Source organism: Meleagris gallopavo, chromosome 2 (assembly GCF_905368555.1).
Source record: "Meleagris gallopavo chromosome 2, MGAL_WU_HG_1.1, whole genome shotgun sequence".
Taxonomy (NCBI): domain Eukaryota; kingdom Metazoa; phylum Chordata; class Aves; order Galliformes; family Phasianidae; genus Meleagris; species Meleagris gallopavo.
The window spans coordinates 12,164,934-12,741,649 of NC_139405.1; the positions used below are offsets into that span (position 1 = coordinate 12,164,934).

The 576,716-nt window shown below is 40.0% G+C and overlaps 2 protein-coding genes and 2 long non-coding RNA genes across 18 annotated transcripts; 2 read left to right on the forward strand and 2 right to left on the reverse strand.

Annotated features, from left to right (window-relative positions):
* Window positions 1–11,586: 11,586 nt before the first annotated feature.
* On the reverse strand, window positions 11,587–304,226 carry SPTLC3 (serine palmitoyltransferase long chain base subunit 3). 7 transcript variants are annotated; one of them, XM_085218940.1, is made up of 23 exons: window positions 303,893–304,225; window positions 300,231–300,322; window positions 295,208–295,353; window positions 251,956–252,078; window positions 239,284–239,433; window positions 221,872–222,014; window positions 214,490–214,568; window positions 214,133–214,202; window positions 167,984–168,093; window positions 163,114–163,202; window positions 92,452–93,797; window positions 90,548–90,876; window positions 62,144–62,335; window positions 60,738–60,892; window positions 59,663–59,811; window positions 50,233–50,357; window positions 48,486–48,579; window positions 38,388–38,493; window positions 31,978–32,197; window positions 29,704–29,830; window positions 17,916–18,051; window positions 16,924–17,053; window positions 11,587–14,573 (listed from the first exon to the last, which is right to left on the reverse strand). In XM_085218940.1, the coding sequence occupies exons 12-23, from the start codon at window positions 90,662–90,664 to the stop codon at window positions 14,460–14,462; spliced, it is 1,665 nt and encodes a 554-aa protein (XP_085075066.1). In that variant the 5' UTR covers window positions 90,665–90,876; window positions 92,452–93,797; window positions 163,114–163,202; window positions 167,984–168,093; window positions 214,133–214,202; window positions 214,490–214,568; window positions 221,872–222,014; window positions 239,284–239,433; window positions 251,956–252,078; window positions 295,208–295,353; window positions 300,231–300,322; window positions 303,893–304,225; the 3' UTR covers window positions 11,587–14,459. The 7 variants fall into 7 exon arrangements, with proteins under 7 accessions (XP_085075066.1, XP_085075067.1, XP_085075068.1 ...); XM_085218941.1 differs by lacking the exon at window positions 92,452–93,797 and adding an exon at window positions 238,366–238,424; XM_085218942.1 differs by lacking the exon at window positions 92,452–93,797 and adding an exon at window positions 258,789–258,959.
* On the forward strand, window positions 33,111–73,016 carry LOC146544866 (uncharacterized). Its single transcript, XR_014881875.1, has 3 exons — window positions 33,111–33,991; window positions 71,882–71,961; window positions 72,491–73,016. It is a non-coding gene; the product is annotated as an uncharacterized LOC146544866 (long non-coding RNA).
* Window positions 304,227–304,616: 390 nt separating the features above from the next.
* BTBD3 (BTB domain containing 3) lies at window positions 304,617–391,352 on the reverse strand. 9 transcript variants are annotated; one of them, XM_085218950.1, is made up of 10 exons: window positions 391,216–391,352; window positions 383,975–384,238; window positions 380,186–380,280; window positions 339,660–339,738; window positions 330,567–330,802; window positions 326,031–326,181; window positions 313,942–314,203; window positions 313,404–313,494; window positions 312,770–312,888; window positions 304,617–308,777 (listed from the first exon to the last, which is right to left on the reverse strand). In XM_085218950.1, the coding sequence occupies exons 7-10, from the start codon at window positions 314,082–314,084 to the stop codon at window positions 307,745–307,747; spliced, it is 1,386 nt and encodes a 461-aa protein (XP_085075076.1). In that variant the 5' UTR covers window positions 314,085–314,203; window positions 326,031–326,181; window positions 330,567–330,802; window positions 339,660–339,738; window positions 380,186–380,280; window positions 383,975–384,238; window positions 391,216–391,352; the 3' UTR covers window positions 304,617–307,744. The 9 variants fall into 9 exon arrangements, with proteins under 9 accessions (XP_085075076.1, XP_085075073.1, XP_085075075.1 ...); XM_085218947.1 differs by lacking the exon at window positions 391,216–391,352 and adding an exon at window positions 369,374–369,438 and having other exon boundaries at window positions 383,975–384,235; XM_085218949.1 differs by lacking the exons at window positions 326,031–326,181; window positions 391,216–391,352 and having other exon boundaries at window positions 383,975–384,235.
* On the forward strand, window positions 345,778–373,708 carry LOC146544867 (uncharacterized). Its single transcript, XR_014881877.1, has 4 exons — window positions 345,778–345,954; window positions 353,181–353,277; window positions 372,850–372,982; window positions 373,589–373,708. It is a non-coding gene; the product is annotated as an uncharacterized LOC146544867 (long non-coding RNA).
* Window positions 391,353–576,716: the final 185,364 nt, after the last annotated feature.

A 576,716-nucleotide genomic window follows, 5' to 3' on the forward strand; every position in this document is an offset into this window, starting at 1 on the left:
ACCCAACAGGATGATGTTGAGAGCACGCTGATGACTTACAGTTCAGTTGGTGTTTTCAGAAGTCAGGAAGAACTTAGGAGCTTCTATTAAAAAAAAATGCAAATGGAAAATCTAAGGCAGAGGACCTGTGGAAAAACCTCCAGAGATCATGCAATGAGAGGCTTAATCCTCTCTCATGAGAGAAATGGCTTTAGCTTGCACAGATAACCTGAATTCTGACATTTCTTACCATTTGAATACCTGACAAATTCTTTCATATATTAAATGAAGAACAACCTGAGCAGCTCAGTCTTGAAGAGTTTATGAGTTTCAAGAAAACTTTCCAATCCAAGATCACCATTTAGCCAAAAAATCTTCAGTGATATTTTGAACTTTTTGGTTGCCATGCAGGCTTCTCTGACGACTGGCAGAACTGCCGTGAAACTGGACTCCTTGTCAGGCAGTCGGTGTGATAACCAGCACTGTTCACAAACACAGGGGCTTTACTTCAGATAAAGCATCCCAGATGGAAAAGTCCTAAGTTCCAAGTTCAGAAAGGATAATTTCTGCTTTATTCCCAACTATTGGGAAAATGGGAAAACTCTCTAAAGCAGGCAAATTTTTCAATAATGTCTCTGCAGTGGCTGAGAAGTAAACAGTCTGGCTAGCAAGAACGACTGATTATACAAATCTAACAGAAAGAAATTTTAGGATGGCTGGGATTGGATTTACGTATGTATGGGTGTATGTACTTACAAAGCCCAGAGCCTGTATCTGGGCCAAGGCTTTCACAGTCACTGCTTCCAGGATGCAACCTATCATTTGTAGTCTTTGTTCACCAACACGACCTTGTATTTTGCTGTTTTAAAATACACATTCAAAGGGAGCTAGTTTTCCAAGTGATGCAGTTTGCCTTGCAGACCTGACCCGCTTTGTTTATTTACCACCAGAGTATATCTGCAACTTTTCCAGCAGATTATTATTTATTTTTTCTTTCAAATCCTTGATAACAATGATGAATAGCCCAGGGACAAGAACAAATCATTGCAGAACCTTGATAAAAATACCCTCCTCATACATTTCTGTCCTGGTATAGCAGTTCAGTCATTTAGTATCTGCTACTTTGTGGGTAGTGACATTTTAGGACAAATTTTGTACAAATACAAAATTATACAGGATCAAAACTATAATGACTGGTGCCATTATGTCAACATCTCTATCTAAACGTCGATTGTTTAGCACATCTGATTTTCTTACAATTGTCTCAGAACTGATGTGAGGTGAAGTGGCCTATATCTGTCTGGGCAGGCTGGGAAAAGGGGATCACCTCCTTCGTCCTTTTAAAATAATGAAACATTTGTTCACTTCAAGGTCTCTGGAATTTCCCCAGTACCTTATGAAATCAGGGGCTCAACAAGAGATGTTGATATAAAATATGGCCTGCTATAAGCAAGAGTGGAAAAAACTTGGCCTTAAGGCTTGGAAACAATTTTGTAACTCTTAGTTTCAATCAGATCACTGTGGAAATGGATAGTATTTGTTCTTGTGGGTTAGCAATTGGTCCTGGTTTTGATTCTGATGTATTCAGCTCCCTTAAAACATCAAATTTCTGCAATTTATATCCATCTAAAATCTCCAATGTCAAATTACTGAGTTGCGCTGACTCCAGCAACACCAAGATGTGGCATTACCTGGCTTCCACCTGCTACAGTAAATTTCCTGTGTTTGCACTAGAGTGGGCCCCAGCTTGCAAATATCAGTAGAACTTGCCTGAAGTGCAGGTTTTTATGAGGCTGCCTGAAGTAGGTAATTTCACCTGGTTTTGAGTTTCATTAGGAAAGCTTTGCTCCAGTTACAATTACTTTTAAGGGTAACAGGGCATCACCACACCTCTTTACAAATGGAAAAAAAACTGTTCATCCTTCAGGAGAACATCACTGCACAGAGACATCACTGGGAGACCATCTGACAGCAGACGTGCTTTTCTAATTGTTTTTGCTCTATCTAATTTTGACAGCTCAGAGAGAGATTTTTGCTTCTTCCCCAACCACACTGAATGAATCAATTCCTCCTTCAATCTTCCATATTTTCAGGCTGTGCATATGAAGAGCCATTTTTGTGGTTCAGTGGATTTGCTCTGAAGACACAGTGCGCTCTCTGAAGGCCTGACAGGTAAACAGATGGCAAAGAAAAGTTGTTACTGGGTACCAGGGGGTACAGCCCTGAGGAAAAGTATAAAGTTTGCCCTGAAGTACAAGTAACTATGTCCAGTTGATATTTCTCCCATAAACACTGGTGACAAATCTATTAAATTGAAAGTTCTGTCTTTTAACAATAAGGGCATCTGAAATCAGATCCTGAACTCTGCAGGAAAAAGGGCACTTGAACACTGATGATATATTAGTAGAAATCCTGCAAGAGAAAAAGCTCTTTGATTAAAGATTTGTCTTTAAGAGACTCCCTATAGTGCTTTCCCTCATGCTTCTGAACAAAGACATAGCTAGAGATCCATCTTGTCTTATTTTTCTTCTCAGAGTACAAAATATCTATTTGCTTAGGACATTATTTTCCTTTCATCAAGAAGGATGGTTTTCACAGATACACTATTTATATGGGCGCAGGGTCAATCTCTGTGCATTTTCTTCCACCCCTACTTACAACAGACAGAAAAGAAAATTGCATAAAAACAGAATAGCTTTCACCACTACTTTTAGGGCTGATCCAATGTCAGCATTTCTGTTTCAAGAATAACTCCCACTTTCAACACCACAGAGGTAGAACTGGTCTTTATTGTTCATTAAATATCTAGAGGGCAGGACTCCCTGCTGAAGTGCGTTAGGGTAAGTGGCTACTGAGCTCAGTTGAAAAGAACTCAGTTCACACCATAATTTCTTACAGTTCTTGTGGATTCTGACAGCTAGTTTCCCCTTATAAAGCTGCAAATACACTTGCAGAGATGGATTTCCTAAGACAAAGAAGTAGCACCAGGTCCACATCTTCAAGTTTCATGCATATTTCTTTGAAGTCCTAAACTATTTGATGTGTTTTTGTAAACCACAGAGCAATTCTGTTCAGTGACTATTCTGCGGCAGTATAAAATTGACCAAAAAGTTTGGTCAACGAGATTATTCAGGCTCTGCCTGGAGAAGAGAAGGCTCTGGGGAGACCTGAGAGTGGCCTTTCAGTATCTAAAAGGGGGCTGTGAGAAAGAAGGGGACAGACTCTTTAACAAAGCCTGTTGTGATAGGACAAGGGGAAGGAGCTTCAAAGTAAAAGAGGGGAGATTTAGATCAGATATAAGGAAGAATTTTTTACAATAACGGCGGTGAAGCACTGGAACTGGTTGCACAGAGAATTGGTGGATGCCCCGTTCTTGGAGACATCCAAGGTCAGGCTGGACAGGGCTCTGAGCAACCTGATCTAGTGTAGGTGTCCCTGTTCATTGCAGGGGGTTGGACTAGATAGCCTTTAAGGGTCCCTTCCAACTCAAATGATTCTATGACTATATGATTATAAGAGGAGTCTGGTTTGGAGAGGGATGGAGGACTCTAAGTCTTAAGGTTTGTTAGTAATTCATTTACACCCTATAAGTTCCTTCTGCTCCTTACACGGTGTTTCAGGACATATCCTACATTTACTTAGGATTTTTCATTGATGTCCCTCAAGTTTGTAGCAGAAAGACTGTGCTGAACAGTGACATGATAGTTTGAGCAGTTCCCTCAGGTTCTTGACATTTTTGCAAAGACTTTACCCAACACAAATTTGAAAGCATTAGCTGTAATGCACAAAAAGTGCAATCCAAGAGTAGACAGAGATAACCTGCCTCTCTTTTCAAAATGACAGCAATGGAGTCCCAACTGTGCTTTCCTGCAGGCCTGTTATTCAGGTCAGGAGAGGGACCCACCTGTAACAACTCCATTCTTCATCTAATTTTACTTGAACCACATCCCTGTCTCCTCCAGCCTAGCTGAGTGTGAGCTTTTAACAAAATATGCTGGCTCCCTCTTCTTTTATTAACTCTGCAGGCCTTATACTTTTAATTATTTATTTTTTTAAAGGAAATTTGTGAAGAACATTTTTTGTTTCCATTAATAAGATATTAACTGTAACCTTGTTGCATTGGTTGCCAGAAAAGTTTCTTTCTGAAGTATAAAAAGATGCCAAAAATCAGTGTTTCACTAACACAGCACTGATAATAGAGCACTTTCAAAGCCATGCTTTCTTTGGTTCTTGTTTGCAGAAAGTGGCTAACTGGCCATATCCACATAGGCAAATACATCCATTTCTGCCTGTAACTTGTGTCTTGGGCTGCAGCAAGCAAGCATGGCAATTTATACCAGACACTGGAGAATATGAATATTTTCTTTACTACTCAACTTCAGGAAAGGATAATTACTGTAAGCAAAACCAGATGAAAATCTGAGAATATTTTATGATCCACTTTCATTATAAAAAATCTCTATTAGCCTTAGAACAATGAGGCCAAATTCACACTCAGGGTAACATCACTGACAGCAGTAGAACACTAGAATTAATTTGGCCCGTGGGATCTACTTGAAGATACAACATACTGTCAAAGGAACGACAGCCAAATTCTGTGGAGAAAAATCTTCCTATACTGACTAATTTAGCATTAAAAAGACAGCACAGCTGTACAAGCAGTAATCCAGTGGGCTGGATCTTCAACTGCAACTCTGCTTATGTCTGTACAATAACTACCTGAGACTCTGGCCAGATGCCTTTTCCAGTGAAAAAGGAGATCACAGAATAAGTATTATTCAGCACCGGAATGATGCTCATGTGACATTCAGACAAACAAAGAGAAGGATAGTGGGAGGCAGAGTTTAAGAGAAACCAAGTAGCCAAAGATCTAAATGAAATGCTGACAACTCTTCCTAATCTTTACTGACCCTGTCTTCTCTGCATTTCTCTCCCATTAAGTAGTCTCCTGAACCACAGTAAGCTGCACAGAGAATCAACCAGAAAAGCAGAAGGCTTTTTTTTTTTTTTTTGCTGCTTCTGTTGTCATTCATTTATTTTTAAACTGAAAATTCTTGTCCGTATAAGTGATGACATTTTAATGAATCCATCAATCATTACAAACTCCAAACTAGAATCCTACATAAAAGAGATCTATTTGTAATACGTGCCCTAAGCCCATACCTAACAAAATTAGTTCTCAGACAATGCAGGTCTTTCATTGCTGTCTCCATGGAATCGTAGACGATTAAGGCGGACAGAGCATCGTCGGTCCTCAAATCCAATCCCCTACACCTAGCATCGCTCTATCCATGAGTATGTTACCTAATCCTTTGCTGACTGATTTTGACCCACCTTACAACTTCTCTTCCACTGGCAAGTTTTCACTGTGCTTTGCCTACGCTAGCTCTTGATCACCCTCACAAGTCTCTGGTTCCTTATATCAACGTATTTCAGGGTCTTCCGAGCGCTGTCTCCTCTTTCCTTAATTACTTCAGGTCTTCCCAATATTGCCTTTTGCTTTTTCTTTACTTATTTGCCCTGTACTTCTCAGTTCTGCAGGTCTCTTATTTCAAGGGCAGGCCGGCAAAGGTTGCCCATGACCTCTGCCACCACACTGGGATCCTTGGGGCACATTCATTGCCATATCATAAACTTTTTTAGCTTCTGCCATGCGCAGAAGATTCCCCAGGCTCCTATATCACAACTCGATTCTTTGCTTCTCTTTTTACGGCTAACAGACCTGATACAGTCTGCTTTCATTACCTTTGCATCATTTCTCTTAGGTTGATACTTGGCAATTCTCACTTTGTCCCTGTGCTTATTTACTGCAGGATTGCTTTTCTCTGCTGCTCTACCATTTGTCCTGTACCTATAGCATTTGAACTTCTTATACTCTTAGTGAGAGGCTTACTTAATCAGCTGGGTCAAGTGGAGCCAGGAGTTGGACTTGATGATCCTTATGGGTCCCTTCCAACTCGGGATATTCTGTCATTCTGTGATTCTAAGAGCATTCTCCCTACCAACTACTCTTCCTCAGGACTTCCTTGCTGGTATGCTGCTGAGATGCAAATCCCCCAAATCAATTTTGACTTAGAGAGGACTTGAACTGACTTCACATTCAAAACTTCTAAGATCTTCATTGTTTTAATTTTGGCTGCTGGTGACTTAAATTTATGTAGATGTGCTGCAACTATGGACAAATCCATAGCCAACTATCCCTGCTGTCTTCAGAAACAACAAAGAAAGCAGTTGCTGCTCCCTCATGGTGATCAATATCACCCTGTTTTGAAAGCTACTATCATCTAAACTGTGCTGCTACCTTTGTGTATGGAGATGCTTTTATCTATGATCTTAGTTAAGTCTAAGTGAGCCACGGCAAGAAAGACTCATGAAAGTTTAAATCAAGCCATGCCTGCAGCCTGGTCCTGGTGTGATCACTCAGATGGGGAAACTATTGCAAAATACAATTTCTAAAGCAACCAGATAATCCTGAACACAGCGGTTTGTCTCTGATCATTTCTACTTCATTTTTTTTTTTTTTTAACCTCTTGGGACAGTGTTCTCATTGACTGCGTCTCCTGTCAAGACTGTCTGGGATAACAATGAAGCAGTTTATAATCTTAGGTGGCCCCCTTCAATTTTCAAAGAACACAAACAGATCAGAACACTTATGTTGTATACAGTACAGGAATGAAGGCTTAGATGTTATCACAGAGCTAACCTCCTTCTGTGCTCACCATGGATGGCATCCCACAGTAAATCTGCCATTACAAATGAGTGGCAATTTCGAACTTTTTAGAGAAAATTATCTTCTCACACTGGGACCGGTGGAGGATTAATACTTCTATTTCAGTGTGCTTTTCTCTTTTGAAGACTGTCATCTCTTACTATATTTCCTATCAAGATTTTTTATTTTCCTGTTGGTTAAATCAGAAAGTACTCTTGCATCCACTTCCTGCTGTTTTACAGCTGAAAGGTAGCTTTACTCACTGGAAGGCTGGTGTCACAAGCGGCCAAATGGATAACATCCTCAGAGAAGTACCTGCTTCAGGTGTTGGCCTCTCAGCTACCAAACATCTCAAATTTCTTTCACAGATCTATTTCTAAGAGTCTATATCGCTTTTCCTTCCCCTATAATTTTCTGCAAGAACTGGAAGAATTCAGTAGAAAAACTACTGGGGCATCTCTATCTTAAAGCACTGTCTCTTCCCATTGGATTTGTCCTTTGCCTGTTTCCATTTTGTCCTGAATGAAATACAGTCCTTGCTACCATCGCCTTTCCTTATTCTCTTTGCCACCTGTGCACATCTAACATTCCTAGCTGGAATGGAAGACAAGGCATCTCTCCACGTTTCAGCTTAACATTGTTCCTCCCTTGTTCTCAACAATTAAGAGAATCATCCACAGTCGCAGACACACAAGTCTCAGTGGTGTGGTACGATCTCCTCTTCTCTTTTGCTTGTCTGAAAATCACTCTGTCTTCTTTTCTCCCTCATTCTGTCCTGTTGAGTCTCAATCCTGCCTGTCTCCACAATCTTGTTTTGTCTTTGGGGGATATCTTCCCTTCCTTTCTTTGATACTGAAATGTTTTCCTTCTCCAAACGAACGCATTACTCTGCTTCATCTCTCCTGCAGTGGCTAATTCCATCCTTTCTCTTGCACTTGCATAGTCTTCTTCTGTGAATGGTTATTTTCACTTTTCTGTCCTCAAGCCTTCTTCTTCAGATGATGTTTTCTAGAATTTTGCAGTCTCCTCAGGTCATTCCTCAGCCATAGCTTTGAACTCCTGCACAAATTTGAAATTACCTCCACCTGACTCTTGCAGTTTTCTCCATTAGTGTGATAAAATTCTGTTCCATATGTAGTACATTCTCTTGTGTGCCGCACTGCATTGATACATCACTGGGAGTTTCTGTAACCATCCATCATCTTTGTAAACTCCTTCCTCTTTTGACCATTTGGAATATTCCTTCCAAAGTGTCTAACAGAGTTAGGTACCAACATTCCACTGATATTTACTAGGCTGTAGGTACCTAGGCCTATTTATTATGCATAATAGAGAAACAGAAGACTATCACGAGCTGTTAAGCAATAAAATTCCCTGCAACATGATCTCTTGTGGTTCAACATTTTAGTGAAATCCTGGATAGCCATTTGCAAAAAAGCTGACACGCAGGGTTTGGATTTAATCTCACATTTCCACTCAAACTGTGGCATTGTTTGAACACAACAGCTTTGGGATCCTGGCAAAAGAGTAAAACTGTCCGAGCTGTTCCACTCTGGTTTGAATTATCTCTCTTTTTATTTATTTATTTTCAGCTTTGAAGTCTGTATACTTTAAAAATCAATGAACATCATATTAACAAGCAGATACTAATTACATTTTAACAAACTGGAAAGGCTTGGCTACAAATCTTTGTAAAGATAAATTCCCATTTTAAAAAGTTTCTTAGTCCAATTGGCATAATTGGAGCAAGCCAAAAGGATCTCTTTCCCAGAATTTTTTTTCTATAATTTATAATGAGTCGTCACCATTGTACCATCTTGTAGATTAGGTCTGGTAAGCAGAGTACTTGTGTCTTTTACAGGATTAACGGAGAAATGAAAAGATTGCTCAGGTAATGACAACACTTAGCTCTTTGATAGCTCTTCTCATCAATTCAACTTCGTGTTTTACAAATAAATCAGGATCACTACCACAGTTTTACAGAGGACAAAAAAGTGAGGCAAAGACCATTAATGCGTGTCATCTACAGTTACTTAGCAGGGTGGAGATAGAACCAAATGGATTCTTTTAGACTCAGCATAGAGAGCTGGTCCATACGTTACACTGGTTGGCTGAGAAGAGGAACTCAACATTTGGGCACTGGAATATACAGTGGGAAACAGAGTTCAGATCCACATGTTCTGCAGATAGAGAAACGTCTAAAGTATGCATACGTGGTCCACGAATTATGAAAAATATCATGCCTCTTCTGAGTGCTCTGGCTGTACCCTTAGTATTACGGATTTTTCTGAAGCAACTCCCACATGAAAGTAAGATCCCCAGCAATATGTACAACAGTTTCAGTACTGCACAGAGAGCCAAGGCATCACAAGGTTTGTGTGGTAACACGGGGATGGTAGGACACATTCCCACTGATTTCATCACTTCTGTGCTATTCCAGAACAGCTGCTGGAAAGGTCAGCAGATGAGGAACCCACTTCAGATAAGAGGCTACCACCTGCAGCACAGCAAAAGCCAGCCTGTGCCAAGAGCCATTTACTCACTGCACTGCCTGGGACTATAGAGAGCGTCATGCTGGAAGCCAGTAGGCTCAGCAGCCCACTTCATGCTGTGCTCTCACCAGATAAAACAGACTTGCTGTTTGCTGTGCTGGGAGTAGAAATAGAGCTATGGTAGGTAAGGACTACAGACATAATGAATGATGCTTAATACTTTGCTGTAGCACGAGAGATCAATTTGGTGCTCCAGAAACTGGAAGATACATACACACCCCACAGGGTAATAAAGGCAGAGAATTTTCACAGAAAGTTCTTTGAGAAATGCTGAGTGGGCTGGTACAAAAGCAAACTTCACTTGTCATGTCTGGCACTGTTGTTTCACAGTGACACCAATCACATTTCTTCTGTTACTGCAAGTACTTGACTTACCTTCAAAGGTCCAGATTTCATGGCAACACCTTCTGGTTGAGCTTGTTTGTCAGAAAGAAACTTATCTGCTGGAATAATCTACAGAGCATGTCCTTCTGTACTTGAAAAAAAGAGATCCACCTGCAGCATTAGCACCTTAGCAAGGATGCCCAGTGAGGGCATCACAATCATCAAAGACTCCGTGCATGATTATTACTAGCATTGCCTCTGAACAATTTTCAGCACCAATACTGTTCACTGCAGATGGTGACTCAAGCATCACTGCAAACCTGGATATCCCTGCAGCTCAAGCTGTTGAACTTGGGTCTATTGATAGTAATTAATACTACTTGGTCTTTGTGCAGCATCTGGTAGGTGTGACTGTCTATACAACATAAGAGAATACTAAGCGTCAGGGACATCTGCTATAGACTCCATCTATTCTGCCTTCTCATCATAAACAATTTGGAGGCACACATGCACTATAGCATCTCTAGCTCACAGTCACAATTTGAATATCAGAGATCAAGTTTTCCTCAAACCTGATTTTAAAAAAATGTAAAAAACTCTTTCAATGCTAATAAAAAAAAAAATTGTTTGCACACACTTAAATCTAGGCTAAGACTCTGTTCTACCATGTCTCTCCGGTTCATTTACCTCTCTGTTACCTTTCCATTTGACAAACGTGATGGATTCATCACTGCTCCTTGCTATGTCCTGTCAGTGCGTCAAAAGAGACGTGCTCAGCTCTTTGGTGACTGCTGAGCATCCAGTCTGATTCAGGCCCCATGCTCTCATTCTGATGTTGTTGAATTCTTATTTTACGTGGTCAGTCATGTGGTCACTTTGGGACCGTCCTGATGAGTCTGAATCTCCGTTTTACTAATGGAAAGAGCGAGAGTCTCATTAGTTTGTGACTGGCCTGCAGCAAGCACAACCAATATTGGATGTGTGAGTAGACAAGAGAAACATTGGGATCTGAGATTCTTAGAAAATACTTTGAGGCTGGAATGTTCAGTTACCAATATTGGGATGGCATCTGCCATTTCTCAGCCAGTAGTGTGGCTTCTTTAAAATTTGGTCCTGATCTGTGTTTAAGAACAATTAAACTTCAAGGACAGATAAAAAGCAGATTAGCATATATTAGAGATTGCTATTGCATTTCTAAGGAGGCTAGAAAATACACATTCAAGGAAACACCTTTAGTGTAGGCCATTCTTCCTACTTTGTTGTTTTTCCCTATCTCAGCAGGACAGGGAAATATGCAATGCCCATTCAAGCAAACACATTTTGGAAAAAAGAAGAAAAAGGGAAAGAAAATTCAAATCCTACCTTAAGTAAATTGAATCTCATGTCATGGTCCTCTGTGAAGAGCAGCAGCTGTGAAACAGTCTGGAGACATCAGTGTTCAGATCCCTCAGTAACAGATGCAGGCAGCTCACCTCACAGACAGATCCCTCTTACAGTTGCTACAGGTTTAAACTAACGGTATTGACTTCAAAGCAAGGTATAACCTGACCTACACCTGTGTGAGTAATAGGTCAAACCCCTCTTGGTTCTGCAGCTTGTGCAGGTCAGATGTGGTGCAGCTGAGAAACTTAGCAACAGCAGTAGGAAACTTTTATGTGAAAATGAATGATTAAGATCTGCAGAAGCTGATGAGGATACCAGGAAAACGAGGCAGAAAGAGGCAGTGCCTACAATCCAGTGATAACACATTTCAGGTCCCATGCAGGTGGCTGTGTGTTTTCCCTGAGACCTGGAGGATGGAAACTTGCAGAAAAGAAAGAACAAGGTAAAGAGGGAGAAGTGGATGGGGGAACCACCTTGTCAAATAAGATAAGGTCAGGAAATGTAGGCTTTCTGAAAGATGAGGTGGGATAAACGTACAGGAAAGAGCAAACAAGTCAGCTGCTTTGTCAAACAGACAACTGGAGTCTTCCCCTTGCATGAAGGTCAATCAAGATTTTAGGTAAGATAACGAGATGCTGGAACTGTAGTTTGCCAGCAAAAAGTTGGTGACACATACTTACATTTCTGCTGGGTTAAAATATGACGACTTGAGCAATTTTTATTTATTGAAAGCAGTTCTTCAAAACCCTCTAAAACAATTACAGAGAACTACATCTCCCAAGAACATGCACACTTGAAGATGGAGTATATTGCAGGAAATGTGATCCTTATGCTAGATGTGCTAATTCCCTAATAAATACTCCACCAGTTTTTTCTTAAGCTAGCTAAAATAGGGTCTTCCAAGTGGTGATCAGCTCTAAATCTACTAAAATTGATGTAAATCTGGAAAATCTCCACTGAAATTACACTGGTGGAACAACCAGTGCCAGACCATAACTCAGCCTCATGGGGAAAAATCTAAGAATCTGGAGTTCCTGGGGGTTGTATTATTGCACCAGGGGGGCAGGGACCTCTCCCAGAACATTCCCCAAGCCCAGGGATAGTCAGCCTGTACTTGCTCTAATGTGCAAGGGATGGAAGAAATCAGAAGAAAGCATATAATAAATCAACCAACAGTCTCTGAAAAATAGCTGTCCTGTCTCCTTAATATGAGAGAGAGTAATGTTCTGAGGGCAGGAGGAATTCAGCCTTAGACAGAAAACATTCCCCTATAGGGGGACAAAAAGTGATCGTTCTGTAGCTTAATCAATCTCAGGCCTCACTTTGAGGAAAATAGCATGCTGCCTGCAACAGCACGTATAATAATGCTTGCTGAAATATAAACTACGGCCAGACACCCCAAGATGGAAGGTCAGAAGTCAACTGAGGATCTGGCCACAGATGTTCGGCAACGGAGATCAAAATGCAATATATCACGCTCAGTACTTTTCCTCGAAGAACAGGTTGTGAAAATTTCTCAGCCCATCTCCTTTGTAGTAGTGCACTCACCCTGCATGTAGCCAAGCTGCAAATCACAAATCGCCAGGTTACTTAAAGACAAAGTCCACCTTTCCTAATTTTTCCATGTCCCATGTCCAAGGATGTTTTAATATTTATACAGTGAATTTGCTCTTATCCACAAACGCAGCTCCCTTGGACCTCTGCAGTGCTTTTCTAGTCCATCTACCAGAGCGAAGAATCATATGACACAACTTAGTCCCACCCCAGCCCTTGATATATGTTTCCTAAAGCCAACATCTGATATCATGGAATGTGTTGTAATCAGTTCTTAAAGTTATAGCACCACTGGATTTTTATTAACTTGCATGACAACAACAACAAAAACCCAACAAAAAGTGGCCCCTCATAACCAATCAGCCTTGTTATATCCTGAAAGCAGCTTTAACAAGCAGAGAGTAATATAGTGTAATTGGTACTCCGCAATTTAATTGTACTGTTCTTAAATCTAATATTGCAGCTGTGGGTTAAGTTTACACCACAGCTTTCAAGAGAACATGAAAGTGTGGTACATCTGTGCAACAGAAACCTAAACATCTCTCATCTGATGTGTTTACAATGACATTTGATAGTGTGGAATGGTTTGGAGTTCATTCTTAAAGCTGCAGAACCACTTTTCAACACCACAGAAAAGGGAAAAAGCTACAATATCCCTCCAACTACCCAGCCCACACAAGGCTGACGGTTCTGCTGCTGAAGGCATTGCAGGGAAGCTGCAGACTATAACATTTCCTCCAAGCATCTTTGAGCATCTGTCATTTGAGCAGTGGAAAGGAGAACAAGGACGTCTTCCTCTCAGATGACATAATCAATTATTTGAAAAATAAGCCACTCAAAAAGCCTGCAGCCTGACAAGCAAAACAATCCCTGACATGCATAAACCAGACAAGAACATTTCAAGAAATGTTATTAAGTGGGTGACCTTAGTGCAGTTAGGAATGGCGGAGCTCTCAATTTAGCAGGTGGGAGAACTGCTCACGGTATCCCAAACGTCACAATTCTGTATAACTAACAACTTAGGCATTATGTACTTGTTAGTGAACTTATTAAGCCCATAAGTAGTTCAGGAAACTTAGGAATGGGCCCATAAATGTCATCTGCAGTTTGTGAACTGCGAGTATCTGACTGTTTTGATCAAGTTTTTTACGGGAAAGTTAAATGGTTATTAAAATTATTTACTGCTGCTACATGAAAAGGGAGCAAGCCTGCTGAGAAGCTCTCGTCATAATAAGATGGGGAAGGCTGTAGGTCAAATGCATTAGAATAAAAACATTTCTTTTTCTAAGCCCCAACTTTTGTATAATATGAGGCTTACAGTATATTGAAGTGGCAGAGAAAGGGTCTGTGGAGGGGAGGAGACATTCCTCTTTCCCATAATCTGCTGTCAGAAATATCTGATGAGGTAACTTTTCTTGTTCTCAGCATTAGCCATCTTCTAACTTTTTTTTGTCCCTGGGAAAAGGCATGATAGGGCAAATTAGTTAAGAGGTCACTTTCTGCTCTGTAGCAATCCACAGTGATGTCTTGATTTATGCTCTTCAGCAGACAGAATTCAATTTCACTGATGAAGCTCAGTTATACTGCCATACTACACTGGATCCATTTGGTTTTTAACCTTTATTCTTTCAGTCAAAAATTAGGACTATCTGAAGCCTCTTCATAAAAAGGGGCCATAACAAAAGCTGTACGCTAGCAACATGATCAATGGATGCATTCATTCTGCATAAAAAATACCATAAGAAGAACAGATCTCCTGGGAGGCAAATCTGTATCAATATTTCAGTCTCTTAAATACAGAAATTTGATACAATAAAATGCAAAAACCAAGCTTTCCCTCCTTTCAATTAACTGAGAAACAAAAACTGTCCTTAGAAGGGAAGAAATGCATTCATATTTGGTTTTTGGGTTTTCCCCCCTTTCATAGCATCATAATGTTCTCTTCATGGGTGGAAAACTTAATCTTCAAATTCAAACCGATTTTCTTCATACAGTTCAGGATGAGATGACTTGGAATATCGTGAATATTTCAGTTGTAGAAAATCACCCAATTCATCCAGAGCATTCAAAACCTGTAAGAACCATCACACGGTGTCAATTCTCTTGGGAAAAGAAATGGAGTTTGATTATCTTCAACTTTACAGCAGAAGAACAAAGCCATAAAGCCATCACACAAAGTGTACAAAGGGCAAATACTGCTTTTAAGTTTCTCAGAATGAATATTCAGTCGCTGATGTACAACAGCATCCATGAGAATGCGTGAGAATGGACTCCTTCCAGTCAGAATGTGAGCACAGATTAAAAAGATGACATTCTAGAAGCATGGGGTCAAACAATAATCCAGGTAAAAAGTTACAATTGCTTGTGAAAAAGACACGTGTGAGGCAATACTTCAGTGTTTTCATACAGATCCTGAAGACTGAAATATATTTTCTTGGATGAGACTCAGAACACAATGCTAATCAGAGTCATTGTAAATACCCTGAAAAGTATTTCTAATGCGTTCCACTGTGTTCTTGTAGTAGTATCACATGCAGTATTAGTAATGCATTAGGACTGTATTGCAATTTGCTGAGCTGTGTCCCCAGCTCTCAGCGGATTCAGAAAGTGCTACATCACAGAAAAGCAGCTAAATGTCTTGCAGCATCTTAACCACAGTCAAGAACTGCCAGACTTTTGGCAAAGAAAACAGCAAATTTGATTGTGAACCTGTTTCTGTTAGGCCACTGAAATGTGCTCAAGTATTTCAGTAATGGCTCATGCAAAAAGATAGCTTCAAAATCATTAAAAAAATTGTTACTGACAGCTTGCCATTTAAGTGGATCTTTCCTTTTCATAGTTCCAGACCAAAATTCAAAGTAAGTTTTGCCAAAGGGAGGTGGAGGTTTTCATTGTGCTTGTTACCTGTTACTACACTGGATTTAGGAATGTTCACAAAGGACTTGCCCTAAGAAAACCTTTCAGCCTGCGTGTAATTAAACTCAGGGCATTTCCATTCCCCCATAATGTAAGGACATTTAAAGAATGCCACAAACAGTACAGAAATGACTTCAATTTCCAAGGTAAAACCACAGTATGTTCAAGAATGATAGCTGGGAAATGTTTCAGGCTGTCACTGGCACCAGGAAGCAGTGATGTGCAAATAGGAGAAGCAAACACACAGTGATGGCTTACAGATGTAATGGGCTTGACACTTGGAGTGGGTGGTGAGGAAGCAAAGGAAAGCAGCAACCTCAAGAGATTAATCTTCAGATCAACCTCCTTTCTTTCTACCAGTTATGTAAGCCAAAATCTGTACAGCCAAAGAGTAAAAAGTGACAGCAACCAAGGCGTGTACATAATTATGTTCAGCTCTACGCGATTTTATGACATCATACCCCGCTAATAACTACTGCAACTTTAAGAGCAGCAGGGATTTTGCACTGCACACATGCAAAGCAGATTTCTCAGTGTTGTTCGAGTGAGGCCCACATTAGCACAGGAGCTGGTTAACCAGGCAGGGCTCCCACCTCTAACCCATATGAATCTCAGGATGCAAATGGGAGTCAGGGGCTCTTTGCAGGCAGGCACAGGTGTTTGCCTGCATGAAGAAGTGGCATCTGCTACTCAAATGCCTTCTATGTTCACAGGGTTAGTTTTGTGGTTTGTTTTTCCTTTAAGCATCATACTTGTACAAAGAGAAGAAGATGAAATCTTGAAATGTACTGCTACCCTCAGCACTGCCTGCCTCTAAGTTGGTTTATTCTGAGAATGATGATTATATATCACGCCAAGACAAAAAGACCTTCAGCAAGAAGGGGAGATGAAAAATGTCGGAGAATTTGTTTTTTTTTTTAAAAACACATTTCTAACTGTGTTGGAATGGGAGCTTAAGATGGAAGTCTCAACGTATTCTTGATAGTCTTTCTGTTGTCAGAGAAAGTTACAGAGCTGAAGGGACCAGACAGCACCAATTAAACCTCATTAGGTTTAAACCATTCCAAATACAGTTTAGAGTTTCCACCTGTACCCCCAAGGCTGTCCCATGTACTACTGCAATTCGAGAAACAAGTAGAAGTACAGAATGAACACAGGGGCATGGAAAAACTGATCTGCAATTATTGCATATCAGTTCAGGTTTCCTACTCTGATAGTTTTGACTTATCAGCTAACTTTTTTGTCTTGCTGTGTTTTTCATGTATGTCTTCATTAGTTGTGACAGATTTGGCCACTACTAGAAATAGAAGAATATAGTAAGTTAACTGTCTCATAATCTGTATTTTAAAATAAAATATATAAGGCTACAATGTCTTTAAACATCAAGTGACAAGACTAGAAGAACAAATGTAAAAATGAAATACTGAGATTCAAAGTAACAGAGACACAGCTCCTCCCAACCCCCTTGGCATCTGAAGTTAATTTCAGCAGGACATCTGTGCTTACCGTGTCTAACATCTCCCGTGTATGTGCAGCTGACACACAAAACCGAGCCCTGGACTCTGTGATAGGAGTAGCTGGAAACCCAACCACAACAACCCCGATATTTTTTTCTAACATGCGTCTTGCAAAAGCCCTACAGAGTGAAGAAGAAAAAAAACAGAAGTAAATTACCTCCAATAAACTGACCACAAAGAGAAAACATTCAAGTGTAATAAAACAATGGGTAAAATCTTGACTTCAATTGAAGTGGATGGTAATATTCTCACTGAATTTCATAAAAGCCAGAATGTTATCAGTAGGACCAAATTGTTTGCTGTTTAACAGCTCACAAAACCAAGTGAGTGTCAAATACTAGTGGTACGACAGCAGAGGAAGTATTGTAGAGTGGAACCGAGTCATTCATGTCAATCAAAGGCTTTGAGTGCAAATCAAAATGTGTGGGCCTTTGCAGTCCTCAAGCACTGAAGAAGTCAGGCCTTTGGAAGGTCTTGGAGCTTGTTTCCAGCTCATCAACAGGAATCAAACAAACTGTGTGATGGTTTAGTTGCTCCAACAAGCATTCTGCTTGTTTGGGAGCATTTTGCAAGGTGTGTAGTAGACCTAGAGCACACAGCCATTCTAGGTGACCTGCAAAAATCTCCCTGTATGCTGACCACTACATTTGTTATGTCTGTGTCACAGCATAAGTACTGCTCAATGGGTACTGAGTGGTAAAACATCGCTGTGCAAAGATTGTTCAAATATCAGATGGGGATAAAGAGAATCCATCAAAACCAACTCATACTTCAAAGCCTGTTTATCCTTTTCAAGGATTGCTAGTTAAAAAATCCAATTTCTAAATGTTATCAGGAATGTTATTCTATGAAATCACCTAGCAGATGCTGCTTCTCTTATGAAACATATACCAAAAACAACTATATTTTTCATAGCTTATGCCAAGTAACCTTCAAAGTTGAAGGTGTTGGTTTTGCTTATCAGGTGTTTTCAGTACTTACCCTATCTTACCAGGCATATAAAGGAGTAACGGGACCACAGGAGAATCATCATTGCCATAGATGATGAAGCCCATTTCGTGCAGTCTTCTTCTGAAGTATCTCGTGTTTTTCCCCAGCTGGCGCACTCTCTGGAGCCCTGAAATGTGTCAGTTGGGAGAACAGTCAGTGCAAAGGTAATGGGCTGGAAACAGCTGTAGGTAACAATGCAAAAAGTTCAACTGAGATATACGCGTCACCGCTTCATTCAGAATAAAAGCATGGAATGAGCAAAATGCAGATATATGGATTATTATGGCATCGTAGGACAGACAGCTGATATTTCTGTGCTTTCAAGCCACCTTCCCACTGGCAGAAACTGTCTTGTTTCATATCTTCTGGGGATATAGATGTGAACAATTCGCTTTACAGTACTGCAATGAGTAAAGTTTGCTGAACGACACACACAGAGAAGCAGGTATGAGTCATTACAGATACAGGGCATTATAGTTAGGGTACATTCTCAACACAATTCACAGTAAGGAGAAACAACAGATCTCAATACATACATCAATATATTCATGTATTGTCTCACTAAAGGCATTCTGCAAGACTGCTCATATCTTAGGCAGTTATCTTACTCAGCCTATGGTAAGCTTAAAAACTTGTTCTCACCTTCCTCTGCAAAGTAAATGAGGAATGTTCAGACGGAAAATGTGGCGATCCCATGAAATGCTTCCCTATTCTTTCTAGAGATCCCAGAGGCCCAACCTGACAATCTCTTCCATACATGTTGTCACTTGCATCAAACAATTCACACCCTCTCATTCACAGGACAACACTCAGCTAAATGCAAGCATTCAGAGTAAGCAAATTATGGAACTATATGCAGTTGTGACCGTACGTGTTACTGCAGTAAGGACAACTGCTAACTGATGAGAAGCTTCAGTTCTGTAGCAAGAAGTCTGATTTTACAAGGAATTCTAACTGATCCAAAATACGTTGTCTTAAATCCTGTGTTGCCTAGTCTTTGATATTTCTTTGAACTACTGTATTCACTTCAGTCATGTCCGGTAGCATGTACCATAGGTCCTGCTGCAGACACTATGCAGACTTGCCCTGGTTCCTGGGGATTTGAGCCACTGCTGTGCTGTGCTCCAGCACACTGCAGGACTGTAGTTTTTCAAACATTTCAGACACAAATTTTGGTTCCTACATTATCCTCACTCAGCCACTAATCCACAGATATGTCCCCCAGCAGAACAGACAGAAGACTTGAAAACAATTATTTTAAATGGAAAAAAAAGAAAGAAAGAAGACCAAAAACAGCAGAGAAAGTGCGCTAGAAAAGTCAGCTCAGCTTTCTTTTGCAGTGTCACTAAGAAAGCAAACTCTGACAAGCACAGTTGCCTCCCTACCCACTGCATACAAACGAGAAGAGCCACACTAGTCATTACTGTAGGCAGGGGCTAGAGAATGCCCTTTCCCCACTCTACCCACATTATATTTCATCAGCAAGCTGATCCATGCGCTGCATTTCTAATGCTGTACGGTGCTGACAGGGATGGTGCCCCCTAACCCATACCCGCACGGCTGCTGCTTCCTGCTGCCTCCCCAGCACCAGCCCTGGGCTCTCACAGTCACACAATGAATCAAGCCAGGTCCTCCATCTGCCTGACCCGGCCAGGAAGGAAACTGCCACAGCACTGTCATGCAGATCAATTCTCCAACCACTGGCACTGTGCAGGTGCTCGTGCTCACAATAGAAGATGTGCTAGGAACATGTAAGAATGGGACTTAGTGGGACAACATCTCAGCTACATTATCTTTTGTTTCTCCTGTTCACCAGCCCATACCTCCAGCAGTGCTCAGATCACCTCACCATGCACAAGCACCAAAGTCCCCAGTACAATTCATTCTCTCTTTTTCCATTTGCTTTTACTTTGCCTTTGCACAAGTGTATTTTGTTTTCACTTTCCATTTACTTTTTCATTTTACTTTCCTTTTCATTCCCTTCATTCTCCATTTACAGCTTTCTGCTGCCACCATTCCCTGACGGGATGTCTGGTTCCTGATGTCCCATCTTGCTCCTCGTAACTCAGGCACTTCCACCTGCTGCACACCACCTTTGGCAGACTTGTCCTCCAACCACATTCAGCTGCAGCACCTGCTGTGCCTTTTCTTCCTTTCCCCTCCTGGCTGAAGTGGGGATCACTATACCTACATAAACTCTTCTCCACTAATCATTTCCGAGTGCACGTAGGTCTGAACAAGATCTACTGCTTCATCTGTTCTGTATCTTCCCGAGTGAAGGCTCTGTCAATGTTCTGGCTGGAAAATTTATAGGGAAAGTGGGACTTGCCGAACAAACTAGAAGATCTCATAAAACCAGTGAATATGTAACTTTATGCACGAACTGCCCACGCAGACAACCTGTTAGTTACAGTTTCGGTCATTTAGCTTAAAGCGTTCGGTTGAAGAGATCTGCTGGGTTAGAGAAGGCCACAAATAGTTTAACCATCTCTCTAATGCTGCTAAAACAAAAACAGCTGTGCCAGAGAAAGGAAAACAAATGAAACACAAAAGCATCCTACTACAAAGCTTTCCAGTCACTAATAAAAACAATAGTCTGTGGTATTTCCAAAAATATTTCTGGTGTAGTAGATCTTTAAGACCAGGAGGAAATAGTGGGGAGGAGTGATGGAGGCAGGGGAGGTGGCAAAGGAAAGGGGCTGAAAGAAGAACTTCAGGACAATGTGGCTGGAGTCTAACGACAGAACCTTTTAATTAAGACTTTATTAATGTCTCCTGTATGCCCACTTTACAAGGAAGTGGGTGGGGAAGTGATCTGAATGGGGGGCTCACAGCCACTGCTGCTTCTTGCTGTCTTAGCCGCCCCTAAGCTAGTTTCCAAATGCTCAGCCTTTGAAACTACTAGATTTTCGATTAGGGAAAGTTTTCATAAATGCAGATGTTCTTGGCAGATGCAGCTTAATACTTGCTGCCTTCTCCTCTCTATTCAGCTGTTTACCACAAAGCTGGAAACAAAGTGTCAGCCACGCAAGATTCCAGGCCCTTCGGTATTTATCAAACCATATGCGCACGGCACAGGACTTGATCGTTTTGTTTCTCTTTCTTTTAAGTACCAAGAACTTCAACTCCAAAGCAAAAGAAATACAACAGCTGAAAGAGCATTTTCTGGCAACCCCTAAGTGCCAAACACCTCCTTTTGCAATTCTACCCTGCTAAACCCATGTCCTCGAACAGCTGGTGATGGGACGGTACCCTTTTGAAAATCCCCACGGAACTCATTTGAAGAAAGCCAATGCTGATGCAAAAGAGCCACTTCAGTGTTTTAGAAACATCTCGAAATAGTAATGTCACTTGCAGAGATGCATTAAAGAGCCTAATAAAAGATCAGAGCATTCGCATATATCTGGAGGGGAAAAAAAGCACATTAGGAGACGATTGCTACAAACACTGGTGGGTGGCTGGCTGGGAGGAACCTACTTCTTCACCAAGTGTCAACACTTTCCTTTCTCATGTGAAGTTTTGTGGTCAAAGACCACATACACACAGCATATAAACAGCCATCTTACGCGCTGTCCTGATAAGAGCAATAAAACCCTTAAAGTTTTCAACTGTATTTCAGTGCTTTTTCCTGTCCTATATGGACCCTCCAAAGTCAGATAGTGGAGGCAGATCAGAGCAAAATGTTTATTTTGGTATCACCGGCCCCATTTTCCCCCTACACTGCAGATTAAATCAGCATAAAAGTGATGGAATTCAGTTTAGAATTAGATCTTAGACCAAATCTCACTGTGGTATGTTTAATCACAGGCACTTTATTTAAGAACTATTTTCTTTGATTCTTGAGGCTGTGATCTTGCATCTCTTAGTCTTGCTAATCACCTCCTTTTATGAGCAAAAATCTGCAGAGTCAGAACTAAAAGGATACAACTGCATCTATTTGAGGGCAAGAATTTGCCTGTACAGCACTAACTACAGGATCAGAGCCTCAGCAAATATATTTGTTCAGAACTTCCTAGTTTTCAAAATTCTTGAGGATTTACAGCCTCCACAGCCTATGCAAATAGCCTACAGCATAGCTTGGAGGATACTCAGGTCGTTACACTCCCTAAAACAAGTGAACCACAACATGGCACATGTTCAAAGAGAACAGAAAGCCTGGACAAAGGAAAACCGACCCTTTGCTAATTGAAATGAAGCCCACTAATGCTCCCGAGTTTGCAGCTATGGTTGAGCATGACCTTATTAAGAGCCCCGCATGTTCTTTTTAGCTGAATTGAAAAGGGACACAAAGAGGAAAAACTGAAGGATGAAGGATTCTTAAGCTTCACAAGTTGTCTTCATGTTGCCTGGAATTTATAGTGATACACAGGTTACTGGGATTGTACTGAAGTACTGGATTATTTACTTGTACAGTACACCTACTGCTGGTACATTCAGAGATTACACTTGTTACACTGCTTTAAAATATTTATCTCAAGATTCTAAGGTGTTGGAGATTATAGGAAAAATGGTTTATTTGACATGCATTATTGCACATTGCCAGTTTTAGCTCATTAATCCCTGCTATCTTTTCAAAGGCATTATAGCTCACAATTAATATGGTTTAGTTTAGGATAAAAACCAACAAAAAGAGAGAAGGCAATGATAAAAGACAGGTGGCCTGCTCATGATTTCTTTGAAGCAACACACTTTTTAAGAGAGTCACATGGAGCAGAGGAAGCAAGGGACGCTCAGTGGCACGCTGGACTAGGTTACAGACCTGCCTGCAGTGAGGAGCAGCTCTGCACTCTGACAGCAGGAAGGCATCCTGATTGCGGGCCTGGGGGCCTGACTGCAGGTGGGTGTTACCTGGCACAGCTCCAAACACTTCAGCAGAGCTGCGCTACTTACACAGGCTGAGGACCTTATCTTGGCAGCAGAAGAGGTAGTAAAACTATCAGCTCCTTGAAACCAAAGCTTGCTTTCCTCTTCCAGAGATGTCTGCTTTTTCCTCCTGCAAGGTTTTAATAAGGGAGAAGCTGGCTGCGTTCAGTTCTTGCACAAACAGGCTGTCTTTGAACTCTTTCTGTAGGCTTCCAACCTTGGAAATTTTGACTCAGTATATTGAAAACAGGAATAAGCAACCTGTAACCTTTCCTATCCAGATCTCAGGTGTATTTTAATTGAAGGAAAGCTATTTTTTCCTGAAATCACTCCAAAGAAGATAATCCCACATTGCACTCTTCTTTGGCACGTGGTGGACTCTTCAGGATATAAATTCACCTGCTTTAATCTCCTCCAGGTGCTGATTCATTGGGTATTCCTAGATAATTAGTCACACAATCAAACTTTTACATACCACTGTCAGCGTGTCTCTTCAATCTGTGTTCCTTGGATGCAGAACTCAACTCCCTGCCATTCTTGACTAACTAGATAGTAAGAAAGCAAACTTGTAAAGGCTGGGAAAAAAAAAAAAAAGGAAAACAATAGCTCGTCCTCACTAAACTGTTGCAGATGGACAGATTTTTTTTCCTCTCGTTCCATTATAAGAGTAACACACATGTACCTCCACATGCATTAAATCACCAATAGAACGCTATAAAACTGGGGTGCCTAAAGGAAATATGTTCTCAGATAAAAAAAAATCTTTATAAAAAATAACTTTGCTATGAATTGGAGAGAAGTGAGGACATTTTCTCCTCCAATCTAATGCCAACTATAAACCTAGCAATTTCAACTTAATTCAACTGCTAAATAAGCCCTTAAGGACTTACTTAGTTGGTCCAATTTTAACAGTGAACTGCTGCAAAACACTTTCCAGAGCAGACTACAGGAAGAAAAAGAGGCAATGTCAGTTGAAGCAGACAGAGGAGAGATTGTACAAATACTGTCATTTTTACCTTATTTCTCAAATGAGTCGACTACACCTACCAGCACCTTATCAACATTCAGATATATAATGCCAGCACTCAGTGTCCCCCACAAAAACAGGGACAGAGCAACCAGCCTTGTCTGAGCCTTATTTACTCCCAGCACAGGTGATTAACCTCAAAGCACATCAATCTCTCAGCTGAAAGCCAGCCAGTGCTCCATGTGTCCCCTCTGTTTCACATTAGGTGTTTCTGAAATGCCAATGACCCAAATGCAGTTAGAAAAGGCACTTCTCTCCTTCATGCTCCTCTGGCTGAAAACAGTGCTGGACTACTTGGGCAAGCAGCACCTCGAATGGAGGAGGGCTCCTTGTGCTCGGTCTCAGCAGCAAAGATACCCTTAAAAGACAGCTGTGTCCCACTGTCCCTGGGAAAGCATAGCTTTCTCTGCTGGGGGCAGGCTGAAAATCATCCAATAGATTGCACGCTGATGCATGCAGAGAAGCTCACAGGCTCATCGTATCTCTACTTTACTTGCAGTTAATGCTTGGTTGCCAACAAAGTGAGACCTATCCATGGGCAGGGTCTGCTAAAGGACCTGGCACTGGTTTAACTTTGACTATGGAAAAAGTGGCTTCCGAAGAAGCAGGACTTGATCAATCCTCAGAGCTCTTGTAAGTTCCACTGTGAATACTATTATTCCAAAATCCCTTCTTATTCATATCAATGGACTGTCCCTGGATATACTTGGCTTTCTTTAGAAGGTGGATCACACATCAGGTGACTTCACTGGAACAGCATGTCCCACTCCAAGTAAAGACAACAGAATTCAGCTCTGTTTCATCATCCACCACTGAGAGAACATCTGTGATGTTTAGCTTAGACAAATAAGTCATAACAATGTATTATCAACATTAGCATCTTCACTGTCACACTCCACTAGTCACAGAGCTAATGCTGTGCAAATAGGGACTAAATTTGCTTCAGTGCTCTAAATGTAGGCACATACCTATTGGCAATATTAACTTACTTAAAATTAAAGCAGGGTTCAAGTATTCTGCTTGATGGGGACCTGAGAGAAGCAATCATCTCAGAATGAAGCATGGGAGAATTTGAGAGGGAACAGCAAAAACCTGTATGGTTCTTTTTTGTCTCCCTGCTTCTGCAAGCTGTTTCAAGCAGGTTCAAGGGGTCTGTCATTGCATAGCCTGTAGTATTACAGCTTACAAAATAGTTTCATGATCAGTTGAGTCTGGCACAGATTTACTTTGCTGAAAACGGGATCGTTCCCCTTGGCTTCAGCTGCTCAAGTCCTGGCACTAAGATTCACATCCAGCCATATGGCAGACTGGCTCAGGGAACCATTTGGCTGTAGGCTAATCATTTGTGGGGACTTCAGTTATTTTTCAGCTAGATTAGTTCTCTGACTCAGTTCACTGCATGGCTGCACGAACACTGGTGCTGGTGTAAGGAAATGGGGCACAAGTAAGGGGCCAGGAATGGGGAGAAAGGCTGAAAGGAGTTCTAGGCTGCCCTTCTCAGTGCTGGCTTATGCCAGGTTATCATGGTGTCAAACTAAGGCAAAGATAATGTTCTCAAAAGGTTGCTGAACTCTGATAGCAGTGGAAAATGTTGGAAACTGGGATGTTTAAGACGCTGGTCCTCCAGTTATGCAAAAATCTAAGGCAGATGGAAATGTCTTAAAAAGGAACCTTTTAAAACCGGATCCTCTTAATGCCAAGCCAAAACAGAAAACAGCATTCTGCAGCTTCTTTGCAATCTGAATGCACTCAGATGCAAGAACTCATGATCTGCTACAAACAGGAATAAAAACAAGTAGTTGCAAGAAGACAAACCAATCATCACAAACTACATTTTAAAGAAACACTTTCTGCCTAAACAACGTCAGGAATTCCCTTTTAATGAAGACTTGTAGATACCTGAGGATATAGCTTTAAGTTTTGCAGTGTCCCATAAAAACACTTGAAAGTGCCCATTGCTGTTGACGAATTTCTGTATGCCATGCATCAGAAAAACAATGCCTCTGGAAATGCTACAATTTGATTTTTATACCACTATAATTTATTTAGCAATTAAGAAATTTGTTTTGCAATCTTAATTCTGTCTGATTAGAGGTCTTATTCTTTACCTATCAAATTTAAGCGTAAAAATATGTTTTCAGTATTCTCAGGCAGAGGGGAAAAAAAGGTCCAAGGTCACAGCTGGAGGAGCTGTGTTGCAAACAAGCAAGCGCACATGAACATTTGCATAGGTCCAAGCTCTCTGAATAGGGCTAAAACCACTAAGGCAGCTGCTCAGTTTCCTGAGGTATCTCCAGTGGTGTAATGAGAAACCACAAGGAGCATGTATAGAGAATATTTACACTACAAATCATAAAGAGTAAATGCCAAGGGAAATTCTGCTTCCCATATCTTCTAATAAATGAGGAGAGACACATTTGAGATGAAAAGGTCACCAAGTTTTAAGAAGGATAAAATGAGTTTTTTATAGACTGTATGAGCTGAAGTGTGGAACTTGCTGCCTTATGACATTACTCAAGGAAACACAGCTGCCACAAGTTCATACACTTCTGAACAACTCTACTGCAGGAACTATGATAATATCTACGATGTTACACTACCAAGAATAAATGTGCCTTGTTCTAACAGTTGTTGATTTTCAGTCCTGTAAAGCACGACACTGAAGAATGCCAGGAATTGCACTTATACTAAAAATGCTCCCAATCTCTTTTACTGATTTTAAGAGGATCAAATTGCAGGATACAGACATCACAATATCATGACATTAATGTTTCAACCTGATCTAGTACTTGATCTAGAGGCTGGCAACCTTGCCTGTGCCGGGGAGGTGGGAGGGAGGTGGGACCTTGATGATCCTTGAGGTCCCTTCCCACCCAAGCCAATCTATGATTCTATGACTGACCTTCCAATCAATCATATTTTTAATAACTGAGAATAAAGAAGAAAATATGGGAGATCAATCATTTGGATACAAACCAGGATAAAACACAAAGAGTATTACTGCATTTCTGGTCTCAGGTATTATTCACTATATAATTCCAACTACCCTACTCTCTTCTAAATCAGATGCTTAACAGAACTGTGGAGAATAACTGGCAAGACATGGAAGAAAACCTAAAAAGCACAGTATCTGGGAAAATAAGAGAAAACTGTGAAATGCAAAAAAGACTGAATATTTTCAGAGCAGCAATTTAAATGATCAAATCAATCCTCCTTCCCTCGATTTTCTATTAACCAGCTAAAGTGTTAGTCATGAAGTTCACAACAAGCCAGATTAACACATCTGTCACCCTATTATTTCAAACTCTTCTCAGGAAGTACCTTCTAGTTAACATAGAACTTTCTAGCAAACTATAGTTTAATTATTTTCCAAAACATTTGCAGTATTTTCTGCAAGGCTTCCTACTCTATAGAAATGCCCCTTGGAGGACAAGCCACCAAATCAGATGCCCTTAGAAAGGATTTCCCATTCTCCTTGGGGAGGGAACGCTATTTGAAACAAACTGCAAAATAAACTCCCTTTACCAATTCATCAGGCTTTCAGAGAAAAGCCACGGGATCTCAGTTCCACAGAGGGACCATTATCACTTGAAACTGCTCTGCCCGGTGTCTCCGCTACATGGCTTATGCTCCCACAAGGACCGCTCACACCCAAGGTTCACCATTCTCTGTAGCAGCAGACCAAGACAACACATTCACTGTTGTCCTTGGAAACAAAACTAACTAGAAGAGACAGAGCTTTCTCTCTTCCTCTCCTTTCTGAGTCACCATACCCCTCTCTCTGTATGCCTAAGCAGCACTGTAGTGTGAGCCAGCACAACAGCTCTTCCCATATTTTGGTGTTCTTTTTGGTAGTCCAGAAAACAGCCTAATGAAGGAAGGCCCACATGAAAGAAAACACAGCAGACTAAAATAATGAGTCTGGCTCAGAAGGGCAAGAAGTGTTTTTACACATCACAGTCAGTTTGCTAGCCTTTGTACAATACTCTAACCTATGACATTTATTTGCTCATTTGTTCTATTTATTTGCATTTCACAGTACAAGACAAATTTTAAAGAACTAACAGAACACTAGTTTATTAAAGAATTTGCAAGATGCTTAATAAGCACTTTGTGCACAAATACAAACATCGTGTCACTAAAGAACACCGTTTGTGAAACACAAGACATTGCAAACTCTTCAGTCCTAAGACAGCTTGACATGCATGTAATAAAAGGCTCTGTCTTAAACCACGTTCTTCTACTAGCCTGCACTGAGCTGCATGCAGAACCATGCTAGCTGAAGGTCACTTGTAAGAGGCTTTGGAGGTTTGGAAATGCTCTGTGTGTTTAATGTCTTACATGCAGCATCCAGGAGAGCCCCGAGTATGGTACTCTTGGAAAGGCTCAGTGTAAGGCCGCCCTCTGACGGCAGCATTTCCTACAAACAGGCCAGTGCACAGCAGGATGGGCTGCACACAGTTCCCAAAGTAGAAGAACCATGTCAGAATTGGTCTCTTACAAGGAGCAGGACGTAGACATCAGAATACATTGCCCTGACCTTTCCACTTGAGGAGATTAAGTACAGTTTCCAACTTGCCTTCTCTGTCAAAATGGCAAAAGCATCATTTCCTCTGTCTACACACTGCACTGGAATTTTGCTGCACTTTGCTACTGGACTCAGCAGAATCTGGCACTGAAATTGGATTCTGTGTCCCTTCTTTCGTTCACTGGCACCTTGTAAACTCTGGCCTCACTGAAGGGCTGTGATAAACATCACAATAGTCTCGTGTCTATCACGGCAGGAAACCAACTTCTAGGCCACTGCAGCAGAATAATGCAGAGCAGTGCGGTGTTATCTTACATCCCCATACATACCTTTTTTCCTTTCCAACCCCACCTTTCTCCCAGTTAAATGTACCAGGGAGGGCTAATACAGAATTGCTGTTTAGTCCTGTGCTTGGTATGAGATAACAGCACAGCCCTGCTGGGCCAATATAAAGCAGATTGCAATTCACAGCAGAGTCTTATCTGCATCTGCATATTATACAATGATGTGATACTCAGGTATTGCTGACAAAGACTATACAAATTCAAAAACCACCAGCTTTTCTCTGAGGTATGAACTAATGTAAGGACATTGATTACGTATCAATATCACTTAGAAATAGTCATGGTATATATAGCACGGAAATATAACATGGTATTGCTCTGTTATGTGCTGCGCAGAAAGCATGTTACACAGAATGCTGGACTGTACCTGCATCTGCAGCTTCAGCAAATGTATAAAAGCATAATATTTTGTAAAGATGCCACATACATGTTTTTTTGGGGAGGACTGGGGGGGCAGGAAAGAGGTGTGAAGTAGAGGTGGACAAAACATATTTCAAAACTGGTTTGAGGACACCATATCCAATTCTGTTGTAAGGTGGGAGCTATTATAACCATCATCTCATACCACAATTTAACATCCAACACACTCATGTGGAACTTCTGTGCCATACTTCAGATGCCTGCCAGTTTTGAAGGTTCATACTTATACAGAGCTGAAGTGGCAGCACTCATAGAGGCAAGCTTTTCCGAACACCTACTGCAAAGTCAGACAACCTACCCAAAGGATAATTTCTGTACTTCTATTTGTTACTGCAAAGCTGGTGACTATAGGTGGTAGACTGGAGTATAGAATTCAGGAATATATCCATCTCTGCTGCATGTAATTGAGTGTGGAAAAAGTAGTACAGCTGATTGCACCTACAAAGATGATAATCTAGATATTAATTGTACAATAAAAATGATGCACTTTGTATTGCATTACCTTCTCTGGGTGTTTCCTTCTGGGTGACATTCTGTGTGCATCTGTACACAGTAGATGTGACTGAAATAACGGACAGGCTAAAGAGGGTGGCTTACCTTGCGTTGTTCCGTCTAACCCCATGAGACACTTCATTGCTCTGATGATTTGCTCTGCCACAGGTGGGCACATGGATGTGGCGTACACAGCGCTGTGAGAATGAGTTCGTAAAAAGTCCACGAGGCCCTTAGACAAGGGAAACAAAGTATGAATGAACTTGGAGGTGCTCGGACATCAGATCTGCCTTTTAACTAACACAGAGTGAGAAAGTGCAAAAAAAAGAGGAGGTTTCACCAGCTGTTTACTTTCTTGGCTGCTCCCATTAATACACAGCCTGAAGAAACATTAGGCAAGTGCAAGCACTTTGCGATGTAAGGCAATTACAGCTGAAATAAAACAATGTGTATGCGCTGAGACTTATTATAAAGGAGCCAAAATCATTCAAAGACCAATGAAGAGCTGCTTTTAAAATACTGTTCAGTCCATCTATGAATGGGAATGAAATAAAACTTACATGACAACAGCACAGTTTCCCTGCCACAAGATCTAACGCAGGAAAAGTAGCCCTACTGGAATCTGTCTTTGGCTATTAGCACACACATTTTTACAACATAAACTTCCCATTAGCGCGACAGGTCCAATCATGTTACAGTCTGTAGAGCTGCTTTAACATTTCCCTGCATATCTAAGAGCACAAACCATGATCCTAGCAAAAGCAATGCTGTGCTGTAGGCATGTTTAAAGCACCAGTAACTCCTGAATGCAGGGATTGAGTAGGAATTCAGAACTTGATTAAGACTATCACTACTATAACAGTGCGTATTTATGCACATATGTAAATTGCTGAGTAACTGTTATTGCACTAAAAGCTAAATGCATGGTAGTGAGAAAGGGATGATGTCTGCTTGAAACCATGCCTTGATAAAAAATGCATCCAGAAAATAAAGACACTGACGCAAATTATTGCCATAAAAGTTGCATAAGTCTATGCTGAAACTCCAGTGCTAGGAAAAAAGATTTACTTAACTTTATATATGTTGTGCATTGCTGCATTGCTACATTGCAATTGTAATCCTATGGGTTTAACCAAGTAGCTGAGAAAGCTTCTGTGCTCTTACTGACCCAGCAAAAAGAACCCCTGTAAGTTTATGGTTGCATAAATGAAGGTAGGTGAACAGCTGCTGCCAAGGTCCAGAAGCCTGAGGCAAAGCTTAGTGATACACCAGGTGTGAAAAGCGTGACCACTTTCCTTTAAGAAAACTTCCAAGGATTAGATGATTAATTGCTATAGACGTTTTTTTCACAGGTTCAGACATCCTATCATTTCTAGCTTTATTAGCCAATTTTCCTTTGTAAATGGCAAATCTTCAGATATAAATTCAGGAAGCAAACAAAAGAAAGTTGATTCTTTATGTATTACGATAGTCTGTTTAAGATCTCCAGATGCAAAATCCCCCTAAGATGGTGAGAAATAGATGCTTCACACTTTCTTACATCCCTTTTATTCTACTCAAGGGCTTCCTTATTAACACTTTCCTGACAATATCTATATGATCTGTCTAAATAGGCTATCTCCTCTAAATAGGCTATCTCCTCATTCAGTAAACTACTTAAGAAATACATTCATGTATTTTTGAGAGTATGAGGAGGGTAAAAAACCAGCAACTACTTGACATCTCTGTTAAGCAATAAAAATGATGATGTTTCACAATGGCATTGATTACACTTTCTCTTCTCCTACACTCCCTGTTAAAACAAGTTCAGCACTGCTTTCTGTTGACAAGAGGTTGTTTTGTCAATGCATGTGGAGAAATTGAGGTCAAAGATGTTGCTATTGCGAGAAATCCTCAAGTAAATCCTCTTTCTCCATCCTAAAAATGCAGCTATGGCAATCCACAACTGGTCAGGAATTTTGTATCAGTGGATGAAACTGTGGCTTTAATTTCTCAATCTTGCTCCACACACTGGTTACAAACATGAAATAAAGTAGCAAAGCACTCTATAAGCAAATTAATGTAGTGAGATATATTTAGACAACCACAAAGTTTTTAAACTTTTCCAAGACAAAGAAAAATCATCAGGGTAGCGTGAAAATACCCAACCTAACCAAATAATATAACATGAACATGAGACAAAAATAAGAAATTCTGACAGTTTAATGTTCATTTGGGATTCCGACAAAAGTGGCACTATCTGTAGAATTGTGCTCAGCCTATCTTACAATCTGTAGAATTGTAAAGCAGTCTATATGAAAAGATAAAAAAGTTTATTGCATGTAATGACAAAGTATTTTTCCTCCCCTAGATGTTAACATGTCTGTGTTTTCCTTTTACCTTTTTGCCAGCTATGTATCCTCCAGCTGCACCAAAGCTCTTTGTGAATGTTCCCATTAGTACGTCAACATCATCAGGATTCATACCAAAGTACTCCACAACTCCTCGTCCTGTTGCCCCCACTGCACCAATGCTGTGAGCTTCATCCAAATAGAGGTAGGCTTTGTATTTCTTCTTCAAGGAGACTATCTCTGGCAGCTGCACAATGGACCCTTCCATGCTGTGGAGAGAATCACAGATGAGCAACAAATCCTGTATCTTCTTTTCTCCTTAAAATACTGCCAAAGAAGCATAGGCATTAAGTGCATAGTGAAGTTACCCCATGGAAGATCTTCTGCAAACTCCATTTGTATATACATTTCAAAGAAACACTGCAAGCATCTTCCAACAACGAGTATAAAAGTAAAATAATTTTAGAATTCAAACAAATAAAAATAGCCAAAAAGTACTTGAACATTTGCAAATTGCCAACATGCCATAAAAGAGAAGGAAAAGTATAAAGTGAAGGGAAGATATTCACCAAAGTAGCATATCACATTTGACTGCAAAAAAATATATATATATTGTAATGAATTATAAGGAACTGCTATAATTCACAGTGGTCCTTCATCCATCTACTGCTACTGTGTCAACATTTCTGGATAATAGATCTAGAGAAAAATCACCCTGGAGCAGAGGAATTGGCTCTAATATGGCCCACATGAAATGCATAGATAGTGCTATGGCTCAGAGCAGCCTCAGTCTTCAGAGTGGAGAGAATCAGGGATTAGAAAAGATAATTCAGACCCAATCTGGTTGCTCCTACCAGATGAATGGAAAAATGTTTCCATTCTTTTTTTATTTATTTTCTTAAGGCCACGTAGGAAACAGAAATATTCTAAATATTCTATGCTTTGATGCACTCAGCATTCATTTCGTAACGAGTTGCACACATTCTCTTCATCAGGTCTAGTGAGCATGTCTTAAATGCTAAATACTTCCTATCAAACCCAAAATGAGTGCACTGTGCACCCCAAAAAGCAGCACCCTGTGGCTACCACCTGCAGCTAAGGCGTATCTAGTTGCATGTGCTACAGCAGTTTCAGGTGAGTACAGCTGTCACGTTTGCTCCCAGATGGCACGTAAAAATGAGCAGCGTGTTCAGTACAACTTGGCAGTTTTGTGATCTTGGGCCAGTGGCTTTCACAGACTCTTCTGACTGTCATTCAAGCTGATCTATGCAGCTGGAAGGTCAGTACTACAAAAGGGAAATTATGTGTTGGCAATGTTTTACAAGTTTTATACTTTTTTTTTTTTTTTTTTCTCCTGAGTAAGCTTGGAAACAGCTTGAAGTTTAGGAGAAATCAGCAGGTTTAGTTTAAATGAACAGTATTGGATAGCAGCCATGGACAAGGATTGCCTGTGCTGGTCAGGTTCAGAGAGCCTGGCTGTGTCCACCTGTAGGCACAATTTTGGGTGTCAGGTGACTGCTGGCAGATCCTGCTTTCTATCTTGCACAGCCATAGAAGAAGCAGCCATAGAGACATGTACAGCACTGCAGTTTCTTGCAGCAAAGGGCAGACAGGCTTGCGCTGCAAGCTCTTGAAGACCGAGCTTCCCTTCCTGTCACCCCGTGCTGGGGACAGAGCCCTCCAGCAGTCAAGCAGTTCTTTACAGCTCTGGGAGAAGCAACTTGAACCACCACAGCTATTTTCTTAATGAGTACAAGAGCAGAACCCACAGTCCTCACGTGACTCAAAGTCGAACCATTAGTCAGCTAAAAATTACACCAAGTCTCTGGGTGTGTGTGGATATGAAGCATCCCACGTGCTAGGGAGGGCAGTTTTGGCCATCTGGTCAGCTTGCAGGATGGCTAAGTGGTCAGAGAGAAAGTGCAGGGCCAAGGAGCACCGCTGCAGGAAACAAAGAAGCATCCACCACTCTGTCTTCCAGAAATAGCTGGAGAAGAAAAGAAGAACGGTACTTTTTCCACATTCACACGGGCATCACATAACAATGGCTCATGGAGATTCAGGTGAGAAAAACAGCTTTTCTCTTCAAAAAGATGAGAACAAAAACAGTAAATTAAAAATACAAAGCTTGATTTACTGTGTATTTGTCATTTTCAGTGCAGAGTGAGTGCTCTTGAAAGACACTAGCTGACATAAACATTACAACAGTTGGCAAAGATCCTAACAAGGGCCTGAAGCATCCTTCGGGCAGGTAGAGCACCGCTGGTTTTGTGTGTATTTCTTGGGCTGCTATTCAAACAGTCCTCAGCCCTCCTGACGGCAGAGATGAGAGTTGTTTCTGTGCTACTCTATTTCTGGTTTTGCTTTTGACTCTGGGAGATGGTCTGTGATATAAACACCGCTCCGTTTAGAACTGCTCAGAGATAAAACTCACTTCATGTGTCCCCCTGGGTAGTCCAAATGAAAAGTTTACTGAATCCTTCAGTAAATATTGATATCAACTGAGTTTAAACCAGAGAGCTCGAAGTAAATGAACTGCAGTGCCTCTGTCTTAGTCTGGCTGTGTCACTTGCACAAAACTACTAATCTGTTTCCAGATCTGCTCAGGCACATCTAAAGAGCTGTATGCAGATGAACATAAGCTGGGTCTGCCCATGCCAGACATTAGCATTATGTGGTATTACATCCTGTCTCACAGCAAAAATTATTAGCTTGGCTGCAGGGATGCACAGCTTCTAGACCGTAGCTTACCCTCATCTTCCTTGGTCAGAGGGTGGGCAGAAGAGCTTGCATCAGTATGGACAAAGTTTGAATCTCCTTTCAGACATGAGAACATAACTCAAAATTTTGGGATCACTGAATTTTGAGGCTTGGTACAATCCCAACAAGCCACCAAGAGTCTTTCTGAAGCAGCTGATGAATTCTACAGCCAGGTATGGTGAGAGACAGTATTCGTGCTGGCCATCTCTTTTGGAATACAAGCTTGTTCCTGGCAGGATATTCTGACAAGTGCTGTCCAGTTTATTCTGAAACTTATCAGTAAAAACAGCTTACTACAATCTACCATGGTAACACAGTTTCAATCTTTTTTTTTCTGTCAGAAAAAGTAATCTACCAACACTCAACCTATTACCTTCTTCATAATTCCATCACTCAATTTCTCTACATATGCACCAGCATTACAGTCCTTTCAGCATTTGAAAAATTACTGGTTCCCCTTTCAGGTTGATCTGTAACTGGGAAACCCCTTCTCTCCTGATCTATTACTCCCAAAATATATGCATTGCGTTTTTTATTTATTTTAATATTATTTTCTTACATAAACCTTGGGCTTTCATACAACAATCTTTGTTTTGTAGTTTAGAGTAATAGTTTAAGGAAACTCCAACAGCCCTCAAATACAGTGCCATACACTGAAATGAAAGAAATTTAATGCTGGTCCCTGGCCAAGGACATTAAATGTTACCCCACTCTTTTCTAAAGTCCTAACATCCAATCCCAGGAAATAAAAAAATAACCCTAATAAATTTCCTATGGTATTGTTATTGAAACTCAAGGAACTTCTCCTGCATGTGAAAAAGAACTGGATAATATCCAGTTAAGCAGAGAGCTGTTTTCTGAGCTGAAAGAAAATATACTCAAATTAAATCAAAAGCGGGGAAAAATAAATCATTTGTTTTGATGAGTTTCTGGTGCCTTATAAATCCCTCCCTCATCCTCAGCCTACCTGATTCCTAGGTAAATATGTGTGCAAGAGAGCAGAAGTCTACCAGAAACCATGTAAGAGCATAATAACTGATTAATCCTGAACTGGAAATAGTAGAAGCCAAGAAAAACATTAGCTGGATATTTAAATAATAGAAATATGATTTAGCAAGTCACTTTAATTTGTGCACTGGACACAGCCAAAACTTGTTCATGCATTTTGAGCTGAAGATTGATGGCTGGATTGTCTCCCCATTTGGAACAAAAATGAAATATATTTGCTCTTTGGCTATTCTAAGTCAAGAACCAGCTCTCACTAGCAGTTAAATTTACTTCTGATGATTTTTTTTTTTAAGATGCTAGATACATTAAAAGCAAACAATCATATACTTATTGCTATTTGTTTGACATGTAGCTTGGGTGCTTCCCAAGCCAAAAGGCCAATTCTGCCTTCAGTTGTAACCAAAGAAAATCTGTGGCTTATGGTTTCAAACACAAGTCTGACTTCCAGAAATGTTCTTGTTGGCTAACAATGGCCCTTTTCAAATTTTGCCAGCTAGTAAGTCCAAGCTTACGAGCAGCATAAATACTTTAACATACCCCTAATGCAAACTCTAGGCAATTTTTTTTCCATACCATCAACTTTACCTTACTAAGACTATGGTGTCCCATACAGCAATATTTATTTTAAATGAGAAAGTTTAGCATTTCTTTTGCATCTCTGGAAAATGCATTTCTGTATAAATTTGCCAAGTCAAACTTGCAAGTCAGGATATTTTAACTTGGAGAATGGCTCTGACCAAGTTATTTAAATTCTCTATTAGTTATTCCCAAAGCAAAACTTATTTAACTCCTTCAAAAAAAAAAAAAAAAAAAAAAAAAAAAAGCAATATTAACTGTCTTAAGAATGCATTAACAACAGTCTGCCTCCTCTTAAATCCACTAGATGAATGTTCATTTGGCATCTGGTAAATCTTCAAGAGAACTAACATTAGCCAACATAGGGGCTGGAAAATTTTAGTCTATTTCAAAAAATCATGGGCCAAGAAAGGAAAGAACATGCACACAAAAGAAGTAAGTGTATTTCTAGTGTGTGTTTCTCCAGCTTTTTCTTTTGCATAGGAAGTGTTATTAGCTACACAGACTACATGGCTGGTGAGTCTGTTCCCAGCAGTGCAATAAGGACAGATCATCTGCGTGAATCTCGGGTTGGCATCGATGGCAGGGACACAGAGGGGTGTGGTGGTATCCTCCCTCAAGCCAGAGCAGACATGCTTTGCAACCAAACTACAATCTTTAATTTCTGATCAGCTCAGACTACCAAAACAACTAACCAACCAACCTGACTACTGCCGGGCTGGTTTCCAGTGACAGAATATTAGAGAGCTGAGCTCTGCTTTTGCTTCTGTTTTTTATTTGTTTGTTCATTTACTTTATTTTTTTCTCTTTACACCTTTCACAAGCTTTGACACTCAGACATGAGCGTCTTAGAACTGCTATGCTGTTATTCCCTGTCTGCCTGGTATTTCTCTGGCAATCAATAGAAAGTGACAAACTTTTAGGGAAATATAATTAATCTGACTGTGAAATCTCATTGAAAAGCAGTGATTTATGAACCACGTAGGTACCACCACCAACTCCTATCTAAAATAAAAGTTCCCTTTTAGTGCTGTTCTCTGAAGCCTAGAATGTTTTTATTTAGCATCTTAACAGATAGATGTGCAGACTTCTGAAAACGAAATCTTTTTTAAATCCAACTACAAAAAACAGAGGAAAACAAAGCTTTATACTAAACATACATCTGGAAATGCAGCTGCAAGTATTGCAACTATCAGCTAGTGGGTTTGCCTCAATGTTTAAGTGGATCTATGCCTCACCAATCTATCTCCTCTCTCCCTCATGGTAAATATCCAGAGTAAAGGACTTTAAACTGAACAAAGCTCAGCAGCTGGAGCTTTTTCTTGGGCCATGTAGCCAAAAGGAATATTTGTCAGTAAAATGTTGGTGGTCCACTTAATTTCTGCATGATCAAAGTCCTTAAATTGAGGCTTTCTTTTAGTAGTGCCAAGCTATGTTTATTTGCAGTTTTGCACTGTTTACTCTGGTTGAAAGGGGACGTTCAGCCTGTTTTGGATCAGCTGATCTGCTGCTGACCTGTTTCAGCTCTGAGTGACAGCTGTTTAGATAAGGACTAATTTGTTCTCTTTGCAGATGGAGAACGTTTGGTAATGATGACTATGAAGTTGTAATGACATGAGACTGTAAAAGATTTCTTATGAAATATCTAATCAACTAAACTGTACTAGCATTCCTCAGTAAAATGGCGTAACCATCTGCCCATGTGTACAGACTACAGTTCAGCCCATGTGAAATAATCCCCGCATGCAAACTTTACCGTTTTTTTTCATAAACCATGTCACATCCTGTGAACGAACAGTTCTGGCTCCCTTCTCTTTAGTACTATTCCTAACCCTATCCTCCTTGCTCTCACAGTGCATCTCCTGTTCACATTATATGCTTCTCACTGTGACTTGCTAAATCAACATTCAGAACAACAGAGGATCTCACTGCAGCGAGTTATGCCAGGGTTCACACAGTCATAATGGAAGTTAACGTTTTAACAGGGTCACTGAAGTTGCTACTTAACCTCCATTCATTTCAGATTTCTTTCAGGTGCCAATGTTAGCTTCACTCAACATATCATTGTGTTCTCAGAAGCGATAAAGAACACTCAGGCATTTAAAATGCACATACCTGTAAATGCCTTCCACAAGGATGATAATTTTTCTCCATGCTCTGCGGCTTCGAGGCTGGCCATATATTATTGCATCTCTCAATAGCTTCTCAAGACTCTGCATATCTTCATTTAAAAACAAGTAAAAGGAGAAAGAAAAATATTAGCACAGATTTTTTTGAAGAAATTTTTTATTTTCTATTTTTTTTCCCGTAGAGAAAAAGACAACATTAAAAAAACATATCCTGAAGATAAAATTCCTTTATTAGCAGGCTAGAATCAATAACTGATTTGACTGTGAAAAGTAGTTTCAAAAAGCTGCCAGTTATGTATTCTACCTGGGAAATTTCTACAGATCTTGACATATGTTTTTATTTAAAGGGAAAATGTAACTATTTTGCTTTAGTACTGAGGCTAATTGCCACCAGTTCTATATGGGTTGTTGATATTCATAACATCTCAAGTTTTTTGAGTGAAGAACCTTCATTTGCTTCCCAGCATCAAGGGCTTGTGAATCACTGCTTCAGCAAAGGCTTGGATCAGGCTGCATGAAGCACATCAGGATGACAGCAAGAGAAATCCTCGCCTTCTCAGGAAGGAATGCTAGTGAAAGACTGATGATGAGGGAGGGAGAGACAAATGGATATAAACACATAGCGAAGGTACTAATAGTTGTTACCAAAATGCTTGGAAACGGCAGAACTTTGATACAAGGAGGCTTGGAGCAATGTTAGAAACTTGGAAGTTCTGAGTGTGGATCATCTAACAAAATGCTGAAAGGAAAGGCACTGATGTTTTGAAAAACATAGAAGAGGGTAAAAAAATATAATTAAAAAAAAAATAAAAGGAACAAGAGTCAGATCAAAATATAAGTCTCAGTGCAGAGCTGAAATGAGGGTTCTGAATGAAGTCTCTCCAGAATGAATTACTCTGGTACTTTTGGAAATCCAAACTGACACTTCCAAATGTTTCCAAATGACATCTCAAATAACATCTTACAGAGACTCATAATACCAAGGAGTGCTACAGATGAGGACAAATTGTGGGGGCTGGGAAAATCAGTGGCTTTTTTTTTTTTTTTCCGCAATATAACACCACTTCTTGAGTAATATTTCTTAATGCAGTTATTTTTGGCTAAAATGTTACAAAACTAATCTTTAATTCTCCCAGATGAGGCAAATACACCTTACCTATATTGATGTTGGCCTATAGCTTTGTTTCTGCCTGACTGTAAGCAAGCTGTTTGTACAGCACTTGTACATCATGAATAACCAGTGACCTGAGAGATCACCAGGATATGATCTAGATCATTACACCCGGTACTTTGCCCTTTGCTGGGGTGCTGATTTCAGTGACAGATTTCTCAGGAACACCTGTGCCACTCTGCACCTTACAGTCTAATCTCTTGACCTAACAAGACCTTACTATATCTTACAAAGCACACTTGCATGATGAGTGGCCTCTTATTTCAACCGTGTAATCATCTGCATAGCTGGATGAGCTCCCAGATGGAAATGCTTTTATGAGTAATGCAATGCAGATAGCACAGTTTCCACTAGATGGCAATCAAGGGAATAAAAGTTCCATGCTGCTTTACAAAGTGAATGTATGACCCAGCTAAACATGTTTCATAAAGACACCTGCTCACCTTTTCTTCTGAATAGATTAAAATCTGGAAATCCTTTCTGGTTCTGAGAATTAAAGGGCTCCAAAGGATTACAGAAATCTCATGAGTTACAGGAGCGAGGTAAGATTTTCAGTCACTAAAAGTGAAGTTTTCTCCACTGAATTTAATAATCTTTTTCATCAAAATGCCTACAGGACCTTTGAAACTCCTCTCTGAATCACACAGAGTGAGACAATTCAGTATTCTGTCTACTTCTCAGTCCATCCACACTGGGACTAGACTTTGGGAAAGTTAGTTTGCCAAACATCTGAACTGAAATTGTGGCTAGAAAATTCAGTTGTTTTAACGTAAGTCCACAGGGAAAGAAAGAGGAGAGGACAGAGAGGTAAGAAATGTATATAGCTTTTTAAAGAGCTTGTTTTATAAAAACATGGATGTGAATAGATCCCATCCAATCTAATGTGGAAGATGAGACTGCAAAAGGAAGAACATCTCTAAGTCAGGAGATGCCTGACTTCCCACGTGACAGTCCTGCTTGAGTTCAGGCTGAGGACATGCCTGCTCAATGGAACAGGGCTATCTCATTTTGCTTTTGATGTCTCATTCTGAAAAACATGTAGGGATGACTCTCAAGCCTGCCAACATATAATTTGCTTAGATGCAAATAGATTTTACTGAACATTTTACTCTTGTTTGCAGAAAGGAAATTGGAAGGTGGAGAAAATCTATTACTAGATCTCTCCCTCTAGAAAGCTGCTTCCCTTTTTCAAAGTAAAGATGCAGTGCTTTCTGTGTTGGGACCTTCCAGACGGTGGGATATATTGAGTGTCAGGAAATAAACCAGTGCAACCCCAGCTGACTTTCTTCCATCAAGTTATTTGGCCATTAAATATAGTTAGACTGTGAAACACTAGGATAGGGGAATGTGTTGCACAAGTCCATCTTGAATAACCAGTTATGGGGAAAATAACTGTCCTTCCTTGTTTGACCATCACTGGCCCTGGCTTTTCAGTGGTAGAGGCAAACAACTGTTTGCCAGGCCCAGGAGGCGGGTGGTTGTACGAAGTTCACTTGGTTAATTACTCGAAGTGTAATCAAATTTGTCCTTACCTCAGTTCCCAACTTTATCCCTGAAATACTGTTTGAATTTAGAAGCTAAGTTTTCCTAAGCAGGCACAGTGCATCACCTGCATTTTTAGAAGTTAATATGAAGTTGCGTAATCCTTGTTTGGGCTCCGTCAGAGTTACTTCAATGGAAATAACACCACAAATTGCTGCTGGGTGAAAGCGAGCCTGGACCTAGCAGGCAGCGGTGTGTCATGCTGCCTTGCAGTGTAGGTGGGACTCGGGCTCCCGCAGGGCCCTGCCTTCCCACAGACATGCTGTGTCTCCGCAGGGAGACACGGAGTCTCCACCCCTCATCCCCACATCGCAGTGCTGAGGACATCATCATCATCCTTTTGCGTGGGCTGAAATCCTCCTGCATGATGTCAACTGAATACATTTAATTAAAATGAAAAGGCTACTGCCAGCCTTATCACAGCCCTTTCCTTCGATTTATGTTTGCCATTCTCATTTTCAGTTTCTCAGTTTGCCTTCTTGTGCACATTCATACAGACACTAGCTGCCTGCTCCTTCCCACTCTGTCCTGCACACAACCAGCCCTCTCCTCTTGCGGGCTCCTTACCTGGTCACTGTCCTGTCGTAGGCGACAAAGTGCCTAGCTCTGATTCTATCCCTCCTTGCATATCCCTATAGCAAAGGAAAACCACTGCATGGGTTTCATTCATCCAAACATTACTTGTAGGACTGTAAAAGACAATTTGCACTCTAGTGAAAACTAGACTTTGAGAAGTTTCTCCCTGCTGGCAGAGCTCTCAATAGCAAGTGTATCCTCGGAGGACTTCCCCTAAAATCACAGCTTTGCCTTTTTTTTTTTTTTTTTTTTTAATGTCAAAGGATGGGGTGGGGGAAGGGGAGTAGTGGCTGCTGGAGCTGTCACACAGCCAAAGACTGCCCTCCCTATCCCCCAAGAAATACATAGCTGAGTGTAAGTGAAGAGCTCATGAAAACCTCCAGCTCACACCTGGCAAGCCAGACATGGCTTTCTCAAATCAGGGAGGGCAAATGCAGACACAGCATGCTCAGAGCAGGATATTCCAGCCTTCTCACTGTGGCAGCGTCTGTATGTGTCACAGGGAAATACATGCTGAACTGGATTAGGCTGAGGTCAACTTATCTAGTGTAATAATCTTGTCTCTGATAGTAGCCGGAGGCTTCAAACAGGACAAAGCCTTAGTGGGTAAAGTGGCTTTCATCCTGCTCTGTAAGAGCTTGAAAAGTGCCCTCCCCTCTGAAATCCATGGACTGCTTATACCTCTGCAAGAAAAAAAAAAAACAACCCAAAAGTAATGAACCATCTCATACTGAGCCACTGCAACCACTGAAAATTTTCACTATCTCTTACCTGTTCAATTTATTTGCTTACTTTCTTGAAGGCATGCACATCTATTTTTATACTTCTTTCTTTTTCCCCTAGAGAACACATTTGCACAGAAGTATGAGGGCCCTGTGCTATTCTTTCAGTGTGAACTACAACCACTCCAGATAGCTGAATTTTCTCTACAAGGTCTCCTTGTGGCACACATATTCCAACTCCAAAGCAGTAATTTGACTGAGTGGACCAAGAAATGCCATAACTAGAATAACAGCAGCTCACTTGTTGTCCAAACAGGAAACATTTTGTAAGGAAACCCAGAGAGCTCACGCCTGCATGACACACATTTGTCATCAACCACCTGATCTCTGAGAACCCAAAAATACCCCTCTCTGTTTTCACAACACTCTTACAAGGTGTGTGAGGAGGAGTTGGGAATGTCCCACAGTGATCCTCACTTTTCAGATGTGGATTCAAGCACCAGATTAGAGGCCAGATTTTCATCTACCAATGGTACTTGGTTGTGTCTTGCAATTCCCTGCCTTCTTCATAGTATCACTTACTCTGATTGCACGGTGAAGTGCAAGTCCCTTGCAATGAAGGGAACTGGATTTTTTTCCCCTGTGGCTTGACTTACATGTGTAGTCATGACATTCACACAAATTGCTCAAGCAATTGCAGATCTAACCCTGAAAATGTGACGGCAATTTAGTTGCTTGATGCTATGTGGGAAAAATGCAGTAGAACTAGAAAGAGCAAACAAATCCTAACTTTTGTTAGGACAGCACCTAACAGCACTTTCTTATATGAGCTAATATGAAGAGAATCCACCTAGATGTAGTCAGGAACAAACTGTCCATTCACTGAATGATGCTATCTTATGCTCTCATCTCACACCACTTTAAGACCCAGAATTGCTGTGATGGAAAACCCTTGATAAAATCACAAGCTGATGAATAGTTAGATGTTTGTTTTCACTTTTCAAGTACTGGAAGAGCCAAGGGATTTGGTCAAATACTTAGCCAAGAAAAAGGTAGGAGGTTCTGAAAAAGGGCTTTAAAGTATATTACATTAATAAAAAGTCATCTTAGAAACAGAAAAAGAACAAGGCTGCTACTGCCACAGAGGCAGGAAGATGTCTTCATCTCCTGCCCTTCTCCCTGCACACTGGCTGTTAGGCCGTGCTGCTGGAACCACTGCATTTCAGGGCTGTAAGTGCCTCTCTTTTCTAGCTTAAACAGGTCACTGCCCAGGAAATGTCAACATGGTGCCCACACTATGGCAGGGGAGATGGAAGGCAGATGCTTTATGGGCATGGGGGAACAATTTCAGCCCATTAAAAACACTACTGCGTAAATTTAAGAGTGCTCAGGTCTGTGCTCATATTTAGGGTTTTGAAATCAGGCCAGATAAAATTATTCTTGCTCATTCTTAGTCTAGAAAGGACCCCGTAATGCAAACTATTAACCTCATCAATTCCAACTTACATCTAGTCAGTCTTAAAGTACCTACTATTAGGTTAAGAAATATTGCCCTAAAAGAGAATTATTTCTGCTGCAGAAGGGCTCTGCAGAAGAATATGTTGAGAATAAACAGAAAGATAAAAAAAATGGATACATGAGTATTTATTTTTAAGCAATGAGCATCTTAGTGAGTTGGCAGGTAACTGAAAGATCACCTCTGTACTTCAACTCATTTTCACTGGCAACACAACCAAAGTGGCATTGAGTGAGGCTGGAAAAAGGCTGGGTCGTGTAGGGGAGAAATTTTAGAAGACCAAAGCTTCCCTTCTTGCTGTGTGAATATCATGAATGGGAGGGTGGATGGGAGGTTTCAGACATTACAATGACTATCTTCAGAAAACAGAAGAGTTGTGATTCACCAACTGGCCTCACCTGACTGCTGTGCTCTTCCTGAGGGTTGTGCTACCCTGCTGTCCCCCGCTGTTAAGGTTTGACTTGGCTGGATATGTTCACATGTGCCTCAGCAACAGCAATGACTATAGGCTATGCTCACTCTCGGAAGGTTATGTTTCACCATACCTCCAGTGAAAGAGCCTGGTGCAAATCAGGATGAGCTGTATGAGCAAGTAACACAAGGCTCTTAATTTTGATCCTTTTCATAAGTAGTAATAACAGTAATAATAAACAGTAATAACCATAAACCCTAACTCCACTCTTCAGAGCATATTCCTGCGATCCTGGCAGGACAAAGATTAGCAACATTGCTAGTGAGAGCCACAGAAAGGGAACGTAGGCCCGGTGTTTTTGGTGACAGGAATCAAGTATTCTAAATTTCCCTCATATACATCTCATCTAGATGGCACGTAAGTATATGCCTGTGCATTTATCTCAACCCAAGTCTGTAAATCCCTGCCTGTTTACAAGGAAGGGATTGATCATCCACAGTAAGGATGCAAGGCACATTCCTATATCCAAACAAAAATGATCCACATCTCAATTATTCACTTTAAGGTTTGAAAGTCTTCTCACACACTTTAACAATGCAATGGTTTTGTCAAAAAAGGAGGGTTTTTGTTAAGTCTTAGGAGAAGCATAAATGTTTAACAATTCTATCAGCTCTTGAAAAACTACTCAGAATTTTTTGGCTGAAAATTGCAATGCTTAGGAAAGCCACTCACTGACTGAAATAGAGTCTAATTAACTTTTGTAAGAATAAGAATATAATATAATTAATGTAATATATAGAGATTTCTTCTTTGCTAACTAATAAGTGTAATTATTTACTTTTGCATAATGACAAAGAGATCCAGTATTACAGATTATACACTTTGAAATAAAACAATTTTCACTCGTTTATATATAGAATAACTTTTAAATATAGAATAACTTTTATATATAGAATAACTCTTGGAAGATGGATGTGCATCAGTAACAGCTATAAATAGCAGTTTTTAGTCTTTTCTGTAAAATATTTAGATCATGAATTTTTTTTTTTTTCATAGAACACAGTTTCCTATTATGTTTTTGAAAATAATTTTTCTGTAATAGGTTGGAAAATGGAGTGGAGAGATTTACAGTGTCGAGAAAACATCATAGAAAGGGAAGTTACTGGCAAACACCTTTCTTTTGTATTATATTCAAGAAGTAGCTGCTTCAGAAAATATGCCACTGCTTTGCTAAATTGCTACATAATTATTCATCCTCATTTTGATAATCATTTATAGTAACTGCACGAAACATTCACACCTCACTCTTCTTCCAGTGCCTTTTCTATATATACATAACTAAGGAAGTCAAAGCCAAACCATGTATGTTCTAGGCAGTTTTAAAAGAGGCTGATGTAAACAACGAGGAATGTGTAAAGAGTCTGCTTCCCCAAGATAGAATCTAATAGCAAAAAGGTAATTTCATAATCTGCTGCCTGATTTGAATTTATACTTTGACCCTCCTACATAGAAGGTATGTATCACAACTGTGGTACTACTGCCTGGAATCTCTTTCGTTTTCTTTAGTGTAGGGCAATCCTAGGTCTGACAGTATTAGTGTGACTTGACATAGTTTCAAAGGAGATGAGCCAATTTATGGCAGTGGACAAACTTGGCTCTGCATTTAAGAGTGAGAATGAAAAGCACATTAAGCCCTAATCCTTTTTGGAACAGGATTCAAATTTACTCTTCCACAGTTTGCAGGATAATTGTTCCAGCCTCTCAACAAAGAGCCCTAGGAAAGCCTTTGGCATACTAACATTGTCCAGTTGATGCCAAGAGTCAAACTCTTTAAAGGATCATTGATTTCTCTGTGTGAAACAACACACATAAGTCCCCACTCCATGGAAAGGGGGGAGGTGGAGGGTACTGAATTTTTCTATGACAATGCAGAGAATGATCTTGAAAAGGCAAAACATTTGACTACCTAATGCTGAAATTAACATTTCCTAGTGTTCTTCAAGTGTTAACTTAAGGTGCAAAGGAACCTTTCTTTCATATCAAGTAATATGACGTGCATAATGGCTTAATTCCCTTGTTTGTAAGCATGACAGTGACAATACTAACACTGACTAACATTTTGGGCATCTTTATATAGAGGTGAGAAGAATCATCTGGGAGGATAAGAAACACAACTGATCTAGCAAAACAAATGAGCACTTACCTAACTGAAAAGAACCCCCCAACACAAGCTGGAAGTTTAGATTATGTGTCCCCTTAATTCATTTCCTATACTTGTATTATACTACTTTCGGATGAATCCAGAGAGAGCAGTGCTGTATACTTCATTTCAGGTGAAACTGAGCATCCGACAAATACAGCTGGATTATCATTTCACTGCAGTCATTCCCCAATACACGTCCTCTTTTCCCCAAAGCAAAAGGCACATACATGTATTTCAGCACATGATTTTAAAAGCTATTAAACAAAATTTCCTCTTTGCTGATGATGGCAGGTAACAGCTGTACCTGAAATGGATTGTATGATTTGATTTGTGCTTAAAAATGTGGACAGGATGGTCTGAAGGATATTCTGGTTCTCTTTCACAAAATGCAGGGGATTCTAGTTGGGAGTAGGCAAGTATAGCAGCCAGGCCTAGAGTATCTACATGGAAGTGGACCAAGTTGGGGCATCTTACTGTCTAACCTATGAGTAATTACTTCTGTAAAAACATTCTGGTTCACATGATCATTAACTCTTACACGATCTTCAGAAAATACTTAATGTCCAAATTATGAATAGATATTAATTGCAACACCATCTTATATTGTAATTATAGCATGTCTTTCAAGAGATTCTTAGGCCTGTTATAGCATATACATAATTCATTTTTGCTCACCTCAGGGCTGAACACAACACAATAATAGAAGGCACTGTATTAATTATTAATAAAGTTAGTCAGAGCTGTTTTCTCATTCCTCACTATTCTCTAACTTCTTAATCTCTGTTGAAATCACTGCCTGGTGGCTGCAGTGGTGATAAAAAGGAAATTTGCAAAGTAGAATAAAGGAAAAGAACAAACTTTTGTTATCAAAGCCAATCACAATGTCTCTGACTGTGACCACAGCATCATTAACTAAGTAAAAGTTAAAAAGCATGAGTATTTTAGAAGAAAATTACATGATTGCAAAGTTAATGTTTGGCATTAGTATGATTTCTATAGTAAAATCATACCTCAAAGATTATTTGGGATGGTTATCTTAATGTAACCATCTGCATTTTGGTATTTCCCCACTCGGGAATTTGGAGACACAGTTTCAAAGGTACACCATGTTAATGTAACTCTGCTAGAAACAGAGGCAGAAAATGTAGATTATATTTTTCTAAGTATATTTATACTGTTTTGCTATGGTGACAGTAACAAAACCTTTACAGCAGCACACAGTCATTCAGCATGTCAAAAAGACAGCAAGGAGGTTAAGATTTCAGATTTCATAGAATCATAGAATCACCAAGGTTTGAAAGTTCATTCAGTTCAACCATCCACTTATCACCAGTATTTCCCACTAAATGATGTCTCTCAGTACAACATCTAAATGTTTCTTGAACATCTCCAGCATTGGTGACTTCATGACCTCCCTGGGCAGTCCATTCCAGTACCTGACCACTCTCTTGGAGAAATATCTCCTAATGTCCAACCTGCATCTTCCCTGGCGCAACTTAAGGCCCTTCCCTCTACTTGCACTGCTAGTTACATGGGAGAAGAGGCTGACCCCCACCTCACTAGCACCTCCCCTCAGGCATTTATAGGAAGCGATAAGGTCACTCCTTAGCCTCCTCTTCTGCAGTCTGAACAATCCCAGCTCTCTCAGCCACTCCTTACACGGCTTGTGCAACAGACCCTCACCAGCTTTGTTGCCCTTCTCTGAACACCTTCAGAAATGAAGGTCCAACCTGATAATCCAGACCTTGCACAACAGCAAATGCAATCTCACACTGCCAATTTCTCCCCCATCTGAGATCACTCAGTGTTGAACAGTTAATCCATGTGCTTATATAAAAACTTGATCTGGGAATTGAAAGAAAAGCATGCACTAAAAGGAAGCGCTCCTGCCTTAGAGACAGACATGTTCACATCTCAAACTATTTCCAACTTCAATACTCACTATTATGCTTGAAGATTCTAATAGTAGCACCTGAAAGCCTTGCACCAAGAACGAGAGAAGTGTGGTTCAATTCATCGCTTAAAATGAGGCAACCCTGTGGAGAAGGAGTACAGTAAGCATTTGCATGAAGTGGGAGGCTGTTTGCAAGTGTGTGTGTTTCAACATATAGTTATGTCTGTATACACATAAATACATACACACATATAGCATTGCATCAATTAATGTTACACTTGAATTGGAGTTTCTGAAAGAACTACTGCAAAGACAGGCAGAAACAAAATTCAAATTCTCAGACATTCTCAGGAAGTGCATGAGATTAACGTAAGGAAAACTGATACTGAAACTGGACTAAAATCTGCAATTTGATAATTGAAATAAGATCAGGGTGGATTGAGGCTGCCATTAAGATTCCAGTAGAGCCAAGGCACTAGGCACAATCTTACTCTTTCTCTGGTAAATTCATATACAATTCATCTGCAGTATACGTTTCACTGATTAACTCAGTTGAAAACTTTCTTTATAGAATTAAAAAAATGCAGAAAAAATAATTTTGTATGCCAAGATTCACAAGCTGGAGCCCTAATTTAGCTCTGTCTTCTATTGTATATATTATGTTGTGACATTTCACTATCCAGTACAAGGACGACACAATATTAGCTAAATAAATATTATTTAGGAAACACGGATTGTGCCTAGGATTGGAGGTATCCACACAATTCTGCTTAAAGACTGCGTTGAGTTGGATATGTGTATGTTGACAAGACAATACAGCTCCTAGATTTAATTATAAGGAAAATTTAGGAATAAATCTCCCAAATATAGGACAACTACACAATATCTGCAATATATAACACTTTATAATAATATGTAATATTAGAATATGCTAAATAGTTATATTCGACACAATACAGTAATAATTTCATGTCACTTGTACCGAAATATCCCACCTCTGATAAGGGCATGTGTCTCCACATGACGCCAGCTAACTAAGGGATAAACATTTTAGAGCTAAGTGAGAGAAAATTATTTTATGCTGCTGTGCATGTCTGCAATTTCATAAATTTGCCTCTATTCGTTTTTAACTGTTTCTTTGGACATTATTGGACTACTCTTCCAGCACCACAGTAGATTGAAGTTCATATCCTCAGTGGCTGAACATTTTTTCCAGCCCAATCATTGTGTACGTGCATGTTAGAAATCGCTTGTAAAAGCTGGATTCTTCCTCAATAGTGAGGAAATGGCTTCACTTCTAGCCAGGTTCTTTGGAAGAAATCTTGAACATACATCATGTGGTGAATTCATTCCATCTCCATCAAAGGGGAAATGTTTCGCATTTGCCTGAATTGGAGAGAACAATTTTCCCAGCTAACATCAAGTTACAAGTTGCATTACAAGTTGCATACAAGTTGCATTAGGAGCTGTGATGAATGGGATTATACGTTTTCATGTCTTTGCATCGTGGTACCCCAATTGTACTCCAAATTAGAGATGAGATTCCTTAAGAATCAAACAAGAACCAAACTTTTGTCACACAGCCTCATCTTTACACTTGCATTTGCTGCCAACCTTCTTTGCAAGGGCTGGCCAGAGATCCATTCATCAGAAATGCTGAAAGCTGTTTTGCCTTTCTGATATCAAGCTTTTTTCTTCAATTGAGCCTTTCCATTTAATACGCCCAGAATACTACAGCAGTTGTTAAAACAATTAACAAACAATAGTTCTGTGTGTTTCATCAGGAAGTACTCACTTTTCCAACAAGTGCTGGAATATTCATTGAATTTGTTGCAAATCCCATGCCGAACACCATAGCATCTTCCACACCTAGGAACTTGGCCACAAGATTCTCTAGTTCTACATGCTTGTCTAGGGTCCCTGCAGAAACAAAGACAGGCAATCTCATTAGATTGTGAAAATTAGTACTTCTAAGGACATAAAACATTCAAAAGCATGAATCAAGCAATCTATCATTAAGCCAAATTGCTTTTTTTTTTTGTCTTTTTTTTTTTTTTTAGTTCTATTGAAGTTTTTCCAGTTGTATCTAGTATCCTGTACGTGTGGGATAAAACAAGAAAAAGGAAGGACGCTAGAACTAATGCTAGCAAATACTGTTGCTGTTAAGGTAGGAAAGCAGTTGCTTTGGAAAAAAAAAGGTTTGTTTCTCATAGCAACAACTTTTGATGTAGATTATCCTGAAGAGTCATTTCTTGCTCTCCCCTTGCTAGTACTACCCTGGTGAGGAATGAGACCACCTTTTCATGCGTAGGACAAACATGTTAGGCACTTTTTAATTGTTTCTGAATGAGAAAGCAGAAGATGACAACAACAAAGTTCTTCAGTTTTTCTCCTGAATGTCTGTATGTATGAGTACGAAATTCTTAATTATGATATTTTATGGACTGACAAATGAAAGTTTCTCCATCCTGTTGGACTATGGATAATAGAAGTTAAGCTAAGCTCCACTACTATTAACTATGTTCCTTCCTCCCTTGCATTAGACAAACTTAAGTGCCAAGGCTATACTAAGAGTCTTCCTTACTGGAAGTAATTTGTCTAATATTACTATCAGGAGTCTCCAAACAAATAAGGTGCTCCAGATGAACAACAAAAGCAATATCTTTGTTCACTAACTCACAAAGGAGGACAACAAAATACCAAAGAGGATAAACAAAAGAGTAGTGTTAAGAGATGACAAATAACTTTGAGCAGTAATAAATCATCTCAATTTGCCAACTCTCCAGTTTTTGTTTTCCTGCCTGTGCATTGTGGTACCAAGGCTGAGGGAATTCTTACAAGATGATCTGTGGGGAAGAAAAGAGAGTTGGCTCTGGATTCTAACAGTAATTCCCTATGAATAAGGCTCCAAGCAGAGAACAGAAGAAAAAAATCAAAGTTAATCTCATGCCTTACTTGAGTTGCACAAATTGATGTCACAATAATATAGGTAAAGTGGATTACAATTAACTAGAACGGGAATTCAGTGTTTACTGTGATAGGCAAAGGGCAGAAAAGTGGAAGAAAGCAGAAGCTTGGCTAGAGTGTCTCGACAATAATTTTGAGTCAGGAAGATGATCTTATCCTTACCATGGAAATAAGCTCATTAAAAATAAAAAGAAATCAAAATGAAAATACAGTTTCAGCAGCAGCAGCACTAATTCAGCTGTTGCAGTGAGGTAGTTCTTTTGTTAGTTCTTTTATATAGAACTATTTTATATTATATTCATTAAATATCTTGAATTTCCAGTAGATGTGAGTAGACTGCGCATGAAAGTCTTGGAGGGCAGCTACTTTTTTGCATCTGTAGATCCGAAGATGCACATGGATAGGTGCTAGCACACAGCTTAGCAGCTCAGCTCCAGGAAATATAAAAACAGTATTTCAGATTGAGATGCCAGCTGGACAGGTCAAAATTGCATGTGTGAGGCTCTTTCTTTTGACTTGTAAGCCCAATAGGTATATTTCCATAGTTATCTCGGTGTTGGGGTTTTCTGGGTGTTTTTTTTTTTTTTTCAGGCTTGAGCTTGGTTACAGCAGTCATTGATATCTGAGATATCTAGTCAAGTGCAATAGCGTTCCTTGCAGTCATTATTTTGTCACTTCACTGCTATGGTCACACAAAGAGAAGATGTAATCTGAAAAAAAAGCTTGAAGCCAACCACATTATTGTGACAGACTGAATTAGAAGTAGGTTTGTGAAAGCATGAGAAAAAAAAACAGCACTTGCTTTGCAAGGCAATGATTTTAAAGCATGAGAACATTGTCCCTGATTCTTCCAGGAGTAAATCTTACACTGCTGGGGTGGAGTTAGTTAAATTACATTTTGGGATTGCAATGTAGGTTTTCTGTTTTTGCAAATAAGGAGAGCCTGACTCATGACAAATTACCCTCTTCAAGCATCTATTAGATAGGAATACCACACTTTTGACCCTTTTCAAACGACTTTACGATGATGAAGAATCAGATCTCTGAAAGTAACCTATTACTTCTTATCTACTAATCCTAACAGTGAATGTGGATGATGATGCATATCACTATTGCTTACAAATACTCGACTGAAAATTGGAATCAATAAGGATTTGTTTTGCAAAACCAAAACCTGAACAGCAAGTATTTGCAATATCATCTCTAGGGTTGAATTACTTGAATTATAATGGCACTATAGTAGGTGGTAGGTGAGGTGTTGGAGGAGCGATATGATACACATCAGTACTGACAGTGGGAGGTTAGTGACAGCCATATATATTAGGAAGAGTAGAATTGATAAAGCACACCAGCTTGTACTTTCTCAGTTTTACAGTAAAGTGGGTATTTATTTAAAAAGTGTTGTGATTATTTAACCTCATCAGAAGATTCCTCCAGCATGGATCACTCTTTAGGCACGGTAAAAACCACAACTACATCACAAAACTTTCTACTGGTGGGAAAAAAAAGGAATAGTAAATAATAAATCCCCTCTTTATCAAATACTGACCCAGTTTCCTTCCTCAGCTGCATTTTGGGACAGAGAACATGAAGTAATCTTTGCCATGACAGACTTTCATAGACTTAGCCACATCCTTGGACTGCGAGTCTTGTCAGACTACTAGATACACATAGCTTGAAAATTCCAACAACCCATGCAGTTTAGTTTTGACACTTCCTTCAGCTTAGACAAAATGAATAATGACACTGTTTGCCCAACAGTCTTTTAGGTTCTAACATGCTAATGACATATACTGGTTGAAATGCAAACATTGGCAACAATATCTTTTTTTGCAGTTATTAATTTTAAATTTTGAAAGGAATAAAGGAAAATACCTGTTTGCTTCAAGTAAAACCAAAGCTAGATGAGTAAAATGATATAAACAACAAGCAACTGAAAGAAAAATAACTGATTTTTGTAAAAGTCACTTCCACAACAACTGGTGATCTTGATGCAACTTGCCAATGTGAGTAAGAACCATCACTCTGAGTAAATGATGGTTTGTCAGAGGTACTTTTAACTGGGTGTGGAACAAAATAAGTCACCTGAAGATCCCTGCCCAATTGGAAACTTAAAGGTCACCAACTCTATTAAGATGTTTGTCAGAGATAATACTACTGAGACACATACACACTTTTAGAAAGGAATATTAAATGAGTGATTACTAGAAGGATGAAGAAAGAAAAGATGTAGAAACTGTACTGCTTTTTCATGTCACTCTACAAGAATGGATGATCCAGATGGTATCACAGACCCACCGAGTCTTCAAGAGGGGCAAAGCCTAAACTTGTACGGTGATACACAGTCATCAAAAAGAGGGCGAGAATCACATAGTAATGTTATGCAGATGCCTCATTTAACTCTGCGTGTGCATAAAAGAGCCTCTAAACAAGTGGGTTTTGAGGAAGCATTTGAATAAAGGAAATGTTCATGCTTTCTAAATGTTGCCATCTGCTGACAGGACTTTCAAAGAAAAAAAATACTTCAGGTATCATGGATTTAATGACATTCCCGTGTTATTTACTGATTCTCAGAAAAGAGTACATGGACTTTTACAAAACTTCCAGTTTAGTTTGGATTGTCTAGTTTTTGTTTGATTATGTTCCCTTTATAAAACTACACAGTTAAAATTTACAGCTGAATTCAAGCCTTGATAACATTGAGGCATGGATGGCAGCATCTTAAGGGGGGTATAAGAAAGAAGGGGACAGACTGTTTAGCAGTGTCTGTTGGGATAGGACAAGGGGAAGTGGTTTCAAACTAAAAGCAGGGAGATTTAGATTGGACATAAGGAAGACTTTTTTTTTTTTTTTTTTTTTTTTTTTTTTTTTTTTTTACAGCAAGGGTTGGGAGACACTGGAACAGGTTGCCCAGAGAGTAGTGGATTATACCCCATCCCTCAAGACATCCAAGGTCAGGTCGGACAGGGCTCTGAGCAATCTGATCAAGCTGTAGGTATTTCTGATCACTGCAGGGCAGATGGACTAAATTACCTTTAAAGGTTATATGATTATATAAGTGTTTAAATATCTGTATATATAGGGAAAATTTGGAATATATTGTTAAGTTAGCATGTATATATTTGAGATCTTTTATGTTTATAGAGACCACACAACCTCTGTTTACTCCTGACATCTCATTTAATCTGTCAGAAGTCGAATTGTTTGGAGGTTTTTGATCATAAGTTGGATTAGTTATTTATGAGAGGCTAGGCTAAAAAGGGAAAATAATGTTAGCAGAAGATGGCAAGAAGGAAAATTCCTCTCATTAACTGCTTCCTGGTGTATGCTCTGCCCTATCAGAAAGCCAAGTTTGCAAAATAGACATACATAATTCTTGTTTATGCAACTATATTTTTTTTCCTTAAACTCTCATTTAGAAACTTACAGGAATTTTAATTCTTTATCACTTTCTCTAAACTGAAAAATGAACCATTTAGTTATTTGTTCAGTGCTGAGTTTAAAATGGCCCTTGCCCTTATTAAAGCTACAAACTGATATAAAAGAACGGAAAGACAAATCGCTATTTTTTAATCTTCTCGAATCTGCTGCTAGAAGTTCATATAAGGCCTTAAAACCTAACAGAAGGATATGAAGAGGATGAAGTTACTTTTGCAATTTAATTGTTGGCACATTTTCAGATTTGCTTTTTAGCAATCATATAATCAAATAACAAGAATCCTCAGAAAAAAAAAAAAAAAATTATACAATCAGTTCAAGGTAGGCATTAAAAGATAAATGCCCTCCAGAATGAATCATTCTGCAAGTGTTCTGTGCAGGCTCCATCTTGTCTTTTGGTCCAAGACATAATGACAGGAGAAGGATTTCAAAAGGGCAGGAATCCTGCCTGGTTGCTTAAATAGCACTAATGATATGCTTGCTTCTGTTACTCATTTATGCAATCTCCATAAGGAATAATGGTGTGCTAAGATAAATAGAGCACTGGAACTACTAGTTCTTATACAGCATCCCTGTCACCGCCCCGGTGCTAAATCTTGGAGTGTTTAGGGCATGATAATCTGCTTTATTTCATTAAATAATAATAATAATAATAATCTTCGGCAATTGGCAAAGTGGATACAGCATTAAATAATAATTTCGCATATATCTGCATAATTCTCCCTTGCTAATTTTATATTACATTCCTTAGAAAAGGCTGACTATAAACATAAGAATGATACAATGTGCTTAGAGAAAAGGCTTGTCAGCCTCTATCCAGCAGCGGCCAACTCCCATGCTAGCCATAAAAATGCACCAATTTGCTTGGAAGAAAAAGATTTCACATTTATATAGAAGGAATACATGTTATTTCAAATTTATTTAGATACCTAGTCATTAATTTGACAAGAGGATTAAAATACATAAAATAGAGTACAGTGTTTTGGTTATTTTTTCTCTTGTACCATGCAGAACTGAAAAGTCTTTCACCTCTAAGCACACTGTGATGTCAGCATTTTTGCCATCTGCAAACAATCACTTTAAAAATATTCACTCAAGCTACTGCTCTTAGAAGGCATGCTCCAAGCAAACGTGCTTTGTTTTCTTGTTGATCTCTTAAGACTCTTCACTTAATCTCTTCTTAATCAGAATGTCGTCAGAAATACTGAAAACAGCCAAGTTATGAATACTGCTTATGAACACTGCTTCATTAGTTCATTACAGTCTATCCTTATCATAAGTAATGTCTAACTTTATAGAAACATGAATGTGCGCACATTCTTGATTCAAATCAAATTTCTATGATGATTTGCTGGTCCAGTGTTAATGATTATACAGTAATGGCCATAGTCATATTAGCAATAACACAAATTAATAGTAAGCCAATTAAGTAAAATAGTGCTCAACAACTATCTTTAGATGCACTGCACCACATGAAAGGTTCTGCAGTCCTCCAGTGAAGAGCTGCCTCCTGTATTTAGTTGGAACCCTTCTACCAACTTTACACAATGCCCTGTAGATCTTGTAGGGGAAGAGGCAACTAACAGCCAACTCAGGCCACTCTTCCAAGCCACGCAGAATTTTGGAGACTTGTATAGTTTTCCCCTCTTGGCCCTTTCCAAGCCAGATGCCTGACATTTCTGCCAGCTGAAGACAGCAAGTTCAGTAGTTCTTTACCCAAAAGTTGTTTAAGACTTTTGATGATCCCTGTTGCCCCTGTCTGACACATTCCAATTCTGCTGAGTGCTTTTGACCAGAACTGTGCTGAGTACTTAAGATAACAGTAAACCACATCTTTATACAGCAGCATACTGAGATTCTATGGTTAACTTTTGGTTCACTTCCTAATCATTTCCAGTATTTGATTTGCTTTTTGACCACTAAACAACAAGCTAATGCTTTCACGGAACTATCACTTATAACCCTAAGACCTTGCTCCTAAGGGATAACAGTTATCTTGGACTTAAAAATGAAAAATATTTTTCTTCCACATCGAAAGTCCCAGAAAAGCCTCAGGAATTTGTCTTAAATGACACTGTTATACTGGGAAAGTGATATATTATAATTAAAAAAGAGAAAAGAACTAAAAAGGGTGAGAAAAGTCCTGAAATTTTTTATGAAGTACAAATCTAGAAAGACCAGCCACAATTGTTATCAAGTTCCTATGCTTCTGTGTTTAATTGGATTCAATTGACACATGCATAATAATTTTATAGAAAGCATGAACAGTTCTCACTGTTCTGAGCTATGTCTATACACCGTCTTCAGTTACTCTTCTGAGAATGTGAGACAACTGTTCTACATTTATCAAGGTTTAGTTTCACTACATTTCTTTAATGAAAGTCTTTTGTGAATATATAAACAACTGTGTTAAAACTTTCATATCAACTTATTCTGAGAGCAAACTACCCACAACAACATCCTGCTATGGCAGCATTTAATATCCACTCCACAGTCTGCGCAGTTTAGGCAGAAGACCCATAGGACAGGTTTACCATCACATATTCTTTCAAACTCCTACAGCTCATTGCATTTATAACTCACACCACTTAGTTGTTACTGTTATTGGCTTAGTTAAAGCTTTGAAATGTTACCTGCCTGGGAACGAAGCCATTCTATTCTATTTTACTAAGATGAAAATGGCAAATAATAATTAAAGCAATAAAAAAGCAAACAACCAAAACAAAGCAAAAAGAATTTTTCAAATCTGCTTGAGTGTGATCCAGAACAGACCTACAGTGCCATAAGTGGGGAAAAGAGAAAGAACAGAGGATATCCACACTACCGAGAAGTATTTTCCTTCAGTTACTTATCACGTTCTTACTTTGATGCAAACAGGCTGCAACAGAGCCACAGTCAGTGAAGTAACCACTTAGCAGAATTGGTCTGTGGAGGAACTTTGCTCTATCCACCAGCCATTCAGGCACAGGGTCTCCTGCCTAGGAGAAAATGCTATGACTGCTTCTCCATGTGACCTAAGCCAGATCTTAACATTATTTCCCTATTTTAATAAATACTCTCATCCTAGCTGCTCTCTGACATTCACTCCCTAAGACTTTATGCTGTGCAGTAAATTATGCATGATGAAGTTGTGCTGAGACCAAAAAAAAAAAACAAAAACCAAAACTATCTCATTTATCTCACGTACTTTGATACCAACCGCAATATGTCCCTCAAGTAAAAAAAAAAAGCCACATTTCAGTAATGTGGGTGCTGACCTGCCTAGAGATATACTTGTTCATAGCCCATTCTTGCAGTGTGAGTAGTCAGAGTGAGATCATGGGACTGTTTGTGAACACAGTTGAGTATGAAAGTAAAGCTTTGCTCACTGTTTCAAGATAACTTCAGGAGTATTGCACAGGAGTACAGATAAAGTCCTAGAAATCCATACACTGTGGCTTTAGATGGAGAAAAGTGGAAACACTTAAGAGATGTGTGGATCTGGTGCTCAGGGACATGGTTTAGCAGTGGACTTGTAGTGTTAGGTGAATGGTTGGACTTGATGATCTTATAAGCTTTTTTTTTTTTTTTTGAGAGTAAATCAAAAGTCATGAAAGTCTTCCATATCCAAATGATAAAGAAAGGGAACACCAGGCATATTCTTTGAAGTGCTCAAAAGAACCCAAAATATTCTCAGATAAACTAGAATTCAGGTAAAAAGACACAAGGAAACATTCCTTAGATGACTAGTAATGGCACAAGTTTTAAGCATGCAATTCATGTCAAACAGTATAATGCATGGCAATCACCACATGGGTCACCTAATAGAAAGATAGTAGGGTCAATCTATAAACTACTTGGTGTAGTCTCACTGCCAATATTTTACTGGCAAATCAAACCATGATGACAAGATAAGTAGTTTACAAAGTTTCCATTATTATCATTATTGTTATTATTATTATTGTCTGGAAATGAGACATAAAATAAAAATACGATTTTCCACAAGAATTTGGAAGGAAGATGTTTGCTTTGAGAAATATGAAATGAAAAAAACAATTCAGGTTACGTATATATATATATATATATATAATTTTTTTGACAGCTCTCAAGAAAGATTAAAAAAAGCCCAAAAGGAGACATCTTCCTGCATTTCTATGCGTGGAAATAGTTTTCTCTGAAATGCAGGCTGATTGCACTATTAGGAATGCATGATTACACCCACATTTAATACTGGTTCAGTAAAAGGCTTTGTATAAAAAATATAGGATTGAAGATGCATGAGATATGCAGCCCACAAAGTTAAAACCATTAAATCCAGAAATGACAGACTGAGGATAATGCTAAAATACAGAACCTTCCTGAATCTCTTCTTTACAGGCACAATTAAATTTATATGCTGTACCCATTAATGTCTCATGAAACAACAATATATTCTTAGAAAATTGATAGAAAAAATATGGGAAAACTCATCTTCATAGTCAGAAACCCTTTCTGTGATAGATGGCATATATCAAAGATAGATGCAATTCAGTTTGCTCTAGAACAACTATCAAAGTCTTGATGCTTGGTTTGTCTCTTTGAAAAATAACCCTGTTACTTTCATAGTTAAAAATTCCAGACCAGTTTATGATCCACTTGTTTTAGCTTTTCCAAAAATCAGTACTATTTTCTCATTTTAAAAATATTCTGTGATAATTAATAAATCATCCCTTTTGGCACTCGTACAAGTACCTGTTAATGTGACTAAAACATGACTAAAAAATATCCAGTTTCCTCAAGATATCTGTAAGAAAAATCATATAGTTACAGAAACTTTGGTCGCCATCCAGCTGTTTACTCACCCATTTCTTGTCTAGTACTGCAGATTCCTGTTCCATATTTTTGTAGCTCTTTGGTTACAGTTTTCAAAGCATTAGGATCTGTTTCTGCGAAGCCGAGGTAGTTATAAGAACCCATATTGATTACATTCTTGATGGTTCTTCCTGTAAACCTATAATCAAAGGAAATTTTGAAGAATGCTGTGACCCTTCTTTGCACTCAAAACAAAAACAAACAAAAAAATGTCCAAATTTTGTTCCATTGTCAGACTTCCATTTGGAATTTATAATCATTATAATGTTAACATCTTACTGAATAATTACTGCATCCTGCTCACAATGAGCAGGAGAGCTGTAGATGGCAATATACCGATATTAGGTGAAACTGCATTCTGTAGACTTTTTTTTTTTTTTTTTAAAAAGCCTGGCACTTTTTATGAGGTACAACCTAGAGAGATTATTTTCTCAAATGGCTTGCCAACAGCTTCCACAAAGTTACTGGTGTTACTGTACTTACACACAGAATAAACATGAGGTGAATGACATGGGAAACACCGTGATACACTCCAGCCTAAACAGTGTCTGCATTATAAATTTCCATATCTATTTAACTCAGTAACAGATACGATAGACTGAAATTTTCAAGTTTTAAACTGATTAAAACTCACTTCCAGAGACTTGTTAAGCAAGATAGAAGCCACATTTATGTAATGCAAGAAATTATTATTATAGTCCAAAGGGATACAACAACTGTTGTTGTAATATTCTGGCTAAGATGTTATAAATGAAGCACAGGAAGTTTTTACTTAGGCTGATAAAGATAGGCAAAACTAGTTTGTTATAGAGTTCAGTCCCTTCCAGTTTTCATTGCCAAACAATGTTCAGAAGAAAGGGGATAGACTATCAGAACTGTACTGATTTCAGAAAAAAAAAAAAAAAAAAAAAAAAAAAAAAAAAAAAAAAAAAAAGAGTGCTGATGTATATATTAGTTGAGGATCTAGGTATGATGCACTAGATGCATTTTTTTTTTCCATGCTTTGCAGATATACCAGGATGAACATTTACAGAGCTGAAAGCTGAAGAGTGTCAGCTGACTCACCTAAATGTCCAGTTGTAATCATCTGTAACGCGTTCCATGAGGTCAAACTGCGGCCCTGGGACACTGCAAATTGGACGATTCCAGTTATCACGTATTCTCATATAGAGGTTTCTGGTGTAAAAGTTCTCAAAATCTTGATAAAGTGGCACAAAATCCTGGTTTGAAAACATGCATAGGGTTACGTTGCTAGGAAAATGTCTGCTAAGGAACTCAAGCCATTCCCATTATATAGGAAAAACTGATTGATTAGTATGCAGAAGGTTACAATTACCACATGTGCTTATGCTACGAACAATTCCAATTGGAAAATATCTTTAATTTCTTTGAAGTACAGGTTATTTATTTATTTATTTAAATTTCATATGGTCCAGAAGTTGGCATAATTCTCCAATCCAATTTTTGGGAAGGTCAAGATGAAATCACAATACTTTCACTTACATAATCCACATTTCTCAAAGGGGGCACTTTGTTATGTGCAAAACACATTCCAAACCTGATATAAACAACAGGTTATATCTCAGTAAATATTTGATACATTAAAGTAAGTCCAGTGTATGTGGTTTGAGCATTGTTGGCCAGACAACAAGTTTGGTTGACAGTAAGTTTCTACCTGTGGATTTTAATTATGAAAACAAACTAACAGGAAGGTACAGAATGAAAACAAACATTTATCTGAAACCCTAATACAGTCAGATTAGACACTGGATAGAATAAACTGGTAAAAGAAAAATGACATGATATGTAGGAGAATGAACTGAACACGTAATGCCTGGTGGATGGTATGGAGGTTTGATCAGCATGTTTTGACAATTCATGCACTATTTTGCTTTCAGACATGAAGTGAATTCAAAAAGAAAATCCAAAATAAATATATCATATCACTATGATATTTCATTTGAAAACGCACACATCTTCAAAAAGGCAAAACAGAAAATCTTTTTTGAGAATTTTATATGTAAGAGGAACAGAAACACTATTTGCATTTTTCCATTCACTATGCCAAGTGTTATTTTAAATTACAGTGCAATCTGGGCAGGGAAGGTGGATCAATAAAAAATCTAAACAAATTCAGAATGCAATTAAACTTGCTGAGGTGCAAGTTTCACTTAGGAATATGCAGATTCTAGGCAAGGATTCACAAGAATTCAGGCTACATTCCCTTTGCACCAGGACAATTTCCATATGTTTTGTGACCAGCTTTTTGACAAACAAAAGTTAGCAATTACAAAGATGTGGCTCTGCCTATTCCTACGATGGACAAGGTAAGAAAGTCAAATGGGACAAAAAAAGATCGGGGTAAAGAGATCAGGAGAGATGATGTATTTAACAGTAAGGGGTTTCTGAGTTTTCTTTTTCTATAGATTGAACTAAGACACTGAGATACATAACTTCTTTTCCATACGTACTTTTTGTTGTTCTCTCTCCTGTGCAACATTACGTTTTTCTAGTCCCCAGGCTCTCATAAAATCTCGCAGGTAGCCAAATATTGTGCCCACTCCAAAACCCACAAACGTAAGAACAGCAACATACATTGGTGCTTGTTCAAAGTGCTCAATAAATGTTTTTTTGTAGAGAGATCCGTTTGTTACACCATTCTTCTGAAAATACAGAACAGAAATTTGCAACATTTAAATAAAATAACATTTTATTTGATCAAAGCTTATACCAAAACCTTAGATCTTCAGGAAAATATTTTTGTCTACTATGCCACAAATCCAGAGAGGCATTTAGACCTCTCACCATATCAACTAATGCAACCTATCCTTGAAGAAAAGAACCTCTAAAATTGCACTTGGTACTGATCACTGCAAGTATTTTCCATTTTCTCTCTCGTCAACCAATGTCTTCAATTACAGATGTCTTCAGCACCACTCCCATGTCTATTTTGAAACATTTAAAACTTATGAAAGACTAGCAACACATTATTGTGTAATTGGACAATTATTTCAAAGGTGATTAAATGGAAACCACAATATTCTGTTTTTGCAAGACAGAACTATAAAAAGGGAAGGGCAGCATTGAAAACTCACCCACATCGAGCCTGACGCTGCTTCTTAAAGTCTTGTGTAACACACTAGAGCAGCTATCCTATACACAAGAAATCCTGCCTAATATAGGGCATCTTTACCATGATGCTCTTCTTGATGTGAGCAAGTATCCAACACAGCAGTGATCCCAGTCTTTTATTTTTGTTTCAGTTTTTTTTTTTTAAAAAGCCTTTAAATACTTTCAATTACCTCATCCATACTTCTAAGGGTACTTTAAAAGAGGCAATATGCACGGACACATACGGATCCCTTGTCTGTTGGAATTAGTCACCCTCTTGTGAGGGACACCTAGAAGCTTACATATGTGTGGATGAAATTATTTGGTTGTTAAAATAAATCCTCAGCAGTTGTTAGTGAAAGAAGCTAAGTTATTCAATTGCAGTCTTCTCAGATCAATCTATATTCACAAGGTTATGAGATTATTCTTTTGAATAGAGATCATCCCCTTAGTTCCTTAAAGTATGACAGTATTTTCCTGTTGCTTTCTAGTGATGTCCAACCTACCAATTCAAAAACATTAAAAAAAAATGTAATCCAGAAAAAAAAACAAATCCAAAAGCAACCACTCTTTGCCTGTGGAATGAATGAGCAAAAAACAAACAAACAAAAAAACAAACAACCACAACAAAAGAAGCAGATTATCTGTTGATGCAATGTAGCAAGTTGAAATACAATAATCATACTAAGAACCACCACAAATTAACTAGACTTCCTAGACAGATCTAGTGTTATTGGTCTTCCCACTGCCTTAAGCTGCCGATATAGTCAAAAGATTTTCATTTCCATCGTAACGTCCAGTCTTGTTTTCACCATGTTTTCTTGGAAGAAAAAAAGTGCTGAATACAGGATAGAATGTAAAGATTTCATAGGTAACCAAAAAAAGGAAAAAAAAAAAAAAAAATCACTGGGGAATGGTGAAATAACATGCTTAGACTTAGGAAAGATTTACTGCCCTACGAAGGAGAAGGAATGAAAAGCTGTCTCTCCCCACACGAGCACAGAATTTGGAAGCGATTTTACACTAGCACCCCTACCTAAAGTTAATTGTTCTTTTAGGCCAACCTATCTACCATATAAAATGTTTTGTTAGCCCAAGTTAAACAAGTCAAGTCATACGCCTGGTAAGACACAACAGCTATGTGCACACTACATCACAACACTGTATTTCATCCAGGACTAAGCTGAGCCCCATTACCTTACATGTGTCATGGGCTATGAGCATACTTATGGTCATCTATGGCAATTCCACTGACTTTGGCAAGTTGTGATGATGTGATAATGAACCTGAGTTCAGAGGAGAGAATTAGCATGATGATTCCGTTCATCCCTTTTATTAATAAAACTTTACTATTACGTATTTCATTTGTAAAAAAACTGAGAAGCTTTGGCTTAGACTCCTGCATTGCAAAACTCTTCTGCAACACTCTTTTGCTATGGAACTCTTGTTTGAGCTATGTTCCGAGCTCAGATGCTCCCATTTTATGCATTCAGCATGGTATATGCACTTAAAGATTTAACCACTGTCACCTCCTATTCTTACAGCAAACAGCTAGTAGTAAACTGCAAATCAACAGGAGTAAAACACTAAGAACGTGAAGTCAGATAGTGACCCAAATTTTCTAAAAAGACAGTCTATCAGTGTTCAAAAACAAGAGTCTTCAAAAAGCACAAGGTTAGTATAAGGCTGAGAAAACAAATTCAGAAAAATATAGTGACATTTTTTGTTAAAACAGAAGTGGGTAAAACGGGGGCATCCCATCCATCCCTGGAGTTCCATAAAAAGAAAAAAAAGTAGAGGAAGACTCCAAGTGTTGAAATAACCAAAATAGGTGGATTTGACACTTCTAGGGAGTCATAAAACTGGATGCTTTTGTGCTGCACTTCAGATATACCATACCTCAACTCTAGCAATTCTTAGCAGATGATGAGGGAAAGATTCTAAAATAAAAATAGTGAATGATGCTTTCCTTAGTACGTTCTCCCAACTTCCAACAAACTGAGGCTTGGATATTTCATGATCCTGAGACTACATTATCACATTTAATAGTCATCAGGGATACCATGAATATGTTCTTATTTTGGAACACACAAATAGTATGGAAAAAAAATAATGAATTTCAATAATTGAGTTAGTCTGAAAAAGAAAAAAAGTATTTCACAAATTTTTATTAGGTAACTGATACTTTCACTTGACAAGTTACTTTACGACCATTGGCTTCCACTCAGTTTTCCTATTCAGCAAATTATGCTACCTGTAATTTTCTCTACATGTGCGACTTTTGCTTCTCCACTTGTTCCTTTTCAAGTTGAAGAATCTTAATCTATTCGATTCTAGTCCAGTGTCTTTGTTCTTATATATAGGAAAAAAGTGAGTAATATATATTCTATATGTACATATTCTGTCTTTTTGCAATGGTACACTGTTCTAGAAATATCCCTTAGTAATTACAATGCATCATTCCTCAGCTGCAACAGACACCTGATTGAGAGTAGGCTGCTATTTGTGCATTCTCAGTATCCTTTTCCCCATCCATCTTATGCATTACTTTTTACATTTACTGACATGAAATTTTGTCAACCATTTTATGTTCATTACATACTACCACAACTCTTGTTATCCAGAATTGATTTTTCACTACCCTGAAAAATTCTGTACTGTCAACAGCTACTGTCACCAATTTCTGACCCTCTCCTTCCCCCTCTCCCCCCCCTCTCTCCCAAGAGATTTGGTAAAAACATGAGACAACATAATTCCAATCAGAGATCCCTGAGGGATTCAATTCCCTGCATCTCCTTGGCCAAAGGTTGTATCTTTGTAACCCTCCAATTCTACGTTGACAATGCCAACTTAAGCAGCAGCCCAGAGCTGCTCAGCAAGTTTATTCTTCACAAATCTTGAGTAAATATTATCTTTTGTGATATGCTAATCCAAATATTATTGTCTTGTTTTTTAAAAAAAAATTCTGCTGATGTTCCAAATCAAAATAGTTTCTCACAAGTCTGCCACAGAGTAAGAATACTTTCTAGGCACAAACACAAGGAATCCACCAAAGCAAGGAATAAAGATAAAAAAGACAATAAGCTTATAGATAAAATTAAAAACGAACAGATATTTTAAAACCCAGCTCAATAAATCTAGGATTTCAACAGCTTTGTGGAAACAAAAAGCAAAATCAGGATTATAATATTTATCCTCCTTGCACTGAGGCTTACTTAGCTTACCAAATCACATTGCCTTGTACACTCTTACAACCAAAGATCATACTGGCAGCCCTGCCTCATAATCTCCGTCTGCAGTGCACAGTTAGATAGAATCCTTGTTGACAGATTTGGCAGCAGCCTTAAACCACAGTTGCAAAGTGGTTTCCAGTAAGACAGTCACAGCAAGAGAATTCCTGGGCAAAGTTTTGATGCCACTGAAGTCAACAGGAGCAATTCCAGTACGGTCAGTCAAATCAGCTTTAAATGCAATACATCTCGTATCCCTATATTGTGCAGTTTACAAGAGAAGAGGTAACCACTTACACCGGTATAATTTATGAGTAAGCCCATGAATGGAATAGAGATAAGGAAACTGAGACCTGAGAGCCAATGTTTTCACACATTTCGTAGAAGCAACGTACACTGCAAAGAAATCCAGAAATCACAGTCTTCTTTTTGAAACCTCTCCTTAATTAATATTTTGTAAGCTATTACGGCTACTTCCAGCACAGCAGCAATAGGAACAGCTATATCCTTGAAATAAAAACTACTAGGTGAATAATAAAGTCTTTTTCTTTAAACATATTTCCTCTCCTAGAAATAAAAACTGATCCAGAAACAGATGAAACTTTATTTTACACTCCTTCAGCTTAAGAAGCATTTACTGTTTCTGGATCAAATGTTATCATGTTGTTGCATAAAACCTATAAAAACACAATGTAAGCTGAGTGATCCACATAAAACTGCCATGACAAACACAAATATGAAAGGGAGAGATGTTGAAAACCATAAATCAAATAACAGCCACATTTGCCCAGTTTCTGCCAGATTCCAATAAGCCATTGAAATCTTGTGTGAATTTTGACAGTGCATTGCTACAGCCAAAAACCAATGGGAGCACAGACTGACAATCGCCAATGAAACATCTGGTTGCTTGCAGACAGTTTGGTTCTACACAGAGATGAGTGGAGCTACTAAATGCCTTCTTTGCTTCGGTCCTTACTATTAAGATTGCCCCTTAGGAGTTTCAGATCTGGAGATAAGAGAGAGAATCCAGACAAAGGAAAACCTCCCCTTGGTTGAGGAGGATCTGGTCAGAGATCATCTAGGCAAACTTGACACACGCAAATCCACAGGTCCCAATTATGCACTCATGAATGCTATGGGAGCAGGCAGAAGTGACTGTTGAACAACTCCCTGTCACCTTTGAATAGTCACGGTGAATGGGAGAGGTGCCTGAACTCTAGAGGAAAGCCAGTATCGCTCCAGTCTTCAAGAAGAGCAAGAAGGAGAAGTCAGGAAACTACAAGTCAGTCAGCTTCATCTCCATCCCTGGAAAGGCGTTAGAGCAGCATATTCTGGATGTCATCTCTAAGCAAATGGAAGAATTGAAGGTTATTAGAAATAGTTAACATGGGTTCACCAAGTAGAAATCATGCTTCACCAATCTGGTAGCCTTCCATGATGTCATGACCAGCTCGGTAGATATGAGAAGTGGTTGTTTCCTACCTTCAGCAAGCCTTTTGACAATGACTCCTATAACATTCTCATAGGTAAACTTAGGAAGTGTGGGATAGATGAGTGGACAGTGAGGTGGATTAGAACTTGCTGACAGAGAGCTCAGAGGATTGTGATCAGTGACGATGAATCTAGTTGGAGGCCTGCCTGGAGAAGTCTGACCAGAAAGGTAGTGGAGTCTCCTTTGGAGATATTAAGAACCTGTCTGAATGTTGTCCTGTGCAACCTACTGTAGAGAACCTGCTTTAGCATAGGGATTGGGCTAGATGATCACCAGAGGTCCTTTCCAACCACTGTGATTTCTGTGATATAGTTTTTTGCAACTTGAGCAGTAATCTACAGGAAGAATACATGCAATTTAACATAAGAAGAAAATCTCAGGGCACATTAGTATTGAATGTTACTTGAACCAGTTCTCAACAAAATAAAATTTTACCTTTAATGTTACTGGTGACCTCTAAAACAGTCACAAATTGAAACTAGTACTAGATACCATGCAGAATTTCAGTAACAGCTCCATTGTACTGAATATTGATTTTAAAAAAGAAAGAAAGTACAATTTTTGAGTATAATTTTGGAGGTTGAAAGACACTAAAGACTTGCTCATAAATAATATTAGGAAGAAAAGAAACGTAAAACTTAGAGATAGTAGTCACAAGGGGTTTAAACTAGAGCTAAACTAAACTAGAGATGAACTTGAGATGCAAACAGTTAATTGCCTTAGTTTTGCAAGTTTTTAGGCAGATATTCAGAGTTATTCAAGATGCCTCAGCCTGGTGTTTGAGGATATGTATTTACAGCCCTGCACATACTATAGGCACCATGTATGCTAGCACCATCAAATGGTTAGTTGCAACTACTAAATAAACTGTCTACTCTGTACTGTTTTCTCCAAATCTACAGAACTGCAGGTTTTCATCTGGTATGAATTTAGTACAATAAGAACTGCTCATTGCTGAACAGTCGGAAGAATGTTTGCCAAAAGAAAAGAGATCTTCATATAGCAGAGAAGCTTAGGTACACAGAGATGGGACAAACATGAAGAGTTTCTCTGGAGAGCTTCTATGCCGGTAGCAAATCATGAAAATATAACACAATGCTGGGGACAGTGAGTAGGACATGAACATGAGAAAATTTTGCTTTGAACTGTAGGTTTCAGAAATTGCTGTATAAATAGGTAGTATCCAATATCAACTAAGATTTGTCAAACAGTATACAGGGAAAAGAAATTGCATAGTAAATTCTTCCAGTGACTAGATAAATTCATTACAAGCAATAGCAAAAAACACTAAAATGAAAAAGAATGTAGAAAGCCTGACACAATTACTATCCTGCCTGTCCTTGCTCCCAGAGAATTCAAAGTGGACTCAATTCAATATAACTGGAAAAGGATGAGAGCAAATATGGAGTTTAATCATTTCAAATTATTAGAGACATAACAATGAAGTTCACTAACCAGAAAGACACTTACAAACACCAGAAGGTATTTCCTAACCTGACAGCAATTACAGAGTAGAAAGCCAGGCACATTGAATCAGACAAAAGAACTGGATGAGATGCTTAGGTTACAGCAATCCTGGCATAGTTCCCGGCCTTTGAGCTGCAGCAAGTGTTTGCTATTATTTCCAAAGCTCATAGTGAACTACAGGAGTCACACTGCCCAGCCACATCAGATTATCTCCCTGTCATTCATATCCCATGGCTTTGGCTTTAAGAATGAGTGGGGAAAAAAAATTAAAAGAAAAAAAGAAAAAAAGGTTGAAGTGATATTGTATCACTTTGTGCACATCACTAACACCAATCTACTAACATAGAAAACTTCTTCCAGAAATGACTTAGCATTTAGGAAGTCAATTAAGTCAATCAATCAATTTTCTATATATTTTCACTGGGATTGAAACTGTAAATAAATGGAAAGATACCTGAGATCATCTAACCAGACTGTTAGTGAATTTTTCTTAGTGATTTTGTGGGCCATGCTTAAAATCTATGTGAAGCAATCCACCAATTCAATTTCCCACATAATGACTTTGCAACGAACACAGAAAATGTTCTAACTAGCATCAAATTGCTCTCCACACACAATTCCCTTGTGAGAAAAACGTTACAGGTGAACAGACAGATCTTATGCACCAACTTGCATGACTGGATGAGCACTGAATCCCAGTGCTTTTTCCACTGAAAATTACCATGGCTTCAAACATGGCCGGGATTCTGTACAGGAGGCAAATGAAAACAGCTAAATAATGAGACAAGCACTTCCTGTCAAAATGGATGTGTGTCCCTGAACTTCCCACACCAAATACCTTACAAGCTTCAATCTTCTGTCTTAAAGCTTCAGAAACAGTGTCAGGCCATCCTTAGCTCCCAAAACGATGGCACCAGTTTTGATAAAGACTTCTGCAAGTCATAGAACACACCAGGTCCTTTGTGAAAGGATCCTGAATGTAATTTCTATTGTTCACATTTCTAATCTCCAAGTTGTCTGTCATTAGAATAATTTGCACATTATTGTCAATTATTCTGTAAAGAATGCAGAGGTTATGTTGAAAAAGTGTGCTCTCCAAAACATTCCCATTATTGCCAGGAATTACATATCATATCTCAGAAAAGTGATGGCAGAAAAAATCATTGCCAATTTTGTTAATGCAATCAGTCTGGACATATTTAAAGGCTTATATTTTCTAAGGTAATCTTAGAAGTTTGTTTCCAACCTTGCGATTCTATGATTCTATAAATCTAATTAATTCTTATAGTGATATTTAAATACCAATTTCCAGGCATACCATGGGCAGAGAGAAAAGAGAAATGGCATTCCAGAATAAAAAAAGTTAACAATTTAATGATGAAAAAAGTAGAATTTCTGAAGGACAGCTGGGTAAGGGGCAATCAGGCTGTGCTGCTAGTTTCACAGGTAAGAGGATTAAAGACTCATTATGAAAGAAAATAAACAGCTAGTTAGACAAGGTTCTTTTCTTAGCTAGAAGAAGATTCAGGCATCAGAAAGAACTTCAGGAAAACAGGATTGAGCATAAACTCATTTAACATATAGTACATAGCTATATAGGACAAAACAATTTGAGGAAGAGGAGAGAGAGAACCATCTCATAAAGGTGGATATAGTCTCACATTATATTACAATGGGAAAAAAAGATGAGAAAATGAATAGCATGTTGTTAAGACAACAGGAATCATTCAAAGAATACTTAAGCAACCTGGCAGAAGTGCACGTCATAATTGAACCGGGATGGATCATACCAAAACTGGCAGCAAAAGTGGTGTACACGATCATATCAGTGCACCATTTAATATAACAAAGTGACATAGCTTGAGGGTAGATAGGTTGCAGGCTATGTTACAAGAAACTAGAGAAAGTTTACAGAATAACCTGGATTCACCAACTAGTGAGACTTTACTGAAGGTTATACACTTCATTTCAGAAATCCTGTTTTGTTTTTAAAATAACACTAATACCTGCTATTAGAGCATTGTATTGTATTGTAGGAATGGTTCAATAATTTCACTTTGCAAGCTGTACACTGTTAATTCTTTCTTTGTGTACTTTTAATATAATCCCTAAATTAAACTGTTCCAAACCTTTCAAGTGTTGATCATTTCACACTTTTTTTTCCTGCATGTCCTGTCATAGACTCTTGATTTACTTGCAACAGAAGCGTCATTATTAAGCAAGCTGGTTAGTGCCAGTTATTAGGCATCCATAGCATGGATGTTTTAGTTTTATTTCCTGAACAGGGCCATCCAGATGAGGAGGACAGACTAATATACAGGAAAGAGACTACCTTTAATTAGCCAATACTCAAAAATACTGTGAAGAACACCAAAGAGAGACTGCAGGTGAAATTCAGTGCTAACAAACTCAAAGCAGAACATTTCTGGGGGAGGGTGGGGGGGGAGGGGGGAAGGGAAAAAAAGTCAGTGGGCTACTATACAATATCACATCCCAAAGTACTGATGGTTTTTCTTAGAGGTTTCAAGACTAAATATCAAGAAATCTAGAAAGTGATCAAATGCTTGAGTATTACTGCATAAAGATCTGGATCAAAACTGTAATCAAAATAGCAAAAAAACAGTACATTTATGGGAAGATTACACAAGTTCTTTATATGTTGATTTCAAGACTACAAGAAGAAATCCTTGACTAACTAATATATGAAGGTAATATGCCATAATAACTCATACTACAACAAATGGAAATAAATATTTCTGTAGACTATGTAGAATACTCCGTAGAATAAAGTATACTTACGAGAGACGTCAACCTGCTAATGGAAGATGGATTTCCAACTATATTTTTAAACAAAGCAACTAAGGAAAGTACTACGGGATTTACACTTGCACTATGTTTAAATCACACAGATCACAGCATAAGAGCAATGAGAAGAAATATAGCATGGCAAATCCTCCACTTGCACCTTTAGATTGCTAAATATCAGAAGGTAAGCAATTAAACAGATGAGTAATAAGTGTTACAACATAATCATGCAAGAAGTCTAAATGAAAATCATAAAACAGGATTCTGTAGTATCTTTTAATCCATTTAAAGGACAAATACAGTCTCATTTCTTTTACACTTGGGCCCTAATGCGGAAAAGTTGTGTGTTCTAACAGATAATAATAAATTATTTTATTATTCTTCACAAACAGTAACATCCTCCTCTAGCTATATACTTACTTTTTTTAATGGAAAATAACAAGTAAAGGTGACTTCAAGCTGTTATGATCACGCCCACTTCTATACTTTTGAGGAGCTCACAGGACCCTGGCACTGTTCAGCCTGGAGAAGAGAAAGCTCCAGGGAGACCTAGCAGTGGCATTTCAATATCTAAATGGGGGCTATAATAAAGAAGAGGACGGACTTTTAACAAGGTCTGCTGTGACAGGACAAGAGGAAGTGGTTTCAAACTAGAAGAGGGGAGATTCAGACTGGATGTAATGAACTTTTTTTTTTTTTTTTTTTTTTAACAGTAAGAGTGGAGAATCGCTGACACAGGTTTCCCAGAGAGGTGGTGGATGCCCACCCAGGCTAGATGGGGCTCTGAGCAAGCTGGTCAAGCTGTAGATGTCCCTGTACACTGCAGAGGAGCTGAACTAGATGTCCTTTAGGGATCCCAACTAAAACAATTCTGAGATTCATGGATCCCAGAGACTGCACAATAAGTCCTCCAAGAGGCATTCTATACCCACTGATTTAAATTGTACAATTGGCTAAGATGATCTAGAACTTGATAACTTCTTAATATCTACTTAATTGTAATGATGTTCATTAAATGTTATTACATTGGCTGATTCAATCTTAGAGCTTATAATGAAATATACTGTACTTCAATTACTTGAAAATTAATTTTAAAAATCTAGAAATAAAATGTGCATGATTATTTTAAGTACATTACATAATAAAATACTCTTGATAAGCTGTTACATTAATCTTGCAAGTCCTAGCACTGAAGATCAGAATGGCTTCTATTCTCTCACCTGAACTAACCTCTGCTATTCATTATATTTGCAGAAATTATTCATAAATAAATTGTCATCGGGTTTTACAGCAGTCTATGTAGACACAGACAACAAGGGAAGTCCTCAACCCAACATGTTGTACTAATTGTCATTAGCAAATACACATGTACCCAGAGGCAAACACCTCGGAACTGTGGTTCTTGGATGAAAGAGAAGGATTAGGAAAAAGAAGAATACCGGAAATTAAAATACAAAAAATCAGGTCTAAACATACTGCAAGAAAGGGATGACAGAAGTATGATTTGTTTGATTCAAAGACACGTTTTCAAACCCACAGCAAGCACTGAAAATCAATTTGAATTTGCTTTTGGATATTAATAATTTTAACTTGTTTTGTAAGAAAATAGCGGGGTTATGTTAAGTAACCTCTCTGTTTGCAAGTACCCTCAATAGCTTCTGAGATTGTAGACCAATTTTAATGAAATCTGGTGAAGAACTGAGGCTTCAAAGAAGGAAACTTCTCTGAAATCTTCAGAAAAATCTAACCTTAGTTCTCTCTTGCCCATCTGGCAAGTGAGAGATATGGTAGTCAAATCAGGATGTTCGGGAGTGGTAGAAGATTCTGGACACACAAGATGAAATCAGGCTTCTTTATTTTCATTGTTCATGGAAAAAAAAACAAACAGTTGTGGATACTTCACAATCATTTCTTTCTTACCCCCGGTATTATTTCTTCTCCTATTGCTGTAGGGCAAATGAAAAAATAATTACTACACCTTGGAAATAGTTTGAGTAGACACTAGGGTGTTTTAGCTCTAAGTTTTTATTTATACTGATCATAATACCATAAAATGGTAGAAATATAGGGACTTATGAAAAGCAGAGAATGGAACAGCAGAATAACGGATTTTGGGAAAGCACTTCTGAACTTGGAAATAGAGTGAAACTGTATAGGAATTATTAATAAAAAGAGTTAAGAAAAGACAGTCACATCTTAAGAAAACAATGCCAAGTTGTAAAGGACAAAGAGCATTGCTGAAACAGAGGGGTAACAACTTTAAACTAAAAGAAGGTAAATTTAGACCAAGCATTGGGAAGGAATTCCTTACTGTGAGGATGACGAGGCACCAGAGCAAGATGTCCAGCCAAGCTAGGGATGACCCATCCTTAGAAGTGTTCAAGGCCAGGTTGGATCTTTGCAACCTGGTCGAGTGGAAATTGTCCCTGCCCACAGCAGTGGGTTTTGAACTCAATGGTCTTTAAGATTCCTTCTAAATCAAACCATTCTGTGATTGTATAATAATCTTCTTTCTCAAATTTGATAATTGGCAAGAAAACCTAAAAAGGAAGCCTCTCTCTCTGAAATAAATGCATTACTAAAGTCCACTAAAATGCAAAGATTTTAACAGTTCAGAAAAACAACAACCAAAAGAGAAACAAACAAGATAATTTCTGAGAAAAACAGTTGTTTAAACATGTACAGGATAAGTACAAACATAAGCCAAAATAAAACTTCACACAGAAGATGGATAAACCTTTCCTTGAACATGGTTTTGTTTGGAAAATGGCAGAGATGAACATGACCTCCAGAAAAAAGAAAACTTTAAATTAAGAAAAGTTACTGTCTTCTATAGCATTCCAAAACCATCCTCCTGCATCCTGAATCTCAAGTTACTATTTTTTCTTCACTTGGTTTAAAAATTTAGAATTCTAAGAATTAATACCAATACTGCAACTCTTTAGGAGAAAGAGACAGATATGTTGAATAATTCCTTCATCCAGACTACATTATATAAAGTAGTAAAACTTTTTAAAGAGCTGTCAGTATTGTGCACAAATTGGTAGTAATCTTATAAAAGACATTTTCAGAGGACTTTTTTTTTAATATATACGGATCAAAGCTTATCTCTTTGAGTATAGCAGCTGCTGGAAGACAACAATTAGAGGAAAGCACTATTTGCACTATCTATGCCTTTTTTTCCTCCCTTCATTCCACTCAGTGAGAGGAAAGTAGAAACCCAGTCAGAGTTTCCCATCAGCAAGGACCTAAGAGGCAGAATTTTGCGTCTACCAATGGAGCACTGAGAGCTTCAAAGAATGCACAGCTGAATGCTCAGGAAACAGAGGGGGGTGCAAGCACAAAGCCCTAGAGACTTCTAAAAAGGAAGAATCTTTCTTCTGCAAAAACAGAACTTACAGATCCAAAGACTAAACGAGGTAAATAGTTTGAGTTACCTTTTTAAATAATTTCCTCAGTTGTAGGAGAGCCTGATGTTTCCAAGGATGTCTTTTAATCTTTGTCTCAACTAGCAGTGAACCAGGTTGGCAGGAGATCACATAGCCTTCTCCAGCCAAGCTATACTCCTTATCTTGCCTCAGTGACATGAGGTTCTTGGCTTGCAGCACGTCTGCTGACTTCTCCTTAGGACACTTCAGCAGTGTCTTGCCTCTGTGAGAGGTGGTGGCTCCGTAATCAGGTTTAGCTCACTAACAGAAGTGGTCTGACTTGAGTCTTGCTGGCATCCGCAAAGAAGACGGCAGTTTATGTCCCCATTCAGTGTTACTGCCTAACCCTTTATGTGTTTTAAGGGTTCCAGGTTGAAGTCAAGTTAAAAGAGAAATGCATTTTTTTTCCAATTGGAAGGAAAGAGGGTGAAGGTGGTTCAGCCACTCTAAATACAAGCTAGGTGCTCAGTACATGCAGCTTCATTTTCAAAGAATCTCTATAACACAAAATATGGAGGTAAAATCCAATATCCTCTGTTATTTGTTAGTTAACAAAAAAAGATGAGTAGCTTTTTTCAAAAACAAGCAAACAAAAAACACTGGAAAAAAAAAAAAAGTACTTTCCAAACCGGGTCTCTGTCATAGACACATTGCCCTAAAGGTAGGCTAGGCTGTACTTACTCACCATATGTCTAAATTGCTTGTAAGTAGCATGATTGTGTCCTACACCATGGCTAGACAACTGAAAACAGCTGTGAAACAGTTCAATGGTTACCAAAGATATGGGGGAAAAAGAAGGCACAGAAAATAAAAGTATAGTTATGCCTAAAGTTCAGATTATGACGTTTGTCTTGACTGGAATGGCAGTGTCAAATCTTCACCCTTGCTCAGGTTCACCACAAAATGCAGATTACTTGCATTAGGACAGAACACAAACTCTGGAATGGTGAAGTCATGACAAGAATGAAAAACATTTGAACGTGAACATTCCTGTGCTGCCAGGAGAAAGGATCACAGACCACAATATTTCGAAAGATTTTCATTTTAGTGGGAGTCATTAGAAAAATCTGGCCACTTAGTTTGCAAAGCAGGACTCAACTATTTCCACATTCCATCTATGTCCACCAGCCTGTGTAGTGAATGAGAGCTAAATGTTACCAACTTTTCCTGTGTTTCAAATCTCACCAGTAGAATGTGGAAGACTAATACATGAAAAACTGCAAGCCTATTCTCATTTCCTAAGATCCGTACCAATTTCTCCTACCTTTCCCTCTCTGTACAGCCCTCAAACCTGCTTCTGCTATTTTAAGAGACATCCTACAGAAGTGATCACGTCTGCCCACAAGCCCTATGCTGAACTTTGGATTTCGAAAGAAAATTGTGAAATTAAATTATTTCCTTAAAGAACATATACAAAAAAGATTATAGTATGTTTAGCCCAGAGAAACAGAACAGAACAAAGGTGTTGCAAAAAGTTACAAAAAGGTTATTCTGGAACTATCCTAGAACGACAGCATGGTTAAAAGCTGGCTGCGGCAGCTACGGCAAGCATGGCTCTTTTTATTGTAACTCATGCTCTGATAAAAATGTTCAGTCAACACTGAAGCATTTCATTTCAGAGTATTACATGTTAGTCAATACAAATGCTGGCTGTCAAATAATTTATGTTTCTATAGCTATTTTTTGTGTCTGTCCTGTTCAGTAGTACTATTTCTTTGCTATTTGCAAAAAGTCTCCCTTTCGAGACTGCAACTACTCACTGACCTACATCTTCCTGTCCTTGTACCATTCCTTCCCCTCTCTTCCTTGCCTTCATCCTGAGATCACCAGCCATAGGCTCAACCCATCTACCTTTCACCTCCTCTTGGCTTTCCCTCTGTAGCCTCTAGCTACACCGACACCCTGGCAAGCTCGGCACACCCCTGACCTAGTTCTCAGGGTGCACGTTCTGCCTTGAGCAGCTCCACCTCACTCCAGCTGAGCACTACTGCACCACTGAACACAGCTCGCTCCTCGGAACAACCAAGCTAGACTCTCCAGTTCAACCACTGCTTTATCTCACCACCCCATTTCCACCCTGCCTGGACAATTTTCACCTGTGAGAGTGCTCTTTATCCCTTGCACCAACACAAGTTTTATTGACCTTGTGTTAAAAGTGAGAAGTTACAGAAGTTCCTGTTCTATCTTCACATGATTCCTTGCCCATAACATACCTCCCTAATTCTTAGATATTCTATCAGGTAGGTATATCTTTCTCATAAGCACGCTTTTCTCATAACAGATGTGAAAGTGGGATGTAAACCAAACTATTTGTAATTGTAACCTGCCTGCCTTATGATCTAGACAGCTTTGTATACAATCTGAATGTGCTGACTAATCAATATTAGATAAATTAGATAATGCAGCTTATTTTTCCTATTCCAAAAGTTACTAATATTCACACATAAGACATACTTCTGGTAGTTTTAGGGACATCTTTCCAATACCTTGCATATGTGCAGTTTCAACTTCTTTTCAAGATTCAATCCTATTTTCAAAATATAGAATATTTCAAAGCCCTGGAAACGTTATTACCCATTACACTGCTAGAATATTGTTGTTTAGGAGCTGTACTAAATCTTACATGTTGAGTGATATGGACTGAAAAATAATCAGAAATCAAAAACTCTTGTTCCATTTTGCAATGATCTGCCAGAACAGACAAAACTCAGGTGTGACTGCTTGTTTTAATCGTGGCTGAATGAGGCTAACAAAGAAACAAGACACTAGCTGTTGTATCGGGCTTAGAAAAAAAGCTCATTGCCCAGCAGCCTACAAAGTAAAACTGGTTCATGTGCTTCTGAGTTTTAAGAAATTATGCCAGAAGATTTATCACCAGACTTTGTAACTCTCACTATCATCATGATCTGATAGGTAAATATGTTTCCTATTCCAAGAAAATATGTTTGGCAAACATGAAAGCACGCACTACAGATTGCCATCTCTCATACCTTTGCAACAATATTGCATTGCAAAACTTGAGCAAATCCTGTGGAAAATTGATGCTTTTTTTGGTCCAAACAGATAAGTGGGCATAACATAGCCAAGAATGCAATGCTCTATGCAACACTCACAAAATGCAGCCTTTCCATGTCAGTCACAAGCCAAGAAGATGTAAAATCTGAACAAAGGCAAGATAGGAAGAAGTAGCAAACAGTGTAGTTTGCAAACAATTTAGTCAGTCAGCCATGGTGGTTACCTATTACCTACTGAGAAGTGTCAGAATGCTGAGATATTTCGATTTGTTTTCCCAACAAATCATCAGCCAAAATAACAAGAAAGCAAAAGAAACTTAAACCATCTTTCAGACTGTGTTTTTAAAGCAGAACCTTTTCTTGTGTATCTGGTTATAAACTCCTTAATAGGCTTTTCACACTATTCAAGTAATTTTATTTTTTCTATTCTGAAAAAAAATCTTCTAATTACAATCCCCCACATCTCAGAGAAGTAGACAAGACACTATAAAATGCCTAACCACCAATTTGCTGCCTGAGCTAACAGAAACTGCTGGCCACAAGGTGAGAGGTTTGCATTCATTATGTTTCTGTCTTTATGTTCTGTCTCAAAACACGTCTCTCACTAGAATGTCACCACTGACTAGGTGCAATATGTGATCAACAGGAGGTAAACCGAAATCATGCAGTCTTTGTGAAAGGTGTAAGCACCAGCCAGATGACAGTGATGACTTGGAATCTGCTTACCTTCAGACCAGTCTCCTTTAAAGATGAAGAACTAATGCAGAACTGAATTGCAACAAATCAATCGATGAAATAGAATATATTTAATTTAAACTCAAATTTCTGTAGGGAGACCGCTAGAAAATAAATGTTCTATGAGAAATGAGACCAAGCTATACTTTTCTATCGTGGCTTAACCAAGGCAACTAGAGCAGTAGATAGTAAACAGCTTTACAAAATAGTGATGACAAATCACTGATAAATTGAGAAGGCTGATGAAAATCCTGTATGAATGAAGGCACACTTAAAAAATACTGCTCCTAATGTGCAAACTATTTTACAAGAGAAGAACAGAAAATACAGTCTTTATCTCAGAAAATTTACAATCTAAATAAATTCCATAGAAATTCAATATTTGCCATGCAGAAATGAGTTAGAGCATATGTAAACAGAGCTCCGTGAATTCAGGGAATAATAAATTCTTGCTTTCTATGTGTCTCTTGTTGACTGACTCTGCTACCAAATATAGAGCAACTCACAGATGGAAACTTCCTCTTATTTGGGACACAGATCAAATCTCTCTTCTACTAGAAATTCTCCAGCGAACAGGAGGAATGAGTTCACCCAGCAGCTTCTTTTTAAACAAGGAATTTGCAGGGCCTTTCTTCCTTTATTCAGCTGCCTGCTTTAAGAAAGAAGCTCTGTCAAATCATAATGAAAATGGCTGACAAGCTCACAAGTTGTTAAGGAGCCGACAGATAGCTGCTTCTTGTCTTGTTTCTGTAGAAAATCAGGCCCAAATAAATTCAGATTACTGACTTTCAGCACAACTTCATAGATAACTTCATATTTTTCATTTTGCATTTTTCCCCCTCATACACTCTTCTTCCCCAGTCACATAACATTTTGACACCAATTCAGCAGGGAATTAAAATAAGCACATCTATGTTTCAAAAATCTGAATAAATTGTCATTGAAACTTTTTTCCCTGAACATTAATATGTCTTTAACAAAATAATAGGATTGCAGCACTATGCTTCTCATCAGGTACACAGCATAACAGCCAAAAAAGCCAAAGTTTCTGCTAACAGTAACAACTGAATAAAGGAAAATGTAAGCTTCACTTGACCTATACACACACACACACACACACACACACACACACACACAATAAAACGAATACATAATTCTCAGCACATATGCAAGAGTTTTAAAAAAGTTTCCAACTATGCTGAATTACAGATACAAAAAAAAACCTATGAATAATACCTTATCTCTCTGCAAGCTTTAGAATATTTTCCACCTACTGAGAAGCAAAGCTGTTTTTCACTATCATTTGCTTAATTTAATCACACTGTAACACAGACATGTTAACATTAATATTTTCAAAAGTATAAGTTAATTGGTATCTTGGGTAAGGTTGGGGAGAGATAGAAGCAGACAGAGCTAAATTTTTTTATCCATTATGCTTGGTTATATGGTCTTGTTCATTACTAGCAAAGAGTTCAGTAACTTCCACTTTGGGAAAGCCACCAGAGATGGATCTCTGATGGAAAAGCCACAGTGATTTCCTTCCCAAATCAAAAAGGCGATGTCAGGGCTTCTTTTATACAGAAAACAGAAGAGGTTTTCTTTGTCAGAAGAAAAATTTAGGAAGAGCCAAGACACTGACGAAGTACAGAGAAAAGGTGCTGGAAACAGATAGATCAACTTACGCACTAGAGAATACTGTGCAAATGTAGAGAGATGAAAGGATCTTTTAGACATCACTTAATGCTGATAACTGGTGCTTTAATAAGTCCTCTGCTAGCTTTCTATGCTGAATACCAGTGCCCAAAGACCAAGACTTTGGGGCCAGTCTGCTCACCTATCCATGCTTACTATAGACACACCAAACAAACAAAATATAGCTTTCTTGTAGACCTTTTTAATCCTGCATCACCAGGTTAAAGACAGAACTCTTTGGTAGAATTTTATGTTTGTAGCTTCCGCTACTGAAAAAGGCATGAGAGTTAATTCTTTCTCAGGGATGCAGCTACACTTCTCCTCATACAAAAGATTTATCCCAAGGTAAAACTGAATTTTATTAAAAATACTCAGTTCCCAAGGCACATGTCTCCTGTCTCAATACAGAAAATTGGCACATAATTATGTTGCTAAAATGTCTGGATATGCACACAGCATATCTTATGTTTCACACCACTGTATGTTTACCTACCATTTGATTCATACGCATCTCAAAATTAACACAAACAAAATTGATAAACTATCCATGTCTTTAAAACACATGCAGATTTTAAGAATAGTTAGGCTTAGGGTAAATTAACAGCATAACTGTCTGTTCTAAAACCATGTTGTTGTCATGGGATGAAATGAACATTTTTTTTCTTTAAAAGTTGTATGTTTTGCTAAGATATTGTATTTGTTTTGAAATCTTTATTTATTCCTGCTTGGTTATGAGTAAGAATCAGACACTGCAATCAAGGGTTCTGAGTTCAGCTTGAAGAAACACTGTTAAGAAACATTTAAAATCAAAACTGACTGACAGATAAGTTCCACCCACGTGACTTACTTCATACATTATTTGATAAAGTAATTTTACATTTCTCAACCTGGGATTGCACAGGACTGTAACATACACACAATAGAATCTACTTTCTAATGCTCCTGATATAATCACAGATACACCAATCCAATACTTAAGGGCTTATAAAAAGCCCACTATTGGCTCTTATATAAACCCAATGCATGTGAAAAGCAATTGAGGATGGTGGCTTACAGGTAGGCGAGGACTGTGATCAGAAGGGAGTAAAAGTGTTGGTGATTGCATCAAATCGCTGTTTTGTTTTCTTCACGATGAAAACAAAACTACAAAAACCAATAAGATTTCTCCTATGAGTCTTAACACTCCCCAGCCTCCCAGACAATCCGAGACCACCCACACATGCAAAACAAAAAACTGTTTATATAACAATGGCGCAAGGAAAAATTGTACAATGACAACACAAAAGAGTGATGCCTTGTATTAGGAAGATACAACAGATATGCAGACAAATAGATTTGTGCTGAAGTAAAATGCTCCCTTTAAGCCTGCCTGGTGTCAAGTGACTGCCAGAATTCAAAAGCTCATATTAGTTGAATATGAATAATAATATAAAAAGCTAAGAAAGAAAATATGTTGATTTTTCAAATGGTTTCTTGGATCATAATATCCCTTCAACAAAAGCTCTCTCACTGCATTGTGCCTGTGAGTTCTTTCATTGTTTGGTGTTGGTATCTGTGCTGTGCCTGCAGCTCTAGAAGTGAGGCTGATCAGCAAGTGGCCTGAGCAGGAGATATGTTTGATCAGATCACAGCACTGGGATTCTCTCTGAGAGTAGCTGACAATGAGATAAAAACTGACAGTCACAGACAGTCTTGAATTTATTTCTCAGGTTATATTCCCTATCTCAATCACAACAGTCATGAGGCTGCTGACGACTCTAACTGTATTCTGCTGTCTCCAGCAGTGGATCTATAGAGATCTCCGCCACAGTACTGTGCACAACCTGCAGCTACCTCTACCTTCAAGAAATGCAATCTGTAGGGGCCACAGAAAGAGAAACATTACTTTCAGAAGATGAGCCCTGAGTTTTGAGGAGGCACAAGGAGAAGATGGAAATTTGATCGTGCGGACAGACTGAGGTACACTCTTGCAGAACAACCCCAAGCTCCGGAATGTACAAATGGCTATTGTGATTCCAAGTGTAGGTCAACAGCTTTGTGAATTCGAGAGCAGCCCAGCTGAAGTCTCAGATAGTACACGAATCACAGAGGGCTGTATGCCAGCCCTGAAGACCACATTAATTAGCAGCAGTGACAGGAAAGCAGAAATTCTAATGGAAGTTCCTGGAGGAAGCAGAATGCAATGTGATGTCAGCTAAAAAGACTCCAAGTCTCAGCTCCTCACCACAGGTTAGTCTTTCCATATTCCTGTTGCTCAGTGAATGAATCTTCTCTTCTTGGTAGGCTGAGAAGGGTGGAAATAGATATTTATGGAAGATGGAGGAAATAACACAGCATGCCAAAAAAATGCATTTGGCCAAACAAAAGAAAGGCTACAGTTGAATGATTTCCAAAAAGACTGAGATGATCAATATATACTAAGCTCTGCTATGCTACATCTACACTAGATGCTTTCTCAAGAATTCGAAATACTTAGAGAGATACGGGTCACTCTCAGATTGGTGATGAACTCCTTTCTATGAGCAAGGGAGGGAGAAAGCACCAGGCCGGAGCAGGTTATGCATTAACTTGTGCTGAAGACATATGTGTACATAGATATTTTCTACCCTGGGAATTCAGCCCTTCACCTCAAAATTTCATACCAAAGAGATCTTGCTAAGTGCTTCAGATATCTATCTGAATTAACATATCCCAAAGTGTGAAATTCTCTTTATCTTTAGTCTGGCACACAATACTACTGGTTTCTGCTGCCCGCTCTGCTCCTTGAATTCTGTTTTTCTTCCCAACTCAACATCCATCCAGCAAAGACAACTCTGTCAGACAATGGCCTCATAAAACTTCTGGTTTGGTACCAAGAGTACCAAGAGTCATTGTAGGGAATTTAATTTCCTGTTCAGTTGCTTGATGCTACAATCTTACCACAACAAATGCTAATTTTATGTAGAAAGAAATTAAAAAATAAAAATCCCTAAGAGTTCATACTTCCGTTGGCAGCAGAAACAGATCTGCATAGCATGATAAATTAAGAGCCCTTTATGGTGTCTAGTACCATATAAAACAGGATTTGAATTGCCACTGCACATTTGCAAAGAGCAAGCTGTGAGAAGCAACATGATGTTAACCATATTCTGTCTTAAGTTAGGTTTTACACAGACCTAGACAATTCCCAAGCAACCATTACCTTATCATTCTGCTCATTATACTCATGAACTGCTTCTCCAATGAAATGCAGCCAGCTACATCCCTTGCTAAGAAAGTACGTAGAAAAATATGTATTACCTTACCTTTTCTGAAAGCGATATTACTGCTTACAACTTTCAAAGGTAAGTAATTCCTATGCTGGATTGGTGTTAGTAGGCAGGACTAGCCACTTCATGACTTTATTTTTATTTTTAACTTAATTAGTAAATTACTCTCATGAGCAAGAGTAAGCTCCTGTGATAAAATGTTGTCTTTTACCAAAGATGTAGATATAATCTCAATTTAGGAGTTTAATACATATGGAGTGAGAAAAGAATTCCTGGAGAATACACAGCATTTTCCAGAATAAGTGTATCACAATGATTAAGGAGACAGTGATAATGCATTATTTTAGACAGTCTGAAAAATAAAAGGGTGCATAATCACCTTCTAGGTGAAATCCAAGCAAGTTCAACGCATTTGTTCTTTGAAGGAAAGACTTGAAATTAAGCAGAAAGGTTGAGATTTTAGCTGTAATTTTGAGATCATCATTAATGCTGGCCAAATTGTTACCCTCTAAAAAAACCACCATTTTGGCAAAACTTATTAGAAAAAAAATGTAGACTAAAACTCTAGTAGTATTGTGCATGACACCAGTGAAACTAAATGAGATTTTCTGACTTTTTTTTTTTTTTTTTTTTTTTTTTAAATGTGGATAGGTCCTCTGACACTTGACATTGAAAAGTGATTTTCCAGAATGCAGAAGCCTGAATAGCATGTAAACCAATATATATAGCTATCTCACCAGGTAGTTAACCACAAGAACCCACGTGGGCATCTGTAACAATTCTGTCCAACCCTACCACCAGAAATGCTGCCTCCTTATACTATAGGATCACAAACCCACTTAGACTGGATAAGTCAGCAAGTCTCTGGTCCAAACCTCCTGTTCAAAGGCAGGACAGTATCAAATTCCCAGCAGGAATTTGCTCAGAGATTTGCCCAGCTAGGTCTGGAAAGCCTCGTGCTGCAGGTTCCAGAGCAGCCTGTCTCAGAGCTGTTACCTGCATATTGAATTTTTCTTCTCTTCATATACGAAATCTCTCCTGTTTCAACAGCCAGTATCTCTTTTTCGCCTTCTGTGCACTTCAGTCAGTAAAAAGCCTTACTCAGATCCCACAGCCACTCCTCACCAGGCAGGTGGTCCAGCCCCCTGCCCATTCTTGGTTGCTCACCGCTGGAGCCACTCCAACTTAGAATCATAAAATTGTATCAGTTAGTCAGAAAGGACCCTTAAAGCCCATCTAGTCCAACTACCCTACAAAGAACAGGGACATACGTGGCTAAATCAGTTTGCTCAGAGCCCTGTCCAGCCTGACCCTAAATGCCTCCAAGGACAGGGCATCTACCACCTCTCTGGGCAACCCCTTCCTGTGCCTCACTGCCCTTATTGTAGAGAAACCTTCTTCATATCCAATCTAAATCTCCTCTCTTTTAGTTTGAAACTATTTCCCCTTGTCCTAAAACAACAGACCCAAAGAGTCTGCTAAAGAGTCTGTCCCCCTTCTTTCTTAAAGCCTCCCCTTAGGTACTGAATGGCTGCTCTCAGGTCTCCTTGGAGCCTTCTCATCTCCAGGCCAAATAGCCCCAGCTGTCTCACCCTGTCCTCATAGGGGAAGCGTTCCATCCTTTAGATCATTTTCATGGTCCTTCTCTGGACATGCTCCAACAGGTCCACATCCCTCCTGCACTGAGGACTCTACATCTGGATGCAGTACACCAGGTGAGGTCTCACCAGCACAGAGTAGAGGGGCAGGATCGCCTCCCTTGCCCTGCCGGCCACGCTTCTTTGGATGCAGCCCAGGATACAGTTGGCTTTCTGTGTTGTGAGGGAACAATGCTGGCTCACATCCAGCTTACCATCCACCAGTCCAGGACCCCAAGTCCTTTTCAGCAGGGCTGCACTCTATCCTTACATCTCTCAGTTTGTAATCATAGTGGAGATTGCCACGACTTGGTTGCAAGACTCATTCCATTGTCAGTGGGCCCTAAGCTGACTGAAGAATCCTAGATGTCATCTAAAAACTGTACTTTCAGGTAAAAGTGGATCAATATACCAGCTACACTCCTGTTAACACAACCCAAGATGCTGATAGTCTTCATCTCTGTCAGGCTGCCCTGCAGGTTCATATGTAGTGGGCTATCTGTCAAGACTCACAAACCCTTTTAGGCAAAATTGTTCCCATGTCATTCTGTAGCTTGTACTAATGCAATCCTTTACTGTTACATGTGCTTACACAATAGTCACATCTCGGCTTGCTGAAGAGTAACTTCAACATTTCCTGCTTCCAAAGCATTGAGCTCATCACATAGCAAGGCAGATGACAGAAACAAGGGTGTGGATCTGAGACCTGTGATTAATGGCAGAGAGTGCTGGTGCAAACCAACAAATTTCTGGAGCTTGGAACTGTGAAGTCAGGAACTGAGGATGAGGAGCTCATGTCTATGGTGTCACGGAAGCGAGAGGAAAAGTAATTGGTAGGGAACGCAGACTGGAAACCCAACTCTTAACATCTCGCTGTCACTACAGCTATACAACTGTTATGGGGATCCCGCTTTCCATCAGTACATGCACAAATGAACAGGTCTTAAAGGTTTATGGGTTGGAGATGATACAGGTTGGGGTCAATAAAGTCTCCTTTTTTTTTTTTTTTTTTTTTACCCCAAACAGCACCAGTAAAAGACATTTCAAGAAGAAAAAGAAAAGTTATATTCTGATCATTACAGTTGCACAATTGAGGCTACAAACTTGGAAAAGTTGTTGTCTGATCAGCCTTAAGCTCTCCCTCCTTTCTCTTCCCTTATTAATAAGTCCTATCATACCACAGTAATTGCAGGAATCAATTTATTTTTTCCCCCCCCCACAGGGCTCATTAATATTTATACTGAGTTTCCAAAGTGCTCCAGTTACACTAACTATTGAAAAAGCATATGAAGTAAATGCAATATATATATGTCAGAGTACACCACAGAGAACAACTAGAGGAGGCATCAGAATATACAAGAAAATGAACTCAATGAGAACAGCTGCATGGCATATTCTTTTCAAGGTTTAGTGTTGGTTTGTTTTTTTTTAAACAATCAATGTTTTCTTAGAGAGTGAGTTATGCTGTAGTGCAGAAATGAAATGAAGAAAAGCACAGGAGGAAAAAACACTGAAGAGACTGAGGATAACTGCTATAGTAGTGAATTAATAGAAGAGTAAAAAGGTTAGGAGGAGGACCAGATGCCAGAATACAAAAGGTAAATATAATCAGCCTCTGAATTTTAGAGCACCCACATGCCAGAGGTCACCATGTCTTCTGGCCATCAAATAAGTGAGATTTTCTGAGTTTGACATCATCCTGAGCTCCATTCTGCTATCAGAATAGTTTGAAATCCCTGAAGAAGATGGTAGCCTGTTCACTGCAAATTTCTTCCCAGCATTCTTAGTGTAGAATGGGAAAAAAAAACAAAACAATTAATGAATAGCTTCATGCTATCTTGGAGGATCTTTAAGGCATCCAAGGAAATGATCTATCAAATAAATAAAATTGTTGAATGCATACCATAGAAAAAATAAAGTTCCCATTGGATCAAACATACCTATAGTTTTAAAATATGATATCCCCTACAATTGATGCCCAAAATAAACAGAAACACAATAGCAGAAGAAATCACAGCTGGGAATGCACAGATGGACCTTTCCTGGCTACTACAGTTAGATAACTAAATAGGCTAGCTACTGAATTGTGCCTTACATAATGATCAGACCAGGTTTCAGATTCTGGATTAAAAGCACAAGGGAAATGGAAGATATTTCCCACTGTCTACCTCTCAGCCCTTATGTTTAACTGTAGTCTAGCTTCCAATGAATGCTACCAGCCAGAACCAAAGCACTCAAACAAAAAAAAGTTATATATAATGAAATATAATATTTCTTATATCTAAAATATAATAACATATATATTAAAATAATCTCAGAAGCTGTTCAAAGTGGTCTCTCTCCATTAAAGTAACATACCTCTTCCCCAAAAGCAACAGCATCTCTTCTGGCAGGATGCTTCACTTCATCTTTATTATGCAGCTACCTCCTTTACTTTCCTTGATATGGTACAGATTGCTAGAAGCAGCCTCTCTGCTCCCCTGCATTTGATCATCCCTATTTACCCTCCACATTCCATTAAACAAAATTGTTATTTCAGAAAACTGGAGGCTTTGCTGCATCAGAATTGTTTCTCTTTCTGTCATGCATATCTGCACACAAATGTTCTTACAATATTAAGATGCATTCCTGACAGTGTTTCCAATGCAGTGCTTTCTGTGTGCTCTCTAGAAAAAAGGCTTATTGAGCCACTTTCTGTAAAGCCTGATGTTCTAGTCAGCCAACTGCATGCAGCTATTGCTACACACTCTTTGCTTAGAAGGCTTCACTGTAGTGTACTTTTACTGCAGCCTCAGCACCATCCTTTGTCAAACCAGAACACCTACCTGTCTCCTTCCTCTCCAACTTGCAATATAACACACCTGTAACTAAGCCTAGGAGTTAAGAACTGCCACAAGTCTCAAGTGCTAGAATCAATATCATTAGCCTCAACCTCTATATCCTAGCACTGTATTTCCCACCCTAGTAGAACTGCTTAGAGATGAAATAATCTGAATAGGCAGTAAAAATATGTGTGTGTGAGTCCGTGGCACAGTATTAGGGGAAATCAGAGCAACACGGAGGAAGACTGGAACCATGACAAAACTGGTTCTGGTTCCTGCACAGACTTAACTGCGCTCCCAGCTACCATTTTTGCTGCTCCTCAGATCCCAGCTGTAAATGGAGGAGTACACCTCAGTAGGGTGTTGCAAACGTAAGACTGTGTGATGTTGCACACCTTCAGCAGTAAGCCATGTAAACAGACCAGGTAAGAAGGAACCTATCTATTCCTGTAAAATAGGATAAAGCATAAGTACTGAACAAGGTGAGGCAGTTGGGGTGGGGAAACAGACCAGACAGGAATGGGGAGATTCCTACCGGGAGTGAGATTCCTGTTTCATACAGGACTCTTGTCTGTTATTGTTTCCTTCTTTCCCAGTCTGCATTAGAAGCAGGAAGAGAAGGAAACGGCAAGTAATTTGTAACACAGTGCTAGACTTGGATTTATCAAATCAGCCTTTGACAACTCTCCTGAACTTCTTAAATCTCTACTTCCTCAGCTAAGAGCACACCTCTCCCCTTCCCTTCCAACCACATGGTGCTTGTAGAACTCCACTAATTCCGCAGGTACATCTACTAGAATTTCCTTAATTTCTTTGCCTTCCCTTTCAGCCCAGTCTTTCTGTCTTTTTTGCTCAGCCTTACTAATATTCTTCTTTACTTTTCCAGACATGTCTTTTCTATTAAAGAGGAAATCTTAATTAATCTCCTCCCTGTGAGTTTACTTCTTTAAAAACTGCTACTGTGTAGCAGTTTAATAATAAATGAGTAACGTGGCTTAGTCCTTGAAATTTGCTCATCAAACTGAAAACAAAGATTTCTGGCATCATAGTGGCAAATAATAAAATATAAAATGATTAGGAGATAGAAGCTAGAATAGCGTTCTGGAAGCAGATTCCAAGAAAGGCCTTTTTGATCATTGCACAAGGTTTTGTACTCTTCTCATCCTATACAAGCCAGATCAGGAAACACCCATACCAAGGGAGACACCTAAAGCCAGACAATCATTAAGCTTGACACTGGGTGTGCCTTCATTAGCAGTGCTAGGTGCGTGAGAGCTCCATTTAAAAAAGATATAGGATAGCAGTTTACTTGTAAAATAGTGAAGCCCTTGCCACACTTCTTGCCTAAAGCTTTCAACAGTCTCTGATCAGAGATGATCAAGTGAGCACTGAGGCTCTTGAAGTAACTTCTCCGTTCACCTTTCACTATCACACCATGCTGTAAAGCCAGCCTCTCCCTAATCACTACAAGAGTTCCTATTAATGACAACAACAAGATGCAGAGTTGGGATGCTTTAAGACAGTTTCCCAAGCAGAATAGGTACTGGAGAGAGACAACATTCAAGAACTAGGCTCTTCTGGCAAAGGACTGTCTTTGGTTTTGTGATTTGTTCTTTGAGATGCTATACACCAACTGTTCTACGAAATGCTCACATAAATGAGAAGTGTTGGTTTGAATGAAAAGAGCTTGAGAAAAGGGACTTGGATTTTAAGCTGTAAAAGGCTGTAAAGGAGACATCAGTGAAGCAAGTATTAAACCAACCATGCAGCAACATACACATCAGGAAGACAGCTTCTCCTGCCTACATTTTTTTGGTTATATTTGTACAACAATAAATCTCTCTTTGAAAACCTCTCTACAGACACTCAGCTTCCCACTGGTGATTCGTACATTGCATATCAACTCCAGAATCGATTAAGATTTAAAAGGAAACTGCTCCCTCTCAGACTGTTGTCCTTGATACAAATTAGAGAGTAGTTACTCGATAAAATATGTTGCATGAGCATTCACAACTTTTACTGCAGTTTAAGATGATAGAAAATATGCAGTATCACATCCTGAGAATACAAGAGTTAGCACACAAGCCAATGCCATACCACCTGTACAGTGGAGACCAAGACCTTCATAAAAATACCTTAATGAGCAACGTTGTGACTATTTTCAGAACTGAGACAGTGAGTAGCCAAATCTTACCTTAACTCCTTTGGTAATTCCATTTTTCTTACAGACTCCACTTTTTAAGACGTTATTCTGTTTCTGATGGTGATGATGATGTAGATGTCCATTACAGACAGCACTGGGATTAGCCATCTGTTTAAATTAGTCAGATTCTCAGTTCTTAAGGGTGTCTCAGGTCTCTCTACAGTAAAAAAGACAGTGGGATGAACAGATAAAGTCCTTAGTTAAGGCCTGAAAGGTATCCAACTGGTCTGTCAGGATTTTCCAGGATGAGAGGAGGAACTCTTTTGCAATATCTGAGAAACTTAAAACTCCTTCTTCCATACACCTTCAGTTCCAGCAACCTAGAATGGAAAATGCACAGCAGAAGGTGTACTCTTAGAATCTGTGAAAAACACTGCTCATTGTCGGCTATTGTATGAACACAGCTTTTATGAGTCAACAAGACTGCTGCAGCTATCAAGAAGTGGGTGGACTCAGAGGCGGAGACACTTAAAGATATATTGCCTCCTAAATACCTCCCAGTGAGGAACATTACACTTTTTTTTCCTCTCAATTATACTCCATACAGAGCTATATTACTCCATTTAGGCAGGGTAATAAAATGTTTTGAAAAATTAAACAAAATAATCTGTAAATTTGCAAGCTTCATCTTATGAAGAGTATGCTGGCTGAAAAAATGTAGTTTACTGAATAGAACAGAACCTTCCTTTTTTTCTCTTATTTTAAATCTTTTATAGGCAGTAAAAGACACAAAATTAACCTTCCAAGGAAATGGAAAGCATTTCGGTATTAAAATGAAATCTTTACTTAGAACTAGAAACAATTTATTTGGCCCCATCTTACAGATACATGCATGGGTCTTTACCACGGTGAAGTGGCCCTTTAAACTCAATTTGGCATGCATTATGTGAGATTCCATGCTATTACAATCAGTGAGAACCTGATTTTTATAAAGTACATCAATTTAGGTTTATTATTGTACTTCAGATTTTAGTGGCAAAGCATAAAAGTAAAGGTGTTCCTGGCAACATGTGATAGAATTCCTTCCTCCCAAAATAATTAAAATTAGTATGGAGACAGATTAAAGGAAAACTATACGATAATATCCATTTTGGAAAACAGTAAGGATGAAAGGTTAGGAGAATAAAAATATGTGGAGTGCTTTAGTTAGGAAAAAAACAAAAACCTATGTCATCTTGGAAACGAAATGTAAGCAACATATAGAAAATGCAGCCTAAAACTGGAGTACATGATGGAGGAGATTAAATACTACATGCGCCACTGAGGAAATACACAAGAAAACACATTGCATTGAGTTTGCAAACTTGTTTTAGCCATGTATTGAATTGCTAAAATGTATTCTTCCTTTGAAGGTTTGCAAAGTAGGATGCCTGTATAGGTTGAGACCAAAAGCATGCTATCGCAATGCAGACCTGATCGGAACTGCATTTAAAAGGAATATCTGTGTATTTATTTCTTCTTCATTATGCTTGTTTCATACCACTTTCTGATTTGCTGAGTTTTCCATTAAGACGTGTAGATAATCTCCACAATACATTACTTGGTAGCACTCCAGTTGTGAAGAAATCCATCCTTTATTAGGTTTGATTTTGATCTCCTTGGAAAGAAGACTTCTACTTACATATTCCAATTAATAAGACAATAACAGTTTTAGTCAAGAAAACATCTCCTTAACTGACCAAAAATGACAATGCAACAATAAAAAAAATGAACAGACCCAAAACAACGTATTTTGTTTTGTAGTTAACACCAGATTCAGCATCAGAACTCAGATATCTGGGATTTTCTTTTTACTGACCTGTTTTTCATAGGCAGGAATGCCTCATTTCTGTATGACTCAGTTTTTTGTAGGCTTCATTAAGGCATCTGTGAGAATAAGTCAGAGAATAACTCACCTCTGTCCATGGAAAGGAGATGGAACAATTTGCTCTGGGTGTCATCACCAAGCAAGAAGAGAAGAAGGTTATCAGGAGTAGTCAACATGGATTCACCAAGGGGAAATCATGCTTGACCAACTTGATAGCCTTCTGTGATGTCATCGCTAGCTGGGTAGATGGGGGGAGAGCAGTGAATGTTGTGTACCTTGACGTCAACAAGGCTTTTCACACTTTCTCCCACAACATCCTTGGTAAGAAACTCAGAAGATGTGGAATAGATGAGTGGACAGTGAGATGAATTGAGAACTGACTGATTGGCAGAGCTCAGAGGGTTACCATCAGTGGTGCAGAGTCTGGTTGGAAGCCTTTAAGAAGCAGTGTTCTGGGTCCAGTCTTGTTCAACATCTTCATCAACAACCTGTTCTATCCCTGAACAAGGGATAGAGTCCACCCTCAGGAAATTTACTGATGATACAAAGCTGGGAGGATTGGCTGATACATCTGAAGGCTGTGCTACCATTCAACAAGATCTGGACAGATTTGGGTAGAGAGGAAGGTTTAACAAGAGCAAGTGTAGAGTCTTGCACCTGGGGAGGGATAACCACATGAATTAGTACAGATTAGGGGATGATCTGCTGGAGAGGAGCTCTGAGGAGAAGGACCTGAGGGTCCTGGTGGACAATAGGTTGGCCATGAGCCAGCAGTATGCCCTTGTGGCCAAGAGGACCAATGGTATCCTAGGGTCTGTTAAAAAGAATGTGGCTAGCAGGTTGATGGAGGATATCCTACCCCTCTACTCTGCCCTCCTGAGGCCATATTTAGACTACTGTGTCCAGTTCTAAGCTTCCCAGTTCAAAAAAGACATGGACTCCTCAAAGGAGTCCAGCGTGGGACCAGAAAGATGATAAAGGGTCTGGAGCATCTCCCATATGAGGAAAGGCTGAATAACCTGCGTCTGTTCAGCCTGGGGAAAAGAAAACTGAGAAGGGATCTGATTAACGCTTATAAATATCTAAAAGGGAGGTGGGAGGCAAATGGTTGAGGCCAGGCTCTTCTCAGTGATGTGTAGTGATAGGACAAGGAGTAATGGCTTAAAACTTGAACATAGGAAGTTCCGTACTAACATGCAGAAGAACTTCTTTATAGTAAGGGTGGCAGGGCACCGGAACAGGTTGCCCAGAGAAGTTGTGGAGTTTCTTTCTATGGAGATATTCAAGACCTATCTGGATGTGACCTATCGGAGCGTACCTGCATTAGCAGTGGGGTTGGACTCAGTGATCTCTTGAGATTCTGTGACTCTGTGGTTGTGAATATGTAGTGATAAAATCAATTGCAAGTCATATTAACTAGCAAGAAGTTCATATCTGCAAGGAAAAGAAAGAGATGAGGAAAGCCCAGCATTAAACAGAATGAATAGTCAGTAATATTTTACTGCACCTCTGTCACTAATGAGACCTTGATAAATGAAACAAGGTAACGCAGGAGAATGATCTCAGCACCTAGCAACCCATTCCCACCAAGAAGCATTATTCATCTAGGAATTAGTTCCTTGGCTTCCATGGCATAGCCTTCCATTTGCTTAGCCAGTTACTGTTCATTTTGACTGTGCTATCATAAAGGTAAAACAAGAAAAAATGCCAAACTAGTGGTTCAGCTCCTTGGCAGCTTCCAGTGACACAGCTAACAGTTCTGCCAAGTATACTTCCCAACAGACTGTACCTTCCAGGGCACAAAGTGATAGTGATATTATCAACATTATCATTATCAACATGTATGTCTTCTTATTATTTTTTTCATTCAGTTTTATGTGGGGGGGAGGAAATTCCTGATTAGATAACAGATCATGCAATTCTGTCTTTAATCACAGACTATTACACTCCGTACTTGTTATTCATTTCAAGACCCATGAACAAAGTCCTTTTGTATGAATACAGTAGTAAATTAAATATGCTATATGTTTAGTTTTCAATTGACTGCAAACAGACAGAACTAAAAAGAAGAGACAACATTTAAATGTGAATTTAAATAAGCAATTTTAAAAAACACAGAGAAGAGCTGTCCTTTTGGACTTTTTCTAACTATATTCTAATAGCCAAAGCTCACAAAACAAGTACCACTAGGGGATGTGTAGATTTCCTGCCTTGGCTCTATTTGGAGCAAGTGTTTTTAGAAGGGATGAGTCTGGCCAGATAAACATATTTAATCTGTAAACAGGATGTGGTATTGCTTCTGGAAAATAAAATGTTAAATTGGGCCGTTTAGAAACCTCATCCTACTCAAAGCCATCTGTTACTCAGGTTTCTACATCCACTTCTATCATGCTACCTCCTAACTGCACCTAAATCTATTATTTAAGTATATGGGAGTGTCTCCTGCTTGGACACTGAAGGAGAGACTCGATAATTGTTTGTTACAGGACATCAAAACCACAAACATACACTTACACACTTTCTCTTTTTACCATTTTTACCATTTACCAAAGTGGAAGGAAAAAATTCACTATGTTAACTGTAAAAGAACTGTGTGCATTTTAACTGCAGGGAATCTCAATCCAATGTGCTTCATTTTACTAGCTTGGTGCTGGTCAGAAGTTTATCTTTGAACACTGTCAAGAAAATGATGAATTCCTAAGGCTAGTAGCAGATCACATGCGTCCCACAGAGATGTTAGCTAAGTTTGTAAGATACCTCCCATTCCAAAAGTACAATGCTGCAAGAACATATGAGAACCAAATGTAAACTGTAATTCAGAAGGATTCCACAGGATTCCTGTTCATCTTAGAGAAAAGTTAGTTATGAAATGGTCTTGCAATCTAGTTGCAAGATTCTGGTAATTTCAGTTCATGACAGGTGCAGATTTACATGCCACAAGAAACAATAATAGCCTACACAAAGACACCTGCGAGTTTATGCTTAACCTTACAGGACAGATAACAAATGAGAGACAAAAAAAACTGGGACATCAAACTCAATTTGTTAAACATCATGGTTTTCACAGTATTTCAATTAACAGCAGAGTATGCCCCAGTGGTGGGTACTACAAAGCCTTCCTGCTATCCTGATCACTTCTCTTACAACAGAAGTCCATGCTATTACATCTATGTACCACTGAAGACTTTTTCTCAGACTAGCATCCCAGGATGTTCAGTTTGGTACCTGTTAGACATGGATATCTGAAACAATTTCTGCCTCAGATATGTCATAAAATTACTGTATAAAGACCAGTGAAGCTGAAATAAATGAACAAATAGAAAGAGACTAGAGCAATAAAACAATATAAGCAATAGCAAATGCCATATAGCAGCTGGTCAGTCATCTTCTTTGGTGTCTTTCCAGATTCATTCAGAATTCACTGGCTGAAGACTAAATTTCCAAAACACTCAAATAAAAGAATCTCATATCCATATTTGCTGCTTTAAATCTTATCTATCCAATATATTTGTGGAAATGGGTACGGATGTCACCCTACACTTTGGTGTAAAACTGCACATAACTGTTGAAGGATCTCAAGTGCTTTTGCACAACTACCCCCCAAAGGACATATAAAATTGGTTCAGGAAATAATCTTAGAGCTTAGAATCATAGAATATCCTGAGTTGGGAAGGATCCATCTTAGAACTAAGGCCCATGGCATAAGCAGGTGCACCCAACCAGCACTGCAACAGAGGACGCAGTACAACAGGCAGGGCTCTGCTACAGCAACACTCCCACTCAGCTTGCGTAACCTGGATGCCAGCCATGTGCAGGCTGTGCTGAGTCAGCTGCAGGGCGACATCCCTCCAGAGTCCTGCAGAGATGAGGCAGCTCCATGACCTTTAAGGTATCCAATCCCAAAGCGACCAGGAGTCATAGCTAATGGCAGCTTGAAAAATTAGGCAGGGGCAAAATAGGCTTGAGTTGAAGTAGTGCAGAGTACCTAACTGAGAGGCTGCTTGGAAGAGTAGCCCCAGGGAAATTCCAGAAGACAGGCTGAGATCTCCAGAAAAACACAGTAGTCCTTCATCACCCCAAAAAATAATTTTCCTGAATTCACCACAGAATACTCACTTGCTGACAGAAAAAGCACAATCAGAGGTACAGGCACACGTGCATGAAGCCATGTCCAACTAAAAAAGCTGAGCTAGATGGCTTAGAGTCAGGACCTGAAGTCAGGCTGAGCTAAATCCAGGACTGTAAGGAGATGAGGCTGTTCCAGACCTGTCCAAAGGGCACTAGAAGCACAACTAAAGGCTAGAAGCCCAAATACCAAAGGCCCACCTGAGTTCAAAGGAAAAATTTTGTCAGAGACTGAGACAAATGTCAGGAAACCAGAGAGTCTATAGCAAAGGACACCCAGGGAATTAATGAATAGGAATACTAAGCATGAAACATGGCTGAGACAGCACGATGCAGAATTGATGCATTGTGGATGGGAAGCAGGTGTAGATTTGGAACCAAGAGCCAGAGGAGCAAGCAAGGATACTGCGTGCAATCTGCTGTCAGATCCAGCTGTCAAACACAGTTGCTTGCCAGTTATAATAACTTTTCTGAGTGAAGCAAGAACAACATTTCAGCAGTTTTATCCTGTCAGTGTGCACAAATGACTAATGTTTGGAAGGATGAAACTTTTTTTCTGTCAATGTAAACTTGTTTATTTAACTTTTGCTTCACACTTGCACATCAAGTGTTGATGGGTTCTCCCTGTTTTAAGGGATATAAGGATTGCTGGCAGAGGTCTGTCCCACATCAGACTGCAGCTAAATCTTAAGGGGAGTGGAGGCCTGTCTAAGGGCTGATGGATAGAGAAGTGGAAAAGTGTTACTTTATAGCTGGAAATGTGACTCCAGGCTTCTGAACAACATTTGTTTTCCCTAGGAGACATTTTTAGCAATTTCAGTCTCATCTGGTAATTATAAGATTGCAAGAACATAGGTAACTAAGGAAAGAAAGCCTGTTGTGCAAACTTACAGTCTTTATGAAGGGATCTGCAGACTTCAGTATATCAAAAACTAAATGTCTAATTTGGTTTACTAGAAGAAGCCACAGCACTCTGCAGATTACATTTTTCAACTCCAGCAAACCAGACAAGGAAGGAAAGTGTTTAAACAGACTATTTTTCTAGATGAGCCTTGCAAACTTGTTGCTGTTTAGTACAGTAATGGTCTGGAAAGATATACTGATGTTTATTACAAAGGTGCAGTTACTAATCAGCTTTCAGTCTCACAGATCAAGGAGTGGCACAATAGCATTGTTCTGTGGGAAGTCACATACACTTCCACAAAGGAAATACAAGACTCCTCATTTTATCTTGAGCTAGATAATTTCTGAAGGTCCTTTCCAATGGAACTATTCTATCCTTACCTCTGTCCCCATTTGATTCTCTGCCTCTAAAAGGAAAAGAAGAAACCTGTAAGCCTCCAAAACTCAGCTCTAGGCAGTCCAGAACAGGTGGTACCTTTAAAAGCTCAAATGGCTCATTAATCCTCCCCAGCTCTCTGATAGATGGCTCAGGGGAATCTCTTGGGAAACAAGGTGGAGCAAGCAGAGACTTGACATTTTACACTATCTGAATTTCCTACGTATTACTTTATCATTACGATCTGTGGTTTCTATCTTCTCTCCCTTTCAACAGATTTTTGTGGATAGGCTCTCAGTAAAGCAGAAAGAGATTTTAGCCTTCATTCATCTTGCCCACAAAATCTTCAGAAAAAAACAAACAAACAAAAACAAAACCACAACAAAAAAAAACAGAGTAGCCACAGAAAATGCTGAGAATTCTTACTAGATGTTGTTAATTAAAAATACTTGTATGGGGATAAATAAGAGATTTCCAGTTTTGATCATGTGCTGGCAGCCAAGCAGTGATACATAGAAATATTCATTGGGAATCACAGTTTTCCTTTGATGTGAGTAAAGTTACTGAACTGGTCAGAGCTCAGCATGCAGTTAGAAATCAATACATCCACTGAAACAATGTAGAAAAGTATGCACCCTGTCTGAACATTTGTTAGACCACCCAGACTTACAGAATGGGTAACTTTCCAAAACTTTCCTTCAAAACTCCTCTGAAGACAAGGATGAATTCAGGTTAACAACTTGATTACACTAGTAGGTTCACGAAGGGATCAGAAAACATTTAAAAACTAAATGACCATTCTTATCTCAGGAACTATTGGCTTAAAGACTGTAGATAAATGCTACTGAAGCAAAGAATTTTTCAAAAACTGCTTTTGAAAAGAGTTAAGTGCTAATAATTTAAATGAAGATAGATTTCTAGTAATTGTGCACTTGAGTGAGAAAAGTTTCCTCACACCTACATGAAAATACTTGTTTTCAAAAGAAAGCTCAAACATTGCTGACTAGAGCAGATGCTCTATTTATCCTCTTTGCTTACACTTAGTGCAGAACTAACTTCTGAATTTGGTTTCCCATCAGCTCCATCTCTTAAGTTTCAATTTTTTTTTGGTAAGCTCTGCAGAGTAAGGCTCTCATTTTACATACGGAACATAACAAAGCTCCAATCACACCTCCAGATGCTTATATATCCGTGTACCAAACTTATATACAACTGTATCAAACTTACCTTTCATTGAAAAGCAAAATAGACTGCAGCAGGGAATTTTGCTGTTGATATCAATGCACTCAGAACTACTAGTGAAGTTAATTCAGACAGACATCTCCTTGCAGATTGCCAGACCATCACTCCGATAACCCAAGTACCCCCATCTGCAGTGGACACATCCAAAAGCCCCAAACCAAACATGGTATGCACAGCACGTCTCATTTTAATGCTGTGTTCTGTAAGATGCATTTAGTGCTCCAGATGCTACAGGAAAATGTACTGAAACCTTAATATACTGTGAGACTAAAAGTCCATCTGTTTTACAAACTTGAATTATGTGGGACACTATTATATGTCCAAATGCCAGGTCATTCGATTGTTGGATGTCAAGACTTTTGCTTAGGTGCCTTGTTTATGCTGTTTGTGCTTCTGCAACTTCAATTGTAGCTGTTAGAGAAATTCAGCCTATTTCTTGGTACCTTCACACATAATTCCTTCCTTGAAGTTTAATTTTCTCTTGCACAATAGATACACATTATTTATTTAAGTCACTCCCTGTTAGTGGACTAACAGCAATGTAAATAAACAACCAGTTGTAACAGTTGTCTTCAATTTCAATTTTTTATTTATAACATTTGTCAAGTGAGTGTCAGCAATTAGCACAAGTTTTAGTGGACTTTTTTTTAAAGACTTTAGACTGCTAAATCTGTAGATTACATACTATAAATCAGTGAAAGATGACAGATTGGTACATTATAGCCAGACCTAAGCTTCACGTATTAGCACACGAACAACATTTTGTTACTCTTGAACTGATAGGGAATGCACACATTTCAAGTTTTCATTTCATGTTCCAGAACCATTAATAATGGAAACTACTATTTAGACAAAATTAATAAACTACTCCCAATTTTTCTGTTTCTACTCAAAGTGCACACCTTAACTGTCCCATGTCTGCACTAACATGGTGATAAAAATAAGAGAGAGTAAGTTTTGAGTAGAAAAAAAAAATCAGGCATCCAGGTAGCCAAGTTTCTTCTAGTTAAAGAAAGCTTGCAGGTGTATTATTATATGAATGGAAAGCATCATGTCTCAAGATAACTTGATTTCCATGGTTAGTAGTCTGGGGTGTTTTCTTCATGTATGAAGCTTACAGATGGTTTTGGAGGTCAATTAGACTTGTGAGGCTGTATTTGTTTGGATAATTTAGGTCTGTTATATCCTAGCAAAAATTCCTTTGCTGTTTTGCTGTTATTACCATCATTTCCACAATCTTTTTTTTGAGTGTTCATAAGCTGAAAAATAAAATATTTCTAATACGCTCTAAAAAGTTCATAGGTATCCACTGATTCTAGATATTAATTTTGAGTGATGAGGCTTCTAAGTTCTTCTTCCGTTTTGTTAATTTTACCAGAAAACTTAAATCCTCAAGCCACCTGTACTCTATATTAACAGTGTGTCATTATCATAACCTATCCTACAGAAATTCAAAGTCACGGTTATGCTTTCTCCTGAAAATATCTACTTAGCTTTAACATTATCAGTAGTTATGATGTACCTTACAAAATTATTTTACCATTGGTTTTCACAATTTACTGGATGCAGCTAACCATCAGGTATGGAAGTATAAAATAAATTCAAAATAATTATGATCTTAGACCTTCTCCTTTCCTAAAATTTCAGATGCATTTGAGTCCTGTTTTTAAGTACTGATGCAAAAACCATCAGAGCTCAATATTCTCTTGAACTGAAAGCTGGTAGTCTTCTGACAGAAATTTAAGTTCCATCACTCTTAAATCATACTAATTACAATTACAGGTGTTGTTGCAATATTCTCCAAGTACTACTCCAGAATTTGCAAAAGTGCAGGAATTTTTCTGATTTTTTACTTTCAAAGAATTCTGCTAACTCCTGAATGCAGACAGTTCTTATAAACATTTTTCCAAAATTCTCTCAGATGGACTGACAGACTTTGCCTCATGTAATAAAAAGGAATACACCACAAGCTGCTGCACTGCAGGGGGAAAAATATCAGAAATTTATATGTTAATAAAAGGTTAAGTTTTAATATTTGGGGAACTGTTCATACATTTAGCAGCAGACAAATTAAATAGTGCTCAAGTTAGGAGTCTAGAATCCCTGTTAAAATAATGACATGAGGTAGAATCCTCCGAAAGCTCAAGAATTAGAAGCTTATCTTCTTCGATACGCTGTGCAAATAATTTGGCAGATGACCTCTACACCGATAGAGCAGTCAAGAGTGGAACAGGTAAAAAGTTTATCTCTTTTATTCAAATAAGTGATCTGGAACTTATTCATATCTCTTTTTCCAGTCTGGAAAAATATATAGCCAATTTTATTCACTTCTTATTTACCAACCAAGTAATTTTACTCATTTAATGTTTCTTTTGATTCGCTTTTTTAAATCAGTATTCTGAGTACTGCTATTCTTTCCAAACTATGCCCATGTTGAAAACAACACGTTCACTAAGCCCCAGAAGAAACTTCATAAAATTTATAAAGTCTCATACCAATAAATAACTCATACAAAAAAAAAACCTTGTATTTGGTGGTCTATAATCATCTGCACCACAGGCCTAAGTAGAAAAAGCCCAATAAATTTTCTTTCTTTTGGAACAAAATCTGTTTTTCTTTAATTATAAACTGTACCCCTTCTTATTCTCTCATGATGTACAACAAGACAGAATGAAAATGGTTGCAAGCCATAAGCACATACTGTCCCCATGGTTCCTGAAGTAATATTACTTAAATTTATCTTCTGCATGTATTAAATGTCAATCAGCTGCGAGTGCTCATAACATTAGGAATTTGTTGGAATTTTTTATTTATGGCATATGTATTTGCATAGGAATCTGTACACAAACCAAAGACATTCTGTGGCATCTCATACTTAATCTTTGCAAGGATTAAAACTTAATAAATTAGATAGCTGAATGCAGTTTTGTCTCTATCCTACTACATTGAAAGAAAAAAAAAATCTGACTTGAATATCATAGTCAGACAAACCAACAGTAATATAGAAAACTGGAACTAGGCAAAAATAATAACAATACAGTGACTAAAAGTCTGCTGCAAAAAAACAGCAGTAAGCGTAAGTAGGCCTAGTATACCCTTCTTGCTTCTTTCACAGTAAATATGCCATTGCTACACTCTTACCTACTACTTGATAAGTCAAATTTGCAATTCTTTCTCCTTAAATGAAGAACTTCATGTGATTAGATACCTAACTACTCATCCAAGCCAAAAGCTGAAAGAACTTTACAAACACCCAGGTAGTTGCTGCAATTTTTTGGGACATTTCTCTATTGACATCTTTCATCAGCCCAAAACAGACTCAGCCTTCTTTTAGAAGATCTCCTGTTAGTCAGGCTACTCTGTTTGCTGATCTCCCTAATTTGGAGTAGGCCAGTGTGGTACTGTCATTATTTCAATTTGCTGACACAGTAACACAGAAGGGACAGAGCTGTGCTCTTTGTCAATCTGTTGGCCTGCCTGGGCTGCAGTGAGTGAAGAGGAATTGTCTTGGGCCACATATAACATTTATAATATAGTTAATGTACATGGCTCTAGGCCCAGATGACAACTAGTAATGCTTCTTAAATTAAAAAAAAACAAACGTATCATTGTGAAAGAGTCAAAACACCCTTTTTAATAAAAAAGGGGCTAACTTTTGCAATTCTTATTCAGTGAAACACTTCATGTGATTAGACCTTGTGAAGGTAACAGCACTACTCACCCAAGAGTAGTTATGCTTCAACACCTTTTTATTAGCATCACTAAACTTAGTGACAGTAAATTGCTTGCCCTTCCCATTGCCAGTGAACAAATCGCTTCAAGATGTGACACAGAATTGGACGGTGTTAAGCGTGACTCCATACATGGATTAACTTTAGTCTAATTTCTCATTGTTATTGCCTCTAGTTTTGATATTCATTATTTCAGTTCTGTCCCTACTCCTTCTCAGGGAAGTACATGAGACATACACGCAAAAAATATCTGCTGCTTACCAGTCATAGTTAAAGTCCTGCTAGGTAAATTGCCTTATAAAAACTAAGAGTCTTTTACTTTGCAGCCTCACAAAACTTTACTGTTGTTGATAGTTTTTTCAAAGAGATAGAATAAATGAAATTTAATTATTGTTCCCTTTACCGACGTACTGTAAAGATTCCAAGTGTTTTCCAGATCCAATTTCTTATATTTTGACATGGGCAGAAATTCTTTAGTCTGAACTTACAGTTTTGCTCTATCCACAGCCATGTAGATTTAACTGCTATTTTGTTTTAAAAATATTTAGCTGTATTTTTTTCTCAAATTTGTGCCCCTCTGAAGTCAATGAAGCTCTAAACAGGTACAAAGATGTAAATGGGAGGAGGATTAGTCTGAATGAATTTAAAATTGCAATTTCAAAGTTCATCCTAGAAATTAATCCAATTAGAAGATTGGGCAACATTGCAAAATTATCCCCTATTTTTTTAAATCCACAAAGTTCTGAGATAGATAGTGTTTGGAATTTGTTTAAGCCCTATATTTAATTGCACTTTATCACATTTAAACAACAGCAACTACAAGAAAGATGTTACTGTTCCTTACCTGGAGTAATTTGTATTTCAGATTTAGTGTAGATTTAATTTAAAACTCCCTGCATTTGTTACAGAAGCATTTGGAAGCTGAATGCACCCTGATGTTCCAAAAGTAATGCCATGTATCAAGAGCTAAGACTCCAAGATTATATCTCAAAGTCAGTACAGAGCCCAGGGAATAAAATTACCTGGAGGAATCTGAGAACAACAGGTTCATTTATAAGATTTTAGCTTCAGTCACGAGATTTTCATTAAACACACATACATATGATCGGAGTCTTTTACATCATGGAATGACACCGAAAAACAAAAGCTTCTCTCCCATGGTGTTCATTCATTCATTCTTATACTCCATCTGAACTCTGTTACATTATGCAAGGCAAGTTTGACAGACCACAGGAAAGAGCTGGAATCAAAGCTGGTTTTTCCAGTGTCTATAATTCTGTTTTGAAAGAAATCCCCGAGTCAAAGAAAGATGCATATATTATATTCTATTAGTTAGAGAAAGTTAAACAAGCTGGGACTTGATGTACTTTTAGTCAGGCTTCATTCCACTTTCCAGCTCCGTGCTAGGAGCTCTGTGCTCCCTTTAGCTTGGGAGGTGACTTCTCCAGCAATCTCTAGCAGCCTTCTTGTAATGGATTTCCAAGCAACCTTTTTTTCATACATGAGACTGTAATCCAGGACGACTGCCTTGTGCTGTTTATTTTAATGCTGCTTTAATTTTGAGTTATTAAGTGATCAACTGTAACTTGCTGTTCCAGAGCTCCTTCAGTTACAACGCTCCTTCAGTTCCAGAGTTTTCATTACAGCTAACAGATATCTAAGTTAGTGTTTCACCTCTAACAGCTGCTTTTCACACCAGTTGTTCACTGGCAAACAGCAGCTGACGTCAAAGATTTAGAGGAGCATTAATGTAGTTTCTTTGCATATTGTTTTCTTCAGAGGAGGAAAATTTGCTTAAAATAGAACAGAGATGACTCAATATTTCTCACTGGGAAAGGCACTGCATACTTAGCAGAGGAGGATACTAGAATTCCTTTCCATTGAAAAAGGTGGATAGAAGGAAGGGGCAGGAATAGAGAACCGGCATGGGAAATTCTGGAGAAGAAGGTTTACTATTCTACTTCTGTGAAATAAATAGGAGGAGAAAGCTTTATCTTTTCTTTCCTTCCCACAGCTACTGCCACACTATAGACCTTGTTGCCTCTAGCAGGCTATTTAGCTCCACAAATGTCTTGTCCTGGTAAGGGAGGCAGCTGAGCCATGATTGTACCATCCCAGGTAATCCCAGGTACTAACTGATCTAACTTACTGCCTTTTTTACATGTTATTTAAGGAAGCTCTTAAACAAATTGGCAGCAGAGCATATGTTACTACCTAAGAAATACATAACTCTGACACATTTTTCCCCCTTCAAAAAAAAAACAAACAGCATGAAGATGACATCCTTATTACTATATATCTGAGGCCAGAAAATATCACTAATCTTAAATCATTAGATCTTAGACCAGTACGATTTTATTCAGTGAGGCTGATGTACTCCTACTACACAGCCTGTTGTTTTCTAAAGGATTTGAGTTTGACTAAAGGACGTATCTGAAAAATTCTCTGACAAAACCACTATTCCTCAACAGTGGAAAACATGACATTTGCTTTAGCAATATATTTAGGATTACCCATGTCCAGACTTTGATGCTTTAGACCTGTAAGTCTAAATACACCTAAATAATAGTTCCATCTAAAAGCACAGTCTAGAGGAAAAAAAATCTTATGATGACTTCACAGTGAATCATGACCCTCTCCCTAGGGTGACACAGAGCTCTGTTGGCTTTAAGCACTCTGCCCAAACTCAATCTTACAATTTTAAAGACTCAGAACAGAATATATCCAGTCCTGTGTATGTCGCTCTGAAAGTAACGCTTCCTATTTATTTTCATGGATACTATAGCAGGTACAAGGAGAACAATAATACTACTTCGTAGAGCAAATTCTCAGCTACAAAACAATATTTTTCAACATAGTCATCACCATTAGCTATGTATTTTGGCCAGCAGTGAACAAGAGCCTGGATACTGCACTTGTAAAAACCAGCACCAGCAGAGGTGACCTACTGTTTCATAGCTGCTATGATTGCATTGTTGCTGGGAAAATGTTGCCCACACCATCCAACTTTCACTGTGCTCACATCCACTGTTTGCTCTCCTCAAACCTTCTGCAAGCGTTGATGAGTGTCAGTGGTGCCATTTTTTCCACATGGAGGAATTCACACCTTTGCTCCATACGCACTGCCACGTCAGATGCCATTGTATCAAGTTGCCCCTCTGCTGCCATCTGTCACATGGCAACAAAATTTAACGTGACATTGGTTGGAAGGTTCAACCTCTACTGCCATCCCACCAACATCTGCCTCCAACATTATGAGCCAACAGAATAAAGTAGGAGACATTACTTTTGGAGTAGGCCTTGTAAATACTTACCAGATTTTCTTCCCACATTCAGCATGGCCAGCTGTCACTGTTTTACTGAAAGTCTCCTTGCATTTAGTTTTTGCTTGTTTGTTTGTTTATCCTATATCTCTACCTCCTGGAGCAACATGCCATTGTAAGTTTGGCTACATACTTTTCTTGTTGTTTGTTTTCATCTGTTTGCTTTATGACAGTAGAGAAACAGTTGAGTTGAGGATTTTTCTATTTTCATGTGTTCCTCTACAGACACAAAGGCAAGAATATGTTCTCTGAAATAACCAATACTATAAAATCCAAGTTGTGCCTGAAGCCTTGGCAGTTCTGGGTATGGAGCATTTCCGTAGTATTTCTTGTCCTTTGAGGCTGAGTTTCGGTGTTTTTTTTTCTCAGTAAGACCATGTTAGTAAATTGCATTATAAGTTTTTAACCGACCTTCTGCACTTGAATTCTATTTTCATAGCTTAGCTGTAGATAGGAAGCAGTTCATATTACCATTTCTGTTGTCTGGGGAAATAATATAACATTTCATTGATATTTTTTCTCTGTTTCAATATTTCTTTTGGGTCAAACTAAAAATCATTTAGAATAATTTTTTTCTGAACAAAAACTTAAATCCATTCTAGTTACCAATTTTTGTTTATCTTTTACATTTGGCTCTAACGAGAGAAGATTCCATAATTGATAGCCCGTGTTTATAACTGAGGACATAAGTTCAAATTCATTCTCTGCCAAATTCATAACAGAGCTTCCCAGCCCTTTTCTGCAGTGGGGACTGAAACTACTCAGTTCAGTGTCTGTCTTTCACTCTCCCACACTACATCCAAACAGAATTTTATTCATGTTCCTCTGAGGAAAAAATTATAGTGAAACAGATGCAGAAGTATTCAGAACTGAGCACCAGTTTTGGGAAATAACTTCTGAACTTCCCGTATCCTTTATTCCTCAGAGTTTTGTCATACTTCCAATTTTTGACATATCCAATTTATAGCACATTTGTTGAAATAAATCTAACGTATGGTAAAATCAGCTACAAATCCACAGATTGCAAGGTTCAAAATTTCATTCTCTTTAACTCGAGATTATTTAGATAAATTTTGTATTTTTTTTAGAGAGCAGTTCCATTGACACGGGGCTTAGATGGGCCACTAAAATAGTACACTGCAAAGTGCAGGCTCTTTGCTGTTGCTGTCCTGGTGCTTGCTCTCGAACTTAAGCTTCATAACCAGTAGGATGAAAAAGAAACAAACCTCAGTGAGGCAGAGGAATTAACCAAAGTCTGGAAAAGCCCCTCCATAACGCCTGTCACTCATTCCAGTTTTCTGACATTCACTAAGTTATGCTCCCCAAAGTCGTACAGACACAGAACTGAGCATTTTTTGACACACTGCATGGCCCGAAGATATCAGCACAAATACATGCTTTTTGTTCGTTAGCTTTTTACAGTTCTCAAGAATCCTGTTATCTACTAAGATGTCACAGAAATGAAGTTTCATTTTCATCTTCATCAAAAACCTGTTGTAAAGCTTGATAACTAAAAGGTTCTAAGTATACTCATATGAATGAGCATGTGCTGACCTCTGATGGTTATAGAAGTGTATGACACAGTCCTGAAATTGTGTCTTGGAGATCTGCTTGCAATAACACTGACATATCAAGAAACAGGATCTTGTGAGAAATAATTCATAAGGAGATTCTGGGATTATTATATTGCTCTGCTCCATCATTTTCTTTTGAAAAGAAGGTGAAAACGTGGGAAAGCCAACATAAGAGCTTGCAGGAAAATTTATTTCCAATGGAAATTCTTACAGCTGTTCAGAAATATCATCAAAAGGTTTTATTAAAATACCTTTCCACCTTATTCTTTATAAACGAACCAATCTGATCACATGGCTGAAAACATTTGAAAGAGAAAAAAAATATTTTTTTTCAAATTTTTCAAAATTTTTATAGATGCTGCGTTCAAAATACGCCACGTAAAACACGATTCCTAGCACTACTAAGATGTGAGGAGCACATGGACTTAAATCCTCATCAGTGCATTAGAAAATGATTAGCAGCCTTTCAAAGTGCCCAACTGGGTGGGAAAGGAGAGGGGAAAAAGAAAGGGGGGTGAGGGGAGGGGGGAGGGGGAAAGAAGAGTGGGACAGAGGAGAGAAAAAATGTCTTCAGTCAAGAGACAAGATTTTCTCTCAATGGCTTTCCCTGAGGCAAACTGACAGCTTTATCTAGAAGCCCTATTAGGAGCAAGTTTGAGCCTCCTTAGTGGAAATGCTGCTCTTTATTATTAAACAAACAAAGCTACTTGGGCTTTGTGAAGATACAATCCCTAAAACTCTGATAAATAGGCCTTGAGAGGGAAGCAGACAAGTGACAAGTGCATCAGTTCCCTATACGCAGAAGGAAGCTGGCAACCAAACATTCACTTGAGCTCCTACCAAAGACTGAAGAAAAGCAACCACCCGCATTTTAAATCAGTCCCAAAGTATCACGCCTCACAAAAGTGCAACAGCAGACATGGAACACAGTTTCAACAACGCACTTCTGAGTTTTTAAGAAAATCAATTGCTCATCAATGTACCGTTCCTTTCTGTGCAACTCTGGTAAACTGCCATCTGCTCCCTTTGTATGTCCAGAGTCACATCTGTTGACTCGTGACACAAAGAGACAAATTGAAAGTCATGCTTTGATTCTCTGTGCTTATACTGAATGGCTGAGGAGGAGTGACAGGCTTTATTCCCTCCCGGTTCACTGTGTCACAGCTGATAAAGGCTCCTGCTACAGCAGTCCAGTCCCAAGAAAAGTATTTTGTACACGGAAATTTCTCTTCTACTTGCTTACTTTGAATAGGTATGTTCATGAAGGTGTAATAGAGGAGGTGACCTGGCCTCCTGTGTCACAGTATTCTTGGCATCCAGGACTTGTTGGAGGGCTCAGAAATGACAGTGGCATCACAAACACAAAAACATCAAAACAGACACTTTGACATTAACATGTGACCAGCATCACTCCTGTTCTCCACCTCAGCTCCACATGCACCAAAGCTTCCTGCCAGACTCTGTTCCCACACTCTTCAGGCGTGACAAAAAGAATTGCATTCAGCTGAAAGTAACAGTTCTCCAAATCTCACTGCAGAAAAATGTCTGCAGAAGCAACTTCAAAAAGTGACAGAAGATGAAAGCCTTTTTTCCTCAATAAAATCAAAACTTCAGTATTTGCCCAGATCCAGTAATAAGAAATTGGAGCCTTAATAATAGCTCATAGCAAATTCCACTATAGGAATCACCCAGTATAATTAGGATTCTGTGGAGGAATAAGGAGCCCTCACATCCTCACACTGAGTTAAATATGGATCTTCAGCATGGATTTCTTATTTCTTACTGTCTGTTAGGCTTCCATAGAACATAGCACCAGGAATATTTAAAAGAGAAAGACAAAAAACTCTTGGCTTCTATAATTGGTTTGAAAAGACTTTGGTCTTAAAGTTGAGTCCAAAGATATTCGATTCCATAGAAAGATTCGCATTTATTTTGGTGGGCACTGAATCAGGCACTTGAAGCTCAAAAACACAGATGGAAAAATTAAACCAGCTATAAAATTTCCATCTTATTGAATAGACCGACTTTATATCATTTCATTTTGTCCTAAATTTGAAGGAAAAAAAATCACTATCTTGAAATAATAAACAGATTAGTAATTCTGTAATGCCTTTGATAATCTGATGATATTAAACCTGAAAATATGGCAGAGCACGCTATCAACATAAAAGGAAATTAGAAAGTCAGAAGTAAACCAGAAATCAACTCACTGACTTTGGAAACATCTACAAGCATATCTGTCAACAGTATATTTGTGATGGAAATAGCCTTGCAAAAAATTACTATTTTGATGAAACTAAAATTTTCCAAAAGGAAACAAAGACAGCAATTACAGCAGTCTTGGCATTGCGACCCTGGTACGCTGGGCATTACCAAAAGCCTTTCCTGAATTACAAATGTTTAGTTCCTCTGCAGGGAATGAGCAAAGAGGGTTTTATGCCAACTTCTTGTTGATAACGCAAGTCAATTTGGAGACTAATACAGTGTTTGTTTTAAATCCCAGGAGACTCAATAGTGCATGACCTGAGTGCATATGAGGACAGAGAGTCTAAAGGGTGAACTTTCCAGGCAGAACCTGAATCATTCAGAAAAGCTTTTGCTAATCATGGCTAGATGGAATCTGATACATAATAAATTACTTTTACTGAAAAGTACCTTAAACCTAATGTAGACACTGAGAAAAAAGCATGAATTGAGAAAAATCTCTCAGGAATCTTGCAGCATATCCCCTGCACCTACTTCCAACCATAGCAGCAAGTCAAATTGGAATATACAATCGAGTAACAAACCAGGAGAAGGAGGAACATTGCTTGTCTGTGGGAAAAGATAAATTTCCATCAGCTTTGTGATCTCCATAGGCAGCATAACTAGGAATTCTACTGTTAAAACAATTCATTTGGTTCTCAAGGTGTGCTTCAATTCTGCTGGGGTAATCAGCATGCACACAGATTTATGTGATGTTAAAAAAAAATAAATAAAAAATAAAAAATAAAAATAAAAATAATGTCAGAGTACTTCAGTTTTAATGTGAGATAAATTCAGATAAGTCAACTTTAGGTAGATGTATAGTGTCAATCTCATAAAGTGAAGTGTCTGCCCTTCACTATGTTTTACCTCAGGAAAGCTAAGGTGTGTTAGATACCTCGAGGTTAACAGAAAAAAAACAGTTATTTCAGTCACAGTGAAGACAAGCAGTCAGTTCAATTTACAGTAAGGTGAGCAGCACGGCTGTGCCTAGATAAGAATATAACGCTGGCTTTATATGCCTAGCCAGAGGCAAGCACCTGAAGTGGCATCATCTTCTTTGCTATTTGTAGTGACATAATCCACATTTGTTATCTTGCTCTAATGATCTCATCTGTCTTGTGCAATGAAGGCAAAACCTTCATCTATCTCAGTTGCAGGGTCAAAGGCAAAGCCTGGAGGAGATTATTAAAGGATCAAACATATTAGGAAGTGTTGTTAAAATGTTTTGTTCTATTTAAAAGAGGGCTTGGTTTTGCTCCTGAATTTCTAAGGGTTTTTTTTCTTGATTTCAGTAAATGTACCATAGCTTTTGTCTCCTTCTGTTGAATCTGATTTACCTTTTCCTTGCCTTTAACACAAACTGATAGCTCACTTTCCATTTACATATCCCATTCCTCATTACTTCTGAGAATGAAGTTTTCATGTAAAATACATCCTGTGCTTTCCTCTGAGGGAACCTAGGAGCTTGTGGAAGTGAGTATCTCCAAAGAGCATCAGTCAGCAATTTTAAAATCAGCTCATTTAAATTACAGGAGGAAAAAAAAAGAGCACCAGGCTTTATAGATTGAAATGGAAGCAAAGTCACAAAATTTATATTAAGTATAACATGAAATCAGAACTAAACCAGGGCTTTCCCGTTACAATTTGCTGACTAGGCAAGAATTATACCTTACACAGCAAAAAGGCCAGCTTTTCTTAAAACAGCACACGATCTGCCAGGCATCTCCCCTGAAAATGCACAACCTCTTTCTGACATGCTCTGGGGACTCTGTGTTCCTGTGAGAAAACTTCATTTGCACATGTGACACAAAGATTTCTTGCAATGTAACTATTGTTTTGTACTAACACTAACAAAACTACTGTTTTGTAACTAACTGTTATACTCAGCACTGCTGATGCTGCACCTGTGCTCTGTTCAGCGTTGGGCCACTCATGACCAAAAAGAGATTGAGGCCCTGGAGAGCGTACAGAGAAGCAGAATGAAGCTGGGAGGGGTCTGGAGCACAAGTATTGGGAGCAGCTGAGGTAACTGGGATGTTCATTTGAAAAGAGGAGGGTCAGGACAGACTTTATTGCCTTCTCCAACCGCCTGAAAGGAGACTGTGGCAAGATGAGGATTGGCCTCTTCTCCCATATAACAGCAATTGGACAGGAGGGAATGGCCTGAAGTTGCACCAGGGGAGGTTCATGTTGGATATTAGGAAAAATTTCTTCTCCAGAAGAGAGGGGAGGCACTGACACAGGCTGCTCAGGGAGGTGATGGAGTCACCACCTTGGAGGCATTGAAGAAATGTGGAGGTGTGGCACTGGGGGACATGGTTAGTGGGCATGGTGGGGATGGGGTGATGGTTGAACACGATGACCTTAGAGGTCTTTCCCAACCTTAATGATTCTGTTACATACACTGAGCCTGAAATGACCTCCCAACTGAATTACTAATTGTGTTTAGACTAAGGAAATGATATTTACCTCCAACATATATGGTGAGCATTTTAGGATATCAAGGGCTTAAGGTCATATAAAAGAGTAATTTGAATCCCCTCCTACAGGCTATAGAATTCATAATTTGCAATTCTTAGAAGTTTTGAGATCTGTATTTTAGCATGTTGTCCTTTTCCAGCTCTTACACTGTCCTTTTAGGTACGTCCCTTCAGTATAAGCTTAACCTTCCTTCAAAATATGATATTAATCTATGGATTATAATGTATGGGATAAATGCACCACTATCTACTAGCAACAGCTGTTGTAATCTAAACTAAACTATAAAAAAAAAAAAACAACAACAAAAAAAAAAAAACCAACCCTGCAAACGCAGACAAAAAACAAACACAAGAACTAAGAATGTGAGAGTTTTGATTGTCACAAGGAATACAGTGGTCAAATACTTGGTATCAGCAAACAGTTTGAATATCTCCACCAGAACAATCACAAATATTAAATATTCACAGTAGACCTCTGCCACAAAACATGGCAAAAAAATCATTAGTTTGGACCAATCACTGAAACTCTCTACTCCATTTAAGATAACCAGTTATTCAGATACCATTCCTATGATTCAGAAGACCCTGTTCCCTCATCTTTACTTTTTACAGCCACTAGCTGTTACTTAATTTTGCATTTTCACTGACCTGCAAAAGAACTTAAAAAGCAGAGAATGAAACAAAATTAATTTATAGCCATTTGAATTACATTTGAATCAACAAGCAACCTTTTACATCTCCGTAATTTTTAATTGAAATTCAATTTATTTGTTTTTCAGAGGAACATGTAGTGTGTGATTTTCAGCATTGATTCAGTTATTCTCAGTTTTAAATGTAATTGGCCTCATCAGGGTCAAAGAAAAGAAAAAAAAAAAAAAAGTAGGCAAGCCAGGGAGGTCTAAAAAAATTCACACTTCTTTTGCACAGACGAAAAGACCACTGATAATATTTCCATTGAATTCACTGCTTTGTCCCAGGTATCAATATACAGCTGTAAAGGCTAGAGGCAGCAGCAGTATAGGAGAGGCATTATAAAATACCTTCCCAAACACTCAGCCCATGACAACATATCAGGATCTCTTCTTTCTATTGTCACCTGGAACAGTAATAACATGCTCATGTATTACACTGAAGAGTATAATTATCTCCACTGGAGAGGGAGCCAGTATATCCACTATTTTATCTATTTAAGAAGATCTAGGGAAGGATAGTAAAGTGAAGTTACCTTTTTGGAATTGGAAGCTAAACCTACTTAGGTGGTTCCACATCTGAGAAAGATAAAAATCAGTTCAGAATGGCAGCCTGGCACAAGATTTCAGATAGGAGGAAAAATGTGCTAGCTTGATTTCTCAGCATGAACATGCAGCAGGCCATGACATGCAGCTAGGCTAATTTATCAAACTGTGTATCTGCATCAGTAGACCTGGGATAAGCAAAGGCTCAGTTGCTGACTGTGTCATTTAATAATCAATATGTTGGAAAAGGTTTTAATTATAAGGTACTAATACACAAAGCGTAACGATCTAAAGTGCCTAACCCAAATCTTACACTAAAACAAATATTTTAAAGGGAAATGTTGTGATCTTCACAAGTATGTTCTTGTGTTCACAGTACATATCTGAAGGTGTCACACAAGGGCTAAGCTAGACTTCTCCTAAGCAATGACATGCATCATCTGCACGTCTGCTCTCCCCAGACAGTAGTCCAGTGCTGAATCCATCATACTGATGGCAGCTGGCCATGAAAAGATGCAGAAAACCTCTCAATATCCAGAAACGTATAGATGACAAAGCCTTGCCTGCATCCCAGACGCCTGCACTACCTCAGGACCCAATTTCACAGGAATACATTGTCTTTTAATTGACTTACATTCAAAGTGAATTTATGGTGTCCACAAACACCATCTGCCCTAGCAGTAAGCCCTGTACTTGTTCCTTTCTGCATTACTAGCAGCCCACACTGAGACCTGGAAGCCAAACACATTGCTGCACAATCCAACAGATGGCTGTCTTGCTTTTCTTTCCACTAACAAATCACATCTGCTATAGAGAAACAACTACACTGTTCTCTGGAATCTATTTCCCACCATGATTTTATATAATTTTGCAAGGAGAAATAAATTCCCTAATCTCTTCCATTTTGTATAGGGAGGAAATTTTAACTGTGATTTTACACTGCTGCTCTTTACAAATAAGAAGACTGCTACACTAAACCACTAAACTTTTTCTTTTAATCAATAAGCATCCAATTAGCATTAGTAGATTTTTTACTACTTGAATTTAAACCTTTTCACACTATCTACCCTCAGAATTAAAACGATAAAGGCAGACTGATGTAATTATCCAAAACACTTAGTTAGAATTATCCAATCTACACTACCTATGAAGTCAGAAAAATTATCAGTATTTCCACCTGGTCTTCACAATCTGTAAGTCAGCAGTTATATAGATTCTAAGCAAAAAAAAAAAGGATTAACTTTTTATAAATAGCGTAGGCTCATTCACTCATTATTTATAGCTTATTATTACTAGCTGCGTATGCATAACTGCATGGAAAATATTTTTTGTCCGGAAGATAATTATGAGTCCTAAACAGTTTACAAACAGACAGTGAGTAATCATCCATGCTGAAAAGTAATATTGCTAGTCAGCATGGGTTTGATGTTTTTGCTTATTTTCTCATTTGAACGGACTAAATTATCTAAGCACAGTGTAGAAAGAGAAAAAACTAAGCAGGGATATGAAATAAATGCCTGAAAAAAATACTCAGTCCTTAAAGAAACAGTAGCAGTGAAAAGCTCATTAAAAAACCTTCATAATCAATTTTTCAGCAAGTGCTAGATGAGTTTTTGAGCAATAAACACATTCATAGAACACCAGATCAGTCCAGGAATGGGAAAAAAGGCAAAAGATGAAACAGTTCAGTAGTTCATCAAGAATGATGTGAAGACTTCTAGTCCATAGTGCACTTCAAGATTTACAATTAATCACCATTGTCAGAGTCCTATTCTTAGGATTTGAAATAAATTAGGCTGTATTCTGGACAACTCAATTGTTGAACACAGCAGCTTGAAAGACTATTTTGTTCAGATTAGTGGACAGAAAAGTGAAAGAGCAGAAAAACACTGCTTTACAGACATTTGCACGATGCAAATGCAATTCTGGCTGTATTCACGTTTGCAAGTGACATTCTACAGAAAGCATATATGTTAGAAAAACACAAGCAACGATTTCTGCAGCGGTCACTTGAAAACATATCAGTGTTTCTTCTTCATCACCCTCTACCTATAGAAAACTTTCTGGAAGAATCCTAGCTGCTCCATTTTACATACTTTAGCTAAAAGCAACCGTACATTCAGCTTGAAGCACCTTGTCCAAATTTCATTGAATTTGCATTCCTTTCTTTGAAGGAATCAGAAAGTGGCACGCTCTTTCCCTTTAAGAAGTACATTAGGTGCAATATGGAATGTGCACTTTGGGAAGTTAGGGAACATAAGTAACACAGGACAACATGATAACATCCTGTCCTTAAAATGCTTGTAGTTTTGGTGAGGTTACTTGATCAAAGCTGAAAAACAGCTGGGGGCTTTAATTCCATTTTAAATTATTATAGCTTTGTACACAAACTTGCTCCTTCTCAGAACGTATATTGTCTCAATTCAAACCCTCATTTGTTTTGGTTTTTTTTAGATGGAAAATCAGATCTACATAGAAACAGAGTCTCAAATTCTAGGATAAAAACTAGAATCGTAATTCAAATTTTTATGGATCAACCACTACCAAAACAGAAACACTGTCATAAGACTAATGTCACCTCAAACTATTACCTTCCCTGAACAGAATTCAGAATGAATTTATAGCTCAGTAACACACCTACTCATTCTAAGTAACAAATACATTTGGAAAAAAAATACAGCTAATTAAAAAACAGAAGGCAAAAATAAAATTTATCAAATATATTTTCTACTATCATCACAACACAGAGTTCTTCAGATTGCACTTGTTGAACTTACATAATTGTCAGATGAAAGTGAATGATGACAAAGCAATATGTATACGACTTGATCTTTTCAGAAAAATATTCTACAGTTCCTTAAAAATAATCCTAGAGAAAAAAAAATGAACTTCCTGTTGGAATACGAAAAAAATTTCTTACAAAAAGCATGGCAGCCTCTTGCATTCACAAACTAGAACATTTGCAACATCTAGTAGGTGCCTGAAAACTTGGCTCCATGTAGAATAATCTGCTTTTTTTTTTAATATAAGCTCTAACCTGTGAGGTATAAAAGACTGAGGATGTAGTTATAAACTGAGCCAAAGAAAATTCCATAACAGTGCTTTTTAGAATTCCATTTAAAGGATTTGTGACACACATTTTGATGAGAAGTAGGAAAAAAATGTAAATAATATTCCTTTGTTATATTGGTTATTTTTTTCCAACTTAAATGCTCTTTAGATCATTGTATTCTTCCTCAGCATCCCAGAAAGAAAGTTGCAGGGTCACTTATGTTATAGGGTTCCAACCATGCAGTAAGGAAGCTTCCTCCGGGGAGATGTCATAGGGTATTAATTCCTACCTTTTCCCTGTCTTTTAGCAAAGGATCTTTTGTTTCGTTTTGTTTTTGTTTTTGATGTTGTAGAGACCACGCATAAAAAAGGGGCTGGTGAAAGAGGCCAGGATATGAGGAGTGAAGTGGCAAGTGATGATTTTGAAGAATGCCTTTGCCTGGAATTTTTCACCTTAATCCAAGCTTCTCAAGTTGCTGAAGGGCATAAGGAGGATGCTGAAGAGCTGAAATCTCGGCAGCCCACTCAGCGGAAGCTTGCTGCTGACATTCACATGCTAGAAGGCTAAGGATGAGCCAGCACATACGCAGCCTATTGGCTGGAAGCTTGTTCTTTTATCATTCTGTTCACTACCATGTATGCTTACACAGTTCCAAAAATATTCTCACATTTAGTTCGTGTTCTCTTACAGCTTTTGTTCCTGCAAACGTATTACCTCCTTATTTCCTAGACCTGCTGTGACTTTATCAGACTTAAATTGGTTCAGCTGCAAAAACAACCTTCAAACTAGTTTTAGGGACTGGGATGGTTCAGAGTTTATTAAAGCTGGTGTCAGTAAGCCAGACAACAAAAGGACAGTGAGGTTTATATGATTAAAATGACTTCATCCTCTATACTTAGGACTCTGTCTTTTGATGCTGAAATCAGAATATGAACAAAAGACAAAATTAAAGAAGGACAACAAGCATCCTTTAAAAGATACTACAAATATCTTTCTTCATTCTACAACTTATCAGAAAAGTTTTTAAATCACAGAATCACAGAATCGTAGGGGTTGAAAGGGACCTCTAGAGATCATCGAGACCAACCCCCCTGCCAAAGCAGGTTCCCTACACCAGGTCGCACAGGTAGGCGTCCAGGCGAGACTTGAATATCTCCAGAGAAGGAGACTCCACAACCCCCCTGGGCAGCCTGTTCCAGTGCTCCGTCACCCTCACCGTGAAGAAGTTCTTACGCACGGTGAGCATGAACATTCACAGTTTACTGAGTCAAGAGGCTGACAAGGCAACAGAGGTCTTTGAGGCACTGGCTCATATCCAGCCTAGAACTGTAAGCGTCACAGGAAAGCTGTTTGTATTAAACATATGTATTAAATTTGCTGAGGTAAAAAATGTTTTGAGGAGACAGGAATCCCATGATGTCCATCACAACTGACACCTTTTAAGCACTTTGAAAAGAGATCTGCTTAAGACTAACTCCAGAGATATTACAAGTTAGAAGACAAGGACACTGCTAGAGAATCTTATTCTCTGAGATCAGTATAAAATTAACAATTTTAGGTCTTCTCCTTGTTGAGTGTGCACTCATTCTTTTAAAGGCAACAATAAAGAACACACTGACTACAACAGAGCAGAAGTAACTGGTGTACAGCAGTGCTCTTTAGCAAATGTCACTCATACATTATGAAAAATAAAGGACAGTTTTATAGCTCAGACACAGATTGGGATGCAAAAGATCTAGATTCACCTCCTAGTTCTGCCTGAAATTTCATGGTTGAATGAAAAAAAAACTCAAACAACTCACACAATACCTCTGTTTAAGTGTTGTCAGATGAAAAATAAAGCAAAGTCTTACGTTCCTTGATATTTATTCTCAGGTTAGGTGAAGATGGAGGAGATTGATACCCATCTACTTCCTCAGCATCACACCTGTAGAAATACTGTAGCCACAAAGAGCTCTTTTATGCATGGGGCACAAGCCTAAAACTAATGAGACCAACACCAAACAAAACTCTGCCTGAGCTCAAGGTAACAGGGCAGCTGTCAGACACTGCTCGGGAAGCCATCTCATTCTGTATAGTTGCACAGAAATGCCCAATTTAAACATCCATGAAGCAGCTGAGCTGCAACAGCAGAAAACTGAATATGTGTAGTTTCCAATAAACCAACACTGGCATCTCCCCTCTGTGCCGCAAGCACTGATGTACCTTTTGTTAAAGACAGGACATCACTCATCTCTCTCTCACTCTTCGAGTGCAAATGTCTTACAAGTCAATTCTGTGCTTAATACAAGCTGACAAAACGAGGTTTATGTGCCGTGCAACAATACCCACTGCCACTCATTCAAAGAGAAGACACTTCAAGGGCAGCCTGCTCCTATATGACACAACTACTGCTTTGCTAAACGGTACAGAGGTCTTGCAGCAGTAAGAGTGCTTCCCACTTTCAGTCCCTCAGCTAGGTTGTTAACTTCTATCTTGCGGCACATCTGAAGATTAATCGGTCTCTTAGACTGCAGTGGCCCAGATAATTTAAACACAAACACACTCTGTGGAGAGCAAAAAGCTGGTGGAAGCTGAAGAAAGTGCAGCCAGATAACATCTTTGCAAAAGCTGTATACAAAATGGATAAAACCAAATTAGAGATCTGTTAGAAATAAACGAATGGCACCTACAAATTAAATTAAATTTAAGATAATCATTCTAATAGCAGAGTCTCTGGTGAGCATTAATGCTTTATTTTTTATTATATTTGATGAAAACATCTATTAATCAAAAATATTTATGCAAGGTACAGGAATACTCTGTGCAACCATTCTTACGAGAACTGTTTCTATTAATCAGCTGTTTTAGAAGAAAATGCCTCTACTCTATACAATGAAGGCAAGAATGTACTTCAGTAAATCTTATTTAGGGCCTGTGATTTCTAAATATCCTCTAGGGCTAGAATTGGATGGAGTAGGCTGCTTTCTACAGCATGATATAATACACTCTCTATTGTTTAGTTAGCTCACACTGAAAATAAACTTTCATCTAATCCTCTGCCTCCCTTTCTATTGTTAACTTTATTGAATTGCTGAACATGCAAGCACAAAAGCAGATGATCTGGTAAGTATGAATACATTGTACAAATGAGGAGGACAAAGGCAAACACGTTCAATAGTTGGTATGAAAATATTACCGCCCTTTGAGGCGTGGGCAAACTAAGACTGTGTGTCATTAACGAGTCTATTCAAAGTCATTTTGATGAAGTTATGCATCTTTTGTCATTCAGTACTGAGAAGGAAATGCTTAACGTTGGAAGAAGAATTGTTAGTCATTATGTAGCGCTCTGGGGCACTAACTCTTTCAGGATTTCCTTCACTCTTTCCCCTCCCCATCTTTTCAATGTGAGCAGTGCTATGAAAATGGAGAAGATGAGAAGTTGCCCCTGGCATATTTCATTATAAGTTGTTAGTTTCGTCTTTCTGTATTTATTACTTTGAATTCTGCATGAGACACCTGTTGGCTGCGGAGAATAAATCAGCAGGAGGTCACAAATGCTGCATGCTTGTTTTTTGGCCTGTGAGGAGCTCACTGCTTTGCTTTACAGGAATAAATGCTAAAAAGGTGGCCACTCATCCTGTCCAGCACTGTTTTGTCATGTAAATTGCATCATCTCCGCAAAAAATTAACTCCTTTTACTAACACAAATCAGGTTAAAGATGGCAGCAGCCTCAATTAATGATATCAGTTAAGTAAGCTACAATTAAATTTATCCACCATACCTACTGCTACGCTGCAAGGAGAGAAACAAGCACCACAAAAAGATACTTAGAGAAAAAAACAGGGAAGCATAGATGGAATTTATGCAGCTTTCTGAAAACTCTGATAAGAAGGCCTGGCTGCGCAGTCCATCATGCTTGATAAGTCAAGGATGCGTGGTGAAAAAGCAAAAGTGACAAAAGCATTAAATTGAATAAGAGTGGAACAGCAGGAAAAGTGTCTTTCACTTAATGATTTCTTTTGATTATGCTTACTACTGCAGTACAACACACATGTTGCCAGCCATGTAGAAACAACAGAAAAATTGCTGGGAGCCTCTTGCATCCTCTTTTTCTCTATGCCGCTGCAATGCAGCCAAACGAAGGAATGTTTTTCAAGAAAGGGGAAATCAAAACTTGTTTTTACCTGTGCCCTGGAAAAACTGTAGTTAGGGTATATAATGCTACTTCTCTGCAGTGCTGCCCGTATATCGAGCACCACAGCGTATTTATGACTACAGCACTTGCCTGAAAAATGGAATACAAAATTCATGCCCTTCTTGGAAGAGGAAGGAGACAGATACAACCCTACCAGAATTCAGAAAACTTGTTCACCTGGCAGTAGGCCCTGTAGACTCTTTGTCGCTCCCCAAGATGCTGTGGTGCTCCATGGCAGAAGAAATCAGCACGGATGAAGTGAGGGAGAAACAGTAAGGAGTACCATGCTCCTGACCTAGGACTTGCTTATACGTTTTGACTGAGTATCATTATCAGATCTAAGTATTAAGGATTTTCATTGCCTTCTGAATTGCCCAGATAAACATATTCCTTCTTTTTTTTTTTTCTTTTTTTTCTGTATGGCCCCAAAGATCTTTAATTACGGTTGTAGTTTTTAAGGACTCATACTATACATGTATGTGTCCACAATACTTGAGGTCTGTGGCAAGTTATATCTCCATTTCCTTTTTAATTATTGAAAGATACGGCTACAGTTATGTCTGTAATGTTTCGAATGGATGTTTGATTAAATATTTATTTTCCTCATACAATGTATTTTTTCACTCCTCTCTGCAATCTGGAACTGCAGCCAAAATGAAAGTCAGAGCACAGCTAGAATACCTGTTCTTGCATAAAGTGAAAGTGTTAAGAATTGTGAACGAAATCCATCCCATATTGAAGTTCATGGTAAATATGTCACTAGCTTCAGTAAAGGTAAAACTCTCAGATATTTCAGTAAAAAAAAGAGACAAACATTACAATTCAATCTATTTTAATTACAACTAAATTTAACAAACATTCAAGTATAGAAACTATAGTCAGCAAGCAAATAACGTTAGTTTCTCACTGAGGAGATCTTCAAATGTTGGCCAATCAGGGTCTTTCTTTTCCCCCATAAACACAGCAACTTTCCCATTCCAATCTTATAGATGCTGTACGTCAGGAATTTGTATTATGAACTTTCAAGAGATTATTCCAGTAGCAACTAATTGAGAAATCCTGAACTTTTAGCATTTGCTCATCATTAACGTATAGCACGAATTGGCCTATTCCCCAGACATCTCACTCAGCAGTACCTTCTGATGCTACCAACATATTAGCAGCAAAGCAAAATAGACAATGAACAGAAAATGAACTATCAATCTGTCTCTAAGTGTTAGCAGACTGGCATTATTGATGGCTTTCCCACTTCCAATGATGGGTACCATGCTGCAAGCACCATGCAGTGCCAGCTCATGTAATTTGTCATTTTTCTGATGAAGTCAATAGAAATGTGCAAGTTTTGCACCCAGGTAAGAATCTGACCCAACATTCAGACATACATTACTCTGATAAACATGCAATGTAAAGAGGATGGTGCTGTAACAAGCAAAAGACTCATTGCAAAGGCAGAAAGAGAGACAACTGTAGTCTGTCAGCACAGGTGAAAGAACAGGGACTGAAGAACAGAATAACAGTGATAAGGACCAGAATTTGATTTCATTAGCCAGAGAAGACTGAGGCTCTTTGCTGGCCATTTTACAATTCTCTCACTTGACTTGTTTACTGATGGAAATGTTTGCCAAGGAACTTTGGAAAAATAGTGACATATGAACAATCTGTTGCGGCATATTGTAGTGGTGTTGTTTGTGCTGCTTTAGTTACTAAGCTTTTAGCATTTTCATAACTTGTCTTGAAAAAGCTGGAACTTGGCACGAAGTTTTTGGGTGACTCTATCTTCAAGTCAGATGGTTTTTATTTCTTTTTGTTTTATATATGTAGCTTTTTCTTTTCTATGTGTGGAAGAGCCTGAAGAGATGCTGTGTCAAGGAAGAGGAAAAAGTGTGCTTAGGAGTGAAAGAAGAAGGTGGGGGAAAAAATAAGCACTGCAAGATAAGAAGAAACAGGTGCAAATTCATTTTCAAGGTGAGAAAAGTATTTATATGTTAGTCACAGGTCATATGTAGCTGCAAAATCAGTAGGGATATACGTGGAACCCTTTGGGATTTTTACTTTCTTTTAGTTTCAGACCTTAAAGATGATTTGCATCATTGCTAGCTGTCTGTATGAGCCATTAGCCTGACACAAAATCCTGGTTTTCAGTGAGCTCATTCAACACACTCCAGAAAGATCAAGTCAGTACACTTTGGAAGGAAGTGCTGCTGGCAGCTGAAATCTGTTTACACTTTGGTTTGCAGCATGGATCTCATCAGTGAAACGGAAGTGTTTGTGACATTACATTTTTCAGACCTTTCTCTTGCATAGACGTGGCCCTCAATTGTGTTGAATAAAAAAGAAAAACACTCAAGGGAGCAAATTTCTGCACAGGTATTTTAACCTTGGACACAAAATAGGTATGAGAAAGTGCAAGGACAAAGAGATGGACAAGCAAGATAACTTGAACTGCCATGTGGCTCTACCGTGGTGGGGCACACAACTACCTACCACAAACATGGTCTGCACAAGTACAGCAGACACCTGGTGGAGAGAAGGCTAAACTGCCGTGAGGGGATCGAGGGAAGATTAATACGAGTATTCAAAATACGGGTACATGTTATTCCTTTTGGGACTCATTCCCATCGCACCCTAGAGCTCCATAATTGCTACTTCCTTTACCACTAAAGGCATATGAAATACTAAGTTTCCATCAGAAGAATAATACTGTTGTTTCTCCCCCCACAGAACACGTCCTGCTCGCCTCCTAAACATCATCCTAAGTGCAGGCAATATCTCATCTGACACGTGTAAGATTAATAAGGCATTTAGCAAGTGTTATGGAAGTCTTAGCTGCTCAAAAGTCATGTGTTATCACAATTTTGCAACAATTTTCTTGACACCTTGAAATTTTCATAGGTCTTTCTGACGAAAAGGAAGGCTGAACGAGAATATCACAGCACTGTTGATGAATCCATCAAGAATAATGCTTGGTGTGATTTGGAGAAGAAAATATATGGATAATTGTTCACTTTTGACATTTTGTCTTTCATAGTAGTTTAACAGGTGGACTCAGAGAAGCTCATTACAATAGCTTTAAAATCAATCAAAAACTAACTGAAAAAATTATACAGTGTATGCTTACACCAACAGAATTAACTGAAGATAATGTAGCTAGATGTTTGGTGAGATTAAATGGAATTAGATGTGTATAAGCATCATGGTATAACCTATCAAGGTGCATGTAGAGAGTAATGTCCTTTACTAGATCAGCTGAAATACATATTCATATCTATATATAAATTCTGATATCTATGCATGTATTAGACATGGTTATGAACCAAAAGAACAACAGCTAATCAGATGGTGATTAGAAAGAAATTTCCCCTCTGGGGAGTTTATTCCACAAAGTATCTTCTAATTTACTCTCTTCAGGAGCTCACAAAACCAGTGTTTCATGCAGGATACTCTTATGAACCTCTAGTTACCTCTGTCCTGCAACGTCTTGTATGTTCTGATGTTTCCCTCCTTGAGTCCCTGTCTGACCATCTCATATAATAAAACACAAATTGCCCATAAAAATGATAATTCTCTTACCAGTTTTAAAGGTCAAATCAAATGATGTGGAAAATACGCAGTGGTGTGACATATAATTTACATAATTACCACAAAACACTGCACTAAAGCTGTGTGAAAAATCAAGCTTCGCTCTGAGGAAAACCCAATCAACCGGAACTGCAGAGAGAAGAGTGGGGCTGCATACCTGACATGAGACCTGATGGCTCCCACCACAATGTTCTGAATTTACTCTCCTCTCCTATCTTATCTTCTTTTCCTCAAACATACACACACAATGAAGCTTCATGCAGCTTCAGACAGACAGGGTCTGAGAACACTGACCCCAGCACAGGACTCACAGAAAGACAAATCAGCAGCTGCTATTCTTGTACAGGGAGGAATGAAACTCAGACTGCTAGCTTTACAGTGATTTCCTAAAAGCTCTTATAAAAAACAGACTCTGAAATAATGTAGATTGTATCAAATAAAGAAAAAGCAAAACCATAAACAACACGCAGAACAAAATCTGAACTATTTAGAAGCAAACTTGTTCTAGTGCCCTGTTGTTCAAGTAATTAATATGATGGTTGGGTTTGGCTGATGGTTTTAGAGGCATTTTTACATGGGAATTATATAACTCACAGAAGTGGTAATAAACTTGATTCTGCTCATTTTTCTTACATTTGAAGGTGTCTCCTCTGTCAAGTGTACCATTATGCGCATGCTGCAGCTGACAGTTATGCTTATGTCTGACATGAACACAGGACGTTGTCCCTTCTTGTGTCAATGAAGTATTAAATCTGACTATATAACTGATTAACTCTGTTCATTAATACATCCTATTATGTTCTGCTTTCTTTATGTATGCATATTATATTAAGCATTCATACATCTGTTTTGGCTATTTTTGTTGCTTCTAATATTACAGTGTTTCTTTGATTAAGACTGATTTGGCCTTAAAATAATTAAGCTGACAATAGCTGTCCACACACTCAAAAAATGAAATAGAATATTGAGAAAAAAAGGTATTTTATTACATGATGTCTCTATTTTGGATTTATTACCTACTTCATTTCATATCATACAAATTTGTCATCTAGGCTCTTAATAGAACTTTTTAATCAGCAGAAGTGAGAAAGATAGCTTATTCCTTTGACATATCACAAATTAATAAAAATGTAATGAATAAGCAAATCCAAATGGTCTTTCAGACCAGAAGCTTCACTGCCTCTGAAATGCAAAGTTCTGTTACAAAATAGAAGAGGCAAAATTGTCTTTGCTATCAACAGGGGTTTGTATAATTCACTGCATATATTAAAAGAATCCCCACAAGGTAACTATTCAAGGACAAGTTATTCTACATTTCCATAATATTAAAAAGAAAAAAAAAAAAAAGTAATACTAAGACACATTGAAAGAGGACACCAGGTAATTAGACAAGGAACGTTTGTGATTCAGGCATTCAGAGAGCTTAAGACTAATTTTAGAAGTGAGTGATACTGCTCATGTTTTTAGGAATAGATTAACAGCAGCTTCCAAAACACAGCAGAGCTATAATACAACACTATCATGATAAAAGTCACTTTGCACACAGTTATCAGGGACACCACAGATCGAAAAAATTCAGTTAGTACTGATCAATCACTAGAAAATCCTTGTAGTTCTTAAATGTTGACAGAAATGCATACATATAATTAATTATCACATGAATTTCCTTTTCTCTACACTCCTATACATATCAATAGATATACGATAAAGTTATTTAATGCTAAGGAAATAAACAGCAAAGCAATGCATATGCAAATACCTAATTTTTATTACCCCATCTCTCCTTATCCCCTGCCTCTTGTTGGTGGGTTTTTGTTTTATTTTTTTGTGTGTCTACTTGCTGTGCCTGGTCTCTGACAGCAGCTTTGAGGGTGAAGGCTGTCACTTACAATGTTTGTAAAAAGCCCCGCACAATCAGGCCTGTAGATGTTAGAATAATAATAATAAATCACGTGTGAAAGGACAGCAGAAGCTAGGGAAATATTCTGAGCCAGGAAACAGATACTCTGACACTATCTGGGCAAACTTTCCTGCATTTAGTGCAAGTATACCTTGACACAGCTTTGGAGGGAACTGCTGGGAATGGGGGTCCTCATTCAAGTGCTTTTCTTGGATCTCCTTGACTGACATCACTCACATTGATAGAGTGGACGTGTCATACAGAAACCCCCCTACTAACATGAAACCAGATATTTTTTGCACAACACAGTCTGGAGTTAAATTTGTCTGTTTCCTTGGATGAGAGAAGAAAAATGTTTATAACAATTATTAGCTTTTTATTAACATTAGGATTCTCAGACATTCTGAGACTAATTTACAGACTTCTGTCCTCAGACTGGAGGTGTAATTAGCATTATTACACAAATTAAAAATAAATTACCGCCCTTGGGCCAAAGCAACTTCCAAGAATTTGTAAGACTCACCCTGACATCTTCTTGCCAGCACTGGTCAAGGGTCACCATATTAATGAACTGCTCCTTCATTTCATAACCCAATTTCTCCCAATATTATGAGGTTGACAAAAGCAGAACATTTGCCTTTGTTTTCTACTATGATTTTAAAAATACACCTATCATTTCTTATTCCCACTGACTTGTTTCCTTCCCTAATATACACTGTTTATTAGCCTAGACAGCAGGGTTTCAAGGGCAGACACTCTACGTCGTGTGCCAAACAATATGATGCTATCTTTATAGAGAATTGTTAAAAACTACTGCAAACACAGAAATAACACACAGTTCTGGATAGTAGGAGAAGAAATTGGGAACGGTAAATTCCAACTTTGATTTGTGAATGTCACATGGCACAGTCCGGAGAGTCACAGCAATAATGAGCTGCTGAGGGATCACGCTGCGAGCTCTCACGTACAGCCCTGCACTGCAGGTAGCTGTGAAAGCTGCTGAAAGCCTTAAAAATCTCATAGTTATGGTCACTTCCTCCTATGCATTTCAAAGGCAGTAGAGAATGTCATAAACTGGATAGAGATAATGTTTGAAACAAGAAGAGTTGCTGAAGATAGCTGGAAATCTCAAGTTTGGGCAAGATTTATTTTTAATTTGTAGCTTGCTCAATATGGAAGAATAGGAACTCTGTAATCTCTATGTCTCATAGAATAGCTCCAGACAGGATTTAGATGATAAAACACACTGAAAGAAGAAGGCAGACCTACACTACAAAATGGAAGATTACACATGTATTATCAGCTTATACATCATTACTGCCATCAGTTTAGAGCAAGATTTTACCTGGAAGGCCAGTACTGAGGAAAGCAAAAATGTTGAAGGCTTCTTTTAAAGCACAGTTTGGTCACAGGCTGAGGATTAGGCTACCATGCTAAAACAACTGCTGTTGGCCAATTTCACAGTTAATATTGGTGCTTTCTTAGTAACGTATGAAAGTACAGTAGTGGTACAGGTGTGTCAATTCTGTACCACATAAAAATACTGAAGTTTTAATACAGATGCACTATTTCCAAGTTGTTTCCATTGCTGTACATCTTGCTTTACAGTGTTCTCCTGTATTATAGGGGCTACCAAGAGGGGGGACTTTTGTCTCTCCCCAAAGTTATGCATTAGCTGAACTGCAATTCTCCTTGCCCTGCAACAGTCCCAATTACAGTTTTGTTTTTTTTTTTGCACAAAGGAAGGCAACCAAATCATTTTCAACAAGAAAGGAGCTCCTGTGTTCCTGAGCCGCAAGCTGTTATGGTGGGAATGACAGAGATATCAGGAACAATGGCAAGCTGTATCTATAGGGTAACTTACAGGTGTGCAACCTTCTGGCTTGCCTTAGCCACACTGAGTAAAGAGGAATTGTCTGGGCCACATAAACTTAGGTTGCTCTGAAAGTAATGCCTCCTATTTATTTCCATGGAAACTACAACCAATACAAAAAGCACAATAACACCATTTGTTAGAGCAAGTTCTGAGCTGTAAAGCACCATTTTTCAGCATAGCTACCACCATTAGCTGTGCGTTTTTGCCAGTGATGAACAAGAGTCTGCATGCCCATACAAATCTGCATCAGAAGAGGTGGCTGCTGTCACCACTGCAGAAACGCACCACCCACCCCTCACTGTGCTCATATCCACAGTTTGGTCTCCAGAAACATTCAGCAAGTGCCAGTGAAACAGGTGCCATTCTTTCTGTAAGGAGAAATTCAGTACCATACCTTTGCTTCATTTTCAGTTCAGTGTCAGATGCCATTGTGTCAGACTGTCCCTCTGCTGCCATCTGTCATGCAGCAACAAAATGGAACGGAATACTGGTGGGAAGGTTCAATCTCTACTGCCAGACCCCCAGCATCTGCCTTTGACACTGTGGGCCAACATAATAAACGAGGACTTTTGGAGCAGTCCTCATCAAATATACAATATTGTTAATATATAAATAACAAAACATTTTAATTTTTAATGTTTTTCTTAACACATTAAAAAGGAGGAACAAAACCATAAAAACTAGTGGGATATTTGACCTAATTTTTGTGAAATTAATGCATTGGTCTGGTTCTACGGAAATGGTTTCTGTTCTTTGTGAGGTCTCAAGGTGTTCATGAGAGATTTTGATGAAATTTTACTTTCTCTGTACTTCATCCTTGACAACTGTTCACAAATGTGCCTACTGCCAGGAAGTGATGACATGAATGGTTGTGAAGCAAAGGATATTTCTCTGTGATAAGAGAGGCCTTATGAGAGTCTGGTAAAGATCAGATTTTTGAGTTGAATGTCTGATTGCGACTCTATATATTCCATCTGAAAATCTGGAGGCAACATATTTATATCAACTGAAAAGAGTGTCACAACATAAATTGAAGATTTTTTTTTCTGCAATCATAGAGCACATACTCAAACTACTTTATGAAAACAGAAAACAGCCACATTTTCTTCGCTGTTCAGAGCACCGCATTCAAAATGAATGCAATTATTTGTTATCACTTGAGTCAGCACTGTCCTCCCTGTGCCCTGGTCTCAGTCAATACTGCACTGATAGGGCTTGGGTGGTTTGCATGTTGCTGAGCAGTGGGTGCGTGCCAAGGGGTGCTTTGTGAGGAAGAGCTGCCACCTCTATAGTGTGAGGCAGTGGGAGGCCGCATTGCCAGCCATGTCTGCCTGCACGTTGGACATTCCTGGTAACTCGTACCACTGAAAAAATGGGATTGAGGGATCTACATGGGGATTTAAGCTTATGGAAGGCAGAGATTCCCTTTACATAGCTCTAGCCTTGATTTACATGAGTGAAAAAGATTTTCCAGAGAAATTTCATATTCAAAATTTACATTTCAATGTGGAAAGGAGGGATTCAGGCCTCAGCAAGTGCTTGGATCTGTATAGTTATTCACAGCCCTGAAAAGGACCAACTGCTAATGAATCTGAATATCTTACTCAGCTAGACATTTGTATCTTTATCTGGGGGCTGTGGGAATGATGCCAGTATTACTTAAACTGGTTTCAATGGTGCAGCAGCAGTTATTTGTCTACCTAAAGTTTGTCTTGAGAGTGGCTGCTGAAACATCAGAGTCAGGTCAAGCAAAAACAGAGTTATGGATCATTGTGACAGCCAGTCTGTCAGCAAACTGTTACTTAACCGACAATTATATGTGGATCATTACTGGAAATTAAGTAAGGCTCAAAACAGATCATAACGGAATCTATTTTAGTGCTAGAAAAGCCAACCAGTCTTTATTGCTTTTCACTCAAAAAAGAACCAAACACACATTCTGCCTGCAGAATTTAATGAAGGTAATGGAACCTTCTGATAAAATTATGCAGCCATATTTCAAGAACTGCTGTCTATATTTCTGTAAGAGGTTTGGAAGCTTTTCCCCTAAATAAGCTCTGTTTAAATCAAGGCACAAGTGAACACACATCAAACCACATTGGTTTGGTGGGGTTTTATCACGTACTTAGTAAGATTAACATGGAAGACTGTTCTGGGCTTTCTGTCGCTATTATTTATAAGTAAGTTACACCAGGGCTTCTGTCAGCAGAAGTTAGATGTACCAATTGAGGGCAGTATATCATCTGCACAAGAACTCACTTCGATAGGCAGCGTTCATTTGCTCTATAAAAAATTTTCAGCCAACTAACTTTTCTTTTTCGTCAGAATTTTTTCAAGCAGATATTTCTAGCCAGTTACAGAAAAGATGTTATGACACACAAAAAAATCCAGTCTGCTCCTGTCTTTTCATAACAAAATATTGCTCTCTGGCTTACTCTTTCAGTGCTTACCAAACACAAGCAAATTATTGCTGCAGGAGGTCTGAAGAAATTTATGCAATATTTTGTTCACAACGGCTTGATGTTATTTCTCAGCAGTCATAATAGAAAAATATATACTAAATACCTTATTGCTTTTTAGCGTCCATAGAGTTTACAACAAACGTGTTAGGAGTTGCCAAATGCATCACCCAGATGGAGGGAAGGCTGCTACAGCTCTATGTTCCCAGGTCTGGTGAGCAGTAAGGCTGAGCATACATCCCGCTAGGTACACACAGAAACACAGCTACACAACAAACGTATGCAGAAGCACATGGCCAGCAGAGAGAAATGCTAAGTACTCGCACAAACGGACATCACCGACTGCCTCATCTCATCTCCCTCTCTGACTGAGAAGAACAGAAATCTGTTAGTGGGAAACACACAAAACACATAAACAAACACACACAACACATATCCTAAGTAACTGGGCTAAGATAGCCCATCTTGCAGCTAGCCCTCAGTCCTTGCTCTCCGCCCCAGCTACAGGCACTTCAGCAGCAGCAGCCCACGACAGCTGCTGGTCCACAAACCTGCTCGTGCACACACCAGAAATGTCTATGGTAACTGGCCTCAGACACTTTGTCTATCCAGTGACCAGCCCTGGATCCTCTCATCTCAGTGCCATACGCAGACACACGCACATTCTAACTTTTATATGAGAACATACTTAACATATATGAGATCAAACATATACACAAGCACTGCTTGTCCAAGAGACCAGAGGTCTTCAGATCATCTGAAGCTGACATAGTTAATGAGGTGGCAAAGCTGAGATGGTACTATTAGGACTGTTCTGTGGCTGATAGTACAGGAAGGGTTAATTTCAAACTCAGATCATGTAGTTTCCATGCAGATTATTCCTTTCCATCCACTTTCTGATGATTTACTGTGAATGAACAGCTCAACTCAGGATGCAAGGCACCAGCTGAACAGCTGACAAATCACAAAGCAATAACTTCACAGTCTAAATGCCAGAGGAGATTGGTATCAGTATTGTAAGAAAAACAAAACAAAACCAACAAGGCTGTTTGGTAAGGAGTCTGTTCCTGACTAATGGGAACAGAAACTCTCTCTGATGACCCCTAACAATGATGTCGACTGTAACAATAAAGTGGAGGAAATCTGCATCAGGGAAAAGTATCAGAAGGAAAAAAAAACAGCTAGAAATCCAAGTACTTCCTAGCTCACAACAGAAGGGGACTGTTCTTTAGACAGGTCAAGCAGTTATATTTAGACAGACCAGGCAGTTGCCATCACAGGACAGAAATTCACAGAACAGCAGGTGTCCTCTTTTCTTATTTCCACAGTTTTTACAAGACAAGTGGCAGCTTGCAAACATTCTTATGGGATGCAAGAATGAACTTGAACAGTTGTGTGAGTATGAACTGGAACACTTTTTGGATGCTAGACTGGAGGGTGATCTCTAAGAACATGTCCAGTACACTTCAATATGGCCAGTTCACAGGGCCATGCTAACACTATTAAAAATTAATTTGACTCCAATGTGATACCCATGTCGAGTACCCACGGTGCATCCTCTGCACCAGCTGCTTTATTCCCTGTATCCAGCCATGCTTGGCTGCCTCACTACTTATCATAGATTTCATATGGCCAGTGGCCACTGAGCTGCTCCATTAAGGCAAAGCAGAAGAGGCAGTAGTGCAGCATATGCAAAGCTGAATTATTCATTTGCATTTCCAGGCACAGACAAAATAGTAAAATGAATAAACCATGAAGATGTCAGTATTGCTGGACAGCAAATACTCCCAAGTCTAGAACCTGCACACCAAGGTAGGAATTGAGGTCTGTCCGTAGTGACACGTGCTTCCTAGCTGCACTCTGATTTAAAAGCCATCTCAGCAAGCACTGTGCTTGGATTGAAGGATTTTTGGGGCCCCACCAGCATAAAGTTTGTTTCTGATCTTGCAGGTGCTTGAAACTTAAAAGCAAAACCATCAACCTAGCTCAAATTAGGCTCTTAATCAGTTTTGCTGTCTTTGAAACGTGGGCACCAGCATCATTGAAAGTAAAAGCAAAGATCAAGAAAGTAGACAGTGTCTATTCCAGTCAAGGGTAACTGCAAACCAGAAGTCACATCAAGGACAGAGAAGGAATCCAAAGCATTTTCTATAAATAACAGTGTGTGAAATTAAGATTACATAGCATCATAATGAAATCGAGAACCCTCAGTTGACTTAAGCCACAACAGAACTAAAGTTAAATTTTCTCAGTAGAGCCATAAGAGGATTTACCACAAATAACTTGTCTATACCAGAATCAGAAAGATGTTATGTATGGTGGAGGCTGAGGCAACAACCCATGTGAACCTGTGTGCTCAGAGCAAGCCCACAACAGATCTTAGCAATGAGGACAGAGCTCGTGGGAAAGACCAGTGGGGCAGAGCAGAGCAACTGCAAGAAACAGCAATGAAAGGATGAAGTAAGAGTTCAGTCCTTCTTTGGTGTGCAACAGAATTGACACAAGAAAGATACAAATAAACATGGAACACCAAAATGGTGTTTTTAAAGGTCTGACAGATACTCTTGATATCAAGGTAAATTGGTGGTGACAGTGCAGACATGGACCCCAAAAATAGACATTAAAAATTATTTTGGTATTCTTTTCTAGTCCATGCTTAAGATCACAATTAGGAGAGGGACAGAGTTCATAGTAGATAGCAAACAGAAAATTATGGAGGTGGTAGAGAGATAGCATTTGAAAAGCAGCCAGATTGCAAATGTCTTTTTTCTTCTCTTAGGAAAGAATCTTTCCTCCAGTCCAGCTGAGCAGCCAGCTGTTCCCCATTGTGAGATAAGGATTTACCATCCAGCCCACGTAGAGTCAGTGTTACTCAGGTAAACTGAGCTGTAGTTCATGCTGTAATTTAGGGATCTATGGAAAAGCTCTTTTGCATTGCAAACAGGTAACTCAGCTGTGGGACTCATGACATCCAGCATACCACTCTGCTAGCAAATGCAGTAAGCTCTGAAAAGATCTGACTAATTGATTCAGCTCTTAGGGGAGACACCTGAAATCATGCATAAGCACAGAAATGATTGCCTTGATTTTCACAACTACAAAGCATCTAGCGCTCTAAAAGTTCTCAGGGTTAAGTGCTAAAAGTTTTAGTTCTGGTTATTTTAAAGAAAACAGATGCAAATTTGCATCTAGCTGAAGATCTCAACAATTTGAGGTGACTTAGCATGGTTATAATTTGCACCCATATCACAGAATAGGTCAGGCTAAGGTCACAAAAGACCTTAAAGATCATCAACTCCAACCATGACCCAACCATCTTACCCTAACAACCCTCCACTAAATCATTTCTTCTTTGATGACAAAGATCCAAAGATTCTGTTGGAAGGGTTTCAATTTGCACCCAGTCAGTTCAAAATGAAAGATTAACTAAACTAGCTAATGTATATTGAGATAGACTGTAAGGATGTCCTTTTTCTACTCCTGGAGTCCTTTCTCTATCCTGGAGTAAAAATCTGGCACAATACAAGGTTTCTAAAAAGAAAAATAGTATTTTTTTTCATACATTTTGTCTGCATTGTAAAAATCTCTTTATTGTTATCCTGCATTGCTGTTGTGTGTCTGCCATAATTGAACAGCCTAATGCAAAAAGAAATATTATACAATCTGAACACAGACATAATGGGTATTGAAAAAACCCTGGCAACAACATGAAGTTAAGTAAACAAACAAATTATCTTGCCTAGGCACAGCATTTCTATTAAAGGAAACAAACAGATGAAATGCCTCTGTGTTGGAAAACAGAGTATTTCTAGATATGTTCATATATACACACACATATATATTCAATTCCAGCTAGTCCTACAGATTTTCTTAGAGAAATATCTGTGATTTTCAAGCAGGAATATTCCCCTCTCCTTTATGATATCTTTTGGCCACAGAAAAACTTAGCTATGCCAAAAAATCACAAAGGTGTGGACAAGAAGAAATGGAGGGAAAGGAAGTGGATTGCTGGTGATTGGCACAATCATGCAAACAGCTGTGAAAGAATGGTTTTTAAGATTTTTCAGGATAAAGCTGCAGACTGCAGACAGAAATATGTGCTTACAAGAACAACTAGAGGGTTGAGACAAAGCCATTAAAGGCAGTGAAGTAGGATTAATGGTGCTTGTAGATTTGTTGGTTTTTTTTGTTTGTTTTCATAAATTGATCGTATCAAACAACATTAAGGAAGCTTTATGTATTTCTGTCTTCTTTTTTAGTTATTTGCACAGAACAACTATGCTGGCTTTTTTCATGACATTTGGACAAGTTGATGAGGAACAAGCTGAAAATCATGCAAGGAATTTAATTAAAAACGCATCTCAAGGGCTCAAACAACGCCAGCAAACAGAAAAGAGACCGCTGCTCAGAAGTTACAAACTAACACAGCACCATAAAGACTAAACATGTTATCACACACATGTTTCTTTCCATAACTCAAAAGGAATGCACAGTGCTAGATCTGGAATTTTCTAACTGCTGCTAAGAGCTCCATGTCTACTATGGCAAACAAGTAGAGATTACTTTGAGCACATCTGGATTATCTGGGTGACTCAGTTTCCTGCTAAACCTTGCATTTTTTATATGTATATATATATATTACACTTCTATAATAAATCTAAATAAATAAATATATTATATGTAAATATACACATACACACTTCCTGCTCCCCCAGCCCCCAGGCCACAGTTAAGTTTTACAAGCATCATGTCCTTTAATGAGAACTTGGAATGAAAGAGATTAAATTGTATGTGGTTACAGTATCAGTCCTAAACATATCAGAGCTCTCAGCAGTTTGATTTATGACTCATTTAGAATATTCAAATATGCCTTTTTCAAAAGATATTGCAGAAAAATGCTAACTAAAAACATTTTTCTTTAAGGAGAAAAGCATTCCAATATTTCTTAATTGGCACGTAGATTTCTCACAACAGTCTCCCTGACACAGCATAAGTTTCAGAAGGAAACAATTTTCTTTTCCCGTTTCTGTTATTTTGGCATCTTTTAGCTTATATTGTCAAATTTGTTTTTGAATGGAGAGATAGAAGATGGTATGGAAACGAATTAATCAAATGCCATACCTATCCTTCAAGAAATGCATGGCTTTACCTACTTCCTTACATTAAAGAACTTTTGCAAATGCAGCTGGACCACTTTGTCCAGCCCCAGCCACATGGAATCATGCTTCATAACTGGTCAGCTAATAAGAATTGAAAATCCAAAGTAACACGACTTCTGCTAAATTGGGAAGTTCATTCATACAAGTCAGAGTTATGTGTTTAAATTCCTAAATACATAAAAGGCTCTGTAATAGTGCTGCTATCAAAAGAAAGCTGTAAAAGAGTGTATGAATATCTGAGAGCTCTTCAAGCAACAGCAAATATAGCTAATAAATAGTAAACATAAAGAGAGTTGTGTCAGAATGCTAATGCACGTTCAGATGGAATCATCTTTTTAATAGTACCATGATGAATATCTCTGTGTGCGTTTGTTTTTGTTGTGCTTTTCTCTTTCTTTCTTTCACCAGTTCAACCAGAGCTGCATTCTGAATCTTGCTGCAACACTACAGTGCAGAAGTTCTGTCTCCTCTTGGTGGAGTATCCAAATCCAAAGAGGAGGAAGCGTGCTTCCTCTTTTCTGAAGGGCAAAGTTTTCATTTACATCAGAATCATCACTGATTTCTCATATGCTAGGATGCTCACCAACTGAATTATTAATGCAAAGAAATATTCAATAAAGCTCTATAACAACTCTGAAGGACTCTGGTTCATGCAGCAGTCCTAGAGGGAAAATTTCATGGTCCAAGGTAGGAAAGAAGTTTAGACTTAAGGACACTTCCTGCTGCTTTTATGAGAAAATGACTCAAGCCTAAGATGATTTATTCTGATCAACATTTTCAGAACTACAAGTACCATGAAATCATGTCAGGACAGTCCCTTAAGAAAGGTCCAAGCTCATGGTTGTATCCTATTTACATGGGGTATTATTTGGCACTGAATTCCTCCAAGTCTGTACATTTCTCATACATAACAATGAAAGCCTTGTGCTTCCTGTCTTATGAACATCGGTGTGGTAGATTTATTATATTGCCTATTGGAGTTTACTCAAACTATTTTGCTTAATACTACTTAATGAATGCCCAAGAATCTAAAATTTAGGGAAGAAACAGTAATTATTGTGACAGATTATCCCTTGATTTTTCACATTTCCTGAAGATTAGTTTCTGTTCCAAATTCATGACTAAGTTGACTGCAGATCTCACAAAGACTAGGAATGAAGTCTTTGGAAGCACTGGCTAGGCAAGTGAAATAGCAGACTTATTAGATTAGTAGCCTTCATTCCTACTGAGCCGTTACGTATGTTTTTCTTCTTTTCTGGCAGGGGTTGAGATTATTCTCCGTCCAGTATGTAAAGTTTTCTGTGGGAAATCTGTGCAGCATCACACTTAGGGCACTAAAAATGGTACTCAACACTTATTTAATGCAACACCATAAGCAATTTAGTACCATTACAGCATCACAGAATGGATTGAAGTGACTATGTTTACCTTAAACAGGTAAGCTAGAAGTAATACTAGAGCACAGCATAATCAGAGTGAAGAGCAATTGATGGCAATCAGCTGTCAAGTACAGTGCATGTTCATGGGTTTTGGTGCTCAGTTCAATTCAAACTCCTTTCAGAAGACCAAAAGGGTGAAGCCAAAGTAGGAAAAACTAATGAAACTGATTATTCTGTTTAGGTTCTCACAATGCATTCTCTGTCATGGCATCTGGGGGTTGATTCCTTTTGCTTTGATCTCACCCAGTTTCACTCCTGCTATCCACATCTTTGTCGCTTTACCCAAAAACTTTTGCTTATTTAGGACAAAGTTAGAATAGGACAGCAAGGAACACTTTGAAATACTCCCCAAAAACAAAGGTATGAGGCTCGTTGAGCAAATATCCCAACTTTATTTCATACTGAGACACTCAGAGACCTCTGGGAAACATGCAAGTATGTGCCAAGACTTTTGACAATTAGGATCAAATTACCTTTAAGACTACATCATTTAAATCCAAGCAATCAAGCAGCAGCAGCCAGAAGAATATTCCAGTCAGAAGTTCACTCCTCTCTGTGGTCAGAGGGGATGTGGATTTATCACCTTTTTTGATATTAGTTGGAACCTAGTAAATGGATACCTGAGGACTGAAGTATAGGTGGACTGTCAGAAGGAATGAAGGTCGACTGATTTGGGAAGGATTTCTGAAGGGAACGTTGCTCACCAACACAGACTATTCAGGAAGGTCTATTGGAAGCACCTATTCGTTGCTGTTTGTGTCACCAGAGGTTTGAATCTGCACCAGTTTCTGTCTAGCTTTCAATTTCGTGTATGGATTACTTGAACACCGAGCAGTCTGTGGGCTCCACATAAAGAAGCAGGAACAAAGTGAAGGCAAAGGAATGTCACTCCCTGGGTAATAGTAGTTCAGTGCACAGCATTCATTTGTATTACCATGGTATCTTTCTTGCTTAAGCAACAATACACCATGAAGGCAACTCAGAGTCTCATGAAAGGTAGCCACATGTTTGTGCAGTGGGACAGGCAGTGGCAGAGAGCTTCCTCTCTCCCTGCCCACTCAGTCTGCTCACTGTTCTCCGTGAAACAAGCTGTTTTCTCCTTTCCTCTACAGAAGCAGATGATACAGTGGAGGAAGTGTCAGGAATAACAAGCAATATTGCAGGGTATGTAGTAAAGCCCTACAGAATATATAATCCTTCAAGAATTATTATTTTGGAAATACTGTAAAATGTGTTTGTTTATTGGAGTGAGGGGTACTCAGGTCCTAAGCTTCATATCAGTCAGAAACAGTCAGTATAGAACAGGCTTTAATTTGCTCTGAGACTTGGTGAAAAAAAATATTCCTTTCATCCAGGGCACTAACATATCTATGCACAGGATATCTTTTTGCCTACTAAGTATTCATGTTAATATGATTTCATACCTGTGTAAATAGGATAGTAGATATATTCCTATATGTGTGATTTAAGAGCATATTTGAGGGAGACAGTTTTAGTGCATCCATTGAATAATAAAGCAAAGCCTAAATGAGGAATTACAAAAAAAATAAAAAAATAAAATGAGCTTGATTTTAGAGTTAAGCCTTTCACGCTCCATAAATCTTCAGTTAGTGCCAAGGCTTATACAGGACTTATCTATATCTGAACAGTAAAGTTTAAGGTATAAGATCAATAAATATAATCAAAATGCTTCAGTTTTTCCTGCCTTTCTCAAATGATAGCAAATGAGGCCTGGAAAGATTTGAGAGTGTGTGCGCAAAAATAAAATAAACTCCAGAGATACAATCTTTCAAGTAAGAGTTTGTTTAAATGTGTTATTCTTTGGTGGAAGGCACTGGAACTTTTCCAGTGTATTACTCTGCAACTTTTGGAAAAAATTACAAATCAAGAAGCTGATGCTATTATTATCCCTGTCCAGATATGTGTTCCAAGGAAAGCCACACAGAGCTCACTTGAGTTGTGGAGCTGCAGCAGTTCACACCCAAGCCAGATCCTCAGCAAGCAAAGAGCTTCTTTAGAATTTCTCTCTTATGTTTAATTCCAAATGTTTCAGAAACAACATTATTATCTTCCAATAAGATAATTCAAATTACTTTAAAAAAAAAAAAATAAACAATAATTCCAAATGGATGGAATCATAGGGATGCAATGTTTCATACAGGTGTTGAGTTTGCACATCAAAGTCCATGAGGATGGCAGATGAGCATACCTTATCTTCATCACCAACCTTCTGAGCACCTCCAGAGAGCGCAACAGTACCAGGATGTAAAAAGCTTGGTGTGCTCATCTTGAGTCAAGTTTTACAAGAGTATTTAAATAGATGCCAGGATTTTGGACTCTGATGCAAGAAGCAAAACAGAGTCCTATTAAAGAGCACCATGAAAAGCTCAATGGAAGCACAGAGCCTGGGTCACAAGAGCAATGAAAAAGATAAAAATGCATTATACCAGAAGAATAAGCATTGGCAGATTAACAACCATATTACAGACCAAATATTCAGCAGTATCTGTGAGCTTCAATGACATTTCCTGACAAATAATGCCACCAGAACCAGTACTCAACAATGGGGACAAAAGGTGGTGAGGGACAGGTTGCCATGTTGTGTCAGGACTGTCCCAGTTTGTTTTCAGCAATAAAAAATCAGGAAGGCTGCAGAATGCAATTAGACTTTCGTTTAAATTAAAAGATTCTAAAGCAACTGCAATCTAATTAAAAAAAAAAAAAAAAAAGTGGCTTCAAAAATATTTGTTCTCACATTAACAAAGGTATATTTTCAAGGTAAACCTATTCATTTATCCTTTATCTTGTCTACTGAGAAATCTGACATGAAGTAACCTGACATGCATGAGGCAGTCTGTACTTTTGTGGGTGGCAAATCTGTTCACTGACAAACTTCTAGAAAATCTGTCACCCAGCAGGCTCTGGAAGTCCCAGCAAGCAGCAGGACAATCTGCTACAGAGCTGCTTGGGCATTCAATCTAGGCTGATGATGCATATGGCTGTAATGCAGGGAGTTGTTCTCCGTTGGCAAGCAGGGGCTAAACATCTTCAGCAAGTGGCAAGAAAGCAGGGAAGAAAACTAGAGGTCATGGAGAGTGCTGTCAGCTTGGACTTACTGACAAAGGACTGCTGCAAGACATAACTACAGAGAGCTCAGAACTCCAGAAACACCGTCTTCCCAATCATTATAAACTTCCTGTTTCCATGTCTGTGGCTCTGCATCAGAATATGCAAAGTTTATAGTTTCATATATCGAGGATTCATTTGTGATATTACTCCAAAACTGTTGCAAGGAGTCAGGATGAATGAAAATAGGGAAGGCAAATGAAATATCTAATGCAAATAAGAGATAAAGCTTTGTTATTCAAGTCATGATTCCAGTTCTAAATTCAATAACTTTTTCAGTGATTCTGGACCCAACAACTGGATAACCAGTCAAAAGTAAACAGCCAAGTCTGACTTTTCATCTATTTTTGTATCAGCGGCACTAGTGTACAGCTTTTTAGGCAAGGTTTGCATTCTACAACATTCATATTGGAGATCACCATGCAATCACAAGACTAACTTTACAACACCAAATCACAAGTACTTCCTAAGCTTTATTCTGGTAAGGAAATGGATCTCAACCCACCAATATCTATTTGATATTTAAAACTCAAAGAGTCCAGACCGAAGAATAAAGAAAATCTCTAAATACAAACAAAAAAAGCCACTTCCTATGCAGTAAGAGCACATGGAAGGCTACAAATAAAAATAAAAATCAGACACCTCACTTGGTTCCTGACCTCTCAGACATTGTTGTTCCTGCGTACACAAGATTTTTAAGTATCAGATAACACACAATCACATTTTACTTCCTTTACCTCACCCTCAGTGCCCAAACACTAAGGCAATCACTGCGGTTCATTTCTTTTCTAGGGCTGTTAAAAGACCAAGAATTGAGGCAATAGATAGTTTAAAAACGATTGCTATATTCTCTGAAAAACAACCTGGCTAAATGCTTCTTCTTAATCAACAACAACAAAGAAAACAAAAAGAACAACAGAAATAATCTAAGGAAATAAGCCTTCTCTTTAGACGTTTAGGTTAATTGTTTTCTTTTGCTATATAAAAAAGCTACAGCTGAAAAAAAGCTAAGACATAAAAATTCCAAATTAGGACATTTGGCAACATCAACAATACAATTATAAACATTTCATTAAATGAAACCAAATATTTCACTTGAAAAGATGCAAACATAGGAAAAAGATAGGCTTTTCAAAAGTGTCTCCTCTTTCATTTCTCCCTTTTAAAAGACCCAAATACCTTGCAAAATTTTGAATTGTATTTTTGTTTGGATAGAATTTCAATAGCACAATCCCCTTAGTGCTTTCCCAGTGAGTTCTATTTTCGAGGACTGCAAGCACGTTACAGATGAAGCTCCCCAGGCTTCACAGGGAATAGATGAGCCTACTGCTTAAGAACCTGCAACCCATTCTGTCTTGAAAGCCTCACACAAATTATATTTTTTCACCATATCAGTATGTAGCCAGAGTCCCATCCTGTTTCTACCACTGCCACATGCAACAAAGCCCATAAAGCAGGAGAAACAGTCTAAGTTAAAGGCAAATTTCTCTTTGATCTATACTGTTGGGGCCTGTTCTTCATTTACACGGGAGCTGTTTTACAGCTGCAGCACAGAAGGTAGGAGCAGAGGCCTTGTTCGTGCATGGGCTGCCTACCTGTGTGAAGCACTGTCTGACTTCCTTTGCTCTTTTGTTATTTCAAGCTTAAACAGGATAAAGGTTCTCTCTTACCCTTCTACCCCAGAAGGCTTACTCCATCACGTATTTATTTAAAAAACTCTCCACTAATTTCTACATACACTTGTTTGGTGCAGGGAAAATAGATCTTTATTATTTTTTAAACCTAGTTTTATTTAATTCACAGATGCTATTTTAAGAGCTCTCCATGCAACTATCTCTGACTGGGAATCTGTGTGGCTCTGGGGAACTGGCAGCGACTTTCAGCTTTTCCAAGTCAGTGATTCAGATGTAACCAGAGCCACTGGTGACTGAGAACGAATGCAGAGAAAACTATTTGATGGTCTGTGTGAAATAAAGTAATGATTTGAGTCCAGTTGCAATTTGACAGATTACCAGGAAAACCATTTGGTGCTTTCTTTGGCCTTTTGGGAAAAGGAGCCAGAAAATTAGCTTCTGCAAATTCTTTCATGTTAGAGCCATCTGACATGCAAGGGTATAGCCTTTATTATCAGTAAATCTTTTTACTGATGGCCAATTATTGAGATTTCATTTTCTTTTTCCAAGTTCTATCAGTCTGATATTCTGGAGACTGTTTACCATGTTCTTCTGCTTTAGATTGAGAAAGCTAATCTCTTTAATCATCTATTATCCAGAGGAGAGAAGGAGATACTTCTGAATTATTCTTTAGAGCCTAACTTAGAGAATTCAGAGCATCTCCCTTGCACTGACTGTAGGGAGTGTCCTGGTACCATAACCTTTGCAAGGCCAAAATCTGAGACTGTAACCTTCTCCCTCGTACCCCCTGCAACTATTCAGGTAGACTGTCAATAAATGCATCAGATCACTGAGTTCAGATAGAAGCCCTTCAGCACAGCACTTAGGGTTCTACTCCTCAATAAATTTTAGATTCAGCAAGTCCTAACTGGACATTTTACTTAGGATCTCTGGCAAAAACATTGTTTTCATCTCATGCTCCTGTTCTGATCAGTATATATTTTTAAACCTCTCATTCTTCTCAGTGACAAAACTGGCTTTTAAACATCAATGCTATTAAAGGACATAGCTCAGGACTTCTTTTTCTCTTCCTCCATCCATAAAAGGCAGAAGTAAGTTGCAAAGCAAACCTGTGTCTGTATCAAAATACTGTTCTCATAGATCACAATATCCTGCAGTCTTCGAAGAATGGATGCACTGATTCAGCTAAAATTAAAGTGTAAAACCAGGATGAATGGAATATACATACATTCTTTAAATTCCTATATGCTTTATTCCCCATTCTCTCGTTAATTCCTACTGATAAAAAGTAACCAGCAAGGAACTTTGTTTCATCATAATTACTTTGCCAAGCTCTCAGTTACATACCAATATGGGATATTTGGGTTGTTTTCCTTGTGAGGTTTGTAATGAACTGCCACTGGTAGCAAACTAATGAGGTTGTCAAAAACTACAACAAAACTATTCTACAATTTATATTGTGAGCAGCATACCATGTAATGTATCTTTTTATATATTTTGAATAGATTCAGCTTTTCCCAGCATTATGAGAAGAAGAAAAGGTAGGAACATCTTTGTTTAATGTCATACAAGGAAAAAAGCAGAATGAGATGAAAGATTTCCTGGGGAATGAAAAGATGCAGAAAAAAACCAAACAGCCCAATTTTGTCCATGACAACAGAAGGAGAAAGGAGAAAACAATACACAGCTAATATCCAGTTACTGAGCCCTTCCCTGGTTTTATAACAAACTTTTTTTCTCCTGCTTCACATATTTCGGAGATCTGAGGTTAGCTTCAACTTCATTTACAGTTTATAGCATCCATGTGAAATTTGGAAATTCAGACTCATTGAAGAGAAGTAAAAATCCCAAACTCCTGTTACTTCACTTAAGGGCAGAGGATGCAGGACTACCTTCTGAGCAACAGCACCAGTTGATTTTCTGCTTTTTTCCCTTCCTGACATTCAATGCTAAATTGGCAGTAAGCTTTATTAACTTCTAAAGCTTTCAAATATTGGAAGCAGCTGTTTGAAATCCATGGTAGTCCCCAATCCTGTAGAAGAATTTAATGCTGTACAATAATCCACAAATTAGTAGGTGTAATGCATCATCTTCTATTATAGCTGTCATTTCTGAAGGGTGCTATTTCAGTGCCAAAAGGCAGTCAGAGTGTACAGGAGAGTGCACAGCACAGAACCTTCCAATGGAACAGCTCTGAAAGCATGGGCAACTCTTTCTGCAAGGATAAGGCTTGGAGATTCTGCCTGAGCACAGGAAAATAAAAGCAGCAGAAGAGCAGCCGCTTTATCAAGGGGTTAATCTAATGACTGGGAGCAAAGTAGGATAGGTAGGAAGTCACATCAGCTAGTATTAGTTTGAAAATTAGAATGCAATTAGACAGCTAACAGGTGAAAATTAGCATGGATCAGGGCATTGTGCAATTACTTAAGCAAACAGAATCCGAACTTTTTTTCATAACAGAGCAAACAAAATACGTGCCTTGTAACTCTGCCATGAAAGGATATCTGATAACAAAAGTATTACATGCCAAGGTACTCACACCTCACAGTTCTCTATGTCTGCGCAACCTGAAGTGTGGAGGGGAAGGACCTCTGGTCAAATGTCAGTTCTAGCTTTCTGAAACTGTCTGCTGGTTCTTGGAAGACTAGATGTAAAGCATACAGGTGATGGACAGAAGTTATCCACAGCTTACCCAAGGATCCTTAGGGTAGCATATGGCAAAATACTCTGAGAGCAAAGGGATCGGGTGAATGGAAACCAGTTCTGAAAACAGGCTGGAAGCAGCCCAAGGAAAAGAAGGTGGAGCTGCAGCAACACTTGGCCTAGACACCTCAACAGTGTGATTCACAAGTGAAGACAGCTTGGGACTCATTCCTACCTCCCTCCCATCTCTCAAGACTTTTTCTGCTCCTAAGCTCAGCTGCTGCAGCTCACAGCTCTGCTGTCAGGTAAAAAGTGCTGCTTTTCTCTCTCCGAATGTACCAGATGATGATGCAAGCAGTTCAGCAGTTGCCACACAAGTAACTGAGTCATCCCCAGCAAGGCAAGCAGCTAAGGCTTAGAGGCCCTGACAATTGCTAAAACACTAGCAACCCCTGCTCACAAACAGGGTACGCCAGATTAGATGCACTGCATTTAGTGGGGGGCAGAAATACAAAGCACCAAATGACACAGCTTTACAACCTGAAAATACAGGGGAAAGAGTAGTTCTTTCTCCAAGACCCAGCTGCACCTCAAAACCAAGTTTGGATCTGAGAATTCATCTCAGGCTCCCAGTGTCTTGGAGATTTTGTCAGCACCAGGCTGCAGCCAGAAACTAGCTCAGAGGTAAAGTAGCCAGGACTGTCACTGGGGCTATGCACCTCAAGTTGCCCAGCATGCAGCTTGGAAGAGGAAGGGGATTTGGAGATCTTTTGTTTCCTTTTACACGACAATGATCTTCACAGCAATTTAATTCCATGCATACAAACAGTGGCATAATTATTCACAGCAGAGGCAGACAGTGGAAAGGATAACCAGTTTTTTAACTACAGGGTTTCAGAGTGCCAAACACAAACCTTGTAGTATGAATGCTAATCCCAAGGAGAGAAAGAGCCAGCAATGCAGGAGTAGGTTCAGGTTCCCACCCACTGAAATAAAAAGTCCATAGAAATGACAGGAATTGGGAATGTTGGAAAAGAGAAGTCACCAGGCAATTCCCTGACTGCTTCTCTGTGGCCTCTGTAAAGTATCCACTTCCTGTCTGGAAGAAGCAGTAGCTTGAATTTCTTAGGCAGAGCAGAGGGAAGACAGAATAAAAGATTAAGAAATTAAGAGTTTAACAGTCCATAAAGCTAAAGGAATGAGATGCTATCTGCTGCTTTTCACAGCATATGTGCATAAGGTCAAATTCTGAAGCAAAGCGTGTGCTCATGGGTGCATCTGCCTGCACGTATATAAAGCCTTGAATATACAGGTGTACCTCATGTAGATGTGCTATTTACCTCATTTTGAGCACTAAGATGCACATTGTGCATCACCATGACTCATTTGCTGCAAGAGTTCTGCTTTATCCTGAGTGTCTTTAGTGGAGCAGAGGCTTCAAAGCAGGAGAGAGCAACGTATATTCAGATTCAGGCATCGCTTCAGGATATTCAGATCCCTTTTTTCTTTTTTCTTTTTTTTTTTTTTTTTTTTAAACATAGCTTAATATTTTATTGCTTAAGAACCTGTTTGTGCTACATCTTACTGCCACCACTTATATGCTATTCCAAGAAAAAAGACATTGTAGAATTTTCTTGGCCTTTCCTGCAAGGAGAGAGCATTATATTTACAGCAGAAAGTTTCAAGTGGCAGCTACAAGAGTTCGATGTCCAACAGGCTTCTGTCCCAGAAACAGCAATTCCCTCACCCACGTTTTGAAACAGCCATTGCTTGCAGGAACAGAGCTAGTTCTTAAACTGATTTTAAACACTACCACTTATTTCATATCTTGACAATAACAAGCCCTTTTGGTGAAATGTTTTTTTTCATTTGTTTCTTTTGTTTTCTTGCCCTATATTGCAAGGTTTGGAAATAGAGAAATAAGGAATGCTATATATTAAAAAAAAAAAAAAAAAAAAGAAAACACTTTCAATTTCCTATAATGATCATGGGAGCAGTAAGTAAGGCAGCTGAGTTTTAGCTTGTCTTTAAAGATTATTATGAGCATTAGGAAAAAATGGATTCATCTTTACTGCATTTAATTACGCTAGTGGAAATGCCCAACTGTATCACCTAATGACCCTTTGTACTAGTAGGGGGGGAAGCGAGCACTGCCAGAGGAGAGTTTACCCTACACTAAGGTGGAACACATTCTCTGGAAATGTTTACATCTCTGTGAATATCAGTTTAAACAAGCTTCTGACTTTAGGATTGCTATAATTAGATAAAGTGAACATCACACTATTTTTACACTCCTCAAATGAACCATGCTTTGCAGGAAAATTAGCAACCACAGCTGTTTGAAGCACTGAGACAGCCTCAGATCCTGGTTACAACCACTGGTCATCTCAGTCAGACTTTGCATAAGGTAATTTCTCGTGACAGTAAATTAACTTAATTTTAAATAAATATTCAGAGAGTTACAGAATCTAGCAAGCATGGAATAAAAAAACCTTGTAAAACACGCCTTGTAAAATGCTTGTTATTTTTTATGGTTCATCCAATCCTCTATAAGCTATTTTAAATATCTTTAAAGCACATGCAAGCTCCACCTGGTGATCCATGCTTCTGAAGATTCATGAGGGATTACTCAAAGTATGAACATGAACACTTTCACTGTAGCCAAAACAATTTAGTGCAGCAACATTATTATGGCATGGATATTATCATTAACTCCTTAGGAAAATACTAATCTAAAATAAGACAGGGTGAGGCACAGCTGAAGTGTGCACACGTTCTGCAGACAGATGTCCCCCATAGTAGCATGGATCCTGAGAGGCTGTGTTAGGAGGCATCACTTTTGCTATTTCATAAGAAAGCGAGGAATACTTTCTATGTAGATGCTTTGGAAACGTGCCTGACTGAGACTCAAGAAGACCAACTAACGTCCCAGCAGAGGAAAAAAATTAAATGAGAACAGATGGACTAATTCAGCATTTTCAAGCAGTGAAATCCAAACGTGAAAGAAACCTGGCTGACTACAGATGACAAGGCCGGTCTCAGTTCAGTGTTCAAGCAGTAACAGCAGGCTCTTGATTTTTTATTTTTATTTTCCTCCATCAAATTAATCTTCTCGAGGAGGCTGGCATTTCAGTGGGTTTGAAACTTCCCTCTCCAGGGGCTTCAGATTCAAATCAAAATTCTATGTACCACTCACTAGACTTGTTGCTCTCAGTCTGTTCAAGAAAATTCAAGCAACATGCACAGTTTGTTATTTACATGTGCCAATATTATCTGCTGGGAAAAGGTCAGGGTAGAAGAAAAAGTTTTTATAGGTCAGCCTTGAAGTGCCCTTCCAGAGGTATACAGACAAACAACTCTTCAACATTGCTAGCCTCTAGCACAAGCTGATTATCCACTATTTATTGAATACTGCATTTGGATCTTAACTAAACATAACTGAAAACAAAACAAAGAAGAATAAATAGCCACCAAACTCAGTCTCACTTGCCCAAAGACCCCCCCAACACATCATCTATTTGTAGTCTACCAATGCATACAAGATGATGTTCTCTTGCAATACTGGACAACTTCAGCATTCAACATTCAAACCAGTGGTTGTTTTTTTTTTTTTTTTAGCTAGAAAGAGAAAATGTCTGGAGAATCTGAAGCACCTTGCAATTAGAGGAGTAAAAACGTTTTTTAAAAAAATATCGTATACTTTAAGTGTTTTGACTTGTAGTAGTCAGGAACTTCTTATTTAAAACCACAGTAGGTCTTCTGAGAGAACACATGGTTTCAGTCATCCTCACATAGCATTCTGTTAACTTCTTGGTTCCCTTCAGAATGCAAAGTGCTGCACATTTTGAGAAAGAACTTTTTTTTCTTTTGCTGTCAACACTGTTAGTAAACTAAAACTAAGTTACCTCCACAACAGGCTTTTTGATCGAAGCCAGGTAGGCAATGCAGGAAAGGAAGGCAGTATAGACAGCAACATTTTCAGCATGTGGCAGAACCCATAATTAAACTGAGATTATTTGACTTCCATCAAGTGTCTTAGGCATACTGTCTTAATAAGGGTAAATAACATTTCTTTTGCCTGACCTCTTCATGTAGTTCCTTTTACCATTATTAAGCATTTCCACAAAGCTAATAAGGAAAGGGATCCATACTTGTCAATCCATAATGAAGCGTTCATTACTTCTATCTCTAATGATACACATGGTTCTTCAGTTTGGATTATTTACATAGACAAAACTTTGCCTCTGCACAGACTCCTTCCCTCACAACTCTTGAAACTCCAACTCCCAGTTCCCAGAGTAATGCCTTTAAAATATAAGAAAATGCAAAAAGCACCAAAAGTAAAAAACAACTCCCCCCCCAAACTTTATATATGACTTAAGATATTTTACATTTAGATCTGTTTTCAAGACAACTGATATAAATGAAAACAAAGCACAAAAATCTGCTGCTTATACGAGCAATCTTCAAACTCCTATCACTCTGCTTTTCCTATTGTAAACTACCTTAAGTTACTAGAGCCTATGCTACTGCACTGCCTGCAGGGCAAACTCCTTCCTCGGATACTCCTTACAGCAGAGAGGGAATTCCCTTGAGCAGGGAGACAGTTCATCTCCAGAGAAGCCGCACATTGGTTCTTGGGTCAATTCCGTCATATTCTTAGAGTTTAGCTATAACACAGACTTCTGGAATTCCAATTCTGCCTAAATTAGGAAGAGAAAAAGCCCTGCAGAAGCATTACCAGGATTCACTTCTTCCCCTGCCAAATTGGCTCCTTCCACCCAACAATTGCCCTTAGCTGATTAACTGTTCATGGCTGAGGTGAATGAAAGAACAGAAGAAAATGGACTGACTCCTTCTTCATATTTATCTCTGAAGAAGAGACACAAAATGAGACTGACTGGCCAAAGTAAATTTTGACTTAGCTTTCATAAACAGTAGTATATATGCTTTCAGCAGCCTTTCAGTTCTATTGATTCAAATCTGCTTATCTTTGTTTCCCCTCCTTATGACTTGCACAAGAAAAATAGAACTTTTGTCAGCAGACGCAGTTATCTTTAATAAAAAATTAATAATTAGAGAAGAAAAATGAGAAAAATTAATCCCTTCCTTTGTTGGAGCTCTTCATTAATTATGTTTGTTTATGTTAATTTTGATTATACAGCAATGACTGTAGTTGCAAGATAAATTTGCTTTGCAGGCAGGCTAGTAAATACAATTAGAAAGCTCTACAGAAAGGGGAGAACTACATCTGTCTTAAGGTAGAGTGGTTTCAAATGCTTTGTTCAGACAGATGTCCTCAGCTTTTACTAAAATTTACCTCCACAAAAAAAAACACCACCACATCATTTGAGACAGCATATCACTCACTAAATTTAATTGAAAGATGATACATTTCCATTGCAGTCATCCATGTGTTTCTTTAGAGGCACAAGGGAAAAAGAAACCTGTAGGAAAATCATGTATGTATTGACATTTCTCTTCAAATGAACTGAAGAGGAAGCAGTTGCCAGTTTTGTCATGCTCTACATTGTTTTACGGTTTTCTGACCCATACCTTACAAATTAAAGAACTCCTGAAAACTAAAAAAAGACAGGAGATACAGCCACCTATGTATGTGCACTAGATAATTTATGCCAGATCTGTTATTAATTTATAATTAGGTAACTGAGAGTGTAAAAGACTAACACAAGCAGCATAAAATAACATTCACTGTCAAGTGGTACAGCTCAGAAAAGAAACAACTGAGCCAAACTCCAAGGCCACCTACTTCGGTATAAAGGATATTTAGCTAGAATAAAATAGTGTCATTTTATAACTTAGGATCAGGCTGTGAACTGTTACCTGCTCTTAATTAGTACTTAAACCATTAATTATTGATTTTGAAGAGTTTGGCAGTATTGGTGAGATAAGCTTACCTGACAAACTGTTCTGGGTTTGAAGCAGAGGTAGGTAGACTTCTGTTGTAAGAGATTATTTGAATCATTCAAAAATGCAATTAGGGCTTCCATTTAAATGCAAAAGGGGAAGAGAAGAAATCTTGTTTTCATAACACAAGGGAAAAAATGCTTAAAGTGATAAGCAAAACTAAAATTTGAAATATTAGATTCAATATTAGTTTTAAATGGAAAAATGTTGCAGTTCTAAGCTGAAAAAGTCAGCTTAGATAAAAGAAATACTAAGCATTAGTGTGAAAACAAAAAAAGTAGCATAGTAAGACTATTGACCTTTTGACTTTTTCCATACTGTTTTTAATTTTCCTTCCTTCCCTAAAATGAACAGGCCAGCAGAACAACAATTACATTCACTAAAAGTGTTGTTGTCACCGGATCAGTCACTTAGTTTTGAGTCAAAAATATCCTGATCATTAGTTTGCTTTGTTCCAGTCACTGGCACCTTTCACTGGGCTGCACAGAAACTCCTGCTGGTTGGAACATGCTAGCTACGTTCCTTCAGATATTTACATTTTCATTAAGAACATATTATATCAGCATTACTACAGATACTTTTTCAACTGTAATACTAGCAAAGTGGTTAGCGATAAGTCAGTAGAGTAATAAAACACAAGGAAGACAAAATTGGAAGGCTCACAAATAGTAGATTACAATCAGTAACAGCACAATCAAACATCACTGTGCTCCTGATTTCAAACAGCCCTATTCTAGCTGTGCTCATTACTCACTATTCATCAGTGGTTCCCTTCTTTCACTGAAGATTTTAGGGACTGACATTCTTATGCTGTTATTTAGAACATCAATAAGAAGCATGGGGGAGAACTGTTAAACCAAGATCCATTTAGATGATGCATTTCTTCCTACAAATTATCTTGTTAACACACTGTCAAAAATAGCAACACAAAAAAAGTTTTCAGAATTCCACTGTTTTTCATCATTGAATCTGTTGTTTAGTGATGCTCTATGTCATGATCACTAATCTTCAGTATTGATTCCAAACTACACTTCACCACCCCTACACGTATGTGAATCACAGCTGTAGAAACTACCCACAAGAGAGCTTTGGTTCAGATTCAGGAAGGGCACCCAAGCTCAGGAAGAACTCAAGCTAGGTGTCTAGTAACACAGTACAAAGCACAGGGAAACTTTAATGATTAAAACCAAATTGATAAGACGTTGCATTCAAGAAAGAATTTACAGATGTCTCCTCAAGTCATCTAATGGAAAAATATGAACAGTTCAAATTCAGTGAAACATTTCTCCCATTCCCCCTGAAGCTGATATACTTACGTTTAACCTGAAATGAATAAATGTTTTGGACCAGGCTCCACAGATCCCTTCTTCATCATTAAGTTTTGAGAGACCAATGCTGTGTTTACTCCAATGCCTTCCATCTCCACTCCTGAAGGTGACTCCAGATCACCTGGTTAAGTGAGGCAATATCCTCTGTACTGAAAAATGTAGACTTGAATCTCTTTCATCTGCAGTTTACCGATCCAGACCACTCGCTTCATGACTGCCAAACTGACTGATCTTATATTACAGACCTCATGTTAGCTACCCTTTATCTCTTCTTTTCTGTGTATTGTCTAATGCATAGAGTATTAACAGAACAAGCAAGGGAGCTCTAAATATTGATGTGAACTAACTGGTCAGGGGCCAAACTACAGCTCTTAAGGAATCCTAACATTGTGGACAAGAGCTAATGAAGTAACCTAACAGCAAACAAGAAACCCTGAATGTTTCAACTAGCTCTTTAATGGGGATATCATGACCTATTACAGTCTAGAAGATGAAAGGCTATGTGACAGCAGATCTTTAATTAAAATTAGGGATGACTATTTCATTAAGAGTGTCCTGCTGCATCTCAGATTTCCATGAAGACCTTTCAGAAGGGATCCCATAATTCATTCACTGGGACACCTGTTATCTAAGGTGTTACTTATTTATCATGCAGTATGAGAGAAGAATCTATGATTAACCACAAATTAAGACTAGGGTTTGTGGAACAGAAGATCAAAATATTTAATTTCACCAGAACCATGATGAGTTCTGGTAAAGTATTCATCAGTGCTTACTGTACATTTCTGGAGACCAAACAGTTGATGTCAGCCATTAAGGTGGTGCTGTGGCAACAATAACATGAAACACAAGCTATGTTCTGGATCGCCATGCACAGCTGCCTCATCACAAAAGTGTCTCAACCAGCTCATTCACACAGGTCATCAAATTACGATCAGGGAACTATGTACAGAGCTGAATAGCAGCTTGAGTGCGTTGGAAATGATGGTGGCAATGTCAGAACGTCACAAAGTTTGCATGAGGTGAGTCCATAAATGATCATACACAAACAGAAAGATCACCATTATTTCTGCAGGTAGACAGGGCTTAGAATGTAGATTGAAGGCCTTAGAAAAGACAAATTTTAAGCTTATCTTTACAGCTGAAGCTTCAATATCCTTTTCACCCTTCCTTCTCAAAGTTAGGCACTGGCTTAAATATGTTCCTGAATGAAGAAGTGATGGAACAAATGAGTCATTTAAATCAAGGAAAGCCATAGTAGAATCAGAATTGAAAACTACTTTCATAAGCTGTTGAACTGTGACTCAGTGACAAATTTATCTTTTCTCTGTGCAACAGGGAAGCTTGATGCTTATCTGATTTAACACAGGCCATGCTAAATACTGTATCTAAAATAGAACATTTAAATGGTGGATGAGGAACAGAAAATAGAGAAAAAGGCTAGGAGAAAGAAGAATTAGGGATGACATTTTATGTCTTTTAAAAGCCTGACCTTTTGAAAATATCACTGTGTACATTTTAAATATTAATAAAGGCACTAGCTGTTAGAAGGCACAGGGCTGTTGTTGTGAGGTGACCTTTTATTGAAGTAAAAGAAAATTGACAGTTTTATTAGCCAAAGAATACTGCAAATAAAAGCTACAGGGGAAGAAAAGCAAGTAAAAAAGCTGTCATTCTAATTAGTTACATTCTGTAAATTAGTCTGAGGATGTGGTCATGTCTAAATATTGCTGTTGGTCCTCCTGTATCTCAGCCCAGACTTTCCAAACAGCTTCAGCAAGACAAAACAGCATTTCCCAGTTCATTTCTTCAAAGCTATATTGTTGTCAGTGAAGGAAAAAAAACAAACCAAAAAAACAACACTGGGACAAAAACATGACAATGAGATTTTCATGATTCAATGATTGTCACCTTGTGTATGCTACTGCAGGCATCTTTCCAGCAGAAATTCTCAGGAATGATTAACATTAAAAAGATCCTTCTTAAAATGACTTAGATTTATTCAGACTAAAACTTTGGTGCTACATGATTAGGAAAGAAAGCACTCCTTCACAGGTTCATCCCAAACAACTTGTTTTTTCAAAAGAACTGAAACAGGAGAGTTGATTTCTTGTACTCATTTTTGCTGGTGATAATCACAAAGGGTTCAGTTGTCTGTGCTTCAAGGCCAGATGATAAAGCACAGCTGTGTAACCTTGACTGAAGCTTATGAGAAAATTATTAAGTTGTGAAAATGAGCTGTGAAAAACAAATGGAGACAGTCACCCAAGATAAGAAAGGTAAAATTGTAGGCAAATGTGGGATTCTTGAAATAGAACGCTTAGCAACTCAAGGAGTTGAGAGAAAAAAGCCATCAACATGAAAGTATATGAAGGCCTACAGAAAAGAAAACGAGACTTGTAAGTTAACAACACTTCAAGATCTCTTTCCCAAAAAGAGGATGTTCCAACGGAAGTACTTCCTTGCCCACCTCACTGATGACAACCTAGCCATCTCCTTTTATCTATCAGCTGTACAACCTCCAAGCACTGCTTCCAGGCAGAGGTAACAAGTTACGAAGGAGTTAATTCAGATTCTACAACCCCTAATAGAAGTGAAGAAACAGAGGAGAAAGAGTTCTTCCTCATCCTTTAGATACCTTTCACTGACAAACAACGTGCTACATAACATTTTCACACTTCACCACCATTTCCTTAATATAAGACCTTTCATGCATTTCAGCTCCAGTGTGTTTTTTCATAATTTTATAGTGCACACCATAGAAAAAGCCGTGTTTACCAACTAGATTTGGTATTGGAGTTATTAAAGGGCAAAATCTGCCCTCTCTTATGTCGCTGTCTGCATAAACATGGCATTTCAATACACAGGATTTTGAGTTGATGCGCACCCACGTAAAGCCAGCTCTTGAACACTGTTCCACCAAGGCTATCAGAAGTGACGAGTTCTCAGAAATGGTGTCTGGCACTGGATTCATTCTAGAGGGAAACAAGTCAGCCTTCATCTCTTTCACAATGCCAAACAGCTAAAGGCCAGCATTGCCCATGTAAGCAATAGGGGATAATTAATCTGCAAATCCTGGGCTTTAAAACTACTCAAATGCACTGCACACATGCAAGTAAAAGGAAAACATCAACTTTTTCTTTTTAAAACAATTTTCTGAAGTATAATTTATTTTCTAATCTCAGGTTTTTTTTCTTTAAGATTTTATTGCATTCTTTGGCAGGATAAAACATCAGGTTATATTTGTTCAGAGAAGCAGACAGGAAAGTTAAGCCTCAAACAAATATTTCTTCTGTATACCACAGTTTAATCAGTTCATTCACGTAGGGATGTGAATGTGAGATTAAGTACAAGCTAAAAATACGACCAGGAAGCCATGAATAAATCAAGTGGGAGAGAAAAGACAGTGAAACAGTTGTAAGCAGATATATAAATGTTACCTGAAAAATAATCCAGGTCAGCTGTGTGTATTTATAAGTGTCCAAAGTATTTTAGACGTAAGAAAAACATAGAAACGCAGAAAGTGCACACATTTACCCTCTTAGTATTTAGTTTGACTTAAAAGGTACCTATTTTCATCCTTCCACTTTTGCCTCTCTACTGACAGTTTAGGATGCCTTGAGGGTACCATTACTTCACAATAAGGTGCAACAGCCGCGAAAGGCAAATAACATCACTGATGAAGCTGAGAACACAATGCATCTGAAGCATGCATCTGAAGGACGAAGACTTGGCAAACACCACTGAACAGCGCACACAAAAGGTCATACCCTTTTTTGGTGTCTGCTTAAACAGGAATTAATGATTGCAATACCTACTGATGTCAGTGGAATAGTTCTCTGACCTCAGTAGATTTTAGGCTAGACATATGCTCCGCACACACCACTTAACTATCCAGAGTCTGAAGGTTATAAACATTTCCCTTTCTTTTTTCAGGGAGGGGGGAAGAATCTATCACAGTACTTAGATATCTCATAAAACAAAAGCTGTTTTTATTATTGAAAAAGATTAATTGCCAGCAAGTAGTTAATACATCATTCTGTGGTGGAATAACTGAACTTCAGCTGAATGAGAGAGGACAAAGATCTCAATGTAGAATAGTAAACATTCAAAAGTTAACAAATTAACAAAGCTGCATCATGAATGACAGAGTTATTTAGGGATGTAAGGAAGAAAGACTGAAGAGCAAACTGCTAAGTACATTTTGTGATAACAAGAATTAAACCTTCACAAAACCAAGTTGCTATAGTAAGTTTCCTTGATTAACTTATGTGACCTCAAAAAGAAAGAAGTAAGCCTTGGAGGCCCTGCAAACACTGAGTAGGCTGGGGAATATCTTTCACAAAAGAGATTAAGTTTATTTCATACAAAACAACTAAGCACAATCATTCCAGTAGGATTCTCTCAATCTGCCAGTCAGTAACTAGGACTGATTACTTCAAGCTGTGTACAGGGAATCATCTCTTCTGAGCATCTTCCATCCCAATCTAAATCACTGTACTTAAATAACGATACACAGACTAGTGCTCCTTAATGCTGCATTTTCCCTTTGTATCAGGAAAATTACTGATTTTAAGATGTTCCTCTCATAGGATGCAGAGAACAATTAGAAGACAGAAGTCTACTTTAATGGGGAAATAAATTCCTCTTTACTATCGACGAATACTTCACTTTTTTCCCCCCCATCTGTGGCTTTCGTACCTGTTTTGAAGCTGCAAAGCAGGTTTCTGCTGGAATAAAGCCTGAGGAAGTACAGCCTCCTCATTGTGTATGGAAAGTGAAGTTACACTCCAGGGAAACTGCTAGAGATTTTAGCTTTTTGTCCAAAGATCTGAAGACATGAATCATTTAACTGATATGAAGCATTCAACAGATACTCTACTGGAATAAGAAAGCACTGTATGCAACCTATGATATACTATCTTTTAATGAACTAGAAAACCACTTCCAGTGAATCTGTTCACGCCTGAGCTACAGCCCTGTGCTAGTCTTATATGCCACTAAACTTCCAAGATTACCAAAACCAGGAAAACATTACCTCCAGCATGCTCAGCAACCAGCCAGGATGACAGTCCAACCAAAATGACAAGTTCAGTAAGTTTGAAAATACAACATCTACCAATGATGGGATATCATAAAAAAATATATATACACATCCTAATGGTACAGCAACAGAAAGAGCACAATTACCTAATAAAACAAGCATGTCCTTTTAGCAATTAGTAACACCTGTGTCAGAAGCTCAGCATAACAGGTGAAGAAGGAAAATGACTCTCTGCATGGTGAAAATTAATATGTCTTAAAATTTGAAATAATCATCTTTTTCTCTTGAGCTGCAAAGTAGTCACGTGATAAAACAGTTGTCACATAGGAAAGAGAAAAGTAATCCAGCTAAACAGAAAGAATGAAGAAAGCCTGGAAACAAAAGGGGATGATATGCATTTTTTTATTAGTTTCTGAGGATTTGCACAGATAGCTAGTATTTATAGAGCACGTTGCATTTGGAGGGAATCTGAAGGTGTTTAGGCATAATTTGGAGATGCCAGAAATATACAGGCCAACATTGTGTGTCAGTGCTGACATTTTAATCAAGTCAGATCTGAGTTGCACATAAATTTCCTGGGGATGTTTCCTACCTCAACCAGAACATGGCGCACGCAGCTTGTTCTTGTACCAGAGATGAATGGGAAAAGACTTTATAAACATATGGTAGGCTGATTTGGCTGCATGACAAATGAACTGTACGTTATCTGCTAAATGCAAGGATGGAGAAGAAACAGAGAAGATGCTCAAGCTGCTGGCTCAAGAATTTAAATGGACAGATGTTAGAGTCAAAGGTGGTAGGGTTTTGTTGTTGTTTTTGTTGCTTTTTAGTAGTTAAGCAGTTCTTCACGTTATGAATATAAGTTTTAAGCTCCCCAGTGCTTTCAGTATAGTGCTTTTCATCATGATGAGAATTTTCAGTGTTAACACCTTATCTTCTCCTACTACAGAAGTCTCCAATGTGGTTAACAAGTTCCACAATGCCCAGCAGAAGTACTGCACAACTCATTTCCTGGCTAGATGAGATTCCTTTCAATTTCTACAGTCATTTTATGGAGCATCACTACTTTAAAAGATAATTGCTTAAATCATGATTCCCTTTTAGTGCAATACAGTTCAGTAACATGGACTGCAAATTTTCTCTATGATTGAGGCATTGAAAATCTGCAGCCATTTCTTTAAGAAAACAATGGCATACTTCAGGTAGGACTGTAATTTAAGGTTCTTTTTATACACCTAACAAACAGGCTGAACTGTCCTCTTAAGGTAGCGGTCTCTCGCCCTGACAATACTGAGAACTAATTCTGATATCTCTAAGTTTCAGATTCTCATGTAACTTGACTTCTGAGAATAGTACTTTCCTGTCTTGGAGGATATTATTTTAGAGATCACAAAGATTCCAGTCACTCTGATCTTACAGGAGCAACGGTGCTGGTAAAACAAGCTCTGGAAATACTATTCAGCATCATCTGAATCTACGTATCGTGTGCACAGCCATGAGCTGTACTGCACATCAAAAGCTGTTAGACAAACATATGAATTTCACCTAAGCAGTGATTTAAGTCTCTTTATAAATAGATATTGCACTTACATATTTTTGCAACCAATCTATTAGGGTGTCTTGACAGCTTTAGATTCAAGTATCATGATCCTGAGAATGTAGCTGAAGTGGACAGAGCTCAAGGGAGAGTCAGGAAAATAATCAGAGACCTAGAAAACACAAGCTACAGAACAGGATTTCATGAATATGAAGAAAAAAAAGCAGAAGATGCAATACTCTTCAAATAAAGAACTGCCAAAAGAATGGTATCAGAATGGCGGATCAGAGAAGGAAGAAACTTGAATTATAGCAGGAAAGATACAAAAAAGTTTTAGACTTCAAGACTGCCAGTGTTAAGGACAGGGAAGCACCATGAGCTCCTTGGATGTCACTTTCCTTTCTGAAGTTCAAGATGCACATTCCCCCTACTAACTTACTCAGAAACTCTTTTGTACTTCCACTACTCAAACACTATAGGAATATATTAATGTGACAGATGAAATCAGAGTAAAAAAAATGTAAGCCTTCCATGGCCAGTATGTATCCTGAAAAATGAATTTTTGAAAGTAAGCAACTATTTTAAATAAAGTTAGAATAAGCAGCATCCCATAGTTGGAAGCCTTTTTGAAGATACCTGGAGGTTCTGTCACTTTGCTTTATTCAAGAAAACATTAAATAAGATGTGAAACGCAAACAAACCTAATAACCATCTCTCTCAGGCCTATCTCAAGTATGTTGACAGTATCTCCTGCATATGCATTCTTCTCAGAGGCTGAGTTGTTGCTTGCAGTTCATGTTTTCTATACATTTGCTCTTGTGTGCCAGACAAGTGCTTTTGAAGAGTACCCACACAAAACACATGTACCTATGTAATCACATTCAACCTTCAAGCGTCAGCTGAGAAAACAGAAGCATTACACAAGTGGGCAGTGAAGCAGGTAGGACACAACAGGACATGGAAATGGACTTCAGCTTTTGAAAGGCATTACTCTTGGTTTATCAAGGCACAACTTGTACAAAAGAGTCTCCCTTACACCAGGTTGTCAGATTACCATCCCAGCCACACAGAGTACTTCCAAAAAAGCAGCAATGTGGGTATTTACACTGGTTACAAACTTAATTATGAGCTACTTTCAAGCAGCTGGCTCTCAAGGAAGAGGCCTCTCTGAACCTACTATCAATCCATTATCTCATGTGGCATATTCTAGTGGTGCAAATTCAAGCAGAAATTCGAACAAATTTAATGTTTGCTGAAAAAGCCCCACACAAATAAATGCAGAGCAGAAAAAAGCAGACTCTTACAGTGCCATGGTCTATTTCAAGTCTAGTTTTCTGTCTACAGCTACTTGATTTCTCTCTTACCCTCCTCCAGCAAAAGGCATTGCAAGAAACTGATTGAAATACAAGCCACAAGTTTATGGAGTTACCTGGTATGAATATAAAAGAATCAAACAAGTTGTAATTTTACTTACTGGATACAGAGGCTGGAGGACAGCATTCAGATATCTTATCTATCACAAAGGCACAGTATTTCAAACCAGCTAACTTCCATACATGATGACCACCTAATGAATTCAGATCTAGAGGCATCACATACAAACCTGAAATCAGCTGCCATGAAAAATGAAATCGTATTTCACTTTAGCATAACATCAAACATACGTGTGAATTTCTGTTGAATTCTTTGTTCATATTCCTGTGCTATGACTGTTCCCACATACTTTTTCTTCCCCCATGAGGTGCAAAAAGCAGCTTAGCTAAGCCTAATAACACAGTTTATTTTGCAAAGGAATTGGCTGCCTCTCTGCTGGATAACTTCTCTCTCATTTTACAAAAATTCTGAGAACATGTTTGTGACTATGTAGCATCAACAGCAGGCTGATATGTTGACTAAGAGTCAGGCACAGCAGATATAGATATTTGATCCTAGTTCAGTAACAGACTTAACAGTCTGTTAATGTATGGTCAGATGGCACCTTCCAGACAGCTGCAAATGAGGAGGGGCAGAACAAACCGAAAGCTGTGTTAATGCAGAGCTGATTTCAAGTAAGCAACATTGAATTTTCCCCCACCTTTTGGTCAATCAGGTTTGGCTTTTCTGGGCACTGGGGCCATAAAACAGCCTGCAAGGGACAGTGAATGACAGAATGCATGTCACTGTGCAGTAAGTGAATATTTACTCCCCTCCCAGAGCCCTACACCCATTTTTTACGGAAGAAAAAGAACCTCTGCTTTTGGATTCTTTGGGCAGGAAATATTATACATATGATCTACATCCAATTACAACAACCCATAAGGCTCCAATTTTAGTTTTTAATCACCATAAACAGGTAATATAATAATTATTAATGCTTTTGCCAAAACAGATTCCTGGAGCTTTTATTTATGTGAGTACTGTAGTTCCAAAAACTCTGTGCCTGCTCTCTGACAGAGTGCTGTATTTGGAAATCACGAGTGGGAGTTTAAAATAGGTTCAGCACACAGCTCACACTGTTCCCATCCCTGACATCCATATGGGGTTTGGACAATCTGGAGCTTTCTCTGAAAGGACCCACTCTGCATATATTGCAAAGTAAAGTTCTATATTTGCTGCTATTAGGCTCTGCAAGTTTCAGCGCTTTAAGATGTCGCTAACTTGATAAACAATGAGGTTTATAAAAGTATCTGATGGCTAAATAGACACATGCAGGATCAAATGTTTGCCACACAAGCAATCAAACAAACTGATGAACATCAAAAAAATGATTGTAGAACTATAACTGTTCTATTATTAACCAGCAATCTGCATATCCTCCTCCAATTAATGCTAGAAAGGAGCTGTGAGTTAGTAGAAACCTAATTACTGGCATAACACTTCGTTGATTAGAAGCGCAGTAACAGTCATTGCTCCTACTTCATTTATGCAAGGCCCATAATAATAAGCCAAAGGATGTCAGTCAGTCACTGCTTTCCTGCCAGAAGTTTCTGCCATAGCAATAGCTTCTAGTGTAAATGCACTCCTCTACCCATGTCACTCAGCTCAGTAATTGCCTTGCCACTCACATAAAGGAAACAATTTCCGGCTCTGATGGGATTTTGTCTGCAATGTGAAACTGCTACTGCAATTGCAGCAGCTAGGTGTTAGATAGGTTACTTTGGCAGATCATAACACGAAACTAATCTCTAAAAAGCAGGTGGAGAGAGAGACTTGCAGGCTGGTAGGTGCTAGGAAAATAGTGCTGTCCGAGTGATTAACATAACATGCTAGGTGAGGTGGAACTGGGACAGAAAGAATAAATGGAACCCAGAGAAAAAAGTTCCTCAGCCATTTTCCTTTCATCAGGAACATCTCTCATTTCAGTTTATCTGTCAGAAACTCTCATGAAACCATATACACTTATTTTATATGCCACAGGTTGCTGACTAGCAGGGCCACTAGCTCAGGGACAGCAAGCAAAAGCAAACATTGTCTGCTTCCCATGTGCAGCAACAAAAACAGTTTTTATTGATCACCCTCCCCTTACTTTCCAGGTGGATTCATACTGAGGGTTTCATGGACAAGCAGAAGAAAGTTATAGGTTTTAAATAGTCCTGAAAGAGATACATTAAGAAATGCAGCAAGATGAGTACAGAGTAAATGGAAATGCTCACTCTTCATTGGTTACAGAAAAGTACATATAGAACGTGATCCCATTTTAATATTCCTTTTCAAAAAAGGATCATAGCAGAAATACAGGAATGAGATAAAAAAAGGAAAATAATAACCAACCTACCACCCTGTAGCACCAATCAGAGAGAATCTCTAGTCTTATGGTTCAAAGTCTCACCTTACAGATGTAACAGGCAATTCGAAACAGCCAGGCTGTTCACAAACAGAAAAACTATATTCCTATGTTCACAAAGTTACTATGCATGAGAGCAAAGCATTATGTTCAATTCATACAAGTTGTATAACACAAATATTCGGCTACTAGAAAAATAAAGCCCTAAATTATTGGAGTCCCAAAGCTTTAGGATGTCAGAAACACTGAAACTCAAGTTCTTTCAGTTACCAGACAGTCTGACTCACAGGCGCACACATTCCAACAGTGAGCCTGCTGCAACATTTCATAGGAAAATTAAAAACAGCACATCTACTTCTGTTGCTTCCAGTGATGCTTTGGGTTCATATTATATCTATTGCTTTAACGTTCAATACTGGTCTCCCACAATTTTGTAACAGGACTGGAATTAATTCTCTCCAACATGCTTCCCATTTTTGAGCCTATGTGAAGGTCTCAAATATACTAAGCTTCTCATCTTATCATGGCATCATCTGTATCAACCATGGCTTATACCTTTACCAAGTTTTTTTCTTCAGAAAAAAAAACAAAACCCACAAGCTTTAATCTTTTGCTCAAACAGTTCGACTTCAATTGCAGTGTGTTTAACTGCAGTAAGAAACTTTAAAAAGCACCGTAGCAGTTCAGAGGTAAAAATGCCTGACTGCTTAAAAGCAACCCTGGATCTGAGCTTCTGAGTGATTACAGCCCTTTTTCTTATAGCACAAATTGAATACACTCAAAGCACAGACTCACGGAAATCCTTTAAGGTCAGCTGAAGCCCCCAGTTTCTCCTCCCATCCAAAAGAAAGCATGGTAGCCATTCTTACCTTCAAAGAAACCATATGAATTCATGATGTACATCTCCAGAAGCCTCCAAACAACTCCACAGGCAATCAGACTTTCAGCTCTTGCAATTCTAGAACAGCAAAAAGAAATAATATTTAGGCATTTATTTCCACAAACAACACAGGCTAAAATTTAAGATAAACATTTGAAAGAATTATACTATTATGTTCTTCATCTTAAAAAAAAAAATAATGAAATAATCACTCCTTGGCAAATATCCAGCTTCGTATTGATCACTTCTTGTTCCTCACATATGGTGAAAGGTTAATGCTGACTACACATTAAATAAAAAGAGATATGCAAGAACAACCCACGCTTCACTTTCTTGTGAGATCACCAGCAGTACTCCATAGTTGAATTGTGTTCTATTTTTGGTAGAGTATATTTACTTTGCACAGCAATTTTGAAAAGTGAAAAACAAGCTGAAATCAAATAAGCTTGAAACACAACCTGAGCAAAAACATTTTAAAAACATTAAGAACCATTAAAGCAGAACTTAATGTGCAATCACAAGTTAAGGACAGTTATCCACACACTTCCTTACTCCATATTTTCAATAACTCTCTCACACTCTGTTCTCATTCTTCCTAGATTTTCCTAGCTTTGTATTTCACCCTCATATCTACTTTTCCTCCCAATGAAAAGCCACTTTCCTGTTCCCTTGTTCGGAGAAGAAAAAGAAAAGCATTTTTATACAAATAAGAAGCTTCTTCATACTTTAAAAAGGAAACGGCATTCATAGCAGATCACAAAACAGAGTTAAATAGCGTAACACAATGGAAAGTACAGCAATGACAGCAGAGCAGCAAAGTCCAAGGCTGCAGCAAGCACAGAGCTGCTCAAATACAAGACCCATGAACACAGAAATAAAATAAAAACAAAATAAACTAAACAAACAAACAAAAAAAACCTACTTAACTTTGAAAAGCCTCCAGCAGCAGAAATCTACAGAAAGATCCCTTCACCTCCACTGCCAACCCTTAAATGAGGTCTGGGAAGGGGTGGATCCTGGCTCCAGCCCTTCTGGTCACACAGGTGCACTGCATAATTGCACGCACCTGAGCTCCCCTGGGTTGGCCCTGCCTTCCCACCAGGTGCTCAATCACTGGATCAGGCCATGACTCAGCATTTCTGGTACAAGTACATAGATCCTTTCTAGTAAAAGCAGAAGTGTTTCCAAGTATGTCTTCCAAGGTACAGGGATTTCTCCAATACCTGTAATTTTCCCCCAGATAAGCTTGTAGAGAATCACAAAACAACAGGCACGCCCAATAAGCAACCTCAGCATGAGGTTCTGTATAAGGTGCCTTATCCTAGAATCATTAAGGTTGGAGAAGAGCTCTAAGATCATCTAGTCAAACCATCCACCTCCACCAGTATTGGTCACAAAACGACATCCCTAAGTACATCTACATGTATCAGAAATGGAAAAGTTGTGTGGAGATGGGAACTTAAGTGCATGACTTTTGATTTCACTCCCTACGCTCTTTACTGTGTGCTTACTTTGAAATGCACAAAACAAAGCAAGCTCTACTCAGGGAAACAAACTCACAACACCTGTGTTCAAATCCTTCGTGCTTCTAGCAAAGAACACAAACTACAGGGTCAGCCAAAGACAAAAATGAGGGCAATTAAAAAAACAAAAACCAAAAAACAACAAACACTACCACCTATTTCTTATTGTAACAAAAAAGGCATGAACAAACGAAACCGGCACAGATGACCTCAAGAACTTTACCCCACGTTTCCCTAAGCGTTCCACCTTTGCCTCCTCTCCTGAATGCTGCTAATGTCTCCTCCTTGCTCTTTCCTGTTTCTGAGGTCCCTGTTTGCTAACCACCTGTGTCTCCAGAGCAGCTTGGCTAATTGGGCTGTGACAGCTATTAGTCGCCAGGCAACACCCAGAGCTAGCTTCTACACATCTCTCTATTTACTCATTTATCCTTTTCTTTAGGAAGATCAGAAAGTCAGCATGCTACAGACATGAACAGAAGGAAGCACCTCAAATAAGAGCACATTTCTCACACTTAATTCATATCACATTTATGAATATTCATAAGAGGAACATAGCCAAGATGGAAAACAGTATTTTGGGGATAAGTAACAAATGCAGCTGCTGATTAGCTTCGTAAAGGCACACATGAAAATTGTCACAGCTTTAAATGATTGCAAGAAAGGGTCTTCCGCATCTCAAGAACCATTTTTAAAGCAATAAATACCCTGGGATATGTCTATTTGGCAGAATGAACCCTAATATGACTAATGTTTCAAAATGCCTTCTGTGATCACTGTAAAAGGGTTATGAAGACAAAAGACATAAGTGTCACACAAGTAGTCTTCAGAGATTAAAAAAAATACACAAACATTTCTAAATGCAGTTCAGCTGACCTAACAAGAAAGGCTCGGTATTCCAACAACTTTTCCCACAAAGCAGAGCTGTCATACTTCATGTTAAAGATACCTCATTAATGCTTATGTGATCATGTAACAGCCACGTCTAGTCAAATTTGCAGGAGAGCAAGAGACCCCAGAGAGGTCTTTGGAGCTTTGTTTGCATTTAGTAGAATTAAGGAACCCTATGAATATTAAGGTTAATGCAATCCCCAGACTAATGTGTGCTCAAAAAGCCAGCCCTGTGGAAGGAGAATTCTGCTGAACTGGCCTCTTGACTTTGATCCGTTCTATGATTCTGTGATAACTGAAAGAAAAAACCTAAGTGATAGCTCAGCCAAGAATTGTTAGCCACTGTAGGTTTCTTACATCTTCGGAGGTGTTTTTTTTTGTTTGCTGTTTCTTTTTGTTTTTTACTGTGTGTGTCACTGCTTCCAAAGTTGTAATCAAGAGCTTAATTCTTTTTTGCTGTACATTCAATTTGCATTCTTGCATTTACTTTCATATTTGAATTTGCCTGTGCTGTATAGCCCAGTAGCAGCTCCAGCAAGCTATATTGTTTCGCCAGAAGACAACAATATCCAGAAAAATAAGATTCCATAAAGAATCTGAAATATCCCATCAAGACTAGCTGCTCTGAAGACTGGTATTATCATAATACAAAACACAGGAAAAAAAAAAAACAAACATCTTCTGATATATAATTCAGTTACATGCAAGTAGGGGAAGAGATGGCTTACACAGTATAAGGGAATTCAAAGTTGTCTGATCTTGACAAAAACAGAACCTAGGTTTAGGCCACTTGTAAGCTTAATAAGAAAATATGACTTTTACCCCGCAACCTGAACAAGATTTCAAAGAACATTTGCATACTCCCTAATCTCTAACTCTTAAGACTATATTGGCAGTGCTGTATGTGTTGATTTAAAGAGCTGCATGACTATTAGCAGCTGTACCTGATTATGTGCCAATTAATACTGGAGCTCCCACAGGGTTAATATGGATGTTTTCCTTCTTCTACTGTTCATTTTCATCTGGCTTTGAACAAAATCAATGAATTACGCTATGCGTGTTCTCTCAGTGTTAATACAGTCATTTATTATGGTTATTAAGCTGCTATAAATCCCAGAGAACTTTGACAGATCTTACCATTTTAGACAGGGGATTTATAAGAAACATTTAGGAAATCATTTGTAGGAGCTGAATGTCCTATCTCCAAACTACATGCCCTCAGAAGCACCAGGCTTACCGATTTTGTCTCATTCACCAATGTGCTACCCAGAATACCTACCTGTTTCTCTGGTTTCTTGTAACAATGCCTGTCCTGGCGAACACTGATAATCACAGAGGAATATAAATAAAAAGATTGGGAACCAAATCCAGAGACCAGAGGGAGGCCTAGAACCATTGCTAGGCCACACAAGTTGACTGTGGTTAGTAGCCACCAATGAACGTGGTTGTGTATGCTGGTGGTCCCACATAGGATTTTGACAGGGAAATTTGCAACTTTTACTCCTAAATATACTTCTCGGATACCAAATAATTCACTTGGTTCTTTATTATTTTATTTCACAGCCCCTCTGGTTCCTTTAGTTGAGCTTTGTCACAGAAGCTGCATCCCTTGGCAGGGTTGGACACCCATGCTCTGTCATGTTGGTGCTCCTGTCTGTGCGTAGAGCAAAACAAAACCAAACCCTTTGGCTGTGATTTTCAAAGGCTACTAAAAAGGCTTATTATCACGAGTTGTCTTAGCTCAGGTCAGTCTGCTGTTTTTGAAAACTCTCCTTCTTGGCCTTAATATATTTCTTTGTAAATAGTGTATAAATGTTTCGGGAATTAATACTCTCCTTCTCGTAGTGACTGCACGACACAAAAAGAAACATCACCTAAAGTAGCCATCAATTTAAAAGTGTAAACAATTTATTCTCAGCCAGCTGGCTTGTGATATAAATGTCTCTATATCTGAAAACATAGCTTTCTCCATTTCCTTAGTAACTTTGGGTAATTTTAATGGTCTATCTTTGCAAGGCTCTTTCACTGGGAGCAATTTGTGGCTCACATAAGCCACCAGACTTCTGCAATATGGCCTTAAACTATACACAGTACAATTTAACATTGATATCAATTACAGCACAATTCTATGAAATAGGGCAAAAACTTTTGCTGGTCTTTGAGGCCATTTTGCTACAGGGCAGGAATCTGCATTGCTTTAACACATTTATGACTTACCACTTACGTAATCACACCTGAGTCTGTTTTAGAAAATCACTTAGAAATTCATTGATTTTGTGTGTGTGTGTGTTTTCAAACGTTTCTTATCTTGTTTAAATTCTGAAACCTATTGCCCCACTGATTGGTTTCAGGCTATCATTTCCTCTTTATCCATGTGGCTCAGCCGAGTAAGATACAGGCTTCCAATTTCACACAGGGGAATTGTTTATGTGGGCAACAAAAAGTCACCTGAGTCAAATTTTTGGTCCTGCTGTTGTCATCAGAAAGTTGACTTTGGCAGAGCAGCATTTCCTCTTTGGGTCAAGTAAATCAGTCCATCTCTCACTGTCTTCTAACACCTGCAGAAAGTACAGGATATATACATCAGGATGTAATACACAGTCTGCAGGAGGGTCTCCAGATAAGTCTATTTTTGAAACATTTCCAGCATTGTTTTAATATTCTTGTTTGTTATAGGTGTTTGAGATGCTACATACATTGCTAATAGGAGTAATATACAGACTAGGTTAGTCAAAGAGAAAATGGGAGAGAGAAATTTCAGATATAACCTTTTCTGGTTGCTTTTTCCCCATTTTCATCAAGAACTCAAGGCTTTTGGTTGCCATCAAATTGCAGGTGGAAAATGAAAATATCTTATGTCAAACATGTTTGGACATTTTGTAAGAAAACAGTAAGGTTTTGGTATTTGCTTTTTCCCATTAACATAGAGCTTCCCTACAGCTCTTGAGCTTATTTTATTATCTCCAAAAGATCAGCCATATTGTGTGCCAGCGCACATGCATAATGTGCTTTCTGTTAATCTCTTGGTTATTAAGCCATGCTCTAGCTATAAAGCTATGGTTCAGGATCCAAGCAGAGAAACACAAGGGCTGAACTTAATACAGACATAAAATATTTGTTTTCATTTCTGACACACCACTGACCAGCTGTTTCCAAATGTGATATTAATCAAGGAAGTGTAGAAAATACTCTGACTACACAATTAAAAAATGATAACCTCTTGCTCTACAAATGAATATATTAGTGTTAATAATCACTTGATACTAATGCAAAGCTGTGCTGTCATCTGCAACAGAACAATAGCTGATGGAGTTATACATGGCCATTACATTACCAGGATGCCTGAAGCCTTATGCTGACAGTAGGTAAAGCAAGCAACTGGATTTAATGCATTTAACTGAGTTAAAAATATATATGTATATATCATACCTTTAATTTAATATATGCATGTTCTTCACTGTGAACAGTCTGGGCTTCAGGGCACCAGACAGTTTATTCAGGATTATTCTTATGGATGATAGCACTTTATGGGCTCCAAAATAGGCTTATTTATTATATTGCTTTCTGCTAACAGGATTTCTGCAAGATGCCCATCAAGTGTTTTTCTACGAGGGTGTCCCTGAACCATGAAAACTGTAAACTGATGTGAGAACAATTTCAGAATCACAAAGCAAATATGAAAAGAATACACTTTGTTCTGATACAGTCCTTTGATCAAAGAAAACATTTTTTCAGGCAGGAATGAATGGGAGCTGAAGGGAAAAAAAAAGACCCATTTAGAATTATTAACCTGATTTTCAGCTTGATTTCTAACACAAAGTGAAAATAAATAATCATCATCTCATAAATTCATGAACTCAGTTATCTAAGTAAGGCAACATACTTTTATACTAGCTGAAAATTATGCCAGTTGTATTTATCTGAACCCGTAGCCTACCAGAAATTCTGTTCCACGTTACTGAACAAGAATGCCCTGATGTACTAAGGGCATCCAAGCATTTCAGTTAGCTCATTCCCAGCAATTAGCAAACAGAGCCTTGGTCAGAACAGACCAAATACTAATTTAGAAACTTAAGATTCCAATGGCCTTTCCACACCCACTATATTTTTTCTTTTTGCTTCCCTTCTGTTTTAAGGCTCAAAATCTTAGCTGATAAGGACTGTGGCTCCTTACTCTGTGACTGTCACTTACGTTCTACATTTGTTCAGGTAGCCTGTCAAATAAGCTGCTTTCTGGGGCTATACTACCAGTTTATTGTGCAATATATTGAGAAAATAAGGGAATGGGACACAAATGCATAGGAAACACTAAATTTATTAAGCATATTTACCACTACAGTTTTTTTGCCAGTGGCTTTTTTCTATGCAGAACTCAATTTTTTTCTTAAATATTGACTTCTTTTATTTCTTTAGTTATTCTGTTGGCTAATTTTATTCTAAAATAATCAATAATATATTTTCCTGGCAATGCATTTCCCCAAACTTTTCCTAACTGGCCAACAGAAGATCAGTGTTGAAAAATTTGCATCCTCCAGTCCAGCTCTAACTGATTATTCATTTATTCAGAAAAAAAAAAAACAAAAAAAACCCAACCCACAACTACCACACAGCACTGTTTGGTCTCACTAGCATGTGAGTTTGTAAAATATTGGTCTTTTGAAATTGTTGCTGGAATTTGAAATGGCTCAGGAGTATTCCTCTGAAATAAATTTACACTGGAAAAAGATCCTTGCAGTCAAAGTTTTTTTTTTTTCTCTCTGAAACTGCTGGGTTCCGTTCAGGAAGTGAGCTTAAAAAATGCTGCCTCATGTTAGGTGAATTGGTATTGCATCATGTGGCTTGAGTGACTAAACCAAAGCATTTGCACCATTATCGTACCAGCTGGTAAAACACTTCAGCCTGCACAGAGGAACTACATTTCATACAGGTCATTTCAACAATTTAATGATGCACTGTCTCCGACAAAATAAACCAGGATAAAATGTTTCAGAGTTCTTCTTCAAACAGAATTTGATTTTCATTTCTAAAACACAGAATTACTTTGTTTCAGGTCAAAGTCCTGCTGTTTGTGTTTTTTGTTTTTTGTTTTTTTTTAGTTTGTCAAGTTTTAGTGTGGATTTATTCTCAAATATAATTAACAAGTTTCAGATTGTTGTATTTATTTACATTTCATGAAGGATGTGTGACCAGAGGAGAAACCACTGTCCTTACTATGGCGTCCATACCGCCATACTGCTGTGAGAGAGTGTTCGGTCAGCACTTGGAGATGCCTAATCTGCTGATGAAATATCCCGCTAAAAAATATGATATAACCAAAGACATGGTTAATCCCCATGCTCAGGAAATTCAGGAAGGTTTTATGGAGCATCTCAGTACTATAAACACACAGGGAAGGCAGAAGAGAGGGAACAGTGGTGATTGCTCTCAAGTCTGCCACTTCAAATACCTCTGTAAAAGAAGGTGCTGTTCCATGGGATTTCTTAGGTATGTACCACCAGGAAAGTCCACAGCATACCAAAATGGCAGAATCTGCTGCTTTAATGGGTCAAAGTGTGACCCAAATTGGTCAGCGAAGGCTCTGGAGAGGATGGGGTGACCTGAAGTGGGACAATGGCAGCCATCTCCTGCCAGGCTGGCAGCTCCTGTGGTGAGGCCTCTTCGCCCCTCCCAACATGGCGCCTCCCCTTCGTTCCCTCAGCAGTCCCAGCTCCAGCACCTGTCAGCTCCTTTCCCTCAGACAACAGGAGCAATCCACCCCAGGCAGCACAGGCACAGGTGCTGGCCGCTGTGAGGGCCCTTCCCTGCAGAGAGGGAACTGAATGGCTCAGCGCTGAGCAGGCTGCAGCTCCAAAGCATCATCCCCAGCCTTCATCCTAATCTCCTTTGAACCGCTCTTCATTGTTATCCCGGTCCTGAATCTGGGATTTGCAATGCTTGGCCACCACAAGTTCCAAGTCCTAGGTTATTTTTATTTAAATACCGCCTCAACATTTCATTTCTATCCTTCCTGATGTGTTGGTGCCTATTACTCTTTTATTAGCTTTCCCACTCTGCTTTTAAGCCATCCCCAGCAGCGTGCTAAGCACTCCAAAATGAATTTACCTTCTCCCACTGTAGTATTGCTGTTACCAGCAACAGCCTCATCATTTACTCTGCACTAAAACACAGGAAAGGTTCAGCCCTTGGGTAAGCTTCCTGGTTCTTCACTCTAATAACTAGTGCCACTAACACAATAAAATTTTATATCATTTTTATTGGATCCCTCCTAGAGACTTATTGGAGGAGCACTGCGTTGCAGAGCAGATGTGTGAAGCTGCAGACAGAATTGCATCTGTTGCCTTTTGCCACAAATTGTTCCATGTTGTCCCCTGCTGACAACGAAATTTAACATACTGTCACTGCGCATCACATTTGTAATAAAATCATTGTTGAACATAAACACATTACACCCTTCTATCTTTTTTTTTTTTTTTTTTTTTTTAATAATAAACTGACTTCATTTCCTTTACAACTCCCTCCTTATCCTCCAAAATAGATTCTCCTTCTGGCCTTGTTATTCCCTGGAGCTGGGCCAGCTCCAAAAGTTTGTTACTGCCTTTCACAGCAGTCCTGAGATTGAAACAAAGAGTACATGTGAGGTGGGGAAATGTCAGTAAGAATCTGCCACTTCCTACTAAATCAAGAGATATTTGGCACCATATTTCTTGATTGTTGTTTTTGTTTTTTTTTTTAAACACAGTAAGTGTTGCTTACAAGCAAAGAGAAATAAGTTGTAGTCCAGATCCAGATAAAGAATAAAAGAGAAAAGCTGTGTCTTCCAGTTGCAGAAAGTCACCAGCAGCCTTTAATTTCCAAGCTGGGGCAATCCCTGCTTTTGCTGCAGCCTTGTATGCTCTGCATATGGCCTGGGTCACTTGCAGCCACTCTAGTCTTTGGGGTGCTGGATAAACCAGCTGCTACTTGCTGATTAACACAGAAAACAAAGGAGTCCAAGACCACACTGTCAGTCAAAGACACTTATTTTGCTCATTTTCCAAGCTGAGAGAACCTGAATGCCTGCAACACGTGGATGCTAGGACTGGAGGATCACAGTGTCAGCAGGAGGTGTTTCAGTGCTGTGCTGGGAAAGGCATTTGGCTCCCTCCAACTGCATCCAGCTTCAAGATGGCTTGGGGCTGTGGCTGTACATTGCTCTAAACAAAACTGTCACCTTCTGCCATCCTCATGGTGAGGCACTGATGAACCACTGAAATATGTGGGTATGGTGCCAAGCTGGGAACGCAGCCGACACGCACAGCAATGAGGGGAAGCCAATGGGATTATGAGTGAAAATCATATCCGCAATAAAAGTGACAAGAGCGGTCACAAGCCTTTTAAGGGGCTCTATCTTATTTGCATTTTCTTATGCTGCTTAGAAAACTTAATGAAGTTTAGCTTTTGACATTAAGATAAACCAGCTCTGGGATGGTGCTGTCAGCTGTGCTAATTAAAAGTCAGCCTCTGAGTGCTTGAAAATACAGTTCGAGGTAGTGCATAAATTCAAAATGTAGTTGTTATTCCAGCTAAATTTTTAAATCAATGTATTTATTTTGGGATAACACTGCCTTTAAGCTTGAATCAAATGGAAATATAGCAGTTGCTTCTTTCCTTTCAATGCACAGGAAACAATTGAGCGGTGCCCACTGCAAAGTTTTCCTGTGCACAGACAAACCTTCTCATGGCTGCAAAACAGCAGCACTCCATTCTGTATACTTCCTTTGCACATTGCTTTGCCAGCTGAACTGGAGCTGTAAGTAACATCTGATACATTTCTTAAAACAAAGTGCTAAACTAAATTGATACAGATTACAGTGATTAAATTTTTAAGGACCTGCAAGAATGCTGTCATAAAATAGGGTCTGACTAAGAAATCTTAAAGCTGTAATAAAATACTTCTAAGAAATATGAATTACTTCTTAAGTAGCAAGTTAAGAATAGAGCTAGATGTCTGAACATGTGGTATCATCTTTATCAGCATCATAGGAATATAATTATCAACTGGTTTAAGAAATAGCTGGAAAATTAACACTAGGAAATATAACAAATTCCTATTACCAACAAATGTGTTTTTGAAATTAAATTCCAAGAACTCACACAATATCCATATCCCTTGGAAACATCAGAATACCTGAAAAGCACAAAACAAAGCTCCCTGTCTTCATCCCTTTCATGTGCTGCTCTCCCAGTTGCAAGTTTCAGGCAATGCTTTCCTGATGCTTGCTAGAACAGAAATAGCAGCTACAAACCATCAGTATTAGGGAAATATGTCTAAGAGAAGGGGGAGAAAAAACGTATGTCAGAGCAACATAACATACACAACTTGGCTCTCATTGTTAAAATTGGATGATAGACAGATGAGGCAGAAAGATGCTGTTTGAAAGGGAAGGCTGTTCCCACTCAAAAGAATGAACATGGGAAAAAATAACTGTCATTTTGGGTGCTCTTCTCCAGTTTGCATTTTGGAGTCTCATGGCGAGTAGCTTCGGGTTGGCTCTTTGGTTTCTGGCTTCTCTAACTAGGAAAGCCAGTGAGATTTGAAGTTTTTTTCAGAATCTTAAATGTAGAATCACTACTTGTGTGAAGGAAGGCAGAATGGCACTTCTCTCATCCATTATCAGCACACAGATTTTGGAAAACAATGAGGGAAAATGACAAATGGAGAGTCACATCTAGTAAAAAAATACTCTTCATGTGAAAATAAACATTTTGAGAGTCCTTGCAAGGGTGTCTGACTGTACCTGTGTAATACAGAAAAAAAAGCAAACACAAAAACCAAATAGCATTTTTGCTCTTTTACAAGGTAGAGAAAAATAGGATTGCACTGTAGATGGGAATAGACTACTCTACAAAATTGCAATTGTATGTCCTAATTGTCTGCCTTCTATTTCTGGAGGGAGTCCTCCAACACTTCTTCTTAGATGTCTGCAGTGGGTTCCCACTGAGCAGTCAACTGATAGTTCAGACACTGCCACCTCCCTACTACACGAATGGAAACTTCTGCTTCCCCTCTGTTCTGGAGGGGATGCTGGTAACACAGAGCTACCCTCCATTCCTTATGAGGGAATATAAAAGAAAATATACAATATTAATAAATAAAATGCAGCTACAAAATGTTCTCAAAATTGTTTAGTAGGAGGAGGAATGTTACATACTATTACACAAAGGCAAACAGCCAACAGGACTCCTACACACACATAAGTATTTATATGAAAACATATATACACAGAACAGGACCACACGATCACTTTCCAGCCTGCCCTGAAGGAAAATACAGCATGAAATTAGTAGTGGTCATCCAGCTGGGATGAGCTGTTCCTCCTGCTGGTATCCAACCGCTTGCTTGAAATTAAACCACTTGGCAGTGGCAATGCACCACTGCTGGAAACCACAAACAAGTCAAAGCAAATAAACAATCTCTAAATTAGGTTTAAAGCAGAGGGGAAAAAAAAAATCAAATGTCATTTGAAAGCCTACTAAAATTGGCTGGTGTCTACAAGAGTGCTTGGTAGTTCAGCATTCTCTGCTGAACTTCAGAAATTGAGAGAAACAGAGAAACAGTCTTAGATGAAGCAATAAATAATGGACACTTTCAACACATAATTTGCATTTGAATTAACTAGGCTGGCTAAATTAATTCAGCCATTATAAAGAGAAATTTTACTGTCTATATTTTCAGGCTCCCTACTGTGCTAAGTTAAATGGGCATCGAGGCAGAGACCACTGGCTTTGTAGAAGTTGCCAGTAAATTAGTTACCTCCTAGCCATTATCTAGTTTCACTCTCATATTTTGGAAGATTAACACTGATGATAAGAATTGTTCCAGAGCCTTGTCTTCTCTCCACTGTTCACACTAGTAATGATGTACAGCTACAATTTTTCTTTTATATGATATAGGGGAATGGGAGAATTCAGCCAAAGATTTTGTCTGAAACGTTTTTCCAGGACTCCATACCCAAAAGGATTAAATAATATAAGTTTATTTATTTTGTATTAAATATTAATTTAAAAGACTGGGAAGGTTGAGGGGGTGATTCCTTTGCTAAATTATTTGAATTGCTCCCTTGAGACAATTTCAAGCAATCTTAAAATAGACAGTTGACACAGCGTATGATAATAGGTTATTAATTACATAGCCTATAGCATCAAGAGCTGTCTGGAGGAAGACAAACTTTCTTGGAGACTTACAGAGTAATGTATATATTCTGTTGCTCTTAAAGCACAGACATCTTATTTTCAACTGCAACCAATTTATATTTTCATGAATTGCACCATTATGTTTTTCTCCTCCTTGAAATTTGTACAAATTTTCAGTCACACTTAACAGAGATCTTACAGCCTAAGCCTGGAGATTTTAGCCAGATAATTTGTTTGTTTTGCAATACTGCTGCATATATTTATTATTCAGATGGTATATTATGTAGGGAATGTAACTAAGACACCATGCAAGACAGGTCCCTTGTGCTGTGTAGACCTTTGACGCATTCAGGGTTGGAAAAGCATATTTGAATTACTGGGGTAGATCAGGAACAAAGATTCAAAGGGAGGAAGATCCCTCTTTGGAAGAGCTCAGAGAGGAATAGGGGCACCTCACTGCATTTCTCCAGGTCACGCACAAATACTAATTTCTCCTACATGAGGTGCAAACTCAGTTCATGCAACAAGGCTACAGCACTTCCCTCCCTCCAGCCTTTTCCACGTGTGCTTCCATCACTTTTCCCTCACAGCAGCTGAAAAATGCCATAAACAATTGAAGAAAGGGAAATGAAATACTACTATTTCCCCTTTGGAAACAAATAGTGGCAGAACAGGAAACAGTTTCACAGTTCTAGCCATGTTAGGTGTCACATCCCTCTGCCCATGCTGGTTAGGGAAACACACACTACACCAAATACAACGTTGGCAGCAGGCTTCCTAAGGGACAAGCCACACTATGGACTGAGGGATGAGATTGGAACAGTGCTTCAGTGAGAGCATGGCTCACCAGCAAACCTGTTTAGCTGACTGACACTTTGGTGTCTGGAGAAAACTTGTCCTGGTAGGAGAATAGGAATATGCAAGTGATGGACAGCTGTCTGGCAGCACATACATTTGCCAGCACAGCTTTCAACACCTTCTCAGGAGTCACACAGAGGCTTATACCAGGTATCTCAGTTCCTGTAGCTGGGTTAGGACAAGATGAATTTTGGCAGAAGGGCAACATTATCCTAGAACAGCTAAGTAAGAATAAAAGTCAAGTACGTAGCCTATGCTTCGCTGAGCTTTGTACCCCACTCTCTGGTCTGTCGGTGCCACAATCTTTGCAATGGGGCAGTCGGTCTGGTGTGGAGAGCTCTGGCCCCACAGAAAAACAGACACAGTGATGCTTTCTTTAGACTGCCATGACAAAACAAGCCACGTGAATCAATGCCTACAAAAGCCACCCAAATAGCTTCCACTGCCCTTCTTCCCCAGCCACTGATTTCTCCCAGGCAGAAGCAAACCTCACTGTAGCCAAAACCATACTTTACCAGAAAATCCAAAAGCGTTGTCTCCTCCTCTGAGTTCTTGTGACACTAAGAGAAGGTGGCACCAGGCCTTGTGACAGCCTGCCCCTGCTGCTCTGTCACTTCAATACCAAGTGGGATATTAAGTATATCTTATTTATCATTAAACATCAGAAACAAGATGTGTTGTTGCATCCTTCATGATCTAAATCTATTTACAGAAAAAAAAACCAACAGTTTCTTCCCTTGATTTTAGTTCCAGAGGGGATTAAAATATTTCCATCTCCAGAGTGAACTTTAACATTTTATCAGGCTTGAGCTTAAAATATTGATTTTCTTATTAGTGGAGGGTTACGGCAGAAAGCATTCAGGTCACACAGAGCAAGGGTGGACTGACACTACCTGTAACAGCTAATGCCCCAGAGCTTTACAGAAGAACTTTTAAAAGTGTCCATTAGAAGAGGAGCATAGAAATTACCTGGCTAAATACAATTAATCTACCTGAAGTGAGTGGCAAATGATTTACTCTTGCAATAGCCATCTTTAAACCAACTGTAAACTCTGACTGCACTTGGGTAGAGAGCAGTGGGAAGGATTGCTGCTATAGGGCGTGATGCCTTTCCAGCCAGAGCTGTTGGTGATGAAAAGGAAGTTTAGACACATAGCTAAAAGCCTACAGTTTAATTTTTTTTTCTTTTTTTCTGTGAGATGATACAAATCAGAAAGTGCTTTCAGGAGGTGTTCAGAAGTACTGGGCAATTCAGCAACAATGATAAGGAAGAATAAAACTATCTCACAAATCCTGAGGATAGGCATTCCGCAAGATTGATGAAACCATTTGTATTTCCGAAGATTCAATAGCTAATATATATTAAGTATTATTTATGCATTCCTTTACCCTTCAAATTGAGGGGAAAATGCTGCATTTCATAAGCTACTGTAGATAAGGTAGCTTGCTTCCATATCAGAAACATTTCACTTTGAACAGAAAATTCTGTATCTCTGAAAAGGTCATTTATTTGGGATGAGTGACAGGTGCCATAAACTTACTCGATGTCACCTGCATGTCAGTTCAGCTCAACTGAACACAAAGCAAATCAACTCAACCCTGTCAAGTGTAATTACCTGCTGGAGCAGGATACATCGTTTTGCATTAATTATTATTAGCAATGCCACAGGAGCACTAAATTCAATGGCACATTTGAGGTTGTACAGAGCTCTTCCTTTCCAAATGCTTACTTCTCCAGGAGTTTACAACATGATCATTAAGATAATAATAATAATTTTATTATTTGTACTGTAATAGCAATTATGTTCCAATTATGAATGCAAGCTACTAGGTCTGGTGCAAGATAAGCAGGACCAAATTTCAGTTGGAGAGGAAAACAAAAGTCTCTAGAGGATGTTGCAATTCCAAGAGCTGCAACTTTGCATGTGCTCACAGGACTTGAACCTGGCAACATTCACTCCTGTTTCTTTTCATTGGTTTAGAAATGGCAAATCCCTGGAGCTAGGCTATTGATTTCAAAAGCAAAATCTGCCAAATCACTTTAGAACCCGGATAAGTTTAATCCTTTCATGACAAACTTCTGATATATTTTTTAGTCTCTAAACGTCAGAGGCTTTTGTGGGGGGAGCAGGTGCATGAGTCTTTTTCAAATTGAATCCAGCTGGGGAGCAAAACTCATCTACCCCTGGAAAAACACTGAACATGGTAGGTTCTTTTTGTAGAAATTTAAATATAATTCCCAACAAACTGATGTGTTATGCTAGATGCTAATGTTTTTTTAGATCTGGCTTTTCCCCCTGCCCCACTTTTTAGATTCACGTAGCTTGTGGAGAACTGTAACAGATATTTTAACCCAGATGTTTTTTAATCTGCTCGATAAAATGTGAATGACCACTGCTTGGTCAATTGCACTTCAACACAGGTACATGTATGATGTTCATGGAACGCCGAGAAAAGAAGACGACTAAAGGATTGACAGCAGCCAGCCAAGACCTACAGACAAATGAGGTTAGCATTTAGCACGTATACAGTAACCAAAAAGAAGTCAGGAAGGTTGGAAGTAACTGATCCTTACAGGAATATTTAGAACATTCCCGTGCAGTTAAAGTGCCTACCAGCCTGCAGCAGTGCTGTGTGATTGCATAGCAGTAGTGTTTCACTTACATTTTTGAACATAACTACAGAAGTGTTTTGGCTTTATAAAATTAAAAATAAAGAAAGAAAATTAATGAAAGATAAGTCACAAGACCAGAAGCTTTATGCACCACAACTACCAAACTAAGAAGGCTGACCTCATTGGGCTCATTGCTAAACCACCCAACAGACAAATCTGACAGTACGCATTTGACTACAGTTTCCCTAACACCCTTCCAGAGCATTCAAAATCACGATTCTCAGAAGTTCTCTAGTATAACTTGCTTTGTGTTATTCAGCATAAGATGTGCTTAAAGAACAAAGAACTGATTCTATATAATGCAGAACACTATTTGTCTTGTTTTGTAAGACTGCTGCCGAAGTCCTGGCTCTCAAGGTAGCATAGTCAAAATCAATTCACACCTCCATTCATCATGCCTCGGGGATGAATGGGCGCAGTCTGTGTCACATCCCTAAGAGCTACTTCTATTATACTCCAATCTCCCCCAGACAAGTATAATTCAATTGATTTTCTCTATGCCTCTGAGAAGGTTACAAGAAACAAAGCTGGGCAAAATGGAGGAGAACAGCACTCTTCTCACAGGGTTTGGAAAATGCTAGAACAGGGAAAAGCTGGAGTTTTAATAGAGGATGCTCTTAGGCATGTGTGCCCAGAGGCTGGAGACTGCAGAGATCTGTCTTCTTAAATCTGTGGTAACAGTAACACCATAGGAAAGTGCTTTTCATTTTGCAGTTTCTGACCATTTATGAACACAGTGCTTTCACATACTTATTTTTTATCATTTAGTTAATACAATGCCTAGTGGCCACAGGTTATAATACAGGAGATTTTATAGGAGGATCCTCGACATCAGACTGACGAAATCCAGGACTTGTATCCAGTTTCCTCAATTTCATTCCAGGCCTCGGGACAGGATGAAAAGAAAATCAAAATGAAAATCAAATTTAAAAACAAACAAACAAACAAACACAAAAAAACCCCAAACCAAAAAACTTGACAAGCTAAAAAATAAAAGCCCTTCTTTCACGCTTTCTATGTGAAACTGACTTCTTCAGGTACCAGTTCCTTATCTTGTTCTGTTAGATGCTCTTCAACTACAAATAGCTCTTGCTTGGCTTAGGATCCATCTACTTTTTGTTTGTTTGTTTTACTTGAAACAATGAATAATTTCTTTCTTTAATATATTTTTACCATCAAAACCTTATGGATTCACCAGAAAATTTCAAGCTATGGGAAAACATCGCTTTCAGTTATTTTTGTTTCTCCATCAAGAGAATCTAAATGAAAAATACCACTTTCAAGTCCATGCTTTGAAAAGAAACATTTTAAATTTAATACCACTATTCTTTGGGGAAAAAGAAAGAAATAATCAAAACAAACACATCTTGTTCTTCTGAATCATTTTGTTCCACTGCCTAAATCTTAGTGTTTTACTGTGTGGGACAAAACACCATTACTCTTCTTATTTTTAAGAAGAGAGCCTGTTACCATGAATAGATCCACACAGATCTAATTGACAGTATGTATCTGTACTGCATGTTCTCAAATATTCTGCTTTTTCAGTCACAGTATAAGAACAGAAAATGAACAGTCATTTCCTTTTTCAGCATTTCACATGAGTTGTAGTAAAATTTCTAAAGCTTTTTGGATAAATAAAGCATATCATGTACCGAGCGAGTAATGGAAGGCAGAAGTACAGCTGACCCATGAATGCTGAGACTGAAGAATTTGACCATTAAAAAAAAAAAAAAAGAACTCCAAAAACCCATAAACTTCCAGAACTGTTTTCAGAGTAGCTCCTTTTAGCTATCTGGTGCCATGAACAAGCTCTGTGACCAGCACAAAACGTCGTAATATTCCTTAAAACTGAGTAATTCATTCGTATCTCTCTTGCCCTCCCTTTGTGAAAGCAGCACCCTTCATGCTCCCAAATTAAATTGGACCTCTCCTGGTCTGACATCAAAGAGATCACAGGTGCTCCTGGCAGGGCTGGTCCTCTCCTGCTGAGGAACAAAACACACACATATCCAAACACTGGACAAGAGAACAGAGGCATTATCACAGAGAACTCTGCCTGCAGATTTCCCAAAACCTCTTGCACTCTTCACACAAATTACAAACAAGGAGACAAGGGCTGAGTTCACAATTACCTATTTTACATTAAGTCATAATTAGCTGCAGTGTATATACTTCATTTTAAAATAGCTATGAATAGACAGAGGAAATGCCAGGGACTGCCATCTGCTCTCTATGCCATAATTAACTGCCTGATTACAAAATACATATATATTTATCTAATTAGCTTTAATAGAGCTGCATTTGCTGGCACTGCACCAAAAATAAGGTGAAGAAGCAAGTCCTGCTGCTATGTAGGAGAGGCTGGAGCTGTGCACAGCTCTCATGGGGACATGCTCCAGCGTTCAGCAGCAGCACCATCAGGTCATGATAAGGGTGCAGCTGGGCACCCCAAACAGGGCAGTGTGGCTTTAAACTATTCAAGATATCTGAGTATTTGAGCCCATAGAATTCTACTGTCAACAGAATCACTTTCCATAGAGACTGGGATATTTATCTATTTTATTTTTTTAAAAATCTCCGAATAGATTTTTTTTTCCCCAGTTCGCTCTGGAGCAAACCAGTGTTGCATTTGCTATTAATTTAAGGCTGAGTAGTATTCATGTTTTGCCACAGGACAGGTTTTGTCATGAATTCCATATCTTGATTGCAACTCACTCACTTCCTGCAAAACAAACACATTTAGGACCAGATTTTAAAAGTATTTCAGATGCCAAAGGGTACATTTGATAGTGATTTCCAAGGAAGGCAGGAATCCAAATGCATCAAAATCCAGTTGTTCAGCCTCACCCCACTGAACCACTCACTGAGTTTCCAGAAGCTAGCAGAGCTGAACTTCTGTTTTAGCTTAGGTAACTCTGTAATTATGGTAAGCACAGGATATGACTATGCACAGAAAGTCTCAGCCAAAGGAGTAGAGAAGATGGCCAGTATCCCTACCAGATTTTGCAGAATCACATCCAATCTGTCAGATTTTCTCCAGTGTATTAACAGCGTCTATTATTTACACATCCTTCATGGTTTCCATGGAAGTTCATCCATGAAGTCTGAGAAATTTACACACAGCCTCTAACATGCAGTGCTGGAGCTCTGGGTCTCCCTATGCTCATCTCGGACCTCGGCAACAGGAGTTCACTCCCACAAGGGAATACCCACAGCTTATAAGAGCAAAGGGCCTGACTGCTGGCTGATTGAGTGTCCCACCACAACCAAGAGCTCCAATGCAGATCCTGAGCACTGTTCCCCTGTACTGGGAGCTGTGACTTGGTATATGAGGAGATGTCAATGCAGAAAAATCACCTCCCCTGGCTCCCTCTCACTTTCAACTCTTCTCTGAAACACAACGTGGAGGAACAAGGGGGATGCACAAACCCTTAATTGTCTCATAGCAGTGAATTACTTCACACATCGCAATAGACAGTACCCAACACCCACACCCACATCAGTTATATAGGAGAACAATCTCTCATCCCAGGTCATCATTTTGCCAAATCCATCATCAAAGCCCAGTAAATGAAGTGCAGCAGATGCTTTCTCACTTGATACTTGCAGCGGTGCCAGATGACAGTGGTGACACTGACATGACTATCAGCCAGCAGAGCAGCTACATTAACTCATGTGCTTGTCCCCATTCTCCAGCTTGCCCCCAAGGACTACTAGCTGTAGGCACCATTTCTCAGACTCACGAGGAATCCCTTTATAACAATTCCATGATTTTATTTCAGCAGATGGGCTGAAATCCCCTGACCCCCAAAGAGCCTGCATAGTAGCATCCTTGCATGCTGCTGGACATGCAAAAATCCTCAGTTTCCTTGCTCTTCTGGGGAGCCAAATGCCCCCTGCAAGTCCAGTGAACTGTCACTGCTCAGGTACTGAATTTATGTGCTGTACAAAGCTGGCTATATTGCAAATGCCATACAGGGAGAGATGGAGATCACAGGTTTTTCCTGGGGGGAGAGGAGGAAGAGGTGAGGAAGGTAATTTTTCAAATGGGATCAATAAAACGATACATCCCTCTTTAGAATCTGCTTCTAGAGTGCTGCTCACAGCCTCTCTGAGCCATAACAAGGCAACAACTTTTGGAATAACAGAATAGAAAATCTTGATGTTTTGGTAAATAACACAGAACAGGCTTAACTTTCACATGTCCCACAGAACCCACCAGCAGTAAGCCGAGCAAGATATTTATCCCACAAGAATACTCACATGGTAAGCTAAAAAATTAATTAAAGGAAAATCATGCCATCACTCTGGGTTTCAGTCTCTCCTGGGAGACATGCAGAGCCCTATTCCTTTGACCACAAGCCTGCTGCTACCCACTCTTTATTCACGAAATTAGGATCCCATTCTGTAAGACCATTAGCTAAGCAGCTTTACTGCTCTAATAGCACTGCTTCTGTGAGTCCTTCCGTCTGACTCCTGATGGCCTCTATCCAGAAAAGCACTTAAGTATATCCCTCTGTAGCCAAGAGAACATCTGTTCTTTGGCTCCAGAGGAACTTCTCACACGTTGGAATTCACAAGTGTGCCACTGAATCAGAGCCTCCCACTTATCTGTCCAATTAAGAGCATAGGGCTCCTTAAATACAAGGTACACAATCATCTTGGATAATAAAGTTGAATCAAGTACCTCAGATGGAACAAGAAGGAAAACTTTTCCCTCAGTTAATTTATATTTTATCACACATTTCAATGATGCTGGCCACAAAAACATGCAGAATTCACACGCTGCTTGCTGGATTCCGTAAGCACAGCTGAGGCTGTGCATTGCTGTGATCCCAAGCTTGTACAGACCTGTGCAAAACACCTGAGTTTCCTCTGCAACCCTTGGTGCTAGGCTGCTTCACTTCCCCCCAGCCAGGAGGAGCCCCCATTGTGCCTGCCTGCTCATTTTGCCCCATGACCTATGAGTACCCACCTGCCTCACCAAGCCACAATGTCAAGAACTTCTCTAAGACCCAAGATACTCCTATTTTCTGCTTTTTATGCAGATTTGAGCACACATTTCTGGAGGGAAAACAAGCAAGCATCCATCTCTGCACACATCTCGAAAAGGCTCACCCTCCTCTGAGCACCAAGTTTTGCTGTAATCCAGCTCTAAGCTTACCATTTCACTGTCACATTCTGCAGGCTTTTCCAAATGGAAAAGCTCACAGACTTCCTGTTCTTTTCCATCCCTTGTTTTGTTTTACTTAAACCATTTGTTAAGACAAATGCATTTCACTAGGGAAAAAAAAAAAGAAATGGAAAGAAAGAGATGTTACGATATGCAGTTTTCTCCCTGCCTTCACTGCTCTTGGAGCAGCAGCACCACCTCGATGGCAGCATCAGACACAGCTGCTTCTGATGTGGCAGCTGCTTTGGTTTGAGTAGCTGTGTTACAGTATTTTCCAGGGCAGGCAACTGCACTTTTTCACAGGGTAAAGGATCATGCATCTGAGCGGTGCAGAAGGATTCTGTACAGATCAAGATACTCCTTGCATGAGAAATGAAAAAGCCATTCCCGGGCAAGGGCACAGCTGGAGGTTTAGCTTCTATTTGTGGTTTGGCACCTAGTTTGCTTCAACTTTAAGCCATTCCATCCTTAAAACTTTTTTGCTTTGCAAAGTGCTTTGAAACTACACAAAAAAAAAAACACAGCTGGATATTAGAGGTCACTGCACAGCACATGGTCTTTGTGAAAGCTCTGAAGTTTCTTCTTCTTAGGCATGCAGCACTGTCAAAACATAGGTGAAAGTGAGCTAAGCCTAGTCTAACTGTACATAATGCCAGACTTTACAACATTGTCAGCTTGGGATCTCTCTGTTGCTATAGCTTAAGAAATGGTTTCCTACAGTAAGGATACAATAAGGCCAACTCCACAAGTGCTCAGTGTGCAGTAGCCCAGTGTGAGAAAGTTCAGTGCTTCCCAGGACAGCTAGGCTGGAGACAGATGATGGCACAGGGCTCCTGCGCCAACCTCTGGGCACTACATCAAGCAAGTACGCAATGCCCATATACTTGTGCTCTTGTGTGTTACATTATCAGGCAGAGACAGTAGAAGCACTGACATTTAGACAACCTAAGAATGCATTAATTATGACAAATGATGAGCTTTGCCATGTTTAGAAGGAGCACTCTGCAAAAGAATGAGCAAACACCTTTTCTCCCTTGACTCTGTGGAGGCCCAGCATCGCTGCACAGAGTAAGCATCCTCCAGCTCCCCCTCCACCAGCAGCCCCGTGGTGATATTTGATTGGGTTTTTGTCACCTCCGTGATTTAGTAGCTGGCTTCTTGACAGTGGGCAACAAGAGTCTAAGTGCTCTCAGAGAGCTCTCCTAGCAAGGGTCTTTCCTTACACAAAAAATTGGATGACAGCATGATGCCTACATGTGTCAGCATCCTTGACACCAACCACTTTTCTCATTGATCTAACGCTTCTCCAGTGAGACACAACCAGGGACCAGAAGCCCCAATCTGTGTACAGGAAACACTGCAATAGGGCTTAGTAAAAAGCACTTAATGCTTGAGAGATTCCTGGGATCTGCGGAATAAGTTTAGTGCAGCGTTACATCCCTCATATCTATTTATGGGTCACACATAAAGCAGAGTTTTCCTGCAGAGCAAGACTGCTGAATGAAGCAGGTTCTGTTGCTTTAAAGTTGAGATGGTGTGACTACATCACACAGTATGCTCTGGGCAGCATCCTACTGAGAAGCTGTGGTTACTCTTAAAACTCTGGAATATCCTGAATTAGTATTAACATTGTCTGATGTGTTTCAGATGAAGCTGTGGCATTGCATCAGCAGACACAACTTGGCCCTGGAGGCTAGCTGTGAAGAGCCAGAGATGTCACTGGCACACTGGTGGCTGCAGAGCATCTGCAGTGTCCTGCAGAAACATGCTAGTGATCACCCTCACTGGAATATCAGGTGTCCCAACTACTTCTTATTGAGCACAGCCCTCCCGAAAAGGACCTGAGGATAACAATGGATACAAGCTGGGCATGAGTCAGCAATGTGCCCTCACAGCCCAGAAAGCCAACTGTATCCTGGGCTGCATTAAAGGAAGCAAGGTCCAGGGAGGATCCTACCCTTCTACTCTTTGCTGGTGAAGCCTCATCTGGAGTATTGCATCCAGATATGGAGTCCTCAGTGCAGGAGAGACATGGACCTGTTGGAGCATGTCCAGAGGAGAGACACAAAAATGATCCAAGGGATGGAACACCTCTCCTAGAGGACAGGCTGTGAGAGCTGGGACTGTTCAGCCTGGAGAAGAGAAGGCTCTAAGGAGACCTGATAGCAGCCTTTCAGTGTGTAAAGAGAAACTATATAAAAAAAGGGGATAAACTCATTAGCAGAGTCTGCTGTGACATGACAAGGAGAAATGGCTTCAAACTAGAACAGGAGAGATTTTGATTGGACGTAAGGAATTAGTTTTGTTGTTGTTGTTGTTTTTCACAGTGAGGGCGGTGAGGCACTGGAACAGGTTGCCCAGAGAGGTGGTAGATTCCCCATCCTTGGAGAGATCCAAGGTCAGACTGGATGGGGCTCTGAACAACTTGATTGAGCTGTAGGTGTCCCTGTTCATTGCAGGGCAGTTGGACTAAATGACCCTTCCAACTTAAACAATTCTATGATTCTTTCTAGAAATAGCACAGCAGAGGTTAAGAGAAGGAAAGACTGAAGTTTGTTGCCATTCCCCCATATTTGCAAACAAACCTCATGTGCATGAGGAAAAGGTTGTGTGAGCACAGCAGCATCAGTGCTATCAAATCTCAACACCCCACGGGTGTAGGCCCTTGTAAAGTGGCTTGAAGCTCATTAGAAAAAGGGGGAAATCATATTTGATGGCTGAGGCAAGGAGATGCTGGGAAGTCACTATCCTACTGCTGAGCAAATCTATGATTGCTGCTGCCGCAGGAAAATTGGTAGTATGGCAGCAAGAATTAGTAAGGTTTATGTCTATAGCCTGTAAAAAGATTTTCTCTAAGAAGATTGAGTCTCGTGTATAGGTAGAATGTATTCAGCAGAACCGCAGCTCCTAGCTTTTCTTCTCCCTGCAATTGGCCTCCCTCTGTGCTACTGTGAGCATGTGCCTCCATGCTCAACTATTATTAATCCTATTAAGCTGATAGGAACGCATCTAGTATGGGAAACAGAATATATGCTGAAAGCACATCATCTTCGGTGAGATTCCAAGAAATGGAGAGGAAAAAAATCCTCAACAACATGTCCAAATAGAAATGCATGAAAAAACTCTGGACAAATATATTGGGCAAAACCTCAATGCAAACAGATTTGCAAATATCAAACTGTGAGTTAATTTACTGAAAATTCTACTTGTTTTTTTTTTTTTTTTGTTTGTTTTCATTATCCCATTAAATAAAATAATAATAATAATAATAATAAAGCCCAGGAAGCCTCAGCACTAGGTATGTAAAAGCCTGGAAGAAGTCAGCTTCATTCACAAAATGAGTTACCTTTGTTCTTCAGAAGAAGAGAGCTGTGACAATTTTTGAAGAACAGAACATGCTGCAGATATATCCATCCTATTTGCAAGAGAGGGCACACCAAAGCAGATGCATACATTTGGTCTACTGATTTTTTTTTTCTTGCATAATAAAGGAAATGAAGGATTTTTACTGATACAGGTTTCTTTTATGCATTTCACCTGCATCTGCAGGACCTTACCAACTCATTCAAAAAGCTCTGAAAAATGCTGTACTCAGTAGCTACTCAGTAGCTTCACTGCTTTGTGTAGTATGTTCCTACCAAGCAATTATGTTCCTACCAAACACAATTCTTTCATAAACAAAGTTACTGAGATGAAGCAGCTACACTACCACAGATATGATATCCAGCTCTCAAACACCCCGATTTGATATTTACACTTGGCCTGTTGCAGCTTGTTCACCTTGAACTCTCGTTTTCAAATGAAAACTGCTAAAAGCTCCCCAGCTATAGCTGATTATAGCTGACAAAAGGACAAGGAACATTTCCCTCGATTGCAACAAAGAATTTAGCTCAGCTGGAAACATCAGATCAAGGCGTTTAATACCAGTATTTGAGTGACATTCAAGGCCAAGGTCTTTCTCAAACATCTTCCCTAGGTCGGAAGGAACAGGATTCATACCCTTCCTGCTTGAAGAATCTGTCTGTGTCACATGAGCAGATTGTATATTTCAAAAGCCATGGCTCCTTGTGTTCTTAGAGAATGAAAGTTGCTTCTTTAGACAAGTTATTATTAAAACAAATGCTCCATAGGATTTAAACAGGCCAGGAGACAATTTCAGGAAATGCCCAGCTTTCATGTTGGATGTAGAAAAGGCACAGCATACAAAAGACAACATCTGAAGCTTTTTTTTTTTTTTTCCCCTTTTTCTTCTTTTCCTTTTTTTTCATTTATCTCCTCATCAAATCAACGAGCTAAGAGCTGGTACTGTAGAAAATAAGAGTTTGACAAAGGGTTACACCTCAGGAAGCTCAGTGGCATTAGTCAAAGATCTTTTTTTTTTTCCCCCCTCTCTCCAGAGTCACCCTAGATTTTGTGCAGAAATCCTATTGCTTTGCACTAAAAGCATACATTGGTTAAAAAAAAAAATACTGAATTGTCCTAGCAATAGCCAAGCATCTAGCCTTTGAAATAGCAAAGGGGGAGACTCCTCAGTCTTGCTTGCAGGGCCTCCTCACAGACTCAGCCCTTTGCCAGGTGACTGCTAATCCACCCACATCTTGTATAGTCCCATCATTGCTACCCTGTTGGCAGAATAAAATGACAAAATGTTTTTTGCCTTTCCTAAAATTCAAGTATTTTCTTCTTACTTTGCTTCACTTCAGGCCAGAACAGCTCAACATCTTAGAATTCTTCCAGGGAAAGGAGCTCCATTCTCAGCTCTTCCAATGCTATCACAATCCCAATTCCATGAAGTTCAGTGGCCTGCATAATCAGAAGGCACAGCTCATAGGAGACACGTCTACTCCACACTGCATCAGCCTTCTTTTCACCCAGAGAAAGAACTCTGTAGCAGTGGCACACAGCCTTCCTCTCTAGCATCTTGCTAAAGGGGAAATACTATACCTTTGAGTCTGCTGAAGTACAGCCCCAAAATGACCACATAATCCTGTTTCTCACACTAAATATAACTCTCACGCTAAAATAACTCTCACATGGACAGCTGTAGGATCAAAAGCACAAAAGGGACAAAATTTGATTGCAACCTCTAGCCCAGAAAGCCCTGCCTTGCCAGGAGCACAGGGAGCATGCACAAATACGCTTATCCCATTTCTCACATCACTCCTGATCCCAGTGTCTACTGCAAGAGCTGGGAAGCAGCTGGTCCTACACTGGATGATTTGAAACTTTAGATGAGGAGAATGGTATATCAAACTGCTTTCAAATGGAAAGTCCCCCCTCAGCACAGAAATCCAGCATCTCATGGCTTCACTCAGTCATAAAAGATGAGCACAATCTGCCTAAGCATTTCTACACTCACAACTATTCAATTAGGATTGGTCAGTATGGGCCTAAATCACTCAAAAAACAGGCTGCAATTTCTTACAGCAGCCCTTCTCCTGAGTGCACAGACTTTCTAGGCCCTCGAATTTGCTTTCTGATGGGCAGTGTGGGAAGCACTGCAGAGTGGATAGAGGATCCTTTTTCCAAGATGGGGGTTCAGGCACCACTGTGCCTCTGCCTTCAGCAGGGACACTTCAGCCCTGCTCAGCTCTCTCCCAGCAGAGGCAGTAGGATGTGGCAATGCTGTAGGGATCCTGCTGCTCTTCATTCTCAGCCTCAGCAATGCTGTCTCTCTGGGCTTCACAATATTCCCATCTTCTGCATTTGCCTATTTCCCCTTCTGTACCAGGGCAAGAGGAAAATAAAGACCTCAGTTCATGATGCACAGACCATGATCTTTCCCAGCAAGGACCTCTCTGAAGACTTCAGGACAAGGAAAGAGAGGTTAAATGCGTGAAGCTGTGAACAGTGTTGCAGCGTGAGTTGGAGGCAGGGAACTGTCAGCTGTGCTTGGCAATATCAGCCTTAGCTACTTATCATGGAGAAATAAAAGTAGAGAGCCACAGAATCAGTAAGGAGAAGACCTCTAAAAAAAAAAAAAAATAATAATAATCAATATTTCTGACAATTGTCCCATCCCTAGCATGCCCACTAATCCATGTCTCTCAGAGCTACATCCATACGTTTCTTGAACTCCTCACATTCTCTTTTTTGATGCAAGTTTGTTACTTTGATAGTACCAAAATGAATTTTAAAACGCTATGATGAGAAAGATTATGTGTATATATGTATAAAAATATATGTATGTATAAAATACCTTTCTCATATATATGTAGGGACAGTTTTAATTTTACCTGGGCCATCTTGTTCACTCATAGGCAATGCAGATCAAAAGATTAATTCATAATCTTTAATAAGGGTATGGATCTGCAGGTTCCTCCTATCTATGTGGTATGCAGCAGTGGGGAAAGGGCTGTAGGTTGCAGACCCCCATAAGACTTACAGAGCCTGTGCTGGCAGGGGGAGGGCAGGCCCTTGCTCCCCACAGGGATAAGAAGCAATATTTCCAAACAGCTCTCCACCTAATTTGTACTTATGCAAAAGAGCTGTCCCATAACGCAAATCATCAAGCAATTAGCATGCAACGTTGTAGCGAGACTCTCCTTTGCTTGTTGACGAACTATCTTCAATGCCATTAATGAGAGCTAATTAAATCAATCAAGTCACCATCATTCCTCCAACATTAGTGCAGTTACTGAACCTGTATCAGATGGGGAGTGCTTTCTCAGGCACTGTAAATACCAAGATGCACATTTATCATCTTGTCCTTCCAGCATACATCTGCTCTCACTGCTGTGCCTTCCATTTATCATCTGTTGTCACCATACCAGTCCCCAACACATCCAGGTGTCAATTAATTCTTTCCCCACTTCCCTGTGCAGCTCAAGTGCATTACACTGAATAATCTGTCTTAACACCTATGCAAAGATCTCCTTACTTGAAAGCATCAGCGTTCAGCCACACCCGCCAAGTTACATGGCTGTGACCATATCCTCTCTGTTCCTGTGCTGCATGGCATTAAAACAGCAAGGAACATCCACAAAATCTGAAATCTTTCAGAGAAAGAAGCATAGGTTTCCACTCCCTTCTTCTAGGCCTTGGCAGGAGATTTTGCAATGCAGCTATAAACAAATATATACATAGAAAAAAAATTATCTGGGAATAACTTCCAGGAAAACCTTTCAAGTGGGTAATTGCTGTGGATCACAAACCTTCAAATTGCTTTTTATAACTGATGAGCATTTCACACTGGACTATTCCAATATCAGTAGTATTAGGCAATAGCATTTCTGATATGCTGCCAGCCTATGAGCCTACTCCTCCGTGCCTATGAGCATGTGAATAGATGGAAGTCTTTTCCTAAACAGGAGCATCCTCTTAGATTATATTATAGCATTTCGCCTCTATTTATGTTTCCACTCTATCTGGCTAACTCTCCTTTTCATTTACAAGTCAACTACATTAATATGCTTTAATTTCAGCTTTGGGTGCTTATTTTAGATTGAAATCAGTTGGCAAAAGAAAACACCCTAATGGAAAGCAGCACCAGCTCTGGTGATATATACCTTTCTTTGTAGTAGCGAGATGATTGGTTTTTTTTTTTTCATGTTTTTCTTCCCCCACAAAATATCTAGTGGCATTTTCCCTGTTTTAATTTTTCAATTATATAAATGCATCTCATTGCTCAGAGGGAAAGCAAAGCACTGCAGCATTAACTTCTTAGCTGCTCCCTGCCCATGAATGCACATTCCCTGCTATCACTAAAGGCTATTTTTTTTGTCCCCTAGTGTAAAAGGGCAATAAAACCTCATCAGAAGACTACCAATGACGTATTAGGAATAACTTGATCATTATTATTAGTTACTTATCAGTATGAGATCACAGGAAAAATTAATGCTGGGGGTCTCTTTTCACCCATCATTCAGCTGTAGAAGGTCCCCAGACTAAAGTCCTCCAAGCTAAGTAGTCCCAGTTCCCTTAGCTGCTCCCCATAAGATTTGTGCTCCAGACCCCTCACAGCTTTGTTGCCCTTCTCTGGACACGCTCCAGGGTCTCAGTGTCTTTCTTGTAGTGAGAATCCAACACTGAACACAGTACCTGAGCTGCATGAAACAGGAAAGTCTCAAAGAAGTAGAAATAACATTGTGGGTTCTTTTGGTTAGACCAACTATCCATTATGAATGTTGCAGAAAGAAAAAAAAATAATTATCTGCACCCTGCCAGCAAGAGTCACAGGGACAGCAGCACAGCAGCCAGGTCTCATGGAAAACCTCTGTACCCAAACCTCCCCCACACAGGGAGTTTGCTGAGCTCTAACACAATTTTCCCTTGTTCTGCCATGCCTTGATGCAGTACTGTACCAATTTTAAGGTTGTTGCAGACTTGCTCACTGAATAAACACATCTGGCTGCATGGGTCTCTTCCACTTCAGAGACTATCAATGAATTTCTTTCCTTAGAGGAAAGGCTCTGACAAAATCCTCAGTTTAATCCAGTTAATATCATATACTCAACTAAATTCACGCAACTGAAAGCATTCTGTCAGTTAAAGGCATTTCAGGCATACACACAACTCTGGCGACAAAGTGATTTCTGTGAACAGAACACTGCCTGGCACACAAACAGAAGCTCGCTTAGCAAAGCGCAGTTACACAGCAATGGCAGCAATCAGATCCCTCCAATTACATGGTTATAAAAAGGCACGGAGGAGAGAGAAGTTATCTGCTTGGTGCCAGACCCAGGGAAGTGGCTGACATGAAAAGAGGAGCTCACGTGGCAGCATCAGTTTCCTATGGGCCTTGAACACTCGCAGAAATCAAATCACCAGCACAGAGCCACGGTCACATCACATGGGCGGTTCATTTTCTACTCTGCTTTTGGCTGTAATGCTTTTGATCCTGTCATTGGTCGATCTGTTTAATGTGTTAATTGCAAACTTCTCTGGTCTTCATCCAACGTTTCTTCTGTTTATTGGTGTGTCTGGCATCAGAAACATGCAAATAGTGTGACCAAATTATTTTGCCTTCTGGATATCATTGAGCCTGCATCTGGCCCGCTTTGAAGAAAGTGCTGCATCTGAACAGGGATGGACAAACCAAACAGCAGCACAGAAGCTCAGCAGTCCTTGCTCCTGCTTTTTGCCATAAAGCGCTGGCAGGTTACACCCTGCCCATACACTCAGAGCATTTAGAAGATGCCCTAAGTGATGCTGTTCCCAATGCAACACAAGGGATAGGCGACCTGACTGCAGCACAACTGCAACAGGACTTCTGCAAATAGCATTAGAAGTAAAAAAAAAAAAAAAAAGCATCTTTCTGTGCTCAGATGTGCAAAGTGAACTAACTGATTTACTGCCGTGATCAAATTATTCAAGGTGCTTGGGGCCTAAAGCCTTGACACAACTTCAGCGTGCACAAGTGATACCACCATTGGGGAGGAGACCTAAACGTGTGCCAAAAATCAGTATTTGCACTTATCTAGCAGGAAACATGGCTTGAGGCATAGCACTTCTCACTGACTGATAAATGGTCAGGTTTTAGGCATAGGAGACAAGGAGCAAGAAGCTGTGTGAAGTGATTCATCTGCAGAGAAGAAAGAAAATGTAGAGAGAGGATACAGCTGCTATGCGCTAAGGAAGCTGGGCTGCAAGGGGCAGCACACGTGGGAGCAACAAAAGGGGTTTTCTATTGTGGGAAAGGAGCACACAAATACAAGCATGCAAACAGAGGAGCAAACTGAACCACATAGGACAATTTTTGTTTGGTTGTTATGGTACAATGCCTGTCCTCAGGAGATGTTGAGGGAGAGAGACATAGGAAGTCTCAGAGCAGCTCTGTTTATATAGTGGAAGTGCTGTGACCTCTGAGCTACGCAGCAGCAACACCAGAAGTGGAGTGCATGCTGGTATCTGCACACCAGGGCTAAAGCAAAACAATCTGTCCTGAGCCCATGGGTCAGCAAGGAAACTTGTGCCTTTCCTGCTCTCAGAGGTCAGAGCAGCCAGAGAAAGGTTCCTTCTGTGTCAAGAAGCAACAAATCTCCCTTTGGTAGTTAGGAAGCCTCGCTTCCTAACCTCGGTGATGTGAAAGGGCATCAGGGTTTCTGCAAGAATTAGAAGCTGAGCTCTGCAGCCTCTTGGTGCAGTTTCACTACTTGCTGTTCCCCTTGCACCTGTTTTTTCCTAACACGACTTTCAGGATCATCCTGTGTTGCTGATGTGTCTCCTCCAGCAAACTCTCTCTTCAGTTACTGCAGAAAGCTCTTCACTGCTATAATCATTTTGAAGCCTTTGAGCTGTACTTACAGCAAGTGGTTTGCAAGCAGAGCATCTCTATTAGGAGATGCTAAACCAAAAAGCCATGTTTTGTTTCTTTTTTCCTCTCTAGGAAATCTCATCCCTCTTTCTTCATGGTAGCACCTGAACTGAAGCAGCAATAAAGAAAAATCTCATGAACAAACCACTGGCTACCAGAGTCATTTGTCTGCTATTTATCTACTGTGACATTTAATGGCTGTACAAGGTAAAGGCAGGTACAAGAGCATCCAGCCCATGGGCATGCTGTACCCCCACGCCCAGCAGCCCCATCTGCCAGCAAGATAGACGTCACGTGAGGAGCAGGCCATGCAGCCTTGCTGCCGTTTCTGCCCTAAGTAGGGATTACAAACCTGTTCTACACTGCAACATCTAAATGGCCCTACTGAAATATATCACCAGTTATTATGGTCAAATTAAACAAAAGTGATAATTAAAAGAAGATTCTGTAGAGGGGTTTTCACCAAGATGCAGCTCAGAAAGGCTTCAGCACTGCCTCTCCCTCCTGCCAGCCCAAGTGGATGGCTGCTCCTCAGGAGCCAATGCTGCCAACAGGAGAGAGTAGTCCCTTCAAGGCTTTTGAGATGGGAAAGAAAATGAAATCCTTTAGTTCTGCACTCAGTGGATGAGCCCTGAAGAATGAAGGCTTAGAGTCAATCTGCCAAAAATGGGAAGAGTTTTCACCCCTCCAGGCAGTTCTTGTAGGCTTTTATGCTCCAACACTTGCCCTGGAAAACAGATTTGCTCTCACAGTTTGCATCCTCTGCACCAATAAGAGAGCTAAAGCTACACTGCAAAACACCTTGCAGTTCATGACTGATGTCATCCACAAGCCCAGCTCTGCCTAAATCATGCAAAAACCATAAGGAGCTACATGCACTGGGCCACAGACACCCAGCTCTTTTTCCAACTTAATACTGAGCAGTACAGATGTCCTTGAGTCTACACAGCTGTCAGCCCTCCCCTTGCTGATCATATGCATAAGTAAAAAGCCACAGTGATCTCATTTGAGTCCCTTAAACAGCAGAAGTGAGCACCAGAGGTCCCAGCCAGCCTAGCTGGATTGACTCGCAGTGGTTTTTGATTGAAGTCAACTATTAACAGACAATTAAGACACTGTTGCAGTTTAAAGATGAATTGGCCATGCAGTGACAAATTTGAATGCTTACTGCTGCACGCTGTGGCAAGTAATCAGGGGATGAAGCTGTAATTGTGGCACCTCTTGTTTTGCTTCTGCTAGAGCGCAGAATGCGAGATTCAATTTAACAAACAATTTGCCGCACTGCTCATTCCTGCTGGGTGGGAAAGCAAAGCTTGCTGGCAAAGCTCCCTTTGAGTTTCGCTCCTTTTTAAACCCATTACAAGCAAAAGTGGTACTTACTTTCACCTTTGCACCAAAGCAGAAAGGAAAAGGAGAACCCAGGAATGTCACTGAGGGTATCTCAGGCTTCACCCGGAGCAGGTGAAAAAACATCAGTGGAAAGAGTTGTTCTTATTTTGATGTCTTTGGAAGTATCAGAGATATCACAGTGCAGTAGGGCCAACATGCTCAAACATCAAACATTGAATTAAACACTCACTAAGGTTGGAAAAGATCTTAAAGGTTGTGTAGTCCAGCTGCCAACCCATCCCCACCATGTCCATTAACTACAAGCCTAGTGTCACACCTCCATGTTTCTTCAACACCTCCAGGGATGGCGACTCCACCACCTCCCTGGGCAGCCTGTGCCAATGCATCACCGCTCGTTCTGAGAAGAAAATTTTTCCTAATATCCAACCTGAACCTTCCCTGGCACAACTTGAAGCTGTTTCCTTTTGTCCCGTTGCTGTTACCTGGGAGATCAACCCTCACATTGCCAATGCCTTCTTTCTGGCAGTTGTAGAGAGAGAGAATATCTCCTCTGAGCCTCCTCTTCTGCAGACTAAGTAATTCCAGTTCCCTCAGCTGCTCCCCATAAAACTTGTGCTCCAGACTCTTCACAACTTCACTGCCCATCCCTGGACACCCTCCAGGGCCTGAGCATCTTTCTTGTAGCGAGAGGCCCAACACTGAACACAGTACTCGAAGTGTGGCTTCACCAGTGCAGAGTACAGAAAACATGGATGTGTGGGAGGGGGCAGAGATCTCTCTGTATGTGGTGGGAATTGCTCTCCCTCGGCAGGACTGTTAAGCTAGAGGTGCTGGCTAACCTTCAAGACAAATGTCCTCCCATGCTAAAGGAAGGGAAGGATGAAGTAAGGGAGAAGCTACCTACAGATTTAGCATCTCCTCACCAGCCTTCCCCTGTTCTGCTGCTGGGAAAGGAACACAGAGACTCTCACAAGGCAGATTTTGAGATGCTTTTTTGCTCATGGTAATGAAACAAGTGTAAACTTGGCACCATGGTCTGGTTATTACAGTGAGTGGCTTTTCTTTCTCAGGTATTACTGAAGCAAGGCTCTGCAAAAGAAATAATCTTGTTTTGGTAAACCTCTAGAAATTGAGTAATTTTAATAGGCATCTCACTGTCAACAGTTGCACATCTGCTGAGTGCTAAACTAGAAACCAGAAAAAACACCATATTTCAATTTTATATCAGCAAGCGAAAGTTCTCCAAAGTATTAAATGCAGTGCATGCTCTGTGTGTACCCTGCTTCTGCTGTTGCTACCTGGGCCTTCTTGTGCTTTTCTCCAGTTCACTGCTCCAGGTCCTATGGGGCTGCAATTAAAGGACTCCCAAAAATGGCAGTGGCAGAGACTTCCTGGACCAAAGCAGAGCTTTTCTGCTTCTTTTACCCATTTCAAGTCCATCCTTGCATGTAGCCACTGCCTCAGAGTTTACAGTCTAGACCTGGCTCCTCCAACATATCCAACTTCACAGATGCATGACCACCACAGCATACATCCTCTCACTTCACTGTTAGTGATTCACAACCAAGCAAGCAATTTAAGCTTATTCAAAACCACAAATCTCAGGTATTTTATTTTGTTTCTTTAGGCTAAGTATGTCCTTAAATGTTTTTGGTAACTCAGAGCCAACCAGAAACAACTGTTGTTTCTGTTATTTATTCAGGATGAAGATGTCTTTTTGGTCAAAAGGAAGACAAAGTTCTCCTCGAGTTGCCAGTTTGACTTCCTCAGCTAATGCAGACAGGTTTCCCCTTTTATAAGCTTATCATTCCTCCCATACAAAAATATCAGAGTACAAGAATTTGGTGGTTGGTAAGTAGAGACGCTCCAACAAGAGCTATGAGGAAAAAGAAAGAAGGGAAAGAGAACATTCTGTCTTTATAAAATGTTTCTGGTCATGATCTTCAGAGATGACATTTTCTTGCCTGCAAGCACCACATGACCCGATATCTGTTTGATCCTGCTCATGATTCCTCATCAGTCTTGGAAAAGCCCTGAGGAGGTTTTTCAGGCAGCCAGTGACAAAATTTCATAGGGCTTTATGCGGGCATGACACAAAAGCAAGAAAAGCTCAGCTCATCAGATGAAAGTTCAGTGCTTTGGACAGAGGCAGGCTGTCAATGCCAAGGGCTGTGTGCTCTGGCAAAGCAAGCAGCACAAACAAATGCTTCATAATTTGTACATCAGTGGCACTTGAGGGAGGAGGGGAATAAGCAAAGAATAGCCTGCACATTGATGAATGCTACTCTCCAACACCTTCCTGCTACAAGCTGGCCGTGCCTTTTTACAGGGCTTGCCCCTGCTCACATGGCTGACAGGAGAATAATAGAATCATTAAGTTTGGAAAAGACCTCTAAGATTATCAAGCACTGGCCAAGCACCAATCACTAAAAGCACCAGCCAAGATACAACATTCATTACAGGGATTCATTCTGGGGCAAGATGATTCTTTCCTGTTAATTGCACCACGAGGTTTAGCTTGGAGACTCCTTGCTAGAACTCTCTAACAGAGGGGCACAGCAGTTACAGAACAGGAGTAAACTTAGGAGTAAGTCACTTGTTTCACTTCCAGTTGGAAATAATTCAACTTATTCTTTTAGAAAAAGAAATTATGCATACGTTCCTATTTTAAATAAAGAACTAAAAGAAAAGCAGTATTTGCATCTGTCCCAATGCACATGTTGAACGTAAAGCTTTTTGGCGGGTCAAATGGGAGCTTCAGTGTGAAGAGTTAAATGTGAAGGCTGCACCATGAGGTGAATTCACTATTCCCAGGAGAAGCTGCTGGGGCTATTTGGCTACTAGACAAGGAAAGAAAGGGCAAGTATTGGCTTGTAACCCCTGCCCATTCCTGATAGCAGGACCTACCGCCTCGATATTCCTCGGGAGCCACAAGTGTAGGTCACTGCAGAGGAAAGGGAGAGATGAAGCAACTTCTAGTGTCTCCTTCAGGCTGCCCCAGGCATGTAATAGAGGTGTAGGTTACCAGAGACAATATGTGTTCCAAAATGAGTCTATGTATGATGGTTCAAGTCAGCTAGAGACAGACACAGTAGATATCTTTCCATTCTGACACAAGGAGGTCATGTTAATTGCTTAACTGTGCAGCTGGGCAGGGAGATCAGGCAGAGAGAGGTCAGATGCCTCACCAAATGCTCGCATAAATGCTTAATGTCTCTTCTCTGAGCAGACTCACTGCTTCAGTACAACTGTTAAAGTTCCATAAGAAAAAGTGCAGTTCTCTAATCTGCTGTTTGCTTCACAGAGTTTGGGGATACAGGGATACCAGTTGCTTACCTGAGCCATTTCTAGTCTGCACCACCCTCTAGCACCAGGCTAAACACTATCACCACCACATTATTTTCAACTATACAGCATTCTACTAGAGCTGAGGCCAACCACACCAGTTATCTCAGGCCTCAGACACAACAATTAATATTGTCTAATCCAATAAACCATCAGCTTTATGGCTACAAAAGGGAACAGGTTAAAGAAGATAAACAAATCTTACCCTTTACAGTGAAGATCAATGTTTGCATTTTCAGCAAGGACTGAAATGTGAAGGCAAGACACACTGAGGATCAAAACACACACCTACTGCTCTTCCCTCCAGCCAAACTCTACACTCAAGTCAAGAAATTCAGGGAAACAACTTACAAAGAACCTCCATGCATGGAGAACCCCTTCTAGGGCTTTGCATACCTCCCCAACATCAGGAAGTCCTCAGATTCTGCTAGGAAGGTACTATGCTTTTCCTGCCTAGAAAAACCCTGCAAAAACACAAGTCCACCAACTGAGGCCAATTTAGCCTCCTGAGGAGGCAGATTAGGCAGCTGTGGGGCCAGCTCTACGTTTCCCTAGCCTTTGGCCAGCTGGAGTCCTGTCCTCATCAGTGAGTTAGAGAAGAGACCTGGGCAAGCCTTGAAAAGTCATACTGGTATTCAGCTGTCATTTCTGAGATTGTTAGGTGATAGAAGGTCATATCTACCTATGCTGCCCTTTCTGGGGGCACCCCCAAAGCTAAGCCTCCAACAGACTTTAGAGAAACACCAAAAGTGAAATCTGTGCCCTGGTTTTAGATGAAAAGCACTCACTTAGGTGACTGCTGAAAATTCTTATGGCATAGAAATGGTAGAAAAGCTCTGTTGAACTGTTACCTATTGCTTTTTATCTTCTTGAGGCAGGGACAAAGTTATATAAGAAATGCTACCTAAATGGCTTTATGTGGAAACAAATGCATGTGTTACTATACTAAATTAACTCAGCTAAGGAGATGAAAATTAGATCATTTAAAAGCAGAAAGCTCTCCCATATTGTTTCAGCAGAATCATCTTTTTTATATAGTCAGGCAAGGGGCTCGTTCTGGGGGAAAACAAACACATCTTTTATGATTATGGCCATTCAAAGCTGTTTCTTACACTCCAAATTGTCTAACATGAAGGATCAATGGTGTTCTCAGATAATGATTTAATTAAAAACTCCTCCTTTTTTCAAGTTGAGATCTGCAAAATGCTCTGAATGGCTGATGGATGATTTGCTATTAGCTTGCCAACTTTCCTTTAAATATTTTTTTTTTTCTTCAGAATTTTAATTGCTGCCATTTGAGGATTATTGATTAACTGTAATTGCTTCTTTTCTCAGGCATCTTCCCAGTTATCTTCAGCTGTGTGGTCTATAAAGTGCTTCAGAACTGCAATGCTTTTGCTTGTTTGTCAGTGAAGATGCGGATACCTGGAGTAGGTGTGTGTGTGTGTACACCTCCTTTGCCCAGACTCTGCATTGACGTGAACTTAAAAGTGCATCAGCCTGTAATTTCTTTTTCCTTAAATAAAGCACACCAAAAGCACTAAAAAGCCCTTGTGTAGCCCAGTTTCTATCTAGGAGGAATTCAAACAATGAACTCTTTACAGCACAGGAAACTCCTGAGTTCACAGAGAAACAAACATTCCCCTTGCCTTTGGTAGTCTCCAGGGTGGGCCCTTTTCCTCTGCCTTGTCCTTGCTCCAGCACTCCTGCGTCTTCTGTGGGTTGCATATGAACAGCTCCTCCTCCCACCAGGGGCTTTGCTGCCTAGATGTTTCCATCTGTTTCTCCTTCATTTGAGAGTTTATGTATCTCAAATTATGGGGCCAAGTATGTTGTTACATGGGCAGCATCAACTACAAAAGGGCACACTGCTGCAAGTTTAAGACTGTGCCTTATACTCTCAGATTACAGTATTCTTGGGAGGCAGTAGATGATGCTGTTAGAATAGGTCTAAGTCTGGTGTATATAAGTATACAGATAAATAAAAACTAACCTTCATCATTAAAACCAGAACAATTGTTTTTAGAAGCCGATCGTCAGCTAAGTGGGAGTTTGTTAGCAGAATTTCCCTTTTTAGAATTAAGTTTCAGATACTGAGCAGCTGCCCACAAGACTTAAATAACAAAAGTTATGAAATGCAGCAGTAGAAACTTGAGAAATTCTTTGCTTTCATTTTTTTTGCCCATAGATGCCCATGCTCTGGTGGGGAAACCAGAACTGTACTCGGCTCTGCTTCAGCACAGACACTGCAGCAGGCACTGCTGTGCTATGGGAAATCCTGCTCAGCACAGACTGCACGAGCATCCTGCAGCCAGGAGAGCAGGACACAAAACGTCTCAATGGTCAGAGGGTGCAGGAGCTTCAGCAGAACCCTTGCACCCTACAAAGGCCCTGCAAAACTTTCCCTGCTATGACCAGGCAGGCAGATTGCTTGCAAAAGACACTGCTTGAAATGCAAATCAAGGCACAGCAGTGGGCAGGGAGACGTATGAAAGAAATGGCAGATTTCTAATCAGGTTTGAGAAGACAGCTCAGGTAGGCAGCTAATTAGGGGCCCAGGGAAATAGCTTCCCAAGTTGCATGCAGCAAGCAGCTCAAGGAGAGAGGAGCTGTAGGTTTTCTGCATGAACAAGCTGACAGTTAGATTGAGCATGGTATTGATGGTCAGTGTATTTTAGCACCAAATTATTGTATACATAAATATAAATACATATAAAATACAGCTGAGAAAAAGAAAATCAACGTTTCTATCAAGCTTTCTGTGACTTTTTCACTTCTCTAGGAAAAAATTGCTTCCAGTACCTGGCGAAAGACAGCACAGGTTGGAATGCTTTTGTTTAAATAGACATCACGTAGACAAGGTAACTCTATGTCCTATGTTTTACTCAGTGAAGAAGAAATTAAATACTGAAAACTGTTTTGTAAAGGCATTGGTCAGGATTATATATTTTTTTCCCACTTTTTCTTGGATATGCAGGAAAATGATTCTTCCAGTACTTCATTTTTAAGAAAAGGCATTTCTTCTGTGTAAAATTCCATAGAATCATTATTAAATCATTGGAGTGTTCTTCATTAAATTTCAGCTCTTTAGGCACTGGAGCTTCTGCTGCCTTTACCTTTCAGTTCTTTAGTTCAAAGCAAGGTCAATCCCAAAAGGGGAAAATACTGTGAAAGTAAACAAGAGGTTCTCTGGGTACAGGAGACAACAGTTGGACCATCCAGTCACTGTGGCCCATGCATGCACGTAAGGACTGCAGGGACTTTAAGGATTAAGAGGGCAGAGAGCTCACTTCTTTTGACAAGAAAACAATTTTTTGAAGGTTGTAATAGAGTAAAATTTAGCACAGAGATAGAAAGAACAAAGTTGGAAGGAAGCCATAAAGAATTTCACAGGTGAACTCCATCTTGAAGGTTTACTGTAGATGTTATTTCTGGGATAAGATGAAGCTTCTTGCAGCACTTTAGCAAGTCTTCATTCTCCTTGTTATCATCAAAATACACTTCAATGCATTTTATTTTTGTATGTTTTGATGGCATTAGCAGTATAAATTCTTCAAAAGCTTTTTTTTTTTTTTTTTTGGTATTTTTAACAGAAAAACATTTCATTAATCTCAAAACATAATCTTCTCCCTTTTGTATGACAATGGCAATTTTAGCTTTAGTCAGAGAAGAGCTGGGCCGATGGTGAAGACAGAGTGTAGGTGTATCATGGACATGCAGTTACAGACAGCAGAAAGATAAAACTCATTGCTGCAACTGCCAGGGGACTTGGGGGAACTTGGGCTGATCCCACAACGTGCCTAAGTTGGGGGCCAGCTAAAAATGTAAGAAGACATAGAGAACTTACACTGGAAAGCTGACTGTATAAGACAGGCATCTATGTCTGCTTTGTGTATTTAGATGATGCAAATACGCATCTGAGAGTGAACCTGGTCCCTGGTGGAACACAGTTAAGGCAAACACATGCATTTGACCACGAATAAGCAATTTGGAGGCATCTCCACTGCTAATTGACGTAGTATTTCAAAGTCTTCATGCAGAGAACTGTTTCACCAACGTCATGGGAAAAAAAAAAAAAAAAAAAAAAAAGCTGCTTTTTGTGAAGGGCGAGCTGGCAGCCACTAGGTGGGATAGCAGCCTTGTGGGCTGTGGCTTGGAGATCCCACATTACAGCCCACACAGCCCTTGGCCAGCATTCCTTCAAGGGGATTGGCAAATAAAACACCACAGTAGCTGTTAAACCTACTCAGCCTTGGTGACGAAGCAGAATTAGGAAACTACAAAATCTTTTTAAATATTCATAAATGCTCTCTGTAATTGCTCTGCTCACCTTCAAGAGGCATTATAACTCGACTATTGCAGTTCTGTACCTGAACTTGCTACATTTGCGAATATCCTAACAGTGTGTTTCAGAGCTCTGGTATAAACTCTAACACTCTACAGAAGTAAATGGGAAAAAAAATACTGAAGTCAAAGGGTCTAGCTTAATTTTCAACAGAAGTAATTTGACCTGTAGATTTCTGTGCTATATTTTATTATGTAAGAAAAGAAAAAAACACGATAGATCCACTTTAATATTTACAAAGCATCTTTCATTAATCTTTAACAGCATTGTTTGTAAAAAATGCATTAACAATTCTGGTTTGCTTCAGGCAAGGGGACCCTTTACAGGATGGGCAATTTGATTTGGAACTTAATGATTATGACATTCCACCTTTGTTCCATAAACTAATGCATCTGAGAGACAAACTTCTGAGGAATATGCAACAGTGGGAGCTCGGCCTTTGCACATCAATATTCTTACAAAGAAAATTCTTGCTGTTTTACAACTCAAAGCAGCTCTGGAAGAAATCTCTACTCAGAGCAGAAGGGAAGTCAACAAGTAAGTAGTAAGAGAGACAAAATAAGGCTTAATAATCCCAATCTCAAAAAAATTTTGCATGGGTATAGTTTTCCTGTCTCTGCTTTCTCCATATGGAATTGTTGCATTTCTCTTATTTCTATTTGTCTTCAAATGGGCAATAGTCATCCCAAACTCACCTCTATTCCAAACGATCAATCATCATCATGACCCAGAAGCTGGTATGGCACAGCAAACAGTGCTTCAGTATTTAAGTTTCCATAAGAAGTCTATATCAACAACTAGTTTTCAAACTAGAAAAAGCTTTCAGGAAGGTTTGCTGGTTTGCACAGAAAGTGAAATTTAGGAACAATTTGGTCATTTGTATGTAATTCACAATGATACATACACTATTTCCAAAATGGAGAAGATGCTCATTTTGCAGGAGGGAGGGAGGCTGAATGTCTTCTACATGAGTTATGGATCAGAAATTGGTAATCCTTAAGAAAAGCAGACTTGCAATACTAATGAACTCCAGGCAGGTCCCAAGTAGGAGAGACAATAATAAGACTGGCAGGCTTTTCCCATTCAGAGTCCTCTTCTATAAAAGTGGTCTGAGGATGTAGGGTTTTTTAAGAGCCTAGGCTGTTGCGAATAGATAAATCTCAACCTAAATATATTAAGGAGGAAAAATATTTTTGTGTATCATAGCACTAATTTCCCTTACAGAAAGAGCCTCACTTGCCTATGAAACCATAATAGAGAAAATTATGGAGCAACATGGAGAAAATTTTCTGGATGATCCAATTTACCTTTCAGTCTGCAAAAGAGAAAATTTGATTTTGCAGCATTTTTAAATGGATTTAGTATTACAAAACCAAATCAGAATTATTATGATATATAAAGTGATAAAGATTGAGAGACACTTGACTGATTCAGGATTGCCAGTGTCCTGGCTAGAAAACAACCATGTACTTAGCATTTTCAGCCTGAACAGCCAAGACAAGAAAAATGCAACATGAAAGAATCATCATAAGATTTCAGAAGCTGCTACTGCTACTGGCTGCCAAAATGCCTTGCTCTTAACAATTAGACAGGGAGCTCAGACTTTGAAAAGCACCAACTCTGTGTTCCTTAAGCCATAAGTCAGGTACTGCTAAAAATAGCAATCAGCAAGGAAAATAGATGAAACATTTTTCCTTGTGGTGCCATTTATACAAATAGGACGTAACTGTAAACACATTGTCTCATGCTTCACAAAGTTCCTTTGCCCCACAAATTTCTAGTAGAGTCTGGCTCCAAAATCATGTGGGCTTACATATAATAATAATAATAATCTGCAATTGTTGCTAAGTAATGGATGCCACTCATCCTCTCTGTGCTTCTTCTCAATGCCTTCTCCTCTAAAGACCATGACTGTTTCTCCTTCCAAGGTGCACCTCATTTTCTCAGAAGAGTGTTCATAGAGTCATAGACTTGTTAAGGTTGGAAAAAACCTCTGAGGTCATCATGTCCAACCATCAACCCATCACCACCATGCCCAATAAACCATCCTTTGAGTACCCAATCTCCACATTTCTTGAACGTCTTCAGGGATGGTGACTCCCCTCCTCCCTGGGCAGTCTGTTCCAATGCATCCCCACTCTTTCTGAGAAAAAATTCTTCTTAATATCCAACCTAACTCTCTTCTGGTGCAACTTAAGGCCGTTACCTCTCTTCCTGTTACTAGTCATCTGGGAGAAGAGTATGACTCCCACTTCACTACAACCTTCTTTCAGGTAGTTCAAGGTCCTTAGGATTTTTTTTGTTTTAGGAAAACTAACAGCACGTGTGGCTGAGAAGAGACTTGTCTCAGGTCTCAGAGGAAAACAGCCTTTGGTGTGAGACCTCAGCACTCAGTTTTGGCATCATGCTTCCACTGCAAGGGCATCTGTTCTTTTGTGGGCACTGAAAGAGATGTCAGTCACACAGCTAAAGGATGGAGAAGACCTATGGGGATGAGAGTCCTCTAGAGTGACATGGTTTCATGCTGTTTCTTTAATTTTTTGTCTGGCAAGTGAAATGTATTTCAGCAGAAGGTGGGAAAGGACTTGGAACAAAATTGATCTTGGCTGAGCAAACATTTGACGACGTTCTGTGGGAAACAACCATCTGTCTTGGGAGATATCAACTCCAGGAGATATTGATGGCACTAAAAATATCAGCCTTAGTCCACAGTCCCAAGGCATTTAGTTTTCAGACAAGGAGAGCCTCAGTTCTTCAGCAGAATACCTTCATATTTATTTTTTTGGAGTGTTGACTTGCCAGGTGTGCAGTGAAAGGCTTTTGTTTGTTCAAGATGCAGCCGCACATGTTTTGGCATCTGGGCTGAGTGGAAAGCATAGAGGAGCTGAAGCAAGATAATTAATATGGATTAAATGGAAAAAGACTTTGTGTTCTGCTTCACAAGTACAGACCGTATACAGCAATGGATGTCTTTATCTCAGAAGAGCCTCCTGGAGCAGTTTGGCAGGCTGATTTCTTCTGAGGTACATGAGAAGAGATGGAAAATAAAAGGAAAAAAACAACAAAAAAGGTATCTTAGAAAGAAACTTTAAAAATGCAACATGAATTCAAAGCAGATCTGTATTCCTCACTGACAAAGAGGTTAACATATCTATGGAAACCAAGAAATATCCCCCATCCCACAAATCATTAAACATTTCATCTTCCCTGTGTAGATAAAATCAAGAACACTGGAAGTTTTTCCAGGGAAATGGAAAGATGATGCAGTCTAAATTCACGGTTTGATGTTCTGCACAAAAGTTGGCAGATCTGCTTTCATACCTATCAATTGTCGGTTTCCTGCTATCCATATAGGTGCTCTTTCATGGGCTTGAGAAATAAGTAAAAATAGTTATTTTTCCACCACATTTCTTGCTACAAAAATGTACTCTCCTTCAGAAAAGGCAGCCTCTTGGCCATCAGAGGGATATCAGAGACCAGGCAAAAGCCTTGACCTGTTGTCCCATACCTATTCCATGCTTTGTCACTCTTTCCATCTGCAGCTAGCACAAATTCCCTGCCAGAGCTATGCTAACATCCACATCTTCCCAAGAAGAGCTTCAGCTGCAGTAAGAACAAGATATATACTTCCTTGGGAAGAATTTGTAGTTGTCTCTTTTGAGCCCTGTCCCACCACACTTCCACTTGCTGTCACGATCATTACAGCCCTGCTGTTTTCCCCTTTTTTTATATTTGTTTGAGCCTGGTTTATGGCTGTTGCCCAGGAGAGCCAATAATGAGAGCCATGTACTTGTGCTGAGAGTAAGCAAAAATGATGCTTCCTGGGACTGCCCTCTAAGAAATCCCAGAGCTGGATGCAACTTCTGTGTTTGGATTCTGCTAAAGGTAACTATTTTTTCCATTGCCAATGTGAAAATCACACAGGAGCCCATACTGCTTACCTTACAGAAGCCAGTGTCCCTGCATTTTGATCAAGGACATGAAAAGGCTTCCCACAGAGTATCTTTTTGGCATGGCAAAGATTTCTAATAAGAGCTGGCTTGGCAAATAAATAAATAAATAAAAGAAATTGCTATTAACGCATGTTGAAGTTTTCTGGCTAAGCCTTCCTTAAAAGCTGACTCAGATGATATACAAGAGTAAGAAATAATATTGAAAACAATCAGATACTGAAATTATGAAGGAAAGAGTTGCAATGACTTCTTTGTTGAGGCATAGTCACATGGAAAAAGACAAGGGGGGGTCCTAGCAGCACAGCGTGCTTTACAGGACAGGATTTACAGAAAAGAAGAATCCCCCCCTTCTAGATTAGCTGAGGAAGAAAATGTAAATGAAAACAAGAGTTCCATAGTCCTGGAAAAGTAAATACTACCTATGCATGGTAGGGCAGGGAGTAGTGGTTTATTGGGCAACCAGCACAGACCAGAGCATTTTGGGGAGCCAAAGAAATAATGAATTAGAGATTAAAAAGACGTCAATGTACCTGAAAGAGAAGGGCAATCAGGAGAAGGGATTTCTCTTTACACGTACAGTGAGAAGAAGCCAAGGTAGAAAGTTAATAGGATGAAAACCTCTGTAATGATTTTTAATTTTTTTTTTTAAGTTGGGTTTGTTTGCATGATAGCTCTGAAATAGGATAAGAACAGAGAAGGGCAATGCTGCATAATGTGAACAAGAAAAGGGAACTGTTCAGCTTTTTCATTTAAATGCATGAAAATCCCTGTGAGGTCTGTGCATTTGTGTGGGGGGAGGGGAAGAATTAAAAAAAAAGAAAAGAAAAAAAGATGTGCTGAAGTAAATGACTCTGGTGAAACAACAAACTAAATCTGAAGGTTCACAAGCACTGCTAAAATTATGAACTGTGCTAATGACCCCAGACCATGTTTCAAAAAGCTGAGTGGGGCAATGTCTCAACAAATATGCCAGGGAAACAGAATTTAACACCAAAAAGCCCTCTGTACTACTTCAGAAATATACCTCTGTGGTCACAGGGATCTGGCTGTCAGGAGAGGATGGATGAATGCTACTAATGTGCTTTGGTTCTGCTCACCCACTGGGAGCTCTTGAATGCGATGAGGTTGGTGTCCACAAGGTTGACATTACACTGCCCCTATAGAATCATTGCACAGATCCTTCTGAACCTCCCTGCATTGGTTCACCCTTCTCTTTCCCTGACACCAGCACTGCTCAACTAGGGAAGAGTGCAGCCCAGTGACTCGGCCTCACAGGGATAGAGGAGAGGAGTGAAAAAGCCAGTAGATTCAAGCATGGATGTAACCCTGAAGGGGACAGGCACCCCAGAGCAAAGGGACTCACAGATTTGATGGTGGGAGCAAAGAATCCATGCTTTGCTTCTTGCTCACTCTTGGCACAAAATCTCCATCCATCACACGTTGCCAGGAATGGCTGCCACCAGCATTCTGGCTGCCTTCCTCCATGTGTCATCAGGCAGGGGTCAGCTGTGTGCTAAGATGACCTTCAAGAGTGAGGAACAGGAAGAAAACACTTGAGAGGCACTGAACTGCTCAAGGCTGGAAGATGTAGGTGAGACCTTACCCACAGAAGGTCTTGCTGGCTTTATGCCATCTTTCCCAGATATCCAAACCCAACCTGTGTCCCTTTTAGCATCCGAGGGAAAACTGTGTCTTGTTTATTAGAGGCTGGCCTAGAACCTAAGGAAATAAAAATTGGGCCATGATGAATAAGAACCAATGACAGATCATACCTCTTACTCTCCACAGCTCAAACCCAGATGAGGCCAATTAATGAAAAAGCTGCATATGGTCACAAATAATACATATATTTCAGTTGTCCTGTGCTAGCCAAAAGGATTTCTGTCACATCATCAAGTATCTGTGCACTCTGTATTCAATAATGATTTATTTATGTATGGCTATAGTGCACCCTGAAACTCATAACCACCTGGAATGGTAATAAGCAAAACAATCTGGAACAAATCTATAAGACTGATCATGCGATGTACATGCTTGAAAATAGTCAGCCTCAGTGATTTTAACCCATATAAGGGGAAAAAATGCATTTCAAGTTACATGCACAGGCCATCCAGTGCTAATTACAGGACTGAAAATTAGGTTCTGGTTTTACAGGGAGGTGTGGGCTTGATTTCCAGTGGCCTTCAAATGTGCTCAGCATCATGGAATCCTTAAGGTTGAAAAAGACCACTAAGATCATCTAGTTCAACTGTCCAAGTACCACCAATATTGCCCACTAACCATGTCCCTCAGTGCTACATCTCTGTGGTTCTTAAACACCCCCAGGGACAGTGACTCCACCACCTCCCTGGGCAGCCTGTTCCAATGCCTCACCATTCCTTCTGAGAAGAAGTTCTTTCCAATATCCAACCCGACCCCCTCACACCCTCCAGCACAACTTGAGGCCATTCTCTTTCATCCTATCGCTTGTTACCTGAGAGAAGAGGCCCACACCCACCTCATCACAACCTTCTTTCATGCAGCTGTAGAGAGCAATGTTGTAGAGAGGATGTGCCTTTCAGTATTGAAGGACTGTAGTGAGAGCAAGAGCTGGAAGTTTTTTTATCTATGGAAGCATTGCTGTCCAGTGCTGTCCCTCAAAAGATAGTTACTCTGCCAAAGTTACTCTGGACTGGAGGCACTGTGATGGAGAACTACAGATCTGCAAGACCCCTTAAATTTGGGTGAAAGACTTCATATTCTGTGTGCACGTGTAAGAAAGCAACTAAGTTGATACAAAGCTTTTTGACATTGCAGCTGCTTGGTTTGAGGCTTCTGGTATTTTAATACTTACTATTTTACTGTCACAAAGACATACAATGACTGGGCACTGCTGATGCAACTCCACGCTCTGCTTTTGCTGCTGGTCAGTAAATTTAGTCCTGCTGGAAACACGGAGGCGGGCTATGGAGGCTGAACTGTTTCCTATCGGTGTTTAAGTTCCTTTGTGCCTACTGAACAGCTTCGCCTAAAATCAGTGACAACCTGCCTGCTCCAATGCCTATTCGTCATAAATGTGTGAAAACAGAACCCAGCATAGCTAGTAATTATCCCTTCATTATGCCAATATGCTTCTGAAAGCATAATCATGATCAAAAGACACATGATTCTCCTCTTACTGCTTTCTGTTTGCAAGTTTCAACTTTTCTTCTTTTTTCCTGCTAATAAGGATTTTTTAATTTGAAAATCAACAGCAGCTTTTGAAGCCTGTGCCTGTCCTCATGGTAATGACAAATTTCCCCTGACCTGAGGACTCAAATTCTGCAGCAGTGAATAGTAGCTGAAATAACAGGCATGTGGAAATGCTGCAGAAAAGGGCACATGAGAAGCATCTAAAGCTCCAGGGGACTCTTACGGATAATTTGGTGCCCATTGCAGGTGGCTCAGTTTGTACTTCAGCAAGGATAAGTTTTGACTGAGATTAGTTAACTGGCAATTTCCTTTCTTGTTTACAGCACATTCAAAGAAGCTCTGTGACGCACGCCTCAGCACACTGGAGGGGCAGCAGGAGTCAGCTCAAGGCAATAAGCTCAAGCTCAGTGTGAATCCTTCATCCGGAAACTGTAGAGCTTCGCTGGAAATACCTGACTGGCCTCCGAGTTGGAAGGCAGAAAACAAAAGGGCACCTTTCTTGCTTTCTACAGAGGAGGCTGTCAAGAGCTGCTCCTGATCCATGTATCCATCCAGTGTAAACTAATGCCTTCTTGTTAATCTTATGCTAACACTGATCTCAAATTTTGCCTGTGCCTGCATAGCCTTTATTTTCATTCCTTTCATTCCTGTCTCTCCTCTCTCTTTGTAAAGATTAAATGCCCTTGGCAATCTCCTCCTATCACTAATTATTCAGAAGTGTTCGCGTTCTTCCTCCTAACAATACTGACACAGTCTTCTGTCCCATCATTTCCAGATAACCAGTCACTACAGCACTGATCAGAGGACTGGAGCTCCTCTCCTATGAAGGAAGGCTGAGGGAGTTGGTCTTGTACAGCCTGGAGAAGAGAATGCTCCAGGGTCACCTCATTACAGCCTGCCAGTACTTGAGAGGGAGTTTAGAAGCAGGAATGAGACTGACTTTTACATGGTCTGATAGCTGTGGGACAAGGAGGACTGGCTTTAAACTAAAAGAGGGGAGATTTAAGTTACATGTTAGGCGGAAATTCTTTATTCAGAGGTTGGTGAGGCCCTGGCACTGCTGCCCAGAGCTGTGGTGCCCCATCCCTAGAGGCACTCAGTGCCAGGTTGGATGGACCCTGGGTGACCTGAGCTGGTGGGGAGCAGCCCTGCCCACAGTTGGGGACTGGGGCTGGGTGGGCTTCTAGGTTCCTTCCAACCCATGACATTCTGTGATTCTATAATTTTTGAGAAATAGATAACATTTTAAATGTTAGTAAAACTGTGATGATCCTGAAAAGATATTCGTTTAGCACGCTGCACAGAGAATTTAGGAAGCTGAAATTTCCCAGTTGAGGAAGAGGGAAACTGTTTTACATAATATACTGTCTTTTTGGCAGAACTGATTAGAACATACCTGCACTAGTTTTTCTACGACTACTATGTGTATTGGCAGCTTTATCCGAGACCTTGAAAAGGACAAAGGACACTTGTAATGTATGTCCAGCTTACTATGTGAGGCAGCACTGGATTTAGGAATGGTTAATTTGTGCACTGTGCCATTTTACAAGGCAGCAACACCAGTGGCTGACTGTCACCTTCAAGGGAAAAAGCTATGACTCCTGTACAAAGATACTGCTGCTAGAGGTGAAAGCATCCATTTACCAGTGGTGGAAGACCAATCACCCCCATGCAGAACAATGATCAATGGCCACAGTAGCTTAACATTGACCCTATGAAAGCTCCTCAGTCCTCTGGCAAATGGATTTGACTTTCAAGGACAATTAAACTGTTTGCACCTCCACTCAGTCTGTTTGGTGCTGTTAAATTCCAGTGCAAAATGAGTCTCATTTGAAAGAGTGACATTGGTAACAGATAGCTTGTTGTAATTACATCCTCTTATCTCCTTTGATAAGTTAACAGTGAGCAGCCACAATACTTAGCAATGCAAATGGCGTGCAGCTGCTGACATCTGAGTTAGCAGAAGATGAGTTTCCATATCAGAGTTTAAGTTTCAGGCTTCCAGAAAATTGAAGTCAGTGCCTTCCTGCACATAGAAACCAGCAGCCCCAAAACACGTCTGCCATCTCTCACTGGTAACACAGCCCATCCTTTCCAGCTCCCCACACCACTCCAAGGCAGGACACATGCAGAGCGATCCTGCTCAGATCCTGCTTTACTGCATCGCGCTGCTGCAGTCTGTCAGCCAGAAAATCTCCCTTTGGGCAGCCACAGACCTCTGCAGCAATCCTGAATCCAAGCCCAGAGCTCTCTCACTGCAGCTCCTCTGGCACAGAAATCCCCGCCATGCTCAGACTAATCTGAAGGAATTACCGACAAACTGAATGCCCCCCCTTCAAACACATTTCCAAACCTCTCCAGGTACCGCTTTGCGTATTTCTTCCATTTTGCCTTTTCTCACTGAAATGCAGTAGAATGCATCTTTCTTACAAACAATCAAAAATCAAATCAGATTAAAAATAAATAAATAAATAAAAGCAAACCACTCCCTTAGGGAGAAACCATACCCAAACCAGGTAACCCACTGCATATGCATTTCCCCCAGAGGGAGCATGCAAAAACAAACAAAACGTGGCAGATGTTAGTCCTGGTGCCTGGTGTGCTGCTGGAAGGTGCACACATCCCATAGCAATGAGAGAGCAGAAGTCTATAGCATGGCAGCCAAACACCTCCAGATGAGCTCTTCACAGTGCACTGTTTTGAAATACTTCAAAATGATGTAGCACACAAATTATTTAAGCAAGACTGGGTTTTCCGAAGCAAGACAGCATGATAAAACTTGGTGATACATGGCTGAAATTGCACTACCTGAAAAGACAATACCTCATCTGAAACACTGAGTACCAAAATTATTTGCTTTTTTTTTCCCCCCATCAGAATATGGAGAAGATAAAGTACATTAAAGCAAAGTATCTTTAGAATGAAATATAAGCTATATTGCAAATTCAGAGCTTTGGAAATATGAGTTGTCTTCATTTTTCAATCTTTGTGAGTTAACTAAATAACTACCTGAGCTTGTTTTTAAACAACAGTGACAGCGTTGTGGTTAAACTCTCAGATGTCATTAAAAATATCCTGTGACTGAAAAGGAAAAATCAAATCCAGCTTACATTTTTTGCGTGTTGCATTATATCACTGTTTCATTTTAGGACGTCGGATTTGACAGCATCTACCTCACTAAGTAGTAGCTCAAACACACAAAGATGTGATAAAAACACCAAAACGTCATGCCTGTGAGCTTCAAAGCAGTACAAGGCTCAACTAATTTAACACCTTTTTACTCTTAAGGGAACTGCTCACCCACTGATTCATCTTCTGTTCACTCAGGATCGTCTTGTCACTACTGATCGGAACACCAGTGTATTTCTCTCTGCACAGTAAAAGAGAAATGAAAAAAAAAATAAAAACAATTACAGATATAATAACAAGCTTTGTGGCCTCTGCTGAAGGCTGTCGAACTCCCTGTGCTCTGTGCAGGAGAGCTCATTAAACATGCATCACACCAGAACCAGGGCAATAGATGCCTGCACAAAAACAGTTCTGCAAAAGCGTGGGGCATTTAAACAAGAGGAAAGATTCACTGCCAAGGAGAGCAGCAATGAAGGCAGCACTGTGCTACTCAGTTGGTGGTAGTGGTATGGCTGATTGCTATCTCACCTGGGACTGTTCTGTCCCCAAGTTGAGAACGGCACTCTGGGAGGTGGGCAGTGGTTCCTGGTGCCTTTTGCTCAGTACCCTGTGAGAGAAATAGAAAAACACCAACTCAGGAAACACAGGGACATATCTGTCCCATGGGATATGTTCTATAATGCCACTGGAATAGCAGGGGACATTTATTTTACAGGAGTGTCCATAGGGCTGGCGGAGAACTTTTCTTGCAGCATGGGAAACACTGACAAGACGTGGGGAAAATCTTCCGTAAGGAGAAAGCCTGTATAAACCCAAATCTCCTCGGCAGCAACCTATCTACCACTTGTGTGGTGATCAGTGAGATCTTCAGCAATTAACATTTGCTCGTTTAAGCATCTTCCCCCTGGGAGCCCTTAGGTTTTGTGTGTGTGCAGAAAGGCAAGAAAACCTACCCTTTTAAAATCTACCCTTTTATCTCATTTCTTTTACTGAAGAAAATATGGTTCCTCTTTAAGTCATAAACATCAGATATTCTGGACATCAGCAATCATGCATCCTGCTGCAGCATTCAGGTTCCTGCTTTGCGCTGAACTCAGGATGTAAGGGACCCAGGTATCGTATAATTTTATGTGAGCTCAGTGGTGCGTGATTTCACTTACACGTACACACACACACAAAATGAACAGAGATAAGCAGCCAAAATTAGAGGAGGCTGCATTTCCCATGAGTAAATATTACTTCTACAGAGAAGTTAATAAAATAAATTTTCCTTTTAAGCAAATGCATTTTCACAAAACCTTTGCAAGAAAAAACTACACAAACATACTGGACAGAATATCTGAGTCATCCTTCTTTGCTTTCCTTTTCCTTCTTTTTCCCTTTGAGGGATTTCTTTTTTCCTTTTTCTATTCTTTTGTTGTCACACCTGTAAGAATATTTGTGTTGTTCTCTTCTATGTATTTTGGGTACTGTATAGCAAACTAACACACAAGCAGGAGCCTCGAGGCTGTTGTTTCCCCCTGTCTGGGGGGAATAGGTGCACAGATCTCTGTGGCATTCAGTGGGAATGGCTCCTTAGCATAAGAGAGATATTAAGATCAACTTTTTATACCAGTGCTCCACTTTTGATACCAAAAATACCTTAAGCAATAAGATGGCACAATAAGGATAGGTATGTCTGCAGGTTTGTAAAAATACACCCATCAGCCCCACAGACTGAGCAACACAGTAAGCAGGAGAGGATTGACACATCAGGAGCAAAACAGCAAAAAACCACTTTCCCCCCTACTTCTACCCATGCTGCCTTCCCAAGTACTAGGAGAGGGGAAACGCATGGCAGAGACCACATCACACCCAGCGTCGCATGCCATCATCACCTTTTGGATGTGCCAGCAGATAATTAAGATAAAGACCAACAGGCACAAGGACAGGCAGAAACACTGTCAGCCCCAGCTCTGAAGATGATAGGCTGTTACCAGCATTTCCTAGGAGGCTGCAGATGTGAATTCCCTTTTTCTTTTCTGCTTTCACCTCCCAATCCACAACCTTCAAAAAGTGGAGTTTAAGTCTCTTTTAAGTTGATGTGCTACAAAGGAACTGAAGAAAAGCCTTGGGGGGAAGATATTGGCTTTAGCTATTTGATCCAGCTTTTCACATTGTTATTCTATGCCCAGATCTGAAAAAAAGAAATCCCTTTATCCTATGATTCCTTACCCAATCAAAACTAGGCTATTTTATCCAAATAACCAAGGCATGTTGCTAAAGTCCTGCACTGATTTTAGCCCCTGGAGAGTTAGACCTAACAGATCTTTCCAAGAGGACCAGTCAGAAAGGAGAGCAATTTTTACTGCTGCTGTCACAAAGCCCTACCTTTGTCACAAAACATTACTCTTCCCATCAAGAAGTGCAGCAGTGTGGGGAGGGACCATGGGAACACAGGCAGCTCCGCCCTGAGCTGTCACTGGTGCTCTGCATTTTGCTTGCATAGGGAAAGCAAGAGAGCTGCAACATAGATGGGCACTATTTCCACACCTCAAGAAAGTCTTAACCATTTTGAGGTTCTGCCACCTCTGAGGAGCAGATATTGCCAAAGGTGGGGAAGAGGAGAGAGAGGGATACCAGCAAGAGAAACAGCATTAGAGATGGAAGGAGGTTGCACAAAACAACACAGGGAGCTCAAGAACAAGCCAACATCCACTTAGTATCTCAGTTTTCCTGGAGACCTGCAGGAGTATGGAGGTGTGTGGATCTCCCATTTTCCAGATTCCCTTTAAAATACAGCCTAATGGTTGAGCAGAAAGAACCAGAACACCTTGTGCCTCTTCCAGGGACCATTATCACACAGAGAAAATTATTAAATCAACGGATAATCAAAAGCTACAAATTGTTTGGGTTATTTTTATTTATTTATTTTACAAGTGTTAATGCCAGAGCAAAGTACTGCAGTCAGGGAAGCTGAATTTGGAATACAAATGAAAAGAACTTTCTGTAACCATCCTACAATAATAAGCTGTGGAGTACTGTTGGCTCCCAAAATAATGCAGATGAAACTCTGCATTATTACACAGTTGGATCCTCAGCAGCAGCAGCAGAGAGAAAAAGAGTGGATTTCAAAATAGTTTTGACTACAAGATGAAGTTATACCCTTCAGTCTGAAATTCATTTGGAAGACTTGCTGAGCAAATGAAATGCTGTGCCTGCATTTTGTCTCTGCATTCTGAACTCACTTTCCTCCCCCATAAACATTTCCTTGCATGCTGCTCCATCTTATTCTTTGCAAAAAAAACCCCAAACCTGTAAACTGCATAAATGTTATCCAGCCTCCTTTGACCCATGACAAACTCTGAAGCAATTTTTAACCTAATTTCTGCAATCTCAGACAGCTGTAACATTGAATATAGCTAGACAGTTCTCCCAGCACAAGGCCTGCTCGAGCCAACATATGCATCTAAGAGCATAAGTCCTACTCTAGATCACTGTTCTCCATCAATTCCAGAATAAGAATGGGCTGACAGCTCATCCTGAATCCTGCCTTCGCTCTTACAGTTGCCAGTATCTGTAAAATGAAATGTGTCATTGCCAACCCCCAGGGCAGCAAAGAAGGCTCTCCACTAAGCAGGGCTTACCTGCTTCCACTTTTCTCTCAATCTCCACAAAAATTCTGCCCTGACCTTTGCTTTAATGTGTTGAGGGTAACTAACGTGCTAACACTGGCAAGTTGCCTAACTCCTTCTGAACACTGCCTTACACTGTCTTATCTTTATGTGCTGATAACAAATGAAGCAGAAATGACGACTTTTTTTCTCCTTTTTGTAGCAGAGCATCCCAGAAGACCTTGCATAAGGTCTGCTGCCTATGCTGCCCAGGGAGATGCTGAGGCATTGCCATCCTCTGTTGCTGTTACTCACGCTTTAGCAAAGGCAGGCAGGACCCTGAGGTTTTCTCTAAAACAGAGATGCAAAGATGAATTTACTGCTTCAAGAAACAGAACTGGTGGTGCAGAAAGCCACCAATTACTGGATTATGATTTGCTTTGGAGTTTTGCTGGCCAAGACTTTCATAAAGGCATTGAGACTCGGGATTTGGGTTTTTTTGTTTTTTTGTTTTTTTGTTTTTTTGCATGATTTTGATCTAAGAAGGTTATACTGTCTGTATCCCATTCTTTCATGTGAAAGTTTATTTAAAAGAATTATCTTGTTTTTTGCATTGTAGCTGTCATTAGTCTGTGTAGCTGCTACAAGCAGATGACACCTGGGTGAGGAAGGCATGTTTTCTCAGAGCAAGCAAAATACTCCAATATCTGGTCATCAGCCACCCAACCTCTAAGCCAGGACAACATATTTGGGATCTACCATCTAGCAGCATGGACAGCAGATGCTTTGCACCAGTGGATGAGGAGGTTTTGGAGCAGGAACCTTTGTGACTTTTGCGACAGCAGCAATATTTCCATGAAAGAAACAAAAAGAGATCAGTCACATGATGGTGGATCATCTGCCTCTTTCTAATTTCACACTCCTTGAGAAGGAGACTAAATTGCTGGTTGCAAATTCTGCAGAGATCCCAGGCAAGCATCTGGCAGCTGTTCAGTCTGGATCACCCCAACCCTGAAGAAGCCTGAATTCACTTTCTGAAGTTCAGTTGTTTTCAATAGTGATATTAAAATCTTCCTCAAACACCAGGCTAAAAATATCCTTAAATATCTACACACCTGTATCCTTTTCTTTCTCAAGAAAATCTTGATTTTTTTTTTTTTAATGAAACAAAACTGCATGAATAGACAAAAGAAAAGGAAAACAACAGCATAATGGATGAGGATTACAAGAGTCTCAGTTAATGAGCTCACAGCATTCCTTATTTGTCATCTTATTATACCATAGAATCTTCCTGCCATAAAACACATTTCTGAAGTTCACCTTATATCCTGATGTGCATCTGCGGGAGGGAGCTTTGTACTTGAGAAGCAGACTCCCTGCTGGTATTGCTATGGCAAACAGGATTTTCTATTGGAAAGGAAAATGAATTGCTGAACTAATATTGAATAATTACTCAGGAAAGTAACAGCACTAGTAATGCAGCCACATTCTCAGGTTTGTTCCATACAGGCGGCTCATAACAGCATGGCATGCATGAGAATATTGAGTCAGTTCTCTACTTCGTATTTGGGAGAGATTTCCTTTATCATACCTTACTTGGGCTGAGGAACTGAAGCAGTTACTCCATCTGAGGTTCATGGGGCAGAATTAAATCAGAAATAGCTTTGTTTCCCATCAAAAATTACTAAATGCCTGCTGTTCACACTGTCAAATTTCTGAAGTCCTCGTCCTCTAGAGCATTTCCAACAGTTTTTAGTGGGCTATCCCCCCCTCCCTCAATGCTGCTTCTATCCGTGACTTTGTGGGGAACAGAAAGCCTAAACATCAAAATATCTGCTTGTGGAGTGTGACGTGTACACGCAGTGACATAGAAATTAGGAGGAAAACAAATAACACTGAGACTCAACCAATCAAATCTAGTGAAAGGCAGCTGCTAGTGGAGAGAAATTTTAAGCTGCCATATTGAATTCACAGTTAGAGCTGCTCTCAATTTCCAGCCAGATAGTGGTGAAGAGACCCTCCTGCTTCTGTCATCTGCTGCTTCTTCCCATCAAACATAGGGCGACTGAAAAGGTCAAGAGACTCAGCTCTCCACTGCTGCTGCTGCAGTTATCATCTATCCCACAGCCCGGAGGCACCAAAATCAAACGTGAACTTAAGAGTGTGCAGCTGGGAGAATGGGATCAAGTGAAGAGACTGGTGGGTGGTAGATGAAAGAGAAGAAAGCCTGGGAAAAGACGAGAGACTTCCAGAAAGTCAGAGAATAGTCTTAGCTGACTAAAACAAATGGTGTTATCAGATTAGGGGACTTTTTTGTAGTATTCATGATCAAAACCAAGCAGAATTTCCTCCAGTATACTTTTAAATTAAAGCTTTTCTACTGTTGAGAAAATACCAGCAGTTAACTTCATTACCCTGTTTCTGGATGTCAGAAGTCACTATTGATTTGTCTTGTCAGAGGCTGTGCCTAACCATTACAATACACATCTTATTCCAGACTGATGTGTAAGAACAAACTCTCCTGACCTCCATGAACTGGCAGATATATCCTCACTGAAGCTGCATGAAAACTTTTAAAATATCTTTCTACTATCTGCTATTTCTCACTGTAGAATATATGACTCCACACTATCTTAGATCAGAAATGCAAAATTTAGACTTGTCATAATTCAGAAAGGGAGAAGGTGCCCACAGGCAAGACAGTGTGCATAGATCTGCAGAGAATGCAAAGCAACACACAGACATGCAGAGCTAGGGGTGACCGTGACTATAACTGTAACCATACAGTTTCTATTGACACCCTTCTGCTTGTGTTTGCATAGTTGTTTATGCAAGGAACAGTGATCATTTTATGGGGGGAACACAGCTGTAAACATCCAGGGTACTCTAAATTGTATTTCCACAGCTAAGAGATATCCAGATTATCCAAACCCTGGTTGAACAATGCAAGGAGCAAAAAGCTCCTAGCTAAAATTAAGATCATTAAGAACACAGGAAACAACAGAAAGCATCCAAAGCCTCACATCCGTGTGCCACTATCTCTACAGATACCTGCCCATGCTGGGCCCTTTCCATCAGCTAACCTGCAGCATCTAATATGTGCTGTCACTGGGAAGCTCAGTGCGTAATGCAGGAGTTTGATGCAGCAAGTATGATTCCCTCTTCTGCTGCTTGCTGCTTTTCCCCTCCAAAGGGGAATTTGAGATGGCATATGACATGCTGCTTGGCTCTCAGATGAGGGGAAAAAGAGACAAATCATGTGCAAACTCAAAAAGCTGCTTGACCCTCCCTACAAATGTTCTGAGAATCCACAACTGAAGGACACATCAAATGGCTTACAATGATGTCCCAGAGGGCTGAGCCCCACTCCCAGGCTGGCCCTGGTTCCACCTCATTGGATCCATTCCTTGCCTCAAGCACCATGGAGAAAACCATGCCCTTGTTTCCTCGGCATCATGCAGCACAAGACACTTTCAGCTTACCAAAGGCTGACTTTTAACAGAATTTCACTCGGACTAATTAAAATGTTCTTATTTTCTCACTCTTCAGGCACAGTTATAGTTTGCCATCCCTTTTTCCAGGTGTTACTCTGGCTCTTTGAGCTTTACAGATACAAAGGCAAAACTTCCAAAATACTTCTCCTGCAAGTCTCCCTGACTTCAAATGCTAATGCATTATATAACCCTGTCATGTGTTAAGGGACCCTTTACATTATTTAAAGGTTGTCAGTCAGGTGTGAACCTTTCCATTGATTTACCAATCACTTCTCCTCTCATAGATGCATTAGGAAGCTGCAACCCATGGCTGGTGCTGAAGAATAACAATTCCATTTGTTTGTATCTGGCTTAGCGCTGCTCACTTCTGCAGCCCATATAATTCTCCTTACTGCAGTTTGTGTGACATTAATGACAAAATAAATAATTCAGCATGGTTTTCACCCAAATGTAGCCCTGTCAGAGACTAACATATGGTCTTTGCTAGCTTATTTAATGTAACAAGCCACTGAATTGCAGTTTTAAAGGCTGAAACTCTTATTTTAATGGAATTTATTGGCAAAGCTCTCCCGAGACTCAATGGTAACTAACAGGTACAACCTCCTGCTCCTGTTTCTGCCACCCTAGTTTTCCATTTAGCTGTTACATTTGTGCTCAGCGCCCATCCAGCAGGTCTGCTTTCTCCTACCTTCCAAATGTAGCAAAACAGGCTGGCTTTATAGGAAGCTGCACTTAGCTCAAAGGGAGTATGAACAGAATGGGAGAAGCTGAAGAGCCCAGGGGATGTCTGCAACAGGTAATTATGAGAAAGGAGAACACTTACTTCACTAACGAGCTCTGGCAGTGAGGCTTCATGAATGAAATCACTTCTGATCTGGGTCTCAGGGCAGTGGGATAGGTGATGAATCCAAACTCTCCTGACATTTGAAGAGTACTGTTTGTCTACATATCTCTCTAATAAGATCACTGTGAAAAAAAAACAATAATAATAATAAAAAACTTCTCCCTTGTTTTTTTTTTTTTGCAATAATGACAAAAATTCCAATAACTTTGCTGAGACCAGAATATGCTCCTCACTACAGACTCCCTAGTCCCTCTGCTTGTGTATTTGTTCTTACTTTCTCACCCACTTTATCCTACTTACCCTGTGCTCATTATTGCTTTCCCTGAGCTGCCATGCTAAAATTGGTGTTGATGGCTGTATAATTTCTGCATAAAGGAACACTCCTATCAAGGAAAGCCTCATAGCTTACTGTGCTGCTTTCCCTTAGCTAGAAAGGCATCATCTCAAAATGATCCGAGGGTTACATTTTGATCTAGACCCTTATTTTCTCATGACTTTATATTCACCTCCTGGTCATTTTTCTTATTTTTTTTTTCCCTGAGCACACCACTTAATCCATGGGTAAGAAACACATTCAAAAGTGGCAAATACCTCATGCTAAATTGTTCTCCCCTGCAGCAGGGTCAATTTGATATTCAGATTGACTTTTCCTTGCATCCTAGGTCTGCAAAGTGATTTTACTTTCTTTCAGTTTCAATTTACCTAAACTATTCTATCCGATTTTTGATTTCACAGAATTGAACTGTGCCTAGACTGCTATCCAGGGTGTTTTTCCTCACAGAGTCTGTTTTTTCCTGTTGTGCAATTGCTGTTTGAGAAGATCATAGTGTTCATTAGGTTGCTAATAAATAAAACCTTACAAATTCTCACAGAGAAAAATCATTAAGGATTGTGATTTCAAAATGCACAAATGGCCTATTTTCTTCAAAATAAAATAATAATGAATAGGTGGTACATTTCAAAGCATAATCTAAGAGAAATTGGTAACTGTTTCATGGAAGCTGGAAACTGTGGTTGGGGAAAGGGATGCATCTGGTCCCCAAAGCAGCTGTTATTAGCAGGGAATCAAAGAGATGGGTAAGATATCCATTTGGGTTATTTGTTTCCACCCCTGGCCAAGAAGACTGTAATACTACAGCCAGAAAGTTTCTCATGGTTCTTTTGTAGCCCACATTTCCCTTGGGAACCCTTTCCCAACACCTCTCCAGCAACACTTTAATCTCTTTCTTGCTCGCCCTATATAAAACTCAACTCCAAAAACAACAATGCATCTACCATCACATCATCTTTGCAAGGGGCAAATACAGCCTGGTTTGAAGTCCTGACTGGCTAAGTATCAGTTGAAAAGCTATTAATTATTAAGAAAAAGTGGAATCTAACATGAAAAGCCTTACTTTTAAATTAAGCCTCCTGATCACTACAGACTTTAGCCTTGACAATGGCACTGTCACAACTGGGAATGGGCACAGAATTTTTTCCCTAAAGTCTGCAGCCTTGTTGCTCCCAGATCTCCCACCCATTTAAGTCCTCAAACACTGCACATTTTTTCCTTGTGCATCAGTTTCCCCTTGCCTGTCTGCTTTGGGCCTAGGGAGGAGTGGAGGTAACTCTTTTGGGGTTCTTGTACCAGCTTGATAAGAAAGCTTAAGGTGAGCCTGTGGTATAAAGGTTTTGCTGCTTTGAGAAGGCTCTCTAAAACTGTCATTATGGGCACCAGCTGAACAATTTAACACACACAAGCCACTGCTCTTGTCCTGCTGCAGCTTTACATTGCTGCCAAACCACACGTCCTCACTCACCTGAGATACCGTGTGTGGCTTTGGCAGCAGAGCAGAATAACAGCACAAATAACACAGCGATATCACCCCTGCAAGGAAAGTAAACAGCACAACCAGCCCTGCTCTACATGCTACCAGAATATTTATAACCTGAATGTTTTGCTCAGGGAGCTGCGGCCTAATTTAGGCTCCTGTTTCCTGCTTACTTTCCTCTCTCCGAACAGATGCCAGTTTTCCATCATTAATCTCCAGAGCCTTGCACTTCCATCTTCCTGAACTTGTATTTCTCTTTCCTGTAGATGCATCCTCTCCCCTTGGAGCAGAGAACCTGGGCACCATTACTGACAACACGCACAGCCTCATAGGATCAGGCTCATTACAATGAATAAATCGCTCCTAGCTCTCCATGCACTCATTTGAACAAGACTGGTTAATGCGCCTACACAACCTGCAAGAGGTTACCCAGCCCCAACTCAACCCCCCCATCTTTAAAAGTGGCTTCCTTCAGATTTATTCCTCATTCCACAGTTGTTTTTGCTAGATCAGAAGTCACCTTTGCTCGGCATAAGCTATTGCACTGCTTCTTTTATTCTCCCTGAATACAGCCTGTGAAGTTTTTGTGCTGGTGTGGATATCAAATGCAGGGGGATTTTAGAAAAATAAGCAACAGCAGTGAGACTATAGGTAAGAATTTTCAGCAAAACTGAATCAGATTTGAAGTGACATGCAAGCCTCGGCAGGGAGGGGCAGTTCGAATGCTCATTTAATTCAATGCCACCCCTGCCTCAGTCATCCAAGGTAAGGGAGGGCCAAACATCCTGACTGCCCACAGCACCCTGCTCAGCATAGGTAAAGGACAGCCCCTGAAATGGTCCCACCCCTCTGATACAGCCTTTGACCACCTCCCCTTCAAGCTCCCTTGTGCTCTGTTTTTGCTACAGTTTCGAGAAACAGCATTGCTGCTGGACCCTGAAGGATGAAGTAGTCATGTTTCTCTCAGCTTGTGATTCAAGAGGAGCACAGCTTACTTTTTCCTGTAGTAGAGTAAATGCCTGCTTTGTCTTCATCCACAACGCACATCAGACAACACAATGAGTGACACAGGAGCCTTCACCAGCACAGGCATGTCATTGCTATCAGTGCTAATGGGAGAAGCATTCATTTCTAAAGTGCTCTTCTGGAAGCATTTTGCACAGTTAAGCAGAGGTAGGTGAAATGATACAACAGAGGGCAGTGCTTTATACAGGAAAAATTGAAAAGCTAACTGAAACACTGACCATCACCAGCATTGAAATGGGAAAATATGGAAACGTTTTCAATTTGTTTTTCAAATTATATCTCAGAGTTGTAAGGCAAAGTAAAAGGGATTGAAAAGCCCTCAGTGATACTAACAACAACAAATCAAACTTGAAATGATTTTTACTTTCACTAGCTAACAAATAATTCAATTGCTATCCAGCACTAAGGTGAGGCAGAGAACCAGAACATGCACTTCCACTGACAGAGAGGAGATTCGGGTGGGCAATCCCATTAGCACAGTTGAAGTTCCTCCATATTATTATTTTTTTTGCATTAATGAGGAAATTGGGCATCAATAATGCACAGTGTTTGGGAACAACTCCTTGGTTCTACTTCTGGATTTCAGATAAGGAAATCTCATATTTCCCTTCTCAGACAGAGCATGGATCATGCATTGCTAAATCTACACATACGCTCACAGCAGGGAAATGTAAACCATTGCAGACAACAAGAAACATTAATGCTAGACTCTTAGCATTCACAAGTTTGCATGCCATTAAAAGCTATTCATTAAATTATACAGTAAAGAATCACAGAATCATGGAATCATTTGGGCTTACTCAGCCTGTCCTCATAAGGAAGGTGTTCCATTCCTTGTATCATTTTTTTGGTCCTTGTGGGGAAGGGAAGATTAACCACCTGGCTATGAGTGGATGTGCTCTGTGCAAGCACCTGACTCAGTAACATCCTCACCCAGCAATTGTGTGAAGGCTCCTGGTGTCACAGCTATTGTTTCATCTCCTTATCTGTGCTCCATACTGCCGTGAGCTCTGCAGCTCTTCCCCTCTTTCCCCAAGAGGGCCCCCCCAGGATGCTTGCGCACACACAGAGCACCATTAAGATGAAAGTGCTCCCAGACGCTGACTGTCTTCCCACACACTGTCTCTGCAGGCTCATGAATCGTGAAGCAAAGGAATAGGTTTTGTTTTTAGGCTGGAAAAGAAGCATGGCAACTAGAAGAAAAAAAAAGAAAAAAGAAAAAACCTGGCTGCTCCATTGCTGTGGTGGTGGTGGTTCTTCCGGTTGTTAGGACAGACCTAGAGACGGGACCTGTTACAGAAATTGCTGTGCTTTCTATTGGTTGCTGCTGCATAATCACATCAGGCTTGTTTACATGTGAAAACACATTACTTCAAATATTTGTCTTATTTAAAAAAATGCATGAGTTCATCTCTCTCTAAAAGGAGGGAATACTGACTATCTGGGATGAGACAAGCACCTTTCTGAAGTTTTGGTGTGGCAAGGCCATGAAGACCACTGCCCATGGGAGGACAGGAGCCCAAGTGCCTCTTCAGCCAGAAGACAGTACCAAATTACAAAAACTGTCTGTCTACTTTGTTACTAATTCGGGTTCTTAATGACTCTCCTTTCTGGCTTACCAACGCTCCCCAATTATCTGACTTCCGTGATTAACTCCTGTAGGGGCTTGAGCCCTTCAGTAAGGCATGAAGTAAGAATGCATTTGGCCATCTGGATCAGATTCATACATTTGTGATGTTCACGTTAACGTTACTTCGTTAACGATGTGCCAGTGCTTTTCTGTTGGGCTGGTCTTTTTCAACATTGATACTCTCCCCAGAGTGAAATGCAAGAGCAGTAAGTGGAGGTAAAGCTTTCTCCCCACCACATCCTAAACTCTTTCATGCTGGTTGAATAGCAGATCGTATCTCAGCATGCCACAAAAAACTTATCCTGTGCTGTGCTAAGATTACTGAACTAAAACAAGAAACTGGGGGAAAAATTTTTGAGTCACTTTTATACTTGGCTGAGCTGAGAGAATGGACACATAGGATGCGTTATTATTTTTGCCTTCCAAGTGCATCTGCTCCTTGGAAAGTTAAAGCAGTAGGTTTAACCTTTGCAAGACTCCAAGAAGATGCAACCGAAGATTTCACAGTCCATTCTTTTAGGTCCTAGGCAGGCCCTGCCACATACACACCAACTGAAGTCATCACACAGCAATTATGTGGCTCCTTAACACATGACACACTAACATGAACACTGGGGCTGCATCTGTGCCATCCTCAGCCTGGCTGAAGACCTGGTTGGAGCAGCTTCATGCTCCCTCCACAAAAACCCAGAGCTCAGCAAAAGCAGAAGCACTTGCAGCAGTGTACATCACCTGACAGCCTCTGGTATTTATTTTGCCCTGCCTTTACAAACCATTTTGAGATCCAGTGTCCTGGTGTTGGGTGGTGATTTTAATGAAAAATTCAACTCCTGGGGAATGCAGGAATCTCAGCTTTCATGGAAACCCAATTACAGCTTTTAATTGTAGAATCAATCTGAGAACACCCAATAAGGAAATTCTAAAGGATGAGAATCTGAAGGTAAACAAGAAGACCCTCCCCCTTCCCTGACCAAATTTTATCAAAGCAAACGCTCTCTGGATTTTCAAACAAACTCAGTGGCACAGGAGTCATACAGATAAATGCTTTCTCTTAGAAATACTAATATGAATACAGTCAAGCAGGCTGACAGGGAGAGCAGATAACCATTGCTTTAAGTATTATTAATGGCTTATTTTAATAATAATAGTAATATTAAAGCATTTTCACTATAGCTCAAAATAGGTAACACATAAGTTGATAGCAGGCCTTAGAATTAGGCCTGCATGAGGCAGATCAGTGTCTGAGCAGAGTTACAGTTGCATCTCTTTAATATTAATATCATGAGGGCAACAATTCAGCAGTAGCCAGGGATTGCAGGGAAGCTTTGGAGTATCTGGGATAGAAAACTACTGCTGAAGTTTGAAGAAAAAAAAAAAAAAAAAAAAAACCTCAAGCAGAACGAGTTATGGCAAATTGAGCTCCAAAAATGAATATCACGCTCTTTCCTAAACCTTGGAACCTAGGAGCTGATAAGGAGTAAAGCCTGCAATATTTATGATTCAGAGAGAAAGGGCACGCCTGTTTTCACAAGTCCAGCTGCCTTGCAGAAGAAAGGAACAGAACCAGCCAGAGTCTCATGTTTTGACTGTAAATTATGATTCTTTCTTCCAACTATATTTCTGGTTATTAAATTCAAATCAAAAAAACACTTTTTCTTATGTTTACACACCCACAAGGTTAATTGGAAGTAAAAGTACGTTTGTTTATAGGCAGAAGTTCTACCCGTGTTTGGAAGAAACAAGTTAATGTGCAAAATTCATGTAATTGCTTTCCATAGCCCAGAGCAAATAAGGAATAATTTCTTACAGCAGAAGAGCAGATTTATCCTGAAGTGTCCCTTGAAATTTCTCATTCAAAGGCTGATGGCTCTAATGATTGCCTTCAAATTGCTATCAGTAAAAGTCTACACAGGAAAAAAAAAAAGTCAGTGTGCAGTTTGGCAAACAGCTGTATGTTCACAGCCTTCAGCGACTAATCTAATCTGGGTGCTAATTTCTTTTTGTGTAGATTGGTAATGTATCCAGGCTTGAGCTCAGTAAGACCATTAGCACAAGTAGATTTGCTCAGACCCATAAGTGAGTGCAGAGCCCCTGCCTGCCATCGGCTGGCACCGGGCCAGCCCCTTCCCTAGATAGCAATGTATGAGGGGAAAAAGCAGACAAATGTTTCCCTTCTTGGGCCTCTACCAGCTCCAGTGCTCAGGACCCAAGTGCCTGAAACCAAACCACTCTGTGCAGAAACATGAGCCTCAGGTTTTGGCTATTTGACCCTGATTGGATGTAGGCACCGAGATGAAATGAGGTCCAGCTCCCAGTCATTGGGAGCATCTCCCTTTCCTGAAGCAACATTTGTACCGATCCATTCCTCTGTGATCTGCTGGTAAGCAAATTGCTTGCTTTTTCATTCTTCCTTTGCATGAGGATGAGCCTTCTGAATTTGCCCCGATGAAATTGAACCAAATGTGCATGTTTACAAAACAAATTATTGACCAACAAATCATTTTCCTGTCAAACTATGATACAGCAGTGATGATGGTAACTCAGGTTTTTGGAGTTGAATGGCTTTGGAAAGCCTTTTCACCATTACGCATCAGTGGGGCTGGCTAAGTGCAGGCAAAGATGGATGGCAGCACTTTCTGAGTCTCCTGCTCCCACAGGAGTGCTCTGTGTAACTGTCTGGCAGATCTGCCCCAAAAAGGGATGGAAGAATGTGCTGTATATTACAGTTACGAACTCCACTACATCAAACTCATCTTTGCTTTTCCCATTAAAAACAGGTAGCAAAAGATACTGCTATGAGTTGAACATGGAATTATTTTCCTGCTAAAATAAGAGAACTCCTTGAAACATTGGGTGTCTAAAAAGCTAAGATATCTTTCCAGAGTAGGTAATAACACTATACCATTAAAAGAGAATTAGGAATGACATGACTCAAAATGAAAAAGAACCTGTTTTGGAAAAAAAAAACCATTACAAATGCAATACAAGTGTTGACTTTGAGTCTGTTCCTCAGCCTGCTGCTCCTTGCAAGAGAGCCCCAAAATTTCTCTGGTATTCTTTCAGGGCAACCCAGAAGCTTGCAGCTGTTTTCCCTTAGCTTACACCATCTAGAGGTCTGTACAGCTTTCATTCACATAATTGCAGTGCCACTCTGCAAACATGAAAAGTACAACTGGTATGGCACACCTGTGCTATGGCCTCGGGCACTGCCCTGCATAGAGAGAACTGAAGAGTAAGAAGGGAAGGAGGAATAAAAAATCCTGGAAAACCTGGATAACTGATTAGGGAAAAAACAAACAAACAAACAAACAAAAACCATCAACACCGACAAATAGCATCTGGATTTGGTGGGTGAAAAGAATAAGAGGACAGACTGAAAATTAGGCTCTAAAGAGCAGGTCCCTGGAAGGATTTATTGGAAGCATTAACAAATTAAGTACAGATAGGAAAACAGGACAGACAAAGCAGAGTCTACAGCAAGGTAAATGTAGACAGTGAAAGAACACAGATAAATCCCTCTCTTAAAAAAATGACACAGTTTTTTCTAAGGAAAGAAGAAAAGACAAAAGCAATTTCAGCTGAGAGCAGTGTTCACTGACATCACTAGAAGCTTTTGTGTGGTCTAAACTGGACATTATAGCAGAACCTTAGCCCGAGCAAATAAGCATACAATGAACAGGTGTGCAAACAGCCACAGGATACTCTTTCATAATCTTCATTAATACAAAAGTAATCCACCAAGTAGAATTTAAGATGCATTATTCACACCTAGTAATCACCACCCTTATGTGTAAATATTCACATGAAGAAACCAGCCCAAATCTATGCTGTAGTCAGGAAATGAGGAGATGGAATCACCCCCTGCCCAAATACTAAGACTTGCTGTAGGGATGGGTACCCTTAGAGCAATCCAATCAGGGCTCTTTGGCACTGTGGTGCTGGCAGGAGGCATTTGCTTTTGTTATTTCTCCAGTACACACCTGTACAAAACAGGCACCTGACAGATGAGCTCCTCAGCTGTTGGTGAGAGGAGGCCCAAGAACAACTGAGAAATTTTTTTTTAGAAATTGAGCAGATGAAGATACCAGCACTTTGCTGTATGGCAAAGGTTGAAAATGTTGAAAATGTGCTTTTATTTTTCATCAGCCACCAAGTGGTGGAACATCCCTGCTTTTATTTCTTGTACATAAGCAAAACGTTTCAGATGAGAAATCTGCCTTAGGTGTCTTCTCTCAAACGTGACCAGGAGTTTTTTGTTATCTCATTGTAACACCTGTCCTTTCCCACATCAAGGAAGGCCCTAGACAAAAGGACGTGCTAAACAAAGTTTGTGAAGAGGAAGAAGCTGGAACGTTCTTGCAGACTGAAGAGAATAAAAGGATTTTGTACAGCTGCCTCAGAACGTAGCGAGCTCAAAGCAGCCAGAAGGACTGGAGTCACCTCTGAGCTTCTTCCTGGACTGTGTCCTGAAGCAGCCTGGAGGGACCCATTCAGAAGAGCTGCCACCACCATCTGCTCAGCTCCTTCAGTGCCACACATTCCTCTTCTTGCTTTAGAAAAAGCTTTGGGGCACCTGATCCCCTCAACAAAAGAAAGGGGAGGAATTGAAATCGGAATCCCAGCTGAATGTTTCCCATTGTTCTTTTTAGTCTTATTAAAAAATAAATAGAATCTTGTCTTCCTTTAGACTTCACAAATGACAAATGTGTTTGCAATGACACAAGAAGAGAAATCCCAGATGCTTCCAGTGCCAGAGAGATTAATAGACTCCTCCCTGCTCTGCAGGACTTCAGTCCTCATTAAGGTCAAGCCAAATTGCCTTACAAACAATTTAGCTATGATCCTCAGCTCCTTGTTTCTGAACAGCCAGATTATGCAGCTATTAATCAGTTTGGCCTTTGCTTCTCACATTCAGAAGATAAACGTACTCTATGCTTGTCCTCTTACTGGATTTCCCAGACACATTGAAATAAAAAAATAAAAAAATCTCATTCCCTGCTAAGGACTGATGATTCTTCATGTTTCATGAAGAATGGAATGCAACTTTTAATAAATTTGTTTGTAATGCACCAATTTCATTTTGCCTTCTCCTGAGGAAGCAAATTTCTATTTGATGGGCTAGAGGACGTGAGAGATTGTTTATCACTGTACGCCTGGGTCCACTGTTAGTTGCAGAGCCATACATTTGGAAGACAGCACAGTAACTGATCTTCAGTTAATTTCCTGGAAAGTCTGAAAACTTTGCTCTGAGTGATCACTGACAAAGATATAATAATAAAAAATACCCAGAGATGGCTAAACTCAGTGTGATAGTTTCCATGAAGATCATTTTGATCAGAGCTCTGCAGGACTTCATTCACTGATACAATAGCACTCTCTCCGTAGGACTGAGAGCAAAAATTCTCTTTTATACCCTGATCAGATTTTAGTGGGGATAGGACTCCTGTAGCTGCATTTAGCTCTCAGATAAGAGAATGGCTCTTTAATAAGAACCACCTGCACATCCGAGGACTGAATCTCACCCAGCAAGGATGTTCAGCGAGGTTTAATTTTGACAAACGATCAAAGGCCATGGCCTTATCTTTCAGTGTGTGCTTCAGCTCCCAATGGATAGCAGGTATGCTCTTGAAATAAAGCTCTGGCTTTCCATTACTGCCATCAAGCAAACTGCATAACCACCCTTTCTTCATTTGTCTTAATTATAAATGTATCTCCTAGCTCATGAAATATAGAAAACTCCTTTCCATAAGTGATTAATGAACTTGCAGATTCTCTTGCAGATATAGTCGATGGCTTTGCAAGGGCTTTTCTGCCAAAAGTCCTGCTTTGAGTACTAATTATTTACATTCCATCTACAGTAGCTGAGTGTTAGGGACAGCTTTGGCTGTTTTGATCATGTTCCCACCAAAACCTGGAATAAGCCTGCAAAGCACCAGCTCTCAGCCTTGTAGCAGTGCTTCACATGGGGATGATTTTGAGGCAGTATAAGAAAGGTTTTGCTGTAAAAGTCTGAAACACGTAAGTATGATGGATCAGCTGGGCTCTGTGTCTGCGGAACTCTGTTTTTCCCATCCACATACAAGGCTCATTCTTACATGCAAATTCTTTCCTACCGAATGCTCATGCATGAAATAAGAATTAATTACATCTTTCTCTATTATACCCCAGAAAGCTCTATTAAACACCTACCACCCACATCCTGGCTTGGAAAATTTGACTGTTACTGAAATAGTTTTACAAAAAGCTTGTTTGCAAATACGGATTAAGTTAGTGCATAGAGTGAACTCAGCATTTTACTTATTTATTTATTTATTTATTTAAGAAACTGGGCAGTTTCCTACTTGCAGTACTTCTGTGTGAGTTACAACAAGCCAGGCAGCATGAGACAGAGCATCTTTCACAGCTAAGGAGGTCAGCAAAGGTCTTCAATTTCATTTTCTGCCACCTGTATTACCAAATCTTGTGATTTTTCCATTAAACTTAAGGTACCTGACACAGCAAGGAAGAGAGCTCAAGTCTTTTCTAAAGAAACAAGATTCTGCAGGATATACAGAAAATATTTTACAGATATTTCATGCCATGGATTAGGGTGATTTATATGAAAAGCTCAAAAAGAGTACTTCAATTTTTTACTTCTTTACAAACACGTCTTGTTCTCTTTGACTTCAAGAAGTCAAAACGCAAGTGAGACCTATATTAATCCTAGCTGTTTCCTCTTCCTGTTCATGGTAAATTCTCAGAATAATAAATGAAACACTATCATTAGGTTCTTGCTGTATCCCAATTTTCCTTTTTAGTTCCAGCTCTAGCTTCATAGTATCCTCATTATCCTTCCTCACTCTGCTCATTGTAGGGAACATTTTAAGCTTTCAGAGATAAAAACAAAAAGCAAAGAACAGCAACAAGAAAACCAGGAGTGAAGAGAGGAAAGGTTGTCGTGGTTTTTTTGTTTTGTTTTTTGTTTGTTTGTTTGTTTTAAAAACCTTACAATTTCTGGGGATGCAATGTTATACTTCTATTTTCTTGTTGGAAGCTAGTATGCAATGTGGAGTACTTGCATTCAATTTTGCATCACTTTAGAGCTCAGCAGCTCAAATAATTAGTCAGTTGAGAATTACTCCAGCTATGCATGTACTATAGAACTGTATGTAGCTGTACATGCCTGCAGACATCTCCAAGTTTGCACTACCTGAGCACAAGGCAGTAGATTTTCAAAAGCTTAGCATGCAGTATGAGGGAGATGTTTTCAGGAGGTCCACTCCTGTTAGATAAACTCCATAAACAATTAGTTTTCTCTTTTAACACTCAGAACTCCTTTTGGGGACTTTTATAGCCAGAATGTCAAAGCTGTTTAGCACCTAAAACAGCCAGTTTGCCTAGAAGTCCTGTTGCTAATTTTAGTGGCTAAATGAGAGCTGACCTCAATCACGTGAGTGAGCTCTCTGGAAACTTCGGACCACAAAGCTTTCATCTAAACTGACTGCTCTTCAGGCAAGCAGTAAATGTCTTCTGACGCCATCCTCCTACTTTGGTATCCTAACATATGCAGGCTGCTTATTTATAGAATGTATGAGCTTCATACACATTGGGCCAAATCTCTCTGGACAAAATCTCATCCTGTTTCACACAGCATGACCAATGGCTTCTCCCAGCTGCCAAGAGCTGAAGGACCAACACACTACACAGGAGAGGGCAAAAGGACCCAGTCAAACCCACAATGAGGGAGCTTTCTGGGAACCGCAACAACTAATAAGAACAAGAGAAGGAGAGAAGAGCTGATCATCCCACTCCATAGGCCCACTTCATAGAAACAAGAGCAGAGGGAAGGTTCCAATGCATCAGTAGCAGAAACTGTTCTCTCAGGTGCAAGGTCGCACAAAAAAACAGAGCCTATACCCCAAATATAGGATATTCAATGTTGGAGACAGTCCCTATGTCCTATGTTTTTTTCAGACAAGTTTTTCTGCCAGAGCTCAAAACAAAAACCAGACAAACGAACAAAAAAAACCCCACAAAACAGCCAAGAGAAACAAACGAAATAATAAAAAATAATCAAAAACCTGAACAAACAGAAGAAACAACACCAGAAGTCAACTCACCAAGTTTGGTGTAGCAGAATTAACAAATAAATCATGAGAAACCAAAGTTAATGCCATTCTATTCCATCTGGATATCAGTAAGAGAAAATGTTTCTTCTTTTGGGGATACATACTTTTTTTTTTTTCTCCCCATGGAAATGAGGAGAATGTGCAAGAACATGAATTAATATAAAGAGAAATCAACATGTAAATCCATCTATCCCCAGGAGAGGTTTGACACACTGCTTTTTGCAGATGCAAAAAAAATGGAGATGAGGTATTTAATTCCAGAGAACAGTAGCCATCATCCATCTGATGAGGCTTCCTCCTCATCAGATACACGCAGGGAAGGCAAATTTCCTTCTTCTAAAGCCACAGTGCGTTCTGGTGGACTCTGAGCTCTAATGCAGGCCAATCATCACATAACTGGCATTCCCAAATGCTTTAAAATCATATTGCCTCCTGCTGGCATTTCAAAATATATGCCTCTAGAGACATTAAAAAAAAAAATATCAAAGATCACTTCCAATTAGATGCAACAAAACCATACCTGACTGGTATGTGTCAAGGTTAAAAATAGCATCAGCCAAAATGGTAAATGCCTGTTGGTTTGTCAGGAACTGAATGCATAGCACCAAGCAAGTGATTATAACAACCTCTGATCAGTGAAGCAGACAATCATTTCCCTTGTTACTTTGCAGCCTGCCCATGTGAACAGTATCAAACAATAATTAAAATCACCCCACTCCCCCACAAAGGGAACACTGGTGGCAGACCTCCTTGTTAACAAGGTAACCTTTGAGACTGTAAGAAGACAAGGAAGCATTTACCAGCCACTGTATCGATAATTATGGGATAAGAAAATTGCAGCTCATCATCTTTTCCAGTGAGAGGAATGAGAAATAAATAAGGCAGGAACATCTCACACCACGTGCAAAGCAAGCAGCCCCTCCAAGGCATCTCCCAGCTAAGGGGGCCCTCTGACAAAAAGGCAACTGTCCATGGAGCTGCTCCTGTGGGGCTGCTCAATACCACAATGGAACATACTTGGTGATTAGCTTAAAGCCTTTCTGCTAGTAACAGGAGGCTCTGTAGCACACAACCCACAGAAACACCCAAACACCCTGGTGAATGTGCTCTGAGAGGCACCCAGAAGGGTGGGCAGCAGTACTGTACACCAGGGCTGAAGTGCTCAAAGCTAGTGATTTCCCCTCCTCAAGGCTTTTCAGACATGCAAAAATGAGGATGCAATACTAAGAATACCTCATGGTAACGTGGTTCACTCCTCTTAATGTTTCCCTTCCTGTGTCACCCATGCAGTCTTAAATGCCTTTCAGTGCTTCATCATACAGCCATCCAACCTTGATGGGAGCAATATGGGAGATGGACCAACTTCCAACTTCTGCCCCATGCCCAGCCCATGGAAAGCTGTATTGCCCCAGACTCCACAAAGCTTCCCATTCCACCCAGGCACAGCTTCACACCAAACTACCAGTTATCTTCTCCATTAATTGTAGGTATCAGTGTGGTTGACAGGACAGCCCTACCACCAAGAGATAATTTAATATGACTAAACCGTAATCAAAGCCTCAATAGTCTCAGAATTTAATCTGTGCAGAAGCAGTAGGATTTATAAAAGGGAAATGACGACCAAGGCTAAGATGAATAATGTTAATTGTAACATTACAGCTAGTTGTAATAGTATAATTAGTTGTGATATCAAGAATTAAAAATTACACTGCTTTGAGTTCCAGGACGGGTGCCAAAAAGGAGCCGTTAGTCACAGAGCAGTTACAGAGTCCATTATCTCACAGACTACAGGGCCCAGAAATGAATCCTGCACATCATAGGAAAACCAAAGCTCAGTGTTTTACAGCAACACAGAGCATTTCATTTCAGCTCTTAAACCAGATCCTTCCTGATTATCAGTGTGCTGTACTTCCCCATTTCCACCTTGAACCCAGTTTGACATGACTCCTGACTGAGCTGCCCTTTTGCTTTGGGAATGGCCCCGGATGGTCTCTTCCAGCCATCAGAGCCTGCTCAGCCCTGGCAACCCAAAACACAACAAAACACCATCTTTTTTTTTTTGTTTGTTTTCTTTCCTTGAAGGGCAAGGTTGCAAGGTGCTGGTCTGGCTTGCCCCACACAACAGGTGCTGCTCCAGTGAGGGATTAAACAGCCCCATTGCTCCTCCTTCAAGACCATATAGTGTGATTAGGTAACACACTTCCAAGCACAAAGTTTGGAAGGTATCCATAAAAGTAGCATTCAGTACTGTAATGTGCAATGAAGAAGCCATACTAAATGAAAATGGTATAACTGAGAAACACTTTTGCTTTTTTAAACCTTCTCACTCGCTGACAGACAGTGAAGCGATTCTTGATAGTCTTTGCTGCAGAAATTATTTTAAATGACCTATACATCAAAAATAAAAAAGCGTGCAACCAAAAAACTCACCAAACTATTCAAAACCTCTCTCCTGATTTTAGGCAGCGATAGAGAAATTAAATGCTTTTTAAGGTTGTGCTTATCCTTTTCTCCTTCATTTCCTCCTATGTACTTTCTTTTCCCTCAGTGCCAAAAAGAAAAAAGGCGTGCTTGTAAAGGAGGAAAACTGGGAAAGAAAAGATAACTCCCTCTAGGGAAAACAGGCAGGAAGGAGTGAATAGAAAGAGCTGTGATTCTTTTTTCCTTTTCAAATTACTTGAGATTGAAATAACCGAGATCTTTTGTCCTCTTTGCTTCCTCCTCTCCATTTTTCTTCCTGCTCTTGGTTGACGCACACCTTCAGGGCGCCTGTTTTGTTGCTGCAGTGCAGAGCCAGAAGATGCTCCCAGGAGGGGTTTTGTGTAGGGCTGAAATCAGCAGCATAGCAGTGCTCTGTTGCTCTTCCTTGAGCACGTGCCATTGCTTTGCGGCTGTGAAGCTGCAGGCTTGCGAGCACTCAGTGTTTTATATGTGGAGAAGGACTCTGCTTAATACATGCGGGAAGCGCTTCCCACATATGTACTGGAGCCCTGGCACAGAGGCAATTAAACACTCCAGGCTGCACATGCTCACACAATTACCTTTTGTGACTGTCACTAAATAAATGCTGCACCGAGCCAATAAATCTTACAGTGGCCTCATTTTGCTAGTGATGACGCCTCAGGCAAGGCCTATGTGCCCCAGAATGGGAAAAGGTTAACTTTTTCTGAAATTCCCTAGTCCCGCTTATCTGCTTCTTCTCCCTAAACATCTGCCAGCACCAGACACCTGTTAGAAATATTGGTTTGTATTGTTGAGGTCCCTGGAATCTATCAGCAAACTGAGAGATTGGTATTGTCAGTAAGTCATTCATTATCCCAGCTATTCAGTTTTGGCTAACCTAAGACTAATCACGTATTTAATTCCTGTCTAGCTGGACCAAACCAATCAAAGAGGAAAAAAAAAAAAAAAAAGACAGGGTAAATATCAAAGATCAATAGGTAATAAGCAAAAACCTCAGAACCTTATCTGAATGCTAACAAAGTAAAGTGAAGGAGATTATTTCCCATCAGGTCATTTTGATCGCCATCATGCTTTCTCCCCAGTTCAACATCTGAAGCAACTTAAATCCATGGTGAAAGCATCAGAGCAGCAGTTTAGCGCTGTATGAAACTCTCCCTCCCCACCTGGCATGGACTCTGTGCAGCAGCTCAAGGTAGAACGTGACAGTAATATTTTCCTGCATGTTTCCTGTGAAATGGGAGCCACAGCTACTGACCTTCCTGGCAAAGAAGCAGTGTTACTGCTGGTTGCTCCCAATGGCCGTCATGGCTATTAAAAGGGGAGCAGAAGCTGATTTCCTTCTGTGAGTCAGCAGCAGAGATAAATAACCTCAATAAACAATGCTGTGCAAACTAGAGAGTAATTACAGGGAACTGGTCATTAAGCTGATACCCACATGTATTGATGGTTCAGGTCCCATGCCATATTCACCTCCTGCTATGGCTTTTCGTAATACTAGACCAACAAAAACATGAGATAAAGAAAGCAAAGGTCAGCAAATTTTCAGCTATAGTCAGATACACCACTTTCAATAACATCAAGGCCAAACAGATACATCAAGAAGTTAATCTCTATTGATGCCAAGAAAGAAAAAAAACCCACAGCTTTACTGGGGTGATACAAGCAATCCCAATGTTTTGTTGGCAGCGAAACAAGCTCAGAGCACAGGCAGTCTGCAAACACCATCAGCTTTGGATCCTGCCAAGGAACTAAGACACCACACCCACCTCCCTGAGACATTCCAGCCAAGGTCTGCTCATAACCATCAAGTTAACACACCTGTAACGAGGAGGAAGCTCGGTAGCAGGAGTAGGCAGGAAAAGAAGAATTGCTGACTTGTCTGTTCCCTTGCCCTGCCCTTATTTATGCCATTCTCTGTCAGTTTCTTCCACGTGGCTCTTCTCTTTACCTGAATTCTCCTTTGTGTATTAGTTGCTTCCTACGCTGGTTACCTGAAAAGAGTCTCAGTGCAGTACTGAGACTCCACTGAGAAGATTTGAACCCTCAGGGTCTCTAACAGAGCTTTAATTCCCCATGTGTGCTGAAATCTGCTATTTCTTATCTTTCTGCAGACTTCTTTACCTGATCATGCCATGATGTTTTGGTCACCCAGGTAACTCATGATAAAGCATGCAAACTGCAGGCTTCCTTTGCTTCTGCAGGTTCAGCTCCAAGCATCTGCCTGTTTCTCAGAGTCTCTGCTGTACTTGCAAAGGTAGAACTCTTTTTTAAACAGTTCTATACACGGCACAGGCACTCCTGGAAGAACTGTACACCATGGTGTTCCCTAGATTAGGAGCAACATTTGGGTTACCTTTGTCTCGATTCTGTTCTTTGCTTCTGAAGCTAATGACAAGTATGGTGTTGGTGGTCTCCATGATCCACGTGGGTCCCTTCCAACTCAGGATATTCTATGATTGCATGATCTGTCCCACAGCCCAGCTCTCATTTCCGATGAGAAGCCCTAATGAAGCAGAGAACAACAGCTACGTGAAAAAGATGTGAAAGGCAAGGCAAGCTTTCATCTTCTGAAAGCTTAAAAATAAACAGTTCAGCTTTCAGCAGACTGGTCTGATTAGAGGCAAAGAAAACTACACTGATTTCCATGGAAATTGACTATTTTGTTGATGCTACTTGATCTTGTTCAAAAGTACTAAGAAAACAAACTGGTGTAATTTCAATACCTGGAAAGCACTAGTACATTTAAAAAATTAAAATTAAATTGATTTCTCTTAAAAGAAAGCTGATTTTTAGTTCCTTAATTGGTGCATTACCACTGGAAATGAAATACACTCTTGTAAGAGCTTGGCAGGAAATCATAGAAATATCAAAATAATGCTACAGCAGAAGGTTACCCACATGGGCAATACCTGTGCAACCAGGTCAAGGACCTAAGATCTTCTATATAACTTCATCTCTAAAACCAGTGAAGAATCTTTCTGAAAGTCATAAATCTTGCTAATGTTTAACCAATTTCAAAATGGATATTACATAGATTCTCTGAAAGAAGGATCAGGCCTTGAATTTTATTTATTTCTAATGCATATGAATTTTTTGTAGGAATAACAATTATCTACACATGCTCTCTAAGCAAAATAAATCATTTGGAGTTCTCATCTTATTACTGTGGTATATATCTCCATAGGGAGGTTGTTGTTTTTTTTTTTCAAATGCACAGCGTCCTATTTCAGTTTAACCCAGACAGTAACAAAATAATCACTTAAAATGGAGCACCCTTGTCATTACCTTCATTGCAATAAGTACTAAATACAGGTATGAACAGTATGCTGCTTTGTTAGTGCAGTTGTTGTTATCTTTATAGACATGCCCTGGGGTAGAATCATCTCCAATATTTCAACACATACCAATGGAATGCTGGCACAGCAGTGTCCAAATGCAACAAATTTGCTAAGAAACAATTATTAAAAAAAAATCCAAAATATTTTTTCTTAGTTAAAATAACACATCATGACAATAACAACAACAAAAAAAATCCATTTCTTCTTCTATATCTTCAAAGTGACATTTCAACATAATCAGTAAACTTATAGTTTCTATTTTGACACTGTGACATTTTTTTTTTGACAGATTTTTCTCTCCCTGTAATTTCAGGTGACACAGCAGCTTGGCTTCAAACAAGAGGCTGTTGTACATTTTGTCATATACTGTATTCTCTTACGTGGCAGGAACTCATGCCACTCATGCCTATATGTTCCAATAGCAATGACCCAAGAAAGAAAGTGGAGCCTGAAAAGATTTGCCCTGATGAGAAGAGCAGGACACAAGCCCCTTTCCCAGAAGTCATTAGGTGTTGATGGTTAATGAGAAATTAGAGTGAGCCAATTAACTGAGGGGCCACGTAAGTACAGCCATCACTAAGGGGATGGGTGAACCGCTGCAAGTAACAACCTGGGTAAGGGCATACATATTCGGTGATGCCATTGCAGAATTCTTCTTGTTTGGACATTTCGGTGTACAGACATCTTTTACTACTTTCTGATGATTTTCTCCTTTCAGATAGGAGTTAATATTAATATTACACCTTCAAAAGCTAGGACAGTGAAGAGCTCCTCCATGTCTGCTACTCTCAGCCATACAGGTTCATGATGCAAACCTGATTGCATTAAGGACTGAAGTTAAGAGCAGCAGATCAATGCTCACGAGAGTTGTTAGGATGAAATATGGATACATCATCCACAAAGGAAAGGAAGAACAAAACGTGTTAATGACAGAAAAGGAACCTATCAGCTATATTTTCATCCACTGTGCTGTGTCTGGCAAAAAATAAATAAATATTGTTGTACTCAGGTAACATCTTCAGTAATTTTACTTTTAGCAGCATCTGAATTTGTATTCAATCAGCAGACCGTATTAAGTGAGCTATTTTTTGGACACCCAGTGGTTTTGACTCTGTATGTGTCCTTCTGTTTCTGGCCTAATGCATTTCTGTTTCAGCACTTGCCGGAAGATACCTGAGGAGAGCAGAGCAAAGCCTGCCAGTCCCACGCTCTGCCCAAACAAGGCATTAGGTATGCATCAGCAACTTTTATTTACAGTCTCTCTTTGAGTATTATTTTCCCCTTTACATCACCTGTACAGCTTGTGCTGCATTTTACCTAGCTAGCTTGGTCTTTGGTCCCTTGCAATATCTACTCTGTGCAGTTGGACATCCTCATTTCACTGTTGCAGCCATGTTAAGAGGCACTGTTGTGTGGATGGTGCTGAGCAGGAACCTCCTTGCAATTTTAAACACATAGCTGGGGAAATCATATTGAGGGGCTTCCAGCATATACTGATAGATTAAACAGCACACCACTATGCTGTTTGGCTTTGTTGTTGTTTTGTTTAGTTAAAGCTAAAATCCTTTTAAAGCAAGACCGTGCTTATTTAATCAGAAGTAATGACAATCGATTTGGACCAGCCCAAAATGCATTCAAATTCAATAAATGCCATGGCCTGAAAAAGAGGCAGACCATCACTGAGCAGAGGAATGCAGCCTGCTTGGAAGACCATGAAGCCATAACCTATAAGGTAGGAGGCTGATTTCCAACAGCCTGACTCAAAGGTAAAGCAATGAATGCAAAATCTTCCTCAGACCATTCAGATACAAGCACTTCAGAGGCACCAGCAGCAGATTAGCTCCCTTCATGATGGGCAATTTTCTGTTTTCAGAAATCCTATATCCAGCTATTTTGGCTGAATCGGTCTTTGTTTTTGACTACAGACCCATAGCACAAAAAGACTTAAATATGGGGCCAGACTGGCTCTTCCTGCCTTCTCTTGTAGGGTTGGAGAGGGTCTTCTCCCAGCTAGCAAAGGATCTCCATTCATGCAAAAACAGTTGCTTTCAGCCCACTTTCTCAAAATCTTGAGTGAATGTGGCTTCCCAGCTCTTACCTTTCTTCTACAAAGGAAAGTTACAGATAAGCAGTATTTAGGTCAGCAAGATTTATAAGCTATATATCAAATCCAACAGACCTCAAACATTTATTTGTTGCTTGCAGACTATAAGCTTAAACATCCCATGAATCCCAGTAGGATTAGTTCCCCATGGGAACTGCTGGGTTTAGTTTCTGTGGCATAGTGGGCTCATCACTGAAGCGCCCCAGCAGTCTCTCTCAGCTGGCATGAGGAGGTAAACTGGGCTGACACATATGACAAAAAATAACAGCGTTTTGTTCACAAAATGCCAGCTTCTGTCACATCAAACTGTGTTATGCGAATGATAGCACTGCTGCGTTCCCTCTGTGCATGATTTTTGCTTTTCTGTGTGTTAGACCAGCTTTGTGTTGTACATCCCTATGCTTTGTCCTCCTTACATGTAGATATTTTAATTCATCAGCTGTATTACCCTTCCCTTGTAATCCCTCAGTTGTCTGGCTTGATGCTTTACACCAGTCATGAAGAAGTTGCCAGTGAGAATTTTTTCAACTACGGAAAGGTCTTCCCCTCCCTGTACACAATCAGATCTTCAAAACAAAAATAAAGTGAGCTTCTGTTTGAAAGAAGCCTCTGAAACAGGAAGGATGCAAACTGCTGGAGTGGGTCCAGAGGAGGGCCACAAAGATGCTCAGTGGGCTGAAGCACCTCTTTCGTGAAGGCAGGCTGAAGGAATTGAACTTGTTCAGCCTGGAGAAGAGAAGGTTCCAGGGAGACCTCACTGCAGCCTTCCAGTATCTGAAGGGAGCTTACAAGCAGGAGGGGGACCAACTTTTTGTCTGATACTGATAAGAGGAATGGCTTTAAGCTAAAAGAGGGGAGATTTAGGTTTGATATTAGGAAGAAATTATTTGCTCAGAAGACAATGAGGCCCTAGCACTGCTGCCCAGAGCTGTGGTACCCCATCCCTGGAGGCGCTCCAGGCCAGGTTGGATGGGCCCTGGATGGCCTGAGCTGGTGGGGGGCAGCCCTGCTCATGGCTGGGGTGGGACTGGGTGGGCTTTGAAGTCCCTTTCAACCCATGAGATTCTATGATTCTACGATAAGCCCCATACATGTCCAATAGCAATTCTTACGAACAAAAAATGGAAAAACTGGTCATGGAGAAACTGTCTCTCTTAGAGGCTGAAAAAATGTTTTTCCCAGATAAATACAAATGGAAAAGGGACAGTTAAGTTCTTGCAGTTCTTCCTATGCTGCAACACAGCAGTGGGGTCAGAAACAATAAGTCTACCTGATGACCTCTACTTACACTATTGGCACAATAGGAAGTACAGAGCTCTTCTAGGGAGATTCCCCGGAATTTGACATCCTCCAAAAGACAGCTGGAAAATTGGGCTTGGAAAAGCTACGTTTTCAGGCATCACACATCATTTGTCTGAGGCCACAATTAAGGGGGGCCGGTGGTAAGTGAGAGGATGTGGAGGACATACAATGGCAGAAGCATGCTGAAATACTGACTCTGCTGTCTGTAATTGTGTAAGTGCTTTCTCAAAAGGATGGGGAGAAATTTCCTAGGAAATTGGCTTTCTGAGGTTATGGAGATAATAACTATTTTCAGAAATCAGCACTGCTGCCAGAAAATAAAGTGGAAAACCTCCCCCACAGAAATGAGAAAAGGCAGAGTCAGGAGTGCTGGAGGAGGAAGAAAATACAGCTATGAGAAAGCTGGGTAAATACTTGGGGAAGTCTCCCTTCATAAAACAATCTGCTGCAGGGAGCATGAAAATTAAGCTGGCTCTTGGAAGAGAGGAAACTCACCAAAGCTGCCTTTTTTTTTTTTTTTTTTTTTTTTTGAGGAAGGGGATTATCTTGGCCTGGTTCCCTACAGCTATTAAACATGCAAGGGAATTTAATTAAATTCTGCTATTTTCCTAATGGTTATGGCTATTCTCCGAGGCTCCCAAGACTTTCCAAATTCTTCAGGATTTGTCTGGAGATGAATTTCTTAATTAACAGCTAGGTTAGGCAAGCAGTGGGGTCTGGATCTTGGTGCCCTGGTCAAATAGCAGCTCTGCTGGCTTATGAAGCATTGACATAATTCTCCTGAGATGCAGACAGCCAAGGAATTTATTTTGCTTGTTCTGTTCTTCCACCTCACCTACAGTTTTCCATTTGGCACAAGCACAGTACTTGCTTGCTTTGTGCCACAAGGAACCCTGTGATGTTGCTGTGCGCTCTGTTTTGGAGGGACCATGTTTCATAGGTTGATCCTTATCTCAGCTTAAAAGCAGGATGTAACACTCAGCCAGCTCACAGGTTAACAGCTTTCCGCTCCTCTGATGGAAAGAGATCCTATGGGACTAATCAAATTGTTTTGGGTCAGAATGTAGGTTTATGATCTGTTCAGACTCCAAAAAAAAAAACCTGGTATCTGGGGCAACACTCATCTATCCCTGGTATTTGCTAGTGTACTTCTGAATACACACAATACATCTGATTTTTTGCAGGTGTGACTTCAAACTGAGTAACTGCTCAGAGCTTCCGGGCCTTGTTAAAACACTCCAGCCTTGAAATTACATAACAGGAAAATGAAAAACAATCTCCTTTTTGGATACATTATGAGCTTATCAATTTTTCTACACAGAAGTTCAGCCAAGTGAACAATAAAAAGTGACCATAGCATCAAGCTGATAATACGACATTCCTACAACAAGATGCAAGCCTTAACCTCTTTCCCCAGCTTCAACTGCTGTGCTGCTCCCCAGAATACTTCATTTGTCAAGAGTCCTCAACTTCTGGACTGCAGATAGGAACCAAAAGGCTAGTCAGGAATTTCACTGCATCTAGGAGCTGGCTGCCAGGTGACACTCACGTGCAACACGTCTCAGAGGGGCCAGGCAGGTCTGGTGGCACAACCCAGGACATGCTCCAGCTGTCACAATCTGCACCACCACACTGCTCAGCACCAACACTCAAAGGCAAAGATACTAATGCTAATGCTACCCACCAGGGCTGCTTCAAGGTGCCCAACCTTAATGCAGCCTGACATGTGGGTATATGCTTAATATTGATGAACAGCTGGACTATTCTTGCTAAACCGTCCTCTACTCCTTCCATTCTTCCAAAACTACTCAATAACTTGAAGCAGATATTTGGAATTGAATTTTCTACTTGCACAGTAGACTTTTACAAGATTAATGGCAAGGAATAAAGAGTGTTAGACAGCAACAGGTATTGCTACAAGCCCTACCAATAACAATTCAGACTGGTGTGCCACATTTTACAGATATATCTATATTAGTAGCTCTCTTACGGTATTTGGCAGGAGATCTAAAGTTTTTATTAACATCCTTTTCTTGCCTCATGAATTAAAACAAACAAAAAAATGCACAACCGCTAAGCAAGATCCTAAGCTGTCATGAATTCTCTCTAGGCATGCTGTAATTGTAAATCTAAGAGGAGCAAAGTGAAGAAACTACAGCTGTAGAGAAGTAAAAGAGAAGCTATTACTGAGTTTTAAAGCAAACAATATCTGTTATGTCCTTCCTGTCGAATGGCACATACCTGAGTGTCCTTTGGCTATTGTGTTTGTTTTTTTCCAAAATTTGATTTGAGTAACTGATTGATTTTTCTTATGGCATGACGTGATGAAATCTGAACTGACGTTACATTTTGCTAATGTACAGCACCCCTGAGCCAATATCAATTTTGTCTGTAATGGCTTTGCAAGGGCAGAGGTCAGTTAGGGGACTTTCCTCTTAACTCCATCAGAACTTCCTGAGTTTTCATGATAGTGTTTTAAATAAATCAGACTTCCACACTTCAAGAAGAGAGTTCAAGAAGAGATTATGAAAGGTTTCTCATACCAAATAAAGAACAATTTTTAGTTGAATGATATTTTAATAAAAAATGATCAGGAATGATGTGATTCAGTTCTTGAATGTGAGTAGAGTGAACATAAAATCTGTTGGGTATACATTGACCACTTTCCAAAGCTTGGAAAGACTTAGATTGAAAAGTTATAATTTGTAGATGTATAACTCATACCATGTTGCTGCATTCATCCAACCATTTTGCGTACTTTTCACCTTCATTTTGGATTGCATTTCCCCTTAAATTCAGACTAGCTGAAGGCTCTTTCAGCACAATAACCTGCCATATGTACACTGTACTTGGGGAAAATGGTATCACACATTGCACATCTCAGCTGACTGTTCTGTTAACTGATTCTCCACTCTTTGGGAATAACGCTGCCTGATGTGAAGAACTAAGGTCATGGCCCTTCTTCCCTTCCAGTCTCCTCCTTCCTTTTTGGGAAAGACTATAACTTGGAACTTCTCAGGAAAGAGGATGCTGCTGTGGCATCCCCCTATGCCCCTAGATGAAGGCTGTGCCTCCCAGCCTTACCAGGAGGAAAGTCCACTTCAGGGCAATTTTGGTACTTCTTTGTTTCCACAGCACTTGGCAACGTTGTCAGCTCATTGCCCACTGCAAGCAACCTCCCTGGAAGGATGTCAGCCTGGGACAAATACATTTCCATACACTGTCAGGATGAATTTCACTTACCAAGAATTGCAGCAATGTGAATTTGAATTCGCTTGACTGATAGACGAGGTAGAAAAAGCTATTATTTTACAAATACTGGACAGACTACTCTGTGAAAGTCTTTAATTACTATTATTATGGTTTACTGAGTCTTTTTGGGCTCCTACACTTCCCTGTAATTTTAGCTGAGTCCACTCAAATTCTATTATCTAAGGAGGTTTTCCCACACAACATCTGACAGATCATCCCTAATAACGCACAAAGAACGCACAAAGTTATCAGCTTGACGGGCACCACCTTTTTATTCTCTTTTTATTTATTTTTTGGCTCAGAGTATGACACAAAGCAAGCTAAGTCTCTTCTGCTTCTGCCTCTGATGAGGTAGAAATCATCCTTGGGATGAGGACTCACAAATGGTATTAAATCAGGGTAGGGGGAAATGTGGATGAGCTCTTTAGATAGGCTTTCTACAGCACCACCAGCACCCACTAAATCTTCCCCCTTTTTTCTCAACTGACAGCTGCTTCCCACCATTTCTGTGTATTTTTGCTAGATTAGATTTACTTCTGTATATACACATTTATCATGCAGCTGAATCAGTCTCGAGTTCTCACACAACTACAGATGCAAAATACTGTACTTCTTACATGGAGTGATCCAGGGCGGCTCCAGCTGAGCTGACCTTGGAATGCATTTGGACTGAAACAGGCTAGGGAGTCACTGCCTGATGCTTTCTGCCCCATAATGATATGAATGAAACCTCCAGCTATATACCAGTGTCCAGAAGACACTATTGGTATAGTGAGATCACAGAATCATAGAAACATTAAGGTTGGAAAAGACCACTAGGATCGTCATATCAACATTCACTTATCCCCACCATGTCCACTAATCACATCCCTTAGTGCCACAACTCCACAGTTCTTGAGCACCTCTAGGGATGGTGACTCTACCACCTCCTTGTGCAGCCTGTGCCAGTGAATTATTACTCTTTCAGAGAATAAATTCTTGCTAATATCCAACCTGAACCTCCCCTAGAGAAATTTGAAGCCAATCCCTCTTGTCCTGTTACTGTCACTGGGGAGAAGAGACTGACCCCCACCTCTCTACAGCCTCCTTACAGACAGTTATAGAGAACAATAAGGCCTCCTTTGAGATCCCTCTTTCCATTCTAGACATTGCCAGTTCCCTCAGACAGTCCTCATAAGACTTGTGCTCCAGACCCCTGATACTACAACACAGTGTAAGCATGCATCAGTTCCAGATGTCACCCTTTACTTGGCCAGTGCTCTTTGTCTGCTTGCATGACTCATTCCCAAGCAAGTCCAAGAAAACTGAACATAACAAATGGCCCCCTATATTCTTCCCAGAGAGGATGCTCAGAACAAATACTCAGTAATTCTCCTATGAAGACAAGTGGAGCAAAAACATTTGTCTTCATAATTTTGGAGCCAGAGAGGAGCATGTGCATATGCGCATGTGTGCATATACATACGTATACACACATACATGCACATAGTCCTCAGGAGTAGAAAGAAAAAAATCCACACAAACTCTACATTTTTCTGTTTTTTCCCCCATTCCAATCTCTAATTATTCAGCTATAAAATGTCATGAAAATATCTTATTTTCACAGCCATCCTTAGCAAGTAAAACATTTGAAGCTAAAGTGTTATCTTAAAAAGAAGAAAGGAGTAGTAGGACTGACCTCAATGCTAAGCTTAAACCATCCTAAATTCAAATGCCAACTCTCTAGGAGACCTGAAATGCATCACTTGGGCACTGAGAAGTTAAAAGGAAAATAAAAAACCCACAACTTTCTACTTATCTGGCAAATTCTGAGGATTAAGATGCTAAGAATTATAAGTTCTTCAGTAATACCTTTCTTCATCACAAAGATCCGGTGAGATTAGGTGACTAATTTACTTGCTGATGTGAGAAACATTCAAGTTCAAAGGATTTTTCTTGTCCTTACCTGAACTCTCACTGAAGAGAAATTTTTCAACTGAATAATGACTGCCTTAAAACCAAGTTATAGGTCCCAAGGAAAGGGCATTTAGGGTTTTAATTCTCAGTCATGTCTAATTCCTCAGTGAAAAATACCATGACACCAGAAGAAATAAATTGGTTACTTAGATTGAAAACATGCCAAACATTTGTCATAAAGAACAGCTTAAAAAGGTAGGGAAAAAGCCAGCAAGTTATAAAGTACAAACTAACCCAGCAGCTAAGAGAAGAAAAAATAAAATCACAGGTCCATGGGATTCATTTTTCTGATAGATTTTCTGCTTCCATCCACTACAATTAATTTGGTCAGATGATTTGCAACAAGCTTATTTCTCTTGATCCCCAAGAGTCTTAAAGTTATAAGGCTGGGTAACGATCTTCAGCCCCAGAGAGGCTTTTTCATAGTTATGAGAGCACTTGCTGGGAAAGCAGAGTGATTTTCATCACTAGCTTGACTGGATTGAATCTGCAGAGATTACTTAAAATCAGAGACCTGGAACCTCTCAGGGGTTTTGTGACAGCCTATTTCAAATTCTGGCATTGTTCAGCTCAAGAGAACTTGTTTTATGGAATTTCCCATGGAAAGCCAGTCTAATTGTAGGTCAAGAAATACACCTTGCTCCCATGTTATGCTCCGACACCCACACCAATAGAGAAACTAGTGATCTTTCCTGAATAATAATTTTTCTAGAGATAAAGAAATAAGTCAAATGCTCTAATATTGCAAAAGCGGGAATTTTTATATGAAATTGAATATAGAAATATTGAGATACTACAAGGAAATCCCTTGGAGCAAGATACTGACACAGCTTCTGTGCATTTCTCAGTTTCCTGCCTTGTGCCTAATAGATGCATGTCCCACAAATGCCTCCAAGCAAGTGATGATTACTTCATCACGAGGCTGACAGTGTTCAACAAGACCCAAAAGGATGTGGCAGAGGGGGTCACTTTTTGCTGCACCAACATTGCTGCTGCTGTGCTCTTCTTCTGTATTGTTCATTAGATCTTTTTCAAGCATATTTCTGAAAAGGACCTGAAATAAGTTTTACATGAAGCAAGTAAAACTTTTGGAAGCACTGCAGCAGTGTCAGAAGGTAAGAACTTATTCTTGGAACAGCCTTATTCTCACATCCAAGCGGATATCTAGGTACCAAACACTTGTTTTGTGGAATCCACATGGATATCAGTGGCAGAGGCAGTGAGTGCAATGATAGCCCAGAGCACTCATGAGGCTCCCAAGGGATGGCAGATGTGAGCTAACACTGCCAGTGAAATGTGCTATACAAGAAGTATATACGTCGCAGCTCAGTGAATTAACTGTTCTCATTAGAAACGCAGGGCACTTTTGTATTATTCCTACATGAATTTGAGTTTCATTCAAACCCAAATGCTCACTCTGCTAAGATGAATCACACTTCATCCCTTCTCCATTGTTGCCAGAGCTCATTTTCCCTATTGTTCTTCTATAAATTAGGGTAATTCATTCAGAAATGAAATTCAGTCCTATACAAAGGCCTTGACAAACCTAAACACTGTTGAAGGAAAAACAAGGGATGCTAGCTCTCCTAATATAGGGAATTTCACTGTAACTTCTTTTGGCCAAGTTTCATAATTAATTTTGAAGCAGCTTCATTAGAAGCAATCTCTGTGCTTTAGTCCACCTTAAGTATAAAAAAAATAGTAAAGATGTACTGTTTTCCTCCTTTTTTCTTCTTATTTTTTGTCTAATTGTTAATAGTTTTAATTAACACCAGAGTGTGCTGCTGAGAAACCATCTCCTCCTTTTTCATTATAGGTGTTAATTGTAGATTCAAATAAAAGATGAAGAAATTGAGGTAAACGTCAAAAGAAGTGCAACACTGCTGGATGTGCAGAAGGAAATTATTTGCACAGTTGTTTTATTTGGGCTTTGCTTGATGTATAACAAAGTCTTACATCTACTTTATATATATATATATATATACACACACACATACACACACACGTGTATATAAAGAGATAAATCCTATCTACATGTATTGTTTTTTGTAACAAAATGCATTTCAAGCTATTTTCTTTTTTCCAAATATATATTTGTTTTTCTTAAGACACACCTTGTTCAGAACAGCTCACAGTCAGACCCTAAGGACATAAGTCTATGTTTTTACTATCAATATTGATTTTGGAAGATTTTATCAGTAGTTAGCCTTGTTCAGACCAAAATTTGAGGGCTTCTAAAATCTTGACCTAATCAATATCAGTTACCTCTGCGTACATCCATGCATATGGTTACATATACATGAACAGCAATGCTTTCCACTTCACGGAGCTCCACTCATGGACACAAAAGAAATCAATGCAACAAAAGTGCAGCAGACAGCTTGAGATGGATATCTCTCTAATTTTCCTAGCCTCCCTTGCCAGAACTTGCAGATCATTGCCCCCATCCTTGTTCTAAGCCATGGCAAGAACAAGACCATAGCATAATTTGTCTGCTGTTTGATGTGTCTTCAAGGTGCACTTGGTCTCCAGTGTTATCTTTCCTTGCATTTCTCAACACTCAAAAGTCCATTAAATCCCAGCTAAGTGGAGACACTGTTGTCCTGGCCAGTCACCTCCATGCCTCACCAACACAGCTCTAACATCACCCTGGAACCCTATACACCACATGTGGTTCAGGTGGCTCCTGCCCAGCCGTGGTGATGGAAGGAAGTTTCTTCTCCCTGCTTGCCAGAGAGCATGGGAAGAATGGCTGGGATCTCAGAACACTCACCTGCATTGACAGTAGTCATTATCTGCCAGGTAATGATGAAGCACAGGCTTTATTCTTCTGTATTAAGTTCATAATTTTAGATAATGAAGAAAACAGACATCTAGTAGATCATAACATGTCCCTTACCTGCCCAGTACTGAACCATGAAGTGCATAAATATTCATAAGAGCATTGTCCATACTGAATTTGAATGATATAGTAATCTCCATTTTATAGCTTCAATCTGTACTGGTCTTGCCCTAAGTCATACTGTCCTTAGTATTCGTGACACTTAAATAATTCAAACTTATTTATTCTTACCTGCTGGTCAGATTTTTACTCATTAACATTCAGGTGTGTCTTCATCTACAGGCTCTGTCATTCTTTTTTTCCTTGGAAATCCTTCCAGTTTTCATTCTACATCACTGTTCCTTCTGTGTCCCACTGAAAAACAAACAAATCAAAACTCACATGTATCATATGTTACATGCACATGTGCCTCATGCTGAGCAAAACACAGTGATTAGCGATAATGGTATTTCAACCTACCTAATGTCATCTCTAAAGAAAATAGAACCTTAAAAAAGAAAAATTGTGGATAAAGGAAGTGTTCAAAGAATGGACAGATGAGTACTTCGTTGTAGAGAAACAATAAGGTGCTATGCTTAATTTGTAAGGAAGTTGTGTCAGTTTTCAAAGATTACAGTTTGAGAAGACATCATGTGCAAAAACATGCTGCCAAATTTGATGCATATCAAGGAATGTTTTGTAAAGACAAAATAGTGAAACTGAAAAAATGTCTGTCATCTCAGAAGAATCTTTTTAAAAATGTTACAACTCAAATAAACTCTAAGCTAGTTATGTGGCAGCAAGTCTGACTACAAAAGAATCAACTGTTTATTGATGAGTTTATTACAGAATAACAGAACTGTAGGGGTTGGAAGGGACTTCCAGAGATCATAGAGTCCAACCAATTATTAAGCAAAGTATGGAAAACATGGCTGATATAATTTATCCTGACAAAAAAAACCCAAACCAAAAAAAAAACCAAAACCAACAACCAAACAAATAAAAAAAAAATCTAGACTTTTCTAAAATGAATCTCACCAGACTATAGCCAGGCAAACTGAAGAAACAGGAATAGGTATCAAAGGTGATTTGGGGAGTAAAGTTGCAAATTTTATGCTTTGGCAACAGATGAGACTATTAATGTTACAGGTGCATCTCAACTTGCCATTTTTGTTAGAAGTATTGATAACAAATATAATGGCTACTCTGGTGCCATTAAAAGACACAACTAAATCTCTTGATTTACAATGTAGCAGTAAAAATTACATTACAGTGATTTTCTTTAACTTTACCAACATATCTGATATATCTACTGATGGAGCACCAATGATGATTGGTAAAAAAAAAAAAAAGAGACTTCTAAAATTAATAGAAGGCAATGGAGTTGCCACTGGCAACCCACATTTGATGAAATATCACTGCATCGGACATCAAGAAAATTTGTGTGTGAAAGCTTTAAGAATGCATAACATTGTGCAAATCATCATCAAAGCTTTGAAGTTCATGAAGTCCAAGTGACTGAATCATCTCAAATTCCAGGAGTTCCTTAGAAGTATGGATACTGATTATGGGGACATAATTTACTTTTTTTGAAGGAAGGTGGCTAAGTTGAGGAAAAGCCTAAAAAGATTTTATGATTTCCAAACTGAAATCAAATCACTTATAGAATGAAAAGGAAAATCTGTGCCAGAACATTAAAATTTAAAATAGCTCAGATTCAGGTTTTTTTGGTGAATTTGATTTAAGTATGCTTTTTAAATGATTTAAGTGTGCCTATTCAAGGAGAAAATCAACTTATCTGTGCTATACTTCAAATCATAACTACATTTGAAATGAAACTTTAATTATGGCAAACTTGAGTTATGGCAAAAAAATTCATGCAGAACAAAGTTCTGTGAACAGTGAAAACTATGCAGCTGTGCTTTCTGTTTTGATAAAGGAATTTGAGAATAGTTTTTAAGAGTGCTGAAAAAATCATCAATTTTTTGTTACATTTGCAACTCCATTTTCAGTCAACATAAAAACATTGCCTGGGAATTTTCAAATGGAATGTATAGCATTGCAGTCAGACATTCAACTCAAAGAAAAATTTGATCATGTCTCTTTACTGGACATTTATAAGCCTAATCTTATCAGAGAGAAATATCCCTCGCTTCACAATCATGCCTTATTTCATATCATTGCTTTTTGGCAGTACATTCATTTGTGAATAACTATTTTTTCAGGATGAAGCACAGGAAAAGCAACATTAGATCAAAAATCTCTGGTGAGTGCCTTGAAAATTCAGTAAGAATTGCAATCACTTCCATAGAAACAGATATTGGTGCATTAGTTTTGCAAAAACAAGGTCAAAATATCCCACTCATCTAACCTTTTTGTTGCCCTCTATTTATTTGTTTTAATTAAAAAAAAATAAAATAAGAAAATAAAATAAGTTTGGTTACTTATAAACATAACTATATTATATAATTCATATATGGCTGAAGACAATTCCTCTTCACTCAATGCAACCAAGGCAAGCCAAAAGTTTGGATACCCATGGCTTAGGGGATCTCCAAACTTCAGATGGCCTTCATAATCCAGTGTTTTCACTTGTGCTAGAGAAAGAATTCTGCATTGCTAGCTCAGATCTAGGCTATAGAGTGATGACATCTTTCCAGATCCCTCTCTCTGTATGACTGAATTTCACCTAAAAAAAAAAGTAATCACTGCTTTCTATTTTCAAAGCTAAGTTTCTTTATAATTTGTGTGTGTGTGTATGTGTGTGTGTGTGTATGTGTGTATGTATATATATATATGTCTTTCAACACTCTCTCCCCAACCCCCTCCAGTACATTATAATTTGTGTTATAAATTGTGTTATTCAACAGCAACAAACTCCTCTTCCGTCCTCACTCCTCATTCCAGTCCAACTCTCCATTCACTAAGAGAAACTGCAATAATTTGCTAGGAAATCCCTCAGGAAAGGTTCACTTGATTTAACTACAGTATTTCGCAAGCCTTTCCAATTTAAGCCCTTGAAAAGAGTCTCAGGAGGAACACTGTTACATGCAGCCTCAATTTTTCTAAAGAAGTCCTTGTCTGCCCATCAGATGTTCACTTCATATTTGCTTTGGTCCCCAACTATGCCTTCATCACCCATATACTCTCCTTTTTCTCTGCATTCCAAGTAAAGCAGCAGATCACTTATGCTCCTTAGTTCCTTCACCATCTCCTTCAGCCAATACACAAAGAGCAGAAGCTAAGATCTGGGAGACATTTGCACAGGCAGGAAAGTTTGCAGAGGTTGTAGCATTTGGGGCACAGGGTGGCAGCTTCAATGAGCACTGACAGCCAGATGACAAAACCCCATTTGGCTCACCACTTGTTTCCCTCTGCTTTTTCACTAATCTAGCTTTATACTTCGTTCCTTCCACTTGCTTTCTGCTTTCAGCTGTTGAGACTTCCCCTGTGAAATGCTGCTCCCCCTTCATGGGATTTTCTTCTTCAAGGTTTAGTTTTTCTTTCCCCTTTTTTTTTTTTTAATTTTTATTTTAAATTTTCATTTTTCCTCAAGAAACTAAGACCTATTCTGCTTTAATCACTGCTCCAGTTAGTATCCTCCAGCCTTCTTCCAGCCCCTTTCATTTTCACTGCTTCCTCCCAGTGGAGCTGGCCTGCTCAATTCTGTAACTCCCTCAAGTTTACTTTTTTAAATGTACTGCTATGTGCATAATTCATCTCTAAATCGAATTTGTTTCCTACAGGGATAATCATACAACCTTCCTTAGCATGCCTTTGAATTGGTTGTTATCCTTTCCTTCCTGGTAATTCCACCTATAATGATATATATTTGAGGCAGGAAAGCTACAGGACAGACTAAAGCCAGGACTACCTTTAAATCTGTTGGTTTTTGTTTTCCTCGCTCTAAAAATGATGAGCTAAGTGGCTTATCACATTAATTTTTGAGCCATTAATAGTGTAGAGCCTAATTTAGAAGCAAAGCTAACACATAGGAAAACCAAGCAGCACAGATGACAAAATTATCACACCTTCTCTGGTATTGGCAAGCAGAGTGAGGGCTGAGCACTTGCACATGTGGCTTACTTGCATTAGTGTGAAAACAAGGACTTTGGGGAAAAAATATACTGTATTTTATTATTCAAATTGGATTTGTTTTTGTGTCAATTCATATAACATGACATACATTTTTTTGGGGAACATGCTTACATGCATCTTTGATATGGACTTTTTCAAATTATAACAGGAGAAACAGTGATGAAGAGCATCCATGCAACTATGCTGCCTTCACATGTGCTTACTTCAGAGTGAGGGAGAAGAGAGACAAAACCAACCCAAACAGATAGAAAACAGAGCATGACTATTTATAAGATATATACATGAAGAGTTTCCTACAGCAGAGCCACATCCCTGGGCTTCACGCTGCTCCTAAAGTACAGAAAGCATATATACAAAGTACCTCATATATCAGCTTGTTGGATTTTATTGCAAGAAATCCATCAGCCATCATATTACCATGCAAATCCTCTTACTGCCTTGACTGACACAATCATTTCAGAAATATATGTGTTTTAAAAAATAATATTAACCCGGAAATAAATTATTTCATGCATGTCACCAGCTCCCATTAACAGTAATGAGGGTTTCTGTGTTGGAAAGTAAGAATGGACTGCTCACTCGTTTGCCTTACTTAGGAGGGTAAGCTGTGAATTGCACACACACACACACACATATACATATCCTTTTTTTTTTTTCTTTGTCCTGGCTATATTTATATTTATATATACACACACATATATATCTTGAGAGATTAAAGCAGGCAGCCAGGACAAAAGAAAAAGAATCCCAACATGCATACATACACACACACAAACCCCACTAAGAACTGGAATATTTCCATTAAGGAAAGGTGCAGAATTATGTATCTGCTTGCTTTCTGGTAGCCTCCTGAATCAATGGGACACAGTCCCTCTTATCTCTGCCCTGATGCTGTGGGAAGGTGGCCGCCAGCCAGCAGCTGGGAGCAGGACAGCGCTGCAGCTAGTGAGCACGGAATATGCTGGAAGCTGAGAAAACTGCAATCATTCTTTGCCTCAGAAAATGTAATTACTCTGCATATGTAATTTCCCAATCATAAATTTCAAATCTTTTTCTCTACTGCAATCTTTCATAAAATTGATTTCTTTTGAATTCTGTATTTAAATCACAATCATTCAGCTCCAAATAGCTCCAGAGATAAAGGCTATTTTGTGATCTTTTCTCCCTCTTTCTGTATAGAAGTCTTCATAACTTCCTCTCTTTTTAAGAGCAAAGTAAAGAATGGTTACCAATATTAAACTCCATCACTTAAATATTACATAAAATAGCAAGCCTGCTGGTTTTTTTTTTTTTTTTTTGCTTTTTTTTTTTTTTTTAATTTATTACATTTCCATGGTTTAGGGTATTCTTATCCTCTGCCACTACATGAGACTCAAAAGAATACAGGCAAATTTCAGACTAAGGAAAGAAGCTTTTAATTTCACTGTTCAGGGTGACGGAAAGAATCAATCCCACAGTAGCAAGCATTCCATATCATAAAAAGAGCTAAGAGGTGGGACTGGTTTCAAGGAGCTTAGCTTGTGGTGCTAAGTGTCAACATCAATTACAAAGGAACAAAGATTTCATGAACCTGCAAACACCACAGGGAACCCCATTAGCCGTGCTGACAGGCAGTTCTCTAAATGGCTCGCCCTAAGCAATTTCTGTGTAGGTCCCTCTGCTACAACCCTATTTAGCACCACTCTTACCCCCTCCTCCTCCTCCTCCTGCCACCAATCCTGGTGATGTGTCTATCCCGACAGCCTCCTGCTCTGTAATCTGCATGGCAACCAGGTACGTGTATTAGGGGCACTGAGGAGAAGCTACAGCCCAGGTGATGCCAGCTGGGATGTGCAGAAGGGCACAGTCGTTCACAGAGAGGTCCAAGGTAAGGACGCAAACACCAAATGGCCTTTAAGTTAATGTTGTTGAATAAACAGAAGTAAAAGAGAATAAAGACTTGCTGCCCACCTTGAGTGCCTCTGAAACTTTGGACCATGTAGGGAAGCTCAGCTGTCAGGTGAAGCATGGGGTCAAGCATGTTTTGAATTCATCCATTCAGTAGAGGTGAAAAGATAAAGGATTGCAATGGAATATAAGATGTGAGACATAACCAAATCCAATGATATGTTACACCTAAAGAGGACGGGAAGAGCTGGATATACTGTGTTCTATGTCTTTCAGGAGACGAATAAGTGATTGGAAACTTATTCATACACTCCATAGGCTTCTGCCTTCACTAAATGGTAGGTAATAAACCTTATTGGATTTCATATTTTGTGGGAAATTACTCTTTCATAGCTTTGTCCCTTTAAGGGACGCCCATTTAGTAAAATATATAGGTTTTATTGCATCTAAAGGAATAAAAGATTTTAAGTGAACATTAATGCTCTCTCAAAGTGCAAGAGCCAGGAACTTCAAGCCAAATTCACAGCTAGAATCAGAAATCTTTCATAAGCTTTGTGCATTCAAAAAGAAAAACTTTGAGTATAGAAGAGTTTCATTTTAACAATACTTAGGTCTCCTTTCTTCTTTTATTCACACAGGTAACATCTTTCACCTCTCCTCAGTTTTCCTTGTCTTCAAGTTTCTATTAAACCTCCTCATTCTCCTCCTTTTGCCTTGACTCCTCTTTCCTTCTGCCCAATACACCAGTTCCAGCAAAGAACATGCAAAGAACTTCCCATCCTATTTCAGAAGTGTCTGTCTGGTGCTCACCACTTGTATATTTCCTTCCCACTCCCCCCAAAGGCTATTTATCAACACATGTGGGAATTGTAAAATAACAGTCTGTCTGTGGCATTATTATTCCTGAACAGAGGAAATACTATAAAAGCAAGAAAAACCTCTTACTCCCTCACTTTCCAAGGCTCACAACCAATCTCCCCGAGGCAAGTCAAACTGAAGAGTTCAGATTTCCCACAGATCTAAAGACACTGCCGTCTCTCATACTGCCAAACTGCAAAGACAGTTCAAACATCCACAGTTTGTGTTTCATACAATCTTACTTTTCCCAGGCAGTTGCTTTCTGCACATCTTCTGTGGCCATGTCCAGCATCCCAGCACAGGTCAGTTATTCACGGATGCATCTTCTCCAGGTGGTGCCTATTCTTCACTGACTACCTTGTTCTCTTCTTCATCTAACCTGATGCCATTCCCCCTTCTTTCTGCAAGTTATCCTGCAGAAAATTTAATCATTAGAATGGCTTAGGTTGGAAGGTACCTAAAGTTAATCTAGTTACAAACCCCCCTGGCTGCAAGCAGGCTTGCCAACCACTAGATCAAGCACTAGATCAGGTTGTCCAGGCCCCATCCAACCTGGCTGTGAACACTCCAGGGATGGGGCACCCTCAACCTCTCTGGGCAGCAGTGCCGGGACCTCATCACCCTCTCTGTGAAAAACTTCCTCCTACATCTAATCTAAATTTCTCTTCCTTAAGTTTAAAACCATTTCCCTCTGTTCTATTGTATGATGCATGTAAAAAGTTGATTTCCCTCCTGTAATGATGACAATTAATTATGACAAATCCAGCCTCCTCACCTAACCACTGGGAGCAGATCAGTAGGTGAACGAACCACTGCTTTTGAGATGCACAGTCAAGGATGCTACTCAGTCAAGAGAAGTAAAATCTTTCTATTAATTTCAATTTCTCAGGCACACAACCTAACCTAAATGCATGCCAGTGACACAGACTGGAGTTACCATCAGAGGCAAACATGCTCAGCTCCTTGTAGGTCTAGGGCTGGTTGTAACAAAGTCTTTAAATGAGCACAGCGTCCCCAGGATTTAATCATACCAAACAGCATTTTTATGTTTCAAGATACTTATATACAATCAAGAGAAAGTCTCCAATTAGGTAATGAAATTACTATTTCTGCTCTTATTCAAATCTTCTAATTTCAATTCAGTAATGAACTTTGTTTTCTGTGACTCAAAGAATGATTTACTTTGTTTCACAGGTCTCAGCATCTAAAGAGGCTTTGACAAGGAGCATACCTAGAGTTTCTGATACAAGTATAATAAATCTAATGTTGTCAAGCATGGTGGCATTTTTATTTTATTTTCAAAGAGAATTTAATCTAACTTCCCAGGGGATTCTTCTCTCATGCCATAACAAAGTCTGGCTTGTAATGGATTTCCCATTTTTCTTTCTGTCTTGAATAATGACAAAATTGCTGCACAGAGAAGCAGCATTCTATAATATGCCACAAAATGCAAGCGGGAAGTGACAGCTGTCTCAGAACGGCATCACAGGTCTAGCATCTGAAATCTAGCATCATGGGTACTTAACTGGTTAACATCTCACTGCCAGTGCTTTCCACAGACTTGGAGCACAAGGAAAGTCCGAGTGGAATAGGAAAGAAAACAGATAACAGACAAAAATAAAGAAAATATATAAATCAATAAGTAGCATTTAAGGACTAAACTTTTAATAGATAAAATGTTGGTACAAAGCAGCTGAGAATCTGGTTCAAAATGTTCATCTCCACATGTCATTCTACATAAAGGATTTTTTTTTAATTAGATTTATTTCAAGCAATAGTATTTAATGGAAATTGTGCATCCCTTTGGGAAGAAGACTACTGTTATACTCCATTGTAAACCTTTATGAATCAAAAGATTAAAAGCCACTTCTCTCTTCAATGACATAATTTTCTTCAACCAATTTTAAAATGATTTCACTGCTGCAGAGCATCCTCATAAAAGTAATATTTTCTCCTGTAATAGGTATGACTGTATCTATTTTACTAGCTCAAAAATTGCACTGGACATTCTAGCAAAAAGTTAAGCTTGTGCTCACAGTACGCAAAGTCATATTTGCCACTTAAAGAAAAAAAAGCGAGGCTTTTTCCTCTGTGTTTTGCAGTGTAAACCTCAGGCAAGGAGTTCAGAGCTCAGTAATTAGTGCGTGAGCAACCTCACACTTGCAGTACCTCGTGTTCTGTAACGCTGATGGTAGCAAGAAGTCGTCATGGGAACCCAGAGGTAGTAGTCCTGCTCGTATTTCAGTATGCATTTACACAAATCCTAATTTGCTCTGTTGGCTGTGCCCTCCAACAGCTCAGATCTTTTATTTAAGAAGTCATTTCCTATCAAGCCTGATCAAGACCCAAGGTCCTTCATACAGCCCTTGTGGATGCTGTTGTCTCTTCTTCCTGCTTACTGTTAACAGTATCTACTGGGTCTTCTCTGTAACCAATCCCAAAGGGCTCAGCAAGACGACTATGGTCATTATTTTCATTCAACAGGTGAAAAAAACTGAGCAACAGGCAGATAACTTGCCCCATGCCCAGTGGACACTCATCAGATGTCCACAGCAAGGAGGGTGCTGCTGAGGCTCCAGCCTCACAGCTGAGCTGCTCTGTGCTAACGCAGACAGGGGGAGAGGGAGTTGTGTAATTGTTCTGAAAGCATGCCAAGCAGCTTGTTTACAGAGTTAAACTATCTGTAGAATAATTTAACAGGGAAAACTGTGCAGCTTCCTGTTACTTGTGATACAAGGTAGCTCATTTTCTCATCCTAATTTGACAGGAGAAAAGTGACCACATGGATGGAGCAGCCACTGAATGCAGCTGGACATCTGCCCTGTTCCATATCTCAAGGTACCCGGGTCTCTATTCCAGGTGCACACTGCTTGAAAAGATGCTGAACTAAAGGGGATCCAGAATGAAAATGAGAAGTTGCAAATTCAATCACTGCAAGACCCAACTTCAACATGTCTTGGTTGCCACAGTCCTGATTTAAGAGCCCATCTTCCTCTCTACCTTGCACTATCCTTTACACTATCTTGCCCTTTCAAGCACAGAGCCATCAATAATAGCAGCCTGCTGCTGGATTCAGATATCATCTGCATCTCTTTCTATGATGTTTGCAGCAGTTTTTTGTTCGTACCAAGAAATACTGAGTCCTTCAGGTCAGATATGATGAAAAATTTATTCTCAGAAAGAACGGTCAGGCACTGGCACAGGTTGCCCATGGAGGTGGTGGAGTCACTGTCCCTGGAGGTGTTCAAGAAGCATGGAGATGTGGCACAGAGGGACATGGTTAATGAGCAAGGTGGGGATGGGTCAATAATTGGACATGATGATCTTAGTGGTCTATTCTAACCTTGATGTTTCCATGATTTTTTCGAAATCCAGTCAAAGTGTTCATAGCAGCTCCTTCCCAGCTGCTACAAGAAGCAGTGATGTAAAAAGGTAAAAGAGAACCTCCAGGACCCTAAGTGAGAGCTGAGTCAGACTTGGAGCTTATCCATACCCATCACTCTGCTGCAGAGAGAGGGGCTGTCAGGAGAAGTCTGTTATCAAAAGGGCATCCTGCCCATATGACTCTGAACCAGTGTTCTTTCTGTGAATGGGACAGTTTCTCCTTGTATAACCTTACACCTACAATCTCACATTAAATTCTTTCCTTTTCCTGCTCCTCTCTTTCCCACTCTTAGTGGAGAAGCCAGTCCCAGCCACATTAACCTTGCTAGGTCAGCGCTGCAGCAGGGAAGCAGCTCTTCTTGCCAGGGGCTGCTGGAAGATGTTGCCATGAGTGGTTTCAAGCTACCCTTCTCCCATCCCTACTTTCTCTTTTTATTTTTGAGAGGTTGGAATATCACAGGATAAAGAGACTGCAGCTGTGTTGGGGAAAAGAAACCAGTCACGCCTCAGCAATTTATGGACAATTTCCCATTAATAAGAGATAATGGAGTGCAGTTCAATGGGTTTGCAATTGTACATTCGCTCTTTGAGAATATGGAGGGGAATTTGACAGCAGTTTGCTCCTCTCAGAAATGGCATTACCATGATTTTGTATATCCCATTGTACAGAGGGAGGTTTGGACAGTCTGAAATGCTTTAACAGCCTATTAGAAAAGCGCAGGTGTATCCAGTTATTGAAATGACCACAAATACTGTTACTGCAAGGGAAACATCTGATACACCTTACCCATGAGCTCACAGCTCCCACCTGCACGTGCTCAGCCGCCAGCACACAGTGCAGGAGCAAAGTTCTGCTGGTCACAGTGAGTACCGGCCCAACTCAGTTCTCCTTGCAAAAGAGGCTGGAGAAAAACATGACAAAGGATGCTCCATGAGATATGAAGAGCAGATCATGCATTTGCATGCCATTTTCATGGCAGGTCAGCATACTTGACATACATATATTTGAACCAAGCTTTTTGGAAAGGCTGTCCTGACCACAGCTCTGCCTACCCTAACCTCATAATTGTCTGGAGTTACTCCACCATTTTGTACTGCAAATTAATGCAGAAACAATACCAGATTACCATAGCTAGGTAGACTTCTTAGGGGTGAGAATCATGAGTCAGTTGCAGAGTGGTAAGATTCTATGAGAGTTTTCTCCTGGACCTTGACAGTGAGTGCATGATCCACCGCTACAGAACCAAGGGCCCACAGTGTCAGATAAATCTGCTCACCTATGGTTCTTTCTCTTCAGAGTCCTTCTAGATATGGATATACTCATCCTGGAAAGGCACACTGGTTAACAGCGCACACAGTTCCTCTCAATTTCAATTTGCTGTCTCCTGGTAAAATTGACCCCTTTCTTAATACCTTATGAACAAGGGCAAATAGAAGTGCACTTCTCATCACTGGTTTCTACACGCACTCTCTGACACGTATCCTGCCTAAATTCAACTTTTCCATCACTAAAATTAAAAGCAAGCAGAAAATTTCTAGTTCACATTTTTCTCCAGATCCTCTCTTAGTCTGTACTCTCTTGAAGATAAGATAATTAGAGTTCCCAATGAAGAAGTACCATCAGTTATTTCACAAATCAGTGATTATATCTGACGCTTTATTTTTCACTGTACTTTTTTTTGTTGCATCTATATGACTACAAAATGCATTTTAAGTATTTCTCCTAAGTGACAGCAGTAAAGTGTAAGACCTCCTTTCTTCTCGATATACTAATAGGCCACTTGTTTATAAGAGTCCAAATACAGAGTACACTGCTATCCAAAATAAATGAGACCACTTCCCCACTCTCCCCTCCACCAGACTAATTGCACTGACAAATACCATCTCAACCATTACATTTTTAATGAACTTAAGAAATCTATTTCAAGTCATAAGCTTCTGTGGTAAGAAAATCTAGATTTCACCAAAGTTTGCAAGCAAAAGGTTTTTTTTTTTGCAAAACTCTTTAGAGTCTATTACTATTTCCTAGGTTAAAGCATCTTTTGAAAGGAAATGAAACCATGAGTACAGCAATACTACAGAACTACACCAGCTCTCTACAGAGCTTCCGTTGGAAATAAACCAGAAATAGCCAAATCAGTCCATTTTCAGACATAGATAAAAGTGGGGTTGCAAGAACTGAGCATGTGTATAATCAGTGGACATACAGATAGTATGGTATATCCAGGAACTTAGCTAACGTAATTGTTATACTGGAGTAAGGAAAGAAAGTCACTCACCCTATCCTGAGCTCGCAAGATAGACTCCAGTGGAGCAAATCTCCAGAGAGATCCTTCCCTACTGGCAGTCAGCTCTTAAATGATTCTAGGAGAGATGGAGCCAAGCTCCACCCCTTCCTGCAGCACAGGTGAATTGCCTTCACCTGTGCTCCCATGGCTGACTCATTGCTCACCTCAGGTGATCAATCAGAGGTTCAGGCCATGATTCAGCAACCCCATACAGCATGCAAACCTTTAATTTGAAATTTCTTCTCAAACAACTTCCCAGACATGATCCAAGTTTGCAGCGCAGCCTGAAATTAGTCACATTTGGTATAATTTCCAATTTCAGTGCAGGTCTCTTGCAGCTTCAGGCATTTCCAAAGGATACAGATTTGAGGCAATACCACAAACGGCCACATGCATCCCCTGTGACATCTTATCTCTAAAAATTAAAACTACAACTCTTTCTTGCATAAAAATATTACTTGTCATGAAGAAAATTAATTAAAAAAAAAAAAAAATTTGCTCAAGGTTGCAAGCTCTCCTTCCTGCACCTATATTCTGAGACCAAGGCACACGGTGTCCAGTCACTCAGTGGAAGACAGATGCACTTTCAAGATGGACACATAAAAGACAACAACCTCACTTATCTTGCACAAACAGAGGAGTTTGGTGATCCTCTTAAGAGCTCCTTCATCTCTATGGAGAACTGACCTTTTCAGAGCTACAAAGACGGTGAAGGGCCCAGAAGAAAAGGTGTGTGAGGAGCGCTGAGGTCCCCGGTTTGCTCAGCCCAGAGCAGAGGAGCTGAGGAGAGGCCTCATGGCGGCTACAGCTCCTCACAGGGAGCGGAGGGCAGCGCTGAGCTCTGCTCTGTGTGACAGCAACAGGGCCCGAGGGAATGGCATGGAGCAGTGTCAGGGGAGGGCTGGCGGGTGAGGGAATGATCCCAGAGGGTAGTGGGCACAGAACAGGCTGCCCAGAGCAGTGGGCACAGCTCTGATGCCAGAGCTCAGGGAGCGCTAGGACACCACTCTCAGACATCGGATTTGGGGTGGTGCTGTGTAGAGCTAGGGGTTGAACTCAGCAATCCTTGTGGATCCCTTCCAACTCCGGATACTCTATGATTCTAATTTAAGAGTGACATTGAAGAGATGATAGGACTTCCCATGTCTTCAGATGGAACAGTCCTGTTCCGTGCAGGTCTGAAAATACCAAACATGCAGCAAAGCGCAGAACTCACCCTCAACAGGTTCAGGCTCAGGGGGAAAAAAGATGTGCTTTGTGTTTCAGAACATACCCAGAGATATCTCATTTACTTTAAAAATAGTGAGAATTGCAGGAGGCATCTTTATAGATTTTTTAAAATAACTCAGATGAAAACCAACTCTCCTAATGAAAAACAATAGAAAATTACTTAGCTATTAATCTCACGCTCAGAGGCAATTATTTCCCAACTGAGATTTCTGCTTTAAAAAAAAAATAATCATACAAATTATTTTGGAAAGATGACAAGTTTGCTTCTTGGCCCCCCCTTCTCTTGCTGTGTCTTAATTTGCATAAATATGACATTAAAACTAAAAGAATTGCTTTAAAAAACAATTACTCCATCAGCAAAGCCTGACAGTGCAGAATTCAACTGCACCACAGAGATCATCTTGGTAAGAAGAGAAAAAAAGGATTTTTTTTTCCCATTTACTGACATTAAAACGGCTCTCACTTCTTACAGGACTGTAGTTCAGATTTATGTTTTAGAATGCTTTAATAGTTGAACGTATGCAAATATCATTATTCTCAGATGCACTATGGCAGAATAAAAATCCCACACTGAGCACCTGTGGGGGCTGTTCAGCCCAAGGGGGGGTGAAAGGCTATACAAGATCTTAACCACGTTGAGAAGAAAAGTAACTAGACACCTTCCTATTATCATGCCGTGCTTGTCTCTGGAAGCTTTTGTTCCGTTAGAAACTTGTTAATTGCTGCCTTAGTAACAAAGGAACAACATGCTGTGGTGGGACTATTAGGAGTCTACATGGCTTGTTCACCCTTAGAAATGCAGAGGGCTTAATTGGCTATCTGTTCTTAGAAGATGCAATAAATGGGATAATCAATGGTGTCAGTATAGGATAATGAAGTTTCTTTACAATATAGAAGAGGAAACACAGAACCTAGTTAATAAAAAGCTATAGCATGCAAAAGAACTGGATGCAGAATTTGTGAAGAAGTTGTGCACAGCCAAAAAAAACCCAAACAACTAAGAATTTTAGAGGGCAGTCATCACTTCAACTATCGGATGAGACATCCTCCAGCTAATTATAAGTCAGTTTGCCCAGAACACCCATGCTCAATTATATCAGCTTGCTAATAAATAACTCCCTTAGTACAGAAATGCAAGGCTGAAATACTTCTTCAGCCCTCCTTGGCAAAACAGAAGCTTTCTGTAAGCCTCTTCAGTATTTCCTAATTTGCCTGCAATATTTTCATGCTATATGGGAACTGTTGAGTCATGGCCTGAACCACTGATGGAGCACCTGGGGAAGAGACCCAGTCAGTCCTGGGAGCACAAGTGAAGGCAATTCAGCTGTGTGACTGGAAGGGGTGGAGCCTGGCTGCATCTCTTTTAAACTCCATTTAAGGGTTGATTCCACTGGGGAAGGATCTATGGTTGGAGATCTCTCTCTTGTGGAGTTTTTCCCTGTGAGCCTGGGTCTTTGGGGACAACTGAGTATTCTTTCCCTGTTTGTCCTTTTTGCCTTTTCACTCTTGTATCACCTGTCCTCTGCACTGATCTTTCCAACTGTAACACATGCTAATCCTCCAGGACTGCTATTCAGTTTCCCCTTAGATTTTTGTAAGGGTCAGAATACAACATAACAAAAAAGGCTCGAAGTTAAGTATTTATTTGAGCGTTAATTTAATGTTATGGGAAGAAGTTAAATGAGTGCCTAGTATGGTTGGTTTGTACAAGACCTGAAGTCTCAAGAGCTCTCTTCTAGCATGTTTGACTCAGATACCCATATCAATTCCAAGTACTGCAATCACTGCCAGTTACCTGGAAGTGGATTTCAGCAGGGACCTGCTTCCAAATAGCCTGTTTAACAAGTTCTTAAGTACTTGTCTCTTTTGGGAATCCATTAGTTGCATATTCAGAGTAGGAGAATACAGTCCTTACTCAACTTCCTATATTGGAGTAGAATAGCTTGGAGTTGAACAGAGTAGGGCCATGATGTTGTACACAATTCTCAAATCTACTAAGCTAGTAGTGAGAAAAATAACTGGATCTCCCTGCAGGAAAATCCAACCAATACACTCACTGCATGAGAGTATGGCCTGTGGTTCCTTTTAGCTCATTTCTTAATAACAGTTTGGCATCTGTAGTTGGATGGACAGCATCTCACTTTTTTTTTTTTTTTTGGTAAAAAAAAAAACAAGTCACCATCTCCTTTTTACTTATTATCTCATGATATTTGTAAAGCAGAAGATTCCCCCCCACTCCCTAAGAAGGCAATGATAATTGTTTCATTGCTTTTCTTATGGAATATTTTGGTTTTATACTTTAAAAGCAACGAGTAACCTTTTCAGCAAGAGACACAGCAGAAGGTTGAGCTCATAGCCTTTTCCCCATCCTTGCAGCAAGCATCCTCAAACAGAGAGCTGTCAGATGGACCCCAAGTAAATCCTTCTCTTAAACAAACACCCCTTCTTTATTAGCAAGTGGACTCTTTTCTTGTTTGTGTAGACTCACCAGTGTTTGGCGTGAGACAGAGAAGCAGAAAGAGCTAAGGATGATCACAAGGACTATTCATTTATTTTCCCATAACATAACCCCTTTGTGCAAAGCAAATGCCAGCTCTAACAACAGTTGTGATCACAGCTTGTTTGCAAACCTCATTCTTCCCTCCCAGACCCTTTGGAGTTCAGCAACAGAATACAATATAGGCAGCTTGAACTGTAGATATATAAAGAGAATCTAGCAAGATCAAAGGTATTTTCCTGCCAAAAGGAGTCCAGACCTTTGGCTGGAAGAGCATGGTAGATAGGAGGCTTCAGATTTACCCTGCAGGGCTCAGGCCTGGCACCTCCCATGCACTGCCAAATGGAAGGAAGAGTCTGTTTGTGTCCTCATATTAATTTCAACCAGCAGTGAAGTTGGGAGCACTGCAAGGTTTTAGCTGTATATGGGATTAAACCAGGCTTAGATATCTGAATAAATGAACTGACTTAATTAGCTCTCCTGAAACAAATTATTATGCGGCACTCATTTCCAACTCTCATACGAACCCCAAAGAATTCTAGAACTGCATTAATTCCTTGAATAATAAATCTTATACATTTTTGCATACCTACTGCAATTATGATGGATAATGAGATTTTAATTAATCGGACCCAGATTTTTTAATACTGTTGAAGAGTGCAGCTTCATTAGGGACCAATTTATTTGGTAAATCTTAGGGGAGAGGGTGAGGAATGAAGTAAACAAAAACAACAAAATTCTATGTTAAACTAGCTTACATTTAATAATCTTAAGAGCACTCATCCTTCAAACGCCTTTATCACAAATGTAAACTCTGTATACCATCAAATGCTGGTCAAACTACTAACTCTAAAGACAAATCCACTTATTAAATATTTTACCACTTGGAATACTCTCTTGGTTTGATGCAAATAACGTCTTTTTCTCTTGTAATTTATACTCTATACACAGAGGATATTCTCTTGCTCATATGTTCTAAGCTTCCAAGACCTCATAAGTGACAACTACTTGTTGTTATTATTAGCATGGCAAAGCAGCTGTAAATACAATTATTAAATCTTTCACTCGTTTTTCTTTTTTTTTAAACTGTTCTCAGGAGATAGCAAAATATTTCTCTCATGCCGATGTCATTAATCATAAATCAGTTTCTAGTATGACAGAGAGTAAAGACTGGGGGGGGGGGTGGGTGGGTCTTGTTAATATGAGATTAAAATTCCCTTAAAGCATAATTATTTGACAATAGAACCTTGGGCTGGATTTATGTGTACGTATTGTAATTCTGGCTTACCACATTGACAAAAGTGATATTGGTCACAGGGAAAGAGCATCACTGATGAGCACCACTTCTCTTGGAGACAATCTAGCACTGAAGGAGAGAGGACTTCAAATTCTAATTCCAGGTTTCTGAACCTTCTTTCTGAGCAGCTGTTTACCTGGAGATGGCTGAGAAACTCAAGAGGACACCCTGGCAGTGATGATCTTGGGTGCATGTGAAATGGAGAAATAACAGTAGTGTTTCAGCGTTTCTAGTTTAAATAACATAGACACTTTCATGGGAATTGTTAAGGTCTAATTCTTTTTTGTCCACTTTGCAGCGAACCTCCTTGGAACTGACACAGGCAGTAGTCAGTAGTCCCAATGTACAGCAGCAGCTGGCTGAGCTCGAAGAATTAGGAAACTGTGTACTTGAAGCCTAGAGGGGGTTTTCCTATCTGTATCTCCGGACTCTTGCACAGCTTTAAAAACCTGGGCCTTGTGAGTGCTTGGCAGAACATAGCCAGATGTATTCTCCTTAGCCTTTCTTCTGGGGAAAGCTCACAAGAAAGAACAGATTTTCTTTTGTTTTCCTTTCCGCAGACACACTCATTATGTGAGCCAGCTCCTAGCTGCACAGAGCAGCCCCTGGTTAAAAGAGCAGGTACCTGGTCTGGAATTGCAGTCAGCTTTCCCAGGCTGATCCTCTGTGCTGCTTCTCTTTGGCAGCTCCTGCACCCCATGCCAGAAAGCTTGTTCCAACAGAAGGCCAAAACAACAGGGATGCAGAGAATGCTAAATGCCATCTGACCCAGAAGAACTGAGGACATGGAGATCAAATACTGTTGGGAAGTTCTGTTTTGTCTTCACAGAACTGGAAGTCTTAAGAAAATAAGAAATTTTCTCCCATGATGAAGTGGTTTTGCACAGGTCTCTGTGAGAAGAAACTTGCCATTTCTCATTAGCATCAGTGCTACCACCACTCATCTATTAATTCCGAGCTTCATTTACAAGCTGCTGATATGTTGCACTCAGCTCTAAATTCTGAAATGCTTTTCTGAGCAGTTCCCCTCACCCCACCAATCTAAATTTGCTTTCATGTGCTAGGAAAACAAACAAACAAAAAAAACCCAATGTGTGAATTTGCCACTTCTGAACATCTTGTCCTCTTAATTTGTACCATGCTGGTTTCTTCAGCACAGAAACAGCACTGAGAGCATAGTAAATTTAGCTGCAAGGCAGGGTGGAGGCAGGAAGGAAACGGCAGAGCTGAGTGGCAAGCAGAGACCCTCTGGCTGGGTCTGCTCTCCTCCCAGTGTCTCTCCAGCAGGTTTCATTGTGCCTTCACTAATCACAGCCTGGAAATGCCACCTCCTTACACAGCTTCTGCATCATTTTAACCTGCTTCCATCATGTTCCTCTGTGGGTCTGGCTCCTTTGCTCATCCTCTTCCCCTTCGACACTCTCACTCACATTTATGAACTTAATTCCAGCCACTTTCTCTGAATCCTCCACCTCTCCCTCATCATATGCTGCTGGTATCTATACACAGTGACAGTAAGTGAGGTCACTGAGCCCAAAGACCAGCACTACTGAGAAAGTATAATGAAGGTATTATGATGCAAAAGCCACCCAGGAAAAATATCTCAGGACTGAGATGAAATGGAAAATTAACTGAAAGCAGTGAACAAATATGTTTTCCATCTGGGCGTAAGGAACACAAGGGGAAGCCTTGGCAAGATGCTTTATGCACAGGACAGGCAATTTGGAGGAATTCAGTAGCTGCAAATCCACAAGTTAACCCATGCAACTTCATAGGCTTGTTGCCCATTCGATTTGAAACAACAATTTGTTTGGAATAAATAGCAAGTTTTCCTCTTCAGATGTAAAAAAGGGCAACTGTAAATCAGAATTAGTCATCTCAGAATAGCATTTCTTTTGGCATTGTAATGAGCTGATGGCCTTTGAAAAGGGGGAGGGAATGGCCAGCTTCATCTATACTGCATTTATTTTATGTAACAACTTCTCATCTGAGATGAAAACTGAAAAGGACAGATCGGTTGTTAGCTCAACAGAGCCAAGTCTCCTTGCATTTATGGAACAGAAACAGGCATGTAGGCCATGATAAGTGGTTATCTTCAGCCAGCAGTAAGACACTAGCTACAGAGAGAAAGTGGGTCAGAATCTGTACTGGTGAAAGATACCTTGTTCTACTTGATGATCGGCACCAAAATTTTGGGTGTTTAAACTGCTCTCTTGGAGTAAGAGCCTGCATGTTCTTTGGGGTACTTGGAAAGGTAGGGATTGCTGGCATTAGCAAATAAATACATTCATTCAGCACCAGCAATACAAATGTATAGACCTTTACCCCAACAATGTGAGACACTGCCATCATCTGCTGATGTGATCTTATGTCACCCTCCAGAGCTCCCCTGAAGCCCAAGATGCAAAGTGCCACAAGCACAAGGTGCAGCAATTTGTTACTCCTCGAGCAGCCCTGATATTAGACAGGTCCTGCTGGAAAGCAACTTGGATGTCATGGTTGACACTGTCTGGACAGAACAACCCCAAAATAGGCCAAAGAGAAACCTTGCACTATTACAGCCTAATGAATCGGTGCAAGTACCAAGCATATGCTCCTCAATCTGACCTAAAAATACACACCATCACAGTACATCTCTATAGAAAGCAGACTTATGAACATTGTGAGACGTCTCTCAATGCAATGAATGGCTGGATGCAATACAGAGAATGTTTTGGAGCAAAGGCATTTGCTCTTACACTCCAATTACCTCCAGCTCACGTGTGAACGGCACAGCCCCAAATTCTAGTGTCACTACCACCATTGCATGCTGCAGTCATTTCTGCAGGGACTGGAGCAGTCCCTCACCATCGTAAGTTCAGCACGTGGGCAAAGTGTTTTTATTCACAGGTACTATGAACGTATTCTGTTTGGATATTGGCAAAATAATGTCTATTCAGAGACCTCTCTTACTGCTTGGAGACAGTTTGTACTCAACCATCCACACGAGGCTATTTCCCTGTAAACCAGCTCTGTGGTCAAGCTCCTTCTTCCTGTAAGAGATGCACCTGGCCTCACCAGCCGCATGCAGATGAGGAAGGTTAGTGTGTATCATCTAAAAGTATTTGCTCATCCATCACACAAGATCTGCTCGAGAAACTTTTATACCCATTCATGGTCTGTGACAAGCTGTGTCCCCTCAAAACCCTCGTGAGGAAGACACTTCCCAACCACAAGCAAATGGTTACTGACATTCTGCTGCATGGTGGTACATGACTCATACTGACTAAGGCCAAGTGTAGGACTTGTGCTCTACAGCAGATTGGTGCCTTGCTATTTTTAAATTTTAGTTATATAGAGAAATAAGCATATGCACACAATGTGTTTATTTCACTCAATCAAACGTAATTTTAACAAACATGACAATTATTACTGTGCACCAGTATCTCTGTGCTAAATATTTTAAGTTTCAGTGCTTTGTAATTGTATTTCTATAGGCATGAGAAGTATTTCTTGCATAGTGAATGCATTTCATTAAATAGTATAAATTTACACTCTGTTGTAAATGAATGTTCATTTCACATTGTAATTTTTTTTACAGCAGAATGTTGCCATTTTAGTATTCACTGTAATCACTCCACTGTGTTGCAAGCAAATGTCATTTATATGGTATGTAAAAATTCAGAGATTTCAATTTGAGGGATCTCAGTCTGAGGTATAAATACATGCAAGCCACGTAACACAAATAAACTTACTCCAGATGGTTGCTTATAGCAGATAAAATCAAATTTCACCATCCTAGGAAGTTAAATTCCCACTGCAATTGAGGCAATTCTGTATGGTTTCTGCTGACCAAAATGGCCAGCAAGTTAGCACCAATCCAAACACAATAAATGTAATGAAGTTTTTGCTACTAATAACGGACCAAACAATATGGTTTCTAAATGCTTTAACAGCTTTTCTGTTGAAATATTTTTGAGAATCCAGAGATCCCCTCAGCTGTCTGTCCCAGAAAACGCTCTGCCTCTAAATGTCTAGGAACAGGACTATTGATACAATAAAATAAATGATTCTAAAAGCAACCATGCTTTATTTGCTTCTCTACCATTACAACTGCCTGGAGTACTTACAGTACAGCCCAAGAGCATTAAGAAACAGCCAGGCTATTTCTTCTCTGTTGATAGCCACCTTATTGCTTTCAGCAGGTAGCAAATTAAACCTTCAATATAATTCTCATGTGCACCAACTGTAAAGTGAATTTAAATTAAAGTAATACATAACAAGAAAAGTGAGTACCTAACCGGAGTTCTCAGCAGCCTCCTTCCTTCAGAGCCACCTTCGGTGCACACAAATACAGTTACATAGTTCACACCTGCCATGGACATCTGCACGTACCATACGGTGCAGGATACACCTTGTCCCAGCACTCACACACAGATGTATTTGCAAACACCTCCTGCTGCTGAGAGACAGATTAATTGAGCCAAGTACTCCTACAAGCAAACAAGAAACACCTTGCTGCGCATTTCTCCTCCATCAGCACCCACACATCCACCCCAAGGGCTGTTCAGAGCACTGGGCAAGCTTTATAATGCTAACATCCCACCCAGCCACCATAAGCAGATGAAGACCTACAACTGTGATGGACATGAAGCCTAAAAAATTAAATTACTCAGTGTCATAGAACAAACCTGCATTCAGCCCAGAAGGCCAGTGGTATCCTGGGCTGCTTCACAAGAGGGGTGGCAGCAGGGAGAGGGAGGGATTGTCCCCTTCTGCTGTGCCTTTGTGAAGCCCCACCTGGAATGCTGCATCCAGGTCTGCGGGCCTCCAGCATGGGAAGGATGCAGAGCTGTTGGAGCAGGCCCAGTGGCCAAAGAGATGAGCAGAGGGCCCATGAGCACTCTGCGAAGCAGTCTCATACCTTTCACTTCCTGGCTGCAATGCAGAACTAAAGGTTAACTGAGACGGTTTTTACTGCTCTCTTTTCCTGAGGTGATACAAATAGGATGGAGCTGAACTGATGGATCGGAAGTGCTCTACCGTAGGCTACAGCCATGAACACAGCTTATCTGCTGGAGACAACCCAGCCCTGGGAAATCTGAGTGCCCTGATGTGAGCTGAATTATGTTCCCAAGAGCCACACTTGGTAGTCACTTTGCTGAAAGTTGACTTAAATGAGAAATAGGGAAGCCACTCATTAATAATTTATTTATTAAATTATATCTAAGCAATACGTTATTTGTGATCCCATTCCTACTGTTTCTGTGTGTATGTATCTCAATTACAGTGTCTCCTACATGTATTGCTTGCACAATTTAAGCTATACTTGAGAACAGTTAAAAATCTCTGATTCAAGGTCAAACTCAAGATAAAGTTAGCTATTTGCATGTAACTCCCTGCAAGTGTCTCAGCAGACTGATCACAGCCAAAATGGCAATGTAAGGCAGGCACTAGGCACAGCCAGGCTGGGAAATGGATATTAGCTGATTTAAATAGGCAGAAAAACCAACTGCAACAATGCAGCAAAACCCATTAGGCACAACAGGAGAGGAAGCCAGCAAGAAAATGAAAGGAGCCTTTCCCATGATAGGTTTTCTTCTTCTGCAGGACCATAGAAATACCAAAGGAGACAACTTGTCGTGTGGCTGTGCAGCCCTTTGCAAAACAGGGTGATTACTGTTAGGCCTGCTTTACAGCAGACATGCAGCGAGGCTTCAGAGCAGTGCCAGAGCCATGCAGCAGCTCACTGGCGACAGATGCACAACTTGTGCATCCTTAATTCCCATGCATTAGCAGACAGCTGTCTGGTCTGTGCCTGCAGATGTCCTCAATGGAGCTCGTGCTGGCTAGAGACGCTCAGCTAGGAAAAGCTTGAGATTATCCTACCTCTGCTGGGTTAGGATGTTATGCCTGGTGCACTGGCACCAGCTTTGTATCTACAGCAAAGGCCAGATGCTTCAACACTTTATCACTAATGCTTGCACTTCTCCCACTTTGCAAAAGCTTGTCTCACCTTCTCCTCATTATCAGCTCTTCAGGTTTGAGAGGTCCCAGGTAGGTAATAAGCTTTCTCCAGTAAACTCAGAAACTACAGAGTCTGAGTTTAGCATTGCAAACCTTCATTAAATTAAATTAATTAACCTGTTTAATTCATTATTAATGTCCCCTCAACACCAAGAAAGGAATTCCTTCATCACAGCCAACAGACAGGACCATAAGACTTTCATACAAAGTTATAAACCATGACTCTATTTCCCCTTATGCACCAAAGCATTAGGAGCATCAGCTCATGTTATTACTCTGCATAGCGGAGATTTGATTACTAAGATCTCGATAAAGAAGTAGCTGGAAACTACTGGCATTAGCACAGAGCTCTCCTGGATAATTCTGCAGCACTACAAGACTGCTTATGGTGCTTCTCAGTACAGAATTGGATTTATTGACATTACATTTCCTGATTCAACCTTCCAGGTTGGAAGTTTCCAGCTGCCCTGGTGGACTGTCAGTTACAGATCCAGCATCAGTTTAGGTACCCTTTTATAGAAGGAGACCAATATTGCTGGATGGGACGCATGCTATCTGCACTGCAGGTCACTGAGTACTCTGTGCTTGCTGCTAAATTAAATTCACAGTTGGAAGCTCCTTGCATCTCTACATGATACATATCTGCACAATGGATGTCATAATTGCTTTTTGTAAGAAGGTTCTGAAAATCATATTGTTATGTCTAGGTATGGCAGGCTCTCGTGGAACACAGTGATCACAGATGGCATTCATAGTCTACCACACTGTGCCAAAATTGAGTATAAAGAAGTTTCAGTTCTCTTCCAGTATGTTCTTATTTTGGTCAGTTTAGAGCTGTATTTACAAAGAAGGTTAAGAAATATTAATATAAAACAAACTCAAGTTTGAGGCTGTTAGTATAACCTAAATTATGTGCTAACTTTAAAACACAATATAGTTAATAGGAACAATATCGACTGCATGATTTCTCTAATTACACATTATTTTATTTTTATTCTTTTTATTCTTTGATCTGACACTGAAGAAAACCAAATGAATGAATACATACCAAGGCAGCTGCCTTGGGCATTGCTTGTGAGGGCTGACTGCATAACTTGGCAATGAACTATGTGACAAATAAGCACTGTGTATAACCTGACCTGTTTTTAACTTTCCCTTGCCAAGAAAGAACTGCTGCAAATTTTCACATTTCAGCAAAACAAGTAAAAGGGACAAAGCTGAAACTACATCATCCCTGATGTTAATGTTTTTAGTCTCAGATATGAGAGAAGAAACTAAGGAAAAAGAACCAACAAGGTAAGCTTGCCACAAATATGTCTCTTGGCACCAATACTGCTGCTATTTCCATCTAAAGAACACAGTCCCTGTGAACTCAGCTCCTCTAGAAGATTCCCTAGAAACAAGTGCCTGTGCTACTGGGCAGAAATTAAAATCACATCTCAGAGGAGGTTTCATCCAGGCCAAGGATGAGAGAGGTATTCATACTACCAATAGAAACATCCTGCTGCTGCTTGTACTTTTGCAGTCTCATCAAACCCCCATGCAAAATTCACGCGTGTTGTTTTTGATACGTGATGTCTGGTTTGGTTTATGGAGGGATAGATACTACCAGATCAAGTTTTTTTTCCTGTGGTAATTGCTTAAAGTAAGTCAGGGGAATTGCTCCTCAGAGGCACTTATTGCTCATTTCTGAACACAGAGCAGCTGCTCAGGAGACACTTCCACTGCAAGGAGAAGCACCACGCTTCATGATCCCTGCAAACAAGACTCTTGTAGCATGGGCACACCCAAGTCCAATAGCAATTAATTACTAGCCAATTAATCAGTTAATCAGATTCAGTATGCATTTGGCCGAGAAACTACTCACCAGTCCTACATATGCAACTTGTTTACATTAACATTTTGGAAAGCTTAGCAGCTTCCAAGTTCTTCTGTGTTTGCACACAGCATAGATCTCTGGGAAAGTCTGAGCTGGAAGCATAGTATAGCTAAATAAGAGTCATGTGTGAAAACAGTCTTAAAAATAGGCAACTACAACCACTATACATAGAATTTGATTGTTGCTATCCAATTTTATTCTTCATCAATTGCTGAGTCAAAAATGTAAAAAATGTAAAAGATAGAGGGTGTGGAAAAGCTTTGTCCAAAGGGCTTTCTGCTTAGATGTGCCCTTACCCAAGATCAGGGAAATAAAACATTTCAACCCTTTTCAGCACCCAGATTTCAACAAAATTAAAACCGTCAGCAGCACACCTGTAACTAGAAAGTGCTGCTGAACAAAACTCACCTTGCTTGGGTGCACCAGCTCAAACCATCTTACGCTGAGCTTTATATCAGTAGTAATAATGTGCTTATAGGTAGAAGATTAAGTTATCCGGCTTGTCATTGCATCTCTCCCCCAGTCCTTTACATTTCCACCAGGCATCCAGATAGGACTTAATGGCTTTGGTTTGCCTGAAGCACAGTTTCAAAGAAGGCATTCAGACTCAATTTGATGGTGAGACTGAGACAAAGAGAAGAACGTTCACATAACTCACGGAATGCTTCTCTTTTAAACACATGGCAGAAACTTGTTAGATGATTTCTCAGATGGCAAAAAGAAAACCTTGGGGAATCAAGGCATTATTTGCTCTGTGTCTGGAACATCTGAGATTTCTCCATATTGGAAGAGGAGACCATGGGGAGCTGCAGATGTTCTCCACAGCATCTCTGCAGAAGCAAAGGCAGACCATTTTGGCAGCTCCTGGCATGACAGCTGTGTCACAGAGGCACTGATGACACTGACGTGCTTAGATCCCAGTGTAGTTGCACTGGTGTTTGTAAGTCACAGATAGAAGGGGATAACACCCAGCTACACATTCACTTTCTTAGGAGATAGCTGTAAGAACGCCAAGTGTTTGACTACATCAGCATCTTAGCTCTGTTACTAAGACTGCTACTAGTTTCTTGTTATAATGTGAAAGATAATATCTGCTCGTAACTCAGGTGCAATAGAGAGCTAATGGAGGACTTCTGTCAGTGACATGTCATCCTGGCTCTGACATGATGGACAGTGCCCAGATCTGAAGGTATAGTATCTCTACTTCAAAAGCCTCTACAGCTCAAAGAGTACCATTTTGCTGGGGGCAAACTGCATTCAATTTCACACATTCTTATGTCTTCTTACTGGCAGTGTCAAAAAAAAGTGCAAAAGATTTAAGCATGAATGTTATGTAAAGAATTACAAGAATGACATGAGAGAGCTGCAGAAAGCTCAACAGTTCAGTATTACAGACACTGGTGGGAACATGTTTGCTGAGCTAGTTGCTGGTTCTTATTTGCAATTCAAGGAGCCCGTGATTGATCCGACCATTGTTTCTTCTCTGCTGCCTAACATGCTTTTCCACCTTCAGGGAAATACCAAAGAATAATTAATGGATGATGTGCTTAAGGTATAAACCAGTGACATTTTGGTTGATATTTTAAGTAATCCTAGCATTTCATTTAATGATACAAAATAAAGACTTATACAGCCTGATTTCCCTCACACAATTCCAATCAGAGGCAATTGCAGCCTGAGTCTCAGGTGGAACATTATATTTGCAAATCAGATTTTGGGGTGGGGGAAATAAATCTGTCAGTTCATGGACTGATCAGAAGTTTGAAAGAAAGCCTTAGGATAAAAGGGTGAAATCTTGGCTGCAAAGTCAACAGCAGCCTCATCCAACATTTCTCACAGTTCTTTTAATAGCATAAATGTTTCAAGCTAGTACATCTGGGTCGCTGAAACAGTGGGAGCAGTATTTCAAGTATACTCGAAGCCAGCGACTTGGATGGGCTTGAATTGGTGACAATAATTGTAAAGATTAGCTTCTCAGGCCAAATAGAAAGAAGCCAGGGCCACACAGGCAAGCTTACTTCTCTCCCAGGAAAAACGTGAGCAGAGCAGAATGCCAGGGCTCCAAAGAGAAGAAGCTGGAGGGCATATTGGTTCACGTGCTGAATGGCAGAAAATTAACAATTTTGAAACCACAACTACTCAAAACCACATATTACTGACTACTTGAAGGTAAACAATAGGATAATAATAGAGGTGCAGGACTAAAAATACGCTTTGGGCACTGAATAATTTGTTCCTCAAATTATAAGCAGTGAACCAAACTTTGTGCCACAGAAAGGACCGTGATGGATACATCAGCCAGCATTCAGCAGAGCAATACATACCAGATCTTACCCCACCAATAGGATTCTCGAAACGCATCACTTAAGGCAGGTCATGTGGTAAGAAACCAGCTGTTGGCCTTTAGCTTTTTTCCTGTTCCATTTATAAAACAAACTTTTGGTAAGACAAGTCAGACCAAATTCAGGTCTGACAGTTCTGCCTCTTACCAGCCATTTTAACCCATCTGATAATCAGTCCAGATTGTATGCCAATGTTTCCAACAGCCAATTTGCAAGATATCTTGCAATGAACCTTAGTCTCTTTTCACACCGATTTTAATATACTCACAGAGCTTTACATACATTCATATGTAAGTTCACATACAACTTGAAAATAAAACAATGCCATCCTAACAGACTAACTAATGATCTGAACATTCCAGATAATGATGATTTAGTGAAATGATATATGCCTCAGCTGTCCTTGCTGAAGCAAGGAGAGGTTCCATCAAATAACCTTAACTCAATTATTCCTCAGAAGCACCAGTTTTTCCCTAACCTTGGGAAATTCTTGATGTAGTTGGTAAGGGGGGATGCATCTCTCTAGCAACTAACTACAAAAGGAGACAGTGAGACACTCAGCATAAGAAAAACACTGAAAAAGTAGATTAATACACTGGAAGATATATATGAAGAGAAGGGGCAGAACATTTCTCCCTTGTCAAGCAGTACACCGGGCCAAGGGGTTACAGATCCATTCTGTGCTAACAATGCTGCGATCACAACCAACTGTATTATTTAACTGACTTTAAATAGCAGCTTTGTAGCTGCCTCTTATGGGAAGGAGATGAAAGGAAGTGTTACAGAACATCTCTGATCAGCCATTTGGCCTGACTGGCTGAATTTAATTTTAAAGCTATGACAGGGAAGGGCCAAAAATGATTGGATGCTCATGGTCTTCACTGGAGGCTGATCAAACCACTGCCTTCCTTCTGGGAGAATGTAGTGCTGCAATCCTGCTGCTGGAGTGATACCGTGATAATACCTTGTGGAAAACTGGCAGGAGCAACCATTTAATGTCACATTACTCCTTTTACTGAGCAGCTCTTATTACTTTATACACATTAAAAATGCATAGCTGCTTATAAATCTTTGATTACACTGCACTAGAGCTGTTAAATTTTCCACCTCCCGTCTAGGATCAAAATCTGCACAATACATATATGCCATACTGGACATGGGACATGCTGATTCAAAGCAAGCAGCAGCTGGTTCTGGGAATGGTCCCAAAAGCAGGTAGGCAGAATTTATCTTCTTAGAAAGTAATTATGGTGAAATTGTGAGAGGCAACATCAGTGTTTCAGAGTGGTGTGCCTGGAGGCTGAGATGCACTTTCTTCTCATTGTACTTCCTTTCATGTTCCTGCTGTGAGAGACAGCATGACCCTTACCGAATGAACAGCTACAATTTCATATATATTTTTTAAAGCTCCAGGTAAATTAAAAAATAAAAAAAAATTAAATAAAATAAAATGGATGTGCCTGTCAGTATAACCCAGTTTCCTGAAAAGGTAACAGTAGCCTACAAGCCTACCTAGCAGCTGGAAGGAATCCTTCATAAAAGATGCATAAGCATACAGCTATCGAGTACCCCCATTGATCCATCTTCTTACCAGATGGGATCTTGAGAAAGCCACCAGTGCATTGCTCTATTTGCAGACTTTCTCCCCCTTTCTCACCTTCCATCCCTTCTCATCAGATCTTCTTCTGCTATGTCCCCACTGCCACATAGCAGTCACATCCCTGTGCTGCTCCTCCTGCCACCCTGTCCTCAGCAATTGAGAAATGCCATCACACCACTCCTAACAAGGGCAGTTGGCTGTGTGAAACCTTCTGTAGAGATGAAAACACACCTGGAGAACCTCCCTGTCATTGTGGAATGAGAGGGGCACATCACCCCAAGGCCCATGAAGATTCAGAGGAAAATGATCCAAGGGATGGAACACCTCCCCTGTAAGTACAGGCTGAGAGAGCTGGGGCTGTTCAGCTTGGACAAGGCTCCAAGGAGACCCGAAACCTTTCAGTATCTAAAGGGGAACAATGAGAAGGAAGGGGACAGACTCTTTGGCACGGTCTGTTGTGATAGAACAAGGAGAAATGGCTTCAAATTAAATGAGAGGAGATTCAGATTGGATAAAAAGAAGAAGGAAGAAGGTTTTTACAATAAGAGTGGTGAAGCACTAGAACAGGCTGCCCAGGGAGGTGGTAGATGCCCCGTCCTCAGAGACATTCCAGGTCAGGATGGTCAAGGTCTAAGCAACCTGATATAGTGTAGGCATCCCTGTTCATTGCAGGGATTTCTGATTGATTCTAAGCTACAGAGGCATCCTGAAAACCACAGTTTTCAGAGCTGGGAGGATAAGGTAGTTGGTGAGGGGAATATCAACAATAAGGAAAAGCAAAAATAAATATACAAACAAATATACAACAAATATACATACAAAGAAAAGGTATCAGAGATGTCAGGCATTGTACTGCCTGAATGAGATCCCACCACCATTCCCCCTTGCTACTTCTTGCCTTGAGACTTACTCTACTCAAGTAGCTGTGCTGTCTTCCAGTTTAAAGCTGATTTGGGAAGAAGGTGGCATTTCTTTACCTATGTTTATTTTTTTCCTTCAGCAGAGATGGATTTCTCTGTATTTTCCTTCAGTTTGGGTGGATTTCAGACTCTGAGATCAACAGATGAAAGCCTCTGTGACTAAAGGAGCTAGATGCAGGTGGCTGTGAGAAAACCCCCCTCAGTCTCTCATGTGGTGACAAAGGAATCTTTGCACCTGGCCCCATATCCCCTTCACCTGCAGCAGCTCCTGGCAGCTATGCCCTGCTCTGCCCTTAAGTCTACAGGGCTGGCACTTCCAGGCCATTGGGATGAGAACTGCTGCACACAGTCCCCTCGCTGAATGCTTCACCCCCTTAGCAAACACACTGCTGCTTTCTGTGCTTTGAAATAATCCCCTTGTGTTCAACATCATACAGATTACAGCCAGCAGGCTTTACCTTTTTTCAGCCTCCTCTCTTTTTCAAGCCAGCATCAGGACAGCCTCACTGCAGAACTGCCTGTTCCATGTATCAAGAGATTAAGAGGAAAATGTGCTATTTTCATGAGGGCTGACACAGCCATTTTTTCCATTTATTCTCACTGACTTCTTTTTTCCCTAATGTAGTGCATTATACAAGCTCCTCTCTCAGTTTCATTTTTTACAGTCGTGTTTTAATATCCTTTAGAAAATGCATGCATTATTTAGCATACTGCAGAGCAGGGGCAGACCAGGTGTGAACCATTTCACACTGCAGGAAAACACGTTCTCTTTTCCATATAATTATCAAACCTGCTTCTACGGAGAGCTCTTCCCTACAGGTAGGCAACAACACTACATTACCTGATGCCACCTGACCAATATTCAAAGAATGTGAAGATTTCCCCTGACAGGCGAAGTGCTTAAAAACAAGGATCTAGCCAAAGGAAGGGGAAAACACTCCTAGGCAAAGCTTGGCTTTGTTGGCAGTTCGTTTCTCAAGAGTTAGAATTGAGCACTGAGAAAAGGAAAATCTTCCCATTCCAATATTGTTTGAGGAATATCAGTTATCAAAGAGGGAGAAATGCACAGTGTTACCGGGAGTGTTGCAAAGTGAAAAGCACTTCCCTCTTAGGACCTAGTTGAACAGAGCAACCATTTGAAATGTGGATGAAAGTATTCAATCTTACCTTGCAGGCACAGAACCATCCTATCTGTCCCAAAATGACCCTAGATTGCACTTTTTCACCTGGGCATTGAAGCTTTCCCCTTTCATGTTTTTCTTTCATTTTCCCCCAAGTTACCCTTTCAAATGGAGCTAAACCGGTGGCTAATCCCTTTGATGTGAGGGCTGTCTATATGAGAGTACTTGAGAGAAATCAATTCAGATTAATTAAGAGTGTAAATTCAAGGCAGAGGCTTCAACCAGCACGAGCCCACTTTATGAATACCCATTCACATTTACCACAGCCTGAATGCAAGTAAGCAGAATTTGTTTCCACAGCAAACAATGCAAGCTACGTGTGGGGTGCTCCAGATTTTCAGGGTGTAGTTTCACATAACCTGCAATACCATGTTGTCTCAGGACAGCTGTTTTGTGGTAGCACTAAAAATACCCAGATTCTGCTTGTTCACCCCAGTGCAGACGAGCACTTCCAATACTTCTATGCCTAGACCAAACAGTAGTTGCTTTAATCACCAACAAGCACCTGCATGCAGCATTAACTGTGCTTACTGCAGTTATATTTATCTAAGCTGCAGCAGGCACACAGTAACCTCTTTAAATAACATGCCCTATCTCAACCTCTTTTGAACACACCTGCTCCAAGACTCCCTGTCACCATAAATGATCATAAAAAAAAACTTCTTCCAAACTTCTGCCCTTTTTGCCTTCACTGCTGAGGCTTATCCCTGCCTACTGCAGAGGTTCCAAACTACTGTTCCGAACAGCCCAACCATTGGGTCTTTTCCTGCAACACCTGGCTTTCAGCATCTGCTCATAGCAATACCTTCCTGTTATGCTGAAAATGCAGAGAAAATGTGCAGAGTGCTCATGGGATGCCTATGCAGCCTCCTGGGAACACAGCTAATACACTGCTTCTGAAGCACATCTTCCAGATGATCACATCAGCAATTCCTCTGTCAAGGAGGCACCGTGCAGCACATCCCACCTGAACTCTGCAGGAAGCAGACAGGTTGGATCCTTGCTGCTGGGAAAGCCTGAAAACCCTCTGCATAAATTCATTTACACAGCTATTGAAAACAATGCTTTTCTGAGGCATCTACATTGTTAGTGTGATGGGAAGCGCAGTGTTCTGAAAGTTGCTAGCATGACATCTCAGACACTCAGTACAAGAAAGGAGTGTCTATGCTCACACACTCTAGCAAAGCAGCTACAGGGCATACATCACAACGGAGAAACAATGTAGATTCAGTAAGATGGTTACTTTTAATAATTTTGTGGCATCCTAGGAAATATCAAAAATGCCACTGACCGATCATGGAAGACTTCTTAAAAAGAGTTATCGGGCATTTAAAAATCAACAATCCAAACATTACATTATGGGGGTTAACGTGGCCCCCATAGTGCAGTGGAATCAGCTCCATATGCAAGTACTTCGTGTCACTGGTGCCCCCAGTAAAAGAAAGATGGGGAGCTGTTGGAGAGGGTCCAAAGGAAAGCAACGAAGATGATCAGGGCACTGGAGCACCTCCCCTATGAGGACAGGCTGAGGGAGCTGGGCTTGTTCAGCCTGGACAAAAGAAGGCTGCAGGGTGACCTCATTGCGCCTCTCAGTACCTAAAGGGAGCCTACAAACAGGAGGGGAATCAACTCTTTGAAAGGGTTGATAACTGCAGGATAAGGAGAAATGGCTTTAAGTTGAAGGAGGGAAGATTAGGTTGGATGTCAGGGGGAAGTTCTTTACAGAGAGAGTGCTGGAACAGGCTGCCCAGAGAGGTTGTGGATCCCTGTCCCTGGAGGCGTTCAAGGCCAGGGTGGATGGGGCCCTGGGCAGCCTGGTCTAGTATTAAACGGGGAGGTTGGTGGCCCTGCATGTGGCAGGGGGTTGGAGATTCATGATCCTGGAGGTCCCTTCCAACCCGGATCATTCTGTGTGTGATTCTGTGTGTCATTATTTTTGTACCACACAGTCGTATGGGATCAGATGAGAGGAAGAGTTCTGAACTTTTCTGAGTACAGATGAACGAATTCTGGCTGAAGAAGCAGCACAGATCTCACACTAGCCAGTCCAAAAATAGCAAAGAAATCCCTTTTCTACATTTAGCACTGTGTGGAAGGGTTTATGTGTTCATTCAGGCACTCCACAGCTAACTAATGTTTTAGAAGAGCTGTATCTTTTTATTTCTACCAACAAAAGGATGTAGGAGTTTCAAATATTATGAAGATGTTATCTCCCTTTTTGTGTTTCATTCAATAAGGTTGATTCCAATAAGCAGCACATAAATCTTAACTGTCTGTAATAGAAAGACATTTTTGAAAAAGGATTTCTTGGCAGACTACTATCCATTTTGTACCACTTCTTCTTGCCTTGTTCTGTCTTCTTTTCTTTTGTGGGAAGAAAAGAAATTTTTCCTCTTTCCACTTTTTTTTTTTTTTTTTAGCCTGATCTTATTCTTGTTGCTGATACAGAAAAGCACTGATACAATGCAGTTTTTCATTTTGGCAGCTTTTTAAAAATGGATTCCATAGCGTGATCTGACCGGTGACAAGTGACCCAGCACCTCCACTCAGAATTCTAAAGCTGAAAGATCTGGCTTCCTGGGGTCTGATGGAGATACAGCAAGAATTAAAAAAACTACTGCACAGGAGCAGTGGTGACTGAGGTAGGGTCTGCATGCTGAGCTTTTGACCTGAATCATTTCTACGGTAACTGTGCAATATATTGTACTTTCTATTCTCATACTCACATTGGAAGCCAATTAAATTAAAAGGCTATTCATTTCACCATATTTGTCTCCAGGACGCTCAACTAGAAATGCAAACGATTCCTGTTCAGAGTTTCCTGCATCTGAGAAATTGATATTGCACTGTTAATTTGTGACAACAACATAAACGAATGTGATGTCCAGTGGCTGAAAAGATACGTGCATAGGATGTACGCTGAACTTAAAGGACACTGATTAGTGACATCATGGAATTAAATCTTCCAAAGGGCAAGGCTTCAAGCCCTCAAGGTAGCTCTTAATTTTGGTTTAATCAGATAGTTCACCACTGTAACTTGTGCTTTTTAAGAGCCAGACGCATCAATATTGGGATATGGATTTGTAATATTGAACAGCTACAGTCTCAGGAAAGCTTGGTGAAAATAAAATCTTTAAAAGGTGGTCAGTAAGTACTTTTCTGCTTCAAGAAAGGCAAAGCAGAAGTAGAGGAAAAGAATATTTCCTATTAAAAATAAAGCAGGAGTCATCATCAGCACACCAATCTGAACAACAAAGAGCATATTCTCAAATATGCTGCTTTGGTTTCCAGCTCTGTGAGAAATGAATGGTTTGGTCAAATAACAGGAAAGAAGCAGGCCTGCAACATTATTCTATTGTCCGTATTTTTATTTTAAATTAAGCTTCTTGTACTGTTCCCCGTGTCCCTTAGAGCAACAACAATTTCTGATCTGGAGGAATGACCTTCACAATGGAAGGAAGAGAGGAACACCATCCTGCGGGATGCAAAATCACAACCTGCAACATGCCATTTGGAGATCTTTTTTGCAGGCTAGCAGCCACAAATTGAAACTTGCCTATCATCAATGGCAGATCAAATTTTAGAGCTTTTGTAATCGCCACGGTACTGAAAGCTTGTTGACAGAGTAGATGTGGGTATATAACAGAGGCAGCAGCTTTCATTACGGCTTATCTAGACGTGGCTGGCAGGATATAATAGACTGAACGATGTTGAAATGACAAAAATGTCTCCAGGCTTATGAAAAGCTGGAACAGTATTTCTAGGGAAACCTGGCAGCTTAGACAAAATTGACAAACAACTTTTTCAGATAGGTAAAGTCATTCTGGACTAGAATCATTCATCTGCTAGAACTCCTAATCTTTCCACCAGGTGTGAGCTTGAAGGCTGTTCTCTGGGGTGAGAAAATGAACTTCCTTCCCTCTCATACAGCTAAATTAGTTCTGTTCTCATCTCTCTCTGCCTCCCTGTAAATTCTCAGTCAGGTATTGAAGTACCAAAAACAGAAAAAGATACAGTGAAAAATCTAAAGTAAAGAAAGATTTCTTAAAACAGTTTGGAAGTAAAAGCGAATACATAAATCTCAGGAGGGTCACGCAAGCCTCTCTACCTCACTATAATAACTGGAAAGCACTCAACAGGATGAAAAGCAACTGATTTTAAAATGACTGAAGGAGAGGCTCTTTTCCATAGTTCATTATTAGCCCGAGGGGTTTATGCCACAAAGAAATCGGGTCAGCAGCATAGCAGGCTTCCAAAAAAAGTGTGAAGAAAGAACATAATGTGCTGCAAAACTGAACATCTAGAGAGGGTTCTGTGTGTGTGTGTGTGGACGTATTGCATGTAACAGGTGGAATAGCAGAAAGTGAGCTCTAAACAATGAGGGCCAGAAACTGTGTTCAGGCACATTTTCCTATGGATTGACCACTGTGAAGTTTCTTAAACAGTCTTTGATGTGGCTGGAATGGACCCTGCTAAAAGGGAGCATGAATTAGAAAGTTCATAGGTGTATCCAACACTGAGCTCCCAGTGTTTGTGTATTCCTAGTTAACTAATTTCCTTGATTTGGGATAGAAAATTTAAGTTTTCCTTTTTCATTTAATTTCCTCTGCAGGGTATTAAGCTTGAATTTGATGCAACAGTGATGATTGCTAATCTACCCATTTTGCAATTTAGACAATGAGATCTCCAATAAGAAAGCTTTGTCTTTAATAATATATTTTTGCTTGATTCTCTAACCATAACAACCACTTCTAATAAAAACTCCAATCTCTTTTCAAAGCTTTTGTCTTTCTGGATAACATTTGCTAAATTAAGCCTTTTCCTGAACATGAAACAGGAAGAGACCGTGCTGGATTTTTTATTTTTTCTTTAAAAATTAAAATCTGTCTTAAAACCTAAATAGTATTTTTTGTGGTTAGGGAAAAAAAATAAAAAAAAAAAAGAAGAAGAGACTTTAAGTGGAACTCATTTCAGCGGTGTAATTGAGGCCAAGGATTTGGCCTGATTAGACTGGGTTTTGTAGGAGCAACAACATTCAGAGTTACAAAATCTAATGAGAAAAAAGGCAATGAAAGGGAAAAAATATTTTCTTCATTTAAGGAATTAAGATAGAAATTAATTCCAGATAAGATTTGATTAGGACAGTTTACTTCATTTTTTGTTTTAATGAAGTGCTCTGCACAATCTCTTAGGGCACGCAGGCCTGCCCATGGCACAAGAAGACAAAGAACAAAAGATTATTCCTGTTAAAGTAACAGAAAATTCATTGATTTTACGTGCAGAAAAGTGCCTGCCCATTCTGATAACTGTGGTTATTGTCAGGGTACGTGCATGGCATCTGCTACCCTCATTACATTATTTTGATTTTGCACTTCTGTTAGCACAAAACATTAAGTGCTTTTTGCTTGAGATTTAATGAAAACAAAGAAAAAGATTCAATTTTCTCTGCAAATTTGAACACTTTATATGTAGCTCTTTCTACGAAGAAAAAGCATTAGAAAGAAAGCAATTTTTGTTGAAGAATAAATCAATGGGAGCTTTTCCTGACACTCTTCAGTAGAGTGGTTAACGTGCCCCTGTTGTGAACACCCCCTTAACACACAGGACAAGCCAGCCTGGAGCAACACCCCTTGAAACTCGCAGGAAACCTATACTTCTCTCCAGTTCCCTCAGCCTTCCAACTCCTTTCTTTCATCAGTGCTGAAGGGCTTGAAATGCACAGTGTAATAGGGCACATATCATTGTTATCCATGTAATCTTAGGATATTCACAGGAACACCTTCACCAGTTTCCGCTGCAACAAAACCAAACCCAGAAGAGGAGAACAACAATGAGAAACACCTTCCCCAGGGTTACAAGTTCCACCGAGAATGAGATAGAGACTGGTTTTTCCCCACATATCTGAGAGATGCTCTATCACCTTTACATTTTTGGCATAAGCACAATTGCAAACCAAAGGAACCAAACTGCAGGACACGAGGCAGCAGTCAGGAGATGCAGTGCGCTCAGGGAGGCAAGAATGCAACATCCTTAAAGATCATCAGTATGAAGAACAAACCAGTTACAACACAGTGAACTTGATTTCTGAAGGGCAACTGTTCTAGTGGATACTTTTCCTTTCCAAATCAACAACTACAAAAAAATGCCTTTCACTCACTGAAGCATGACACCTCTGTGTCTTTTAGGAGCAGTTTATTCACATACAACATGCACGAGATGGTGCTGATACAGATAGTTCTCTCTGGGAGCAAATTCTGCAGGCTATGCCATCCAAAGAATCAGTCTTCAGTGACAAAGAAATAGAACATCTCTAAAAATCAAGGTGCTTGCAAGGACAGTTGCAAAAGATAAAAAAACAAAAAAAGAAAGGACAGACTTGCACTTTCAATTAAGGTTTATCAAAATAAAAATCTCTGCTACAGAAGACCAAAGCTTCTAAGACATGGGCCTTCTTTTTTACAGTTATGGTGCTTTCCTAGAAACATTATTGAGAGAAAAGGGGCATCGCGGTAGAAAAATCATTTCGTTAGTTCATTTATACAAATACTGAAGGTTTAAGCCAAAAGAACCAGACGTGTTCTGGTTTGAAATATCAAATAGGAAGCTCTTCAATATTCAGAGCTTAGAAACTGAGTCAAAAAAAAGTTTCAAAATTGAAAGATACTTTGGCTGATCTTTCAAGACTCTTTCAAGTAAACTTAAGTGAATTAAATATAATATTTCATGACTGATTAGAGTATACATTTGACCATTAGCTATGTCTCAGTCTGCTACCTACCAGCTGGAATATTTATGAATCCTTTTATAACTTAGTTACAGCTATCTTGTGGGATAGTTTAATCATATAAAATCTTATAATACAGATGCACAAGTAAAGCAACACCAGCTGCTGGCTTGTGCCCTTGTCGTGTTGCTTTACTCTTTACTGCTCCCCATGCCATGCTGCACATCCCCACTGCAAGGGGACTGCCTCAGGAATTATGCTATCTGCAGGGGCAGGCTGACCTGTTGCCTGACATCCAAGATGCAGAGTGTCTGAAGGAGCAGTAGAAATGTAGGATTTCATGGGGCAAGGTGTCACAGGATGCATACTGTGCAAAGTGATTGATAATAAAGAGAGTGTTGGATAAGTTAACACTGAGTGGACAACACTCACCTACCCAACTGTTTGAAATTATTCTCTTCCTCAGAGAAGGATCCTGTGAAGCTCCAGCACAGGGTTCCCCTCTCTAACCAAGGAGCAGAACAAGCCTTGTCTAAATTAAGCACTTCAGGATAAAATGGCTTAATGCCATCTTTGTCATTGCAAGTACAGCAAAACAATGGAAGACAAAGCATTGGAACAGATAAGGTGACACAGCTCATCAACAGCTGCACTTCTGGCTATGCAACACACAACTGCAGCACATTTGGATGGCACAATCTGTATCTGCAACCTTTTCTTGCTGGACTGTATTTCAATCCTTTCTTTGTCTCACATCCCTCTTCTCTGCCAGTGGTGGTACAGAAAATATGCAACAGCAGCAATGGGAAGGAGAGCAGAGAGGTATCAAATTACACCACCAACTTTGTGGCTAAGCTGAGCAGCATCTCCTCAGAATTAACATAATCTTTCAAAGGTTCCCATGTGTTTGATGCTGACTGTGTAAGTGCGTGCTAATCAGCTTCATACTATGATCAGAATATTAGAATATAACTTTGCTAAGCAAATGGATGAGAAAGTCTGCAAATACTCAGTGGTGAGAATAAATCATAGCTTAGTAGGAAAGAATCAGATTCCCACCAGCATATGGCACAGCCTGTGGAGGGAAGGAGCACTCACAGTGGGACCACTGAGGGCACTGTGCTGATGGAATGTCTCCTTCATATCCAAGCTATCTTCCATTTCTCTCTCTCAAAAAACAAAACAAAACAAAACAAAAAAACACACCACAAAACATTACCTATGCTACAAAATGGATGCTGTCTAGATTAAGCCCCGTTCCTGTGACTGGTGAGATTTCCCACTTGTGAGCTCTTGGAATGAATTCTACAAGTAGGTACCTCCTGGGTGAGCAAGATGTCACACAACAGCAATTCAATATGCTTCAGTCCTGGTATGCCAAAGTCTCACCAATCAGTCCTCTCCAAGCCTAAGGACTTTTCTGCCACTAGATCTCTGGATTCTTTCAGGAAATCCCATGGCACAGCTTACCACACCACAGATGCGCAGCCACATGATCGGGCTCATGCACACATGTGCTTGCTGGGCTCTGTAAGCAGAGCAGCTACATGCAGCCTCCCTCACACGACAGAGTCTATGACAATAGTTTAAGCCTCACCTTTCTTCCTGCTCTACTATACTCTGCATAGGAAACAGCATGTGTGGAGGTAACTAACAAGATATTCAACAAGACTTGATTGCAATGGAGATGGCAAGCCAAGTCACCTCTCAGCATCCAGCTTTAAAAATCATTTTATTTATAGCTAGAAAAATTACCTGCAGCAGTACTGCTGGGAAACTAAAGCTTACAGTAACTTCAGCTTCCATTTCAGCTGCTCTACATTGAACATTCCCCTTGGAAATCCAGACAGCAGACAGCAGATACACTACACTGTCTTTATATTACACATTCAACAGATAATCAAAATGAGGTATATGGGTACTGATCCTCTTGTTTCTTTTCTTTTTTTCTTTTTTTTTTTTTTTTGCATTCCTCCCTTCACATTCCAACACACAATTGTGAAACATGAAATACGCACACCATTACCGAGATCTATTCTTTTTAAAACCGAACACAGCACTAGAGGTTAGTAAGTGAACTGTGCAAGGGTAGGTCATGTTTTTAAACAAAGAAAAACATGAGGGGAAAAAAAAAAACACAGGCCTACAGTGAATTAATATGATTTTGGTTTCATAGCTGACAATCAATTTTCATTCTTTCAAGCATGAAAGATTTTGCAGTGGCTGCATAAAACTTCAGAGCTACAAACATTTGATGTTCTGTCAAGCAGCTCGGCTTTCTGTCATACACACTGCAGCCACAAATCACTACCTTGCGGTCCTGGGTGATGATTATGAAGATTATTCAAAAAGTTGAGCTTTAAAGAGTTATTAACAGTACCTTTCCATTTCAGCAACACACAAACAAGCAATTGTGCTGTTCACAAAAAGCCTGTTTTTCTTACTTTAACGTGCTGCTCATTTTTCTCTGCCTTTACTTGATCTCTCTGGCTGGGCATTCTCACCTCAAATGCCAAGTAATCACACTGTTATGAGTGTCATCCACTAAGTGAAAGCACTGAAACAGACCAAAAAAGAGCATTTGCAATCATCTTGCAAGATGCAAACATGGGTCCAGAAGCTGAGCAGAGCACATGGCTTTCAGAAAGGCCAGTTGTGCTTCTTGGAGTGTGAACACTGCACAAGAATGCTACGGGCCAAGACAGAATTGAATGGTTTTCCCCCCACCCCCTCTCCAAATTTATTTTATGAATGAACATATCTTCTATTTTCCTGCTACAAAACAAACAAACAAACAAACAAAACAAAAAACCAAACACAAAGCTAAGCTCTCTGAACTCAGGACATTTTGCTCTGTCTTTAGCCCAAGGGGCTGTCCAGAGAAGCAGGTCACATGTGGATACCATTTTAAATTAACCAGGTAAAACACAACTGATTTGTTGAAATACAAGTTGAAAGCTTCTGAATTTGCCACTAAAATTCAAATTTTGTCCTGTAAAGTTTTTCACCTAAACAGTGTGTTCTCATTTATTTTTTATTTTGCCTTGCACTTTTACAGCACATGCAGATGACTACATTCTGTACTTTGCTGTGACACTGGATTTGTGGATGGAGGTAGTTTAGAGTTAGACATTTTGAGCATGTGCTCTCCTAACTCCCACTGCAGTTCTTGGGACACAAGTGTCTGAGATGTTAGCCTCACGACCACAAGTCGATTATCATCCAAATGTGCTTCAGCTGCAAGACAGGGTTAACAGAACTTCTCCGAGCAATTAATCTACCCAAGGGTACAACCAGAAGGACAGGTTAAAGAACACCTGGGTCTTCCTCAGAGCCTTGGAAGTAAATATTAAAGAGCATTACTAAGATCTTAAAATTGGATAGTGATGCTTAGGATCTACTGCAAACATTTTAAGGGAAACTGTCCTTTTTGAATAAGCTCTAATGTCATCTAGAAAGAGAAAATCATTTTAATGAAGGGATGCGAGGGATTTACCTCTCTCCCATTCTCACTCTCATGAGTGAGAATTGTAATAAGTCAATGCAGTAGGCTTAATTATCTGGTTACATGTACGAAATAGTCACCTGCAAATCTTGTGCAGACAAATAGGTATTTAGAGCCCCAAAACCTGGGTTCACACAAGAGAAATATATGGGAGGACTGGATAGTACCTCAAATTGAAACACTCTCAAGATTTAAGATGACTTCTCCAAAGGCTAGACAAAGATGAAAGTTCAAATCAAACGAACTTTCCCCATCTTACACTTTCAGAAGTCAATGAGACTACACATGCACCTTTCGTGCGATTCTCTTTTTGTGAGCTAGCGCTCTCCCTTCTCCAGTGTTTAATTAACAAATGAACTCCTCAGGATAAAGCTACAACCTAAAAATTATTCACAGAAAAGAGATCTTGAATAGTATCTGACACCAAAAACCCATTTGTAGATAATTCCCAATCAGCGATATTCATTGACTAAATTAGACATGGTTAATTATTCACCCCATCTTTCACCACACAACTCCCCTCTGCCCTCAGCCTCAACAAATTCCTAAAAGGATCAGAACGCTGATCATAGCCCAAGCCTTTCAGCTTTATACCTCCTGTTCAGTTTCTTCCTTTTGGTCCTTTAGTAAGCAAACCCTTCTGGTTCAGCAATTTGGCAAACCAGTGATTTTTTTTCTCGCAATTATATAACTGCTGCAAGGCATTCAGTCATCAGGAATGCCATCCAGGAGATTCACAGCTGTAGAAATGCATAAACAGCCATCGTTCCCTACCATAGAAATTTTATTGGCTATGCAGTCCGTAGAGCTGACCACTTTGATTTATTGGAGTGAGAAGCAGCAAAAAAACACTGTCAGGCTTTGGGAGCAGCTGAGATATTAGACTGCTCCATTCACGTACATCACACTCATGAAAAGCACAGGAACCTGGTAGGCTATAAATCAGAAGATTCTGGAGGTAAGAGGTGGGAGGGGGAATCATGAGTGTAAACTTAGCTCGTGATTAGCGTTAAGTCCTGAGAAACATTAAACAAATTCTGGCTGCCTCAGGACTTACACCTTCCTTTTCCCACTGATCCTTTATTTATAACTTTCCTGCAGAAGCAGACCCACATACCCCCCGTTCCTGGCTTGTAGTCACACAGGCTAACAGTACCTGCTGCACTGCTGAGCTCTTTTTGCTACGTCTTCCTTTGAAATCACTTATTGAGGCCTTAGACCTGATATATTTTTAATGCTGCTGGGAAGGCCTTATACACAGAGGGTGGTGCTCTGGCTAATGAGGCCTTCCACCTCTCTGTACTGCTCTCCGGCCCTCCCCCTCTCACTGCTCCCTGCAGTCTCACTTTTGGAGGGATCTCCTCCAGTCAAGAGGAATGGTCTCTCTTTTCCCACCCTATTTGCATAGTTCACAGTTTATGCTGTCAACGTGACAACTTTCTGACTATTAAAAGGTAAACTGCTGCCACAAAGTTCACACCTGAAGCAGCTATCAGTCATTTGGGTCAGTTTGCATTAGATTCCACAGCTGAAGGCTTTGTGGACCATTCTGAGTTCTGAACTAGCCCCCTAATTTGCAACACATCCAATAGAGTCGTTATGGAGTATAAGATTCTGCACAATATCAGGTTCCTCCTCACATCTAATCTCAGGTGTAGGTGATCTTCCTCTGCATTGATTCACTGCACTCAGCCTGAGGAGAGCCAGCTCCCAGTTTTGCTCACACCCATCACGCAAGCACTTTGCCCCTGAAACCCCCTTTTGTCCCCTTCCCACTGTCAGGTGCAAAGGCTTTTCTTGCAGCTTACCAGCACCCAGCAGTGAATCCAGCTGGTCCTCCTGCAGCAGCACTGAACACTGATGTCAACCAGAGGAACCATACTGAAGTCAGTGTTTACAGGCAGGATGCTCTGCTACACCAGCTGCTTACCATAAACTTCCACAGCAAGGCAGGCTTTAAAGAGAAAAACAAACAATATCTGTGTCAGTAAAGCACCTTTTCACCTCATTTCCTTCTGATGTGATTTAGAGGTCCCTCCAGTAAATACTATGAACGTTTAATACTGATGCTTTTCAACTACAAAAATATTCAAGCACCATCATTCCAGACATACCGTTAGCTCTTCAGACAAGAGCACGTAGGTCTTTACCTCCCTGCCTCAGAGTGGTCTGTTTAAGGGACGTCCCAGGGCTCACGGCGGAGTTGATGAGGGCAGAGAGGACAGGTGAGCCTGCGAGCTGGGAGAGGCAGCTGAGCGCAGCCCTTAGCCAACCACTTTGCAGCTCGCTCTGCAAGGCAGCTCTCTTTCATGTGGAAAATAGGTGTATTTGCTCTTCTATTCTCACGTCTGGTTCCTAACGCTCTCAGCGTATCTTAAGCACACAAAAGCAACCAGCTTCTGCCCTTGGATACCAACCCAGCTCTCCTCAACTTCGCTAGTCCTCACGTGGCCTATCCGAGAATTTAGGAATGTATTTACACTACGTGCTAGTCGTTAAAACAGCCACCAGATCCTGTTTTGTGAGCAAAGATATACGTCCAGGTCGTTACATAAACTGACTTTAAAAGTGCATTTGCAGAAGCCATTAACTTGGCTGCAGCCCTCACCTTACCCTTCAGAGGAGGAACAGGAACAGTGCCCAACTCTGCTCTCCTGCAGAGGAGCTGGTACCGAGCAGAAGAAACACCGCACATCTCACCGCTTGGTCCCCAGTGGGAACTTGACTTAAATTCTGTGGCACGCCGGGAAAACCAATTTGAGATCTTGCAGCTGATTCAGCTAAGAGGAAAAGGCAGGTGCCTTCCAAAGGCTCACACCACGCTTCTTAATCAGAGCCATTCCCAGGGCTGTCTCAGATGTACTGTGCCTCTTTTCTGTCTTTTAAAAGAGGGTTAATACTTCTCCCAGGTGATAATGAGATGAAAAACGCTCAAAGATTAAACATAGCCCGTGAAAAACTTCACACGTTTAATTTGGGATAAACTGGCAGCAACTTTGAAATTCCAAAGGCAACTCAGTTCACTGTTTTTAGTGCTGTTTTGAGACGTTAACGTCTACACTGCTACTACCGTTTGGTTTGCAAATCCACAGCTGTTGAGCAGAAATCATTAGGGGAAGGGGGAGAAGTTGGAGTTTTTGTAGGAAACGATCAGGAGCAAATTAATTCATGTTGGTTATGAATTTTGCATCAGTAGATTTCAGTACAAATCCAATTGTAGTAAACAGTTTATATTCCCCCTCTGGCTATTGTTTAGAGCTATCTTCAAATGCATATTGACCTCCCTGGATTGCTTTACAGGCTGCTCACATTGCAGAGATTTTCGTTGCAGCTGATACCCCACGGCTGGTATCTCCAGGCAAAAAAAAGCTGATGCTGTGCAGAGCTCTGGTAAACCAGCTCAACGGAGCTGTGCTGATTGATAGCTGATGGTCTCATTTGTAACTGAAAAGTGGAAAAATTGCTATCGGAAGAACAGTTCTGGGGTGAAGATGGAGTCAGCTGTAAGCTCCATCACAGATTCAGACATCAGCTTTGAAATTTCCCCACACGGGAAAATGGCCAATAATTGGCACCTGCTTCCATCACCCAGCCATCACAAACCACTGCCTGCTCAGCTGTGCCAGCAAGTTGACCATAGAGCAATGCTACACACAAAATCAGCACAACATTACAAGCAGAAATTAAAAGATATGAAACCCAGATCATTTACATAATCGACTTCCAGTGCAGCTCTACTGCCAACGGTGCAGTAAATTGTACCAGGGGAGATCATAGAATCATTAAGATTGAAAAAGACCACTAAGATCACCGTGTCCAACCACCAACCCACCTCCATCATGCCCACTAATCATGTCCCTCAGTGCCACATCTCCACCTTTCTTGAGCACCTCCATGGATGGTGACTCCACCACCTCCCTAAGCTGCCTGGGTACATGGGACATGAGAACATCCCTAATACTGTGGAGAAAGTCTGGAAAATAAGCCACTTGCAATGGCTTTTCCCTCAGATGGTTGTCACTGACATCATCCTCACCTGCGGCCATCAGAAAGCAATTAAGGAGAGTCTTTAGCCTAGCATTAATCATCTTAAAATAAAAATAGCCCAGTGGAGGACCTCCTCATGACTTCCACTCTTCAGGGCTCCATGTGGGTTATTAATAGCCAATATATATATTTTTTTTCCAGAAATTCTTTGTGCTATTTCTAATATCCTTTGTACTTCTGGTTGCTGGCTTACTGAAGACCTCTTCTTGCCAGAGCTTTCAATGATGTGCAGACACACAAGTAGTTATTCATGCCAACTTACATTTGACGCTTTTTCTCAAGATTAAATGGGCTACTGGCAGAGACAGACAACTCACTAGCTTCAAAGCTTCCTAACTTGGCTAAAAAGAAACAAATTGCTTCCCCAGTGAATCCTCTCAAGAGAGCAATGTAGGATAAACCTGTAATATTTGCATTAATTCATCTTTAAACATAAACCTGAATAGATTCCATTTCTTCAATATATTTTCACATTATTTAAATGGATTTATTTTAACAGACAGTAACATATTTACTTTGGGGTTATTTTGCATTTCTATTTACCTTTTGGCTGGTAGTTCATTTATAATGGAAGAGGTGATGGAACTAGAGCGGCTGAGGCTTACACAGGCTTTAGAAAGGATTTTCATCTGAGGCCACTTTCATCCCGATTTTCAGTAGCACTACTTTTTCTCAGTTTAGTGACATTTAAGAGAACCTTTCAGTCTCAGAGAGCACTTGCAGTCTGGGCTGCCTGAGGAAAGTGGGGCTTCACTGCTCTTGGCCTGATACCTGCTGCCTACAGGGCAATTTTGATCAGTAGATATCAAAGTCCTTTGCAGAGATGCTCAGCTTCCTCCCATTTTTCTGGTGATGGGAAATAGAGACATGGAGTGAAGGGAACAACAGTGGAAGAAGGGCTGATTTTTCTTCTCTGCTCACAATAAATGATATAGCTCACAAAGTGCTTGCTGCTTCGCTCTTCTCCATCTGTGTCAAAGTACTTTGAGACAACTATTAGGGTACTCCTGGGTAACTGACTCTTGTTTTAGGATTTCCAGTTATCTGTCCTCCCTGCTGCTGGAGGACCTCTGCACCAACGCAGTGGTAAATGGAGACTATGCAGCATTCCACATCCAATCTACATATTTTAGTGTAATCTGACAATGAAAATGGACTTTAATAAAATGCCCTTACTGGCAGGATCTGCAGCATGACTCAATTCTGGATGCGAGAGTGTACGCATATGCGAATATCTAAGACCCATACAAATTAAAAAATACATATTTTCTGAGCCTCAGCCACCAACTGCCCTTCATTGCCAAGATCTTCCTGGCTCTAGGCATTCTCTCATAGGATTGCCATCGTGAGATAACAGGGCTGTTGTGCTGCTTTCACTGCTGACCTAACCCATAGCAGCAATACTCAGATCACACAGTGCCAGCGATGACATCCTATTGCCTGAACAGCTGCATCTCTCCCAGCCTTTGTTTTTTCTTTCAGTTAGCTTCTAGAAATCAGCAAGCACAGAGAAACCAGACTCACAGCCCATTATTTGCAAACAGTATCTGTGCAAAGATTCTCTTAATGCAGTCACAAGGCTCTGCATTTTCTAATGAAATTCACAGTTGAATGTTATAAAGTGCTGGTGGGGGGAAAAAATCCTCGATCAGTAGGTAAACGCTTTTGAGTTCTTTACTGTATTTACTTTTTAACCACTCCAGTTTCTAGCATGTACAAATGTTTCCTATATTAACAGGGGAAGACTGATTTTGTGGTCAGTGAATGGGAAACAGGACATCAATTTAACTGGGCCATTTGGGGTTAGCACAAAATGACAGACCAGCAGGAAGCAGTTGAAAGCTTCCCCCTCAGCAATCAAAGCCCTGCAATTTTGAGTCTTTTCCTCCAATCACATAGTGTATTGATGAGAAATTAGTTCTGATAATGACCTTTGAAAGACCTCATTCTGGCCTTCTGAGGGTAATTCGTTTCTCTAACCATGGTGTCTTAATGGCAGCTCAGCAAAAGCACCTCACCTACACAGCCACTTCAGCAGCACAACAAAGTTAGTTATCTTTTCCCTTAACTTGACTTATTTTTTCATTTGACTTACCCTGATCTTTGACTATGCGAGAGTTTCTTTTTCTGTGAACATCATCTTCTCCTCTACCTGTCTGTCCCAGCTCGATGAAATTATGAATAGAGGATCCTTACTAATCCATCAGCCCTACTGTAACCTAATGTGCTAGATCCTGTCTGTGTTGCATAGTTCTAAGTTTCAATCTGCGAAGATGCTCCCCTACATGAAGTCACACTAACCACAATTCAATTAATTTGTTTGCTGTTTTTTTTTTTTTGTTTTTTTTTTTTTAAATAGCGCTGACAAGAAACTCTCCTTTTTCTTACAAAAGCAGATGCAGAACGCTGAATGCCAACTTTCCTAGGTGAACAAGAGTAGGTGCTTGCTCTCAGCACTGCTGATGGTGGGAATCATATTTCATTACCTGAAAATCACCTTCAACTGGTGACCACAAACCTGCCAGTGCAGATTGCGTTACTCAAAATTTCTAGGCTGGAATCAGCACAGCACACCATCTTTCAGCTGATTTTACAAATCACAATCCTCCCTTAGTGCTATGACTTGCAGTTTTAAGCCTCTGCTTTTTCCCAGTGCCCCCAACCCTGGTTGCTACCCATGATCACTGAGTGCTCAGAGCAAAGAGTATCTCCCTGGGCACTCAGATCTGATCCTTGGCTGCCAGGCTGGAGTGAATCAGTGCATATCACAAGGGTTAATACTACCTTCCACATATAGCTCCTGGACAAACAATGAGGAAAACTGGATCTACGGCAGTGTTTGAGCTTTCACATTTGGCTCCGTTGGAGTATTCTGCCTGTAAATGGTAACAAAAATGGCTGTCATAAGCTGGAAGGAACCCCAAATTTTAAATATCTCATGCTGCACTTCAGTGATTTTTAAAGCTCATAATAGCAGCTCCAAAATACCATGAAAAGCTGACCCAGTACGAACTCACTCTGTCAGTTTATATTTCCTCCAAACAGTAGCAGCCTTCATACCACTCCTGGGATCATCCATCCCCCACAGCTGGCAGAAAGGTGACACAGACTACAGAACTCACAATGGCCATCCCGTGTCCCCCAGCAAATCCAAAAGAAAGGCACACGTTAAACCCACACCCACTTCATATCAAATCGGTATGAGTAGCTGGTAATAAAGGTCCTTGCTTCTGCTGCCCTTGGAAACAGTGCAAATGTAGAGAAAGCATCACCTCCCAAATGTGTCTGGGACTCCTGCTCTCTGTCAGCCCTGTGTCATCTTATTACGAACCAACAAAGACTAGATGGAGTGAAACGTAGGAGAGTGATACAAAATGTACAGCTTATATTTGATAATTATTTTCAAGCAGAGTCAGACAGCTTGCTCACACCCCAGCACTGAGGAAGAAAAACAGCTTATGTGGCATGCATTGTAAGGAAACAACTCTATGAAGCACAGAGGAAAAAAAGGTAAACTATTTGTATAGCCTCCACTCTAAGGCAGCAAAACAATTCTTTCATAACGCCTAGGAAGGCCTCAAGTATAAGCAATTTTTTGGAATCATTTGAATAGTTGCTATGACTCTGTATACCCAATCTTCTGTATGTTCACTGGACTCCTGTGATCCTGAATAGTTCTCCCACAGCCAGTTTACTATCTATCACGTGTGTGTGATGAAGGCTCTTTCTTTCTGATTGCTTTTCCTTCATATTCCAGATCTCTGACCTTCAATTCTGTCCCCTCTGCATCACTTCTCCCTAAGCACTAATGGGGTCTGATATGAGTATCACTAGCAGCGTGCCCTGCTGGGTAAGAAGAGAACATGTCACACCTTAGCTCAAGAATGCAAACAAAGGGCAATATCCTTATGTCTGCGAATGCCTTTGTATTGTGCTCTATGCTCTGCCATTTCTGCAGAATTTAGTATTTCTAAGCTAAATACCACTTGGTTCCTTTATTCACTTTTATTCTGTCATGCTACAGAAACAAACTGAATGTGTCAAATCCCAGCTTTGTGTGTATTGCATGGTATCTTCCTAAGAACAAGACGTAAGAAAGCAGATTATTTCCACACATGCTTCTAGTGTATCTGTGAGTCCTGTCTCACACCACCTCCCCTGAGCCCCCGAGGCTGCTGACTTTGTAAAAGACAGAAGAATAAATTAGTCTATAATCCTTATACCCTTTAAAAAACAAAACAAAACAAAACAAAACAATTAATGTTGCTTCTCCCTTGTAAGAACAACCAATAAGTAGAAAGTGAGACTAGGGAACACTGAAATACATACCCATATATCAGCTTATGTGAAACAGCCCTGCACCCAGGACTTTCCACTGCTGCCTTCATATGCAGCAGTCTACCATGGCAGTTTATGCCTCTCAATTCTGCATGGCTTCTGAATTGTTGGACATGATGTTCAGCACATGGGTGCCGCCATGAGTCAACACCAGGTGTTTCCTTCAGTAGAATTGAAACCCTTCCTCTGTACTTATCCACAGCATGATCTCCCAGGAAATCCCTTGATTGTTGTTAGACTGAAAACAGCCAGGGCTACTCCTGAAACACTGCTGTTCCCCAAGGAGCACATAACTTGACTGTGTGCAAAGCTTAAAAATGAAATCTAGAAAATTGCATCTGCCAGCATGTGTTCAAATGTAAGCTCCACTGGAGAGGGATGGAGGATTCTCAAAGGACAACTACGTTATCTTTGTCTATAGAACACAAGTAGAAAGTTAATTTTAAAATGCTATAATTAAGGGCTTAATATAAATGCATTTCTGATGCTATCCACAAATTCATCAGAGTTCAAGAAGCTCTTTCAAAATAAGTGCCTGCAAGCAAAATAGCTGGTTTTGTTCTTTCTTCTGAAGAGATGATGAGCCATTTACACACACCTTCTCATCTTAACAATACTCTAGCCATATTATGTATCTCACGTGCTATAAATTTCAAATGCAAATTGTAAAAAGTCTATATAAAGCCTCATACAGATTTACTGTTCTTCCTACAGAGTCATGGCTAAAGACAAAGCATTTCCTTAGCAGCAGGAAAGCTCTGGCAAGAAAGTATCAAAACTCACAATGAGTAGGATTTTTTGTAAAATTCAATAGAAATATTTCTACCTCTATTTCAGATAATCAGATTATGGTGTAATTTCAAAATGATTTTCCCTTTCTTGTACAGTTGTGTTGTGTTTTCAGAATAATCACTCAAAATGAGTACTGCAAGTAAAAATCCTGGCTTTATCAGGGTCACCAGGGCAATTCCAACCAATTTCATTTGGGCCAATGCCTCACTTTGTGAGGAAGTCTTAGGGGAAAATAAATTCAGACCTGTGGAAATGGAACAGCACGCCAAAAAGCCTTCCTGTAATTTTATTTTGAACACAGTCACACTGCCGTGTTTGAAAAAGCAACTCCTTTCATTGCCTTCAGGAAATCAGCAGGTATTCCTCCTCCCACTGATTGCCTGCAAGAGAATAGGCTGGCTTAAAAGCCACTGCTTTTCAGCGCCCAGATACCAGTGAGATTAGGCTGAAGTCCCCACCTCACTCCAGAACCTTGGACCCTCCTGAGTGAGTCTGAGGTGTCCAACAAGGCCTTCCCTCTTTACAGGTCCCAACTGGCCTCCCTAAGGAGGTATGGGCTTGCTGAAGGCGGTGGTACAAGATCTCTTGCCCTCTGAAAGGCAAAAAATCCTGGATTCCTAGAATTGCTGATAGATTGCTGAGCACTCACAAGGAGTCATTGTAGGTGGGCCTTCCCCTTCATGAGAAGCAGTGGCTATCAGCTCCTCAAGAGCTTTCAACTAAATGGCAGAATAAAGCCTCACTTAGTGGGATTTCAGCTGTGACAAGCACTGAGTTTTGCTTTTGGACTCCTCTTCCTCCCAAATTCAGAAACATGCCAGCAGTGTTTTCCAGCCCTTTTTAAACTCTCCTCTTTCTCGTGCAAATACAAACTAGCTTCTCCGCATCAGTGGACACAGTGCAAGAGACCAACACAGCTCTATCTCACTAATTTTCAAAGCAAGTATCCTGGCACTTCTTTTACATTTCAGCCGGAAATAAAGAACATCCCTTTGGATGAGATAGGTGCTACTTGCAGCTTCAGTTTCTTGGATGTAAAGGTAAGAACTAGGTGGACAAGATAAATGAAGAATGACCTATATCCTTCCACAACGTAACTAACTCAGTTGCTGCTGTAGATGTGGTCCTGCACCAAATCACACTGCTATCTTCCCCACAATTGAGAGCTGGTATCATTAGTACAGAACAGAATGAACAATTCCTATTTGAGGTCTCTTCAAAATTAATGGGAAACACTGAACACCAAAGGGAATTTGGATCAAGTATACAGCAATGTATTACTAAGTACAGCAGCAAGAATTTTAGAAAAAACTTACCAAAAGCTATGCTCTTGATGCCTGTGAACATGCTTTACTCAGAATTCTGGATAAAGTCTGAAGTTAAAGTTTTTACTTCGGAAGTTTTCCTCGTTTAAATTTTCCTGCCTCTATATTGCACTGTGGAGTACTTCTCACAAAGAGCTAGTAATATATGAGAGGTCCTGGCACACAGACATCAAGTGGGGCTTCAGCTTCACTGATAATAAAAGGATTTAAAGACTCAAAAATCCTGTAAAAAAATATCAAGAAAATAGTCAGAATTCTGAATACTATTAGATAATGAACTTTTCATCAACGAACAGCCTCTTCACACTAATCATGTCCTTTATCCAGACAGATCAGAGACTGAAAACCAGGGCCTTTCCTGTGCCAAGCGTCCTTCATAATCGAGACCCTCCCCCTTCATCTACGCATACTTAATAATATTAATAGAGCATTAAAATATTAATGCTAGTAGACAAGGTCTTTCATAAAGCACATAAATGAATTCATTCACTCTAGCTCATTAGCTTAATCGTCAACCCTTTTACAATGTAACTGATTAACATTTTCATTGTTCTTCCTTGTTTTTCCCCAGACTTATTTCTTTGGGGATCAAAAGATCTCTGAATACATAAGCTCCACAAATATCTGTGCGCAACTGTACAACAGGAATCATTAAAAGACAGCTAAGTAAAGGCTTTCACAGCTCACGATTCAAAGGTACTGCGGGAAGCAACCATTTAAGAACCATTTTTATTCGTAGGTTTAATGCGATTATACACATTCATGAGTCCAACAAGATCTGCACTGTGACATTGAAGATACAGTACAATAACATTCAACATGAGGTACTTCATATTTATATATCTGTCCTTTATAAATAATGCCGGAAGCCTGCCAAAATCAAACGCTGCTCCAGCACAAACGAGTGCTGTTACCTGAAGTTAGCTGCATTTAATTACATAAAAAAAACAAACCACCAAAACAAACAACAAATAAAACTGTTCAGTGCAATAAGCATGTAGAAATTAAAGCGTTTACTTAAATACTACTTTAGATATGCAGAAAGTATATTACATTATACTCTCTATCACAGATTCCCCTAACCAGGAAAATCAAACATACAAGTAGCAAAGGTGGCCAGGTACAGTTTAAGACAATCTATCCAAAGTTATCTCTACTGACATTATGCTTACATTCCAGGTTGATACAGCCGATGCTTGCAGAACATCCATGTGTTCAAGCTTAGATACTACTGCTAAACTGACCAAATCTACATGTGGACACTTACTTAAGTGCCTGGATGCCCTAAGGGGACTACAACTAGCCACCTTTTCAATACAGCAGCACCTGTCAGCATCAAGCAGGACTCACAATCAAGCTCAAAAGCTGTTTCGGAGTGCTTATGTTTATTGATCCATATAAAAAAAACAACTTTACATGCAGCAGCTCCTAAAACCTGGAAGGGACTCAGAGGAATTAAGCTAGAGATAGCTTTCATCCTGCTTCGTCAAAACGATTTAATAAAACCAGCAAATAAAAATAATTAAATAATAGCTAATTTTATACAGCTATACAGTATTTCAATCTCCTACCATCTATTCCAGCCAACGTAGCAGATAGCTTACCTTTATTTGCAGACAAGCAAAAAAACCAACAAAATTAAAAGTGAGAACCAGAGTTTAGTTATAGCAGTGCAGTACTGATTTGTCCCAACAGCTGAGGCACCTCATTTATATTTTTCTTCCAAAACTCAGAATGCAGCTTGCTACGGCAAGCAGCTTGTCAATCTGATATTCACTCCGAATTATTACATCTGTGTCAACCACTTGCTGTAAGAAAAATTTAGCAGGCTGATTAGCATCTTGCTCTGCTTCCAAGTCTATTTAAATAAATGAAATTGCTGCTCAAAACATTCTCTCCAGGTAGATGACCATTACCTCACAACAATCTTAGATTCCTTTTTGCAGTCTCTTAAGCAACTCTTTCTCCAGTCCACACATTCTTGTTTATTTTAGGCTGCACATCTAAATATATTTAAATGGCGGCTGTTTTAAAATCTCTTTCTGTGAGTTTTCCATGGACCACTGCTTAAATTTCAGTAACAGTCTGGATTATGTACATCTGTTAAAAAAAAAAAAAAATCACCATATTTTGAGGGTATTTACATTTCAGAAGGAATGTTACTTACATACACATGCACGTATGTATATAAAACACTAAAGAGTAAGATGAGTGAAAGGCATAGATCTTGTAGGGTAGTTTTTCACTTGGCTTTATTATCTAGAGGAAAGAACTGAGCTTTGGCCATAAATTGTTTGTTATCTACACTCCAGTTTTTCTCATCTCAGATGATATTCTGGACACTGCAAAGAAGTGTTGGCACTTAACAATGGCCAGAGGCCAGGGTTCCATCTGTCAAGAAACACATAAGAGTAGTAGTGTCAAACTGATAAGAAATCTAATGGGAAAAAGATTTTCATCGCAAAACTGACAAGTCAGTTTAGGGTTGTGCTACATTAATGTGTTGATATATTAATCTTCAGACTGCCTTAATAATTATTTGGTCCTCTAATTTTTTTAAAACACACACATATACACACACACGACAGAACCCACTTTGGAGATTAAATGAGTGGTACTACAATTGGTCCCTCTGAGATACAAGTGTCACAATGCAAGGGTGAAAGATTTCCTTGTATTTAAATAGTACCTATGTCTGTTATTTATACTTATTTCCTTCTCAGAAAGAGCTATGAACCCTAATACTTTTCCAGAGATGACAGACATATGACAGGAAGCTTGAGAGAGGACTCAGATAAAGAGAAGGTTCCACATAAGCAGCTGTAAGAGATGTACACTAACTGTAACATGACATTTGGGAATCTTGTCTCTTTCAAAATTCTCATAGTATTAAAAAAAAAGTCCAAGTTGGTACCAGTACGTTCTTTTGTTTCTCTACCACATGCTTCTAAATGTTTAGGAAGAAAACAAGAAAAATATAAAAACTGTCCAACATCAAATGCTAGATATTAACTCCTGTCTATTTAGCGGGGATTTGAAGAAAAGCAACTTAAATAGCAAATCAACTTCAATGTAGTAAAATTAGGTCAAAAGAGTAGAGATTTCAGCTTGTATATGTCATTTGAACATGTGCAAGTACTTCCTTGCCTTCAAAGTGGGATTCCTGGACTACGAACTCTTAGGGTCACATATCAAACCCAAACCCTTACTCACTGTAAACGCGTCCATGCATTCTGGTCAGCACACTGTGTAGCTTCCTCAAATAGCTGGCTACAGCAGAATCTCTCAGGATGATGGTATAGACCTATACTTTTTCTGTTTAGAACTGAAGCATTTCTGTTAGCCTCCATGATCAAAATCAGCTCAGCTGATTGTAATCTCTTCAGTTTGAAGAGTACACAGAAGAGAGCCATAAAACAAGGCTCCTTGTTTTCTACTGATCTCCCCAAAATAGTTACAAGCAAAGAGCAGTAAACGGAGAAAGAGAAAACTGATCAAAGATGACAGCATTTAGTGGAAGGAGTTCTAGAGCCCATGAGATACGAGGGCATCCTCTGGTGATTCAGGTGCATCAAAGCAAGGGTCAGCATCGCCAGCAAACAGGTATTTCTCTTACTAAGCGTTCAAAACTTGCTTATTCATAAGAGCTTCCAGTTTAAAGTTAAATATTACACTTAAACTTCATCACCAATGATGCTACAAGTATAGCAAGCCAGTGACTCGCCTGTAGCGTTTGTGACAAATAACTTGTACTGATCACATATCTGCAGATAAAGAGCTAAGCGTCAGTAGGTCTGAACTAGACAGGTTTTTCATAGGAAAAAATGCTTTGACTCCACACATTCAAGCATAAAATATGAGTTCAGGAATTTGCCCTCCCTGTACCCCAGTGCCGTTTGTACTGTCCGAAGAGCATTGAAACTGAACAGTCACTTTCCCACACTGAACTTCTGTCATTCCTTCCTGTCCAAAATAGCTGAGTTCATTACCATCCAAAATCACACTAGCTGTGTAAAAGGTATCAGGTTCAATCTGTACTGGATATTCAAACCACACAGGGAAAGTGTTACTAGAACCATCTGAGAAATATTTGCTCAAGTTCTGGCCTAGGATAACTCCTTGTCGTTTGAGTTCAATCTTGGCACTGTATTCTGCTGATCCGCAGCTGGAGCCGTATAGCCCAAAGCCAGCTATAAACACTCTCTTATCAACAGCAAACTGGATGCTGTCGCACCGGCCCCTGTAACGCCACTGGTTGCTGCGGTAAGCACAGGATTGGAAACGATGGCACCGCTGAGGAACAAGGCCTTTCCGGGGCTTGCTTACAAACTGTAACTCTGGCTTTTTGGCAGCTGTATACCAAAGGAAGATATCATTGGTTTCGTTGAGAGTCAGAATCCCAGACTGAGCAGCGCCATTCGCAAAGTCGTCGAGTGCCATGGTAGGGATACGTATCAAGTACAGCGCCTTTCCGAGGACTTTGCGCTTATTCTCTATGGTGGCAGTGAGCTCCTGTCGCTGACACTCCACTTCGGCCCAATTCAGAGCTGCTTCGAAAACAACAATTTCTTTGGCATTCAGAGTCTCCCTTCGGAGAATGCTTTCAAGCGTCTGAAAATCAATGTCACAGAAACCCTCGGACTTCAAAGCTAGCTCGGCTTGGGCATCAATCACTTCCCAACAGCGCTGGGTCAGGTCAGGTTCCTCAAACAAGCAGCTTTGGGAAAGCAGCACGCAGGCGTTCTTCGCACTTAGACTTGTTTCTAGGAAGTTGACGCAGGCACGGGCAAGATGAGGGACGATGTACTTCTTGGCAGCATAAAGAGTGGCCAGGACAGTATCTGCAGCCAAATCAATTTCATCACAATATATGTATCTGAAATGAAACAAGCATGCTTAATGCAAAGGGATCATTTGTCAACATCTCAAAACTACGAAGAAGGAATATTTAAGTAGTACTTTTGGGGAACACTGATTAAATCCACGAAGAAACACAAGCTAAAATCACCACTCATGTAAGACCACGGAAGAGAACATGCTTAAATCTGAGGTGAGAAAAAATTCTCATTTGGTGCACAGACTGTGAAGAAATGGTGAACTGTACAAAGAATGCAACTTCTTCAGCTGTTCTCCTTCTGTACACGCTTTGGCTAATGACAGAATATCGTCCTCAGAAGGTAGCTCCTCAACTGCTAACAGAACAGTCTGGAACACGTGTTACAAATGGTACCTGGATTTAATGTCCCAAGATAGTCAGTGGTGATGATTTATTGAGGTACATACCAACAGAGGAATGAAGACTAGCTTACTGCTAATAACTAACTAATCTCCCAGAACAGAAATGCTATTAAAGTGTAACAGGTGCTACTCATCTTCTTAATTACTGATGTTTCTTTCTTTGTTAGTTTCCAAACGAGGCAATGAAACATAAAAAAAAACAAAAGGCATAGAAAATTAATTTTCAGGTTTATTAATGCCTACAGCATCATAGCTGCAATAATATGGTGTTTTCTTTCAGTGTCAGCACATAAGGAGGAAAAAAAAAGCCTTTTACTACCACAACAGTGTAGTGGAAGTGACGAAAGTGAAATTATATTTGTGACTAAACTGCTAGGATTCATCACTTAGAGAAATGAAGCATTGTACAGTTTGTTTTTTGTAATATTTCATGCTTCAGGGCCCCATTTGCAGCTGGTAAATGCCATGTGTTAAAACCATGCCAAATGCAATTTTACTCTTCACTGGGAAAAGCAAGTTTTGATGGTTATGCTTGATAAAAGCACCTTCCTCTTGTGAAGCTGAAGTTCTACACAACCCTGGAGTAATTAAAATGTTCTAGTTAGCAAGTTTCCCAACACAATGTATTTTCGGCAGAATGGAATGTACTTAGAAAGGGGAATTAGTACCTACCCTGAAATGATTGAAGCTGTATATATCTTTATCTGTATTTTTTTTTTTTTTGCAGCTGTAGGGTGCTATCCTCCAAGTCATATCAAGAATGCATCTGCTCAGAGCAGATGCAGCCCAAGCAATATAACAAAATGGAAGAGCTTCTGGAGAAAAAGAATACTTCTACAAGCTTAAAAAACAAACAAACAAAAAAACCCCAAACAAACAAAAAACCCCAAACCTTTATTATTTGGTTTCAGCTAAGCTATTTGTAACAACAAAGGCTTAGACCTTAGGTATTTTACTGTCCAAAATATTTTGAATGTGTCAATCTATCTGGTTTTATAATTCTCTTCATTGCTCTCCAACTCTTTTCTCCCTCATATTACTTCTCTTTGCTGCTAGTACCAAAGAGAATGATGGCATCTGTTTTATACTGAAATAGCACAAAGTTGCTAGTTTAATATTCATGAAAGTAAAAAACTAATACCAGCGATTTACAACAGACAGCACAGATAGGCTGTCAGCAATATTCCACACTTCTCACTGTGCCAGTGCACCTCGATGCTGGTTAACAATTAATCATATTCCAGTTTCACTCTGTTCTTATAAAGAGGATTTTGCTAGAGCACAGAGTTTGATGGTTTAATAATACACTCATCCTGGCTTAAGAAGAGACCATAGTTCCAACAATCAATATTAAGATATAATGCAGTAAAGACACCAGCTCAATGTGTCAGCAGGATTATGAATTTTAACAACCTTCTGACTCTATTTATAAAACTATAGAAAACTGCCAAATTGATTACACTGAGAGAATAATTCATATATGCCTATCAGTCAATGTGCTATTTCCTATGTTATATCTTGCAACACCTTATCAGATCTTCACTCTAAGTATGCATACTATATATTAAATGACAAAAAACAGTTATGCTAGAAGAATTCACTGTACAGGAAAGAAAATAACAATGTATTTTCTTACAAAGACTATTGCAGGTCCCTCCTGATTGTGGAAATCACCATATGAGAGATAAGACTGTGTAGGGATGGGTAAAAAGTCTTCTCCTTTAGAATCTACATCATGAGCTTTATGCTACCCACCACTCACAAGACTTGCAGGCAGCACTCATGGGGAAGATTTCCTGGGGGGAGAGGAGTGATGGGCCCGTGTCTCCTCCCAGGCACCGCCCAGTGCAGCACATGCTTGGGATCATGCGATGAGGAGAATGCTGCACTGCTGAGCAACATCCTTTCCCATCTCTGCACAGTCACAGCTGCAGGCAGCTCCAGTGTTTGCAGGCACCGGAGCACTCTGCGGGCTCAGGAACACTGCAGCAGCAGCAATGAGCAGTGGGAAGGTTAGCTCAACACCCACAATCAATACAAAAAGTTTGTGTCATCTTCTGCTTTTTTAAAATAAAAGCCTAGAGGGTAAAGAATTCCAGGGTTCTGGTCATGTCCTCCAAGATACTTCCCTAAATTGCCATGGGCTAAATAATTCGTCAAGACCTATCTATCAGCACTGATATTCTCTTCTCTGGATTTGCACTCTGAATATATTCCTTCATGACAATAAATTCAAAAAGCACTCAGTTTTTACTTGGCACGTCACATTCAGTCACAGTGACATAGGATTTGCTGTTCAAAAAGGGGGAGAGGTATCCAAGTATCTTGTATTTGTGCTTTGTAAAAGTCTACATGAAAGCAAAGCACAAGTCAGAGCCCTGCATAAAACACCTGCAAAACCAGAGAGGCCCAACGCGGGGATCTGCAGCACAGCACTGACATAACGTTCTATCTTTACATCCCAGATCTATAGAATAGCTGTGTAACTTCAGCTTTTTTGTTGCAGTTATTAATACTTGCACAATTCTGATGTTCACAATAACCTATAAAAACCTCTGTGCAAACTCTGTGTCGGTGGCACTGTAGAAGAACAGTCAGAGTTGCATATAAAGGAAAAAAAAAAAACCAACCACTCTAATCACAAGCTAGTCAAAAGAATCTATGGAAGACAATAAGTAGCTAGTGATTACATCATTACGCGCAATAAAATCTGCAGCATATTAAAATCTTATTATCAGGTACTAATGTATGCTCTTTATCAGGGTGCAATGGCAATTACTAAAGCTGAAGGGGAAAAAAAAAAGCAACCTCAAAAGGAATAGCAGTTCTGTGATAGGGGATTTCTCTTTAAAAACCAGAGTTTACAGATACATTCAAGGACAACTCAGCAGGGAAACTGATTCGTTGTGTTCACTTAGAAACAACAGCATTTCTTATGCCGTTTGCAAGAAGAAATCAAAGACAGATAAACTGTCACATAAACTGACCCCCCAAGCACCCCCAGTCAGAGTAAAACCCATCCTATGCTTATCAACAGCCTTTTTTATCACTTTCTAGATGCACCAGTAAGATAGATTAGGAGAAATTTAATTATCAAAAGCTCTGTTCAATATTTAGGGTGCATTTTTTTTCCCCCTAGGACCAGACACACATATGGCAAGTTTACAAAAAAGTTGTAACTTCATACCATCATACAAACACAGCAATTCTGATTTTTTTGTTGTTTTTAACTTTCTGCTATGCTTGTGAAGAGTAGCAGAGATTTTCTTTTTTTTTTTTTTTTTTTCTTACAGCTGACAATTCTTTTTAGTAACTCCATTCCTTTGTGTACCATGTGTGGCAACAAATCAAATCAATAGGCATTACAGTATACAATGTGCCCAAAGATCTGCTGTCAAAGTCATTATTTGCAACTGCCTACATGAGCCTAATAAATGCGTGCCTGGAAGAAGAAGGGGAGACCAAAACCAGATAAAAGTTTGAAATACTTGAAACACAAAAAAGAATATTTCAAGCAACCGTTTTCTTTCTGTTCATATGCAAGTCTAATATACTGGTACTGTCATAGTTAAATTAAAGTATGTGATACATCATGAAGGAAAATACATCCAGCAGATGAATGATGCTTACTTCAGCATTGCGAGAAAAGCAGCAGGCTCCACATCTGGTATACGGATTTCATCTTTGTCCTCAGCAAGTTCTCCATAGAACATTGCATGGAATACCGAGCTCCCAACGGCCAGGACATACTGTTGAGAAAGGGAAATCTTATTTCATGCTTTAAGCTGAAAAAAGCTGCCAACAAAAACAACGTGGGAGAGCCACTCTGAATGTACTGGGCTTCACTGACAGGCACTAGATGCAGTTCAGTAAGAAATGAAGTCAAAGTTAAGAACAGAATTACACATTTTCCGCTTCATTTTACTCTCATGAGCATATATGCATTAGCTACTGGAAACTGCTCATATCCACTACACAAGTTAACTATTTCTAGAAAGTCTCAAGAGTAATATTAATCAACAGCACAAGCAGCATTCCTAGCTTTGCAGCGACTGCTTCAATACAAGCATACAAGAAACAAAGAAAAGCAAGGGACAGCACTGCACATAGCCTTTTACTGAATAGAATTACGCCTGCCCCAGAAGAGCCCAGTCCTGCATGCTGCGTCCTGGTGTAGCTGTGGGAGCTCTCCTGCCATCCCTCCCTTCCCCCCTCCCCCCCCAACAAAAAAAAAAAAACAACAGACAATGCAGCTGTTGCTTACTTTATGTCCCGGCAGCCGCTGGGTCCCACCTGGTGGCCCGACCACAAAATGAACATCTGCCATCAAGTCATTGTTGAACATCACTGCATTTCTACAAACAGAGACAACATGTTAATTTATAGTACTCAGTGCATCTGTGCAAAACAAATCAGATTTCTGAACACCTTAAAGTTACCCACTAGCAGAATGAAAAGTACTTTGTTTTTAGCTACATTATACATCACGTATGGAGAAAAAACAAAACTTGGAGGGGCAGAGGGGTGTATAAAAATTACAAAAACTTTTCAAAAAGTGGAAATCAGTCAAATTCCCACTAATATCTAACAGCAACATTCTTATTTACACTGTTTATTATTCAGACAGCTGCACTGTATGGAAAACAGATAAGAAAATATTTTCCATTACCAGAATACTTTTCTCTGCAGAGAGAACTGTTTTACTCAGTGAATAAACGAATAGCTAGCAGTACACATTATGAGCATCTCGCTACTTTTCACCAGTCCATTCAAAGAACAAAAATAAACTTTCCCAAACTTACCTCTCTCTGATGGTCGGATAAAGTCCTTGCCAGTTTGGTGCTGGAATAGTGTTGTTGTTATTGAGATTTTGCTGGTGGTACTGCTGGACAGCAGTTGTATTAGTGTTGGCTGGTTTCTTTCGGGGAAAAATATCAGCAGCCATCTTCTTCTTCTTTTTGGTCTTCAGAGTAATGATTTCATAGCAAACTGGAGGCAATTTGCTGCTGCTGCTGTTGCTATTTCCCTTTTTAGAGCTCTTCTTGGACCTGTTCTTAACCGTCTCTGGAAGCATCAAGAAAAAGGTGAGACATTTCATGTTCTTTCCTTTCTCATCTACCATGAGTATACTTGTCTGTATAGCTAGATAACTTGACTAGCTAAGAACATCAAAAAATGCACGTGTGAGCTGTTAAACACGGAGTAGCAGAGCAGAGAGTTTCTTTTCCAGCAAGACAAGGTGACCTTTCCAGCATTCCGACTAAGAAACCAGGCTTTAAGTTTGATCCAGTACTTGCATTGTTAAATACATCCCCATCATTCCTGCCAGTTTTATTTCTTCCCAGCTTTCCTGACCGCGAGCCACCCGAAAGCAGCACGCCCAGCACAGAGGCACACGCGCGGCTGTCGCAGCAGCTTCCCACCAGAGGCAAGCAAGACGTGCCGTAGCACCGCTCGCCTGCTCAGCGAGCTCAACTTGTGCGACGAGCGGATCCGAAGAGACCAGATAATCCAGCCCTGCAGATGGAGTCAGCCAGCACGCAGAGCCAATAGCTGAAGTCACTGATAACGATTGGGCTCAGCCGCACAGTGACACCTATTGTAACGAACGCGGCTCCAACGTTAAAGCGACAGCAGTTGTGCTCCTCATTTAGTGCGCAGCGCCAAGCAATAAAGGAAACCACGCACAGTTGCATAAGTGCCTGACTGACTAGAAGCGTGTGCGTTTCAGCTCTCCTTGATGCTGCCTGGATTACACAGGGGAAGGGATAAAATGTGGAAATCACGTAGAGACATCTTTGAGCCTAAACGTTTCTGCGGGAGCTATTTGCACACGCAATTCGTATGAGCGTGGCTTTGTACGAGCCTAGGATGCTCACAAATCCCTACTGTGGCAGTTGTTCAGAAAGAGCACGCTATAAATACGGGAACCAAAAGAAAGCAAATCAGCTAGCAGCAGCAAAGACAGCGACACAGTTAAACAATCCCCTTCCACGCAGTTTCTACTCCAGTGTAACATGAATAGAGATGAGGTCACAGCTTCAGTTTTAACTCCTTACGTTTCTAGGTAATGTAATGGCTTTTGACAGGGGTCCCAAATGACTAAGTAGCGTTAATTAGGCCAGCTTACACACGAAATGGTTGCACCACATCAGGAGGAAACTTCTACACGTGCAATCAGATTAAAGCAAGTCCGAGTGAATATACTTAATCGATGTTTCCAAGTATTCAATGCAAATCTGACCAGTTTATGAATCGCAGGCTGAAAGCATTTCTCAAGAGGCAAACACATCCTGATTCTGTTAACAAATACTTCCTGAAATAAACAGGATATAAGATATGCCAATGAAATCATTTAAATTAAAAAAAAAATCAAAAACTAATTTCCAGTCATTAGTTTACTCTGAATTAAATTTAGATCAGGTTTCCTTAGTAGAAGGTCAAGCGCATTAAGAAAAAAGGTAAGCATAACCAAAGTATTAGGTGTCAACATTCCCACCTTAAAGCACCGGATGGGTTGATCATTCTAACATCATTTCACAATTATTTTCCAATTCAAAAGAAAAAATCCTCTTTGCTCTTCAATTAATTAATTAGTCAATTAGTTTTGCTGGACAAGAACACGACACCAAAATAAAAAATTGACCGAAGGCTGGTGGAGAAACAGTTGACCTTGCTGAAATGCCTGTCAAGAGCCTGCCACGGACCGAAACTGAAGCACGGAGATGCTTCTCAGGCTGTTTACTGAAAAAACAACTGCAATTGCCACAGCTATAGCTCTGTAACTGAGTCTTGGAATGGTAATGCCTAAATGCAGATACTGCACAGATTATTAGGTCTCCTTGAGAGGTAACTCCACATTAAGCACCAAAACACTGGCAGTGGTCATCACGAGATTTGGCTGCAGTGGATTGGTAAAATATTATTTCCAGACACATATCTATCTCCTCTGTCTGTTAATTTAGAAGAAAATGGGGGGTCAGACCTGGCGTGGCTGAAAAGTAGAGATCTGTTCCTAAATAGATGGAGAGGCAGATCATGCAGTTGCCAAAGAAATATTTCCTAGCAAGCTTTTCTTTCCTTTTTTACTCTCTTTCTCCTTGTTTTTCTTGTTTTTATCTGTGACAGGTTCATTTGGGACAAACTAACCACGTTTGTCAGGTTGAATTGTGATGGTAAAAGAAAGGGTAAAGGAAAAGAAACTTATCCCACAGATGGGATGTTTATAATTGCTCACAGCAGAGAATTTACAATGGAAATACAAAGTATTCTTGGATTGGTGCAAGTTTTTTTTTTTTTCCCCCCTCCTTAGGTAAACTTCTATCCCTTCCAGTTACAATAACAACCTGTTTGCCATTCCACAGGGGAGCAAGCGTACAGATGTCAGAAAATCTGGTTTTCATCATTGCAACGGGCAAAAGAAAGACAGAGGAGGTTAAGAGATTCATATGGGAGATTTGATTTTCATTCCATAAATCCATTTTACCTAATCCCATAGAATAAAAGAAGCAAGGTCCCAACAAACAATTTAGCCACTGGAAGTCCAAGGATTATACCCATAGCAGATAGGGTTACCAAGATGCTACAGAAGAGAAATGGAATGACAGAGCCACTGTTAACTCAGTCTAGGAAAGACTAATAGCAAATGTAAACTGGCAGCTATCAACCATACCTTCAACTCCCACAAAACACAATGTGAAACATGCTGTGCTCTCTTGTGGAAGGAGGAGAGGAAAAGCTACGGCTGAAGTTTGTTCTGCCAAACCCAAAAGCCAGCCAGACCCCTAGTAACCAAAGATGAAAGTTCACACCTGCTGATACAAAGCCTAACAGCCATCTTTGTCAGTTCCTAAGCCACCCATCAAAATCTGGTCTGCTGCAACTGGGAAAGTATTAATGATTCCACAACAGACCCCAGAAGCTCCTATGAAAAAGTTATGACCCTTTCCACAGGCTTCATATCACCTTTCACTGAACTTTATTAGCTCCAAAACAAACCATCACATATCAGTTATTAGTCTCAAGTGAAGTGGAAAAAGAAAAGCACAGAAAGAATCAGTGCTTCTTGCATTCACTATTCATTCAGTTTTGGCAGCAACTACCATCTATTTTCCTATAAAATAGTTTTCCTCTTTTAATATACACATACTGTTAATGACTTACAGCTCACTGCAGTCAGTAAAAGCACATTCAGATGTGTGCCCTGTTGAAATATGAGTCAAAACTTCAAGTTCAAAGCAGTCTGTCTCTGGTGAGAGGAGTAAGGACCTTCTTTCTCCCAAAGACCTGTCCATCTCTGAAAACTTGTTGTGCTGTATCCCTCATTTTCTCCAGTAATTTTAATTTTTCTTTATTAATTATATATTAACAGAATGGAACTTTATAAGCATCTAAAAATGTGCATATATATATATACATATATATATATACACACATATACAATTCTTCAGAGACATCAATATTAACTTGTAAGCAAAGCAACCACACCAAAAGTATTAACTTAAAGGGTGTAGGAAATTCCATGCTTAAATCTGAACACAGGCCAAATGAAAATTCTAAATGCCAGATGTGAAGAACTTAGCAAAGGGCTACATTATGAGGCTGAGCTGCTATGCACCCACTTTCATCCTCCTTTCAAATGATACAGGGCGAGTTATAAGCCCTTGGAAATCACCTCTCAGCTAAAAAGTGTTTAAAACACAAACTGTCCAAACAAAGAAAAATTATTAATTTTACAGTTTAAATCCAAATGCACATGATATATCTACATTCCCAGTTGTAATTATCCTTTAGGACCATAATATGCTGTGAAACCATTGGGAAGGTTGTCACAGCAATCACGTGCACGCAGTGCTTGGAGCATGTATCTTTATGCCTTTCTAAAGGTAACTTACAATTGAGAAATCACTGAATTTCCGAGGTTGATGGGAAACCTCTTCCTCACACTGCATCAGTCCTTCCTTCTGCAATAGCAAGTATACCCCAAATTTTCCATTTTTTCGTCTTCTAGGTTGTGCTTTTCCTCTATCTCACATTTAGAGCTCTGCTCTTCATGTAGAAACATGAAGTGGACAATTTCCCTAAAAATCAAGATTTCTTCACAATTCCCAGTGGGCTGCTACAACCAGATTCTGAACTGAGGAACAAATTCCAAGTAGGCAATGAGAACATGCATATATTTCTTTTTTTGTAAAGTTGCCAAGTCTTTTCCTTGGCTGTTATTATGCCTATGCATTATTAAAATTCTTTGTTTAAATTCTGGATTCCCCAAAGAAATCAGTTTCAGATGGTACATCTCTATTAACCAAAATAAATACGCACTTAATATTTAACAGATCTACCTGTCTGCCGTTACTTCCCGTTGAATTTAAGCTCACTCAAACACTAATTAAAAAATGATGTGTACAAGTTCAAAGAGCAAAAAAGCAAACAATAAAGCCAAGAAACCCAACCCAGACAGCCGAGGAGCTTAACGCTGTTTAACTATTTATGAGTTATTTAGTCACTTGGAAGAAACCACCCCATCCCAACCCTTCTGTTTGTAAAAACACTTGCTTGGAAAGGGGACTGACAGCTCTATTCTTGATTTCCTCCAGTAAAAAAGCACTTTAGGATTGAATAAATCTCCCACCACTCGTCCTCACACAGGTTTCCGATAGGCAGCACTGAAACAAACCAGGACTGTAACCGTTCCTGTCTGTTGCATCAAAAAGTTGGTCCCTACGTCTCACTCAGTGAGGGCTCCCTTAAAAAGACTAAAAGCAGGGACAAAGATGGGTAACGCTGTGATGGCTATCAAAGAAGTCTGAATACATAGTAGAAGTAAAAGTAAAAATAAAAAAATAGAGTATTTCTTTCTCAGAAAAGCATCAATTTAGAACAGCATCTTGAACCAACACTAGAAACTACAATGTATTTTGCTATAGCTTGTATGCTAGCAAAATGCTTGTTTACAAATATTCTTCCCAACTCTGCTTAGTGATAATCTTATGCTCTAAAGTATGAAGGTTAAAACCCTCAGAATATTTTTATCCACAAATATCTTTTTTTTCCCCCCATGAGTGCTCTTAGTGCCTTCAAGGAAACAAACACAGGGAGTTCTGAGCAGCCCAGTCAGCAGTTAAATACAAGTTTTTATAAAATAGAAGAACAGAGAATAAAATTGCCTTTTATTTTCACATTCTTGTATTATTTGCATCTCTGCACAACACTTCTTACTCGACTCCCTGCCAAGACAACCTTCATCGTTTAAATATGCCTTTTTTTGTATTTGCAGACATTTTCATTGCCCCCTTTTAGTTTTTACAGCAATATCCTTTTTTGAGACAAAGCAATCAAATCAAAGCACAGTACTTGAGAACAACATTTATCTCTATATTTATTTCATCGTGAACATCCTCCTTCCCTGCATGCTCACCAATTTAGGCTTGGCCCAAACCGAGCAGCATCTCCTCCTGTTACATTCTTCCTTAGCTGCTTTACCTCTGCCATTTAACCACAGTAAGAGGTTCAATAACTGATTGTTTCTTTCCCAAACATACTAACATAACTCTACAAGATTTTTGTACGCTGTGGAGTTTTGCTTTTAAAATTAAAACTTTTATTTTCAGCTTGATAAAAATAAATAGAGCTTGCATATTAAAGTGAGAAAAAATATTTACATTTATCACGCATTTTCATTATGAATTCCATGCCATGTTTGCTGTATGAATGGCAGTCTGTAGAAAACACAACTGTATAAAAAAACATCTTAGATTTAAAGAGTCTACAGTGAACAATAACAGTGAATTATCACACATTCTCTTCTGCATACATGGAAAGAAATTAAGTGAAATGCTTCATCACAACATGAAATACACAATTTTACCATCCTGCACATAGTTTGGCAATTGCAGGTAGGAAACATCCTAGAGTAGAATTGGCAATTTATCTTACAAACACCCATTTGCCGCTTCGTAGCTCAAAGTAAGAACAAGGGTTGTAAATGGATGCTTGAGATGAGAAAACCTGCAGCTACAAAATGAGAAATTCAAGGTTACAGGTGATAGGCTGTTTTTCTACTAGAAGTGATAAGTTTTGCTCTTGACAATCCGTGGGGTCAGAAAGATAAGTTCTTTCCTTGTAGCTGCTTCTTTTGGTTGTTGTTGCTGCTTCTAAGCACAATACTGCAAACCTGAAAGCCTTCAACCCCTTTTCTAAGGCAGAGGTCAACTTTAATTCTATTCTGCCTCTTATCAAAACTGACCTACAAAGGAAAGATCAGATAGCTCAGGAAATTGGTAATGAGATACAGTGGTTTTCATCTCTAGGTCACTAACTCTAAATTGACCGAGGTCACCAGTAATCAAAAGTCATTAGCATTTAATGATCATTCAGTGCCCTGTGAGAAAGAAGCTAGCGATCTCAGTGCACTTGAGAGAAACCAGCACTACAATTAGTACTCACATGCTGCTTATTTCAACAGAGATTGTCATCAGGTAACTACAGCCACAACTTCCCTTCCTATCTTACAGGCAGATTTTATACTAGACAAACCTCTATACTAACTTCAACTCAGCTCAGAAACACTTCATTCAATTAGCTAAATTAGGACCTACAAAGACGACGATCCTGTTCCCCTCCATCACTGTCTCCCAGATGTCTTTGTCCCCCTACACACAGCTCAGTTAAGCCTGCCAAAAGGTAGCGCAGATAAAGAGAAGACAACTTCTCAGCAAGATCTTACTTAAGAGCTGGTGGCACTAGAAGAGTACCTACCCCATCAAGATCCAAAGGGACAATGCGTTACCATTGATTATGTTAGTGTGTAATTCAAGGATTCTGTTTTTCACGAGCAGCTCACCTACTTTCACATGAAACCAGTGATGAAGTACCCTGTGGGACACGAGAGGGAAGAGGATATTGCTACGACCTACATGTCAGCTGTTCAGCAGCCTGCAAACTTCAATTTCCTGAGACTGCCGTGCTTTAAGCTGCTTCAAGTTTGCAACTGAACAAAGTTAAGAAAACAGAGGAGACTTGAAAAGCTCTGTTAGGTGTCGTAACATAAACATTACTGGGTTCTGCCATGGTAAAAAGGCATCATGCCAATCCACAGGACCCTGAACTTTGCTAGATGTGAAACGACCAGCTTACAACCCAACGCAGATCCATGACTTGGCACACTTCTGTTTACAGAAGAGCGTACCTGGAACCATTCAGTGTAAGTATTTAAAATAAGTTAGAAGAAGGGAAAATGGCACGGCTTTTTGTTTCCAGTGCATTTTAAGTGACAAAAGAGAAGACTATCCCAGCTAGTGAAAAAGGAACAGGTTAGTCCATCAGCAAAGCAAAGAAATGCATTATCAAGCACAGTAGCTCTCCTTTCTCAAAAGTCTCAAATCCATGAACAAACACTCATATAATTTTTTGACAGCTGCTTAATAACCCCAATTTTTGGTTATGAGGCACCAATCACTGTATCCAAATAATCCAAGGAATGGACACAAACACTAAGTCCATCAGACTGCACTGTACTCAATTCATTCTCTTTCACCACGTTAGAAGCTGCGGATCTTGTTGCTCGCTCTTAACTTTGTTCCCAGCTTCACACAGCACAGCCAGGTTCTGCTTGGATTTATAATGGTGACTCCCCAGGGGAAAAAAACCACTGCCAAACTGTGATCTGCTTAGATGTTTCACAAAATCAGATTTACTTTCTTCCATGGCAAATATTTCAGTCACACTTGCCAATTAGATCAGCTATGCTTTAGCATTTTGATTAATTTCTCCTCCTCTTTACAAGTGAATGGCAGCTTACTTGCAGGAATGAATTTTCAAGATAGACATGAATATGCTCCTTAATTTCTGGTTTCAAGATATATTTTCAAGCAGTTAGACTTATTTGTGCAGGAACACCATGGTATCCTAAATGCTAACTCTCCTTCACAATAATGCTGTCTTATTGGCTCTATTTTCAGAGCTGTAGTAGAGAAAAAATTGAAGGAGAAAGTAATTAAAAGTAAACAAATACAAGTATTTTATGGGATTGTGCAAGGTAAACCTGCACGTGCATCAGTTTTACGTATTAAAAAACTTTGCCAATTATGAAAGCCTTTATTTTTTCATATACGTGCAGCAGTATCATCTCAGCCTGATAGTCAAAAATCCAACAGCACCTAGGTGTTCTATGCTGTTATGTGCACTGTGTGACCCTAACATCACACTGCATACTTTTGAGCTCGTGCTCAACAGAACGTGCCTCGACAGAAATTGAGCAAATTAGCAGGGCCGGGATTGCTTCCACCTGAGTTAAACCAGGCACTGAGGACCCCAAAGTAGAGCAAAACACTGTTCCTCTGTTGGAGTGAAGTCACTGCATGCATTTCTATTGCAAATAATAAGCAACTTCCTCACCTCCTCCCCAGTCTCAAAAAGCATGGCTTAAATTTTCACTCACGCCCACTGCTAGTAGGGCAAGGTGACACGCTATAACACATGATGGATTAGTCTTCAAAGGGATTTTGTTCCACCTTAAAAGCCCGTGTATAAAACCTCACAGCTGCTAGGTGCAAGCAAACGTGCTACCCAACCAAACAGTTACTTTCTGCTCTTACTCTCAAAAAACCTTTGTCACCAAGCAAGCACTGAGCAAAACGAAAGGTAACAAAACTATAAAGCTGGAGAATGTAACATTTTGAAGCAAAATGACTCCTCCACATTTCTGGAGAGTACCAGAAACTCAGGTAGGGTGGAAGCAAAATCTAACCTGACACATGAGTACCACCCTGTCAGAGGAGCAAGTTACCAACCCATTCAGAAGCATACTGAAGTGGTACCTGACCTGCTAGTGACTGAAGCTATTCAGGGCACCAGGTAGCCTCACAAGGCAGGTAACAGGGCCAGACAAGGGGACTTCTCAATGTACCTTCCACATCTGTTTTCTGTGACAATATGCTCTATATACCCAGAATGCCCAGCAGACATCACCAGCCTGCCCATCTGTATTTTAAAATCTCTGCAAATTCTCTGTGGAAACCGGACTCACTTAAACCTTCTTTCACTTTAGCGTGCTGAGTTATCAAATTCAAATGAACCAAGAGGAGCAGAAAAGTGACAAGCCAGGCCAGAAAAACAGAAAGCCCATGAATACAAATGAAGTGACTAAGCTTTTCCCCTGGGTTTTGTAGAACAAAACAACAGCCTGTGAGATTGGTGAGTTAGTAGAAAGTCACAAGAGAACCATCTTGAATGATCTGACAAAGCTAATGAAGGGCATGAACAACATTCCGCTACAGAACTAGCATCCTTCATACAACTTCACACAATGGCCTAAATTTCTTCAAACAGCATAATGAACAGTAAGTCATCATCAGACCTCTGCTTTAATTGAGCCGGCCACAACACTGAAACTTTGATCGTAAGCATACCAGCTGTTTTGGAACTTGAGATAAAAAATTTCTATCACAAGTTCTAACAAGCAAGTATCTACACAGTAGATATTACTACCGATAGCTGAATCCTTTCTCTCATAAAAGGCAAGCAAAGAGGAACTCCACGTTTCTTCTGAAAGGTGCTTCCTCTGGGGCAGAGCTGAGTACCACTGGGGGTGAAACAGCAGGGAAGTTATCATGCATTCTGCTGCTGCAGAGAAATAGTCAGAGAAATAGTACTGCACACTACATTCAATTTTGGCAAACTTATTTCAAATGCAGAAGGTCCTGAAGTATTTAATTCCCAAACAGAATTACCTAATAAACTGCCAAGATGTGACACGTTACGACAAACCGCACGTAATTTCTGTGGGCAGTGATGAGAGCAGCTCTTTCCCACCAAAACAAAACCTGTTTTAAGCCTGAGTCAGGGATAGGACAGTTACATTACAACCAAATGCGCTCTGTGTGCACACAAACAATACCACGTCCCTCCGCAAACAGGGGCCACAGAATAAAAACTCATGGTATAAATTTAATGCTGGAAAGAATAAAAGTTGTGAAAAATGCAGTAGCAGCACAGGAAACCTACCCAGCCTTGGGTGCTTTAATTAGGAATGCAGGTAATCACCTCAGGAGCATTACACACGGTAACTTCAGCTTTTTTCTCACGTGGGGCAAGAACAGCCCGCAGCCCTCGCCCCAGAACAAAACTCTGGAGGCGCCAGGCCTCCATAAGCAGCTCTGTTTGCAGACACGCGGACAGCCAGCCCACAGCTCGCGGACTGCGGTCACTCGGCGCTCAGTCACACCGCTTTCCCCTGGGAAGTTCCAGATCGCAGCGCTCAGCGGCAGCCCCCCGCAGCCCCCGGGCCGCTCTTTGTACCGACGCCTCGCGCAGCTCCGCGCGCCGCCCGAACTCCCGCTCCCCAACTTTGGCGGAAGGCTCGGAGCGGCGCTCGCCGTACCGGCGCCCAGGTGCGGCCGCTCCGCCCCGTCTCCTCGCCGACACGTCCCCGGGAGCCGCCAGCTCCTCCCCGCCTCGGCCCCCGGCACCGGGCCCCTCCGCTCGCGGCGGCTCCCTCGCCCCCCGGCGCCGCCGGCCCGGCCCCGCCCGGCTTACCGCCCGCTCCCCGCCGCCGCCCGTCGGCGCCGCCCGCCCGGTGAAGGCCGTAACGGCCGCCTCGGCGCCCCCCGCACCGCTGACCTGAGGCGGCCCCGCTCCCGGGGCGGCGCGGCCCCTCGCAGCGCCCCGCGCGATCCCGCCTCGAGAGCGCGCCCGCCCGCCCCGCGCGCACGCGCACGCCGCGCACGCTCCTCAACCCCCCCCAACTCCTTCCTGCACAGCCGGCGCGCGGCGCGGAGGGGCAGCGGCGCTCGAGTTCGGCGGCTTAAACTCCAAAAAGCGCCGAAGCAATGCCGCTGTAGGGCCGTAATGTCAATAGAACAGCGCGGAGGGCGCGTCGGGACACCGGCCCGAGCTCAGAGAGTGTGGGAGATGAGCAAACCGGGGGGGTTAAGGCGCTACCGCCCTTCCCCGTCGACACCGCGAGCCGGTCGAGCCCTGCGCTGCTGAGCCGCTTCGGAAGCGATCTGCGCGGGCAGCAGCGCCGCAAGGGAGCGGCGCCACGGCCCCCATCGGCGCTCCGGTTCACGTAGCGCTGCTCTCTCTGGTCGCAGGGGAAATTAACGTGCGTTCCTGGCTTTTATTTTTTAAAAGCCTAGCAAAAGGCTTTATTTCAAGGTTTTTTGTGTTTTTTTTTTTTTTTTTTTATGCCTAAAGAGACAATTATTTCTAGAGTCGGTGTTGCTCTCTGGCTGAAGTCTCTCATGACGGTTCATTTGCCCTTGTTATAGATGTTACTTCAGCAGATACCTCCGCAATGTGACATAAGGCACATCTGTGGATAATCCTGCTTAAATATTTTAGCTGTTAAAGTAGATACGGAACTACCCAGCAACTCTAATGACCGTATACGTACACAATCTATAGCTCTTATGGCTTTCACCAGCAGAGTACATGCTTTAAATTACAGTGTGCGAATGAATATTTAATTGGGACTTGAGAGGCTAACGAAAATATTCATTGTCTGAAGCGAATTTAAGCAGCGGGGTTAAACCTGGATAACCGCTGTGATTTTCCATCCTGTTTTCAGATGGAAGGTAGAAGGCCTTTTTGCAGCTCAGGTAATTCAGAGTGGTACATGGCGAGAGAAACCCATGTCTCTTGTTTCGAAAAAGGCTTTTCGCAACCTGGATTTGTGATTCCATGGTGGAAAAACATGCTCTGGCCATGGAACTACTCATTACGCTCACCTGATTTGTACATCCTGCTTCAAAAGCATGCACCGACCAGTAGTGAACTCATTCTTACCTTGAAATAAGGCAGGCCTACTGCAGCCAGATCACACCTCCATTATGAACTAAATGGGGTACAGCCTGCTGCCAAAGTGTCATTAGTTGCTTTTGGTCCTCCTCACCTTCAGGCTGTGTGGATCATACTCCCAGTGTGAGTTCAGCAGGACAGATTTTTGGGATCCTCAGAGCTCTCCTGAGTTTCCAGCTCAGTTTGCTCAGCTGCTCACAGAAGCCTGGACCATGACTACCTTTCATGTCTCAAAGAACACCAACCTGGTTCAAAGCATACAAGCATGTGGTTACTTTTCCAAGTCAAGAAAACCTCTGCGCAGCTTGCTATATTCCTCAGAGATGTGCTAGTTATCCAGTGCTGCATTTTGCTGACAAGTTTCAGCCTAACTCCAGAGCAAACAAGCTGCCATATGAGCTAGACCTGAGAAGAGCTGCAGTATGTGACTACCAAACAAACTTTCAGCAGGGGAGGAAAAAAGCAAGAACTTCTAGTGTGACTGCATATTTGTGTCTTCTTTCCTTGTGCTGAAGCTGTTGCACTCATAGCCCAGAAATCGCTACAGTGAAGGCCTCTCCAGAAAGGCTGGATGCTCCTCAAGAAGGAAGTCTTAAAGGCATATGAGAGCAGGCTTTCCCTGAGTGCTTTGAGATGAATGAGCAGGAAAGAAGACCAATGTGAATGAACAGGGAACTTTTGATGAGACTAGGAGAAAAAGCCTACCTCCTGTGAAAGAAAGGATGGGCATCTCTGAGAGACTACAAGGAAGTTGTGAAGATATGCAGGAAGAAATTTAGAAAGGCAAAAGCCCAGCTTGAACTCAACCTGGCCATTGTGGTAAAAGAAAACATCTTTTTTTTTTTTTTTTTTTTCCAAATATATTAGCAGTAAGAGAATGGCTAAGAAGAATCTCCATCTTTACATCACCACTGAGGATAAAGAAAAAGCTGAGGTTCTCATTGTCTTCTTTACATCTGTCTTTAATAGTCAGACCAGTTGTCTTCAGTGTACTCTATTGCCTGACCTGAAAATCTGGGATGGGGAGCAGAATAAATTCCCCATGATTCAGGTAGAGACAGTTAGACCTTCTACTCCATCTAGATTGTCACAAGTCCATGGGGCCAGATGGGATTCACCTGAAGGTGCTGAGGGAGCTGACAGAGGTGACTGCCAAGCTGCTTTCCAGCATCTATCAGCATTCCCAGTCAGCTGGAGAAGTCCCAAAGGATTGGAGGCTTGCCGATGTGACTCCCATCTAAAGAAGGGTCGTAAGGAGGATCTGGGGAACTACAGGCCTGTCGGCCTTACCTCAGTGCCAGGGAAAATTGTGGAACAGATCATCTTGAGTGAGATCACAAGGCATGTGCAGGACAACAAGGGGATAAAGCGCAATACGCATGAGTTCATAAAAGGCAGGTCCTGCTTAACCAACCATATCTCTTTCTATGACCGAGTCACTCGCTTGGTGGATGACGGAAAAGCTGTTGATGTTGTCTACCTAGACTTCAGCAAAGCCTTTGACATTGTCACCCACATTATTTTCCTAGGGAAGCTGGAAGCCCATGGCCTGGGCAGGTACACTCTTTGCTGGGTAAAGAACTGGCTGGATGGCCATGCCCAAAGAGTGGTGGTGATTGGAGTTAAATCCAGCTGGCGACTGGTCACAAATGGTGTTCCCAAGGGGTTGGTATTGGGGCCCATCCTGTTTCATGTCTTTATTGATGATCTGAGTATACCCTCAGTAAGTGTGCAGATGACAGGAGGTTGTAAGGAAGTGTCTTTCAGCTGGGCTGAGGCCAATTGGGTGAAGTATAGCAAGACCAAGTGCTGAGGCCTGCATTTTGGTCACAACCCCCTGCAACACTACAGGCTTGGGGAGGGTGGCTGGAATACTGTGCAAAGGAAAAGCACCTAGGAGCATTCATTGATGCTCACCTGAACATGAACCAGCAGTGTGCCCAGGTGGCCAAGAAGGTCAGTGGCATCCTGGCTTGTATCAGAAATAGTGTTACCAGGAGGATCAGGAATGTGATCATCCCTCAGATATGCTGAGGCATATCTGTGTTCAGATTTGGACTCCTCACTACAAGGAAGACATCATGGCTCTGGAGCATATCCAGGGAAGGGCAACAAAGCTGTGGGGGGGTCTTGAGCACAAGGAGCGGCTGAGGGAACTGGGATTGTTCTGTTTGGAGAAGAGGCTTCAGGGAAACATTACTGCCCTCTACAGCTACCTGGAAGGACGGTGTAGCAAGGTCAGGATCAGCCTCCTCTCCTATGTAACTAGCAGTAGGACAAGAGGCAGTGGCCTCAGGTTGTGCCAGAGATTATTTAGGTTGGATGTAGGGAAAAACTTCTCCAAAAGAGTGGTCAGGCACTGACACAGGCTGCCCAGGGAGGTGGTTGAATCACTGCCTCTGGAGGTGTTCAAGAAATGTGTAGATGTAATACTAAGAAGGATGGTGTACTGGGCAACATTGGTGTTAGGTGGATGGAGAGACAAGATGATCTTAGAGGTCTTTCCCAACCTTAAGGATTCTATGATTCTTTTGCAGTGTTCCATCATAGCTTTGGGACTCTGCCTGCTCCTATCCCAGGTTTCCAGGCAAGCACCAGCACCGCCTACCACAAACCCAGGGTTATAGCACTGCTAGGGAAGGTGAAGCTGTGCATGGGAGAATTTTTTTTTAGTGTCTGCAAAGCCATTTAACTGGGATAGACTCTGCCATGTATTTCTGGCAGAATAATAGAGTAAAATATTTGTGTTCAGTCACATCCAGACTTGTCTGTTCTCTTGTCTCAGAGATTTTCCAGGTATTGAGCAGCACTTTACAAAGACTTACTAACTTGAAGAGGCATTTAAATATTCATTTTCCAGTTCAGCTTGTATACTCAGGAGGTTTTCCTCAAGTGCTTCAGGATTTAATTGCAATTTCTCCAAAAGCGTTTTTCCACCAGGTGCTTTTTCTACTGCTGGCCATGCCCTCCCATGTCTACCCTCACCTCTTAAAGCTTCACCAAGTCTCTCTACACAGCTTCCCGGAAAGGTTATTGTCTTATGCTTAATGGAGAGGAAAAAAAAGGCAGTACAAGAGATTTACTGCAAATGGAAGCTATTACTGGAGCAGTTATCAAATGAAAGAACAATATAATAATGTCTAGCCATAAAGATATGAAGAGTTGCTTGTCAGAGGCAAACACCCAATGTGTAAAGTAAATGTGCATGGCTGCTGCAAGCTCTTTTTGGCAGACAAATTCAAGTCCTTGCAGCATAGGTGAAACCCCCAGGTGTTCTGCAGACACTCAGGCTATAAGATGAGTAACCAAAGCAGAAGCAGACAGAGTGAGATGCACTGTCAGCTTTCTCAGAGCTGGAGATTTACACAAAACAGAGCTTGGCCCCATCCTGATGTCCCCAGTGCGCTGCCATGTTCCCTGCTTATTTAGGCATCAGATGCCTCCAGAAGCTGAATCGTGTTATCTCCAGCAGGATTATAGCTCATTGAGGCTGCTGAGCCTGACTATTGGGTTAATACTTAATGAAATAATAGCAGAGGGTGTTGAATTTTGTCTCCCCGTAGACCTGTAAGGTCAAGTCACGTAGGCTAAGGAGCAAAGCTAGAAGACAGCGCTTTCCAGTTGAGAATTTAGGCACATACCGTTTTTCTCTTCTCTCCCAATTTTGCCCTCTCCTGAAGAGCTGGGACAGGAATTTTCAGGCTTAAAACAACTTCTGTTAACCTTTCCAAATTAGAAATACATGAACTAGTAGAGCAGGAATTCACATGACATCTTCTGCTAACATAATAACTGAGGGGTAAATCCACAGAAACACCAGAACCCCCAGTGAGAATTGTGGCCTTAATACAGAGGAAAAGATCGTGCATGTTGAGGCTGCAAAATATTAATGCAACCTGAGCACAAGAGCAGTAAAAGAAAAAAAAGTAACCTCTGTGGAGCAGCTGTACATTTTTTCAGAAGTGTTATATCAGTGAATGCTAATGAGAAAGTCCTCCAACATCCCATAGGGACAGAGTGCACTAATTCAGGTCTAGAGGTGGGTGCCCACAGTCGTACGAGCCTTTCTGTGCCTCTGCCCTCACTCATCAGAGAGGACTGTTGAAACATCAATCTCACCACATGCTGCTGAGGGACCCAGTGCTAGTATCCCCTTCTTCAGGTACCCTTGCAACCAGACTGATTGTTGCCACTACTGCCAAGCTCTCATGCCAAGTTTAGTTGCTCTCATATGACTAGGATGCCCCTGACTAATAATCATCAGCATCAGGCACTGGTCATATTGCCTCTGCAGGTTTCCTGCAGTAGCACGCACATAATTTGCTCACAAATAAGACATTAAACTCTGTCTCATTGTCCCACTCATCACACATCTCATAACTCTTCTCCTTTTATTTATAAAGAGAAGCCAAACATCCTACAGACGTGTGGCATCAGCTGTGGGTTCAGCCCAGGACTCCATTGCAAAGAGACCACGGAAAGGTACAGAGAAGCTGCTGGGGCTTTCTCTTCCCTTGAGTACTGGGACAGGAGAGGCTTTTGTAGGCAATCGGAAGAGTTTTTGATTCCTGAGAAGTAACATTTACAACTGACACAACACCCCAGCCCTTTCCCCATTAAAATCACTTACATTTAGCAGCACAGTCACACCTCCTTTCCTGTTGTCCAGCTGTATAAACTACACCAGAAACCACTTCTAAGTCTTTTTTCCAAAGGCTCATGCTCCTTCTGCAGTCTTTTATAGCTTTGGCATGCAGTCATGCCCCAGGTGCCATTTAACTCTTCCCTGTCTGCCTCAGGAGGGCAGTAATATTTTTCCTTTGTAACCATGAGTTGTAGTCAAGTTTTTCTTCTTAACAAAGTTGTCTGTCAAAAAATGGAAAGATGCAAAACTGAGGTTTTCTGTTTAAAGGCTGTAGTGATGATGCGTGGCTGTGTCAGGCAGGTGGGTTTGGGGTCAAGGTGTGCTTATTAAGATGAGGAAATAAATTGCCCTTACCCATTTGAATCAATGACTTGTGCTTTTGTGAAAAAACACTGGAGAGTTTTGTCCTGGGCACAGCTCTCAGGGCAAAGCAGCTGAGGGAATCCTCATCCCAGTGTTCTGTCCTGGTGGGTGATGAGTGATCCCTAGCCAGGACTCCTGGATCTGTACGAAGGTACCATATTGGGCTGGCCGAGTGCCTTCTGGAAGTTCATGCCTGCTGTGTCTAACAGGGGTGAAGTAAGTAAAAATACCTGGCAAAACTAGTAAGTCCAAGAGATTGACTCCAAAATGTCTACTCCAGTGCTTGAATAGTCAACACTTTCAAAATCCATGGGTATTCAAGCCTGCCTCGAAGTCTTGCTGACCTGAAAGCTGCTTGCAGGACATGTCAGAGGAGTTGCACAAGCTCCCCTGCTTTCTGGGTGGACTGTGCCTCAAGCAGAGGAAAGCTACAGCAGCAGGCGAGGCTGCAGAGAGGCTTATGCCAGCTCTGTGTGATGGTGAAATAGGATGGTGCTTTAATAGAGAATTAGAAAGGAAAATGGTTATTGAATTTTACTACAAATCCCCAAGGCAGAATGAGGAGTAGGATGTAAAAATGTTCAAGGAAATTAAACTGGCAATAAGGAAGGGCAGAGTGTTGATACCAGCAGCCTTAATTATCCTAGCTTACAATGGGTGTACTCTGTAATAATTTTCAAGTATCGTTGAAGTGAGCACAACAGGTTTGACCCACTGCTTCTTAAATAAACTGCTCTAATTAGTAACATGCATGCATTATCAGGAGCTGCCAGGAGCAACATCTTGAGTCTGTTACTGTGGAACAAAAATAGTGGATACTAATCTTGCTCTTAATAATTTTATGTGTGTAGGTTATGGATGTAGCAGGAGCTGCAGGGTGGAGAAATCTCTACAGCATGATGGAGAGCAGACAGGTATGAATCTTCACATCCTTCACACTGACTGAAGAGGTCAAATGCAGCTGGTTTCTTCTCCAGAGTCATTAGTTTATTCTCCTACATTTACCTCTTTGCACATTGTTGAGAACAGCGTATGAATGGGGTGGATAATCCCAGCTTTGTGTGAGGAGAACCATCCTCAGCAGTTTTGCCTCCTGCCAAACAAGTATGTGTTTTCAATCTGTCCTTTTGGTGCCCGGAGCAAGAGCACAGGCTCCCTCTGCTCCCTGCGTCTGCATGGCAGAGGGCATGGATTAGCTCTGAGTAAGGCGTCTTGAGAGTCACAACCATCTGGCTGTCATTAGTTTGATTTGATGGAATTGGACAAACGTAACAATTAGTATAGTAAAAACTCCTAATTAAATAAAAAAAAAAAAAGATGATGATTGAGGATGGATGGGTTTTTAATTTTGTGCATGAATGAAAGAACATGTTAATTAAAACCTTGAGTTTATTTATGCGCTATTCTCATTTTGTAGCAAGCTTCAAGGTCCCTGAACCTGGCTGACAGCTCACATCTCCGTCCTGCAGCCCCAAGTTCATCTATCCATCCTGTCCTCTCCTCTCCTCTCCTCTCTTCCCCTCCCCTTCCTTTCTCTCCTCTCCCCTCCTCTGCACATTTGTTCCTTGGCAGCTCCCAGCCACTCACCAGGCTGCCTGGGGACATCAGGGAGGGGGCATACCTGGCAGCAGAGCCTGCTGCTGGCATGGGCTTCAGGGCTTATTGCATCAAGGTGTATGCATTTCAACTTCAAGTGCTGTAAAATAGGAGGAGTTCAGCCCTTATGACATTCAGGATGTGCGGGAAGGAGTCCTGAAGTGGAAACTGCAACTCAGTCTCTCTCTTCAAAGTAGTGCAAAAAGAGAAGTAAAACAGATCCAGAAAGGCATCTATTATTATGTAGGCCTTCATGTGAAATCCTTGCATAAGAGAGCAGAAAGCTGGTAAGCTGCAAGAGTTTTATTTTCTATGTTTTGCAGGGTCAGCCTCTGACCGCACATCAGTTTCCTGCTCTAGCCAATGAAATCAGCACTGCAATTACTCCTTACAAACTTGTGGCTCAAAGTCTTTGCTGTGCTCCTGCTTTTTCTTCCAGCATGAAATTTTGGACTGAATAAAAAATATTCACAGGCAAACAAGTTTCTACATCTCTTAAAATCTCTTTGGGAATAAAAGAACTCCAAAGCAGTGGGAAAGTGCTTGGTTCTTGTGAGCCCTTCTTAAAGGCACTTTTGTGGCCAGTGCCACCTCTCATAGGAAATCTCTTAGCATCCTGAGAGTCCACAGGGTTTGAGAATTGAACACTTCTAAGAAAAACACTGTGAGAAATATACATCATCTGAGTACTCTGGGTCATCAGGCAGCCCTCATGATGTAATGAGAGGGTCCTGCCAGCCCCTTCTCCAGCAGATTTCTCAATACTCCCTAAAAGCATAGCAGAAAATTTTAAAAAATAAATATAAGATTTTGAAAAAGCCACATAGTGAAGAGAGTTAAATAACCTAGCAAGGAAATCAAGTGTTTTCTGATAATTTTTTTCTCTAGACTGTGCAGGTTCCTCCAATGAACCAAAAACTCCATTATTCATACAGCTGAAATGAATTGTATCAGCGTTCAAGAATTAAATGCAATTAAATATGTGTATGAAGCCTAACAACAAGGTGATTTTATGCAAGTTGTCTTGATATGTGTTAAGACTTGCTGTTGGTAAGCTTGTCATCAAGTTACATTATTTCCCCTGAGAGCAAAACAAATCAACATTTCCCCACTCGATGCTTCTGAAGACAGCATTTCAGCAACAGCTGATCAGCAGGGTCTGAAAGTGAACTTGATTATAGGCAGAGAGGATTTTAAAGTTGAGAAAAAACCCAAAGACAAAGGCAGCTCAAGGGGAGCAGACGAAGCAGTTATTATTAATTTTTAAATATTATTTGGGTATTAATGTCGCAGAATAGGATTTCTCATGCAGGTCACAAATTTAACACAGCCACACCAGTGGTCTTTACCCACCCTGAAGTGATTTTGATAAAACCAGACCATAATATGGTGAGGAAAGAAGATTAAAAAATTGAAGGGGGTTCAGAAATGAGGGGAACAATCTCTAGAGACATGCCTTTCTTTTTCTGGAGAAAAATAATGAGAAAAATGTTGCTTCATACTCTTAGAGTGGGATACCTGGTGATGTACGAAACGTGATGCTGCTGTTTTTCTTTGCCTGTACATACTTCTGCGTGAGGTCAGCACCTTAAGCTTTTTACACAATTCTGGGAGCTCTTTTGCTATTTCTTTCCTCTGTCAGTCTGCAGCTTCTCTGCTCTACATACGTGATACAGGTACGCCCTGCCTGGGAGCACACAGAAAATGACAATTACCTGCCATTCCTTATTTCTGTCCAGAGTACCTCAAATATTTTAAGGATTAGAGGTGACCGAGTTCCAGGACAATGGCAGGAAATAGCAGATGAGGCATCAGCACCTCCAGACGTACGTTTTCATATAATATAAATCATCCTGTTTAATTAGAGATCTCTCCCTTGAGCTCCCAGCATGAGGCTATTTACAGACAGTGGGGGAAGCACAAGCTCCTCCAGCAATCTCACACATCTCTTACGCCTTCCTCAAGATTTCCCCACAAGTACTGTGTATCAAAGGAGACTATTTTTATTCTCTTCTAGTAGTGGGGTCTTATCGGTTTATTGAAAAGGGGATAATAAATAATAGGAATGGATGCAGGCAACTTGCATCTGCTCTACAGGAATTGTGCCTGCAGTCACAGTTTCAAGCTGAAGCATCTCAGCTCCTCCCCATCTTCTGCAACACAAGGAGAAGAATCCTGTTGGGCTGAGAGTAGGAGTGGGGGTAGGCAGCATATAGCTAGCCAAGGGACCACTCAGAATGGGATGTCTGTGCTGGGAGGCCTTACATTGCAGAAACCCCACCCAGATCTCCAGCACTGTGCCAAGAGGCTGAGGTTCACCTTGGGGACCCCACTGCTGGCCAAGCCACTGCTCTGCTCCAGGCCCAGCCAGGGATTCACCAGCAGCAGAACCAACATGGCAAACGAGGGAGAGGGTGATAAAAGCCAGCAGGAGCAGGACAGAAGGCTGAGCAGAAGAAAATGATGCCATACTGACAGCAAAACCACTTTGGAGACCTTGAGTGACAGCTCCATGTGGCTGTGGCTTTGCTTCCTTCCTGGCCAATGCCAACTGTGGGCATTTGGAATTTGGATTCCAAAATCTGAATTTGGATTGCAAAATCTGTAACAGAATCAGAAAAAGTCACATCTCTCTCATGCCAGATTTGCTCTAGAGGTCTGCCATCAAGTTAATCATCAGTTTCTTTAATGTGGCAAATTTGAAAGGAACAAAGCCCTGCCTTGCATAGCACCAGTGCAGAGAGACTCCAGGCGTGCATCTCCTGGGAAGGATATTTACATCATTAGGAAAAACATGAAATTGAATCTTATTCTTGTAACCAAAACATCTTTGATGATTCACTTCCTGTCATTGCTGTACAGTATTCAGGATATAAATAGCTTTCTTTTAAATCTAAAAGACTTGCAATCCATTATTCCAGTGGTCTTAAGCAGGACGGAACACCTCCAGCAGGACTAAGGGCTGCTATTGCAAGATATAAAGGGAACATCAATCACAGCTCATTTGTCACCAGGTATCTGGGATGGACACATGCTGTGCAGAGCAGGTCTGGCTGACCTGTCAGAATGCATGGGAATCAGCTGCCAAGAAGGACCCTTTCATCCATGAGTGAGAAGTTTAGAGTGAGTAGAAAGAGCAACCATGTAATGACACATGAAATCACCTAGGGACGGGTCATTAGAAATGGGGTTGGAGCTTTCCTTGGCCAAATAATAATTAGAAGGAATGAAGAAAAATAAAAGCACAGTGAAAAGTGTTTCTAAAATGGTGATGGAGACTGCACAATCTTTGTAAATGCATTGACTATGAAGTCTGTATGCTCCAAGCATGTGACAGTGGTGAAGGACCAGCAGTTTCACACGGAGAGCAGGTGAGTTCTGGTTTGTGCAAAGATTGACTCCCTGCAACTGGAGGCCTTTCACAAGACATTTCCCACTGAAGATGGCAAAACCCAAGTAAGCAGAAGCATCTCCATGAACCCAAGCATGCATCCTGTAGATACCCCTACATCTGCAGCCATTACATTGTTCTGCTAGGCAAGTCCTTCATTCAAAAACTTGATGCCTGTGGAGCTTTGGGAAGGGTGAAAGATAATATCAAGATTCTGTTGCTTCTCCATGCGTTGTATGGGGAAACATGGGCTGTGTTAATGCTCTGGGCTCCATGTGGTTTTCCTTAGACTTTACCACAGATATCTGGCCATCCCCTACCAGCAGGGTGCCCTGGATGCCAGACCCTTGAGCACTGCTCAGAGTCAGGACATGGGCTGGCTGTGGGCACCAAGCAGCTGCCTGTCACATGGCTGATGCACATTCACCAGCAGCAGATTTATACCCATGAGGAATTTGCAGAGAGATTAGTGAACCAATGCAGACACAAGACAAGGCGACTCCTGTTGCTCTTCAAGGAATGCATAAGCTAACAACTCTGCTACAGTTTCATACGTCATTAGGCTAATGTTCTGTTTAAATAGAGTTATCAATCATTTTGTGATTAAGCCTCTTTGTGCTGGCAACAAATAGATGGGAAATGAAAGTGGATTGTTTGAGGATTATAAAAAGACATTGCTAAAGCTGCCACTGCTTCTGCTGAAGGTGGAAAAACACAGAGGAACTAATTGATAGTGCCAAAACAAGCCTCCAAAGGCGATGCAATTTAAATAGAAACAGCCAATCGAGTTGTCTGTTAGATGTTCTGACACGCCTGAACCTTTTAAGCATATGTTTGCTTCCTATTTTCATTTTTGTTCCATCCTACAAGACCTGAAATTTGTGTTTCTTTACCAAAATAATGTAAAGGAAAGTTGAAATTCTTATAAACCTATAATTCCAGCAGCTTTAAGGAAGATGTGAACTACCAGTAGACCCCTTTATTTTACTCTATTAAGGATATAGTTATTTTCTCAGGAGTTATACAAGAAAAAAATCAATTTTGCACTTTGCTCCTGAATGTCTTCTTTATTCTAATAACCAGTTGCAGGCAGATATCGTAATAGTTCCTTGCTTAATTCTATATTGAAATTTTACACTTAAACTGTTAGTAATTTTTTTTTTCATTGCTCAATTACATTGAGAAGTTTGACTCCCAGACTTTGTTCTGGGGATTTTCAGGGAAACCAAATTTTGCACATCACACCCTCTTTGAAACACATTTTTCTTTTCCCAGGAAGCATTTTATAATCATGTTTATTAGTCCTGTCAGCAGCAGCTGCTGAAGTGTTATAACTGTTCTTGTTCATCGTTTCCATGGTTGTAGCTCCTCAAGGAGAACAACGTAGGGTCAAAGGTGATGGCAGCCCATTTTTCTGCACCAAGGCCTAAGCATTTCCCCAGCCCTCATCAACAACAGTAATAAGAGCACAACCATGAGTGGCACAGAGCAGGTGAAGAGATGCTGATTCTTCACTTTCTCTTCTAATACAAGAATGAAATGCCTTTGAATGACTCTTACTAGAGTCAAATAGAAAAAAATACCCAAGAAAAGATGGTTCTTTGTACAATAAGGAAAAGATCTGGGGCCTCCTTGCCCAAGGGTGCTAGGATGCAAGTGCTTGCAGAATTCAAGATCAGCACTTGCACTGCACAAGAACCTGGAAATCTCATGGAGGTTAACACACAGGCAAACCACTTCAAAGTTATGAACCCTTGACTGAAATAGGCTTGTAAGGATTCTAGGAGAAGCATCATGTATGTTTGTCCTGTTCCTGCTCTTGCTTATACATTCTGTTGCTGGAAGAGGCTAGCATGTAGGTGCCCTCCTACCTTATTTCAAGCTCTTTTGCAGCAATCACACTTGTGGTAGTGTTTTTTTCCTCATGCACAAATGATTTTCACAGCAGAGATTAAGTTGTACTCAAGCGGTGATTTCACCATTGCATTGCTTATGTTTTAAGTATCCAGTTCCTGGAGTGGAATCCAGAAGCCGGTATCAAAGCAAGAAAATTAAGACACTTCAGGGTGTGATTCAAAAAGCAGAATACATTAAGGATGGTGTTAATAAGTAGTAAAATGTCGAGGACAGAGAAGATGGGATTTCAGTAAGCAGAGTACTGTAAAAAAATAAAAATAAAAAAATCAGAGCAACCCTCCTGGACAGAATTTAGCAGCAAATCTGGCCATGGTCTGCTTCAGCTGGAGCTGGATCCTGTGCTTGTGATGTGCCTCAGTATCTGTCAGTATCTGACTGACATCTGTATGTGCCTCGGGATGTGGCACATCTAGAAACATAGCACTTATGGAGTATAGAAATGTCTATGGGCTCCAGGACTACAGTTCTGGAAACCTGAAGGTCTAAATTCAGTCCAACCCCTTAAAAGCAGAAGAAATTATTTTAGATTGAGGTACTGAGATTGAGAACCCTAAAGATTTCATGGGGAAACTCAGACGCTTCTGGAAGATTTGTGGGTTTTGATGGAAGTATTGACCTTGCAGCAGAGGATGGGTGACCCTCACTCCATTTGTTTTTCTATCATTCTCTGGAGGTACCAGCAATGCCCAGTGACCAAGGCACTTGATAGACACTTGGTGGAGTCTTCTAATACTCCATGTGCTTGATCCCATGCATTCATCTGCATGTTAAGCAGACCTTATTTGCTGTATGTGTCTTTGAGTTGCCTTTCCTTGCCACAAATACAGACTGTGTGTGGGAGAAGACTCACTAAGAGATGGAGGTATGGGAAAAGAGCTGTATTTGTGGGGAAGGAGAAAAATGCATCCAAATACAGGCTTCAGTGAAGGGGTGATCCACAAGGCAGGAGGAGGCTTATATGGTCTCCACTGAATATGCTGTGTCAAGTAGATCATGAATTCCTATCTTGTGTTATATACAGCCTGCTGTCTGAAAGTGTCCCATCTTGCCCTGGTCAGCCAGCTGTCAAAAGACTCTCCTACTTACTCAGTATCTTGACTTGTAAGTGATGAATACTGAAAGAAATAGTCTCTTGAGCCCAGACTGCCCAGCTCTAGGACCACACTAGCATGGGAGGACTCTCATCTGCTTCCTAAGCCTCACAAAATTCTGTCATGATTAATATTCCCAGATCTGATTCGTCTGCAGGAAAGCATCAGCAGCTACCTGGCACCCTGCCTGGGGCAGGTCACATCTGCAATAGCTTCAGGCAGTGCAGGGCAGGCAGGCCTTTCTGGCACATGGAGAGAGCAAAAAGACAAATGTAATGACTGTGGGGTGATGCAGCAGTACGTGTCTTCTCAAAGTAGATGGCTACTGTACACTCTCCAGACAAAACTCCTCCCTAAACCAACCCTAGCTATTATAAAAAAGCAAAAAAAATGTTTGTTGCAGCATTACCCATAATATTTTTTATGTCTCAGAGTCTTCTGTGTATTAAAGAAAAAATGAAAAATTCCTAATTATCTGTGCAACAGTTTTTTAAAATAGAGGATATTGCCGAGGGACAATATATTGATATGGAGATGAATAAACTCAGGAATGCTCCTATTAAGAGCAGCAATCACCTTCTAAGGAGTGGGTGCTGCAGCATCCCAGGCACAGCCTTGGTTGTTTTTCTGGGAGCTGCAGAAAAGCAGCCTGGGGAGGGTCTATGTATTTGTATCTGCCTTCAAAATCCAGCACACACTTCTACTATGAAGGTTGCTTACCTTTTTCACCTTCCTTGTAGAGCAAGTTTTGCTTCCGTCTGAATCAAGGCTGCAGGCAACAGCAAGCAAGCTTGGCAATCTGGAAAGCAAGGTTTTTTTCAGATAGTGGTGGCTCAAAATAACCTTTTCTCTTCCACCTCTATTTTGGGATTGAAGCTAACTACTGTTACTCTGCCTTCAACACAAACTAGACAAGTAACCATGACTAAATCAATTCAATTGGAGAATAAATAAGGAAAGATTAGCCCCAAATCAATGCTTCTACTCAATGCTGCTTCAGGACAGAGCTAAGGTGGCTTAGGTACTTATTTTTGCATTTTTACTTAACATCTTTGTGGTTCTCTTTAAAGTGTTAGAAACAAGTTTAGGTTTGAATTTAAATTCCCCAGTGTGCATTTCTTCGGGGCTACATGATCCCAGCGGTGTGATTTGCCTATAAGCTCAGCCTCAACCCGATGTTATCTTCTCGAACTACAGCTGTATGCATCACATTAATGATACACGTTCAGGCTACTCACTGCATGCCACTATTGCATACTAACAGGATCCTTAACTTTTACTACAGATAAGCATGTTTTCAAGTCACTATGTTTTCCCATTTGTTTCGGCTTAGAGAGGAATAAGGAGCTAGAACTGCCTTTTCAGCACACAAAGGAAGCAGAGTGTGAGCATTTATAGGATCATGTGAGACACTGGCTGCTTTCACCTGCCACAGAGTGGCTGCTCAATCATGTCATCTGAGCATGGTCAGCTGCCCTGCTTGCAGGACCTTTCCTTCCTCCATGCTGAGTCCCACGCTGGTCCACTCCCAAGCAGGCAGCGAGGACCAAGGCAGCGATTCCACCATCGCACCAGCAATGGGCTGGGGCTGATTCTGAAGCAGATGGGAATTTTATGGCTCTCTTAAAGCTTGAACAGAATTAGTTAAAAGCCTTTCTAATAATATCAGCCTCCTGCAGGGTGCTCTAGTGTGGCCTTTTGGGAAATTCAAGGGCTAACCTTGACTGCTAATGGACTGAAGGTGCAAACTAGAGCCCAGCACAGGCAAGTTCCGCCCATGTCCTGCAGCCAACACCCCTCCTGCCCTCCAACAACCAGACTTCTGCACTCTCCAGGAAACAGAGGGACTCTGCAATTGGGATATGTGGTTATGGCCAAGTTCATTTTCTAAGGTGTTCATTTCATTTATGCTCTTGCATTGCCACTTTGCTGCAGAATTGTGGAATGGCTGAGGTTGGGAGGGCCTTAAAGATCATTGCGCTCCAATTCCTTCCCTGTGGCCAGGGTTGCCATGATTCAATCTTGCTAAAAGCCTTAGATTACAATAAAAAGGAAGGCATATACCACCACACTTTAGCTCATTGAACTCCTGGCCTTACTAGCTATTTTTGTCAACAACATGGAGGATGACAGTGTCACAGCAAGAACTTGGGCTAGCTTGCAAGCCACTTGCTGGTTGCATATCTCCGTAAGGTGGTGAGATGCACATCTTTCTACGCAATACAAATGAGAAAAGGCCCCTCAGAACTAGGGCAGTCAGCAGCCAGCTCTCTGCATGGAGAGTCAGCCAGCCAGGTTCCTGTCCACGGAAAACCCTTTCTCCTCTGTGGATCTCACTTACGCTCCTTCCCCACACAACATGAACAACCAAGATGGGTACCTCAATCAGAGTAGGACACCTTCCAAAGCCCATTCAGAGGAAAACAGAAAACTGCAACCAGGACTTCTGATCCTCTGAAGCTACAGCACCACTTGATAGATGCCCCATCCATTCAGACATTCAAGGCCAGACTTGGATGGGGCTTTGAGTAATGTGATTGAGCTGTGTGTAGGTGTCCCTGTTCATTGCAGGAAGTTGATTAGATGGCCCTTCCAACTCAAAGGATTCTGTGATTCTCTGATTCTATACTTGCAAGCTCAAACTAACAGAATTAAGACAGAAAGCTGCAAAGATGCTGCAGCAGAGCCAAACACAACTAGAGCAATTCAGTATAATTGAAATGCACACACACTCCTTATTTCATGCACAGAAAACTTCAGTATCAGAACAACTGCTTTAGAGGAACTGAAGAAAATTAAAGAAGAAAAAGCAAAATAACTGCATCTCTTCTGATTTGTTATAAAAAATGTCTCTAAAATAATTAGTCATGCTGCAAACGGCACATACAAATAACAAAAAAATATTACACCTTCAAAAGCATTGTAGAAAAAAGCTACAATGAAATTCACTGCCTAATGAGATTATCGTTGGAGAAATTTTACAACAGACAAAACTCATTGCTTCATGCTCATTTTACCAAATTTGGAAGAGAAGGTCTTATGTTTTTAGCCATTAAAATTCTAAAATTAGCCACATACCTACCCTGTCCACATTAGGCTTTTTTTTCCTCAACAGCAGTGTTAGACAAGGAGAGACACCTCAAAGTTTTGCATTAAAAAAAAATGCCTGCAAATGAGTCATATTCAAACAGTATTATAAAAGTACATGAGGAGCATCTCGGCAATTGGATAAATGAAAAGCTAGCAGGCAGGATGAACAGCATGAGGGACATCTGTAGCATTACAGGGAGAACTGACCTCCTGGAGGACTCAGTGCCTGCATATCATTGCAGACATCTTTTTGCCTGCTGCAACCTAGGAGCTGCCATTCAGCCAATAGCAATTTGCATGGCAGACAACTGGGCTGAAGCAACTGTATGCTCTACAAAATAGCATTGGCTATGGTAAATCAAAGAAGTTACACCTTGCATCCAGCCAGAACTATTAGGAGCTTTTGTGCAAAACTGCTGGTCCAAATATACCAGGACTGGCTTATTTCTACCTATAGACTCGGGTTGGGAAAAGTTAAGCACTCTAAGTCTGTATCGCAGCATGGATTTTCCAGTTCTTTGCTTTTGTCTTCCTTACTTGTACTGGGTTTGTGTGTGTAAAATCAATGAATAATAAGATGTTATAATTACAAAATAAACAAGAGAGTTACGCAAAGCAGGCTATAATAACAAAAAAGAGAATAGATAGAAAACCTACCTGTATCCTGAGCTCACTTACCAAACTCCAGCAGAGTAGATCTCCAGAAGAGATCCTTCTCCACTGGTGATCAGCTCTTAAATGGGTGTAGGAGAGGTGCAGCCGGGCTCCACCCCTTCTGGCAGCACAGGTGAATTGCCTTCACCTGTGCTCCCATGGCTGACTCATTGCTCGCCTCAGGTAATTAATCAGAGGTTCAGGCCACGACTCAGCAGTTCTCATACAGTGTGTTTCCCCATGGAGGCCAGCAGTCGTACACAATGGGTAGGGAAGTGGTGGACTCACCGTCCCTGGAGGTGTTCAAGAACCGTGTAGATGTGGCACTGAGGGACATGGTTGGTGGGCACGGTGGGGATGGATTGTGGTTAGATATGTTTATCTTAAAGGCCTTTTCCAACTTTAATGAGTCTATGATTTCTTTATTTAGTCATTTTTCCCCACATTTACAGAGCCCAGGTGCTGATTGTTTACTGCCTTGTTCCTGACTTCCCTTTCCTGCCTACAGCCTAACCTAACCTCTTTTTTTCCTTTCTGCTGCTGGGGGTGTGAGCTGATCAAACACACCTCTAATGCTGTGGCTGATACACAATTACGGAATGGTTTGCTAATGGCATATCAGGTATGAGTGATATTAAACATACATGGACGTATGATTTTAGCAACAGCTAGTTAACTATCAATCCAATATTTATCTTTCCTTTGGAGCTGTCTTAATAGCATAATTATAAAATGAAAGCATTTTGATTTTCTTTATTGAAAAAAAAAATCACCAGCAGCCCCTTCAGGCAAGCCTCTTGTGTGGTTTATTTAAACAAGGCCAACAAAGACATTGTAAGCACTTTTCTTCTAAATCCCTCATCAGCTGGTTGCATAGCAGGGGGCTAACACAGACTGAGGGGCTGCCTCCCTGAATGCTCGCCAAGAGCATTCTCATAGTGTGCCCCAGCCCTCACAGAGCGAGCACTGGTGCTTCCCTGGGATGAAGGATTAAGTTCAGCACAAGCTGGGCTCAGCTCCATGGCAGCATTGCCAATGGAGGTATTAAGCCCTTGCGTGCAGCAGATTGATTCTGGCTGTCATGTAGCCACTGTGCTGCTGTCAACATGCTCCGCTGCGGCTTACCCTGACATAGTGATCAAGTGCTTGGGGTTCTGCCTTATGTATTAAACATCAAACCACACCAACAGATGAAACCCTCTCCCTGCCACACGTTGCACCCGTGTGTTGCTCTGCATCAGTAGTATCAGAGAAAGGACAAAATACAGATGACTTTAGCACCATAGCATCGGACTGGCAATTGAGTGAAGAACACCTTGATCATGTCGTCTGCTGTCATGCCAGTGCAGCAACATTAGCAGAGAAAGACAGGCCAGAAAGGGATATCTCATAAGGAAACCCTGTATGAATTATGAAATCTTTTGAGTTGGAAGAGACACTTAAAGGCCATCTAGTCCAATCCCCTGCAATGAACAGGGACACCTACAGCTAGAACTTGTTGCTCAGAGTCCTGTCCAGCCTGACCTTGACTGTCTCCAAAGACAGGACTTTCACCCCCCTCTCTGGGCAATCTGTTCCAATGACTCACCACCCTTACTGTAAAAACTTCTTTATATCCAATCTAAATCTCCTTTCTTTTAGTTTGAAACCATTTCCCCTTGTTCTTTCACAACAGAATCTGCTAAGCAGTCTGTCCCCTTCTTCCTTATAGACCCTCTTTAGATACTGAAAGGCTGCTCTCAGGTCTCCCTGGAGCCTTCTCTTCTCCAGGCTGAACAGCCCCAGCTCTCTCAGCCTGTTCTCATAGGGGAGATGTTCCAATCCTTGGATCATTTTTGTGGCCCTCCTTTGAACGTGCTCCAACAGGTCAATGTTTCTCCTATACTGAAGACTCCATATCTGGATGCAGTACTCCAGGTGAGGTCTCACCAGAGCAGAGGGCCACTAGGCTTTGTTGAACCTCACGAGGTTCACTTGGGCCCAGTGCTCGAACCTGTCTAGGTGTCTCTGGATGGCATCCCAACCCTCAGTTGTGTTGACCACATCACACCTTGGTGTCACCCAAGAGTTGTCTCCATGTTGGTACCAAAGCCCATCAGTGTAAAGAGCAGCCAAAAGTCAGCTGTGAAGGCCATCTCTCCTTCCAGCTTCTCAGGAGGCCTCCTCCAGCACCAGCTGCTGCTTCTCCTGTACTATGCAGGGCTGAGCTGCAAGTGTTAGCTGCCTTTTTGTTATAAACAAATTGAAATAATGAAATACCCAAATTTTAAAAAGAACCCCCAAGAACAGAGGAACGGTGAGCATAAATATCCAAGTAAAACAAGATGGGGCTACAAAAAGAGAGAGAGAGAGGCAGAGCCATCCAACTACATCTCTGAAGGGCCATTCACTAACAGCCACCAGTACCTGATGTCTCACCCACAAACCCAGAGCATCTTCACCCCTGGCAGAAGCCATGCCCTGGTGATTTCTGAGGAGCTGCAGTGTGGGGAGAACTTACAGTGAAACAGTGTCAAATGTCAAAGGAGAGATCTGAAAATATATTAGGCTGTGAAACCCAGAGGACAGTGAGGAAATTAAAAGAGGAGACATCACAAGCAGGGCTTTGGCACGCAACGTCAGGCGAATCTTAAAGCCTTAAGGGGCTTTAAGGACAGCAACACATATCCAAAGGAGATACTGAAGAATGACAAGTGAAAAGTGACAGGCACTGAATCTGACATGTCTCCCATTTGGTGGGCTCTGTGCATCCATCACTCATGTTTAAGGATCCTCTACAGGCTCTGTCCCTTCCTGTTTGCCCTGGGAAATCCCTGACACTCTGCAGTCAGCTACAGAACCTCCTGGTGAACTGCGGGGTGTCTAGGATGTTTGGAAACAAGGGGAGATGACCTCCTGCAAAGGCTTTTCAATGGAAAACAAAAAATGTACTGAGTGCTGCTGAAGTTGCAATGAGAGCCAAAACTAGGAATTAGCATTTTTTTTCAAGGACAAATTTGCAGAGCTGTCAAGGACAACTACTATCTCCCTTTTGCAAATTGCCCCAGCAACAGCTGAGCATCTCATATGAATCCCCCTGTACAACATGACTGTGCTGACTCCTTGTTCAGTGACGGGAGGGCTGCCCTCATGGGACATGCTCAGACCAGATCCTCTCTAGGAGCTTTGGGTGACAGAAATTGTTTCTCTTTCAAGTTGTATTTCTAAAATTGCACTCTGAATGATAAAATAAGAACACAACTCTGGAGATACAGGAGCAAGGCATAGACAGGTAAGAATTCCCCTCTGGCTTTGCTTTCCGCACAGATATTAGGCTGGTTCTGGCTGACCTGCTTTGCATTTGGTATCCTGCTGGGCTCCAGGTGTTACACAGCAGCAGTGATTAATTACGACGTGTAACACAAAGATTTAAGGAGCTTCTGTTTGAATTCGTTTGTGAGCTTTCATGTATCCAGAACAATTAACTCATGTACTCTGCAGAGCTGGGATCTGTCAGCAAAATGGTTCATGTAAGTACTGAGGGCAGCCCTTCCCAAACACGCTGATACACTGTAGGAGCTGAATTGTTACCAAGGTATTACTAACCTGGTATAAATTTAGACTGTTGCTTTTTCGAGAAAAAAAAAAAAAAAAAAAAAAAAAAAGAGGGTGTGTAATGATTTTGGATCTTCAATGGCCAACGTATGTTGGAAATAGGCTACCATATGTAGTCTTTCTGAAGGCAGTACATCCAAACGTGGATTTGGAATCAATTTAATGCACAGTGCTTTATGTAATTATACCTACAGATGCCTAAGTGACAATTTAAATTAGCATTAACTTGATAGCTTTTGCTAAAGGCATACAAACGCGATCGGGTAGTGGGCAGATTTTCCTGCAAAGCTCTGCTGATCCCTATCAGTTCCCAAGGCACTGCTCCAAATATAAACCCCACTGATCTCTTCAGCAACTAGACCTTCTCTGGAAAAAGTTTCTATGCCCAAACAGATTCAGAAATGAGACACCGATCTCTGCATAAATCACATCCCAGCACAAAACATCACCACTCCGCCAGTAATAGGAATGGTGCTCAAACATCGGGACCCTACATGTTTGTAAGGACAATCCTGTCCCAGAAATTCCTATAAATCCATATATATACTGTCTGAGGAAATGGACAGTATCTGCAAGGTAATTAAAACTGTTTTGGAGGGAATTAAGAGAAATGTTTGAAAATTCACTCCTAGTTGTTGATGAACAAGATATTTTGCTTCTGAGAACTAAGACGTTACTGCAGAAATGTCCCACAGGGGCATAGGTTATGTTTCAAACATGTTGAGCTTATGGCACAGGGTTTGTTTCTGCAATACCTGCACCCAGAGAACAGGCTAACCTTATTCTTCTGTCCAGAAACTAAATAATATCACAACTCTAAATTACCACAACTACATCTCTCCTCCCAAATTCAGTTGATAGCACACTCATTTTAGGATTTGTGAGAGCATGTTCCACCTCCACAGTAGAGTGAGATAGACCCAAAAGTCTCCTCACATGAAGTTATAGGAGAATTACTGAAAAATAATGATTTGCAGGCAATTCTCAGCCTCCTTACTAAGCCCCTCTAACATTTCAGAACCGACAAGAACAGGAGCAGGAGCACTTCCATCCATCTGTCCAGAGTCATGACTTATCCATGCCGTTCAACTTTTCCTCCATTCCATCTCCCCTACAGAAACAAATCCCTTCTATGTATCCTCACCCAAGGAAGACTGGAGCATGACAATTGAGGGCTACAAGATTTCAAGAGAGATAGGCAGAGAAAGTGGAATGGGGAAGTTGCCCTTCATATTGAGATGATGAGTGTTCAAATAACACACAGCAAGGGAACCAGAGTCTCCTGCAGACATGTTATGCTGCAACTTCAGAGATACTTATATCCCCCTAAAACCTTCACTCTGATTTTGATAAACCCCTGAATTCATCAGCTGCTCAGTCACAAGGAATTTGTTTCATGCCAAGCAAATAAGTAGTGTTTCTGTCTGACTTAACTGCAGCAGACTGTGGTGGCAGAGAGGCTTTACCCTGTACTAATGACTCTTAGGAGGGCTGGCTTCTTGAAAGAGTCAGCACCAAACACACAACATAAAAATGATTCAGAGGCAGCTCAATAACGCATTTTATGGAAAACAAGAGCCCCAGGACACAAATCAGCTGCAGTACGGAAATTATCAGCTACAGAGTGCACCACTTTTTGCTGTAGAAGTTCTGGCAGGCTCTGCTCCTTCCCTCCCTGAAGCAGGGGCAAGTAGAGCAGTGCAAGGCATACAAGAGCAGTGCAGTCTCAGGGCACAGCCCTGCTTGTAGTGATGCAGACAGGCAGTGGAGGATTGCATCCCACCTGTTCAGCAGCACAGTTCAGTTTCTTCACTCTGCAGCACGGAAGTGTTTTCTGATTAGTTGAATAAATCCACAGCCGCACTTGTTGTCATCTTGGTAATCTGCTTGGAGCAGTTTCTCCCTTCAGTAGCTCTCAAAATTGGCACTGAAAGGATGATGAGTTTTTAAAACACCTGGGAAACATTTCTGGACTTCTCATCTGAAAGCCATCTAGATGGGCACACGCCATTGCTCCCATAACGTGGAGGCAGAATTTCCTTGCTGCCACTGACAGAATGAAGAGGCACAATCACTTCATACAGAGAACACGTGGCAAGAGTGGTTTGTTAAGGACTGATATCAGAAAAAGCCTCAACTGCTGTCTCCAGTGAGAGGACAGAGGGATTCCCTCACTTTCTGATGTGTCCTCCAGGATCCCACATGGCTGCAGGGCCCTCTCTAGCCAGCAACGGCTGGGCTGTGGCTCCCAGACTCCAGTGGAGAATGAGTTTGAGCAGCAATAGCACAGCTGTGCATCTCATGTCCTGCAGCAAGACTCGGGTCAGGGCCTGAAGGCTTGCATCCCAAACCGTACAGCAGGGATCTCTCAGGCTCGCTGAAAGGCTCTGTGCCACTCCTCCCTCCCTAAATGAATAACAGCAGTGGAGAGCTCCATTTTGTTTGTCTGCTTTTGAACCAAAAAGGAACAACCGTTGAAGGCTTTTTCACTGTTGTTTTCATTGCAAGAATTTCAGTGCTGAGTATTTAGGCCGTGCTCTCTGAAAAGACTAACACAATTATTAAAGCAGCAGACAGAATGTCTCAGCACTGCTCCATACAGGTAACCTGCTGCAGTTTCTAGGTGCTGGCGTGGCCAGATTTTAAATTCTGGCACTGTTTGTAGCTATGCAGCAAGTTTGTGATTAACATGATGCTGTGAGCAGGGGGTGGGTTGTCCCCTGACAGGGCAGTGGCTGGGAGATGGATGTTTTGTGTAAGGTGTGGCAGCAGTCTGCTAGATGGGAAAGCCTTGGATATCCAAGAAAGGAAGACTATATCTGTTGTACACAGATATTGTGTGACGCATAAGCAATAGCTCGCTCAAGTACTCCACCAGCTAATGTCATTTTTCCTGAACATTGCATTATTTTTTAATCATTATACTCCCAGATAGGAAAGCATCCTCAGTGAATGAATTAGACTGTTACCTACTGCCCCTGCTCCTGGCTCAATCTCAGCTCTTGGCTTTGTCCTTCAGCTCACGCTCTATAAGGTGACTTGCTGAAGGACATTTTCCTACAGCAGGATAGAAGCTGAGGTTCTGGTTGGCAGAGAGCCTCACACTGCAGTACTTCAACTGAGACATCAAAACTTTCCTCCATGTTACTTATAGTTACAATTAATTACAATATTATACTTTTCTGAGTTATGCTAGCTCTGCAACTAACAGTTCTTCCAAGCAAGAAGTCATGAGCCTCAGCCTGACCTTTGCTACCCAAATATGAGGTCTTAGATCTCTGTGGGTGTCCCAGGGCTTGGCAGCTGCCAGCACAACTCACCCATTGGCAGGCAGCTTTGTCAAAAAGGCTCTTGATGCCTGAGTATTGCTGTTTGCTCATGTTCTTCTTGTTCTCTAGGTCTTACCAAAAGCAGACAGCATCCAACAAGCTGTGGCTGTGGCTACAGACTGTGCTGATTCTCTTGGAAGAAAGCAGTCAGCTGGAACTTGCACAAAAAAGTACAACTATGCACAGAACTTGCAGTTAAAAACTTCTTACACTGATCATGAGCTCACTATTTCGTAGACTCAGAGAATCACTGAGGCCAGAAAAGACTTCAAAGATCATCATGTCCAGCTGTTGACCCATCCCCACCATTCCTTGTAATTATGTTCCTCAGTGCCACATCCAGGGATAGTGACTCCACACCTCCCTGGACAGCCTGTTCCAGTGCCTCATCACTCTTTCTAAGAAGAATTTTTTTTCATAATATCCAAACCCTTGCTGAATTTGATGCCTTGAACATATTTCAGAAAACACCTCAAGTGCTGGAACTAAAATTTATGAGCCTCTGATATAGTGAAATGCTTCATTGTCACACTGCTCACAGCTAAGGAGATCAAACAGTTTCACATGTATCGCACTGTGATAACTCAAAACCTGATCCTTCCACCCAAACCATGAAGAGGTGCCTGCCTTTCACCTTGCATTTCTGTAGGAATAGTTGGAGGGAAGCAATTCTTGCAGTTTGTTTTCTACACAGAGTTCCCCAGTGCTGGAAAATCCAATTACATCTCAGCCTCATCAGTTATAGATGATTTGGAGTTTTAAAATTATTACTGTAGCAAAAATTTGACAATGTATAAGAAAATTTTAGAGGTTTGGGAACTCAGAAGATCTAGTAATCAAGTTAATTGGGGACACACATGAGTGACTAAGCTGTGACAATAAAGTGGAAAAGCTTGAGATGATCAGTGTGGCTTTTACAGAAGTAAACACAGAGCAGTTTTCAGGGGGTGCCACTGCTGCTGCTCCCTCAGTCAGCACAGAGGCATGCTGCTCCCCACTGCAGGGACAGCTGACCAAACTGGTGTTACTGCAGCACTGCTATGCCCAATTAAACCCCAGAGTGCCTTCCTCTGCAATCACAAAAACAGGCCAGGATCCTAACTACTCACATTGTCTTGCTCTTTTAGTACTCTTTGTTCCTATTTAGTACGCACCACAGGGCCCAGCCATGACAGCATGGCATTGAGGCAGCAGATGCAATTGCCCAGCTTGTAGAATTTTGATCCTTACTTTTACATGAAAAAGGCAGCTCCTGAGCATGGGATGAATTTCAGCAGGATGAAATCTAGCTTCTCCTGATTATTGTCATCGTATGGGCATTTCTCATTACAGGAAAATACTTTTGCCTTCTATATTAAATGAAAACCATTTTGCAAGGTGAGGGGAAGAAGTTTTTCAAAGGGGTTTTTAGAAGCCCACGACTCTTGCATGACTTTTGCCTCTGACTGCTGCAATAGGTTATCCAATCTGTTAGAGGAGCTTGAGGCCATGGATTGACTCTGTCTCAGCCCCAGCACCTAATGAGAAGAGACTCTGAGAATCATCAGCTCTGAGTATTTGGCACAGAAGAGCTCAAAAGTCATTTGGAAAAAAGAAAGAAAGAAAGAGAGAAAGAAAGAGAGAAAGAAAGAAAGAAAGAAAGAAAGAAAGAAAGAAAGAAAGAAAGAAAGAAAGAAAGAAAGAAAGAAAGAAAGAAAGAAAGAAAGAAAGAAAGAAAGAAAGAAAGAAAGAAAGAAGAAAGAAAGAAAGAAAGGGAAGAAGGAAGGAAGGAAGGAAGGAAGGAAGGAAGGAAGGAAGGAAGGAAGGAAGGAAGGAAGGAAGGAAGGAAGGAAGGAAGGAAGGAAGGAAGGAAGGAGAGGACAAGGAAGGAAGGAGGAGGGACGGAGGAGGAGAGGGAAGGAAGGAAGGAAGGAAGGAGGGAAGGAGGGAAGTAGGGAAGGAAGGAAGGAAGGAAGGAAGGAAGGAAGGAAGGAGGGAAGGAGAAGGAAGGAAGGAGGGAAGGAGGGAAGGAAGGAAGGAAGGAAGGAAGGAAGGAAGGAAGGAAGGAAGGAAGGAAGGAAGGAAGGAAGGAAGGAAGGAAGAACAACAACAAGAAACATTCCAAAAGGCAGAGGGGGGGACATGCACAGGAGGAGCTCCCTATCAGCAGGGGCTGAACTCCTGTTCAGCTCCTCCTTCAAAAAAGTAGTGCTCAAAGGTAACAAACACATTAAACACATTTCTATGTTTTGCTCATTTGCAGAGCAGGAAATATGCCCCTGACCCAGACTTGTTTACGCAGGACATCCTATTGTATTGGTTTTTTTGCTTTGTTTTGTGACTAAATCCAAACACGCAATGCTAAAAATGGAATGGATAATTGCAATACTGATGTAGCACTGCATTTAGGTCTCTAAAGGTTGTGTGTAATTTTTTACATTTCACGATTGCTCCATCTCACCCTTTCTGCTTCTTGCAGAGCATTTGCAGTTTCTCCTCTGACCTCAGCTTTCTAAAATAAGCTTTTTATTAATTCAGAAATGATTGATGCTTGTCTGGAGTGAGCAAAGGCAAAAAAACCAAGAAGCAGCTATGCATAAAACACTCACAGTGGATTTAAAATCATTGCTGATACTCTCATCTCGTCTGTCCCATGCAGGACATGATCATTCACACTGCATTTGCCACTACCTACCCATGGGCTGGCTGCCCCACTGCTCTTAATGACATCTGATTGAAGTCCCCAGAGTTACTGTAAAAAACAAAGCCGGGTGAATTTGCAGACACACAGAGTTTCACAGACTAGATCCCACTAATTTTAGACAACTTTTAGCTCCTCCCAGTAAGGATGAACCTTTGAAACCAAGCTGTGGCACTTCCTGAGGCACAGAATGCAAAGCAGATTGGCAACACACAGAGCTGTAGGTATGTCACCAAAAGGACCCTCCTACCTGAGGCCAGACCAGGATGAAGAGCCAACCACACCTGTGGTTATTCAGCAGACAAACTTGCTGAGGGTGCACTTGATCCTACTATGTCAGTGTGAGGAGGGGACAGTTGTCTTCTTTCAGAAGTAAAGGCCCTGCAATTGCCACTGCGTGGTGAAGAGCATCCACAAGATGTGCTGTAAATTTTGACCATCTGTGTGAAGGCATTCCAAGTATCAGATGAAGAGATTTTTTTTCTTTAATTGCAAGCTTAAACGAATATTACTTATCAGCTTTCTCGCACTGCCGCACTGCTTTCAGCCACAGAACCTCCCAAGGAATTAGAGCAGTGCAAATATTTGCTGAATTTAACTTGTCTTTACATAATTATTTAATTTCTTTGCAGAAGAAAAAAGCATGTTGGGATTGCTGATAGCGCCTGAAATTAAGCTTTCACAGTAGCAGTTAAACATCTTAGCAAAAGTCAAGATCACCTGAACGTTGCTTTGTGTCAATAACAGAGCCATTTCTATCTGTTGCCAAAAGGCTTTCTTGCTAAAAGTGGGAAAGGCTTTCTCTCCTCACTCTAAGCTTCTGTCTCCAAGTGGGACAAAGAAGCATCCTAAGCAATGACGGTGGGGACTCATTGGCCTCATTTTGCATTTCAGCCCAGCACCGCTTTCCTGCGCACTTGCAAACAGCTGTGTTCTGCAAGAATCACCAGGAGACCTTGAATTACCAAGCCATGAATGTCAGGATTAGGAGGTGATCATTAACAATAGCTGCATGCCCTGAAAGCCTCTCATTTAATGGAGTAGTAAGAGATTATTTACACTGTAATATTAAGAATCCTGCTATCTAAGTACATCATCAGTTTAAGATGTGCCCTTTAATTCCTGTTACCTTGCTAAAACCGCATGTCAAACCTGCATGGACTCTGCTTGCATCAGAAATGAATTGCTTCTAGCTGCTGAGAGCTGACTTTTCCTGACCAGATTTATGTATGCGGGTAATGGGGTGTAATAGAAAGATGGTCAGGATACTCACATCAGCTGAGATGGAAGGATTAGCACTTTAAAAGAGCAGATTACTCTTTGTGAGACCCCTTCAAAAATCCACTCTTGCCACAGAAACTGCTGTGCCTGGCAATGACCTGCTGCACCCAAATGACTTCCTTTTAGATGCATAAAACAGAACTGACTTAATGTATGGAACTAAAACTTGTTAAAGAGAATGGGCACGTGGTTAAGCTCTGACATGTTCCCATAGATCATCTCCACAGAACTGCAAACCTTGTGCTTATTTAGGAATTCAGAACATGAAGCCATGTGCAGGACATGTACACGATACCTTACAAAAATATAGGAGCAGTTTCTGTGGCCGGGCATCACCTCCTGCTGTCTTCCCTCTCCATCAGTCAGCACCAGAGTCTTGACTCACTTTGCCCAAGTACAACAAATTTATTGCTTGAATGCATTAGTAATTTCATTAATTTGAAAGTTTGGGGATTTTTTAGGCCTCAGCCTAAAGCCAAGTAGGGTTTATGGAGAAGATAATTACTTGTACAGGAAGATGAATAGGCCAAAGGGCAGTACTCTGATCCTCCTGTCTGCTCTCTCACCATCTCTGGCAAGGTCTGAGGAATTTGCAGTAAATAAAGGCTAATCCTAAACTCCTAACATTACCTGACCTAAGAAGGCAAGGGATCCCTTTTTTTCTGGTACAGATGCGCCACTGGCAGAGGTCAGTCTCTGTGCTGTTGGGCCACTCCAATGTTATCCCCATGCTAGCTTTCCACTAAGCGTGTACATGAAAGCTCTTTTCTGATATTTTTCCCCACCTCATCCTTCCACCCTTGGCACAACACCTCAATTCCTTCTCAGGACAGCCTCTTGTTTTTTGTGTCCTCATCTCAGCTCTTGTTTGAGTTGCAGGCTGGGATTTTTATTTTACTTTTTGCCATTCAATGCTTCCATACACCCAACCCTTGATTGTGGTGTGGCATTGATTCCCCTTGCAAGGTACCGACTGCTGGCAAAGAAGCTCTGAAGCCACCAGAGAAATCCCATGCTATCCTTTTCCAGAGCTGAGCCCAGAAGTACACTCCTACAAATATGAGCATCAAGTGAACTTTACTGAGACTTTGCTTTTTAGGCTAAAGCACATTCAGTCAGATAATTTAGCAGACAAAAAAATCTTGAAAATATAACAGGGCAGAAATTGCAGATAGGGAATTACATTAGCAGGGCTAAGCTTCAGCACTTTATGATCAACAGGTCTTACAATGGGACTAATTTGGTATTCAGGACATGGATATCTCAGAATTCCTGATAATAACAGCTCTTCTTTATTAGTATAGCTGTATAATCCTTTTTCTTTTGATTAAAATATCTGTAGATTACTTCATGCTGCAAACTGAAATTAATACAGAAAGCCTCTACTCTACTTCAGTGAGTTATTTGCTAAGTCATATCAGACCAACAACCTCAGACTTGGATAGATTGCTCCAGCCACGACCTCAAAGTGTGCTTGCATTAGGAATAGCAGATAATTCAATGGTTCCTCATGCTGGCTCAGCTCAGGGCTCCTCTTGAGCAAAGAGTTCAGCACTATGAAATTTGCATCCTGGTAAAATAACGCCCATTTTTTCTTGGCTGGAAACAACATATTCATTAATCTCAGCACTTCAGAATGGACTTGCTTTGATCGACCATGGAGGAAAGGTCACTGCTTTGTCAGCTCTGCTCCTCAGACTCCTCTCATTAAATTTCCATTGAGATGCCACCTATTTTGCTTGTTAAGAAACAAGGATTTTTAGGAATAACTTAACATTTGCCAGTTCAGATTGACTGACTGAGAGAGTCTGCAGGATGTCTGGGGCTGAAAAATGGGACCATTGTGCATCCCCAGAATATAATATTTCCAAATAGTTTGTTCAAGTTAGACATCTAGTGGGAGCTGACAATATTTTTTTTTTTTTTCTTTTGGTGGGTCCTGGCTGGTATCTTAGGGTTGAGCAAAGGAAAATGTGGCCTGGCTGGAAAAAAACTGCCTTATTAGGTATCATCTCAAGAGCTCCAAATCCACTTTCTTGTGACACTTGGACTAGAAATTAATATACAAATAAAGAGACAAAAAAAAAAAAAAAAAAAGGAAAAAGGGTCTGAAATGACAACACTGGAAAGGAAAACACTGGGAAAGATTTAGACTGGATACAAGGAAAATGTTTTTTACAATCATGGTAGTGAAGCACTGGAACAGGTTTCCCAGAGAGGTGGATGTCCTGTGTCTGGAGACATTCAGGGTCAGGCTGGATGGGACTCTGAGCAACCTGATTGAGCTTTATCCCTGTTCATTGCAGGGGAGTTGGACAAAAGGCCTTTAAAAGTCCCTTCCAACTCAAATGATTCTATATGCTCTCATTAACTGAAGCACATGCATGAGACATCCCAGTAATTGATTTCTGGAAAGCAACTGGCCAAGGAAGAATATCAGCAGGCTGGCAGCCTTCCTTCTGGATAGTTTCCTGTTTTTTAACCAGATGCCAGCTCATCTCCCTGACCCAGCAGAGGAAGATGGTTTATGGCCTCTTCTGTTACATACTTATGAGAGCAGGAGATTGCACTATTAGTTTTCTTCCTCCCAAGAAAATAGACATTACAAGTTTAAATAAAAATTAGTGGCCAAAAAGCCACTTCGCTATGTACATTTTCCATTCCCAAAAGAAAAGCATGTTAGAAAGCATCACAAATAAGAGGCACAACTCATGCTGCTAGCAGTGGAGAGAGACAGCTGATGCCTCCGATGATTACATTTCTCTTGTCATCAGATATGTTCAGCAGAGATGAAAAATTCATTTCATGATGAAAATCCTTTGTTAAAGCCTCTCTCTTGCAGAGAGAGTGCTGTAGCCCAATCTGCTTAGCACACCACATGCCTAGCAGTGACCATAGGAGACGGCATTTGATGTGAGCTACGTTCTGTAAACAGAACAGTGTAGTCACAGAGTTATTCCAATTAGCTTTCCCTCGTTACAATTCATTTTTAATTTTGATAAAATAGATTAATTTGATTATTCAGAAACTCAGCATTCTTGCCATCCCATTACACTCTTAGCAGCAGCAGACAAAAATAACAGGAAAGCCAAGTTTTAAGGAATGAGTTGGAAAATGATTTGAACTGGCTTAAAAAGTTACTACTGCTATACCTGTTTGCTCACCCCCCAGCCTCCCAGCCCTTGCTATATGCTCTGCACCTGCTGCAGATTCTCTCATTTCAGGATAATTTGGCATTCACAAAACACTACTGTCAGGGATTTGCTGCTGCTCCTGGCAGGTAGAAGCACACTGCTTTGCAGCTGTTTGCTGTACATTTGCTAAAGACTCCAAAAGCTGTGGAGGCAGGAGAAGTGTAAAAAAATATTTCCATCCTTTCCATTGGTACTGCAATGTGTCAAATCCCCAGCAGGTGTAAACAAGCAAGAAATTCTCCACCTTGTGACACCACCTGCTCTGAGCTTTTGTCACTCAATTCAGCCCAAAGCCTCATGAACATGTAACCTGAACTTCCTCGTGCAAATTCTCCACATTTTAAATTATCAAACTAACATTTTGCTGGGCAGCAGCTTCATCCTGATGACTATTTGGATGAGCTTCCAGCTTGTCCGCTGCCTTTTATGCACAGAGCTAGAGTTGACCACTTCCCAGGGCAGCTAATCCATATGAACTCCTTCCTTTTCTGGTGTAGCAGCAGAGAGATGCAAGAGTGCTCCATGCCGCATACACACCTTTCCTCTCCACAGGCACCCTCCTGGGATGCTCTTACCTGCTGGCCCAAAGTGGTCAGAGCTGCTTTACCAAGAGACTTGTTACATAGGAGGAGGTGCGGAGGGGAACAAAGGGGCTAGAGCTGGCAATAAACATTTATTTTATAGTTCTATAGGTAAGAGAAGTATACTGAAAGATGAGAATAGGGGAAGCAAACACTAACCCAGCCAATTACTGTACTTCAAAGCCTTTTCTCTCCCACACATTGCACCTTTTCATGTGGTGCTGAAAAAGTCACATAAGAAGGTGGCAATGAATCAAGCAAGGTACTCCTTATGTCTGAGCCTGAATGGCTGCTGGAGAGCTCTCCTTCAGGGAAAGGGATGATGCTCTGCCAGATCCACACCACCGTTGGCCTTTGTAGCAAGGGCTGTGAAGCTCTCTCATATTATCAGCTAGGACAGAACTTTTCCTTATCCTTCACTGTTCAGGATGAATGGACTTAAGTTGCCCTAAGGAAGATTCAGGTTGGATATTAGGAAGAATTTATTCTCAGAAAGAGTGGTGAGTTGCCCAGGGAACATGTTGCCCAGGGAGGTGGTGGATTTGCCATCCCTGGAGGTGCTTAAGGAAAGGGAATAGTACTAAGGGACTTGCAGTATGGGTGGTAGGTGGACAGTTGGACTACATGATCTTAGAGGTCTTTCCCAACCTCAGTTTTGAAGGGTATCTGGAAATTATGGGGAATGTACCAAGTTTCTCTAAGATTATTGCAAGTAAGCCATGTAGGAAAAACAATACATTATGAAATCATTCCCACCTACCATACAGCTGAGCTGCTGCTGGGAGAGCATTTATATTCCCTCTCTCCACACTCATCAGTGGCATCACTGGGGGCAGCCACATTATCCACCCAGAGGTAGGTGAGGGTGCTTTAGGCAGCAGCAGTGTGAACCCAGCTGGAATCCTCTACACCAGAGACATGGCCACATCTCAGAGTTTTAGTACAGTATCTGGAAAGTGACTATTCTGTGTTTAAACTAAGACTGATAGTGCCAGGAGGGAGGGTGACTCAGAAGTCTCATACCTGTTCTCCTTAGAGCCCATGTTTGCGTCATCCTGCGTCAAGCACCAAGCCGGCTCTGCTTTACTGCTGCAGAAACCTGTTTTTCATGCCCTTGTTTCCTGCCTGATGGTTTTTTGCGTAGGTGGCAGCAAAAGTCTATCACGCAACGCTGCAGAGCCTGTCTGAGGATAATGCTGCACTAGGACGATTTCATTTCTGTTTGAGCTCATTTTTATTACACTGACTATACAGGTACTTCATCCTTTTGGTTTAGCTTGAATGGATTTTTGAGCTCACATCCCAAAATGAGAGAAGAAAACAGCTCTGAGGCACTTCTAAAATAAGAAGAGTCCATCAGCAACTTCACAATGACTTTACATCCATGCCTTATGTTTCCTTGTGCATCAGATCCTTTAGGGTACGTTGGCTTCCTGCATTTCCCACTATCCCTCGGAAAGAGACTGCCAAGATAAATATTATTAATCCACCAAACCCAGCACTGTGTCAATCCTAGTCACCGTGCCATCCTTCAGGTGTATTTTCTCCAAATGAAATTCAAGTAGAAAGAGGGTTAGGAAATGGATTGCGTTTCCTCCTTCCCCATGGGTCCAGTCCACTTTAATAAGGAACATACTCAGAGCAAGGCATGGATGCATCTAGCAAGTGCCATAACTGGTGTGATGAAAACATACTGCTTTCAGTGAAAGATACTGGGCCTTAGGAGGGCATCCATAGTGTGCCAATATGACATGGCTGCTCCCCAAGCCTGCTTTGCCTGGGCCTGTCTTGTCTGCAGAGAGGGTTCTGATGCACCTGCATCCAGGTAACACTTCAGTCAAGAGACAGCTGTGCCCTTGCTGGGCTTCCAGGCTGTCTCTGTGCTGACACAGAAGTGATAACATGCATGATATGGCTCAATTTTGGCAGTAAATCCCAACACATGGCCATGGTGAGGATGTGGTGAAGCTGCCTCCTCCTGGTCCTAATGCTTGGTCTGGCAGCCACAAGCTCAGCGAACTGCTCTATGTTTGGCTTCACGTCACTTCCTGTGGCTCAGAGCCAGATTAGATAGCACCATGGGGAAAGCTCTTGTGGCCTTGCTCAGCTCTGACACAGTGCTTTACACACAGCAGGACACTTCTGCTAAGAGGCCAGCACTAGGGGACCCGAGGGAACAGGTTAATGCTGACAGATACCCAGGCTTAAACTTTGCTCTCTAATAAGATTAGCGCACAGGCATTTGTTTCCCTGGACCAATTAGAAACCCCAACTATGATTTTTTTAGCAGACATCAGAGAGTTTCTGTCAAAACCAAAGAGCCACCACACTCTTAGTCTCACTTTGCACCATCTCCCATGATGATTAAATGCTAACAAAATGTTAACAAAAATCACTCCTTGCCTCTCTACATCCCACCTGCCCCACAGATGTAGAAATATGAGGGAAAGTTTTGTGTCCCAACAAAATGCATCCTGTTCTCAATCTGAAATGAGAATCAGAGTCACACGAAAGCTCCACTGCTGTTTCTTTTCCGTCATTTCACTCACTCTAACATCAGTGGGTTCTTGAGTTCAGCACGTTTGGAAAGGTAGAGTGCTTCACTGAAAACTATCAAGGGCTTCCACCAGAAGCCTGCTGACTTTGGTTGGGTCACAGCTCCTATAAACCTAGATAGGCCACTGCAGGGATAGCACTGACTGCAGCAGCTGCATCCTAAAGCCCATTCTTTTGGACATAGACACGAACTGACTCTTAGAATACTTTTTAGGACCATTTCTTCCATACAATCCAACTACATGCAAAAAAAGCCCCAACATAATTGTTTTCTTTCAGGAAACAAGACTAAAAAATGTCTATTTTTCAAAACTTTTCTATTAAACACTACCATACTGATGAGAACAAAGGCCATCCTGCCCTGCCCTGAATGCTGTGGCTCAGAGAAAGATCCAGCAAAGTTTTTTGTTTTTTGTTTTTTTTAACTTCAAAGGATATGAGTAGACAAAAAGATTTTCTAAAGTGTGCTGATTCTTGCTCTAGGTAAAAGGACTTATAAAAATAAGCAATAGATTAGCACCGTACATTCTGAGCAGCAACATAGGCATTCTTGCAAACAGCATCATTAGCTAATCTGCCCTCAGAGTTAGAGGATTATAATCAGGGATCTTTTTTCCATCTCTGCAGAACAGATCTTTTGCTCTCTTTGTGTGTCTGCTCACTCATCTATGGAGAGGATAATTTTCTTTTGTTTTACTTAGAAAACAGGAGATTTACTTCAGGAAAGCTAGAAATTTTTCTGATGGAAGGTAGCACAACAGAACAAAATATTTGTGGCCATTAAATGAGGGAAACTTGAAGACTTATATGTCATTCCTCTTCATCCAAACGACCATGAATCCTAGCTCCATTACCTTTTCTAAAGTTTATTAATAAGGTTTGGAAACACACTGTGTGATGGAAGTCATCATTTCAATATTGCTCCACGGTGCCAAGCCAAAACCAGTAAACTAAAACTCCTTTTATCAGTACAGTGGAGAGATCTGCCGGTGAGTGATCTCCCATCCACTTTGCAGGACAGATTACAGACAGAAATGGGAAGCCTGCCAGAGAGCCAGCTGTAGCTCCTTAAATCCACAGGTGATCTGTTGCCAATGTTTCCTTTTTCTCTCTTGCTTTAAATTTTGTTGTAGCTTTTTGACCTCATTAGAAGACTCCAAGACCCATTTTGGGACTGAGGTTGGTAGAAAATTAAACTGTATCCAAGGAATATTCAATCAAAACAACATAATCACCAGAAGGCCTCCACAGAGCTAAAAAGGAAAATAACTTCCCTGCTGGCATTCAGCTCTGAAAAACGTGCACAGATATGGGGATTTGCAGCAAGTGATGCGCATGAGATCTGTGCAGGCCATCTGAAGCATCCTGGCTTGTCTCCTCCTGGAGCACCATGGCTAGAATGGGTGCCTGCCTCCAAGGGGCTGCCACCACTGCGGCAGGAGCTAGTTTTGGCAGCCTTTGCTTTGCTGCTTCAAAAGCAGTGACACGTTTCCAGCCATTGCTGCTCAAAGTTAAAAGCTTGTCATAACATGTCAGGTGGCGAGGCTGCAGCACAAGGCTGATGAGACAACTTTCAGTCCAGTGCAGACAGCCTGCTCTGGGTGCTGAAGGGATGGAGAGCTGGCATCTGAGCAGCTTCCTCTGCTTATGGCAGAATCTCTCTCCCTCCTCTTGCCAAGGGCTCCACTTGGAAATTTGGACAAATTTTTATTTTAAAAAGTATAATCATTTCTCTTGTTGGAAACATTTCTGCAAGCTTCAGAGTTGAGGGAACTGCGGACATAGATTTCCACCAATACTCCCAAAAAAAAAAAAAAAAAAAAAGAAGAGGAAACCTGAACTCTTTGTTACAGAACAAAAAAAGTATTTGTCAAGTGCTAGCAATAGATCAGAACAAGAGGAAATGGCATTTCCCACACCCAAAGTAGTGGAGGATTATTAGTTCCCTGGTAACTGAGGTTACAAAGAACGTTACTTTCAGATTCTCTCACAGGATGGTCGGTTGCACGGAGTGCAACACAGATTCACAGACGTTGCAGAAAAAGGCACTGGAAGTCATAGAATCGTAGTATGGCTTGGGTTGGAAGGGATCTCAAGGATCACCCAGCTCCAACCTCCACTGTAGGCAGGGCTGCCCCCCACCAGCTCAGGCTGCCCAGGGCCCACCCAACCTGGCCTGGAGTGCTACCAGGGAAGGGGCACCACCGCTCTGGGCAGCAGTGCCAGGACTTCACCATCCTTTGTGTCGTGAGTCCTAAGAAGAGAATCAGGGCTGATGCACCTGATGATGATCGGTGAAGGCAGTGTAGCTTTACTTAGCTATAGTGTCTTCACCGATCCTTTCTCCTTCACAGCTTTTCCAGGGCAGTGCTTAGTTGCTGAGGGAGATATTTGTGTATGTCAAAGTCTGAGATGAATGAGAGCACCGTCCAAGGCTCTCTTCTGTGTGATGCTTTGCCTGTAATCAGGATGACACATTATTGTTCTTTGAAAAAAAACACCAAACCAAACCAAACCAAAACGACCAACAACAAAACAACCCAAGAAGTAAATGACAAAAATACTAGAATGTTAAATACACTGCAGATCAAGAATTGCTTAAGTGGCACAGCCCAAATGTGTGCTCAATAGATTATCCCAATTTCACATCCTTCAGGCAACTTCTCTACACACCAGCATTAGCACAGAAAAATCCTGTCAGAAATGTCTTTTTTATCCTCTGAGCATCCAACTCTTTTTTAATAAAATTCTACAGTCTGGAGAAATTGCCATTTCTGACCAGTGCAGAAACAAATGATGAAATATTCATGAGTTGTGGAGACTTTCCTTCTTACAGAACCAACAGCCAGCACTAAATTTGTATGATCTAACCAAAGAAGACGTTTGAAGAGAAAAGTATTTTATGTAGCAATATTCACAAACTTTTAGATATTGAAGTAAAAACAGCAAGTTTCTGCCCTTGCTTGTGCAGAGTCACACACTGTTTGAAGAGTGTCCCACTACATTTTCAGAAGATGCCTAAGTGTATCATCTGGACCACAGGAAATAAAGCAGGGTTAAAATGCTGAACAAAGCTGCACTGAAGTTAACAAGCCTAAGGTTCATAAACCCCGCAATAGAAGCTTGCAGAATCTTGCAGAATCTTTCCAGGCTCATCCAATAAAACCCTATGGCACTTTGCTCTTCCCTTCCAAATCTCCATCTGTCTGAGCCAGCATCAGCATTAAATTTTGCATGGAAGCTTGCCAGATAAAATAGCTACTTCAGCTGGCTTTCAATTACCATTAGTTTCAGAGAGTTCTTTGAGGAATATGTTAAAATCTCTATCATTTTAAAACTAAATCCTGCCTAAGTCAGAGATGGATAATGTCTTGTCTCAATGTACTCAGTACATCTTACAAAAGAGATAATTAATGTATGCTTTAATTTTATACAGGCAGTTAGTTTCCATCTGCATTCTGCTCTGTTCACCTTCTTTCATACTGAAAGCTGAAAACAACACTGTTTCCTGGGGACGTTTAAAAGATAATTTAATTCAGTTTGATTAAATATATCCCATTTCCCTCTGAATTGCCTCAAACTTTCCAGATACAGTGACCACACAAGTGGCCTTGGCCCCCAGCCCTTGGCATGGGTGAGATTTTGGTACCCACATTCAGTCACTGACGCACCATGAGCTGGGTGAGCATTGAATTCTAGCAGCTACTTGTACCTTATTTTGCAAATAACCTCTTTGAAATATATTTGTTTCCTCAGCATGGCACCGATGATATCATGTGCCCTTGAGTGCTTACAGAAGTTCACTGAAATTTGATGCCTCAGAGATTTGCTTTCATGAGGAAAGAGAAATTATTATTAGTGATATTATAACATTTTTGCAAGCTCTTCTTTCCTCAAGTAAGGCAGAAATGATCAAATACAGCATCCCTATGAGCAGCGTCATAGGGATACTTGAGACACAGCATCTCTTTGCTTCTGCTTGGAGCCCACTTGCGTGTCTTCCAGCTTGGCCTTCACCATCTTGTTTGCATCCCCAACTCTCAGAACATGAATCACTCTTCAACAGACAAAGATGCTCTGAAATTAGATACTATTTACCAGAATTATTGGGATTAAAACACATTTGATATGCCACAAATAAGCTTCGGAATAACCAGATATGTTTAAACAAGATATTGCAATGTGATGATGTTCAACAAGACCAAGTGCTGGGTCCTGCACTTTGTCTACAACAACCCCAGGCAATGATATAGGCTTGGGGCAGAGTGGCTGGAAAGCTGCATGGGGAAGAAGGTTCTGAGGGTCAATACTCAGCTGAACAGGAATCAGCAGTGTGCCCAGGTGGTCAAGAAAGCCAATGGCATCCAATCTTGCATCAGAAATGGTCAGGAGCAGGGAGCTGATTGTCCCTCTGTACTCAGCACTGGTGAGGCTGCACCTCAAGTACTGTGTTCGGTTTTGGGCTCCTCACTCAAATGACATCGAGGTCCTGAGCCTGTCCAGAGAAGGACAACAAAGCTAGTAAGGGGTATGGAACACAAGTCATATGAGGAGTGGCTGAGGAAACTGGGATTGTTCAGTCTGGAGAAGAGAAAAATCAGGGGAAACCTTATCGCTCTGTACAGCCTGAAAGGAGGATGCAATGAGATGGGAGTCAGCCCCTTCTTTTGGGTAACAGCAATAGGAGGAGAGGGAATGGCCTCAAGTTGCATCAGGAGAGGTTCAGGTTGGATATTAGGAAGAATTTATTGTCTAGAAGACTGATGAGGCATTGGCACAGGCTGCCCAGGGAGGTTGTGGAGTTACCATCCCTGGAGATGCTCAAGAAACAGGTTGATGTAGTACTTAATTACATGGTTTACTGGACAGAATTGGTAGTAGGTAGACAATGGTCTTTTTAGAGGTCTTTTATATCCTTAATGATTCTATGATTCTGTGATTTGTCTGTCTGAGTCAAGGTGCTTTTTTGTTGTTTCAAGGAGATTTGGGTAGGTTCCTCTGGAGTGTCTCAGTAGCTCAGATGAAGTTACAAGGACTATGCTCTATTAGTGAAGTAAAAAATCCTTCAAAAGTGAAAGAAATTTGCTCAGAAGATAAAATAACCCTATTTGTTGCTACCTGTTCCTCTGGTGCTAGTCTAGATAGCTCCTTTATTAAACAGGCTTTGTGAGGAGCCACACTCAGCTAGAGGATCCCCAAGAGGGAACTTCATCCACTGCGGTGTGGTAGCTGGTGCTTATTGAATCCCCACAGCCCCCCATGCTGGGGTGGGCTTACCAGGAACCCCTTGGCAGGGCCATCAGCCAAGTTACTCTAATACAGGCTGTCCCTTCTCTTCACCCTTATCCATGACCAGGTGATACTAACAACTGAGCAGGTACTGGCTCCTCCAGGCCATGACAACACTGTCCTTGCTAGGACAGGTAGCTGTCATGTGGAGCTGCATAAAAATGACTGAATTTTCACTCCTTTCTAAAACTCATTTAAGTATTTTATCAGGGCAAGGACACACAGAATTACATAGAAGTGAAAGAAATCAAGGTCTGTCATTTCCACGATTTAACAAACTCAACAGCATCTCTTTAAATTTATAGAGTAATGATTTTCACAGCAGTGAATTTTAATTGATGTTCTGTCTCTATTAATATGGGAAAACTTTTTCTTTCGGTATTCTTTATAGTTGGGAAATGTCATTTTTGATCTACATTTTAATAATTAGTAGAATATGATTTCAAAAAAAAAAGTGCTCAGGAGGGTATTTACATGACACGGTTCTGCCTCAGGCATTAAAGAAGCATGATACCGTTCAGTGGGCACAGTTGTGTCGTATGTAATGACACAAATTAAATCTATAATTATTTATGGTATAACACAACTGCTGCAAAAATAGTACAAATAGTGTTTCTGATAGGAAATACTGTCATTATGATAAGAAAGTGCTGCTAGTGCCACTATGCATTACAATCAATTCTTGATGGTATCATGTGAGCCAAGCTAATAAATTGGGAATTATATGCCTTCTGCACATTCCTGTCAATGTGAGGCAGAACTTGTTTGCTAATAGAGAAACAAATAATCCAGCTGGAAAAATAGTCAAGATAACAAAGCAAAAACATCCCCAAACAGCACCTCCCATGGAGAAAAACAACTTCTGCAGCTCTGCTACAAGTGGAAAGAGAACAGAGAGGGCTTGTAAAAAAATTGCCTTTTGGAAAAACAGATGGGAAGCAACACCTCTGTCTCAGCCCCAGCACTGGTAAACAACAGCCAAAACCAAGATTCTGAGCACTCATCCTTGCTGAACACCTAGTAATGTGAAAAGCAGAGCTTTGGCTATCATGTGCAAGGTGGGGGCTCTCATTCCTGCTGCTCGCTGCATGCCTCTGCCCCCCAAAATGTTCCATCATGAGATGGTTCAGCAGGTCTGGAAAAGGCTGGGAAATGTGAGTCACCAGATCAAAAAAAGCAGAGCACAAATTAAACAGAGAATTTGCACAAGCTTCCAAATAAACCGCTGATCCTTGCTGTGAAGGGAGCGTTAGCAACTCTCCTGTGATAGATTCGTAGGAGAGATGAAGGCTAATGTAAGCCTCACAATTTGCTACAGGAGAAATAGGAGAAATCACTCAATCGAGGCAGGGATTAAGCTAGCGAGAGAGCTCAAGGAGAGAGGAGAAGATTAAAACTTGGGGCTGAGTGAGTAATGCCCAATAAATGTATTCAAATGAATCTCTTCCAGGGCACTGCCAGGGCTCCCATCACCTTGCAATCTTTAATGCACTTGCTCCGCTGGAAGAAAGGCAGTGTTGCTATTTCTATCTCTTGTTTGGGGAAAGGAAACACAGCAAGATTAAGCAACTTGCTCAAGGTAACCCAAAAAGTCTGTTCCAGAACAGAAGAATGAAGCCAAAAATGTCAGGTCTCAGCACAGCCAGGGGATCATCACCCCACCTATGACCAGTGTGTGGCTCTGGGGGAGGCATTGGCTCCTCACACTTGTTACCATGGGCTTGCCGCTGCCTTAATGCCCACAGCAGAAGATGCAACCAGTAGAACCGCCTGCAGTAATGAGAGTGCTGAGACTGCTGTGAGAGCGGAAGCAGTCCCAGGGGACTTGCTTACCTGGTGACTTTATTTGCAATTATATTGACTCAATTTGAATCCTACACAGATGCTTAGAGCTCAATGCTGCAGAACCAGATCCTCATCCATCAGGGTCTCTGTTTGCAATGAACTGCAGGGGAGCCTTTTCTTTGTGCCTTGGAGCTTGAGCAGGTGGAGATTTGTGACCTAGCTCCTGGACCTATTTGATTTTAATGTAAGTGAATTTACCCAGAGCTACTGAAAATTACACTGCTACTCCATGAATGGCCACTAGACAGTGCATTGGTACTCAGTTCACCAGTGAGAAATACATCACTGAAGGCAGTCAACAGACAAAATTTGATTTTTAGAACAGCAGACATAGTGCTTGGGATTTCCTGTAAGCAAGTGTTTCCTGGGCCTGATCCAGCAAAGCTCAGCTTGCTATGTTGGGAGAAATGTACCCTGCTCCCAGATCACACCTGCTGGCTCCTGCTTTCAAATAGGCAGGAGTGAGAAGATGTACAGTGTGCTTCCAAGGCCCCAGATTTTCAAGATGGGTATGCAATATTTATTTTGTATTTAAATTTACAGGACCCAATCTCTAACTCCATTACAGTCTAGAGAAGCATTTCCCTCTGTTCCAGTGGGTGGCAGGTGAGGTCTCATCCTCTGCAAATGGAGCTGCCTGGTGGCTCGTTAATGTGTCCCCAGACCCAACTGGTGCTGCAGCATCTGCCACCATCCATGCCTGGGCTGCCCACCAAGGAGCTGTGTCCCACCATAGCCAGCACCTGTGCCTGAGTGCATGTGTTGGTAAATAATTTATATGGGCATGATTTACATGTTAAATTAGCTTTGCTTTTAATTGCAGGCAGAATATTTTACCACAAAGAGCTATGCTTGGAGCCTGTTTGATTAACTACAGAAAGAAAAGCATTTAATAGCATAAGACTGAACCACACAAAGTCAATCCATATTAAAGGATTTGAAGGGCTTCTACTTTTTTTTTTTTTCAGCTAAACACATTTCATGAACAGCAGGGAAGACAACATTCTGATTCAGCGCTAGTTATGTGTTTTTTTTTTCCTTGCTGCTCTGCTGCAAACCAACCTTGGGGTCCTGCAGTCTGCTTTTTTTTTTTTTTCCACTGGAGGAAAAATAAGTGATGCCAAAACTAGACTTACTCTCAGTCTAACTTATCTCCATTACATAAAGCTTTGAAAAATGGGCAGCAGCTTGCAGATTTTTGACCCATTTGGCAAGACTCTATCCAGCTGTCCCAGAAGCTGGTTCTTTGCAGGAAAATTAAGGTAAATTCTGGGCTGTTTGCAGGAGCTACCTCAAATATATATATATATATCTAGTAAAAAAAAATTAGCAAAGCCTATGTGGTATTTTAGGAACAAACCCTGAGTAAATGCATGTATGAGCACCATCTATTGGCTGCACTATTGCTTACAGGGTAAGCACTATTGCTTACAGGATGCAAAATTTTGTTTCCAACAAAATTCCAGCTCCATCTCATGACACACAGGTCAGCCCTAGCCTCTGGGACCTGGTGCAGGAAAAAGAGCTGGGCAGAGGCCAGCAGGGAGCTCCACTGTGGCAGCCTCGGCCACCAGACTCTGGGATGAGGGGACAGAGGTTCTCCACCTGGGGTCGTGCTCCTGACACCCTGAGGACCAGCCTGCCTGCTGCTCCAATTAAGGATGCTCCATTACCTCCTTTTCCTCTAGGAATAATCTATTTTGGCCTCAGAAGCCTGAGATAATTAACTCCAAACAAGGTTTTGGGAGCATTAGGGGTGTTTGGCTGCTACTCCTGCTCTACCATTTTAAGAACAAAGAGCTACAAATCCACAGCAATTTAGAATCTGACTTTCCAATTAAGGATTTGATGTGTTTTTATGCCTTTGAAGTGACAATATTTGTCAGGCTGTTTGTTCAGAGCATTGTCTGCATGTGCAGTTACACAGGAATTGGTTTAATTAAGGTTAATTGGTGCATAATTAGACCTGCTGCCAACACAAAAGAATGGCTGCAGACCAGGGAGAGAGTCGATTTCTATCCAGCTCCAAAGGACAAATAGCATCAAGTGGATATTACAGCTGAGCATTAAAAATCTAAACTGCTTCATATTTAACACTGCTTTTTGTAAACCAATATGAGTAACTGCTTGGCAGTGCTTTCTCCAGAGCTCAAAGTCCTGTCCCAGTAAATGGAACATTTTTCATGGCGGAAGTGTTTGTGCTACTAAGTCCTTGCAGTTGAACCCTGTCCTTTGCCATTGCAGAGATTTGCAGGATACAATCCAGAGAAGAAAGGTAGAGGTAAGAAGGGAAATGGTGTCTCTGAAGAAGCAGCTGTGATTTATTGCACAATGAACTCACCTGGCACCACTGCTCTGGGAGGAAGCCAGTGTGAGAAGCACTCTTTCTTATACTGCTTCCAGCATCTGTAAGGTGAGCACAATGCAATTCTGACATTAGTCATTAGTTGCTGCAAGATCATAGAATCATAGAATCATTAAGGCTGGAAAAGACCTCTAAGATCATCATATTGAACCATTAATCCATCACTGCTACACTCACTAAACTGCATCCCACAGTGCCACATCTCCACCCACATTTCCTGAACATCTCCAGGGACGGTGACTCCACCACCTCCCTGGGCAGCCTGTGCCAATGCATCACCACTCTTTCAGAGAATAAATTCTGTCTAATATCCAACCTGAACTTCCCTTGGTGCAACTTGATTCCCTCTCATTCTATTGCTGTTACCCAAGAGTAGAGGCCAACCCCCACCTCACTGCATCTTCCTTTCAGGCAGTTGTAGAGAGCGATAAGGTCTCCCCTGAGTCTTCTCTTCTCCAGAGTGAACAATCCCCGTTTCCTCAGCCACTCCTCATACGACTTGTATTCCACACCCCTACCAGCTTTGTTGCCTTTCTCTGGACATGTCTTATTTGTAGTGAGCTACACAAAACTGAACGCAGTATTTGAGGTGCAGTCACCTTCCTTTTATCGTCATTAACCCTTCCTCCCCAAGAGGACTGAAGAGTGTCCATGAGGAAAAGTACAACCCATGAGTAAACACCATGAGCCTTCCTATCCCCATGGCACACAAACTCCTATTCATAACATCATCTTCTGTCCGAACTCCCTCATATACATCATGTTCAGCACAAAGCTAAAAGCAAAGCCACTTTCAGACCAGCCCAAAGGAGCAGTCAGTGCTAAAGCTTAAAAAGTAATAAATTATGAATTAAAAAAAAGTGAGGAGAAAAGGGAAAGGATTGCATGCCTGAGGTAGCATCACATTATACAGATGGATTCAGATTGCTAAGCTGCAGGGAACAACTAAAAGGAGCAGCTTCCAAGGGGCACAACGATGAAATCACTGCAACAGGAATCAAGAGCTTGGACATGCATGAACAGGAAAAGCAGCCTCATTCAAGCCATAGGTTACACAGCAAAAATGTAAATAAGCAAATATTCCTTTGCACAAGTGCAATAACCCACATTTCGGTGTTTTTTATCTTTATACTGTGACTTTTCTTCGTGTACATTCTGTTTTTTAACTCCAAGCAATTACAGTGACTATAAAATTGCAAAGTGCCAGCACCAAAGTCAGAGGAAAATACCATGGTAGTGCAATGGCCCAGTCTGAGACGCAGACAGAGTTATTCATCCCAAGCCATGAAGAACATGGTTTGGCAGAATGAGCTCATCAGACTGAGAGCATGGCAATCCTCCATGCCCAGACCAGCCCCAGACAGTCTTCCAAAAGATCTGACCACACAAAGGATTTATGTATGATTTTCAGAGCTTTGCTGTAAGAAGCACTTTAGCATCTTGGCAACTGAAGGATGCACTAGTTTCTCTAGTAAGAACCAGGGAATGTCAGGAAGGACAGCTTCTCAAGGCTGGGGAAATCTTTAAGTCAGGATGAAAAAGGTGAAATGACCTGTTTCTGGAGAGTTTCTTATGCAGGAGATAATTGACCAACTGGCACAAATCAGCACATCTCCACTGGTGAATAGGCTGGTGCATGGCAGACTGAACCCCAAAGGAGCAGAAGTCCTGTCCACTCATAACTTAAGGCAACAAAAAGCTTTTTTGCTTCTTTCAAAGACAGTATGGCAGAGACAACATTCTCTGGGAAGCTGGAGGGGCAGGGAGAGGCCAGGCTGGTCATCAAGGGAATGGAAAGGGTCTGCTCACTCTCAGGTAGAAAAAATTAAAGATGAGATTTCCCTCCATTCCTGAAGGCCAGCCTCACTTTGCAATGAGCCTAGGTTTTTCAATACAGCCACACATTATCATAATCAGTGGGAATCTGCTGCCTATAAGTTCAAGAGGACTGTCATGCAGGAGTAGGACAAGCAGGTAAACTGCCCCTTCTTCTCTTGCATTACATCTTCTCAGTCCCTTCTCTTCTTTCCAAAAAAGCTGCTGAAGGGAGTAGTAAAACTGGGCTGCATTTACCCCTTGCAAGAGATTCAATTTTTCAAATGATGTTTCGCATCAATTCATTTTCTGGTTGAGAATTGGTGTTTGATGTACTCTGCTGACTGAACTCCATCTCAAACAGGCTTGTAAGGGCAGATTTTTGGTCTCAGACTCAGGAACAAGCAATGGAACAAGCAATGCCTGACTGACAAAGTCTACTTGTTGAACCAGAGGATCTTCATTAAATGCCAGTGACTTATTGGTCATCTTGTTTATGGATTGCAGTCAATAATACACTCCTAGCGAATTTCTAAATATAAATCCAAAGAAGACTGCTCAGCTTTAATTGTTCCCTTATACAGCCTTGCACCAAGCTCATACAGTTATCATCTTGAATATCTTCCTGAGAATAAGTCAAACAAGCCTGGTTTGAGATACAGAACTGTCTCATTATACGTGTATTATTTCCTTGTTACAGCAGCCTTGCTATCAATCCAGCTAGTTATTTAAGTGCTTCTGCCCATTAGGTGCTGTTACTCCATTAAAACCATGAACTTTGTTTTCTCATTAATAAAAGTGTTAAAAACTGAACAAGGAATAAATGAAAAGGTTATTGCGACTTTTATAATGGAATACATGTTAGGCCATAATTCAAGCACCAGCTAAAAGTCACTTGCCTATTAAAAAGAAAATGTGCTTCGGTCCATTCAGTGGAGGCAGTGTTTGTGGGAGAGGGTGAAGAAAATGGGATCAGGAGAAAGAAACAAGTGGAAGGGGAAGCTTAGGACACAGCTGCATAGATTGGCACCGTCACTTGCCTTTAGCCAAAGAGTTCAAAGAGTTTATTTTAAGCGCAAGGGTTAAAAAACAAAAACAGAAAAAATAAAACAACCACTTTCCCTCCAAGATTCATGGCTACAAGCACAATAGTAATTTTTTTCTCACACAGAAGATTTCAGTATTTGAAACCTATGGTTCCAGAACATTTCCACACACTGTGTCTAGCACTGCCCTGGCTCCTGGTGCTCTCACAGCCTCTCTTTGCCCTCTTTGGCTTTTCCAAGGTGGGGCCAATCCTCAGCACATAAAGCATTTCCACTCAAGTCTTAATGTTCTCCTATGCCATATGCAGAAGATGAGAGTCCAGAGCAATATTCTCAGCCTGGATGGCTGCTCTGGTGGTGTTTGGGACTAGTCAGGACAAAGCTCTATTGTTGGTGTAAAAAAAGACAGCAAACTCCCTTATGTTTCCAAGGATGGCATTGTTTTCAAGACATAGCAAACTGTAGTTCTTTTTACTATGAAGAAATACCCATGCTGCAGAAATTTTCACTGGATTGCACTATAACATGCACAGTGGGGCTTTTCTTCTCTACACTTTAATTTCTTGTTTGAGGATGCTGTTTGTTGCTTAGTTACAGGATGCTGCCACAGCTGAAAAGTGCTGCTTGCAGTGCTGACAAGAAGGAATTGTTTCTTGGGGAGAGGAATTATCTTCTGGGGACACTGCTGGTATAAAGTCTGCAATTATGTGGTGGGGAGGATGAGGTAACTTCAAGGTTATAACACATTACTTGTATTTCACTGCTCTAGATTCGGTAAAGAAAAAATATCTTGGACCCTGAGAATGTCATGTGTGCCTAACAACAGAAAGAAAAGAAGAGAGAAGGGAAGAGGGGAAGAGGGGAAGAGGGAAAGAGGGTAGGGGAGAGGAAGGGAGAAGAAGTGAAGCGAAGTGAGCAATAAACAATAGCCATAATCTCTCAAAGAAGCTGAACCTGCCTCTCGCCATGCAGCCCCCACTGGAGAAACAAGACCCCCTGTCTCTGATCATAGAAGTCCATTACATTAACATAGCTGCTTTGGACCTGTAAACAAACTGGCTCCATGAAATTTACACTCCTTTCCATATTAATGAAGTAATTGTTTTTGGAATTATTTTTATTGCTAATTACATTAGCAGTTTTCTGTGCTTCTGGCTTGCTCCAGTAAGCGTTTAAGAAGATGACTTTTAATAGAACATTAAGTAGCATGGAAAATTAAACAAACATCTTGAAGTAATGGATGAGGTTTAGCGTCAGTTTTGAACTTAATTACATTGGGTGCTGGAGGAAACCTCACTTTGTGACAACCAAAGGCCATCTTTTATCACAGGGACAGAACTATACCCTGCCAGGACCGCTGACCATGCATTACCCTGCGTACCTGAGGTGTGGGTGAGGAAAAGGCTGGGAAAGAAGCAAAAATTCATTTGAATAAAGCTCATGCTGTACAAAATTCTCCATTCTCACACAGCATCAATAACTTGGGGTTTATTTTCCATATTTCATTTAAATATTGGTTGAGTTGTCTAACAAGGAACATCACCTCATGGTTACATGCACTGTGCAGATGGAAAAGCATGGCTACAGTTCTGCAGCACTTTCTGCACACACAGTTCTGCCTCTGCATTGGTTCTAAAGAGACAGATTTGGAACACACTGAACCCTCCATGGAAATGGCTACCTGGTTCCATCTTTGGGCCTGATGCTTCAGCCTAAACACCCCAATTCCCAAGAGTGGAAATCTCCAGGCCTGGAAACTGGAAAAACAAGGCATTTTGCTTATAAAGAAGCACAGCAGAGCCCAGCTGATGCTGACGAAGGGGCTAGCAGCATCAGCATGGCTGGGACAAGCCCACAGTCCTGCAGTCACCCCAAGGGGAAAAGGATTGACTGAGACGCTGTGTGCCATTGGCTTACTGATAACTGCAGTGGAGAGTCTGACAGATTTTATTAGTGCTTAATTAAGACAGATAGCAGAAGATTTCCCTGGGTTAATCTGCTCCCCTGAACTTGCTCCTAATCTCTATTTCAAAGTGAGTGGGACTTAGGAAAGTGCTGAACTGAGAACCACAATGAGCTGCACTATTCTAGAGAAGTTAGCACAATCCTAGCTGGGCCTGGAGACTGCCTTGCCTAGGGATCCTACCCTTAAAAGATGATAAGGCAGTGTGTGCACTGCCAGTGCACATTTAATAGAGAAAATGAAGTGGAAAGGAGCAGTTCTGCCTGGCCAGCTGCCCAAACCCCTCTGCAGGCTGCAGTTGGGTAGCACCAAGGCTTCAGCTGCCACCCATAGCTGCTTTGCCCTCTTTTTTCTAGTGAGGTGGCTCTGGGGGTGCCTAACATTATGCAGCATTTGCTAGGTGGATACAGAACCTTCAGAACCTGGAGATTTTCTTCCTATGCACTGGCTGCCCAGAAGCTGTCCGGCCCTAGCCCTGGCTCAGAGCAGCGTGTGGACTTACAGAGTCCCAAACCCAGTAGGAACCTCTCAGCAATTCTAGAGAACCAAACATGCAGATTTCTGTTTGTCATCTACACACACAAATTAAAAGACAGAAGGTAAGCCAGATGCATCTCAGGGGAAGCTCATTGAGGACAAGAGCCTGCCTATCCCCCAGCGCAAGCAGCACCACTTACAGGGGGAGCAGGCCACCACCAAACAAAGACAGTCACCTCCTGGGAGGCGAGCCGTCTTCCAGGAACACCAGGCAGCGTGGGATATCAGGTCTTAAGGAAACACTGCCTATCCCTGCCCCACACAGTGTGCATGAAGCAGAGGCAGGATTACTTGCCAGGGCTCCTTTCCAAGGATTATGGAAGAAAGAAACAATAATAAAGATGACTAAAGAGTGAGCATTTGTTCCCACGCTGCAAACAACAACATCCCAACTTGTAAGGCCAGATGTGGCCACACCATCTGTTGGGTCAGACACAGAAGTAGTTGGGGAGGCACTGGTCACATTAGCAGTGTGTTTCACCTTCCTTGAGAGCAATCATAATGACTTTTTTTTTCCTAAGAGGAAAACACAAGGACAGAAACCAAACTAAAAAGCATCTCAGAAATCACATTGAATTCAAAGATACTGCTGATACTTGTAGTTTTCATAATCCCTCACCTAGAACCTGACTCACGTAAGCAAAGCACCAGGCAGACGTGTCAGACAAAAGCCAGCTGTTAATCTGTCTGATGTTAACTGGTATGTGCATCCATGCAAATCCTGCTCTGATTGCTACCTGCTCACCAGGTGTGAGTCCAGAGCTTTAAACACGGTCAAGATACCAGATTAGTTCCAGTCTCTCATGAAGATGCCCATATTCTATAGCTAATGTGCTGTACCACTGGGGTTACATAAACCTGTATATCTCTTCCAGAACAGTCTGGTAGGAACACGACTGGTAAAGATCAGAGGACTGGCCAGCAGTGAAACTTCCTGTGGTAGAGTGTTGTTTTTTTTTCTAGTGAAACACTTTTTTTAAGATGAAATGGATATTTTAGTAATTTCCCATGACCACAGATCTAGATTCTCCTCAAATAAATCAAGTCCCTCCATCCTTTCTCCCCCTGCCTTGTCATCTGCTTGAATACAGACTGTGTGTGCCCCTCAGTGGTGCTGGCCATCCCCAGGCAGGCTCTGTCTCATGGACAACAAACACCAGCTCATCAGATCAGGCACTTCTGATGACATCCATCTGAGGGACAATCTTCTCAGTAATCTTTCTCTGATAATGTCCCATGCTTTCATCTTAAAACTGCAAAGTGTTTTATAAGCAGAAATCAGATTTCACAACACCCCTAAATGCAGTCAAGTATTATTAAACCACTTTCCAAAGCCCTCATCGCTGTCAGTTGAACAATTTTCCCCCAGCATTTTTTCACATTTCATCACAACAGTTATGCTTCATTGGAGAGTTTCTAAACATCCACTGAAGTAACAGCTATAACAGTAAAGAAAAAGCGTTTGATTCTGTTACTTTCTTCGAAGAGACTATGTCATCCATTACTGAATTACGGGTAAAAGCTTTCTCTAACATGGCTGTTGAATAGTTTGAAACCAATAATTTTATTTTCATTCTGAATCATCGGTCTCATGAGAGATGTTCTGTTGGCGTGCAAATACAGATTATACTAAAGTAGCAGTAGAAAAGAAACATTTCTCCTATCTGAATCAAGGTGAGTGTTACTCATGCACATAGGTTTGAAACAATGGTACGGTCATGGAGAAATGGAAGCTCTCTTTTTCCAAGAGTTTCCCCCCCCCTTATAATAGCTCAAAGACTTCAGTAAGAATTTCTGACTGCTGTCAGTCCACTCCAAAAGGCTCATTGTGAAAACTGTCCAAAAAAATATACAATTTTGATCTTTTTTCTCATGCCCTACCATACTATAGCAGAAGTTTTCCCACTGCATACTAACAGCAGGAATTGTGCTGTATTCCTTTCCCAGACTCGCTGTCTGCCTTGCTCATCCGGGCAGGGTCTGTGCATTACCTAACAGCAGCACATCTTATTTCTCTTTTCCCTTAGGTATAATAATACTTAGCCTGATTAACATTTTTTGCATGATTAGCATGCTAAAGAAGGAGGGCAGTTGTTGTAGCATTCACATGGGTACAAATAAATCCATCTATTTAGTAGCCACAAGAAAACAAAGCCTTTTCAGGGTGTTTTTTTTTCTTTTCTTTTTCTCTACCTGTTTACCAACAGAAGCTCAAATTAAAAAAAAAAATAAAAACAACACATGAATACCAATCCTTTTGCCTCTCTCCTACAATTTCATTATTGTTCTCCTACTGCTGCCTAATTAACAGCTTCTGGTTATGCATTAAAATAAAACAACAGGCACTGATGCTAATTATGGACACTGCATTGCCAGGATAAAATAAGAACCTTTAAGAAGTAAGAAAGTTTTGTTAAAGACCAGCATTACTTGCTTTAGCAGTTTATATCCAAAAGTGCCAGATTTTGTCAACATAATTGAAAGGAATCACACAGAAAATACTTGGCAAGCTGCAAGTTCACATAATGGCATTCAGCCTTTGGGATTGATGTAGCAGTCAAAAATAAAAGGGAAATGCAGCCACTGTTTGGTCCAGCTCAGCTACATCACTACACAAGGCAAGATCTTCACCCAGACAGTTGCAGCACAGGACTTAAGTGCTTGCACAATTTTATTGACACACACAATCTTTATATGACTGTTCCAAAGGATGCTCCAAGCCCAGATATGGGCCTCAGAGATGACAAGGTCTCTGGCAGCTGACACCAGCAATGTGCCCACACTTTGGACACCATGGATGTGCTCCAGGGACGTCTCTGCAGCTGATGGGACAGGAACCAGACAGACCTGGCCTCACTGTCCTGGTGATCACTCAGGGAGAGGTGAGACAGTCAAAGCAAGTCCCTGCCTTGATTAATTTGCAAAGCCAGCTGCTCAAGGCTGTGTAAAAACCAGTGGCATAACACAAGTCTGCCCTCAGGTTTCCTGAAACCTGGGAGCAGTACTCCCACATTTCTTCCCTGCTGTCAGCAAATATCATTTTATAAAAATAACAACCCACCCCTAAGTCAGAAGAATAAAGTTCCCTTGAATAACTGTAATTAAAATGTAAACATCCCCTCATTGTGGCTCCACCACGTATGTCATACGAATAGCCCTCACCAGTATTACATAGAGAATTCCATGCAAACATGCCAGGATTTTTGCAAAACACTGTCAGTCATATTCCAAGTCACCCAATATTTCATGATACATTTCTCTCTCTTGATAATACAACACGACAGCCACAACCAGGTAATTATTATTTTGCAATGGTGTCAGGTTAACTGCTTAACGGTGTGGAATGAATCAGCAATTGCTTTGTTCATTTTCTCTGTATGGCATATTTAAATCAACATTTTATATGTTCTGCACCGTTATGTCTTCCCAGGGCTGGCAACAGCTGGAACCCAAAGAAGTGTTGAACCAGTGTTACGTTGCCCAGACTCCCAGCTGTCCGACAGTATCAGCACTCCTGAGAGCCCTTAAAATGGGAACTTTCCCAACCGCGAATAGTTCCTAGTAGTGATTTCCCTCCAAATGTGCACTCTAGGATGCCCAATTCCTCACCTCTATGCAATGTGTTAGAATGCTTCTGCAATTAATTTTTTTAGTTTTTTGAGTCGGAGTTCTAACTCAATATTTTGTTTGGGAGGGAGGGGAGCTAAATTAAAGCAGAGCTAATTGCTTTTAAAAGTCCGTTTCACTTGAATTGAAGTGGAACATTTAATTTAATTTGGAAAGCATTGAAATTAAACGCTTTCCTAAGTTTTGTTCTTTCCCCAAACAAAGCAAATGTGTGGAAATCTGCCCAAAAGCTTAGGTGTTTTGGTTGTCCTCAAATTACAGTTTTGAACTGAGACAAGAAAATCCCCCAGTTCCAGGTCCCTCCATAGTAGTACTGCAACAGTAACACGGACAAAGCAGCATGTGCCCACAACCCCTCAGGGCTCCATTTCAGAGCACGGTTAGGAGATCAGTATATTTGAACATGGGTGTTCAGGGTTACAGAGATTATTAGCTTGGGATCATTTTCCACAATTAGTTGTGGTTTGGAGTCCTACACACTGTTGTTATTTGTGTTACGAGTTTTGTCAGCATGCAGCCATTACTCAGCTCTGATGAAATTGTATAAAAAAAAGATTGTCTCAGTAAAGCTGATAAGAAATTAGATCCTTCAATGCTCAAAGACAACTAGAATCTTGCTCCAGGAGCAGATAAATAGGGCTGACAGTGCAATATGAAGTTATGTGCTTTAACCAAACTCTCTTTCTAGAGAGAAATACTATTCACAAAGAGGAATATGTAGCAGATTGCTCCAAAAAAACATAAAACTAGATGGCTGGCAAGCACTTATCTGAACAGCTTTTCCTCACAGTTTCCATTACTCTCTCTGGTCAGGCAAGAAAGAACACAAGACAACACACTGCCTGGGAAAGCCTAAAGAACCTAGCTCGTGTTTCTGAAGCAATTGTACAGATATAAGGCTGTCTGCCATTTTGTAAATGTCAATGCTTTTCCAAAGCTGTTGGTTTGGTTGCTGTTTGACTTCTTGAATTAATAAAATAAAAGCAAAACATAACAAAAGTAAACTAAACTAAACAGAAAAAAGGGATGGTAACTTACTTATTCCATTAACAGGGCAATCGCAGCAGAAGCTGAGATACTGTTATTTAAGATGTTAAATTTTGAAATTAAAATTCACACAAATTGTATTAATTGTTAAAAAAAAAACAACAAAAAGCATATTTTTTCACTGAAATTCATTACCACTTCTTCATGCTATTTCTGTCTGGCAGAGGGAGAAGCAGCGCGGGAAAGCAGAGTTGTGCTCACACCATTATTGTTCATTTTTGTGTTTTCACAAATGCATAAGGCAGAGTATAACCCAATGCTTTTGAACCTCAGCAATAATCTGATTAAGGGAATACATCACATCCTCCCCACCCTCCCTCCTTTTTTTTTCTTTTTTTTTTTTTTCATATTTGATTTTGAAACCCAAATGATGGATTATAAATTCACACCAGGGTTACAGAGTGCCTAGAGAGAGCGCGTGAATCCATTTTACGCCTCCTCCAGCAGCATGTTCTCTAGCAGCTAATGCTGCTGGTTGTCACTAACAATGCGAGCAATGGACTGAAGTTCACCTTCAGAGATCAGGTGACAGCACAGCCCCGTGCCTTCAGGTGCAGTTTCTCCTTGTGCTACTTGCAAGTATGAATTTCATGTCAAGCATTCACACCTCATTTTTTTTATTGAATAAAGCAGGTTAAAAAGTTGACAGTAGAAAGTAGTCCTTCCCATGTCCTTTTGAATTTTTCAAAAGCATTGTTTAACTGCTTATGGGTTCTCTTCCCCACATTTTTCCTTTTCTGCATCAATTCTTACCTGTAAAAGGTGGCAGAGAGGTGGTGGAAGAGATAAGAGTAAAGAGGGCCACAGCCTACATCTCCACTGATTTACAATTGGACATTTTAATTAGGCTGAAAACAAAGAAGAAAACAAAAGATAAAGTTATTTTTAATCCCTTCTGGGATAAACACACATTTCCAAAAGTCTGGCTGGCAAAAAACTCAGCAAGTCAATTCTCATCTAAAATCCTCCAGTCACTCACTATCATTCCGATTGGAGAACAGCAGTAGAAACTCAAGGTTGCCTGATGTATGAGTCTATTTTTGGCATTGCTCATTGTTGTTACAGACTATAAAGTGCAGAAGACCTCGGACTGAGACTTCCTTTCCTCCCCTTAATAACTGTATTATGTTGTCATCCAGCCTCACAGCAGGGATGCCAAAGTCTCCTTTGAATTACTGGCATGTCAGAAGCTCTGTTACCACATGCTGCTTTCCAAATGAAAAATACCCTCCAAAACCCATCAAAATGTACGTTTCCTTTGATGTGGACAACATTTCCAGACCCTTATTTCAGTGGCAGATTAAGTCATTTGAGCAATGAACTCTGACATGAGTATTTATACTTCATTTCTTTTTTTTCTATACGCTTGTTCACTTTCTTCCCCATCAGTGTTGCCGACATTATCAAAATGTCTCGATGCATTAGAAAGCATCTTAGCCACAGAGTACTGCTTCTTCTGGCCTCTCTCCCCAACAAGTTCCTTCCAAAATATGCTATGAGAGAAGTGTTGCCAGGTTTGGCTCTGACTATGGAGAGGAGACATCTGGGAGATGGGGAACCAGGACAAAGCGTGCTCATCCATTGTTGGACTGAAAGCACATCTGTAAGTCACAGCCATTTATAATGAACTCTTGAAAAAATAAATCCTGGGCTTTCAGTTTCCTAGAACTGTACCTCCCACAGCAAAATAGCAATGTGCTGTCTTTGCCAAAGTAAAAGCAAGTGGGATGCCTCTCTTGAACATACAGCACTGTGCAAAGAAAACTTTCCCTCTTTCCACATAAAGCAATGACACCAAGATTCACAAGAACTGGAAAAATAGCTTCACTGTTTCTTCTATCATTTACTTTCCAGGGAATTGCTGTTAAAAATATTTTGCTTTAAAGTATCTGCATAGATTAGATGCAGACAAGCTGCTGACCACAAGGGCACACACACTGATTCTGCCTGCTATCTACTCACTTTGCATTTGTTCCAAAAATGTGCAGCTCCAGAGCTCAACATTAGGTGAGTGGTTCATACAAATCCCAAATCTCCAAGCTGGATTCAGTCAAAGTGTTCCCTTTCACCCTTCATATCACAAAGGTAACGGAATGCATATTACAAAGATAAGGCAATGCACAAGCCTGGTGCACCAGGAGGCTGGTGAACTTTACTTTGAGATGACTCTATTTTACTTAGATCTGCTTGGGAATTACTTGTTTGAGATTTTTTATTTAATAAACATTAAAGACTGATGATCGGATGCAGTGGTTCTTGCAAATAGTCATGAATCAGCATTTCCTGAAAAACTGTTTAGTGCTTTTCTGCTACTCAGCACTACAATTTAGAAAACAAGGAATTCAAAAGACTAAAATCATCCTGACCATCCACCAGGCATTCACCTACCAATATCAGCAGAATCTTTTTCCCAAGAAATTTTTTTTTAAGGGGAACAGAAATATCTGGAAACATTTTCTTGTGAAATTCACTTTTCAGGCTCAGATTCAAGCACTGAGTTTGCTGCAAACCTCAAACCATACTGGGATCCAAGTTGTCACCTCAGATTGTGCTGCCTGATGCTGAACACAAATCCTGTTTCCAGAGCCCTGGTACTGCCCTGTGTTCTGTAACAACAGGACAGCCTGCCTCCCTCCAAGAGGCACCTGGTTATCAAGAAGCAGTCTTGGGCCTAGATGAAGCACAGGGACTGGGCAGCCTTTATGCTACAACTGGGAGGTTTCTGGGGCAAGCTGCTTCACCACTCTCCTTTTCTCAATGGTAAGACAAGGTGAGCAAGCCTGAGTCTGAGCTCCTTCTGCAAAGAACTGCATTATAGCCATAAATTCAAGATTATGGACACAAGAAAACAACTAGCTGGACTTCCTGTATGCTCCAAGCTGTGAAATAAATATTTTGCTAACCTGAGGCTGAAATAATTCTCCTTACATCGAATATTTATTTGTTTTGAAGAAAGTAGTTTGTAAGATATTCTGGCTGCAGGGGAGAGGACAAGCTGCACAGCTTCATAGTCTCCTTCCTGCTGCCCTGCTCCCTCCTGGGCATGAGGCAGAGGTTGCCACGGCAAGCACTCGGCTCGGCAAGGCCTCTCACTGTGCTTGGGCCAATCTCCTCCTAGCAGCACGATTATCATTCAGAGGGCCCTCTCGCTGTCATACGGAGCAGAGCTCAGTGCTGTCCTCTGCTTCCTGTGAGGAGCTGCAGGCGCCATGAGGCCTTCCCTCAGCTCTGCTGCTCTGGACTGAACAAACCCAGGGGCTTCAGCGCTCCTCACACAACTTGTCCTCCAGATCCTTTCCCATCTTTGTAGCCCTCCTTTGGATATTCAGTAATAGGCTTATGCCCTTTTTGTATTGTGGTACCCAGACAGCACATAGAACTGAAGATGAGGCAGCACAGAGCTACCCATCCCCATCCCCTCACTGGGAACAGAGCACGTGCCTATGAATGCAGCTCCAAACAAGAATTAAGCAGTCTTATTCCATCACACCCTGCAGAAAACATACCTTCAAGCACTGGGCTGAAACATATGGCAAACGCTGAGCTGTGACAGCAGCGAGGTGTCTGGGAGAAGAGACACGACAAGCCTTACATCCATAAACAGCTCTGAAGCCATGCAGGCGTTGGTCAAAGCAAATCCTGCACGCTTCGTCTGTTAGACAGCCCCATCCCATGGTGTCAGTACAGCCCTCCCACACAGCACTGCCCCATCCGCAAATCTCCCAGCAAGAGGAGAGGAGGGATCTTCCTGCAGTGACCCTGCTGAGTGCTGACCTGCAGTTGCACATAGCCTGCGCTCTGCAAGCACACGCTTCTCTCCGAAAACATGAAAGAAAATGGCTGAGGAAATGCCTTCTGTAAATGGACTAAACACGTAATTGCATTTGGCATATGGAGAACAAGAGAGGCTAAAATCAAAGATCTACCGACTTTTCAGTATAAAGTGTACAAGTAGCTATAGGCTGGGACTTGGCAGTATGATCACAAACAATAAATACCTTTTCTGAATCTTCTATTCAATGCCCATTTTTCTATTATGAATATACCAAATAAACCCAGCACTCTGCTGTTGAAGATGCTTTTCCCACCCCTGTGTAAGTGCGAAGAGCTGCCAGCCTGTATTTAGAGGTGCACTGCTGCAGTGCTACGGGCTTGCAGCTGACCCCTCAATGATTTTAACATAGCTTTAGTGGTGTGAAAACAGAGCTATGGGCTAAGGATGTCCTGTCAAAGGAAAAGAGCAATAAATTTTTCTTCAATGCAGTATATGCATGCAGTGGCTAAATCTGACATATTTTTCCTCTGATTTTATAGTGCTGTCTTTGTTAAACTAACAAGCTGTTAAGTGGAAATAAACATGCAGCTCATCCATCCGTCTGTCCTGGGCACTAAACCCAGCAGGGGGGTTCTCAGCCATGCTGGTACCTGCAGAAATCTGCCATGTAAAATGGTGGGTGGGAAGTGGGAAGTAAGTGCGAAGGAAAGACTTATGTCAGAAAAAGTTCCAGCAAATCACGTCCCTGACTCTGCTGGTACCCTTACCTCAGGCTATGGCTGTCCTCTGGAGGAAAATCCCTCAAACTGGATTTGGGCTTAGCCGTGTGTGACTCCTTGCTTTTCTGCATAAGGTCTGATTTTTGGATTGCATTTTGTGGAGCCAGGGGTTGAACTCAATGATCCTTATGGGTCCCTTCCAAATCAGGATATTCCATGATTCTATTATACATACACATCTTTCCCATTTACTGGCAGAGGACTTTCTGTGGTGCTGTTTCTCTCATGCAGTGAGTTTTCCAGTTGCTGCAGCTGTGAACAGAGAAGAAGGGCTCATAGGAACAGAGAAATGCATTTAGTGGTAGCTTAACACAGTATTTCAAAGCAGTCTATTTTTCTGACCCATAGATCTCAAAGGTTCCAGGACGAAGCTCAGATGTTGGACTTCAAGCCTAGATGTGAATATTTGGAATTCAGTAAAAGGAAAATTTTTCCTCCAGGATGTGAGCAGGAATAAATCCTCAATGTGTTCAGCTACTGAGAAATCTGCAGTCAGTTTAAGCTCATCATGCTTAAAACTGAAAAAAAAACCCAACAAACTATCACAGAAAATAGGGTACGTAGCAGAACTTTACTTTCTCCTGATAATTTCTTTGATGTTCCTCTAGGAGGTGGGGTTTTCTGTCCAAAATCCACCAGGAACTAAAAGGAGCTCTGCCTGAGACCTGGAGGTGTTTCCTGCAGCAGAGTTGGGTCTGGGATGGATTTTCCCAGGGAAAAGGGGAAGTTCATATTGATGTTAAACACCTGAGCCAAACTCAGGGACTCTCTTGAAAGCAGTGATCAGAAGCTGCCAGAAAAGAGATGGAAGGAAGGAGCATGAGGTACCTCATTACCCCCCCCAAAGAAGGGGGTAAGGGCTCAAACTCACTTGGCTGTAGCAGTCTGTGCTTTGGTTGGCTGGCAAAACTTCTAATTACTCTTTGCTGACATAAATAAAAATGTGATTTCAGCTCACAAAGAAAACAAATCTCAGAGCCTCAGGATGAGGTAGGAAGCATATTCATCTGACCCACAAAAACACCTTCTCCTGTGCTGTATTGAGCTTGAAAAGCAAAATATTTTTCAGTGAACAGCAGCTTACAGATAATTGCTTTATAATGCTACCTGCTCTACTTGGATACATTTTTCAGCTCATTTCCTTCTCCTGTGCCAATTCTTCTCATTCGCAGTGGCCTGGTTACTACCCAGGGAGCAGCAGGCATCCTGCACTGCTATTTGTGCAAAGCTGAATCTGTACGTCAGCAATTTGTTACTGTTACCTCCTGCTGCACGACAGGGACATTTTCTGCAGAATGACAGCAAAGTAATCTCTCGCTGCATGGACATTAGATTAAAAATCTGACAATCCTGTCTCTAAAGGCTACCAGGTAAGAGACATAAGGAGACAGTGATCAGCCCGGGCTCCTGTGATTAATATTTACCTGCAGGTTGTTAGTAGCTCATTAACACAAATCTTATCTTATCATTACCAGGTGGGATTCCACTTCCTGCCGTGGCAGTCTGCAATGCCCTTTAGAGAGCACAGCAGTAAAATCACAAAAACTCGTAACGCTTGAAAACGGGAAAGCTGTGGGAAGCACACAAAAAGAAGGGAATTGGCTCCATACCTGCGCAAAAATTTGCTAGCAGAAGCCCAAAATTGTGCATCCACACTGGGAAGTCAGAGCTATCACTGCTTCTTCACTCTTCAGTATCACCATGGTTTTCGGGCAGAAGGAAGCAAAGCTATTTCTTTTCTTTTTACTGTGGAACGGTAAAACATGGAAACCTTAAATAACTATTTACCCTCCCTTTGAGGTATCCCAAAGACAGTCGCAAAGAAAATGATATAGATTGCTGATAACTCCCCGTCTTTTTAGGTAAGGAAAGCAGCGAGGCTTTGAACGGAAGCCTGCCCGAGAGTGTCGCGTCCCTGCCACCTTGTGACAAGATGCTCCAACTGCAAATCCCCAAACTCGCAAGTCCTGGAGCTTTCGGCCGGATCCGAATTCTCCTCCCGAATGCCCGAAGGAAAGCACAAGGTCCCCTCCGGCAGATCCTAAGGTGTGGATGAAGCCTCTGCCACGATGTCAGGAGAGCGGACCCTTCCTGTGGATGACAGCGGCATGCCCTTTCCCTGAACCCAAGGAGCATCGCAAACCCTGTTTTGCCAACATGCAGGTGCTGTGTTACCAGCTGGCAGGGGCTTTCCCGTAGCTCTCTGGGCTGCCTGGCTGGCAGGGGATGGGACCTCCTGGGTTACCACAGCAAGGCAAGGAGAAGAGTGATCCTTACTTTCCTCCTAGGCAGAGCTCTGCAGCGTGCTTTAAACTTGACTGTTTAAGAGGGGAAAAAATAGGTTAGCCAAGGGTTGTTTTTTTTTTGTTTGGTTGGTTTTTTTTCCCCAGACTTATCTGATGCTTTTGCTTGCTTTGCCTCTTCCTGACTTCCTCGTCCTAAGAAAACATCTGCCTTTGGCCTTCTAAGGGGAATGTTTACATAATGCATGAAAAAATAACAAGTGAGAGCTGTATTTTTAAAGCCTCATCCAAAGAGACATGTTATCGCAGCTTCTCCATCCTCGCTGCATGCAGAGCTGTGGCATCAAGCCAGCACCACTCCTCCTCCGTTTTGCCCCCAAATCTGCCTGGAGAAGCAAGGTTACTTTGGTTTTCCATTGTTTTGGCTTTCCTGCAGAGGTGCTCCCAGTGCAGTTACGCTTTGATGGAAAGGGCCTTTCTCTCCTGCAGGCCATGTAACAGTTCATACAAGCTGCAGCAGCCTTGCTCCAGCTGGGAAGGGTTGATTTCTTCTACTGTCCTCGCTGTCCTGGGGGAAATAGAGCTCTTCTGTGCTGGGAGAAAGCTGTCACTTTTGTGCAAAGCTTGCACCCAAGCTTTCCAGTGGTATTTAGATAGCTAAACCAGCTTGCACTGAACCTAATAGAGCTTGGCATGCAGAGATTTTTGCTTCTGATGCTGTAAAGGATGAGAAGTCATCTGTGGGAGAGAATGCAGTCCCTCTTGTTTGCTTTCCAGTAGCAATTGCATGGTACAAGATTTCATTGTAGTGAAACAGCCATCAAAGCATGAGGCCCAGAGTGCAGAAAACAACTCTGTTGGCCTTCCCCAGATGCCTGTTGTAACAATTCAAGTAAAGCAGTTCCCCCTACCATTCTTTGGAGAGATCATTGGAGGCTCCACAGGCAGCATCATCAGAAAATTACGAAGGAGAGCTGGCAAATTCTTATTTATGAAGGAAGAAATGCAGTGATGACAATATTCTGGTACAGAATTACAGAATCGTTAAAGTTGGAAAAAAAAAAATGATCATCTAATCCAACAGTCGTCACATCTCCACCATACCCACTAACCCATGTCCCTCAGTATCACACCTACACAGCTCTTGAACATCTCCAGGGATGGTGACTATGAAGCAATGAATATCAGGAAACAAATAATTAAAATTGTTTCATTTCATATTCAAGCAAATTTGAACACTTTTTAAATTTTAAAAAGCAGTATTTTAAATTAGTATGAACAGTAATATTTTTCACACTGATGAAGAAATAGAATTTGCCAGGGGCCACGTCAGCCCTTTTTTATGAAGCAGAACCATAGAAACCTATAGCAGGAATTTGATAGGATGAGCCTCTCTGCAGTAAGTGCAGACTTCCGTATGAGACAAGTCAGGTCCTCTACATCAGAGATCTAACTAGGGCAGGCCAACCTAGGGCATCACAAATGGCAAAATAACAACAGACACATTGAGGACATGCCTTGAGAATATCGCCGATACAACTTGTACATCAAATAGCAGTATGGATGCAACCCAAAAAGCATTAAGCAAAGCAACAGACAAGTTGTCCAGATGTTATATCATGGCAATCAAAAGCTTAAATAGAATAGGACAGGATCAAAATAATTAGCAAACGATACTTAATACCCTGTGTCTTTGAAGGTGAGGTGGTAAGATGGGGGCGAAGAAAAGGTGAGTGGTCTCTGCAATTTTCAGTGGGCAGATTCCATGCAGAATTATATTCCTACAATCCAACGTACATTTCCTATCTGTGCATGTTCTGTGTTTGGGAGGACTTTTTGGATGCATGTTCTGGACAGGGAAATTTAATCTTGAGAATAAATAGATCGTAAGATTCCCTGAAATAAATACAAATATTAAAACGCAGTAATGTGACATCTATATAAAGTAGTTGAATATTTTAAGCATAACCAAGAATAAAAGCATTCCAGAGTTTTTGCTAAGCATCATTGTCTATGGCACTTGAATCATGGTCCCTTTGGACAAGTGCATTGTGTCAGGCAGCAGTTCTGGGATCAAGTCTTGGCAGCAAACTAAAACTTGTCACAGTTTACTGATCCTTTTAAATAGTTTTACATGCACATATTTTAATTACCTTGACTTTCAGAGTAAGAATCTACAGGAAATGATAGCTTGCAGAAACATGGTGTCTGAAGCTCTTTAACCTAGCTGGGTCAGCACTGTCAGGCTGGAAAGTAGGACATGGTAGTGGTGGGGGTCCTGCCTCTTTCAGGGAACAAAATATGATTATTTGGTTTCATCCTCTTCTGTTAGATGATAGGTGTCTTTGTAGAGAACTCAGCTCCTACTCCTTGCTTCAGAGATTACAATTTTTCAGAGGTCATCTTGAAGGACCCAAAACAATTAGTCAGCAGTAGAAGTAGAGATGTGCGGAGATGTGAAGTAGAAAGAGTGCATGTAGAAACTCCTGTCCATCATAAGAGGAGTTGAATGATATCAGGCACTGAGAATGGCATGTTTAAAATGCAGAATTTACACATGTATCTCAGGAAACTATTTATTTTGTTATGTGGTCTCTGAGCAGTTTGCTTGATGAAACAGCTAAATCTTGGTAAGTGGAAATGGTATTTGATTGCAGACCTAAACCCTTGCTTATAGATTTGCTGCTGCTGCTTGTCTACAAGAACAGTTAGATTACCTGTAATAGGATCAAAACCTCAGGTACAGTCTATATATATGACAAAAATCTACTTAGATAAATGAATTTAGACAACAGTGCTGAGGAAAGAATCATTTCTTCTTAAATGTATCCAGGATTAATTTGCTCTTGTAGATTTCTACCAACGGATCTCTCTGCACTAATGATCTGATGCATCAAAGAAGGCAGACAATTAGCCTTAAGAGCATTTTAAAATTGTCTATTCATATTTAGCAAATACAACAGCACCAAGATTTAAATGGGGAGTGCTTATCAGTGGTAAAACAAACTCTTGAGAGCCTTTCTACTCATAGAAGCTCGCAGGCCACTTTCCACGTAAACAGCTAAGTAACTCCATGCTAGGAATACTGTTGAAAGCCTTTTCTAACATTTAGCCAGAAAAAAACAGGCCTGCTTGGAGAGATGATGCTTGAAAGTCTGTCAGAAACCATTTGAACACCTTGTTATCCCAGTACAAAGTAGGAGATTGAAAACAGCAGGCAAGTTAATACTTCTAAGCTTTCCCATAGCATCTTAGCTATGCCAAGATAGGCGTCTGAAGAGAAATACGTATGCCCTGAAGATGTAGTTTAAGAGATCTGTGGATGGGTAATTGATTAAAATAATCCTTTCATGGAAGGTAAAATAGGTCACAGGCACTTCTTCTGAATTGAACAGCAATTATCTATTAATTAGCTTTTTTGGCAGGGTCAAAATACGTGTGGCGGCATTGTTTGATATCTACAAGAAAAGTAGCAGTAGAGGAAAATATGAATGGGGTTCAAAAGAAGGGCATGACAGAGAGGTTGCCAAGTCTGTTGTTTTATGCAAGAGTTACAAACCACAGTAGATGCTTGAAATCTGTGTATGCTAGCTTGAAATCAATGGATCAGCATAAATAAAGATGTTTAACTCTGCCAGTGAAGCTGAACATACAGGTTAACAGAGGATGTTTAAGTAATAGCTTTGTAGAATATATGAGTTGCATCTGTCTCCATACTGAGCCAACCAGAAGCCAATTAACTATCTAAAGCATGGGCTAACATGTCTTGCCTTTAAAACCCCTCCACCTAGTGAAGTGGCAATGATAATTCCTGTGCTACCTGAAAAATCCCACAGCACCTCCAGCCAGGGTCTTAAATATCCCTTGTTCTGGTGTTCAAAGGCATGTTACAGGACTGTTTATAGACAGTGTAAGTGGAGCTTAGAGACAGAGCAGTCACGGGTCCTGATATTCTCAGCTTTGGTGTGGGTGGATTCACACCCCATTGACTTCTGCTTTGAGTATGAGGTTTTAAAAGCCTGTCAACAGCAAAGTCGTTTTCTAAAACCTTTCTGCCACTGCTAGCACTAGCTCAGATCCATACAAAGATCAGCCATCAGCACTGGATTTAACGCCATGGGAATTACACCTTGTAGCTTAGATTGCGACCTGATGACATGGTGCTAGGGATGCCTATGGCAACCAGCAATCTGTCTGCCTTAAGGCAGGTTGCAAGCATATGACTTTACCTGTCCCAAGATATTATGTGCTCTTACATCTTACAGAATGATTAGCCATGAGATTCTTAAAAAATTGAAATTATTTTTTTTTTTAAGACTCCTACTGCAAATGAAAGCTATCCAAGAGAGAAGGAAGTTATATATGATCCCATAGAAGTGAACTGCAAAAACACACACGCACAAATAAAACCACAAGTATTTTCTTAATAAGAACACATTCTTTGTCAAATTCGAATGCAGTAAGATTTATCCAGTAGATGGCAACAGCAGACCAGTTTGTAGCAAGGACAGCGTTTGCAGGCTGCAAAAAGTCCTTTCCTGCACTGTGCTCAGTGCACCTTCCTCAGCTGTGCTCCTTACGTTCCCAGCACCATGCCCTCTGAGAGCAGAAGGAATCAGTGTTGCACCTAACTGCAGTGCAAACTCGAGGCTGCTTGGTTTCTTACACGGCCTTACGATGTATCCTCTGCATTTTAAACAGCCTAAAAATTACGCTTCTCCCTGAAGGGGCACAATTTCCCTATTATATCCTTTTGCAAAAGTAACAAGTAGTGCATAAGGAGATTAGGTTTAGAAGACAAACACAAATCACAAAAAATACCGAGCATCTGACTGGCATTTTGTCTAAAAAAGTAGCTCTTCCCCACCATATGTAGAAACCAGATTCATGAAGCAAAGTTTTAACCACGTTCTTCTCATTGCTTCCGAGCGATCTTAAACAGCTGCTCTTAGGAAGTGCTTGTTATTGCCTGGGGAACGTTATTACCTTGCTGGAAACAGTAGGCTCAGCTCTTGGCCTCTGGAGGAAGGAGCTTTGCTGCGGACTCCAGATGTGGCAGCTGCTGATATCCATAGCAGGATTGGGGAGACTCCAGCACCGCACTCTGCCTCACTCTGCCCAGGCCCTAGGGAGAACATGGGAGTCATATTTAGCAATCATCACCCCTACACCACTGTTTTTCAATCAAAATTATGAGAACAACATCGTTATTAATAAATAGCAGCGTTTATAAGGTAAAATATGAATGGACCTTGAAGACATATAACACAAGAAAAATTTACAGCTGAAGGCTCCAGATTTTCTCCAAAACTTAAGCACTATTCAGTTTTTCCCTTAATCTGAAGTACAGGCCGGATTCGGGCAGTGAAAACATTCAGGTGTAACACAAAGTTTGGGGAGCACTGGAAAGACTGTGAATGTCAAGTGATCACCACTGTAAGTTTTTAAAAAGTGGAAAAGACTGATTTGTAATGAAACCCCTGCAGAGATCACAAAAGGGATGAGTGGGGAAGGAATACACAAGGGCAGCAGCCCAAGGTGAGCTTCAGTGGGACCCAAACAAGCAATCTGACAACATGGCTAGAGACAACTTATCTTTCCCTGAAACTAGTGAGAGGTGGCCATCCTGGGGTAGGGATTGCATTTGCTGTGGTTCAGGAGGAGAGCTGCCTGTGCAAAATATCAATACCCTCCTTGGCATCCTAGAGGTTATGTTTTGTCCCCAGCCCTATCTCTGTTCTCAGGAAAAAGGAGATATTTGTTGTCATTATTGCAGTGATTGTTAAATGCAGGAGCTGCAGCAGCGCTCCGTCCTCCTCACTTTACTGATGGCTGTGCTGCAGGTGAATGGCATAGCTGTGTGTCACTTTTCTATGTTCTATTTAGGAAATTGCAGTGCTATTTTAAATCTTTTCTGCCCTCACATACTTTTTTTCAAGGACAACCCTTCAAGAAATAAAACACACTGTGTTAGAGAGCAAACTGCCTTTTTGGAGCTCTTAAGGTCTTTTATCACTCGTGGTAGCACATTTAGTGAATGTATCACGAATTATCTTTATGTTAACACTATTTACAAATAATGGGAATAAATCCAAATTCAATGGAGAAAATTTCATGTTGTTACATGTTAATACAAAGGCAGAATTACCACTTTGGAAGGAACTTACTCTTACCATTGGTGGATGCAAAAAGAATAATTCAAACATACAAATTCCTGATATACCACAGCACACACAGTTACTGCTTTTAATTAGTTATGTTAAAGGCTTTTCACTTGGTCTTTCACTCTTCTAATAAGGATGACCGTGAGGTGTCTTTGAACTAGTTACAGATTTGAAAGATTTAGTAAAAAAGATTTCTTTATGCCATTTCTGGTAAGAGCTTGTCATGACAGATGCCTTCTTCCTCCTGAGGTTTGGACCACAGTTTGATTTTTTTTTCTTCCTTTAACCTCTGAAGCATTTCATGATGTGATGGGCAAGTACCCAGAAGTAATTAGACTGACTGAGCATTGGAAATGTAGACAGAAGAGACTGTTGAAAATCACTGCTATTCTCAGAGTTGACACTGCCGAATCCCTTAGGTCTCAAATATTACAGCCCATTTTTTGGGAGGCCCAAGTGCGTACAGACCTTGGATCCTGCTGTTGCTGAGACATCCATGCAAGCTGTGCTGTCTGCCACAACTCCCCCAGTGCAAAAACGAGTTTTTCCCTACTGCTCCGTCAGTATCTTGCATACAGAAGTGAGAAGGAAAGGAGTACAGGTTAACATGACGGCAGGGTACAAAATACCAGGAGTCACTCATGAGAACTAAAAGCTATTCTTCAAAAGTTTCCATCATGAATACAAAATGCTGAATACTTCAAAATCTGGCAGTGACAACCTGGCATGGCGCCCTGGGCCATGTCTTACATAAACAGCACAGTGCTCTTTACCCTAATTTTACAGTTAATTATCAAAACTACCTTAATTCCTAGCAGCCAGGCCTCTGCAGAATTCTTAGAGTTGTAAGGGACCTTTAAATATCATCTAGTCCAACTTCCCTGCAATGAACAGGGACACCACAGCTAAGTCAGATTGCCCAGGGCCCAATCCAGCCTCACCTTGAAAATCTCCAGGAATGAGACATCAACCACAACACTAGGTAACCTGTTCCTACCTCACCACCCTCACTGTAAAAGATTTTTTCCTTATATCTAAGTTAAGGACCGCTACGCAAGGAGACCAGCCACAGCCATGTCCAAGACTCAGGTCAGTTGTGAAGCATAACATGCCAGAGGCTCTGAATCCCTTCAGTTACCTAATTCCCTGAGGTTTACTTTAAAGAAACCTATTTACAGTCATCTTTGTTTGGAGTAAAGCTGGATGGAAGAGGTTCAGATGGCCAGCTGCTGTGAGCTTTAGCTGGTGCAGACTAGTAGTTTGCCAGGAAACTTTACAAGACATAACATATATCCCAAGAGTCATTCTAAGTCATGCTGGACTTCAAAGAAGCTCATATGCAAAAGCCAAAGGAAAACTAAAATGTACATGCTGATGGGCAGCAGCAAGGGACAGGAGAGGTGAACACTAATATTAAAATATCTATAAACTTCAATTGTTTCTCAGCAACGTCGTATTTCCAATGGGACAAGGAAAGACAGAATCATACTACTACTTTGTCCAAATCAAACCTACACAGGGTAATTAAACTTGCATTTGTCAAGCCAGATCGCCAACACAAAAATATCAGTGTCTCTTATTTCTCCACAAATATCAGATAAGGGCATTTTGATTGTAACACCAACATTTTTGTGACTATTACCTCATCGGAGACTCACCTACAGTAAACGAACAAAAATGCTATTTGAAAGCACGAAATCCTCTACTGTAGCCAGCGCTTTACTGCTGTATACTGGGGCATACTGGGCAGCTTATTTTCATTCAGAAAACCAAATGAGCTTTACAAGCCCAAGAACCCTTTCCAGCATCACAGCTGCAGCTGCTGTAACACTAGCGCTGCTGTAATTAGAGAGGTCAGGAATCAGGTAACACCACTAACAGAGCTTTTTTCTTAGTGCTAGGTAGAGTAAAGTATATGACATTGAGAATCTAAAGCTGCTGAAGTTGCTGCTTTGGTTCTTGTTTCTATTATTTGTGCTGTGCTCTTGCACCCGGTTCCAGGAGCAAGCCATGGTTTTGCCTGGAATTCATGAATATTCAGGTTTGGACAGATTTAAGCACCAAACTGAAATGAGACTCAGTGCAGTCAGTATAATTAGTTGGAATAAACTGGTCTACTGAGGAACAATATTTTGAAAGATTTTAAATGTTTGGGGAAAGAGCTGGCAAAGTCTGCAATCCATATCACTGTTCCCATCATGAGGTAACCTAACACCAAACACTGGCTTCTAAAACAAAATCTGGCATATTCAGAGCTTACCACATTATGTCTCCCAATCTGCTTCCTTAGGCTTTCTCTTTGTCAAATGTTGAGGCTGCATTGCATTTTCCCTGCTATTCTGAGAAAACAGAATGCTTTGCCAATATGCTCCTTACTTTTGGTTATTTTTAAAACTCTGCAAAAGCTCACACTTTCTTCTGTAGCCAGTGCCTATTGTTTATGGAAGCAGTTCCAATTTACTTTCTGTAAGGGAAATAAAAAAAATCTCCTGCCTCGAAAGTGCTGCAAGTATTTGCATTGTTCTCCAGCATTGTTTTGCTTACAAAAAAAGGAATACTTTGGAACCATGGAAGCATTGAGTCTCCCTTGATTGCTCACGCTTTTTCACTCCCAGCTCTCAAACAGCAGCTTTCAAGCAGTGACCTTTCTCTGTGGAGGCCAGCTAGTTATTTTGGGTTGTATTTCCCTGCTGATTGTTCTTGCTTCCTCCTGCAGAGCCAACCCCTCAGGTTGCTGCGGGTAGCAGGGAAGGGGCTGACTGTTGGCAGCTTTTTGGATCCCCATATGGATGGCCAAGAAAGTGTCTGTTGCTCAAGGTAGTCACAGATTACATGAAGCTGGGAAATACAGCCATTAGCCACATTATGCAAACAGTATAAATCTTTCAGATGTTAAGTAATGCAAGAGCAGCTTGGTAGAGGTGCTTCCAGTTCAGAAAACTTCATCCCTACTTGTCACAGTAAGACCCTGATTAAAACCTGATGTCAGCTTGTGAGTCAAAACAGCACTTCCCTGTAGGTTTACCTGACAGGGACACATACTCGGTACTGGATGTGTGCTCTCTCTCAGCAAGGATTTTCCTCAACATTACACAAACCTTTTGGAAGGATACTCAGAATCAATTCCTTTCCTCCCAGTATATCTGCAGGAGCTGAATGAGATTGTATAGCTATAAAATAACGAAGCCAAAGCAGTATGAGGCTGGGTATTAATAAAAAACTTCAATGCCATTTTCAAATAAATATCTTCACTGCTATAAACCTTTGGGAGCAAAGTCCAGTCACTGTAGGACAGAAGCAAATTAGCCTTTTCTGAGAAAGCAAAATTAAGCCGTAAAACAACAATCTACTCCACTGTAGGAGCAAATTGTCTTGCATTCTCTATGCTGTCACTGAGCTTGGCGATGAACTCTGACAGAAAAAATGGTGCAACTCAAATACACTCAGGAGCCAAACATTCTCAACTTGAGTCTCTGAAGGCGGTGGCAGACATAGGAGGTTGGAGTTCCCAGGGACCAAATGTTGTTTCAACAGCAACATGCGCTGCTGTACTCATAATAAAGCGGTCTCCGAAATGCCAGCTCACCGGGAATTTGAAAGCTACTCAATTCAGTCTGACTAGGAACGTAGCCCAACTCTGGAAAAGATGAGAAGATGAAGTTTCTTTTTTTTCTTTTCTTTTTTTTTTTTGTGAACTTGAAACCGTGCTCTTCAGCCAAAGCCTGTCAAGACCCTGCTCTTGACTTGCATGTACAAGGCACAGAGATAATTAGCAGAGTCTTTCAAAGAGTTGCTTCATTTTGAAGCCATTTATATTTCACAGGGTTCAAACTGGGACAACTTGCATTCTTCTGTTCAAAATATTTGTGAAATTTTTCAGTTCTTTTTCTTTTCTGCTAATCATTCCCATCTGCTACTGGCTGAAATAAAAACACTAATGTGCAAATTAAAAAAAAAAAAAAAAAAAAAGCTCACCTATTTTTGTACCTGTTTTGTAATTTTGCAAGCTTCACAAAATGGACAGAATGAATAAAGAAAAAAGAAAGCTGACTTTAACACTTTTTAAAAATTGCTATATATTTACTTAATGGTGAGCTATGGCAGGATGAGAACCTATGATAAAGTCTGAATGATGTCTACGAACAGCACAGGTAAAGCTTTCAGCAATTATCAAATGACAAAAAGAGAAACTGAAGCCTTCACTCAGAATCCTCCATCGTTGGCAAACAAATACTGTATTCAGAAACAGAGTGTGAGACGGAAGGAAGGTGACAAAAAGGAGAAAAAATAACATCTGAAATTTCAAAATGTTTTCTAAGAATTGAAACAAGATGAAAATTTAAATTTAAGGCAAATATTTTGCACCACTAAGTACTTTCTATATAGAAGTCTATGTTTTGCAAGATAAACGTTTAAGACACAAATGTTGGCCATCTGCAACTGCAGCAGTAAGCTAGGCAGCAAGATGGAAAAGGTGTTGTGGCAAATTGCCTTTTCTCCATCTCTTGAGCGCCGCATTTGAATGAGCTGGCCCATGTCCCAGAAACAGTAAAACCATATTTGTATTTTGAAAAATGCAAGGTACCCATCACAGCCATACCCTATCTGTGCCCCCATTAGCTGCTCCAAAACTGCTTCAGTAATATCCTTGTAATTGTGTCCAGAGTGAAAAATTTCCTTGTCACTTTAATGCTGCTGACAGAAAAATCAATTCTTCTCCTGGCAAACAATTTGGGTTACAAATATAGAAGTTTGCTAATTGGAAATAAAGAGAAGAGAAAATAATTATAAATGGCTCTCATGTAATAATATGCAAACTATCTGTGTGTTTGTGTATCTCTGAGCATGAAGAAGTATTAACACATAAATATCTTCTATCTATAATATTTATGCAACTCAGTGGCTCAGCTTCAGTGCGCCTATATATACTACTGTTCATTATATGAAAAATAAAATATTTCCTATTTTAAAGCTAAATACTTTATGAAATTTCTGAAAACATAAAAGCACCTGCTTCACTTCAGTCTGACATAAGACATCTTCCCTGAACCCTATTTATCTAGAAGTGTGTATACTCAAAATCTATGTAACACTGGAGCGCTTTTGGATAAGCCTTGCACAAAGTTTATTCTAAACTATCTTAAAAATGCTAAGTTCCTCCTTTAATCCCTTCTATCTAATTTGTAACATATCTTTCCACCCTTCCATCTCTCTCTCTGATTCTATTCATCTCATTAATAAGAGGCAGATTGATTTCTGTCATTTCAGCTTGGGTTGTTTTATTGATGCAACGGCTGTCCAGAGGGAGGATGACCACCATTTGGGGTCAGTGGCAAAGGAGCTTAGTCAGAGAACACTCATGTACACTGGTGTACTTTATGCTCAGCCACAGTCTGAATAGCAAGGGAGTGAGGTTATGCTGATTTACATGAGTTATGTTGACTTTTGAGACCTAATGCTAAACTAAACTGTTGAGAGTAGCACAGAAAGTTTGGTCTTTAAATTGTTGTAAAACGAATGACTATCTTTTCAAATTTAGAGATTATTTCCAAAGTGATTACATACCTATACACATGGCAGAAGATTAGCATCTTTCTTGCATACCAGTCCAGTGTTATTCTTATGTGCTCAGTCATCTTTGCAGGTCTTCTCTGAGACGTGAGCTGTGAAAAACACAGCTGTTGAATTACAGGAAAAGTTAAGAAAGTGACTTGGAGAGCACATCTTTCCAGCAGTTCAAAGACTGTTTAAAAAGTTCTAGGTGTTTTTTTTGTTGTTGTTGTTTGTTTTTTAATAACAGACTTTGGTGTGTCTTTCTCTTTTCCCAGGAGTACACATTAAAGGAAGAACAACCAGTCTCCCTGCCTCCCATTTTCCACATTAGTCTTGCCATCCACTTGAAAGGATGATATTTTTGAAAAAATTTTAGCTTGGCTATCACTCTGCATTTCCTCTTTTTTTTCCACTCTGCACTTACAATCTGTGATGGGCAAATCTCAGAAGATTAGAACTTTAGCTCAGAAAAGCAACTGTAGGTTTGAAGTTTACTTCTCAATTTTCAGCAATTAGGATCAGTGCAACAAGTCTATGAATATTTTGCCTTGAATTCATGGGATTTGAATGACCAAAGGCTTTGGCATACTTCAGCAACAAGAACAGCTAATGACTGCATTTCCCAGGCTCAACATCATAGTTACAGTGTCTAAAAATTAAAGGCATCACTGAAGGCATCAGTGGATTGTTCTAATTGTGGAGAAAGACACAAATGCTCTAACCACATGTAATGCCCTCAACACTCTAGCCTCTGGATGTTCTGGCCAGCCATGGGGAATGGGGTAGAGGTGGAGACTGTGAATGCTGTACAGCTGGTGTCTGCATCAAACTTAAAATGCATAAGCTCCTGAAAAAACCAGTAACAGGAAGGCACAGAAATTGTACTCTCGACTGCAGAGTGCACTCTTAGGCTGTCCTCTATTCCATGTGTGGAAATCTTTAACATGATTCTTTGCTGACATTTGGCACTAGTTTAAAATCCACTTTCCATAAAGATGGATCTACTCCAAAGCTGCCTTAACTGTATTCTCTCACTGAGAAAGCAGACAAAAGATGAAAATCAAAGTTGAATCCTGTTGCATTCTTTATAAATCAAAATATCATGGCTACCTGGGATATAGCATCTCTCCTAAATTATCTACTGTATGTTTGTATGTAACTGCTACAAGTACACTCTTCTCTGTTTCCAAATATTAGAGCATCATAGAATATAGTTATGATGATGAACAAAACAAACATATCTACTTTTCACATAGCATTTGACATTAGCCAACAACATGGCTGCAGACAACACAAAGATCAGTGCCATTTTGACAAAGCTTTCCATTGTTCAACAGAATTATCACGAGGAGCTCATAAAGGTCCCTATAGGATGTAAACATGAGACAAACAGTTAACAAGAGTTTCAGCTTTATGGGGCACGCCAGCAGATGTCCAGGACATAAGTATTCGGGTGCAGGGTTGTGCAGACCTTACCGATGTTTGGCATGTGTGTCTGAAGTATCAACCTTCATACTAGTCCAAATGCCTACTCTGTAGAAAGAAAACAAAATCTCTAGTGAAGACAAAATGGGTGCTAAGCCCTTTGGAGGATCTAGCCTGGAGAAGGAATACAATAAAAAAAATAGTTCCTTCACACAGGTGGTATGATGTGTAGAGAATGAATGTCTGTAGAGCACTCAGAACCTGGTATGAAAAGTTGCTGTAAAAGTTCAAAGTATTATTGTTATGGCATACTTACTCAGCGAGGCAGGGAAATATCAAAGGATTTCTTCTCCCTGCTGGCTCCGTCTTATCTTGAGGAACTGTTGGTGGGTGGTGATTGCTCTCAGGGACTGGTGATGACAGAGGAGCAAAGGCACTAACTCTCGCCTGCAGAGCTGCTCTGGGCACCCCCCAGGATCAGCCATGGCCTCAGTTCCTCCTCAGTGCTTTTCAACCTGCACACACCCTGTTCCCAGCAAAAAGCCTGAAACGAAAACAGAGAGAGCTCTGATACCTGGCTAATGGAGGCACTCAGGCAAGGGCTTTCACTTGTGACTGGTAACTTGGGAAATAATTGATGCAAATTGCTTCAGACACTCAAGGTTTCTGGTCCTCCTTCCCACAGGCTATTTTTAGGCCTTATTAGACAGATAAAATATCACAGGAATTACTTATTGTACGCTCTAACATTTGTATTTTTTTAAGGCATCTATCTATATACATGGTAAATGACTGAACTACAAAAAGCAGATAGAGGGATTTTTTTTTACTCCTTTGATGAGAGATGTTCAATCACTGAAAAGACTTGCTCACTGTGAAACCACTTACAGCTGTTTGCTGGGAATTTCCTCTCGCTACCTTAAACTCAAAGCAAATAACAGAATATGAAATAGCACGTATTCTTGGCATTAGAGTGTCCAAGAGCTCCCACAGGTCTGCTGCAATGTGAAGGCTAACAACCCACCCATCAGAAGCAGATAAAATACAATTAACTAATTCATTATGTAAATATTTTAGGTGGGGAGACATGAATTGACTTATCTCTATTATTGTTATCATTATTAGCTGCTGTTTGCTAAGATTGAGTTTTTCAAAGCTGCCGTTGACGTTAAGAAGTCCAAAATCCCCTTGCTAAATCCACCCTAAGTTTGATGTTGACTGTTTTTGCAAGCTACCAGAGAAGAAAAGCAGGGAGAGCAGAGCAACTAGGTAGATAGCATTATTCACAACAGTTATCACTAAAATGTATGGATAAACCCTTCCCATGCTATCCAAATATCATTGAGAATTACAAAATCTGCCCAGTACCAATGTAATACTTTCAAGGATAAGAAGCTATTATGACTGCAGTGGTAAATGCAAAAAATGACTGCTGGCATCCATGGTTATTATGTTGTCTCAAAGTCCCCTAAAGTGCCAAAGTTCTCTGTTCCTCTAGAAGAGCCAGGCCACAGACTGCATCCCCTGCACCAGGCTTGCTGACTCTGAGAGCAGTAAGCAGAAGGACGAGATGTTGGCTGTGTAACAACCAAAGCTTTGCCACTGACTTCAGCGGAACAGCATTTTGTCTCTGCAGTAGGAGCTGCTGAAAAGGTCTGCCTCATAATCAAATTCCTGTGGCTTAACGTGTAAGGACATGTTGGCTGTATGGTGGTGACTGCTCATGTACATGTTCTCTACAGGATGTGCCAGCTGTGCCACTTGCTTTACCCTACAAGAAGGGTAAAGAGGTCATCATTTTGCATTTACCACGTTCAGGGTTTTATGGGAGCTGCTAGTACACTGCCTAACATACAGAAGATTGACTGTGAGTGAGCCCTCCTTATCCTGATCCTGATGCTTGACGGTGGACGGTAATGAAAAGGTGTGTGTCGATGAGATGGTCCTGGGTGACAATGGGGCCGTGGGATGTAGGCAGGTTTGAAGAGCCCTGACAGGGCTGAGCAGAATCATTACAGCCTGTTAGCACCTTCAGAGGTATCCTAACCCCACGGAAACAAGTGCTTCATATACTGATATGAAGACATATTATTTCAAGTGGAATTGAGCTGTGAGCTCCCCATATTTTGATACAGGATCAGCATTTTACTATGTATCATAAAAAACATAGTAATTAGTCTAATTACAGCATACTGTCACATAAGCCAAGCTTTAAAATGTGTCTTAGGCAAAAGATCACAAGTCCACAGGAAAGAAAATCTCTGCATTAGTAGCTCTTTCTGTATTACCACGTACTGCTACTCCCCTAGTTTCTTTTTGATGGCAACACATATATAAGCTTTGGGTCCGTGTTCCTTCACTTCATGCTTCCCTGTACCTCTTAAACTTGTCTCAGCACTACAGGACCAGTTAAGTTTTCTCAGTAATGAACTTCAACTTTGGGGTACCAAAAACTCAAAATATCACCTTGTGCTCAACGTTAACTGCATGGAAATGCATTTGTTTCAGACAATTAATGCTGTGAACTTACTTCAGCATACTGCATCATAAGAACTATTTATATGAACACAAGTAAGAAAGTCCTGATCTGCTGAAAAAGTCCTTTAATGCCTAGTCTTCACGTGTAGAGACTTCATAAGGTACTTGCACTATGTCATCTTCAAGAAGAGGTCAGTGTTACTGTGAGTAAAGTCTTAGTCAACATCTAAGCACTGTATTGGTCTTTATACCACTGTTTAATTCTACTTTGCAGTAAAGCCTACCATGCTACCTTCAACGTCTGCTAATGGTGCAGAGACTGAAAGACACAAAGAACATTTTTGAAGGAAAAGAATACTTACTTACAACACATGCAGGAAACACTTGGCTGGTCTTTAGAAAGGACTCTACCAAGGCCATGAACTGTCAGGGAAATTCTAGACTTCCAAAGCAGCAAAAGAGATGATTTCAGGTGCACAGCATTGCACTTGTGCACTAAGAGCTGAACTTCATAGAAGTCCATTTCCCTTTGTAGGGTTTCAAGAAAAGCTGGTAAGGAGGGATGACAGAGAGGAGAAGGATAAACAGCTATATACATCTGAAATGTTCAAAAACAAAAGAAAGTGAAAGTGTGTTGGTACATGCAATAGCAATGTGCTGACAATTTATGAATTCAAGCTTTTTTGATGTTTCAAATAGAAATTACTCTGAAAGAACAAACACTTTCAGTCTCATTTTGTAATGTCCATAAACATAGCAGAGATGAAAGGCACCTGACTGAATTTGGGTAAAAATAGATGGGATTTTGAAAACCAGTAAGAAATGCCTGGGAAAAGCGATCTACACATGGTCTTAATTATGCCAATGGATAACCTCCACATTACCCTTTAAAAGGTCATCTGATAAACATCAACATTGGGCTTTTCTCACAAACCCAACACCTACAATTGCTTCAGGCTACTGTAATATGGCATGAGAAGTTAAATTAGAAGCATATATTTGGTAATAACACCTCTGAGAGGGAGTCTTCAAAAGCCTGTGCCCCCATTAAAGGATTAGAAAACCAGCATACATATCAGCAACTATACTCAATCCGAAAAGAAACAGAACAGGAGACAGAAATCAGCATTTTGTTCTGATTAGCTGCTTTGATGGATGTATATTTCTTCACTACTTCTTCTTCTTTTTCTTTTTCTTTTTTTTTTTTCTCTAACTGCAGCAAACATACCTCTGGGGAATACTATAAAAATACCAGAATAAAGTGCCACTTTCAAGCCTTCCCCTATCTCTCATGGGTCCAAAGATGATCTTTCCAGAACACGTGTTGGTAAGTCACACAAAATAAAGCAATCTCCAAGGAATTGATAGTCTGCGGTTCAATTGTTTTCAGGAGAACCCAGAATAAAAGTTGGAGACTTAGATATTAAGTCATTCAAGAATAAGAATGGAGTCATTAAATATTTCTGGAAATGTGATAATTCTGTATGAAACAATATGAAAGATTAAAACAGAAGCAAGAATAATTAGAGTCAGTGTTTTACATAAGCACTGCTTTTTAACTTCAGTATCCTCCCTTCTGGAAACGAATTCATCCAGTTTTCCTGAGAGCTAATATTTTGAGGTTTTCTGCCCCAAAGGCAGCCCAGAAATAGGTTGGATTGTCCAATAAGGATGAAGGCAAAGGGCATATCCTAAGGATTAATGACTGGCTGAGAAATTGAAGGGCTTAAAGTGAAAGAAATTCTCTGTATCCAGGTCACTGATGAGGTTAGGATTATTTTAAACTGGGAAGGAAACCCCTAACCAACTTTTTTTTGGTACTTTCTCTGTTCTTCTGCCTCATTATAGAGGAACAAATTCAGTGACCCTCTCCTCCCATTTAAATAGCGGGCTAAATTATGCCTGCACTTGCAGATTTTAAGAGGGACTAGATAGAAAAGGGTATTTTGTCTCATTTTGTTAGTCACCTGTAGCTAGTCAGAAAATTGCCTGCAAACAGGTTTCTATGGATTTTCCTCTTTATTTTATTCTCACCTCATCTTTTCAACTCACACATGAGGAGACTCTGACTCTTGCCCAAGAAGAGAAGCTCAGGCTGTGTAACTTCTGTTTTAGATTTCCTTCCCACCATGGAGGATCTGAGGACAGTCACAGACTTGATTCCAGAGTCTGTTCAAGGCAAGCAGGGCATGACAAAAGTCTCTTTTACAGACACTGTGGCTCTGAAATCCCAAGTTATCTGGCTCTGAAGTCCTAAGTAATCCTCATGTGTTTTGTCTCCTGGACTCCTAAGGGGGTAGAGCAGTTCAATTAAATATTCATTCCCAGCTCCCACTGAAGCATTTCTGAACCCATTTCTCCCAGTATCTGAGTATTTGACAGATCCTGCCCCCACTGACTCCTATCTCAAGAGCATACAAGCAGAAATGGGATGCTGTAACAAGAATCCAGAAGCCAGAGCTGTCAAACCAAGTCTTCCTAGATACCAAAGGGGCTAAGAAAAGAATGGGTGCTTGTTGTATTTCTGGCAGGGATGGTTGCTGAAAAGCCTAGAGAGAAGGATCCCGAGACACCTCAGTTTCCAAGCTCCGATGGGTATATTTCTAGTTGATCAATCTCTATGTCTTTGAGGCTGAACTAACTTCCCACTTCAGGCTTCTGACAGCTGGACAAAGCAGGGTTTGAGCTGTGCCTTGCTCTAAGTAAGTGTGGAGAGATGTTTTCAATCTGACCTTGCCAAATCAGTCCCTGGCTTGGGGCGTTTGCTGAAATCCAGGAAAGATTTTCCCACTGCATTTCAAGTGGGTAAAACAAATTCTATCCACAGAGGTTTGATTGAGTATTGAAGCAACAAGCATTCTGGGAGATATGAATCTGCCTCATGATCTGCAGAGTCTCTACCTTTTTAAAGTAGAATATACATACACAAGTGGATTTGGTGGTGGTGGAGCTAGTTAAAAGCCGATTATAAAGTATAATTTTCACAGAAACCGAAGGATTATTTTTAACTGCACTCTGGCTGCGTACATTATTAACCTTCTATCTTATAAAGATAAGATTTGGCATGAGCAAATGTGGGCTTTGTTTGGCTGTTTGTTCCTAAGTTCATGTATTTTGTTAAAGTACATCAGATAATGAGATGCAAAAACACAGACATAAGAAAGAGCAGCAAAATAGAAAAAAAGCAATGAACAGAATACAAATGCCTAATCACTGATTAAAAAAAAATGTTTCATTTAAATATTTTCATTCATTCATTTACTTTTGCTCTTTGAATTTTTTTAACAATTCAAGTCAGTAGCAAAATTGACATACAGGATTTTACCCTGGATCTCCATGATGTACAGCAGTGGTTCCCCTCCCTCACTTGTTGCCCTGTTCTATTTCTTCTCCTCTAGTCAGACACGTTGCTATGCTGTGATTGTAATGTCAGTGGGCTTTACAAGATCGCTCCTGAGATGTGGGGCTATTTTACTTTGTATATTGCCTTGAGCATTTTTACTATCATCAATGTAACCCTGAGGAAACTATGAGTCGAGTTCGTCATGTTAATCTTAAATACACTAGCTGCTACTTCTTACAGACAATCGAAAGCATTTTACCGTATTGCAGGGAGTTCCTGCCCTGTTTTGAAATGCCAGTTCCTCCCGTGAGGACAGATGCAGTGTGGAGAGCTGACCCCATCATGCTCACATCCTCCTCTCTACATGGGCTGATGTTGCCCCAGGGAAGACACCCAGGTAACACTGGCTGCTATTTTGGTTGGCGCACTAGGGAGTGAGAGAGGGACTTAACGAGCTGAATAGCATTAGCTGGGAACATAAGGACAGAGTTATCCTGTCAGCTGTTCACAGATCTGAACCTGTGGTCTTTTTCCATAGTAAAACATGCTTAAAGCCTTGCTCTTGATCCCTCTTTTCACCTGGTAACAGCTACCGTTTGTGACTAGAGTGGGGCAAATATCAGCCATGCAGTGGGCGAGAAGCCATGCACCTTGCCTTGACCCCGTACCACTCTGTATGAGGCTGGCACCGCGCTCCTCTATTTGCTGGCATTGTTCAGTCGGGTACAACTGCAGAGGTGAGCCTGGAATGAATAAGAGAAAAACAGGTTGTCTGATATTGCATTTAGAGAACTCAGTAAAATGGGTATTGACATCTTGGCAGGCTGCTCAGCTGGAAATGGATAAAGAAAAATCTATTAATTAAATAATTTAAATTTTAAATGTAAGCAGGATTTTAAAAGATTAATGCCTGCCCTTATTCTGAATGCGAGTTTGGTTCCCTTGCTAAATTCTCACTATGTATACACTGAAATTTCTTCTGCTTTACACCTGGAGAAGCTGTGACCCCGATTTCAAAAGGCACACTGTGTGTCAAAGGCTGGGAATCCTGGATTATCCCGCAGAAGTCAGTTCCCAAACTCCCTAATGGCATATTAAACAACAACATGTTGAAACAAAACAGTGCGAGAGGAAAGCAAAACTAACTCCTGCTGGTTGAGCACACCCTTAAATGCATTTCTACCAGCTTCTGTGAACAACCTTTTTTGACACAAGTCTGCTCTGGATAACTAAGAGAAATACTGAACAGTTAGAAAGGTGGGCTCAGAAGATGTGTGTTCTACACCGAGTCTGCCACTGACCTCCCACACAATGTGGAGCAAGTCACTTCATGACTCCCTGTTACAGCTTTTTATGGCTGTACGATGGAGTTAATGATACTGAGCTCCCTTGTGAGGTGCTTTGGGACCAATTGTGAGAAAAAGGCCGTAAAACCCCAAAATGCTTTTTCACAAAGAAACAAACTGCAATAATAATACAAGAAATGTGTCACAAAGCCCTTTAGAGGCCCTCCATGTTTCAGGTTGTGAAGCACCAGTAAATTGGTAGCTCAACTCAAACAGTTCTCCCTCTCTTCTAATAAAAATTTTTAAGATGGCATATTGAAATTGAAAAAGGGATTCTTAATTGTATCTCAATCACTTCTAGCTGGAAAGATAAAGCACAAAAGCCAGGTGCTTCGTTCTGTCTCTTGACTGACTGATTCTGTAGTCAGAAAGGTATACGGTGTATAAGAGGGAATAACTCAACAATATCAGTTCTGTCTGAATTAGACAAAACCAATTATCCCTCTGCTCTTTCTGGGCTTGATTATTTGCTCACTCCTTTAAATATGGAGCAGATTGATCTCCAATCCACTGTGCTGTATTCATTTCTGCTGAAGCCATTTCTCCTACCAGGTAACTCCAGCCTTGAGAGTGCATTGTTGGATGGAGTTGTTTGGGCATAAAGTGGGAGAGAAGGTGAGTGGTGTGAGGGATTCTCCACAGCCTTGAGTTGTTCCAATAAACATGCAGCCCTCCTTGACTGTTGTTTGTCACCAATTTATACATCATTTGGTTATGCGGAGGGTGGTTTTCAGCATGCTTTTACATGTGGTTTGGCAGTGTTGAGTCTGTTTCACAGCTTGCTTTTACATGTGGTTTGGCTGCAGTGAAGCTGATTTACTGTGAGTTTTTTTTTTACATGGAGTTTGGCTGGGCTAATACTGGGATCTGCATGTTTGGGATTTTACTGTGCCTGTAGTAAGACAATGAAGTCATAAGGCTGAAGAACTGTTTAGATCAAGCGAGAAGTTAAAACAAGCTGGCACTGTTCCCTGCAATACCATGAGAAGATACTCAAACACTGTTACACCCCAACTTCCTCCATTGTGATCGAAAAGCTGCTGCCCTGCATCCTGATGCAAAGCCATATGTTTTGTTTCAGATATCAATCCTTAACACAGTTTCAGTGGTGGGATCCAAATGGCTTCCAGCCACATCAGCTGTTCTACCTTTTTGTGGGTTCACTGTATAGCAAACAAGATTTTGCAAAGAGAATGTGATTTATTAAGCCTTTTCTTAACTGGCCCAAATAACCAAATAACTTTATCTACAACAATTTTTCCAGGCATTTTCAATTGCATGAGAAGCACTGTTTTTCCCAGCTAGATTGTAACAGTCTTGCAGAAATCATTATCCCAATCCACACAAAATATGCTGGCAAACTTTAACTACTAACTCTTAAGTGTAAACATGGAAGTGTTATTTTGTCATATTTTGTATAAAATTAACTCCTTTTGAAGCCTTTTGTCTCTAAGTTGACCATGCTATAGCTGTTGTTTGTAGGTTGTTAATGAGTTAAATTAAGGCCTTTCAAAGGTAGCAAAATTATTCACTACCTTTTCAATCCTCATCCCTAGAACTGAGCTGTACCTCACCGCTTTTCATTGCCCATACCAAGATTCCCACCGACTGCAATTTTCTCGTTAGGTGCTTCAAATGCAGGGTTTGCATTTGAAGGTTTCCTATCACATAAATCCCAGTTCCAACTTTGTTTTTCTTGCTTTTCTACATAGTAACTTAGATTTACATGTACACAGGCTTCATATCAATTGTCTCATACCCCATCTTTATTTTTCCCTGTCAGCTCTTGAAGAAGGGAAGATAAGACAGGAAAGGAAGTTAATGGGGGAATTACAGTTAAATTCTCTTCCGAGAATCTACCTAAAAAGAAGATATCATTTCCAGATGCTATTGCAGGATTTAGCAACTTAACAGGGCACTAGGTGTCACTTCAGTCTTTTAATCACTTGCCAGAGGCTGAGCTGCAAAATAATCCCACAAAACAACAAAAAAAAAAAAAGAAAGAAAAAGAAAAAAAGAAAAAAAGAAAAAGAAAAAAGAAAAAAAAAGGCAAAATATAGTAATAATGTACAGTAAATGCTACTCAATATGTAAATATGTAAGCTGACCAGAAGTAAACATGTTTAGCAGATGAATTAGAAAAGGAAGAAAAAAATCTTCCACCTTGGCTCAGTTCTTTAAATGCTAATCTCTGAGTGAGTCACTGTAAGAAACAAATACTTTATCTGTGAAAACGCAAAGGAAACACCCCACCCATTGATGCTTTGATACAAAAAGAGCATTTCATATTAGCTGCTTTTTAGAAGGCTCATCTGTAAAAACTCTCAGTAATTTTTGTTCTTTGGTAACAGAGTTCTGCACTGCATTAAACACCCATAATCTAGATGAGAGCTTTGGCTTTCAGTGAAGATGTGTGACCGAGGGGAGTCTTCTGGATGATGCTATATTTTACCTTTTGTGTTTGCCTTTGGCACAGCAAGTTTGCTAGTACCTCCCTTTCCTGAGTTCACATTTGGTTTACAGAATTTCCTCTCCCAGAACTGGAGGAGAGAAATGCTAAAAAAAAAAATTCAGTTCAGAGGAGTGTTTTTCTTTGTTAGCTTTTTTTAACATGCATTAAGTCTGAATTTCATGAAATAACATTTTTACTTCTCTGAAACCAAAAGAGACAAATCATAAATATTTAAAAGAGAGACATTTTGTTTCAGATAGCATTTATAGAATGACTCAAAATTTCAGTTCAGTTTTCATGAACTGAGGCAGTTCCGTAGAAACTCATAATGGACAATATTTCTTGAAATTATGATATGCCCTTATGAGAGGTGATGTACTACATATCACATTTCTTTCCAATTTATTTTCTTCAGTAGAGTTCATGACTTCCTGTGCAATGAGGGAATACTGGAATTTAGCAGCTTAACCGTGTTCCACTTATCTTTGCGGTCATGCTGTAAACAGCCCATATGAAGACATATAGGCCGTCTCATGCACTCATAAAACAAAGAGAGTAATGCTGGCAGGAGAACCTGCACAGGCTTCTCTTAAACCAAATTCCTGATTAAGCCTCTGAAGATAAGAGTCAAATTTTCTATGCTAAGAAATGGCACATGGCACCATGGGAAGTAGAAATGTTAAATATTACTTCGGAGGGTCAAGTTACAAACTAATGTTTTGCAAACCATCCCAAATGCTTGCTGACATGAACATGGGGTTTCTTTACCAGTGTTCCCAAATTTGTTCTTATCACAGTCCAACGTCTGTAGTGCAAGGATTTGTTTTCAAGTTAAGCATATTTTGCGTGCATTTACTCTGACTTATTACTGTCACTCACCACCCCATGTACAGGAGCCCTCACAGGACACATCCGGAATTTAGGAAGTGATAAGATTCCAACATTTATTTTGAAGACTTAGGAGCTTCCATATTTCCCCCCCTCCAAATAAGAAAATCTAGAAGCCTTTTAGATTGTGGGTAGACAGAAGTTAGGATTTATCTCTCACAAGCACAGTTTCCATCCACTCTTACAGAAGAATGCCGGTGGTCACAAGCTTGTGACAGGCTTAAGAGATGCCAAAAACAGAGGCAAAGTTTCTTTGGCTTTGCATGTTTTGTGACTTCTGGTGCTTTCCCTGTGTGCTTTCAGAAATAATGAAGAAAAATGCAGATCCTTGTCTTCAAAGGCCATAGAGGCTCAGCTATACTTATCAAAACACCCTATTCGTAGGCTTGCACAGGGCAGAGGACATTTTTGCCTTCAAAACCAGCAGGGCGTGATCTTATCCACATCATTTCTAAGTCAATATTTCCCTGTTACTAGTAGTGCCAGACAGCAGGATGCTCTACATAGAGTAATGCTTAATAAATGCCTCACAGGTACACAGCATGAACAACTTTTTCCTGGGGAAGTTAGTGCTGAGCTTTGCTATTCTAAGGATGGTTCCCATCCATCCAGATGAGCTCTGCTGGAGCAGCAGACTTACTTCATGACATAGCCAGCTAGGGCTGCCAGAATTATTTCTTTACATTATTCCTTCCGCCACCTCTCCCTACCCACTGAAGTATCACCTGCATACTCACATTGGCAGCACCCAGGAAAATGTTAGCACATGTTAGCCGCCAACGTTTCTGCTGAGGACATACATAGGCAGCTATTTAAGAAAGGCACTGGCAGGTTATGCTGTTTCCTGTATCTTCAGTGAGAAGTCACTTCTAGAATTGCTCAGGCAGCACTGAAACAGAGGGAGTTTTCCAGATATCTCAATGGAAGGTAAGACGGAGAATGGATAGGAACTATCCTATCCCTATTCAAGGGAGAATAATGTTATTTTCCTTTTACTGGTAATTCTCATTTTCTCTCCCTTTCCTTCTTTTTTCCTGAAACCAGCCAAAAGGGCAGCTGCTAAATGACTACTGAAAAGCAACCTGCACCCCAGCTTGTGGCATCATGAAAAACCTTGGGCAGGTAGCAGAGTTCTCCCAACCCCTACCTGCACTGGCAAAAGATGCAGGAAATGAGAGTGCCATAGGCCATGTCTCAAGAGGAAAAAAAAATGGAAAAAGACGAGTTTGAAGATTATTCCACGTAGAAATATGGAGCATATAGAAATCCTGTGAGAATGGATGCTGTCAACCCCCCAGTAGTAATATATGAGGCTAATGCATTTTCCACCCACTGCTGCAATTAATAAAGGCTGCTGCTAGACACACAGGCAAAGCTTGCTGCTACAGCATTTCTCCAGGCAGCCACCACTCTACAAATAACAAATCTTATCCAGTCAGGGTGAGCCATTTATGGAAGTTTGCCAGACATATAAAGAGTAGGCTTTCCTCTCCACTGACCCAAAGAGCCCTTCTGCTGAACACAATGTCTCTACACATTCACATACAAATATAAATATATATTTCTGCTAATGTAACATATCATTGGATTTAAGTAACTGAACATCCACTGAATCAGAAAAGTACCTTGGTTAAGCATTAACTAGTGTTTTCTATCTGCCATCCAGTATGCTGCGAAGATACCAAATTCTATGAGCTTGATAGAAAAGAAAGCAACATCAGTAGAGGAACCCTAAGTACAAGAGCTCTTCATATTGTTTCCGTGGAATAGGGATGTCTCTGGACTACAGACAAGATCACTTTATTACAGGTTTCTAAACTATAAGCAGAAGAAAATTTATCACCAAAGAATGTAAGGTGCGAGTATTTGAATGGAGGAAGTAATCAAGACAGAAGACCCAGTTTCTGGAGATTCCAGAATAATGATTCGCACACTGCTGCAGTAAGCAGTGCTGAAGGCGCTCATATCTGCAAATTTTGATCGAAGCTTCTAAAATTCCCCAGAAAAGATCCGAGCACCATGATTACATCTATTATTTGTATTGGAAAAACTAGCAACCCAGAGACTGCAATGTTACAAGGACTGAGTAGGACTCAAGCCATTGCTGATGCATCCTTACATGCCAAAAAATGCTACTGAGCTACAGGAACGGTGACAGACTCCGCCCTTTCCCCTGCTACCTCCAGGCTAATGAGTGCTATAAATTAACAGTTAGTGGAATTGTTTCTCAAGACTGCAACACCTGGAGAACATTCAGCACGCCACTCTTCAGAATTTCCAAATGAAATGAAGCACCTTGGTTTTATAACCACAGACGTTTCACAGGCTTTTTTGCAATGCACAAGAAAATCCCATTTAGCATCAAATTTGCTTGCAAACTGGCTTGCATCTGGAGTTGGAATGATATTTATCTGAAAAGCAAAATTAGTAAGTGATGTCAGTGCTCCTTAGACACAAATCCACTGGAAAAATTCTGAATTTGCTCTCTTTTTTCCCTAGATTTTTGCCCTCTGATATTTAACAGCAGACATTATTCTTTGTAAAAATTTTGCATGAGCACTGCAGCCTGAATAGGCAAAAATCTGCAGAGTGAAACCCCATACATGCAGAAATACACGGTACTGCCTAACCCAACTGGAAAACTCCTGAGGCAAAGAAGAGAGGGAACTCAAATGAAAAGACTGTCTACAGCAACACATACTGCTGGAAAGCTCAGGACTTACATCTTGCCTTGGTTTCTCTCTAGGGAGGGCTTACAATGCCAACAATTCAACAGTTTGCAATTCTCATGTCTTATCTGGTCTCTTATGTCACAAATCAAGCAGCATGAACAGAGTGCCTATTTGGTTGCCGAAGAAAGCATCTTTCCCAAGACTTATGCTGGTGTACATTTAAATGAGAACATTGAACACAGTCCATGTTTGAGGTGAAGAGAGAAATGTAAGCGCTTTAAATCAAAGAGCAGAATGTTTGTGCTTTGATTTAAAATTCATATATAAATAGATTTTTAATTTTGAAAGCCCTAGACAAGATGCAACGTGACCTTCTGCAAAATTCAGTGGTGAAATCTTGATTATGATGGTTCCCATACAGCATCCAATTTCAGTGCAATTTTGAGTGTGGTCTTAGAGCAAAATAATCAGTATCTCCACATGTCATCCTGGAAATATAATTTAATAGTCTGCTGTCAGGACTGAGATAAAGGAGGGACTAGAAGGGAAAACTTCTCACCAAATTGTAATCAGTATCCCTTGAAAATTAAATATTCTTGCTAAAACTCCCACCATTCATTCTCTCGTGAGCAGAATATATTGGGTCTTGTAGATAACTGAGCTGTTGTTCCAAATAGAGAAAACAATTTCATAAAATTTGATTGAAATTCAAGAGGGTTATACAAAACAGCTGTTTAGTTTTGGTTCTGCTGTTGTCCGTAGGTGTTTGCTCATTCCTAGAGAATATAGCCCTAGTGTATCATCCCCCTCTTACCACTTAAACTACTAGTTTCAGTCATTAATCAATTTAATCACTTATCAGTTGTTAATCATGCGTGTAATCTCAATATGTAGAAAAATAACCACCACCTGAAAATATTTAGGCTTTATTAGAGACCTGAAGTTTACTTTTTTCTTCATAAGAGGCATGATAGTGTCAAAGTATTTTTTTCTGCCATTGAGAAGGAAAGTTGAAGAAATTTACAGAGGTTTTAAAATATTCCCTTTTGGCTACATTTAAGACAAAACGAGCACAGAGCTCTGTGCACACTACTTCATGCTATCCTCCAATTGTTCCTCATTTCTGACCCGTAGGTGGCTACAACAATCAGGAGCTGAGCAGGAAACATAACCATATGGTTATGTAAGGAGGGGTTGCTTTATTTTTTTTTAGTCATTGCTAAGAGCTGGTGACAAATCCTCCTCATGACTACAAAGGCTCTTTCCTTTAGTTATGCCATGCTGGAACTATTGGTTCTGTAGTCTCCCTGATGAAGGCTTGGTATGTCTGAACAATACTGTGAAGTGTGGCAAGTGGTCTGTATGAAAATGACCTAAATGAGGGAGAAAAACGAAAGTACACAAAAGCAAGATAGGTAAATTGCTAGCCCTCATCACAGAAAAAAATAAATGAAGTAGCAGACATAAGAAGAAGGGAGAATGTAAACTTAAACTGTCCTTACAGTTAGCTGCAAAAGACAGAATAATCCAAGCCACATAGAGTCAGCTGAAAACCAACATGGTCTTTACTCCACACGCAGCTAAACTACCTCTCTGATCTAGCTAGTCCCCTGGAAGATGCTGAAAGCTGAAGTCTTTTGAAGACTTGACACAAAGTGAGCATTTTGTCTCATTTAGAAATGACCTAGATTGAAATAATTGCCCCCACACAGTGAGCACACACATATATGTATTCTCAGAATTCACATTTGCTCCTTCCAGTTCTTTCTGAGTTGGACTGATAAAAACACCTAAATCTCACTGCCAGAACTGACCTTTTTATGAAGTAACATTCAGACCTCACTGGATTCTAACTTCACCAGAGGTGGCCTTTCTGATGTCAGGAAGGAAAAGGAAATGTATATGTGAAGAAGAAACAAAAACTGCACAGTCTTACCTGAGTTTCCTTATATGAAGATGGTTTCAAATGTAGAAGCACACAGAGAGCAAAACAGTCAGTTTGGTTTTAAACAGATATGATCATGTGCTTGTGCAAGCACTTGACAGACACATACAGCAGCCTGCAGTTTGCACATCTTGTTCTCATGCCCATTTTAACAGTGCATCAAGCACTGCCAAGTCATTATTTACAATTATGGACATGATCACAAGATGTATGACAAGTCTTACAAATGCATCTCATCCCAGATGCCTTCCTGACATCTCTAACACCATAATGTTCATTACAGTGTCAAAGGAAGAAACAAGTCTTGGGATATCTTAAACTGTCTTTCAGCTTGACACCCCTCCCCAACATTCCTGTCAGTCAGATAGCATATAGATTAGGGCATTGATGCACAGTAGATCCTCAATCTGACCCTCCTGTTTGCCACGTAACTATTTTCCCCATTTAATTAAGGAGAAGAAAACTAATAGAGAAAAGACAGAACTTTGTGGTGATCTTCTTGTAACCTGTAAGGTATCCCAGGATAGCAGGTAAACAGTTTGCCTCACAAACCAGTCTCCTTGCATGATGCATACCTTGAAATATTAACTCCCCATTCTAGGGCTACATCAACAGAGTAGCAAGTAAACATGAGTCTCTAAACAGCACATCAAGCTTCAGCATTAGTAAGATAGACAGCTTCAATACAACTTCCATAAAGATTGGGTACCAAAGCCATGTTAAATACATCAACAGACTAACAGGGAGAGTGTGTAGATGGGGGCCCTCAGGTGCTGTTGGCCCCAGGTGGATCTATGTTAGGGCAATCAAGGCCCATTAAAGCACTCAGAGTCACAAAAAATTGTTTCTATTCCTACAGACCCTCTTACGGAGGAGGATCTGTTTGTTGTTTGTGGGATTATGCTGTGCAGATCACAATTTGCCTCTATTTACAGCTGATCTATAGTATATATGAATTCCATAAAGTTTTGGGATCAGGAAACTAATACTTAAGTAAACACAAGCTTGCTTCACATCTGTCTGATAACACATTGAATTGTGGGTAAAAAAAACATTACAGAACTTATTCTTGGAAAAAGCCATAACGAGCATTCGCAGAAAGGTGGGATTAATATCTCTGTCTCAATCTTTCCCTCTTCCATTTGTTTTCACTAGATATCTCTGACTAGATGTATGTACATAAAGATAAGATATGTTCTTCTGTGTTGCCAAAATCTGTAAACACTCATGTGAGTAAATATCCTATCTTTTCAGGTCTTTCATTCATAACTTCCTGGAGGAAGTAAACTAGGAAAAGAAGGTTGTTTTTCACGAACAAAGCCTAGAAGACACAAAATGAATCGCTAGGCAGATTGATGAGCCTATGCGGTACTGATTTCAGCCGGCTCAACGTTAGGAGTAGCTCTCAACTTTCACATCACAGAGTTAAAAAGAGGTATCAATAAACAACTCTAAGTATACGTAGTTTGAGTACAAATTTGCCAAAAGTAATCCCAGGAAGTTCCAGCCCTTGAACCTCTACAGAGTCCAGGCTGTTAATAAGATTTGCTATACAGCCCAGATTGCATGTAAGAGACACAAACTGGGTCTATTAACTTGGATCGGGAGCCAACAGCAGAGGCCAGAGTACGTAGGTGGCCTGTTTTGCAGGAAACATTAACAATCTGTAGTTGAGTCAGGCAGAAGGGACCCTCCCTCCCTCTGTGCCCATCCAGGTTCCTGGGGTGGCACAGTCCCTCAGCCACCTTCCCTGCCCTCGGAAAGGACTGTCCTCTTCATCCTAGCTATGGTTTTGGATTCTCAAGAACCTCTTGAAATTAAGTCAAACACTCAATGGGAGAAGATTTTGCTGACTGTAGGGAACTTTTACAACATTAGCAGTAATTTAAGTTTGCATTTTTTTCTTTCTCCCTCCCTGGACACGTGGGCTGTTCCAGAACTTGTATCAGAATATTCAGTTCTCACATCTATTTATTTAGTTAGCAGTGGCATTCCTATTTTTATAGCTTTGAGTTTTTAACTTTCTTGTTAGCAACATTAACAAGGTTTACAGCATATAAAGTGAGCTGTGGCATTTAAAAAATGTTAGCTTAATGTAACACCAGCTTTTTTTATATACATGTTCAATGGCAAACTCCTACTGACAGGCAGAATGCATTTCTATGTCTGGGCAAGTTTATAGATGGTGTTCCCACCTCTGGGCCACAAGGTCACAAATTTGTTTCTGATTCTATTAAGGAAACACTCAACAATGGTAAGTTTGTGTGCTTTTTTTCCTTCCCTCCCCCCCCCCCTTTTTTTTCTTTTCTTTAATGAGAGGGGACTGCTTTATGTGATCCAAGATCTTAAAGATACTCCAAGGAATCTCTGTTTAATGCTGAGCCTTTCACCCCCATGCCCTGACTGAATAACACTGGCTGCAGATTTCAGAAGCTCTGTCTGGCAGTAAGATAAAACAGATTTCAGGGAAATTTGATGTGACTGAAAGAAGAAGAGGCAATATCTCCCTCATTTGCCCATGCACAGTAAGAATAGTTACAGTCCCTTCTGTGGGGTTTCATAGGAGTAAGATTTGACTCTGCCTCAAAAGGACATACCGAAGTGAAAGACACAAGACTTGTTCTCAGTTGCTATTTCTGCAGCAGATTGTCTGTGTGACCATGAGGCCCTCACCAGAAAGCTTTGCTGCCAGGCCCTCCATGATTTGGGGTGGAAGGAACCTCCTTTTCCTGTTTTCATCTGCAAGATCTCGGAGGTCAGCCACTTAGCAATGGACCTTCTCTCTCCATTTAATGGGAATATTTTCTATACTAGTGGCAGGGACAAATAAAAAGACAAACACATTAGAGATGGCTTTTATTGCCCTACAAAATACCAACCTTGTTCTTTCCTGGCATTAATTTAGCTAGATATCTTCTCTTCCACACCATGTGATGGCTCAAGCTGCGGATCCCTCACTGTAACTGCTTTCTGGATGACGCCCATTTAACAAGAGGGGAGGTAGCATCCATGCTGCTTACAGCCATCACTGTCCTGTGATGACTTCTTGCTGGAGGACAATGCGCTCTGGGACTTTATGGCTACAAACATAGGGACTTCTGGCATGAGAAATATCTGGGGCCTCAGATGTAAGACTCAGGTGATGGGGTAAAATGATTAGCAAGAGAGAAATAGAACTTGGCAGAGGGAGAGTAAGTATGCATCTCTTTTGAAAGAATTTCAACATCACCTATAACTATCCAGAAGGCAAGCATGAAAATGCAGAAGGGCATGAAGTGCAGCCCAATTTCTGGGTTGCTTGGGTTATCGTGAGTAGGAGGATCAAGGCTTGGTTTCAAATGCCTCACTACTGAAGGGAGATCAGCTGGAATAAAGCAAGAAGCCAGAATTTTTAGGCTAGGAAAAAAAAGCCGATCATGTTGCAACAGACCACAGGAAAGAGAAATTGGCTGCAGTGTCTGACTGGAGGCCTTTTAGCTACATGAGAGGACTCCAGGACTATTCTTTTTCTAATTTCCTTATGCCCCCAAGGAAGCTCCTGGTGGAAATTTGCTTCCATTTATGGGAGGACTGGAAGAATGAGAGCCAGACTGTGACTGAGCATCTGGCAACGAGAGGGTTCAAAGGAGAGGAAACTGCTCACACAAGATTTGAAAGTGCTATTCTGCACTGATAATTGACCTGTGCAAGGAGTGCTGTTACTGCTACTGTAGGTCATTACAGGCAGATACTTTTGAAAAGTGCTAGTAGAAGAAACTCTCTCAGCTGCACATCCCATATGATAACTTCACTGTCTTAAAACTTTATCATCACACAGATTCTTGTCACCAAATGAAGTGTTACATCATCCTTTGTGCCTTATCACCTGCTTCAGACTCTCTCCTCCACGATATGTATGGGTTTGGCTATTAAAAGGCAGTTTGACAACTACAAACCTACTATTAAACATCTTTGCTCAGAGGAGACATTTGTTCGTAACAGGTATTTCTGTTTTTCTATGCTGTATTTGGTTACCTCATAGATAATGGTTTATGATTGCTGTGCAATACCTTTCTAAATCAGGCTGCAGCTTGTCTTGCTCCTCCTAAGGATGGCAAGTTTTCTTTTGGCTTTTAAAAAAAATGTGATTTCTTCAGGTTAAAAAAAGAAGTCCTTACTTCCCTTAAATTCCCTTAAAATAACAATCTACAGGTGAGCAGCAGGTATGTATCTTCCTACAACGCTCAAGCAGTTCTCCACTAAAGCAAACAATCTGCTGTCTCTATTTACTTGGTTGCTGCTATAAATCACTTGGGCAGTTCACAATGATGTGAGAGAAAAATGTATTTTTAATGTGTTTGCAAATTTATCAGAAAATAATCCCAAAGGTCAGCATGGCTTGTCCACAGGAGGAATGATTAATAACCAAGGAATAATCAATCACTTTGCACCACATTCAGGTGTTCTGCTTTGTTTAAAAATATATATATTAAAAAAAAAAAAAACAGAAATTTTGAATGTTCCAGGAATATGGGTGAAATGTGTTCAAGGCAATGGGTAGTTTTTAGTTTGTTACTGCTTGATGGTATCATGATGCCAAAAAAGAAAAAAAAAAAGTTGATCACGCCTTCCTATCAAGAAAAGCAGCAGATGTTCACCTTCCACTTTACCCTTACCTACAAGACCTGTTTGTTTTCCATAGCTCTTCTGTTCCAACGTTTCCAAACACTTTTGTTCCTACTTTTCCACTGAGTAGTTTCCCCTCCTGAGATACTGTACCAACATGAAATCACTACTAAAACAACACAGGCAAGTGACAAATACAAGAATTCATCTTGCTCAGCAGCAGTCCGTACAAAGCACTATTTTTGTGACAATGCTAAAAGACACAGTCTTGCTCCGGGAGAAAAGGATGAGTACCAGAACTGCTGTGCAGATCTGCACAGCAGTTCTGGTTTGGTTTGGGCCTGTCAGCCTCTGCAACGCATACTGCAAACACCACACAAGTGGCTCTTTTCTTCTGTAGTACAGTAACAGACCTTGAGTGTGTAACAAACTAGATCCTCAATGGGTAAAAAAGAAAGAATGCTGATAGCAGCCCAGCCTCTGCTCTTTGCATATGTCATGTGTTACGTAAGGTACCCTGTACCAAAATCACATTCCAATGTCTTCTTATACCCAGCCACCACCATGACACTTTCTCACCCCTCTAGTAGCTACCCCATGCCCTGAGCATTCAGAGGCACTCTCCCTTCCTTCTGTCCCTCCTTCCTTCCCCCAGGAACTGGCATCACTCAGCATTTTGGCTAGGAGACCAATTCTCCAAACTGAAAACATCAAAGCATAACTCTGGTTAGATCTCATCCCAACCCTCTGAGTTTGTTGACTTGGAAAGTGAATAACTAATAAGGCAGCATGCCATTGTTTTCTGTTTATTATAATGGAAATAAATTGTTGGCTCCAAATCAGGCACTGATTGTTCCTTTGATATCACTGCCAGGAAGCAAAATAAAATGGCTTTTTAAAAATCACCTTTCACAGAAAGTGCCACAGGCATTTGAAAGATGAGCCTTTTTCCATGTCAAAGGGCTCCTACCAGAAGTGCCAGACACACTACCACAGAAATTCAAATCCTTACCTCTGAAAATAAAAAAGTGCAAGTGAGAAGGTGAGAACAGGGCAGCAGGATGGCTGGGGCTGGCACGCTGCAGTCCTGCGAATGCTCGTGGCTGTAGCAGAGCTGGCTCTGCAGTGAGGAGCACGTTCTGAGGAGTATGAAACACATCCTTTGCTTTTCCTTTCTCTCTTTTTTTTTTTTTTAACTCAAAAAAGCACAGGTGGGCTGGGTGGACTATTCTCTATGCCTGGCAGCTCTTAAACTAATAATATGAGATTGAAGTTGCCAAAAAAGATGTAGGAAGGGTATTGCCTCAGAACTTGAACCCATAAATCTTGCTTGTGTGTTTTTTTTTCCATTTTTTCTAAGCTACACGGAGCAGCAATTTCACTGTACCCTAAAGCTTTCTCAGCACTTTAGCTTCTTCCCTACAGATCGTAAGGTGCAAACTTCCAGTTACTTGAGTACCACCTATCACCTAATGAGGGAATATGTTGTACATTGGCCCCATGCACAGAATGGAGCTTCCTCATCAGAGGCTCTATTTGGATCCAGATCTTAAGCGACCCAGAGCACAGTGGTGTTTGGATTTCATGATGTGCTGCAGTTTGATTTGGCTCAGAGCAGAGGATGAAGCGAGTGCCAGATTCAGATCTCAAGCCAAACTTGAATTTTGTATTTCAGCTACCAAACTTCATCATGGGTTGGCAAAGTCATGCTCTCACCTGCTCACACCATGTGGAGAACACCTGTGATGTGCTGGAAGAGCGGCTGATCCTGCTGTGAGAAACTCCCTGTGGGGAAGCCAGCATGTGAGAGGCTGCTCCAAATGACTGGTGGCTGCAGATGGCTTTGTGTGCTGGAAGTGCAGGGCCACTAAGGCATGGTCAAACTCTTCAACTGCTAAAAAAAAAGAGTTGAAAAGAAAAACTGTCAGGAGCAGACTGCAGCTTTACTCCTCCCTTTGTTGTCATGACTGTTGGAACTGGAGCAACATTTTTGTTTGTGGAACTGGGACTGGAATGCAAAGCAGCAGCATGACCAGAGAATAAACTAGAAGAATTCCACAAGCACATCACTTCCTACAACAGCGTGCTTTTCGAAGTATCCATCCTGATGCCCGAGGATCTGTTGCTCAACATCATTTACTGGCCAATATTTTTTCCAAAAATCAAAAAGTTCCCAGAGCTTAACTGGTAAAAATCTGTGTGTGGCTAACAGTGTGGTCTGCTAAATATTAAGGCCTTATTTGACACCTATCTTATGCTTATATTTGCCTCTAAGTTGCAACCTTATTTTGCAGACTATTTAGGCTTATTATTAACTTCAATGATATGGATATGTCCACAAAAGTTGGGACCTCATAAACTGCTTATGACGTAGGTGCTTTTCTGAACTGAAGGGTTTGAGGGGCTCCCACCAAAACACTCTGGGATTAAGTAGAGACTTTCTATCACCTTCAATTCAGATAGGTCCTTATTTTTTATACTTATTGCTATTTTATGATGGAATATTTTGAAAGGAAAAGGAAGGACTTTTTCTCCAGATAATGCCATTTATTCTCAATTATTTCTAACACTAAGAGTGTGATTACTGACCTGCAAACACCTGATGATCACGCTTTGGTTTGACCTTTTTATGAGTGTGTAGGTTTGGTAACTAGCACTGCCCAATAATTTGTTTCCCAAGTGGGCTATAAAAGTCATCTGGAAGAAAGAAAACAGTGTCTGAAAGTTTTCTGTGCAAATGGAAGATTCTGCTAGCTGGATATGTGTGTTCATTTTTGGAAACGGTTCTCAGATGTGAGGTTGAATTTGCTTTCCTAAAGAAATCAAATATAAGTCCTTAAATGCAAAGTAGTGCTCAAATTCTTGCTTATTTGAATTAAAAAGTCAGTGATCATCACTACCTGCTGATCTTACATGTTTACATAAAACAGGTTCAAAAAAGCTATACAGACCCCAGAAGATGCTGTGACGGAGATATGAGGAAGGCCTGAATGACTCAACACAGTCCTTGCAACCATGTTGTCCCTTCCCTGGCATCCCTTTACCCAGAGCGCAGCTGGCCTCAGAGGCTTTGCACAACCCTTTATGGGAGGTCGTGGTACCCCAAAGGTACAATACAGAAACCTCAGGTGACAAAGGCAGCTTCTTTGTACTCAGTATGTGCCCATTTCTTTGTGAGCAAGGCTGAACCACGAGGGTCACCTGTGGAAGAAGGCGGATGCTGTGAAATTCAGTGGGTTGCTCTGTTTCAATCCTAAAGTGCTGGTGTCTGGCTGAGCATTACTGGCACAGCTGTAAATTGCTCAGTGTACACTGATCTGTCCTATCTGAAGAGACACAAGTAAATGTCAGACCTTAAAATCTCCATTGCACTGGTACTCTGTTACATGAAATTAACAGGACCTCCTTGGAGAGTGTGGAAACATTATACTGTGGCATGCAGAACTGATACTGAACAAAATTTCTGCTTCTGCGGTTGATGTGTTTGCAACTCATTTACCCAGCAAGTTACTGGAAACACTGGCATGCAAAGAAAGAACTTCAGTGCTAAGTCTACTCCTGTTCTTTTCTAGAAAGGCTCTGTGAAACTTTAGGAAACTGATTCCTGAGAAATCGTTTCCTGGACACAGCACAGTCAACACTAGCATGACACTCATGCTAAAGTTATCTTGGTTTAACTATAAAGCGGTATTTCCTTGAGGACCTTTCAATTCTGGAAGGAGCAACTTGTCTCTGCATTCTGTGAGAGCTTGGATTGTTTTTAATCTTCTGGCCATGTTACAGATCAATTTATGGTCTGACAGAGATGGTAAGGACAAGGATTTGGGGGCAGGCAAAAAGAGAGTTGTTGTTGATTAGTGAGTATTGCTATTTCTGAAAAGAACAAACTTCTCAGGGCAACTTATTCTATCTTCTTGCACTGCTAGCTTCATTTTCAAGAGAATGTAGTGTGAACTGGCCCAGATCCACAAACTGCAGCAGACCCATGATCCCTTCAACCAGCATGGACTTTTTGATCCATACATTTTGAGTTGTGCAAGCCTTCACAGCTTTGTACAGGTGCTGTGTACTAAAATAACAGAGAAGATGATGAGAAGAAAACTCTTTTTCTCTTCCTCTGACAGTTTTATACTTGCTACAATTAATTATCCCAATGGCTTTGTTTCCAAATGACCTCAACCTGGAACAGCACCTTGCTTATTATTTTGAGAGACACAACTAGTTATCATTTCCAGTATTATGCCAAACATATTTCAGGTTCCCACTGAAAGTGACATCAAAGCTAGAGTTTGAGCAAATCTCTGATATGTGCTACCCGTAATATTTATCCATATATATTTTAAAATTCTCTATTTGTTCAGGCTAAACTTATAAGTTCAAGTATGTGCCAGAAGTCATCTCAAGAATACACAGAGATGTGTGCTGAATCTGTATACATTTCAAAATCACAAAAAGGAGAAAGTGCATTTTCTTCCCATTGTACTTAATTCTTACACAAGCCTTACTTAGGCAAATGCAACTCCTAACACTTACAAGGAATGCAGTACAATGGTTTCCTTAATTTTGGCAGATGAAAAGGAAGAACCACAGAGTTTTGTATTGCTTCCAACCAAAAGAGTCAAATGGCCTAAGTTTACCCAAAGTTTCACAAACACTTTTGCAAGAAACCCTGTCAGGGCATTTTTACTAAATGCCAGTAATGCCCAGGATTTCAAGCTCCCGAATTTAAAACTTTTCCGGGTTCTTTGTTTGTTTTACACAACCTCCACCATGATTGTTTTCTTGCCCCTGTGAGTACCACCAGGATGTTTCGACTGAAACACTTTCCAGGAATTAGTGAAGAATTTTAACGCTTGTAGCAAGAGAATTCACTTCTGGAAAACATCATTCCTGGAAATGCCATTTGCTGAAGTACCCCTTCTTAGTGAGACCCAAGGGACCAGTTGCAGGAAGGGCTGGATGAGGCCATGCTCAGCAGGTGGCTCCCAGGAGAGGTCCCCTGGCTGCCATCTAACACCATGTGAGTCTCCTCCAGTTCTCAAAATGGCTTCAGTGACACAAAAGGCACCTAAAGTGGGGCACATCACAAGGCTACGCAGCTTTCTGTGGGTGTTTGATCAAGTTCTCCAGCTCCACTTTGTCCTGTCTCCATCTCTATGGAGGTGATCACTGCCTGGGGCTGTCCTAGCTGCTCCTGCCTTGCCCTGTGAACCCAGGCATGCTGAGCAGGGGTGATGGGAGGTTTACTTCCAAAGCACAATCCTGACCTGAACTGATGTATTCTGTGATCCTACAAGAAAGCTCATGGAGATGCACTCTGAGTGGGAAGATCTGTTACAAATACAAAACAGATTCTATGGGCCTTAGAGAAGAAAAGTGACATTTTCAAAACCATGGGCAAAGCAGAAGCAGGATTTCCTAACTTACTTGTGGTTGTCTAATTTTTACTGCTGCTTCTTGAATCTTATCTTCAGCACTGACAATTCATAGCCTTTCCCAAATGTCTTTTCTCCTATGGTTAACACTCTGTAATGCTAAAGGTTTGAATATTAAAATAATTTTCCCAGATACAGACAGTTATCTGACATCAGTGAAATTGTGATGTTACTATTCCCCAAACACCTGTAAAACTTTCATTTTTCCTTCCCAACAAAACCAAGATGACCTTTTCTTCTCCTTCCCCTGGTACTTCTCTTCCTGGGGCCCATGTGGCTTTCTTGGCCTGCCTTAGCCAATAGCATTCAAATCAGAAGACAGATGGATTTTCATTACAAATTTTAAGTTACTAGTACCCCCAACCCACTAAAATACTGCAGATTTCTGTGGTAATTCTATTTCAGAATTGTCAGAAGTATGCATAAGCCAGGCTTATTACATGTGGACACAATTTAGATGGATAACCATCCTGTAGGGAGTTATCTTTTACGAAGTCAAAATTTTACTGAGATATGGTATAGTCTAGAATGGGAAACTCCTACAAACTTGTGGGTTTTCTCTTGTGTGGGTCAGCATATTCATAGGATGCTGAAAGCAATAGTCCTTAATCCATCAGCCACCTCTCTAACAACTCAGTTATCATTAGTCGCTGTAATTTCCTAATAACTCTGAGAAGAACACTCAGTGGATTTGACTTCAGTCTGGTCCAGTAAGCTTTTTTTGAGTGTTGCTTTGCACATTTCACAGATCGAACACTTTCAGGATCTGTGGCTGGACCAAACAGTTGTAGGCTTAATGGTACCTAATGGCTGAGTGGAAAACCCTTCTCCACGAGCTGGAAGATTGGCTCAAAATCTTGCTGTTCTCTGAGCCTACCAAATCTCAGCTCCACACTTGTCCCAAGTCCCACCTCCTGCTGGTCCTGGCTGGATCTCCTGGGTGGGCACCAGAACTATTTTATCTGCATGCAGTATCTGGGACTGCTGCAGTCATGTACTGCTTGCACGAGGGTACCACTTGGCTTCTGTTTGGACACCCTCTGGGAGCAGCCCTGTCTTGTTGCGCTCTGGCAGAAAAGCACAGGCAAGTCCCTGAGAAAGGATGCTTTAGTTTCAGGTCAAAACAACAATCCTTTTGGTTTCAATCCTGGCAATAAAGTTGTTCTCAATGCTCTACGTATATAAGCTGTAAGAGTGATAGCACTATAATTTTCTTATAAAGCACATGAGCTTCATTTTACCTCTGACAGCAAGTGATCCAGGGCCAGTAAATGACTGGCAAATGCTTTCTTTATTCATCTTTTCAAGTATTCTGGCTTTTCTTTACTTTTAATTTGCCTGGAGGCAGACATTTGAGATAACAGCTGTTACAGTGATATTATCAGTCATCTGCACGTCAGAGAATGCCAAGAAAATGCCTGTGGATTAAACCTCTTGGGTTTTTGGTTTTGTTTTAACTGCTCTGGGGCAAATTCACTCCTTTGTCAAAGTTCTGCTCAAACATGAAGAAAGAATATAATGGAGCTTGTTTCTACCCTCTGATTATGAAGAAATGTCTTTTCCTGCTGATAAAAAGCACAAGTTTCCCCACTTGCTTTTTGATGCCTCTCAATGATAAGTGCACTAGAGCAGCTCTTTGCCATGCTAGTAAGCATTGTCAGAGCACATCTACCACTAACAAATGTCCTTGTGATTTTCTGGAGAGAGATGTGGTTTGCTCACTCCTGAACAACTGAGGAGGCTAGTTGCTAGCAAATCCTGTTAAAATGGATCTTTACTTTCTCATGAAACACACCACTTAAGTCTTTGGGTTTCATTTATAAAAATTGCTGAGGAATATTTCTTTTCTTACTAAGATGGAAGGCCAAAAGTCACGGCACATGACTAAGGAGGTTTATCTCACAAAACTAAACTATCTGCAAGAAGTCTGTATAGGTTTATTGGTTCTTTAGAGAAGATGCCAGGAGGAGGGCCTTGGTTTGGGAGTTATTACCCTATATTCTTTGGTTTTCCAGAGAAATCTGAGAAGGAAAATGAATCTGTAGCAATGGAAACAAATTGTGATGTTCCCCTATTGAGTATATTGGTGATAGACCAGTTTTTCCCGTAAATTTAGTGAAAGCGTAGTGAATCCTTTGTACTAGAGAAGCTTATTCAGTATACTTTGACAGACATAACTTGTATCTGAGGATCTTGAACTATTTTACTGACATGAGGTGGAAGATAAAAAAAAAAAAAGACACCTATGAAATTACCATTATTTCAAAGAACTAACATAGATAGGTGTTGAAATGAGTCTACAGTCCTGAAGGACCTCAACATAGAAAATAAAAGCTTCTGCATGCATATTTACTGTTTTCCTGTATTTCATAAAATCTTTTAATCATACAATCACAGATGTTTCTCTCTTCCATTATCTTGACATTACAAAAGGTAATTTTAAGTAGAAAGTGTACTACTTAGGAGTCAAATTCTTAGCTGCGCTCCATATTTCCTGAACAACTTTGAACAAGACATCCACGTGATGTGATCTATCCATGTGGAAAATGAGAATACTTCCTGAAAATGCTGTTAAGCATTTGGATATCACAGAGACAGAGCTCATACCAACACCTGTGCAGCAGAAGAAATATGTGTGAAGATAAAATTGGACCTTAAAGGAAAGCCTTGAACAGAAATACAAGGTAAAACATCCAAATAAACTACTACCAACTGAACCTTGTGTTTTTGGTTTTTTTTTCCCCAAATGTAGTTTTTTTTCAGCTTTGATACACCTGTTTCTAAGTACAGTCAACTTACACAAGAGGCAACTGTTTATGAAAGCTTTGAAGATGCACAAATTACTTCTCCCAGTGCAAACAGCATTTCCTTGTCCTTGTTTCCAGTAGGTGTGTGAAACTTACTTATGGCATTCAGGTGCAACTGTTTGGAACAAAATCCAAGGACTACACAGGAGAACATCCTTCATATTCAAAAAAATTTGTGAGCTCAATGAAAGTGTTAACAATTAAACAAAGAGTCTTTCTTTTAGGATCCTCCAAAGACAAGAAGAATATGCTGCCTGCTTAAACAAAGCAAATGGTAGATCCAAAAAAGGTAACCTTTACAGCACAATAGTTCGTTAAGCGCAGCTTTGCCTACATGCTTTCATCACTGCTGATGTGGTAACATAAAAGATTCATTCAGAGTAGGTTAACTCCCTCTTCCAAATGTCTCCAGGCTTTTGAGCAATTCAACTCTCTGGAGCTGAGGTGTTTTTGGCTCCCAGTGAGTAAGCTCTGAGGGCTGGAGATGTAACTGGGTATTTTCTACAGAGTTGTAGCAGTACTGTTGGGGCCAAATAAACTGGCCAAAAAATGCTTTTTTTTTGTTTAATTTCTACGGAGGCTGAACTGACAACAAAAACTGAGATATGGACCTTATTGAAACAGCGAATGTTTGTACCTCCTGGGAAAATCCAGGTAAAAGTTTTGTCCATGACATTACAGATCAGGTACTAAGATCCAATTTATAAAGTGAATTTAGACTGAAGACTTAATTTCTTTTCTTAACAAAACAAAATCTGAAAAAAAAAAATCAATCTGAATTCATTAAGAAAAAGAGAGAGAGTGAGAAAACAGGTGTTTAAACCAGTTTTTATAAGAAGTACTTTCTCATGTACAAAGGTTTTTCTCAAAGTATCATCTTACTCTAAGGCTCAGCAAAAACAGAAGGAACAACTTCATTTTGCAGTGTGAAGAAAGACAACTTTTCCTGCTGCCGAGATCTGCAGTATCACCTAGATGCATACTGCCAGTAGGGCAGGGATGTACCTCCCTGCAAAGCATCAGACAGCGGTCATGGCTGAGAAAAAGACTGGTGTTAAAAAATAGATCATCTGATAAAGGCAACATGCCCCCTAAGCAATCCTTTATTAAAATGTATTTCTTCAGATAATAACCAGTGCCTTTTTCTGAGCTTATCACCCAGAATTTAGAAAAAAGGGCTGTACAGAACTGCAATGAGGAAGAATAAAAGAGACAAACAAGGAAATGTCAATTAAGATTAATAAGGTAATACCTGAAGTGACTGGCTTCGCAGTCAAGTGTTTCCTTTCACATTTTCTGGATAATTCATTTCTTTTAGATGAATACAATGATGGAATTCAAGAGAAAGGGGGAGTAATGAATGAAAAAAATAGTCTTAGAAAGTTTATTTCCTGCTTTTAGAGATTTTATAAATTAATTTCAAATTATTCTTAGTCACAATGACAGATGAGTATCTCACACCCAGTAAAAGAGGTTGGGGGGAAAACTCGGGCACCTGAGAGGATCTTGCTGCCTACATACAGGTTGTATCTGGTGGTGGCACCTGAGATCTTCACAAGGTTTCAGAGAAAGAGGAAGGGAATATGTCTGGAGAGAGAAGGTCCCTTCTATGGAAAATGATTATGGATTTCAAGAGTAATTATCTTTGAACATAATATGCAAACAGTCTGAGAGAAGAAACCAAAACAAGGTGTCTCCTGTGCCTCCTTTCCCAGACAGCATCCTTCATCACCCATGATTACTTTTCCCTTCTGGCTCTGCTCACCTCTTTCAGCACAGTGGCACAGCTCATGGTGGAGCTGGAAAAAGCCCCATCCTAGCCTAGCCCACGGCCTGGTATGAGATGTGGGTTTGAACCCCTGAGGCAAGGAAACCACAGATCCGAGGCTCCCAGGTCTTGGTGTTGACTAACCATGGGTTATTACATACAAAGACAGCACATTGTTTCAGCATTTTTTCCACTGAAAAAGCTGGCTGCCGGAACTGTTAGCTGGGAGTCTTGCAGGATACACGATGGCACACAGCAGATGGAGACAAGGTCCTAATGGCGTGAGACAAATGTGTGGGGAATTCAGGTGTCTGAATTCCCCTGTGAAGTGGGAAATGCATTTTCCTGCATCTGACCTATGATGTGTGCCCATTGTTTTCAGGGAAGGGGTAGGAAAAATAAAATTGAAAGACTAAGCAGTAGCTAACATCACTCTTATCCATGCTTAGAAATAAAGTGAGGTTCATTATCTGCTCCCATCTATCCCTTGAAATGAGACAAATTAGGAGAAAATAAGCTACTTCATCTTGGTATTATTATTTCCTTAATTTATATTCAGACTGTGGCATTTATTCCAGATATGTGTGGGAAGAGACACAACTGCTTACAGCAGTACAGCCACAAATGTTAAAGAAATAAACCTGTGAGGGTCTAGGAGACTGGAAGGAAGATGATAGAAGGTCAATCGTTTTAACAAAGAAAATCACTGTTATGATAGTGAGAGGAGATCTTGGCCAAATGAAATACAGTCATGGGGCCAGACATACTACAACTTTGTTCTGCATGCCTGAGTCAGGGACTGGGAGAAGAAAGCAGACTATTGCTGTCTTAGGGAGAGCACCATCTCTCCTCAAGGAGTGCCTAGAGTGCTATGAATATTAACAGGTCCATGTGCCAAAATCTGAGTGCTCTCTTATAAGGCTGGTTGACACCTCAGCTCTTGTATCTCAGACACTACTTCAGATATTCTCTTTGAAGCATGACTCTTCTGCATAATGTTAGTGAGGGAAACTTTCACCAGGCTAGTCAGAAAGAGCTTCAAGAACTTGTAGGCTTATCCATGCTTATGTGGTTGTCTTCTCAGCCCTTGGGACAAAGTCTGTCAAGAGAAGGACCTGAGTACTTTCTTTCCTTTCTAATTCAGCCTGATTTTTTTTTTTTCCCCAACAGAAAGAAAAGCTGCCCAGAGAATTTGTGGATGCCCCATCCCTGGAGGCATTCAAGTCAGGTTGGATGGGACAACCTGATCTAGTGCTTGATCTAGCAGTTAGCAACCCTGCCCATGACAAGAACTTGGAACTACATTATTTTTGACGTACCTTCCAATCTAGGCCATTCTATGATTCTAGAAAGATAGAAAAAGTTAAGCTGAAGAATTTAGTCAGAGGAAAAAGGAGATGCATTTTGGAGCAGCTATCAGCAAGGGATGGGATCCTGCTACTTGCAAAATACTACAAGGAGGTAATCTGACTGGCACACTAATCTGGAGTATTTCTTTGCCATTAATTTCAACGCTAGAAATTCATGTAACCTGTGCTCTCTTGTCTTTATTGCAAGGGTCCATGTACTTCTGTCTTGCATTGTTTAAAATAGCCCATTATTCGTCAGCTCCTCTTTCTGGAGGCATTGTCTATAGTTGAGTGACCCACTGTTTGTTTATGCAGAAAACCACAGGGAAGAGGGCCAAGGATACTTCAGTATTTACATACCAAGATGTAACGGCCTTGTGTTGCCTGCAGATATATCTATATCAGCACAAGCCCAAGGTCAGATCTTGTTGATGAGCGGTATTTGTGAGCTCTTGTTATGTGTACACATGCACTTTCAAACTGTGTTAGGCCTGCCACAAACTGTTTACAAGAGATTGAGCCCATGGTGAATCAGCCCTGCAAGCAAGTTCTGCTCTGCTCCCCTCTACCTGATACTCCTTGGCTGTGTGAGGCAGAAATGCCTCTGGACATAGGCAGTGCTTTGCCTATGTGATCAAATCAATGTGATATGGGGATCAGGTGGGATTCTGCAACTGGGGGGACAGGACAAAGGGAGGTCATTAGCTCTACATTTGATAAATCAATTTGTTAATTCGGGATCAGGTGGGATTTTCCAGCATGAGAGAGAGGACAAAGAAAGCTCATTAGCTGTGTTTTAAATAAATCAATGTTTCACTTGATGCAGAATTCTCCTTGAAACGTAGGGCAGGACAAAATGGATCAGATACTTTTAACTGTGACTTGAAAATATGTTTGACATAGAAATAAGAAAAGCTTAATACTTACTTAGTGCTTGTATATTTTTCTAGGTATTCATTAGCAGAAAACGAGTGTGGCCAAGCTAGAACTCTCAGAAAGATTCAAGGAAACAAAGAGAGAAGACCTGTGACATATTCAAGGAAATAAAGAGGAAAGGTTATTTCAGCTGTGAGTGGCTCATCATATCAGGCAAGTTAATTTCAAAACATTACAGCATTCAGAACCACTAGACATGTATGAAGATTAGGGCCTAGCCTTCTACCTGACCCTGTCACAGGAAGATATCATCTACAAATCATGACAACTTCTGCCAGATCTCTACTGTAATAACATTCACTAGGTGCTGAGTTCCTCTCACCTGTGGCATATCAGGACAATGTTATCTTGTAGTGCAGATCTCACTGTCCAGAGTCCACTTCTCACTTGTGCAAGGTTGTGCAGCTGTGGTGATCATGGCTGATCTGTACAGGTCCTGCTGAGGCTGGTGTGACTCCATGGCCAGCCTCATTTGTCGTGTGCTTTTGCTGATGCAGCATCTGAAAGCAAAATGTTACCTCAGTAAGAGAAGGATTTGGGCACGTTAAAAAAAAATAATGCTCAAATGATCACATCTGACAATATTCAACCTATTAACACTTCAAGGCTGAAATCGAGGACAGCAATTCAAAACCATGAATTCATGTTACAGAATACCAAGCACTACATGAAGCCAAAGACTTTGCTGTAATCAGTATCATTTTTTCTCAGCAGCATTGTGCATTAAGAGGAGCTCTTTGAGACAGCAAGAATAACTGGCTGCTTTTCTCTTTGCCTTGTGTCAGTTTTTCCCTACCTACACTTTGCAGGAGACTTGCTTACTGCTGATAACCCATCTTGCATGGCTAAGCCTCCTGAGGGAGGGTGCATCTCCTTGTGCTGTGTGCCACCTGCACAAGAGGCACATGATAATTACCTCCTAGGAAGGCAACAGCTCATCTGTGTCACTGTCACATCTGCCTGTGGCTAATAGGTGTGCAGCATTTGCTGTGAATTTAAAATCTGCCCCCTTTCAAAGGTCAGAAGATCAAAAGTTCAGCTCTCGTTGGGAGTTGCCAAGAGAGCCCACGCTGCTGCTTGCTGCCACAGCAGGCTCCTCCTGTGCAGCAGCAAGGGATCAGCAGCAGCTCGCTGCTGTTTTCAACAGACATAGAAGACTGGAGACCCGGCCAGCTGTAGCAAGAAATAATAAAGATATTAAGTTTACATACAGTCTTCAAAAATTTCTTCCAAGAGTCTTCAGTTTATTTTCTCACCTCAGTGTGAGGCTCAGTTTTAAGAACATGGCTGCCAAAAGGGCGACTTACCCCACAGCTTAGCTGGGCTGCTGTGATGGATAGTGGATACTATTTCAACAAAGACACAGCGCCTTGAGTTTTAATCTACTATGTAAACTAATAGAACCTTGATCAACGTATTTTTGGCCCCTCTTTTACGAGTAAATTCTCAATACCCACTAGAAAAACACGTTGTATTAATGGCTTACAATGCTACTCTTCATATAAGAGGAGAGTCATGTGGAGTCCAAGCACAGCAGCATCTTTGGAGGTTCAAAAGTCAGCAGTGAGATTGAGTTTGTGCTGAAACATGACCCACATGCTCTGAGACAAAGAGCAGTCTTAGTTTCCAGATATGTCAGTAAAAGCATTAAACTCAGTCTAAATTTCAAAATGCAAATAAAAAGAATGTTCAGCATTTTGAGACAGTTTTTTTTTTTCTTGCAGCAGTAACTTTACATTTCATTCTTCCAACTGAAGATCCACGATTTGACATGCAGCCATAAAAGTGTTCTATTCTGTTTTTTGTTGTTGTTGTTGTCGTTGTTTGTTTTTTCTTTTTTTAATACTCAAATAAAGCACACTATTTAAGCATCATTTTCTGTTTGATTTAAGAAAAGAAGGGGAAAAAAGTTGCTCTTGAACCCCAAGAGAAAGTCTGTTTCTTGAAAGCACCAAAAAGGAATTAATGAATGGAAACAATGCTGGAGCTGTTACTCAGCCACATTAGCTTTCCTCCTCCAGGGAAGTGCAGCATCCCTGGAAATGGGAGACACTGCAGCTGCAGTGCTGAAGAACATTAGTCAGCAAAATGCTCAAGTAGGTACTTGAGAGCTATTAGCATAATTGGGACACAAGTGTATGATTGAAGTTAACTATCATTAAAGTTGTTTCTTGAGGAGGAATGGATTGATGCAGCTATTTAGGTAATTTTGAGCATCAAGGACAGAATATTTGAGTAATTTGTATAAATTTACTCACTAGTTTTATAGGAAACCACCATTTCTGATTTCACAAGTCCCAATCTGATCCTCTCAAATGCCTTAAAGCTTGTATTCTTCTTGCTCCACTACTGATACTTCCTATTTTCTGTACATTTTCCTGTGAAAATAGAAACAAGGGAACCATGGGCCCTTGCACTCTGGGCCCTGGTGGAACCTCATCCTAGATTTCACCTGGATATCCACTTCAGTGACGTAAAGCTCCTGAATAGCTTCAAATTTGCCTTCAGAGTGTGCCCACCTGGAAGAAGCAAAGGTCTGTTTTTGTTTCTTCTTTGTGCAGTGTTAGCAGAGGCACACTGGCAGTGGTAGCTGCCACTTTGGAACAGTTTTGATTAAAATATGCATTGCTTTGATCATCGCTTTCCCTGTAGTGTGAGATAAACATGATCAGCAGTTTGGGTTGCTGTTCAGTCCTAACGCACATGCTGTGAAGTTACTGCATTACATTAAGCAAAAGCTTAAAAGGAAATTACTGTAGTCAGCTAAGACTTGAAATTATGATAGAATCACAGAATCATTTGAGTTGAAAGGGAAACTTTAAAGGCCATCTAGTCCAACTCCTCTGCAATGAACAGTGATACCTACAGCTCCATCAGGTTTCTCAGAGCCCCATCCAGCCTGATTTTGAATGTTTCCATGGACAGTGCATCCACCACATTTCTGGGCAACCTGTTCCAGTGCCTCACCACCCTTATCAAAAAAAACTTCTTCCTTATATCCAGTCTAAGTCTCCCCTTTTAGTTTGAAACCATTTCCCCTTGTCCTCTCAAAACAGACCCTGCTAAAGAGCCTTGTTGTCCTGAGACTAGAAGTCTTAAAATCTTCTACAGCCACAAGAAATGAGCACGGCCTTTTCCCTCCATCAGCATGGTCCTCCACAGCAGCAAGTACAAGAGGTGAAGGTTAAGATTTTTGTCACAAGACATGTATGTCAGAGGAGGAGAGGCAGGAGAGCATCCTCCAACCTATTGCTTAGTGTGTTTTCATTCAACACTAGAAATATCAAAGAGGTACATTTCCCTTCAGTTGGTGAAGCTTGTTTGACTCTCACAGCTGGGGCCAGGAAGAGTTTTCTGAAGTGCAGCCATGCTCTTTATGTCAAGACATTTTAATGATACTTTTTCCTCTTTTATTTTCTTGTTAAGCCAAAATGGTGTGTGTTACAGGAAGCTCATGTAGCCTTTAGTACAAATAGCATTCATGGAGATTGTTTGTTTTTTGTACTACAGCTTCATATGAAAAATTAAACTTTAGGAATTTGTTTTAAAATTTCTAACACTTAACCTTGCATATCTAGAGAAGACAATGCAAAAAAAAAAAAAAAAAGACAAATAATGATTTTCTCAGAGAATAGAATATAGTTTAATGATGTTACTTACTCATAAAAGCTCACAAAAGAAGTACCGCTATAACAACTTGTGAGAGGAAAACCTACTGTTACACTTAGTTTTTAAAGCTGAGTTTTTAATAACATCTGACCATCTCCCTGGAAAAGGAAAATTTATCTGATTGGGGTAGAAACCAGACTGACTTTCCTTTTGCTATCCTCAAGGCTGGGCCAGATCCTGGAGAAATAGAAAAAGTCAGAGCACTACTAAAATGAGGAGAGCTGCCCCAAATGAGGTCTGCTTGCTCTTCCCACACCTCCAAGGGCAAGCAATGGGTGTTTGCTGCTCCCAAAAACCTGCTGGCCTCAACAGCTCCTGTGCTATGCTTTGCTCCACTCTGTGCAGAGTCTTTTCTGATAAAGTAATAAACATATCGTAAAACTCTTTTACAAGCCAGGTCTCACTCTCCTCTCCAGCTTTTTCTCATTAAAGGCATTGCTGCTTCAAGGAAGTTCAAGCTGCAGCATATTTAAAATCTGCATTCCTTTGACATGTTTTGAAATTATTTTAAAACAATCAGGAGAAAAGGACCAGGTACGGGGGGCTGAGTGCTTCAAAGGGAAAGCAGATCACTGTGTAAGCCCTGAATTACATAACATGCCCCACCAAGGAAATAAATTAATTTGTTTTCCAATGGCTCATTTATATAACCCTTTAATTATAGCCAACCATATCACCAGCATTATAGCATGGGAAAATGTAATGCTGTTACTCAACCTACCTCTCCACCCTCTCCAGACCGACAATACAATCATTAAGAAGCAAATGCATGTTGGGACATCACCTGCTCTTTTGTCTTTCAAAGGCAGAGTTCAATACTGTGGGTATGAAAATGTGACCTCAACAGTAACTCTTTTTCTAGCGCTTTTTGATGTTCCTAAATTCCATCTCCCAGTTAGATCATTAAAAGCAGGACAGCATTTGACCTGGTTGCAACACTAAAAAGAGTATTGTTTTAAAATTCCCTATTTTCCTAGTCAGCACAGGTCAAAATCAGCAGTAGAGCCCCGATAACTGCAAGTGTAGCTCCGTCTATGCTGGGTTTTCAGATCTGGTGTGTTTACGTAGCTCTGTTGACTTCAATTAAAGCATTTCTAATTGTTTCTAACTCAGTACACATCAGCTGAGTGCAGCTGAGGCACAGTGTGATAAAGCAGCTTGCTGCAGCTCCTTCAAGTCTAGTGAGTGGTACATATTAGGAGTTATTAGGCCAAATCACTGTGATGGCAACAGTAACAGAAAGACTTTTCATGACTAATATCAGATTTATTTCTTAAACTAAAATAATCAAAAAAGCTGTTTCTATCCATCTTCAATCCATCTCAGAAGACAATATGTGAAGGCTAATATGAAAAATAATCTCCTGATATTAAAGATGACTGTGGCACATAGAAAATCCTATAAGTTCAATAGTGGGGTTGCAAGAAGTTTTCATTGTAAATCACAGAAATTCTTCCTTATGTTATTATGTTTGAGTTGACTTTTAGTACTCAGGTTGGTGGAATCTTTCAGGTACAATACCTTTCTTCCCGTTGAAGGATGTCTTGGTAGCTTAGCAGAACTGTGATGTCAATAACTTTGTTGAGATACAAAGATAATGCACGCTAATGCTAGACTAGCCAGCCAACTTAGCTGAATATCAACAATCTCATATGTGACAAAATTAGAACAGATCATCAGGGATGCTGTGGAATTTCCTTCAGTAGGACTCCATCCATCCATCAAGCTGGCTGTCTTCCTAACAGATAGCTCACCACGTGCTCAGCACAAGAGCTGTGTTAGGAGTTCTGCGGGGACCTTGAGACCAGCCTTGCAGTTTCCAGGCTCCCTATTCAAGAATCTACAGTACTCTGTCTGAATTTCAAAAAGATCTAGAGAGAAAATGCAGTATACACAGGAATGGCCCAAAAGAAAATTCCTCAATTAGCTTGCTAAATAATTCATCTCTGTATTTGTTTTTCATTTAAAGATGACATAAAAAGAGTTTTAGCAAACTATTCCCACGTAACTCAGTGCAGAGGGAGTATAGTAATGCTATAATTTTATCTACTACGCCCTTTGAAGCAATGTTTCATCGGTCATGTCTGTGATGCCTGAGGATAGCCTTTAGACCAAGTTATGTGCTCTTAAAAACAGATCAAAGGAAATTTGGTCATCTCCTTCAAAAGACAGCTGTTCTCCTCCCCATTTTCATAGAGCTGCAAAATGAACCAGGGCATAGCGTTGAGGAACATCTCTTCTAGTTCTGTATTAATGCTTTGGTTCAACGTCTCAGTTTTTTAGATAGAAATAATATATTTTGGTCTAGCAGTGGGCAACCCTGCACTCAGCAGGGGGGTTGAAACTAGATGATCATTACAGTCCTTTTCAACCCAGGCCATTCCATGAGATACATGAGATACAGTAATTTAATCTTAGTTCTGAACTAAGGGGAGAGATTGAATTTTTCTAGAAAAAGCGCTGAGTTTGTATCAAGCAAAAATTAAAATTTTAAACCTCATATTAGCTGCTAGTATTTCCAGGGCATTATAACTCAGGGTTTTGTTATAATTGAAGAGACACAATTACGCAAGAATCTTAGATTGCAGTAAATGAACACATTATCAGCCCTCAGGATGGTAGAAAATTCTGTCAAATGTGACAAATATCCATTCTATCCAACAAGTTAGAAAACAAGAAACCACAACTAGGAAACAGTATTTCTGAATAATGTATTATAATCTTGTGATTTGGTATTGAGATCTGATTTTGAACAAAACAATTAAGGCTTGCTGTGGTAAAATCTATACAGACCAACACACCTCTTGCTCCCATTTGGCCAACATTTTGGATGTCATTTTGATTTACACAAAACAGGGAATAATGGCAGTGAGATGCGGGGGATAAGACTGGTCTAGAGAAAACAATAACCAGTCATAATCCAAAAGCCATATTCCTCAATCTTTAGAAAGTTTATTTAATATGCTTTTCCTGGTTTTGGCTGGAAATAGTAAAGTACTTTGAAAAATGCTGTTTCCATGCTGCTTTTGATTCAGCTGAAGCCAAGATCTACAAGAAGAAATCTCTGGGTTAAACAGAACTAAATCTACAAATCTCCTTCTTTTAATGGCTGTTTGTCTGTCATCTTCTCCAGGATCCTCTGATCAGAGGCAGCATATAGTTAGAACACTGCATAAAATGATTCAGTATCATTCAAAGTCTTTTTAAAGCAATGTTTCTCATTCAGAGAGGCAAGAACGGCAAAGCTGATCCTTTGTGAAGCCTGGGAAACAACATGCATAGCACTAAACAACCAAAATATACTTCATAAAACAAGTTTCTGCTGTAGAGCACTCTGAGAGGTAGCAGATGATCTCCATCTTTTCCAGGTCAGCTCAGGATCATCCAGGCTCAGCCAGCAGAAGTTCTGTGGCAAGGTTCTGACTGGGCTGCAGTGGGAACAATCCACCACTGAGCTCTGGTCTGTGTTAGCATTTATTGCTGCAGTGCAACGTGGTTGCTTCATCCTATTTCACAGCATCCTTGATTGCGTTTGAGTGTGAGCTACAATCGGGTAATTGGCAGGCAGATGTTGCTTCTAATATCCTGCTCTTCCAAGAAAATCAAAGAAAATGTCAGCCCCCTAAATAGTCTTTTAGCTACCCAGGATCTATCAAAAATATCTGGAGAGACTGTATCACCTGAAAAACATGGATAAGATCGGGCATGCCCACCTGTTTTTCCTAATTTTTGTGGGTAGAACAAACCATTTCTGCTGGGTAGCTGTACACTGCTGGTTGTGCAGAAGGGCTGGAATTTACTCAGCAGGACATAACCTTCTCTAATGGGAGTAATGCCCCCACAAGCCTTTCTGGTTGCCAGTGATGTGAAAGCCTATCAGTCCTGGATAGTTCTTGCAACTGTTTGCATTTCAGGAAACCAGTGTGCTGCACTACCATTTGTAACTGACATAATTTTATCTCCACTCTCTGCCCACTTTCTGGTAATGCAGCATAGTTACACTGCTGGCAAAATGCAGGGAAATGGGGATTTGCAGACTACTATGCTGCAGCTAATGAAGTTAACAGGGAAAAAACAAAAAACCATAATCCTGTATCAGAAACTGTTTGGTTATGCAGCTGCATAAACAATACATGGAAAAAAAGTGAATAGTTTTAAGTTTCATTAACAAGAAAAAAATGGAATGTTTTCACTGACTGAAAATATTTAGTTAAATTTTCCAGAAGGAGAATCTTTTCAGCGCAGAAATGCCAAAATCAGATCCTCATGGACAGAATTTACCAATTAATTGATTCTTTTCCCATTTTCAGAGAAAACTTTCTGACATTTTCAGCTAGCTCATGAAAAGTCCAAAAACAAAAAGAATTGAGGAGTGCAGGCTTTCCTGTGAACATCCTTGTTCCGTTGAAAACTCAATTTTCTGTCAATAGGAGTTTTGATCAGCTCAAGAAATGCTAGCACTCTGTATCTGCACCTTTGATGGGTCTCATCCTGTGCGCAGCTCCTTCAAGGTGGCCAGGAGCCAATGGCAAAAACAGCGGCAGCTACCAGGCAGCTATGAGACACATAAGTACCTCTGCCAAGGTGGAACACTTGCTGGAGCTTGCGTTTTCCCCTGATTTTCCTTAGTAGAAAACACCTCTCCTGTAGTAGAAGTGGTTACATAGACAGCAAATTTCTACCAGCTGAAGTTCTGGCCCTGTTTTAGCCTTCTTGGCTTATTTTCTGGCATGTTGCTGCAAGAGGGCTGGGATCATGCCAGCTCAGAGGTGAACAGAATAGCATTCCTGGACTCTTAGCAGTGTTGACCATTGTATTGATGTGAATACATAAAAACCTTCAAAGGCAGAAAGGTGACTCCCTGTCATGTGCAACGCTCCTTCTAGTCCTTTCAAGCCACAGATCATCAGCATAGTCTGTACTTGAACCCAGGGCATGCTACTTTCTCTAGTGAACGAGTGATGGAGATTATTGTAGTGAATAGTAACAGTAGATGAGGTGCTATCTTCCCCTTAAATTGAGCCATTCAATTTGTCATGAATAGCTGAGTATTTTTTGCTTGCATTTGGGACTTAGATTTCAGTGGTGGGAACAGAGTGAATAGGATCAATGATGAAGCTGACGTACAAAAAGAAGGAGAAAAAAGGGCAAAGGACTAAAGTCAGTAGAGACAAGCAATTACAAGGTGTATTAACGTACACTGGGCTAGGCTGGAAAGAGGGAATAACTTATTGTTATTCTGGGGTATTTTTTTCTATGGAGGCTAAAGGGGAGGGAAGTGAATATTTGGTATTTGGACAATTGCAAAGCTCTGCCGGCACAGAATAAAGAAACCTTTTAGGACATGGCAGCTGCCTCTGAGCTTCGAGCGTGGTACTTGATACCACAATCTACCCTCCTCATGCTTTCTGGCCAACTTTAGAGAATAGCAAGGCAGCATTCACAAGGAAGACAATGACAAATGTCAAGAAATGGAGAGGAAATGTGAAGTTTAAAAGACTATTGAGTGGCAGGCAGGTTAGATCAAAGGGAAACATTGACCAGTTATTTGTGATTGGAATGCTAATAGAGGCTAATCATGGAAAGCAGAGCTAAAGAGTGAATGTCTATTCAATCTCAAAGTATACACACACACATATATTAAAATACACATGCATAAATTCATGCAAATATACTTATGCATATTTTGCTTCAATAACCAGTTGGTCACTCAGCCAGTCACCTTCATTCTAGTTTCTGGAGCTGTTAATGGAAACTGTGCAGCCAGAGCACTTGACCATTTGCTGTCTGAGGCATACCATACGTGGTATCTTGGAAAGAATGCACAAGATGGTGCTTGTATATAAATCACTGGAAAAGGAAAGTCAGTGCAAACCCCTAAAATTGTGCCCTGCAAGAATGCATCTGTTTTCTTAGATTTAATGTAGAGAACAAAGAGTATTTATTATAGGACTTTAAAAACTGAATTTATATTTCCATTTTACTGATTTTGAGATCTGTATTTCACAGGAAATCAGTACCCAATTACATGATTAAAAGAGCATTGGCTTTTCTAAAGGTTGTACTGTTTTGTGAACTCAACTTTGAGCACTTTTGCTTACCAGCTCTTTTCAATCTTATCTCTCTCACAGACGTGCTCTCTCTTGTTATCATTCTTCCACCCATTCCCTTCCTATGCCACACAAAGATTTCAAAAAAACAAAACAAAAACATTTCCTTTGGGAGTCTTTCCATATTCATTTTAAGAAAAAGGCATTCTTGTTTGCCCTTCATGGCATGTAGCAGTCCCAGCTGTGTGCTGCAGCAAGTACAACTACAACAAGACTTAACTATGTCTAGAATAATTCCTAATACCACAGCTATGTCTGATTTTACCAGCAAAACCATTCTGATGTCATGTACTCCCAAATCTTGAAAAAGAAATGTTAATATAACAAAATACCACACACAAACTATTAATGAAAGACGAGGTGAATAACTTTGTGTACACATCCAAAACTCTTCACCTAAAGTCTGCCAATGATGATTTTGCTTTTTTCTTTCTTTCTTTCTTTTTCTTTCTTTTTTTTTTTTTTTGCCAAGAAATCAGCCGCAGAAAGAAAAGCTCTTGTGATGTGTCTGGACTAATTCATGAAATTATAGGGTCTCTGTCAGGAGTTTCGGGAACATGTAATATAAATAATAGCAACTTTTAAAAATGCAGTATTTATCCAGTATCCAGAAAGGTTTTTCTGTTTATGGACAATAAGCTACTCAGTTTATTGTCTTTAGAAAGCAGCTTTGTCCATGCATTGCAATTATATTTTTTCTTTAACTATAGGAAAAACAGACAATATGTATGCAAGAAAGGAAAAATATGGTAGGCAAGAGAAAGGGGTATCGGCATGCAGCTACGGTAGAGATGTATACATTCTCTCTGTGGGCAAAGGATGCTTACACTGGGAGCTATCAGTTATGTCGATGCCAATGCCACAGCGGGCAGCCTCGTCCCCGCACCTGGGAGTACTCTGGGCTAGGGTTGGTTGGGCAGGCTGCCAGAACTCTCCCCCAGACAGCAGGACAGGAACCTGGAAAAGAGCAGAAGGATGAGGTAAGGCGCAGCCCTTAGCCAGAGGCTGGAGGGGGTCTGGTGCCCCGATGGCTGCGTGGGGAGCAGTGTGCATTTTGGACAAGTCTGAACAGCTGCTGCAGGAATGCTCACCTCGATGCTTCCTTCTGCATTACTGGAAGGAAGAGGAATAATGGGAAAGAGGGTGGGGGGCAAAGAAAGAAGCACACCCACACACACTCCAAAATTCATTTTGGGTGTTCACTATGAAATCACAGCAAAGATCCCGTGGTCTGCTTTATTACATCTAGCTGAGGGGAAATACAAGATATCATTTTTTACTTCACTGTCATCCTCCTACATTATTCTTTTTCATGGATATCTCAGCATGCATATAGATCAGAAAGTATAAATGTCAAAACATGGAGATAAGGGTACACTTGAAAGTCTTTGCTGAATCAATGCAGCTAAGGCAAGCTTCTGAATGTCTCTGCTAGAAGAAGGCCTGTGGTATCATTATGTTGAAGATGAAGTTGGATTTTAAAAGAGTAAAAGTGGCTCAAGATCATAATATTCGAGTTTCTGTTTGGAATAGGAGTAGATTAATACACAGAGGTGTAGGTCCGAGGGCTGGAGCCAGACTCACATTTGGGTCTGTCAGCACAAGCATCCCATGAATAACTGAGCCAACATTCAGCCCCAGCAGTGGAAATCTTGTAAGTTCATTTGGAGGCAGTCTGGTCTTGCAAAAGCTCTGCCATTTTGGACTGAGTCCAAAAAGCAAGCAAAAGGAGGCCCCTGGATGTTTTTTATTATTATTATTCTTACGATTTGAATAAGCACATTGTGGGTTCTAAACAAGCTCAAATCTAGGCGGACATGCCAAAACAAATCCACCCGTCATTCTTCGAGCCAGGAAGATAACAAACTCCAGTTTGGTCCCTTCCCTACTGTAGAGATACCTATCTGAAAGCATACTCCTTCTAAAAATGAATTAAGAATTACAACAGCACCTTACCAAGTCTCCTCCCACCAATAAATAAAAATATTACTTGAATTATTTTTCAATAGCTGAAAAGTTAGCCCATGCTAACAGCAGTTTCCATGACAATATTCATCACTATTTTGCCATCCCGCTCAAGGCTGGCAGTAGGCTGGAGCACAGATTCTTGTATACACAGCCTTACTGCTGTCTGGAAATTCTTCTTCCCTTCGCAGAGAAGCTGTTCCTGAGCTGAGGTTTCTGTTGGGTGACATCAGGATCTCTTTGGAAAAGCAGTGTTCTCTGGGAGTTTGAATCTCATTACAGGTGCTTAGCTAGCCTTTTTTCCTCCAAACTAATTAGACTTGTAGATGCTCTTTGGTCATTTTCAAGCACTTGTATTAACACAAGAGTGGGAATGTAGTTTATCATCTCCCCCTTTTTATCTTTTATCACTTTTGGAAGGAAAAAGGACTGCAGAGTATAGGGAAAATCATGGAATAGAGTAGATGCTGCAACTTTATTTCCGATCTCAACCACAAGGTAATATATTGTTATACACACCCACCTCTCTGCGCACTTGCAGATTGAAAAAGGCTCATGTCTTAGTCTGGTAGAAGGTTGCCTAGCTTCCAAACAACATCTATACATCAGGCACTGCTCATAAGTAGAAGGTGAAGTGAAGGGTGAAGTGCCATTGAAACCTCAAACAGTTGATATTAGCTTCCTTTTGTTTCTTTAATAGGTTTTTATTTGGAGCAGTTACATCCACTGGGCAGAGACCCAAAGCTTCTTAATAAAGAGCAGGGCATTGAAAGCCTTTAGCACTGCTTCCCCACAGTCCTTCCATCCTCCTGCAGGCAAAACAGCCTCTAAAGACTAGCAGGAATATTTTTTCTGCACTTGAATGCACTCTCACAGGTCAGTCCTCCAGAGAGGTGGCATTCTGCAAGGCTGCTGTAAGAGGAACCTGAAGAGGGAATGCAAGTCTGGGTGCTGCTCCCTGGTTTCCTCTGATATGGGGATTAACACTATCACTGCCCTTGCAGCACCTCCTGATATCACTGCAAAGTCAACCATGGTTACCTCCATCCCCTGTCCATGACCCTTTGCTGCTGCTTATCCAGACAAGCAAATCCGTATGACTTTGAGAATTTCAAATTAGAGAACTGAGTTCCTAATTCCTGTAGTTTCGGTATATTGGCTATATCCTTCTGATTGAAAATTTTGCCTCTGAAGAAACACAAAACTTCTATTTCCCCCCCAGCTGCTGTTATTCCCATAACAATTTTTCAATTTTTCAAATTTTCAATATATTTTCAATATTTATCACCACCTCAATAGCTCATTCTGTAATGCAAAAACTGAAATGAGGTGGCCCAGCAGGCTGGGTGCTCATCAGCCTTTCTATTCAGACATTAACTCTGTGAACTCTGCAGATCACTGCAACTCAAAAGCGTGACTGCAGATCAGACAGACATCCCTGATCCAGCTTGTTCAGAGGTGCCTGTGTTAGTGTGTATCTCTATGCATGGTGAATGGTAAATAGCCCAAAAGCTTTGCCATTCCTGGAGAACACCTCCCTGAATCTCAATTCCCCTGTTACCACACCAAAGCAATTTGAAGTCAGAGCAGGTATGCCAATGCCTGCCAATCTCCTGACTGAGTGCAGGCTCTACCAGGTCCCTCTGCTCTGACATAAACAGAACTTTAATGTGTGTGAGATCTGAACACGACTGAATAGTCTCTTAAATGTTTTTGAAAAATCAGAGAATTCAAATAGTTGAGGAAGGAGGAAATTCCTTGTATCTGAAATATTTCAAATATATAAGAAATCTCTACTTTGTTCTGAGGTCAAAATCAACCCCATTTAAAATCCAAGCAAATTCTCCATCCCTATATGTTACAAAGGGGAAGGATATTTCATCAGCTATGGCTTATCTTGCTCTGCTTTCCTCATCCCCATAATTGCCATCAGTATGGCAACAACTGCCACTATGGCAGCTCAACATGAACTATGAGAGATGGGAGTAGGAACCTGAGGAATGAGAGATGGATGAAGGGGGAAGTGGGCAAGGAAGGAAAAGGGGAGGGGTATGAACATACAGGAAATGGGAATCTAAAGAGCAAGAGTTAGAAGTGGAGGAGTGGGTTGTAACTGTGAGCCTAAAACTTAGCTGCCATGTCACCAAGCACCACCAAACCTCAGAAATTTCTGTTCTCTAAACCAGTGGTAAACACTGACTGCCTTAATTAACTTTTCTATCATTAGTACGCAGCAGTCAGGAAGGCTGTATAGTAGACTCCTGTTAGGCCCTTTACTACATGGTATGCACAAACATAAAACTTGGCTCCCGAAGAGGTAGGACAGAGAAGTCCCATCATACCCACATAATTTTGAAAAGTAGGAAAGGCAAATCCTATTTTTATTTGCTTTTTACTTTTTATTTATTTGCTTTTGCTTCTTTCCCAGGCACTTTCTTCCTTCTGGGTCAGCCAGTTTAAACTGGAGTCTGTAGCAAGAGATCCATTTCTCACCAAACAAGCTCCTCTACAGGAAAGCTTTTGTCTTTAAATACATTTTTGAGCAATTCTCTCCCCTCTTCCCCTTTTGGACTTCAGTTGTTTTATTTGTCAGCTGATAATATGGACAAAATATTGCCTCTCTGCTACAAGGGAAAGTCAGTAAAAGAACTTCTCAGGAGTGGTTAGAGAAGCTTGGGAATTCATCTACCTTGGCAGGAAAGTTCCAATTCCTCCACTTTTCTAGGCTTTAATAAATTCCTGCTCTCCTCAGCAATAAAAATAAAAGAAAATCAGTCTCCTGAGGAAAATTTCACTCCAAGATGCCGTGCTATTTCAGACATTCTGAGCTCTCATTGGAGAGAGATGTAAAAAAAAAAAGATCAACTCTTCCAAAAAATAAGATAAAAATAAACTTATCCTAAAAATGAACTTCCATCATTCTCCCCAGTCCTTGTATGGAGTTTCTTTAATGGATGCTTAGTGTGTGGATGGAAAGCAGTGTCTTGTTAAGAGCATAGCATCCTCTGTCTTCAGGGTGCTCCAAGGCTTTCCAAATACAGAAAGTGGATTGTATTGGAGTACTGTATATCCACTTTATAAAATATATACATCTGAAATATATCTCCCATGCAACATTCAGATGACTTTCTAAACAGTCTGTAGTTCTAATATCCTATTTGTTTGAACATTTTCCTCTGGGAAGACCAAGCTGAGGTCTCTGCTCTTCTCACATTCTCGAGCTCAGGTGAGTTTGTGCAGGAAGGGGCAGAAGGATGCCCATGTTTTTCTCATCTGCACTAGTGACAAATCTCCGCTAGCTGGAACAATTCAGCAGTTCTTTCATCGTGGAACTGCTGGGACTTTGTAAAGGCCTCCACACTCATAATGTTTCTGAAGCATTTTACAGAACAGGCAATTATCATTGATGGGCAAGCAACCAATTCTTTTCTTTCACTGACAAATTAGACTGTTTTGAGTAAAGCTGACATAAAAATACATATTTTTTTTGTCTGAATTTGAGGCAAAGAAAGAAAAAGGAAGGACAAAAGTTAATTTCAGAGCAAATTAGATTTTGTAGTTAATCTAAAAGTAAATACTACATTCAAGATGTGGGCATTTTTACAAATAGACTTTAAAGTGGAATTGAAAGAAGTGTGATGCAATGTTTCTGGAAAATGCATTTTTGTTATATTGACCAGGTTTACTCACTCCTTCTCTTCTGTTTAAATGAGGAGAACATGGAAACTTCTTTTTCAAGTAGGGAAATATCCAACACTGGAAAGAGCCACTGTAGCAGTGCAGGATCAGCTGCAGGATCTTGCATGCTCAGAGCATGGAGGAGCTGAGCCATCGGCTGTGTATTACAATTGTACCTTTGGAGCTACACTACACCTGAACCTACATCTCAAAACTGGAAGTACAGTTTCAGAAACTGTCAACTACCTTTATGAGTAAGAAGTTCATGAGCCAGAAAACTTCTCCACTCAAATTCTAGTAGATGAATTTATTCAAATCAAAATTTGAATACAGCAGTTAAATTTAAAAGAACCAAAGGAACTTCAAGATTTCAATTGTCTGTTAAGCTCTCTAAACCTGGCAGATTGGTGTGTGAGCAGCTGGTACATTTAAAAATAATTGGTACACCTTAAGAAGGAGGAATACAGCCCCTTTACTAGGAGAGGTAAGGGTTATGAGTATGTTAGTAATGAAAGACTGAAGCTAGTGCTTGTAACAATTGCTTCAAATCCAGACAAAATCCTAAAATAATAAAAGCAAAGATCTCCATCATAAACATGTTTATTATTTCCACATGTTGTTTTTGTGTGTTTGTACAGTATATGCCATTGAGCTTCCTTGTACAAATTAGAAATGTTTCAAATTCCATATACACAATGATTGCTCTCACAAGAGGCCTCAAGGTTCATTCTCTGACACAATGGAGAAACAAGGAACCTTGAGAAAGATCAGAATAATCTGTTTAACATTCTCTCCTTGGAGCTGGGTGGTAACTAGGGCAATATGTTTTCTACAAATGTTCACAAGCCTGAGCCACAGACCACTGAAGGCAGCAAGATCCAAGCCCTGCAAAAATATATGCATGCCACAGTTCTTGTCCACTGTTCTGAGCATTTCCAGAATGGATCTTATGAACATTCATGACACTGAGAGTTTAGCAGAAAACAGAGAAATCAAAGTCTAAGTGTTAACACTATTGGCCCTTGTGAGCCAAGAGATATCCTCATGCTCAGAAGTTGACTTCTAATGCCACAGAAGTACCCAAGCCTAAATTTTATCTCCTTTTAGGCACTAATCTCTCATTAGCTTCAACTTTAGCTGCCACCTAAATCCCTTTAATAATCTAGACTTCCTACATGGAAAAAGCATGGATTACCACTTCCCTCTTATATGGAATAATCATTAATGAGCAATGCTACTTTAGTGACGAAGAACCTAGTTTTTATTTATAGCAAGCCATCTAATGGTAGTTTACTGATGTAAAGTATAGCTTGCTTTACTATTACACCAGTGTGGATTGTAGCCCCTTGAATTCTTGGACATGCCTTAGCTGGATGGCATATATGTTCTGCTCCTCAGCTTTCTCAGTAGAATCATAGAATCATCAAGATTGGAAAAGACCTCTAAGATCATCTAGTCCAACTGCCTGCCTACCACCACTATTGTCCTAAACCGTGTCCCTAAGTACTACATCTATCCTTTCCTGAAAAGCTTCCAGTAGACACAAGTGAAACAATAGGGCTAAACACTCTGAGATGAACACTGAAAGGGCTGTGTAAGAGCAATAAAAGTAGATATTTCACTTCCGTCATACAAAACCAGCAAAAAGCAGTGTGATGCCATTCCTTTCAGACACTTGTGAGAGAGAACACCATTTATGCTCTTTATGTCTGTTCTGGGGCCCAATAAAAAAAAAATAATCTGTGGCTATTAAAATTTATTCTGATTACTTTATACAATCTACACAGCCCTCAGTATTGTCTGACACATCACCTTGCATGCTTGTGTGCAAAGATGTGAATGCTAAGCAGTCAGCTTCCCTTTTGAATGTGTAAACAAGCAAAGTATCTTTAGTGAACTTTCTTGTAACACTTTTATTCACTTGCCTCTGGATCCTTTCTCCTTTATTACCTGAACATCCCTCTAGGGCAGAACTTTTGCAATTGCCTGTTATTCTGAAGGAAGGAAGGCTTTAATGAATCAGGAAATGAACAATTTAACTCCAAGGCTTAACCCGTCATTTCTTTTATAAATTAAGCCTTGTATTTTAATGATTTGTTGTTTTTGTTTTTTCCTAGTAACAAATCTTACTGTTTCTTTTCCTTTCTGTTATTTCTTTTCTTCTACTAGTCACAGTGATCATTTCTAAACACTTCTAAGATCTTTCAGAATCTATTAAGTTTTAAAAGATTGTTTGAACCATTTCATCACTGCATTCGTTCTGCACCTGCTACTCTACCCCATATTTTACTGTACTGAAACCGATACAAACCTGGAAGGTATCTGCCATGTTTAGTGTGATAGCATGCAATTATACCTTTTGAATCCATGCATTAATCTACCTACTATATTCTGGCCAGCAAAATCCAAATTTTCCAGTAATGTAGTCATAAGATACTTTGAAACCAAAAGCAAAGGTACCACTGGAGGGCTACTGACCTTGATACTGATATTCACAGTCAGGAATAAAGATACACAATTTCAATTAAAGCCTCCATCACCACTTTCCTGTGTGACCCTGGAAAACTCTATAAACTTTTCCAAAAGGATTCAGGTAGAAAATTCATAGCAAATGACACTTTTGTTGATTATTAAGATGCAACCTCTGTCTCAGCAATCCTCAAAGCTGCCGCAGACTGAAAAATGCAAGTATCTACCACAAAAGGTTGTACAATTGACAAATATATAGTTAGAAGAGTGGTGTGGTTTGGATGGAATTTTACAGGTTTATAGTTAGAAAGATTATAGTGGTGGAAAGAGACAATCAAAAATGAAATGCTCATCTGTGTCCTAAGCTCACACTAGAAAACTCCAACAGGATGGATCTCTGGAGAAATCGCTGTCAATTCTCTTGAAGGTTTTTTTTTTTTTTTTTTTTTTTTTAAATTTAAATTATATTTACATAGGCCAGGCTCATATAGTAACATGGCTGCAAGCCAATTTAATATGCCTTATTTCCAAGCTAGAGGATAACTACACCTTTTTCCTGCCCTAGGTTTTGATACAAGAGGCTGGGATTCATTTTCAAAAGAGCCTATGAAGTAAGGCACCCAATTTGCACCAAGTTGGAAACAATGGTGTAAATCCCACAGTTCCCCTGAACACTTCAGCCAAAACATTTACCTGTGTATCATCCTGAGGATGAGGTTTATGAAAATCAGTTTTCATTCCAAATGTCTTTACATTACAGAACTGTAAATCAAGTTCTGCTGCCCAGAGGCATACTCACAAGACAGTTTGCAGGATACTAACCCTGTACTGCAAGCATAGTGCCAGCTTGTAAAGAAATGTAAGTAAGCTGAGCCTTGGAATAAAGTCCTCTTTTTACATTGGTAACCTGTGGTCAAGTACATTGTAAGCAGAGAAGGAATTTTCATTTCTCATTGGCCATGCTTTTCAGGAAAAAATAAACACAGATACTGAAGGAAGAGCTTCTGATTGCATTTAGAAGAGTTGTCCTCAGAAGAAAAGAATTACGTAATTATCTTCTATCTTTGTTGAACAACTGAAGTGGATTTCTGCTCCAAGATGCATTTAACATAAATTGCTTCTTAAGATAATTTGTGCATCGTGTGGGTGGACAGCCACTCAGCAAATGGGTTATGAAGAGGCACAAGGGTGGTCCTGGCTGGTTTGGCAAGTAAGTACAAGGGAATACATGCATGCATTGCTGGATAGAGAAACAGTGGCTGGGAGAATTGCTACAATATGTTGTAAGATGCAAATATGTGTGAGGTTGTACAAGACTGACCTGAATGACTTGAGTGATAGGTGTGGTGCACACATGTATGGACTGTGGGAGTAGGTGCTATTGAAGGGACAAGACTAGTGAGGCTTTAATGTCCATCTAGTGAAGCAATGAGGTTACTGTTGGGTGATCAGATTTCATTACCAACAGCTGTCGTGCTTGGAAATGGCTGTCTGTAAAGGGGTGATTGTATATGGCAGCCAGCCGTGTTTCCCATTTGATGCAGTTTCGGCACATAGGTACACATCATCTCCTGTGCCAATGGTGTGTAGTTCAGAACAAAGATGCATGCCTATCCCACTTGTAGAACAGATGTTTGCTCGTTTTTTTGCCTTTATTCTTTGCGTCTTGTGATTTGATTTCTTTATCATGAGATATATAGTGGCATAGCAATATGCTATAGTTTTCTCTTTTGATTGAGGGAAGTCAAAAGACAAAACAGAGACCGCATTTCAAAAGGAGAGCGATGTTTTGGCTAACATCTGACACAAGTACTTGCAACTAATACCAGCTGGCGGCTCAGACATGTATCAGCATTGTAGCAGGGTTGGTTCATCAACTTCGCATCACTTGGTAAGATTGCATTTGCCCCAGTGATGACTGAATTAGAGCCTGTGACATTATGCCATCAGTTGCAAATCCCATGGTCTGTGGCCGGAAGCATCAGACGCAGGAGACTGAATGTGCCTGCTTAGTTCCAGGACAAAAGTAATATGAACTAATGCTGACCTTTTCTTTCCTGTACTTCTGACCCAAGAACAGCTAACCAATGTCTGCTGACAACTGCCTTTTGGGCAGCTCTGTGCTACACAGTGCTAAGTACATGTTAAAAATAAAAAACTGAGCCCCTAGCCCGGGATGCTCCTTCTGTTGCAATTTGGAAATGATCACTTGACACTTTAGAACTCATCACCATCTTGTGGGGGCATCTCTTGCCCTGAAAGTTGACTCCTGTAGATAACACACACAGCACTGGAGAGTTGCAGCACTGGGCTGAGATTTAAGACTCTCTGTGTGTTTGTTATCAGAGTGAATAAACAGCTTATCATGTGTTTAAAGATGAGTAAATCTAACACAAAGACAAGGCTGACACATGCCACTTGGGACTTGCAGAGCCCCCAAGGAACCTGATTCGTCTCTACTGGGACTGATGTAGAACAGAGAAGATGCTCCTTTCTCTTTTTCCTTACTTATATTTCAATGTTGGATGGGAAAAGATACCCCATACCATTATCAAAACAAGAAATAGCTACAGCAATGATGTAATTGTCTGGATCGGAATTCAGATATTCAGACCTACAGAAACTTTTTGCCATCATTATTGCACCCAGGAAACATAAACCCAGCTCTGGCCAAAACCCCTATTAAAATTCCTATCTCTGCAATATTCCCAGAACATCAGCAAATTCATTCTCCTTTTGAGCAAACACAGAGGCCAGATTCCAGCAGTAAAACTGCAGAATTTGTGAGCATGGGTCAGCACGAAGTTTGTTCTCATACAAAAGCAGGTTCTCACAGGAGATTATGAAGCACAAACTGCTGAGAAAGAAGGCGTGAAGACAAAACAACTGAAATAATAAATTACGTTTTTGCGAGTAGTCTGGACTTCAGGGCCTCTCCTCAGCAGTGGGGACCGATCTAAGCCACAAATACTTTTAGTCTTATAATAGTAACATAGCTGAGATTTCAGTCAGCTTGAAACTTCCATCCTTTGGGCTTTATGTTCATAAAATTCTAAGGACTTCAATACTAAACTGGAAATCATGATGGCTGCTTTACAAGCATAATACCTCATGGGCTTGGTGGAGTCAGGGTCCACGAATGTCCTCTGCCTTGCAGAACTGCCCAGCCCCGGTGGGTGTGGGGGTTGCTTGGCTGCTCCCTCTGACGCCAAGGGGCTCCCGATCTCACTGTCATCCCCAAAGGAGTTGTACCTCTGAAAACTGAGGACACTGACTTCCAAGAAGGAAATTTGCACCTGGATAGTTATACTGATGTAGCAACGAAAGAAAGAAAGAAAGAATTGCCATTCCCAGGTTATTACTTTGATAAAATCATAGCAGTATCCACTGCCTTCATGTAAACAGGGTCTCAGTCTTTCCGCAGCAGCTCCAGCACTTGAAATTTGGTCTGAAGTGGTGAAAAGTGCTAATATCTTTGTGGTTTAGGGTGGAAAAAAAGTCAGAGTTACTGTATGGTTATGCACATCTGTTTGTATGTGAGTGCTGAAGTTCCATTGAATTTCCTTTCTGAACAGAAAAAGTGCCAAAGAATCACAAGAAGCCACCTTTTTCATGTAAAAAACTGTAGTTTGAAAAGTTCAGATTCAGAGATTAGTTCAGAGAAAACTCCAGATTTTTTTTCTTTTTTTCTTTTCTTTTCTTTTTTTTTTCCCCAAGGTGCAATTAGGTCCAGAGGAAAATCTTACTGCTTTGAATAACACTGGAAGTTTTAAAGCTGAGTTTGGACTGAAGAGCTTGTGGACTTAACTTCGGACATATTATGGATGCTTCCCAGATTTTCTGAGCCAGCTGTGCTAGATGGATGCATGATGCTGATTGCCAGCCTGCAGTCCTAACTTTATAAAGGGTAATGCTCTGAGAGCTAACCAGGATCTATTATTCAGTTCATTCAGCCCACACCTGGTTCTTCAGTGAGATGCTGCACTGTTTAACACCATGAACTATGGCTTTATTGCTCTCTGCTATTTCCTCCTCCCTCCAGCTTGAAAAACCACACTTCAATCAATGGCTGAAGTCGTTGTGGGTATAATAACCTTCCTTTATAGCAGCAAGTAGGGACATCTGGACAGGCCAAGGAAAAAGGCAGGGAGTAAAACCATCAGGATGTGCAGATTATAGTGTTATCATAAGAGCTCTTGATTTCAGGAAAGCTTTTTAGTGTGGAAACATCCAAAACTTTTGTTCCTTCAGCTGTAGGTTTTTCCTTTGAAGATCACAGAAAAGGTCAAGAAACTTGGGGCTGACAGTGTAGCAGGGGCAGTCGTTGTCTCACCAAGTTTCAGAAAAAAAAAAAAAAGAAAAAAAAAAAGCATGTTTTAGCCATTCAGGCCAGTTCTTGAGGAAGATGAATGGATAGTACTACAAAATCCATAGTCAAGCACAATGAATCCAACCTCAGTGCTTGGTGGCACCTTGGTGTTCCAACTCTGCCATCAGAACAAATTCATGAGGCTTTTGGTGCTCCCCTTCCACCTGCAATGATAATAGTAACACATTCTTTCTTCTGTCATTTGCCTGCCTTGTTAGTCTGCTGATTTTTTAGAGGACAAGGACCATTAGTACACCAGTGCTTACTAGGGTACCACTTTTATCTCTTGCAGCTTTAGTGGTGTTAATAATTTGGTAGATAAAGGGTACTGAAGGGCACATCCTCCCTGTCCTGTAGCCCCATGATGGATTCCAGCACATCCCCATCAATACATTGTTTGTTAGCCTACGGGATGAGGACAGCAAATGTACCTGTTCAACGTTTGCCTTTCTTTTACACTTTCAATAAAAATTAAACCCCTGAATACTTCCTGACATAGATTGATGTGAACAGGCACTCAAACCCTCCTTGAACCGGGAAGTTATTTTCATGTCAGGTTTCCTGCTCAGCTTTCTGTGGTGAAGGCTTAATGCCAAAAAGCTTTTTGTATGGAAGGGGGTATAATTCCAGCCACTGGACAAAACTCGTTTTTCTTTGCTAAATTACTTCTGAAGGGAAATTCCATTTTCATGGAGAAACTTAAGCATTTCCACAGCAAAGATGACATTTCCTGGCAAAAAGAGTATATATTTTTTCCCCTTACTATGCCTGCTGTTCATTTAGAGGCAGAAAAATAATATGGTTCTTCTACTAGACTTAAGAAAAGAAGACAGCATATTTATTTTGTGTTTAGATAACTGAAATGAAAATTAAAATAATTTTTCAGAATTCTAGATTACTACTCAGTTTCTCATGACCCAGTGATACTCAAACTTGGGCTGCTATGAACCAGGCTTTTCATCCATGAAAAAATGAGCATTCCCTTGGTTAAATTCCTACTCCTTTAGGCACTTGGATCCCTTCTCTAATATGTCAGAAATCAGTTATCTGGTTATCCTCTAATTTATTAAATCTCATGTCCTGGATTCTGAAAATATTTGGATGCTGCTGTAATGCATTTTGTACTGGCAGAGCAATTTGAGCTAATACATTTTGCACAACTCAGCCGAGGCATCTTGGCATCCTGAATCACTCTGAACCGCACTGAATACAGTTTAATTAGTGTCCAATGTACCGTGCCTTGGTGGAGTGGACAGCTGGCAGCTTATCTTGCGTGACCTTGGGTGACAGACACAATCTGGGATAATGCTAATGTGTGTCTTTTGTCAGTTGATACTGGGGGAGCCAAAAAGTCAGGGCTTCAACAACCAAATGATTAGCACATATCCATGCGGATAAAGATGGGAGGGAAGATATGTCTACCATGGACATGTCTCAGTACGTTGTGATTCACAGACAGGCTAACGCCAGATGCAGACAGAAACTTTTCATTTTTCAAAGTATCTTGCATTGCTTTCAGCAAAACAACACATGCAGAGAGAGAATGTAGGCTGGGTGAAAGGCTAGAAATAGAGATGCATTTTGAAGAAGCAAGCACACTGCTCATTAGTTTCAGGTGCCATCTTAGCTGGGTTACCTGGGCAAACATTTTCTTACAGAGAAGTAAGGCAGTTGTGCACTTGGAATGAGTTAAGGCATAGAGGTTGCACTCAAATGACTATTTCAAGTCCCTTCCAACTTGAAATATTCTATGATTCTCTCATTGCACAGATCTGGTGTGTCTTTGTCTCTTTCTTTGAAGAGGAGAAGGAGGGAAAGCCTGGTACTTCTGGTCAAATTCACTGAGACATGGAGTCAGGTTCTAGGAAAGAAGGATGGGAAGTCAGGGAAGACCCATAAAGTCAGGAAATAACAAGAGAGCAATGGAGGACCTTTGAGAACAGCTTCTGATTGCTCACATTTGTTTGTAGGGAATTGTGAACTGTTCATAAAAGCACATCAATTTGTTCAGAAATTCTAATAAAGAAAATCAAGAAGGATTAAAAAATCATTCCAGTTGGACATTGAGGAGTTATGATAATTTACCCAAAGAATAGAGAGAATTTGCCAAAAATCATTTTTTCTTGTTGAAATACAGAACCCAAATTGGAAGCAAATGTTAAGTGACCAGAAATGGAAGACTGAGATGAATGGATTGACACTCACTCTAATTTACACCAGTGAAGATATAAAGTTTCAGTATATTTTTCCCATGCATGTGTAACATATCAAACATACAGGAGCCTCTCTGCCACTTAAGAAATCCTAATAATAAATTCTATTAAAAATGGAGGAGGAATAGTTAAAAAAAAAAGTGTCTTAAATATGTCCACAGATTATTATTCTCACTTCTAAACATCTTGTAAAAACATTTATGATGTCCCTCTGGCAACAGGAAGAGAGGCAATTGCCAGCAATTGCTGTTTCCCTAATTTCTCTGGATCAGAGAATCTTTCTAACTGGACTTATACTGGAAATGCATCATGGCTTGTGCAGATCAGCATCCACAAGAGGGCTCTGCTGGTGCCCCTGCTCCAAATTTCTCAGTATACAAGCAAATAATAATAAAGCAACCAACCTTTTATTCAATAAATATATCTATATTTCATTTGCTAAATATTTTCCCTCTGTAAATTATTTTCAACATTCTATTTTCCTTCTGCACCCTTCATACTGAGCATTCTTGCCAGTTGTTGCGAGCTTTATAAAATAGAAAAGTGTAACTTGATCATTTTTTAATGGATGTAAGTTAATAAAAGCTAGTCCAAAAAAGCTCAGAAGCATTTCCAGTAGGAGATGAAATTCAGTCTATTCTGAAATATTTCATGTTAATGAAATTTTGTGTCACAGTGAGAATCGCAAGGGATTCTACTAGTGTCCAAATGTTTTATTTTTCATGCTGTGGTATGGAATATCTTAGGTTAGTTTTCAAACAAGAAGCAGTAAGCCTTATTTTATGTACATAGGAGTACATATTTACACATGAAAAGAAATACAACCTCAAAGAACATGTTATACATAGCTGTTTGGGTTCCCTAAAAGTTCCTCTTTGATTTTCGAAACCAGGAAGAAAAACATCATTTTCTTCATTTCTTTTTATCATCAGGTTGATGCCATTAAATATTGCACCTTCATCACAAAAGAAACCTGCAACCAAAGCAAGCCCCAAAACACTGCATACACTCAAAATAACTAGACAAACCTTCCCAAAATCTCCTAAAAAAAATCTTGTCCAGAAACTGTCAAGCCTGCAGATGTTGAGTACAACATTTGTTTGGAAAACAACAAATCTCACTCAGATAAAGCAGTAACCTTCTCATGCTCCTGACTGCTCATGTAAAGTGGAAATTTGCCTGAAACTAATCTTCATCACCTTCTCACCTCTCCATTTCAGATGGGAGTAAAAAGAGGTCTTGAAAAGTTATTCAGTTTTTCATTTTTTCCTTGAATCAGATGCAATTCACAAACTAGCTACTCATTTTCCACCTCCTCACTAAATCTTCCCTGTCTGACCCAACTCTGTAGTCTGAAATCCCACTCTGGAAAAGACTGACTAAAACTCCTTAATATTACAGCTCTATTGTGCCTGAAAATCAGTGCGCAGTTATTTTCAATTTTTCCTGTTTATCAGATGAGTAACAAACCCTTGCATCAAATGGGACATTTAGTTCTGTTTCCATCTGGATACAGGTGTCTGTACCATCTCTCCAGACTTCAGTGGCTCCTATCTAATCACTGCATCCTTTTGATCAAGGAGCATCTTTGCACAGATGTGTTCTTCACTTCAAAGTGACCATAACCTGACTAATCTCTTTCCTCCTGCTCCCATAACAGAGCTGGGAGATGCATTCAGGCAGGCAATTAGGGAATCTGGATGACAGGCTCCAAAATCCTTTGTGTTGAGCTTCATTTTTTTTCCCTGTTTCTCCCAAACTATTGATGCAATGTAGCTGGGAAGGCAGATATTGGCACCTTCTGATTCCTTCCTGCAAGGATATTAGGAAAAATGTGATTTCACATCCAGCCACAGCTGTAGCATAGGAAAGCCTCCTGTTTCAGGAAGAAAATCTGTCGCCTCTCTTAGGTGCCACCATTCACTAAGGTACTTAACTCACTGCTGATCTTTAATAACAGAAATAGTTACATTGAGTCCAGTGGGACAACTCAAGTGGCCCGAGCAAGGCACACATATCTCTCTGAACAGGGCCACATCCGTCACTCTTATCTGCATGCTGGTGTGAAGCTGCTCTGCAGGACAGCTGTGACAACTGTTGGTGGCCTGAGTTGTAACCTGAGCAAAAATGTTTCAATTTTGGTGCTGTAAAGAACTGCCTCGGCTTCCTTTTTAAGCTACTTTTTAAGCTACCAAAATGATAAATAAGCGAAGATCAGACTGCAGACTGAAAAACTATTATCAGGCCACCATCCACTGTAACTCTTCAGGAAAAATGCATAATTGCAGAAGTAATAAGTCGTCTGTACATGGCACAATTACTGCAACTGCCCATGTAATCATGGTAATGGCATACCACAGAGCACAGCTGGGAGCACCCAGAGCACTGCGAGCCCAGGGAAGCCAATCAGTTACAGCTCAATACACATGCACAGGAGTTTCCCATAACTGGGTGGAAGATATGTGTGTGTACATGTATCAGCCACACTTTTATTTACCTACATGCAGCCAACAGCAGCTTTAGCAGCTCCAAACTGAGAAAAACGTCTGCAGGACAAAGCTTGTAGGGCAATGTAAAATACATGCAGCGGTTAAGCATGGAAAATAGAGATGTGAGAGAAGAAAGGGATAGGAATGAAACAGAGAATGAAGGAAAGCAAAGGGGCATACATGTATGCATGACAAAACGTAACAACATCAATGGACACCATGCAAGTAGCTGGTTGGTCTCCCGTGGTTTGCCTGTTTGGAGAGTGTCTTAAGAAGGGCAACAAAGTTGTAAAGGGCCTGGAGCACAAGCCTTATGGGGAGCAGCTGAGGGGACTGGAATTGTTCAGTCTGGAGGAGGGTCAGGGGACACCTTATTACTCCCTAAAGCTGCCTGAAAGGAGATTGTGGTGAGGTGGGGTGGGGGTCAGCCTCTTCTCCCAGATAACAGTGATAGGATGAGAGGGAATGGCCTCACGTTGTGCCAGAGGAAGTTCAGGTTGGATATTAGGAAAAGTTTCTTCTAAGAAAGAGTGGTGAGGTACTGACACAGGCTGCCCAGGGAAGTGGTGGAGTCATCATCCCTGTAGGTGTTCAAGAACTGTGGAGATGTGGCACTGACGGACATGGTTAGTGGACCTGGTGGGGATGAGTCAACAATTGGACACGATGATCTTAGTGGTCTTATCCAACTTTATTGATTCCATGATTCAATGACTCAGTGATTCTATTTCTCCTCTCAGAAGGAGAAAAGATAGAAGAGAGAAAAAATGAAGAACCAGTGATTACAAGCAAAAGAAAAGAGTATGAAATGAAAGTGAGCTAGGAGAGGTTGAAAAACACTGAAAAGCAAAAGGACTAGAAGAGACCTCACTGCAAGCTTCAAGGGCACTTCAATTCATTTAATACATTTAAGCTTCTTTTTTGCTTCTTACTGTTGGCAGACGTTCTAAATCCCTGAAAGTGTGAGAGAAAGATGTGTGGCAGCTATTTGGAACTCTTGGGGATTTCACTTAGTAACTTTTGTAATTAGAGGCAATTTGAAAAAGGTAGAAGGAAAACCTGCTGTTCACTGAAAGCCACAGCCTTTCCCAGAGTAAAACACCAATGCCACTGGAAAATGGATCTGAAATTATTGCTGGAGTCAGAGACTCAAAGCCAGGATGGTTATCACAAGATTTTTAAGTACATCTTCATAGACAAAGACAGGATTTGACATGGTCATCTCTATGCTGACCTGACCACACTGTGGTTGAGGCACAGCGGGAGCCTGAGAAAGACGTTAAAACCCTCCTTTAGAAAATTCACCTGCTGGCAATCTCATGTGGGACACACACAAAACTTTGGCCCCTTTGCTCAACCACAGAAAATGATGAGCCCAGGCCAGCAGGGGAACCTCCCCAGCCCCAGAGCAAGAAAGGCATTCACACACCAAAGTTGCACTTTTGGAGTCAGGGAGACGTTAGCAGGCAGAGCTGAAAATCCTTCTCCAGCTGCCATCTTGCACACTGAAGTTCACCTTCCTTTAACCTCAGCCACAATGTCTTTTCTGTTTTCGGCGTGATAAGAGATCAGCCTAAACTGCCTGGATACATAGATTCAAATTTAAGCCTAATCATCATTTAAAACTTCTTATGCCCTTTTACAGAATATGCTGTTCAACTTCTAATACGGTGCACACTGGGAGAAAAATGAATAAAAGGCTTAATTACAATTGAGATGTCCCTGGTACAGCTTACTACTGTTCTGGAAATCCTCCCTCTAAACTCCTGTGCAGCACAAAAGGCATAATTTCCCTGGAACACTGAGGGATGCAGTGCAGGACGGTGTGCGGCTGCACCCTGCGAGGCCACTTTGTTGGATGGGCTTTGTGTGGGAGAGCGGCCCTGCTGAGTGACAGCCTGGCCTGGGCATCAGCTTTTATGAGCTCAGTTTCCCTTCTGAGTTACCACGTTTCTGTAACTTCAGAAGACAAGTATTTCCCTTGGTAGTGAGCACTGTAGTCTTTGGGGCCAGAAGGCACAGATCTGAATGCCAGGCGTGGTTACAGGCAACTCGTTGTTTTGTCAGAGTCACCACTAAAATCGGCAATTTTAACTTTGTTCTGAGCCACAAACAACACAGTTTCCACTAACACTATCCACAGCTTTGCCACTATTAGTACTGCAGTGTTAGGATTGTTTTTTATTTTTTACTTTTATTTCCCTACCAGCTGTAGCTACCACACAGCTCCAGAGGTCTGTGCAATGCAGATGGCACAGATGATACTGTTTTTGTCAAATCCAGGCCAAAGACAAAGCCTCCAGGGCAGACTCATGAATGCAATAAAGACCTTTTCCTGACTCCAATATTTACATAACATTTCTCTCGCTGTTATGCCCCAAGTTCCCAGCCAGGAGTGATGCATCAGGGTGTCCCTAGCCTCATGCATTACCCTATACACATAACAAGCTGAAACAACAAGTCAAGGAGCTGTAGAAAGGCATCTGTCCCACTGCTATAGATGGGAAACAGAGGTACACATGTCCTGCAAGGGAGCTGTGGTGCAGGTGGTAAATAGACCAGGCATCCCAATTCCTACTTTTCCCGCTTATATTCAGGCTGTGGAGACTCAACAACTCCAAATTATGCGTTGATCCAGTTATTCACACATGTATTCCTGGGACTGTCTTTTTTAGTCATAGCAAGAAAACTCCATCAGCTCGTGGTTCTGCAAACCTGCCGCTGAGATAAAGCACAGTGCATTGCTGGCACAAGTAGCAGCAGCACATGTCTAGCACAGCGACTTGATCAGCCCCTGCCAGGGGAGTGTGTGCAGTGTCCACACGAGATCCCACCTGGTGGAGGGACAAAATCCCGATGTCCCATAATAATGTCAGGGCCAGACACATCTCCTTGAGGCAGAATGAGGTGGACTGAAAACATATTCCCAGTTCAAGTAGGTCCTGGACCAGCAGGTGATGGACAGCTTGGGGAGTTCCTAGCATCCATTTCCACCACTCAAATACAAAGATATACAGCTATTAAACTTCACTCCCAGACAGCCCTGCAGGGTTACAAGGTTATTTTCCTTGTTTTTAATGATTTCTTCATGCCTTTCCACTCCTGGGCATTGTCTAGGTTTTGACAGGGAAAAATCAGCTCAGCCTATTTTCAAAATGAAAAGTGTATCTGAAAACAAAGTGAGTTCTATTTATCTATAAATTTTAAAATACTGTAAGCAAAACTAAAAGAAAAGAAAACTCTTCAGGCAGAGAAAACATTGTGCTTGCCTTACAGTAATTTTTCACAGTTCTATTGTAACAAGAAAACATTTTCATGTTGCACAAAAGCATTATGCTGTATTTCTATTTTCCTCTATTTCCAGGCTAGGTGATTTTGTGAGCCTGCTGTGATTTTTCAGTGCAGGAACCCCCAAATGATCTGTCTTACAAATACTTGTTCAATCTGCTCTTGAATTCACATGAAGTTTTTGCATTTACAATATACTTTGGCAAGGAGTTCCCCAGAATGCTACCTCCTCCAAAAAGTCTGATTTCCAAGCTGAAGAGCCCAGGCTTATTCAGTCCTTCCTTACACAAAAACTGCTCCAAAATTTTCATCATACATGCTGCCTTTCTCTTGTCTTGTTTGTTCTGCTATATTCTTGTCCCAGACATGCAGGCTGTATTTCAGATGTAGCGATACTAATGGCAAACTAATGTTCTTGGTTTTGTACTGAATTCCTTTCCTTTTCTGAAGACAACCAAGTGCTGATTTTTCAAGGAAGCTTTCTCTGCCCCAAGGACTAGCTTCAGAGTGGTAATGGTCAGCTCAGAATCCACAATTTCATGTACAAAATGAGAACAGCATCTCCCTGTACATATAATTTCACATTTATCTGCACTGAATTTCATCTGCCAGTTTGCTGCCTGCCCACCCACCTGCTGCCACAAGAGCCCTTCCAACTCTGCACAATACTTCCTCTTCCTTGTGAACTCGAGTAACTATATAATCACAAAACATCTTGCTTCAATGTGGACCCCCAGCAACCCCACTACAGCCCTTCTTTACTAAAACAAATATTTACAGCCATTTGCTGCTTCTCTTTCAGCCACTTGTATGTCCATTCCAGCAGCATCCCTTCCATGCTTTGTTTCTCTTAAGAATCTTTTGTGAAGAACCTTGCCAAATGCAATGTGGGAATCCATGCAGTATACATTATTTGGATCCCCTATACCCATGAGGTTTTAGCCTCTTCAAAAAATAAAACACCAAGAGCTCTAATTTCAAAGGGAATCCTTTTGTCAAATCAAAATAAATTCAGCTGGTTTTGAAAAGCCAAAGGTGTTTGTCTGAAAAATCTAGCCAAAAAAAATTTATTATTACCTACTATCAGACAATCATTAATTGCTTTCTTTGAACAGGTGCATTACCCAACACTCTTAGCTGCACATTTTATGAGGAGGCACTTGACTACACTGCCTTTTGTTAAGAAACAGAGATCTGCCTGCACAGCACTAAGAACCAGCGAAGCGTCTTTGTGCATTGCATTCATAGTAGTGTTCCTTCTCACGTTATGTGGTAACCTGGCTTAGATAAGTGACAAAAGGTTTATGAGTTCTGACTATTTATTTTCCTCTTATGGAGTATGGTTGACATATGTATGGGTTTGAGGTGTATCTAGTAAGGAGGCTGAACTGTCAGATTTCTACTGCAAATAAGACACCTTCATGTCCTCAGGAATCACTGGAAGCTCTGGTAAAAGCGCAGGAATTTTACTTTCTTTTTCCTATTCTTGTGAAATACAATTTATGAAGTTCTCAACTAACTGTTGCTGTTTCTTCTACCACATTAATAAGCAGATACTTACAATTTAATGGTACACATTATGACTACACAGCCAAGCTCCAAATAACTTGAATGAGACACAGTACTGGGGTTTGGCTATTTGCCTACGAGGTACAGTCACTCCACAGAGAGGGCAGCCAGTGCTGGTTTCACCTTCCACTTCTGTTTGCGGACAATTTCCAGTTTGTTAAAGCTCTTCGGGTAACATGGTGAACCAGCACCATTACTGGGTGTCCTGGCCATGACCCTGCCTCTGATGTTATCAGTCTGTGAAGTGATACCCACTTTCTCTTGCAGCAGTTATTTCTGACAGGTAGCCCTATATGCTGGCACAAACCATTGCAGAACTGGCCAGAATGTGACGCTCCGAGCATACGTGTGTGTGTGTAAGTAAATATAAAGTTTGCTCCCATTTCACATGCTCTTTACTGTGGTCTGGAGGATAACTGCATGCCAATGAAGACAGGAAAATTTGGTCCATTGGACAGTGACAGACAGGGAAATGTCAGTGCTTCTTGCACACCCTGAGGACAGTTAGATAGACAGCGCTAAAGACCTAATAATTAAAACATGAAACAATCTTAAATAAATATTAAAAATGGATTTATATACTTCAATTTATGAGCCACCATCTGCACTTGATTTGCCATTTGCCATATGGCAAGTCAAATATATAAAGAAAAGGAAAAACTTAGTATCTTTCTGCCACATGAGCTGAAGTTCAGCCAGATGGGTGGAAAAGCAACACCATAGCTACTGACAGCTGTTACAGCATACCACTAAAGACAGGTATATTATTTGTTAAAGTTAGAACCACTTCAAGAATATAAATTTGTCACAGTGGAATTTGGCTTACAAAAAACTTCCAAGTCTACCAGTGAAAATACTGTGGTAGGAAGGCATCAGGAATTCTTAACTGAACTCCTCACCCTCTGGGTCCTGTTGGTTACTCGTGCCACAGCCAGTACTTTCTTTTTTATTGAAAATCTTTCTCTTCTCTCCCCTATTCTTCACCTTTTTCATGCTTCTCTATGTTATCATCAAAGTGATTTTTCTTCTTGCCTCCAGTCTTTTGTAAAAATCCTAACAGCTTCATTTTCCTTCTCTACTGCTATCACAACATCATCAGCAAACTCAAACTCAGTTGCCACACCCATGCAGTCCCTGCTCTAGTCTGATTCCACAGCCATCTCCTTCTCCCAGTTGTCAGCTCCCTTGGGCAGATGAGTTGTAGTATCAAGGTCTACACAAGTTTTAAGAAACCTTTCACTCCTTTTCTCCCAGTCAGTACTTCTACATGATCTAGAGAGTAGATCAGAAGGAAATTGCGCTTCCTTGATCAGTAAAGCTTCACCTCTGCCATCCTTTGCAACCATCTTTTCAAAGAACTGACTAGGTGAAAGATGAGTCATGTCATCACAAGCCTGATGCATCTTCTATGGTAATAATTTGTTGTGAATTGCTCTGGATGGCTCTGAGACTGTACTGGCTTACAACACATTTCAGTAATGAGGTGCAACATCATCCCAAATCCCAGAACACTCTGCTGCACAATTTCATTTCTTAGTATAAAACATTTCAAATTATTGTGGTTTACTATAAAAATGTGAGGGAGCTTACGTACAATTTTAAAATGTAACTAACTTTGTTAGGGATACTTCAGATATTTGTGTTATTGTGGGGGCTGCAAAGAGATTCATAAAGCATGATTTCTTAAGCTATATTTACTTTAGAAGGTCAGTAGCAGTTACCAGTCATGTTTACAGATCCTAATCTGATGACAATATTACAGGTTTTAGCAAGGAAGGCAACAAAAATGGCAGATGTCTTTCACAGAAATTTTAAAAATTTAAGACTGACTTTGATGGTTACTATAGTTGTGTGCAAAAAGCAATGACCTATGCCAGGGAGTCTGAATTCCCGCAGTGCTGTTGACCACTTTTACTGGTTACATTTAGCAGATAAGAACACTTAACATCTGTTTCAGAGGGCAATCTTAGTAACAATTCTTTGTGCAATCGTGCCTATATTACCTACATTATTAAATTACGTTACTCATCTAAGGTGTGTATAAATTAGTTTTAAATTAGTTGCCCAAAGCTACCCAGCTCTTAGTGCTATAGCTAGAATCAGAATTCAGGAACTGTTGAACAACACAGCACTACCCAAACACAGATCCACCTATTTCCATATCTGCTCTAGGACTAGTCCAAATCCTTTCATCTAGGGAAATAAAATGTAACACAAACAACACATGACATCTGCCAGCAAAGCCTTTCTCAGGAAGAAATTCAGGCTTGGGCACTTATATATTCACATTAGCCAAACTGCAATCAGTATATATTACAATGAAAAGCTTTAGAAGACTTTAGTCAAAGCAGTAAGTCTAAAGATTAAAGTACTAGCTGTTAAAGGTTGAAATATGATGCTTATCAAACTTATTGGCATGTACAGATTGAGAAAGGGTGACATTCTGTAACACCAAATATGTGTTGCTCTGTATCACCAAAATTATCTAAAGTACAGAGGTTTATTATATGGAATTTTCAGACTACAAAAAAGCTTCAGCCTTAACTCAACCATGTTAGATTGCTTTTTTTTTTTTAATTAACAAAGGCTTTTTATTTTATGTTTTGGCATCTGTGCAAATCCAGTGATAACACGGTGAAAGGCATGAAGATTTCAGGAAAGCCAGAGAGCAGTTTTTACAAGATCATCATATACAGTTAGGAATACAACTTTTTCCAGTTCAAAAAGAGTTGAATTTTGAATTACACTGTCAGAACATTTGAAAGCAGAAATAAAGTAAAAAAATATACATCTATCTTTGCAGAGTTGTGCAAGTTTTGCCAGTTTTAAAGGAAAGAAAGCAAAACCAAAGTCAGTTAAGTCCTCTTCATCTTAGCCACACTTCACTTGCATCAGTGTGTAATCTTTCCCTCATTTATTACCCTCTTGCTCTTCAGTGTCCTCATCAGCTTCTGGAAGAAGCTGGACAGCATGGATCTCAGAAGTGCAGCCCTACAGACATGATAGCAAAGCAAATCTGAAAAATTTTCTCCTACATACGTCACTAACATTTTCCTCAGACTGCTTCATGTCTATACGCATAATAAGTATAGGAATACAGAAATTGAGCCATTGGGGGAAAAAAAAAAAGAGAGAGAGAGAATAAAAATGAAATAATATCTTAAGTGGAACGATATAAACTGGCCTTTCAAGTAAATTATTTCTAAAACTGAAGCAAAATTCTTCTTCACTGTGCCAGATCTATCACTGGCTTACTGAAAATGGGCCTAACCTGTCCCATAGCGAATCGCTATAGACATGGGCACAGATGCACAGCAAATAAAGCTGAAACACTGCAAAAAATGTGAAAAACAGAAAAATCACTGGCATCATAGAGCAATTTTTAAGGGAAGGACTCTGTAAAGTTAATTCCCAAGTCTTCAAGGCAAAATGAAGACCTAATTAAAGTGTTTGGCCAAGGCTTAGTAGCTATTATAAAAAGAAGGCACATATCCATTCTCCTCCCTGAAGATAAATCAGCACATAATTACAATGAGGCCATCAGACTAGGAAATTAACAGGAAAAATCCCCGTGTTACAGGCCCCAATTTGCCTTGTACGTCTATCCCTGCTGATTATCTGCAGTGACGGTCTCTGCCAAAAATCAAGATGAAACTTTAATGTAGTACAATTTCCTCATTTTCAAGAATGAACTTGTGAGAGCAGGATGCTAATCCAGCCCCACTGCACCTCTCCTTTGTCCAGCCTCTGATTGCTAATGTGTACGAGCAGCCCTACCATAAAGAAAACACAGTGCCAGCCACCACTCCTACAGAGGATGAAGAGAACTGGTGGAAGCTCACAATTTAATAGGAATACCATAAATATATATAAAAAATGTATATCTGAAAAATGTAAAATATAAGACACTTAAGTAGATTTTAGATTTTATAGTAGTACTATAAAATCAAGTACCAAACACTATAAAACATCTTACCTGTGCCTCAGCCTTTGTCTCCTAACCAGCTTAGCGAGTTCCTAAATTGAATTGTTACACATTTCAGTGGGAAATGCCTTTTAAGGCAGGGAATAAAAATTAACTAAAATTAATTTTATATAACCCTGTTTTAAATATCTTTATATTTGTGGGATTTGGATTATGGCACTCTACGCATGCATAAACTCTAAGAGACAATCAGTAAGTGCAAGCTGAAAACCACTGATGTTTTATCTTCCAAGATGCACAATGTGAAAGGTGTTTTTCCTAGGAAACACGTCAGGCTTCTCAGAAGTACTAGCATACTAAATCCTACATGGGGGAAGAGAATGAAGGGTGGAATGCCATACCCATACTATACCCCATTGTCTTGTTTTGGGGTACGGCAAAACATATTTATATACTCTGGCAAGGATTTTGAAATGCTTGCTGCTATTCCTTTTGAGGAGACCAATTTCTCAGTCAAATCATTTAGCGAAACCTCATCTGAGAATGTAAACCTGGCTGTGTAGATTTTAATTCCTGGCTTGGGACATATCCATAATTAATATTGTTGTTGTTTCTTCTCATTAGCATGAGTCACCATCTGGCAACAAACTGCAGTCCAGGAAACTTCTATAACTTCCCCTTAATTTAATTCCTCAGGATTCTCACCTTTGTTTAGCATATTACCAGAAAACAATCCAGATGTTACAGGGAAAGGTGGGAGATAAGTAGCTACTAACTGGTTTAGACAATTCTCTGTAAGGGCTGGATTCAAACAGTTACTTTCCAACACAACTGCAAGTAATAATCATGGAAAACTTGGAGTTCTTCTAACTAGAGAATAATTAAATGAATAAATTATACAGGTCATGATTCAGCCAAGCATTTAACTACATGGTTAACTTACAGCATATATTGAAATCTACTGGAACTGGATATTAGTATATATGTTAAGTTGAGCCATAGGACTGAACTCTGCTGAGCTGGTAGCTCAGGAGAGAACACATACATGATGTGTAGAAAGCTGCAGACTGAAAATCTGACTCCAGTTTGAGATGGATCTCAAATTAAGTTCAAATAAACGACATCAATATCAATCTGAAGTATCTTAGATCCCACTTAAGGATTTATACCAAATGTGGTGAAAGGATGTCATTTTTTTCATATAGGAAAATAGAAAGTAAAGGGGAAAAAAAGAAAAAAAATAAGAAAAAGTAAAGACATTTAAAATCAGACATCAACCTCAGTATCTTTCTATGTACCTCCACTCTCCAGTATGAGAAGTAAATTTGTTTTCAATGGTCCCAAATTCTTTGAATTATGGCAACTGAGGTTCAGAGGTGATCTTGTCAGTCAAACTGAAGACTCGTTAGTGCCCTTCCATCTTGGAAGATATTTTTTACTTTTATAGGTTATTAAAAATTTTGGTGACTGATTCTGGCTATATGTAGTGTCTAAAGCCAGATTCTTGCTTTTCTCAATGCATCCTTCTAGGGTCATGTTGGAACAAGAAAATGATGGCAGCATTTACAAAGTACTTAAGGTTCCCTGTGCTTAAGGCATTTCTTCTATAAGCCAATAGGCTTTTCAGATGAATCCCAGAAACCTCAGATCTTCTCTCTGTATGTCAATGATTCTCACAAACAAACTCCTAAACAGGCTAGTGCAGCTCAGGGAGGTGTATCTAATACAGCTTTGAGAAATCTATGAAGGTGCTGGGCCTTACACATACCACACAGTCACACAGGGCTCAAAAACACACAGTGCCTTGTCTTTGTCAGATTTTCAAACACTAGAAAAGCTTTAAGCAAGCGAACAAACAAACACCTTAACATCTTTAGAAATTACATAATTGCAATGGCCTGCACACATCAGAGAAGAACCCAATGCGTTATCTAGATTTTTAACAATAAAGTTCCCTTTTTGCTCTTGTGAGATTGTCTAATTGCCCCCTCGTAGTCCCCTTGGGGCTGCCTTTCCCCAGAGCATCTGTAGTGTGATGTGTTTCACAGACGTATGTGTAGTGACACATAGAGCTCATCTTGTTGCAAAGACATGGCTTTAAACCCTCTTAGAGTTGCTGGTTTCACTCTAAATAGAAGAGTCTTTTTTTTCCTACTTCCTTGGCTCTCTTATTCTGCAAATGGGCACTGGGATATCACATGACAACATGGGACACACAGCTTTCCCCTCCTCTCTCTCTCCTTAGAGTGTTTTAATTAACATTTCTATTATACACACTCATTACCACATTCCTGGCTTCAGCTTTAAACTGGTCATTCTTGTTACAAGCCCTCTAGGACATAGCGGTAAAACTTTACACATCTTATATTATAGCAATTATTAATCACAGGTACATTTTAGTGATTGAACTACAGCAAATGCTACCAGTCTAAACATAACACTTAAACAGAAACAAATGACAACACTGGGAATGGGGGTACCTGCACACGGTGACACTCTCTTGACCCCATTAGTTTTATAGGACCCTTTGGGGGCTTTACCACAACTGCAATGACTCCACAGCCCCACCGTGTCTAGGCAAGTAAAGTGCTTCTGCAGCAGAGCAGGTGTGTTGGATGCACTTATTAAGGAGAGCTACTAAATCAACCAATGGTCAAAGTCTACAGTGTGGATGGCAGTTAGGAAATGCTCCCCTAAAGAGCAGGAAGCCAATTGAAAAATATTTATTGGCGGAGGTGGAGATGGCCAACACTATTTCTCTTAAGTCTGCAAGGCAAACAGCTGCTATAAATTCTGGGTATGGGAAAAAAGGGCTGAACTTGGGCAAATCCTTGTGGTGGGACTCCATTAATACTTTTAGCCTAAAGAAGAACAAGCAGCCACTAAAAGGTGGCTGGACTCTATCTATCCTGCCCATGTTCTGCCCATGTTTCTACCACAGAAACAGCTATCTGGCTGAAAGTATTTTTGTTGGTATTACTGGTTTACCTTTCATCTGGATCTGTTTCCAGGTTTCTTATGTGGGTGAAAGAAAAGGCTTTTGCTGTACTTGTACCAGCTTAAAGTTACTGCAGGAAATATCACTGCTGGCCTATGTGTAACTATATGCTGGTGGTGGCTTTTTGTATTTTTTTTTTCCTGATAGCACTTCACCCTTTTGTGTTTGCCTGAGCTTAGAGGGAGATTAGTAGACATTTTATAAGAATGTGGAACAACTGAAAAAGGAAGCTGAAAGGGAGGCTTTATATGCAGGCTTAGCCTGGTGGGAATAAGTTCTTTCTTAGGTCTCTCTAATTGCTTTAATAATTAAGAAACAATTTTGTTAAGCTACATTATACTTGATTTTAACAAATTCACTTATGTAGAGACAAAAGTTTAAGCAGCAATTCATGTATCTACAAAGAAAAATGCATCCATCTTCATTTATGCCTTCAAGAGAAATTAATAAACTGTGTGTGAACATCTAAACTGAATATAAAAAGTCTCCTTTATGTTTATGTACTCCTTCTATGCTGACAAAATGAATGACATTGGTCAATAAATGCCCTAACCATGCTGTTTTAGGCTCTTATGGCTCTGATGCAGAAAAACACTTGACCACATACTTCACTTTAAACAGTTATGATCACAGTAAACTTGGTGGAACTACATTTAGATTTAAAATAAAGCATGTTCTCAAGCAATTTTCTTCTGGGAGCCTCTACTTTCCATTGTTTATGTAAGTCAATAAATTTTCACTCTAAGTTAAAATTAGCCAAGATTTCCAAATTGAAGACAATAGGAGATCTCTGATCTGCAGCGGGTGGAGGCTTGGCAGCTCTGTATCTCAGACTTGACATTCTAGAAATAATGCTTGCAAACCACCCATATATATCTTGAATCAAAAAGGAAAAGCTCTGATCTCAGTCTGGCTGAGAAAACCCAGAGTAGCTCCACTTAAAAAAATCAACATGACTCCTGACTGATCCCGTGACTGAATTTTCTGTGCTTTGAGCCATTTCTTTATATTTCCCTTGCTCCATGCATTCCCATGTTCCATCTCATTCACCACTGACCTGATTCAGTCAGTGAAGCCTATGAAATGTTTGCGTGGTATAAGTAACCCCCGGAAAAGCATCTACTAAAGCCAAATGAAGTGTCCATTTATCGAAACAGGTAAGTTGCAGAGGTTTCCATGCCAAAGTATTTGGGTATCCCAACCACAACTATACATAAATATATATTAAAATTGTGTCTTTTAACTGCCCTTTAAAAAACTTTCTGTTTAAAAAGTATGTAAAGGTTTTTTAAAGGACAATTAAAAGACAGCTTCCTTATCAATCTTGGTTTAAGAAAGTTTTCCTTTTAGCTGCATGGTAGATCAAGCAATAAACTCATTCTCTGTGTCTATCTGTCCAGCTGACAAAGGTAAAGTATCATTAGAAAAAAATTGGGGAAAAAAAGAAATTCTGAAAAATGTTGCCACAAATGTTACTGGGAATAAAACACACCTTTCGTACCAACCATGTTAAAATAGAACAGAGGAGTTAGTTCCCATACTTGCAGCCAGCTGCTGGAGGTTAAATATTGACATGACAAGGTGGCAATGCCTGTGCCTTTGGACAAAAGTACGTTGGTTTCAGGGAACTGCCAAAGTTGGGAGTATTTGTCTCAGAGCCTTACCTAGAGCTGGTTAGAGGACTAACTGTTCTACATATCCTAAGCTTTTCCCTTTCATTGTCTTTGTCACTAGATGTCACTGTACACACAAGTGTGTGCCTGGGACTCCAGGCAATCTGGGCACTGATGGCCTGAGGGCATGGCAAGAGGTGACATCGGATTTGAGTACGTCCGTTTGGCTTTCACTCTCATCTTCTGGAACTTGTATCCATTTCAGTTTTCATTTCATCTTGGAGCAGAAGTGGGGTGATCCATTTCCACAGCAAACCTTTCACTGTTGATTTTGAGGAATCCTTTCATTTTTTCCTCCATCAACACTGGAAGTTCCCTTAATCAAGCACTTTAGAGTATTCCAGCTCCAGTAAACCAGGCAGAGGACATAGTGCTTGAGCTGCTGCAGAAGCAGAGGTCCTGCTTATGCCTCATCTGAGCCAGCGAGGCTGGGTGTAACTGGCTGCCTTCCAGTGTGCAGACGAGGCAAACTGAAGTAACAGCCTGAGTGAGCAACAACCTTAACCAAGCACAGCAGTGCAGATACCCTCAGTGGGCTACCTCAGTCCTTCCCTGTGCTGGCAGCCAGCAACTGGCAGTCACTCTGCTGGAAGACATGGAAGTCCTATTCACTGCCCTTAGTCCTCTTCATACAAGACTGAAAGGCACTCTATACAGAAAGCCAGATGAAGGCCCATCTTCAACAGTCTGTCATCAACGCCATTTATCTTAAATGTTCTATCCCGCAATAGACAGGTTCTGTTGTCCATATATTGCACATTAGAAAGCAGTTGACAAAGTTTTGGCCATAGATGTTTCTTGTGAGATTTTTGACCAATCCCATGGTCTGTATCCTCTCAGGCTGGACATTGAAGCAATATGGACAAGAAAGTGAAAATCAAAGAGATTTCAAGACAGCTGCACCAATTTCCCATTAAAAGATGCTTGAAAATAATGTGTGATTTTTACATTTTGGCAAACCTCCTTTTGGACAAAAATCTTTTACTTAGACATTCAGAGATATTAAATTACACAAGTCACACAAGGAATTAAAGTGAATGCACAGAGATAGATATTAGCTGTTGTAAAACAGTACTACTCCAGAGACTGCTGATCTCCATCAGCTAGGAATTTGGCAGGCAGGTTTTGATTCTATGTTCATAGATGATTTCCCATTCATCCAGATTTACTAGAGCTCATTAAAATTCTCTTAGCAATATTAGTTAGGAAGCTCTATAAACCACAAGTCTTTCTTTTCTTTCTTTCTTTCTTTCTTTCTTTCTTTCTTTCTTTCTTTCTTTCTTTCTTTCTTTCTTTCTTTCTTTCTTTCTTTCTTTCTTTCTTTCTTTCTTTCTTTCTTTCTTTCTTTCTTTCTTTCTTTCTTTCTTTCTTTCTTTCTCTCTCTCTCTCTCTCTCTCTTTCTCCCCTTCCTTCCTTCCTTCCTTCCTTTTTATAAAAGATGATACCTTTACAAAGAGCTTTCTGTGACTTATAGACAGGGTGAAATACACCAAACAACAGAAATTGTATCCTAGTCCTCAGCATACAGTGAATGTTAGGGGTATTAGAGGGATAAAAGATGGTTACCATTTTAAAAGTCCACATTGTTTATTCTAAGAGATTCTTACGCTATCATACTGGATCTATGAATGACTAGAATTAAGTTGCAAAAGAGTAGGATTGCAGAAAAAGTAGTGTTTTCTACTCAAATGGAATTTTTTTAAAGACAAAATTTGAATGTGTAGTTTGTAGACCACTAAGCAGAAAATTGGCAATATTTCTGACCTGTGACTGAAGGAGTGCTTGAACATTTTCAGCTTCCAGAAAACACATGCAAATTTACAATGTGGTCTACAAAAAAATATTTCTGCATATGATTTTGACATTTGCTCTCAAGAAATATTTATATACAGTTAACCTGAAATATTGAGTACTTAGAGACATCACAGAAGAGAAGCAGCTGTGGCAAAATGCATTCCTGTAGAAATTCCAACATAAAATCAATATCAATTCCTGAATATAGAGTACTGGATTTTAGTAGAGGATGAACTAATATCATCCTATTTGTTGTGTGAGAAGCAGGTAATAGTGCCTCCTCTTCTATATACCCATCTCTACACACTGCATATTTTTTACTTTGAAATTAACAGATCTGTACAAACTTTTGCTTGAGCGGGAGAAGTACACAGTGTCTATCAAGGCTTACTCAGACCCAGAGCCCATAGACAAAATCTCTCATACTCTTTGCACATTATTTTTTCAGTGTAATTCACTAATAGCTTTTTGAAATGCTCAACCTGTTTGCACCTGAAACTCAATGACCTCTATTCTTCCTAGCGGTAATTTTTAATAACCCATTTTATTCTATGGTAGACCAAATCAGACTCTGACATATTCTGCTCCCTTCCTCACCAACTTCACCCTGCCCTCACTTGGTTCAAAAAGCAATTAAGTTTCCAGTGGCAGAAGATCAGCTCGGTTCTGCAGTAAAATCAGTTCAATTTCAGCAGGGATTGTTCAGTCTGGAGAAGAGGAGGCTCAGGGGAGACCTTATCACTCTCTGCAACTGCCTGAAATGAAGTTGTGATGAGGTGGGGGTTTGCCTTTTCTCCCAGGTAACAGTGATAGGATGAGTGGGACAGCCTCAAGTTGCATAGAGGAGGTTCCGGTTGGATATTAGAAAAAATTTATTCTCAGATACAGCAGTGATGCATTGGCACAGTCTGTCCAGGGAAGTGGTGGAGTTACTGTCCCTGGCAGTGGTCAAGAACTGCACAGATGTAGCACTGTGGTGCTACATGGTTAGTGGGCATGGTGGAGGTGGGTTGGTAGTTGGATTTGATGACCTTAGTGGTCTTTTCCAACCTTAATGATTCTATGATTCTTACAAGCCACTTAAAATATTCAGGGTTCTCCTAGAAATATAAAAATTCTTTAAAATTCCTCTTATATGAAAATATCATTGTGTCATTACGTATTTGGCTATTTATTAAAAAAGGTTTTGAACATATTTGTAAAGGAGCCAAAAAACATTTGCTAATGACTGCTGATGTTTGATAGCGTGATTTGCTTGTGCTTTGGCCTGGGGAAGAGAAAAGGCTCAGGATCCAGAATGAGAAGAGAGAAATAAGTCTTCTGATTTAGCTCTGAATAGCAGTATTTTCAGTGAAGTCAAAACGTGGTACTTCAGCTTTGTCTTTGCAAGAAAATATCATGACACAGGGATCCTAAGCATTTTGCATTGCTTTTGAATGAATTTAAAGAGGTAGAAAGCACTCAGTTCCATAAATCAATGGAAAGATTTCTCAGCTGGTTTCGATAAGCATTTGTCAGGCCAGATGCCAACTTTGTAAGACCCAATTTGGTTCTTTTGGACACTTGGATTTTGTCATTGGCATTACTGCTGAAGCTCTTTGCCATGACTAATATTCTTACAACTGCTTTTCTGGGAAAGGAAAAAAGCTAGCACTATCTTTAAAACAGGTGCCAGTAAAGCCTGTTTTTGATGACTGTTTTTCCCATCTAGGCATACCGTAGGCTAGGTGACGGTTCACCTGCCATCAACACATCAGGAATTCATTCGACTGTTCCATTGCTTTCTTTTATTGTGCCATTACTGCACATATAACCATACCCAAGCAGTTGGCCTGAGGCAATTAGTGGAATCCCTGTCCCTCAGGTGGGGAATAAGTAAGGGATCTGTCACCACCAAATAAGCTGTGAAACAAAGCTCCAAGGACATTCACTGAAGCAGGTGACCAAGAAACCGAAGTTGCTGAGCCACTAATGTGCTGTGATGGAAATAAGTGTATGATACAACTTGGCTGCCAGCATCCTTAATTACAGGACATGGCATCATTTGATTCACAATGGAATAAATGGATATATTTATATATCTGGAGGTTTGAATGAGGATTTCCTGATTTCCTGATGAAGTCATTCCTTTATTACAGCAGCACCTTTCGTGGCACTATACAGCTAAGGTCAATTCAGCATTTCCATTAAAAATATCAAAGCTATTTTCAGGGCTTTATTATTACTCATTTATAGAAAATCTCTGTACTGGATAAGACTTGGCACACAGGGCCACAGCCCAGGACAGAGAAAGGCAGAGGTCAAGATTTTTCTCCCTTCTTCTCTTTAATTGCACAAATAAATACACAAATGGTAAGTAGTAGCAAATGATATCTTTTAAAGACTAATAAATCCTACATAAGCTTTTGCCTGTAAATCCTAAACACAGACTTCTGCTCTGGAGTATAAGAAGGGAGAATATTAAAACTATTAAGTGTTTTTGTCTGGGAAAGTAGCTGCTTCCCATGTGCAGTGACTTCTTTTCCAAGAGTAATTTTACAATGCATTTTATTAACTGAAGACTTTGCACAATTAATGCAACAGTCTGCAGACATGAGCTCCACATAGTAAACAAACTGTGAGTTTTGTTCCAGCCTTGCTCCTGTATTGATGCGCATGTAGATAGCTCTCCCAGAAGCAGCAGACCTGCATGAGTAAAAAATCTCTGCTAGGGGAGGAGGAGTTGGGCCCTGTACTCTCTGGCATAGTAGCCCTTGACAGGCAGTTGTAACGTCTTCAAGGGAGTTGTCTGCTCTTTCATGGGAATAATCAACATACAATGAAACCTTGTTTATCCAAAGGGCTCAAATGACTCTTGGGATCTCCTGATAAAAGGCAGTGAGGACGAAGGAGGGAAGGAAGGGTCCTGGTGGGCATGACAAGATGGTGCTCAAGGCACCTCTGGCAGCTGAAAATCAGGACATGTCCCAGAGCCTTCTAGCCAACCCTTTCACTGAAGCAGACAATTTTCTGGTAAGCAATCTCATTCTTGAAAGCTCCCATCACATCTCACAGCAGCCATTTGGAGACAACATTACACTGGACAAAGACAGAGACCATGCAGAGACAGAGCTTATCGAGGGCTTCTGTGATACGGCACCAATCCTGCCATGCCCCAGTGTGCCCATCAGCACTGATTCACACATTTGATTTCCTCAATTATGTGGCAGGAGGATGCACAAGGAGCCTCTCTGTGCTCTGCCACACCCTCAGCCTTGCTTGAAATGCTATACTTTGAGAGTCAGAGTCCTGCGCTTCCCATAGCCAGGAAGGGTGGAGGAACTTGAGCTGTCAGGAGGTTAGCTGCTTGATTATTTAGTTTCTTTCTGCTTTGCGGTTTCTTTTGTCTGCCACATGTGGGACCAGAGCCCCGGGTCAGAGTCAAGATTGATTATGATAGTGCTCTGCAGACACCTCCTAAGATCTTCACCACCAAAAGCAGACCAGCTGAAAAGAGACCTAGATGGCTAAAACTGCATGCCCATACTGGAATTTTAGTTTTCCTAATGACTTGTTCATTGCCTAATAATACTTCACAATCTGCTGTTAATGCTCAAGCCCCATATTTGGCTATACTGCATACCTTCTGGCTCCTCCACGTGGCTCTTCCTACGTCTTCATCAATTCAGATTTGTAGATGGGGTGGAGTTTGGATTGAAGAGAACCGTACAAATAGGGAATGAAGAACAATGATTAGAAAGAATGGATTTACGGATAGGCTAGGTGTAGTTTTGTCACTTTATATTTTGACAGTTCTGTTTTGATATTTTGTGAAAACATGAAAATGGAAGATGCTGCAGAGCAGTAACAGGGTCTTCAGTCTTATGGTGGCACATACGTCACTGTAATGTGAGAGTATGGGCTTGGGTATTTTTCTTTGTAGAGAGATGCCTCTGAGCTAAAAGGAAAAAAAAAAAAAATAATACCACCACAAATAGACATCAGAATATATTTTGTTTTTCTCTTCTTGTTTTGGGACATTAAGGTAGAAGGGTGTTGGGCAATAAGGAGCCACTGGCATCTTCACCATCTCTGACAAAGATGAGCTCACAGGCATTTCACACACAGAAGGAGGAACTTTCCCAGATGACTCTGCTTTTGGCACTAAGGCTACATTTGCTAGATCTAACATACTCCTGGGGCGTGATGAGCTCAGACTTACTGAAAACTGGTCTAATGGAAATGGTCGCTTCAAATCCTGCACATCAATGGGGACGGTTTCAAAATGTCTCCAGTACATGCAGTACAGATGTGCCAGAAGAAACTACATGATGATTAAACTCCAAAACATTTCTAATGCAGGCAGAATCTGGGGTAATTCATTTCCTTGTTGTATATTCAGTACTGCCTGGCTTAGGATACCGTCTTTTCATCCAGAATAGCCCCATATGGCAGAGAAAATCATGAGAAACAAGAATGGGTAAAATAACTGTTACATCCCCTAAATTCTAGAGAAGTCTCAAATATCATATCTGCTATTTATTCAGTATCTCCTGTTAGCAAAAGAAACCTAAACCAACTACCTAAAAGCCTGAGCTGTTACAGAACAGGTTTGCATAGTGGCATTAGGCTCATGGTGAAGTGGGAACACATTCCTGACCTGCTCAGGTAAGAAACAATGTTCTGTGCTGTTGGATATTCATATCCACAGCCAACATCAGAAGATGCTGATGATCATCCCTCCCTGTGTCGTTGCCTAAGACTGGCACATTTTTTGCTTAGATTTTAATGCACTGAAATCCTTGATGCTCTTTGCTCAAATCTGCTTGTCTAGAAGAAATGGAAGACTGTAAAACATTCTGTGTCTGTAACAAATCTTTCATGCTTGCTAACGTGGACCAGAAGCCAACAAACCATGCATTCAGTAATATCTTTACATGGCATTAATTACTTATGAGTGCAAACCAATTAATACAGCCCATTCTATCTTAAATGCACACATTGCTAAGCACATGACTTGTTCAAAAAAGTATTTTAAGAACAGAGGGATAGCAATATTGGGGCAGGATTCCCCAGTATTCCCTGTTGGCCAGTAGCAGAGACCTAGAGACAATATAAAAAAGTAAGGCAATAGAATATGCTCCACTAATAAGAATTGAGGCTTGACACGTGCAGACTTTAGGTAGACAGTGAAGGCTGAAGACACTGTTTGCTATTTGCACTTTGGCAACTTTATGCGTTCTTGGTGCAGTGACCTACAGAGTAAGGAATCCCTAAGAACTCATTAATAGGTGGTGTCTCAGATAGCTCCACTGAGACCGAAAATGAGAAATAAAACACAGACTATCTGGGAGAGTTGCCTGTATATTTCACTGAAACATTTTAGATTTCCAAATGTTTCCTATTATTTATCATTTTATATATTTGCTCTTTTGAATTCCAAAGTAATGGGCCAAGTCTAGGAAGACTAGAACAGGATCCAACCAAACCAAAAATGAAAATTAAATCGTCACTTTGCTAAACACAGCTCAAGCCCACAAAAGCAAGACAAATCAGCTCTGAGGCTCAAATGCCATCCTTGTCTGTCTGCTGCCTTTCAGGCAGCCTCCAGAACAGGGGGATTTCACAGGTCACACAATACCCAAGCACCACAAGTAGGTTAAAGAGGGAGTCCCAGCCTTAACTCTGCATGTCGCTCCTTCTGTGGTTTCAAGTCAGACTCTCAGTGTTAGTACAACCTATTTTTTGTGGTTTAATAAATCACATACTTTAGCTTATGTAATGACTCAGAATGAGTGATTGTATTCTTTTCTGGCCCAGAGGTGGTGTGATCATGTCCCAGCTCTGTAAAGCAATGGAAATCAATGGTTGCTGCTGGACTCAGTTCAGGCAGGCTGGGGTGTGTGGAGGTGGCGAGGGGCTGGCTCGAACTTTGAAAGTTTACTAGTTCCAGATGGAGTTGTTTACAAAAAATAAAACATTTTTGAATCAGCTTGTGGTTCAAATCTCCTTCCTGACCTTCCCTTACCAAAACAGACAAAAAAAGATACAACTGAGTCCTGCTGACGGACAGCCTGTTCTACGTGACCTAGATTTTTCCTTGTTTTAAAGCATTTTCTGAGTCCAGCTACCTGCTGAAGTTTAAACATCCTTCATATCTGCACAGGGATGTGAAGTCACAGACTGCTCCAAGCCAAGGTTTGTTCTCCTGCACATCTAGCAGTGAAACCTGAAGCTGCTCGCTGCGGCACACATCCTCCTCATTAAAAGGCTTTCCCATTACGCATAACTCTATTGCATGAAGTACTTTGGCAGCCCGATTGATTAAATCCCTTTGAAATCATCTCTGTTACAACATATCTATGCTGCTGAGAGCAAAGAGGAGGAGTGGAAGACTTGCCCATGTTATAAACTTAGAGGCTGCCTTGCAAAGCAGCAGAAAGAGCAGAGAATAAGTAAAAGGCAAGCATGGATGGGGTTTGAATGCTGGTTCCATTCAAGGGCAGAGTCTGAAGATGAGCCAAACTGATGATGATCTCCTCAACTTTGCCCACTCAAAGAGCAATGCTGGCTGGAGCAAACACCACAAAAGGCATGAGAAGAGCCAATCCTGCTGGCAGAGCCAGCCTGTCCTCAGGAACAGAGTACCCTGTATTTTTGTTTTTCTAGCCACTCTGTCCAATCAGCCATGCTGTCTTCAAGTGCTAAGGGCAAGGACTGAGAAAGAAACCTGCTCTGACGGATGTGTGGCAGATTTTCTTCATGATTAATTGGTATAAGGGACAACCCATTGCCACAGCATCTTTGTTGAAAGCTCTTTCTCCCATCAAACCTCAAGGATTTGGGACTCAGCCATGCACATTTCCAGAAGCCACTGGTTTCTCATAAATAAGACTGAAAGGAATTTGTAGCAGGAACTGTCTCTGAAAAATGGAACCAAGTTTACAATTTGAAGAGCTTTTATGATTTAAAAAAAAAAAAATTTTTAATGAATCCATACATCCTATGTCTGACATTGTTTGTACTCTGTGGACAGCTTGTAAGAAGCCAGCAAGAATTGGATGGCTTTCCACACACACAGTTGCTTCACTGTGCTCCACAGCACCTCTGCACTCTTCAGAAGGCACCTCCCCTTTGAAAATGTGTTTCCTCTCATGTAACACAACCAAAAAGACCCTCACTGCATCTATTTTCATGAACTAACATTCAGAGCACATGCAAATATGCTGGAGAGAAAAGATTTTAGGGGGTCAAAATGAAAGAAGTGGATACTTTCCTACAAACTTTCTGGGGACTGGGGACTGTATGGCAAACGTAGTGTGCCATGTGGTGTATGGCAACACTGTCTGAGAAGGAAAAAACACCAACAAAATGTTTGGAAGAGTCTTCTGAAGAGATGGAGGAATTCATGTATTTGCCCCATGTAGTTTGTATCAATTTTCCCACTTGTAAACAAGTGATTTTGTGCCTGAAAACAGAAGGAAGTACATGGAGAAACCCACTTAGCAAAATCCCACATCTCACAAGTCCAACAAATTAAGACCCCAAGAAATAAAGTTGTAAAGTAAAAGCAGTTCTCTTCAACTTCACGGAACCCAAAAATGTGCCTCTGAGTGTTCAGAGACTCTGCATGAAACAAAAAGGAGAGTTCATCCATTGAAAGAATAATGGAAAGAGAAAAACAGAAAACTTCTAAGCTGCCTTTGCTCCAGCATCCTGTAACCAGTGCTTCACATATATCTTTCAGCTTCTTATTACACATCTTATTTTAAAGAGCATTTTCACATTTCCCTTTGAATTATTATGTTTTTCTTGGTTCTCATTACAGCAGCAAGGGGACCCAACACCCCTCATAATGAAAGGCAGAACGAGGATGAACAATAAGAATTGGAACTTCCCACAAAGTCTGTGAAAAAAACAATTATCTTTCTATCTGGGAAATGCCATGTGCCCACCCCACAAGCTGTTCCCAGCACCAAGCACAGCCCACAGCCTCCTAGAGAGACAGACCCTGCCGGAGGGGCTGCGTTGCAAAGCACAGCACTGAGCAGATCCAGGTTTGGGAAATGATAAATGCAGATCAATTCGCTAGTCTGGTTTTCACAGACCTGGTTTAAATGAGGCCACGTGAATGGTTGTCAGTGCAACGCTATGGGGCTCAGCAATGTGTGAGTAATACCTGGAAGGAAAGCTCCTGAACTCTAATGCTGCCACAGCCACCATACCTGAAGCTCAAGCCTGGTGGGCTGGGCTTCATGGTGACATTTCAGGATAAGGAAGAAATAAACTGCAGTGCAAAACCTGTAAAATTCTTCCAGAGAAAGCAGAAAGAGAAATGGCTATGTTTTACCCAGATACAACAATTACTTTGCCCCTTCAGATGGGGTAATTTGAAGCTCTGCACACAATATGGCCCTCTGCTACTCCCTCTGCCCTGGGTTCCACTTCCCTACTTGCATCAATTGTTTTCCATTTCTCTCCCTACCCCCCCTGGACTCCTCTGTATTTCAACATTCCCTGCCTTAATTTTCTTTTGGATTTAAAATAAACCTTTTGAAGAGATATTTCCTTTCCAGTGTCACAGTACAATGTAGACCAGGTCTGCATTTGATTAGTAAATTCGTCCCATGCTGATGTTTTTGTATCCTCAGTGTCATGTACATTTAATGAGATGCTATTCCCTTCTCTGTCTCCATTTTTTTTTTTTTAAAGGGAGGATGTGTGTTAAAGGGATAGGAATATATTTGACTGAGAAATGCAAAGGAGTCAAGAAACAGTTAAAGTCAATAACTAACAGTTTCCAAAACAGCCAGCAGGAAGCACATGGGTCACCGAGCACTCCCACATCTCCCAGCCATGGCCAAAGGCAGTGAGTACCTTTGCAAACAGCCTGGATGCTCCAAGCTGCCTCTGAAAGCTTGGAGGAGGAGTCAGTGCCAGGGCCTCCAGTTCTGGAACAGTGGGTAGGGAAGTGGCACATCCAGAGGTGCAAGAAGCAGTAAGGACTGAACACCTGGACATGACAGGCAGAAAAGAAGGAACAAAGTGCTTTGGCCTTCTGCTGCTACCTTTTGCCCTTTGAAAATGGATGAAAAGCCCAGTATAGCACTGAGCCATTTCACACTTCACGTGAAGTGCAGCTCAATGGGCTCTCCATTTATATCAGCCTTCCATGCAAATCAGCCTGCATTCATCCTTCTGCAGTTGTGCCCTTCTAACAGAGATCAAGCTCAGTACAAACTCAGAGGCAAAATGTTTCATGGCTGTGTTTGTGGAGGGGGGTACACTGAGACAGATGGGATCAGGAGCTGACCTCATGACTATTTTGTGGTCCAAAGGATAAAAACACAGTCGGGTTCTTTGGTTCTGTCAAATTAGATATTCTATCAGAATCTGTCAGCATCCTTTCTCCACATTTCCCTTAGCTCCCAGAATCAGCCCAGAGCTCAGATGTGAACAATGAAATGTTAATCTGATCCACTGCAGCCAGCAATTTAAAAAAAACCATCCCAGAAGTCACCTCTTCTACAAACATACCCATCTAAAAGGGATATTAGTTGATGCTTTTGAAAAGAAACGCAAAGACAAGGCTGCTTTTGTTATAAGAAAGATCTCCCAGTGACAGACAGCTGCTGTGCCATGCCATGCACAAGACTGCAGCTATGAATTACTTTGCAGCGAAACATCCTAGGCACCAGTATTTTGAATGTTTATCATCAGCTGGTGAAATGAAAGGGGTCTCAGGCATTTTAGGGAGGACAGGCGGATAATCGCTGATGCAACATCTTATCTGTGCTTTCTGGAAGATAGCCTCATTAAAAGTAGAAGAAAGGAGAGGAAAGCTTGCTGGAACGCTTGCAGAGTCGGCTTACGTGAAGGAACTGAAAATGAGCAGAAGGGCTGATAAAAGGCATAGGGGTTTTACACAATAGCATATATTCTCCTGTAAACCACCTAATTCTTCTACTTGGTATTCATCACTGTCAGAAGCCTTTATTGCAGTGAATGAAGGCTTTATGCGTAGCCTCATTATCAGCTCAATGATAGAGGGCAAGGCGTGCACGTGAAGTTCAGTACCAGAGATATGTTGTTAAAATGCTGCAATTTGTCAGCATTTAGATAAACAAATGAGGGGCAGACCGAGTGTGTGAAGTGACCTCTGCGGCATTCACGGGATATTTTGCCACTTGTTCTGAAAAACGTATTCAGGTTGCTGTAGCTTTGCTTGGGTGGAATGAGAAAACATTGATTTAAAAACTCTTCCTTTGAGCAAGAAAGAGGTTTGCTCTCATTTTCTTTTAAGTTGTTTCTTTCTTTGTAACCTTGTCCTTTGTTTCCTATTGTGCTTCCCAGAGACCCCAACATTCCAGAAAAGCTTCCTGAGCTTGATCCTGAGCAACTGGACTCAACGGCGCATTCCTGGTGGTTTGTTCCCCAGCCAGCTCAGCAGCTCGTCACAGCAGTGTGAAGAGTTCAGAAACAGCCAATAACCCGCATGAAGTGATAACATATCATAGTGATGTAGCTGAAGGAATGCGTTTTTCCTCACTTAAGCTAATAATTAGAAAACCAAAGCATTAAAGGAAAATAAGGGAAAAAAATCTTTTTTCAGGATTTGACACCCTCACTCTTTCCCATTGGGAAAGCAGATCTTTGGGTTTTTACTTTCAGAAATACTTACTCCAGTGCTTAGGTTTGCCTGTTTCCTGCCAATTCTCTCTCCTAGCACTCAAGTGACGCATAATTGAAGAGTGGACAATGCTTCTTTGCAGAGGACTCCATTTTTCAGTTTCTTACAGAGTTTTTAATGATGCCACGAAAGCCAGGCACCCGAGAAATCAAATCAAATGAATTGTAACACTTTCTGAAAAGCAAGATTATGCTACAATGGGGTTTCAATCACCTCCAGCAGAATGTTTGTCTGAAATCAGGCCTTCCTCAGATTATACACAGCTGTTGAGCTGCCTAATGCTTTCACAGTTTTCCTATGTTGAAGGAAAACCTTGGTGGCATGGGATCACCATCAATCTCAATACCTCATACAAAGTGGAGTCACTAAAGTCTCATTTGTAGCCCTCTTTCTTTTGGGCCTATACACAAACTTTTCTGCTCATTTGAAGAGAATTATGTGGGCTTAATTAAGTGTAGTAACTTATTGCTAGCACAGTGCCCAATCAATGAAATGTGCAGATGTGATGTGAAATGATGGGGCAATGCTGTTGTGAAGAATACAAATCAGGGTGATGGCTATTATTTGTACCCAAAAGAAGTTATTTGGGACTCAATTATCCCATTCATACTAATTGTGGTGCACCAGATGGTTACAATGCCTAAGAGACTTCCACGTCCATAACATTTCTTCTGAGCACCTTTTCTTCTTTAATTCACCATACAACGATTAGTTTCTTATTGGGTGTTTATTGAAATGAGGGGAGCTAGGGAACAGATTTAGTGCATCAATGAACAAAAGAGTGGAGGGACCCATGAATCAAAATAAGAGACTGCAGCTTGCCTCTGTTGTTTTTCAAAGGCCTTGAAATAGTCGCCTGGAAGCTTATCTGCAATGACCTTCCCTCCCCTTCTTTCTCTTCTCTCTTCTCTCCCCAAGCCCAGGAGATGTAAAGTTTTTCAAATCTGACCGGCTGCTGCACCGTCTGTCAAAGCCTTTCCAGCCAAGTGAGCAGTTTTTCATTTAATTCACTGAGTTGTCCTCAATAAAATTAATTCCTTCTCGTTGGCACCATTGAAGCAACGAATAAGAACAAAACCAAACGAGCTTGTGAATATAGTGCTGGTCATTAACTTGGGGGGCACTGACTCTATCATCTGTTCATCCCTTCATTTCATTGAGGTGCTTGCAACATGAAAGGAAAAGCAAAGGGGGTAGAGAGAAAGTGAGAACCTAAAAGCCTAGGGAGCCATGTTCTCAGTCAGACCAAAACAGCTTATTTACATGCACTGCAACCAAACAACCAATGAACTGGCAGCCATTTATACCAGGAAAACCTAGCACTTACATTAGCACAATCCTAAAGCTCTAGACCATCGTTCATGTGAATCTCTGAGGTTAGATGAAGGACATGGTTTAGCAGAGGGTTGTTAGAGTTAGGGTAGTATGGTTAGGTTGTGGTTGGACTAGATGATATTTAAGGTCTTTTCCAACCTGAGCGATTCTATGATTCTATGATCTCACGTGCATCCTTTGCATGTGCAGAAAAAAGAGAACAACCGGGCACATTGCGTCCATGTACCACTCAGTTTTATGTTTGTCATCCTCCTGGGGGAAGGAAACTTTCTGCCCAAGCTCAGGTAAATGTCCTCCAGACTGCAGTAGTCTTGAGTTAGCATTCAGTGTCTGGCAGTACTGTGCCGAGCTCTGTGCTTATAGCAGAATAGGAAGAACACTGAACAGGAGTTAGCCTTTTCCCTTGACAATCACCATTTCCCAATGTCTTTTATCTTCTGAGACCAGCAGCATCGTGGCCCTCCCACTCTGTCCTGGTGCAGAAGGAGCATGCAGACTTCAGTTTTAGCGTACCTGTTGTTATAGTTACATTTGTTTGTTAAACACAACGATGGCACTGAGAGGAATGCATTCATGACTTTCCCAATTAAGAAAATGCCATAGCTCTGGTGGCGTCTGCTTGAAACCTGATCGTGTGGCTTCAGAGGCTGGCAACCACATCCTACTTTGGGGTTAGCCAAATAAAACTGCATTTTGGTTTAGCGTTGCTAGCTTTGAGGAAATGATGGTTATGATATTTGGGCCAGAGTTTATGTTTACTTAAACTACAGATGCCACAAGATGGAGTCCATCTTTCCTAATTTAACAAAGGAAAGCAGCATATGACATATGCCTTTTTCAATAACATTTTTCAAAGTTACCTTCTGACTTAAAGACAGATACTACAGCTCTACTTGTGTTCTGAAGCCCATATTAAAATGGCACTAAGCTGCAACACATGAGCCCAAGTCATGCACTGCAAACTGTTTATTATTTGCAAATACATGAAGCTTGATGACATGTATCACATAGATCTAATTTCAACCATCTCTTTTCTTCAATAAACAAAACATGTTGTACCAGCGGAGCTATAACCAAGTGATGATAACATCTGTTTTTCAGATCTTGCACAGATCAGAAAGATAACTTCTTTTCCCAAAATAATGAGAAAGTAAGAGAAAAAAGGGCTTTTTGTTCACTACAGAATAAATAGGGGCAGATTTTCAAAAGCAAGTAAGAATTTAACTATTCCTATGTACTGTTTGAAGCAGTATTAATAATACTCATCCGAGTGCTCCTCTAAAATGTCTAGGTGCAGATGTACCATCCATGCACTATTTTCCTTGTAGGACAGGGAAACAGGAGGCTGAGATACATTATTTCAAATTCCATTGTTTCCTTCTCTTGGTACAGGCCAGCTATGGTGATTGTGAGTCCCTATAATCCTGTTTTCTGTCTCAGTTACATTCTTTACCAAATAAAATAGACTTCTGCTCTGCACTGAATACTGTAATGTTGTGCCTTTTGCTTTTTTTTTTTTTCTAGCTCAAGAACAATGCTCTGCTCTGCCACACCTGTAGAAAAAAGATCAGATTCAGAGATCTCCTCCTGTCAGTCCTGGCCTGTCCTTGGACAGATAGAGGAGCCGGATTATTGGAAATACACTGCACAATTTAAATGGAGGTCTGACTTTGCCACCAGAAAAATAAGAATTAAAATAGAAGCCTTGATTCCAATCATCTTCTCTGCATTATCATCCTTCCACTACCAGATCAAACAGCTGTGTGGTCTCTAATGTGCTTTTTGAGCACAGCCCTTCAAGGTGAGCTGTTACACAGCATTAGTAACCCCAAGAAATCGAACCAAAATTTTCTCTAGGGGTGAATAGATTATAAATGGTACAATCCATTCTGTTCGGTGGAGGATAAAACCCTGGCCTCACTTCAGTTGTCTGCAGATCTTACACTGACCTCAGTGTGGATAAGATTCACGTAACACTCTCTATTCCATAGCTTAGCATCATTGCAGTCTACGGGCAAAATACTGAGAGTTCAGGTTTTTAAAATGAGGCTGCAACCATCTTAATTTTGGCACAGATTTCTAGATCAATATGCAGTTTTAAAAATGGGAATCCTGTCAGTAAAAATGAAGAATTATGTATAAATTCTTTGCTAAAATACTGGGATGATTCAACACTCGGGCTCAGATTTGAAAAACGTCAACCACATTTCATCTCACTGCAACGAGGAGACAAAATACGTATCTAATATGGATAAGATGGTAAAATCTTGTTCCCACAGTGTTTTTAGGTTAGGCTCAAAGTACGATCCAGATGCCATTTTGCAGAACTGAGGAACCGTGCTAAGGTCTATTCCAATTTCCTGAATAATTTTCCCCCCTAATTCTCTGCTAATTTTTCTAAGCAAACTGAGACCCAGCTGTCCACAGGTGTGTTGGGTGCTTCAAGGCTATAGCAGAATCATATGGAGAAAGATGGCTTCTACTCAGGCATTACACGTCAAATCCTCAAAGATGTCTTTTCTTACAGTTATTTTCATTGTCTCTCATTTTCCTGTACCAGAGGTCTCAGCTGACCAATGGTATACTGGGTTATGCCTTTTCTAACATATTATGAAAATAATTCTCTGTCATCAGAGTTCAGAGAATGAAGATTGGAAGTCTTTTCTCAGAGAGATGCCTAAATATCTGTGAAGATTTCGGTCTGCCAGACTAAGAGGTAAGATAAAGCTGATAGAGGACAGCAGGAGGACCAAAGGCCAAGAGGACAGAGCCATGGAAATCTCTAGATCCCTCTGCAGGACTCCCAGCTTTAGCTTTTCCAGTGATATCATTGAGGCAGTAGGACTTAGGTGTGCACAACACTAGCATCATTTATCGTCACATATTCATTACTGCTCATCTTATGTTTCATTTCCTTTCTTGTCTTGACTTGACAATATTTTTTTTCAGAAATTGATCTCTCACATAATTGTTTCAGATTTCAGACCGCCCTTACTTTGTACACAGAAAAATGCAAAGAAACAATATGTATGATTTGATTTGTCTTATGATGTTGATTTATCTTCCAAGTAAGCAAAGAAGTTTTTCCCACACATTTTGTTTTGATCAAATCTATTAAGGTCTATAGCCCCTTTGTTTAATTCAGGTCTCTTATTTTTGGTCTTTAATATGAGCACAGGCATGCAAAAATATCCGTGATGAAGCCTGAATCCCCTGGGACCTATTCATTGTGGAATGTTGCTACAAGCTTGAATGTACAAAGGAATGTGTCTCATTAATTGATATTTACATATATCATCTGAAGAAGGACTTTTTTTTCTATTGCTTCCCCCATTTTTATGCTTTTTATCATTTGATTTGGCCATACATTTATTGTCAGAGGTCAGTTACAAGGCCAAGATGTGGATGACAACATTATAGCTTACTCTATGAAGAATCTAAAATATATAGTTGCCATTGACTCTGGCAAAAGCCTTTTTCCATATTTAAGGAAATAGCTGAAAAGAAGGTTAGATTTATGTTCATCAGGGTTAAGGTCAAAACCAGCCATATCTTTTTATATCTATTGAGCTAATTATATATATTATTTAGTCAGCTGAATTATTTCTGTTACAGTGGGCCTCAAAAACTTAAAAATACATGAGATTGTGCACATCTATTTTTCCCTCTCTCCACAAGAAAAAAAAAAAAGAAAAAAAAGAAAAAAAGAACATAGCTACTCTGAAAGTTAACTTCAATAAAAGGCAAATATATTTTGTTGCATGTCACAGTATCTTCAAACTAACAAACAAGCAACTATTACTTTTATAGTACCTCTGTTCCTGAGCCAAATGGTGTCTCTCCAAAATCCCAGACCTCAATTTTTCTTTAGCTTATCCTCTATTAAGAATGGAGTTTGCAATCAATACACAGACCTCTGTTCTTCCAGAAAATCATAGATCCAAATTAAATGTGTCATTCATTCAGAACAAAGCTGAAAAACTAAATGTGACATTTAGGTAGGGAATTTAGAAACTGAAAAATAATAAGCACTTGGTGTGCAAACTGACAATACTGCATGTTTTTGTGGGCTTTCACTACAGTCACATAACTGTTTGTGAGGCCAGATATTTTTCTAGGACAGAGTTCTTGACTCCAAGTTATAATAGTGGTTCACACCTACTGGTCCTAAGTAAAACGTCTGGATTGCTGCAAATTTCACTTAACCACATAGGAACAAAAAAAGGCCTCCAAGGAGACTTGGACAGAAGTTCCCTCAATAGTAAAAGTAAAGAGAATTGTCCAGAAAACATCACCAAATCAGCTCTTATTGCCTCTCCTAATGGAGTTCTACAAAAATGTCCTAAAACAGAAGTCTTGATAATGTTGAAACATCGTATTCTGATTTTTCTGAGCAGAAAGTCTGATATTTCCTTTTCCAAAAAGAATTTTCAAGTTGAATTTATGCATATGAATTTATGCAATATGAATTGACATCCATAACAAATAGATCAACAGGTGTAGCATGCTTGAAGATTTCCAGTGCTCTCAAGACCAGAGTGAAAGACAGGATCAAGCTTCATCACTGTGACATCATGAGTCACAGTTCGGCAACATAGGAAATATCTATAAGCAACCTTAACAAACTTCTCAGTGCGCATCTCACAGTATAGTAATTAGTTTATATAGGGAATAGCTAAGCAAGTATGGGATAGAGTCAGCCCTCCTGATCTCAGTCCCATTGCACAGCGTTTGAAGAGGTACTCAGTATGACTTCGTCCTCTCCTCCAGGGTGGGAAGTGCAAGCTATTCTCCCTCTTTTAATCAAATGCATTTAGTTGGCTGCAGTTGAGGGTCTTCGAACAAGGCAGATTTTCTCCTCTAGGAGCCCACAGATCTCCCAAAGTTACGAACTTTCATATGACAGGAGAATTTCCTCAGTGGTCAATAAAGCCTTCTTGAAATGGGAAGCGCCTCACACCTCCACTCCTTTTCCCTTTCTTCCCTCTATCTCCACCTCCAATTCTCCCTGCCCTTTTTCAGCAGTCTCTGCTCCCAGACTCCTTCTACTGCCTGTGCCATCCAGTGTTTCTCAGCAGGGCTAGGGGCATTTCTTGATGCACTGCAGATGTGGGCTGTTAGTGGTGCTTTCACATGGAACTCAAATTGCTTGAAAAGGTTTAACCCTGTGACTAAATTCTCAAACCTGCAAACAGCAAGAAAAGCTCACGCTCCCATCTAGACTGAAAAGGGCAAGTTAATGAAAGAAACCTCCACCCTAGCAATTCACAGGATGCATGAAAAGAAACCTAAACCCCCCACATTCTCAATGCTAATTAAGCAATAATGATCAAGGCACAGAGTATTTCCTGGGGATTAATAACTAACTGGGAGGAGATGATGACCCCAGACAGTCATTAATCCTCAGGAAATGCCCCGCATCGAAGTTGTTATTGCTAGTTCAGACTAAATATGTGAGAAAAGAGATTTTTTAAAGTCTATCTTGCTGGAGCCTTTTCAATATACTTTCTCTTTGATTGCGATTATGAGCCCCTGGGAGTAGGACCTCTCTGGTCCATTGGCCAGCCACATTTCACAAAACAATCCTCCAGATTTCACTATGTTCAGAAATTAAAATCAAATAAGAGATCCTTAAACAGACTCTTCTGCAGACATCTCTTTTTGTTCTGCAGGTATTCAAAGCCTGATTCCGGTCAGTGCTAAGCTGTATCAGTTCCCACTGAACTCAGAGAGGGTTATTTCAGAGCTGAGCCTCTGCACCTGAATTTTGTTGTAAACTTTGCTGTTCTCCTCATCTGACCATCTCCCAACTCCAAGAGCCTGTATTAAGCACATGCTTAGCATCAGGCAAACATGCACAAACATGCATGCCTGACTGCCTTGAATAATTTAATAGGTAATGATGTGGTCAGGACTCCTTTGCACCTGAGTTCTCATCCTTTGGCTTTTGACTCTCAACAATTCATAGCCAATAATGGGAAACAAAGTGCCAAAATTCATGCATAAGTAACAGCATTTTCAGGAGCTGAATTTGCATTTAATGGCAACGGTCACAACCAGACAAACATTGCTGTGCTGAGCAGATCTAGAGGTGCACTGTAGGACCTGGGCTTTGCAATCACATCACTTTAAAGTCTCCCTTATCTTGTGCATGTATGTCTGGTTTGAGGTCTTCCAAATAATAATTCCCATTACAGTTTTATAAAAGAGAAATGACCAAATCATCTAAGCAGTACAACTGTTTTTTGCAGGCTGTAGTGAAGACTTCAAGAAACATACACATCTGCACAAATACGCATGGAAAGAAAAGGATAGCTTCTGCTATCACATCACAAGTCCCCTATTGCTTAAAGAACTTAGCTTCTGCAAACAAAAAAAAAATGGAATTCAAACATAAACTTCCTCGTTATTATTGGTATTCATTAATTTCTAAAGAAAACAACTCTCTGTATGCTATTAAATATGTCCTCTAGCTTAGAAACTACACATAGAAAGGAAAACAAACAAAAAAAGAAAGAATGTCATCTATGTTAATCTTTCCATCTTGATTTAAAATAAAAGTAAAGGTGATCTTTTCAAAAATCTGTACTGTTTTAATATTAAAACGATACAAGGATACACAGATGCATGGCATTAAGAAATGATTCAGTTCTAAGCATCATTTTTTCAGGCCTTTGTTGTCACTTCTTATTTAAAAAAAGGAAAAATACAAAAGGGTGAAAGAGAAACAATAAGCCCTGCCTGAGTCCAGCTCCTACATTGTTTTGAGACTGAGGAAAGCATTCAGCATCTAACGGGATTAAACTAAAGGAAAATACTTAAGACAGTTAAAATTCAGATCTGGAAAAAATGGAAAGTGATTTTTTTCCCCACTTTCAGTCATCCTTCACTATTGCATCTGTGATCAAAAGAAGAAAAAACAGTTCATAAATCAATGCAATATTCATACAACAGAAAGCTTATAACCTAACACACAGCTACATGAATTAGCAAGCTCCACTTTGTATGGAGTTCTCCCTAGATGCTTTCACAGGATGCCAGCTTTATTCTCCACATAAATCTCTTCACTTTGTAGCAATACCAGCCCTGAGTGTTAATAACACTGTGTCAGCATTTTGGTGAGATTTATATTGGAAAATTACATTGAAAATTGCCTGGTCATTATACATTCCTTTGGAATCGATGAAAGACTATAAATCTTCTTGAAATACATTTGTACTCATATGACTCAAACATACACCCTAAATGTACCCTCATCAGAGGACATTTAAGCATGGTGTTGTGGAGAATAAAGTCACTGTTGGGTATTTTTTGTTTGTTTTTAAATGAGTACATACAGAAAATATCCCAAGATCAGGGTTGGGAGATCTATTTGTCAGATGAAAATTAATAGCTATTTCAAAACAGAACCAACTCTACCTCTCCTCCACGCCCTGAGAGCAGTCACTTGGTCTAAAGTTTCACGTTGGCCTATTTCTTATTAGCTGGAATAAACTGGCATCAAGGGGCTATCATCTGTCAAAATATCTGCAGGAGAAACAATTGACAAAGCCACCACTTGAGAATGTTGAGTAAACTGGGTAAAAAGCAGTGAAAGAAGTTAATGTGCAACCTGGCACACTGTACCAGCCCAAGCCGTGAGAACCGCTTACGTGATAATTGGTCCCTCACAATATCTTCTGCTCAGTAAAACATTGTCTTGGGCTTGTCTTTCAGCACAGGAACTGATCTCTTTGAGACGCAATGAAACAAACACCCACCTGAAAGCCCCCTCCAGCTGACAGGGGAGGAATTCAGGTGGGAAAGCTTGCAGTTTCTGAACGGGTATAAACAATTTCAGGTAACTCCAGACTCACCCAGGGTCAGTAGAAAAAAGCCAACCATTTTTTTTGAAAGAAGAAGAAACACATTTATATGCAGCCATTTATTCAGTTCAGACAGAAATAAGTAGCCTCTGGGATTCAAAGAATGTCTCTCTCCATTTTTATCCTCCTTTTTGTCCAGCCTTAAAAAAATCCCTATTGTACTGACTATTACAAGGGGAAGAAATGTAAAACCAAGAACCAGAACAGAAACAAAAAGTTAACAAAGCTGCTCTATCCACAACATAAGAAGCCAGACAACAGAAGAACTGGAATATAAGATGATGAAATATCTTGTAATACAGGGGTTTCATAGTGCCGATGTTCATTTGCAAATACATGTACATGCACCAGGGAGGGCAGCATTTTGAAACAGAGCACTGCTGTGTAGAAGTGAGAGCACAAGTCTTCATCAGAAATCATTCCTTAAAGGACAGATGATTCAAAGGCTACAAGTGAAGGGGTGACTTTCACCCTATAAGGCAAATTATTTTACTTTCTAAAGTTGGTTCACTTTGCACTTATAAAGTGACCTAAGAGACTATTCTAAAATAGGATTTTCTTGAGAGAAACGGTCTGATTTGTAGCTACTGGAAAATATGAAATCTGTGTATATTTTGGCACATCTTTAGATTCTCAAGAGTCAAGAGAAAGGTCTCTTTTTTTTTTTTTTTTTTAATGATTCAGAGAGTGGCATCCAGTCCCTAAAAAGTGGGAGAACTCAATGTTTGTAGAGCAAATATAATTTTCTTTGTGACAGAAGAGTTCCCATAGCAGATTCTGTCATCTCTTGTGTTGTTTTTAAAAAGTGATCTATGTTCAAACTCGTTCCTAGAGCAACAAACATAGGCAAATACTGCTCTCGAGAGAAATGCTCAATAGCAGGACAGGTGCTCCTTTGCATGAATCTGTTTGAGTCCTGTCTTCTTAAAAACTGAGGATGAATCATGACAAATTTCCTTCAGATTTCATCAAAGCTTGTGATACTACTCAATGCGTAGTAAACCAATTCCTTTTCTATCAGAGGCACCATCCTTTAAGTCATATATACTGACAGAATGTCAACATATACTGTCAATGTCAACAGAAACACAGGAGCACAGTCTGATATCCAAGATTAATAATAACCATTATGAGACTTTCTTTGATGAGATTACCCAGTGCCTCACAAAACAAAACAAAACAAAACCTGTGACAGCCAGAAAAACTACATGAAAATATAAAAGAGAAAAAGAAAACACAGTGATGAGACTAAAAATAGCTCCCTAGTGAATAAGGGTGGTATATCCTATCTGATCTTGTTAAGCAAGCTAGAATGCGCAGAAACATCACAGTTGGTCATAGCTGGACTCGGCTCATCATTGGAGGTGTGAGAAGGCTCTTGTTTGAAGGGCTGTGTCCATGTGTAAATGGAAAGGTCTTCCTGCAGCATTGCACAGAATCCAGGTCAAGGAAATTGCAGTAGAGTAGAAACTTTCTACACAATATTTAGGCATGTGTTTACTTAGATTAATAAAAGAGTCCCTAGAAATGAGCATAAAACAACAACAACAACAAACCACCCGAAGAATACATAATAAATAACTGACAGTTAACTCTCTGATTGTTTCTGGACTCCAATACCAGACCCAGACAACACACTAGCAAAATACCTTTTGGGGACTGCTCCCAAAAGCAGAAGATACCAGACTTGGTTTGGTCACCTCAATTGTTCTGCAGTAATATCTTAACAGACTTGAAAAAAAACTCACTCAAAATTCTAATTTTGCTGCAGGACCCTTGAGCACTCCACAGTGCTCTGGTGAGTTCCATTTCAAATGCTCTAAGATACAAACACAACCAGTCTGCTCTGACATAGATGTAGTGTGAACTGTTTGGCCTTGGGCACACGGACCAGTCCTTACATCCATTAATTAGAGGTATGCACAGTCAATGAGATCTGATCCTCTGAAGTGAGAGGACTGATATGCATCTCCATTGTTTTGGTGTTTGTCCTCAGCTGCCACATTGGTGATTTCCCTTGTTCTCCCTTTCATCCACTCTCCCTCTTTAAATGAACTAAGAAATGCTCAGATGAAAAACAGGCAGCTTCCAGTGCAAAGGAGCTCAGCTTTGCAGAGCAGAACATTGCTACAGCAGCATCATGCGAACCTTTGAGGTTTGACTGATCTCACCCCTCTTCTTCCTGGACTGTGTAACTCCACTGACCTACTCTTGATTTACCACGGTCTAAGAAAAAAACTGATCCCATCCTTTCCCTAGCAGAAGAATGTTGTTACTAAACCAAACTCAGAGGAATTCAGGAATAAGTTAGGCTTTGCCTGCAGGTCAAAGAAGGCCAAGGTGGTCTACAAGGTGCAAAATTATAATCATCAGTAAGTAAACTATAACTTTCTGTACCCTTTCCAAAGCCACTATGAGAACATGATGTGCTGAGCAGATGGAGTGGTGCAGATACATACATCTGGAATGCAGGTACTCCACCAGATACTTTGTGGCATTCTAACAACTGGATTTCTCTGGAGGCATCCTTCAACGTTTACTGCCAAGAAAGAGGTTTACCCCTAAGTGGCATTAACAATAACCACTATCTCCTCTTCTCTACTAAATCTAAAGGCTGGAATCAGCCATATATTACTCTTATTTTTTTTTTTTTTTAATTAGACCACTATCCTCCTCATCTGTTTGACAGACTGCTACACTGGAGCGAATATCAGTGTGACCACTGGCTGAAAGCCCTTTATTGCTTGTCAGTTCTTCAGCAAAGGTGGTTGTTTTTTTCCAAATTACTATTATTTCCCAGAAACTGGTGAAAAAATAGAGAGCAGCAACAACTCTTTGAACCTTCCATTTACTCAGTTTTATTGCAGCTTTCAGGGCCTGATCATCACCTGTGCTAATAAAGGGTCATGTTTTTGCAATGAGGGAGGGGATTTATGAGAAGTCTTTTCAGACAGGATAACTAAATACACCCACAGTAAATGAATGCACCTCTTCAGAGATAAGCCCCATTCGTTCTTCTGTCTGTACATTTAGCTTGTCTGAGCTGTGCTATACTCTTTTTAAAGCATGAAACTTAAACTTCATTTTCTAATTCAGCATTTAGCTTCTCAAATACCCAAACAATCTCACTTTTGAGTACACTGCTCATTCAGCAGTGCATATTGCAGGCATCAGTGAGAGGTTTGGATCTCCTTGATTCGCTTACCAGGGTGGAGGTTATAGTGAGGTGGCAGTGGGGAGGAAGGAAGCTACTTATCTTTTGTCTTCAAAACGATCCTTTGGGGAAAATGCAGTCAAATCTGCATTGATAGATCATAGCTGATCAAGGTGAACTTGGTAACTACATTGCCATTGTAGCTATTGGAAAATATAAAATATAAAGGAGAGACAGAATCAAGCAGTTTGCTCAGGATACGAACAAAAGGAACATTTGCCTCCTGTGACTAGTAGATACTGAGGGTCAAAAGCAGTTGATTTCACCACATAGCATTAACGATGGGATGCTTCAACTATACTATCCCTTGACCCACTCTGTTAGTGGAAAGCTTAAGACTTCCGTATTCTCTAAGGCCTCTCTTTTCCTTGACCTGGACTGAAACCACATACCATACCACAAATGTAAGCTATTTCAGACATTTAGATGGAGTTTTACAATTCCAGACTGTGATCAATTACTGACTATTTGAGATTTACAAGTGCTTTTTCCACAGAACTGAAATCTGGTGGTGACTTCAACTAGGAGCTCAACAAAAGCTGAAGATCTAATGTTTAGAGAAGAGGCTCAAGTGGATACATATTTCCAGATGAATTCAGAATTAACAACTTTTGTGCCAGATTTGATCAAATAAAACACTCTAAAAGACCAAAGCAATTACAATGGGACTTCTGTATGTGAAAACTGTAGACAAACAGAAAGGTAGGATGCGAATCTCCAGTTGCACCACAGATACACTGCTGTACACTCATACATGTATACATGTAAATATGTATTTTAGCCTCTTCTTCAGATTATTTTTGCCGCTGTGGAAATAGTTTTGATGAATCGCATAATACCCTGGACAAGGAGGCCTGGATCAATGGCCACTGTATTTAAGTTAGAAAGATGGATGTCTATACAGTTGAGAACACAACAGTGAGTTCCTTAGGACACATCTACTCACAGAAGGCTACCTATGTAATTAAATTCCTAACTTCATCACAATAGCTAGGTGTGCAGGATGAACACAGACCAAGAATATCCAGAGGAACCACTACATAAATGTTTGACTACAGTCATCCAATTTCTTTACACACAGCTAAAAGGAATTTAATATAGAGGTGAAACCTAAATTACTTCAGGTCCATGTAGAGGATCATATATCTAATCCAGTAATGTGCAACACCACATCACACAGAAATTTTCAAGCTAGCTTGAAATAATATATATGGAGCCAGAAGTGGCATATTTATACTTATTTATATCACTGTGATATTTCTAACACAGTAAATAATAATGAAGAGACACAGACCCAAAGCATCATGTTAATGTGAATTTTCCAAAAGACACACACACGATGTTTTTTACTGAGCTGTGAACCAGCTCACTGAGAGCTTCCTGCTTTAACACCATGAGGATGTAGTCATGCCCTCAGTGAGAATCATAGTTTTCACTACTTAACCAAGTCATATTTAAATATAGTTCCCAATGAGAGCTGCATGAAGAAAATATATATAAGTCAGACTAAAAAGTTAAGCCTGCAATCCACCGAGCAAAACTGCAGGAAGATGGAGAAGGAATTATTTCTCTTTTAGAACGTCTTAATCTTTCTGTAGAACTGAGCAAGAATGGCCATAGCTTTCCCAGTGAGAAGAGAGAGCCTGCATTCAGTAATAGTTCACCACCATCTTTCAGAGTTACTAAGTTCAGAAATATAGGATTCCAAAGATTCTTGTAATCAATAAGCATTGTTAATAATTTTTAGCGCTTCAAGATCTCTCCCCTTGCACATATCAGTAACACTGTAAAATTTAATATTGAGTTAAATCTCATATGACCACAATGAAATTAAGTATTCTTTTCCTCAACTAAGAAATATAAAGAGACACAGAAAGAACATCTGTGATTGAGATGCAGCACACGGTGTGAGTACAGAACACTGTTTCCACTGCATAGGTAAAAGGTCTAAACAGAGGCTCACAGTCTTTTTCAGCTTCCTGCCAGTATCCTCCTTACACAGACACCTTGCTGATTAAATGTCAAATAAACAAGCTCCTCACATGTTCCTGAATATCACAGTGATTCTCAGGAATAATATATATTTTCTTCTCACCCCATCCTTTTAAAGCACCGTAAAGAATTTTTAAGAGAACGTTCTGCAGAAGAGCAAGTGAATTGCCTTGTTTTTCTGAATGGCATCTGTAAAGCATCTTGCTAATTCTGAACACAAACAATTCTGTTCACAAATACCAAAGTATTCCTTTGCTGTGATTGAAATGCTTCATATGCCTCCATTATTATATTTAGCAGTTCTAGCACCAAATCTGTCGCACTGCAAACGGCACAATTCGACAGGTAATGCAGATGTGTTCCAAGTGTTTGGGCTCTGAAGGTCGTATGCAGCTGAATTTCTTGGCTAACTCTCACTCTGTTGGAGTTTTACTTTCTATATTCGCATTGTTCTTCAGCACATGTAGGCAACGGACCATGTAAATATCAAGCATTTTTGTAAGAACAGATCTGGATGTCCTCAATTATAGTGCTTTCATCTATGCATTCCTGCTCATTTCCTTGAAACCAGATATACTGTTTTTCACAGGTATTTCCAAACAGAATCCATAATGGGGAATGGATATCAGAGCCAGTAAAATTTTTCAGCTGGAAAAATTTCCCATAAAATATCAAGGCTTCCCTGAAAATGAAAATTTTCATAGTACTCAAGAGTTACATTTATCAGAGTTGAAGGTCCAGAATTTTCTATTAACTTCACAAACACCCACTTTAGAGTGACTCTATCCAGGCTTTTAAAAATGTCACAAACACAGTGTGGATATTCGCTGTAAGAATTAAATCTAATGCAAAAGACTATACTTCGTATCGCATTAATAATGTAAAAATTTCCTTTATTTTTTCCTACCATATTAGAGTCAAATTTTCTAACGCACTATATATAAAGAGAGCATCCAGAATATTTAAAGGATATTAATTACTCTTTTTACTATACTTCATTAATTAGCATACAGGGGTTCTGAATGAATCTAAGGTCTTTATATGCGGAAGACTAACTTTCTAATCCCACAGTACTGCTGCAGAAAGGTCTGAGTTGTAGTAGAGGAGGGGGTGCAAAGTGCCTGTCTCACATTTCTGACATACAGAGGCTTCCAGAAAGCTTGGAGCAGAAATACTTGATGGGAACTATGTTATTGTACTTTAAATTGGCTTTTTAAAAAAATATATATAATCAACAAAACTTGAAGCTCTATTTTTTTCCTTCTGGAATTTCTTAGTATGATGTTATTCTGTAGTACACTAATTTCTCACTACCATGAGATACTGGATTTTTAAATTTTTCTCCCATGCAAGTGGAGGTCAAAGATTTTTAGATATTTGAACAGAGGCCTTGAACAAAGATTTCTTCATTGCTTCCTTTCCCACTTTCTGTTGTTCAGGTCTTGTCAGTTTGCAGGTGGGTAGGTTGCCCAATTGTCATTCTGTAGATGGGTTTTGAACAACAACTGAAGTCAAGCTCTTCTTGCCTTTGCTTCTCACTGAATTTTCATAGATGACATTTGCCAAGGCTTGAGAAACAGTAATTCAAATGAATAAAGTCCTAGCATGTCCATCCATCAGCATCTGTGCAGAAGAAGCCAAGACTTCTCTGGGTGCATTCCCAAAACTTCATCAGGCATGATACAAATGTGCACCGTTTTACTGCTTGGCTTATTAGTTCTAAAATATCCAGATTCTTTACCTCATTCTGGCAAAGAAAAGCTGGGAGGAGGGCTTTTAACTGAATATATATTACAAGAACACTACATTTAAGCCTCCTTTATATTGGAATGGGGAACTGATTTGAAATTCTTCAGAGCTATAATGAATAAAAGGTTCACTACAGGACTCACTGCAGCACACTCTCTCTACATTCAGCTGGGAGCTTCAGCTTTATTACATGCCATAATCTTTTTAAATACAGAGCTCACTCTCCACACTAGGATCTAATCTGTCTTGCTCTTTCTTTGCTTACCTTTTTAATACTGAAACAAATGCTATGCAATTTTGTTGTAGTTATTTTCATTTGTTTTTGTTTGAACAGTCTCCTCATTACTAGATTGGCTGGGAAAACTGATCTTCCTCATCTTTTCTAAAAATTGTTCTTTTAGTAATATTTCTGTTTAACGATATGATTTCAGACAAGAGCTTCTTACTACTTTTTTTCTTTTTCTACAAGACTTATTTTAAACATGTTATTTTAAAATGATTGTTCTTTATTTCAGTCTGATATTTGCTAATCCTGAACAAGAAAAAAATGTATACTTCATTCATACTTGTCAAGATGCAGAAGTATTAATCAACATACCTTTTCATTTTCAGCATCATATGCTGAAAAAATGTTTCTAAAATGTTTAGCACCAGGTAATTCAAAGCTTCTAAGGCCAAAAGGTCAGCCATAATTATTAACAGGTACTCAGAAGTCTACTAGGAATTATAAGTTAATGCCTTTCATGTGCCTTGAATTCTGGAGAAGATCCCGTTCTTTAAGATGAAGTTGAGCTCTTCTTTAGAAAGTCTCACAAACTGATGAGTTGTCTTAGCTTTCACAGTTGTGTTCAAACCATGTGCTCCCTAAGCTTCACACTATTGGCCTCCTGCCTCTTCCATCCAATTTGCAATCCTTCGCTTTGTAGGCAGATTCCCACACAGCACATATTATTCATTATCCTAGGCCCCTGGTCAGCTGGAATCCATATAGGCGCCTGGCTACAGTTCAATTTTAGATGCTAGAAATAAAATGAACAGAGCCAAAGGCTTGAAGCTGTACCCGTTCTGAGTTTGCTACATCCTGCACAGACTCTGCAAATTTGTTTTTGTCACATCTCTGCAGACCTTGACTGAGCAGCTGCTGGATCACATCTATTTGCAGTTTCTCAAGAGGATTCCTTTCAGCAGTGACTGTGCTACTTGCATCACAGGAAGAACCTTGCAGCACGCAATTATAAGATACTCCACGGTTGATGCAAGTTTCTTCTCAAACCTGCTCATTCTTTAAGTTTGGAAATTGGGAAGTAGCTATTATTGTTGTGCTCTCACCATATTGAAGATTTCATTGTACAAGTTGCCAAACAGAGCCCTACAGAAATGTGATCGCTACTCAGTTATTTCTGGGGTCCAGTGTAACTTTAAGGGATATCAGTATGAAGCACAGTATCAGCATCTTTACAAATCTGGCTTCATTTCCTTGTATTTTTTTGGCAAAATAGAATTTGGAAGTAGAATTCAGCTGATCATTGGATATAGATTAAACTGCTTTCCTTCCTAGTCAGTAGGAAAAGTTATGCAGCTGTTTCAAGGGCAGCTGTATAAATTCAAGTAAATCACAGGAAAAGCTTTTTATTCATTATAATATGGCTTGGGGCAAAGTAAGACTGAAGTTATTAAACTGTAACTAAAAGCTAGCCACAGTAAAATATATTGAAGTCAAGATTAAAACTACATGCACAGTATGAGCTCTTAGTGTGGATGGTAGAACTTAAGAGAAAAAACTAATTCCTCAGCAAAAAAGTAAAATTCCTGAAGCTCTGTTCATGTGACCAAACTGGGTTCTGGAATTTGAAAACTGGCATTGAATGTCTGCCAACATCATTTCAAAGGCAAGAGAATCAAGCCAGTAATTTGCACCTACATAAACAATAATAATAGCATGTTTTTTCAACCATTACCTTGATAACTTTTTTAAAAGCTTCAGACAGCACCCTTTTTCACACACAGGGGTTGAACTGGTTAGAAAATCCAACAGGATTTGGCCAGGATAAACCTTTATCTTCATTTAGCCATTGTTACTTGTATTTTTGTAGCCTTTTGGTAGCAGGAGGTCACATTTCCATGAAGATAAATTCCTTATTAGATCCAACCATGGTCTGAGGTCATTGCATATCTTTGCCAGGACAGACTTAGAAGTGACAGTGAATAGGAAGTTTTTGTGTTGTATTGTCCTGGTTTACAGCAGCTGGAGCCAGACAGTGTTAGGACCAATATCAGCATGGGCTAAAGCAGGCATATCTTTCTAGTTGCTCATCACACAACAAAGAGTAAATAAACACTGTCCTCCATCCAGACTGAGCTGTCAACCCAATTAGGCACGAGAATGTCCTAATGCACCACGTCTCCTATATCTTCACCTCGAGTTTCTACTGCTCCTACACTCGGGGTGATTTCAGACAGACGTGGCTGTATTTAAACACGGTTTCACAGCTGGTAGGGGTCAGGTATGCTGTGTCAACACTAATCCTTCCTGTCTACTATCAGCTAGTTTGACATTTGATTTGTGTCAAGTTTCTGTGTCCACTGGAAGCCAAATATCACAGCTCTGAGATAACACTTTGCCCCACCTTCCTCCAGCCACTGAACACATTTGAATTATCGCTACTCAGACTGTGAATCAAGGGGATTGGGAGTTACTGAGGCAAAGACACATATGCCTGGGAAATTATGCTAGAACAGACATCATTTGCTTCATAAATCCATTATTTTCAGCAGTAGCTATAAAAGAATTCAACAGAATGCTATTATTTCAAAATCCAAACTATAAGAATTAAAAGCCTGTTATTTGAGTATCTCACTGAAATGCACTCTTTGCTTTTTCCAGTGCAATGGAGTAGGTCTATATATAGAGAGTATAACAGAGTATAACACTGAGGTTTTTACACATCTGAAAATTTGACATTAAAAAAAAGGCCAGCCACTCGAAGTATGGAATATCTTAATGTTCATGTCAGACTTGTTCTAAATGAAGCCAAAGTCTCCTCTCACCCCTTCCAGCTCTGCTGAATAGTTTGTTATGATTCTGTGATAAAGATCAGCATCTACTGAAAGATAAGCCAGGACCACCACCAATTTGGGCCTTCAAAGCATGCATTATACCGCAGTGTGAAAGGATTTGCCTGTCAGGAAGGTGCCAGCTCTTGTCACAAGGCTGTTCCTCGACAAAATCACAGAATCACAGAATTGACAGTAGTCAAGAATTTTCCCATGAGCCCTAATAGCTGTAGGATGAGTCTCTTATTGTATGCTGTACAATAAATGATGTATATGGTCCATAGTTCTGGAATGCACAGTGATGAGCTATGTCACATTAGACCTAAGTAAGGTCCAGCTGCTTTTAGATTTAAGTTAGATCTAAGTTCAACTAAGCCACAGTACAGCCTAGCCAGCCTTTTTTCTCAGACAGGAACTGAAGCACATGGCTTGTGGTCACAGTAAATTAGTGAAAAAAGTAAACAGAAGGGACTTTTCGCATGTGTTTTGGAACACTCTAAATCTGTCCACTATCTAGTTCATTGGTAGCACACCATTCTTTTGCCAGCCATTCTCGTGTTCACTGCTATACGATATAATACTTTTCTTCCCATCACCACAACTTGTATTTTTAATGAGTTATCTGAATTTCAGGAGGCCAGATACTGATGATGTAAGCTGGTGTCATTCCACTGTACATTATTTAATCAGCACCAGAGCTGCTTCTACAATACATAATTTGCTCCAAAAATAATGTCTCCTGTTTATTTCCATGCAAACTACAACAGATACAAAGAGCTCAATAACATTATTTGATAGAGTGAATTCCTATGTATAAAACACTATTTTTCAGTGTAGTCACCACTATTAGCTGATTTGCACAGACAAGCTGATCAAGACACTCATCATTTCAGGGTGTGACAGCAGTGCATGGCCATTCAGAATGTTGCTTGTCTTTCACATCAGTGTCACCACTGCTGAAACAGACTACTCACCATCTCACTGTCTCACATCCACCTTTTCGTCTCCATAAACATTCAGCAAATGCCAATGAATGTCAACAGGGGCCATTTTTTCTGCATGGTCCCTGAGTACTTCTACGTCAAACGCCGTCATGTCAGACTGTCCCTCTGCTGTCATCTACCACATGGCAATAAAATGTAATGAAATACTGATGGGAAGGTTCAGTCTCTACTGCCATACTATCAACATCCATCTCTGATGTTGTCAGACAATACAGTAAAATAGGAGGCATTACTTTCAGAGCATCCCTTTACATATTTAAATGTATGATGAATTCCTTACTTGTAATGTATATAACCTTAAGCCATAATTATTACATCTATTTGTACAGAAATATTTCTACATTCTTCCATTATCCACATTTACACAACTATGTAATTAAAAATGATGAGGGAAGTATCTTCACCGTAGAAAAAAATAACTGAATTTTATTACCTAAAATACTTTAATTAAGCATATCAGAAGCTAGTCATAAAATTCTCATCTTGTGAAAAGATAATACAGCATTATAAATTCCTAAAATGTAATATTTTTCAAAAGATTCCCACTAAGATCCAGAATTTCCTGAAACAAACTTTATGACAAAAAAAGAAAAAGAAAAAGAGAAAGAAAAAGAAAAAGGAAAAGAAAAAGAAAAAGAAAAAGAAAAAAAAAACAGCAGTGTGTTTTTAAACTATATCCTTATCGTAATCTTTTGTGAGCAAAAATGCATTCCTTTTTCTTTTGTGGTGAGGCTGTGAGTTTCTTCATAATTATCTGTGGAATATCCCTAGAAACCACTTTTCATTCATTTCCTCAGGCTCGAGGAGTGTGAGCAGAACTGACAAATTTCAGAAACACCCTAAGAAGAAGCACAGTTCTTCTTCACTACTTGGCTAAACTTGGGTCAGTATGTGGTTCACATAGCCCAAAAAATCATTCAAAATTACAGTAATCAAGAGTCACATTTCAGCAGAGGATATCTACAAGGCTATAAAACTTGTTTTCCCACAGTCCATGAACCCAAAACTTAAAACTTTGAGTACTCTCACCTTCAGCTTTTCTACAGCAGAGCAATGTTGCAACCAGCCAATGGGGAGTGTACGGAAGGACGTGACCCTACTTCTTCCTCAGCGTGATTTTCAGTAAGGGAAACTAATCATCATCTGCCTGATTTTACAATACACTGGGGATGTCTTCTAGCTTATAAATAAAGGGCCTTACTGCGGTCCTTTAAAATCTCTGGCACTGCCAGCCTCTTGGATACTTGGTCTGCATATTCTCAGATACCTTCTCTAAGCAAAGTATGAGATCAGGAACCAGGACTCAATCCAAAAGCCCACAGAAATCTATGGAAACTATACCACTCATACATTGCAATTAGTATTGGAAACCAAATCCTCCTCCAAATGCACCTGAAGTGTATTCACAGCCAAATACTTATGTAGCTTAAAACCATAGGTGTCCACTTATTATATTCCATGCGTTTAACATAACATCACAAGATCCACTCGTTATCCAAGACACGACTTAAACAGATAATTGTTGGCAGCAAAAGCACGTATTATGGTCATGCCCAAAATTCATGTTTGTTGTGCCAAGGGCTACATATAATTAATTTGTGATGTGTAATTTGTCCCATAGACATTATCGTTCCTCCTCCTCAACTGTTCTTCAGGGTTAGCCACTATGCCATGCCTAAAAATAGTATTTGTTGACAGGTTTATAATGCACAAAAGCTGCTCCAAATCTATACCAGTCATTTACTCTAGTAGAGAATGTACCCAAACTTCTCCAATTACTAGAAAATGATTGCTTCATAAACCACAAAAAATCATTTGAAGGAAAACAAATGAAAGAACTTGCTGTTGATAAAGTTAAGCAATCACTGCATACCTTTAAATGTGCTCCGTTAACTTTTCACATACACCCTCTTCCTCATGTTTTATCAGCAATTCACTCTTTGCAGCCACACTGCTGAGTCACTTCTGAGACCAAGAGCTATCAGTGCACACCAGTCCACAAACTTACTATGGTCACAAAAGGAAAAAGAAAACAAAGGCTAAGACAGCTAAAAATTATGAAGGCAAAATTGTGATGATGAAAATACAAAGGTTTCTAGAAAATTATGCCATCATGTTTCATTTATCCCTGGGAGCCAAGGGCTGAAAAGCTGCACAAGTACAACAAGCAGGCATCTATCTCAGCAAGGCTCCAAAAGGAGTCACAGATCTCTGCTGGTGTTAGGAACATCTGAGTTTGTCATAATTATGAATGCTAATGTGAGTTTTGCAGTGGTTTATTAAACCTTATGCTTTGAAATTCGAGCCAGACAGTAACTGCAGGGAATCTCTAAGGTGATCTAATAGTGGGAAACAGATCATCCCGCATTTTGAGATTGGGAATCTCCAGACCTTCAGCTACAGTATTTGGTTATTTGTTAAGTATGACGTAATTCTTCTATCCATAGCACTCAAAGGGGAAAAAAATGAAAGGATTCTGAGCACATCTGATCTGAGCCTGCAATACGTACAAGTGATCACAGTGATGAGGTGAACTGAATCTCCTTAGCCATAAATGTTTCCGTGAAGCACAACTGAATGCATAGAGAGAGGCAAAAAAATAATAATATAATAATTAAAAATAAAACATAAATATGGGGAAGTCTCCTATAAGAAAAGAACGTTTATTTCGTCTGTTTCAGCATTGGATTTTATTCTGATTAGCACATGCACTTTTAATATCCTCTTTTTAGCTTTATACTTTTCTCCATAGAAGGGAGCAAAAAAATGAGCAGGAGGATATCCACATCTCAAGTTAAAAAAAATGATGTGAGAGACTTATGACCTTAAATTTCAAATTGAGACATTTTTAAACCTTTCACAGGGAGGCTGTTCCTGGCTTCCCTCTTTTGCTCTCTCAAACTTTAACTAAGGGCAGAAATAAAAAGGTGTTAAAAGATAATGGGACGTGAATCTTTCACAGGGGCACAAAATAAGGTACTTACAGGTACATGCATACCTTCACTTGTCTCATCAAGGAGGTTGTTAAATTGCTACAGGCTCCAAATTCACTAATTTATGGTAATGGAAAGCTATAGAATTTGCTCCTGAAGTGATTGAAGTAATTGATAAAGCTTTAGTCTGTCTGAACACATACAGTAGATAGATTTAGTGTCTGGCTCATCTGTCTGGTCCTGAGTGTTCATCAGTCAACCCAGCTAACAAGATAAAACTCAGGATTGTGGTCAGCAAGTTCATATTCGTCTAAAAATATGGGGTCTGTCGTGAGCTCTTTCACACAAAGAGAGCATACCGAGTCTGTTTAATGCTTGCTTACCCCTACTAATGCTCTCCAACTAGGAAAGGAAAGTGCTGCGGGCTTGAGAAGCAAAATGACCCTTTGCATTTACTTCCCCCTTCAATTACTTTTTAGCATTACCTGAAGTCACAACTGCTGAAACCCATTAACAAAATCATTTTACGGTGCCAGAAATCTCAATAGCTCATAAAATTGTATTTTGAACCACATTAAATTTTGCACAAATGTGATTTAATGACCTTTAATCAAAATACTTCTGTTTTCTATGTGGCTCTCTGCCTTCCATCTTGGTTCACAAAACAGCTTCAAAGTAAAGGCTCAGCTCATAAAGGTGAAGTGAGGAAGGAAGTGTGGGGTGCAGAAGATCTAGACACCAGTCCTAGCTGATGTAAAGCAGCACAACGCCACAGTTCTCATATGAAATGCCAGTTACCAGAGCTAAAGAGTCTGAAGGAATGTATCTAGAACCGGTGGCTTCACAATTACACAAACACAATTTCAATAATTTAAAGGAGGTGACTATCAATATTTTCATAGGTAAAAAAAAAGAAAAAAGTGATTAAAGTTGGATTCCAAAGTAAAGAAAATTTAGAGAATGTACTGTGGAACATATTGGGAGTTCAACACAAGATGAGCCTATTCTGAAAGATCAGTTTCCGCCCTCCCTACTATTCACAGGGGAAAAAAAAATAAAAGGATCAATGAACTCCAAACCTCTTTGCTGTTAATCCGTGCTGAGTTTCAAAAAAGCCTGTGGAAGGACAAGATCTGAAAAGGTATTCACAGTAAAAGAGGCAATGGACACAAAAGTATATGCTCCTAATTAAAAACTTAAAATCATATCACAATGACTTTAAATGAGAATGATCTCAGTCTAATCACATAATGCTTTCTTTTGTGCTCTAGGTCACGCCGTCACTCAGATGCAGCATTCAGGAAGCACATTTCATTAGACTAAATAAAGCTTCAATCATGTGTAAAATTTCCAACTTGAATAGGCAGCCATCATATCATTCATCAGTCTAGATGTATTTAATGGGTGTAATTTTTTCCTCATATTTCTGTGTGTTGTTTCATTTCCATTACAGAAATCTATCAAGATTTCTCCTTGCTGTTCTTCTGGTCAGGACAAACAACACATTCTAAGATGTACTCCAAATACAATCGTTTTTGCTTGTCAAAAATTGGTTGATTGAGATAAATTTAATCCAAGAGACAGAGGGAAATAACAACACAAAGAAAACATTCCCCTCCTCCCCACCAGGAATCAGATTATATTCCTCATACTTGCATGTCTTGCAATAAATTAATTATGCTTAACCAAAAACAAATTGAGCAGCCTTGTTCAAACACAACAGCCCCCTGTGGGTTCTGCCAGTTTCTACAGTTGAATGCAAAAGGATTATTATAAACATGAGGCTTTAAAGCCAAATATAAGCCCTTTGCTGTCCCTTCCTCCCTCTCCCTTCTGCATCGATATCTGTGCCTAAAACCTTCCAAACTTTTATTTTTCCAGGAATAGAATGAAATTATAACATGAGGAAGATTAGCAAAATCATCAGGAAGAAAACATAGCACACAGAGTAGTCTTCCAATATCGAATCTTAGTTTTCTAGCTCAGTTTTAAAAGACAAAATATTCTTTTCTAAACTCTCAGTTTTATAATTTGGATGCATAGTTACCCTGCTTATCTGAGACATTATCATCTTAAGCACAGTTCTAGGCTATGTACATGTTCAGAGTTTCAGCACCAATTATGTAACTGTGTAGAGTTTTTTGCCCAGGATACTCTTCCCCCTGCCCCATTTATTCCTTTGTTTGCCTCCACGGAGGATAGAAATGCAAAACATCACACCGGGACTGGACCAGATAGCCATACTAAGCCCCCATCCCTTTGACCAGCCTAAACCTTTCCTGGGTTTACTCCTTTTAACTTCCCTTCTCTTTATGTGCATTTCACCCATCTGTTGTTTTCTCTTGTGACCTGGGCCCCAAACCTGTAATGAGATCTGTTCTGGTGCACCAGGCTCAGCAGCATCAAACAACAACATCCATTTCAGAAAACCATGAGCCTGACTGGGCCCCAAAATGTTGCAGCCTCATTCTTATTGGCAGCACAGTCAAGTTAAAAGCTGGATGAATCACAAAGAACCTTATACTTACCTTTTCTGTTCACTGAACGTGTTTCAGAACCCTGAATTAAGCAAACAGATGGGATAAGGGATTTATCCATCAAATATTGCAGCTGAAATTGTAGCAGTCTCCCTGCTAGTGATTTGAAGCCACTTTGTCCATTTGATGGCATAGAGATCTGAAAAAACAAGCAGTAAAAATAGTGATTGAGCATTTCTTTTTGATAACAATTTCCAGCAGAGACTGATTATTTTGGTTATTTTGATTATTTTTGAGAGTTGGAATAGCATAGGAGAAAGATAGCTGTCAGAGCCATTGAAGACAGCGTAAAGATTATTTTCTTATGGAGGAGATTAAAAAACATACTGACACATTTATTAGGGGAAAAATGCATCACAGGAAGTTAATTTGGTTGCAATAGAAATCAGAAGAAATTCTGGCAAGAATACTTATAACCTGAACTAGGATACAAACTCATTCACTCACTAAAACTTACTCTACAGGGCCACTTCTATTGCCAGGACGTTTAGCTACGGTTCAGATAGCTTTTGTGATAATACAGCTACTCGTCCTTTTGACACATAACCTAATTTTTGTTCAAGCCAATGGCAAGACTCTGGTGGCTTCAGCTGATGTTGAACTGGAGAACTTTGTTTAACACCCAGAAGAGAAAGTGAAGTCAGAAAAGCCAGAATCCTTCTCCAGGGAGCAAAGGGAGGCTGGAACTAATTTTCAGCTCTACCAAAAGGTTTCTGAGTAACCTCCTGCCAACTCTTAATTTTCTCTGGCCAAGAAGCTCAAATATATTTTAAACACCTAATGAACTTTATAGACCAGTGCCTTTGAGTCTTAATTCCCATAAATAAAATGCAATAGTACCTGGGAATATTTTCAGCACAAGAATTTTTAAACAGTCATAATAATCACTTTTTCTCCCATGTGACAAAGTGGGAGCAGATATGAAGCTTTCTTCATCCATAACATAAAGTATCACTGTGGACAAGAGTAAGAACTCTTATCAGAGAAACACTGCAGTGGGGAATCGATGAAAACCATTGTGAAAAAAATGTCAAACTTTCATATTTTAGATGTTTTATGTTGTATACAGAGAAAAACAGATAAGAAAACACTCTTTAAACGGAAGTCCACATCTTTCTTTATAATATGACCATGCTACAGATTCATATGCATTTGATGGAGCACTGAAAATAGAGATAAGCTGTGGCCCCATAGGATTTGTACCAGGTATCTCAGCAGGAACTCTTCCTTGTATTCCAAACCATCAAAGACTTTGCTTGCTTATGTTCCCACATCTTTTCTATCTGTTAAGGCACTAAGAATCACTCACCCAAAGAGCTCTGTTCTGTAACAAAGGCACAGTGGAGGGTTTGGGGGTCAGGACCAGGGCATAGTCTTGGCATGACGTGGGCTGACCAGAAGAAGCACATGGGACCCGAGAATTTCCCTCTCAAGAGCTGCCCAAAAATAGCTGCTTTCCTCCTTAACTCAGTATATACTGATATTTTTTTCTACTATAATTTTGGTTAGATAGCATCTACAAGCTGCAATCATATTTTAGGTCTTACAGCTTTCTGCCTTTGGACAGGGAGATATAGGAACTGAACACAGTGCTATAGATTTCCAGTTTGGATGTATCAGATAGATACTAATGTCTTCTGGGGACAATCTTTGCTGAGTACAGCCATTTCCCAAAGGCTAACAAGAATGATATCATTTACTTCAGCAGGCACAAGATCAAATCCAGCATTATCGTGGATGTATTTCCCAACATGTTCTACCCGATAAAAATATTTCAGCTCTCAAAGGAGAGTCAGAAATGAGAAAGTCGGCAGAGTTCATAAACACAGTCCAAACACAAGAGAGCTCAGCTTCAGATCCTGCCTCAAATTCTCAGCTCATCTGTTTCTCTCATTATGCCCAGCAGATACAAAACAGTTTTGCTCATCTTGAAGAGGGTTAATACAAGCTGGAAGTTATTTACAGTTAATAGCAGTGGAAAAATTGCAGAGCAGCTTGGTCTAGTATCTAATAATAAAAAATAGTTTCTTGTAAAGAGACTTAAGGGCAGAGACTATCCAAGTTCTTCACGTTTTTTACATTTTTTCTTCAAGAAATAGAACAAAATGCCAGTAATCCTAGCATTTGGGGATAAAGTTTTCCATAGCTTTCTGGTGACCCTGACAAAAAGGAAATCAATGACTGGTAATCACAAGCAAAAACATAAGCTGTCACCAGTTCATCAGTGCTGTGGTATTTCCAGGTTTTTGACTAGCATGTTTAGTGAGAAATAATGTTAGTCTATTTTCAGAGTGCAAAGACACTGCTGAGAGTACTGGCGTACTGTTAGATCAATTTTATTTCTTTGAAATCCTGAAAGGCAACTCCCAAAATAAAATTCAGGAAATTATATAGAGGTGTCCATAAGCTAAGACTAATACAAAAAAAAAAAAAAAAGAATTCAAGCAAGTCAATTATTGCAACAAGTCTCAGCATCACTGAACCCACTAATGCTATGCTTAAGTGTCTGAGACTCACACAAAAAAAAACAGCCTTCAGCTCTCTTGAGTTCAAGAAAACTAAGACAATGCTGAAAATCAGGTGATACTTCCTAAGAAGCCTGTTTTAGAAACGCATTTCAGCTACCTTCAAAGTTTCAGCTGACAAATAAAAAAATCTGAGTAATCTGACAAGTAAATCTGACAAGTAAAAAAATCTGAGCCTATGCTCTACAGCCAATCCAGAGATAAAGCTATTCACTTTGGTACATTAGGCATCATTTTAAATCAAATCTTTGCAAGTATTTATGTGTCTCTTTCCCTCTGAAATAGAGAGTTTATGCTTTTGTCTTTACATCACTGATGATTTAGGTCAAAGAAGGTCATAAGGTGGGGGGAAAAAAAGCCCATCTCAAAAGGTCTAGTTTCTAGAAATACTGTTACCTAACAGCCCACTGCGCTACTCTTTGAGATCACTGATCTTTATTTTTGTCAAATTAAAATATTTACGACTTGACCCAGAGGGCAGCAAACTAAGCTAAGGGCAGGCATCCTTAGCTCCATTACTGCGGTGTTCCTGGCAGTAGGAGAAACAGAAAAAGTTATTTGACATGACAACAGCACTTAGAGCATTGCCACTGAGAACATCACGGGCAAGTGGTGACTGAAAGCACTTCTCCAGCTGAGCTCCCAGCCTCTCAGTGCACATTTGCTCAGCACCTTTGTTTCATCAAAGACTTCAGAACATAACAGTCATGACAGAGAATGACGCTGAAAGCCATTGACAAAACACAGTTTAGGTCCAAATGACAGTGATGTTTTTGCATGCCTACAAAATTCATCCTGCTCTTAAAATTTCATCACAGAGACAATGTCTGCAGTCAATTATACCCAAATCTTGATAACAATGGTATGGAGCTGCCACATCTTGACATTTCCAAAACAGGTTTGTCTTCTTTTCCTCTTCTTCTGATTGTTTTTATTTCTCATTATCAAATAGTTTGGAGGAAGTTAGTTTATGAAAAACATGTAGGGTAGGCCCTTCTCTGAAAAATTCCCACTGCTCTGACTTCAAGACTAATAAAAATGCTTTACTGTTTATTCTGTTGATTCTCCTAACTGGTCAGCAAACCCCCAGGGCACAGCTAGTGCAACAAGCAAAGGAGAGCTCACAGAGTAGTGAGTACAAAATAAAGGGAGGATTCTGTCTCTGGCTATGGACAGTATTTTATGCCACAGGTAGACTTTCTATCTCCCTTCCAACTTCAAGTGGGGAAGAGAAACCCTTATGAGGAAGGTAAACCCTTTTTGACACAAGTTCACTAAGTTCAGTGGGAATGCTCCCATTAGTTTCAGAGGGGTCCGGAGCGCACTCAGTGTCAGTAGAGGACGGAAAAGGGCACAAAACATGCAAAGGTACTGCTTAAGGGTAAGAAAATACCCATCGTGCTTCACCCTGTCAAATCAAAATTAAAACCATCATTCTGAAAAAGGCTAAAAGAAATGTTGCTTTTACCTGTATTCTTATCTGTTATCACATTTTTAAAACTTGCATACGATGCTCTAAAATTCTCAAGACGTGGGAACACAGCAATAACAACTTGCTTTCAGGAGTCTGAATAAAATCCTGGCCTGGCGGAAGGTAACAGAAACTTTTTATTGATTTCTATGAAGTCAGAATTTCAGCTCCTGAGAAGAAACTGCAATTCCAATTTGAAAGCAAAATCTGTCAAGAAAACTGGCACAAAACCATAACTAAACAAAGTACACAAGGGATTTCAAATGAGATTAGAAGCATTGTTTTGACCCTGTGGCTTTCAGAGGGGTGTGAGAAAAACACAGCAACACAGCACAAGAAGCTTTTGCAAACCAGGCAACTGAAACAGACAGTTCAAAGAATTGGAAAAGAGAGTCTAAACGGAAATGGAGTGAAAGGAAAATACAGCTCCATCTAGGGTGAAAGGAATGAGGACCAATAATCATTGGGATTCAGCTTTGTTTCTGTGGTAGGTACTCTGAAATCCATGTTGGAGGAGCAGACAGAAAGGTCATGGAAGTCAGAATTATTATATGAGAAAGGAAGTGAGAAACAATGGGCTTAGAGAAGTCATGACAACTGAAGGATTGGTGGTCTTCAGCTCAAAAGAATGGGTGGCCTTTACTGATGGGCTCTTTCTATGGAGATGAATTACTGTGTGCAATATCTGTACAGACCAGAAGTACTCTGGTGACAGACTTACTGAGTTATTTGCTGTGGATAAACTATCTATGGATTCTTTCCTGATTTTGATTTTGAACAAGTCTAATTACTGTTGTAACATGTATTACAAACCCCAGTCCAACAAAGCATATACATATGGTTCTTAACTGCAGCCACATGAGGAGGCTCTCCAGCCTCAGTGGGACTATAGACACACATAGATTGAGCAGAAGGTTATGCTTCACAAAGAACAAGATCCCCCCGAAAAAACACCCGAGCAAACAAGACACGTGAAAAACATGCAGAGGCAGCAGTTTCACAAGCAACCCTGAGTGTCTACTGTCAGTTCTTCTGTAGTACTGGCTGCTGCTCTGTGACTTTGTTTCCCTTCCCATCGCATACTTTTCCCACTTTATTTACTAAGATTTACAGCTCTTTAGAGCAATGCGGTCTGCTTCTTGCATCTGTACTTCATCTACCACAAAGGAGCCTTGATGTGCCATAACCTAATTAAGTGGGGGTTCCCAAACTGCATATTACTCTTTGTGGTTTCTGCCTGATCACTGAATACCTATTCCCTTTATGACTGAGTTAGCAAGAAGTGAGTAAGGAAGTGAGAACTGGTGTTAGAGAATTTTTTTCCAAGTACTGATAGCGTTAATCACGTGAGGATACCCCTCCAGAAGCAATGTGAGCAAATCCTCCTGCATCCATTTTCACAAGAACGAGTGAGGCAGGAAATGAGGCTGAAACATTTGGAGAGAAATTCAGAAGTGCAGTTGCAGTAAATGTCCTGCTGCAATAAGAAGCAAGTGAATGGGATAGAAATCCTGGTTTTCCTCAGGTTTCGCTTGTTTGATAGAACTGGTCATAGGTGGGAAAACATGCCTTGTTCCTCTGTGCAGAAGAAAACCATTCATTGCAACTAAGAAAAAAAGAAAACATAAAAGCACTGGGAGATTTCTGTTAGAGGAGGCATTCTGTAGGACAAAATTGTGGGAATCTGTGGGTGTGGAGTATGCTGAGGTTTGAATTTGGGAACTGTGAATGTAATCTTGACATCCAAAACTAGTAATGTGCAGAAAGAGCCAACACCACAGACCACCTAATCTCTGAAAAGTTCGAGTTGGAGCTATCGCCTACAGCAACTACAATCCCTCCCCATGCCACAACAACTCACAGTTCTCAGTCTGACTTATGTGCAGACTTGCGATTATCTCTCTCATTATCCATAAGGACCAGTTTTGTTTATTTCTATACCTCCTGCAACTCTGAATCCATGGTTAGCAATAAAGCAGTAAGATGGAGACAAGTGTTTTTTTCCATCCCTTGCCGTCGTTGTTGACCCACCTCCCCGCCCCCCCCGCTCCCCCCTTCTTTTTTTGGTCAGGAAATGCCAGCCCTTGTGAGTCTCAGAGAAAATGAATGGGAAACTTGCAAATTCCTGTAAACACCCACAAACTTTCTCATGATCTCTTGTTACTTTTCAATGGACAGTCCTTTGCAACTCCAAGAAGCCCGGGCTGCTGAATACAGCAACCATTGTGCCAGTCTCAGAAATGTGTGCTTGTCTCACGAGGCATATGCCCACACTACCTGGAGCTGGGCAAGCACACAATTACTTCAGCCTAACAGAGAAACTCTGACTGTTTAAAAAAGAAAGAAAGAAAGAAAAACACACAAGCACTGACTTGTTGAGCAATAGCTTTTAAAAGACAATCCTGCAATCACAGCAAAGCACAGACTGCTCCAAGCTTGTGCTGCTAGTCATTGAGATGGTCCTGTTAGAGGTTTACAGGAGGATCAAGCTTAGACTACTTAAATAGTCGAGTCTCCAGCAATTCTTAAAAATAATATCACCAAGCCTTCTTATACTTGGCACCAAAGGAACCTAAATCACACTGTGGAAGAGTGTCACGATACAGTTTCGTGCGGTGACTCAGACACCAATCCCACAACTCCCAGCTCTGCCAAGTGCCCATTTGAGAAAGACACCACAGCTTGACTGGAATACAGAAGAATGGGTGAAACCACAGTGGGAAATCTAGCAGTGGATTTCATTTGCAGGTTTCAAAAAAATGTCCAAGAGTTATTGAGAACAGCACTGACGGATTATCATGCCTGGAACAGTTCAAGGGAAACAGGTAAAAAAAAAAAAAAAAAAAAAAGCAGCAATGAAATCAGTCATACATGAACAGCCCCAAATCCCACAAACCCAGCCAGATGACCCCAAGATGCCCTTGCAGACTCATCTGCAGTTCAGCAGCAGCCAGAACAAGGAGGAAACTGGGGGCCTTATTACAGACCAGCCAAAGCAAAACAAACCAATGACTTGGTCATCACTGCCAAAAGCTGCTTTCACATGTCAGGAATCCTGGCCATGCAGCTGCCTCACTTGCCCCTCATTTGCCCACATCCGCTGAGTTTACAAGTGAATACATTAGAAGGCATCATTTTCTATTTTATTTGCCAGGGCAAAAGATGGTAACAAAAGGAGGTTACGAGTGAATGAATGTGCCAATGCTCCTTTTGTTGTTGTTTTTTTTTTTTACTGTCACATCTTTGTATTTAAAAATAGAACTTGAATTTTAAAACAAACAAAGGATAATATGGAGGTTCCAGTGTAAACAAAGGATTGTAGCTGCGGTGATATAATACATAACATTGTGATCAGGAAAATTCTCATTCAGCTGGTCTAATCAACCAGAACTAACTTGCACTCAGTAAGTTTTAATTGTAATTACATCTAATTGATCCTTTTTCCTTCTTATTTCCTTTTTTTTTGTTTAAGTATGTGGTTTTGTGGTGATGCATCAATAGTAATTCTCAACACAAGAGTGTATGTTAGGGACTTGAGAATAGGAAATGGAAAGAACCCTATGAGTAACCATCTCATACCCATTATGTTGTTTACTTACTACTTATTCCCATTAGAGAGATGCTCAGATGAATGGGAACAGCCATCTCTCTCCTACCTCTGTGGGGAGCCCTGGGCCAAGCAGGGAGACAGTGTGGGAGCCAGACCCAATATCAGCAAGAGGATTTGAGACAGGAGTCTTTAGGCTGGTGGCAGTGTTGAGAGCTAAGCAGTGCTGGCCATGGGCAGACATCCAGTTACTTACCATGGGAAAACCATGAGCAGAAATAGGGACAACTATGGACTTAAATGACAAAGGAGATTTACAAAAATCTGATGTTGAAATACAGGCATCAATCAAAAGTTTACATCTTTTTCTCAAGCAGTCTCTTCACGACATGTTTAATGCAGTTCCTGTAAAAACTGAAGATTATATCCAGATTGCTTCTATCAACCTCAGAAGTATTATTGTTCAAGCACGGTGGCTAAGGTGCTCAGAAACTCATAAATGAACTTGGATTGTAAGCCACCTTTTCAAAGGATATTGAAATAACCTCACATTAAAACAATGGAAGGTAGGTGTTCAGCTCACTTAATAACTTTTGAAAATGAACTTTTGAAAATAACTTTTGAAAATGAGTATTAATGAGGATCACAAAGACACTTATGCTCTTGGCATTTGAGGCTTGCTCTCTGCATGTGCTGTGCCAGCCTCTGCATGCATCAAGACACTCAGAACTGCACACTCTGCTGGTGTTTCTGTCCTGCCATGATAGCCAGCCCCCTTAGCAGAGTTTTCTAAAAGCGTGTGGAAAACAGCAGACATTGAGAATCAGGTTTTGGCTTCATCAGATGACGCTGTATGAAAACAGGACTCTCTACAAAGATGTCAGTGCTTCAACAGCTCTCAGTAACCACTGCAAAATAAACAGTAGACAGCAATTACTATGCAGGGGTTAAGCATCTGCTAAGAGGAACCATATTTTTCATTGAACTTTGATTGCAACAGAGTGCTCACTCCCCAACAGAAACACGGCTGAAGGGCAATACTTCAAATGTGAAATGCGCTGATATACAGCAGTTCCCCCCCAGCACAGCAAACTGCTCCATTATATAAATAACAGAAGTGTTTTGTTTTGAAAGAGGATTCTTTACAACAAAAGATATTTTTAAAAGTCAGCAGTTTTCCAGTGACTTGTGTGGTATCACAGTCCCTACGGCACTGTGCTAGCAGATGGCGCGGAGGGTGCATCCACGTGTGGGTTTGGCCCACAGCTGACAGCGGAGGTACAGCGCAGCACCGAAGCAATAGTGCAAGTGCTTCTGTAAGGCAGAAGGCTCCTCTCAGCAGAAATTATTAACCTGGATGGAGCTGTAAATGCACACAGCCAGCCTGCTTCCCCATACAAGGAAGCTCATTTGGTCGGGGAAGATGTCCCCATCCACATGTGGCACCGCTTACTGCTCTGTGGTCGTATAAAGCAAAACCAACTCACACATTGGACCGCTGTGCTGTTAACTATACTACCCCTCATCTTTGAAGAAAATACCCATTCCCAGGAAAATGTTCTGTTTGGTAATTCAGACCCCTAAAAAGAAGCTTCTTTTGATGGTAATGTTATGGTAAACTCGAGGAGTGTTTGCTCTCCGCCATAATCTCTGATAATAGAGCCAGTTTTCCAAACAGAGCTGAGCTTTGGGAATCGGCCTTTCCTGGCAGACCCAGATTCCTCGTAGCAAGAATGCTTGCAGTCCGTGCGACTGTCCCAGGACACTATGGCTGTGTAAACAGGAGACTTTACAGTGAGATTAGACTGAAATTTCACATCATCCTCACACAAAGAGAGCAGCATCCACAGCTCTGGCTCTCTGCTTTTACCTGGTGTGGGACAATGCTGACCTGGAAACACAGATAGAATGAGTCCCATAGTTCTGCTTCTCTTCATGATATGAGAAAGAATGTAAATGTAAACCAGACTTTTATTAAATGGTGCATTTTCTTACTTTTATAATATACTGTGTACAAGTATGTAGAACACTGGATACATCTGCTTGCTAAGCCAAGTCTGGAAAGCCACCCAAGTTTCTACATGTCTATTTGAGGATCCAGAGCAGTCCAGATTGTCTTTCAGAAATGCTGGGAACTCTCAGATCCCAGTGGAGCAAAAATGCAGTGTCAATAATAGCCGGCTGTATAAGTAACTACTGAAAGCCACGTATCTGCACAGTTTGACATTTAAATATCTTAGGGAAATCTGCTGTGCAGTGCCAAAATGTAAGCGCTTGTCTTTACAAACTTAATGACAGGATTGCAGCGTTTACACAACTGGGGAAATCTCTGCATAAATAATTTCAGCACTAAATTTTAAAATCAGTTTCTTACAGTTTCCTTTAGACTTATTTAACCTATATGAAATTTAAATGATTAAATTGTGCTTTCTTGCATAAGCATCAAAATTATTGCATTGAAGTTCTTCTAATAACTGAACGATGGTTTAATATCCCACTTCTCAGGATCACCAAATTCTTCTCTGAAATTTCAATGTAGAGCAAAAAACAGTATTTAGTGAAACATGTTTTTCAGACATATTATAAAATATAACTTGCAGACTATTCTAGAGAGAAGAACACAAACTGATTAGAAGGGGAACAATTGCAGCTTTTAATATTGCTCTATCTGCAGTGAAATGATTTCTGGTTGTGGAGGAATCCTCAGTTTATTTCAGATGCTGATAAATCAAGAGTGGATGGAGAAATTAATTCCTGATCCAAAGTCCTTTAAAGAAACCATCTTTAGAGGGTGACTTAAAATAAAACTTAATAAAAACTTCCACTGTAAGCTGTCTGGCAGCTGGAAGAGCAGGGAAGAGAGAGTCTGGAGAGCAGTTAAGCAGTCAGTCCCACTGAAGTTGCAAAGATTTTGATCCTTGCATCCTCTTTAATACACTGGGAAAAAGAAAAAAGGAAAAAAGAAAAAAAGAAAAACAAACAAAACCCAATCAAAAACAAAATCTAAGAAAGCTTTGTCTCTATTAAAAAGTTATGAAGGAAAATTGGGCCTTTGGATGCTACGTGGCTTGCATGGAATAAGATACTGTATAAACATACAAGAAGGAGGCAGTCCCTCCCCTGTAAAGTTTACAACCTAAATGAAAATAGCAGAGCTTGATATAGCACAAGGAAACAGTAAGGCGAGATTGGCCATCGTGAAGAGCAGAGCCACAGTAAATCAGCTGCCTCTCATCTCTTCTGTAGGCATTCCAGCTCAGCGAACTGCCAGACCATGAAACCTCCACATTTCACCTGAGAGAAGCAAATCACAACTTGCCAGAAACAAGCCAGCCCTTAACCTTTCAATCTTTTAACCTTTACATAAACTGTGCTTGTTTTCCCGTACAAACAATGGCCTTATTGTTTAGGTTAAAATACAGTATATGACCTCTGATGCTAGGAAATGAATGAATTGTTGTGTTGTCAACAGCTACTTTTCTCCACACCCCCTTATATCTAGGAATTTCTTTCCACGTGTCTAGTTTTAAGAAGGGCATAACACTTTGGAAAGTGCTACAGATATACTCCAAAATTACACAACTGAAACATGCTGACTTGCATTTTCAGTAACTTAAAAAATCCTAATATAGACCAGCTTTTCAAAAGAATTCACCTTCAGCTTAGGCATGTAACTGACAGTAATTTTCAATTGGTTATATTGCACAGTAACTCCCATTTCAGACACACAGTTAGAACTTAAAAACTGGCTATTTATTAAAATGTCAAAATGGAACCAGAGCTCTTCTGAACATCTGGCCAGACTGTGGCTATGTGACTCAAGATGATTGCATGAGAAAATGTAATGTAGGTAAGCAAGTAACAAAAGATTATGCACAAAAAATCAGACACTCATTTAATGCTAGACACAAAGTTCATCTTCAAAAACCCACTGCTTGTTACAAGTTCATTTAAAATTGGGAAATGTGCAAAATGATTATGGTAAAGATAAGACAGAATTTGTACATATAGAGGAGAAGGCACGTGAAATATCCCTCTTCTCAACGAAAAGAGAAAATACGATGATAATTTAGGAAGCACGTTAGAAAAGTCATCCTAAGAGGTGAAGGAATTTTTTAAATTTGTGAACAGTATAAACTGTCTTCTAAGCAGGTAATTTTTTTGTTGTTACTGGTGGTGCTTTTTCTTCTTCTTCTTCTTCTTTTAAGATTAGAATGCTTTCATCAACATAGGAAAGAGAAGGTTCACACCTTTGGGAGACTCACTAGATATTGAATGGATTTAAGAACAAATATTTACATAAAGGAAATATTTTCCCAGATTGGACCAGTTTCTAAATGAAAGGACAGATCTAGATGGTAAATAGGATTGTCTGGGCCAAGCTACTAATTGTGTGACAATTGTGTGATTTCAGACACCTCATTACCTATTTCAGATAACAGCATTGTAGCCTGAGGCAGCCTTTGTTTTATTAGATATAGTCTTGAGAGAACATAAATTTAGAGGAATCTTTTTTGACTGATTTTAATCAGCAGTCTCCCTTCAGCCTGCTTCCAAAAGCTCCTGGGAAAAAAAAAAATATTCATCTTACTACTTTTGTGGGATATGTTTATGTGTCAAAGAAATCCAAAAGGGATATGTCTGTGATAAAATACACAAATTTTAGTCACATGGCAAGGCATTATTACCTTTCAGTTTGTGATTTTAACCACAAAATTCTACATGAGTGCATCAGGGTTAAATCAAGATGCATAAGGCATCTTTGGAAACCTTTGGAAAGCTAGAGTGAATATGTCATAAGTTGGATAGAAACAAGAAAGAAAAGGTAGATCTACCAAATAAGACTCCTTTCTCTGAATTAACAAGAATGACATTTCCATGTTTTTTCAAAGAATGAAAGAGAAGGAAGGATAAAAAAGAAATTGTTCCACATAATGCAACAGCTCCTCAGTTAATGTAAACTGGCGCCAGTTCATTGAAGTCAATGGAGCTACAGTGATATGTACCAGCTGAAGATGGGGCTCTCAGTGTGTCGGCATCTGGCATGATGCCATCCTCTGTCTGCATACAGACTAGCATTGTGTATGTAAACACTGTGTGACCCTCTAAAAATCATAATTTAAAAAAAATGCTTTATAGTTCTTATGAATTTGTCATGTAAAACAAATCCTGGGCTTCCTGTGTTTAGTGCCTCCATTTGAGCAGAATATATTTGCAATCTTGTCTGCGCTCTACTTTTGCTCACTGAATTCCAGCAAGCTAAAGGATGGGTCATTCAAAATGTGGATCAGAACAGAGCCCAAAAGAACAGCTGCTTCCTCTGTCCTAACTAAAGAAAAATTTATATTACCTACACAGCTGTGTGATAGTTGGCTTGCATTGTTAGAAGGTAAAGGATGGTGTTTAAGCTGTACCCAAAAAGAATCACCAGGACTTTCAGACACTTCCTCAGACTCCTGAACCATTATTTCTTTCCCAGTTTATCCTCAGATTATAGACAAATATTTCACTGTAATCCTAGAAGAAACCATAGTCCCTCCCTCACAAAGATCTAGCTACTAGATTAAGGGAATGTCTTTCCTGATTCCTGCAACTGTGATAGGAAAGGAAGAGGCAGGATCCAGATCTATTAGCTGATTTACAGCTGAACTGGTGGTCTGGGTTACCATGTTTTCCCACGCTAAGTTACAACCTACAGGGTATCTACCAAAGGACACTAATGAAGATTTACTTCTCACCAATATAATAGTAGCTCTGAAACTAAATTATGAAAATAAGTAGAAGCATATCTTCTTACATTTAGGATCCTCAGGGACTATCAGAACTGAGAAATGGAGAATACATTTTATGGGGAGATCACCATAATAAAGGAATAAAAAACATTTGGATTCATGCATTTAACCTATAAACAGTCTTTACACAAGCCAGACCAAGTTAAAAGAAAAATAATTATTCAGCAGGCAAATCTAGAACATACTACAAATATTTATATTTGTAGGAACACAAACAAAAAGAAGAAAAAGTACACCACCTAACAATTGCTTTGCCTCTAAATATAGAGTATATTTCCTTTTGATTTTCATTCTGTATGGTTCAGATTACAAGCTGAAGAACTGTTCTAGATGAACTTCATGGCATAGGATCATCTTTGATATTATCCTCACAGCTAAAGAAGATTCTCATTTAAGACTAGGCATCAGGTAAGAACATGATCAATTGTTCTTTTTAACAAAGGAAATATAATTTATATACAACAGACTCAGTACTCACTGAATGAATTTTATAAATCAACAGTCTGTAGAAACATCAAAAAAACAAAGGTGATTGGCAGTAGTTAGATCAGAGACAGGTTCCCAATTGTACTTGGCTTACTTTTTCTGCAGCTTCTTTGAGCATCCTAATTTAGCCCAAGGCTCAAAAAGAAAACTTCCAATTCATTTTATCAATATAGTGAAAAAGTGGAGAACTCCACTGCAGTCTCAGGTGAAACAAATCTGAACAAGATAGATAAATCTAATTTCATAATGACTGTCATATTCTTCTATTCATAAGATACTGGAATTTATGAGCTCTTGGCCTTGCCAAGACTGAGCCTTAAGCTTGATGAGCACTGGTTTATCCAAGACTTGCTTTCGAAGTCAAGATACTTGGAGGGAAGAATGACTTTTTAATCTTTAACTGTATGCAGATTTAATGAACACATGTGTAACAGACTGCTAACACAACCACAAAAAAATATTTGGGTAGACTCTACAGCCACTTAAATGCATTTTGTCATTTATCCAATAAAATATAATTATGAAAAATAAATTCACCTGATTTATAAAATATTTACATCTTGTTTTAGGACCCAAACCAAATATAATTAATAGCCATAAAAACAAGTGAAAGGAAACCACCACTATTCTTCCATACTTTCATTTGTTGACAGTGGTTTTGGTTAATTGAAGCATGTGGCATGTAAAGGGATGGGTTTTTTGTTGTTCTTTTGTTTTGCTTTGTTTTGTTTTAAGGTCACAGATAGGGATAGGAGAAACAGTTAACAATAACCAACAAGAGAACTTAAACCAACTGAAACCTGTTTTGATTTCAAACGAGGAACAGAAAGTGGGCACTTAGATTCAGATTTAAATTAGTCTCCACCAGTGGTCTGGGGGTTTATCTTCATGACCAAACCAGATCTAAGATTCTCATACAGATCCAATGATGGTGAAAACTTCTAAACTTGAATCATATAACCTGAAATCTTGTAACCTATTGTCTTGAGATTTTGGTTCCCAAGACTGGAAATCTTTTTATAATTATGCCTTGTTGACTGTACAGCTGTTTTCTTTGTTTCTTTTGTGATAGAATCTTGACATTTCTTTTCCTAAACCACCATTTTCCATGAAGCATAAGAAGATCTCCTTACTCAAAACCTGACATTTGCAACAGTTATTTGAAATATTTGAACTTTAACCATTACAGTCCATTTTCAAAAGAAATACTTTTTAGTATTTCAGTATATTTTAGTATATTTTAGTATATATATTTTAGTATATAACAGAAATCAAGGAATGTGAGGAATACAAGGAGCAGGGTATAGACCTTGAACTTTAAGAGAGCAAAGGTTGCCTTATATAGGGAACTGGCAATTGCCTGGCATCTTGTGGATAACAGCTCTGAAGAGCAAGAACTCTTCCATGTGTGGAGCCCCACCCCATGCTCTGGGAAACAAGTAGACAGATCAGTAAGGTATCATGCCTAAAACAGAAAATCATGACATAATTCTGGTTCAGAAAGGCATACATAAGAGGAAGGGAAAAAAAAAGAAAAATACGAGACCACTGCCAAAGGGTGTGGATGATTCTTAGCAACAGCAGGTACAAATTATGCTTAAGCACGAAATGCCTTCTACACTGTTAGGTAGGTTTTACCCAACTTCAGAAAGATTAACTCATAGGAGGTTGCCTTAAATCCTCAATGCGGAAGACCCTTAAGTAGAACACTTTACCACTCCCTATTCATCTTTATTAACCACGCTGTAGAGGGCTCTTAAATGCAGCAAATCATAACAGTGGTGATACTAATTTTAAAAGGGGACAAAATGTACAACCAAGACTGTGGTATTGCTATAGTTTCACAGCCTACAGTACTGTAATAGTTTCTATAAAAGGAAGTAGTTATTCTGGCAATTGTTGACTTTGAGTTCAAACAAACATCTGAGAAGATGTGTTTGATGCACAATTCACCTCTTTATTAAAGAATAAACGCTCCCTTTGCAATAGATCCAATTCTTTTTTTCTCCCTTGAATATGTATATATACATATATGTATGTATACATACACTTATATAAATACATATATTCTCCCTCTCCATATAAGGTTTTGGTAAATACCAGCTTGATTTAACTCAGAATGGAAAGAGAGAGTTCAATTTTAAGAGGCAAAGTACACATATTATCAGACAAAGTGAAAGCGGAAAAAAAAGTCCAAAACTAAGACCATGTAAGGTATGTATCAACCAGTTCTGAAAAATGTTCCCACTGGAATTATTCCAGACTAAAACAATGAGTCATCCTCTAAGGAATCCTGTCCTCACATGAAATATATAAATCATTGTCCATTTTGGAAGGATTATGCCAACAGCACATATCATTAAAATGTTATTCCTTTAAAAAATGCTAAAAAAAAATCCATTGTATTTTGTTCTGTATATTCTGACTTGCAACATGGTCAGGAGTCTGACTACTGGCCCCTGGGATAAAGTCACAAGGACATTCAGTTCCAGAGTACTCAATATAGGTTCCCATATGCCTCTGCAAATCTGGACAACTGCAAACAGGATCGCAACTTTCAGAGGTTTCCTCTTTATACCCTTCTCATGAAACTGCAAAGCTCTGTGAGGTGGTAGCAGTAGAAGAGGGAAGAAAATAGCATCCTAATATAATGCTCTGAAATGGTGATGCTTGAAGTATATGTAAAAAATGAAATATTGAACACAATCAATATAATTACTAGTATTCATCACATGGATATACTGTATCTGTTTCATAGGCCTATTAAAGCTATTGAAGTGACTGACACTTGCAAGGGAGGACAAAAAATGATGTGCTACTGAAGGGAAAAATTAGTCTGTAAACTCCTATCAGAAAGCATAAATCTAATGGTATAAAAGTTTGCAACAGACAAAAACAGCCCTTTATGTCACATTCCCAAAGAAAAGGCTTTGCTTTCTATAAAGCATTTTCTCTCAGAAATTTAAAAGCATAATTTCAAAGAAAGACTCCTCAAGATGCATTATCACTCACACACATTGTTTGGATTTCACCAGCACCTGAATGCTCCACTCAAAACTGAAGTCCCACTGAACTTCATATTTTATGAACAGTTGAAAATGGCTGCTTTCTTCTTGAGCAATCTTGCCTAGGAAGACAAGACATACAAGAGATAAGAGAAGAAAAACTATAGATAGATACAGATAAAAAGAGGAAAGACCCAATGAAGACTACCAAAGAACACAGCTTGAAGGCAACAACCACATTTTATCTACAAGAATTTATTTTCTTACCCAGCTGATCAACAAGTAGGAAGTAGACTGACAAATGAAACACTGTGTCATATTCTGGAAGAAAATAAATACATTTATCAAACTGCTTTGCGGGAAGGCAGATGACAAATGAGTACTTCTTGCTCAGAGAGCCTATGTCTCTATATAGTAAATAAAAGAATAAAATCTTCTTTTTCTTTCCCATTTCTTAATTGTGGCAATTCATTCTCTGTCCCTGGCAAACCTAATGCATCTGTAGAAACTCACTCACAGGCAAGTTGCAGACTCAGCATATTCATTTCAAGTCACGCTAGCTAATATTAAGCTTGCTCTCACATGAGCTTACTTGAGCAACAGAAATCTGCTGTCTCGTGAACCAGCAGCCTGACAGGAATGAATGACCCCGGTACACTGTGCACGATGCCATCTCGTAACTCCAGCTGGAACAGCTGGTCTCTAGCTTCCACACAGAATTGCACGGTGAAAGAGAAATTAATATGAGATGCTCCTTTTTAAAAGAAAGTCACCAATTTAAATTCATAATGAAGAGATCTTTAGCACTTATGTTCTTTGTGGGTGGTTTTTTTTTCACTGAAAGAATTTCCTTCACAGACTTTGCCAAACATTCACAACACAACTTTAGAAAAGCTGTATACCATTTTTTTTTACGTCATAAAGACAGTGATCATTAGTCACAGTTAGATCCACATTTACACCATTCCTTAGGCATCTATAATATGGAAGAACAAAACTGGTCAATGCTGACAGCACTACTTAGGCACTGTTAGTTAATTCCAGCCCACTCTCAAATAGTTACATCACTCTTCTGAACTGTATTGCTTAGATGCTGTGAGGTCAGCATTTTAAAGGTGACCTCTTACCACGTTCCCTAACAACTAGAAGTATACAATGCTTTCTCTTTGGTCAAGTCCTTAACATTAAACACTCATTACAAAATCAACTGAAACAGAAGAATTTGTTCTTTTTTATGAATAAGTACAATCAGAAGACTGAATGTCATGCAAAAAGTTACACAGGAACATGTTACCTTAATAAACACGGTAGATGAGATACGCTGGAACAAATGAAGAACTGTTTTGTCAAGCTTATTAACCCTCATGAAGACTTTGTGAAAAAGTTGTTATTGATCCCAATCAAGCTTCAATTTTACAGGTACGTTCAATAATATAACATGAATCAGAGGACTGAGAGATGGAAAAAGAGTACCTATGAGCTCAACATTCAAACAAACCATTCATGACCACCAAAACATCTAGCACCTAACAATATGATCTTGAGTATTTTCATTTGTTTTTTTCTACTAATTAGTTTTAAATAACTCATGCATACTGCTACTACTGCTTTCTCTGGGAGAACACACCGATAGCTTTTACCATTAGGAATATTTTTTCTGATTCAGTCTAAATACGCATTCTTGTTCAGCTCTACCCCACTAATGTCAGTTAAAACTCCTCTTTATCAGGTGAAATACTTTCACTCTGTGGTGTATACATTCTATTATTACCTGTGGGTAGCTTATATTAGCATTCATATTATGGTTCATTCCCAACAATGATCTAAATACACCAAAATTCAGTAATACATGTAAAAATTAATATTTCTCAAGCTCCCATGAAAGAACCATATTTTAGACCTGTCATGGACTTGAATGTAAGCTGTACCAGCAGCATATTACATAAAGTCATTTAATGTTCACAAAATGCCCTGATCAAGTACTTACTTTTACAATATTCAAAAAAAAAAAATTGAACAGATTTTCAACTAAACCATGAGTTGTCCTAGTATATAATGATCACTGAAGACTAAAGGAGAACATCTTAAGGTCCAATTCTTCTCTTTCCTACTGTTGACAATAAATGTAGTAAGAGATAACTTGTGACTCTAAAATGTATCTTGTGTTGTACATAAAAAGGTAAGTTCTGGGATTTAGGTACTGGGAAAAAATAAATAAATCAAAGACTATAATCAGTTTGACCTAATAATCATTGCAGTTCCCTTGGGTAAGTCATTAAAGACATGATACATGACCACTGAAATAAAAGACTCTCATTAACGCTTATAGGCTGTGGGTGATGCCAAAATCTTTTTGTCTCTAGCTTTTCATCCATAAAGTAGAGATAACATACTACTACTCAAGAAAGGTACTGCAAAGATGAGTTCATTAATGTGTCCTCAGTTAATGGAGTGATAGGAGACACGTAGGTATCTATGTGCACAAATTCCCCAAAATATAGTGAAATGGAAAGTTTCCCAAAGCTATGAGGAAATAATCATTATACAGTGCTATTAATACGCCAAAACAGGCACAGTTTGTCCTAAGATTAGGAATACATGACTCATATAGATAATAAAGATGCATACTTTTGTTCCACTTCACATCAAATCATGATTGGTACAAACAAAGTTCAACTTTATAGCTTCTCTTTTTCTCTTTGAAAATTATTGTATTTTTAATCCTTACATTCTTCTCCTCCCATCTTCCCAGCAAGAAACTGGCAAGGAATGTGGAGCATCTTGGATTAGAAATTATGGTGGTTGAGACAGCGTTAGTCTCTTTACTGGCTTTTACTTTGGTCTTTTGGGGAGAAAAAAAAAAAAAAAGATTTCATTTTACACATCGAATTTGCCCTCGAGTAAACTTCAGAAGTGATCATGAACCAACTCACCTTTGGGCAATCAGAAAGTGTTCCTAAAATTTGGTTCCTAAGATTTGGTTGGGAAACAGTATTTCTGTCCCATGTGAAATTCCAGAGCTCCGAAGTGTATTCCGTGCTCTTGACTTGGAACAAGTAAAACTTTTTCTGTATGGAGATTTCCTCCAAGAAATTTTCTTGGACACATTAAATACCAAATAAAATGTTGCTTAGATTTAGAGTACGACACAGACAAAGAATACTCAATGACATGAATATTCAATCTCACTACACTTTATATTAAACACCTCAACATAAAAATTGAAAGAAATTGAGAAAAAATGAAGCAAAATTGTGTGTGGAAAAAAGTCAGAACGTGTCACTGAAGTTAACTGAGTTTAGGCAGAGCACTGTATGAACATAACTGCTTCTTGTAATAATGAAGTTGGTATCTCTCTTCGGCATTTGTTCTGGGAAAACACCCACAGTATAATCAAGCCATTTTATTCTTCCATGATATTTAATGCATTATTGGGTTATTGGCATTCATCTGGGATCCCTTACTGGAAATATCTATGGCTGTAATGATCTGAGCTAGCTAGAGACTGGCCCTCCAACTTTAAACTGCTACCTTCTCAAACACCAAGTGTTTTCTGCAGTAGCTTTTTGTTTTACATATAAGGTGTGATCAATTTATGGACACTCTAGATAAAAAGCAGTAATCATATTTTTGTTAATTACTTTAATGGGAAATGCATCCCACGCACGTACTTAAACTACTTAAACCCCATACCTTAGTCCTTTGCTGGGGAAGGATGCAGACAATGAGTTCTCTATAAAAGAGGACTGTGTAATGCTAACACGATCAAACCTTGTGCAACCACTGAAATATCAAAGGTAGGGAAGGAGAAACTGGAACAGAACCCTTTTCACAGACATTTGACTAATCTGATGATGTATCCATAGTGCTATGCGCACCAGAACAACGAACTTGCTGCTACAAGCAGTAACCTTTTGTCTGTCAACAGGGTTTACCTGGAAGGAAGCAGTACCATCAGTTTGCACAATCGCACTGCCCACCAGCCACAACTGCGTTATATATACCTTGGTAATTAAGTTATAATGTTCAAAACTAATGTGTGAGTGTGTGTGTATGAGAGAAATCAAGATTGATTTAATCTACACAAATGAACTGATTGACTGAAATGTGATTGAAAGGAGAAAGGAAAGGGCCGTGGTGCCTTAAATACATGACTACTGTACTTCTGGCATACTCCTGATACATCTATAGACAAGACAGACACAGAAAGTGAGTGACATTTGCAGCAAACTGATAGCTGGGACATTCATCAACTGAAACTTCTGTGTGAGAAAACAGATGGCAGTAAACATATAAATCGAACAAATCAATGTGAGATGTGCTCCTTTGGGCATGTGGATTCATGTTTGCAGGCTGAGTTATGAACTGACAACCTCTGCAGGTCAGATCCAAGGCTCTTTGTAGTTCCTGGAAGATTTCTACTGAATCCAAATTTGAATTTGAAATCCCAATTGAATACAAACATTTTTTTCTTCTGGTTGCCTAAGATCATTCTGGAGATTTTACTGTTGTCACCTTTTAGGAACCAAGAGCTGCATTTGTCCCTGATGTTCTCAGGAACAAATGTGCTTGCATTTGCTTGTTCGTCTCCATAACCCACGCTCCCTCTGTGACTGACTCCTTTTCCTTAATGCTACAACCTGATCAGGGTTTGTTTCCCTTTCTCTCCTACATCGTTATTCATGCTGACACATAAGCGGTCCTGATTTCTCAGGAAAATATTCCATCAGACAATTACTTCTTAGTTTTTCTGTGTCTCAAGCTGCTACTCTAACAACAATTGCTTAGGAGCCAGGAATTATTTACTGGCAACCATGAATATGTCATCCAGATGTTTATTATTACTATTGCTTTCCAGAGGTGTCAGCTAACTGTTATTCGTGGCTCCCTCTTTACCAAGCATCAGATGATAGAGCTTACAAGTCCTGACTTTAGCCATGGTTGCCCTTTGATTCACAAGTCAATTTGCTTTCTGCTAGGCTATAAGATGCTAGTCCATGAAATTCATCTTACCGTTTTGCCAAAGAGGCATTACAGCCTGTTATTATGAACTAGGCCTTGTTACCAGGTCACACCATTACAGCAGCTTGTATTATTGACAGGTAATACAAAGAATATTTGAAACAACAGAAGCTGTATCCACCACTCAATGCCCAAGACGACCTATTCGGAAAGGTGAACTTTCTAACAGTACAGGAAGGTAGGAAGCATTCTTTAACAATTTCTTTCTGCTTCTGCCAGTGCTTTTCCGTCTCAATGAGCTGTTCTCCAGTCTTCTTGGAGCTGAACCTTTTTATTGGCAATAGCTTCAGGAACACACCCTTCAAATAACTACAATAAATCATTTGAGGCCCCCCACGCTTTCAGACAAAACTACATGTACACAAGTCCTATTAAAAACCAGCCTTGTTCTGAACACTGAAAAACAGAATGGAGTTCTGCCATTCTTCTGAACAACATCCCACAGCGGGAAAGCGCCCCAGGAGGGAGCACTGAGTTGGCAAATCCTGCTGCCAAGAACACATGCCAGGTACTGGGTGGAGTTGATGCAGAGGCTGAATGGACAGTCTCCCCAGGGATTTCTACCAGCTGCCTGCGACTCAGAACTGATCTAACCTGTGCCATGGGTGGGGCAGGGCATCAGGAAACCATAATCACCTCCCAGCTGTTCCTTCCTTCCTCCACCCATGCTCATTGCTGCGGAAGCCAAGCACAGGGAAGGGTTTGGGCAGGATAACAGTAATGTGCCAATGGCAGAACATGTGTTTAGCTCATATAATTCTTCTATAGATGCAAGGATCGACATGTCTGTGCTACTCCTTTAACTCCTCATAAAAGAGAAGTCAAACGCTGGCTTATACAAAGCAAGCTAGCAGAGGTAAGGAGGAAACTAGTGGTTCACTTGCAATATTTTTATGGATGAAACTCAATTCTGTTTTGTTTTCCCTGTGGGAAAGTTCCTGCTGCAATAATAACCTTCATTTTTATGGATCCCTCATGCTTAACAAATTGACAGACTATTTATTTAAGCATCACTTAGCCCCCCACGGAAATGGAGCAGTCTCCTGGATAAGTTACGGTGCCAATTTTGCAGCACTGATCAACAGTTTTGGAATAGATGCACAAACTTCTCATCAGTTTGTAACAATAAATGACTGGATTTCTAAATGTGTCTAGAGCATCTGAAAGAATCAGCAAAGGCTCTTACAAACTTCCAGAATCAGGCAGCTAGCTCTTCTTCAGTAGTGTACAGGCAGATTTGAAAATCATATTAAAGACCAAGTAGCTGACTGCCGTGGAAACTCAGCCTGAGAAAAAATTCACTTGAGACAGGCAGTGATCATCACTATGCTAGTTCTTGGCTGGCACACTATCTATAGTCTTCTTGAAAAGCGTGCCAGAAAATCTATTTTTCCCCCAAGAGAATAAATTCTTCTTTCAGTTTACCAAACAGATAAAATATGTTCTACTGAAGTTGCCTCAAAGTTGCATTAAATCATGGAAAAGAATAAAAAGGACAGATTACTTCATTTGTACTATTGCAAGATGTTTCTGCTTTCAAAAATCACCACGACTTCATCACTCAGATCCATCACTTTTAAGCTTTCAGGCCTTTTAGATACTCTCAAGATGATATGGCTGTAGAATCATAGGTAAAGCCATCAATTTGCAAAGAATGTTCATTTTTCTAATATTCTGAGAAAGTGTTCAGACGGGTTTACTTCAGAGCTTAAAAAATTGTCTATGTTAGAGATCGTGATACTGAATGTGATACTGACCTTACAGACCTCAGAAATCTAAGCCTCGGAATCCCTCAGTTAAATAGTCATGAATTTATTTTCATTCCTTTTCTGTATGTTAACAGCTTTTCTCCAAAATTAAGATCATCTGGTGAAAGCACAACATGCTAGATTAAGGAAATTGGGGCTTTAAGAACTACAATATTTGATAGAAGCAGAGATGTTCTAACAATCTTTCTATTTCTAATCTTTCTTTCTCCTTCTCCCCCACACCCATTTTTAAGTTTTATTATAGTGCCGGTAGGTGTAGAAGACCTAAGCTAAATAAGGAAGACATGAGGTAAATCCCCATCCCAGTATTTTTAAAGTACAAGAGAAAACACCTAGGTATACTGGGAAGAATCAGAAGCTAGAGAGCAGAGTAGCATAATATTCCAGCGGGAATTCTCTGTAGAGGCTGGCCAAAGTGTTTTTATTGCCTCAGTGATGTCAAGTGTGAGTGAGAAACTGAAGAAAGTTTAACCTATCCAAGTCTGAAAACTTACTCTGAAACAGCTCTGAAGTATTTACTATAATATACTTTCCCTCGGTTAAAAGCAGAGATGAGCATTTTAGTTTCCAAGAAAGAAGGAAGGAACAAATCACGCCCTTCAAGACTGTAATGGAAAGAGAACTGCAGTATGTAGCTTTCCTCTCTCCTACACTGGTGAGTAACACTGGACCCAAGTTACTCCTACTGAGATGGGAAAGAGACATCTCAGGACAAGTCTTGTGTTTGTTACTTGGAGAAAGGAAAGGTTTCAGCCAAATCAAAATGAAAGTTTTCCAACAGCCAAAATCAAGTTTATGAAATACAGCATACTGTTATTCTGTGTTCCATTAGCAGAGAAGAAAACTGGTGTTGGAAAATAAGAGACTTGGTTTTCCAAAGCTTTCTCTGCAGGGAAGGGTCCTGGGTCACCGAGCAGGGTGAAGACAGATGGTTTTCTGGCAAAAGAGTAGCTGAGCAGGAGGAATAAGTACTAAAATCTGGAGGTGGACTGATTTGCTGCATTTTGCAGGCTATGTTCATGCTAAATTGCACAGTGTAGATAGCACAGCCTCAACTACAATGTCTTCTCTGGGGAGAGGGATGCGTAGACTTCACATTAAGTTGGCTTCACAAAATAAGTCATTCAATAGACTTCGAAGCTCTTCAAATGAAGTCACGTGTCAATTCTAAAAATGACGTCGTGGAGGTTAAAAATATGAAGTTTGGAGATATCTATGTTCCTTGTTTTTACTATAAATGGGGCTGTATTCAAACTATATATGAGATGAGAAAAGCCAGTGCATACATGTCAAAAGAAACCCTAAAATAAATTGAATTCCTGCTGCACTAACTAGACCCATGCCAGTAATAATGTTTCCATTATACATGAAAAGCAAAAGGAGAAGTTATTCAGAAAAGCTCCCAATGACAACACAATGAGATACAACAAATGCAAGACAGGGATAAATTGCCTGACACATTTGAGAAGGTGTAGCATTTTCACTGCTGCTTACAACAGCAAAATCTCTTCTGCATACGCAAGTCTGCCACTTGGGAGTAATGTGGTCATTCTTACTGAACTGCAGTAAAACTCAATAGCAACCCACACCCGTTTGCATCCTACAAACATTACTTCCTGCTAGTCCTTCATATTCTCCAATTTAGCATACAAAATACATCCTTGGATCTCAGCATACACATGAATATAAGGTTATTAGTAGCATTACATTTCATCTCTAGTGGTCTGACATTGCCAAATATAATTTTTAAAACTCTTAACCTTTATCTGTCTTCTTGGTAGTAAGGTGAGTACATGAAACTGTCTGCAAGGCACTGTATTTTGCCAGGCAAAAGAAAGCTCAGTGTAGTATTATTAAACAGCATGAAGTCTATCATCATGGCTAACACCACAGACTGAGCCAGGAACCTTAAACTGTGATTCAGTATAGCCTGAGCTAAATCCAAGTTCTGTAATTTGTGATTTTATAGGACACTGCCTGCTTCATCAGCCTCTACAAGGATTAGACATATCCTTTTCCCAGTGAATTCAGCCTTAAGTGTTATCTTAGGCAGCTTTAAAGCCTATCTCCTTGAAACACTATTTTGTGAAATGTCTCAGAGCATTTTATGGAAAAGATTAGGTTCATCACATGCACATGAGCAAAATGAGTGACATAGAGGTGAAGTGATTTATCTGACATCTGGAACGGGCCAAAATTCTGATTGAACCCTGGTATCCTACAAAGGGCACGGACAGCTTAGGTGCATAAATGACACAACCACCTTTTCAAATGCTGTAATTGATACAATTTCTGAGTTTAGAATAAAATATCCCAAAATTCATACACTGTTATGTCAATAAACCCACAGAAGCTAGCACCTTAAAAAATTTCAGGATTTGACATTGCATGAATAGGCCAAAGACAGGAAAGGGCTGAGGGGCTGGTGTTTTTTTTCTTTTGAGTGAGTAAGTGAGTGTGTGAGTGTGTTTTGGTCAGTTTCAAAGAAATTCAAATCAGAATGAAGTCTGCGATAGCAATTAACAACTAATTTGCTAGAAATATGACATCGTTCAGTGAGGTAAGTAAGCCTAGAGGTACATGAAAAAAAAAGGCACTTCACAAACCTCGTTCATCGCTTTGTTTGACACTCTTAGAAAAGAGTCAAAGTACTAAGCAGTCAGAGAAAACAATGTGCCCACCACCGTAATGTTTCTCATCCCCAGTACTGTTGCAAACATAATGTTGTTCTCCCAGATCAACTGTGAAGCATGGGCGTGTGGCAGATAGAGAAGGTTATATCCCTCTACATATGTGTTGTATCCCATCCTGAGACAATGAGAACTTTGGTTTGATGCTGTGACAAGTGCCATTTTTTTTGACTATGCTGTACACACCTTCTCAGGAGTTACATTTATTCTAGCTGCACACAACTGTTGACAATTGTTTTCTGAGAAAAAAAAGTGAAGATCAGTGTCCAGAAGTTCAATTTAAACAACTTCCGGTAGTAGCTGAATTGTGGTCTAGTTTAAAGTTGTATCACATAATCATTTGAATGAAAAAAAGAAGAGAAAGAAAGGCAAGACTGATAATATCTATAGCCATATATTTTCTTTTAACTTCGGCCATCTTGGCACTTTATATCACTCTAAACAGCCATGTTCAGTTTTGTTCTAACAATGCTGAGCTCTGCTCAAGTAATACATTATTGCTTGGTGAAAGTGAGTATTTGACTAAGATAATTTGGAGTTTTGCTTTTAGAGTGAAGATTCCAGGTTCTTACTGTTGTGATGACCAGGTTTTTACTGCTATAATAACAAAGTCATATATATATATACATATATATATATACAAAGTCTCCTTGCTGCTCTGTCAATAAAAATAATAAAAAATGGGCATATTTGCATTTTTATTACTGTTATGCTGTTGAATGGTTCAGCATGTTCTCAGCATGACTGAAAAGCAGATTCAAAAGCTACTGTGTATTTTTTTTTCTTTTTTTTTTTCTTTTTTTCCAAAAGCTATTTATGTAGCTTGTTTTCTCTTTGAATCTCATTAATTATTCTGTGCACATAATGCCTCTCCACATTCAGGCTATTTCATGTAGCCAACAGTGAAATCAGTACCAAAGATCAGTTTCTTACTCTAGCACATCCTTTCTCTTTACAACGACAGCTATCTTCTGAATGGCACATCTTCATTCCGTTCAGAACAGAAAACAAGACACCAGATGTGACTGCACCCTGTGACAAGTTACCTGCATGCTCCTTAGTGGTGTCTTTGCAAACAGCCATGCTGCTAAGGCCAACCCCTCTCCAAGTCAAGAGGTGTGGAAGTACTATGAAGTGTTTCAAGGTTTATTTAGTCAAAGATTTTCCACTTCTATCTTTCCACTGGAACATGAAGAATCACTTCAAGGGAAAAAAAAACTGTGCACCTCTTGTTTTCTGCCAAACATTTGGCAGAAACATGAAATTTTTGCACTGCAAGAACAGCAGGTAAATTGTTTCAGTTGTGAGTGTCTCACTCTCCTCTCTCATTTGTTCATGGTGTAGTTAGTAAAAAATGTAATGCTAGTGCCTGTTGGAAGGCAAAGGATCTGTGCAATATTACAGCCTTGTAACACACATCTGAAGGGCTTGGAGTTGCAGCATAAAAGAGGCACACACAAACTTCACTGGCAAAGCATGCATTTTAAATAAAGCTTCAATACTCAAAAACAGACAGTCTCCGTTCTCATTCTGAGTAATGTCTGCCTTCTATTCAGTAGAACAGCCCACGATGAAAGTAACAAAGACATGCCAGATGAAAAACATCACACTACAAGATCCCTGTATGCTGGAGAAAATCCTGTAATTGCTTACTGAGATATTTCCCTCTGAAAGTATGTGGGGAATAAAGACGTTTCATGTTAAAAAAGGGGGAGGGGAAGGAAAATGAGAGCAATTTGTGTCCAGATCATTCCCTTTTAAAGTTTTAGTCTGATCAAAATTTGATTTCCGTGGTTTTTGCTACGGAGATTGAACAGGGCTTCCCCAACTCTGCTCCCGTAAAAAAAAAATCAGTTCATATTCACATAGAAAAAGTGGCACTGGTTCTGACATGCTCCAGCTAGAAAAAATGCTTATCTACATGAAGGGGCTGAAAGATGGCCTGCAGTGATGGCTCCACCAAAAAAAAACAACTGTCAGAGATACCAGGTAGAGAAGTAGTAAGAAAGGGCTACCATCCAGAGCGACCTGGACAAGCTTGAAAAGTGGGCACATGAAAACCAATTAAGGTTTGACAAGGCCAAATGCAGGGTGTTGCATTGGATTTGAGGCAATCCCAGATATGAGTATAGATTGGGAAAGAACTCATTGAGAGCAGCCCTGCAGAGAAACATTTGGGAGTTCAAGGGGAAAAAAGCTGGACATGAGCCAGCAGTGTGTGCTTGAAGTCCAGAAAGCCAACAGTATCCTGGGCAGCACCAACAAAGGGATGATCAGTGGGGAGGAGGGGACTGTCCCTTTCTGCTCTGCCTTTGTTTGGCCTCATCCAGAGTAGTGCATCCAGACCTGGTGCTCCCATCATAGGAAGGATTTGGAGCTGTTGGAGAGTGTCTAGAGAAGGGCCATGAAGATGATCATAGGGTTGGAGCACCTCTCCTATGAAGAAAGGCTGAAGGAAGTGGGCTTATTCAGCATGGAGAAAAGAATGCTCTGGGGAGACCTCATCACAGCCTTTCAGTTCCTGAAGGGAGCTTATAAACAGTAGGGTGACCAACTTAACACATGCAGATAGCGATAAGACAAGGGGGAATAGCTTTAAATTAAAAGAAGGGAGATTTAAGTTAGATGTTTGGGAGCAATTTTTCATTCAGATGGCAGTGAGCCCCTGGCACTGCTACCCAGAGTTGTGGTGCCCCATCCCTGGAGGCACTCCGGGGCAGGTTGGATGGGCCTGGGGCAGCCTGAGCTGGTGGGGGGCAGCCCTATCCATGGCTGGGTTGGGACTGGGTGGGCTTTAAGGTCTCTTCCAACGCAAGTAATTCTATGATTCTAAATACAAACATGTTAATCTGTGAGAACAGTGAATGTACTGGATTTTGTTTATGTCTCATTATTCACTCTTACATATCTTTACTGATTGAATTATTGGAGGTCTGTGGAGTGGCTTATCTTGATTTCATTTGATCATATTTTTTTTAAATTTTTATTAATTTTCTTGTTTTATAGGCATCCTTTTATATATCTGTATTTATATGACCTCACAGAGAGTTAGTCATCTTCAAACCACCTACTCACATCAAAACTCAGTTTTCTTTTTCAAACTATTATTAATTTTTATTCCATTTTGTAGTAATTGAATATTATTTAGAAAGCATCAATAAAATAAAGGGCTTGAGCCTATTGAGATGGTGCCTTAAAAAACAAAATGCATGGAGTTTGCAAATTACTCATGCAAATTAAATTGTTCAAACTATTTATTCATGAAATTCACATTCCTGTGAATTATGCTCGTGAATAATCAAAAAAAGTGGAAAGAAGTTAATTCTATAAGATATTGTATTTGTAGCAAACAATATCAAACCAGTTAATTAACAACATCAACTGCTTAACTTTACAGAGGAAGATGAAAAGAACAGAACAATAAAGCCTGGTATTTACTACAGAATAACAACCTGCTTAGAGACTCTCCAGACACCAAGTCTTCATCCAAATGTTAGATGAGTTTCTCAAGAAGATATTTCAGCTCAAGTGAAAGTTACAACTCTTTCCTAAATAATCAAAAATTCAGTCTATACATTGTGATAGATCAGAATGTTCTCCACTGCATCCCCTGCTCTTCAGATCTCTCATCTTTGAACAATGAATACAGGCTACAGCTCTAAACTAGTAGCATTCATCACCCCCGTGTTCTCCATGGACTGTCAAATAAAAACAAACAAAAATAATACATACCATAGTTTTTCTTTCAAGCCTTCACTGAGACTGAGCATCACACTCATTCTCACTCAAGCAACTCTTTAGCTTTTGGGAAAATACATTTTGGAAAAATTTACACACCATTGGTAGGCAGAGCTAGGGTATGTGGGTGCATATGTATGCTTGTTTCTAAACTTCTGTTGCAAATCTGTCCAGCAAATGAGACTAATGGAAACAATTATAATTTCAATGTTATAATTGAGAGGATGAACAGAAATAAGGCCTATATTTGGAAAATCCAGCTTTTTTACTCAGAAACATAGAATTGATGTATCTACAGGTACACAAACACTAATACAACTCTGACAGCAACCTTGAGGGAATTTTGGCTTACTCACAAGACTGCTGAAGGCCTGTTTTAGCCAAGGATAATATGCATGAATTCCTGTTTTTTACTGTTTCTGTTCTGGTAGTATTTGAGAAACATCCAAAATCAGGGTGTTGTGGTGAAAGACACTGGGCTGACATATGCCAGCAAAGTAGTCCAGTAGTCCAGTAAAATAAACCTTATATAAGCATAAATAGGGAGGGCTGAGCAAAGGAAAAAAAGTTGGCAAGTGACTTCCAGATCTCAGGGCATGCAAAATGGAGAGATGGAAAGTGAGATCAATGAACCACACTGTCTTCTCTGAAGGCAACAGATGTAATCCAACTGTTTGTCACTGAAGTCATCTCCAAAAGGTACTCATCTCCAAGTGGTTTCTGCTAATAGCACACTGCTAACTACAATAATTGGACCAGGCAAAATCTTGGGTGAAGAGAAATGATTGCATAAGAAACTGCATACTGGAAGTGTATGAAAAGTTTTCCTTCCACAAAAAGATCTTGGCACTCTCATTAGGGGCTGAAGATTTATTATTACTACTGAGGCAGCAATTAGATTCCCATTACAGAACAGTATCTGTACAAGATATTGCTGTCCAAATACCTGACTCGAGAACATAGCATTAAGCCATACATTTCCATTATTGCATGATGATTCACTGTTAATCCAAAATGCCTTCAAAATTAGGCACAAGATGTGATAAAATCCATTCATCTTTCGGGCAGAAGAGAACAAGTTGAAGCAAGCTGATTTTAGGGAAGGCCTTTAAAGTGGGATTTTCTGCCTGGTTTCTAAAGGAAAGGTAGGTTTAGATAATCGGCAAGAGCTTTCTATTCTCCCAGTAAGTTTGAACATTTTGCTCATTTCAATGTCATTTAATGCAGGGCTGTGGAAGACATTTCATATAAAATCTGTAGCTAAGTAGAAGAAAGGGACCCAAAATAGCAGTTGCTATTGAGAGAGAGGCTACAAAACAATCCTACATCAAAGACGTATGTATTGCATGGAGCCCTCAGAAACTTCAGTAGTAGTCCTGTGACAAGCAAAAGCAGAGAAAACAGACCAAGGACTGCATCTAGAGACTTGTGAAAGAACGTAAAATCTTATCTCTTCTTTGTAACAGGTGAAAACACGGATATGATCTCCGTGCCAAAGAGTTTTCAAATGAAAGATGATTACATTTTCAGCTGATTGTAACTGCAGCTACAGAGCAATCAGGAATGTTTAAAAGCAGAACCTATTTAGATAGCAACTCTTTTATTAAGTGCTTGTACATTTAGAGAATTTAAGTTGATAATTACTTGTAGCAGTGGTACAATAATTTTGAACAGCAGAAGCCACTGATGTCTGAGTACAGATTTGATTTCAAACAAGTTTACTGATATTCTGAAATGTATTACTGAGCCTCACCCAGCTTTGAACACAGTAAAATTAAATTTCAATTACATTTTCCCCAATTCACAGTTTCATCTGGAATAAGATAATATGCCATGGCTTTTACTTTGTGTATTTTGATTCGTTTAAAACAGAGTAAGACAATAGTGTTGAAACGTCCTCAGAAATCCAGTTCCAGTGTGCATCCTTACCCAGCAGAACTGCTGTGTCAACACAATGTGTTCAAGCACATTTATACAGCCCCGAGGAAGATACTTGCCTCACCCAGAGCCTGACAGCAAGCTGATACCCTTTGACTTCAGGCAGCTTCAGATTAGGACTAAAATGATTAGTGACCCGGGGCAAAAATAGCTAACTACTTAATATCACCTCTTTGGGCATTCAAATTATCATATTAAAATCCATTTTATCATTGGCAAAGTCAATCATGTCGTAAATGCAAACAGATGTTTTAACGTGTCTCAGGCATTTGGCTTCAAGCAGAGTAAATTGAACATTTTCAATTTCATACAGTTTAGTTTCAGTGAGGTTAAAGTAAACCAAATGATTTCTTCTACGGCACTTTTACTCACTGTCACCGCACTGATGTTTACTTTGTCACACACGATAAAAGGCAAGATTGCATGATGACATTGAACCTGAGTCAACTGATAAATTAAGGGGAAGGAGGAGATTCACTTTCAACTCACCCCTTTTGCAAGTTGAGATCTTTAAGATTTGCCCACCCGTAAAACAAGACACATGATTTTGTTATGCTTGGAGCTTGACTGTCAAAAACACAGTCAATATGTTATGCGGTGTTGGGCTGCTCCTACTTTGCATGATAACACTGTTATGCTAAGTCATTTTAAAATGCACTTTGATATACTATACACATGAGCTAACACACATATTTATGCACTGCATGCTTTGGAATGAAAAGGACAGGAGGCAGTGTGGGAAAAATTGGCTGAAGTGAAAAAAAGAAAACGGGGCTCTGCAATTCCCATAACTCAACAGAGCATACTTCTCAGTTAAGGCATAGGCCAGTGCCTCTCAGGTCCCATCACTGGCTGACAGAATTAGCTTCTGATTCATGCTCTGTAACGCTCTCCAGTGCCAGCCAGGGACGAGATTCCATGGGAACCGTTCAGCTGGTCCCCTCCTTATCAACTCCAATACAGCTGCCAGACTTTAAGGTCACTTGATAGAGAATTTAATTCTCAAGATCAGACATTAATTTATAAATTCTTCCTTATCCACGTACTGTGATTCGAGACTGCATTCAATGCAGCACAGCACGGGGCAAGCCTTTCCCATCCACACCCCTCCTTCCTGTCTGCAGACTTCCTTCCTACAGATTTACCCAGACTTCTTTGAGCTAAATTAACTCCCTGCACATCTTTGACCAAGCATTAGCAAAGAGAAACATGATTTTGACCTCACACTGGCTACCAGGCAGAGGAATTTTAAAAATTATCCTGCACATATAAAAAATTAGTACATTCATCTGCCTTTATTGCAGCATAAAGAGCCATTTATTTTCACACTGCAGCTGACCATTGCAGCAGTTCTTTAGAATAATTATTACCTACTCCATCAATTTGTTGTCAAGCAGAAGTCAGTAATAGCTGTAAAATGACTTGAAATCCCTGGACACAACATGCAATTTTTGAACAAATAATACCTTGGTTTATAATCCTCTGCTCTTTCATACTTACGTATTTTCAAATTACTCTTTAATATGGTCAAGAGCACTGAAGAATAAATACATGAAAACAATCAAATAATTGAAACTTCTGGCAAGTAGAAGGGGAATTAAGTTACAGTGGAAAATTTAAGTATTAGAATTTAACATGACCAGATCTCCTGGTTTACTTAGGACAGTTCCAGTTTCCACAATTGTTTCCTGGATGGATGTGAAGAGTGCATGTAGTAAAATGAACTGTGTGCTAAAGGGATCCAGAATCCTCTCCTTCCCTTGGTAAATTGGTCTGTCTGCCTAAGATTAGATTCCTACTAAGTTAGGAATCTAAAGGGGCTTCTGTCTAGAGGGTAGGTAACAGCATGGGTGTTTCTCTGCTTTCCAAGCTGCCTAGTTATGAGCAGTCCAACAGATTAGGTTAAGCAGACAGAGCAAATTAATTTATTCATAATCTTCATTCCTCAAACCAAAATGACAGCTTTGTTCCAAATCATTTAAACTGAAACCAAACCCAAAATAGTGGTTGGTGTAAATAGACAGTTACAGGAACGCAGACAGGACCAGTGATCTGTCTGGAGGATCACAGCATGGCCAACAGAAGCACTTCAGAGGAAGGTGCAAAATATTCCAGAAGAGACAAACGCTGAAAAAAATGTTGAGAGGGAGCCATCCCTAATTACGCTGTACCAAAAACTATTTGGCTTGTATCTTGACTTTATACACATGATTTTCTTTTATCCTTGCTTTTGTAATTGTGTATATTCTGTAGCCTCAGAAATGGAATCCTGCTAAATCTAAGGCCTCTGAAGTATATTGCAGGAACAATGACCACAAATTTATTATCACTGTATCAAAGTTGCATTTCAGCACTATTGCCTCCCTCCTACCTCCTGTATCCTTGTAACTTGGCTCTTACTTCATGTAAAAACATCAATAGCTGCTCCCACTTCTTTTGCCACTACAACACGAATAACAGAAAACAGGCAACCAATAGGCAACAAAAAGTAACCAAGAGAGAATATAAGATCCAATTCAAAATAAAAAAGTATGCATTTTGTGTGATTTTATCTTGCAGATATTGAATCTGATGATAAAGTCCAGGCAGATAAAAGGAGCATCTTGAAAAGCTTATAAAAAAAGTTTAGAAAACCTACCCATGTCCATGTTACAGTTGAAGGACCTCTCATGATTGTATGGACAGAAATAACTGCTGGGAGGAAATAACTGCAAGTAGGCTGACACCGACATGTTCAAGCCTACCCTCCTGTGGACTCTTGTACAAGAGATTTATGTTAAACTCCTTGTAAATATCAACCCCCAGGAGTTTATGGTCATAGCCCGAAAGAGAGCAAGTGGTGATACTGCTGTCCACCTTTTTCAGAGCTCAAAAATTTTCTGTATAGATAGAATATATCTATTATTTTTCCCCATTGTGTAAACTATTCTTACCTGTAGCCCCACATGCCAATGAAAATCTTTTTCTGCCTGGTTCCGTTTAGTTTCTGTCAGTAGAGTCTAAATAATACATTAAACTATCAATATCAAAGCATATGCTTTTTTATTGGAGAAGATTGATGTATTTTAATTTAAATTCTGTTTTCAAACACAGGCTACTGCACTTAGGAAGAATGGCTTACATTTCTTTTTCCATTCTCCTAAGTTGTGTACTTTACCTGCTTGCTTACTGTTATTTCTGTAGTAACAATGGGTTATGTTCTTAAGCTCATTTTAACAATTTGTATGCTAGTAGCAGTAGCAGAACTGAATACGCCTGGGAAAAGTTCTGCCGCAATTCTTGTTTTTATAAACTCATGTCCTCAGTTCATTATTCCTTCTTTTTTCTCTCTTTCATTTTTCACCATTTATTTGAATCACTTGTTTATCTGAAGCCTAGAGACAAGTAATTAACTAGAAGTTAGGCAGCTCTCTAATACTTGCTTTCAGAGTAAAACAGAAAAGCATGGCTACAATCTAGGAAAATAATGATTTTGTCTTTGTTTCTAACTTCCAGTTGCTTACCACAGACCTGATTTGAGTTTATATTCTACATCACTGGCAAAACTAAGGGAAAATAAAATAAGTATAAATTAAAATTTCACTGATGTTAAGAAATGCCAAGGAGTCAAACTCCATTCTAATACAAATAGAGTAAAGCTAGTTCCTCCTGTGAGGGAATCAGCATTTGGTCTGTGCAGAAACTGATATGGATATTTCACAATAATATGTGCCAGCTGGTGTGAAAATGTTGCAAATAGCCTGAAAGCATCAGAAAAATGGTCACAGGAGATGATGTGAGAACAGCCACTGACAGACAAGTGCACCTGATGAGCTGAAACAAAACTGGGAGAAAATTTATCTCAAAGCTTGATCTCTACCATCCCTGGAATCTTCCCCACTTCATGATGTCTTCTCTGTTCTCCCAATACTTTACTGGCCTGTGACAACTCTGCAAAGCTGCCGATGACATCAAGTCATAGATCTCTGGGCCAGAATCTGATCTTAGCAGACATAGTAGGTACATGTTGTTGCAGAATAATCAAACCTTTTTTGTTAATCCAGTCTAATGAAGTAGATTTGATGGTCTGTATTTTATATAAACTGTTTTGTCAGGCTTATTCCATTTCCTTGTCTATGAAAACAGTTGAACTACCACCACAACCAGCTATTCCCCTTCTGCAGTCTAGCAATAAGAACTGTCCTTCAGATTGTCACCTTGATTCTTTCCACCGTGCAGCTCCAGTAGCCCATACTAGAAGTCTGGTAACAATAGCACACAACAGCCAGAGTTTTAATATTTTTGCCTAACACAAACCACAGAAACATCCCGAGTCTGTGATGTATAAGGCCATGTTGGTTTAGATCTCTTAAATCTGTAGTTGTTCCCAGGAGCCGGTGCCATAAGAATGCAAAGAGCTTTTCCTTCCATAAATAGATGTTACAGACATACTTGCTTAAATCCTTGAGGTTGATAATCAGCTATAGTTCTTCCCAGCCCAGCAATGGCTTGAGAACAGCCAAATATTGGAAACAGAGAGTTCATGAACCATCTCCTATGTGTTACTACGACAAGAAGTGGGTTTTGAGTCTCACACAGAGATCTGTCTGCTACTGATATTTCTTATTTAACAGTCATATAGCATGGGAGAATTGGGATCTAAAAATCTTGGCACAATATTGTTTGGGAAAACCTTAGTATCTGATTAAAATTCCCTCCTACAGAACTGTAAAAAGCTTGCTAACAACTGAAGGAAGATGACTATAAGTAGGTAAGAAGGTTAGGCCAGAAAAGAAATATACCAAGGGTGTTTATAACTGAGAGAGAATGTATTAGGGAATGTCACCTATTTCCAAAGAAAAGACAGCGTGTGTGTTCCATTTAAAAGAGTGGATCTCTGACAAAATTTTTACACTTTAAATTATTCTGTCAAATTTAGCTTATAAAGAGCTTCTTCCCAGGGCAAGCCTGACAGAAAGGGGGTTTGTGATTTTGTCAAGTCCTTCAAGCAGTTTTTCAGGCAATAAAAAGATGTTGCAACTAGCCATCGTGGGGGAAGCAAAGGAAAAGATAGCTTTCCTCTTTTTCCATTTTTTCCTTTTTTTTTTAGTATCATCAAGTGTTATGACATAAGTCTATGAGTAAATAATTCACAATTCTCAAGAAGCCTAAAGAGGGGGAAGCCTCTTTAATAACAAAAAAGACATCCAGATCTCAAAATCCAAACCAGGACACACCAGCTCTCCAAGCAAAGAAAAAAATCTTCCCAGGAAATCCAAAAAAGGCATAACAAAATTTAAAATGAGGAGGTTAGAAAATAAGTTTTTGCTCTTTCCTAAAACAATGTGCAATTATACAACACGTATTTAAGCAACTTATACTTAGACTGTGGAATTTCATCAGAAACAATTATAGTGGTAAAGAGCTTAATAAGATTCATAGCTGTCCTCGAAGAACAGTGACATCTTACTTAGCAAAAGGAGAGGAAAAGTTGCTGCCAGGCTTTCTCACTCAGTGCGTCACTCTCCACACTGACCAATCTTGTGGCTTAGCAAAAATGGCCCAAAAAATCCCTTCTAACTATTGCATTCTAAGATAATCACTACTGTGCTGGAGTCTTTTGCTCTCTCTCCCAACAGTTTTGTTATTCAGTGATATCCTAAGCAAAGGCCACATCTTACTTTTGCCAAAGATGGATGGAAAATAATGACCCGAGTTGAAAGCCATAACATATAATTGTGTTAGTTTGCCAGCAGGAAATTACCCCACTCAGTCTCTCAGTCCTTTCTAGGTAGCATTGTCTTCTAGGTAAATTGTATTACGTTGTCTGCAAAGAGAACATGATTGAGTTAAGTTCATTTTACTTTAAAACTTCTGGATGAAGCACAAGGAGAGTCATGCTAAAGTACACTGCATAGTAGCAAGGCTGATAGAAAATAATGGTGTCTACCAGGAAGAAATCTGAACAGAAATGGAGCACACAACCAAAAGGCATTTTGGATAGTTCAAAGAAGATTTCACAAAAGGTAGAATTTTTCAAGTTTTTTCAGAACTGTGCACATCTTTCCAGGGAAAAAAAGTATTTTCCATTTTTCTAAAACACATCTATATTTTGCTATGTTCTCTACTGAACTTCATAGAAAATATGGAGTTGTAAGTGTCATTAACCTTTAGTAAAACACTAAAACACGCTGTGCTCTAAAAGTATCTACCAATACACTTACGTATAATTTCCAAATACAGTTTTAGCAAAATCAATGGTAAATGGTAGGTTTACATTTCAAAAAGGACTTTTATATGTAGATTTCCAGCTTTAGTTTAATACAACATATTGCAAACAAGTGTCTATTGTCATTCAGTATAGCTTAACAAGACACAAAAACAAAGAAAACCCTAGTTTGGTGTGAAATGAAGGGTTCAGATCTCCACTGCATTTAACAGTTTCTGTTATGAGCCTCAACTCATGAAAAATCTGAAAACTTCTAAGAATCTTCACACCTACAAGTAATAGAGCTTGAATGTCTTGGATTTTCTTGCTTTATAATCACCAATCACATCTGATAGTATTATCACAGGACAGTAGATAGTGTTTGCTGCGCTGCTTTCAAATCCTGATACTCAAAATTGAGAGGCATATATAGTAAAATTAAACAATTTCAAAAAAGGTCACATTGGACTATGTCTTCTGATGTACATTTTCTCTCATTTCCTCTGCTGATTCACCCAAAGAAACCATGAGAAAATCAGCTGGGTTAACCTTCAGCTGGAAGACACTCATGAGGGGATTATTGCCTGTCTGCTTCCGTTTTCCTTCTAATATACTTTGTTGTGCAGTTAGAGGAACTGAATGCCTCATCGTATGCCGGAAAAGGCTGAATGTCAAACAGCGGCTGATAAAATAAGACAACATTCACAGCCAAGCTTTCTCCATGGTTTTGTGGATGTAGTTTCAGTATCATTCAGTATGAACCTCATACATTCATAGGTGGTTCTGCTGTCTATGGAAGGAGTGTGTTGTTTTGTTTCACAGTCTGAAAGAATGGCAAGATGAACATTAATGTAATGAGATCTAGTCTCTGTACATGCCATTGAAAATGCCATCCTCAGACCTGAGCGGAGCACACTAGGTCTATGGGTTTGACAGTCACCCGGTAATCCAAAAATCTCTCAGCAATTTACATTATTTGGCATTATGCCTCCAAAATACGAGCCCAAAAATAATCTGACATAATACTGTTGACGCCAATATCCTGAGGACTTTTGGCAAAAATATTCCCACAGCTGGATCCTAGTTACGTTACTTAACAAAGGATTGCATTTCTGAATTTTTAACCATATGTCATCTGCCTTGTTACCTCTCTTAGTTCAGAGTGATTTGTACTATAGCAAAGTGGGTGCCTATTACTTCCAGTTACCCTTCATTCTTATTTCAAGATTATGATATATGATCTCTTCTGAAGCTCGGAGATTTCCAATTTTCAGTCTTTCTCTGTCCTGTTTTTTTTTTCTTTCAACACCTTGTTACATAGAATAAAATCATCTAACGAGTAATTCAACATTTTATATTAAAATTAACATGAAGAGACAAAAATTCTTCAGTTTCTACTTTTTGATAGAAATGTGCTCAAAAGATCTCTTTTAGAGCAACTGTTTTCGTACATTTCAAACTAAAAAAGGATTTTCCTTTAAAAACATACTCATATTTCCTACATCATATGCTCCATATGGAAACTACTAGGTGAAATGCTACGGCCCTTAGGTCTGGCACCATGACTGTAATGGTCTTTTCTGACCTCAAAATCTACCCAAATGCTTTGACTTACAGTGCATGAAAAGAAACCAATTTTTTCCACATCATTTTTATGACATTACACAGGCATTTGTGAGCAGAATGTAAAGCAGGTCCAGCATGTCATGGATTTTGAAACCGCTGTATTTGCATGTAAGAAACAGATGGAGAGTTACAGTGCCAAGAGCTTACCCACTTTGTAAGAAATTAATGTGAACAACAGTATAAAATCCCCTCCAATTCTAATTTAAGGATTGACTAGGTTTGTCAGGTATTTTCTAATTAGTGTCTCAAAGCAGATTTTTGTGGCCATTCATGCAGTAAGGAAACCTTTCCTATAGTGGCCATCCTGAAATGTTTTCTGGACACAGGATATGTGAAAAAAAATATATATAGAAAAGGTTATCTGCAATGCAAGAGTGATTACATTCATTGCTGATATATAAGGATCTCCTGCATGCCTGCTGTTTCTACTGGCTTTATCTTCCTCTTTCTATGACATTATCTTCTATGCCTGGACTGTCTCTTTCTGGTGTGTAGTTGCTTATCCCTTTGCCAAATCATATTCCAGTTCATGATGGAGAAGAATCAGAGAATGCAATAATTTTTTTCTCACAGATACTATTTTAGCTTCATGGCTATGACCCTTAAGTTATGACAACACTCATACTGGCATGTACTGGTCTTCTTGCAGACAGTCCCTTAGCACTGAGCTGACAGATTAGGGAGTATTCAAATCATTGTGCTATATTTCTACTCCACGCTGCACTGAGGACCCACCCCTCCATATATGCCAAAACAATCCAAAAATGATCCTGTAGGTTGCCTTATGATCTTCTTTTCCTTTGGCATCTTAAACCTCCTATAATAGGGATTTCCTTTACATTCTCCATCTTTTACTCGTAGACATATGAGCATAGACAATATATTTATGCTATGTCAGTGCTGTTTTCCCTTCAAACAACCAGAATGGGAGATGCACTAAAGAAAAGTCTTACAGAACACTTAAATGCTGATGCAAAAAACAGCTGAACACTGAAAGTCAATGAAACAATTTACATAGAAACTGTCTAGCAATATTATATAGCAAATAGTAATACAAAATTGTAGGCAGTAAGATAAAAGCCTAATTAATTTTGTTAAATCAGCTAAAATTACTATAAATGTGTTATTAGTAGGAGGCAAAATATGCACAAAATGTCTCCTTCAGTATCAAGATGGAGCTTGAGCTTGTCTGGATAGAAGAGCTGATCCATGGAAAAAAAAAAAAAAAGGCATGGAGCATTCGGATTTGAAGGAAAGGATACATCGTTTAGAATATTTAAGTAGAACAATCCAAATGATATCAGCCTTAGGGCCAAAGGAATCTGGACCAAAATCACACCCATATAAGTATTCAAGCTCATGCAGTAGATTTCCATCCAAGAAAAAGGATCAAATATTCTTTATTATTTTTCTGTCTGGCTTTAAAAACGCTTTCTGGAAATGTCAAACCAATACATTTTATGCTTGAGATAAGAAAAAATAACCAGAAAACATGCTGCACAAAATGTTTCAGAACACTATTTAGACTCCTTAAGCATAATAAAACATTATTTAAAGGCTTGACCTGAACTTACCGTTAGCTAAGATACTGTTGAGGCAGTCAGTCAAGCAAACAAGTTAGATATTATGTTACTCTTGCAATAGAAGAAGTTGTATCACGCAAATGATGTGTTGTAGGAGTACAACAAACCCACTTTTCTTCCACAAGGTATGTCATATAGACTGTTTCTACATTGCACCTAGTCATAATTCATTAATGTTCAATATTTGTATCAGCAATGCTAATCTGAATTGTCCTATTCCTAAAGCTAATGTAGATACTGATTCAAAGATATGATCTGAAGTTTGCTGATACAGACTGCTTTTTCTGCCACCTAGATTTGAAGAGGCACCCCTGGGAGGCACTAAACCTGAAGGAGTGAGAGTGGCAGTACCAAAGGGAGGAACAAGTGACAGTCTTTTTGTTACATGCATAAGAACATCACGAAGAAAGCAGGTTTGACTTCATAGATTCATGTGTGAAACAAGAAGCAGACTTGGACATGTGCAATAGGATCAGCCGAATGCAGAGTTCACCAGTGCTCAGAACTAAGTAGTGATGAGTAAGGCCCAGAATACTAAGCAGTGCTGGCAGATAGAGACAGAATAATTCAGAATCTGAGAAGGGCTGAAAGAAACTTTTAGAAAATTGTCCTTCTGCCTTGTGACAGAAGTAAGGTAACAAGCTGAGCAAAAAATTAACACATTTGAGTATTTTTCAGTTGCCATTTCCACCCAAGCTCAACATGTGGAAGAGTTCAAGGAAAGGGCATATAGATGAAGATTTGCAAAGGTATTTGAGAATGTTTAGTTATCTCAAACTACCTAATAACAAAAATAATAAAACAAATAATATAAAGTGGAAAAAAAAGTCTTTCAAAAGGTTAATTTTTTTTTTCTTTTTTCTTTTTTTTTTTTTTTTTTTGAAAGAGAAAATGCTAAGGATTTCAAATATTTCTTGTACCTCAGTTGATTTGCAAAAGAAAAAGAAATAATGTTAATTCTCACGACTTCCTAATATGGAACATAATAAAGGAAATGTGATGAATTTAGCAAGCTGGAGTTTCTGCATCCTTCACTCTAGACATCAAACAACTCTACCATGTTGCGTCAAGCAAAAGAAACAGGAAGGGAGAGATCACACAGCTTGAGTTCCTTGGCTCCAATAAAGCCTAAGCACTGCCTCTGAGGAGGATGGAAATCCTATATTCTTCCTGTGGGGCAGGAAGTACCTGTAAACATTGCAGAAATATTCTGCTTTAGCATACTGTAAACGAGAATACATCATATCCACTGTTTCAAGCCATGTAGGGAAAAGAAATGGAAAACCTTGATTTCAACCTAGGAGAGGAGATGGCAGGGGAACTGAGTCATAGCTTTAAAAAAAATAATAATAATAAAAAAGAAGATTTAGAAGTGCTTTTGGGAAGTTACAGGAACTGAGATTTTAAGTAGGGGCAATTCCTAAGGAAGGAAGGACACCTACTACCTATTCCAATAATACTTTGCATTTATGTAACTGCAGTGGCTGCTGTCCAAGGATCTGAAAATACTGCAGGGTTTCCAGTTAACCGCACTTCAAATTCCATTGTGATTATAAAGGAGGGTTCTTCATTTTTACAAAGACGCAGGCACAGAAAGCCAAGTGTTTGGGTCCGTTCAAACCCTTAGCTTAAAGCCAGTTTTGCTCTTTCACCTCGAGGTCAATGCTCATTAACTAAAGAACTTCAGTGAGCATAAAAGGTCATTCCCAAACAAGAACTGGTTGCTGTGCAGAGTGGAGTATGTACAGTAGACAGACACGGTCATGCCTACCCAAATGGACTTTATATAAAAATGGATTATACATTTGGAAATTCCATGACAAGATTTATCATGTTATCAAACACACAGCATATACAGCTACCCTGATGCTTCTGTTCAAAAACTTATGTCCAGAAACCAAATCACAGAATCACAGAATCACAGGATGTCAGGGATTGGAAGCGGCCTCAAAAGATCATCTAGTCCAATCCCCCTGTTGGGGCAGGAATATCTAGATTAGGTGACACAGGAACATGACCATGTTTGTGTCTGTTTGCTGTCTGTTTACTGAAGGAAGATCCTGGGTAGTAAACTGTATCTCAAATAATTTTCCTTTCTCTGATGTGCTGGGAGTAGATGTAATCAATTATACTACTACATCACAATTGAATTTTAGGCAGACCAAATCTCTCAAAGCACTCAGGACCTAAACTGTCTCTGTGTTGGCCATCTATCTGTATTAGAGTCTCAGTGAATCTAATGCCTCGCATCAACTACAACAAAGAAGATAACAGGGAAGTAGAGTTTACAGGAAAGTGGAGATAACAGGAAAGAAAAATTTAGGGCAGCTTTTCAAATATCTAGTTCTCTAGCTGAACTCTGTACTTTCAACACAGAGAAATCAGTGTGATACCTGTTCCCAAAAGGGCCTTGGAAAACTCATTTAATCTTCAGTCTCCCACCTGTTTAAAAAGACACTGTGGGTCAGTAACAAGTTTTCGGTTAAAATTCAGCTGACCAATACATTTGTCTAAAACCACTACTGCTCTTCCACCGTGATATAGAGAAAAGAATAAATATTGATGGAAGTAAACAAAGAGGGGTTTTTCCTTTACTGAATGGTGTCCTATGGAAGGAGAAAATATGTTGCTATTATTACTCCAATAATGAAATCTCTATTGCTTTGTGGAATAGTAGACTCTTGCTAATACATCAAAACAAACAAATAAACCCAAATAAAAACATTAATGGAAATCCTCAGTAAAACTACCTAAAGCCAGAGCAGTATTCTTGAAATGTTTCACTAACAAGCTGTATGAAGTCTTCAGACTTCATATACTTTCAGTGGAGAAGAGGCTCCAAGTTAGAGTAAATTACAAGTAATCGCAGCACGATTGAATAGAAAAGCTGAAGTAACTGAAGATGTAGTATACTTTTGCTGCAGAATAATACAATGTGAAGCACCTGGAGGCATGCAGTTCTATGAACAAACATACTCAGCTGATCACTGCATTTTTGTGGACGCTGCTCTGTACATTTCTCCTTAGGATATCAAGAAAGCATGTCCCACTGCTGTAGTGATGCAATCAGATGATCTGGTATGAAAGTTGTTTTTTTCTGTCCCCTGTGAAGGAGGGAAGACTAGACCTTTTTTACAGCCATAATGGTTGGGACTAGTTGAAGACCATGGAGCACTACAGCAATGAAGTGCTTTTAGCTTGTAATGCTGGAGACCCAGGGACATCAAGACCCCATTTCAATGCCTCTATTGCCTCTGCAAGCTAGCACCAGCACTGATTTTGTTTATTGAAAAGGCTGAGAAAAACACTCAAGCAAAATCTTCATCTAACTACACTGAACTCAAGAGCAAATGCTGAGAATCTAGCCTATTTCAACCACTGCTCACACACCATAACCCACTGACAGCAGTTGTGGGGACAGGACGATAAACTACAGTCCTGAGAAAAGAAAACCAAGATTATATTTAATCAGAGACACATGACACATTAATGGATAATTTCAGATTAATTGAAACCACTGCTAGCAAGAAATTAGGAGCTTAGAAGGTAAAGCTGTAAAAGTGGTTTAGGACTACTTGTGCTCATCAGGCAGTAAAATCTAAGTAATCTTGCATTTATGCAATACTTTGTACTTTAGATAAATTGTTTGACAGACTCTTCAGAAAATTTCGCTGAGCTCTGCAGACAGCAAATCAGTATGGAAATTACACCACTGCTGATCTGCCACACTTCAGAATATAAAGAAATAATCTGTTTGTAATCTGCTGCACAAGAAGAAACTGAAATGCATACCCCAAAGTAAGAAAACAGTTAAAAGATACCAATGTCTTTATAAGTTGTTATATGTCTCTGAGGTAGCAATCTGCATCAAATGGCCTGTAAAATTTAGTGGAAGGGGGATCCTTCCAAAAGAATTAGCTATATAAGCAGATGAAGTCTATGAGAGGGAAAAAAAAAGCGGTCTTTCCAAGATCAGTATTTAAGTACAGCTGACTATATGAAAAGAGAATCAAACAAGAGAGGAATGAAGATCCTACTTGTATCAATGTGTTCTTTATAACTCAGTTATGTTAGACAAATCATCTACTATGTCCATCACATAAGACAAATCAGCATGTACATATGCTTGCCCATGCATCAACATTGTATCTCAAAGTTTCCTACCAAATCCAGATCTATAATGAGACATCTAAAGAGCTCCAGAATCACATTCTTATGGCTAATGCAGATTACTAGTGAGGAAGTGGTTCATAGGTTTGCTTAAAATGCACATCTTGCACACCCCATCTGTATTGTTTCTTGAATGTTCTCACAGTTTTGAGACAAAAGCTGCAATCTGCATCCAAAACATTAGAAAGGAGATCCATTTACAAACCAATCCCACCTCTCAAGTGGGAGAAAAAAAAACACCTTGAGAATACTTGAGAGAGGACCTTGAGAGGTACTACACTTGCCACCAAAACATTAGGTTTTGTAAGCCAACAGTTGGATTTGTTGTAATTGTTATTCCGGATGAATTTTATGCAAAGTTCTCAGAAAGAAGCATGGGACCTTCTTGGACACCGCTTTGTGAGTAAGCCCCACTTCTCATATCATATCAAATGTTCATAAAAGACTGTCCTAGTTGTAATGGTCTGAAACTGAGGTGTTTGAAGGAAACATTCAGGTCCTTCTACCTCTATTCATCATCAAGGAAAAAGGGATGGAAGATCAAAAGAGATGGGAGAGGATTTGTCTCTCTGCCAATGCATTTTGGCAGCTCTATAAAGTTGGGATGCCCAGACACCAAATAACTGCTCTTTAATTACTCTGCATGCTGTCCAGCCCAAGCTGCCTTTGCGAGTGTCTGGGGAGTAGCAGTATTTGCAATTGTTACTAAGCTGCTTGGAAACTCTTTCTAAACTTTCTTTTGTCAGAAAATCAGGTTTTCAGTAAGCATTTCTTTTTTCTTTTCATGTGTATTGCAGAAAGAGCCTGATTTCCTTCCCAAGAAATTATTAATCTTTTGTTCAAAACTGTTTGCTATTGTTAGATTTCTGTTTTTGCTTAAAGCGGTTTTCCTCCAAACATTTTTTGGTTTTGGCACTTCTCACCTGAAAATGCACTTAGTTGCTACAAACTGAAGTAACAGTTCTGATTTTTGGTTTTCCAATTAAATTTGTTCTTTTAATTTGACATTTTACATTCTAATACAGAAACCAATATATTTTCTGAGCAGCTCAGACATAACGCAGTGGTCTTTTCTAGATGCCTATTACAACTGGAAGCCTGCCTGCCCTACAAAAGTCAAATTTTGTTCAAAGCTAAGCCCAAGGGAATAACATGAAGATGGGACAGGGAAGGTTCAGGCTGGATATCAGAAGTGGTCGTGGCAGAGTTTTCAAGAAGTGTCTGGACAAAGCTCTCAGAAACATGGCCTGATTTTTGGGTGGTCCTTGTAGAGCCAAAAGTTGGACTCGATGAACCTTATGGGTTCCTTCCAACTTGAGATATTCTATGATTCTATACTGAAGAAACTGTGCTTCAGTCTGTCAGTATCCACATATATTTTTAAGTGACTTTACACATGAAATGACACTCTTGCATATAACAGGAAAGACTGGTGCAAAACTTCAAGGACATATGCAAAGACTGGCTTTCTATTTGCTTGGCCAGAATAGATACCTATTCAGACAACGGGTACTTCAGCTCCATAATTCAAGCAGTGTCATTTAAACAGCTGAGTAATGGTGAGACCTTGTAGATTCATGAAGAGAAAAACTAGCTTTCCTCCTAACCCGCAGTAGCTCTTTTATTGACATTTCCCATAGTCTACACATAACAGTAGCTTCATGCCTATACAGGAATTGATTGCATTCAGACCTCCTAGCAGGAGGGGGTGCAGGTCAGATGAGACAGCCTGCAAAACCCCTTAGGATAGTGTTCTCTATAATGCAGTGGTGCTGGAGACCTCAGTGCCTCCATACAGAAAATAGGGAAGCACTCAAAAATCTTTATTAGACTCAAATCTGTTCTTATTCTACCCTTTGTGAATAATGTCGATGACTGCAAGAAGTCACAGGACACTTTCACATGGTGCAGTGTTTCTTTCTCCAACCAGCTCCACTGAAACCAGTGGGATTGCTCACGTGAGTAACAGCTACATGAAAAGAGGGCTGGATTATAACACACGACCCATTGGATAGCCAGCAGGCAAATACACAGATTGAACAGAATTAGCAGGGACAGATTCCAGCCTTCTCTAGCAACAACCGCACCTCCTGAACTGATGATAAGTCCTGAAGGTTTAGTGACAGGTATGCATTGCTACTGAGAATAACACAATGAGAGGAAAATTAACATGAACTGGTCCACATTAGATTCATACACTAGTTCGTACTGATTAAACTGAACTTGTTGTGAAAATGTTATTGATGGTGACAGCTTTATACCATTACAGGCAAAGCATGTGTTCTCTGTTTTTTATTCCAAATCCCTTTACGGTGATTTAAGATATTGGATCTACAGCTAGATTTTCCGCCATGTAAAGTCCAAGACGACACTGATATTCCTATGTATTTATTTGCTCCCATGGGATCCCAATATCTGATCTCTTTGGGTACTCCTTTTTGCAGTCCAAAACCACAAAAATCATTTGGCAGTTAAAATTAATGGGTATGTTTTTGAGCCAGAAAGGTACTTAAGCACATGTTCATCTTTAAGTGTACGAGCACCCTATTAATTTAACGAAGTTATCCGTTGCTTGAAGCAAAGCAATTGTTAAAGCAGGACTTGCATAATTTTGTGTAACATTTTGCACATACACTAACACATATTCAGTAACTACTTAATCCTTTTTCCATGACTTGTGCAAAGCTGGTCTAAAGCTCTGTCTATTCACTCCTTAGGAAGCTTGTATAGCCATTTTCATTAGTTCTTAAACCTACACCAGTGTGCAGTGGTGCACCCGGTTGTTAAATCTACATGCACGTTGCCCATTTTCTATAGCACATCTAAGACTACTAGTTTAGCCCAAAGTGTTAAAGATTACTGCATAACATAAATCAAATATACTTTAGGCCACATCCCAGAGTCCAAAGCTGTGTTTCCAGGCTGGATTCAGAGCAGACAAACTGTTGAACTGTGCTCTCACCTTATCCAACAGGAAAGCAAGGAAGGACCTCAGGAGTGAAGTAAGTCACAACAAAGCTTTCTGTCTCTAAGATACTTTGAGCATTCCCTCGTTACTTCCATAAAATTAATGTGATGCTGTAAAATATGTCACTGTTATAATCAAAAGCCTGTAAATGTCGATTCCATGCTATGGTGTTGTAAATGATGTTCTCATAAAAGAAAACACTATCCTTTAAAACCACTTGATTGTTCAGTGAATAAAAAAAAATCACTAGTGAAGTAATGATTGTGAGAGCTGTAACAAACAATTATGGACTTATTTGCTTTCTCTTAAACTAAGAAGGACTAATTTTGAGTAAAAGAATGGCTAATGTCAACCTATTCTCTGCATGTCCATTAGTCAAATTATAACAAAAACTTGGCTTGCAAGGAAATCTAGCATTGCTGAATTCATTCAGTACTGTATCCATACTTATTTCTAGGAAATTCTGTAGTCAGTCCAAATTCCAAGCATTAAGAAGGAAAAGTTTCTAAGAAGTCAAAAGACCAGGGGGAAATCTTGCATTTAATTTATACACTACTCTCTGTTTGGTAAATAGCAGCTATTGCTTACAGAATGCAGTCACCATTCATTATATTTTGACTCTGCATTCTTCATTGGGAATTCAGGAAGTGGTTCAGACTAAAATATTCCCTTATGTTATTTGACCTGTAAAAACTTGGCTAGTGGCCAGATTCTGCAGTACTTGAACAGACAACACTCCCATTGACTGCAGGATTAGGCTTTAAATTTGGTTTCCCTATGGCACCATGCTGCTCAGCTTGGTGCAGAGTCAACCATTTGGTGCATGAGAGGCTTTCCTGGTCAACTGAACGGCAGCTTGATCTGCATGGCAGGGTTGTTTTTCTATTTAGAGGAGCAGCAGCACAGCTTGTACAAAGCAATACCTTAGAGACAGAAGTAGTCATTGCAATATTTCAGGAATTTTTTTACAATGCAGGACTTCTCAGAGCACAAGGTAGGAAAATAGCTGTATTCCTCTGTCAGCTCTTCTATGTGCATGTTTTTCATCTTTAATACTTCAGCTAACATCAAACATGGTCCACAGATGCTACACTATAATGCACCTTCAGCAATATGACCCACACAGTCCAAGCTATGTATCCTATGAATGGGATGAAATATTTGCAGGGAGGAATCTGAGTAACTTACGAAGAGTCAGAAGAGAATTGTGGTCCCAGAACACCTGGCTTGGAAAAATATCCCTTTGCAGGTAAGGACAGATAACTGGTGGGTGTTCAATTCAAATCAGTGCCTGATATTTATAGTTCCCCACACAAAAAATAATACTTTTCATTTACCTCTTAGAATTTAACCTCTATCAGTCAGGGAAAGCTTAGTAAGGGACCTAGGGTAGGATTACTTGGCATTAGCTCACTGGTTATAATTCCACTGAATTTAAGACACAATTTTCTCTTTTTAGATTTAGTATTTTCTGATAGTGAGTTAATGCATTAAAGTTTATTTACCGCTGCCGTAAATAATAGAGCCAGGTGAGGAACTTCCAGACTTTGTGTAGCCTTTCTTTGGCAGTCTTTCTCACTCGGGTCAGGAGAGACCCGTGCCTCTCTTCCAGAAAGAGGTCTGTCCTCCAACTGCCTCAGAGCACATTCCCTTCCTTGCAAAATGGAGCTCCCTTCTTTGGCATCAACAGCAAATTTGGCAAGAGGCAGGTTAGATTTCTTTTTATACCAAGTTTTGAATGATCTTGTGGAATTCTGTAAATATTTTATTACATATTTTATAGGTGGAGCACTTTATATCTAGCAGTCTTTTTGGAAACGTAGTCATTTAGTTGGGTTTCTCCTGCCCCACGGTTCAGCTGTAACTGCTTCCATCTGTCAAAACCTATGAGCAGTTCACTAATTGTCAACCTCTTAGTCAAGCCTTGCATTTTCTATAGGTTTATTGTTAATCATTAGATTCAGGAAAAATAAACTTCTTCGGCAATACCAATAAGTGTTTCCAAAAACAAAGAGAAAAATTCCTCATACTTTAATTGCTCTTAGCATTTTTAAAAGACATTCCTTCGACAATTTAGTAGGAAATACTTATTGATGGGGCTGCTTAAAGGAAATGTATATCAAAAAACACCCTGGGAAATTGGATTAAATTACCACTACCACAAACATTTTTTTTAAAGGAAGATTAATTTTTCAGCAAGGTGCAGTTGAAAGTATTTTTTGAAAATACTCTTTGCCGAGACCAGAAGATTTTTACCTTTTTTTGTAAGAAAAGAGTAAAGGTGAGAAGACCAGGGTAAGGATATTGTAAATTGCGCCAGCAACTATTAAAAAAAAAAAAAAAAAAAAAAAAGAAAAGAAAAGCTACACACAATTCAAGAAATAGTTTAAAAAATGTTTCTCAGTGAAATGTTTCATAACAAGAGCATTAATTGTGTCTCTATTTTTCTTTTTCAGCAAAACTGCAGCTGACCAGACTGTATCACTTGTTGAATTGTATGTATTTAACAAAATAAAAAACCTAGAGAGATTCCATCAATAAATCTAGGATCTGCAAAAGTTGATACATCTGATTTCACACTCCTTCAGTTATGCTCTGCTGCCAGCATGAATACAAAGAATAAAATACAGTAGAAGGAACAAATGTGGCCCAGATAAATATTGCACCAGTGCAGAAATGGGAAAATTCTTATGCCTACAAAATAGAGAATGGTACAGGGGACAAACGGTAAAACAAGGAAAAAATACAGTACCCAAGACAGAAAATGACAAACTTCAGAAGGAAATAAACCAAGATAGGATGAATTTGATAACAGGAAAGATACAGACATTTGTCACTTCTTCCATCAGTTAACAGACATCAATGCCACAGCATCAGAGTGAACTCATGCACAAAAGAGCACTTTTGTCATATGCAATAAAGGCTGAGCTAATCCAGAAATTGATTTGAGAAGTATTGCTTAGCCTGAGGATTGCTAAGGTAAGACTGTGCTTGAAGAAAGCCTGTGCAGTCAAGATGTAACTTTGGTGGTGCTTTTGTTTTTTTGTTTCTTCTTGTTACAATCTCACCTGGTTTATATTTTACATAGCAGTTGTCAAAAAACTTAAGCTGTACAGCAATATATGAATTTTATCCTTATCAGCAAACAAATAGGCATTACTCTATAATCACAAAAGGAAGCCACTGCAAAACACACCTTGATCTAGGTCCTTCTAATTAGCCCTTTAAACACAATGAACTCTGAGGTATTTAACTACCATGTGTGAGTGTACAGTGAGAATAACACAGCCACATGATTTTCATGTGCATGGACAATTTCACATATTAATAAAGAAACGCACATTCACAGAGATCAAAATAACAGAGTAATAGCTGTCTGCTTCTAAAAAACGTGCCTGCCGCTCCTCTGTTTTGCAATTTTACCTAAGCTATTTACAGCTGTAATTGTAAGAGAACCTGAGGAAAGTTCTCTGGAACTTTTAATGGATGTTTGATGCCTAACTCTGATGTGTAATTTAGAATTTTTCATCTATGTTGAGAAACTTTTTTCATTTCAGATGCATCTCAAGCCTCATTAGAGACATGGAAAGAGAATAAAAGAACTATGACAGGTACAACTGAGTATGTAACTGTAAATACATCCCTTCTTCATGAAAATTACAATCATTATGTTTGCAAATGTATTCCCTTTTCAATGGAAAAAAAAAATCCATTCTCATGAGAGAAAAGTTCTGCTTCTACAAGATAATTACAGTTTTGGTTTTTCTGTTTTATGGAATTCCCTTTAAAAGCTGCTGATTATACCATAAAGAACAGCAGCTGGTGAGTATCTTATTTGATTAACAGTATAAGCAAAATTTGCATAAATACTTAGCATAAAGATTGCCACTTCCAGAGGAGGATAGAGGCCTGATTGCTGTGTGTCCCAGCAGCCTGGCTGATATTTGTGCAAGCTCTTGTTCTGACGCATCTGTATGTTATACAGGGCTCAAATTCTTAAACTGATTTAGTGGGCTTTACTACTGAATTCTGTATACAAATGAAGTAATTACACAGACCTATTTGCATATTTTTAATTGCCAGAATTCCGAGTTTTTTTGTTGTTGTAGCTGAATTATTTGTTTGCTTGCTTTTAAACATACATATTCAATAGGCAAGTTTCCTATTCTTGCTAAAGAAGTTTGTAAGATTAAAAAAAAAAAAAGAAGTAAAACCTAGAAAGAGTAAACTATTTCACTTGGCTTTCCAGCACAAAACATCCAATCTGTAAATAAGACATTATTTGTTGCAAATTGTGTGAGAGGATTTAAAGGTTTTTGCTTTTTTTTTTTTTTTTAATTAGAACAACCTGAAGTTCTGATGTTAAAGTGAGAAGGTTTTCAAAGCCACCTGAAGATACGTACTAACCCAAAGAAAAAGGAGAAGAGAAATAACAGAAGGAAAACAACAAAAATAACAAAAAACAGAGCCTTTAGTTTCTGCTGACAAGTGATTGAAGTGATTGATCCTAGCATCCAATCAGAGTAAGGCAAATAACCCATCACAGTTTGGTTCTACTTCCTTGGTCAGCTCATCCTACCACAATGGCTTTATTTATCCTAAAGCTGTGTTTCTATACAGAGAAAAGTGAAAAACGCAGGCTTAAGCTTTCATGGAGAGAAATCTCCAAAACATATACATAGTTTTTCTTCTGCACTGTATCATAGATTTTCATGCAAGTTGCCACATTACCTCCTTGGGTTTACTACAAGCACTGGCAGCTTTACTACTTCTGCTTTCCCGCTGCACTTACAATTGGAATCAATTTGCCAGGGCCTGTTGAACAATGAGTCCCTTTAAAGGTTTTGCGTAAGGGCTGTTGTCACCAACTACAGGCTTGATCTAAGTCTTGTGAATTTCAGTGATAGCAGGATAGGGCCCCAAATGAGATAGTGTCTCTGACTTCTGAGTCAGACTGCGCTGTTAAAACTCCCAGGACTAAAATGCAGCCTTTCTATTTCTTTGTGCACAATCCTCAACACTCCTCAATAGCAGCAAGCAAGAAAATTCCAATAATGCCAGAGGGAGCTTTACTTGCCTCAAGTAGAAGAGAATCCATGGGAATGCTAAGAAGCAATCTCTCTCTTGTTCCCTGCAATTATTTCTTATGCTAGAAGCATAATTGAAGGGAAAAAGCAGATGACATCAGCTACCAAGAAGGAAAACATCCAGAAGAAATGAAGTACTCAGGAACACAAAGATACTTCACTGTGTCAGGCACTGTGATCAGAGGACAGCACTTGCTTCCAGGGGTGACTGTAGATTTCCCACATGACCTTCAGTAAATATGGCTGCTGCAACTTTTTTTTTTTTTTTTTTTTATAGTAAGCCTTTAGGATAAAACTGAACACTGACTCAGGGATGTTCACAGTCTACAGTGATGAAGGCTGTGTAAATATCTAGATAGTTACAACAAAGCAAAAAGAATTTGAGACAAAATGTGTAGACAAATAAGTAGTCAGGAAGAATTATCCCTTTAGAAATGAAAAATGACAGACTGCTTTGCCTGGAGATGTAAGGTTCACCTACACTCTGCTTTGAAAGCTCCTCTCTGCAGAAGGGTGCACTTAGGTTATTGAGTTGTCACAAGAAAACTCAGTTTTCCTTTATTCTGCGGGGATGCATTAAAACCAATTGCAGCCTTGTATTAAGTGGATTAGGAAAAATGAGTCATGTGGGACAGTGTGCACCTACCGTAGGGATTTCCCCACTCTGTTAGAACCACTTGACAGCCTTAATTTAAACATAAAATTGAAGATGAATTGTATTCCTCCTTCCTTTTCCACACCTTCTAAAAAACAACAACAACAAAAAAGATGACCTAGAGTAATACAGATTGCCTCCCATCACAGTAACTGACGGAACATTTGTTGCATTCCTGTTGGCTGGAGTTGAATGCCACCTTCAAATTGACAGGGCAATTCAGTAATGCTCTATGCACCACATGGGAATGATCGGTTGCAGCTCAGTATTGCTCTCAAAGGATAGCTGAAAAGTCAGTCACTCTGGGACATGAGCAATGCTCAAAACAAAGGGGAATGCTGGTCTGTGACCCAGAGTTTTCTGCTCTTAGTTTATGTATGTTCTTCCTTTGTTTCAGACATGAGACCGTAAGAAGGCTGGGCCCCCAAGAGTGCATTTTACATGACTTCAGCTCAGAGCAACTTCCCATAAAATATTTTTGAATGAATAAACCATCTTGCCCTGTACATTAAAATTCCTCCGCCTGCGGTAAATGAGTCTGTGACAATTAACCAAACCCACAGAGACCCTAATAAACCACTAAGAAAGGATTTAGAAATTCTTATTTCAAGAATTTAGAAAAGGGAATGGTACCTTTTCTTGTGGGCACTCTGAAAAAGAAAAACTTTAAAGGGCCACAAAATGCAATCTAATTGGATGTTAAATGGGATTATTTGAGTATACCAAACATGAAAAGAAAACAGAAAGGAACACAAAGCGCGTACAAACTCTGTAGATAAGGAAGTGCCAATATGATACAATTTTTCAGTCTGTATACATTCAGCACCGAGGAAAATCAAGTTGGGAAGAGCAGAATCAGGCCTTACGCATACATACAAAAAGAAAACATTCTCTCCTGATACTTACGATAGAAGGTTTTTATTCTGGCAAACACTAAGGCTATCCCTAGGGCAGGAAGGTTTGCTAATGTAACACACATCGACTCACGGTTACTGGACTCCCCGACAGCATGAGCCACACAGGAGGGATCTGGGGGGAACATGGCCCTTGTGTGGCACCCACCTTGGGTGGCCAGCTGCTTCCCTCCCATGCTCCCTGCTCCCCAATTTCCTCTCGGTCTCAGGGATCCACTGTCCCCTTTGCTGGTCACTTCACTGGTCATCTCCCAGCCCCACATGTGTGGGGCTGTGTCACAGTAGCTCTCCAAGAGTTCAAAGAAGGGAGGTCAGCACCAAACTGGCAGCCCAAGCACTTCATGAAAGAACGATGATTCATGCACACAAGGGACCTTCTTCTGGGTTCAATCCAGCAGTATTTAGAGAATTCACATGCTCAGGCCTCATAGCCAGAGTCATGTCAACAGAAGAGCTCGTCTGAGTCTTGTGATCTGAAACAAGGGCCAAACAGAGTGCAGCACCCAGAATCTCCCAAAGAGAACTTATTGGAAAAATACAAACAAACAAACAAACAAAATAACAAAAAATGTTTCTGGACTTGTTCAGCCTAGAGAAAAGAAGGCTCTGGGGAGATCTCATTGTGGTCTTTCAGTCCTTGAGGGGAGCTTACAAGCAGGAGGGGGACCAACTTTTTACATGGTCTGACAACAATAGGACAAGGGGGGAATGATTTTAAACTAAAAGAGGGGAGATTTAGGTTAGATGTTAGGTGGAAATTCTTTACTCAGAAGACAGTGGGGCCCTGGCACTGCTGCCCAGAGCTGTGGGTGCCCCATGAGGCGTTTCAGGCCAGGCTGGATGGGGCCCTTGGCAGCCTGAGCTGGTGGGGGCAGCCGTGCCCACAGCTGAGGTAGGGGCTGTGTGGACTTTGAGATTCCCTCCAACCTATGTCATTCTATGATTCTCCATCAATTTTATCTGAAAACTTGGCCAATTATTGTTGTAGCCTTGGTAACCTGGTCTATACTAGCCTAAAGGTACACTGAATGCTTGCTGTTGCAGGCATTAGCTAAAGCAGAAGTATTCAATAACGTATCATGAAAAACACTTAAGAAAATGAAGGTAGGACAAGGCACCCACAGAATAGTTAGTTCTTTAAGATAGTCTTCATATTTATTTTTCAAGATAACTGCTCTGCAATGTCGAGATTTTGTTATTTGAATTCTATGTGTTATAAGGAAGTCATAATTTTAAAATTCCAAAGATAAAAGGCAAGATTTTGCTGAGGGGGAGGGGAAGATGGATACAAATGCCATGGCATTCCCAGGCATAAATTGTGTAATTCAAATCTTCTAAATCTGTGAGTGAGGCCACACTATATTTACAGCTGTTGTTCAGAATAGAGAAATCTTTTGGCCCGTGATAGAATGGAATCTTATTTCTTTAGTCTTGCCTAAAATTTATTATTCATGGACCATGGTCCTATCCCTTAAGAGTATTTGGCTGGAAGTTCTGAATTTCATGCATCAGTTCTACTCAGATTAACAAAGAAAACACTTAGAATTAAGATAATTTAAATCTATTTACACATAGAATGTTAAAGAGGAAACTCTAAGCAAATGTGTTGGTTAAGCTGCTCAGTCACTGTGGTATTCCTTCATCCTCCTTATATGCTTAAAATGTCTAAAAAAAACCTTTAAACTGAGTCATGAAGAAAACCCAGGGGGAATCCATAACATATCCTATGACTTTGTGCTTTCTTGGCCACTTTTTTTTGGTCTGTAATTAACACCTGTTCATTGCCTAAAATAGAAACTCCTTGTCCAGACTTCGTCACATCAAAAGGAAGCTACCATATCTGTCCAGTTTTCTAACCCTAGCGGGCATAAACACCCATTTCTGAGTGGCACCCTGCCCCCTTCTCAACTCTGTGTACTCTGGCATCATGGCCCAGACCAGTGCTTGCACATGATTCTCTCCCACCTTCTAGCAAGTGTCAGACCTGCCCAGAGCTGCCCTTTCCCTTTAAGACCACTTGTTGAACCTCACTTTCTGTGATCTCTCTGGTCTGACTAAACTGGAGCTGCTGATGCACAGAGTAGAGAATGCAGCTATTTTCTGATATCTTATCAGTAGGCTGACACCAATGTCTCAAAAAAAAACTTCTTAATGGCAAGGGAACTTCTCATGGTACCAGCATTTCACATTAGTTCTTAGCCTCTGGTGGCACAAATACTTGCCAATACTTTTAATTTTAATGCCTCACCACAGTTCTTTCCAGGGCATTTTATGACTTCCACCCCCTAAGCTATATAATGTATGCAGCACAATGCTCTGCCCTTGCTTCCCTACTTCTGCTAGAGGAAAATCACTATTCAAAATGCTATGTAATCTTTTATTTATGGATTTCGAACAGAGTTGAAGCCTGTCAGATTTTAAATCCAAATGGCCCACTTGGTTTCAAGCCAAGACCTTCTCCTGATAAAGGAGAGCGAGGAAACTTCTGTAAAAGTAGAAGTGTCTGAAAAGAATGTAGCGGCTGTGCTGGCTGATAAGAGGCTCAACGGGCAGCAACTGAGCCAGCCTCATAAAGAAAACTATTACAGCTTGCTTTTGTACCACAGTCAAGTCTTTATTTATTTGTTTGTTTTGAAAGAGGCTTCTTATCAGGAAGATAAAAATGAAGTCATATAGGCCAATTTTTTTATTCAGTTGCTTTAATTTAAATCTAAACATATCTCTGCTGAAGAGGCTTATCTTGTATTTTCACCATGATACTCAGAAGAGAAGCAAACATTTAAGTCTATGTGGGATTTGATAGTACAGGTGCTTACTAGTCCAGCCGCTGCAAAGCACATACAAAGATGTTTATTCATCTATCTGTTGCCCACATTCTGGAAAAAGCTTCATTTGCCCATCTGAACTCTCCCACGAATTGTGTGGCTATCACCCCCAGAAGCACTAGTTAGCACAAGACAGATTCCAGCCCTCTTTCCCACACTGAACACTGCCAATCAAGGATATTTCCTTGATTTAAATGTGGTGCTACTGAAGCTACACAAACCTTCCACCATGGTTGCTCATTTGGAAAGATAAGAGTCATCTGAACTCCTTTCCCATGCAGAACAAACTGCCACATCCACACCATCATACCAGCTCAAAAATGCCCAAATGCTCACAACCACACCACTCAATAAAGTGCCGACATAACTTCGTTAACACTAAGGAGTGGAAGGGGATTTAATTATATGAGTCTGGAAAAAAATACCCTCACAACAATCTAAATCTCTTGATTAATACTGCAATACAGGCTAAATAAACCCAAACTCTTACATTGCTTGGCTTACACTGGAGTACAAGCTGCTAATATTTCATTATTCAAGCAGAATAAAACATTAAGAATTGATTATTTAATACAACCACCCATATGGTATTTTTCAAAATATATAACAGCATACTTTTCACAGTTTCCTTGAGTGAAATATTTGAGTTCTTTGTTTTTGCCATATTTTCCCCAGGTTCAAGATTTCAACTGAAGGCGATGAAAAGAAGCTGCCAAAACACTCTTTTCTTCTCTGATGTTCTTATAGATCTGAACTGGCTGCAGATGACAAGAATGTGCCACAAAGTTGATTTTCACAAGCTCTCAGATAATATGAGGCCAAAGACCTTTATATATTGTCCCTCAGTATGCTACAGTAATCTGCGTGAATTTTACTATTTTTCCTATTCACTTTTCATCTTTTCTAGCTTTTCATCATGAGTTCCCCGTGAAAATCATCTTTTTATGAAATTGATTTTGCTTTTTTCTTTTCCTAAAATCCCATGAGTTGTCTTAATTTTAGAATTTGCTCTAATCAAATATATTCAAGGCCAATTTAGAGTAGTTAAATGGCCATTACATTTCCTTAAAATTGATTTAGGAAATACTTTCCCTAACATAACTTTTTCAGTACATACGTAACAAGAATACCAAATTCTACAATGGATTCATCTTTTTTTTGTCTTTAGAGTACTAAAGTTTAGAGTCTTTAGAGTTTTATTTTCACTTCTGTATTCTTAAACACTACATCCTAAATAAAGGGGTCCCAGGAAAATAGCCTACCAGAGGTATCTTTCATTTGCCCTGTGAACCCCTTGCACAGCAAATCACTGTAGGTTTCCCTGACCTTGGTAATATTATAAGGGTCATATTTTCCCATGGATGAGTTGTTCTGAAACAATTTCTCCAGTGTATTAGGCACACTGGCTGTTCTTTGACTTCAGGCACGTACAACTTTTTGGATTCTTTTTTTTTTTTCTCCTCCTCTTATCCTAAAAATATTTTTTTGTGACTAGCAGTAGGGAAATGTCTCTCCCCTGAAATTTTAGCATTTCTCACTTTGTCCCTTTCCTCATTCCATATAAGAAGGCATTATGGAACTATATAACTTCTGTATCCCTGTCAAAAACCACTTCTCCCACATCAAAATGTGGCTACAAAATAGCTAATAGGGTATGTTTCACTTTTCAAGCAGTGATTCACTGCGTACGGCAGACATAATCTCCATACTGACATTTTATCCAGAATGGAACAGCCAAGCTCAAATCAAAATGGATTCATTTCCCCATTTCACAAGCACATAGAGAAAGCTGGAACAGAGAATTTAGACTGCATCCTGACTCAAGTGAAAAGCTCAGGCTTCAGAAACAAACATACATCCACAGGAATATACAGATAAATAGTGATCAAGGACTGAACTTGAGGTGATTTCAGATGAGATATAATTACTCCCAGAATTAAGCTTTGTGTATTTTGTAGTTGTATAGTAATAAAGAACAACTATACATTTGGGATATGTCCCAAGTGAGAAGGAGAGAGCAGTTCTCTAAGAAAAGACTTTACATCAACAAACTTGGGTAAAATTATGGCTCTTGTTTTAAAATGCATACAGAAACTGGTACATGACATTTCACACGAAGTTGTTGAATGGTTTAATGAAGCTGTCAGTCACAAGTAACATTCCCTATGAAATATGCATGACAGAATTGTGCTTAAGAAGAATTCACATAGAAAATTATAAATAAATATCAGATGGAGCAAGTATTTATCACACCTTAGTCTCATTTGCCAATTTGATTTATAGCAGTTCACTCATGAAAGAATATTAGTGAGCAGACCTGATGCTTACATTTCTGTGCATGCTCATTATTGTGAAGAACCAGTGATTACCTGTACTTTTCTTCTTACGCATGCCAGCAATGATTTATCAGTGTTGCTGAATTGAAATGTTGGATATAACTTTCTGAAGATTGTGTTGAATGAAAAAAGTCCTACAAAGATCAACAGTTTAAGTTATTTACATTAACCTTTGTTAAGAAAGCACTCTCCACTTTGTAAATAATTTTAAAAAAGTGACCCGCTTAGCAAAAAGCATTGTGAAAGACTACTACCTTCAAGAAGACGATATCCATCGCCATATGAAGAACTGTAGTCTTAAAAAACAACAAAAAAAACCCCAACTTTATATTTATTCACTCATAGCAAAACTATCAGGAAGTAATACATGCAAATCTCTGCAAATCAGGATGCACTAAACCTGAGGAACTTAAGGGTCCTTTTCAACCAAAGTGATTCTACGATTATCGCTTGCCTTGGATACAGAACAGTTGGCATTTCAACTCAAGTGATAAGAAACTAAGGTCAAAAGAGCTGTAATCTCAGCATCTGTCAACTTGCATTTTGTACGTTTTGATTTTCCTTAGAAAATTCAGGATTAGGCAATTCAGCTAGAAAAAGTCTTGTACAGGGCTTTGGCTGTTTTTTTTTTTCCCCTAGGAGTGGTCAAGCACTTCCATAAATTGCTGCCCAGCTGCAGGATTTTGCTTTAGGTGTGAGAAGGGAGTAAAGAGGAAATTCCCATTGGCTTAAACAAGAAGAAAACAACAAAAAAACATATATGAAAACCAAATGAGTAAGAACTTGCTGACTCACTACCGAAGGACAGTGTGGAATTTATCATCCCTATTTCTTCCCCAGAGGTCAGAAAGAATTAGTTGACTGTAATATTTTTGGAGTATTTGAAATACCTAGAAACAAAACAATAAGTCAACTGAAAAACATAGACATTTACTGGGGAAGTACGAAAGTGATTTCAACTTCACCCAAAAAAAAGTTTTAGAAACAGCTCTGATTTCTTCCTATTTTTGATTTCATCAACAATTATTTGAAACCATCTTAGATCTACATTTCTGGGTATCTTAACCAACAGTAAGAAGTCCACATCACAAACGCTGGCCTGCCTCCTTCTGACTTTACATACTGAGCACTCCGAGACAGATGTCCTTGCACATCAGCCCTACATTTTCCCCAGGAGCTTGCTGAAGCCAAAACTAAATGCAGCAGCACAGTAGATCCAAGAGATCTCAAGAAAGGAGGGGACGGAAGTTAGATGTAAAAGTAGTAATGTAAATGTAGTAGATGTAAAAGTAGTAATGTAAATGTAGTAAATGTAAAAGTAGTCAGGGAAAAGTTGATTCAAACTCAGGATCTGCCCACTTGTGTTTTGATGAATTAAAAACATAACGGAACATGCGGGCTCAGGTGTGTGTTCAGTTCAGTTCAGCTCAGTTCAGATATTTCATTAATTCATGTAATAAATAGTGCATAACTAATGCCACATGTAACCTAATGGCTATAAAAATATGGTTATACATTCAAGTGAGTACTATAGTATATGTCTATAGCATTACTCAAAAATGAAGGTGATTGAGGTGAACAATGAGTAGTCCGTTTGTAACTAAAAGATGGAAAAACTTATTTCTCTTCTTACTATTATCTGGTATCAAACAACTCAGTCTTAAATGTTTCAACAAACAAAAAAAAGAACTGGTCCCGCTTGACAGTGTAGTAAAAAGTCAATTGGACTTAAATGTCAAGGGCTAAGCCCCCTTCTGTCACAAAGCAGAAAGTTATTCTCATGTCAGTGTACACGAGCTACTTTATTACAAGGAATTTGGAACCTCTTTTCATCACTGTTGGATTTAGTACTTCTAAAATAAATGTTTAATAACAATAAAATACTCTATGAAGTGAATTGATGCTACGTCTTTGTATGTCTCATGTACTGTTAATCTGTGCTATATATTTTTGTGTTTGTTTTTCAGATTTTTTAATATATTGGGAAGACATTTGTGGCACCAAAATAACACAAGTTTTAGTCTTCCAATAGCATTTCTATTCCTAAAATATATACATCTCATCCACATTGTCTCTTTAATGTGAGGAGTGGGAGTACACACAGAAACAAAGGGAAATATTGAGATGTTTGAACAACAGATACTGAAGTTCCTGTGAAACACAAATATGAAATGATTTGTTTCCATCACATAGTCTCTCTTTGAAATAAATTTTTATGTATGACTCATGAGTCTGATCCAACTCCCAGAGAAGCCCATGTGAAGATTCCCACCACCTCAGTGAGCTTTGAAGCAGGTTCTGAAGTCCATCCATATTGTTTTCAACACAAGACATGCGACATGCGATTTGCTCAAGCATGGGATGACACAATGCATTTGACAAGTTTAGATAGATAGATTTTTAAAGATTGCATTCTTTAAAACTACGCCTTTATTCCTCACTTTAAAACCTGCTGACCAGGCAAGCTTGAAACAATGAGATGAAGTCTAAGCAGTAGTAGGAGTCAGAAGAATAGCCAAGTCCTAATTTCAGCTAAGTCGTTGAACCACTGCAAGACCTCGCACAGGCCTTTATCTTCCTGAACATCCTCTTCCCCATCTGAAAATAGTCATCCACACAGGTCATCACTAAAAACAAATGCTGCATCTCAAACAAATACTGTACCAAAAATAAAAGAAAACATGCTACCATAAAAAGAAAAGCAAATACCAGGAAGTCATGCCTTTACTTTTCAAGTTATTCTTTCCAACCATTCTCTTTCCAGTGCCTTTTATTTTTACACATGCTCATATATAGACACAAAATAAATTAGTTAGCAAAAAGAGAGATCAGATCTGCTTTTTTTCCAGACATTTTAAGAAAAGTGACTCTCCTTACATTTTCTGCATCTGCTTCCTCAAAAACAGCAGAGTACTGAGAGGAACCCAGTCATGATGCAGATTGTTTTCCCAGGCTTGACTCAAGCAGCTGGCAGAGGCATGTGACCAGAGTAAAGTGGAGAACTTAAAGAAAGGTATGTTTTGAGAAAAGGCAAAATGATTTAGTGAGCTCGCACTATTTCCTTCAGACTAAAATTGCTTTTTTTTTTAACCTCACCAAATAATCCTCAAGCACTCTCAGGCTCTGCAAAACCAAATAAAACAAAACAACATATAAGACGCCTCTTTACACCTTTCAAATTATTTGACCTGAGCCTCCCTTCAGGCCAAGTGCATGTTACTACTAGGGAGCTGATTTATAAGGGACCCTCCACAGGTATCTGACAGCTGAATAAGCCATGAAGATACAGCAACAGTGTACCAACACAGATTGAAAATCATTTAAGCAGCAGAAGCTTTTAAAATAAATGTCTGAAAGCTGAACTCAAGATAGTATCATTTAGAAAGCTATCAAACAAAAGTGCCCCGGTTTGCTTTAAAGTATTCTTACTGCAGAAAACCAAACTTTATTTGGTAAAATGCAACACATTTGCTTTTTGAAGTTTCATCTAAACCGATTTCAGTCCCCAAAACAAACAAAGCAAAAGATGAGGAGCTCTCCAAAGTAAGGATTGCCTGTATTTTCAGAATATCTGTAGCCTGGTCTTATAATATGTCTTCATATATTGTAGAAAGAAAAAAATATGCTTGGCTGCACAGGATTTTGTCATCGACTCTTCCCTCCATGAAAATATATGTCTCAATCCTGCTTCGTGTCAATAATTCCACTCTGCTTATGTGCTTCACAAAGAATTACATGGACACAGAAGGTTTCATATCCACAGTGTACAATCTATTTTGGAGACATTCAGCGGACAGAACACCAATATGAAGCAGCTGAGGATAGTATGCCCTAAGCATACCCAGGCACATCTCAGTGATCTTGGCCTTTTTCTGCTCTCACACATTAAGATCCTTGTCAGCAAGGCAAAGGAAAGCCAACAGTTTGTTTCTGCTGTGGTAGTTAGAGGCAGTGTTCTCCATTGCCGTGTAGGCAAGCTTCTGGTATTTAGCTGTAAGCAAATAACTTTTTAACTATATGAAAAGAGATTGATGAGGTAATAAAAAGCATTACAGTGGCGCCCAATATAGTCTCTCAGGTTAGTAATATGCAATTTAGAGTGTTCCGAAATAAGTAACAGGCTCTATATACAATAGATTCCAATGGCGTTTAAAAGTGCCCTCATTGCTGAGTTAATTTTAAAGAATCTAGTGTTAACAGTAACTTTTTAAAGTTCCCAACAAAAATTTCTTAAATGAAAAGATTCACAGCCAAATGCAACAAAGCAATGCAGTAGCTTACTGTTCCTTTTGCCCTAATAACACAGCTGCAGAAAATACAAATCCAGCATCTCCTCTGGCAGCTCAAGAGTCAAGCAACCAGGCCCTGCCTCAAGCACCAGTGGCAGCTCAAGGAGCATCCTACTGCAGCACCTTCATCCCACACTGCTTGGGCTTGTCAGGACAGCAGGCAAGGAGCTGCCGGTCTGCATATCTGCAGGCTGCCTCCAGAAACACTGGAAATGTTATGACAGATTGCAAAATATTTTACTGCACTTGTTTCAGCATTTTGCCGTGTTAGTTTGCCCAAACATCTCATTTTATTTGCAACATTCAGAAGGTTTCTGCCCAGTCCATGCTAGATAATCAAGCTCTTCCATATTCAGAAAAGAAAAATAGGATCTCCAAAAAGACATGAAGGATGTCACCCCTACCAAGGGACTGTAAAGAAAGCTGAGATAATTACCTTAGACTATATGACTGATTTTTAAATTCCTACAGTTAGGTGAGAATTGACTCCTCTGAGAGTGGTATTCAAAGCCTTTAATATTAGGAAGTTATTTACACTTCCTAACAAAAGACCACAACTGGAATAGCTGAAATCAAGTGTTGGGACTGTGTGAATTGAGTCCAGGTACCTCCTGCAATTAAGTATCCTGGACTCTTCTTATCCTCTCAGTTTTTAATCTCTTGGTTTCATCTATGTCATATTTCTCAATTTGCTCTGAGAAGCAATGTCTTTGTTTTAATTCATAACTGAGAACCAAGACTCTTGAAGTTCTAGCATCTAGAGCTTCAAATAAATCCAGACTTTGGTATCAGTAACAACAGTCATACACTTTCTAAGAGTTGGAGCACAGAGCCTGGACTATGATACTGATGTAGCCGATACTACATTTGAGAAAAGAGTGCAGGTGGCACTCTGTATAATTTGAGGTCGGGGACAGCACTTTTTCCCTTGTTCCTGGACTGAAAAGAGTACACTGGCTAAAGCTTCCTTTTGCTGCTTATTGTTCCAAAACACATACAGAAATAAGGCCATTCTGTTTCCTATTTTCTCAAGCCTAACAGCAAGAATAGGTGAAACACTAATAACACAGGCTACTTCACTGGTACATAATATTGATATCACACAGTATTTTTCAAATGGTAAAAATAACAGTGTACACTCAGATTTAGAAGCCATAGCAATTCAACATTTCCTACCCTTCCACATGGTGGGATGCTGAAAAAGCTTAGTGGCCTTATGTACCAGTGATATCCTTTTGCTTTCTTCCCAAAGTATATTCAGTATTTCCTCAAGCATCTTACATCTCAGTTATCCAGACTTGTTTAGTTTCCTCTATGTTATTCAGATAGTAAAAACAAACTGGATGTCCCATACTTTTAATTTAATTACGTCCCAGTTGTTTCATTATGCTCTGGTTACTGTTAAATGCATATATATACACACGTACATACATTCTCCACGTTTCTTGAGACAAGTATTCTCCAAGGCACTCTTGGAGCATAAAACAAAGTTGTAATGTTAAACAAGTGGAATATCCCTGATGTAGTAACGGAGGAATGGGGTGTTAGTCCTCAAATTGCTGTTGCCTTTTAACCGTGAAACACACACCACAAAATGTTACTTGCGGCACAGTAAGAAAGAAGAATTCCTTTCATAAAATTTAATGAGTGTAATGTTTCTATGTTTTATAGGTCACAGGGTGTGAAAAACAGCTCAGTTTTAGCCCTGATGACATTTTCATATAGGTGGAAGTAAAAATAGAGAGAGATTTGACATCTTGACATAAAAGGGGCACAGTATTATGTTGCAAGGGTACTATGTACAAGTTTGAAGTGAAAGTATAACATCTGATTCTAGTTCTAGACACATATGGTTATACAAAGACATTTGGCCATGTTTTCCCTTTACAGCTAATAGAAAGTAGAGTGATTCGAGCACGACATGAATGCAAGATCTTGGGCTGGAAAAATGGATGTTGTCCCAGAAATATCTAGACCAAAACATTCTTCTACATTGTGCTAGTAGCTACTCACCTAGAGTTATTGATCCCAATTTATTCTATTGCCTGTTCAACATTGGAATATTTTAAAAGAAAGAAACATACAAACAAAAAAACAAAAACGTGCTTTTTGATCAATTAAGATAGAAACACAAGGA

What these genes read in the sequence shown, in the direction of transcription:
- BTBD3 (XM_003203738.5), bottom strand. Translation starts at nt 314,261, where the DNA reads ATGGTAGATGAGAAAGGAAAGAACATGAAATGTCTCACCTTTTTCTTG. An exon ending in AGCGGCTGCCGGGACATAAA is followed by an intron (nt 312,889 to 313,403) that starts GTAAGCAACAGC and finishes CTTTCTCAACAG; the next exon opens with TATGTCCTGGCCGTTGGGAG. An exon ending in GCTTTTCTCGCAATGCTGAA is followed by an intron (nt 308,778 to 312,769) that starts GTAAGCATCATT and finishes GTTTCATTTCAG; the next exon opens with ATACATATATTGTGATGAAA.
- SPTLC3 (XM_085218943.1), bottom strand. Translation starts at nt 90,664, where the DNA reads ATGGCTAATCCCAGTGCTGTCTGTAATGGACATCTACATCATCATCAC. An exon ending in GATTACAACTGGACATTTAG is followed by an intron (nt 59,812 to 60,737) that starts GTGAGTCAGCTG and finishes CTTTGATTATAG; the next exon opens with GTTTACAGGAAGAACCATCA. An exon ending in GTTAGACGGAACAACGCAAG is followed by an intron (nt 18,052 to 29,703) that starts GTAAGCCACCCT and finishes GACACATTTCAG; the next exon opens with GGCTCCAGAGAGTGCGCCAG.